The sequence below is a fragment of the Rhinoraja longicauda genome, chromosome 9, assembly GCF_053455715.1.
Source record: "Rhinoraja longicauda isolate Sanriku21f chromosome 9, sRhiLon1.1, whole genome shotgun sequence".
Lineage (NCBI taxonomy): Eukaryota > Metazoa > Chordata > Chondrichthyes > Rajiformes > Arhynchobatidae > Rhinoraja > Rhinoraja longicauda.
Window position 1 is genome coordinate 21,781,450 of NC_135961.1, and position 488,949 is coordinate 22,270,398.

Sequence of the window (488,949 nt, forward strand, 5' to 3'; positions counted from 1 at the left end):
AGCAGGGAAGACGGTAGAACAGCAATGGCAGGTATTCCTGGGAATAATGCAGAGGTTGCAGGATCAATTTATTCCAAAGAGGTGGAAAGACTCTAAGGGGAGTAAGAGACACCTGTGGCTGACAAGGGAAGTCAGGGACAGCATAAAAATTAAGGAGAGGAAGTATAACATAGCAAAGAAGAGTGGGAAGACAGAGGATTGGGACTCTTTTAAAGAGCAACAAAAGTTAACTAAAAAGGCAATACGGGGAGAAAAGATGAGGTACGAGGGTAAACTAGCCAATAATATAAAGGAGGATAGCAAAAGTTTTTTTAGGTACGTGAAGAGGAAAAAAATAGTCAAGGCAAATGTGGGTCCCTTGAAGACAGAAGCAGGGGAATTTATTATGGGGAACAAAGAAATGGCAGACGAGTTAAACCGTTACTTTGGATCTGTCTTCACTGAGGAAGATACACACAATCTCCCAAATGTTCTAGGGGCCGGAAAACCTGGGGTGATGGAGGAACTGAAGGAAATCCACATTAGGCAGGAAATGGTTTTGGGTAGACTGATGGGACTGAAGGCTGATAAATCCCCAGGGCCTGATGGTCTGCATCCCAGAGTACTTAAGGAGGTGGCTCTAGAAATAGTGGAAGCATTGGAGATCATTTTTCAATGTTCTATAGATTCAGGATCAGTTCCTGTGGATTGGAGGATAGCAAATGTTATCCCACTTTTTAAGAAAGGAGGGAGAGAGAAAACGGGTAATTATAGACCAGTTAGTCTGACGTCAGTGGTGGGGAAGATGCTGGAGTCAATTATAAAAGACGAAATTGCTGAGCATTTGAATAGCAGTAACGGGATCATTCCGAGTCAGCATGGATTTACGAAGGGAAAATCATGCTTGACAAATCTACTGGAATTTTTTGAGGATGTAACTAGGAAAATTGACAAGGGAGAGTCAGTGGATGTGGTGTACCTCGACTTTCAGAAAGCCTTCGACAAGGTCCCACATAGGAGATTAGTGGGCAAAATTAGGGCACATGGTATTGGGGGTAGGGTACTGACATGGATAGAAAATTGGTTGACAGACAGAAAGCAAAGAGTGGGGATAAATGGGTCCCTTTCGGAATGGCAGGCAGTGACCAGTGGGGTACCGCAAGGTTCGGTGCTGGGACCCCCAGCTATTTACGATATACATTAATGACTTAGACGAAGGGATTAAAAGTACCATTAGCAAATTTTCAGATGATACTAAGTTGGGGGGGAAGTGTGAATTGTGAGGAAGATGCAATAAGGCTGCAGGGTGACTTGGACAGGTTGTGTGAGTGGGCGGATACATGGCAGATGCAGTTTAATGTAGATAAGTGTGAGGTTATTCACTTTGGAAGTAAGAATAGAAAGGCAGATTATTATCTGAATGGTGTCAAGTTAGGAGGAGGGGGAGTTCAACGAGATCTGGGTGTCCTAGTGCATCAGTCAATGAAAGGAAGCATGCAGGTACAGCAGGCAGTGAAGAAAGCCAATGGAATGTTGGCCTTCGTAACAAGAGGAGTTGAGTATAGGAGCAAAGAGGTCCTTCTACAGTTGTACCGGGCCCTGGTGAGACCGCACCTGGAGTACTGTGTGCAGTTTTGGTCTCCAAATTTGAGGAAGGATATTCTTGCTATGGAGGGCGTGCAGCGTAGGTTCACTAGGTTAATTCCCGGAATGGCGGGACTGTCGTATGTTGAAAGGCTGGAGCGATTGGGCTTGTATACACTGGAATTTAGAAGGATGAGGGGGGATCTTATTGAAACATATAAGATAATTAGGGGATTGGACACATTAGAGGCAGATAACATGTTCCCAATGTTGGGGGAGTCCAGAACAAGGGGCCACAGTTTAAGAATAAGGGGTAGGCCATTTAGAACGGAGATGAGGAAGAACTTTTTCAGTCAGAGGGTGGTGAAGGTGTGGAATTCTCTGCCTCAGAAGGCAGTGGAGGCCAGTTCGTTGGATGCTTTCAAGAGAGAGCTGGATAGAGCTCTTAAGGATAGCGGAGTGAGGGGGTATGGGGAGAAGGCAGGAATGGGGTACTGATTGAGAGTGATCAGCCATGATCGCATTGAATGGCGGTGCTGGCTCGAAGGGCTGAATGGCCTACTCCTGCACCTATTGTCTATTGTCTATAGTCCAAGAACTACAGACTGTTGGAAATAATAGTTGTTTTTCACACATGAATGTAGCGCAACACGTTTGGCGTGCATACTTCTTTTTTGGTGAAAAGTTGCATTACGCGCCATATTATGAATTTTGATGTAAAATTCTGAATTTTGGACATCAAAATTATGAATTTGTAAAATCAAATGTTGGGAGGTCTGGGTGGGAGGAGTGTGGTGGTGCCAATGCATACTTGATACGCTCTTTTTGGTTAGAGAAAAGTGGGAGTCTGGTCTTGGATAAAATAAATAATGTGGCCCATCAAGTGGAGTTAAAAATGAGCTGCTAGAGGAACTCAGTGGGTCAGCCAATCTATGAAGTTAAATTGGCAGTTTATGTTTCTCGTTCAGACCCTTCATCTGGGCTGAAAGAGTAGAGTCCAGTTTAAAAGCCATGGTTCAAAACACCAATTTCATTTCCCTCCAAAGCTGCTGCTTGAACTGCTACGTTTCTCCAACAGTGTCTGTTTTGCTCCAGATTCCAGTATCTGCAATCTCTTATACCTCTCACTGAATGTATTTTGTGCCATGTTGGTTTACTTATCCTGCCATTTGGAAGATTTTGAGGTGGCAAAGTTGGTGGTTTACCTCTAAGTCGTATTAAGTCTCAGAAGCATATAGGAGGGCAGGCTTTAATGTTGTCCAGCAGACCCAATTAATGTCTGAAGAAGGGTCCCAACCCAAAACCTCACCCATCCTTTTTCTTTGGAAATGCTGCCTGGCCCACTGAGTTACTCCAGCACTTTGTGTCTACCCCAGCTATGTATTGGGCTTGAAGTTTTGATCTTCATTTGGCCAAATAATGTGTTGCTACACTAAATGTGATGTTGAATGTCATCATCATTGATGCCAGCCTTTACAGAGAGGTGGTTCCCAGGATATGCAAGTGGCATACATTTTCCAGAAACTGATTATGTACCTTTTATTGTTGGGTGATATGGTGCACTGGAGGCAGGCTGATAGAATACCAAATGTATGCTGTCCATATGATCTTGGTAGGTTAATTGGCAATGGTCCTAGTATGATGGAATCTGAGACAGTTGATGAGGTTTAAGGGAGAATAAAATTAAATGGGATTAACGTGAGATCAGTGTAAATGGATGGTTGATGTTCGATACAGACATCATTTCTGTATCTATGGCTCTTAATAATTTCTCATCAAGAACTAAAGTTGTTATTGTCTTTACAATTTGAATATACAATTTTAAATTGACTATTTAAATAGATAATATTCTAATTTCTATGGGTTTTAGTGTGGATACATTTTTATGAATTTAATTTCTGAATTTTATTTCAGTCATCCAAATGTTGCAGGGATCGAAAATGCTACTGAAAGAGGAGAATGTACAGCATAGTTATCCATATGACTGGCGAACAAAGAAGCCAGTCATTATACGTCCCAGTAAACAATGGTTCATAGATACTGGAAAAATTAAGGACCGAGCCCAGGTAATTATACATTTTGAAATTGCACTATTGAAATTATTGAAACTTGCAGTGGTATGGATGGCATATTTTTAATATGTAGCTTGTATCTTTGAGGATATGCTCCTTATCTACATTTGATCCAATTTCGTTCCGAGTTTGGATAATCTTTTCAATGTGGTTAAGACATTACTGAGTTTTTTTGGGAAGTTAAAGGGGAAATAACAAGGCAATTTAATATACAGAATAGAGAATACAGAGAATACAGAGCCTTTATTTGTCATTCGGTACCGAGGTACCGAACGAAATTACGTTACCAGCAGTCACACAAAAAAAGAAACACAAGACACATAACCCCAACACAAACACCCCCTCACTGATGGAGGCAACAAAACTTCCGCTCTCTTCCCCACGTCCAAGTCCCCGCGGCCGAGCCACACCGGGCGCTGAAACATCCCACGGCCGAGCCGGGCGATGGGAGGCCCCGCGGCCGTACCGTGCACAGCTAAGTCCCGCGGCCGAGCCACGCCGGGCGATGGAAGGCCCCGCGGCCGAGCCACACCAGCGATGTAAAGTCCCGCGGCCGCGCGGGGCGATGTTAGGTCCCGCGACCGAGCCGCGCCGGGCGATGTTAGGTCCCGCGGCCGAGCCGCGCCGGGCGATGGAAGGCCCCACGGCCGAGCCGCACCTGGCGCTGAACCGTCCCGCGGCAGTACCGGGCGATGGAAGGCCCCGCGGCCGAGCCACACCGGGCACTGTTAAGTCCAGCGGCCGAGCCGCACCGGGCGATGGAAGGCCCCGCGGGCGATGGAAGGCCCCGCGTGTTTTTTTTCCAGCGCAAACGGAGATACGACTCGGAAAGGGTCGCATCTCCGTTGAGGAAGAGATTTTTAAAGGTTTCCCCACCACCCCCCACATATTCACAGCTAAAGATAGACTATTTCATACATCTAACACTAACAAATAGACAAGAAAAGAAGAAAGACAAACAGACTGCCGGCGAGCCGCAGCTGCAGGGCAGCGCCGCCACTTATATATGATAAGCTTAGATGTTTATATTAAACATGAGGGAAAAACGACTTTGTTTCTCTAATTATCAGTGAGAGTACCACGGTGAACATGAATTGGAAGAAACCAAGTACAATATTTAGGAGGGAAAGGGAAAATACAGTTAATAACTGAACAAACAAAGTTGAAAAGCTATGGTCCACATGAATTGCATCTGTGCATTTTAGAAGTTGGGGAAGACATTATATGGGGAGAAGGCAGGAACGGGGTACTGATTGAGAATGATCAACCATGATCACATTGAATGGCGGTGCTGGCTCGAAGGGCCGAATGGCCTCCTCCTGCACCTATTGTCTATTGAGGATGGGGCAGTTCAATGTCTCCAAGTGATAGGTGGATACAGTTGAAGGGGGTTATGATTGGCAGGTGTGTGGACAAAGGCAAGAGTTGAAAAATAGACAATAGTTTCAGATAATATGAGAGAGGAGAAAAATGTGAAGCCCGAGGGAGGGATGTCGATTGAAAGGGATGGGGATTGGAGGAAAAAGGGTGGGGGTGGGGTGTAATGGGTATGCACTGGGGTGGGGTGGGCGGTGCACAGGAAAGAGAGGGAGGAATAATTCTATTGTATTGTATGCAGCCTTAAAACACCTATCTGTTTAAAACTTGTAAAATAATTGAGTTCATGAGATTGCTAAAAATGTCTGTTGCAATAGGGTGCAGATTTTTATTTGAAGAAAACAAACACTAAATACAAGTTCTGTAACTAAAACTGGTGACAGGTGCAGAGGTCAGACTTTTACTGTTCCTCCATTATGCCACAAGAGTGTGCTATTCTTGCATCTTATCTCCAGTCCAAGGCTTGCTCCCCTTAATGAGGAGAGAGAGAGAGAGAGAGAGAGAGAGAGAGCTTTCCACCAGGTTTGGTGCCGGGCCAATTGCCCCAAACCAATAAGTGGACACTAGGCAGCAAATAAAACTTTCAATCAGCGAAACATAATCTAGTAGTCTGATATAAACTTCTATTGCTATAGTTCACATTTGCTCTGTCCATCACTCTCTTACTTTCCTCTCTCATTCCCTTCTATCTCCAGCATTCTTAACATCCCTCAACTTATTTGTATGACATTAATGCTTTGGCAGACATGTATGTGTGCACAAATTTTATTTTTTGAACATTTTTTATTGACAAGGCATAGAAGAATTTTCGAATAACAAGGCATTAGAAAACAGCAAGTTAATACAGGAGTCAAAGTACCTTTATCCTCTGAATGTGCTTAGCAATTGCACTTAAAGTGTACAGTTCAAATTCTGCTATATTGCATCTTCCCAGTATTATGAAACTTATATGAAATTCCTTTTTGCATCAATCTTGATAAGTGCAAAGTTGCATACAAATTTGGTAAGGAAGGTTAGATGGAGAGAAAATATATGAGAATGATTATGAAATAGTGCTAAGATTTGCTGTGGATCAGTTTAATGCCACTGCCCTTTAATACAACATGTTAGCCTTGAGAAATTATATTAATTGTTCGTTTTTGTGTAGAAAGCATTGTGAATGCATTTTTCAAATTCTATTTAAGTAGGCTGGGGGGAGGTAAGGTTGTGCACTGTGGTGAGCTGAATTTTCAAACATTACAGAATTGGCGTTGCCTCACAGCTCTAACTAGATTTTTTAGGTTTTTGAATGGGAACTCTTTTTGATCTGGCATCTGATCTAGTGTGTAGCACACTGTGTGGATTGTGTGCAGCACAGAGTAGAGCTATTAGGACGATGTTTCAATCCCTGTGGTAAGTCGGCACTCTTAATGTTGGCAGTTGGATTGGAGTGGTGAAAGGGTAGGTATGTCATCAGGGTCATCAGGTGGGCACCCTCCTTCTTTGACATTTCATTGATAAGCCCACAATGTCTCCAGAGAGCTCAACGGTGATACCTGGCGTCCCAAGTACAAACACCTCAGTTCCATACCCTCCTGTCTTCATCTTGCAGCCCAGTTGTTGCCCTCATAAGCTTCTTCAACACCATCTTCCCATGGTACTGTCAATTCCACAACGTATGCCAGCTTGGCTGTTGTGGACCACAGGACCATGTCTGGCCAGAGTGTTGTAGCCACAATGTCTGGGGGAAACACAAGCTTTTTTTTCGAACTCCACGTCCATTTTCCAATCCCCAGGCTACGGAATGCTTGTATCCTTTGATGTTATCTGGAGGAACTGAAAGAAGTGAAATGTCTGCTTTCAGGAGGCCCAATTGAATAGAGTAGTTAAGACACTTAAGGCGTTAGTAGATTTGTAACAAATGTTAAAAAATATAATAATTCCTGAGATGGAATCAGAGATCCAGAAAAGAAAGCTAAAAGTTTGAGTTAACCTTTTGAAGGTTGGAGCAGGATGGAAATTAGAAGCAATGAATTTGTTGAGTTCAGCATGAGCACAGGATTCGGTATCAATGCAATCTTTGATGAACTGGAATAAGAGCCCAGGGAGTGCACACTGTTAGGAATGAAATGATGGCTTCTACACATCTCACAAAAAAATGAGTCGCCACAGCTCTACCTTTGATCTGGAGAATGTGAGTAGATTTGAAGAAGAAGTTGTTCAACATGAGAACAACTTTAGCCAGGCAACTAAGTGTGCTAATCCATTGTAACTGGTTGGGTCTGCTCAAGGAGGAAGCGGATGGCTCTTGGATCATCCTGACGTGGAATGAAGGCATTTCGGGATTGTACATCCGTGGTAAAGATGAGCCTATTGTGATCAGGGATATGGAAACGGTCAAAATCATGGAGATTGTCAGGGATCCCACAGATGTCATAAGGTCATAGGTGATAGGAGCAGAATTAGGCCATTCAGCTCATCAAGTCTACTCCACCATCCAATCATGGTTGATCTATCTCTCCCTCCTAACCCCATTCTCCTGCCTTCGCCCCATAACCCGTAACACCTATACCAATCAAGTGTAAGTGGGAAGGCACGATACCTGAGGAAAAAGAATAAAGTCAAAGTTCGGAAGCAGAGTTAATTGAGGCAAACAATGAGCTTGTCAAGGCAACAAAAAAAAAGACACTGGAATAACTTAGTGGTTCAGGATGCATCTCTGGAGAACATGTACAGGTGATGTTTCGAGTCAGAACCATTCTTCAGACAGATACAAGGAATTGTAGGTGTTGGTTTACAAAAAAACTCAGCATCTGCAGTTCTTTGTGTCTATTTCTCTACTTTGTCAATGCAGTCCTGCTTGCAGATTTTTGGCAGAAGATGAGTTGTAAATATGATCATCATGGATCTTGGTAATTTCTGTGATCTCTGATAGTTCCCACCATTTGAACTTAACTCTACCAGATGTGGAACGTTAACTGCATCTGATGTCTTGAGCAAGACACGGCCTAACCCCAGCAGTGAGTATATCTTGGGTACTGCTGAGGCCTTATACCCCAAAAATCCTTAGACATGATGCAGAGTTGGGCAGAGTTTCATCTTCTTACACAGCCAGTGGAACTTGCATTTATTTTTTGTCTTAAATTATTTTATCTCAGTACATTAAAGAACATTAATGCTGCATTTTGAGTTCTGAAAATATCAAATTTAAATTTAAACATAAATCCCTTGGTTTCTTCATTCTTATCTGCAGTCTTGAAGAACCTCTTGGAAATATATTTGATGTTGGGTCTGTATGGTGCAGAATTTAAGAAACCGATCTTTTATGATATTGATACAAAGTGCAAGCAAAATAAGATTCCTGCATTGCACTCAAAGTGGAATCCAGAGACAGCAGAGTGACCAATGCACCACAGTAGCATGATACAGGCTGATAAGCCTGTGATTTCTGTTTTTTGTTAGTGAAGCAAATAGAGAATACCTGGCGGTTGCAGTTTGTATTTTTATTTAATTGTTTGAATTCTGTGCCATGCGTATGGTTGGCATGATATACGTATGAAAAAAATCATTTTTGTTTTGGTTTAGGAGTTATTGAAGAAGGTTGAAATGATACCACGATCAGCAATGAATAGCATGCTTGCTATGTTAGACAGACGGACATATTGGTGCATTTCGAGACAGAGATGCTGGGGAGTTCCCATTCCAGTTTTCTACCACAAAGAAACTGCAGAACCACTCATTAACAAGTAAGATGCTTTGAACAGGTTGGGATATATTTCTGTATTTTATTTCCAGTTAAACACAAGTAAGAATATTTTTTAATTTGCCTAACTAATCTACAAATAATTTATTGTCTTTTTCATAGTCCTGACTGCAATGGTGCCAGATACATTTCCAGATTAATATATGCACCTAAAAGGCATAATTATTTTAGAAACCAACAAAAGATTACTTACAAAAAGATTACAAAGAGGAAGAAGATAAAAGTACACGACTAAACAAGCAAATAATATAAAAGATGGAATAAGATCTTTCAAGCTATATAAAAATAAGGACGTTTAAAAGCTAAGATAAGCATTGGTTCCTTGGAGGATATGATGGGTAATTAATAGTGGGATATAGAACAGTGCCCTTATATCCTAAATTATATTTTTGGATCTGACTTTGCAGTAAAAGACATTAAAATATCTCAGCAATAATGGATTATCATGGGTAACAGGAAGGTAGGAATTTGAAATTTTCATTATCACCAAAGGAAAAATTACTCTGGAAACTAATGAGGTGATAAGCCAATAATTTTTTTGAATCTGATGGCCTGCACCCAAGGGCTTTAATGCAAATTGATGCATTGGTTACAATCTATCAAAACATTGGATTTTGGAGAAATCCCAGAGAATTAGAAAATATGCCGATGTGATGTTAACATGTGAGAAGTTGGATACAGAAAGTAAGAAACTACTGATAATTTGGATTAAGATGTACCATTAGGGAAATGCTTGATTGAGGCAAGAGCAGAATATTTGGAAAAATATTAAGATAATCAAGCAGAGTCATCGTGGCATTTATGAAAGGGGTATCACGTTTGACAAATTTACTGGTTGTTGGTGTGCAAAATAAGAACGTAAACAATGATGAAGTTGAGATTACTGCCCAGGCAATTTAACATTCTGTGTGAGGATGTAATACAACCTGCCGTTACTTGATTTTATTAAGAGTAATTCACTACTGTGTTGTACTACCAAAGCTATGCCAAAATGTCTGTTTTCCAAGAAGATGCTCATTGTATCTCAAATGTGATTTATTGTATGGCATGCTTTGGTACATTCTGACAGGATAAAACGCATCTTAATTGCAAGATTTATCCCTGTATGATCAAGAATTCTAAAAAGTTAGTCTTAACAAATCTTGCAGTCTGGCATAGACTTAGATTTTAGTTAATGCAGGGAACTTGGTGTCAGCGTCCCTGACTTTACAGGACCTTTGATCAGTGGCACATGCTATCAGGTTTTTGTTATGACTCATATTCCACATTGCTTTGAAAAAGGGCAGAGCCAGATAAGTTTGATGGATTGGGGAGGTTGTTCTCTATATACATGAAAATGCTTAAAAATTTATTTAAATGAAGAAATAGCTTTATGAGCTGTCTTAGTGTCTTGATTTTTTTTTGAGGCTTTGTACTTTGGAATGTTCACTGTTTGCCTTATTATACATATAATCTTTTATATTATTAGTCTCACTGACGTGGCAGATTTAAGCTTAGTCAATGTAGTAGTTACATCGGAGCACAGGTCATTCTGCCTTATCAGTCCATTTTAATATTTACCTTCCCAATCAAATTTACTTACTCTATTCCTGATTGTAGATCCAGAACTGCAATGTGCCACCCACTTCAAATCTTCACGGGAATGGGTGGAATCATCTTTAGGATTCATATGATTTATTAATCTTTAATTTCTACACATTTTTTTTCCAACCAAATTATAATTCTGTTTTCCTTGTGTACTCTGCATGTGATGAACTTGAAGTCAAGATCGTTAAGTTCTTGGTTATCATGTGTAATGTACATTTCCATCGATTTGCTAAATACCTCATAAAAAATTTAGGTCTTACAACGTATAATGTTCTGATTATTTTCTAATAAACTAAAAAATAGGATAGTTTCACCCTTAATTAAGGACATTGGAAATAAAAATCCCAACCATAAAAGTAGAATTGACCCATATTTATCCAGATCACTTCTATCCTCTGTTTAAAGAACGGAGAGCATATTTACCAGATCTGTAAACCTATGGTGCACATTTGGACATTTTAAGGGCAGCGTGACGTTATGACAGCATGACTCTTCTGCATTACATTATTGAGAGAACACTTCAGTGTTTGACCTCTATGATCGCTTTGTTCCATTCAAACTACCATGACCCAAAATCTGATCCATGTTAATGGTCATCAGTAACCTCTCACCTCTTACCTTCGCACCAATGTTTGTTGCTCCTTTCTCCTTCCTTCTCCATGTGAAAGGGAATGGACTTAAACATTCTCACAATCCTAATAATCATATATTTCTGTTAACTTATGTTCCTTCGCAAACCATCTTAAATACTGGCCTTTCTTTTATTCTCCATTCCTACATCTAAGATTGGTTCTTTAGAATCTGTGCTCCACGGCAGTTGGAATTTCTTTGAGTCAACAGTCTCCATGTCTTTCTTAAACCCTTGGTTACTTTCTGTTTATGAATTACAATATAGAGCTTTGCAAGTGTACACCAAAAAGATAGAATGGGTATTGTGTATTACTATTCAAGTTTATTGTCATTTGCATAATACTGGTGAGGTACAGGCACAATGAAAAACCTTTTCTGCCACAACATCACAGGCACATAGACTTGGGTAACACAAAGAAACATAAACTGCACATATATTATGCACAAATTCTGCAAGACATTGAAAAGATAAAGACTGTGCAGAATAAAACAAAACATGACTACAACACACAATTAGAATTCAAGTTCATGGTAGTGCAAGAGGTAGTCTGCAATGTTCTGTTGCCAATTGTAAGGTTAGGGTTATGTGGGTCAGTCCAAAATTGATGGTTGTGGGAGCTTTTTTGCCTTTGGAACAGATTGCCTGTTATCCTTGTCTCATCGATGTAGCCTTGTATTCTGGTTTCATGCTTGTGAATCTATTTTAACCCCTTGCCAGATCATAGACATTTGCAGCATGGAAACAGACACTGCAGCCTACATATCCATGTCAGCCACAGTGCCCATCTGTGCACTGAAATAAGTTGTGCAGTCAATAGGGTCCATGTTGAGCCCCAATGGAGCAATCTCATCAGTCCCATTGCTTCCAAGCTCCGTGATGTTTTCGTTTCCTCAGCCCATTATGCCCCTTTGGCTCGTTTGTGACTGAGCTACATTTTGGGGTAACTTACAGCAGCAAACCTACAAGTGCACCTTTCAGAAGCAGGAGGAAACTGGAGCACCCAAAATAACTCCACAAGGTCGTGGGAAGAATGCACAAACTACACACAGAGAACTTGCAATGAAGATTGAACCAGTAACTGCTATACCAACATACTGCCCATACTACCTCCTCATAAATATACCTATATTACCTGTCTTGGCACTTAATGTCTATGGTGTTGAGTTCCATTTTTCTGCCATCCTTTACCCGGAGAGATTATTCTAAATTCTCAATGGAATCTCTTGGTGACGAATAATAGTGACTTTCTCACAAGTGAAAAACATTATTTTTCCACCCTTCAACTTTCTTTTCTCGAGAGAAAAGAGATTTTTATCTGTGCATTCTTCTTCATATGTAGCCCTGGACATCCATTGTGTCAGTATTTTATTGGTACCTGCAATTCAGCAGAATCTATACTTCTGGTAACATCTTTATTAAACTCTATACCCTTATCGATACACCATCTCTGATAGTGCATTGATATGGTAATGTATTGGGGAATTTATCTTAAGTTTGATTAGTTAATATTTCTCTTATTTTAGAATATACTGTTATAATATGTCTTATCTCATCCTCCAAATCATGTCTATCATGTTTTTTTCCTAGTAAATAGAGAAACAAAATAATTGTTTCTGCTAATTTGCGATCTCTGCCTGTGATTTTTACCCTTTGCAGGCCTCTTTACTTATATTTAAATGTATCTTCTATCCATCTATGCTGACATTGTTTAATTTGTTTCTGTAATTTAGCACGTATACTTGCAGGAGTCGATTAAAGACATTTATAAATATTTCTGTACACCCTTTTCATTGTTATTCATTCATTCTCAAGTTCTCAAAATGGCCTTTTCTCCAATTCATTGTCTTGTTCTTTGTCACACATAGCCGCCTTGCAGTTATGTTAAAAGTGTAGTTATTCGAATAGCTCACAGCTCTAGACTCCCTGCCCTCGCCCGTAACCTCTGTTTGGGTGTTCTCAGGATGACAAAGACCCGAAGCTGAGCTCAGAATTTTCAGCTTGACAAAGATATTCATTTTAGTCCATATCGTGTCCAATTGTGAAAGTAAACCCGTATGGGTTTATTTACATTTGCAAAAACAGTGCTGGAGAAACTTGGCGGGCAGCATCTGTGGAGCGAATGGACAGACAATGTTCCGATTCGGGATCTTCTTCAGACTGGAGCTTTTAAATATTTTATTGTTGTCAAGTACAATTTGAAATATTAAGTAGTGAGGTACACAAAATATTTTATTTTTTTAAATAAGAACGTTTGCTTTATTACAGTGCCATTATTTCATATATTTTATACAATGTGCACATTTTAAAAAAAAATACAGGTATTAAATATGTTGTCTTGGTTAAGTTGAAATGTATTAGAGCGATGGACAAAATAGTGGCCTATAGAACTGACAGGCAAATCTGTTATTGCACTGGCTGTCAATTCATAGGTCATAGTCTTGTACACCTTCACCTCATGGAAAACTAGTACTAACACCGCGGAAGTTACTTAGTAGAAACAATATGATTTCAACTGGGAAAGGATCCTTGATCTGTAAGTGCCCATCGAAAGTAACAGTGACTCCACTGGAAGCCAGTGCCATCCAAATGGAGTTGCTGTTACACCTGATGAGCACTGCTGTTCTCTTGTGCTTCTGTTTTGTCATTTTCAACATTTTCTGATCTTCCATAGCTGTGACAGTGTAACTGTTTCTTCTTCTGTTGATGCTGATCAGTGATGGAAAAATAGTTGCCAATACTTTAAAATAAATTAACATTACCAAACACTTTATTTATGGAAAATGTTGATCTCTAATAGTACAGTGACAATAGTACTGTTTAAAAAAAATGCAACTTTTCTTCTCCTTGTCTAACATTTGATTTTCAGGTACTTGTAGGACTCTGAGTGAGTTGGGTCAGTCAGTTGGGGGTGTCAACTCTGAAAAGTTTAAAATAAAATTCAGTGTGAAGCTGAGACAAAACAAAAGCAGTTAAGGCATGTACTTGTTAGAGAAGGTAAATCTAAAATATTACTTTAACATTGGCAGAAGGAATTTCACATAAAAGGTGATAAGTGTTCAGAGTTGTCTGCATGCAAGTGATAGGGGCATTCAGACAGAATCAGACAATATCCTGGGAAAACTGGAATAGTTAGAGGGTCAGGTATTTGGTGGGTTAAGTGACTTTCACTTTTCAGCAATGGCAATGGGATTTGTTCTAAAAAAAGGAACTCCAGGCAAGAAAGTCTAATTTCCTTATGTAAAAGCCTTGTTTATTTCCCTGACAGTTAAATATAATTTTTCTGTTACTTTATTATAACCAAACTGAAAACATTATAATCTTAAGCAAAATAGAAATGTTTGTATCCTGAATACTTCAGAAATTTAAAATTACAAATATGCCGTTAAATTTCAGGATAATTTGCAATTAAAATACAAAAATATTCGAATGCTATTTAAAATAAAACTAGTTGGTTGAAATTTCATTACTTTTTCTGGGAGCTTATTGGCTGTTTCAGAAGAATAAATCGGTGTGGTTACCTGTGTGTCTGCAAAGGAAGTGGCAAAGTACTGTTCAAATTATCTTGTCCACCTGTATCTACTCCCGTCCTGTTGTTCGGAAAGCTGTAAAATGTTCACCTCCAACGTACATCTGCAAGTAATCAGTCTAATGCTACTTTGTCTCTGATAACTCGAAGATAAGCATTCTGAACAGTCAATATCAGCTTGTACACTTATTGGTCGGTGTCATGGTAGCTGCATGACCTCATCCCTTTTGCTGCTGAAACCAAGTAAATGTCACACATTGCTAGAACTCCACCTGCATATAGAATGTAAAGTCCAGGCAAAGTATTACAATCAACTAGTTTAATCACTTCAGAGAAATTATTTTGTTAACAATATTTTGTTTTTAATGCCAGTTTAGATAGTCTGTTGCCTGGTTAGGTGCTACCCAGGCCTGGCTATTCAGTGAAATTAACACATTCATTCTATGCTTAATCATTTTATTCAGTTCTAGATTTACTTATCCTAGCATTCATAGTTTCAAGAGACTGTAACCCACCTCTGCTTTCAGTCTTCAGTTTTAAGGCAAAATACTATTGTTCCACCAGTGGACGAGGGCTGAGGAAATGAGCAAAATATTTTATCTAGTCTGCAAGTAGAATTGGTCAGTCTATTGACATCATTTATTAAGTGAAACATTGATAAATTTATTATTTGCTGGAAAAATTCATTTACTTTTAAACTTGCTGAAATACTCCAACAAACACAAAATGGTATTCCATTAGAGCAGTTTGAAGGTTTGAACCCAGCTTAAGAATTAGTTTGAAAATGATTTTTTTTTAAATGGTGTCAGTAAAATTGTTGGTGGTTATTTTAAAAAACTAATTTGGTTACAAGTGTTCTTTTAGGATATAAAATCTGCAATTCTTACCTGATCTAGGTTTACTTCCCGGTCGTCATCCACCATGTGTAGACTCATTCATGGCTGCTTCTGAAGTGATCTTGCAAGTTGCAGCAAATTGCTCAGATCTGCTAGAGTTGGATGACAAACGCCAACCTTCCTGGCAATGTTCTCATCACAAGGATGAGAGAGAGAAAGCTCTAATCTACGTTTTCTCAGCTTCAGCCATTGTTCAGGAACTTGTATCAAATGAAAAGTGACAAAAAGAAATTTCCCTTTTTCCTCTTTTAAACATAGCACTATGAACCTTTGGCCGATGTGGAAGTTAATAAATGTGAGTTAATGATTATCCATGCTGCAAATATTTAATAACTATACACCCAATGCAACTAGCATGATTTCAAATATTTTGATGGGAGTTATTTGAAATGCATTTTGGCTTATTTCCATTGTAGTAACTTTTGATCGTTAATCAAAACCAAAAAGTACATTTTACAGTATGAAAGGACCTTTTTATTAAAAAAATGTTTTCCTTTGTATTTTTAATTGGGAATTCGGAATAAACAGGCTCGGGGGACAAAAACGGACACCATTGTTACCTTTCATATTGACTTTACAATTTTATAAGATTTAATCAAGATTTATTCAGAATAGAGGGAAGACAGGGATGCCAAATGTGAAATTGAGTAGTCATTAATGAAAATCTTTATTAGATTCAGATTAGTTTATTGTCATACACACCAGCATGCTATGAAATTCCTTGTTCATTAGAGAAGGGACGTGGTGATGATTAGTGAGTGAATGAAACTAAGGATGTTTCAAAAATACTTATTAAGGTGTTACTCTGAAGGCCTTATTCTGAAAGCATTAATGCTTACGGGCTAATTATTTTCTCATTGCTAATGGCAAATTAAGCCTGCTATGTTGACGTGGAGGTCCAGATGCTCTTAGAAATTACTTGTTTGGAATGATTGTTTTTTAGTTGTCATGGAAACAAACTATTTGATCAATTTTGTTGAGAGACTGTTAAGCATTTTCATGTATGAAGTTATGGCACTCTGCTGTTAGTATAAAAATTGGCAACGGGAAAGGAACTTTATGCAAAAGTGTGTAGAGGAAGAGTTGTATACGATCAATACTTCTCTTTCCCTTTTGGTTTGTTGCTATACCTTTTGTCAATTGAGTTGCAGTATTTGTAGTTCTTTAAAATTTTGTGTTCTATCAATTAAAGATGCATTTGTTTTTCTGATCATTATTTTGGAAACTGAAAATAAAATAAAAGTGTTGATGAAGTGAGTGAAGTATTATTGCTTTAAGGAATTGCAACGTGCCTTTTGTGAATTAGGTTGGTTTTTATGAGGGTGTATTAGAGGCTTGCCATGTTCTTTTTCATCTATACTGAAAAATAATGACTAAATGTCAGTTTAGGCAGACTGCCCAATGTATACAATATGCAAGAATTCTATTGTGTATTGATTGGAATTGCATAGCAGCCATTCGAACTAATTGCGTAATGTAGCATCCTGTCTAATATCCTACTCTCTCCAACTAAAGCAAGTGTAGAGACTTGTCTAAAGCTGGAATAAGTACAGAAGTGCTTTTAAGAATTGCACTTGATAGTTATCTAGTTGCTTGTCAATAATGTTGCTGACATCAGATGTAACTTTCCATGCAGATACACAAGGGATCACCTCATCAAACTGGTGAAAGAACATGGTACGGACTGTTGGTGGACTCTACCTTTGGACCAACTCTTGACAAAGGACATTTTAATAAAGGTAGTATTGTTTAGAGGTCACCGAAAATACTGCACCTTATTTACCAATTTAAAGTCTTGTTTACCAATTCAGAATCACCTATCACTTCCCTGCTTTTTTTCACTCCATGTGTTAATCTGAGAGACGCAAACAAGTACATTAATTAACTTTACTGTAAATTCAAACTTGGCCGTGTTGAACATGATCGGATTTCATTCTTGTCCATTTGCCAATTATTTTCTTGCCTGTAGCCTGTCTTTCAAAAGCATTGTCTATCGTAAGTGATAAGCAAGTCTCCACGTTTACATCAAGTGCACTCTTGTAATTTTGTCCAGATTAAAGAAGGTGCCAGACCACCAGTTGCTGGAAATCGGTGGTGGACCTGTATATGTTGATGGCCTAGACTTAAATGTAAGGAAAATGATAAAGAAGTTTATAGGTGACACAAAAATTGGTTGCATATTGATGACAAAGAAAGTTTTAGAGTGTATGATGGATGGTGCAGCATATCAGGCAGAGCAGTGGCAAATGGAATTTAATGCAGAGAAGTGTGACTGATGCATTGGGAAGGCGCAACATAATAAGGGAGTATACAGTTAATAGGATATAGTATGATTTGGAGAAATTAAGGAATCTTGAAGTAAATGTTTGTAACTTATGTAAATGTAAATTATAAAAATGTAACGATGCTCATGGAATAATAGCTGAGACATAGAATATAAAAGCAGGAGGTTTATGTTGCACTCAAAATTGTACTATTTAGGCCATAAGTGGGGAGCAGAGAAAATTTATAAGGACATTGCCAAAACTAGAACATTATAGCTATGAGGAATTTGATATGCTAGAATTGCTATATTTGAGTAATGACGGTTGAGGTGAGTCTTAACTGAAATGTATTCAATAATGAGGAGAAACACAAAAATCTTAAGTAAAACACAAAATACTGGAATAATTCAGCAGGTTAGGTAGCATCTGTGGAAAGAATGGATGTGTGACATTTCAGGTTGGGACCATTCTTCAAAAGGAGATGACTGGGTTAAATAAAAAGGAAGAACCCATTTCCCTTGGAGAGGTTAAAACCCAGGGGTAAAGATTTAAAGAAACTGGTAGAATTAGGAAACAGTTTTCAATCAGGGATTGGTTACTGTTTGGAACTTGCTGCCTGATACAGTAGATAAAGCAGAAACCACCCACCACATTCAGCGAGACATGACGTGCAAGGCCATAGCCCGGGAGCTGGACGGCCAGAACTGATTAGTTTTCTCTTTTTGACTGCCCCAGACAAGATTGACTGCATGGTGTCCTTCTGTTCATTTCTTCAGGCTGTCTACTGACTTTAGCTTGGCTTTGTTTTCCATATTCCATCTATTATTGCTTTCTAACCTTTTCTACATTCATGTTCCCACTGTTAGCTCACCTCTTCCTGTTAGCAGGATACTAAAAGTGTTATTGACTTTATTCAAGTCAATTTTGTTTTAACGTTAAAGTTCAATATCGCTCGAGAACTTTGTAAACTCTCCGTCTCTTTGCTTGCTCCGAGTATTTTATGCCTATTTCTTTTACTAGATATTTTACTAACTCAGTTTTTCCTTATGACAAACATGTTCACTGATAACACAATGTCAACAAGTGAGTTGGAGACTGAACAGGGTGGGGCATCTGATTGGGCTCATGGCAAACAGTTGATTGTAGAGCAAGTCAATTTATTCTGATAAGTTTAAAGAGCAGAGTAACTAGAAATTATGACAAAAAATGCAACAACTTTTAGTAAAAGCAAGTAATTTCTCAGATTATAGTTCCCTATACAACATTGCAATTGACTCAAAATGTCACCTGTCCATTTTCTTCAGGGATGTTGCTTGACCCTCTGAGATACTCCATTTTCTGACTTTCCTTGGTAGATGAGCATCTGCAGTTTCCACATCGCACATTGACTGCTGACTTCATCAAACTACTTGCTGACTATGTTTGCGGCCATGTTTGTGGATGATACAAAGATAGGTGGAGGCGCAGATAGTGTTGAGTGGGCACAGTAACAAATGAAATATAGCATAGCAGAGTGTACAGTCATGCACTTTGGTAGAATAAGTAAAGGCATAGACTACTTCTAAATGGAAAGAGGTTTCAGAAATCAGAAGTGCAAAGGGATTTGGGAATGCTGATACAGGATTCCAAAAAGGTTAATTTGCAGGTTGAAGATAGACATAAAAGCTAGAGTAACTCGGCAGGTCAGACAGCGTCTCTGGAAGAAAGGGAATAGGTGACATATCAAGTCAAGACCCTTCTTCAGGTTTCAATTTGCAGGTTGAGGAAGACAAATGCAATACAATGCCAGCATTCATTTCGAGAGGACTAGAATATAAAAGCAAGGATGTAAAGCTGAGGCTTCATTAAGGTGCTGGTGTGGCATTATCTATTGTATAATTAAAGGCTTAGATACAGTGGACATAGAAAGGATGCTTCCAGTAACGGGAGAGTCTAGAACCAGAGAGCAGCCTCAGAATGAAAGGATGTACCTTTAGAATGGAGATGAGGAATTTCTTTAGCTAGAGGATGGTGAATCTGTGGAATTCATTGCCACAGATGGCTGTGGAGGCCGACATTGGCTATTTTTAAAGCGGAGATTGAAAGGTTCTTGACTTGTATAGGGTGTCAAATGTTACTGAGAGAAGGTAGGAGAATGGGATTGAGGGGGGAAAATATATCAACTATCATTGAATGGCGGAGTAAACTCGATGGGCCGAATGGCCTAATTCTGCTCCTATGTCTTATGGTTTTATCTCGGGTAGAATCAGATAGTTTGTACACAAGTACGGTTAATATTGATTCCTTGGAAGATGAGTCGAAGAGATTTATGGAAAACAAGAAAATGGCAACAAAAACTTTGAACAAATGTTTTGTTTCTGTCTTCATGGTAGATGATACCAAATGCATCCCAATTAGACTAGAACATTCAGGTGTTAAAAGGGGAGGAATTTTAACAATCATTGTCACCAAGGAAATGCCTGAAAACTAGCAGGTTTAAAAACAATTGTGGTAGGAGAGATGGTGGATGCATTTATTTGGGATCTTGAAATCTTCTGGGAAGGTCCAAGTAGATTGAAAAACATGGGGGTAAAACTCTGGGTAAAAGACTGCATCTACCCTATTTGTTTCCCTTATGATCTTGCACACCTCTATAAGATCATACCTCATCCTCCTGGGCTCAAAGGAATAAAGTCCCAGCCTGCTCTACCTCTCCCTGTAGTTCAGGCTCACGAGTACTGGCAACATCCTCGTAAATTGAATAACAACATCTTTCTTATAACAGGGTGACCAAAATTTAACACAGTACTCCAAATGTGGCCTCACCAATGTCTTGCACAACTGTAACATGACCTCTCAACTTCTATACTGATCTCTGACTGATGAAGGCCAATGTGCCGAAAGCCTTTTTGACCACTCTATCTCCTGTGACGCCACTTCCAAGAAACTATGTGCCTGCACTCCGAGATCCCTCTGCTCCACAACGTTCCCCTGAGCCCTGCTGTGTAGGGCCGCGACTACTACGTAGATCCTACCCTGGAGTGACTTTCCAAAATGCCACACCTTGTACCTATCTGTATTAAACGTAATTAACTATTCCACAACTCACCTGGCCAACTGATCAAAATCTTGCTGTGATTTTTGATTGTCGTTGCTTGCCGTTTGCTTGGAGTTTGCACATTCTCCCTTTGCCTATGTGCGCCAGATTCATCAGTTTCCACAATCGTACGACGATAGATTAATAAGCTATTGTTAAATTACCTTATTTTCGGAATCAAAAGAGAGTTTACGGATGTGCAACAAAATAAGTTGCAGGATGTAAGGAAATGAAGAGAAGGGTAATGTGACTGATGAGCCACATGGACCTGAGGGAATTAATACCCCCCTATGTCATAATAAATAAATAAACAACCTGACAGGTAATTAATTGTGTATTTGGTATATAAATATTTTTTCATTGACTAAATTTCATGTTTTTGTTTTTGCAGAGTGGAGGCTCTGATGTGTCAAATTATGTCAAGGGAGAGGATATCTTGGATATTTGGTTTGACAGTGGCATCTCATGGGCAAATGTGTTGTCAGGTGAGAAGTTAAGCATTCATAGACGTTACATATTCAAAAAGAACATTTATTTCCATTTAGTTTTATGGATTCTAAGCTAAAGAAATGGTCTGATAATGAGGCTGAAAAGTATGTCCAGCTCAAGCAACTAAATTGATCAACTTGACGGGAATTTTGTAGGAAGGAACACCTGATGTTGGTTTATGCTGAAGATAGACACAAAATGTTAGAGTAACTCAGTGGGACAGGCAGCATCTCTGGAGAGAAGGAATATGTGACGTTTCAGGTCGAGTCCCTTCTTCAGACCGGAACTGATTTATTTTTACTAACAACTAGTGCCAAAAACTGGAGGAAGAATAAATTAAAGATGCTGGAGTTCAAAAATAAGGCAATATCGTGAAAATATCAGAGATCAGGTGGCATTTGTGAGAGCAAAACGTGTTTGACGTTGCTGCACTGATTAAAGTCAATGATCTGAAATGTTAACCCCTCCCATTCTCCCTGCAGCTGCTGGCTCATCTTAAGCATTTTCAATTTTTATATCACCTGTGAACAGCAAGTTGTCTGCTAATAGTAGTGCTAACAAAGCAATTTCAACATGTTAGTAACTGAGCCATGTGAGCTCAGAATGCACAATTGAAACTTGTAAAATTTCAAGACAAACATACTCGGTAACGTGTCTTCTGTGATGACCATGAAGAGGTAGCGAGTTCTATGAATAAATGGAAGCCAGTGGATGTACAACTGCTGTTAAACTTGAGTGACTTAGATATTCTGCATGCTCACTCTTAGTCTGCAGTCACTTTGAATTGTTGGTGTTGCTTGCATTCGTAATCAGTTAAACTTTGTTCTCTGTAAGGAAATTAAACTACCTATACGAAAGTTAAAATAGAACAAAGGATGACGTTCTCTTCCTCTGGTATCCTTCTAGAGGCATGGTATCTACAATTAAAGTAGTGTAGTGATAGATGTAGTGTAGTGATAGATAGTGATAGATGTAGTGTCGTGATAGATAGTGATTGATTACTCTGCAAAATGAAGGTTATCACCTTTTCCAGAATATGTTGGAGTTTGATCCTTTGAGGTGGACATTTCATCCTCCACGTAAAATTAAATATGTTTTAAAAATGTGAACTTTAATCCCAGACTATAATATAAATATCAAAACTGCATCAATCATTTATTGCTAATTTATTTAGCAATAAATATTATCTTTGAGTAATGGTACATTACAATTTTCTTGATCTTACTTTGCTAGTCTTTAATAATATAACAAATTTAATAGCACAAATATTGTTTTGCACATGATTATTTGGATTTAAATTGCCAATGATAATTTGGCGAGCTCAGTGGCAATGTGACCTGGAGGAAGAGAATAAACGAATATTGAATGGATTTTTTAAAAGTAGCATTAGACAGTCTTAAAATGGTACAAAGGGAAATCTTTTAGTTTGGGGGAATTATTATATGATTTATAGGTGTGCAACAAGGAAGCTCTTTTATTAATTTTATTTCTGTAACAAAGTAGAAACTGCCAAATAGCTTTGCATAACAATCAGATCAGTAACAGAATTTTTGTACATAGCGAAAGTCATACTTTAGTTTGCAAGATGCAAGTCCAGATCACCTATTTTTAGGCTTGTCATTGAGCAAAGAATATTTACCAATGTCTCTGGAGAGCTGCTTACTTTTCAGGAGTAGAAGAAAATCATTAGCGTTGACCTAATCCATGCAGTAGGTTTTCCTCAAGGGTCTAGAATGAGGGGTTCTCAAACCCAGGATACTGTGTAAAGTCATGTACCACTGAGATTAGGAGACATTTCATGACTCAAAGGATGGTGTGGTCAACCTATAGAATTCTCTACCACAGAAGGCGCAGAGGGCAAGTTGCTGAATATATTTAGATTAAGAACATATTAAGAAGTAGCCACAAAAACATCAACATGAACATGGAGGATCAGCCATGATCATTGAATGATGTGGAGCATGCTCAACAGGCTGAATGGCCTAATCCTGCTCCTGTTTTCGGAGATGCTTCCTTGAGAATAGATGAAACAGCACAATTCAAACTTCTTTAAACTATCCATTTGGTGTGCCAACAATGGTATTTATAACTGTTCATTTCAGATCTGGAATCATTCCTCAGAAGCCATTGGTTACCATTTTTACTGCAAATAAATTTCAATTGTTAAATGGAAAGACTGCTAAAATAAGCACCACTCACGGCAAAATCATTGAAAGAAGGTTCCAATTGTTAGTAAATAGTTTGTTGCCCAATTTAAGAGCAATACTGCAAAATTTGTTTCAAAGCAAGTTGAGCTTTATTTTTTCAGAATTATTTTGTATGAACTTCATTCTAAACAGAGCAATGCATGTTAGTAGCAAGTGACCCTGTTTAGCTTTAAAACATAATAGCCTCTTTCAACACCACCATATTTGATAATGTTTAACAGATTGTTGGCTTATTTCTTAAATGAGCATATCTTTAAAATTGTGTTTGCCAGTCAAAGTACAAACATAAGGCGAAGGTCGATTTTATTACTTTACATCTTGCAGTAAATTATCTCTTCTTATAGAATTGCAGTTGGATTGGAGAGATTCACTGAAATGTATGATGTTGATAAGCAATAGCTAACATGTAAGGATCAACCGCAAACATTGTAAACATTTAGTTTCCGTTTCTGGTACAAAGAATTCCAACATGGTGGACAAGGGTCGTACTTGATCAAAAGTGGAAACATATAATGAATCATGGAGAGCAATTTGGAATTAGATTGGTAAGGATAAATGTATGTCCTTTATCTGAAGATTTTTAAAAACTGAAGATTTTATAATGGGGGCGAGGGAGGGGGGGAATGTGAGGACAATTAACAAATACTTTGGTTCTGCCATCATGGAAAGAGATACAGTGCCCTCCATAATGTTTGGGACAAAGACCCAGCATTTATTTATTTGCCTCTGTACTCTTCAATTTGAGATTTGTATTAGAAAAAATCACATGTGGTTAAAGTGCACATTGTCAGATTTTAATAAAGGCTATTTTTATACATTTTGGTTTCACCATGTAGAAATTACAGCAGTGTTTATACATCTCCCCCCCCCCCCCCCCCTTTCAGGGCACCATAATGTTTGGGACACAGCAGTGTAATGTAAATGAAAGTAGTCATGTTTAGTATTTTAAGAAAATAACTGCAGATGCTGGTACAAATCGAAGGTATTTATTCACAAAATACTGGAGTAACTCAGCCGGTCAGGCAGCATCTCGGGAGAGAAGGAATGGGTGACGTTTCGGGTCGAGACCCTTCTTCAGACTGATGTCGGGGGCGGGACAAAGGAAGGGTACAGGTGGAGACAAGAAGATAGAGGGAGATCTGGGAAGGAGGAGGGGAAGAGAGGGACAGAGGAACTATCTAAAGTTGGAGTAGTCGATGTTCATACCACTGGGCTGCAAGCTGCCCAGGCAAAATATGAAGTGCTGTTCCTCCAATTTCCAGTGGGCCTCACTATGGCACTGGAGGAGGCCCATGACAGAAAGGTCAGACTGGGAATGGGAGGGGGAGTTGAAGTGCTCGGCCACCGGAAGATCAGTTTGGTCAATGCGGACCGAGCGCAGGTGTTGAGCGAAGCGATTGCCGAGCCTGCGCTTGGTTTCGCTGATGTAAATAAGTTGACATCCAGAGCAGCGGATGCAATAGATAAGGTTGGAGGAGGTGCAGGTGAACCTTTGTCTCACCTGGAAAGACTGTTTGGGTCCTTGGATGGAGTTGAGGGGGGAGGTAAAGGGACAGGTGTTGCATCTCGTGCGGTTGCAGGGGAAAGTGCCCGGGGATGGGGTGGTTTGGGTAGGAAGAGACGAGTGGACCAGGGAGTTACGGAGGGAACGGTCTCTGCGGAACGCAGAGAGGGGAGGGGATGGGAAGATGTGGCCAGTGGTGGGGTCCCGTTGTAGGTGACGGAAATGTTGGCGGATGATTTGTTGGATCCGCTGGCTGGTGGGGTGGAAGGTGAGAACGAGGTGGATTCTGTCGTTGTTGCGAGTGGGGGGAGGGGGAGCAAGAGCGGAGCTGCGGGATGTAGAAGAGACCCTAGTGAGAGCCTCATCTATAATGGAAGAGGGGAAGCCCCGTTTCCTGAAGAATGAGGACATCTCTGACGCCCTAGTGTGAAACACCTCATCCCGGGCGCAGATGCGGCGTAGACGGAGGAATTGGGAGTAGGGGATAGACTTTTTGCAGGGGACCGGGTGGGAAGAAGAGTGTTTGAACTTGAGCAGATAGGATGTGTCTACACACTTCAGAATTCATTATGCTACTACCATCAGCAGTTGTATCATCAATGAAGATAAGTGAGCCAGTACCTTCAGCAGCCCTACATGCCCAGGCTATAACATTATGGTGCCCTGAAATGGGAGGACTCTGTATTAACATAGCTGTAATTTCTACATGGTGAAACTAAATTGTATAAAAATATCCTTTAATAAAATCTGACAATGTGCACTTTAACCACGTGTGACTTATTCTTTTATAAATCTCAAATTGCGGAGTATAGAGGCAAATAAATAAATGATGGGTCTTTGTCCCAAACATTATGGAGGGCACTTTAATTGCCCAGAAACTGTGTGGAAGCAAGAATCCAATGCAAAGGAGAAATTAAAATAAATAAGTAAATAGAATGGACTGGAGAAATTAATGGATTAAAGGCAAATGTATCCTGCATCTCGAAATACTGAAAATGTAGATATGGAAATGGTGGATGCCTTGGTTGTCATCTTCCAATATTCTGTAGTTTATGGGACTGTTCCTGCAGATTGGAGGATGGCAACTTTTTAGAAAATAAAAAATCACCGCTTTTTAGAAAAGAAAAAAATAAATGGAAAATTATGAACCAGTTAGCCAGACATCAGTTTTAGGGAATACGATAGATTATTTTAAGCGATGGCATAATAAGGCATTTCAAAAATATTGAGGGGATTAGACAAAAGTTAGAATGGATTTACGAAAGGGAATTTATTTTTATCAAACCAACTAGAGATTTTTGAGGATGTAAGTAGTAGAAAAGAAAAGGGAGAACCAACATGTTTGGATTTTCAAAAGGTAATTGATGAAGTTTCATGTAAGATGTTACGAAGAAACAGAAGGATAAATGGGTTTTTCTCTTGGTAACATGGATAAATGTGAAATTAGGCAGGCAAAACAGAAAATAAGGTCATTATTTCATTAGTAGATTAGGAAATATTGATGTATTGCCAACTTGTCTGTATAGCAAGCAGATAAGAAGGCAAAGGGTATGATGGCCATTGCAGGAGGTTTTGAATGCAGGAGCTCTGATGTCTAACTATTCTTGAACAGGGCCTTGGTCAGACCACTCCTGAAGTATCGCATGTAGGTTTGATCTTATTTAAGAAAGGAAATATTTGTACATAGAGCTAGTGCAATAAAGCTTACCAAAGTGATTCTGGGGATGGTGGGACTGTCATGTGAGAAGAGAATGGGTTCACATGACCTGCATTCACCAGCATTTAAAAAAAAACTTTGACCGGATTTCAATTAAATGTACAAGATTTTGACAAAGGTTTCAGGCTGAATGTAGAATCAAATTAACATTTCCATTTGTTTTTAAATCTCGTTTCACTCTGTTTATCCATTTTTTATATTGTTTTGGCATTTAGCTCTTCAAACCAAAGTTATGATCCAGCAGTGTAGAGATTGATCAGTGACCGAACTGCATAGGTCTTGGATCAATCTCTATCATTCCAAGATTTAAAATTAATAATTGACTTGGCCATCAACTGTCTGTGGAAGAGAATTCCAAACTTCTGTCAACCTTTACATATAAAATTGTTAAGCTGTCAATTTCCAGAAAATACAAGTCTAGTTAGCGTAATCTCTCCTTGTAATGTAGACCATACAGTCCAGGTATCATTCTGATAAGCATACCCTTAAACTTAATTTATCCTTCCAAGATGTAGCATCCAAAGTCTGAGATTTGACCGGAGCTTTTAGTAAATTACAAATTTGTAGACCCGAATCTATGCAGTGTTTAGAATTCTTGAAAGTGAAGTTTTGGAACTTCAAGATATTGTTTTCTAGCCACTTAAAACTTTTTTAAAACTTTGGCTATTGGGATGGGGGGGGGGGTGGTGGGGGGAATAATCACTAATTACTGATATAATTCCAAAGGTTAGGGCTATAATATTTTATCAGTTTTACAATTTGCTTACTCATTAAAGTCAATATATCCTTATCATACAATCTTTCATACTAGCATTTTCAGGAAGGTGACATATATCTTAATTACCTGGCCCTCTAAACTTTTAGGACTTTGGAAGTAATTCTTGTTATCTCATTGTAGAAAAGCAACTCCCTCTAATAATTACCAGGCCATGTCTAAGCAGAATTTTATTCACAAGCATTTTGTGTAAGGTCAATATGTGTATACATTCTTCAGTTTACATTTCGAAATGTAAAACACTCAAAAATACATGGCAGTTAAAATGAACCATGACTCCTGTAAGGTTCTGGTATCAAAAAGCTTCAAAGGAACAATCTTCACAACGTGAAGGAAGGAACTACAGAAGATAGACTCAAAAAGCTGGAGTAACTCCGCGTCACCTATTCATTTTCTCTTTACATTCTCTTTACATATTCCTTTACATTGTCCTCCTTCTCTTTTCCTTTTACATATTTAATTTGACACCTTTTTCTTTTTTGTTTAATCTTGGTCACAAGTGACTGGGGTGGAAATCTTTGCTCAAGAGATGCTGAATCCTTTTTTATCAAAATGACGGTTTCTTGGTTAAATTCATGGAGAAGCTAGTGAATTTGGGTAACATACAGCCTCATAATTCACTACTTCTCAGTGTCTTACACCTTTCTGGATAAATTCAAATTCACCAAATTCTGTATTATTCAAAGAAAAGGGCATGGAGGACAATGTGGGGAATATTGATAGGGCAGTTTGAGATCAAAAAGGTGGTGGTGTTGGGGCTCTTCAAGAGTATTGAAGCGGATAACTCCCCAAACCCTGGTAGGATTTGCCCCAGATTATTAAGGGAGGAGGTTGCAGGGAGGAGCCTTGACGAAGATCTATGTATCTTCTCCAGCTACAGGCCAGGTCCCGGAGGATCAGCGATCAGCCGAGATGTTGTTCCTTTGTGTAAGAGGGTAAGTTGAGATAATCCTGGAAATGATAGGCCAGTGGGCATCATGTCAGTGGTAGGGAAGCTATTGGAAAGGATTCTTTGGGATAGGATTTACTTCCATTGGGAGTAGAACAGGCTAATTAAGAACAGTCAGCATGGCCTTGTCTGTGGCAGGTCATGTCTCACTAACTTGATTGAGTTTCTAGACAAGGTGACATAGATGATTGATGAGGGGCAGTGGATATGTGAAGGCTTTGAAGAGGATACAGATGTGGTTTACCAGAATGCTACACATTGCTATTCTCATTGCTATTTTCCCCACAATATTTCTACTTATTTCCAAGTGCTGCCTCTTATATTTATCCTCATTGCACACATTGCTAACTGTTCATTAGAAATTGGACTGATCTTCTGTATTAGTGTACGTTCACAAGTATTCAATATTTACTGAGATCTCATGGCAGTGCATGTTTTGTACCAAATAAATCACTACTGTTCAGACATTTGTGCAGTACTAATTGACCTTTGTGAAGGATAGGTTATTATATTTACATTTAAGTTTGAGCACTTCATGATCAATTTCATAGCTGTTTAACTTACACAGGCCTCTTGGTGGATCATAAGCAGCTCAATATCTCTGATAATTCTATCATGATCCCCATCAATAATCATTAAATAATTTTCTCCTTGCGGTATTGCTCCTTTCAACTTTGACCCTTGTACAATGTCATTGTGCAGTTTGGTAATTAACAATCTTGCCATAAAATACTGTCAGGTGTGCCCATTACAAAAATTTAAAACAAAAAGCATGCTGTCTACACTGCCATCTGCTGATTCATTTCCTTCAACCACCAAACCATCTGTGAACTTGCTACATGCTTTCACTCCCTCTTGTTGGCTGGTATCAAATTATGTCACTATTGTGTTGTCTTTGAGTTTCCAAAGGTGTTCATACTTTAATCAATAATTCACAGAATAGGAAATGAAAAGATGCGAAGCATTTTTGTTTACTTAAATAAAATAGTAACTCGAGGGGGACTTGACCCCAGACACGTGTTGTTTGCCATCGTCAGCTTGGTACACATTGACTGAGGCCCGGCTCTTTATTTTGGTCAATACTGCCACAAGGCTGTGCTGTACCCCTGAAAGGATAGGATATGTTGAAAACTACACGAAATTGTGATGATCTGTGTAGTTTGAACTCTACAGCAAAAATGTGTTCCTTTTGTGGTAGTTCTCAGTCTGCAGTGCTTGGTTTTGAGAATTACTCAGATTTCTGTTTAATTATGGATTTAGTTATGACTCTAACCTTTCCATCATAAAGTCTGTAAACAAATTCACCTTCAATTCATTTTTCCTCTTAGTTAAAGTTACTCCTTAATCATGTGACCATTCCAAAGATCAGCCTCAACCTCTATATAAGCTGTTCCTTGCTAAAACCCAGGCTCCCACTGCTTCTTATCTCTGCTTTAGTGATGATTTGACTTTCACCATCAATGTGATTTTCTTTTTCAGCACAAAAAGAACTTCTAAGAAATCTGCACTCCTCCATCTTTGACTCCTTATGTATTCTCAATGGAATTTGCCAAACTCTGTTGTCTTGTGCTCAGCCATCTTACATTTACTTTCTATATGGGAGGAGGCAGTTTGGTGCATCAAGTCTTTGCTGACTTTCAGATCAATCCTCCTACTTCCCACCTATTTCTTTGTAGTCTACTCCTTCACGGGCCCATAAACACATTTTCCTACCACTCATTAATACTCGGTAATTTACATGGGCCGGTCAACCTACTAACCAGCACGCTTTTTGATGCAGGGTAAATCAACACTGTCACAGGGAAAATGCAAACTCCACACAGACAGCTGGGGCAGAACAGAAGCCTGGTTGCCTGAGGCAGGGGCAGCAGCAAACCAGTTGAACCAATCTCAGATATGCAGTCTTGTATTCTCTTCATAATTCTGCCTCGTATACTTCCTTTCTATCCGATGCAATACTATTTAACACCCATTTTTTGACAGGGCATCCTGGGCACTTCTCTTAACATCACCTCCGCTGGCTAAGTGTTGATTTTAACCTGATTATGCGTCTGTTAATTCTTTTTTTTTTTTTTTAATATTTTATTTTTGAAAAGCATATGTACAAATCGAAATAAGAAAAAACACATTTGTTACAAAGTTCTTACATAGCTTCAATTTTTAAATTTTTGAAGAGAGAAAGTAAAAATAAAAATATAAAACTATAAACTTGGGGAGAGAGAGAGTAAGAGGGTTTAAAAAAAAAAGGATCTAACAATAAAAATTAACGGGAGTAGATCCGGGAGACAAAAACCACAGCTGTACATCCAACCCCCAACTCAAGTTTCAACTTTTTATTTAAATTTTTTTTATTTTAGTCCTGTGCCAAACCCATTTACTTTTCTAAAAATTCAATAAATGGAGACCATATTTTTAAAAATAACTCAGATTTGTCGATTAAGGCAAACCTTATTTTTTCCAAATGCAGGGTCTCTGTCATTTCCATAGTCCACATTTTAATTGTGGGGGTTATTGGTTTTTTCCAAAATTTAAGTATTAGTTTTTTCGCAGTTATTAGACTGTAATCAAGAAAATGTACCTGACTTACTGTAAAATTTGTAGTATGTTCTGATATTCCTAATATAATTAATTTTGGGTCCATATCTAATTTTTTATTAATAACTTTAGAAACTATTTTAAAAATCTCCAACCAGAAGTTTTGCATTTTTATACAAGTTACGAAAATATGAGTTAAATTAGCTTCTTGAAATTGACATTTATCACACATAGGAGAGATACTAGGAAAAATCCTATTTAATTTCGTCTTCGAATAATGTAATCTATGTATTATTTTAAATTGTATTAAGGAATGTCTAGTATTCAATGAACATTGATGTATATGTTGTAAACTTTCATCCCATATATCTTGCATTATAAATTGATTCAATTCGTCCTCCCATGCTCGTCTATAAGATTCTGATGACGGAATGTCAATGTCAAGGAGAATATTGTAAATAAAAGATATTAATTTATTTGAGTTATAATGTCGATTCAGGCATACATCAAGTGTTTCTGGACCTCTAAACTTATATTCTTGCATGTGTGATTTTACATAATCTCTAAGTTGTAAATATCTAAAATAATTATTAACATGTAATCCGTACTTCTGCTGTAACTCCTGAAACGAAAGAAAAGTTCCCTTATGATAAAGATCTCCCACCCTTTTGATTCCATAACTTTTCCATTGAGCAAAGCCTCTATCTAAGACAGACGGTTTAAAAGAAGGATTATTCGCAATAGGAAGGAAAACAGATAATTTACTCAATTTTAACGTAAGCTTTAATTGTTTCCAGGTACGGATAACACTATGTATAATGGGATTACCTCCATATGTTTTTTTATTTAAATTTATTGGAGCTAAGAGGATCGCACCAATATCGAATGGTAAACAATCCTCTTTCTCCATCTTTAACCAATCCGATTGTTGATCAGAATCATCCAACCAGCAGGTTATATTTTTAATATTAACCGCCCAATAATAAAATAAAAAGTTAGGTAAAGCAATTCCTCCATTAATTTTAGACTTACATAAGTGTCTTTTATTTATTCTATGAGTCTTGTAGTCCCAAATAAAATTAGTAACAATTGAATCAATTTTTTTAAAAAACTTTTTTGGAAGGTAGATCGGAATTGCTTGAAATAAGTATAATAGCTGTGGAAGAAAGATCATCTTTATAGCATTACTACGACCAACTAATGATATAGGAAGTGTTTTCCAAAATTGGATATTTCTGTGTAATTTAGCAAGTAAAGGAGGAAAATTTGATTTAAATAAAGAAGTATATTTCCTAGTCACGTAAATTCCAAGATATTTAAACTTTTCATAGGCAATTTTAAAAGGAAATTGTTGAAGTATGGCCGGATTATGCTCCATTATTGGCATAATTTCACTTTTATACCAGTTAATTCTATAACCTGAAAATGAACCAAATTGAGTTATGAGATTTAATAAATTCGGAATGCTAATTTCTGGCTTTGTAATATATATTAATACATCATCCGCATATAAAGAAATTTTATTGGTTGTATGTTTAGTGTTGTAGCCATAAATATCTGAATTTGATCTAATACTCTCAGCAAGTGGTTCTATAATAAGGGCAAATAAAAGTGGTGATAGTGGACATCCTTGTCTACAACCCCTAGCTAAATGAAATTTAGATGACAGCATTTGATTAGTTAATATTCTAGCTGTTGGGGATGTATATAAAAGTTTCACCCATGCACAAAAATTTTCACCTAGTTGAAATTTTTCCATCACTGAGAAAAGATAGGGCCATTCTACTTGATCAAATGCTTTTTCAGCATCTAGCGAGATGATTGCTAAATCTTCATTTAATAGTCTATTTGAATAAATTATATTAAACAAGCGTCTCAAGTTGAAAAATGAATATCGTTTGGCTATAAAGCCTGATTGATCGGGGTGTATCAATTTGTCTATAACTAGACTTAATCTCTGAGCTAAGATTTTCGCTAATATCTTCTGATCAGTATTTAAAAGAGCTATCGCCCTATACGAACCAGGGTCTTCAGAATCCTTATCTTTTTTAGGAATGAGGATTATTGTTGATTCAGTCAGAGTTTGTGGCAATCTCTGTTGTTTAAAGGCGTGACTATATACAGTTTGCAAACGTGGAGAGATCAAACCACTGAATTTTTTATAAAATTCATTATTTAAGCCATCAGGGCCAGGAGTCTTCCCATTTTTCATGGATTTAATAGTCTCTTCAACGTCTTTCATAGTTATTTCTGCGCCCAGTAAATTTCTATCACTCACATTCAAACCAGGAAGGTTACATTCCTGCAAAAACTTTTGCATCTGCGCAGAAGTATCTGTTATTTTTGATGAATATAATGACTGATAAAATTGCAAAAATCTCTGATTAATATCCTTAGGTAGTTTAAGCAAATCTCCATTTTCTGATCTAATTTTATGAATTGTAGAATCATCTTCTAATTTACGGAGTTGACGTGCAAGCAATTTCTGTGGTTTATCTCCAAATTCAAAATGTTTTTGTTTAGTATATTGAAAAAGCCTTAAAATATGAGCTGAAAGGATATAATTTAACTTATATTTGAGAACTGCAATTTTATTATGTATTTCAATAGAGGGAGCGATGGCATTTGTTATGTCTAACTGTCTTATCTGACTTTCCAGGTCATTCTGTTCAGCTCGGTTCTTCTTGTTTTGAGACGCTTGAAAAGCAATAATACATCCTCTCACAAACGCTTTAAATGTTTCCCAAAGCAGGGACGCAGGTGTTTCAGGAAGGTCATTTGCGTTAAAAAAAATCTCAAATTGCGATTTAAGATAGTCATAACATGCTTTTTCATTTAAGATTTGCGGATTAAATCTCCAATTAGTCTGTTTCCCCGTTACTCCTTGGAGTTTTACCCTAAATGTTAAAGGGGCATGATCGGATATAATAATATTATGATATTTTGAATTATACGTATAAGGAATAAGTTTGGAGTCCACCAAGAAATAATCAATTCTTGAATAAGTTTTATGCACAGGTGAATAAAATGAATACTCTCGGCCTGAAGGATTATCAATCCTCCAAACATCTTTTATATTTGCATTATTTATGTAAGAGTTTAATAATTCACACGACTTGGATTTTGTTTTCCTTTGAGTTGAAGATCTATCCAAATAAGGATCTAATGTACAATTTAAATCTCCTCCAATTATCAAGTTATATTGTCCAAATTCTGGAATGGTATTAAATATTTTTAAAAAAAATAACGGATTATCAAAATTTGGTGCGTAGACATTCACCAATATCAATTTTGTAGAATATAGTTCTCCCACTAATATAACATATCTACCTTCAGTGTCGACTATAGAGGAAGTATTTATAAATGGTATACCCTTACGAATTAAAATAGCAACACCTCTTGATTTAAAGGGAAACGATGAGTGAAATACTTTATCAATCCATTTGCCTTTCAGTCTATTATGTGCTACATTTTTAAGATGAGTTTCCTGAAGGAACATTATATCTGCATCAATAGATTTTAAATGTGAAAGTACTTTACCTCTTTTAATTGGTTCATTAACACCCTTGACATTCCAACTACAAAATGTAATACCTTTAACCCCTGTTTTCCTAATAGAATCTTGCATCTTAACCGATAAATGGGCTATAATAAAGCAAATGGTCTGGCACCCGGACTACCACATTTTTCTTGAATGAGGGGTGGATGATCTTTTGTACAGCGTAAAGTGCCTCCCGGAAATATCTCCCAAAAGTATATAATTTCTGAAAAATGACATAATAAAAGTTAAATCTAAAAAAAAAATCAATATATAAAAGGTTAAAAGAGTGCAGGAAAAAAGAAGAGACAACTAAAACTACAACTACAATTAGTGCAGTTAGTGTTAGCCACCCTAAGGTGGCAAAAAATCTAAGGACTTCCGTAAGATGTAAAAAAAAATTAATACTAGCTCCGTTTTTTAACACAGTTATTTTTTTTTTTTTTTTCCCGTTTTAAAATATATATATTTTTAGAAGCAAGGGGAAATAAACAGGACAGGCCCAAAGGAATTTAATCCAAAATAGGCCAGTTTTCCCCCCTAGGGTGTATTAGTTAAATGTTAAAAGTAAAATTTACATGAGTCAAGTGTTACTTGAACTTCTTATTGGTAGTGATTAATAATATTTTTTTTTTAATAGTAGTTAATAAAGATTAATAGTCATATAGCTTATTCACTGGTCTTGGAACTTTAAATTATAACGCCTTATAGCCCAATCAGTTCTCTGCCAGTGATTACAGCCGTGGAGTGGTATTCATCCCTTCAGCGAGTTTTCAATCTCTCGGGCGAATTCGAATGCTTTATTGTAATCAGTATAAAAGGTTTCTGTCTGCTTGTAGGTGACTCGCAGTTTGGCCGGGTACAACATTCCGAATCTGAGCGATGGGATCTTCCTCAGAATTGATCTTGTCTCATTAAAAAGTGCTCTTTTCTTAACCACCTCAGCAGGACAATCTCTAAAAATACGGATATTGTAGCCTTGGAATGATAAGCCCCTGTTGACAGCGATTCTCGACAGAACATCCTCCAAGACGTGAGAGCAGTGTACCTCCAATATCAGACGCCCTGGGGGAGCGCCAGCAGCCGGCCGAGCCCTCAGCGCTCCGCGGGCTCGACCCAGCAAAGGTCCTGCGTCCAATTTCAAAACATCCCGTAGGAGTTCAGCAGCGAAACCACAGAGGCCTTCATCTTTCTCTCGGCCCTCTTCAACTCCAACAATCCCCAGGCTCTGACGTTTAGAGCGACCCTCTAAGTCAATGCATTTCTCGGTTACTTTCGCTAGTAGATCAGATAGGCGTTGAGTCTCCGTTAATACCCTTTTTGTTGTATCAGCGCTTGTCTCAGCTAGAACTTCCAACTCGCGTATAGCCTCGTCATGTTGATGTACCGTAGTAGTAATATGCTCCAACTTACTGGTAAAGTCGGAATCCAGCTTTTGTAGTTTAGAGTTTACTTCCACCATATGTTCGTTCATACTATCACATATTTCTTTCTTCACTGATGATAACTTCTCACTGATGATAGTTGATATTTCTCCCTTCAATCCTTTCAACGATATTAATTCATCTTTCATTTCCTGAAAATCATCCTTCATACTTGAAAGCTCCTCACCAACTATGGTTCGAAATTCCTCCAATCCAATTTTTTTAGGCTGTGGCTTTCGGGACTGTTTGGGAATTTCTTCTTGGGTCGGCACTGGAATTGAGGCTGAGGCTGAGGCTGAGGCTGATGCTTCCATCTGGCCTGATTCCTCTTCCGGCAGCCTGGCCTTGCCAGCTCGTTTTGCAGCAGTTTTTAACGGGGGAGTGCGACTTATCGACATATAAACGGTAGGAGTCACAGTCTAATAGCTTCACTCACCCTTCGTTGAAAGTTATCGGCAAATTTCAGTGGACCCGTCCCGTTCTTTCCCCTTTAAGATCGGATTTTCTTCGGAGCTAGTTGACGCGTGGCTTTATCAGAGCATAGCGCCACCGGAAGTCCCCCGCCACCGGAAGTCCCCCGTCTGTTAATTCTTGGGGCCAGCACATTCATACAATCATACAGAAAGCTCACCACGCCTTTATCCATGTGCTTATGTAAAGACCTCTTAAATGCTACTGTTGTATCTGTCTTCCCCCACATCCCTAGCAGTACATTCCAGGCAACCACCACCCTCTTTGTAAAAACAAAACTTGTCTCACACATCTCCTTTAAACACTGATCCTCTCACATTGAAGCTATGCCCTCTTTGACATTTCCACCCTACACCAAGTTAGAATTTCATTGTTCTGGTTCACGTCCAGTGCACGTAAGAAATAAGCACTGACTCTTTTGGGGAGATGATTTCCAACACCAATTAAATGCAAGTTAGCCATGTCTGCAAAATACGAGAACAAAATTTTGAAAGTAGGATCAATGTGGTTAAAATTGTGGTGAAAGACTGTTGTCATTTAAACTTCTAATTTGAATGCATTTTCATAAATGTAAATAAAGGTTCATGTGTATTGCAACACCTTTTTCTAGATGTAGACAATATTGCCGATGTCTACCTTGAGGGGAAGGACCAGCTGGGTGGATGGTTTCAGTCCTCTCTGCTCACCAGCGTGGCAATGAAAAAACAGGTTCCATTTAGGTCAGTATCGCACAGCTATCGATTGCCAGAAAAAGTACATTTATTTTCCCTATTAAGTTGAAATGTTTTTTAATGTTATTTCTTTTCATCGATGCTGTTGTCTTGATCTTGTCATTTGGTAATTTTATCTATTTAGCCATACCTAAATATACTCCCACCATGAATTCTAGAAATAAGCGAAGTAAAAAAACGCAGATGCTGGGAATCTGAACTACAGAACTACAGAAATACATGGAACATAGAAAATAGGTGCAGGAGTAGGCCATTTGGCCTTTCAAACCAGCACCGTCATTCAATATGATCATGGCTGATCATCCAAAATCAGTACCCCATTCCTGCTTTCTCCCCATATCCCTTGATCCCCTTAGCCCTGAGCTATATCTAACCCTCTCTTGAAAACATCCATTGAATTGGCCTCCACTGCCTTCTGTGACAGAGAATTCCACAGATTCACAACTCTAGGTGAAAAAGGTTTTCCTCATCTCAGTCCTAAATGGCCTACCTCTTATTCTTAAACTGTGGCCTCTCCTGGTTCTGGACTTCCCCATCATCGGGGACATTTTTCTTGCATCTACCTTGTCCAATCCTTATTTCTATAAGATCCCCTCTCAACCTAAATTCCAGTGAATATAAGATCCATTCTTTCATCATATTTCACCATCCCGGGAATTAACCTGGTGAACCTACGCTGCACTCCCTCAATAGCAGGAATACGCTGCACTACCTCAACAGCAAGAATATTACTATCGCAATAGCAATACCCAGTAGGTCGGGGAGCATCTCTGGAGAGAGAAACAGTTAATGTTCCAGGATGATGACGTTACTGGAGTTAACGGCTAATTCTCTCTAACAGTTGATTATTTCTCAGATGCTTCTTGATCTTATGTTTTTGTTTAGAAAGAAGACTATTTCCTTTGATAATATTCTAAAGCCCCAAGGCAGATGATAATTATTACTTCCTGTTGTTTACCTAAAGATATCTTAGTAGAGTAAATGCAAGTGGCAAGCACAAAGGCGACATTGGCGCAGCAGTAGAGTTGCTGCCTTACAGCGCCAGAGCTCCGGGTTCGATCCTGACCACAGGTGCTGTCTATACGGAGTTTGTACATTCTCCCCGTGACCTGCGTAGGTTTTCTCTGGGATCGCCGGTTTTCTCTCGTTCTCCAAAGCAATACAGATTTATAGGCTAATTGGCTTGATATAATTGTGAATTGTCCTTAGTGTGTGTAGGATAGTGTAATTGTGCGGGGATCACTGGTCTGCACGGACACGGTGGGCCGAAGGACCTGTTTCCGCGCTGCATCTCTAAACTAAACTAAATTAAAGTGTTTGTTTTGAAAAGTAATGTTCTCCTATTCCATTAATCCAGCTTTGTTGATTTTTTTTGCTTCTGTAGTATAAATTGTTCATTTTAATTTCATATGCTGTGGCTGAAATTCAAACTATGATCACTGGTATTATTAGAGCTCCAGTTTTTCTTTGTGTCCTGCACCTGCTCCACACGTCTTCTTTCAGGCCATAACACAATGGCCAGACTGGTCCAGGCGAGTCATTATTCCTCCTTGCGGGCTACCAGCAGGTCTGTAACTGTTGGAGGCTGCATGTCCTTTGTTAGTAGACTCCCTCAGTCAACATTTATCACGTTTTTGGATGTTATAGTTGTTCCCTGCACAGAAGGACTATTCAGTCAATTTTTAAACTGAAAACACCAACAGATTGAAATCCAAATGGCAGGGGTGAGCTACAAATTCCCGATAAAAAAATTCTGTTGCCCACAGCTGGTTCAGGTATACAGTTTCATACATATTTAATGGATTTCTTAGGTCTTTACAAACTTGATTGCAAATTGTGGAACAAATATAAAGGAATATTTACTTATTTTTTTATTGTTAGAAAACTGATTGTTCATGGATTTACCCTCAATGAAACTGGTGAAAAGATGTCCAAATCTCTGGGAAATGTGGTGGATCCTGATATTGTTATTAATGGAGGGCGGGTAAGCTGATCTATGACTTCCTATTTTTTTAAGAAAAGTAACACATTTAAAAAAAATCTTATTTATACAATGTTCAATTCAGTCGTAGAGGTGAATAGAATACCTGAATTTATATGTACGAAAATGTCGTTGTATGGCTGCAATGGATTTTATAATTAGCCTTGGTCACTTGGTATTATCTTTCTTCAGTAGCAAGGTAACATAGAACAGTACAGCGTAGGAACAAGTCCTAAGACCCACATAGGAACATGATACCAATTTAAAATAATCCCTTCTATCTGCATGCAGTCTATATTCTTCCCTATCTGCTCATGTGCCTGTCTAAATGTCACTCAAATGTTGCTGATGCATCTGATTCCATCAGTTTGCTCTGCAGAGCGTTCCAGGCACTTACCACTTCAGAGCCTCAACATCCTTACTATAATGTGGCAACAAGAACTGCATGCAATGTTCCAAGTGTGACCTATACAAAGTTTTATACAGCTGCACAGGACTTGCCAACTGCTTTATTTGATGGCTCAACCTAGAAAGCAAGGATGCCAAATGCCTTCTTTACCACTCTTTCTCCTTGTTTTGCCATTATTAGAGGGTTATGGATTTGCATCCCAAGATTAGTGATATATTTTATAGTCATAGTTAATGTAGCACAGAAACAGATTCTTCAGTCCAACTCGTTCATGCCAACCAAGTTGCCTATTTGACCAGCATTTGACCCAAATCCCACTAACCCTTACCTATCCATATACCTACCCTAATATATTTTAAATGTTATTGTTGTACCCACCTCTACCACATAACCACCATCCTTCGTGGGGGGGAAAGTTGTTCCTCTGGTCCCCTTTAAACCTTTCCCCTCTCATCTTTAATCTAGTGTTAGATCCCCTAAACTTGGGGGAAAAAGACTGACCATTCACCATTGGCCAATGTATAGTGTAACATGACGTACAAATTCTTGTATGCAATGGCCTTCCTGATGAAGGGAAGTGTGCCAAACATCGACTTCATCACGCTGTCTAGCTGTGCTGCCACCTTCAAGGAACTATGTACTTGTACCCCCATGCCTCTCTGTTCTACAACCTTCCCCAGGACTCTGCCATTTATGTGCAAGTTGTGGGCTAACTTCCCAAAATGCAATATTTCACACTTGTCCTGGTTTGATTCCATCTGCCTTTAAGAAACTGTACTTTCCAAGTAGGAAAAAAAACCTGCAGATGCTGGTATAAATCGAAGGTAGACACAAATGCTGGAGTAACTCAGCGTGTCAGACAGCATCTCGGGAGAAGGAATGGTTGATGTTTCGGGTCGAGACCCTTCTTCAGAGGGTCTCGACCTGAAACGTGTCACCCATCCCTTCTCTCCCGAGATGCTGCCTGACCTGCTGAGTTACTCCAGCATTTTGTGTCTACCTATGTACTTTCCCAGTTGATCTGAATCCTGTTATGGCTTTAGACAACCTTCTTCAATGTTCACAATGCCACCAATTTTAGTATCATCTGCAAACTATGTCAGCTGTGTTCTCATCCAAAGCATTAATATAGATGAACATAGTGGACCCAACATCAATCGTTGGACACACTGCTGCTCACAGACTATCAATCTAAACAATAACCCTCAATTTCCACACGGCCTCCTTTAATAAAGGGATTTTTTAATTCAAGTAGCTAACTTACCCTAAATCCCATCCAACCTGACAACCCAAACTAGCCTATCAATGTGGGACATTGTCAAAGGCCTTGGTAAAGTCCATGTGGACACCCTGCCCTTGCCAATCCTTTTGGTCACCACTTCAAAAACACCTATAAATTTGCTTTTGTCACATGCAACATTTTCATGGTACTTTATAACTGTTACATATGCTAGGCTGTAAAGTGCTTAAGTGTTAGCAGTATTAAATTTAAATGTTTATTTTCTTTTATTATAGGATCAAAACCAAGACCCACCCTACGGAGCAGATATCCTTCGCTGGTGGGTGGCAGAATCCAATGTCTTTACCGAAGTGTTAATTGGACAAAATATATTGCAAGCAGCGAGAGATGATGTCTTTAAGGTGAGAATCTCAAAGAAATAAATTTGCTATTTTCCAGTTAGTAATATCTGCCGATGAATGCAGATCTGATTTATTAATAAACATTTTATTGCTTGATATTGTTGAGAGTCCTTTGTATACAATCACTGTGTGGTCTGTTGCCAGACCATGCTCAGTGGTACTATAGCTTGAAGCATTACGAGTTGTGCCTTGGAGCATTGGAAAAACTTAACAAATGCAGCAGAGGAAGAAGGGTTTCGACCCGAAACATCGCCCATTCCTTCGCTCCAGAGATGCTGCCTGTCCTGCTGAGTTACTCCAGCTTTTTGTGTCTAACTTCAGCAGAGGTTTCTTGTTTCTGGTCAATTACCCTTCATAAGAAGTGGAAAAATGAGAAGATAACCATGTTTTAAGTTGCAGTGAAGGGAGGGAACAGAGGGAATGTCTGAGCGAATTTTGACTAAAGTTGTCAAGTTAACAATTACCTTTTAAAATAAAAGGCAATTAAAACAAAATGATACAGAAGCAATTTGAAGCAGAGGCATTCAGTCATTGGTGGAATAAAATGGTTGTTTCATCTGAAATTGTTAAACCTATTACAGTAAAACTCTGATAGTCCTGTATATTCAGTACTTTGTTGGACTGCACTACCAGATTTTCTAAATGAGATCAGTCTGAGGAAGGGTCCTGACTCGAAACATCATTTGCCCATTCCCTCCAGAGATACTGCCTGACCCAGAGTTTGAGCCAGCATAGAAACATAGAAAATAGGTGCAGGAGGCTATTTGGCCCTTCGAGCCAGCACCGCCATTCATTGTGATCATGGCTGATCATCCACAATCAGTAACCTGTGCCTGCCTTCTCCCCATATCCCCTGATTCCACTAGCCCCTAGAGCGCTATCTAATTATCTGTTAAATTCATCCAGTGAATTAGCCTCCACTGCCTTCTGTGGCAGAGAATTCCACAAATTCACAACTCTGGGTGAAAAGGTTTCTTCTCACCTCAGTTTTAAATGACCTTTTTTTTCCTGCATCTAGCTTGTCCAGTCCTTTTATAATTTTATACGACTCTATAAGATCCCCTCTCATCCTTCTAAACCCAATTGTGGCTGTTCATTAAATAATATTCTGAACAAATTAATATGCTTCGCTAAATGAACAAGTGGCATTGCTTACATTGCTTAAACCAAAACATTAAAAATAAAGCAAATGATGGGTTTTCAGAAAACTTTCATTTCAACTAATTAATAATCTAGGAACAAGCTCAGCATTAACCGAGAATCATTTTTTTTAAATTGCATTAATAAAAGGAATTCCTCACGTGTAACTAATAAAGCAGTGTTAGTTGTGAAATTACATAAATGCACAAAAGAAAGAAAATGTAAGTATAGTGAGAAAACAGTGAACTAATGGAATTGGATAACATCTGAACCAGGAACTGAGATGTAAATGGCATGCTATACTTTAATGGGCTTCTTGGGATTTTGCCATTTCCTTCCACTGTGGAAGAAAAGCGTCTTAATGTTCTGGTGTATGGTGTTAATCAACTACCCCACATTCATTTTAATGGGTTGTTGTATTAGGAACTGGTGTGAGCAGCATGCTTGGGAAGAGATCTCATCTCGGTCTGATATAAAATTGTGCTCGTTACTTCCTGGCATTTTTTAAGTTACTTTCACATGTTCAAGAGCACATCAAGAAGAAAGATTTACCCTGTGAGGAATGATACAAAATCAAAATATTGCTGGAAATGAAAAATAAAAACTAGATGCTAGAAACAATACAACAGGCCATGTAGTATTTTCAAATAGAAAATATTTAATGTTTTGCATCAATATTCACTCAATGGATACTTTGTGGTCTGTTGACTTTCCAGCATTTCTATTGTTACTCACCTTTAGCAGTTAAGCGGTTAATATTTTTGAAAATAAAATAAATGTGTGTTTTTAATTAAACACAAATGCATTGGTAGTAAAGACTAATGGAATATGCAGTTTGTTTGAAGTGTTTGAGGGGATTAATCAAAGTTTGGAAACACTACTTGAGCCACTATTGCTTGAACATAGTGAACTGTCATTTATATTGCATTGTGAATCAGAAAATGTGCTGCTCCTAGACATCTATTTTGAAGTTGCAGTGATTTTGGATCTGTTATATTTAAATTGAGATTGGTGTGAAACCTGATATCCCATGAGCAGATTAAAATTCTTGGCTTGCAGCAAAGATTTGCTTTCATAATAATAAATTTAGGACATTGCTAAGAAATGTAATTAATTTGGCTGGTTTTCTCTTTCAGTTGCGGAATACGCTACGATTTATGTTGGGGAACCTTTATAATTTCAATCCTGAGATTGATAGAGTTTCAAATGAACAAATGCTCTTAGTGGATCAGTATATGCTTCATCTCCTTCAAGATTATGGCATCAAGGTAATGGCATTGGAATATTTATCATTAAATAATTGAACAACGTTTGTCAGACCTTAATTTCTTAAGCAGAAATGTACTAATGTAAAATGTTTTAAACAATTTCTCACGCATCTTTAAAAATTGGCAGTGAGTCATTACAAATCATGGTGATGATATTTGTAAAATAACGATTATACTTTCCTCGTACCAAAATTGGAATTAAATCAATCTGATAAAACCTATGTTTGGGAACAGGTTAAAACTGCTGGTGTCAGGCATTTGTAATGTGAGAATCATTGATTTAATTGTTAACAGCCTGACTCCACTGTCAAGGACAGCCCAACAGAAATCCTGGTTGTGGCAGCAAATTGACCCAGCAGTGATTTTGAAATACATCTGTATTTTGTGTGCCAACATCAAGTGCATACCAACTTTTCTTTCTTGATCCAGATACATGTGCTTGAGAGAAAACAATTGGACTAGATTCTAATTAAGCCACATGACCTAAAGTTATAGGACCTTTAATGAGCAAAAGTGTGTAAAGGTCTGTAAAGTTAAATAAAAAACAAAATAACTTAACAGACCATGTCATATTTGTCAGTAGCAAAATTCACTTTACATTCCAGCTTTAATTTACTGTTTTTTCTACTTAGCGAGAAGTAGTTTTGCAACAGTTTTGACTATGTAATTAATTTTAAAATCTTTTTCAGGTTACAGCAGCTTACTCAGAATATGATTTTGGAAAGGTTATTCGCCTTATGCTAGCATTTATTAACAGAGAACTTTCAAACTTCTACTTCAGTATCATCAAAGATCGGTTTGTATAATATTTGCAATTGGAATATATATGCATTCATTTGTCAATTTGCCCAAAAATACATTGTTAAATTAATATTATATGCATCTCTGACTCAGACTGAACAATGTGGACAAATTAATGTGTTATTGCAGATTCAGCAAATGTTGTACTTCAAATAAAATTATTTTCAGTTATTAACCGTACCACAAAGACTCACAGTCTGGGCAGCATTTGGGGTTATTGTTGAAATGGTACTATTCATGAGCAATGATGCTCTCAATGGCTTTAGAGGAATGAATTCCAGGATACTAAACCTGGCAAAATGACGTGTCCATTTCAGTATAATGTATGAATTTTCAGCCAACCTTCCTTGGCACTGAATTTGCATGTGATGGAGTCGTACCAGATACCTTATTCCAGTGCATCACTGGTATATATTGAGTCTAATATTAAGGGTACCAATCAAGCTGCTTTGTCTGGGATGGTTGGGCTTAAGTGTTCTTGGATCACACTCTTGACTTGAACCATTAAAATAACCATGAGGTGGGCAACTCAATACAGAGTACTAAAGTACAAGCTTAGTGTCTAGTTACTAATGACCTCTGAAACATTAAGAAACTGCAGCGTGGACAGTGAAAGTCAGGGAAGATGGCTGGGCTTTCTCTTGTTCAATACTGGTATTCAAGTTACCTGTCAGTCTTTCCCAGAGCTTTGGTAGTAAGGGCCTGGCATAAGCTATTTAGATAATAGAAGTTATGAGCAGAGCTGATACTGAATTTTGTATGCCGACTGGAGATAGCTTTTTAAGTAATTTCATTCAAATTGCAGATTGTACTGTGAAGATGAAAAACATCCCAAGCGTCGATCATGTCAGACAGTTTTAGATGAAGCATTAGATGTAATCACACGTTCTGTAGCTCCAATTCTGCCTCATCTTGCAGAGGAAATATTTCAACATCAATCAAACACAAATGGTAAAACACTCTTTCATACTATGAAATCAATTTTGTTTTACACCGAGTAAAGATTTGAAATTTGAGAGTAAAAGATTTGAGGTTCCTAATACTTAGAATGCCTACATAAATTGACATGCCTTCATAATTATCTCTTAGAGCACTCGAGTGTGTTTCACACTGGCTGGATAAAGACCAGTTCTGTTTGGAAGAAGCCAGGCATAGTGGAAGCTATCGAAGGTGCTTGTGCAATAAGAGATAGCTTCTTGAGCTCTATCCCTGGAAAAAATACATCCGAATATGATGTGACCATTATCATTCAACCCAGTCTACTGCTGGAATTGATGGAGGTAATTTAATCCCAATTTTGAAAATCTTGTGATTGTATATATTTTTTAAATAGCTTTTTAAAATTAAATTATAAAAAAATAGATGCTGTCAATTTTGAATTGGGAAGTTTCATTCGTAATGACATAGTACAGGTGGTTTCTCATATTTCAAGGCAAGTATGTGGACATTGTGCCGTTCCATCCTGTTCCACACAACTATGATGCCTTTGGAAGATTTTAAACCCCATTCAAAACTGCACTGTTCTTAAGCATTCAGATTGTTGTATTGTACCTCTTGAATAGGGGGTGGGGAGGGGGAAGTGTATACTGTTGTGTTGTTTGTAAATGATACAGCAATAATAGAAACACTGTATGTGGTGTAACATGGTCACAGGTCAGGCATAGATTTTAATCTGTTTCTCTGACAAGAGAGCTCTTGCTTCACTGTCTGGCACCAAACAGTTTACCTGTTTCTTATTTCCCCAGCAATTACAGAATGATCAAGAATCCAGTACTTCAGAACTGAATGAATTAATGATGACATCACACACAAGACTACTAACAAGTGTTCCTCGTGACCTGCCTGCTGATACAGATCTAATTGAAGGAAAGTTTATAATCAATTTGGAAGGTAAACTAGTTTAATATTGTCACTATTTTCTGTAATAGACCATTATTTCAGAAGCATAAATTTTTCTTCAGTATTATTATATACAATTGAAAAATGTTGCTTATAATTAATAATTGGAAAGGTTAGATGGGGTTTAGTGGGAATGTAAAGATAATTGTAAAGAATATAAAGATATCCAACTAATTATTATTGGGACAAAAATACAAATTAAAAATAAGCTGCAATTTTACCTTCCAAAAGATCCTTTTTGTGTATTAGTCATCCAACTAATTGGTATCCAACTAATTCATACCATTAGAGATTGCTATAGAGGGTATTCTCAACTAGACATTTCCTATTAATTAATATTAAAGTAATATAATTTAGAAACATAAGCATAGTTGGTTCTGTATTATAGTTCAAATTTCATCTTTGGCTTTGTTTAAAATAGTTTTAAGGGGAATAATTTGGGGTTTTCGTCACAACTATGCTAACATCTTACTCAGATTGTATTTGAAATTATATTGGGCTGTAATATTGATATTTGTGTACTGGTGTGGGATCACGTTGAAGGTAGCGGAAATGTTGGAGAATGAGTTGGATGCAGAGGCTTGGGGAAAGGTGAGGGCCGGGGAAAGGTGAGGGCCAGGGAACTATCCTCCCGTCTGGGGGAAGGGGGAGCAAGAACAGAACTGTGGGTCACGGAGATACAGGTGAGGGCTCCATCCACAACAGCAGGAGGAGAAGCCATGTTTACTGAAGGAAGAGGATATCTTGAATGGCTTCATCATGTGAACAGGTGCAGCGGACACAGAACTTGAGAGTAGGAAATGATGACATTGCAACAGGCAGGATGGGAGGAGGCATATTCAGGGTATATTTTTATGTGATGTTTCCACTTTACACTGAAAACCTAATTATTCCTAATTGCTTGACAGGTGGCGATATTATTGAAGAATCACGATATGTAGTAATTGTTCAACAAGCTGCCAAAGAAAAATGTCCTCGCTGTAAAAAATATACATCAGATAAGGCACTAAATCTCTGCCCTCGTTGTTTGGAAGTCATTGCAGGGAAGTGGAGCACATAATTTATATACTCGGAAAGGACTATTTCTAAGTACTGGAAGAAATGGGCTACTACATAATCTACAGCTATCTTTCCGAGGAAGTCCTTATCTTCAGATATGCACCCTCTCCCCACCCTGCAATCTTTGAAAGTGAACCTGTAAACAACTTTGTTTGGAAATTTTGAATTCAAAAGTCTTCAAAATGAATATAAAAATCTTTGTGCTCCATGAGTATTATTGGTCAGCATAGCAAGTATACAAAGCTGAACATATTCGATTGGGAGTAGAAACTTTGATTTCTCAGATAGTTATGTAATATGCCTGTTGGTTTGAAATTTGATTATACTTCACAGTTCTAAGCAAACGTCTTTGTCGACTGTTGTACAATGAAGAATAATCCATGTGAGTAGGTAATCAAATTTCCTGTTTCAATTGTAATATCAGATGAGATAAAGTTTATGATATTTTTGCTTTTTTAAAGTAACCTGCTCAAAGCTTATAATCATGGCAGAAAACTAAAGTTGAAACAAAAGTATACCAAGTCATCCACAAATGAAATTTAATAGGGTTACGGTAATGTTTCTATTGTTCTTGTCATGCTGCTGCTTGATAAGGATAAGTTGAGCGTCAATTAAAAGTAACCAGTGTTTTTTGAACTGAAGAAACATGACTTTTTTTTTTAAAGGAATTAATGTTTAAACAGCAATTTTAATAAGCTGACTAGAAACCTGTTTAAGGTTGGTTTAGTTTGATCCTAAATAGGTTGGCTATAGCCCAGCCTTTGGTTATTTGTGGGTTCCCCCTTTGGTGGAATGCATTCTAAATTAATTTTTGTACAAATGGGTTGTGTAGTTTGTTTGGAAAATATACTAAATCATATGCAAATAGCCATGATTCCGCAAACTCATCTTCTGATATTTTGGTAATTGAAATGTGGAACAATGATGGGTGTTAACTGATCAAGGAAATTGAAATTTACCAATTGATTAATTCTCGGAAAGCCTGACAGATTTGTCAGAACTAGGGTCAAACATTATACATTTTTCATTGGTTCCACTTTCAGAAAATGAATTCGTATTTCCAAAGGGAATTCGTAATTTTATTTCGATGACTTTACCATGCAACTTTTCCAAAACAGCTAAATTACAATTTTTAATTTGTTAGTTAGTGTTAATATCCTCTGCTTTAACTGTTTGGCAAAGTGAAATCACTGCTTGGGGTCTATCATCATTTAGTTTCTTGACAATTATGTGCATTACCATTCAATCTTTTCAAGTGAGAACCAACTCGATTTTCACAATACTTCTTTACATGCAATATACCCATCCGGATCACAACTTTATTATTGAAATAAATGCTGTTTTAAAGAAAACTTGCAGCATTGAATCGTCCTGCACATAAACTCCACAGTTCTAATACAAGTTGTTTACACTAAATTAGCCTTAATTTCAGACATAATTTGTAATATATTTTGAAAGAGAATTGCAAAGTAGGGTGTTGCATATTGGTAATCAATGCATATAGACTCGGCTTTGAATTCACTAATTTTAGCTCACTTGCCTTTTCAGACCTTCAACCTGTACCATTAGCTCTGTTTTTCTCACTACTGGATCTGTTGAGTATTTCCAGCAACTGCACTATTCTGTGTCTCACCATCATCCTCAGAAGATCACCACCCCTACTCATTCTCTAACATAAAACAATATCAATCTGAAGCATTAATCTACTCTCATCACAGCTATTGAGCCCAGCATGCAGCATTTTTTCATTTATCAGTTAATCAAGTTATACTGGTTAAATTAACAACCACGATTTTAAGTAGATGTAAATCAACCCAATTCATCAAGTTTTCCCTCACTACAGACACATCACAGCAATTTGCTGCAAAGATTTAATATTTTGAAAGCAAACCAACTTAACTTGGGTATAAGTTTTTATTTGAAGGAATAATTTACAATCAGAGGTGGCATTTCTACTACTTAGTGTGGAAATATCTCACCACACACTGATAACTGTTCAGTGTTAACATAGAAAGACATTATTTTAGAGCAAAAAATTGAGGGAATAGAAACATTCATCTTTTACATTAACAAAATAAACTACAATATTGCCTTTGTTTTAGTGACATAAGGCTTCATTAAATAGTCATTACTACCTTGGTATGGTTCATAGTGCTACAGTGAATATTGCAAAATCACTTGTTAGTCTATCTTCAATGGTGGGGGAATTTAAAACCATAGATTTACGGTTTGGTATAAATATCCAGAAAGACCACATGCTATGCAATTCATTCACTACATTATACCTTAAGGTACAGACTTTCTTTAGCTGCCATTTATTTTGCACAGCTAAAGCAACACAGAATATGGTATCTGAGACCAATATGATTTTTGTTTTAACAATATAATGAGAAAGCTGAAGCAAAGCTTACGGCTATGCAACCATGGGCATGCAGATGTATTTGGGTATTAGAATAACTTATTACTGATGTGTATGAAAGGCTTCTATTAGATATGAACCAGTCAAGAACATGATTATCTGCAACAAAATGAGAAATTTACATCCTATTGATCTAAACTCTTCCCAATTGGTCAAATCTGGAAACTACCTTAAATTAAAATTAGCCAACTCTTATCACAAAGATGATATGGCATCAACGGCTTCCAACAGATGCAGCACCAGGCTGTATTGCCCATGGTTTTCAGGTAAGAGTTCTATCACCTTCCTCACCAATCTAGCTGTTGTTTCAATTGGCACATCTTTGTTTTGAAGATCCTGAGGATTCTGGAAATTATGCAAAGTGTAATTAATAGAAGCCAAGGATGTAAATCATGTATCAATTACTTTCTTCAATGTTTAGTTTTTCAAAGATTCCAGTACCTCTCAGTAACTTAATAGAATGGCTGGTTCCTCTATCAATTGTGTGGGCAAGTCCAAGATTCTATGGTATTACTGCCAACTTGGACTGTAGTTATTGCCAGCCCTTATCAATAGCTCTTTTTCAAATTTAGCTTCTCATATATCCAAGATAGACACAAAATGAAGGAGTAACTAAGCGCGCCAGACAGCACATCCGGAGAAAATGGATGGGTGATGTTTAAGGTCAGAACCCTTCTTCAGAAGTATGGATACGTCGGCGAGACTGGTTGGCATCAGATTCGGTGACGTTTCGCTAAACACTTACGCTTGGTCCGCCAAGGCCTATTGGATCTGTCAGTTGCCAACCAGCTTAACTTCCCATTCCCATACTTACCTTTCTGTCCTGGGCCTCCTCCATTGCCAGAGTGAGGCCACACACAAATTGGAGGAACTGCACCTCATGTTTTGCTTGGGTAGCTAACAACCCAGCAGTACAAACATTGAATTCGCCAATTTTAGGTACTTATACAAACATCTCCCTGCCCTCGCTTGCCCCACCGAAAGTCCAGTCCGTTAAACCAATTCTACGGTTCACAACGATGCATCTCTTTTGGGCTCACGCTAACAATCGGCCTATCAGGGAACCTCCTTGCCCGAGGTCATGTGTTGCCATCCCCGATTTGTCCTGTTCTTTCTTGCTTCCAGTTTCCTCCCCCACCACACCTTGACAATCAGTCCGAAGATGGGCCCCGACCCAAAACGTCACCTGTCAATGTTATTCAATGACGTTGAGTTACTCCAACATTTTGTGTCTATGGCATAAACCAGCACTGTAGTTCCCTTTAATTACATTCTCATATGCCTATGTTAGTAGGCATTTGTTTAGATCAAAATCAAATTATTGACCTAACTGGAGAATCAAGGTTCAGTGATAATGTGTATAACACTGCTTAGAGACTAGATCAGCTCCCCTACCTACAATGAAGGAAGCAACACAATCATTTTCATGACTCCCATTATTAATACTTTTTTCTCAAATCTAGATTTTCCCCGTGTGTGTGAGGGGAGGGGGGGGGAAGGAAGAGAATTGGTGGTGCTCAGCAAGGGAGGTAATATACTAATGTTCAATAATAATTTTCATTAGTTAGAAAGAGATTTTACTCTTTCTCACCCTAAGATAACTCATTGAGAATATATTAAATGAACATTTTAATACGTTTTAAAACTTGCAGTCTAAGCTTTCATTTGCCACAATAGGTTTCATGATTTTGTTTTTTAAGTGTGCACAAAAGAATTTGACTTTGTCTCTTAGCTCTTTTGGCATTTCCTGGATGGAATATTATTTATACTTACCATGGCCTTAAGCCAAGTGCACAACATTGGAGGGAGTCTGGCCAGCAGTTCCATGCCCTCTTTAGTCTGAGTGTGAAGTAAAGCATAAGCAAGTCTCTGTCCTGTCAACACAAGCAACTGAGATGCCAGGACCTCTTGATCATGTACCTGGAGAATTGCCTGAGCAGATGACAAAAGGAAAAAGTCAGGCTTATTCTGTGCACTGATAAGATTTTAAACTAAAGTTTCGATCAGACATTATTCATTGAAAATGGGCATTTTCCCAATTATTCTGGCATTACATTTAAAATGCCAATTGCAAATTTCTACCCTCTGGTCATCGCAACATAAATGCTCCAAACTTAACATTCATTTAGTTAAATGTAACTAGTAAAATGTAATAGTTCACATCAGGTTAAATAAATAAAACTAGAGGCTGGAATTACTCAGTCAGTGAACCAGCAACAGTGGAAAGGGAATTCTGAGAAAAGGTGCTGACCCTAAGCATTAATCGTTTTTTGTGGTTTCTCTTTCCAGATGCTCCTTGACTGTCGTGTTCTTCCAGCACTTTTTGTTACAATCCCCCAGTTGATAAAGTCCCCTGTGGTAGGCTGATGCAAAAGATTAAGATGCATATGATCCATGGTTCACAGTTTACTCATTGGAGTGTGGGTTGTAGTGAAGGGCGTTATTCTGGGTGGAGGTCTGTGACTAGTGCGGTTCCGCATGGATTTATGCTGGGACCTCCGTTTGTAATATGACTTGGACATAAACGGCGATGGGCTGGTAAGTAAGTTTGCAGATGACACCAAGATTGCTGGTGTTGCAGACTGCGAGGAAGGCTGTCATAGGATACAACAGGATATAGATCAGCTACAGAAATAGACATTGATGTGCAAGATGCAGTTCAATCTGAGTGAGAGTGAAGGGGTGTAACTTTGAGAGTTTGAATGCAAGGGGAAAGTCTACAGTTAATGGCAAGACTCGTAACAGCATTGACGTACAGTGGGTTCTTGGAATCCAAGTCCAGAAAGTGACATCACAAGTAGATGGAAGGGTAAAGAAGGTGTACGGTAAACTTGCCTTGGTTGGTCAGGGCGTTGAGTACAAAAGTCATGATGCAGCTCTAAAGACTTTGGTTAAGTCACATTTAGAGTATTGTGTTCAGTTATGCTCACCCCATTTCAGGAAGGATGTGGAAGCTTTGAAGAGAGTGCAGAAGATGTTTACCAGAATGCTGTCTGGATTAGGAGGTATTAGCTACAAGGAAAGGTTGAACACATTTGGACAGGAACGGTGGAGATTGTGGGGAGACCTTCATGTGGCTTCATGGAAGGAAGCAGAGGGTGATGGTGGAAGGTTGCTTTCCAGACTGGAGGCCTGTGACTAGTGGTGTGCCTCAGGGTTCGGTGCGAGACCCATTGCTGTTTGCTATCTATATCAATAATTTAGATGAGAACGTACATGGCATGGCTAGCAAGTTTGTAGATGACACAAACGTGGGTGGTATTGTACATAGGATGGTAGTCAAAAATTGCAGCAGGATCTTGTTCGGTTGGGCAGGCGGGCTGAGGAATGATTTAACACTGAGAAATGTGAGGTGTTGCATTTTGGGAGCTCTAACCAGGGCAGAACCTACACAGTGAACAGTATGGCTCTGGGGAGTGTGGTAGAGCAGAGGGATTTAAGAGTACAGATACATAGTTCGTTGAAAGTGGCATCACAGGTAGATAGGGTGGTCAAAAAGGCTTTTGGCATTTTGGCCTTCATCAGTCAGAGCACTGTATAGAAGTTGGGAGGTCATGTTGCAGTTGTATAAGATGTTGGTGAGGTCGCATTTAGAGCACTGTGTTCAGTTTTGGGTACCATGTTATAGGAAAGATGTTGTCAGGCTGGAAAAGGTGCAGAGAATATTTACGAGGATGTTGCCAGGACTCGAAGGCCTGAGGGATGGAAAGGTTGAGCAAGCTAGGACTCTGTACCTTGGAGTGCAGGAGATGAGTGGTGATTTTATAGAGATATAGTGTCCTCCATAATGTTTTGGACAAAGACTCATCATTTATTTATTTATTTGCCTCTGTAGTCCATAATTTGAGATTTGTAATAGACAATTATTCACAAAATGTTGGAGTAACTCAGCAAGTCAGGCAGCATCTCAGGAGAGAAGGAATGGGTGACATTTGGGTCGAGACCCGACAAAATCACATGTGGTTAAAGTGCACTTTGTCAGATTTTAATAAAGGCCATTTTTATACATTTTGGTTTCACCATATAGAAATTACAGCACTGTTTATACATATTCTTCCTATTTCAGGGCACCATAATGTTTGGGAAACAGCAATGTCATGTAATTGAAAGTAGTTATGTTTAGTATTTTGTTGCATATCCTTTGCATGCAATGACTGCTTGAAGTCTGTGATGCATGGACATCATCAGTTGCTGGGTGTCTTCTCTGCTGATGCTCTGCCAGGCCTGTATTGCAGCCATCTTTAGCTTATGCTTGTTTTGGGGGCTAGTCCTCTTCAGTTTTCTCTTCAGCATATAAAAGTCATGCTCAATTGGGTTCAGATCGGGTGATTGACTGCCACTCAAGAATTGACCATTTTTTAGCTTTGAAAAACTCCTTTGTTGCTTTAGCAGTATGTTTGGGATCAATGTCTTGCCGTAGAATGAACTGCCGACTAATGAGTTTTGAGGCATTTATTTGAACTTGAGCAGATAGGATGTGTCTATACACTTCAGAATGTATTATGCTACTACCATCGGCAGTTGTATCATCAATGAAGATAATTGAGCCAGTACCTTCAGCAGCCATACATGCCCAGGTCATAACATCCCCACCACCGTGTTTCACAGATGAGGTGGTATGCTTTGGATCTTGGGCAGTGCCTTCTCTCCTACATACTTTGCTCTTGCCATCACTCTGATATGTTAATCTTTGTCTCATTTGTCCACAAAACCTTTTTCCAGAACTGTGGTTGCTCTTTTAAGTACTTCTTGGCAAACTGTAACCCGACCACCCTATTTTTGCGGCTAACCAGTGGTTTGCATCTTGCAGTGTAGCCTCTGTATTTCTGTTCATGAAGTCTTCTGCGGACAGTGGTCATTGACAAATCCACTCCTGACTCCTGAAGAGTGTTTCTGATCTGTTGGACAGGTGTTTGGGGATTTTTCTTTATTAGAGAGAGAATTCAGCTGTGGAGGTCTTCCTTGACCTGCCAGTCCCTTTGCGATTAGTAAGCTCACCAGTGCTCTCTTTCGTCTTAATGATGTTCCAAACAGTTGATTTTGGTAAGCTTAAGGTTTGGCTGATGTCTCTAACAGTTTTATTCTTGTTTCACAGTCTCATAATAGTTTATTTGACTTTCAATGGCACAACTTTGGTCCTCATGTTGATAAACAGCAATAAAAGTTTCCAAAGGTGATGGAAAGACAGGAGGAAAGAATAGGTGCTGAGAGCTCGTATACCTGCATTAAGAGGCAATTAAACACACCTGAGCAATTACAAATGCCTATGAAGCCATGTGTCCCAAACATTATGGTGCCCTGAAACGGGGGGACTATGTATAAACGCAGCTGTAATTTCTACATGGTGAAACCAAAATATATAAAAAATACCCTTTAATAAAATCTGACAATGTGCACTTTAACCACATGTGATTTTTTTCTATTACAAATCTCAAATTGTGGAGTACAGAGGCAAATAAATAAATGATGGGTCTTTGTCCCAAACATTATGGAGGGCACTGTATGTATATTGGTCCATGCTGTTGGAGGAAGTAAATGTAAGGAATTGTTTTGGCCTCTGCCTAAGGAGATGGCTGAGACAGAGACTGACAACATCTTTGAATTAGCACAGTGTAAAGTTATGGGGCTACTGCTGAAAAAGTTAGGATTAGTATAGATGGGGACATGATGGGCCTATTGATGTGCTCCGTAACTCTAGACATTAGATTATTTTAAGTATACATTTAAATAGTAACACTTACCTCTTCACCAATGTGGTCAATTCCATGACCGTACAGTTCACACACGTGATGGCGTTTAATACAATCCTCATTCACCTGGAGGTTCTGAGACAGCTCTACTGCCACCAAGGGCCAGTCTTCATTTTGTTCTGAATAAGAGTGTTGTTCAGAAGCATGTTCAGTTTCTGGCGGTTGCATTAGTTCTTGCACTGCAGCACTGACTAATTTCATTAAGAACTGGAAAAAAATAAATACAAGTCACTGCAGTAGAAAGTTATGAGAACTGGTCAGATGTTAGAAAAGTGGGGATCCTTTATTTTCTCATAAAATGTTGAATCTATAAGATTTTATGTGCTGAAGGAGAGATGCAACACTTGTTCTCAGAAAAGGGCCTGAATAAAAATGCATCTTTTGGAAACTCTGTGGTCTGTTTTCATAATACTCCTAAATCAGAACGCATCTGATACTTTTGTGCTGTGGATTCAGTTTGTTTAATTTAATTTTAGACACTGACTTCAAATCAACAATGTACAAAATTGAACTCTAATCCTCAAAATGAATATGTTCCTAAGCAATACAGAATGAAATTTATTTAACAAAGGAATCATTACCATCAGTTTGCCACGTTGTTAATTAGCAACACAGTTAGCAACAGTTGCTAGACCAAAAAGTATGCTTTAAAATATTTCAATAGAACTAGTTACTTACACAATTGTAAGTATGAGGAATTTACTGTACATAGTTATTGTATTAATTCTACTGTGAACAGATGGAATTTATACATTTCTACCAACAAGATTTATTTTTATCACTTAATTACAATTCTGAATGACCTTTGATGAGCAATATTCTTCAACAATTTTACTACCTGTTGTCTGAGGGAGACTATGTTGGGATCCATATCTCCACTTGGCAGCAATTGGATTGATGTCAGCTCCCTGAAAAATGCATTTTTGCCCTGGAAGTAAATGCAGAACACTGAGTATTTGACACCATTTCTTACCCATGCCAAATGGATGGAATATTTAACTTTCAGTTATAAATGGCACACACAGCACGAGGGCCAGAGATAAGTCAGGTGGTCGCAGTCTTTCTCTCAGGGTAGGAATGTCTAAAACTAGAGGCCAGAGGTCTCAGGTGAGATGGGAAAGATTTAAAAGGGGCCCGAGGGGCAACTTTATCACATGGAGGGTCTGTGGAACTAGCTGCCAGGGGAAGTGGTAGGAGCAGATACAATAATAACACTTAAAAGACATTGAGGCAGTACATGGATAAGAAGGATTTAGAGGGTCATGGATCAATTACAGGCAAATGGAATCTCAGGTAAGCAAATGGTCTGTTTCTGTGCTGTCTGCCTCTATAATTGGCACATAAAATTACATTTTTAAGGCAGCTCCACTTGCACGTTTCATAACCATTGTAAATATCAAGGTAATAATAATTTAAAGAATAAATAGCCTGAACATGGAAGAAAGATATTTGAAAGTATAAGATGAGTTGTGGAATTCTTGGAATATCTATATATTACCAAAGCGTGTACATGCGTGTTCGTTCCCGAACTACAGCCAAAACGGTACACAATAGCGCAACAATTTTAGCACCACCTTAATCACCATTGTCTTTCGGTTCAAATGGCTGTTATGTTTTAAAAGTTTTTCACTTTTTAAACTTTAAAAATCACAGGGGTAGGGACTGCTGAGCCAACGAGCTGAAACCGTAATAAATGCGCTCCCTCCCTGCCGGGAGGACCGGCGCCCGTCCCGGCGTGCCCTGCGCCTAACCTTCCTCGTGGGGCAGAGGGGGGTCCATGGATCATCAGTTGGGGGAGGGTCGCAGGAGAGGCCTGTGGCCAGCAGCAGGAGAACTCTCCTCACCCCCTCCTTCATTGGCCGCCACTCCCGTCACTCGTGCGGATCCTGCCCCCCTCCGAGTGGCAACCCTCCCCCAACTGCGCACGCAAGATACCCGACATATCTGCGCCTGCACAGTTGGTGGAGGGTTGCTGCTCGGAGGGGGCCAGGACCTGCACAAGTGACGGCCAATTAGGGGAGGGGAGGGGGGGGCGGGTGAGGAGACCTCTCCTGCTGCTGGCTGCAGGAGAGGTTTGCATGGAGGGTTGCCGGGCCCGCAGGAGAGATTTGGACCCCACGGGTCCATACCCGCCTAGTAGATTTATAAATTTTGCTTTAAAAGCATGTCATATAATGGTATTCACGTTGATAGTGCCTTAAAAATACCACCGCATATTTTGGATAATAAAATAGATTACCTGGCAAATACCATACCTTACTATCAAATAGACTAAATATTTTGACAGATTTCATTCCAAAAACCATGATTCCATGCATGATAACAGCTAGAATGTAGTGGTGTTCAGCCAAAGGATAATGGACGTGTCGTTGTTCTAGAGCCAGATCCACTATTGATGTTGGACCCTCTACAGCTGACCAGGTATCCTCAATCTGCAGAAATGGTTCCTTCATCTCATCGCTGCTAATTTCAGCCTATGACAAATTTCAAAAAGGGTGAAATGCAGGAATACATAATTTAGTACCAATGTTACTTAAGTCTGCTTTGCACATTATCAACAATTACATCATGAAAACGATAAGCCACTCATTTCAACAATTCCACGTCATTTCTTTCTATCAACATTACCAACTGTGCCTTTCCATCAATCATGCAGAGTCCCTTAAATCAGTCTATTCCTGTCACCTTATCAACTGCTATTAGCAAACCTGCACTCAAAAATTGAAACCAAATTCAAACATTTATTTTCCATCTCATCAGCAAGTTTCATTTATCTTAAAAATGGTTGTGTGCAGAAATGTTTTGATCTGCTAGATGATGAAATAAATTTTGTATTATAATTCCTGCTAATGTATTATGTAATCTTCAGTTAGTTAGTCATTTGAAGTTGCAATAAAAACATTAACATATCTCTTGTCATTAACTTGGTAAGAATCTAATATCTTCCTTCGTGACCTATACTGATTTGACCCTATATCCAGCAGGCACTTCTCGTATATTCTATGGCAGCTAAGATCCCTCTGCCTAAGCTGCTCCAGATGACACACACTAAAGCATTACGTCAGTGCTGGACAAATTTATCCTCATAACCCTAACCACACCTCTGGGTCCGTCCGAAACGTAAGCTTAATATTAAACTCGACAACCTTTGTGTCTAAAAAATAATACAGCACGATACAAAGTTATACAATATGCTAAAATAGCTAACAAACACAAAATGCCTCCTACAGGCATGTTCCTTTCTTCATTATACAATACTATATCTGCATAATAAAAACAGCATGCCATATGATAAAGTTGTTTAAGTCAAATTAGCTTCTGTATTACCTCCATTAAAGTTTGAATCAGCAGTGAACAAGACCCAAGGAAAGAGGTCATAGCTGTGTCACTCATGCCCACATCCTGTCAGAAGAAATTTATGAAATCATTATTAAAAAAAGCACGAGTACACTAAATGTTTTTGATCTACATTTCTTCACAATTCTAAACAAACCTATCACACTTTAAACCAAGTTAAAGAGCAAGTGTCCGTCTGCCTTCAGGTGCACTAAGCTGACGTCACAATTTCTCCCTCTCGTAGAGAGAAAACCACTGCATTTGTTCACTCCAATTATAAGAATTGAAATTTATATGAATTAAGGAAACAAAAACTACTATTTCAGAGAAATTTGATGTAGGGGTCATGGTACTGCATGACATCAGCTGCTGCCTGCTGGGCAAATCACATTCCATGCGTATCTGAAAACTGAATGGGCATTTGTCACAGATTTACACCGTAACTGGCAATACCTAAAGGTTTATGACATCCAGAACTTTCATGGATGTGTGGTCCTCCAGATGGCAAAAGTAGAGAACATTGGAGTTGAGGAGAAACCCTCCAAATAATTATAAATTGAAAAACTAACAAGTGTTCACATAATAAAGTCCAAGATTGACACTGACCTCTGGAATTTGTCTTCCTTTCGAATAGAGAGGTACAATCAAGTTTGAGAGTCAGAGTGGTACAGCACAGGTACAGAACCTTCAGCCCACTTTGTCCATGTGGACCAAGTTGGCATATTGGACTAGTTCTATTTGACTGAATTTGGTCCAGACACCTCTAAACCTTTCCGATCCATATCTGCCCAAATGTATTTTAGAAGTCGTAACTATCCAATTCTATAGCTTACTCTGGCAGCTCATTCCAGATAAGGCCAACCCTCTGAATAAAAGGATTGCCCACAAGGTCCCTCTTAAATATCTCCCCTCATGTTCAGCATATGCCCTCTAGTTTTACAATCCTCTACTGTGGCTGTTCACTTTATCCTTGCTCCTCATGAACTTGTACAGCTCAATTAGGTCACATGTCAGCCTCCTATGCTGGAAAGAAGAAAGTCCCAGCCTATCCAACCTCTCCCTATAACGCAAGGTAACATTCTGGTCAAACTCTTCTGCACCCTTTCCAACTTAATGACACCCTTATTATAGCTGGGCAACCAGAACACCACACAGTATTCCAAATGCAGTCTGACCAACAACTTCTAAAACTGCATCATTATGTCCTATCTTTTGTACCTAATACCTTTCCAAATGAAGACAAACGCTCTTCGGCCCACTGTCCACCTGCTTCATCACTTTTAGGGAACACGAGATGTATGAATGAGTAGAACTAGAATGTTTCCAATTCAACTGATGCTTTGACGCTTTATGGACCCAGACAAACTTCACTGATATTCAGCACTCCGCACTAGCGGACAAAGTTAATGCTGTCTTGAAGTGAAAAACATGTAACTGACAAGTCGACAAGAACAAGCAGAGCGGATGATCTTGAATATCCTCATATTGCTGAATCACCCACAACACTAATTAGCCTTTAGTGACAGAAAGTTCAATCCTTCAAACAAGGGGTATTTCTGCACAACTGAAGAAAATATTTCAAATATCTACTGCACTGAACTGAATAAATTATCTTTCAAAATGCAAAACAACCCACTGTGGGGACTACAATGACTACGTATAACATATTACAGTGAACTGAATTGAAGCACTAGAGTCAGAGTCCTTCAGCGTGGAAACAGGCCTTTCACCCCAGCTTGCCCACACCAACCAACATGTCCCATCTACACTAGCACCCACCTGTCTGAGTTTGGCCTAAATCCCTCCAAACCTATCCTATCCACGTTCCTGTCTAATTGTTTCTTAAACTTTGCAATAGTCCCTGCCTCTGGCAACTCGTTCCATACACCCACCACCCTTTGTGTGAAAAAGGTTACCCCTCAGGCTTAAGGCTTCACCTTGAACCTATGTCCTCAGGTTCTCAATTCCCTTACTCTGGGCAAGAAACAGCACATCCATCCAATCTATTTCTCTCATGACTTTATACACTTCTATTAGCACCCCTCATCCTCCTGCGCTCCAAGGAATAGTTCCAGCCTGGTCAACCTCTCATTACAAATAAGGAAGACAAGCACCTCATCTTTCACTTGATTTCAGGTCATAATGGTACATTTCATTTCCATTTTCTGATGTTTCAATTCCATTAAAGGCAAGCAAAAAAAGATTTTAGCACTAGTGAAGATTTATCTGCACCGAATAACAAATACTCACTCTTCTGCACAGTCTATCTTTTGGTGCTTTCCCAACCTGTTAGAAAGAAAAATCACATGTCTTCATGATTAAGATGAGTGAAAATGGCTACATTTAGTCAGTCTAGAAACAATTAAGGTATTTCCTTATAAATTCAGAAGTAGCAGGAAGGTATTGCAGTGATAAAACCTGCAAAAATAAATCCTTCATTAAAAATTAATACCTGAAAAACGAAATGAATTTTTCAACTTTATTTTGCTTTGACCTCACTACAGGGCAACAATCATGGCAAGACTGGTAATATATTTAGATAGTACTTAGAGTTGTTTGCAAAAAGCAAATGTAAAAGCATCCAATCACAGCAGCAGGAAAGTGCTCCAGTTTGATGGGAATGAATACATTTACAACACAACGCTTCTGGATTATGATCCAAACCATTATTGGCTTTGTTATTGTGGGAGGGAGTACTGAGAACAATCTTAAATCAATTCATTGTTAGTCTGAGTAATTTCCAGTCACTTCAATTGTAGAATAAATACATGCATGTGATTGACAACAAATCACCCAGCAGACAAACATGCATCCACAAATTACTCAGCTGACATTAAGGCCTCACATCCACAGGAAAGTTATTATTTTTCAGCTGAATTCATCCATTTTTGCTGAATTCTTCCATTTTCTATGCTATCCACCAGGTGGCGCCGTCAGCAATGGCAGCCTCGCCTACAGTATCCCTATCTTTTCGTCTTTTTTGTTATTTTTTGTGTGTTTTTAAAGTTTGTGTTAATGTTCTCTGGTTTGTTTGGTGGGAGAAACTTTTTTCAATCTCTTACCTTGCCGGAGATGCGATTGTTTTCCGAATCGTATCTCCGGTCGCTCTGCGGCCTAATATTGTGGAGCTGGAGGTCTTGCTTGGGACTGACTTTGAGCCCCACTGTGGGGCGTGGAGTTACCATCGGAGCCGAATCCTTGCCTGGGATCGACGCTCGAACTGCGGTGTGCGGATTTTAACATCAAGGAGCTTGCAGTCTCGGGTACAGACCAATGTCGGGAAGCTCCAAAGCCGCATGAGGTTCGACTAGCCTTGACCTGGGCTAGATCGCCCGGCGCGGGGGAGCTGAGATTCCCCCCCCCAATGCAGGTGCTTGATCGCCCTGACGAGGAAGGCCCAACCGCCGGCTACAGGAGTCTAGATCGTCCCGTTAACGGAAGGTTGGAGGCCCCCGACCGCTGGAGGACAAAGAAGGGAAGAGATTGAACTTTTTTTCGCCTTCCATCACACTGAGGAATGCGGAGGAGTCACTGTGGTGGATGTTCATGTTAAAATGTATTTTGTGTGTTTTGCTGCTTTTTATTGGTATGACTGTATGGCACATGAAATTCCTCGTATGTTGCAAAACATACTTGGCTAATAATGTATGATTATGATTTTTCAACATGTTCTTGGGCATTACCATTGTTCCTGAAAGTGATCTGAAATTTTCTAATCGACATTACCAGTGCAAGAGTACAAATAAACACTAAGATAAGCATTTCTATCATCTATATGACATACTTCTCTTGCCTCCATCGGTCAGATCATGGAATATAACAGTTGGGATGCTACATTGTAACTTTACAAAACATTAGTTAAACTATAATTGGACTATTGTGTGCAGTTATAGTCAACACACGAGAGGAAAGATGTAGTTGTGCTGGAGATTCACCAGGATGTTGCCTAGATTGAAGCACTCTAGTTAAAGGGAGAGACTGAATGGGTTTGTTTTATCTTGAGTGAAGGCTGCAAAGGGGTGACCTGATATGAGGTAAACAAAGCAAAGGGCTTGGGTACGGTAAACGGTCAGAATCTTTTTCCCCTTGGTAAAGTATATGTTTTGGGATGGCATTCCTGCAGGAAATCCCAACAGTAACAGCAGGGTGTACTGCTTAGAGTAGGCATTAATCAGTATGTTGAACATAAAGTAAATTATTCAAGTTGGGCCAGTCTTTACCTTATCCATAAGGTATGCAGCTGCTGACAGTCTCTTTACAATAAAGGTATTCCACATCATTACTGCAAGACCTGCAAAGAGGGCAATATATATATTACGACTTGCTCATCAGATAAAAAACATGAACATTAATGAGCAGATAAATGCGGTCTAGATAGTCAATGTCATGAAAAAAGGTTGACATTCTGTATTTAAAAATGAAATTGTCAAAGAGTTAAAAATAAATCCTGCATGTAGAGATGTGAGTGCAACAGTGGAATTGTGGACTAAGTGCAAGCATAAAACTAGTTTTCCAAGTTTCCCAATTGTTTGCCATGGTTCCATAACTAATGTTGAATAATTTCAGCATTTCTATTGGGTCCTTCTTGAATCTAGTTTAAGTTCGAATCTGTCACTTATATATGAGTGTACAATTAATATTTCAGTAAATTAGTTTTGCTCTGGCCTCAGCAATATCACCACTCTGTCCAAATCAGTATTGGTCCCCTGCTAATTTAAACTGCTACTCTCACATATAATGCAGGTGAACCTGACAGTGCCAAAAACAATGATAAAAAACTAAATTAATATGTTTGAATCTCAACTGCTGGTAAAGTATATGTGTACATCTACTGCAGATGATAAAGTGTACACATACTTCTGTTTTCTACCATCATTTAAGGAGTAATATTTCAATAGATTTAAAATTTATTACCATTTCCATTGCTGGCTTTGCATAATACCACATCCTTCAAATATCCTCTATGTAAATATACAAATCGCTCTACTTTTTTAGGCAGTGGCAGTTTCTTATCAATAATGATCAGTTTATTAAAATAGCAAATTTCACTTGTGGGATGGGATGGGGAAAGCAATGTGTTCCTCAAAAACAATTACTCCCTCCACCCATGGCTATTCCTGCTGCTGCCAGCCCCTTCAACATTTCCGACTGAACCTCACATATGAAAAAACTTTGTGGTTGATTACTACTCTTTAAATACCCCTTAGATAAGTTATTTCTATGCCTTCTTAATGTAACAAATCAAATTTTCCATTAAAAAAATATGCAATTTAGTAGAGAAACAAGTTTAGATATTCAAAAATATACTTTTGTCACCTTACTAATGCTTATTTTCACATTCTCTGTTTCAGTAGATTGTCAATGGAAGTTTATCTAATCATTCTCTACAGATCCATTTGTAAATTCAGTTCCTCTTAATTTCTTATTACTTCGTAATGTACATTTTATACAAACACATCAGTTTTAATATGTGGTTTAAATGCTGCAAAGACTACAAGATCATAATTTTTTTTATAACATTCTGAAATTGGGAAATGTATTTCCTGGTGCTTCACAGACATGCTGGATGCTACAATTTTCCCCATTGTGTAGATAAGTGGCAAACGAAGCAAAGTGGAGCTGATAACTGAAAATAAGTTACAGAACTATAACAAAACGAGGACGGAGAGTGGAGCTGATGGAATTGCTCTATTGGAATACGGCATATACTTGATGCACTGATTAGCCTCCTCCTGCCGCACAAGTAAGCAAGTTGAAGATCAGGAGAGCAAATTCATCACACTCAGGATTACTCATTATTTTCAGAGTTTCTGATGTGAAATCACTAGCCCACAGCTAAATGTGAACCATGTAAAATGAGTGAAATGCCAGAAGACAACATTTATGAGGACTTTTAGAAGTGAGATTGATAATGGGGTGAAAAAGCTGTAGTACCGAACGACAAGTGTCAATTCACAGGAAGCATGGATATCGTTAGGAAAATGGAACCCCTTTGCTTGAGTAAATATTTCAAGGATGCCCAAATAAAAGACTCATCACCCTGATTGTACAATTGATTTGGCCATGCGTTGCTTAATCAGATAAAGCCATTTCACAGGATCACTCTCTTCTGCTGAAATTATTCATTGCCCTATATTTATTATGAAGAATAATAATAACTGCAGTGTTTGTCTTGTCTGAATGATTCTACTTTTAAATTATTCCCCACTTCCCAGCCTTACCAACCAACAGACATAGGTAGTGTGGAAGGGGGCAGCACTGAGCTTTGAACGACCAGGCTTTGTGAAGTTGAGTAGAGCAGTCCCCTACAAAAGCTTCAAACTCCATTTTTATCAGAGGTTTAGTACTAGTATTCCTACTAGTATTAATTATATATGCAGAATTCTGTTGGGGGTGTTTAAGGTAGCATAACAGATACTAACCACGTTGAACATGACCATTGTCAACACATTTCAGATGGTCCACAGATCTGCTCAAAAAGCGACCTTCCTAGAAGTCAAGAGAAAGTAGAGACTAAAAACATAGCACTTATCCAACTTTAAAGCCAGAAGAGTCAATGTGAAAAATTCAAGTAAAATTATTTCATTAAATCATTATCAAAAAGTGAACAGAATAAAAACAATGAGAATTAAAAGCCTTCAAATGTCATTGTGAAAATATTAAAATCCAATTTACTTTCAAAGTATAAGAATTAAACAACATTATTAGATTCAATCAAAATCAATATACACTTATTTAAAGTAAAAAAACGTCACAAAGCACTTCTTATCACATATAATGGAAAAGCAATTAAGGGCTGTCATAACCAGAAACCTTGGAAGAAGAGAGATCCACTCTCTGCTGAAGTCCAGATCTGTAGCTTTCAAGTACGTTGATTCCACACTAAATAATGCCATGTATCGTCTTTGCAAGGCTATCAGGGATAACGTAAGCAAGTGGATGCCAGACGATTGTGGCAGGGCCTGAAAACATTCACTGGCTATACGATGAAGTCAGGAGCCATCTCCGGCACTGAAGCATCTCTACTGGATGGATTTTATGCCCCTTTTGAACAGGTAAACAAAGCTCGACCTACACGAGTCCCCCTATTCCCCAATTGACACAAGCCCACACATCTCAGTGCTAGAGTCAGATCTGCTTTCAGGAGGGTAACTTCTCTGAAACTAGCCAGCCCGATGGAGTCATGTATCAACCAACTGGCCACAGTATTCAAGATCTTCAACCTCTCACTTCAACAGTCTTCTCCTGGAAGCATTCAAATTCTCAGTATACAGTTAGTTAATATGCCACGGCAAAAGGACCAGAGCTACACAAGGCATCAGAGTTGAAGCAAGATTAATATCTAGGTTTGCAGAACTAACACAGGTTATGAAGATGGAAGAGCATGATTGGAATCTATCTACCTACCTACCTACCTACCTATCTATTTTATTATTAAAACTCTCATCTTGTTTGTTCCCCACTTCCTGTATGTTTGTCCCGTTCTTTGTGTGGTTTTCATGCACAAAAAAAACGGCACACCATAGCACGACAATTTTAGGCCCACCCTACTCACCATTCCCCCGCGGACAGACTAAATCGACTTTTGTTACTTTTTAAAGACAATTTACTTCAGAAACTTTAACAAATCCTCCTCTCCCCCCCGGGAGGTCCAGCGGGAGGACCGGTGCCCGTCCCGGCATGCCCCGCGCCTGACCTTCCTCTCGCGGTGCAGCGCGACAGCAGAGGGTCCAACAAGATGGCCGCCGCCACCGTTCACTGCCCTTCCCCGCCAATCGCAACGCGCTGAACACACGGGGCTGAGGTCAGTGGCTTTTCCCTGTCCCACCTCGCCCATCCACGGCCCCGGGGGACAATCCCCGCCCGGCAACGGGTCCACGGGTTGCCGGGCCCACAGGATTGTCAGTTGCAGGAGAGTTGCCCTGCCTGCAGGAGAGGCCCGCAGGAGAAACGGGGCCAAGATCACACCCCGGACCCGTTGGGCCCAAACCTCTCCTGCATTGCTCCAGCATCATCTCCTCCCCCACTGCCCCCCCCTCCCCCGCTCCATCCCCACTAAACCCCCCTTATCCCCCCCTCGCCAACTCGATCCCCCCTGATCCATTCCCTCCCCCCCCACTCACCCACTCCATTCCCCCTCAACCCCCCTCCCCCCTTCCCCACTCCATCCCTCCTCAACCCCCCTTAGCCACCCCCACTCCCATCACCACCCCCTCCCTCAGCCGCGCCCGCAGGACCGCCCGTAACACAGATTTGCACCCAACGGGTGCACACCCGTCTATTTCATTCTAAAGGCAAAAAAATAACGGATAAGATGTGGTGAAACAGACGTAGAAGCATGAAATTTCCAGGGGTTTGAAAGCAAGTAGCCTTTGTGAGGGAACAAATATGGGCTTTGAAGTTCTGCTCAAAGTAAGGAACCGATTTCAAACAGTTTGGTTAAACCAGAGAGCAGCCAAAACAGGAGATAGATTGATGTTCCTATTGGCTGAACTAAAGAAACAACCTCCATGAATGAACTTCAAATTACCCATCATGTTTGATCATCGGAAGAGAAGACAGGACGCTCAGCCCCTGCACGATCGGGCATAAGGGGCAGTAGGGACTCAAGACAACAAACTCAGAAGACGTAATTTTTCACTGGATTAAAAGAGCTGGCTAAAATCTGCCTCAAGGTTCCAAGTCAATTAAAAAAATAGTAGAGTGCATTTCAATGTGTTTAATATATAGTAATAAAAGCAAGGGCATTATTACAGTCTTTGATGTGTCTGAATAAAACATCCCCATAAAATATGTTAATTAACACTAGTTTTCAATAAAAAATATAAACTAAGCTGAAAATTCATGAACACTGAGATTTAAACATTAGCTCAGCACTAGCTTTCAAGCAGTAATTAATTTCAGTGGAACACAGAAAATTAAAAAATTGTATCTAAAGAGTTTTCTATTATTGTTACCTCTGGATCTTTGTTCCATTGCACTACATATTCCCAACAACAATGAGCATGAAGAACATCGGATTCTAGACTGTATGGAAATCGCTCATACGCCAACTGGAGAAATTCTGTAAGAGTAAAAATCCTTTAAGAAAACAAAACCATTCACGACTGTTCCAATATCCACCTCCATATTAATCAGTACGTCTCCAATGACCCATCCCCCATTTAAAATCAGACCCACACTTGCTGGCCACCACAAACCAAACCTCAGAATGGAAATTAAAAAGCACACAATTCAAAATACAACAGGTCTTTTACCCTCCAGCACCTGTGTGCCTCAGCTATTCACTGTGACATAGTGAAGTACGATCATTTTCAACTTGTTTAGTGTTGGGCTCCTCTTACCCAGTATCCTTTCCAAGCCAAGCTCTCTGCACTTCTCATGAAAGAGAATGCTGTGCTCCTTTGCTTCTGGTTCTTCAGTACTTTCTAATCTGCTAGGCTGATGGGCCTGTTTCAGAATACTTGGAGTAAGATCCAGTTTGAATATCCACTTTGCCACACCATCAGCAACAACCCCTGGGTATAGGTATAGACACAGTTAAGTACAACAGTTCACAGAACGTTTATCTAAAGCCTATTTTAAATACAAATCATTTGTTAATTCTGGTCCAAGATGATATTGCTCCAATTATGCTTACAAGTTCAGTCATACACGAGTTTACTCGAACAGTCGGAACCTCGGGGTCGAGACGGGCCGAGGAAGGGATCGACCCAAGGACTGGGTTGGGCCGCATCGCTGAGAACTAGTCTGAAGAAGGTTCTCGATCGAGACGTCATCCATTCCTTCTCTCCAGAGATGCTGCCTGTCCGCTGAGTTACTCCAGCATTTTGTGTCTATCGCTGAGAACTAAGAGGACCCAGTGGGGTGTATGAAGAAGCGATGAGTACTAGATACAAGTGACAAAGTATCATCATTGTCATCATCACTCACGCATGGAGACACAAGGAACTGCAGATGCTGAAATCTTGCATAGAACACAAAGTGCTGGAGTAACTCAATGGGTCAGGCAGCATCTCTGGAGGACATGGTGAGGCGACGTTTCAGATTGGGATCAGGAATCAGTCTGAAGAAGGGTCCCAAGAACAAAGCGTTGCCTATACATGTTCTTCAGAGATGTTGCCTGAGCTGCTCAGTTATTCCAGCACTTTATATTTTACTCACATGTGGGTGTACACAAAACACGCTCATGAAGTTTCAATCTCAGACCCTTATGAATTCAGAAATTGCTAGACTAAATGAAATATAGAAACAGCAGTCCTTTCATAAGTTTTATTAGGACATGTAAAATTCTTAGAGGATTGGACAGGGTAGATGCAGGAAAAATGTTACCGATGTTGGGCGAGTACAGAACCAGGGGTCACAGTTTAAGAATATGGGGTAGGCCATTTAGGACTGAGATGAGAAAAAACATTTTCACCCAGAGAGTTGTGAGTCTGTGGAATTCTCTGCCACAGAAGGCAGTGGAGGCCAGTTCACTGGATGTTTTCAAGAGAGTTAGATTTAGCTCTTAGGGCTAAGGAATATGGGTAAAAAACCGGAACGGGGAACTGATTTTGGATGATCAGCCATGATCATATTGAATGGTGGTGCTGGCTCGAAGGGCCAAATGGCCTACTCCTGCAACTATTTTTTTATGTGTTTCTAAAATGACAGTAAAAGACTATCTTGGTCAGCTGTCTGTGTGAAGTTTGCAAGTTCTCACTGTGACCATGTGGGTTTCCACCAGATGTTCTAGTTTCCTCCCACATCACATTGACATGTGGGTTTATAGGTCTCTATTGGCTTATTATTGGCTTATTGGCCTCTGTAAATTAACCCTAGTGTGTAAGGAGTGAATGAGAAAGTGGGATAACATAGATATATTTTGAAAAAAAAGACAAAGTGCTGGAGTAACTCAGCAGGTCAGGAGGCATCCCTGGCAAACATGGATAGATGATGTTTCAGGTTCAGAACCTTTCTTCAGACTTTGGTGGGGAGGGTGGGGAAGAAAGCTAGAACAAATGAGGGGCAAGTAATGGGTGAATAAAGGCCAGAGATGAAAACAAAAGCTGAGAGACAGAAGGATCGGAAACGTAACATATCAATATTAGCTGGGATGCTGCCTGACCCGCCCGCTGAGTTACTTCAGCACTTTGCATCTTTTATTTGGTAAACCTATATCTGCAGTTCCTTGTTCTACATAGAAATAGTGAACGAGTGAATGATGTTCATTATGGACTCAATAAACAGAAGGGGCTGTTTCCATACCATAACTTTAAATTATCTATCTAGGTCGGTTTGGACAAGTTGGACCGAAGGACCTATTTCCCTGCTGTATGACTCCATGACTCTATAACAAATTGTGGATCCTCAACAGCAAAGTTTATCTAAGTCAAATGAGAAGACTCTTACCTCTCCCTCCCTCCAAAAGCTTTTTCACAGAAATGCGGGAAAGTGGCTCAGAATGACAGCAGGTTGGTTTATTCCCTTTGGTCTGAAGAAGTGTTTGGAGAACCAGGCAATCTTCAAGCTGTCTCAGCAACATATTCCAGTGCTCCATATCAAGAGACAGTGCTTCCCAAGAATCAGTCATTCCATCTGAAGCTTCAATTTCCTGGCTCTGGAAATCCAGGAAAAATAAAGCAAAATCCGTGTTAGCAAGAGGATTTTTTTTCCCCCAATTATCTTTAAATAAAACAAAAATCAGAGGCCCTGCAACAAGAGGAATTCTCTGCCTCAGAAGGCAGTGGAGGCCAATTCTCTGAATGCATTCAAGAGAGAGCTGGATAGAGCTCTTAAGGATAGCGGAGTCAGGGGGCATGGGGAGAAGGCAGGAACGGGGTACTGATTGAGAATGATCAGCCATGATCACATTGAATGGCCTCCTCCTGCACTTATTGTCTATTGTCAATTGATCAGCTGAGATCCAGTATCCAGTATTCAAACATCCATCTCTCACCAACAATGTTCAAATGTGAGGATATTTCCTTTATTTACTGTCAGCATTCTCCTTTCTCCTCACCCAGCATCACCTTTATCTGCATATTTATAAATTGTTCAATTTTTTCCTCATTTGATCTCTGGTAAATTTGTGTTCCAGGCTGAAATTTAAATGATACCACTCTTCAGGGGCCAAATTATTTATCTTCAATGACAGTAAGACAAATCCTAAAATCAGAAGTGAATGAAATTCCTGCAATCGGCAAATGATTTCCAAAACATCCATTAGATTTATGCATATTAACCATATTACACCATAAGAGGGCAAATATGTACTGGTTTGTGCAAATCTGTTTCAATGGCCAACAATGTTACTCACATCTTGCTCAGCCAGACTGTTTGTTACACTTATCGAAACACTCCTTCCTATAAGTGCAGCTAACAACGCAGCCCCAATATTCTCTGCCTGTGCACATGCAGTGCGCACTTGTTGCCACCAAGGAGACACCGACTGAAAGTCCCATGAAACGTCAATGGCACCTGTAGGAAAACAAGAATTTCAGATTAGATCCAGTTTAACATAGAACATGGAGTACAGCACAGGAACAGCCCTTCAGGCCACAATGTGTGTGTGTCAAACATTATGCCAAATTAATTCTGCCTGTTCGTGCTCCATATACTTCTATTCCCTGCATACTTGGTGCCGACCCAAAAACCTCTTAAATGCCACCATCGTACCTGCTTCCACCAACACCCCTTGCAGCGCATTCTAGGCATCTACATCTCTGTATCTAAAGAAAACCTGTCCCACATATCTCCTTTGATTTTTTTCCCTCTCACCTAAAAGCCTCACAGCACCAGAGATCTGGGTTCGATCTTGACCTCAGGTGCTGCTTGTGTGGAGATTACACATTCTCCCTGTGACTGTGGGTTTCCTCAGGGTGCTCGGTTTCTCTCCCCTATCCCAAAAACATATGGGCTTTAGGTTAATTGGCCTCTGTAAATTGTCCGTGGTATATAGTGAGTGGATGAGAAAGTGGGATAACATAGAACTGGTATGAACAGGTGATCGATGATCAACGTGGACTCGGTGGGCCGAAAGGCCTATTTCCGTGCTATATCTCTAAACTATGCCTTCTAGCCTTTCATATTTTCACCTTTGAAAAAGGTTTCCGATTGTCTGTCCTATCCATGTCTCTCATGATTTTACATACTTCTATCAGGTCTCTCCTCAGCCTCTGATGCTCCTGAGAAAACAATCAAACAATTTTCAACCTCTCCTTGTAGCTAATTCATTCTTTCATTCTTATCACATCGCATGGCTATAATTTCTGAAGTCACTTCTCATGTCACATGATCTTTGCTGTCTTTTATGTTCTGCAATCTTTGCCGTCTACACCCCGAACAATCTGTGCCAACTTGTTCTATGTGCAAAAATTGCCAAACTTTGCAATTGATGCCGGCCTCTCTAAATGCCCCACGCTCTTTTATTCAGAACTCGTGTTAGATAGTGAACCTTTCAATCTGACTAGATCCCAGGAAGGAAAAGAATGAAAGTATACAATAGACAATAGACAATAGGTGCAGGAGTAGGCCATTCAGCCCTTCGAGCCAGCACCGCCATTCAATGCGATCATGGCTGATCACTCTCAATCAGTACCCCGTTCCTGCCTTCTCCCCATACCCCCTCACTCCGCTATCCTTAAGAGCTCTATCCAGCTCTCTCTTGAAAGCATCCAACGAACTGGCCTCCACTGCCTTCTGAGGCAGAGAATTCCACACCTTCACCACTCTCTGACTGAAAAAGTTCTTCCTCATCTCCGTTCTAAATGGAGACCATGACCATGACGTGACCAAATACGTGACCATGATGTTAAATTTCACCTTCACATGATTTTCAGCATCCACAGGATCTTCCGGTCACTAAACACTTCTATATTTTTTGCTCCCTCCTCAAATATTGCCAGCATTTCCATGAGCTTGCTTATGGATTTAATAAAAAAATTTAAGCACAGAATGGTAATTGGAACTTGAGAATTGAAACACCATAGCATGGTTAGGGGGAGACTAAAAAAAGGGCAGCACTATGAACAATATTCAAACCCCATAAATTAATTAGCAGCATGAAAACGACATGAATTGGTTGAAAGGGAATTTGGGGCAAGAGTGGGAAAAGAACAATTGTGGTCTAAATCTGACTGCTTTTTCTAAGTCTGAGGTTACACACAACAATCAATCATTTTATGTATAAAAAGGTATAACAAGGATCTAGGTCGAAGATCCAGAGATAAGAGTTCACCAATATCATGCACTACTTCAAATAATACAAAAACAGATCAAATTACAACTAACTTTCTTCCCCTCCAGTTCAAATAAATCTGCAAGTCACTTCTATGGAAACATAGAAACATAGGTGCAGGAGTAGACCAATCGGCCCTTTGAACCGGTACCGCCATTCAATATGATCATGGCTGATCATCTAAAATCAGTACCCCGTTCCTGCTTTTTCCCCATATCCCTTCATTCCTTTAGCCCTAAGCGCTAAATCTAACTCTCTCTTGAAAGATTGGGTTATTAGAACCTGAGTTAACAGGCATTAAAGAAAGTTTTATATCAATTTAAATATTCGGTAATTTATTTTTAGAAGGTAGCATTAGCAATGGTTCTAAGTGAAATTGTTGGAAATCTCTCAGAAAAGCTGATTGTGGTGAATGCGTCTACTCTGCAGATCATTGCTATCCTTGTGATGCTGCTGCCTCAATAATACTACTAAATATCTTTGTTCATATCAAATATGTTATACGAATTCTGTTTATCCAAAATATGGGGCTATATGATTATGTCGAAATGGTATAAGTTGAAACTACTCCCCCTCCCCACCCTCTACCCCTACCCACCCACCTAGCACCTAATGAAAATATTGCAGAATGGAGGAGAGCTTGGATGGGGAAGAAGAGAGAATGGGAGATTGTTTTCCAATTAAGCTTAGAGTTATTATAGTGCTGTCTGTACTCAATACTGGAGCCATGTGTGACATGCAGGCTTCAGTTGATCAAATCTACAACTCTGCTTTGAGCACAAGTTATTGCTGCATTCCCATTGACTTTCATACGTTGATCCATCATACTTGTGAACTCTGCAGATGATTCAAGTGCTTTGAGCCACTCTGCCGTTCTTGGTGTCAAGATTGGTTCTGGTCATGAATAATTCCAAATTGCAGTAACTTTAACATAATCTACAGTGTTTTTACAAATAAATAATAAGGTAACTCCCTACTTCTAAAAACTAGGCACATCACCTTTCATTTTGATTAAGAGCGACAGCACAATATGGAGGAAGCTAATTGATTCCTGGTTCTTGAGGATGTCTTTCTCCCTGAAGAGCCACATAGAAAGAAGCAGAGACTAGAGGGAGAATAAGACAGAGAAAAGTTATTACAACTGCAATTTCTCATCATCAATACTTGGATTAAAAAGTTCAATATGTGTAATTAATCCTCAAAGTACACTATATTCCAATATCAGCAAATAAATTACACTTGATCTACTTAAGTAATTATTGAGAATATTCATGAAATAATTTCAAATTAAGTGGAAAATACTAAGCTATTAAAATGAAGATATTAAAATGGTACACTCAAATGGTCAAGACTTGGAGTTTCGTTAACACAAGGCATCTTTATTAACAAACCTGATCACCTGACAAGGGGAAGTTCACACCTTTCAATCATTAACTCCTTTATATCCTCCTCCATAACTCCATTTATAAAGTTCCACATATAAGTGTTCAATTCCAACAGTGGAGGAATAGGATGCTTGAGCAATTTTAAAGATAGAAATTATGCCCAATAGTGTTATGTGTCATTAAACATTCACATTAGAACCCTTAGAATTTTTAAGTTCCCATTCATGCTCAGCACAATGGCACGCCTAGTAGAGTCATTGCCTCACATTACCAATGACCCAAACTTAATCCTGATCTCGTGTTGCCTGTATGGAATTTGCAAGTTCACCCTGCAACTGCATAAGTTTACCCTGGGTGCATTGATTTCCTCATTCATCCCTACACATGCAGCTTGGTTGGTTAATTGGTCACTGTAAAATATCCCCTAGAGTAAGAGCGAGTAGTAGAATATGGGAGAATGGATGATAATGTGGGGAGGGTAACAAAAATGGGATTAATGTAGGATTAGTATAAATCGGACGCGGATGGTATATTTAATGGGCCAACAGCCTTTTTCTGTACTCGATCTCACTATTTCTCTTTGATTCTATGACATGCCCAACCATATTTTAGGTACATGCTCCAGGGATGTATCTCTTTCTTAAAACGAGGTCACAGTATTTCCACATCACAAACTGAAAGGTGGAGGCAACTGAATCAGCACATATAGCAAATTAAGTTATACGGTTTATTTCTTAGCTGTGATCAGTATGTAGCCATATCAGATTTATTTTACTAAAAACGCACCAAAAATTGTTGAGGTCTCACTCCCGCTGACTCTAGTAAACGGCACATTTCCTCCACAGAGCATTTCCCACATAGACATTTCCAGAAAAAGAAATTGCCTGCAATGTAATGGGAAATGTAGAAGACCATTTAAATATCTTTTCATTCTGTTGAACTTTGCATTTTATTTATTCATCACAGAAATCCACTCAGAATATGGCAATTGTAAAATAAAAAAAACATTTACTCATAATACATATAAATCATTGCCAAAAATCTGGATAAGAATTTTCCATTTGATCTTTATGGTTCAACTGATAAAGGTTACTTTAGAAGTGTTAACAAGTGATAGTCCGTCATGGCCATTTTCCAATTTAACTACAAGGTTGTTCAATATTTAAATAATACTTACATTTGGTTACATCATGATTCATTAGAATATTTATCAAGTTTCACATTTAATATTTGCGAGTTTTCATTTTCTTGTTCTGGAACAATAGTGTTTTGTACTACTTCACAAAAAAATCTTCTACTTCATGCTCTTTTAATTAGTCTATTTAGCTTGTACCTCCGATAATAATTGGATAGCAAATGAGAATAAAGGATTCTACATCACATAGCAAAGAAACAGACCTTTCAGCCATGTCAATGCTGGGCAACAAGCACTTATCCATACTAATCCCATTTTTCAGGACCTTGACTCATAGCCTTCTATGCCATGATATTTTAGATGATTATTTAATTTCATCAGGTCACAAAAGCAGTTTGAGTATTACACATTCTATTAGATAGACACAAAAAGCTGGAATAGCTCAGCGGGTCAGATAGCATCTCTGGGGAAAAGGAATAGGTGACGAGAGTGGTGAATCTGTGGAATTCACTGCCACAGATGGCTATGAAGGCCGGGTCATTGAGTATTTTTAAAGCGTAGATTCTTCTTCTTGTGTATGGCGTGCACAGCCTAAAGTTGTAGGTCAAGGGTAGACATCCAGGCCAGGGCAGCATCAGTTGCTGGGCGGATGGCCTTGATGCCACCTGGGAAAAGCCTCAGTGAGCAGTCACTCACGTTGTGTAGGATGGTCTGGTCTGGATATCCGCAGTCGCATGCAGGGCTGTCTGTCATCCCCCACGTGCAGGTGATGGGCTGTTCTTGCATGGAGGGTGCGGATCCTGTTCAGGGTTAGCCATTGCTAGCAAAATGGAGGTCAAATCCCTGTGGTTTCACTGTGGGGTCTGTGATGACCTCTCTGTTGCTGGTGTTGGCATCTTTCCAGGCTCTGCGCCACTCAGTATTGGGGTCAAAGTCTTCCAGGGATTTGGCTGAAGACCAGGAGAGTTTGCGGGACTTCAGGCGCATGTTCAGAATCAGAATTACTTTTATTGTCATCCAAAGAAAGCAAGTCTTTTGGACGAGATTTCGTCACCCACAGTCCAACAATAAGAGCAATAAAATAAGCAATAACACACACAACCACAAACCAACACAAAAAAAAAGAAACATCCATCACAGTGAGTCTCCTCCTGTCACCTCCTCACTGTGATGGAAGGCCAGAATGTCTTTTTTCTTCCCCTGCCATCTTCTCCCGCGGTCAGGCTGTTGAACTTGCCACGTTCCAGGCCGCGCCAGATGGTGAAAGGTCCGCAGCGGGCCAACCCAAGCCCCGCGATCGGGGCGGGCGAAGACGCTGCCGCTGCACGTCGGGGCGGTCGTGGCTCCCGTCATTGAAGCACCCGCCGGGCGGAGAAAATCCCGCGGTCTATTCCAGGCCGCGCCGGACATGAAAGGTTCGCGGTGGGCGGACCCAAGCCCCGCGATCCAGGGCGGGCGAAGACGCTGCCGCTGCAGGAGCTCCCGATGTCGGCCCCCACCCTGCGGGGGCTGCGAGCTTCCGATGTCCACGCGGCCCGCGCCGAAGCCTCCGAAGGCGAGTCGCAGCCACTCCCGCAGCCTCCGAAGGTAGCCAGCTCCGCAGGTGGTGAGTTCGGTCCGCGGGCTCTGTGAACCAGAGCCCAGGTGGTCCCAGGTGGAGGCCGCCAGCTCCAGGCGTTTGGCCGATGGCAGGCCACAGCGGGAACGGAGACACGACCCAGAAACAAAAGGTCGGGTCTCCGTTCGGAAGAGACAATTTTACAGTTACCCCCACACATAGTACACAACCACAAAAAAAAACTACATCACATCTAAACACTACAATTAAGACAAAAAAACAACAAAAAAACACAAAGGCAAACGGACCACAGGTGAGCCACAGCTGCTAGGGCAGCGCCGCCATTTTGGTCAAATTGTTCAATTTGAAAAAAAAAGGTCAGATTGTTCAAGTCAGCATGGATGGGAAGGTCAGGGTTAGCCTCGATGGTGCACCAATCTTTCAACATCCTCTCCCTTCTGCGTATGCTGGGAGGGGCAATGTGTGAGAGGACAAGGAGCTACTGCAAAGGTGTTGACTTAAGCGTCCCTGTGATGACCCGCATTGCAGAGTTAAGGACAGTGTCAACTCATTTGGTGTGGCAGCTATTAGCTCAAGCTGTTGAGCAAAACTCGGCTGTAAACTAGGGCTAAGCTCGCAGTACAGAGGGTGTGTGCATTGGATCCCCAGCTGTTGCCTGCAAGTTCCCTGATGATGTTGACCCGTCCTGGAAGTTTGCATATGCAGATGACCTTGCCCTTGCCTACCATGGAGCTGCCCTTGAGGATATCAGCAGAGTGCTTACCCAAGACTTGAAAGGGATGGAGGAGTACTTCACCTTATGGCAACTTCGCCCCAACCCATCTCAGACAACTGTCACTGCCTTTCACCTCAGCAATTGGCTCGCCAATACAAAGCTCCAAGTGTCCTTTTGTGGTAAGCCGGTGAAAAATTAGGAATTCCCCAAGCGCCTCGGAGTCACCCTGGACCGCACCCTCACCTATCGTGACAAAGCGGAGATTGAAACGTTCTTGATTAGTAAGGGTGTCAAAGGTTACGGAGAGAAGGCAAGAGAATAGGGTTGGGAGGGGAAAATAGATCAGCCATGATCGATTGTAGCAGACTCGATGGGCCTAGTTTTGCTCCGAGGTCTTATAGTTTTATTCAATAATTAACAATGTTCCATGCAAGTCACCTATAGGAAACATTTTGCTTAGCCAAACACCAGAAAAATCGTATTTGTGTACTACAAAAATTAACTTGAGTACTTACCCAAAGCAACATATTCTTCTTCATCTACTTTCTTTACATGAACTGTTTCTTTTTCATATTCAAGAAACTCCAAGAACATTTGGATTGGAAGCTTACAATTTTCATCGTCCTCAAACTGAACTGTATTTTTGTTTTTTCCATGTCTATAATTATCCAGAAGTGTTTGTATTTTTGCAGATTCACTTTCCTCTAGCCTTAGCAAAGAAGCCAATTCCTTTACAAAAAGACCACAAAGGTGAAATGCATGTGACAAACACAATACAAAAAAACTATGGATTTTTAATATAAAGACAAAATATACATAAGGAAAAGTACAGTGTGAAAAGACGAGTTAAAATCAATGTGCAACCCAGTTCTACCCTCTGTTTTATTTAATTAAGCACAAGAGAATGATCTTCTAAAAATACACTTTCCACTGGGGCGGAGGGGCAGCACAGTGGCAAAGCGGTAAGAGCTGCTGCCTTAAAGTGCCAGTGCCAGAGACCTGGGTTCGATCACAACCATGGGTCTGTATGGAGTTTGTATGTTCTTCCAGTGACCACGTGGGTTTTCTCAGGGTGCTCCGGTTTCCTCCCACAATCCAAAGATATATAGGTTTGTCGATTAATTGGTGTGTAGGATAGTGCTAGTGTCACTGGTCGACACAAACTCAGAGGGACGAAGGGCCTGTTTACCCACTGTATCTCTAAAGTCTAAAATCATCATCTATTGACATACTGAAAGTATTAATTACTCACATTATTGGTTTTAGCTCCATTCTGATCCACATCTTCAGCGTTGAGCTTGTTTACACATTTATAAAGGTGAAGTAATTTTAGCTGGCTGAGGCAAAATTGCAACAATCCTTCATCCACACTTTCTGGATCTAATAAATGTACAAGGGGAAAAGTTGCACTCAATAAGCAAGTAACAAAGCCAAATACTTTGTGGGTGTTTTTTTTAACAACAAATGAAGAGTCCCTGGTACCCAAGAACCAATGTGAAGAATAAAAATCTGGGGTCTTATTCCCCTATAATAATCCAATAACCTCCGTTGCAGGAGCAATAGGCAATGTTATTACCAGAGATAGACACAAAGTGCTGGAGTAACTCAACGGGGCAGGCAGCATCTCTAGAGAGAGGGAATGGGTCATGTTTCGGGCTAAGACCCTTCTTCAAACAGGGTCTCAACCCAAATGTCGCCCATTCCGTCTCTCCAGAGATGCTGCCTGTCCCGCTGAGTTACTCCAGCATTTTGTGTTTATCTTCGGTTTAAACCAGCATCTGCCGTTCCTTCCGACACACAATGTTATTATCAGGCTTTGTATCCATTGGCTCTATCTCTCAAATTGACGACTGCTCCAGACAATGATCAAAGGGAAAGCATGTTGCATGTTATTCTCATAGTGGTTAAAGGTAGGAAAAGCGCAACAGTTCTTATGGAGATGAATGCACACCCAAACCCATTTGCCATCTGTCCATACTAAGCTCATTATCCATGATGGTGTTTGATTTGGTTCAGATCCAGCAGTCAAAACTACAGTCAAGAGGCAATGTGGGTCATCAGAAGCAATAAAAGTGCATTATCCCACATTTCATAACCTCATATCTGCCCAGTCCGTCACTCTACCACTAAGTCACCACTAAGCTTGTGTTCAATGAGGTGCCAACCTGGTAAAGCTGCAACAGGGGCGATTCAGAAAATAAGCAGAATGCTACATTCATTGTTAAGCATTTCCACAACTAATGGATTCAATCATTTTCCTGCTATGAACAGACATGAACAATGAAAGAATTAAACTAAAAAGGACAAGCTTTCCCACATTCTCTGATAATGGAGCTTAGTTTGCAAGTGCAAAAGGCAAAGATGAAGAGTTTCCAACTATCTTGGACATCCAATTTTAATCCTGACCTCCTTGAGATCCCATCATCAAAAAGAATCATTGCCAATTCTATTTACTTGTAATAGCAAAATATAAATATAGTAAATATTTCAAAGACCTCAACAAAATCATAATTCCCAACAAAATCATATGCACAACAGTGATGCATGCTCCTGACTAAACTGATTTAGTACAGCAGTACCAATAGCACCTACCTGCCAATATATATTTGCTCATCCTACCCATAAGCAATACAAATCTATTCCATTTTATTACCATCTCAGTATATTCCTAATCAAAGTGACCAAAGGTATTGTCCATGGCTCAAGCAACATTCTAAAAACTTACTTAGATTTCCTGTAGAACTACTACGCTTGTGTGCCCATTGAACCACGATTCTTCACAAAAATAACACATTCATGAGGAGAAAATCAATGCTTTTAAAATCATAGCAACATCAGATATAGCATGACATCAGGAAGTCCAAGTTAATAAGAATCATGGGAAAAGCTCTCCATTAACTGAATTCATACTGCAGAAAGGAAGGTAATTGTGGTCATGTCCTCATCTTCTTCAACTGGAAGAACAAGTGCACGATAACAACACCAGCAGCAAGTTGCTGACAAAGTCAATCACTTCTTGGCTAGGAAATACGTTGGCTTTGCATCACCAGCATCTGGTCACCTCTGCCCAAGAACAGTGTGGAAGTATCTTTCCCCCACAGACTACAACAGTTCAAGGTTGCGAATATCAGGTTCTCTTGGGCAATGGTAGCTGACATTGGCAGAGACATCTACATCCTGTGAATGAGCCCTCTGGCATCTCTACCTCTGATCTTATTTATTATAATTTAAATTGTTCATAAAATACTTTGGATTCCTACTGTATTACCCTTTAATCTAAACTCACACACTTCACTGTCTTCTGAATGTTTTGAATTCTAATTGTTCTTCATTCTAGTCAAGTATTTTGACATCTCAATTTTAACAATTCTTATAATGCAACTATTTTTGCATTGAATAATGTTCTTTTATTTTTATGATTCAATAAAAGTGGTATAACACCTACAGTGGCCTGAAAATTATTATTTGCCCTCAAATAAGCTTTATAATACTCAGTAAATCAGAGATTAAAGCTCACTGCTAATCCTCGGATGTTATGATATTCACATTTATTTTGAGCATTTCATCAAGCATTACATTTGAGAATGTAAATAACTTGAGTCTATTTACATAAGCAGTCAATGATGTTTAAAGAAAAATCTATGAAGAGCATAACTTGACAGAAAATTAAATATATTGAGCGGTTTTGAAACTCCAATGTGATATTTATTTTATGGGAAGGAACAACTAAACCATATTAAATACAGAGATCAAAAACAGGAAAGGAAATAGACAATACAATGCTAATGGTTTCAATCATATATCATAGTAGAAATGTGATAAAATTAAGAATGTAAGCCTATTAGCCAAAAGACTTGGGAAAACGTGTTTAATAATTGTCAGATGAACGACAAAGATGTACTTAAAAATGCCACAACAGCATATACCAATATTATCGGAGAACAAAGAAAAATATTCTAAGCCTATTTACTTAAATTTGTACCTACCTTGGTTCATTAAGTTGTCCAACAGTGCTTGGATTAAATTCATTAAGCAAGATAGTGAGATATTTTTACTTGCTAGGAGTTTTTCTAAAGCCTGTGTTTTAAAAAGAAATGTTATTAATACTAGGGTAAAAAATTAAAAGAATACTTTTTATACAACAGTTTAATTACCTGTTTTTTCATAGTAGGATATTTAATATCAAGAAGATGCATCTTTATCTCAGTCTCCAAATTTTCTGGCAACATAAAGACAGAATACCAAATTGTAAAATGAATGAAAACTATGATAAATAAACACAGAAAAAATATATAGCAGTTGATTTGGATCTTGATTCCCCCAACATTCATCTGCACATGTAACAATACTGAGAATTAACATTTCAAAAGAACATATTACATGAATATCTGGTACATGAGGAAAATAACAGTATCATTTGTTTGCAACAAACAATACATTTATGCAGTCACTCCAGCAAATGTTTGGATTGCAGTATTGATTTAAAGGAGTAATGAAGAACTTGATTTTTCCCTAAAATACATGGGCTTTTATGAATTTGCACATATAAAGCTACTATTAGAGCATCTTAATAATTACCTTCAAGTCCTTGAATCCCCCATGGAAATTTAATTCTAATCTCGTAAAATTTGATCATTCTACAACCTTGGAACACCAATTTACCACTTTTTTCTGAAAAAATTATTAATAGTACTGTCATTGCAGTACAAATTGCTTTACAAATGAAAAAAGATTTGATACCCACCAGGATTTGAGACTTTGGCCTTTAACAAAACAGTTAGCCGCTTCAATAGATGCATATCCTTTGCTCTTTCACTTTTCTTATCACTAAGAAACAAAATAGGTTATTTTAAAAATAAATGTAAGGCTACCAATTCATTAAAATCAAACAGCCAGACAATTTGCATATTATTTGCAAATAACCCATTGGGGTATAAGTTTGCTCAATAGACAATCCAGTCTCTTCAAAGAAGTTATTCATCACTAAAAATCAATCTTAAAATGTTGAAATCAAATAGTTAATATGTTTTAACTTGGTGTTCAATACTGCACAGCTAACCTACTTGATAGCCTAACTTATCAGCCACAGAACTTTAATACTTGTCAATAGAGGGGTTGCATGTGCGGTATAGACTTGTAAGATAGTAAAACTGAGGATACCAATCAGGAAACCTAAACAGCCTGCAGAATATAAAGTTCTTTAAAATTATGAGGTAGCTCAAGATTGTAGACAGAAAAGTTGTTCCCACTTGGGAGTTTAAAACTTGCAGCTAAAAGTATGAAACAGAACTGGTTCATGACGTGCCACCTTTAAGTTACCATTGTTGATCTTTTTAACTAGAGTCTCGATTTTTGTGCTCAATAATTTTATGCAATTTCTGATGGTATTAGGTCAAGTACTGCACCTACAAGAGATATTAGAATTATTCTTTAATTATTATTTCTAAAGGAAAAAGTAATATACCTAAGAGCAAGATGGAAGGGAACATTGATGGTTTTCACATTACCATCTACTGGATCAATTAGACAAATCTGGTAAGTTTGTGGTTGCCATCCCTGGCTGGTAACGTTGTTTAATCCCATTATTTTGTATCCAGGATATAATAACCTACAAAAGAAAATATTTTCAAGAGTCATAAAATATACTAAGCTATACAGTTAGATAAGATACAGAATAAAAATTAACCATGACTTTTTGCAATTAATAACCTTCGCTTATGCTAATCTACTTTCTGGTTATGCAAACAATAAAAAATTCCCCTTCAAATCCAAATCTATTGCTGGTGTATCATTTCTTAAACAGCAAGACCAGAGAACACCCATTTGCACACAGCTTCACAGGTCCCCTATACAATTCAACCATTATGTTTCTACCATGCAAACCGATTTTTAATGACCAATCTGTTTTTCTTACTATTTGCTGTACCGCAAGAGTTTCTGAACACCAACACCTTTCCATCTGTCAGTGGATAAAAAACACTTCAACTTCCTAGTTCAATGGAAGTGGATGACCTCCTATTTTTCCACGTTATGATCCTTCTGCAATCTGCCAGATTCTCATTCGTTCAATTAGCCTATCCAAAACATCCAAACTCTCTCTGCACCCACCTTACAGCCCACACTATTAAATAGCTTTGTATTGTATTGCAATCAAACTTGGAGGGGCTCATGTTGTCGACCACCCCGTGGTGAGCCCTGTCAACTGACCTCAGTCAGGCGAACGACAACAAACAGAGACAGCAGAAGCATCAGCTTCATAACGTCTGCTGCCTCAAACACAAGAAGAAGAATCAAACTTGGATTTATTACATCCCCTTATCCAGATCATTGATAAGGATTATGAACAGTGAGTTCTGCGCCAATCCTACCCCTCTCATCACAGGCTTCTTATCCAGAAATAACTCAGTTATTACACTGTTCTGTTTACAAACCAACCCTCAATCCACACAAATATATTAACCGCAATATTGTGATTTAAATGTAATGAAAAATCTCGTATGGCACCCAAATGAAGACTTTCTACAAGTATAAAGTTAACTACATCAACTTTTGCTCTCTCTGCTGCCCAATGAAAATTCCCCTTTCATAAATATATGTTGATATTGTCGTATCCAATTACTTTCCAAGTTTCATGTGACCATTCTGTTAATAAATGCCGATAGACTATAATTTGATAAGCGTACTTACTTAATGTGTCGCCTATCTATGCCAGTTAAAATAGTGATATTCCAGAAACCTAAAATATTTGATTGGGTGGAACAATCTGCAGTAATTTCAAATGAATCTCAAGATATTTCACCAGCAATGCAGACCTTTCAACAAAAATATAAAACTTTTCAAGGCTTCAGAAGCATAAAAATACAAGTGTGCCTTTAATCTGTTTTCATTGAACTCTGCAGATTTAATGGCTAAAATTGGATTAATTTAGAAAATTTACCCATGGATGCAACATGGGCATCAGGATGACAAAGCTGCTGCCTGCTGGAGAAATAGATCATCTTGAAAGTGCGATCCTCTACGAGATTAAAGACCTGCAACTCTGGCAAGATGCTGACCCATTGAGACCTTTCAGCCTGTAGGGTAACACCTGCATATTTCAATTTGCAAGTGCTGAAATATGTTTGTCATAAAAAGGTTTTATGGAGTGGGGCGAATCATGATGACTAGAAAAAGTTGGACACCCTACATGAAAAGGTACAAGATTTCAAGAGTTCATTTGAGAAGCCTTTTACTCCACCATAAGGTAATAAAGAGTATTACTTTTCTCCCTTTAAAATGGAAATATATTCATGATACCTTAACTTTAGCATGCAAAATGAGGACTCTGCTCCCTTCCATGGATTCAAATGCAGCAAAGATCTAAAAGAAAATACAGTGACTTCAGACAACATTCAACTACACAAACCTGCAATGTTTTCCAACATTAAATGCTCCAACTCTCGGGCCTTGCTGAGTGTTCCACACTTCTAGGATTCCTCTCCTTGGAGCATAGATAACTAGGAATTGAGCCACTCGTCTTAGACCTGTGGGACTGCTGAAGGGAGACACAGTACTTTTCTCGATTTCTCTTTCATGAAGATCTTCTACCACTTGGATCCAGCCTACCTCTGCATCACGATACCCTAGAGAACAAATTAGATTAAGGGGAGATCCAGCATGTACATTCAACCCTCCGAAGAATTTAAGCAGATATTTTGCCATTTGGATGAAATATATTATCTTCCTGCCGAATACCAAGAGTGGCTTGGCAACTTTGCTTTAGCCTCAACAGATGCAATGTCTTTGGGTTTTAACCAAAAGTTTAAACAAGCATGGTATGAACAGAAATGCTATTATTATACAATTTATCCCACACACCTCATATATGTGCATAGAAGGAATCCAAATTATTCAAGAAAGATTAATGTGCCTAATTAATTAGGGTATTATCTCCTTTCAGAATTACTATTTAAAAATATTGTTTGCAGTGTTGGATAATTGGAAATAATAAGTTAAAAATTAAATTAGCAAAGCACTTGGAATATTTGTTAAATTAGTTGCAAATGGATGTTATCCTCACCTTTCCACATGCGTATTGCTACTCCTCTTACTACATCGAGTAATGTGACACGGCCAAAATCATCTGTTACAGCTGCCAGTGTGTTACAAGGTGATAAACAAATATGTTCTCCACGCCGACGAGAATCTGGAATCCCAAACCTATAAAATGGTAAAATGGAATAATGCATAAACTGGCCTTTCTACGAGTTGCGACACCGTAGCCATTGCTATTTGTAAATTCTGTGGGAAAAACACTCCATTTCAAGTCAGTTTAAGAGCTGGCCACACTAGATATCCTTAGACAGAGAATACTGCAAGACACAAGAGGATACATTAAGAACTTATGGGCACAAGAACTGCAAAAATATTAATTTGAGTCAACAATCAAAGTTATAAGTAAAACGGAGAAACCTGAGATTTTCTGCAAGGTTAAAAAGTGCCCAAGAAGCTATTTTAGAAGTTTCGAGGACAGCTGGGGTAAGAAATAAACACAATAATGAAAGTTTGAGTATATGTAAAACTGATGCTCGCATCCGATCACAACAATGTCCAGGACTTCGAACCAACGACAATTAATGTTTATCAATCTATTTCCAACAGCGGATCATATCGAACTTAGAGATTGCTGTATCCCATGTCTCTAATGCCCTCATCCTTCTCGACTGCACAAGAGTAAGAGGGTTTTTTTGATACTTCGACAAGATGCTTGAGTACAACCACATGGTGGAGGGAATGAACGCTGGTAGAAGGAATGCCAATCAAGTTCTCTTGACTGGTTTCCTCCTCTGCACTAACAATTCTATGAAGGGAAGGAGAGACTGGGCACGTGCACAAATCTTTAATGATAACAAGATGGGTTGACAAAGAAAATGGATGAAGAAAATGTATCCTGCACTTAATAATTGGAGGAATAATGTACAAAAAGCCAGGAATCTTAGCTGAACATATACAAAACAATAGTCAGCTCCAATGGACTATTGAGCCCAATTCCAGCTAGCATGCTTAACAAAGAACATGAAAGTACTGCATTAGATGTAAAAATTTACGATAGAATATGTTGAGGGACTAGAGATTGTTATTATATGGGTAAACTGAAGAAACAGTGGTTATTTTCCTTATAGAAAGCTTAAAGGAGATTTAATTCAGGTTAAACTTTCCACTGGCTGCAGGAATAATAACCAGAGCATTATCTACTATTAATAACAGGTAGATAGGGTGGTACAGGCGGCTTTCAGTACATTGGTCTTTGTCACAAAGGTTATCGTATAGAAGTTGGGATGTCATGTTAGAATTGTACAAGACATTGGTGAGGCCACATTTAGAAACATAGAAACATAGAAAAATGGGTGCAGGAGTAGGCCATTCGGCCCTTCAAGCCAGCACCGCCATTCAATATGATCACGGCTGATCATCTAAAATCAGTACCCTGTTCCGGCTTTTTCCCCCATATCCCTTGATTCCTTTAGCCCTAAGAACTAAATCTAACTCTCTCTTGAAAATTTAAGTGTTGTGTTCAGTTGTGGTCACCCGGCTATAGGAAGGATGTCATTAAACTACAGAGAAGATTTACGATGATGTTGCCTGAACTCAAGTCTGAGCTATAGGAAAAGTTCAGGCAGACGAGGACTTTATTCCTAGTAGTGCAGGAGGCTAAGGGGTATTCTTACAGAGGTACATAAAAGGGGAATTGATTGGGTGAATGCACACTTTTACCCCATGAAGGGTAACCAAGAGCCAGAGAAGATAGGGTTAAACTGAGGGGGGAAATATTTAATAGGAACCTGAGGGGATACCTTTTCACCCAGAGCTATCAAAGGAGGTAGTTGAGGCAGATACTATATTAGTATTTAAATGACAGTTGGGTCGGTACATAGATAGGAAAGGTTCATACAGATATGGATCAAACGCAGGCAAATCAGACTAGCTTACACGAGGCATCGGTCAGCATGGATTAGTTGGACTGATGGACCTGTTTCCGTGCTGTATGCAACAATGCAAGGGGATAAACGTTTTAAATGCAAAGTCTAAAAAGATTGGGAATACTGTGATAGGTTCTTGCATACAAATTCATATCAACCTTATGGAGAAATGTTCTACAAAAAATACTATATGGCAGGCTTGTGGGACTTGCTGGATAGCACTTGAAAAGAGCTGGCACAAACTTGATAAGTAAAGCAGTCCTCTTCTCAACTGTGCTGTCAATAATTGCAAGATTTCATAGTTTCTTGAGAAACCTTTTATGACAGTGCTGCATGTTGCAAATTGTTATCACTATACATCACTTCACCCACATACAATTTACCCACCTTACAGGAAGAGACGTTGCAGGTTCAACTTTTGGTTTCTGTTTTTGTACTGTTTCTTCATCATGTTTGTTTTTCCAGCCAAGCCATCCACTGGAAAATGTACCAAAAGATCTCATGTAACACTTGGTGAGGTAAGCTATAAGTAGGTTGGAAGTCTGCCAACCAAGCATTTATTTATTTTAAATATCTCCTCGATACTATTTACAAAACTAAACAGTATGTTTCAAAGGTCTTTTATTGTCACAATTAAGGTACAGTGATATTCGTATTACCATCCAAGGAAAACCGATTGTATCATGTTCAAGATTGTTTTAAATGTTGTTGAATATTATCATGTAAACAACTTTTTCCATGGACAAAATTCCATTTAATGCCTTGCCAATACATTTTAAATTTTGTTCACTAACTACTTGATTCCATAATAAACATTATTATATTGTCAACTAGCACTTTTTGAAATCGATATATTTGTAAACACATGACAAGGCCCACCACATGTAGATTAAATACATACAATTGAACACAGGAGGATTAAAAGTTATAGTAGGAACACAAAAGGCACTTGTGCCAGTGATCACTGAAGGGAGGCATGTAATGTAGTTTATTGAGTCGCTGCCTCACAGCACCAGAGACCCAAGTTCAATGCTGAGCTCAGATGCTGTCTGCATGTTGTCTGTGACTGCATGGGATTTTTCCCACATCCTAGGGACATACAGATTGGTTGATTAATTGGCCACGGTAAATTGTCCCATGCATGTAGGTGAGTGGTAAAATCTGAGGGAAGGGTTGACAAGAAAGTGGGCAGTTGATGGAAAAAGTGGGGAGAATAAAATTATCATTAATATAGGATTAATGGTCGATGATTGGCCAAAGGCTCATTTCTGTGCATGTGATAATGTCTAGGAGGCAAAATTTTCCAAAGGCTTGAGAACTTAACACCTTGACCTTCTTCAAAAGCATATTTATAGAAACTGTTAACAGCCATTTATGACACAAATATAGCCAATGCCATTGGAAGTGGACAAACTTATTTAGAACAGTTCACATGGCATATAAATCTCAAATAATAGTTATAGTGAAACTTAAACGTCAACAAAAAGATTGCTCCTTACCTAGCCGCGTTAAATAAAGCAGTTGTGAGCTTGCTTGCAACTGCTAAAGCAACGTGTGATAGCAACGGCTGAGTGCTACCCTGTAACCCAACAAACAGCATGTCAGAAAATCCTGAAGATGTGACATCTTTGAACTAATAGTCTCAGAATGTTGCCAGCACAAATGTAGTGAAATATTTTGCAGTGAAATATTTTAATTCTATGTTTAAGGTGATTTAATTAAAAACACTTGTTCCATGGATGCATTACCATTCACAAAAGTCCATTTAAATACACAAAATGTTGGAAAATAAGCAATTTAAATGAAGACAATGTCATAGACATGCATACCTCCAAAGCATAGAAAAAACCTGTGAATGGACCAGAGCCAACTGTTACATATGCTGACATGGCTGGTGGGCTGCTCTTTACAGTAGCATTTACTCCACCTAAAATAGAAGCAGTCTTCAACTGATCAAATGGACACAGGGTCATGATTCCTGGTGTGAAAGGTAGAGAACATAATGACACAAGTGAAAATATGCCCATACTGCAAGTAATCATTTCAAAAACGTGGTGGGAGATGTAATTGCTCTGAACAACTTATATTTACTTTTCTATTGATTATGCATCCTCCCCTAAGTAATAAAAAATAAAACAGAAAATGAGAGCATGTCTTGGAAACAGATTTCTAAATACTATTATAAAGTGGTGTTATTGCAATACTGAAAATAAAGACGCATTGATAAATGCACTTGGAGCAATTGAAATTATTTTTCAAATAATTCAAGTCCATTCCTATTGATGGTGGCAGATGTGATGGCTAAACTACTCACAGCGTCAAACAAAGGTTACCTTCTTAAGACCATTTTGCCTCAATTAACCATGCCTTTTAATACGTGACTTTAAAACTACTAATTTGATCAAGCTTTTAGTTATCTACTTCATGCATTTACTTCATGTTGCTCAGTCTCCAATTTTACTTGAAAATATTGCTGCATGTTTAATGAATGCAAAGGTCATTTGTCAGCAAGCTTATTCTGCTCATGTGAATGGAATTTTATATTACCTATGCTTGTATGGTCCACAATCATATCAACGTCCTGTAAACCCCATTTTTTGTATGTTAAAGGTGGAGGTTGCACACTTTCAGCACCTGAAGCTGCAGCTGTAAAAATAAGTGCAAATTAGAAAAAAAGGATAGCAAATCATGTTGTTTCTTACGAGGAAGCTACTGCAATTATCCACATTTGTCCTTTGGTATATATTAAGGACAAAGTTCGTTGGCAATGCTCAAATTAACAGGTAAACTGAACCATATGACAATGCAAGGAACACAAAAAAATAGCTGTTTGATGCATTGCTTTTTGAATGAGTTTCTCATAAGTCAAAGAGTGCAACAATTGTAGTGTTAAAAAAAGTTGTTTTCTTCTGAGGCAGTACACAAAAATGTTGTCCTGTTTCTGGCACCTTCTTGGCCTAAAGATCTGTCGTTCTAGAGGGTCAGTGATGTAAGGGTCAGCCTGAGCTACAGCGATGCTGTCAGTATTTATCACATACTTTGCAGTCATGGTGCAAGAGAGAATCAAGGTTCAACATGGTTACTGGAGCGCCAATCAAGTAGACTCTTTAGAGTTAAATTTTGAGTTGTTGAAGCTATGCTCATCTTGGCAACTAGAATATCCCAACTGAGACACAGTGAAGCAGGATCAGAGTTACAGTTCCAACGACCCAGGTTTTATCCTACCCTGTCGTGCTGTCTGTGTGCGGTTCTTTTAGATATTTCAGTTTCCCCTCAGATCCCCAAGACATGCTGGTGGTAAGTTATTCCTTGTGTGCGAGTGACAAACATGAAGCAAGATCAGGATCAGAAGCAGGATCACGTTTAGCAACATGAAGGTGTTGGTGAGCAAGAGAGAGAATTGGAAGCAGGAAAATAAATGAAGAATGGGACCGAGTTGAGATCCTGCACAGACTTGACAGGCCAAATGACCTCATTCTATGTCATACAGTCAAAGAATGTTGCCAATTCGTACAGATTGGGGTCTGTCGTTGATGAAGTCGATGATCCAGTTATATATGGATATTCCCTGAGTTTAATAACGTTAGGAGGGGATGATGGTGTTGAACAACAGCCTGACACAAGTGTTCTTATTGTCCAAGTGGTCCTGTGCAGAATGGAGAGCCAGTGAGATCACAACCCCAGTTGATCTATTGTGGCGGTAGAAAATTAGAGTAGGTCCAGGTTCTTGCTAAGAGATCATGATCTAAAAATGAATAGATTTTTTTCTTCATAATGATGAATACTTTATACACAATTCCCTTAACAGTAAAACAGCCCCAAGTTTAGGCTCCCGGAATCTGACAGTATAAAACACAGGGTTGTGAGGCTGTGGATTTACATAGTCACACACAATCCGCCACTACTAGACATCATGTCCTCATTCATCCACTTGCCTGGCTATGGCCTCATCTCAGTGCTTCCGCTTCTACCATTTACTTTCCAATAGTGCTTAATATTAACCTCAAGCACTAATAGTGATATTTTGGAGCTAGATTGTGCAGAACGCATAATCGTACAGATACAATAACACTTCCAACGTCTGTACAAAACTGAAATAAAATGTTTTGAACCAAGATAAAGTAAATGCGCCGTAATAATTTTATGAGTCATGACCTAACAGAATAACTGTTTAGTTGAAACGTGGCATACAATGTGACATTTTCTGATTTTCTGATTTTTTATTACACACAGCAATTCTACTTTTGTGCATTTCACATATTCAATGCATAAAATATATTTATGCAAGATGATTTAAGATTCCAGGTTCATCATAAATTAACTCAACAAAAATCACTATTCTGGTGTTAAGGAAACTGCAAATTAAGCACTTAGCAAAACAATTGATCTCAAAATCTCAAAAGATCTTCACATGAGCACCACAGCTCAGAGATAGCATTTTTCACAAGCATGAAGCATTAAAGTGTTTCCAAGCAACAATATTTTTTTTGATATGCATTCGCCAAGAAAAAAAGGGCAAATTAAGTCAGATATTCTTGCAAAGGCAGATATTTGTAATTTCCTGGTTCTACAGTCAGATTTAAATGGAACAGTCTTCAATTCAAAAGAATAATCTGGTGTAAACAAAAATTAAATACAGGCAACATTTCTCCTAAAACCAAGCAGAAAATATTTTTAAAGTTATATAAATTTTGCAAGGAATTAAAACTCCTGACTACATGGGTCGATGAAAGGATCCTAGCTGCGAGTGTATTATTTCAAGAAATGTTTTCTGTTATCTATCAGGTAATGCCTTATAACTAAATAATTTTTCTGGTATGCTCTTCGGAAATGATACGCAAGTCCAGGAGTTTGCTCAGTGCCACCGACACATTACATGGCATCATCAATTTAGCATAAAGCCATATCAAACAGAAGCCCAAAATGTAACATACATTTTACTTTAATTAATATACGAAACAAAACCTTTATTTTTCTTTCTAGAAAGTACCTCTTGCTACTTGGTTTCGACAGGCACGAAGAGACTGAAAGAGGCTGAATCCATCTATTGTCACAAGGGCAAACGGATACAGAATACTCAGTTCTTCATGCTTTGCAGCAGAGAAGGAGAAAAGAGGTGGGAAGGAAGGAAATGGAAATTACAATTCGAGTCAACAATCGAGGTATCAGGATAATTTACTTTTTTTTCAAAAACAGCACATTAAAAAAGATCTACTTAAAATGTACCCGAGTATTTTACACATTGTCTGTCATAAGTATGGCAAAACAACTCTGATCAGCGTCATTCTAGTTACTTTTATACAGCAAGGTGAAATACCTTTTACTGACAATTGCTATTTTTTTTACAAAACAAAAACTGTATTGACCCACTGGAACTATTCATGCACAATTACATAACAGCTCGGCAAAATATATAGATGCACTCTATCCAAAGAATTATTGTGCATCTCCTTTAATATTGATTAACACATTTTTCAAATGTGTTCGAGCACATGGGCATGATCATAATTGGCAGGCTGAAATATGACAAGATCTTCAATAGCTCTAAAAATGTGCCAACGTCACTTCCAGGCAATGCAAATTATTTTTTGCAAAAATGAACCAACCATGGAAATTAATTTTAAATGTTGATAATTTTCCATGTATCAGGGACACTTTGCTCTATGTTATTAATATGTAATGCATCAAGCACGGAACACTAGGACTTGTCGTTTTTTTTATTTCAAAAGGAAACAATAGAGAACTCACATGTTGCAGAAAGTAACTTGAGGCTACTCTACAAGTTTTATAATATTAATCAGATGGATGTGAATATGGAAAAAGGACATCACAACTTCATTATATTGAACTGTACTGCCTCTGCAATCTATTCATACTGAAAACACTCCACCATAAATGCAAACTAAGTAATTTGGTCATTTTTTCAATACCAATAGCATTTAACTACTGTGATATAAACATTATGTCAGGCATCCAAAGAAAAATTACTAACTCAAAAATTATCTAGTTTAATGATGCTTACGAATGGTCAATATTCAAAGAGCATTTATCCAAAAGTTTGTTACCTGTTCTGTGACACCAGGATGCCTGGGTATCTCATAGGTTCGACATTTCAATTGCAGAACTGGATCTTCATTTAAAAGTTGGGCCAAAAGAAGAACTCCATTCTGCACAAAAAAGTAGGAAATGCTTGTGAAAAATGGAAATTAACATACTTGCCAATGTCAGCATTTTTGAGGGGGGAAAAAAAGGTTTAATACATTTCATTAACTTAATAAATGATGGGTTGAATTGTGGGGAAAGCAATTTGACACTGCATATCATTTAAAAATTCTGTAACTTTGGATCTAAAACAGGCAAATGGGACCTGTCAAGACACTGGGTATTTTTAAAGTGGAGATTGATAGATTCTTGATTAGTAAGGGTGTCAAAGGTTATGGGAGAAGGCAGGAAATGTGTTTGAGGGGAAAAATAGATCAGCCCTGATTGAATAGCGGAGTAGACTCAATGGGCCAAATGGCCTAATTCTGCTCCTATGTTTTATGTTCTTATCGTATTTATTTAGTCTATACTTCAATGTTTTGTTGATGCATTTATCCTACAAACTGAAATATAAATACATTGTCGTCTACTATATTATTACAAAGGGGCCTCTGATTTATTTTATTCAACTTGGCTCTAGAGTTAACAAAATCTGGATCTAGATCTCAGCTACGTCTGACTCAGAGACCCCACTAAACTCCCAAAAGTGTGGAGCCTTCAATTTCTTGCACATTTTCTGGATCACAAGTGTGATCAAGGATAAATATTGCCTTCTGGGCCTTTTTGTTATAGAAGATGAAGGAAGGCCAGTCATCTTCAATAGGCAAATAGACAACCTGTTAACAAACAATTTCCAGGTGTATATTATATGTCTGAGGTGAACATAAACTCAAATAATATGTAGGTCACTGGAAAGCTATGTCATTCTGTAGAGCATGATTGAAAATTTTCCATTAAATTCAGTGTTGCAGTGCTGATTTTTTAGGTGCCGGAGCTGTCACTGGTGCCGGAGCGGCCGTGTTAAATTCCCCACTAGTTAAAATTGCCTGCTGTTTATTTTGGGGGTTCTTTTACAGAGGTGCCAGAGGGGCGCTCTGGTGAGCTCCAGCAGCACTGATTAAATTAACTGAACTTAAATATTTCATCTGAATTTTTTTTAAATTAATGTTTGAATTCCCTTCAAAGTAAACATTTAAATTAATTACCTCAGTGTAAAATCGTACATATCCAGAGGTAAAACCAACAATTATACATGTCCAGTCTGGTCGTCCTGTGGAACTTCTATCAATTGTAAAAGAGATTGTTATTTAATTCAGCATTTTCAGAATTAAATCATAACCTGCACTGCAACAAGTTTTTACAAAATTATTATCATGTTCTGGGCCACATTCTCACCATAAGTGTAGCTGTGACATTTTGCTTCTTCAACAGTTTGAAAACTATCAAGCAAATTTAGCACAAGAATCTAGGCTGATAGTTTTGAACAGTGGAAAAGGAGCAGTATCAGAGACTCCTTCAAATGTGATGTTAAATTTAATACCCAGCTGATTTCTACACCAGGAGCATTAAAAATTCTGTGCACTTATTCTTAAGTAGGGAGAAGAATCATAACAATTTAGCCAATATCCTTGAACATTATTAAGACAACAACTTCAACAAAGTGCAGAGGCCATTGGTGCAGTTCACCAGTTTAGTTAGTTTATTCAGTAAACTAGAGTAAATCAGGCCGAGAGTACAGGCCTCTCATTCTCTCCATAGCTTGACTGACAGCTTTGTTTTTCGAGTGAACGATTGGACACGAGGTTTTGTATTCTGGGCTATTCATTGATCAATGGGATCAAGTGATATCTCACTTTCTCCTTCAAGTAAAAGTGGCGACTCACTTAGGAAACTCATCAGTCACAAGCCATCCATGTGGAGGCACCTATTAAGTTATCAATCTAACCACAGAACTTTATTGTTTTACATATAACCAGGATACAGAAAATAAATGCTTATCTTGACAATTAGCACTGCTAAAACAGATTATATTACCATTATCACATTCCAGGTTCGACCAGGTTCCAAACATTTCATTGGCTTTTAAGTTCAAACAATAAGAACTAGCCACCTATTTGTGGTGCACTTGGATCAGACAAAATGATACATGCATGCAGAGGTCTGCATTTCTTCCATCGTTAGAACCCAAGATTCAGCAATGACAATTGACCCCAGAAACTCAAGAGCAGAGATAGAAATATTTACACTTTCATACATAGTTGCAAAATAATTTTAGTGTTGTTTATTCAAGGACTGTGACCCAAGAAATGGTAGGTGTTTATTATTCAGTTATGACCATATATGCTCTTAAAGTAGAATGAATTAAACATGACCATAGTTTGCAAAATCAAGTTGATTTGACAAATGTTGATCAAATACCACATTTTCCTCATGAAAATATTATGAGTATGGAATATTTAGGGTGTTAGGTGACAGCTTGATTAAATAAGAGTATGTAGCAGCAGGGACAAAATTGCTGAAAGCAACAGTCATTTTTCTTTAAAATCAGGAGAAAAAATTAAATTGGCTTTGCTGAATTTTGCATTAATATCCTCTGATCAATACTGCCCAAAAGTTTAACTGAACCAACTATATAAAAAAAGGGAGCAGGTCAGACGGCATGTATTTTATAGCTCGAGACTCAACACTGGCCTGGGTGATGAAAGATCCAAGCATACTCAAGCAACCTGACATCTAGTGTACGTCTATTTGGCTGGCACTCAATCCGCAATTTTACATATTCATTCCCTCCACCACCAGTGTACCATGATTGCACCTTGTACCACTTATACGATGCACTGTTACAACTTAGCAAAGATTCTTCAACTTGATGAGATTATGTCTCAATGGCAAGGACAAGAGTTCTCACGTCATCTGTGGAATTCAGTTCTTTGAATGTTTGGATGGATGATGTAAATATGGCTGAGAATAAAGAAGTCCAAAGGAGTATTTTCAGGACATCTTTAACCTCCGTCTGAAGTTCCTGCTTCAAAAGAGCATTGATTGTACTATTGCCCAAGGAGAGCACAGTGACCTGCCTCAATGACTACCATCTTGTTGCACTTATATCAATCATAATAAAGTGGTTGGTTATGACACAAATCTACTCCTGCCTCAGAAATAACCAGGATCCATGCCAATTTGCCTATCGCCACAATAGGTCAACAGCGGATGCTAACTCCGGCTCACCACTCTACTGTGGACCATCTGACTGACAGGAACACATAAGTCAGGCTGCATTTCATCAACTAAAGCTTGGTCTTCAAAACAATTATCGCCTCCAAGCTCAATACCCCCAGCTCCAAATCCTGAGCCTCTGGTTCTCCCTTTGTAACTGGATTCTTGATTTCCTCACTGGCAGATCTCAATCAGTTTCATCTTCTCCATTAACACAGCAAGACCAGACAGTGCATTTGGACCTCCTTGGTCTACTCTCTTTACATCTGACCGTGTGCCAAAGCACAGCTCTAATGATCATCTATAAATTCGCAGACGACATCACTGTGTTGGATGAATCACAGGTGGTGGTAAGTCAGAGTACAGGAGAGACTAAGAATACGTGGTTGAGTACTCAACATTAACAAACATCAAGGAACTCATCGTGGATTTAACGGGTAAGCCAGGAGACCATGCGCCGGTTTTCATTGGTGGGTCAGCGATAAGAGTTAGCAGCTTCAAATTCCGGGATGTTAACATCTCAGATGACCTGACATAGATAACACTTAGATGCAATGATGAAGGCGGCACTTTTAAAATAGAAAGAGATTCAGCATGTCACCAAATACTCTATAATGAACTTTTCCATATGTACTGTAGAAAGTATTCTCTTTGTGGTGGCCTCTTCCATCAAAGAGCCCCATGATTCAGGTTATGCTCTCTTCTCATTGTTACCATCAGCAAAGGACATAAAAGCCTGAAATCCCACACCACCAGTTCCAGGAACAGCGATTTTCCGACAACTATCAGATTCTTGAACTAACTTAGACGACCCCAATCCTACCTCAGCATTAGAACATTACAGATCACCTCTCATATTATGATTGTTTTACGATTGTGTTTTGTGCCATGGTTTTTATTTTGCTGTCTTTCACTGTTTTGTAGAATGTGCATAATTTGTGTCATTTATGTTTGTGTGTAACCACAATGCTCTGCAGCAAGATTTTCATTGTACCTGTACCTCATCATACGTGCATATGACAAAAAACTCAACTTGACCTTAGCAGATTACCAATGATTGGAGTCACTTAACAGCACTGTTAAAAGATATAACTACCAAGCAAGTGATGCAATAAGTAGAATGGCTAACGATAGTTCAAGTTAGACACAAAAAGCTGGAGTCACTCAGCAGGTCAGGCAGCTTTTTTGTATCACGCGGAGCTAATTGAATTAACTGGAGAATGACTTCTGTGAGGAACGGGAATGTTTAAGGAGGTTAATTATCCTTTTGGCAGTTCTGCCTGAAGTAGTTGCAATAACTTTGAGTATTTTAAGCAAATATTTTGACATGGTCATCCTCAACAGGGAATGTTTGTAGCTTTCTGAATTACTCGTAATTGTTAATTGCATACAACATAGCTGGATACAAAATTTTAATATAGTAGAATTGATCAATTGGTTAATGTAGGATGCTAGAACCTTATTATTCACTTGTATCTCCCAACAGTTCAGCAGTTGTTTGGCATCTCACAGCTGTGTATGACCTGTTCTTTTGCATTCTTGACCCTGTCATGATGTTAATGGTAGTGAGAAACACACCAAGGTACAAGCATATAGATTGCAAGAAAATAATTTTACTATTGAATGATACATATTGTCCATTGAGACCATAGTTTAATCCGCTTGATAGATCCCAATTTGCACGGCAAATTTCTTTTCCAATGCCACCGTGGAATCAGCTGAAAGACTGTCAAGACTTCATAGTCTCATCATTAATTTTTCAGTTTAATTAGGAATAATCAATAAAAATAGATGACGTGCAGTATTAAAAGATAGGACTTAGGCCATCTTTAATTAAACTAAATGTGATATATCAAGAATAATGGAAAGAGGTGTATGCAATCTCATAATTGGCAAATAAATAATCTCCTTATAAGGACCCAAATTACAAATCAAAATGGGTTTGGGGTGTGAAGACCAAATGTTACTGATCAACAGAGCCAATTGCAAAATAAGGATTTGGTGTTTGAAAGCAATTATTACTCAACCAATCACATACTTGCAAGAAAAAAAATAACGACAGCCAGAATTGGGAACGAGTTTTATTAAAAGGACGGTGAATAGATAACATCTAATGTTGGCTTGTTTACATCGCATCTTTTTCGAAGATTTGGATTACATACAGATGCTCCTCGCCTTACGATGCTTCGACTTACGATATTTTGACTTTGCGATATTGCAAACGGCAGCGACCCTTTAGCGAGCCGCAGCTCGCTTCCAGTCACATGATCAGGTGTATTAAATGCATTTCGACTTATGATATTTTCGGTTTCCGATGGATTTCACGGAACATAACCCCATCGTAGGTTGAGGAGCACCTGTACTTCAATTTATTCACGTTAAATGTAGTATATTGTGAGAACACATTGTGCTACTATTTTCTTTCCCTTCCCCGATGCCCCACGTGGCACCTCAATATTAATAAATAATAGTAAAAGTAACAGGTCATTAAGTTTTAAATAAATAATGTACCAAAAGATAATAAGGATTTTACAATATTCATTGCATCACCTGGGAATTTGGAGGGCCAAAGAGCGCCATGACATGTCCCTGGAAGATCTAAAAAAGTGACATTCTACAAATTTATACTTGGAGTCAGAGGATTTAGGCAAGATACTAAACGAGTACTTTGCATCGGTATTCACCAAGGAGAAGGTCATGGAAGATAGAGATCACGATAGTGGTAAAAAAGCAATATGGTATGCATGCTTTACCAGTTAGGGCATCAAATATCAGAGCAAAACACAAAGTGCTGGAGAAACTCAGTGGGTCAGGCAGCATCTGAGGAGGGAATGGACAAGCAATGTTTTGGGTCAGGACCCTTCTTCAGACTGTATCTTCATTGATCATATAAATTAGGGAAATAATGTTGCAGCTTTATCAAAATTTGGTTAAGCTATATTTGGAGTATTACATGTAGTTTTGGTCACCTCAGTACAGGAAGGATATGCAAGTTTTGGATAGGGTGCAGAAGAATATTGCCTAGTTTACAAAGTATTAGCAATAAGGTTTGTTTTCTCTGGAGCAAAGGCCGAGGGGAGACCTCATAAAAGTTTATAAAATTATGAGGGCCATTGATGGGTAGGCAATGAAAATCTTTTTGCCCAGAATGGAAATTTCAAACACTGGAGCTTAGCTTTGAGTTTAGAGGGAGGAAGTTTCAAGGAGATGTGTGCGGCAAGTTTTTTTACATTTAAAACAGAGTGGTAAGTGCCTTGAGCCTGATGCCAGGCATGGTAATGGAAGGAGATATGATAGTGGCAGTTAAGAGCTTTTTAAATCGGCACAAGTATGCAGGGAATGTTGGGATATGGATCACATGCAGGCAAGAGGGATTAGTTTAATTTGGCATCACGTTAAAGAGCAGACATCATGGGCCAAAGGGCTGTACTATTCTATGATCTATGTTAACCAGTCTCAGCTGCTGAATTTTCTAACCAAAATGTTGGTAAAATAATGAGATCAACTGTAAGTGACTTTTGTTTTGTCAATACTTATGTAGCTGCACCAGGATCCTCAAATAAAAATACTTACCTCTTCTGGCTTGCTAAGGGTATGCAAATAGCACTACTGACACATTCACTGAAAGAAAAAAAAACAGGAAATCATATCAGATGTTTAATATCTATGGCTTATTATAAACCTTAACTAAAGAAATTCAGGAGTTCAAATCATGGTTTAGTGAAGTTAGACAACCAGAACTAAGTTATTTTTACTTAGAAAACTAAACTTGACATTTTATATAAAACACAATTTTAGAATGTTGAACACTGCCCCAATGTAACCCAACCTCTTTGGTTCAATTTCTAATTATGGAAAAAGGCTCAAACAAGCAAAACCCTACACCAAAAGCAGCTGGCAGGCCAGACATCAGTGTGCAGCAAAGATACTAGAGGATCAAGATGAACCATTCCATTGAAATCACCTAAAGGGAAGTGTAGTACGCAAAGGAGCATAACGTCCGCCATTCTAGTAGGCAAACCCGCCGTTCACTGTGTCTCTCGTAGTGTCATCAGTGTTTTAGGGGAACAGTATGTGTGATAATACCATAAAAATGCAGAATATATCTCATCTATCAATTCACAGATTTATTATTTTTCTTTTTAAATGTTTCTGCAAGTTTCTGCCTACTAAAATGGCGCCATGACATACTACGGTTTTTAGGGTCGAGTGGTCTATCTTGCTCTGCTCTATTATCTTTGGTGTGCAGTCTACAAATGACGAATTACTGGAAATTTACAGGCCAATTCAATATACCTGTAAATTTTAAATATCTTATCCACTTCACAGATGGTCAATAGTAATCGACCCAGATTTTACTGAAAAATTATAGGCAAGATCTGTATAACTGGTGACAATTCCCCCCACAAGTGGAACCACAAGGTATACATAATCTTTTCTCAAGAGGTTAGTAATGAGGGCAGCTCACAAATGATCACATGATCTCAGCCATTAATTTTACTCCCAGTGTCATATTTTTCCTAATGTAGAATTTTTGTACAAAAACACTTGTGTAAGAATTTCACTAATGGGGAAAACCCTGTTATTAATACTTTAACAAGTTAACTGAATCAATTAATATCGATTATGTGAAATATATATTTTTTCTATTTGGTCTCATTCTACAAAAATCTAATTTTCCATAACGTTCTTTGGAAGAAGTTGCAAACATTTGTGAGGAGTTTAAAAATAACTACATTCTCATGACAGTTATAAGGGGAGCTTGTGTAAATTAAGTATACACTATGATGAGGTTTGATAAAGCTTGGGAAAGTAGTTTATCATTCCCATTATCCAATAAAGCATTCAAAGGGTTGTATTTTCAACCTTCAAAAAAAAATATATACATTTGGCTCACAACTAAGATCTAACAGCAATCTATTTAAGACAAATCAAAAACATTTCACAGCTGCTGGCTTTCCATAATATATCTGTAGCGGCAACTTAGACCTTCCCAATAAAGTCCTTAAGCTTATCGTTGACGAAGGAGAGGAGTGATGGTTCTTGATGCAAATAACAAGAGAGATTTTCATGACATTGCAGTTAGTTAGTCGTTTATTGAAGTAGAAATACAAACAGGTAAGTATATCTCCCGTCGTTAACTTGTTTGTTTGACTTGTTTGATAAGAACTTTGTATCTCACCGTCACTACTTCATATCCTGTTACTGACTTACTAAACCCTATATTATAGTAGGCTAGGCTAGGCGTCTGGTATGGTCCGCCAAATCCCTACGTTCAGCAGACTCCTCGTTTTTACTTGTATGGCCTGCTGAACCTCATGTCAGCAGGCTCCTGGTATCACATTGAAGCATTGCCTCAGTGCAGGGCAAATTATGGTCATAATTCTGACCCCTCCCATGTTTCCTCCCAGTCCATATACGCAAGACTAGTAATATCTCATGACAACCCCCTGGTGTCTAAAAATAATACAGCAGGATACAAAGTAATATGATAATATGCTAAGATAGCTAATAAACATAAAATGGCTCCTACAATATCTCTAACCACAAAAGCAGCCTAATGCAAACTAAAGGAATTATGGAATCCCAATTTTGATGCAAGGGTAGAAGGAAGATGTTGTTAAAATCAATGCAAGTATTCTGCTACATCTGTCAGACTGCTAACTTTATGGTATTCATTGACCCTGTGAACCAGAGTGACAGACCACTAGTTGATTTACATACAGACTGTTTAATGGCAAGTGATCAGGTTTACCCTCACAAAGAATCAGTTGCACACAAAAATAACAAATACAAAAATGCTGGAGATACTCAAGTAACTTCTGTTGATTGAGGAAAAGAATTAACCTTTATCAGAAATCAGATTAAATTAGATTGAGCATCTGCAATTTTGTTTTTACTATTCAACATATGTACAGCTTTGGTCCATGATTGTTCCAATTGAAGGCAACCATCATAGAGTCATAGAGTGATACAGTGTGGAAACAGGCCCTTCGGCCCAACTCGCCCACTCGCTAACAATGGCCTAGCTACACTAGTCCCACTTGCCTGCGCTTGGTCCATATCCCTCGAAACATATCCTACCCATGTACCCGTCGAACTGTTTCTTAAACGATGGGATAGTTCCAGCCTCAACTACCTCCTCTGGCAGCTTGTTCCATACACCCACAACCCTTTGTGTGAAAAAGTTAACCCTCGGATTCCTATTAAATCTTTTCCCCTTCACCTTGAACCTATGACCTCTGGTCCTCGATTCCCCTACTCTGGGCAAAAGACTGTGATATATATCTACCTGATCTATTCCTCTCAAAAGCACAAAAAATAAATCAATTACTTTTTCTAATGTATGCTTACCCTTCTTCAACATTCAAAGCACCGCTCCAGGTAACACAATACTGCATTTCATTTTTACCTTTTTCATTATTCTTCCATTTTGCTAAAATACAATTAAAGTGAACACTCAGATTTGAAAAAATTATTTCTGGAAGCATTATTAACATTTTAATTTTACAAGCAGAACTCACTAATTTAAAATGTATACCTTTGCAAGCAATCAAGTTAAAAAAGAAAAATAATGGAAATGTCCACGTCAGGCAATATCTATGCAAAGGGAAGCAGGTTTCATATTTCAGATTACTCAAACTCAACCTTAAATCAAAACCAAAAAGATAAATATCCAATTTGTTTTAAGTTAGCATGGTGATAGCAAAAAATTATTCCGATTGTCTCTCCAAAGATGCTGAAGAACTGAGTATTTCCAGCAGGAATTTATTATTTCCGAATTCCAGCATCTACACTTTCTACTCAATTATAATTATATACTCAAGCAGAATAAACCACTAAAACTAAAGTATCTTTAAGTGAAATGGTGCAAAGTTCACAATAGGAATTTCACTTACGCACAAGGAATACGGCTTTCTGATCCCTTGCCATCACCATTAGATCATTGGTTGGTGACAATGATATCACACAGTCTTGTAACCATGATACAGATGGTGCTTTACTTGAAGATTTATTTTCCTTCTGTAACAAATTTTAAAGCTAAATGAAAACACATTGATAGAACCTGGTTTTAGGGGGGGGGGTTGCTAAACAGATTCAAAATGGCTGCTCTCATTACTTTAAAAAGAAACTGAAGCATCAAAATGAAAAAATAAATTGTCAGGAATTTAATTTGACTAAATGAGCAACAACTTCTCAGGCAGACAGTGGTCTAAAAGTTGAATTGTTAAAGACGAGGAATGTAAATACATTTAAAGCATGGTTTCAACTATGCATGGAAATTGGAACAAGCAATAATGTGGATTTACTGTATACTGTCAGTAAAAGATTAGACATTCAGAAAGATAGTCAACACATCAGTTTAAGTCAAACTATAAATGAGAACCAATATTCATTAAATTATAAAAGGACATTGGCACAATTTTAAGTATTAATTTAAACCAACAGAATGGTAATGGCAAAATTCATATACAATATTGCCATTCAATACAATATTGAAGAGTGAAGGCATTTTAGAAACACAGAAAATAGGTGTAGAAGGAGGCCATTTGGCCCTTCAAGCCAGCACCGCCATTCATTGTGATCAAGGCTGATCATCCACAATCAGTAACCTGTGCCTGTCTTCTCCCCATATCCCTTGATTCCACTCGCCCCAAGAGCTCTATCCAACTCTCTTTTAAATTCATCCAGTGAATTGGCCTCCACTGCACTTCTGTGGCAGAGAATTCCACAAATTCACAACTCTGGATGAAAAAGTTTCTCACCTCAGTTTTAAATGGCCTCCCCTTTATTCTTAGACTATGTCTCCTGGTTCTGGACTCCCCCAACATTGGGAACATTTTTCCTGCATCTAGCTTGTCTAGTCCTTTTATGATTTTATACGTCTCTATAAGATCCCCTCTCATCCTTCTAAACTCCAGTGATTAGAAGCCTAGTCTTTCCAATGTTTCCTCATTTGACAGTTCCTCCATCCCAGGGATTAACCTCGTGAACCTACGCTGCACTGCCTCAATAGCAAGGACGTCCTTCCTCAAATTAGGAGACCAAAACTGCACAAAACACTCCAGATGTGGTCTCATCAAGGCCCTATACAACTGCAGAAGGACTTCTTTGCTCCTGTACTCAAATCCTCTTGTTATGAAGGCCAACATGCCATTAGCTTTCTTCACTGCATGCTGTACCTGCACACTTATTTTCAGTGACTGGTGTACAAGGACACCAAGGTCTTGCTGCACTTCCCCTTTACCTAATCTGACACCATCGAGATAATAATCTGCCTCCTTATTTATGCCGCCAAAGTGGATAACCTCACATTTACCTACATTATACTGCATCTGCCATGCATCTGCCCACTCACTCAACCTGTCCAAGTCACCCTGCAACCTCCTAACATCCTCTTTGCAGTTCGCACTACCACCCAGCTTTGTGTCATCTGCAAATTTGCTCGTGTTACTTCTAATTCCATCATCCAAATCATTAATATATATTGTTGCGGCCCCAGCACCGAGCCTTGCAGCGCTCCACTCTCCACTGCCTGCCATTCTGAAAACGACCCGTTTATTCCTTCTCTTTGCTTCCTGTCTGCCAACCAATTCTCTATCCATGTCAATACTCTACCCCCAATACCATGTGCTCTAATTTTGCTCACCAACCTCCCATGTGGTACCTTATCAAAGGCTTTCTGAAAGTCTAGACACATGCACTGGCTCTCCTTCATCCATTTTACTTGTCACATCCTCAAAAGATTCCTGAAGAGTAGTCAAGCAGGATTACCCCTTCATAAATCCATGCTGACTTAGACCAATCCTTTTACCGCTATCCAAATGTGCCGTTATTACCTCTTTAATAATTGACTCCAGCATCTTCCCCACCACCGATGCCAGGCTAACTGGTCTATAATTCCCCCTTTTCTCTCTCGCTCCTTTCTTGAAAAGTGGGATAACATTAGCTACCCTCCAATCCACAGCAATTGATCCTGAATCTATAGAACATTGGAAAATGATCAGCAATGCGTTTTAAAATTATTTAATTATCTGCAATTGTCTTGGACCACTCTCAGGACATGAGGAAAGCACCCTTCTGGTTAAGTGCTTTTCTCTTACAATAGATTAATATTTTAGATAAAGGATTGAGGTAAAATGAGTTTGGGACGATGCAACTGCTAAATGAAACTTGTAACAAAAGATTATGTGATGTACTTAAAAGTGGACTAATTCTTCAAATTGTTTGGGCCATTGATTAACCAAAGGGCTGGCAATGCGCATCTGATTTTCACGTAACTTGCACATTGTGGATTCTCATGAGAAGTGAATACAAGATGTGATAGAGCATCCACACAACCCAGTCCATAGTGATTTAAATAATTTAGCAGAAAGTAGCATAGCCAGGGAAAATAAATAACTTCTTGTAAAAAAAGTAAAAAGACAAAATAAAAAGTAGGAAAATTGTGTTTGGCTATTACTCTGTATTATGAGTTAAGTGACTGTGAACAACACTGATGAACCCAGATCATTATAAGACGATAAGTAACTAACTCACAGATTATCGTTAATAACCACCCAATAATTAATGAGAATAATAATAATAATAATAATGCATTACATTTATATAGCGCTTTTCAAACACTCAAAGACGCTTTACAGGGATTACTAGAACATAGAGAAGAAAATAAATAGATAAATAAGTAAACGAACAGAAAAAGGAGACAGAAGGTGAGGTGACGGTCAGTGGTTGAAGGCAGTGCTGAACAGGTGAGACTTCAGTGATGTTTTGAATGTGGTGAGTGAGGAGGAGTCTCTGACGGTTTGGGGTAGTGAGTTCCAGAGGATGGGAGCAGCAATGGAGAAAGCCCTGTCCCCCCAGGATCTGAGTTTGGTCCGGATGGGGGGGGACAGGAGGTTGGCAGCAGCAGAGCGGAGGGTGCAGGTTAAGATTCTTTACCAAAGCCACATTCAAACTCAGACTTAATATAAAGAATTCATTAAACAAACAGCTGATGACCATGTCTTACAGTTTCTTTTAATTCACCATCTTCCCATGCTCCCCAGTCTTCATCCGCCCAGCTGTGTTCTTTGTCTAGACAAGAAAACAAATGTAATAATTATGTCCACATCTCCGGTGCAACTTCAACAAAAAATAAACAGGTTTAATACTACACATTTCAAACAATGCATTGTTATGTTTTAATAATTAAGGAACATTCACACTTCGATAATAACAATTTAATAAAACTTGGTATTGCAATTATATGGCACATTTAAGCCTAAATCTAGAGTCAACGCCTCTGCATCCAATCTTATCAAATTGTGTCTGATAACTAAATAAATTGAGGGTACCTACATTTGTAACATGAAGGTTATATTAATGGTTAAGATATGTGCAAGACTTCATTAAATAAATCACGTGAGCAAGTTATTCTTCAAAGATGAGAAGTACAAAGGCTTTACAAGATTGAGGCAAAAGAAATTGCATGTGCTGAAATCTTGTCCAAAAAAAAGAGTGCTGGAGGAACTTAGGTGGTCAGGCAGCATCTGTGGAAGGAAATGGACAGGCAAATTTTCAGGTTGGGCCCTTCTTTAGACCGATTCTGATTCAGGAGGCCTTGACCAGCCCGAAGAAGATGCTCAACCAGTCTCAGGAACTATCTTTTGCACACTGAAAGCCAGACAATATCCAGGCTCACACGGATGAATGCGAGTCACAGGCACCTTTTTTGCATGTTTGTTTGTCAAGGGTGAGGTACTGGAACACTAGGATAACTTAGTATTCCTTTCTACGAAAAGGCAGGAGAGATACTAAAAGGCAGGAGGTATGTAGGTTAATTGGCTGGGTAAATGTAAAAATTGTCCCTAGTGGGTGTAGGATAGTGTTAATCATATCATATCATATCATATCATATCATATCATATCATATCTATACAGCCGGAAACAGGCCTTTTCGGCCCTCCAAGTCCATGCCGCCCAGTGATCCCCGTACATTAACACTATCCTACACCCACTAGGGACAATTTTTACATTTACCCAGCCAATTAACCTACATACCTGTACGTCTTTGGAGAGTGGGAGGAAACCGAAGATCTCGGAGAAAACCCACGCAGGTCACGGGGAGAACGTACAAACTCCTTACAGTGCAGCACCCGTAGTCAGGATCGAACCTGAGTCTCCGGCGCTGCATTCGCTGTAAAGCAGCAACTCTACCGCTGCGCTACCGTGCCGCCCAATGTACGGGGATCGCTGGGCGGCACGGACTTGGTGGGCCGAAAAGGCCTGTTTCCGGCTGTATATATATGATATGATATGATATGATAAGTCTGGAAACGCCAGCCATATATCAGTGGTAGGAAAGTTGTTGGAGAAAATTCTCAGGGACAGGATTCTTGTTCACTTTGAAAGACAGATTGATTAGGTGTCAGTGACACCCAATACACTAGCACTATCCTACACACTAGCAACAATTTACAGAAGCCAATTAACCTACAAACCTGTATGCCTTTGGAGTGTGGGAGAAAACCCACACGGTCACAAGGAGACCATACAAACTCAGTACAGACAGCACCTGTAGACAGGATCGAACCCAAGTCTCTGGCACTGTAAGGCAGCACCTCTACCGGTGCAGCACATTGGCCTTCATTATTCAGGGAATTTTAGATTTAGAGATACAGCGCGGAAACAGGCCCTTCGGCCCACTAGGTCCATGTCGCCCAGCGATCCCCGCACATTAACACTATCCTCCACACATTAGGGACAATTTTTACATTTACCCAGCCAATTAACCTGTATACCTGTACGTCTTTGGAGTGTGGGAGGAAACCGAAGATCTCGGAGAAAACCCACGCAGGTCACGGGGAGAACGTACAAACTCCGTACAGACAGCGCCCGTAGTCAGGATCAAACCCGAGTCTCCGGCGCTGCATTCGCTGTAAGGCAGCAACTCTACCGCTGCGCCACCGTGCCTTAAGCGTAGAAGTTAAGGCCCTTAGACATAGACAATTAGACATAGACCATTATACATAGAACTAGGCCTTTCAGCCCATTGAGACTACTCCTCCATTCAATCTTTCTCAATCCCATTCTCCTGCCCTCCAGTGTTGGCAAGTTTCCATACTGTATCACTCTTTGACTATTTCCATTTGGTCACTCTGCTGTAGGAAAGATGCTATGAAGCTGGAAAAGGTGAGGAGAATCAGGAGGATGGTAGGACTTAAGGGCGTGTCCTATTGCAGACTAGAATTCATTCTTTAGAGTACAGAAGACTGAAGCGTTCTTTTGTAAAGGTATCAAAAATCATGAGGGGATTGATCAGGTGAATTCAGTCTTTTACCCAGGCTGGGAGAATCAAGATCAAGGAAGCATAGGATTAAGATGAGAAGGGAATAATTTAATTGGACTTAGAGCAACTTGTACCACTCAGAGGATGGTGGGAAAATGGAAGAGCTGCCTGAGGAAGTAGTTGAGGCAGGTACAATATCAACATTTAAAAGATATTTGGACAGATGTGTACATCGGAAAGATTTATATGGATATAGGTAAAACGCAAGTAAATGGGACCAGCTCAGGTGAGGCATTTTGGTCAGTATGGAAGAGTTGGGCTAAAAGGCCTGTTTCCATGTTGTATAACTCCATGACATGAAATGCCCCATCAAAATTTTAAAAAGCAAAGCATAATGAGGCAGAGGATGTTCTGCTGTCAAAATGCCTATATAGGGACTGTTGCTTCCTCACATCCTAAATTATTTTCAAAAATTAAGATACTGCCAACCAAATACGAGAGCGAAAAATATATTTGTTGGGTTGACTGAAATACAGAATGCAAAGAGTCTCCTGTGAACCATAATCATAATTGCTTCTTAATAAAACAAATTGTTTAGGATTCTATGAAATGAATATTTAAAAACATGTACAAAGAAGCATTGTTCACTTTCAAAATACCCAAGCTCTAGCTGATCTCTAGCCTAATGTGATTATACTTGTGCAATGGACCGGAAGGAAATAATTTTAAGGGAACTTATGGTGGAATACAACTGATGATTGCAAAAGACAATACCAATAACTTAAACTATCAAAATAATGACTAATGCAACATTTCTCCTTTGGGCATCAGTCTTCATAAACCACAAGTTAAACTTACATTTATAAATTGAAGACATTAGAAACTCAACAACTCAAGAGTTCCTAAGTAAATAACATCCTCAAGGGCAGCACGGTGAAGTAGTGTAGAGTTGCTGCCTGACGGCACCAGAGAACCAGGTTCGATTCAGACTACGGGTGCTGTCTGCACGAAGTTTGTATGTTCTCCCCGTTACCTGCGTAGGTTGTCTCCGGGAGCTCCAGTTTCCTCCCACACTCCAAAGACATACGGATTTGTAAGCTAATTGGCTTGGTAATATTGTAAATTGTCCCTAGTGTGTGTAGGATAGTGTTAGTGTGTGGGGATCGCTGGTCAGCGGGGACTCGTTGGACCAAAGGGCCTGTTTCCACCCTGTATCTAAGCTACTCTAAACATAGAATAAGCTTGAAATAGAAATCCTGGCAGAAAATTTAAACAAGCTTCAGTGAAAAAAAGCTCTGTATACATCCAGAGGACCAAAACTGACATCAACGTCATCGTCTTAGAGTTCTGAAAGAAGTGGATGCACGGTCTTTGCATTAATCGTACAACTTTCCTAAGAATCAAGATTTATCCTAATGGACTAGATAGCAAATGTTACGACACTTTAAGAAAGGAGAGAAAATTGAGAAGTACAGACCAGTTCGCCTGATACCTGTTGCTGAGCCTGGAATCCATTATCAAGAACATAGTTACAAATCACAACAGGATTAGGCAAATTAATATGATTTCATGCCAGATGTCATGCATGGGAAATCTGACTTTTTTTTGTTTGGAAGATGAACAAGCAAATCAGGTAAGTAGGAAAACATGTAGTTATGGCACTCGATGAGGTAGCACACATTACAACAATTACATATGATTTCCCGTAATTAGGTCAACGTAAGAACATGTGGAAGAATTGCTAAACAACAAAAAGTACAAACATGCGAGTTAATTATAGACAAGGAACTGCAGATGCTGGAATATTGAGCACATTTCTGGGAGTCTTTTCTTGGTGAATCCATGATATAGATCATAAGCCAAGGGACAATCAGGAAGTGACTCAAAACACAAAGTGCTAGAGGAATTCAGCTGGTCAGGCAGCATCTATGGAGGGAAGGGACAGGTGACGTTTCAGGTCGGGACCTTTTTTCAATCTGAAGGGTTCCAGCCCGATTACAATCTATATCAATGACATCAAGAAAAGACTCAAATACTGAAAAATTATGCACAATGCTTAACTACAGAGGCAAGCGACAATTGGTATCACCATTTGCATATAAAGTTAACGTGTACATACATGTAATTTGAAAAGCAAATACAAGTTAATTTTTACTACATGGGAACTGAACAAATGTAATGACTGCACAAAGTTTAGGTGTTATCAACAGTTAAAAAAAAATCTCTATTCAAGGAGAGAAATATAGGCTTTAAAGACAGTGCAGCACAATTTACAATTTCTCAAAAAGTTGCTTCATTATGAGACATTAAGACTGGCTCTTAATCACTGGAATTTAGAAAAAGGTGACTGTATTACCACATACAAGATGCTTAAAAGGTCACATGCAGGTTGTTTCTCTGGCCGGAGAGTCAAAACCTTAGGGACATAATCACAAGATTCCAACGTTCACAGCGCTCAGAGAAACAAAATAGTCCAAAATACTCAACCTCTATCATGGGATTTAGCCCCATTAGGAGCATACTGCTTTTCTGTTTGGATAAGTAATTGACTGTTGAAGACTGAGAAAGGATTGAACTGCTTAGCATTTTAATTCTTTGGAAGAGCTGCAGGTGCCAAATTGTTGAATTAGAAGAAAACAGAAAATTAAGTAATATCAGAATCCAGCAAGAAACAGGAGATGGTAGTGAATCAGCCAGGATTTATACGGCCTTCTGTTTCAATCACTTACCCTATTCTCTTAAAGCATGCTTTAGATTTAATATTTGAAGCATCTTGCACTAATGACAATATTTGACTAACTTACACAAGAATCTAACTAAATATAGGGACAACTGACATCTTTGAGATATTGCCCCAAAAGCAAATTTGACAAGATTTTGCCAACGTTTCCCAATGCAATTACTTACAGTTGTAAATACAATTTAAATTTTAACTAATTTCACCCTAGAATTAAATTGCCCTCATTTAAAACATCTAACAGATTGGGTACAAAAACCCAATATTTTTCTTCAAAACAATTCTTCATTTGGGAATCTTAATATCCAGCACTATCTAAGCATGCAATTTCAAGGTTATCTATGATATAGTAAACAAGCGCAGTACATTCATTAATTTCTATTCAGATTGTTTGGACAGGCACAATTCTCCACCTGCAGCTGTTCTGACTCATTGAAACATAGAAAATACATGCGGGAGGAGGCCATTCGGCCCTTCGAGCCAGCACCGCCATTCATTGTGATCATAGCTGATCATCCACAATCAATAACTCGTGCCTGGCTTCTCCCCATATCCCAAGATTCCACTAGCCCCTAGAGCTCTATCCAACACCTTGCACTTTCTCTGTTACAGTGAGCTCCACAGGCCAGATTTACACTAGACAATCTTGTTGGCAGATTGCCTCCACTACACGCAATCCAAGACTTGTATTTTCAGTCCCACAACCAGGACCATAACCTCTCACATCCCATCCCAGCCATTCTGCTCACTAGCCTTTGTCAGACCACCCCTTTGTGCTCAATGTCATTCATCACCAGCCTGGGCTCTCATCAAGAGAGGCACCACCATTCTTGTGAGTAGCCAAAGCCCACTAGAGGAAACTAAAGTAAACTAAGTAGGCAACACAAACTTTGGGATTTATTATACAAGTTCACAGTCAAGGAAACACCCCAGACGTAAACACATTAATAATAACAAGCTCAACTACTTGTGGGCTACAACATCAAACTGTAAAAATAATCCCAAGTCAGCACAAGGTCCAAGAGGTTTTACAATTACCACGAAATGCATGGTTTCATCACTAGACGCTTCTTTTAGGATGTTTTGAGCTATGGAGTGGTCCACCAAATTTCCTCTTCCCCACCTCCTGTCTCTCCTCTGGGGAAACTAGCATTTTTTTTTAAAACGCACAAGCTTTGCAGACAACGAACTGCTGCAGACAGTAATGTGAATAGTCTACTCCAGTTCAGTGTTTTGAAGCATTCCTTTGCATAACTGGCTTTGGGAAACGTCTCCTGACAGGTGGTCAACGCTCAGCAGTTTGAAGGGTCTCGATTCTGAAACGTCACCCATTGCTTCTCTCCAGAGATGCTGCCCGTCCTGCTGAGCTACTCCAGCTTTTTGTGCCAATCTTCGGTTTAAATCAGCTTCTGCAGTTCCTTCCTACACACTGGAACTGCAGCTCCTGACAGCGATGCCAATCCACAACCCGCTACCTTCAGGGGCGACTGCGTTGCCCGGGGGTGGGGGAGCCTCCGCCGAGAGCCCGGGGGAACTCTCCCCTTCCCTTCTGGACATCCCCTCGCCTCCACCCACCCACCCCGGGCCCAGTCCCAGTCCCAATCCCAGGCCCATCTCCGGGTCCCAGACACGGTACGCAAGGCCGCCACCTACCTCCACCCTTCGCCTCTCCCCTCGGATGCGGAAAGAGGAATTCGTGGATGGACTTGAGGTCGTGGAAGGAGCAGAAGTGCAGGAGGCTGCAGGCCATGGCGGCGGCCACAGGTGTCTGTGTCTCCGGGTTGTTGCGGCCGCGGCGGCAGCGCTTCGACGCCTCGCCGCGCATGCGCTGCCCACACAACAGGTCTGGCGACTGCTGTTGTCGCCGACTGCGCGGGCGCGGGCGTCTTAAAGGCGCGGCGCCCTCTCTTGGAAAAAGTGACCCCAGCTTCCCCCGAATTAAAGGGATCGTCCGACCTGAGACGTGGACTCGCTCATCACTGCAAATGCGAGCACGTTGTTGGGAGGAAGACACAAACTGGTGACGTAACTCAGCGGGACAGGCAGCATCTCTGGAGAGAAGAGAAGGGATGGGTGACGTTTCGGGTCAGACTCATGTTGGGAGGAATCCTGTCTGAAGAAGGTTCTCGACCAGAAACGTCACCCATTCCTTCTCTCCACAGATGCTGCCTGACCCGCCGAGTTACTCCAGCATTTATGTGTCTATTTAGAGAGCATGCATTGAGTGTGGCCAGAGCTGGAGTCCGACCTGTGGCTGAGGCTGAGGCTTAAGGTGCGGGCTGACATGCAGTTTTTGTTTTACAATGCACCACATTTTTTTTTAAGTAATTGCATCTGAGTTATGTTATTACATCCTGAAAGTGAGAGAAGGAATATAAGAATACAGACACTAAATGCTGGAGTAACTCAGCGGGACAGGCAGCATCTCTGGAGAGAAGTAATGGGTAATGTTTTAGGCCCACCTTACTCACCGTCGTCCCATTGGTCCTAATGGAAGACGTTTCATTGAAATCGGTGTTATATTTTTAAAGTTATTCACATTTTAAAGTTTAAATCTATCTTGGGGGGAGGGAGAAGGGTGAGGGGGGAAGAGGGGGAGGGAGGGAGGTGGGGGGTAGGAGGAGGGGGGGAGGGTGCTGCACCAATGCAGGAGAGGTTTGGGCCCAATGGGTCCACTTGGTCTAGTACTGACTAAATCGACATGATGTGTAATGAATGATGGAAATGAAATATATTTCACAATGTTTTAGTTTCACGATGTGACAGTTTAAAATTACAGATTACTACAACAATCAGAAATAGATAGGATATTTATGCCAGCAGATACTCAGACAGAAAAAATACCCTAATTTTTGCCTGGTGTGAAGCTGACACCTCTGAACACGTGTTCTGCAGCAAGTCAATTATCATTGACAAGGTCACAATTGGTAGGCTAGTCTGGAAGGTCAGATCGCATTTAAACCAAGGTGAGCTTTCTAAATTAATTTGAAATTGGCTTGGAGGATGGAATCAAAGGGCAGTTGTGAAGGGTGATTTTTCTGATTGTAGGCCTGTGACCAATGGAATGCAGCAAGGGTCATTGCAGGTCCTTTGCTACCTGTTATATATATCAACAATGTCATTAACATTGTTGGTAAATTTGCAGGTAACATCAAAATTGATGGTACAATGGACAGTGAAGAAGGATATCTAAGTTTACAACAAGATCTAATTCAGTTGGGCAGATCGACCTAGGAATGGGAAATGGTATTTGAGAAGTCAGAGGTGCTGCATTTTGGTATGTCAAACCAGGTAGGCCAAGACTTGCACAGTAAATGGTAGAGCCTTGGAAAGTGTTGCAGAACAGAGAAATCTGAGAGTACAGGTGCTTGGTTCTCTAAAAGTGGCAATTCAGGTGAACCATGTGGCGGCGCTGCCATAGCAGCTGCGGCTCACCTGCGGTCCATTTGTCTTTGTGTTTTTGTTGTTTTTTTTGTCTTAATTGTAGTTGTGATGTGGTGTTTTTGTGTTTGTGTACTATGTGTGTGTGTGTGGGGGAGGGGGGGAACTGTAAAATTGTAAATATGTGTCCCTTCCGAACGGAGACCCGACCTTTGTTTTCTGGGTGTTGTCTCCGTTCCTGCTGCGGCCTACCATCGGCCCAACTCCTGGAGCTGGCGGCCTCCAGGGCTCTGGTTCGCAGAGCCCGCGGACCGGACTTACCATCACCGGAGCCGGCCGTCTTCGGAGGCTGCGGGAGCGGCTGCGACTCGCCTTAGGCTCGGGCCGCGTGGATGCCGACATCGGGAGCTCCGGCAGCGGCAGCGTGTTCGCCCGCCCCGGATCGCGGGGCTTGGGTCGCGGACATTTCACCGTCCGGCGCGGCCTAAGATATGCCGCGGGATATTTCTCTGCTGGGCGGGGGCTTCAATGTCGGGAGCCACGACCGCCCCGACGTGCAGCAACAGCAACAGCGGCAGCGTGTTCGCCCGCCCCGGATCGGACTTATCATCGGCGGAGCCGGCCGTCTTCGGAGGCTGCGGGAGCGGCTGGGACTCGCCTTAGGCTCGGGCAGCTGCGGACCGTCCGGCGCGGCCTGCAACCACAACAGCCTGACTGTGGGAGAAGACGGCAGGAGAAGGGAAAGACATTGTGGCCTTCCATCACAGTGAGGAGAGGACTGGAGGAGACTCACTGTGATGGATGTTTCTTTGACGGATGTTTCTTTTTTTGTGTGTTTTTGGGGTTGTGTAATTTTAATGCCTATTTAATGTTTTTATTGTTGGACTGTGTTTTGGGGGTTTTTGGGGTTGTGTAATTTTAGTGCCTATTTAATGCTTTTATTGTTGGACTGTGGGTGACTGAATTTCGTCCAATATTGGATGACAAATAAAGCTATCTTGAATCTTGAATCTTGAAGATGTTTAGCACACTTGCCTTAATTGGGAAGGGTATTGAGTACAATGCAGTTAATGCAGTTGTACAGTCATTGGTGAGTACTGTATGCAGTTCTGGTTGCCCAACTCTCGGAAGGATGTCATTAATTTGGAAAGGGTCCAAAAGAGAATCACCAGGATCTTATCATGGTTTGTGGTTATAATTTTATAGGGAGTGGTTGGATAGTTTGGAACTTTTTATTTGGAGAAGACTGAGAACTTTGTTGAGGTGTAGATGAGCATGAGGGCATGGATAAAGCTGTCTTTTTCCCAGGATTGTTCTAGAAGTAGAGGAAAAAGGGTTTTGATGAGGGGAGAGATTTGAGAAACATCAGAGGCAACTTTTTCCCTCAGACGGTAGAGCATATTTAGAATGAGTTGCCAGAGGAAGCTATAGAAGGGGATTATGGTTACGACTTCTAAAAGCCATTTGGGAAGATATAGAGACAGGAACTGTTTAGAGGGTTATGGGCCAAATGCAGGCAAAGGGGATTAGCCAGTAAGGCATCTCAGTTAGCATGGACAAGGTGGGCTTATATCTGTGCTGTACAACTCTATGACTGTTCGACTCCACAAGGTGTCAGCAGATCTCATTCTTACTGGGTTACCCAGCACCAAAGATACTAGAGGAGCAAGATGGACCACTGTCGAAATCGCCTATACTGAAGTGATTACGCAAAGGAGCGTAACATCCGCCATTTTAGTAGGCAAAACCCGCCGTTCGCTATGCCTCTCGCAGTGTAATCAGTGTTGTGGGGGAACAGTATGTGTTATGATACCATAAAAATGCAGAATATATCTCATCTATCAATTCACAGATTTTTGTTATTTTTCTTTTTAAATGTTTCTGCAAGTTTCTGCCTACTAAAATGGCGCCATGACATACTACGGTTTTTAGGGTCGAGTGGTCTATCTTGCTCTGCTCTATTATCTTTGCCCAGCTCTACCTCACCCCTCAGCCCCCTCATATATCTGTGTTGGATCCAAAACCTCTATTGATTTTAACAGTGATTCCAGCATGTAGCTTCAGTTAAAGATTAACTTTAGTTTAATGTTCTTAATTATTTAGAATTTTCTGCTTTCACTAGCTATTCTAATGGAATCAACAAATACTTCAAAAAGAAAGGGGTAACGTTAAAAAGTAAAAGGGACATGGATTTAGTTTTCTGATTGTGCCATTGTAATTCATTTGTACTTTAAATGATTGGAGCACAATTGAAGCAACTTTCAATCAAGCTACAGCTGGTTGAAACAAAACAACTGCAGATGCTGGAACTTTAAATCAAAAATTTACAATGTCCGAACTATTCTATAGATCTGATAGCATTAGTGGAGGGACAAAAGAGACAATATTTCAGATCAACAATTCTTCATTGGAAGTGCAAAAATGAGAAAACCAGCCAGTTTTAATTTGCACAGAGGAGACTTTGTTGAGCACCTGAGACCTTTGTTGAGACCCGCTGAGCACTTAAAGGCATACAGCATGGAAATAGGCCTTCGGTGCAGCTTTCCCATGCCGACCAAGGTGCCCTCATCTACATTGGTCCCGCCTGACCATGTTTCCCCATAATCTCTCTAAACCTTTCCTATCCATGTACCTGTCAAAATGTCTTTTAAATGTTGTTCTACTTTCTGCCTCAACTGCCTCCCCCAGCAGTTCATTCCATATACCCTTCACCCTCTGTGCAAAGAAGTTGCCCCTCAGATTCTTTCTAAATCTTTTCCCTCTCTCCTTCAACCTTGTCCTTCTGACATCTTTTTTTTTTTTCTTCAACTTACAGCAGTGCATCCATTTTCTTTACAGTTATTGCAATTTAAACATTCTTTTTACATAAGTCCCCAACTAACTTACAATAAGTTAGATAGCAGTTTGCAGAGCTGTGCCTGAAGTCCGCAGTGTGCAGGATGAATAAGAATGGAGCTAGCACTGTTCCCTGCGGAACCCCTGTGCTGCAGACCACCATGTCCGAAACATAGTCCTTTGTCCTCACATACTGTGGTCAGTTGGTGAGGTAGTCCAGAATCGAGGATGTGAGGTGGTGATCCTGGTGACAGGTTTGGAGGGATATGGACCAAGCGCAGGCAAGTGGGACTAGTGTGGCTGGGACATTGTTGGCCGGTGTGGGCAAGTTGGGCCAAAGGGCCTGTTTCCACACTGTATCACTCTATGACTCTATTTAATAATCTCAATCAATCTTATTTTTAATTACAACTAGCACAAGTGTGCCCGTTGGGCCCATCCTCGTAGGGTTTCCATTGTAACCGGGAGGGGAGTGGGGGGGGGGGGAGGGAAGAGGGAGGTGTGGAGGGGGGAGGGAGGGGGGGAGGGGGGAGGGGAGGGGGGAAGGGAGAGGGGTGGGAGGGGGGGAGGGAGGGGGAAGGGGAGGGAGAGGGGAGGGGGGGAGGGAGGAGGGGAGAGGGAAGGGAGGGGGGAGGGGAAGGGGGAGGGAGGGGGACCTCCCCTTTTCCCAGTACCCCTCTTTCCCCGTTGGGCCCGTCCTCGTAGGGTTTCCATTGTAATCGGGAGGGGAGTGGGGGGGAGGGAAGGGAGGTGGGAGGTGTGGAGGGGGGAGGGAAGGGGGGAGGGAGGGGGGTAGGGAGGGGGTAGGGGGGAGGGGGGAGGGAGGGGGGAATGGGGGGGGGAGGGGGACCACCTGTTTTCCCAGTACCCCTCTTTCCCCGTTGGGCCCGTCCTCGTAGGGTTTCCATTGTAACCGGGAGGCGGGGAGGGAGGGAGGAGGGAGGTGTGGAGGGAGGAGGGGAGGGAAAGGGGGGGAGGGGAGGGGGGAAGGGGGGAAGAGGGGGAGGTGGAGGGAGAGGGGAGGGAGGCGGGGAGGGAGGGGGAACTCCCATTTTCCCAGTACCCCTCTTTCCCCGTTGGGCCCGTCCTCGTAGGGTTTCCATTGTAACCGGGAGGAGGGGAGGGAGGGAAGGGGGAAGGAGGGAGGAGGGGAGGGAGGGGGGAGGGGGGGAGGGGAGGGGAAAGGGGGGAGGGAGAGGGGAGGTGTGGAGGGAGGAGGGGAGGGGGAGGGAGGGGGGGGAATGGGAGGTAGAGGGGAGGGAGGGGGTAGGAGGGGGGAATGGGAGGGAGAGGGGAGGGAGGGGGTAGGAGGGGGGAGGGGAGTGGGGGAGGGGGGAGGGGAGTGGGGGGGGAGGGAGGGGGACCTCCCCTTTTCCCAGTACCCCTCTTTCCCCGTTGGGCCCGTCCTCGTAGGGTTTCCATTGTAACCGGGAGGAGGGGAGGGAGGGAAGGGGGAGGGAGGGAGGAGGGGGGGGAGGGAGAGGGGGGGAGGGGGGTGGGGAGGGAGGGGGGTGGGGGGGGGAGGGGGGAAGGGGGGAGGGGGGTGGGGAGGGTGGGGGGGGAGGGGGAGGGAGAAGGCCCGTCCCCGTAGGGTTTCCATTGTAACCGGGAGGGGGGGAGGGAGGGAGGGAGGGAGGGTGGAAAGAGCATCCCTCTCCCCATCAGAACTGCCCCCTCCATCGACTCCTTTAAGTCCAGGCTCAAAACCTATTTCTACTCCCTAGCGTCTGAGGCTCATTGAGGAGGCGCTGTGAACTGTTTGTGTGCTACTGTATGTTTCATTTTTTTCCTTAGTACCTAATCAGATGTACAGCACTTTGGTCAACGTGGGTTGTTTTTAAATGTGCCATACAAATAAAATTGACTTGACTTGACAGCTTTTCGCAACAATGTAGCACAGGGGCATTGTGACGTCACACGCTGAATACCGCGGGGGGGGGGGAAGGGGGGTCAGCTCGAGTTCATCTCACAGGGGCATTGTGACATCACAATGAAGATTAATCCGCACCGCAGCGCCCCCCTTCTGTCAAAACTTCGATAAATCAGGGGGGGCAGCGCTTTACAACCTCTGTAACTTAAAAAATATACGAACAAATTAAATGAAAATATCGCGGCCGGTCAGCCGGGAGGTTGGGTGATCAAGGCGGTGCAAAAACCGTGGCGCGACGGTTTACCATTTTGCCGAAATCACTGATAACTTCCCAAACTCTACATACAAATATATTCATATAGAAGATCTGAGTTTTAATAGTATACTAGACCGAGTGGGCCCGTTGGGCCCGTCCTCGTAGGGTTTCCATTGTAACCGGGATGGGAGGAAAGGGGGAGGGTTGGGGGAGGGAAGGGGAGGGAGGAGGGGAGGGAGGGGGGGAGGGGGAGGGGAGGAGGGGGGAGGGAGAGGGGAGTGAGGGGGTAGGGGGGAGGGAGAGGGGAGGGAGGGGGTAGGGGGGAGGGAGGGGGAGAGGGGGGGATGTGAGGGGGAGGGGAGGGGGGAAGGGAGGAGGGAAAGGGGGGGAGGGAGAGGGGAGGGAGGTGGGTAGGGGGGAGGGAGGGAGGGGGACCTCCCCTTTTCCCAGTACCCCTCTTTCCCCGTTGGGCCCGTCCTCGTAGGGTTTCCATTGTAACCGGGAGGAGGGGAGGGCGGGAAGGGGGAGGGAGGGAGGAGGGAGGTGTGGAGGGAGGAGGGGAGGGGAGGAGGGGGGGAGGGGGGTAGGGGGGGAGGGGGAGGGAGAGGGGAGGGGGGAGGGGAAGGGGGGAGGGAGAGGGGACCTCCCCTTTTCCCAGTACTCCTCTTTCCCCGTTGGGCCCGTCCTCGTAGGGTTTCAATTGTAACCGGGAGGGGGGGAGGGAGGGTGGAAGGAGGGGGGAGAGGGATGGAAGGGTGGAGGGAGGGGGGGAGGGATTGGGGAGGGAGGGAAGGAGGGAGGGGGAGTTAGGGGGGAGGGGGAGGGAGTTGGGGAGGGAGGGGGAGGAGGGGGGGAGGGAGTGGGGATGGAGGTGGGAAGGAGGGGGGATGAAGGGGTTGAGGGGGGAAGGGGGACCTCCCCTTTTCCCAGTACCCCTCTTTCCCCGTTGGGCCTGTCCTCATAGGGTTTCCATTGTAATCGGGAGGGGGGGAGGGAGGGAGGAGGGAGGTGTGGAGGGAGGAGGGGAGGGGGAGGGAGGGGGGGAGGGGAGGGGGGAAGGGGAGGGGGAAGGGGGTAGGGGGAGGGGAGGGAGGGGGATCTCCCCTTTTCCCAGTACCCCTCTTTCCCCGTTGGGCTCGTCCCCGTTGGGTTTCCATTGTAACCGGGAGGGGGGGAGGGAGGGTGGAAGGAGGTGGGAGGGGGAGAGGGATGGAAGGGTGGAGGGAGGGGGCAGGGAGTGGGGGAGGGTGGGATGGAGGGAAGGAGGGAGGGGGGGAGTTAGGGGCTGAGTGGTGATGGAGGTTGGGATTGAGGGGGGAGGGAGGGGGGAGCGAGTGGGGATGGAGGTGGGAAGGAGGGGGGAGGAAGGGGTTGAGGGGGGAAGTGGAACCTCCCCTTTTCCCAGTACCCCTCTTTCCCCCACCACCAAGCCCCCTCCGCAACGACCCCTGTTGTCCCCCTCCCCAGTCCCCATTCTCAGACCCCCCCCCATTCTCTCTCTCCCCCAGACACACTCTCAGTGCTTTTTTCGAAACACTTGCCCCGGTGGCCCACGAGCATAGGGGCCCAATGCTGATCTGTGTATGTTAAGTGACTTGCAATAAAAAAAAATATTTAAAAAAAGATAAGTGCTTTTTAAGTGCTTGTTTTGAAACATTCGCGGTCACATAGTGCTTCTCACTGCGATCTGTTAGTGGTGCTTTTCGAAACAATGTAGCACCCATCTCAAACAAGCATTGGGAGGATGGGAGGGAGGGAAGGGGAGGGAGGGAGGAGAGAGGTGTGGAGGGAGGGGGGAAGGGGAGGGGGGAACGGGGGGAAGGGGGAGGGAGAGGGGAGGGAGGGGGGATGGGATGGGGGAAGGGATGGGGGAAGGGGGGAGGGAGGGGGACCTCCCCTTTTCCCAGTACCCCTCTTTCCCCGTTGGGCCCGTCCTCGTAGGGTTTCCATTGTAACCGGGAGGAGGGGAGGGAGGGAGGAGGGAGGTGTGGAGGGAGGAGGGGAGGGGGGGAGGGGAGGGGGGAAGGGGGAGGGAGAGGGTTAGGGGGGAGGGGGAGGGGGAGGGGAGGGGGAAGGGGAGGGAGGGGGACCTCCCCTTTTCCCAGTACCCCTCTTTCCCCGTTGGGCCCGTCCCCGTAGGGTTTCCTTTGTAACCAGAAGGGGGGGAGGGAGGGTGGAAGGAGGGGGGAGGGGGAGAGGGATGGAAGGGTGGAGGGAGGGGGGGAGGATGGAGGGAAGGAGGGAGGGGGGGAGTTAGGGGAGGAGGGGTGAGGGAGGTGGGGAGGGAGTTGGGGAGGAGGGGGGGAGGGAGTGGGGATGGAGGTGGGAAGGAGTGGGGAGGAAGGGGTTGAGGGGGGAAGGGGGGGAGGGAGGGAATAGGGGCCCCATGCTGATCTGTGTATGTTAAGTGACTTGCACAACTTTAAAAAACTGGCAGTTGCTTTTCGCAACAATGTTGCAACAATCTCACACAAGCATTGTGACGTCACAAGCTGAAGATGTAAATTTAAAACCGAGCTGATCTCTCATTGGTGCACGGGTGCCATTGTGACATCACGCGCTGAAGCCCCTTCAAGAAAAGGGTTAGAAATGAAAATTTAAACTTTAATATCTCTCTAGCTTTAAAAAGGTAGCTTCAATTTGAACGAAAGTACTTACAATAGTTGCCCACGTTAATGGTGAATATGGCGGTACAAAAATCGTAGCGCTTTGGTGTACCGTCAGGGAGGAGTAGGGTTTGTAAGTTATGGACAGAAACTCTTCGGAATCTTCCGTACATACACATATACATACATACATACGGAATGTTGGACCGCAGAGTTTTAGTAGTATACTAGACCGAGTGGGCCCGTTGGGCCCGTCCTCGTAGGGTTTCCATTGTAACCGGGAGGGGAGGAAAGGGGGAGGGTTGGGGGAGGGAAGGGGGAGGGAGGAGGGAGGGGAGGGGGGGAGGGGGGAGGGAGAGGGGAGGGAGGGGGGTAGGGGGGAGGGAGGGGGGAATGGGAGGGGGAGGGGGGAAGGGAGGAGGGAAGGGGGGGAGGGAGAGGGGAGGGGGGAGGGAGGGAGGGGGACCTCCCCTTTTCCCAGTACCCCTCTTTCCCCGTTGGGCCCGTCCTCGTAGGGTTTCCATTGTAACCGGGAGGGGAGGGCGGGAAGGGGGAGGGAGGGAGGAGGGAGGTGTGGAGGGAGGAGGGGAGGGGAGGGAGGGGGGAGGGGAGGGAGGGGGGTAGGGGGGAGGGGGAGGGAGAGGGGAGGGGGGAGGGGAGGGGGAAGGGGGGAGGGAGGGGACCTCCCCTTTTCCCAGTACTCCTCTTTCCCCGTTGGGCCCGTCCTCGTAGGGTTTCAATTGTAACCGGGAGGGGGGAGGGAGGGTGGAAGGAGGGGGGAGAGGGATGGAAGGGTGGAGGGAGGGGGGGAGGGATTGGGGAGGGAGGGAAGGAGGGAGGGGGGAGTTAGGGGGGAGGGGGGAGGGAGTTGGGGAGGGAGGGGGAGGAGGGGGGGAGGGAGTGGGGATGGAGGTGGGAAGGAGGGGGGATGAAGGGGTTGAGGGGGAAGGGGGACCTCCCCTTTTCCCAGTACCCCTCTTTCCCCGTTGGGCCTGTCCTCATAGGGTTTCCATTGTAACCGGGAGGGGGGGGGGAGGGAGGAGGGAGGTGTGAAGGGAGGAGGGGAGGGGGAGGGAGGGGGGAGGGGAGGGGGAAGGGGAGGGGGGAAGGGGGTAGGGGGAGGGGAGGGAGGGGGATCTCCCCTTTTCCCAGTACCCCTCTTTCCCCGTTGGGCTCGTCCCCGTAGGGTTTCCATTGTAACCGGGAGGGGGGGAGGGAGGGTGGAAGGAGGTGGGAGGGGGAGAGGGATGGAAGGGTGGAGGGAGGGGGCAGGGAGTGGGGGAGGGTGGGATGGAGGGAAGGAGGGAGGGGGGGAGTTAGGGGCTGTGTGATGATGGAGGTTGGGATTGAGGGGGGAGGGAGGGGGGGAGCGAGTGGGGATGGAGGTGGGAAGGAGGGGGGGAGGAAGGGGTTGAGGGGGGAAGTGGAACCTCCCCTTTTCCCAGTACCCCTCTTTCCCCCACCACCAAGCCCCCTCCGCAACGACCCCTGTTGTCCCCCTCCCCAGTCCCCATTCTCAGACCCCCCCCATTCTCTCTCTCCCCCAGACACACTCTCAGTGCTTTTTTCGAAACACTTGCCCCGGTGGCCCACGAGCATAGGGGCCCAATGCTGATTTCTGTATGTTAAGTGACTTGCAATAAAAAAAAATACTTTAAAAAAAGATAAGTGCTTTTTAAGTGCTTGTTTTGAAACATTCGCGGTCACATAGTGCTTCTCACTGCGATCTGTTAGTGGTGCTTTTCGAAACAATGTAGCACCCATCTCAAACAAGCATTGGGAGGATGGGAGGGAGGGAAGGGGAGGGAGGGAGGAGAGAGGTGTGGAGGGAGGGGGGAAGGGGAGGGGGGAACGGGGGAAGGGGGAGGGAGAGGGGAGGGAGGGGGGATGGGATGGGGGAAGGGGGAGGGAGGGGGACCTCCCCTTTTCCCAGTACCCCTCTTTCCCCGTTGGGCCCGTCCTCGTAGGGTTTCCATTGTAACCGGGAGGAGGGGAGGGAGGGAGGAGGGAGGTGTGGAGGGAGGAGGGGAGGGGGGGAGGGGAGGGGGGAAGGGGGAGGGAGAGGGTTAGGGGGGAGGGGGAGGGGGGAAGGGGAGGGAGGGGGACCTCCCCTTTTCCCAGTACCCCTCTTTCCCCGTTGGGCCCGTCCCCGTAGGGTTTCCTTTGTAACCAGAAGGGGGGGAGGGAGGGTGGAAGGAGGGGGGAGGGGGAGAGGGATGGAAGGGTGGAGGGAGGGGGGGGAGGATGGAGGGAAGGAGGGAGGGGGGGGAGTTAGGGGAGGAGGGGTGAGGGAGGTGGGGAGGGAGTTGGGGAGGAGGGGGGAGGGAGTGGGGATGGAGGTGGGAAGGAGTGGGGAGGAAGGGGTTGAGGGGGGAAGGGGGGGAGGGAGGGAATAGGGGCCCCATGCTGACCTGTGTATGTTAAGTGACTTGCACAACTTTAAAAAACTGGCAGTTGCTTTTCGCAACAATGTTGCAACAATCTCACACAAGCATTGTGACGTCACAAGCTGAAGATGTAAATTTAAAACCGAGCTGATCTCTCATTGGTGCACGGGTGCCATTGTGACATCACGCGCTGAAGCCCCTTCAAGAAAAGGGTTAGAAATGAAAATTTAAACTTTAATATCTCTCTAGCTTTAAAAAGGTAGCTTCAATTTGAACGAAAGTACTTACAATAGTTGCCCACGTTAATGGTGAATATGGCGGTACAAAAATCGTAGCGCTTTGGTGTAACTTCAGGGAGGAGTAGGGTTTGTAAGTTATGGACAGAAATTCTTCGGAATCTTCCGTACATACACATATACATACATACATACGGAATGTTGGACCGCAGAGTTTTAGTAGTATATAGATAGACTAGAACAAGTGTGCCCGTTCAAAGCGGGCCCGTTGGGCCCGTCCCCACACCCCCCATTCTCTCCTCCCCCAGCCCCACTCTTACTCTCCAAGTGTGCCCGTTGGGCCCGTCCTCCTGATCTGTGTATGTCAAGTGACCACTATAACCTTCTTTTTTTTTTTTTTTCCTAATCAGATGTGCAGCACTTTGGTCAACATGGGTTGTTTTTAAATGTGCTATACAAATATAATTGACTTGACTTGACTTGCAATAACAAAACAATCAGTGCTTTTCTGGAAACTTTTCGAAACAATGTAGCCGTCACAAGCTGAAAACTAAATCCTTTTCTGGAAACTTTTCGAAACAATGTAGCCGTCACAAGCCACAAGCTGAAAACTAAATCTGCACCGCAGCGCCCCCCTGAAAAAGGGGGGGGCAGCGCTTTAAAACCTCTGTAACTTAAAAAACACGCGACCAAATTAAATGAAAATATCACGGCCGAGTGAGCGCGAGATTGGCGATTGAGGCGGTGCGAAAACCGTCGCGCTACGGTCCGCGGTTTTGCTGCAATCGCTGTTACGAATATATCAGGCCAAACCACAAAAAAAAATATACACAAGATCTGAGTTTTAGTATTATACTAGAACAAGTGTGCCCGTTCAAAGCGGGCCCGTCGGGCCCGTCCCCACACCCCCCATTCTCTCCTCCCCCAGCCCCACTCTTACTCTCCAAGTGTGCCCGTTGGGCCCGTCCTCCTGATCTGTGTATGTCAAGTGACCACTATAACCTTCTTTTTTTTTTTTTTTCCTAATCAGATGTGCAGCACTTTGGTCAACATGGGTTGCAAATATAATTGACTTGACTTGACTTGACTTGACTTGCAATAACAAAACAATCAGTGCTTTTCTGGAAACCTTTCGAAACAATGTAGCCGTCACAAGCTGAAAACTAAATCCTTTTCTGGAAACTTTTCGAAACAATGTAGCCGTCACAAGCCACAAGCTGAAAACTAAATCTGCACCGCAGTGCCCCCCTGAAAAAGGGGGGGGGGGCAGCGCTTTAAAACCTCTGTAACTTAAAAAACACGCGACCAAATTAAATGAAAATATCACGGCCGAGCGAGCGCGAGATTGGCGATTGAGGCGGTGCGAAAACCGTCGCGCTACGGTCCGCCGTTTTGCTGCAATCGCTGTTACGATTATATCAGGCCAAACCACAAAAAAATATATACACAAGATCTGAGTTTTAGTATTATACTAGAACAAGTGTGCCCGTTCAAAGCGGGCCCGTTGGGCCCGTCCCCACACCCCCCATTCTCTCCTCCCCCAGCCCCACTCTTACTCTCCAAGTGTGCCCGTTGGGCCCGTCCTCCTGATCTGTGTATGTCAAGTGACCACTATAACCTTCTTTTTTTTTTTTTTTTCCTAATCAGATGTGCAGCACTTTGGTCAACATGGGTTGTTTTTAAATGTGCTATACAAATATAATTGACTTGACTTGACTTGACTTGACTTGCAATAACAAAACAATCAGTGCTTTTCTGGAAACTTTTCGAAACAATGTAGCCGTCACAAGCTGAAAACTAAATCCTTTTCTGGAAACTTTTCGAAACAATGTAGCCGTCACAAGCTGAAAACTAAATCCTTTTCTGGAAACTTTTCGAAACAATGTAGCCGTCACAAGCCACAAGCTGAAAATTAAATCTGCACCGCAGCGCCCCCCTGAAAAAGGGGGGGGCAGCGCTTTAAAACCTCTGTAACTTAAAAAACACGCGACCAAATTAAATGAAAATATCACGGCCGAGCGAGCGCGAGATTGGCGATTGAGGCGGTGCGAAAACCGTCGCGCTACGGTCCGCCGTTTTGCTGCAATCGCTGTTAAGAATATATCAGGCCAAACCACAAAAAAAAATATACACAAGATCTGAGTTTTAGTATTATATAGATAGAAGATAGATAGATAAAGGTAAGATGAATATCCTTTGTTACTCCACTTACGTTTTTGTTGAAGATTTTGCAGATTTTAGCATTAATTTTAATTATATTCTCAATTGAAACTAGATAATGGAAAAATAGTCATATAAATGTTACTTTATATTGAAAGTTAATGCTGAAAGTTAATGGCTGTGCATGTGTTGAGGGAACTATTATGTTAGCCCAGATTTATTTTGCAATTTTTGGCATAACATTCAGAAAGTTGATTCTTTTCACGGTTTCCATATAATTGACATGCCCAGTTCACTTTTAAACATCCATTGTGTGAGTTCTCTTCATCTTTCTCTCCACTTCTGACAGAGGTCCACCATAACTTTTTCACCATTTATTTCTGTGCTCAGGCAATCAATCAGCTGGAGTAGGTTTATAAGCTAAGTGCTTGGCAAAGTGTGATCCAAGATCACCTGCTATTATTGTTTGCCTGATGGCTATGGCATGTGACAATATTTTTTTAGAATGATCATTTGGTCATTCCTGATCAAAATGCTGTCAATCTCAGCAAACTTTAAATTTGTCAACCCCACCCCCAAAACAGGTTCAGAAAAACTGATGATAGACACAAAAAGCTGGAGTAACTCAGCGGGACAGGCAGCATCTCTGGAGAGAAGGAATTATGTTTCTGGTGGAGACCGCTCTTCAGACTAGTTAGCGAAAAGGGAAACGAGAGATATAGACAATGATGTAGAGAGATAAAGAACAATGAATGAAAGATATGCAAAAAAAAGTAATGATGATAAAGGAAACAGGCCATTGTTAGCTGTTTGTTGGGTGAAAACGAGAAGCTGGTGCAACTTGGGTAGGGGAGGGATAGAGAGAGAGAGGGAATGCCGGGGTTACTTGAAGTTAGAGAAAAACTGAACAACTCGACTGCCCTATTCTACACAATAAGGGAAGAAGAAGAGAAGTCGCACAAATGAAAAGTTTCAAGAGTGAGAATTTACATTCAAAAAGGAAATAATACAATACAATACAATATATCTTTATTGTCATTGTACAGGGGTACAACGAGATTGGGAATGCGCCTTCCATACGATGCAATAAATTAATTAGCTAATCAGTATAAATTTATACAACCCAGTGAAACAAAATTAGAAACAGTTTTAAAACAGAATAAAGTTCAAGTAGGTCTGCGCCGGTTCACTGTGCGATGTGACCATCCGGCTCAGCAGGACTGCTATGGCCCTGCTATGGATGAAGGTAAATGGAAAGAAACTTGTGGTAGGACAGAGAGTGGAGGCAGGGTGCAGGGTGGGGTGCAGGGGACAAAGGAACAAAGGAATAATGCTTTAAAGTGTTTCTTCATGCACCTGTAGAAATGCATGATCCATAGGCTCAGAAGGACACTGCTATAATGTAGGTGTGGGTTTTGTGTGGGTGTGCAAAAATAATAGCATGGATGTAGTGGGCCAAAGGCTCTGTTTCTGTGCTATACATCTACATGATTCTCCAAGCAATGGACACCTGCTCAGTTAGAAGGCTTAAATCTAATGTTAATAGGATTTTGACAGCAATATATATATAAATGTGCAGCACATTTGTTATAAGTCTCTGCACTGTTAAATAGTTTAGGTTCCAGAGTTTTGAACATAGTAACATAGGCTGAGGTATTAAACCAAAGGCTCACCTGCACTTTCCTGCAGATCCATTACACTATTTCAAATAAGATGATGGAGCCAAACTTCTGCTATCCTGATTAACATCTATTCCTCAATCAACATCCTAAAAACAGATTATTTGGTCATTGGTGTTCATCTGTGGGAAAATTAGTTACCATGCTTCCTAAACGTGACAACACTTGCAAAGTAGGTAGATACAAAATGCTGGAGTAACTCAACGGGTCAGGCAGCATCTCAGGAGAGAAGGAATGGGTGACGTTTCGGGTCGAGACCCTTCTTCAGACTGATGTCAGGGGAGGGGGCGGGACAAAGATAGGATGTAGTAGGAGACAGGAAGACAGTGGGAGAGCTGGGAAGAAGGAGGGGAAAGAGAGGGACAGAGGAACTATCTCAAGTTGGAGAAGACAATGTTCATACCGCTCGGGTGTAAACTGCCCAAGCGAAATATGAGATGCTGTTCCTCCAATTTGCGCTGGACCTCACTATGACAATGGAGGGGGCTCATGACAGAAAGGTTAGACTGGGCGTGGGAGGGGGAGTTGAAGTGCTGAGCCACTGGGAGATCAGGTTGGTTAAGGCGGACTGAGCAAAGGTGTTGAGCGAAACGATCGCCGAGCCTGCATTTGGTCTCGCCGACGTAGAGAAGTTGACAACTGGATCATTTCGCTCGACACCTTCGCTCAATTTGAACCAGCATCTGCAGTTATTTTCTTACACACTTGCAAAGTAAATCATTTGTTTGAAGGCACTTTAGAGCACCCTGGAAGTGGTGCGACGTTTTGCAACATTTTTTTTTAGAAAGAAATGTGGAGCCAATGTCGGTGGAAGGTGTTGGGATCCACATCAGAGGGAACTGATCTGAGCAACCAAATGCCCTGTGATACGGAACCTGGGATCTTCACTCCAGAGAAGAGATATCAGTGGCGTTGATATTGGGGGACTGCTGCTACTTGCCACCATGCTTCATTTGTGGAGCTTATTAATAATAATAATAATGCATTACATTTATATAGCGCTTTTCATACACTCAAAGACGCTTTACAGGGATTTAAAGAACATAGGGAAGTGAATAAATAGATAAATAAGTAAACGAACAGAGAAAGGAGGCAGAAGGTGAGGTGACCTTCAGTGGTTGAAGGCAGTACTGAACAGGTGAGACTTCAGTGATGTTTTGAATGTGGTGAGTGAGGAGGAGTCTCTGACGGTTTGGGGTAGTGAGTTCCATAGGGTGGGAGCAGCGATGGAGAAAGCCCTGTCCCCCCTGTCCTCCCTCATTCCTCTTGTTCCTTTAGTATGCAGAAACCTCCTTGCCCATCCAGATGCTCAGTCTGGGAGATGACCTTTTGATGTAAATTAATGTGTTTTAGAAAAAAATTAACTGCAGTTGATAGTCCATGGTAAAATGTCACTATTCACATAGAAAGCAGTGAACACATTGATTGGATAATCGTTTATGTTTGACATGTACAGAGACAGTGATTTTTTTTTATTTTGCAAGCTATCCATTCAAATCATATTGTAAATTAGTTCAATCAAGCCAAATTCCACAGGTATTGCATAGAGAAATAAAAACAGAGCAAAATATAGTGTGAGAGTGTTATAATGTTACAAATACTGATAAAATAGTCCAAGCACTGCAATGAGGTACGTTGAGAGATCTGGGTTACACTCTTAGCTGATGAGATGACCGTTCAGTAGTCAGATAAGAGCGGGGAGAGAAACTGCTTCTGAAGATAGACATAAAATGTTGGAGTAACTCAGCGGGTCAGGCGGCATCTTTGGAGAAAAGGAATAGGTGATGTTTCAGGTCGAGACCCTTCTTCAGACTGGAGGTATGTGGTTTCAAGCTTTGGAGGTTCTGGCGTTACATGGTTTCAAGCTTTTCTGCCCAACAGGAGAGGGGAGATGAGGGAATGACCGGTGTATGTCATCTTTGATCATGTTATCTGCTTTTCCGAGGCAGTGTGGTGTAGATGGATTCAATGGGGAGGAAACTGGTTCACATGATGGACAGGGCTCTGGAATTACATTTCCGCAAATGCATTCTGACAAAAGTTAGAGCAAAAGTCCTGACTGATATGTGAAACAGGCAATACCATGAGAAAATGTAGGATCATTCTGAAAAATTTATTTGATATGCTGAATGGTCTTTACATCTGTGAATATCTTGAAATCTTGCTGTAAACTATTTTGTAATATGTTGTAAAATGAATTTAATGTTAATGCCCTGTAGGTGGCAGAGTATGACAAGATAATTATTAAAAGTATTGTTATATTTTAAGTTTTAAAGTATACTTTTTCTTTCAGCTGAAAGTGCAATTAGAAAATTCCAGTAAATACTCGGATTCACCAGAAGACAATGCCTGCATAAATATTCCTGCAAAGTTGTGTAGTCAAAAGTATAGACAGTGGAAAGTGTATTGGAAATGTCTTTTACATTTGTACATTGGTATTGGTTTGGTGTTAGTTTATTGTTGTCACATGTATCGAGATACAGCAAAAAAAATTGTCAATGAAAAACATCCTCATGAACGGCTTTTAAATTTTATAATTCTCGGCGTGTTTGTCAACTGAATTCAAAAACTCCTCCTGCTCGCAAGACTTTGTACATTCAGGCATTCAATAAATCCCTACAGTCTCCTCCTCACCATGCCAGGATCTCTTTAAATAAGGAAATTCAATTTTTTTAAGTTTGCTTTGACAATGTGGATGAAATTTTCAGCTTTGAATACATTGCTTGTTCTTAGTTTCCCTGAGAAAGTGATGGTGGACATGCTTCTTGAACTTATGCAGCCAATGTGGTAATGGTCTTCTCATGCCTGTAACCCACAATAACACTGTGGATGAGGCAATTGATTTTCAGCCTGCAAGGCCCATCTTCATCCCAATGACAAACTTTTAGTCTATTCTCCACAGGTGCTGTCTGTCTACTTTGCATTATTAATAATGCATATGTTCTTATGGCGAGTTCCTGAAAATTATTGTGGTACCAAAATATTACTTTTTCACACCAAACAAACATTCCACATGTCTTGTCACTGCATACAAGGGGAAAGGAAGGTGGAATGCATGGTCCCCCGCTCCCCCAGGTCCCCCTTTGTTCTCGAGAGTCCCGAACTCCACCAGCCCATCCTCGGCCGTCGACAGAGCTTTCTACTCATAGGCAATGCTGGTCCATTTCCACAAAAAAAGAGCCTTTACCCCTTATCTCCATAGGATAAGATTTTGGATGTGATGTACAAAGCATTTGGAAACAATGTGTCCAGGCCAAATAATGAACTCTGTTTAGTTTGCAAATCTTAATCCCCACCTCCACTCCTACCCCTAAAACTAGCGTGAAATTAAATTAATAACTGTTTCGGGTCACCAATTGTTAATTTGTTGCTTGCTAAAGAGGCAGAAATGATTTTTTTTTAAATTAATCAATTGGAGGACTTTAGCTATGGGTGATTGGATAGGCTGGGTTTGTTTTCTCTGGTGACCTTGGGATGACCTGATAGAGGCACATAAAATTATAAGAGGCATAAGGCGGCATCTATCATCAAGGATTCCCACCATCTGGGCCATGCCCTCTGCTCACTGCTATAGGAGGTACAGAAGCCTGAAGTCTCACACCACCAGTTTCAGTGACAGCTACCTTCCTACTACTAACAGGTTCTTTAAACAGCCTGCAGAACCCTAATCCTACCTTGACAATGGAACACTATGGTCCACCCCTTACACTACCATGGACTTATTTTTTTCTAATTATGTTTCTGCACTAATATCTTGCTTTGGAAATTTTATGTATAATTTATGTCTAATATTTTTCTATGTGATTGTTTGTGTCTAAAATGATGCTATGGCAAATTAGAATTTTCATTGTATCTAATATCTATATCTAATGAGCAGAATATATAGAATATATGTGGTATTTTACACTATTCTAAAACAAGTGAAAACTCAATTCCTGAATATTGTTCATGCTTTATCTTCTCTGTTGTAATCTCAGCCATATCTCCAATGTAAAAATGTTTCATGTGAGGAAGACACATTAAAGAATCCCGATAACTCCAGCCTATATCACAGGATGCCAAGAAGGGAAGGACTCATTTGATAGAACCAGCAAAAGTGATTTAAAGTTACCTTTCATCATTTCCTGAAGATGACCCTGTGAATTATTTTTTGCAGTAGTACACCTATCAGTCTAATCAAGCATTAAAATATTAAGGCAGATTAGTTCTGATTCAAACAATTTGAGATGAAACAAGATTGTGAATCTCATGAACAATGCTCATTGTTTAGACAGACATCATAATTGACAGGATGAGGATTTGCCTCATTTGTAAATGTAATAGATAATATAAAACCTAATTTCAGCCAAGGTGATCAATATTAATTACGTCCATCACCTGTGTGGTTTTCTTTCTGCTACTTTGTCATCCCATATGTCACTGACACTTTGCCGAACCTCTAATCCATTTATCTCTCATCAAATAAACTGCTACATCCCCTTCTGCCTCAGCCTATCTGTGGCTGAAATCCTGATACTTTTTCCATTTGACCATGATTTGACCATTTTGTTGCTTTCCTGGCAGGCCTCCAAACATCTACTCAATCAAAACCTTTCTCTACTCTCTCCTTAGCTTACTCAAAAAAATTGGTTCAAGTCAAATCAAGAATGTTGAGATATAGATACAATGAGAAATCTTGCTTCCCATAGCATCACTGGCACATAGACTCAAACAAACACATAGAAAAAATATTATACATAAATTATCCGTGAAATTTCTAAAAGAACGAAGACTGTGCAAAAAGAAAAGCAAGATATGAGTGCAAAAACATAATTAGAAAAAAAACAAGTCCATGGTGGTGCAAAAGGTGGACTATAGCCTTCCGTTGTCAAGGTAGGATTAGGGTTGTGCAGGTTGTTTCAAGAACCTTATAGTAGCAGGAAAGAAGCTGTTCCCTGAAACTAGTGATGTGAGACTTCAGGCTGTACCTCCTGCAGCAATAAGAGAAGGCATGGCCCAGATGGAAGGGATCCTTGATGATAGGCCTTATGCCACATAATTTTATAAACCTCTTGTCAGGTCATCTTGCAGTCTCTTTCACTTCATGGAAAACAAGCCCAGCCTATCCAATCTCTCCCATAGCTCAAGTCCTCCAATCCAGGCAACATTCTGGTGAACTTCCTCTGTCTTTTCTCCTGCATGATCACATCCTTTAGTAGAGTCATATTGGAATCTCCTTCTTGGAATAATAATATATGGAGAGGGTGCTGCACCAATGCCGGAGAGGTTTGGGCCCAATTGGTCCACTTGGTCTAGTAGGATATATTATACAATGCTGAGAACTATATTCTGTACTCGGGATCTTCCCCTTGCACTATCTATTGTATAGTCATAAAGTCATACAGTGTGAAATCAGGCCCTTTGGCCTGACATGTCCATACCGACCAACATGTCTCATCTACACAGGTCCCACCTGCCTGCGTTTGGTCCAAATCCATCCAAACCTATCCTATCCAAGTACCTGTCTAACTGTTTCTTAAATGTTGCAATAGTACCTGCCTCACCTACCTCCTATGACACCTCGTTTCATACACCCACCACCCTTTGTGTGGATAAAGTTACCCCTCGGCTTCCTGTTAAATCTTTTCCCCTTCACCTTAAACCTATGGCTCTCAATTTCCCCTACCCTAGGCAAGAGACACTGAATCTACCCGATATATTCCTCTCATAATTTTATACACCTCTATAAGATCACCCCTCATCCTGCTGGGCTCCAAGGAATAGAGTCCCAGCCTTGTCAGTCTCTCCCTATAGCTTAGACACTCGAGTCCTGTATTAGTGGGTATTGAAACATGAGATTGATTTGATTGTACTTGTGCATAGTGTTATCTGATCTGATTGGATACAATGCAAAACAAACCTTTTCACTGTACACAACAATACTAAATCTAATCTAAACCTATTTGGGCACGTGGCCAAATACTTGATTAAAGAGGTGGCTTCAAAATAATATCTTAAAGGCAAAAAGAGAGGGTGTGAAAGGGCCTTGGGAGCTGAAGATACAAACAGCAACACTGAAGGAACAATGCAGAAATAAGCAAAAGTGCAGAATTGGTGGAGCAATGATGTTTGGAGGATTGTTGGTCTGGTAGGATTACAGAGATTGTGGAGGGTGAAACCAAAGATGGTTTGAAAACATAAGTGAGAATAAAGGAAAAACAGTATTTACAGTTTGTTTGGATTTCCAAACGTCATCTAATTGCAAGATTACTGCACAATGGATATTCCAGTTAAATTATCTTGTGTGTAAGCAGTTAGAATTATATGACGTCATGCTTCTGACAACACAGATGGCCCTTATGCAGCCTAATTGGTTTGGATTAATGTTTGGAGCATAGCATTCCTTCTCATTACATTTTACATTTAAAATGCTATTTACTGTTAAAACGATGCCTGTGGTGGAGTGCCAATCTTGAGAGAGCAGAATTAAATAGCTCTTCCAAATTTGTAGTTAATGACCACAGAAGCATGAACTAAGCTATTTTGTTACTCAACTTGAAGTATAATGATGACTGCAAAATGAAAGTGTCAATTGATACAGTTCGCCGGGTGTCGCGGGCATGATCGTGAGGAGTCGTCTAAGAATCGTAGTAGATCTCAGCGCGTCGCTGAGAAATCATTCGGTTTGAAATTTCTTGGCGACAGCTGGCTTGTCGGCAGGTATTGTTGCTTATTGCGGTCGCTGTTGCATGCTGTCCCCAGGTTTGATAGGTTCTCTTAGATGCATTTAGAAGCAAAATAATATTAAAATAAGTAGTCATTTCAAAATACCAAAAAATGCTTGTGTTTAACCAATTTATTTACCGTCAGGACATTTGACAGGTAGATTGGAGGCGACAGTTTGAAGGTCAGGTAAGCGTGGGAATTTTCGCAATGTTAATAGCCATCAGCCATTACATTTAAAGTGGGCTCCAAACCCAGATATGCAACCCAGAAACCAGATATGCATCTCCCTTACATTTTCAAAGAATGCCCACAGTTTTCACAAAAATCCACTTAACCACTTTTTAAATTAATGTTTTTAATACAGCTATTAGTAAACTGGAAGTAAATCCAGTTTATGCCTCGTTACAGTGATGCTTAGTTTTTAAGTAACCCATACAAGATATTATAGTTCAAAATTCTCAAGTACTTACCGACTTGTCAGTGATTTCAGTGAAAATTAGGACGCCGGAGAAGCATTGACAGCGTGGGAATTTTGCGATGTTTCCGAAGACGCTGTAATCTCGACCTGACGGCATTGTCGTGGTCATTGTCGTCGGGTAAAAGAAAGGTTCGGCAATCTACTACGACTTTGAGAGTCGCCGGCAGTTGCCTTAAAATCGCCTAATGTGGGACAGGCCCTTAAAGAGGTAAGTAGAAAAATTGGGGATACATCTTTAGCATATGAGAGGTCCATTCAAGAGTTTATTAACAGCAGGGAATAAGCTGCTCTTGAACCTGGAGGTACATGCCTCTCTAGGTTTCCTAAAATATTCATATCCCTTTTACTTGTTGTTAAGTTTTTGTAAGAAAAAAGTCACAAAGTGCTGGAGTAACTTAGCGGGTCAGGCAGCTTCTCTGGAGAACATGCTGCTGGACTTGCTGACTTACTAAAGCACGTTGTGTCTTTTTTTGTAAACCAGTATCTGCATTTCCTTGTGCCTATGTTTACATTTCTGTACCTCACAAATCTTCACACCTAAAGCTCTGTGTCACAACTTCCTGCAATCCCTCTCTATTTAAACAATACTCTGTTTTCAGTTCTACCTTCCAAAGTGGATGATTTTCTATCCGATAATCATATCGCACCACCCATCCCTCCCCTCCGCTGACCCTCCTGTCACAGATTATATCTATATCCCTTTCCAGATTTCTTATGTTCTCACGATTGGCTTTCCCATCTATCCTTGCATCATGAGAAAATTTGACTACAATAATCTCAATCTTTTCATCTCACTCGGGTAATTAATATGGATTATAAATAGTTGAGAACCCAGCATTGATCCCTACGGCATTCTACTTGTTACAGCTTGCCTATCTGATTAATCCCAACTCTCCATTTGTTGAAAATCAGCCAATCCTTATCCACCTGAGTCATGAGGCCTATCTTATGCAGTAACTTTGTATGTAGCTTCTAATCAAATGTAAATACACTCCACGTACAAGTCTCATTTAATCCACCCTGTTTATTATAGGTTCAAAGAAGTCTAATACATTTGTCAAACACCAGTTTGTCTTCAGAAAACAATATTAATTTTGTTTGATTATATTGTGACATGATTTTTGAAATGCCTTGCCATTGCTTCTTCAATAATGGATTCCAGCATTTTCTCAACAAGAGATGTCAGACTAACTAGCTTAAAGTTTCTGAATCTCTCCTTATTTAGTAGGAGTGTTACATGTGCAAGACACAAAAGTGTATGCTATAATATTGTCCATCCAATTCCATGCCACCTCGGGAAGCAGCAAACACAATCAAAGACCTTTCCCACCTCGGCCTTTCCTTCTTCTCCATGATCCTGTAGGGCAGAAGATGCAGAGAATTGAAAGCATGTGCCACCAGATTCATGAACAGCTTCTTCCCCCCTGTAATCAGGCTTCTGAATGGTCCTTGCATAAGCTTGGGTTCAATCCAATTCTCCTCTACCTCATTGTAGACATTGGAGTTTGTTTCTGGAACAGTTGTGCCACAATGCTGAGAACTATAATCTGCACTCTGTATTTTTCCCTTTGCTCTATCTATTGTACTTGAGTCTTGCTTGATTGCATTTCTATCTTGTTTATCTGATTTGATTGGATAGCTTGCATAACAAAGCCTTTCACTGTACCTTGTGAAACATAGTCTAAAATCAAAATCAATGCATTCGCACCCATTTAAGGTAGAGAAAGACCTGAGGTCTAGGAATAGGCTGGGCAGGATACGACTTTATTCTTTGGAGCGTAGGAGACTGTGGGAGATCTTATGGAGCATAAAATAACGAGGGGCATAGATTAGGTGAATGCATACAGTATTTTTCCCAGAAGAAGACAGAAAGTGCTGGAGCAACTCAGTGGGTCAGACACCATTTTTGGTCCTGGCCCTTCTTCAGATTGGAGAAGGGCTGGGGATGGGAGGGGGAGAAGTTTCTCCAGTCTGGAGAAAGGTCTCGATTTGCCTACCCACTATGGCGTTGGGGATGATACCGAGTTCGGCAATGACCACACAGACACTCGCAGTAGAGTGAACTCACTTGATATGGTTTCTTTACAATGACAAGAAAGTCCAAGCTCAGTCTTCCTCCACCCTGCTACACAGGGATACAGCTAATAGACTCTCTATCTCACTCTCTCTCTCTCTTGGTCCATATCCTATTAATTTCTCCCCAATATCCAGCATAATCTTGAGGTTTTCTTTTTGTCACTTGCAGGAAAGGTGAGGGCAGATGAAAACTGCATGAAGAGGATGGGACTCAAAAGGGCCCAGTCCAAATTCATTATGGGCAAAACCTCTGTTGGAAATGGGTGCAAACACTTAAAAAAATATATACATTTTGTCTTTGAGATATGATAAACATTATAAAATGCAGGAGCAAATGATTCCAATGTCTACACAGAGAAATATCAAAAATGAATTATCTGTGTTATTAGTGAATTGTGGAATGGCTTTATGAACCAAAATCCATTCTATATTTTACGTTTTGAGAAGCATGCAGAGTGACACAAAATTTGTTTTTTTTGTGAGGAGAATGCATAGAGCTTCAGGATGTTATGGAGAGGTTACGTGAATGAGAAAGGACAAGCCAATAGGATACAATGTAATGTTATTCTAATTTAGTGAAAAAAAAGAAATACAGAGTATTTTTTAACCGGAAAGAGGTTGAAGGGCATAGGTTTCAGGAGAACCTGAATGATCTTGTACACTAATCACTGGAGGTTAACAAACAGGTATAACAAGTAATTAAGAGAGCAAATATTCCATTGTTGATACTGTAGTTGGGTAGATTTAATGCAAGTGTTGTACATTTATTTCAGTTTAGACTTCCACTTAACATCCAGGATCCATAGAAATTTACCAATGAGCTATATTTAATGACAACTGTTCACGAGCCAGGATTTTTTAGCTGTGCTTTGCAATATGAGACCATTGCCAGATTGATCCAATCGCATTTTCTATTGTGTACTTGAAAGATGAAGCTGTAGAATAGCTCGTGCCAATGTAGTAAATGCTGGTAATGCAGCAGACATTTCAGGGATTGTAAATCAATTCATTGCTTGAGAAAGGCTAGTCAAAACCTGTTTGCTCTCCCATTTCACTAGCCTTTCCCTCAGTAAAATACTGATGGTGGAATAAATGCAGTTTATATTTGTTGTGAAAGTGATGTATTCTTTCAAATTTTTTGGAGCCTTTTGGGAGAGTTGATTCGGGGGGGCTTGAAGAATTATTATTTTTTGTGCCATCTGTACAAAGTAGTCCTGTGAATATTTCAGATGAAGCAGCAGTATTGAGTCAATATTGAGTTTCTGTAAAATACTACTGGTTATTACCAACATCATGCATGTTTAGCTAAAAAATAAGTATTACTGGAAATGTCAAATCAATCCAACAACAATTGCAATTACATTGGTCCAAATCATGTTAAGTTAGTTGCTTATACTAGTGACATATTCCAATTGAACCAACTTTGAATGGAAATTTGTTATCTTTGGATCTCCACTCTATGATGACAAATATTTTAAAGTAGAATTATGGATATTAGAGTCAACATTGTTTTAAGAAAGAGGAATCATGTTTAACAAAGTTATTAGAGTTATTTGAGGAGGTGATAGAAAAGGGTGGATAAACTGTGCCTTGACAAATGCCAGATAGTTTGAACATCACTGTTCCAATTATGGAAGATAGAATTTGGGTTGAAATCCATGTTGAATGAATTGGAGCAGAGTGTGTGATCTCCAATATCCGTTGCTCCATTATTAAATGTGTTTTGCATGGTGATGGTGTCATCATGAAATATTAGGGACCGAGGAACATTAGAGTAGAATGAATCATGGCAAGTTCAAATTCCAAACAGGTGGATTTTCCACTGAAAATGGGCTCAGTTAAAAATGGATGAACTGTGCTTTTTATGTGTCATTTATAAAAAAATATCATGCAGAAAAAGGTCTTAAAACTGTTGACAGAGGTTATACATTGTAATAAGCATTTATTTTTAAATATCACTAGACCAAGTGGACCCGCTGGGCCCATTCCTCGTAGAGGGGGGACAGGGAAGGGGAGAGGGTGCCACTCACCTCGGCAGGCCCATTCCTCGTAGGGTTTCCATTGTGACCTTGGAAAATTGTGTTTTTTCTTTAAAATAAATTGCTTTTAAAAAAAAGAAATGAATCTCAATGAAATAAAGATCCTATGTAAAATAAAGAGGCCGAGATGGATCTGAGGTTTTTTCCAGAAATGGGCGGCCGGGCGGGGAGTGTCTCCCGGGGCTGTGGGTGGGCGAGGGGGGACAGGGAAGGGTATCGGGCGTCGAGCGGGAGGTCGGAGCCAATCATTCGACCCGACGTGGAAACGCGGGCCAATCTGGCGTCGAGCGTGAGTTCATAGACAATCAATGGATTCCATGTGGGGTGAGCGGCAGGAGCAAATTAGGACTTGCCAGCGATCAATCAGAGTGGGGAGCGTTGGCGCTCCCCCCCACGTGGGACCCGGACAAATCTGGCGTTGAGCAGGAGGTTGGAGCCAATCAATGGACCCCACATGGGGGTGAGCGGCAGGACCAAATCAGGCGGTCCCCACCTCACTCACCCACTCTATCCCCCCTCCCTCACCCACTCCATCCTCCCCTCCCCCATGTCCCCCACTCCTTCCCCCCCACCCCTCCATCCCCCCTCCCCTTCCTCCCCCTCCCCACTCAGCCACTCCATCCCCCTCCCTCCACTCACCCACTACATCCCCCTCCCCCCACTCCATCCCCCCTCCCTCCCCCCCACTCACCCACTCCATCCCCCTCCCTCCACTCACCCACTCCATCCCCCCAGTCACCTACTCCAGCCCCCTCCCTCCCCACTCACTACTTTCCCCCCCTCCCCTCCCTCCCACCCATACTTCCTCCCACCCCCCTACCCCCACTCCCCTCCATCCCAACTCACCTCCCTCGCCCTTCCCCACCTCCATCACTGCCCCCCTCCCATTCCCCCTCACCCCCCCCTACCCTAGAGGTGATGGAGGGGAATGATGAGTCGACGGGAGGGACGACCAGCTTTCTCCTGCTCGGAGTCTCCCCCGGGGCTGGGTGCGGGCAAGGGGGGAGGAAAAGGGAGAGGGAGCGACTCACCCCGGCCCCGTGCGGCCATCGTGGTGGGCAGCAGCAGGAGAGCAGCCGTCCTGCCAGTGGCCATCTTCTTTCGCCTTCTCTCTGGCGCCACGCTGCACCATGGGGGGGAAGGTCAGGCGGGAGGCATGCCGGGATGGGCGGCGGTCCTCCCGCTGGTCCTGGGGGGGGGGGAAGCGCATTTGTTAAAGTCAGTTTATTGGCCGCGACTCCCTCCCCCCCCCCCCCTCATTGGCTGGCACTCGTGCGTGTCCCATTGTGACGTCACATGCTGAAGATCATAATGAAATTGGTTTCAAAGATAATTTTTTAACTTTAAAATCTCTCTAACCTTAAAAATATAACACCAATTTGAATGAAACATGTTTTGAAGGGCCCCCAGGACAATGGTGAGTAAGGTGGGCCTAAAATTGTCGCACTATCATGTACTGTTTTGGCTGTGTAGAGGGCATGGTACATACAAAAACATATACACACAGACAAACCGAGAGTTTTAGTAATGGATAGATAGATAGATGAATAAGTAATGCAATTTCAACCAGCAGTTAAGTTTAAGTCGATATTCTCTGACAGATTTTGCAGCGAACTGTTAAGTGCAAGGGTTTCCGTTCCCCTGTAATTTGGCTCCGTTTTTATTCTCTTCATTATTATAGCCTGACCTGCTGGCATGTCCCAGAACCCTGGTTTATAAACATGTAATACGGGCAAAGAAGTACGATCTATCTCTAAGTGCAGATTACTTTCTCATCCATGCATACTGTGTTCACAGGCATGTTATGCTGCTGCGTCGTCATTTCATTGTTCCATTTTTGGTACATATGACAATAATACACTCTTGACTCTTGACATTAACTCTCTTGGTCTCATCCCATCAAGGCATTCATTTTATCCTATTCATTCCCTCTTCCACTTTCTCCCCAACTTAAAACTACATACATTTTTTTCCTTTCCCAGTTCAAATGAAGGATCTCAGACGTGAAACATTAACTGTTCCTTCTTCCACAGAAGCTATGCGATCTGCTGAGTGTTTCCAGCAGTCACTGTACGTCAGCAGGCTTTTCCTACAGTCACATTGCTGCCATGATCCCATGACAATCAGCAGTACCTGTGAAAAACACAGATTGAGTTTTCAGCTTCATATAAGGAGTAAGCAAACCTCCTTCAGGATGTCTAAATTTCATCATGCATTATGGTGCTGCCACTATGTGACATCCACTTAACCCAAAAAATTGCCAATTTTTAGGCATGGCCTTTGAAAGTGCTTTGTTCCAGCAGCTCATTGTATTCACTAAGCTGCCTAATGTGCCATTTAACTAAAAAAAAATCTGTTTGATTCTTAAACTTGACATTAATGTAGTGGAGACACAATATTAAACATGTGGGAATATCAGCCAGAGAGCAATCAAATACTGCCTTACGCCATTCATTTAGGACATCTTCATTTGTTTCCATGAGCAACAGAGGGCTTTAGCTCAGTATGAATGTAAAGTCACCTTCTAATCTAATTAATGGGTCATACACAATTGCTCCACAGATATGAGATATCTGCCATCCCTCAGGACGATGACACTAGCAGAATTGGCACCTAGGGGTTGTAAAGTGTACCAAAGAGCCTTTTAACCAAATCAGAGCCATTTCTATATCAATCACGACTTTGTGGCATACATTTTAGTTTGGCCTGTTGACATCTCGCAAAAAGCATGTGTAGTTTTATTCAATTACAAGTTGATGTGAAAACTAACACAATTCTCTGTCCATTTTGGCAAGAATTGGAGTGCTCATTTTCTACATCTGAAATGAATTTTAGAGAAGCTTAATTTGTAAATGGAGCACTCTTATAATCCGAGGCTTGTTAATCTTACATTAATCTTCTCCAGTTTTCCCAATATATTATTAATTATTTGGACAGTTTTATTAGATACTAGCGAAGAGGGCCCGTTGGGCCCATTCCCACCCCCCCCACCATTCTCTCCTCCCCCAACCCCAATCTTACTCTCCACACACCCCCCCTTTCCCCACGACCTCCCCTTTTCCCAGTACCCCTATTTCCCCCGCCACCAAGCCCCCTCCGGACGACCCCTGTTGTCCCCCTCCCCAGTCCCCATTCTCAGACTCCGCCACCATTCTCTCTCCCCCAGACACACTCTTACTCTCCCCCACCCCTCTTTCCCCAGCACACCCCTTTCCCCTACTCTCTCTTGCCCCCAGCACCAACAGGTCCGGGGGGGGGTGCGGGGAGCGCATCAGTGAAAGGTCCGGGGGGGGGGGGGGGATAGCGGGGAGAGGGTCTCCCGGGTGTGGGAGAGAGTAGAGAAGCAAGGGGAGAGGAGAGGGGAGCCCATACGCACAGACGCACCACGCTGAAAGCATTCAATAAATCAGTAGGAGGGGGGTTGCCCACACGCTGAAGGCCATGGAAAAAAACGGCTGGGAAAAATCTTTTTTTACTAAAACCTCTGTAACTTAAAAAATACACGACCGAATCAAATAAAAATATCATTTTCCAGCAGCGTTCAGCGTGGTGATTAAGGGGGTGCAAAAATCGTGGCGCTACGGTTCACCATTTTTGCCGAAATCAGCCGAAATAACTGAGAGAAAAAAAGTTTTGACTTTTAAACCTCTGTAACTTAAAAAATATAAGACCGAATTAAATAAAAAATATCATTCTCGGCAAGCGTCCAGCGGTGTGATTAGGCGGTGTAAAAATTGTGGCGCTACGGTTTACCGTTTTGCCGTAATCAGCCGAAATCAGTGAAATATATATACAAGTGAGGAGATGCCGCGCATGCGTACTGAGCACAGCCGCACCACAGCTCCCCCCTGAAAACCTTCAATAAATCAGGGGGGGGGGGGGGGGCAGCACTTTAAAACCTCTGTAACTTAAAAAATATGCGACCAAATCAAATGAAAATATCACGGACGGTCGTCCGGGAGATTGGCGATTAAGGCGGTGCGAAAACCGTTGCGCTACGGTTCACCGTTTTGCCGCAATCGCTGTTACCTATATACACACGATATATTCAGGTCATTCCCAAAAAATATATATATACATATACACAAGATCTGACTTTTAATAAGATAGATAGTGTTCTAATAAAAAAGATGTGCTTATTTTTCTTTTCTCTAAGTAAAAGGTTTATGGGGAATCCACACTATCCACACTTTGGCTGGATTCAGCAGAAACTGACACAATCGACGAAAAGAAAGAAATGCACAAAATCTGTCCATTTCCAATAATATTAATTACAATTTTATCACCTTAATGCTTGCCAAACTTTAGTGTTTGCAAAGTACTTGGCATGTTCATATACATTGTGAAATTATTACAGTTATTGCTTTTAGCATTGTTATGAAACCCCTCGGAAAATGTTGAGGTTGAGAAAAATGTAAGATAAATGCAAATTATTTGCTTCTTAAAGTAGTAAAGATATCATTGATACTCAAACATACATCGTCTCATTTTTATAACTCCTTATAAAGAGGTGTTTAAAACGAAATAGCTCCTCACAACATATTTTCTTTGTTTATCCATTGCTGCTGGAATCACGATTACAAGGTTTAATAGGGTGGATAAAGGGCAGATAGTTTTATCTGGCTGAGGAGACCAGAACCAAGGATCACCTGGGAGCTATTCTGACTAATTAACCAAACTGGTGTAATCAAAAGCAATACAACTGAGGAAAATTTAAGGCTTTAATCCTGAATTATGCTAAATTAATTAGCTGATATTACTGATCATTTCAGTTAGTATCGATATCACAATGGTAAGGACAGGGAAATGACCTTGTATTTGAATCAATCTTAATGAATTAACTACTGACGAGTAGCAATGTATTTGTGTGGAAGACCTGCGATGCCAAGTTCGCTAAAGTACAGCGAGAAATGCTGGAAATACTCAGGAAGCCAGGCTGGAGAAAGAAACAAAGTTAACGTTTCAGGTTGATATTGGCCCCAAATCCATAGCCATCTCCCTCGTGGTGCGCTACCAATTTAGCCATTGCTAGAACCTATGCATTGTTAAAATATAAACTAAATGTGATGAAAATACTCAACATTCTGTGAAGAGAAAAAACAGTGTTAATATTTCAGGCTAATGGTGAGGTTGGAAATATTTTACATTGTGGAGAGTGTTAGGGGTAGAGAGAACAAATGGAATGCCGACATATTTTGATCTACATTAGTGAGGTGTTATGAAAAATTACATATGAATCTTTTAACATCCAGTAAAAACTAAATACAGGCATGAGGAATTGAAGAGTGCTTTGATGAGACTGCACCTGGAATACAGTTTTGATTTCTTTACCTAAGAGAGGATATGCTTGCCATGAATAGAGTGCATTGAAGATTCACTGGACAGGTTCAGGGTTGGTAGGTTTGCTGTTCTATTGGAGATGGATCAGATTGGAACTATAATCTTTAAAATTTAGAAGAATGGGATATCTGATAAAAACTCGCAATTCTTAAAGTGCTTGACAGGCGAGATGCAGAGAAGATGACTGCCCTGAGTGAGGAGTCAAGGTCGAAGGACACTGTCTCAGAATAATAGGTAGACCATATAGGACTGAACTGAGGAGGAATATCTTCACTGGGAGATGAACATTGAACAGTACAGGTAGACACAAAATACTGGAGTAACGCCAGCATTTCGTGTCTACCTTCAATTTAAACCAGCATCTGCAGTTCTTTCCTACACATAGAACAGTACAGTACAGGAACAGGCCCTTCAGCCCACAATGCCCAGCTAAAACCTTTGGAATTCTTCATCACAGAGGGCTGTGTCACTTTATACATTCAAAACACCAATAGACTGATTTCTCTAAATTAATGGAATCAAATGAAATGTGTAGTGTTTGAAAATGTCTCTCAGGTAGATCAGCCGTGATATTAATGAATGGTGGAGCAGGCTTGAAGTAGCCAGCTCGTCTTTCTCTGTTCCTGTTTCCTATGTTGTAATGTGTAGGAAGGAACTGCAGATGCTGATTTATACCGAAGATAGACACAAAAAGCTGGAGTAACAAAAGGTCTGTAGAAGAGTCTTGACCCGAAACGTCACCTATTCCTTTTCTGCAGAGACGCTGTATGACACATTGAGTTGCTCCAGCTTTTTGTGTCTATCCTGTGTTATAATGTTCTCAATAAGGTGCTGGCAGAGGATTCCTGCAATCGATCCAGCAATCTTTTTATTTACATGTTTACCTTTTGCATATTTGCATGTTTACTATTTACTTTTAATTTTCTTTTGCCTCATATGAAAGGAAGATTCTTGTTTACAGCGTTCAAAAGGCTGAATGATATTCATCACAATTACAGCATGCAAGTAAGTAAATTGCTCAATATGCAACATGTTATTAAGTTGTACAATGATCAAATGTGGCTTTAACAAATATGTTTAAAATGTTATCACGCTCTGGTGAGGTAGAAGTTCTGCAACAATGAATTCAACTGAGTGAATCCTTAAAGTTTCAGCTGTAAGATATAATCAGCATAGTACAAGAAGCCCATTCAGTCTCTGCTATCTGCTTTCCCTCTTGAAGAGCAATCACTTAGTTCCACTTTCTGACTGCCTCATTCTACTTCTTCAAGTAACTAATCAATTCCATTTTGAAATATACAATGGAATCTGTTTTTGCAATTCTAGCAGACACACCTTAACCATTTCCAGGAGCAATGCAAAAATTTTACTTTGCCTTTGCTTTAAATACATGCTCATTGCTCATCCTTCTTTCAGCCACTGGAAACAATTGTTTTTTATTTAATTAATTTGAAAACTTGGGGACTAACCTGGCCAGGCAGGATCCAAAAGGATAGAAATGAAAAGGACAATTTATTGAATTATTGTCAAACTAAGAAAAATAATATATTTTATAGATGCTGTAAGGCTGGACATTTTTCATGGGCAGTTTTACATTTTCTGCTTTATGAACCTGCCTTTTATCATAAAATATAAATTTTCACAGATTTGACAACTTTAATATTTATTACAATAATTATGGCAATAAAGTTAAGAAATTTTGAAATGTTTTCTTTGTTGAATTATGTGATTTACAATCATTTATGCATGAATGTTGATGATATCCTCCGACTAAATGGCTGGGAAAGGTGACAGTATCGGGGGATTCTATAAGAAAAGCTCATTAGTAAAGGTGCACTAGTTAAATTTTATGCCAGCAAACCAATTCTAAAACTACATAATTTTAATTGTAATGATATATATGTAAAGAAATAGAAGTGCAGAGAAAGATTGAAAAGTGTAGGGAAATCACAAATTAAATGATATTTGCTGTGAAAATGTGAGATGTGAAATGCTGAATAACTTGATTTTGCTCTTATGTTTGTTCATGCAAAACATATGTGAAGATGTAGTGCAAGATGTTGGAGTGCAATATCTAATTTAGGAATGCTAGGGAATTGGAGATAATAAACCAGTACTCATTTTAGTGTGTTGCTGGAAATGAGAACCTTTTCGAAAAGTATCACATTTTTCAATCAATTACACTCATTACGTGTAAACTGTTGTTCACTCTGTAACCAGAACAAATTGTAAACTCATTAATTCCATAAGCATCTGTCACGTATACATTTCACCATATGTGCCCTGGAATGGCATTTTGTTACAGTATTATTGGGGAAATTACCTCCCCTTAATAGAGGATGAAAATCAAAGAAAATCAAATCAAAGAGATATTGGAAATCTGAAATGAAACAGAAAATGCCAGGAAAAATTCAGCAGGTCAGACAGCATCTGTGAAAAGAAAAACAGTTGACAATTCAGGATTTGGAGCTTCATCAGAACGTATTTTATTTGTCACCCCGACTCTTCTTGAACTGAATTGTTACGTTGTCCCTCTTTCCACTGATGCAGCGTGACCTGCAGAGTGTTTCCACCATTTTTCTATTTTATTATTCCCTTGGCTGTCGGGTTGTTGCATTGTAACTTCACAGAGTAAGAGGACATGTGGTGAATATGATCGCTGATGTCAAGGAAACAATATCCCCTTCCAAATTTGATATCACTCATCGACAGTGTTTTATTTTGTGATGGTACCCACCAGTACAATCTACTGTCAACTCTAAAAAGTTTATAATAAACTAGATTTTCAATTGTTTTGAGTTTTAATTTTAAGCTCTTAAATTGTATTAGTTTATTAAATTTGAAGTTGATTGGTCACATAATCAATACACAGGTGGGGGTATATTGATGGAAACAGATTGTTGATAAATATAACTTAATTTTTTATTGATATATGTACTGCAAAAAAAGTACTAGTCAAAGATAAATGGATCTCAAATAACTACGGATGGTGAAAATCCAAAATAAAAGCAGAAAATGCTTTAAATGCTCAGCAGGTCAGGCAGCATTTACTGAAAGACAGGCAGTTAACATTGAGGGTAGTGTGAGGTATTTTTGCTATTCACTTATCCATGTTCCCCAGAGATACTGCCTGACCCACTGAGTTATTCCAACACGTTGTGTCTTTCTTTTGTAAATCAGTATCAGCTGTTCCTTGTGCTCCTTCTTGAGTTTATTGTCAGGTGCACAAGTACAGTGAAGTACAATGACAATTCTTGCTTGCAGCAACTTCACAGGCATAAGGACCCAGACAAACACACAAAGACGAATTGTGCATAAGTTATTCATAACATTTCTAAAAGAAAGATGACTGTAAAAGAAAAGCAAGACATTTGTGCAAAACACCATTAGAAAACAATGTGCATAGTGTTCCATTGTTGGGATGAGGGTTATGCAGGTTGATTCAAGAACCTGACAGTTGTAAGAAAAGAAATTATCCTGAACCTGGTGGTGTGGGACTTTAGGCTTCTGATGGTAGCAGTGAGAGGAGGCCATGGCCTAGATGATGGGGATCCTTAATGATATAAATCGTCTTCTTGAGGCAGCGCCTGCTGTAGATGATTTAGATGGGAGGGAGGACTGTGGCCGTGATTGACTGAGCAAGTCTACCACTCTCTGCAGCCTCTAGCATCCTGTGCATTGGAATTGCCACACCGTACCATGATGCACCAGTCAGGATGCAATTGTACTTTCAATTGTACCTTATTAGAAAATTGTTTGAGTATTCGGAGAGATGCCAAATCTCTTTCTACTTCAACAAAGGTAGAGGCACTGGAACACTTTTTTCATGATTACATGTATTGTGCTGGGTTCAGGTGAGGTCATCTGAGATGTGAATGTTCAGGAATATGAAGCTGCTCAGTCCCTCCACCAATTACATACCAGTGAAAACTAGTGTGGTGCTCTCCTGAGTTTGCTTTTCTGAAGTCAATGATTAGTTCCAAGGTCTTGATGACGTTGAGCAAGAGGTTTTTCTTGTGGCTCCACTCAACCAGGTGTTCCACCTCCCTGCTGTATGGTGACTCATCACCACGTGTAATTTGGCCAACTAGAGCGATGTCATCAGCAAATATATGTGTGCTTAGCCACATAATCATAGGTGCAAACAGTTTATTTAAAAAATCATGAAAATGCTGTGATTGCAAATGTTTGCAAGTTATTTTAATATAGTATCATCGATATCGTAGCATAAGGTTCTTACATATGGTGAATTAATAAGAGTTATGAATAGAAAGTAAGTTTGTGTTATTTCCACAGAAGTTGCTTCTTAATACATTACCATACTAAGAAAAACTGGTGTAGTGGTAGTAACTGGTGTAATACAGGAGACACCACAACTAGTGTACAGCAGGCTTTCACCAACGTAAACAAACAGATAACTTAAAAATACATTCAGTGAACTAGGCAAAATTTGCTATCACTAGTTTATGGATGTGAATGTTTTCCTGAAAAGATTAATCAGATGCATCTGGTACAGTTTAATTAATATTATTATAAAACAATTTCATAAAGAATTTGCATTTTTAACCAGAATGTTTGCTTGCCCCATGAGTAACACTATTTTAAGTGACTGTAAATGGCCTTAAAAATTATACAGAACTATTTATCCACTATATTGATTGGTGATTTCCTGAGTAAATTAAAAATAAATTACTTGGCTTTACAGTAGGTAGTGAAAAGGCCAATCACACTGATCTCCAACAAACCGACTCGCAATGTGTTTACAGGCTCTCTGGATTTGGTTTCTCATATTCAAGGTTATCCACTTTGGTGGTAAGAACAGGAAGGCAGATTATTATCTGAATGGTGTCACGTTAGGAAATGGGAAAGTACAAAGAGATCTGGGTGTCCTTGTTCATCAGTCACTTAAAGTAAGCATGCAGGTACAGCAGGCAGTGAAGAAAGCTAATGGCATGTTGGCCTTTATGACAAGAGGAATTGAGTATAGGAGCAAAGAGGAACTACTGCAGTTTTACAGGACCCTAGTGAGACCCCACCTGGAGTACTGTGTGCAGTTTTGGTCTCCAAATTTGAGGAAGGACATTCTTGCTATTGAGGGAGTGCAGCGTAGGTTCACTAGGTTAATTCCCGGAATGGCGGGACTGTCATATGTTGAAAGACTGGAGCGACTAGGCTTGTATACACTGGAATTTAGAAGGATGAGTGGGGATCTTATTGAAACATAAAAGATTATTAGGGGATTGGACACACTAGAGGCAGGAAACATGTTCCCAATGCCTACTCCTGCACCTATTGTCTTTTGTCTACTGTCTATTCTGATGCTAGTTATTTGTAGTGAATACATCTTATGAAGAATTCTGACAGGCTTCAGTTCAGGAAATTAAAAACTCGTTTATTATAATATATATAAAAAGAACGAACACAAATGTATGGATTTACATAGAAATTGAGATGTCAAGACTTAAAGTTACTGGATTTACAAAATAATAATTCTGCAGGATTAGATAACACATATTTAAGCTTAGCTGTTTGAGATCAGACTAGCTGCTCACATGTAATTACGGTTTTAGTGTGGTATTAAAAAAATAATAATTATATCATCTATCAATTAATATTTTCAGTGGTGTGGGCATTACAATTTGAAGTTCACATGGATTCTGCAGGGATTGCAGGGATTGGATGGGTGAACACTGCATTGAAGAAGGAATATGGAATCACTGACAATAATGACTTGCTCTCTTTTTAACTACACATGAAACCACATGTTGCTGCCAGTTTTATGGGGTGCTACGAAGGAAATTGACTTGCGATTATTTAAAAATAACAAAACATGCTCACTTATGTCCTTGTATTTAAGAAATGAACATAATTTTAATTTCTGCATAGGAAATGCACAATTTACTAATAACTTCTTTGTTATTGGTAAAATTCAAGTGTTATGTTTTTCCAAATAACAGAAGACTGCAGATATTCAAATCTTAATGAATGCAATTTGCACTCAGATTTTAGCAGACTTTTGACTTATTAGGAAAGACACAATATGCTGGAGTAATTCAGCGGGTCAGGCAGCATCCCTGGAGAACATGGAGAGGTGACATTTCCGTGCGGGACCCTTCTTCAGTATGGTTAGCTTATTCCAAGGATATTGCAAGGAAAAATAAAACAGAAATCCTGCCCAAACTGTCTTCAGAGGTGTTTAAAGGATAAATATTCACCAGACTACTGGGAAAATCTTTGTCTTACTTTGTATTTTGCATGTGTTCTGAGAGGGTGCATGGGACTTTTAGATCTCATCTGAAGTGGGAGGGACCACTGACACATGCACTGGAGATGATCCTTGAAGTTTGTTTGATTTCTCTGGCATTTTTCAGATTCAGAGGCAAGAGCAAATTGATCAAGGTGTTCTTAGTTTTGTGATCAAAGGAACAAAAAATCAAACCACGGAAGAGCTCAGCGGGTCAAGCATCATGTGTGAAGGCAAAGTGATAGTTGACATTTTAAGTCGAGACCCTGCATCAATTTGCTTTATGCACTTAAGGAATTTTAGTCAGTACTTTACAGAGAGTTATGTACTGAGCTGGGAATTAACAACATTTATGAGCATTGCTCAGAAAAGAGATTAGACTAGTTAGTGGTTGTGGAACACAGTTGGCTTGAGGAATGACAATGGCTTTGTAAAGACAAAAGACAATGCCTGTGTCTGAAGAATAGTCTCGACCCGAAACGTCACCCATTACTTCTATCCAGAGATGCTGCCTGTACTACTGAGTTACTCCAGCATTTTATGTCTATCTTCAGTGTAAACCAGCATCTGCAGTTCCTTCCGACACCTGAGAACAGAAAGCCATTAGCACAGTGGAGCAGCTGGTAGAGCTGCAGCCTCACAGTACCAGCGACCCTGGTTTAATCCTGACCTCAGGTACCATCTGTGTAGAGTTTTCTTGTTCTCCCTGTGATTTCTTGGGTTTCCAACAGATGATCCAGTTTGCTCCCACATCCCAAACACATGTGGGTTTGATAGGCGAAGTGGTTACTGTAAATTGCCCCGAGTGTACAGCGATTCGATGAGATTTCAAGAGATTTCAAGATTTCAAGGTACGGAGAAATTTGAGAAAATGAGATGAATGAAAATGATAAAGTGGGATAACAGAATGAGTGTGAACTGGTGATCGATGGTCAGTGTGGACGGTGGGCTGAAGGCCCTGTTTCCATGCTGTATCTCTAAAGTAAACAAAATTAAAGTATTTCCTCGTATTATATAATAATGAAATATTATTTTCTTCTGTGGCATGCAAGTGATTTTCAGATTAAAATAAGTTGCGATTTTTCTGATTATCTAAACTTAAAGATTTATTCTGAGTGCTTAATGTTCTGCCTGTCTGTAGCTGTGACCATGGTAAAGCCGAATCATCGTTTCCTAATTGATATATCAGGGCAAGAGTGCTATAGTAAACCATTGTTTTACATCTTAAATAAGGTGCCTGCTAAATCACTTTACAGCACGGAGTACTCATTCTACCAGGTTTATAGACTCCTGTTTATGAACTCAATTCGATAATCAGATTCACCATCAGAAAATATTCCTAGGAAATGGCCGTTTATGATCTCATGTCATGAACACAAGACCCAGAAAATTTTAATCAATTGATTAAGATTTACAATTTAGATTTACTTATTGTTGCTCTGAAATGCATCTTTGTCATTGTGAACAAGCGTCCCGGATCGAAATGTTTACCTGTCCATACTCTTGAGAGTTGCTGCCTGACCTGTTGAGTTACTCTAGCACTTTGTGTCCTTTTTTGTAAACCAGCATATTGTAGTTCTTGTGTAGGAAGGAAATGCAGATGCTGGTTTACATTGAAGATAGACACAAAATGCTGGAGTAACTCAGCGGGAAAGGCAGCATCTCTGGATAGAAGGAATGGGTGACATTTCGGGTTGAGACCCTTCTTCTGTCTGAAATGTCACTCATTCCTTCTCTCCAGAGATGCTGCCTGTTCTGCTGAGTTACTCCAGCATTTTGTGCCTATCTATAGACAATAGACAATAGACAATAGACAATAGGTGCAGGAGTAGGCCATTCAGCCCTTCGAGCCAGCACCGCCATTCAATGCGATCATGGCTGATCACTCTCAATCAGTACCCCGTTCCTGCCTTCTCCCCATACCCCCTCACTCTGCTATCCTTAAGAGCTCTATCCAGCTCTCTCTTGAAAGCATCCAACGAACTGGCCTCCACTGCCTTCTGAGGCAGAGAATTCCACACCTTCACCACTCTCTGACTGAGAGTATCTATATTGTAGTTCTTTGTTTCTTCATTAATAAAATGTCTTCATAGGAGTTTTTAAGCTATTTGCTGGCACAGTTGATAGTCCTCTGGTTTGCATGTGTTTACAGAATGCTCACAGATATCCACAATAGGTCAAAACATTTTATTTATGTGCTCCTTGTTTCTTTCTAGCTGGAAATTAGTGACCCTTCGTTTTTTCTCAACATTCCAAATGAAACCCATACAACATGAAACTCCCCATAAGAAAATGTACTAGCTTTTTACAATTGTAAATCAACACTCAAAGGGATCAGTTAGTTTATCCACAAAAGCCTCTGGCACTTCACCATTATAAAAGCTTGCTGTTTGCTTCAGTTCTTTGTTTCCTTTAGAAACATAATCCCTTTCGTTGCATACTTCAGCTTACAATTCATTTGGAACCTCTGTGGTTTTTGAAGAATTATTATTGTTCATTCGGTTGGTTTGGCTTTTATATAAAATATTTTCCTCACCGTTTAAGAACTACCAAGTTTAAATCTGCAGTTTACCCTTATTAGGGTACAGTAAATGCATTTGTTTACAACAGTGATATATAGGTAAATACACAATACCAGTGAAGATATTTTGCATTTCTGATGCAAAACCAAACATAAAGCCAAAAGAACAGAGATAGGCACAGACATGATGGAGAATTGAGTAAAAATGAGAGGATTTTAAAGGATTCCAAGATGATTTTACAAACAAATAGACAAAAATGGGTATTGAACCAAACAGCAACGAGGGGTGACTAAAAACTCGGTAAAGGTTTTAAAAAAGATCTCACAGGAACAGGGAAGTTTAGAGACAGAAAGATTTAGCAAGAAATTCCAGAATTTAGAACTTAGATGAGTGACGGCACAACTGGCAATAGCGAGTAAGATTTGTAAAAGCTGCTTCGGTAGCTAATGATGTGGTGGGCTGGAATATTTTACAAAAATAGAATGGATAAACTCAATGGATGAATGGGAGCACGAGAATGGTATCTTTAAATCCAATATGTCAGAAGATCAAAAGTCTTTGTAGATCTCCAAGTAAGGAAATGATAGATGAACAGAACTTGGCATGATATAAGGTGAGGCGTTTTGGAAGAGCATTATGTTGTGAACAGAAGGTGAGTGGATAGCCATTGTATCACTGACAGTTGAATTTGGAGGTAACAATAGTTTCAGGGTTTCAGCAGCCCGTGGTTAATATAGAGATCAAGATTAAACATTTTGCGATCTTTGGAATAGAGATAAAATGTGTTTAGAAACCGATACGGATACATACCTAAAGATTTAATTTAATTGTATGAAGTTTTAGTGGACAGCCCATCGGGAATTGTTTCAATTGATCATTTGTGAAATAAATTAAACTTTCTTGTACATTAGACTGTTGTCGATGAGTTCCATTATAATTTTCGTTACTACTTCATTATAATTTTCATAGTTCAATATACAAATTGAAAAACAGATAATGACAAAATTTTGCACCAGTTATCATTACAATAATTAATTTGGGGCAACATTTTCTTTTTATTGTCATTTATTTTCTTCTATTAGATAAAGAGCATTTACATTTTTCTCATCTGGCATTTCAGAGTGTTTGATGAACTAGTATGTAAAAATTTTAATAAATGTTACAAAAAAATTCATAGTCTCAAAAGGATAGGACCACAAGTATTCATTCTGAATTATAATACAAGCTAAAACACAATGGCAATACTCTTATCCATTTGAAATAATTTAAATTGCCTGTTCATGTTATACAGTATTGTAACACCAAGCAATATGGAAATAAATCATGGTCTTTGAAGAATCACCATCGTTTTTTTTAAAAACACTGTAGACCACCACGAGATCTAAGCTGAGCCACAGTTTATTTAGTGCCAGTCACTTTTTAAAAATTGGTTACTGTTGATTATTCCCCATGGGAGGCATCACTGAAAGAAACTGGCCGCACTTTCCAGCAGGGGTCACATGATCTTTATGTGCACTGTCTGGTTCTTCTCCTTCCTGGGCCTGCAATGTTAAATCAATTGTTATTCTGGCTCAAATTGGATCAATTAAATTATGGGCGGCACGGCGGTGCAGCGGTAGAGTTGCTGCCTTACAGCGCCAGTGACCCGGGTTCAATCCTGACTACGGTGCTGACTGTATGGAATTTGTACTTTCTTCCTATGACCAAGTCGGTTATTTCTGGGTGCTCCGATTTCTTCCTACACTCCAAAGATGCAAAGGTTTTTAGGTTAATTGGCTCGGTCTAATTGTAAATTGTCCCTAGTGTATAGGATAGTGTTAGTGTACGGGGATCGCTGGTTGGCAGACTTGGTGGACCGAAGGGTCTGTTTCCACGCTGTGTCTCAAAAACTAAACAAAATCTGTGCAGATTTAAGATTGAAAATGGGATTTTTCTAATCAGAGTATTTAATCCCTTGGTTACAGGTATAATATAGAATGGGGGCATATGAAACATACTGAAATTCATTCCTGAAACTTGAAACCACAAGTTGACAGATGGATTGATCCTCTCCAATCTTTCTTACAGAGTGTATAATTATGCAGTTAATGTGAATGCTCCATGTGTAGGCAAATAACTGCAGATGCTGGTACAAATCGAAGGTATCACAAAATGCTGGAGTAACTCAGCAGGTCAGGCAGCATCTCTGGAGGGAAGGAATCTGTGACGTTTCAGGTCGAGACCCTTCTTCAGACTGATCAGTCTGAAGAAGGGTCTCAACCCGAAACGTCACCCATTCCTTCTCTCCAGAGATGCTGCCTGACCTGCTGAGTTACTCCAGCATTTTGTGAATGCTCCATTATAGCTTTGTTGATGCTACATATTTTATCACATTACTTTTACCATACATTATACCTTCTGAACAAAAGGTAAACCACATAGATTTTCTCTCACTCAATAGCTATTGAGGGTTCTTACAAATCCAAATGGTTTACAAATATTCTCGAAGGAGGTAAACCAGCTGCCTAAATCTTGTTGGGCCTTTACATGACTCCAGATACATGAATATAGCTTATCCTTAGCTGCCTCTCAAGAAGCCTGACTGGTCAGTCTGATGCCTTATGGCATCTGTGATGGGCATTAAATGTCAGTTTTGCCAGCAATACTCCCTACCTGGGGTAAAACAAAATAAGTATATTCAATACACATGACCCTATCACATGAAAACAATGAATGATTGGTATGGTTTAAATTCATTATCTATGCTTAAACTGGCAAATAAGGGGTGAATAACAATATCTTTTTGAGGAATAACTACCATCATACCTTCCTTGTATGAAGCCTTGTTTGCACATAAATATTGACTTGATGCATCAACATTAAACAATCTTGTGGATTATCTACCTTTTACAAAATCCATTGAGTTTCATTCCTATTCAAATGAATCAATGAAAATGAAAATAAAACAATACCCCCTACCTGAGGTAAAACAAAAAGATCATGTTTATAAAAAGTGGCACAGTGGCGCAGCGACAGAGCTGCTCCCTCACAGTGGCACAGACCCGGGTTCAATCCTGACTACGGGTGCTGTCTGTGCAAAGTTTGTATGTTCTTCCTGTGACCACATGGGTTTTCTCCAGTTGCTCCAGTTTCCACCCACATTCCCAGTGTTGCAGTGCTAATTCTTTAGGTGCCGGAGCTGTCACTGGTGTCGGAGCGGCCGCTGTTAAATTCCCCACTAATTAAAATTCCCCGCTGTTTATTTGGGGTTTTTGTTTTTACAGAGGTGCCGGAGCGGCGCTCCGGTGAGCTCCAGCAGCACTGCACCCCTGCACATTCCAAAGACATACTGGTTTGTAGCTTAATTGGCTGCTGTAAATTGCCCACACTGCGTTGGATGTTAAAGTGGCATAACAGTGAACTAGTTAGGCTTATCGATGGTCGATGTGAACTCAGTGAGCCGAAGGGCCTGTTTCCATGCTCTATCTCTAAAATAAAATGAAAACTGAATAGTTTCTACAGCATGTGAACTTCAGCACACCTAATTATTTTTTCTCCAAATGCCAATCAGAAATTTACCCCTTAATCTCAGAGCAAGGCCTGGAGAGTTGATCAAATATATATCAGTAGGAAAAAAAACTGCAGATGCTGGTTTGAATCGAAGGTAGACACAAAATGTTGGAGTAACTCAGCGGGTCAGGCTGCATCTCAGGAGAGAAGGAATGGGTGACGTTTCGGGTCGAGACCCTTCTTCAGACTGATGGGTAGGACATATATATTGTTTAATTCTGATAATGTGAGCCACCTGGGTGGATCCAGGCTTTCTTGTAGAGAAATAAACACTGAAACTATGTCTCTAAATTTGCAATATGTTACTGCAATGTGAAAAAACTTCTTATTTGCATGTCAGTTGAGAATCTTATCAAAAGCTGATCAAGAGCTGACAACATAAAAGCAGGCCTTGAATGCCTTCTTTTGTTATATGGCACATTAACTGCCATATAAAGGTTGTCATTACTAAACTGTCAGTTTATAAATAGGACACACTCTGAGGGGGAGCAAATCAAAATTTATTGTCAAGGATGTGATTCTATCCTGACTACAAAAACCACTTTGAAACTTTATTTAGTGCATTTGCAAATCTGCACTGTATCCTTGGATAGCCTTTTGGTCTCAGCAACTGTGTCATCACTCTCGAAATGAAAAAAATGACATTATTCAATGAAAGGGTGAAGGGATGCAAAAATAAACAACAGGGATACTTTGATACATCCAATTTTTCTTCTACATTCAACTCCGTGAATGCCAATAACAGGGTAATCAACACACTTCCTTCATTCCAGTTTCTACCAGAACAATGTTACTTAATTACACCATGTCATACATGTAGATATAGGTGACAATTTAGAACTGTACATTCACAAATCTGCCTTTGCATAATTATTTGTTGCTTATGATACATTTGAAGACCATTTGCAACTTTCAAGAATTTACATTGAGACCATTTTCCCCATAAATTGCTGCTTTAATAAAATCTCGGCAGGGAATTCATGTCTTCACCACTAGTACGTCTGCTCCCCTACTGCCTGCCAATTGTAATGAAATATAATTTCTTCCAGATGCAATATCTCCTACCAATGAACAATGGGAAGCTTCAATTTTTAGTGGTCCCATTCCTTGAATTTGGCTACTAACTACCACTGTTTTCAGATGATTAAAACATAAGTGCCCATTTTTTCAACTTACTAATTAAAACTTAAATAAGTCATTCAATCTAAACCAGGCCATATATTTTAAACAAATAAGTGACAGCAGATTAGAAAACACATGAGCTCCTGACCTTCTCTACCATTTGTGAATTCCGTAGGATGAATTTCCATTACCTAATCAGCCATAATGAAGGAGTTACCTGGAGTCTTTTAAATAGAAAGCAAGGGAGAAACAATTGGAACCTAAAGCCTACAATTCTACAGACTGATACCCAACATCTTGGATTCGAAGAAAGATGGCTGCAGAAAAGGTGGATGCAGGAATGGTGATCTTCCAAGAAATCTTTCAAGAAAGAAATTGGAACTATAGGACCATTAGTCTGAAATCCTTTGTCAGGAATACATTAGAAACTAGAAGGCAATGGTAGATTAGACAGAATCAACGTGATTGTATGAAATGGAAATCATTTTTGACAAGTTTTTCTCAACATGTATCTGGCAAAGTAGATGAAGAAACCAGATGATGTAATTTTTCAGTATATTATATTTTCATAAGGCCTTGGTGATGTATTAAACAAACTGTTCAAGAAGTAATGAAAATGATTGCAAGAAGATTGTAGGCATAATATTTTAATATGAATGAAATTGTTTAAAAGGCAGAAAATAAAGAGAATGCATGGACAGTTTTCAGGTTGGCAGACATTTACTTCTGTGGTGCCACAGAGATTTATATAAATGATGCTAATGGAAAGCCAGTGTATACAGCATTCAAGATTACTGATGATAAAAAGCTAAGTGAGGAGAATGTAAATAATCTGAACAGGAATATAAGCAGGTTAAGTGTATAGAAAAGAAGATGAGGCAAGAGTATAACGTGAGCAAATATTGGTTATTTGCTTTAGTAGGAAGAATAGAGAAGAATTATTTTTGTATAGTAAATTTGAAATTGTTGAAGTATGGGGTCTGGGTATTCTGATTCATGAAATGTAGAAAATAATTTTGCAGTTGCAAGAAACATTTAGTAAGCATGTATGTCAGCCTCCACTGCAACGATTGATCAATTAAGAAATGTTGCCACAGTTTCACAGGACTTTAGTGACTCACAAATGGAGTACAGTGTAAAATTTTGAACACTGCATTTAAGGAAGTATATGCATGCCTTGGAAACGTTGGTGAATGTAAATCCACAATAGGAATTCCTGAAATGGTGGCGTTGTTTTTTGAGAAGAGATCCAATGAATTTAGCCAAATCAAATTTGAGTTTGGAAGGTGATCTCACCTAAATGTGCAAGATCAAAACACAAATGGCTGGAGGAACTTGGCTCTGAGTTCCTCCAGCACTGTATTTTTCAACAAAATTCCAACACCTGCAGTTCCTTGTGTCTCTATACAAGATCAAGATGAATTAGAAGGTTAGGTATCAAGTTCCCTCTAACCTTTCCTTGGTTGATCATTTTGGACTGAGATAAAGGAATCTTTTTTCACTGAAAGCTGTGAATCTTTGGAATTTCATACCTCAGAGGATCATAATTTATGATGTTAGATGTATTCAAGACTGAAATTGTTGGATTACTAGTCACAAAGAATTCAAAGGTTGTGGGTATATAGCAGGTTCATTAACTTGAGGTAGAGGATTAGCCATTTTTAGATGAGGGTATACTTAAGGAAAGGAAAGCCTACCATTGCTTTAATGTCTTTAATAATTGGTTTTGAAGCTTAAACTGTCGTGCTATCCTTTAGCCTTTTCCTTTGCATCAAATTATTTCAAAATAAGAATGTATTCTTTTTTGATCTCTTTTCAAAGCATAGTTAAAATTATTTGTGAAGGGATTAGCAAGTGTAAACTCATTCCGTGGTGTTGGGGATCGGGACTCAGCCTGGAGGTGAGGTTGAAGCATAAACTATTGTAATAAGAGCAGCACAGTGGCACAGCCAGTAGAGCTGTTGCCTCACAGCACTGGAGACCCAGTTCGATCCTGACCTTTAATGCTGTCTCCGTGGAGTTTGCACATTTTCCCCGTGAGTGCGTGGGTTTCCTCTGGGTGCTCCAGTTTTCCCCCACATCCAAAAAACATACGGATTTGTACGTTAATGGGTCTCTGCAAATTGCCCTTACTGTGTCGGGGATGGATGAGAAAGTGGGATAAGATAGAACAGGTGTGAGCAGGCGATCGATGAATGGCGTGGGCCGAAGGGCCTGTTTCCATGTTGTATCTCTAAACTAAACTAAACTAAATTTGAAATATACTTGAGGGATGAGCATAAGACACACACAAAGGGCTGGGAAGTGGGCATTAGCTGGATAGCACTTTGAAAGGCTGACATAGGTTAATTGAGTTAAATGGTCTCCTTCAGTGTTTATATAGTTCACACTAGTTACTCTATGCCTCAATTATGGTGCGTTCTAGGTTTATTTGTAAAACCAAGATATGCCAAATGTGTAACTTCTACCACATAATAGTTTATTTTGTTTGGTTAAAAACTGGAATTCTAAACTTTGCCCAAAATCTCTTAAATAAAGAAACATTTATATTTCTGATTGCATAAGTACTTTAATTTCTTGCTTTGGTCATGTTTTTCCATCAAGAAAAAAGTTCCTGATCAGGAGTTCATCCTGTGACAGTTTCAGTTGCTCAAAACAAAGGAACGGTTCTATTCATGGTCAATTTTCATAACAGCGTTTGATGAATTATATAAAACAGCAGCACATTCCACTCACTGTCTTTATACTCATGGGACCTTAGTTTAGTTTAGTTTAGAGATACAGCGTGGAAACTGGCCCTTTGGCCCACTGGGTCCGCGCCAACCAGTGATCCCCGCTTTCGTGGATCAACACTATCCTACACCCACAAGAGACAATTTACATTTATACCAAGTCAATTAATCTACAAACGTGCGTCTTTGGAGTGTGGGAGGAAACCAAAGATCTCGGAGGAAACCCACGCAGGTCACGGGGAGAACGTACAAACTCCGTACAGACAGCACCCGTAGTCAGGATCGGACTCGGGTCTACGGCGCTGCATTCGCTGTAAGGCGCTACCACTGCGCCACCTTACCGCCCTAGAGTGGAGCCCAGTCAAACAGAACAAGAATCCCATGACCAAATGTCACATAGAAATGAATTTGAGCAAATTTAATAAAGCCTTCAGCCAGTGTAAATCGACATCAACTATCTGTTCAATTTCTTTGCATGAATTGGCATTATATTGTAATCTTGGACTCTTGCCACTTTAGCTATATTATGCCGGAATGTTAATAAGCAATTTGTTTTTCTACTCCTACTTTAGAAACACAATATTTTTGCACATAAAAGAGTAAGATTCCTGATGTTACGATCCTTGATGGGATAAAACCACAAGATAGTTTTAGTTTAGAGATACAGCATGGAAACAGGCCCTTTGGCCCACCAAGACTGCACCAACTTTTAAACTTTTAGTCTGATGAAGGGTCTCGACCTGAAACGCCACCCATTCCTTTTCTCCTGAGATGCTGCCTGACCTGCTGAGTTACTCCAGCATTTTGTGAAATAAATACCTTCGATTTGTACCAGCATCTGCAGTTATTTTCTTACACAACTTTTAATTACCGGTACACTTGTTCTATTTATCCCACTTTCACATCCTACACACTAGGGGAAATTTACAGAAGTCAATTAACCTACAAACCTAAACATCTTTGGAACGTGGTAGGAAACCAAAGCACCCGGAGAAAACCCATGCGATCACTTGGAGAATGTACAAACTCCACACAGACAGCACCCATAGTCAGGATCGAACCCGGGTCTCTGGCACTGTGAGGCAGCAACTCTACCGCTACACCACTGTTCCACCATCTTCAATAACAATTAATTTTGAATTTAAATTGTTTTGTAAGGAAGATAGACACAAAGTGCTTGAGTAATTCAGCGGGTCAGACAGCATCTCTGGAGAAACAGGATGGGTGACGTTTTGGGTCGGGACCACTTCTTTAGGCTGAAAGTAGGGGGTTGGCGGGAGGAAGTGAAGAGCTGGAAGTGAGAAAAGACCAGGACCAATCAGGGCCAGCCACAAATGACCTCAGGCAGGGTGGTGTCTGGTAGGTCCATTGTGGGCTAGGGAAGGCGTGGTCTCAAGAGAAATAATGTGGAGAACTGTAGAACTGGTAAAATGACTGGGGTGGAGGAAGTGGGCAAGGAGGGCTAGGGAGAGGAGTGTAAGATGAAGTTAATTAAAATTAGAAAATTCAATGTTCATACTGTTGAGATGTAAGGCTACCCAAGCGATTTTTCTTTGTTCATAATGGAGCAGCAAATGTAGAGACCATGACCTGTTTCCTTGACTGGTGATGCTCATATCTCCAGCAGCTGCATCCACCTCCAATCCCCTTTGGTATCATCTGCTTTTTTTCTTCCTTGCCTATCACCCACCAGCCTCCATCTCTCTATTACTACTCTACTACTCCCTCTCCGCCACTTGGCTGTTCATTATCCCTCACTCCACCTCGGCCCCTATCATCTATTGCGCTGTCCTCATTCTTTAGGGAACGGGAGTTCCCCTCTCCAATCGTAGATGAGGCCCTCACTCGAGTCTCCTCGGTACCCCACAGCTCCACCCTTGCTCCCCCTCCCCCTAGTCGCAACAGAGACAGTGTCCCCCTGGTCCTTACCTTCCACTCCATCAGCAGTTGCATACAACACATAATCCTTTGAAATTTCTGCCACCTCCAACGAGATCCCACCACTAGCCACGTTTTCCCATCTCCACCCCTTTCAACCTTCCACAGAGACCGTTCCCTCCGCAACTCCCTGGTTAACTCATCCCTTCCTACCCAAACCACACCCTCCCCAGGTACCTTCCCCTGCAACCACAGAAGGTGCAACACCTGTCGCTATACCTTCTCCCTCAACTCTGTCAAGGGACCCCAACAGTCCTTTCAGGTTAGGCAGAGGTTCACTTGCACCTTCTCCAACCTCATCTACTGTATCTGTTGTTCAAGATGCGGACTCTTATACATCGGTGAGACCAAACGCAGACTGGGCGATCGTTTCGCAAAACACCTTTGCTCAGCCCATGTGAACCAACCTGATCTCCCGGTTGCCGGATACTTTAATTCTCCTTCCCATTCCTGCACAGACCTTTCTGTCCTCGGTCTCCTCCATTGTAAGAGTGAGGCTAAACGCAAATTGGAGGAACAGCACTTCATATTTAGTCTTCTACTCTACTACTCCCTCTCCGCCACTTGGCTGTTCATTATCCCTCACTCCACCTCGGCCCCTATCATCTATTTCACTTGGGCAGCTTACAGCCCAGTGGTATGGATATTGATTTCTCTCACTTCAGGTAGCCCCAGCATTCCCTCCCTCTCTATCTCTCCCCACCCAAGTCACACTAGCTTCTCATTTTCACCCGACAAACAGCTTATAATGGTCTGTTAGTGGACAATAGACAATAGGTGCAGGAGGAGGCCATTCGGTGCCGTACCTGGTGCCGTACCATTCATATAGGCCGCTAAAAAAGAGTTCCCACGTTACCACAGAACCCGCATCATGGAGCGTGCTTGCTGCGGGACGGATAAAATCTCGTGGTGGGCTGGATGTGGCCCACGGGCCACAGTTTGGAGACCGCTGGTTTAAACCAACATCTGCAGTTCCTTCCTACACACAACGCATTGGGGAGTCTGGTAGTGAGTCACCCACCATGGAATGTATAACCCTGGCTTACTCTTGTAGACACAGTATTTAGGTGGCCTCATGGTTTGCCAATACTGAGCGTCTTGATCTGAAGTAAATCTACATCACCTAATATAGTTCTGGGGACTCACAAGATGGAGGAGTTTCTCTGAGTGGACAGCATGTTTACCTATAAAATCCTCAGTGGTCACTCCAACTAATGCAAACACAGTCAGGTGCATCTCTGAGAAGTATGAGGTTGAAGATGAGTTCAAATAAGTCATTTCAACATGTTAACTCTCATCTCCTGACACAGGAGCAAATTGATTGAATTTCTGAGCCAACATGTTCCAGAAAGGAGAAGGGATAAAGATGGCAAAGTGAGGGATACTTGGATTACCAAAGAGGTTGTAAATTTGGTCAAAAAGAAAGAGGAAGCACATGTAAGGTTTAAGATGGTGGAGTCAGATGGGGCCTTTGAGGAATATAAAGAAAGAAGGAAATAACTCAAGATGGAGATTAGAAGGGCGAAAATGGTCTATGACATTGCTTTGACAAGTTGGATTAAAGAAAATCTGAAAGGTTTCAATACAAATTAAAAACAAGAGGGTAACCAGGCTGAAGGTAGGACCACTCAAGGAAAAAGGAAGTTATTTGTGCTTGGAGTCTGGGAATGTGAGCAAGGTACTAAATTAGTACTTTGCATCTCTTTTCACCCAGGAGAAGGACATGGAGTACAGAGAGATCAGTATGGAGAACACTAATATTTAAGGGCAGCTTGAATACTAACATGCAACGGAGGAAGTGTTGGGGCTCTTGAAGAGCATGAAGGAGGATAAATCCCCAGGACATGATGGGATTTATTCTTGGTTATTGAGATTGCGGGAGACTTGATGAAGATCTTTGCATCTTCTCTCGCCACAGGCGAGGTGCCAGAAGACTAAAGGGTAGGTAATGTTGTTCTTTTAGTTAAGAAGTGGGGATAATCCAGGGATTATAGGCCAGTGAGCTTCACATCAGTGGTAGAGAATCTATTGGAGAGGATTTATCGGGATAGGATTTACTCCCATTTGGTAGAATATGGTTTAATTAGGGATAGTCAGCATGGCTTTCTACATAGCAAATCGTATCTTACTAACTTGAGCTAGTGTTTTGAAGCAGTATCAAAGGTGCTCAATGTGGGTAGGGTGATGGATGTTTGTTTACATGGATTTTAATCAGGCATTTATTTGATAAAGTTTCCCGTGGTTGACTGATCCAGAAGATTAAGAGGCAAGCGATTAGCAGTGATTTGGCCGTGTGAATTCAGACCTGGCTTACTGACATATGACAGAGGGTTGTGGTGGACAATATTCAGACTGGAGATCTGTGACCAGTGAAGTTCCACAGGAATCTGTGATGGGGCCTCTGCTGTTTGTAATATATATAAATTATCTGGCTATAAACATAGGCAGGTTGGTTAGTAAGTTTGCAGATGACACCAAGATTGCTGGGGTCACAGACTGTCAAGGTATAGAGTGGGATAGAGATAAACTACAGAAAAGGGTAGAGAAATGACAGGTGGAGTTTAATCCAAGGAAGTGTGAGGTATCGCACTTTGAAAAGTCAAATATAAGGGGAAAATATACAAATAATGGCACGAGCCTCAACAACATTGATGTACAGAGAGATCTTGCGGTCCAAGACATAACCCCCTGGAAGTGGCAACATAAGTAGATGGAAAGGTAATGCTTACTTTCAAAGGTTGGGACAGTGAGTATAGAAGTCAGGAAGTCATGATGCAGCTTTAGGCCGTTTTTGGACTATTGCGTGCAGTTCTGATGGCCCCAATATAGGAAGGATATGGAGGCTTTGGAAAGGGTGTAGAGGAGGTTTACCAGAATGATTCCTGGATTAGGGGCATGAACTATCAGGAGACATTGGACAGTCTTGGATTGTTTCTATGGAATACAGGAGGTAGATGGGAGACCTGATAGAAGTAGATATATTATGAGAGGCATAGATTGACTAGACAGTCAGAAACATTTTCCCACAATGGAAAATTTAAATACTAGAGGGTGTAGTTTTAAGGTGAGGAGATGTGAGGGTAGTGGTGGAGGCAGATACGATAGTGGCAATTAAGAGACTATTGGATAGGAGAATGGATATCGAGGGAATGGAGGGATATAGATTATGTGTAGGTGAGATGGTCTTGTCATTAATTTTGGCACAGTCATTATGGGCAAAAGGCCTATTCTTGTGCTGTAAAGTCTATGTTTCTGGGCCATTCTGGCTGCCAAAACATTCAAGTGTCAGTCAGCTCAATAGGTAATGTCACCACTAAGCTACCTGTTGATGAATACTGAAGTAACTCTTCACAGGATTCCTACTGTGGCTGAGCTGTCCACATTCCATCTTCTGTGAACTGTTTAACAAGGAGGATTATTAATGGAAGACAGTAGGTGTAACCTACCACCAGTTATCATACTCTATTCAACACAGCGGGCAATTTCATAGTATTTGGAGGAATAGATATGTGGCATTGGGCTATTACATATCGGGAGCAAGGTCCTGCAAACTCAAGATTTGCCCAGACCTTAGGCTAGAATTTGGAGCATTTCTATTAATGTGGCAATGTCAGACTGTTGTATGATTAGTCTGTGGTAAACTCCTCCTAACATCAGCGTAAGTCCCCAGGGAGTGGTGAGCATGATCCTGCCTGACTGACAAGGTTTCCTGTGTCTTTACTGCATCTTGGTCTGATCCTTAAGATTAAAGTCGGTGACATGTTTTATGATGGTGATTATTATTAGAAAATATTTTTTAGTTGTAATATTAATGAAGTCATCAGTGCTCTCCACCATTAAAACTAACACCATCATTGGGATTTCCATTTCACGCAGAAGTCCCAAAATCGCTGTCAATGATTTAGATCTTCACCGTAGGCTGCAATTTGCTTTATAGCCTTCTCCATTGCAACTCAGGGAAATGAATTGAATTGATAAATATCTCAGATATTTGCAAACTAGTCACACTGTAAAATATTCTGAAAATGGTGTTTTGTTATTTGAGGAGCAAGCACTTTATAAATGATGTATGTGACCATAGATACTAAGTATTTCAACTTTTAACTTAATTTTATTTCATTGACTCCGTTTTCTTTTGCACTCTGTAAAATGTTTGATGATTAAGTTAAAAATTTGTTCCTTGTGAGAATTTTTCCATTGCACTTGACCAGAGGTTGGTCTGAGGAATCCAATTCTATGCTACATAGCATAAACAAAGATAAACCACTTTTCAACATGAAAATCATATCAGGTGCCCAATTTTTTGTTTTATTTCTGGGCAGTTAATATTAAAAATATGAATTTCTGGTTGGAAGAAATAGATCATCAACCAGACTGGTTAAAAATGGAAAAGGAAGATTGTTTACCTTTTGATATTGGTTCGATATTATTTGCTACGTCTAAATTAAACAAAAAAATTTATAGGGAAAACCCTATAATATTTAGTGCTATACGAATTTGGAAACAATTAAAAAAGACATTAAAATTAGATAATTTATCACTTTTTCTTCCAATTGTGAATAATCCTTTGTTTAAGCCTTCATGGGTAGACGGGGGTTTTACACAATGGAAGGATTATGGAATTAAAAATATGGGACAACTTTATAAGGAAGGCACGTTTCTGACATTTCAGGAGTTGCAACAGACTTATGGTCTTCGTGGAAATGATTATTTCAGATATCTTCAACTTAGAGATTATGTAAAATCGAACTCCCAAAATTTTCGAATTAGAAATTCAGAAATTCTTGATGAATGTTGGAACAAACATCCTAATACAGAAAAATTAATATCTTATATATATAATATCTTATTAGACAGTGACATTCCCTCCACGGACTTATACAGACAAGAATGGGAAAAAGAATTAAACCAAGTAATTACGAAAGATACTTGGGAAGAAAGTTTGCAACATATACATCAGTGTTCACTAAACGCCAGACATTCTCTAATACAATTTAAAGTAATACATAGGTTACACTATTCAAAAACAAAACTACATAAAATTTTCCAACATATCTCACCTAAATGTGATAAATGTCAACATTTAGAAGCTACATTATTTCATATGTTTGCAAACTGTATAAAAATTAAAAAATTCTGGGTAAATATTTTTAGCATAATATCTAAAGTAACCAGCACACAATTGGACCCAGATCCAAAATTAATTATACTCGGAATATTAGAATTAAATCAAACATTTAGAACAACACAAAGAAACTTTATGGATTATAGTTTAATAACAGGAAAAAAATTAATTCTAAAATTTTGGAAAGGCCCTACGTCCCCCACAATCAAAATGTGGATTATAGAAATGACGGAGACCTTAAACGTGGAAAGAATCAGATTTTCCCTGTTGGACAAACAGGAATTATTTAATGGAATATGGTCTCCTTTTATTGATTACTTAAAGGGTCAGAATGGTTCAGCACAGGAACCTGACTAGCACTCGGACTAAAGAATGGATGAAATGCTATACTTTGAAATGTACGAATATATCTCGAATGAAGTTTTTGTTATTTTAATAAATTTCTCCACTCTTCTTTAACTAACTTTTTCCTTATCTTTATAATCTGTTTTTGTTTTTGTTTTTATTTTTCTTCTCTCTTTTTTCTTTCTTTACTTCATCTAGTTCTTTAGTTCTATCTAGTTTAAAAAAAAAGGGGCAAAAGGTATTGGAGACAATATAATAATAATTGACAATATTATCAATTTAAAAATGTATGACTGTAAAGATGTAAACAGGTTATGTACCTATCTCCAATAAAAAAATTTATTCAAAAAAAAAAAAAAAAATCATATCAGGTGGTCAGCTAACAAAATAATATTTTCAGAAAAACTAGATTTTTCAGAAAATTTCCAATTGTTATAAGATCTTATAGTTTTCCATTCTGTATAGGTCAGCAGGTACAATACAATTATAAGTAATTCTTTCTCATCCAGGGAACCTGAGAGAGTTCAAAAATAATTCTAGACTCAATTAGGTTAAAAAATTAATTTATTGAAACAGAATAAAAGCTTACAATTACTGAGTACAACTTAGAACATATGCCATACAAAAAAGAATAACAATCAAACACACTCAAGTACATAGTTTTCAGCAAATGTTACTAATTTGAATCAAATAAAAAATACTTCTTTTTGAATGTGATATGGTATTAAGTTACTGACAACAGTTTTGTTGTCTTACAGAGAACATGCATCATTGAACTCACTTAAAATTTTCTAACTTTCAGAGTCATAGAATCATATAGCATGGAAACAGGCTCTTCGGCCCAACTTGCTCATGTTGACAAACATGCTCCATAGTTCCCAAGCTTTACCTTGCAGCCCTTCTTAAATAGAGGCATAACATTAGCCACACTCCAGCCTTCCATCACCTCGGCTGTGTCTAATGATTCATATATCTTAGCCTGCAATTTCTTCTCTAACTTTCCAGTGACCTTGGATATATCTGATCAATCCCAGGAGATTTATCTACGTTCCTATGCCTTCGAATATTCAGAATCTTATCGACTGTAATAGGGACTGTCCCCAAGACATCTTTTGGAGTCAAGAATCTCAATTGGAGATTACAATTAATGGCTATTGCACCCATGTGCACAGGAACTTAACAATTGCATTGTTTTTATAGTTTGTTCCCATTCACCAGGTCATCACACACCACAGCTTTGCAAATGGTCACCAGTGCACACATTTGAATTGTATTTTCAGAGGTATTGAAAAACATTTAGCATATGGATATTTAATGAAAAACAATGTTATTACACATTTAAAATTGTGGTTTTGATTTCATCATTAATTTACAAAATTCCAAACAATTAAGTAATCCAAATTCAGTTCTTTGATTACTTACCCCTTCCACCAGGAAAACCAATGTTTTTTTCCTTACCTTCCTTGTAAGGTTCTGAATCATTCAATTTAGTTTGTGGCCTGTTTCTTTTGCAAAACATCCTCCATGACACGTTCTGAATTTGAACACTCTTTAGATTGATCAGATCTAACTACAAATTGCTTCTGAATAGGAAATGGCTCATATGTTCTTTGTAATGGTTTTCTATGTATTTGTATACTTAGCAGAAACACAATGCATTGTAGTGTCTGAAATGCTATATCATGCTGTTGGCATTGACTTTGTTTCAATACATCAAAAGATTTAAAAATCCATGCTTTTAAAATAATTAATTGCTTCATTAAGCTGAGGATGAAGGCGATTGCATACTTCCCATTTTGAGCTACAGCTTTTGAATCCAAGGACAATAAATTCAGAATTAATAAAGCAACAACAAATCACTAGAACGGGAGAAGGTTAAGTTTGTTAATTCATAAACAGAATTGTGAGTCACATCTGACAGACCATGTGCTTTCAGGAACAAAAGGCACATTAACTAATTGGTGAAATAATAAGAATAATAAACTTATTTTTTAATTAAGAATTATTTATTTGAAATTACTGAATGAGAATATTTTAAGAGTATGAGGTGAACACACCTGCAAAATGTCTATCCCCATCTCCCAATTCCTCCGTCTACACCGCATCTGTGCCCAGGATGAGGTGTTTCACACTAGGGCATCAGAAATGTCCTCATTCTTCAGGAAACGGGGCTTCCCCTCTTCCATTATAGATGGGGCTCTCACTATATCCTGCAGCTCTGCTCTTGCTCCCCCTCCCCCATTCATAAGAAGGACAGAATCCCCTTTGTCCTCACCTTCCATCCCATCAGCCAGTGTATCCAACAAATCATCCTCCAACATTTCCGTCACCTCCACTACTGGCCACATCTTCCCATCTCCTCCCCTTTCTGCGTTCCACAGAAATCGTTCCCTCCGTAACTCCCTGGCCCACTCGTCCCTTCCTACCCAAACCACCCCCTCCCCAGGCACTTTCCCCCGCAACCGCAAGAGATGCAACACCTGTACTTTTACCTCCCCCCTCGACTCCATCCAAGGACCCAAACAGTCTTTCCAGGTGAGACAGAGGTTCACCTGCACCTCCTCCAACCTGATCTATTGTATCCGCTGTTCCAGATGTCAATTTCTCTACATCGGCGAGACCAAACATAGGCTCGGTGATCGTTTTGCTCAACACCTTCGCTCAGTCCGCCTTAACCAACCTGATCTCCCGGTGGCTGAGCACTTCAACTCCCCCCTCCCACTCCCAGTCTGACCTTTCTGTCATGGGCCTCCTCCAGTGTCATAGTGAGGCCCACCGGAAATTGGAGGAACAGCACCTCATATTTCACGGGCAGCTTACAGCCCAGCGGTATGAACATTGACATCTCTAACTTTAGATAGTTCCTCTGTCCCTCTCTTCCACACCCCCTTCCCAGTTCTCCCACTGTCTTCCTGTCTCCACCTATATCCTTTCTTTGTCCCGGCCCCCTGACATCAGTCTGAAGAAGGGTTTCGACCCGAAACGTCACCCATTCCTTCTCTCCTAGATGCTGCCTGACCTGCTGAGTTACTCCAGCATTTTGTGATACCTTCGATTTGTACCAGCATCTGCAGTTATTTTCCTACACAGCCATAAAGTCATCTTCTTCAGATCATATCATTACATTTTATTTTGATGCTAAGCAAAATACTTGACTGATGTTCCCAATACCATCACTACTTAGTTCAACTGTCTCACTTTATTTTACTAAAAATATATCTCATAGGTACCAGGGAATAAGGTCCATGAATCAGAAATGAAGCAATGAAACTGGTATTCGTTGATAAAGTGCTGACAACAGTTTGTATGTTTCAAACATAATAGTAAAGTTCAGTGATAGTCAAGCTTCAATTCTTCAAAGCTTAAGGCAACCCTTATCATGTCAAGTTGCTTAGCATAGCTATATATCCTGTACTTAGGAGCAAAAGATTAATTTTCTAGGCAGCCATTTGTTATTTCCCCTTATTCAATGAATAGCGTTTATAAGCTCAAAAGTGATAAAAGTATACAATATAACTAATTGCAGGTTCTTTCATAATTCTGAAGATATCATGCTGATAATAATTAATTTGATATCACAAGACAAGCAACTTAATTATTAACTTATTACTCCTGGAAATCTCTTCAAGATGACCTGGGGGATTTGTACATAATATCACGAATGGTCTTCTTATTTTTTTAATTGTAATGTTAGTCATGACTTTGACCATTAATGCTTCAGTTCTTTCACTGGTAATGTACTACAGGTTTGGAAAAGACCAAGTCACATGCTGTTCTTTTTTCATTAAGTGCTACTTGTACTTTTGGAAGCTAAACAAAATTAAATAATCTATTATAAGCTGGGTAAACGTTATCTTGATTGTGATTTATTAAAGTAAATATAATTTTACAAGTTACAGCAATGGTTGATTTTTTAATAGAATATTTCAGACCAAAATAATACAACACAATAAATATTGTTCATTCTTCCTGGGATGCATATTACCTGGCATTAATTTTAAGATGTTGAAGATCTTCAGTCCATCTAAAGACATTGCTAACTCAATTGAAATCTGATAACATGAATATTTCCTTGCTGACCAAAATATATGGGTAACTTCATAAACCACATTAAGATTTCTTAAGTCAATACCTTTGTCTACGATAAGGTTCCGCATAGTGGGCAGCTCTGGAGAGTTAGATCACATGGGATCCAGGGTGAGCTATCTAGCCAGATACAGAATTGGCTTCATGGAAGAAAGCAGTGGGTGATTGTAGAAGGGAGCTTTTTGAACTGAAGGCTTGTGACAAATGGGGTGCCTCAAGGATCAGTGCTGGGCTCATTGGTGTTTGTGCTTTATATCAACGATTTGGATTAGAATGTACAAGGCATGATGAGTAAGTTTGCAGATGACACTAAAGTAAGTGGTATCATAGATATTGAAGCTGGTTATCAAAAATTAGACCAGGCTCTTGATCAGCTAGGCGTGGGCTGAAGAATGGTTATTGGAGTTTAATGCAGGTAAGTGTGAGATGTTGCATTTTGGGAAGTCAAACTAAGGCAGTATTGATAGGATCTAGAAGTACAGGTACATAGTTCCCTGAAGCTAGCATTACAGTTAGATAGAGTGGTTAAAAAAGGCTTTTGGTACGTTGGCCTTCACTAGACAGGGTATTGATTTTAGAAGTTGGGAGATACAGTTGCATAAGTCTTTGTGAAGGCCGCATTTTGAGTACTGTGTTCTGTTTTGATCACCCTGTTATAGGAAGGATGTAATTAAGCTGGAAAGAGAAGATTTACAAGGATGTTGACAGGACTTGAAGTGGTGAGCTATCGGGAGAGGTTGAGTTGGAATCCAGTCCAAAAACTTTACCTATGGGGGTAATCTTCTTCACATAAATAATTTGTTGTTTAAAAGACTTTAAGATTTCCAAACTTCTTTTGTTGTGTAAACTTTGTAAATAAGACCCCTTATGCATAAATTGTGTACATAGTATAAAATCTATTTATGGTATGGGATTTGTACATGAATCAACTACTTTTGATCAACCTTCTGGGAGGTCAATAAAAATGTAATACAAATACAATTTCATTCAGGGGTTTGAAGTTGGTGAAAAATAGTGGAGTCGTTCATCACCATTTGACTTGGATTATACAAGATGTTAGAAATGAAGAAATGTTTTCTTTCCTAATATTCATCCTCCCTATCCTCAGAAAGAAAGTGGACTACTTCATAAATGCTTAAAACAAGACTAATTCATAAAGATAGGATTATTCCTACCTTTGGTTATATCAAGCATTTGATCGTGTAACAAAAGCTACGTAATGCAAACAACTTGAGACATATAACAAATATTCCAAAATAAAACAAAGTGATTCTTTGGAAGAAGGGAAGTACAGGTCTCATGAGAACGTTTTTGGACTGGATTCTGAAGGATAGGATGTACCTGCATTTAGATATGCAAGGACTGATTTGAGAGAGCATGACTTTGTGCATAGGAAATCATATTTCACTAACCTGATAGAATGTTTTGAAGAGGTCACCAAGAGGATTGATGAGGACAGGGCAATGAACATTGTCTATGTGGACTTCAGCAAGGCCTTTGACAAGGTCCCACATGGTAGGCCTGTCTAGAAGGGTAGGTCGCACAGAATCATGGGTGAGCTGGCTAATTGGATTCAAAATTGGCTTGGAGGAAGGAGTCCAAGGGTAATTGTGGAGGGTTGTTTTTTTCTGAATGGAGAGGCCTGCGTCCAGCGGTGTGCCACAAGTGTCAGCGCTGGGTTCACTGTGATTTGTTATCTTATATTCATGATTTGGATGACAATGTAGTTAACATTGCTGGTAAAATTGCAGATTACACCAAATATGATGGTATTGTGGAGAATGTGGAACAATATCTAAGTTTACAGCAGGATCTAGATCAGATGGGACGGCGGGTCAAGGAAGGGCAAATGGAATTTAACTCTGACAAGTGTGTGGTATTGCACTTCAGTCTGTCAAACCAGGGCAAGGCTTACACAGTCCTCCAGTTACCAATACTTTTGCCATTGAAAGCAATTCCTTCCTTTTCACTATGTGAAAACACTCAGAATTTTGACATCCCATTTAAATCTTCCGTCAAATAATGCAATATAGGTTTTATTGACAGCCGGCTCCAACCCCCCAAATGCCTTCCATCTCACTTCTCTGCATTAAATTTCATATGTCACCTGTCTGTTCATTTCACCCGACTGCCAATATTTCCCTGAGGTCTGATCATATATATCCTCCTTGCGGGCTACTACTTTTCCCAGCATGAGGGCTTGAGTAATAACCACTGAATATAATAAATAGATAAATAATGAATTAAAGGATCACTTTCACAAAATACCTCGTCGTTTTATGTGGGACTTTCTAGGAATCTTTAGTCTTTTGGCGGAAATCCTCTCAACCTCAACAGCACAGGTTGGGAATTGCGTAACAATGCGCACTTAAACACATGCCCCGTCCTACGTGTGATCCATGTGGATCTGTGAATAGCCCATTGCATTTGATTCCCTGTGAAGTTTTAAATTCAGTTTGAGTTTTGCACCGAAGCCTTGCTTTGCTGCCTTGCCAGACGTCAGAGCCTTAGTAACAAAATAACAATGACTCACACAGGTCATTGCGAAGATCCACGGACTCCATTGTAACCCACTGGAATGCCATGACCCAGTGATAAGGGTCGCTTCACAAGTGACCTTGTGAAACTATTTCGATGAATGCATTTATGCACACACACAATCATCTCGCCAGGCGAAAGGTACCACTTCACGTCACCCCCGAAAGCTTCCGAAATACCATGCCAAACATTTCCCATCTATCCTTTTGCCAAATGCCCAATAAATGCAAATTTACATCCTTCACCTCTGGTGCAAACAGACATCCTTTTAGATTGTGCACGGTCTTCTGGCACTAATATCTGTCCAGGTGATACAAAATAGTAAAATAACTCCCTCTGATAATCTCATCTGTAACAGATTGTATCTTCCATGTATTTTTTTGTATTGATTCGCACTGCAGGAATGCGGATTGGGCACTTCTTGCATCTCCTTCGCTGAAAGTCCAAGGAACAGAGAGAGAGTGTGTGGAAGGGCTTCCAACTGAGTGGCCGCCGCTGGGCTGGGATCGTTCTCTCTCTCCCTCCCTCCCTCCCTCTCTCTCTCCCTCCCTCCCTCCCTCTCTCTCTCTCTCTCTCCCTCCCTCCCTCCCTCTCTCTCGTCGTAGGCACCGGCTCTCTCCAGGAGCGCTCGTACGCCGGCGAACTCCCTCTCAGTCCTTCCTGTCTGCCCGTGGTGACAAGTACAGCCGAGTTTTCGACGGCTTCTATCTCCACAACCCCCTCCCCTCCTCTCTCCCTCCTCTCCCTCCTCTCTCTCTCTCTCTCTCTCTCTCTCCCTCCTCTCTCGCTTCTCTTCCACCCCTCCTCCCCTCTTTCTCTGTCTCCGCTGCTCCAATTCACACCGATTTCTCTCTCTCTCCCTCCCTCTCTCTCCCTCTCTCCTCTCCCCCTCTCTCCTCTCTCTCTATCTCCCTCTCTCTCTCTCTCTCTCTCTCTCTCTCTCTCTCTCTCTCTCTCTCTCTCTCTCTCTCTCTCTCTCCCCTCCCCTCCCCACCTCCCTCTCACGAACCAACAGATGCCCGGGTCAGTAATGGAGGATTTCCTACCCGACATGTGAAAAGCCAGCCTTCCCTGCGCCGGCGGACCGACCTATTCCTCCGATTGACACACGGGGAGGAGGGGAAAAAGGGGGACAACAAAACCCAGCAACAGAACAAGAGGCGAGTGACAACGGGGCTGCAGGAGGACGAGGGAAGCTCGGCCTATGCACCGAGTGTGACGCCAAGATGTCGACCAGAACGCCATTGCCTACCGTGAATGAGCGCGACACGGAAAATGTGAGTGAGATGATGATGCTTTTATTTGGGGTTTAAATTTTTTTTAAAAATGTTCCTTTTAACGCGAGGGGTTTGGCTGCTAATGTGACTGAAGGCGGGCGTTTGTGTGCAGAGCCTAGGGACTCTCCTGGAGATGGGTCCGGCACAGAGGAATGAAATCCCTGCCTGCCTGCCTGGGGCTGGGAGAGGGGGACTCGCCCGCCCGCCCGCTTCCCCGCACATAGCATAGGCTTCCCGGCTTTGCTCGTAGGAGCAGGGGTCTTTTTTTATTTCCCGAGGAAACCTTATTTTCGTTCACACTGAATTTTTAAAAAAAACCCTGCTTCTCATTTGTATGTTGCCTTCCTTTCTTCCCCCGGTACCCTCAGGTCTTGAAATATCCATTTAAGGCTGGCTGCCTTTAACTGTGGGTTGCAGCCCAATGACAAGGTAGGACCACAATAGAGCCCCGACCCCCTTCTTAGTGTCGCTCAATGCAGAAGACTTGGGGCTGACGCAGTATCTTTCAGTTTGATCTATTATTGAGGGAGTTTTCTTTATCCCTTGCTTTTGAGGGGTCCATATGCAGATTCCGATCTGCATTCCTGTTCATGTTTCTTTCATGACTTGTTCACTCCCGGCATATTGCAAGGAGGAAAATGGGTTGATGGAAGGACTTCAAAAACTGACGACTCACTGAGAAGGTGAAGGGTCAGGTGGACGACACACCAGCCCAATTCAAGCCCCACGTTGCTAGAAACATACTAGTTTTTTTTTTACCACTAATAGGTTAATCATATGTTAGGCACCCTCCCCGATTAGATCTTTATTTTAAAAAAAATAATAGTTCACATTCTACCAGAGATGAGTTACATTGTGCCTTTCTTCATCATTTATGCTTTGGTTGAACGTCACCCACACCACTGAAGTCAACCAAGTCATACAGTTACAGCAGAATTGCTGTGCAGTGATAGGACTGTTAGATGTATTATTTATGAAAAACACTGATTTTGTAAATCTAAGCTGTTGGAAGCAATTAAACGTGTTTATTTTTTCTCATAATTAACATGAAGTGCTTCATGTAGTATGTACCTGACTAATTTTGCAGCACACTTCTCTTGATGGATATGCTGAATCACAAAGCCAGCCCTCCAAATCAAGTAGCAGACAAAGTCTACCACGGTGTAGGAATTCAGTGGCATCTACGACCGACGAGCAACCCCACATTGGAAATTACAGGCTGCTGAAGACTATCGGCAAGGGAAACTTTGCAAAAGTAAAATTAGCACGACACGTTCTAACTGGAAGGGAAGTGAGTTTTATATTGTTTATTTTAGCTTTTTCAGAATTTCACACCCATCTCTTTCGTACTGATATCATTTTGGAATTGCATTTATTTCACATCTTTGAAAGATTTTTTACAGTTTAATAATAGTTTTTGTGCTCCTCAGCGTATGGATTGCACTGAAGGATGACACAGTCATGCTGATTGTTTTGGTGTGGTTGTGGCAGTGAAACAGGCAATGTCCATGATTATGATATGTGGGACAGAGCTGCAGTAGCTCAAATGTTGCATCTTTGTTCCTTTTCTCTGCTGTATCTGTAACAACTTGGTGAATGCTATAAGGTTTTCTGATGAGCTTCTGGGATGTCATCAGAATCATTGTTGCTATTCTAATCCACATTGGATATAAAACAGCGTTACAAAACTTTAAACTGTAGATTATCTCAGTAATGCTTGTTTATTGATCTTAATCTTTCATGTGGTTGTTGTCAATTATGTTAGAAGCTAAACAATTTCTGATTTATGCTCAGATAATACTGATTATATCTGTTGAAGATTAACATAACATGTGTAAAGAGCAAATGGTTTGTTTCAGAGAAGGCAAAATGTTTAAATAACCTCTAGGACCGTACAAAGTTTTCCACAAAATACTTTTTTGCAGTATTGCTGAAACCAAGAACCGGGCAGGATTAAGTGTTCAGCAATGCTATAATCTGCAACCTTCAGGGCCTCATGAGTTCTGTGGGGATCTATGCATTTTAGCTAAAAAATGTTTTAAATATAAAGTATATCGATAAACATTCTGTTAATTACTGTCAAAAAAATCATTTTCAGGTTGCTGTTAAAATAATTGACAAAACACAGCTCAATCCTACCAGTCTACAAAAGGTAAGGCTTTTTATCAAATACAAAGTTTATTTATTTGCAGCTGGTTTAATGGAGACAAACCAAGAAAATACAAATTATCCAGTTTTATGTTTGCATATAGAGAATTTATTATACTTCAATGCCAAAGGGAAATGAAACTGAACTTGAAAATTATGCACCTAATGGGCGTAGACCTGACGCAATGTTACTGTGTACAGTAGTGTTGTTAAACAAGTAGTAGCTGGTTGTCTGCAGAAATTTTGTTTCACCTCCATGTATTGTTTGCAACAGACGAACAGCTATTGATCTTGTAACTGGGAGTTGAATACAATTGTGAGGAAAATGTTGTTAATTTATGTTTACTCCAATGGTTACAGTAACAATATTGTTCAAGTATCATTGTAGAATTTGGATCTAAAACATGATTGCAACTTTTCATGTGTGTATTTACCAGTCGCTAGATATTAGATATAATTCTTTATTTTTGGCATGTGTCTGAAAATGGATGTATTTTTGTTTTACAGAATGTAACTGGTTGTTGTGCTTCAGAGCAAAATATTTTGTTTGCTGAAGAAGCTTGTTTCACATCAGAGCACTATGTTGTGAAAATTAAGTAGCAAATTCAGTAATCCCAGTAATCAGACTTAAGTTGTTCATGTGTTTAAATTCGGCTGTTTGTAGCTTTCTATTGCAAAGTTATAGAAGCATATTCTCCTGATGGCAAGAGCTGTGTTATTTATTGTGTTATTTATGTTGAGGACTGTTGAACTCTTTGACACTTAATTTACATAGCAGGATAAACAATGCAAAAGATGAAGGAATGTTGGCTTTGTAAGAACAATAAATTTTGGCCAAAGATTGTGTCATAGTGCTTAAAAGTGCACAATACTTTTGAAAATGTCTTTGCTCGCCTGTTTTGGGGAAGGCCCAAGAAAAAAGTGGGGTTTTTTAGAGCATAGGCTAAAATTACTATTGTTTAATGTGTAATTTAAGTATGAAAAATGTTCAGCAATATGTCATGAAAACAAGCTATCATCAAATGTTAATATCATGAGAAATGCCTTTTAAATTGGTCATTATATTAATTTCAGTGTTTTCTTTATGGATTCTCAAAGTCCAGTTCAGATTTTCATAGAATATCCTTGCTGAATTCTTCAGTTGATGAACCAAAGGGAGGATATAGGAATGCGTCAAGTGTAAATATAGCCTCATTCCATTGGAGGGTATCTTGTGCAGTAGTTCAATGTAGGGGAAACGAAGTCAGTTTGTTTTTGTGTATTCGTATGTAGTTTGACAAATTATTTAAAATAAAACTGCATTTGCTGAGATGATCTGTTGGGTGCTGTAAATGAATAGTGTCATTTATGGTCATTGTATGGTTGTGGTATCATACCATTTACTCGTATTTTGAATATCATAAATATTGCATGAAAATAACTTGATGAACTTGGTGTGTGGGTACATCACTATGGCTTTACTCTACTTGTGTTGAATGACACAATGAGGTAAAGACTACTATGCAATGGGGTAAATTGAGTGAGCTAAAATATCCGAGCCCTGATGCTTTCTTGTGTAAGTGATACTGGCGAAGTGATATATAATTTTTTAAAAACAAATTCAACAATGTTTAATTGATCTGAAGGGATTACGGTCTTTATTGTTTGTTTAGAATCGCTTTTGCCAGATTCATTTAGATATTTGTTGCTGTCCCCACTAGATGTACATAACCTCACCACTCTCATGAATACCAAATGTTTACCTGACCTGACCACATTTGTTTTGGGTGAATTTGGGAGAGACATAAGAATCCAAATTTTCTTTTTTTTTAAATGTGTCTTATTGCAGCATTGCTTGTTCCTTCGAGCATAGGTTCTACATTGAAATATAACAAGACACCCCTAGTAAGACCACTGATGGATATAGAGAACAAAATACTTAGTGCTTCAGGGAAGTGTGTGTTGTATCTCACGTAACATCAAAGAGTCCAGCATTAAATGAAAGGTGGTGCCCAGAGCTTGCACATCTCTGTACGTGCTTTTAGACCAAACCATGGGGCAATATCTGGCTGATGCAACAATTTCCTTTGCAAGCAGTAGTAGTCACTCAATTTCAGAGTAAAGCTTGGCATTGAAAGATCAGATTGCTCACGTGAGCTCGGGTTGCTGCCATGGAAGCAGACAGCTGCCATCATGAAATAATAGAAGAAAATGCGGGAAACACTCAGTATTTCTGTCAGCATCTGTGATAATAGAAACAGAATTAACATTTCTGGTTGAGGTTCCTTCATCAGAACTGGGAAAAAGAGAAAACAAATTAACATTGAACATGAATTGGCTATCATGGGTGTGCAATAGTGTGGAAAGATCTTGCAGGGTTCAAAGGTTGTTTCCCCAAATGATTATTGTTGAAGTGCTGCTCTAGAGTAGCTGTGGCTATGTGGAATGTGATCCCTTTGTTCTGTCTCAGATAAAAATAATTTACTCTGTCACCCCCTGCTCCTCCATCAGTGATGATGCTTTTCAATGATGCTGAGTCATGGTATAGAAACACAGCTGCAGATGCTGCTCAATACGTCAAAGACACAAAGTGCTGGAGTAACTCAGCAGGTCAGGCAGCATCTCCGGAGAACATGGATTTCGGTCTGAGAGACTTCTACAGACTCAGTCTGGAGTGATGATGTCACCTATCCATGTTCTCCAGAGATGCTGCCTGACCTGTTGAGTTTATCCAGCATTTTGTGGCCTCTGACGCTGAGGCATGGACTGCTGCTGCTTGTGCTGAATCAGTGTGGCAAAACTGGAGCTTCTCTGTCGTGAGTTGTTTGTGTTGATCTTCTGAAGCCTTCTGCAGCCTTCTCGACTGTTAGCTGGGTTTTTGGGAGAATTATGGCCCAGGAATGTTAAGAAGCAAAGGAGCATAAGATCAATGGAATGTGCAAGGAGGATTAACTCATGGTTGTATTCAGTATGCATGAATTTGGTTTGGGCTATTAATACTGCATTGTGTTGCCTTTTATTTTGGTACTTTGGCTTTGCAGGCAACTGGTGCATTTCAGATCAAAACAAATAATGCTGGAAAATCTCAGTTGTTCAAACTGTATCTAGGGAAAGAGAAACATTTATTTGTTAACCTAAAACATCAACTGGTTCTCTTTGCAACGGTGCTTTTTTCCCTCAACATTTCTGTTTTTATTTTAAGTTTTCAGCATCTACAATTTTATATAGTTTCATTTACTGAATTATTTGAGGTTGTTTAAGCCAGATTTGCATTCCAATGACAGATAGCCCTGGAAGAATGTGTTTACCTCAGTTGCCTTCCTTCCTCTTGCCACTTTTCCTCCTCCTCCTCCTCCTCCTCTTCATTCTCGTGCTCCTCAGCTGACTGTATATCAGACTGCAGAGACTGTCCCCACATGAGATCACGTTATGCAATAGACAATGGATTATCGCCAATCTTGACATCCAGTGTACCAGGTTCAGCAGGGAAGCTCCAGATCAGTACGGGCAATGGAAGTGTTGTTTTTACTTGGAGACGCACGAGGCTGCAGATGCTGACATCCGGAGCAACAGGATAAACACAGCAGGTGGATGAAAAGGAATGGTCGCTGTTTCAAGTTGAAACCCTGATACAGGGTTTTGAACCAAAACCTCGACCATTTCCTTTCATCCATTTCTCTCCATCCATAGATGCTGCTCGACCCGCTGAGTTTCTGCAGCAGATTGTTTCTTGTTTCTACATGGTAATGGTTTGTTCTGTCATATTTTGCACGATACTCGTATGTGCATTCCATAAAGACGTGAATGAGAAACACGTCTTGCTGTCAGTGGATGGACTTGCTGTCCAGGGCTGACCTCTTCACTAATCTTAGAGTTTGGCGTATAATCAGCCAGCGTATAATCTCGCCTTCCACCCCATCAGCCAGCCATCTTATCATATCATATATATACAGCCGGAAACAGGCCTTTTCGGCCCTCCAAGTCCGTGCCGCCCAGCGATCCCCGTACATTAACACTATCCTACACCCACTAGGGACAATTTTTACATTTACCCAGCCAATTAACCTACAAACCTGTACGTCTTTGGAGTCTTGTACATCTTGCTCCCCTTCCCCCCATTCGTAACAAGGACAGAATCCCCCTCGTTCTCACCTTCCACCCCATCAGCCAGCGTATACAACAAATCATCCTCCAACATTCCCGTCACCTCCAACGGCACCCCACTACTGGCCACATCTTCCCATCCCCTCCCCTTTCTGCGTTCCGCAGAGACCGTTCCCTCCGTAACTCCCTGGTCCACTCGTCCCTTCTTACCCAAACTACCCCATCCCGGGCACTTTCCCCAGCAACCGCAGGAGATGCAACACCTGTCCCTTTACCTCCCCCATCAACTCCATCCAAGGACCCAAACAGTCTTTCCAGGTGAGACAGAGGTTCACCTGCACCTCCTCCAACCTCATCTGTTGTATCCGCTGCTCTAGATTTACATCGGCGAAACCAAATGCAGGCTCGTCGATCGTTCCGCTCAACACCTTTGCCTGAACCAACCTGATCTCCTGGTGGCTGAGCACGTCAACTCCCCCTCCCACTCCCAGTCTGACCTTTCTGTCATAGACCTCCTCCAGTGCCATAGTGAGGCCCACCGGAAATTGGAGGAACAGCACCTCATATTTCGCTTGGGCAGCTTGCAGCCCAGCGGTATGAACATTGACTTCTCCAACTTTAGATAGTTCCTCTGTCCCACTCTTCCCCTCCCACTTCCCAGTTCTCCCTCTATCTTCCTGTCTCCACCTATATCCTTCCTTTGTCCCGCCCACCTGACATCAGTCTGAGGAAGGGTCTCGACCCGAAATGTCACCCATTCCTTCTCTCCTGAGATGCTGCCTGACCTGCTGACTTACTCCAGCATTTTGTGAAATAAATACCTTCGATTTGTACCAGCATCTGCAGTTATTTTCTTGCACTTAGAGATTGGCGTGCAGCTTGGTTTAGCAGTGAAAATAGCGCCAATGTAACAGACATTGATCTGTCCAATTGATTTTGGTTGAGTAAGAGGAAGTCCCTATCGTTTTGCATAAAAAGCAGTTAACGTATATAGTCTTTAAAGCAATGGATAAACTGTCAATGGCATCCTGTGCTATAGGAAGCTTGGTCCCAAAAAAACCCAGCCCATCTTCTGCCTGGTGAGCAGGAATAACACCATTACCTGTTTGAATAAAATGCTTCAGTGGTGCATCCTATGACGACAGGATATTGCAGACTTCTCTATCTCCAGCTTGGCATGTTAACCTTGACGGTCTCTGGCCACATGGTTGTTACTGACTGGTGGTTTCAGCGGTGACTGTGGCATATTTCCGCCTGGAAACCCAAACTGACTTTGGAAACATCTTCCCTTCTTTTGATGTTACCCTAGGAATCTTTGCAGTGCAAGAGATTCTGTATTCCATTAACCATTACAACACGTGGCTTTGTTTTCATTGAGTGCAAGTTTTGTCTTGAATAGTAGCTGATATGATTGCCAGAGACAGCAGTTTTGGCTCCAGGATTTGCTGTGGGAATACAGCTGGCAGTTGCAGTGTCAGCATTGTATATGTAGGTAGGGGAGTTGTTGATACACACCTGTTTGGTAATGGCCTCTTGCCCACATATTCTCCAACTCCCTTCCTTACTTTCGTCTTCCAGCAAACTGCCCTGCCCAGTCTACTTATTCTCTCAGTCTTGGTGTACTTACATCAATGGGAAAGTCCATACTTGTAATTATGTTGGCTAGCTCACGGTTTGTCAAAGTCTTGAAGCAAAAAAAAATGCTACTAGCATTTGTCACTCCTGTCCCCCCCCATCCGGACCAAACTCAGATCCTGGGGGGACAGGGCTTTCTCCATCGCTGCTCCCACACTCTGGAACCCACTACCCCAAACCATCAGAGACTCCTCCTCACTCACCTTATTCAAAACTTCACTGAAGTCTCACCATGTTCAGCACTGCCTTCAATCACTGACCGTCACCTCACCTTCTTTTTCCTTTTTCTGTTTGTTTACTTATTTATCTATTTATTTTATTTTCTATGTCTTAGTAAACCCTGTAAAGCGTCTTTGAGTGTTTAGAAAAGCGCTATATAAATGTAATGCATTATTATTATTATTATTATTGCTTTCTGTAGATTTTGGCAAAAATGCACAAAATATTTAAGGAATTGTAGCAGCAGCCAAAAGAAATAGCCTAGCAATTAACCATTCCCAATCAAAAAAATCTTTAAAATAGCATCAATAGAGATAAGTGTTGGCGAATTGGAGTGTTACGATGAGGGATCCATAGCATTACTTAACGTGTTTTGCTGCAGTTTGAAAAATGGATGTGATTGAGGCACTGCACTCCAAGATGGTAACACTGATATTAGATCGGATCTGGGTACTGATGAAACTTGCACTGTGCATGCATCTGGTAAATATTACAGGAACACCCATTGCATCTTAAATATTGGAACATTTGGTGTCATTCACAGCAGATATGAATTGGGGAACATTTTGGTACCCAAAAGATGGCTACAGCAAACATAACTTTGGGCCTTCCAGGTTTCTAGTTTATTTAAGTGAGTGTTTAATCTTCTGAGGCTTACGAATTTACTGTATTGCTTTATTGTACTTTGGCTCAAGTAGGAAATCTACCACCCAAATATGGTGTACATTCATATGTGTGGTAGTCAATTATGCCAGTGAATCAAATTTAATATCTAAATGACATTTAATAAATGAGATCTGTAATCCTGTGGTAAAATTGCAAGTAGTTTGTTCAGATGTAATTGAAAAGGCATCCTCCCGTAAACATAAACCCAGCATACTTGATTTATTCAGAGAAAGTTTTAAAGGGAAAAAATATTTTTTTGAGTTTAATCTGAGCAAGTGTGAAGTGCTGCAATTTGGGAGGTCGAATGTAAGGGGAAAATATACAATTAATGGCAAGAGGCCTTAACAGCATTGATGTACAGAGGGATCTTGGGGTCCATGTCCATAACTCCCTGAAAGGAGCAACACAAGTGGATAGAGTGGTAAAGAAGGCATGTGGCATGCTTGCCTTCATCGGTAGGGACATTGAGTATAAGAGTGGGGAAGTCATGTTGCAGCTTTATAGGACATTGGTTGGGCTATGTTTGGAGCATTGCTTGCCCTTCTCATCGCCCCAAAATAGGAAAGATGTGGAGTCTTTAGAAAGGGTGCAGAGGAGGTTTATCAGAATGATTCATGGATTAGGGGGTATTAGCTACAAGGAGTGGTTGGAAAGATTTGGACTGTTTTCCCTGGAATGTTGGAGGTTGAGGGGAGACCTATGTAAATTATGAGGCACAGATAGGATAGACAGTCAGAGCCTTTTTCCCAGGATGAAAATATCAAATTCTAGAGAGCATAGCATTTTGGTGAGAGGGCAACGTTGAATGGAGGGCAAGTTTTTTTTGTACAGAAGGTGGTAAGTGCATCAAACCTGATACGATAGTGGCATTTAAGAGACTTGGATCACCATATGGATATGGAGGGATATGAATTATGTCCAGGCAGATAAGAGTTGGTCTTGGCATCATTTTCGGCACAGACATAGTGGGCTGATGTGTCTGTGCTGTACTCTGCTATATATTATGTTAATTAACATATTATTGTTATACAATTCCCAAATTTTTGTGAAGGTTTCAATTTTCTTGTTATATCTTCCTTTCTCATCGAATGTTGGATTATTAATGTTTCTGATGTTTGCTAATTTTTGATTGATTTTCTAAAGCTGCCATTCATAAGGAATTTTTAAATTCTTCCACACTATTTATAACTTTTATGCCTTTGCACGCACTCCTTACTCTTACCATGGATGGTGCGGAAAATATGGAGAAACAGGTAGAGCGGCTGGAATGTGTGCAACTGATGTATTCAACTCTCATTGCGTTGTGCTTGTGTGAAACTATATAGATATATAATGCATTTGCACTTCCTACTGAGATTGCTGGATATTTTGCAAGAGGATCAAGCTTTCATCAGTTGTTGGAAACACAAAAAACTGCAGATGTTGGAATCTTGAGCAAATAACAAAGCACTGGAGAGCTCCAGCATGTTTTGGCAGAAGGAATGGAAATGTTTGGCGAAATGTGGGTCACCTATTCTGAGCGAAGAACCTCGTTTTCCTTTTTATACTCCTTTTTGTCCCCCCTAGCCCCTGTCCTCTTCCACCTGGATCTTCTCTCTGGCTTTATGTTTATCCTCTTTGTGAAGATAACTGATTTATTACATTAAAAAACATGAATGAAAAAGTATTGAAATCTTTCTGAAATTTCACCATGACCACAGCTTCCTGTGGTTTTGCCAGAGTTAATGAAGCTCATCGAACACAACCTTACTTGCATAGCTGCTAACTTGATCTGTCCCCTTAAGTTTCTGATTTCCAAATGGGGAAGTAGTTTGGGTACAATGAGATCAGTCAGAGTTTAATTGCTCTGTGATGGGGGAAGTTTGCAGGTTGCCTGGTGCTTGTAATTTTATAGCCCCAGGTTAGAAACTAAACTGCATACACTTTGTTCTAATTGGCATCTGACATTTGTAATTGTGGTAAACTTATACCTGAATTGTACATGTAAGATCTTGGTACAGATTAGTGTTTTTTTTAGAAATAGTACTATGTTTAATTGTCCCATTTCTCTGTATTGGAAGTCCCAATCCAATATAGAGAAAGCAATGCTTGGAATAAATATAGAGGAAAGTAACTTTGAGACTTTCGGGCATTTCTTTACTAACAAATTGCCTGTCTTACTGCCAAGAAATCCATATTTTCTTGTGACTCGCTTCTGGAATTTGAAAACACAGTGAACCTGTTTTTAAGAATGAACTGATTTTGTCCAGTGCAGTGTAGCATTTCACATTACAAACTAAAGAATAATTTTCTTTATTATTTAGTAATCTGGCATTTATGCTTCTGTTTTCATGCCCAGCTGCTAACATTTTTCTGTGTCTATTTTGACCTATATATTCCTGTGCAGTCAATTAATTGTCATAATAAATACATTGCAGTGAATGCTTTCTTGTGTTTATAAAGCACACATTGCTTTCTCTGTATTGGATTGGAACTTCCAATACAGAGAAATGGGACAATTAAACATGGTACTGTTTCTCAAAGGAAACACTCATCTGTAACCAGTTCATTTTTTATTAAAGGAACTCGCTTGCATTTTGGAATGAAATAAAAATCCATGTTTCTTTTGCACAAATGGATTAATTGCAAATAGCGAGGTCTTTCATACTGATCTGTTTATTAATTTCAGCAATAGGGAAATATGCCATTTTGCCTAAACCTGTTGTTGGTCAATAGGCAATTCTTGTTTACTAATTCTTGCAATGGAATCTATTAAAATCCATTTGATTTTGCTACAGATATGATTTCAGCTGGGTACCTGTGTAGTTATATGAAGAATTCTTTCTCTGCACATCATTCTTTACATTTTCACAAGATGTCTTGTTTTTTCTCCTCCTTCCCCTCCATAATCTGTTGTGGTACACTGCAGAAAGGGATTAGACAGAGGCAGATCCATGCAGAATCATGATCAATCCTTAGTGGTCCAATTACCAGTACAATATGTTGCGCATTCAATGTGGGGCAGTGTTGCTTCAAGACTTCTAGATGTTATTATGTTAATGGAACATAGTGGACTTGTCACTGTTTTTGCAGCTTAAAATCCAAAAAAGTAGTTTAGAAAATGTATTTTTGTTTTCATATTGACAATTTTTTTAAAGTTACCGTTAATCTGCATTTCATCTATCAAAGGAAATATTGCAGAGAGCATCCTTTTCACCTGCCAATTAAACTACTGTCATGGATGGAGACATACAGCATTGAAATAAGTCTTCAATCCCCCAATTCAATACTGGCCATCAAATACCCATGGATACTAATCCCATTAACCAGCACTTGGCCTTCTATGCTTTATCAAAACCAGCCTCAAATCTGTTCCTTTTTTTTTTTAGCCAGACATATTCCATGTTTATGTGGTAACTTTTAATGCACGAAAATAAAAAGACGAAATGATAATAGAGATACTGCATTCAAATCCAACCAAATGGCACTGAATAAAAAGATTGACGGTGACTGGGAGGAGTAGGAAACAAACCAAACATGGTCAGAAAGTTTGGAATAAAATGGAGTAAACAATATGAAGAAGAATATACCTCTATTCCTGTGGGTGCTGTCATCATTGATATTCATAAGGCAAGGGAGCAGAATTGGGCCATTTGACCCACTGAGTCTACGCCACTCAATCTATCAATCAATCAATCATAACCCCTTTCTCCTGCCTCCTCCCCATCACCTTTGACACCCTTACAAATCGAGACCCTATCAATCTCTGCTTTAAAAACACCCAAAGATTTGGCCTCCACAGCTGTCAGTGGAAATGAATTCCACAGGTTCACAATCCTCTGGCTTAAGAAATTCCTCCTCATCTCCTTTCCAAAGGTACATCCTTTTATTCTGAGACTGTTCCCTCTGGTCCTAGACTCTCCCATCAGGTGAAACATCCATCAATTGTTCAATAGATGGATTTTTTTCAGACTAGTGGATCTGGGTGAAGATAATCAATTGATTTCAGTTTTATGGGATTGGTCTTGAAAGGTTCTTGCTGCTATCTAACTGCTATCCAGATTTCCTCCTTTGTTGAAAACAAAATACATATTTTTAACATCTTTGTATAGGATAACAAATAAGTAACACCCTTGAAGAGAAATCGCAGTGGAGCAACCAGTAGTATAAGAAAATAACTGCAGATGCTGGTACAAATCGATTTATTCACAAAATGCTGGAGTAACTCAGCAGGTCAGGCAGCATCTCGGGAGAGAAGGAATGGGTGACGTTTCGGGTCGAGACCCTTCTTCTGAAGAACACCCTTGCCTGTCTTTAGAGCAGCGTTTGAGTATTCAAATTTTCTTCATAATTTTATGTGGGAAGCACTGTTGGTAAGGCTAACATTCATTGTACACCCCTATTGGATTGCCAGGCCACAGCAGAGGGCTGTTAAGAGTCACCCATTTTGCTTTTTACAGCTTTTGGTAGTTTCATGCTACCACTGTTGATTCCATTCCAATTTTTATTTTATCATTTTCAAATCCTTGGGGCTATTGAATTTTAAATGATGAAATAAACCTTGTGTCTCTGGATCAGTAGTACTGGCCTTTGGTTGCAAATCCGGTAACAAAGATAATGCTTCCCTTCATATGCCAGCTTGTCAGGGAATGTTCAAACTGGATTTAAACAAAAAAGATCTATTCACAAATTGATGGCCACCATCTCCTTTCAACCCCATCCCTCCATCTCTGCTAACACAAATGTATCTACCTGTAGATGCTCCTTGGATATTCTGATTGAATCACTCCCTGACCTTCTGAATTACTGGAATTACAATCCTAGTTTGTTTTATGTTTCCAGTATTTTAACCAATGGAATCCAGATATCATTCTTGTAACTCTATGCTGCCACTTCCTCTCCTTGATCATGTAAAAAACCAAAAGATCAGCTCTAAGTGTTTCTCTTATTTTGCATCTCATGCATTGTCACGGAGGGAGCATGCATGTAAACATTATATGAGGGTAATATGAAGGTTAGTTGTGACATTAACACAACTTGAGTGTTTTACTCGATGCTTGTGTGAAAGATGGTAACTCAAGTGATGTGAGAAAGAGAGAGAGAGAATAGCAGAGATGCATGAGTCTGCAGATGCTGTAATCTTAACCAAAAATCCAAGTGCTGGAGGAATTCAGCAGGTCAGACATCTGTGGAGAAAAAAAATGACAAATGACATTTTGGGTCGGGACCCTTCTTCGAATCATGGGTACAATGACTATCATATCCATGGGTACATTGATTATCATATCCATGGGTACAATGACTATCGTATCCATGGGTACAATGACTATCATATCCATGGGTACATTGACTATCGTATCCCAATAGCCAACCTGTTTCTGTTGAAGGTGGGAAAATAAACTGATGTATGAAAGATACCACTGCAGGTTTAAAGGCAGTCTCAGCAAGTTAAACCTGGCTTCAATCTGGAACAGTTGCTGCTGAATTTTAGAATGAATTTTGTTTGAATTAGAACCCATAGCGATATTTGCTGCTTGAATTGGCGTGCTATTGTTTCATCAGAGCTGCCTGTGAAACATGATTTTCATTTGGCTGTCAGTTCATGATTTATAAAATGTGTAATTTATATTAAAATAAACAAATTAATGTGCCACACACAACAGTTTAGTTGCACTTTCATTATCTAGTAAGCACAGTGGTCAGGATTTGGTACGTCAATATTTTGGTTTGAACAGTTAATTTTTGCCACAATTTCTATTGAGCACTGATGAGACGTGATTCTGTACAGCAGTAACTTAATTTTATATGTACTTTTGTGTAATTATACTTAATCCATGAATGATGTCTGATCTGATTTGCTACAGTAAATAAGTTGCAATAGGAATTTAAATTTGTAAGGTAGAGTTTTTTGATCATATTAAAACTGAAAAATAGATTGCTTGCTGTTCTATTTGATAATCTTCAGAAGCGGAAAAACCAACAAATCAAAAAAATAGCCGCTAAATCAGCAGGTCATGTCTTCAGCGTGGAAGGTTTTAACGGCATCCTAATGGCCTGTTGAAGTTTTATCAGGAATCTCGGTTAAATGCTAAAAAGCATTTAGAAACATCATTACTTGGAGATCCATAGTTTATCTATCCATAGCTCCATAACTTAACTCATGGAGTCACAATGTCACTCTTGGCGACCTGTATGGCACAACCTCTAATACCAATATGTTCTTGCAGAGTTAGGGTGACGGAACTAATCTCAGTTCTCCAGTTATGGTCTAACCAGAGGTTTGTATAGCTGTTACAGAACCTCCATCCATTCGTACTTCAGATATACAATCTAGAATATACCAGGCTGACAAATTCTGAAGAAGTCAGGGCATGTTCTAAAGTACATACAGTATACTGTTTTCCTTTTTAAGTTCTGGTTTAAAAACAAAATGTTGGACACTTATTGTTAACCAGCATTGTAGCATTCTGATATGTCCCCTGTTGAAAATACTGACATTCTTGGAGCAAATTAAATACTTTACATAAAATCAGTGAAAGATACTGTTAAAATAAAATTTAAAAAAATAAATGCTGGAAATACTCATCAAGTTGAGGCAGCATATTTTGAGAGAAGAAAACTGTAAACTTGCAGGCTGTTGATATTGCATCAGAACTGGCCAATAAAGTCTGGTTATCTGAAATTGTTTGACCCGTTTGGTTCTGACGGATATTACATACTGACTCAAAAGATGAAGTGCCATTCCCTGAGCTTGCATAATGCTTCATTGGTGCAAATGTACAAGTCTCTTCCCCTTTGCTCTACCTATTGTACTTGAGTTTAACTTGATTGTATTGATGTACAGTATTATCTGATCTCGCATGTAGTAGGAGGCTTTTCACTGTGACAATAATAAACCTAAACCTAAAAACTCTATAAGGGAATGGGATGCAGAATCAAAATGACTAAAAGCGTAGGGTCATCCTAATAGACAGAATAAAGATGTCCCACTAAGCATTTATCCAATATTCATTTCATTTCACCAGTATAAAAAAGACAAATTTGGAAAAAGAAAAGTGAATCACTTCATCTGAATGTTCAGATTCCTGGATTGTGGGAAAAGATAAGATAAAAGGGCAGATATAGTCTCTTGTGATGACATGGGAACATGCCAAGAGAAGGGTTGTGATTTCTAGGGGAGATGAAAGATAAAGACAAAGGACCCAAAGATGGCATTAGTATTGATTTATTTTGGTACTGATTTATTTTTGCCATGATACCGAGATACAGTGAAATACCTTGTTTTCGTGCAATCCAGCCAGGTCATAATACCTAGCTTTGATTTTCAGTACAATCAAGCAATCACAACTATACCAGGTGGTGCAAAGAGAAACTCCAGAGTGCAGAACATAGTGTTGCAGCATTTTAATTTAATAGTTGCACAGAAAGTGTAGATATAATACAAGGGCACCATGAATTAGGTTGGGAGATTGGGGTTGCACCCTTAGCTTATGAGATGTTCGTTTACTAGTCTGAAGATAGTGGGGAAGAATCTCTTCCTGAATTTGGTGGTCGGTGCTTTCAAGCTTTTGTATCTTTTGCCCAATGGGAGAGGAGAGAAGAAGGAATGACCAAGGTGTCAAAGGTCCTTGATCATGCTGACTGTTTTCCCAAGGCAATGCAAAATGTTGATGGAGGGGAAGGCAGGTTTGCCAAATGGACTGGGCTTAAACAACAACTTTCTTGCAGTCTTCAGCAAGTTGTTGGATATGATAAGCAGTCCAAGATGTTCATTGTATTGGATCCACTATATTATGGCTCCTGAAGGATCAAAAACACTATAGATTGCTCAGCATATTTATGTAATATCTGTTGCTGGTTTGACAGGTTTGGCAGGGGTTCTATTATTAAATTCTTTAAGCAGGAAATGGGGGATAGATCAAAGACAAACAATAATTTTGGAAACAATTCAGTGCTCATGTTGTTCAAGTAAATGTGCAAAATGTGAAGTGAAATCCCTTTCGGGACTAGTATCTGTCAGATGTCACAAAAACCATGGATTTTAGGATTTGAAATGTAAGTGAAAGGATCAAAAGTGCTTGCTATATGGATTTACTACTTAGATTTATGGAGCTGCACAGCCACAGAAAAAGGCTCTTTGGCCCAACTCGTCCCGTGCCGACCAAGTTGCTTAACTGAGCTTGTCCTACTTGCCGATGCCTGGCCAATATCCCTCCAAACCTTTCCTATCCAGGTATCCATCTAGATGTCCTTTAAACGTATAGATGTCCTGTAAATGTCATCCATTTCCTCTGGCATGTACGCACCACACACTAAGCAAAGTGTTGCCTCTCGGGTCCTTTTAAATATTTCTCCTCAACTTAAACCTTTTCCCCGTCGTTTCAAATTCATCTTTAAAATTGCCGATGACAGAGTGCAGGAGGGAAATTGACCGACTGACTGATGGCAGAACAACAACCTGGCTCTCAATGTCAGTAAAACTAATATATAGGGACATTATGGCAAGAAAGCACTCTTGACTTCCATTCTCTTGGGGGGGTGGGGGGTAAAGTTCGTGGCATTTCTAGGCCCACCCATGTTTTCACATACCTCTATAAGATCATCTGTAGTGTCACTGAATTCTCAATGATTTGCCGAGTCCAGTAGTAATGTTTAAAACTTTTTATTCAGGCGCAATGGTGATAGGGCATCAGAGCAAAGCATTAAAATACTTGCAGACCTTAAATAAAACTAAACATGTTATAACTAACGAAACAAAAAACTATGGAGTTACAGCTAAAAGACTAAAGACTGAACATAACCAGCAGACAAAAGACACATTCAACGAACCACTGTCACACAGAATACTTTGCTGAAACAGGCTTCGTTATCTATATAGGGTGATCACAATATACACCTTTGTACAATTGAAGGGATTATTGTTAATAGCACTGTCCATGTTCATATCAGTTGGTAGCACCTTTGTACCATTGTAGGGATTTTTGTTCACAGAACTGTTTATGTTCTTATCAATTGTAACTTTGAGTTCACAAGTTGTTCTTTGCCACTGTGTTCAGCGGACCCATTCTCAAACAGTTAACGGCTTTCTAAATAAACTAATCCCCTCAGTTCTAGGCAGACTGACCCCAACTAATTCTCTGCAAGACACTATTCCATCGATTCTCTGTAAGCCTGTACATCACCCTTCGGTCTCCATCGCAATGACAAAAGGGAAAGAACACCCATCATCAGAACTGGAAAAGAAAGTGTAAGTTGCAGGATGCGGGTATTGGGAGTTGTTGCTGATCGGGTAAAACCGGGGTGGCTATGGGGATACGCTGAAAAACAAAAGTTTTGAGTGAATAGGGGCAGTTTAAATGCATCCTTGCCTTGTGAAACACTCATTCCAGCAAACAGCTGAGCAGCAGAGAAGATCTGTTATTGATTGCCAATTAAGGCATCACTGTCGACTGTGCTCTGGCAGAAGACTACTTTTGTTCATCATTTTTGTTTCTTAAAAATATTTTCAACATCACTACATTGATAATGATTTGCTGAAGAGAGCTTATTGAATATAGTAGCAGTTTATTATTTTTCAATTAATTGATAGATTTTCATATTTGAGTTTAAGAAGGAATTGGGATTTGATATTTATTTATTTTGATTTTATGTGCAGCTTTGTGTGTAAAATGCTTAAAACAAAATACAATCCATGTAAGTTGATGCCTGCAGTAAATTTATTTTGTTCAATGTGGTCCCACAGTGAGAGTTGCTTTGAAGGTAATTTTCGACAGGAGGTTAAAAGCACACACGCTGGGGGTTCTTGTTTCAGGCTGCTCAGTGGCATTAATGAAAGGGAAGAGTTCCAAGAATAGTAGCTCCATTCATTGCAGTGGTAACAACGACTCAGACTGGACAGACAAATGCTGCAAAGCTACTTAACCTTGGAATAACTCACTCCCTCAATGTGCCACATTTGCTGCTGGAAGGACCAGCATTGTTGAATCTTGAGTCAGCATATTTTCTGCATCTGGATGTGAAAAAGTAATTTTTCATGTGCTGTACTTTTCCTAAGCTTATTCCTTTGGTGCCTCTATTCTAGGCCATATTCATATGTCCTCGATATCCCGCAGCTCTGCTCTTGCTCCCTCTCCCCCCATTCTTAACAAGGACAGAGCCCCACTTGTCCTTACCTTCCACCCCATCAGCCGTCACATACAGCATATAATCCTCTGACATTTTCGCCACATCCAACGGGATCCCACTACTGGCCACATCTTCCCATATCCATCCCTTTCTGCTTTCCGCAGAGACTGTTCCCTCTGCAACTCCCACATCCCTTCCCAACCAAACCACCCCCACCCCAGTTACTCCCCTGCAACCGCAGGAGATGCAACACCTGTCCCTTTACCTCCCCCCTCGATTCCATCCAAGGACCCCGACAGTCTTTTCATGCGAGGCAGAGGTTCACTTCCACATCCTCCAACCTCATCTACTGTATCCTCTGTTCCAGGTGTCAACTCCTGTATATCTGCGAGACCAAGCGCAGGCTCCGCGATCGTTTCGCTGAACACCTCCGCTCAGTCCGCCTTAACCTACTTGATCTCCTGGTTGCTCAGCACTTTAACTTCACCTCCCACTCCCAATCTGAACTTTTTGTCCTGGGCCTCCTCCATTGTCAGAGTGAGGCCCAGCGCAAATTGGAGGAACAGCACCTCATATTTCGCTTGGGTAGCTTGCACCACAGCGGTATGAACATTGACTAACTTCAAATAGCCCTTGCTTTCCCCCTCTCTCCATACCCTCCTCCTTCTTAGTTCTCCCACCAGTCTTGCTGTCTGTGACTACATTCTATCTCTGTCCCACCCACTCCCCTGACATCAGTCTGAAGAAGGGCCTCAACCCGAAACGTCACCCATTCCTTCTCTCCAGAGATGCTGCCTGTCCCGCTGAGTCACTCCAGCATTTTGTGTCTACCTTTGATCTGCGGTCTTTCCTACATATTCGTATGTCGATCAGTTGTCCAGAAACTTGCTGCTCATTTATTGCCAATGTCATTTTTAATTGGCATGAGGATGTGTGTGTGAATGATTCCTATCATGCTTTTCTTTCCTTTCGGGTTACATCTCTTTGATCAAGCCCGCTCTGTGAACAAACACACACATAAGGTTGGTGTTGCAGATGAGGACAGGATGTTGCAATGAATTAACCACCTTTAAGTGGTTAAAGAGGAATTGTGTGGAAGACTACATGTAACAAAACTAAAGAGGAACTAGTAAGAGGTTTAGCAACTTAAAACAAATTGGCTGACCTGGATAAATTATATTCCCGGCTGTTAAGATAAGTAGTGGATGAAATAGGCATAATGCCGGCTGTCATTTTCAAGTCATCTCTGACTATGAGCATTGGAAGTCCATTGACATGATACTGTTAGTTAACAATGATGAAAAGTCTAGCAATTATTCTAGTGTAAGTGGGTGGGAATTATTGGGAATATTTTAATGGGATATAAATCGTCATCATCAGGGAAAGCCAAGTTAACCAAGGTCTGTCAGGGTTGTGCAGAAACCCTCAAGGTATTTAAGAATAATGAGCCACACCTACAAAGTTGCAGACTAAGGTTCCAGTGTTATGAATGGAATTAGTCTGGCTGTTTTGGGGCTGGCATGGACATTGTGGGCTTTTGTTACAAATGTATGATTTTATGTAGACTAACATGAATTGCACTCCATTCCCAACACCAAACCTCACCTTGGAGTTTAAATATATAGCCATATATTTTTAATGAAAAAGTTTAGTTAATTAAAACGTTTAATTTGAGAATTGTAGTTACAAGATGCAATGATATTTTAATTATTCTGTGCTATAAGGCAGATCTCGTAATATTAACAACGGAGCCAAGCTGAATTCTTCTGCATTCACTAATGCACAGTTGTGATAGAAAGTGCTAGCTGTTAAATACATCTGGTACAATAGGTTTGTTTTTGCCGTAGTCTTTACATACCAACGTAGAACCATAAAAAATAGGTGCCGGTGTCGGCCATTCGGCCCTTCGAGCCAGCACCGCCATTCAATATGATCATGGCTGATCAACCAAAATCAGTACCCCGTTCCGGCTTTTTCGCCATATACCTTGATTCCTTTAGCCGTAAGATTAAATCTAACTCTAACTTTCTCTTGCAAAGCACCTTATTTTTATGATCCCCGATAAAAGTTGTGAAATGTTGATTTGTTTGATCTAAAACTAACTAATTACTTAACTGGCTTTAAAAAAGCTTATAAAGATGAAGCTCATTACAGCTTTCTGAAAGGGTAACTTCAGTAAAGGCTTAAATAATAAGACATATTTTTATTTTGGCTTTCAAGGTTGAGCTATTTGTACCACTTTTCAACCAGTCTCCAAATATTTTAGTTGTAGTTTTAATGTTGATTTTATTTCTTGCTAATTTTAAATATTCTTAGAATTCTTTGTACTTTGTTTATGACTCACTACTATAAATATTATATATAGACTAAAAGTTGAAATTAAATTCTTGATGTATTCAAGGAGCAAGTTTGTAAATTATTGATCTTTTTTTGTCCTAAGCTGCAGTGTTGCTGTTTAATTTTGTTCTTTTACCACCTTTCATGAAACTAAATTCACAATGTAACTATGGATCATCAGAAAGCAGCAGTTGTAATTTTTAACCCTACTTTTATGTTTGAAGGCAGCTGCAAAATACCACTTTCCTATGATATTGGAGTTCTAATAAGCAATGCGGAGGAAACTAGTTAGGAAATTCGGCAAAGTTTCTCCACTTATGCTTTCATTTTCATTGATTTGCTTTTGTATTATACACACATTTGTGGCGTGTGTGTTGACTTGATGGCACACAGTGTGTCTATGATGAGGTTATGTACTAGAGCATGGAATTGCTATAAATTATATTTTGTTGAGCAATAATGTTAGTAGATATTGCATTGCAAAAGCAAATAACAGTTAAAGTACTCTCAGCCAGGATCTAACCAAGTCGTTGAGGAGTTTCAAGGGGCTAAATGGTCTACTTGTGTTCCTTTGTTCCATTGTTTTCAAGTTAGTGCAGTGAAGCTACAACATTAAATCTGTATTCAGTATTTTTCCAGATGAAAAATAATTATTACACTGGCTAATGTATTTAATCCAGAAATTTATCATGCATTTTTTATTTAACTAATTTCAAATGAGTTAATCCTCCACTTCCAGTTCACACATCGTAATATTGTGTTGTTTGATTCTTGGAGTATACATTATTCTAAATCTGAAGCAGACAGAGCAAAAATTGTTTATTTCGAATTTGGAGGTTTACACAAGCACTGCAAGTGGAATATATTATTCATTGAGAGTTGTGTGTACATCCAATTATTATACCCATGGTTTGCAGCACTACGGATGCTGGTATATTCAATGATTCCTGCCCAGTTGTCTGTTAAATCTGATGTTTTAAAATATAATGAAACCCATCTTGAAGTTGCATCTTGGGGAAGCTATCAGTTTAGAGAGAAACCAGCGAAGACTAGATTAATGCCACCCAATGGATTCCATGTGCAAATTAATTACAAAGGATAATTCCTTCAGGCAAAAATCATTTGGTATATGTTGCATCTGTTGAAATGATAGAAAACCACTTGTTTATCTAATTTCTGCCTATATTTCAACTTTTTGCAGAATAGCGTAAAACAAGTCACTCTGAAAGTTTTGAAAACAGTAGCATATTTATTACAAGTATAGCGGGGTTTTTTTAAAAAGCTGAGTAATAGTCAGTATGTTATGCTGATGATATGCAGGAAGTAAGGAATGACAAATTTTCAGAGCACATTTTACTACCTTTTCAGTTCTATGAAACATTTCGCTGTTTTTCTTTCCTGCCAAGGGATAGTTGGCAATTTCCTATTTGAAAATAATAACTCCCAAGCAGGGCTCATTTTTTAATTTTACAGAGCTGGACAGACTTGGATGCTGGATGGTCTGTTGTTTTTCAATAATGCTTGATTACTGAAATGTGCATTTTTATTGTTTTGATGGAGTTGACTTTACAGAATTCTGCAATAGGTATCTGTTGTCTGTCAGCAGTCTTTACTGTATAGTGAAATATGGGCAGTGATAACTGTCATCTTCTGGCCCACTAAATACTGCTCTTGCTGAAGCCCGATTTGTTCTGGCTTCAAAAGCTACCAGTTAAATATCTTTGAACAGCATGTGTTTTAGAGGAGGACTCGTGCTGTTTTTCTCAAGGAGATTTTCCATTCCTTTCTGAGACTGCATCACAAAGCCAGAGGTTGCTTAATACAGATTATCTGTTTCAAGATATTTCAATTGATTCCAAATTCTTAAATCACCTAGAATATAATTCCAAAAATAAGCTATTGTTTTCCATTGTTACCATTTTAATATTTAATTAACTGCAAAATTCTACTTTTACTGGGTAATTACTGACAGATGTGAACACATTTTGTTATGCATACATTGAGCGATGTACTGAAACTGAACCACCTCTGATTTGATAAGTTCAAATCTTTTATTTAATTATGTTTTAAAATCTGTTAAATACATTTTCATAATTTTCCTTTTTTTTCCTGGATTGTAATCCCATATTGAAAAACAGCAGGTACTTTATTTTTGGCCCTTTATTGAATACTCAGGCCTACTTAAACCTGGCTCCAATCTCTTTTTTTTAAATTGAGGAACCAAGGCCGGTAGCCAAAGCCCAGAATATGGAACTCGATGGGTAAATCAAAATGTTGATTTGGTGAAGTCAAACCTGGGTCTCCACCATTGTCAGAGTGAGGCTAAACGCAAATTGGAGGAACAGCATCTCATATTTCGCTTGGGCAGCTTACAGCCCAGTAGCATGAATATTGATTTCTCTAACTTCAAGTAACCCTGACATTCCCTCTCTCTCCATCCCTCCCCACCCAAGTTGCGCCAGCTTCTCATTTTAACTCAACAAATAGCTAACAATAGCCTGTTTCCGTTATCATCATGACTTTTTTGCATATCTTTCATTCATTGTTCTTTATCTTTCTGCTTAATTGTCTATATATCTCGTTTCCTTTCCTCTGACTAGTCTGAAGAACGGTCTTGACCCAAAACGTCACCCATTCCTTCTCTCCAGAGATGCTGCCTGTCCCGCTGAGTTACCCAGCTTTTTATGTCTATCCTGTGTTTCAAAGGTTTAGAAACAAGTGTGCAATTGTAAAAGGAAGGTTGGGGGAGGAGATGGTGAGACAGACTGAATTTGTCAGAGAGCCTAACAACCACAACAGGACATTGGAGCTCATTGTGGGGCTGTGTTGCCAGAGAGATCATGGTAATACTCCTGCATGTTATCCAAGAAAATCTGCTGCCTTTGTCTGGAAGAATATGTCCCGCTTGCTAGGGGGATTGATGCTCTATCTCTTGGTTGCACTGTTCAGGCAAAGGATTCTTGAAGCAATTTGAATTCTTGCAATGCAGAAATAGTTATGAATGTGGCTTTTAGAAACCCTAATAAAATGGCACATAATTCTGAAACTGGTAGTTTTGTTGTCCTTCCAAGCAAAGTGCTCCCAGCAATATTAGTAATGATTTTGAGAAAGTGGTGGTGGGGTTTTTTTTTTATAGCAGTTTTGGTAATAAGGTTTGCCAGCCAGGAAGCATTTGGTTTAGTTTAGAGATACAGCATGGAAACAGGCCATTCGGCCCACCAAGGCCACGCCGACCATCGACAAGTTCAATGTTATCCCAATTTCTCATCCACAAGGGGCACAATAAGGGCAATTTTAAGAAGTGAGTTAACCTAGAAACGCACGTCTTTGGGATGCGGGAGAAAACGAGAGCAATGGAGGAAACCCACATGGCCACAGGGAGAATGTGCAAACTCCACACAGATAGCACCCAAGGTCAGGATCGAACCCGGGTAACTGGTGCTGTGTGGTAGTTACATTACCGCTGTGCCATTTCAGTGCAGTATCTATCATTTTTGGAATAGAAACTTCGATATAATTCTGGTAATCCTCTACTTGATCATTCAGAAATCCAGATTGTTTGGCACCTGGCTCACAGGGTACTGACGTCACTACTCCCCTCAACACACCTCTTTTGGGACTTCTACTGTTTGCAATGTATCTAAATGACTTGGACGTAAACGTCGATGGGTTGGTTAATAAGTTTGTACATGACTCCACGATTGCTGGGGTAAAGGACTTTGTGTAAAGCTGTGAAAGTATACAGAGGGTTATGCATCAGCGGTAGATGCACTATGCAACCATCAGAGGGCTATACACAGTGGCACAGTGGTAGAGTCACTGCCTTGCAGCGCCGGAGACTTGGGTTCGATCCCGACTACGGGTGCTGTCTGTACGGAGTTTATACGTTCTCCCCATGACCGTGTGGGTTTTCACCAAGATCTCAGTTTCCTCCCACACTCCAAAGACATACAGTTTTGTAGGTTAATTGGCTTGGGCTTGTATACTTGGTATAAGTGTAAATTGTCTCTAGTGCGTGTAATGTGCAGGGATCGCTGGTCGGTGTGGACTCGGTGGGCCGAAGGGCCTGTTTCCGCGCTGTATATCTAAACTAAACTAAATGGGTGGAGTTTAATCTGAGATCTGTGAGGAGTTGCACTTTGGGAAGTCAAATGTAAGGGGAAAATATATAATTAATTGCATGACCCTTAATGGCATTGATGTGCAGCGAGATATTGGATAATAAGCCCCTGAAAGTGGCAACACAAGTAGATGGGGTGGTGAAGAAAGCCTAGGGTTTACTTGCCTTCGCTGTTAGGGGCATTGAAGGTACGAGTCAGGCGGTCATGATGCAGATCGATAGGACTTTGGTTGGGCCACATTTGGAATATTGCTTATAGTTGTGGCTGGCCCATTACTGGAAAGATGTCGAAGCTTTGGAGAGGATGCAGAGGAGTTACACCAGAATGCTGCCTAGATTAGAGGTTTCAGCTACAGGGAGAGGTTGGATAGACCTGGATTGTTTTCTCTGGATTGTCCATGGTTGAGGAGAGACTTGATAGAAGTATATGGAGTTATAAGAGGCATAGATAGTATCGACAGTCAAAACCTTTTTCCCGGGATGGAAATAAACAACACTGCATAGTCTAGCTATAAGGGGAAAGTTTAATGGAGATGTGCAGCGCAAGTATTTTACACTGAGAGTAGCGGTGTCTGGAACGCACTTCACTGCTAGGGGTGGTGGTGGATGCAGATATGATAGTGGCATTAAATGGGCTTTCAGTTAGGTACAGGAAAGTGCAGGGAATAGGATATGGATCTGGTACAGGCAGATAAGACCAGTTTAACTTGGCATTATTTGTGGGCCGAAGGGCCTGTTCCTGTGATATGGATTATGTACAGGCAGATGAGAGTTGTTCTTGGCATTATGTTCAGCACAGGCATTGTGGGCCAAAGACCTGTTCCCGTGCTCACATTATGTTCACACCTGGGCTGGGATCCCCACACTCCCCTCTACAAACCAGGTCCCGGGGTCCCTGTCCTCTCCTCCACACACTGGAGTCCCTGCCCTCCCCTCCCCTCCCCTCCACACATGGGGATCTGGAATCCCTCCCCTGTACACACAGGGATCTGGGGACCCTGCTCTGCCCTCCACTCCCCTCCACACACTGGGTTCAGGAGTTCCCGCTATCTCGTTAAACTCGCCTGTTTCTATTTCCTGCATTGAATTAACTCGCTGGCAACCTACATTTAGTGGAAACACGCTAGATTCTGTTTCCTGCATGCCCCCAAAAACATACCAGATTCTCGGGAAAATGTATTGTTCCACCGAGTAACTTCTTAAAACAAAATTAAGTGTGTTTGAGTCATAATTGGAATAGCATCAAGTAGCCCAGAAAATCTGCAAGTCCACAAACCCCTGAGGATTTTATTATTGGGAAAATTAAATGATCAGTTGCTAATTTTTAATGGTGCACCATTTCTATGTTGCATTCAAGCCAATAAATGGCACTTTTTTTCAAACTGGTCAGCTGCTTTATCCACATTTCTCTAAATGCACTATGTTAACAAACATGCTCAGGAATCAGAGTCCTGGGGGGTTTTAATTCTGTGCTCCACATCTTCCATACTGTCCATACATCTTACAAAGCCTCTGGCAGAAAAGTAAAGCATTTTTAGAGAATGATAAATAGTGTACACATTTAATAATGCAAAACCATTAATGGATAAGGAAATCAATCTAGGTTTATATAATGCATTACTGAGACTATTTTCTGTCTGTACACTCTATCCCATTAGAGTTTGGAACAGTGTGCATGTGTTTTAGTGCAGCTCTGCAGAATTTGGGAGAAGGCAATACATTTTTGAGTGTGTATGGCACAAGGAATCTATCAAAGTATTGAGGAATAACGCCGATAACCTTTGGAAGGAAAATTGTATCTCGGGTTCTGAAGTGCTCACTATATAGTACTGAATCAGGTCAAGTTATATTACATTGAAGTGAAGGAAACTACTAGGGCTTGTGCATCTTTTTCCATTAACTAATAGGCTGAATATCTTTGCAACTTAAATAGATAAACTGTTTGGGGGAAATTTCCACTGGCTGTATACTTTGGAAAGTGGAAGCACTCCTTCCCATTGTTGAGAGTGACGATCATGTTGTTTGTTTTAAAAACTCTCATTTGTTTTGCCATGTCATTCATTTGGAGTTTTATTCATTCTAAAAGACTCTCTTGATCATTATCATAACATCGAACATTTTGGTGATCCTAAGATGCTGATTCAAGTAATTGGCAACTTTATCAGTGTACAATTGACAAAGACAGGAGCATGGAATATGCAAATAAATTAAAAAATGTAAAGTGATCTGGCTCTTGCAAACCACAGTGGGTTTAAAAAAAAACCACCAGTGAAAACTAAATTATTGAACTACATTCAGACAGATGACAAGCTTTTTTCATGGAAAACTTTGCAGCAGTCATTTTGATTATTCAATAGATTTTTGTTTGTTTTCCATTCCTTCCAAAGTTGTTTGTTAATCAAAGGAGGTACCAGGGCAAAGTGCTACCAGGGCACTTCATTTATTAGGTAATTGAGTTTGCAAATGCCCAAAGTATGGTGAGGTAGGTTTGTGGTGGATGTGCAGCAGCTAATACTTTGGAAGGAGAATAACACTACTGGTGTGGAGATTGAAACTCAAGACTGGCACTCAGTTTTGTGCCCAGGGTAGCAACAGGATGACATAGTTTATAATGCAGGTCTAAAACAATGGCTGATGTTTTATTGAAGAGATTTTCAAGTCGCTCTCGCCACACAGAATTAAAGAGGGGGTTGTAGATTTGGGTAAAACTGTGGAGTGATGGACCGGCTGCCATTAATTATGTATTTGATGTGCAGACCTTTTAAAAGCCTAACATGGACAGGACCTACACAGTGAAAGGTAGGACTACGGGAAGTGTTGTAGATCAGAGGGATCTAGGAGTGCAAGTACATAGTTCCTTGAAAGTGAATTCACAGATAGATAGAGTTGCCAAAAAAGCTTGTGGCACATTGGCTTTCATCAGTCAGCGTATTGAGTAGAGAAGTTGGGAAGTCATGTTTAAGTTATATAAGATGTTGGTGAGGCCACATATAAAGTATTGTGTTCACTTTTGGGCACCATGTTATAGGAAAGAAGTTGTCAAGCTGGAAGGGGTGGAGAGAAGATATGAGGATGTTGCGAGGACTCGAGGGCCTGAGCTACAGGGACACGTTGAGCAGACTAGGACTCTATTTCTTGGAGCTCAGGAAAATGAGAGGTGATCTTACAGAGATATACAAAATCATGAGATGGATAGATTGGGTAAACATATAGAGTCTCTTGCCCAGAGTAGGGGAAACAAGAACCAGAGGACATAGGTTTAAGGTGAGGGGGGAAAGATTTAATAAGAACTTGAGGGGTAGCTTTTTTTTACACAAAAGGTGGTGGGAGTATGGAACAAGCTGCTGGAGGAGGTAGTTGAGGCATGTACTATCGCAACATTTAAGAAACATTTAGATAGGTACATGGATCAGGATAGATTTCAAGGGTTATGGGCCAAACACAGGCTGGTGGAATTAGTGTAGATGGGACATGTTGGTCAGTGTGGGCAAGGTGGACCGAAGGGCCTGTTTCCATGCTTTATGACTGTACGATTCTATTACCTTTGTTCTTTTACTCTGCAAAAAGCTGGAGTAACTCAACAGGACAGGCAGCATCTCCGGAGAGAAGGAATGGGTGATATTTCGGGTCGAGACCCTTTTTCCAGACTGCTGAAGTTTGAGTCTGCGGAAGGGTCTCGACCCGAAACCTCACCCATTCCTTCTCTCCAGAGATGCCGCCTGTCCCGCTGAGTTGCGCCAGCTTTTTGTGTTTATCTTTGGTTTAAACCAGCATCTGCAGTTCCTTCCTACACCTTTGTTCTGTATATTCTGTTGTCAAATGGAAAAAATGTAGATAAAAGAGTGGGAAGGAAAAGTGAATCATTTGGTAATACATGGGGAGGGATGAACTCTGCCAATGTATAGAGAGGGGATAGAGGCATATTCTGGAGTTTCATTGCTTTCATCCAAACATAATAGGACCAAGCAAAGATAGAACATTTTTTGCAATTATTAGAGATGGGGATTGTTACATTTTTTGAATAAATGCCCTTAGTGCATTTGAGAATGTTACAGGGGAAAGGACTTGTTTTTTAATTACAAGACGTAGAAGATATTAACTTTAGGTGTAATCATTTTGGTTTAGTGGAAATCTAGAAATATCTACTAGATTTATCAATCATTGAACAATATTGTACATTATTTCAGTGAGTAATTATCGAAACAGCAGTCAGATTATGAAGCAATAATAATAAAAAATTAGAGGGTGTGCTGGCATTCTGAAATACTGACAGACAAGTTTTGTGGATCCTTTGTTACGGAACATCTGTGGAAAGAATAGAGAAGTTTTGGGTGGTGTAAACAGGTCTGATTATAATATCTGCAATGGGAACTTTTACAAGTCTAAGATATGTTTTCATCATTTTCTGCTTCAGAATCAAATAGTAACCAGTTTGACAGTCGAAGATTATGAGGAAGTAACTGTCACATAAACTTACACTCAACGTAGAAACCAGGAACTGCAAATGTCGGTTTATACCAAAGATAGACACAAAGAGCTGGAGTAACTCCGTGGGTCAGGCAGCATTTCTGGAGGAAAAGGATAGGTGACGTTTTGGGTCTGGACCCTTCTTCAGACTGAAAGTGGGGGGTGGGGAGGTAAGAAAAGCCCAGGACCAATCGAGGCCAGCCACAAATTACTTCTGGAAGGGTGGTGTAAGGAAATAACTGCAGATGCTGGTACAAATCGAAGGTATTTATTCACAAAATGCTGGAGTAACTCAGCAGGTCAGGCAGCGTCTCAGGAGAGAAGGAATGGGCGACGTTTCGGGTCGAGCTCATTGTTGGCTCAGGAAGGTGTGATCTCAAGAAGAAAATAATGTGGAGAACTGTAGAGCTGGTAAAACGACAAGGGTGGAGGAAAGGGGGAGGGGAATGTCAGCAGAAGTTACTTTAAATTAGAGAATTCAATGATTATATCACTTGGTTGTGAGCTATCCAAGTGAAATATAAGGTGCTACTTTCAAATTTATACAATAGCTACATGGATATGAGATTACATCCATTGGCCACAGTGAATTGGTTCAAATGTAAGGGAGAGAAAATGTGACGGATTATATTTTTTGTGGGTTTCATGACCTAATGGCATCTATTGTTCAAAAATGTATTTTCCATTATACAGTTTGTTAAATTAAATTTTATTGATGTGATTGGAGTACAGGCAGTCAATACGTTTATCTTCAGCATTAAATTATGTCATAAAAATGTTGGTTTGGTAGTTCTGTATTATGTTGTGTGCTAGTTCACGCTTTTAACAGTGTAAAATATATATTAATCATATCCATTAACAAAGATTGTGTGGCTGGGAGCAGTAGTTACAAAGAGTGTAGGGATAGAATAAGCCAGTGGAGAAAGACTTTACTAGTTGCAACTCCATGTGGATCCAAGAAAGCTGAACTGGAATATTTACTTAATTGTGAGAGCTCAGAAGAAATGGAGGAACATAGAGATTTAGCTATTCGTTTACTCAAATTTTTACGGCTAGTTAATGGCAAAAAGTGTAATCAAATAACTTCTTATCTCAAGGGGGTTGGAATTCAACATGGAACATATTACTCTTCAGTCATGCGCTAATCGGGCAAACAACTTCCACACAATGAATTTAGAAGGATAAAGGTTATCCAATCAGGGTATTTCATAGGGTAATGACAAAGAAATTACCTACCTTGGTTGGGGAAATCAGAAGTGTGTGTTTTTAAAATCGTAACTCAGCCATTCAGGAATAAAATTATAGATTTTGTTTTACTCATAGTAATGGTGCTCTTCACTGAATCTGTGATTGCTGAGTCAAGTGAAATTTCAAGGATGAGACCAATTGTAAGAGACCTGGAACGAAGTAGGTAAATGTAGTAAGATGCTGAATAACTATAATGAAATTGAATATGGAGCTGATTCCAAAGGCTGAAATGTTACTTTTGTACCAATATGAAATGCAATAATAATCCATTAGCTTCCATTTGAATAGGATCTTATCTCGAGGCATTGTGGTGAATAGAAAGTTGCCGCTGAGCCACAGAAGTAGGACAGTGGTTTGAATTTAAAGAAGGCACTCGAATCTTTAAGGATGGAGAGATGAGGAAGTGGAGATGCTTGGAGGTTATGATGGGAATAGATTTGTGTGGCCAGTCAAGTGGCATTGATGATTGAAAAGAGAGAGGATGGATGCATTTGTCAGATTGCAAGCAACACAAGCAGAAATTTTCTTTTTGTTCCAAGTGTTAAATGTGTGCTTTGGTAGCAAACGCCTGTTGTGCTCTGCTTTGGGAAGTAGAGTACAATGCACAAACAATGCTATTTCATGCTTGCGTAACCCTGATGAAAGAGGATTTTCTTGTCCAGGCGTTTGCGTTTTGGATGTTTGCAGGATTGTATGGGGTAGGGGAAAGAATCTGGAAGGATTTAAACATATTAAAGAATTAATACAGGACTGAGGAGAGATTACTGGTAGACTGAGGTGGATGCTGGTTGCAAAATGGATTGTAGTGTTGGTAATGTGCTGTAGTTTACAATGGTAACAGGCTTGAACTGTGACTGAGTAATTGAGTCCAACTCCAATTAAAGACATAGACGATTGTTTCAGAAGCTAATAAATCAGTCAAAATAAGAATGGTTAGCTAGGGCATTTGGAGTGGAGATAGTACTGTTATCTGTAGGAAGGTACTGCAGATGCTGGATTAAACCGAAAATAGACACAAAAAGCTGGAGTAACTCAACAGGACAGGCACCATCTCTGAAGGGAAGGAATGGGTGACGTTTTGGGTAAAAACCCTTCTTCAGACTCGACCCGAAACATTACTTCAGCTTTTTCTGTCTATCTTTATAGACAATAGACAATAGGTGCAGGAGTAGGCCATTCGGCCCTTCGAGCCAGCACCGCCATTCAATGTGATCATGGCTGATCATTCTCAATCAGTACCCCGTTCCTGCCTTTTCCCCATACCCCCTGACTCCGCTATCCTTAAGAGCTCTATCTTGCTCTCTCTTGAATGCATTCAGAGAATTGGCCTCCACTGCCTTCTGAGGCAGAGAATTCCACAGATTCACAACTCTCTGACTGAAAAGGTTTTTCCTCATCTCCGTTCTAAATGGCCTACTCCTTATTCTTAAACTGTGGCCCTTGGTTCTGGACTCCCCCAACATTGGGAACATGTTTCCTGCCTCTAACGTGTCCAACCCCTTAATAATCATACGTTTCGATAAGATCCCCTCTCATCCTTCTAAATTCCAGTGTATACAAGCCTAGTCACTCCAGTCTTTCAACATATGACAGTCCCGCCATTCCGGGAATTAACCTAATAAACCTATGCTGCACACCCTCAATAGCAAGAATATCCTTCCTCAAATTTGGAGACCAAAACTGCACACAGTACTCCAGGTGCGGTCTCACTAGGGCCCTGTACAACTGCAGAAGGACCTCTTTGTTCCTATACTCAGCTCCTCTTGTTATGAAGGCCAATATTCCATTGGCTTTCTTCACTGCCTGCTGTACCTGCATGCTTCCTTTCAGTGACTGATGCACTAGGACACCCAGATCTCGTTGTACGTCCCCTTTTCCTAACTTGACACCATTCAGATAATAATCTGCCTTCCTATTCTTACCACCAAAGTGGATAACCTCACACTTATCTACATTAAACTGCATCTGCCATGCATCCGCCCATTCACACAACCTGTCCAAGTCACCCTGCAACCTCATAGCATCTTCCTCACAGTTCACACTGCCACCCAGCTTTGTATCATCTGCAAATTTGCTAATGGTACTTTTAATCCCTTCATCCAAGTCATTGATGTATATTGTAAATAGCTGCAGTCCCAGCACCGAGCCTTGCGGTACCCCACTAGTCACTGCCTGCCATTCTGAAAGGGACCCATTTATCCCCACTCTTTGCTTTCTGTCTGTCAACCAATTTACTATCCATGCCAGTACCCTACCTCCAATACCATGCGCTCTAATTTTGCCCACCAATCTCCTATGTGGAACCTTGTCGAAGGAATGGGTGACGTTTAGTAATGTTATCTAATATTTTTGATAGAAATGCCCAGCAAAGGGCTAGTGAATTGAATGGTTAATGACATGTATGTAGTTTGGTGCCATGAGATTTAATCCACTCAGTGTTCAACTGGAGGAAATTGTGATTCATTGAAAGTTAGGTGCTGAAAGCATTGAAGGCAGTGGAGGCCGATTCACTGGATGCATTCACAAGAGAGTTAGAAAGAGCTCTTAGGGTTAGGGGAATCAAGGGATATGGGGTGAAGGCAGGAATGGGGTACTGATTGTGGATGATCAGCCATGATCATATTGAATGGCCGTGCAGGCTCGAAGGGCCAAATGGCCTACTCCTGCACCCATTGTCTATGTAAAGACAAATGTGTGATTGCAAGAGATAATGGAGAGTTGCAGCTCAGTGTCTTAAGTGCTTAAGGTGATGAATATTTGATTATACAGCATTTAGAAATTCAACACATGAATGTGATGTGCTTTAATGTCAATGCACCATTTAAGTTGTGTGGCATTTCATTTGGTTGTAAGGTTTATTGTGTACAATAGAATAAACAATTTAACTGAATGTATATTTTGCATTTGAAAATTTTTGTCAGACCCTAAAATATTTGATGCATTCAAAGCAAAGGCATTGGTAATGAATGCTGCTGTACAGCTTTTTCGAGACTCTTGGAAAGTGTGAAATAACTAAAGTGGAAAACTAATTTTTTAAAAAACTGAAATGCAGTATTTCTTATCAAGGTAGTTAAAACAGAGCATGATTTAATTTGCCTTTGCACAGTTACGTTAAAGAATAACTTTAAAAAAAATGCATTTCTAAATATTAAAATTTCATGATTATAGTTTTAAAAAATGATCCTTTGACCACTGATCAGAAGCGGTATATCTGGCAATATTGATGGTGGAAACAATAGTTCCATAAACATTGTCACTGTATTTGACAATTAAAATATATTATGTATTTGTTTTGTTCATCGGCAGGCATGAAAGACAAATAATAACATGAATCCTGATGGGGAAGCCACCTCACCAGCAAGTTTTTAAACAATCTTTGACACTTCAATAAGTAGAAAATCTAACTAGCTGCTGAAAACATGACTTTGAATGGTCATTGCAAATTTCAGATTTTCTGGCCTGTATGAGTTTTATTCAACGTTAGCAATAATTTGTGTAATACAGCTACAAACATAAGTTTTGTGATATTTTTTGTTTGCAATGCCATGTTTCCACCTTTAGTATAAACAAGCAGAATGATGACGGCTCATAATGCTTCAATAGAACATAGTCCTGCACTTGAAATAGACGTCCTGAATCCGGGAATCTATGCCAGGGTGTACATTATGATTCTTGGTGCTAAACAAGCTGCAGCACTCTATTTCCAATGAATTGCAGAAGGTCCTATATACCAAGCACCATATGACTTCATGATGGATGGCATGCGTCTGCTATCGTTATTTTGTTTGCTCAAGATGACTTGAAGCAAGGCAGAGCCAGCTGGATAATAGTCTGGATTAATTATTTAAAGAAGACTCATTCAGCACTGAGTTACATTATTCTCTTAATAGAACAGAAATGTGACAAAAATATATATCAAAATACTGGCCATAATTTTCTCCTGTTCATCTTTTATTCTAAAATGTGTGACTCTCCATCTTAAGTAGTTTGGTTTGATATATATTTTTGAGTGTCATGAATGTGAATTCTGGTTTTGTACTGAGTCTATTTTTAAAATGGCCCAAGGCCTTTTGAATTTTGGTAATGTTTGTTACACCAGGTGACTTCTATATCTTAGTCATTAGGGATCAGACAGAAAGCAAGCAAAGGAAATTTTGGTTTGGCCACTTCAGTCTACTGGCATTTCATTGACTGTCAGTAAATAATGTGCACATCACCAAATAGTCTATTTTTAAAGAGGACAAAAACATCACATCACTTGTGGTTCCGCTCTCATTTGATGAATGTATCTCTTTAGATGTGTGTTGAAAATTAAAAGAAAAACGGCAGAATCTCTCTCCCCAAAGGAAAACAAATGGCCAGAGCGTACAGGTTTGTAATTAACAAAACTTGTTTGCCAATTATGTTAGAAAGGAAATTTACAATGATAAATATTGAGAAGCATGATCAATCAAGTCATTGTAATAGTTTTGGGGTTAAATGTGTGCTTCCTATGCAACATTTCTAATGAGATCCTGCTCATTTCCCATTTTTAGTTTCCTTGTCCCATTGCTTTATGTTTTGTTTTTCCTATATTTGTCGTGAATACATTCGGACTCTGTTATGTCAAGAAAAGGAAATGGAAGAAAGAAAATTGTTTGTTTGCTTTGAATAGTTTCACCTAGCTGCTTTACCCCATGAAGCATTTTCAGTAGGAAAGCCAGGATGACTCTCACCACAGATGCTGTTTGTACCTCTGGCACAAGGCACTGTTGTAAAACACCAGGCCAAGAATGAATTCTGCACTCTGTTAACACCAAGTCATAACTTATTTGGGACCCACATATTGACAAGCATAAATGTGTCAAACCAATCTATTTAAGGATCCAATAGAGGTTGTGCATGTTAGAATGAACAGTAAACAAGCAAATATTCTTCATGTTTCAAGACTGTATGACTGGCAAACCTGGTGGTTTGATTACTGGGCATCAATGCTTTCATGATAATACCATAATACAATATTCACTTAGGAGCTGTTCTATGACAGCACAGGTAGCAGCACCACCACTATACCACTGCAGCCACAAACATGGGAGGAACATCTTGCAGACCTTGACAGTGGAGTCATCATGGGCAGGAGGGCTACTGAGCAACTTGTTGCAGGGAGAAGAGGTGCAATCAATAATCAAAGGCCCTAAACTGTCCTTTTATTAAATAGACCACCAGAGCTAACATGGTGAAAGGGGGCAATGATACAATACATGAGAGCTGCTATCACAGCAAGAAGCGAACCATGGAACATCACCACCTGTCCACATGCTCTGGACAGGCCGTGCACTGTTTGGGATCTTGCTGAGACCAACGTGAGTGTGTGCTTATCAATGGAAGGATCTAAATTTTTGAAGGATGGACAAAGTAAGAGGTTTATATCAGGTCTCCCAATTTTCTTCCAAGACTGCAAATAACTGAATAATAGGGTGGCACAGTAGTACAGCTGGTTGAGCTACCTCGCAGAACCAGAGACACCGGTTCGATCCTGACCTTGGGTACCGTCTGTGCGGAGTTTGCACATTCTCCCTGTGACCGTATGGGTTTCCTCTGGGTTCCTCCCACATCGATGTGCAGGTTTGTAGGTTAAATGGTCTCTACAAATTGCACCCAGTGTGAAGGGTGTGGATGAGAAAGTGGGATAACATCAAACTAGTGTCAATGGCTGATCACTGGTCAACATGGAATCGGTGGGCTGAAGGCCTGTTTCCTTGCTGTATCTCTAAAACTAAAAACGAATCTTAACTTGAAGCAGATATTGTCCCTTGAACACTTGAAGAAAGATTTAAAGGAAATTACTAATAACTTTGATTTTTGAAATAAAATTTCATTAGTGTGTGACCAACAAATTATATGGTTGATTTTATTTGTAAATTCTCGTAAAAATGCTGTTTTTAGAATTTTTCTTTAAAACAAATTCACATTGATCTTCAAAGATCACTTCTCAATGCTAATGGTCTGCAATTCACGCACTAGTTACTGGATACTCAGCAAACAAGCTAATGTAGCTGTTGAACTCTATTTTTAGCAGTCTCAAACTACTGGATGTTAGATTATTTCCAACTCAGTCCCTATGCCATGCACAGAGTTATTAAATGAATATGGTTACATAAAGGTTGGAGGAGGGAGAGAGAGGTTACATTCAAATGAACAGATTTATGAATTGCCAAGGTTTGGAAATGAATTTACATTTTTTTAAATCTTGTATGAAACTTTCACACCCCCATTGTATTACATTAAACTTATTTTCAGATTGTTAACAACATTTTTATTTTAGTTTTTCAAGGCACTTTGAAGGTCACAAAGTTGTTGACTATCAGCCTTTGTCATGTTAGCTGCGGAACATATTCTTGACCTAGCTTAAAACACCATAATGAAGAGTGGTGTATAAATAGAAATTCAAAATCTCCGGAGAATTTTTGTAAGATTATGACAAGCCAAAAATTATTGTGATTTATATCTATCTCTTTAATGATATAAAAGCAGTTCCTTCATGCGTTCTCAACCATCAAGAACAATTTTTGTGGTTCAGGAATTTAAATATAAAGTGACAATGCTATGCTTCACTGACTGTTGTAGCATCTGTTTATATTTACAACATGACCTTCAGCATATGGTCTTTGCAGGTCATTGTAAAGGTGCACACCAAAATGTGGTTTAAAAATCTTGGTTCAAGTTTCATGTTTCCCTACATATCTGTTGGTGAATTATGAATATTCTGCTTCAAAAGGGCATCTATAATACTGGTCCTCAAGAAGAGTAAGGTGACACGCCTCAATGACTACTGACCAGTGGCATGAATGTCAGTGGTTATGAAGTAATTTGAAGGGCTGATTAAAGTGCGTATCAATTCTCACCATAGCAAGAACCCGGACCCATTACAATTTGACTACCTCCAAAATAGATCAACGGGAGATGCGATCTCACTGGCTCTCCATTCTGCATTGGGCTACTTGGACAATAAGGACACTATGTCCAGCTGTCGTTCATTAACTGTAACTCAGCTTTCAACGCCATCATCCCCTCCATGCCTGTTTTTTCAAACTTGGGGTCGTTGGTCTTTCCTCATCCCTATACAACTAGATCCTTGACTTTCACATCAACAGACCACAATCAGCATTGGCTCAATCAGCACTTCCTCCTCATAAACTATCGGAACAGGAGCAGCTCAGGGGTATGTACTCAGACCCCTGCTCTACTCACTCTATGGCCATGACTTTGTATATAGACTCCGTTCTAACTACATCTTTAAATTTGCTGACACCATCATTGGACGAATTACAGGCAATGATGAGTGGGAGTATAGGAGAGAGATTGATAATCTAATTGAATGGTGCCAGAACAACAACCTTGCTCTCAAAGTCAACAACTCAAGGAGCTGATTGTTGACTTTAGAGGGAAACCAAGGATCCACAAACCTGTCTTCATCAGGGGTTGTTGGTGGAATGAATCAACAACTTTGTTCCTGTGTTCATAGCTCTGAAGATCTGTCCTGGGTTCAGCACATTGATGCAATTATAAAGAAAGCCCATCAACGATTCTACTTCCCTCAAAAAGACAGCCAGCACCATCCTGGCCATGCTCTCATTTCACTCCTACCATAGGGAATGTTGGAGCTTAACTGGAGTTGAGATGTTATACCAGGAATAAATTGCAGTTTGTCTTGATTGCCATATAAGGTTGAACCTCAGAGTGCTAAGAATTTTTGAAGCAAAGTCCAGTTGTTACCCATTTGTGTAGGTTATTGTTGAAGTTATTTGTGGCCTAATACACTGAAAGAGAAGCGAACAAGTTTGGGTCACCTGTTTGCCCCCTTTTTTTTATTGATCTGGCTTTACTGTTGATTTGTTATTGAAGAGTTAGCTTTGATATGGGGAAAATAGCCCATGGTTCATCTAAACATCAAGGATTCTTTATTAAACAAAAGAAACATTTAGTGAGAGACTGCATCCTTGCTGTGGCTTGTTTCCAGATGAACAAACCATTCTGTTTGGTTCTTTACTAAAACCATTTGCATTAACCCGGGTAAATGCTGTACGCTATGATAACTCAATACCTGAGCCCCACATTCAGCACTGAATGGCTGCAGCTCTCGCCTCTGGCTGTCTAGTGTCCACTCTCATGGACTCATCTTTATGCTGTGTTGATTGATTACTGGCATAGCATCAGTGATGGACAGGAGTTCATAATCAGGTTCCTGACAGAGCAGCATGAGGATTGAGAGGTACTGTCACTTGAAGACCCAAGGGTACCGTAACAAATCAGGACTCTTTGAGGTATCAGTACAGTAGCTGTTCCCTCAGCCCAGACTTCTAGATGTTGCAATAATTCTAATCTCTAATGACCAGATCATAATCTGGTAAGAGCCGTAACTCCGTTAGATTGAGTCTTCGTACTTTTGTTTGAAATTAAAATGGTAACATCTACTCTATCAAATTTCTGCCATAGTCGGGAAGGTTACATCGCTTGCGTCTATTTTCAGGTATTCTGACCCCTTTTCAGCCATCAGCAAGGCTTACCATCAGCCCATCACTCCCAGATCCAAGATTTAACTTTTCCCCAGTGGGACTGCCAAACCAAACCAATCACTGATGTCTACTCCCACAGTTACCTGGACTACACCTCCTCCCACCATGCCTCTTGCAAAGATGTCACCCCCCACTCTCAAATTCTTCAGAAGATAGACACAAAAGGCTGGAGTAACAGCGGGTCAGACAGCATCTCTAGAGAAAGGGAAAAGGTGACATTCCGGGTCGAGACCCTTCTTCAGATTCTCCATCTCCGGCTTGTGGGCTCCACAGATGAGGCTTTCTATTCTAGGAGAGGTGAGGTCCTCGTTCTTAAATGAACGTGGGATCTGCCTTCCCCCTCCCCCATCATCATAGATGGATCCCTCACCCCAGTCCACTCTATGTACTGTCGTTCTGCTCTCGTTCCACTACCCCAGGTGGAGCAAGGATAGTTCCCCTAGACATCATCTTTAACCCCACCAGTCTCCATATTCAATATTTCATTTTCCAACATTTCCGTCACCTCAACATGATCCCACCACCAGTCACATTTTCCCATCCCCATCTGCGGAGCAATTCATGTGCACCTCTTCAAACCTCATCTACCGCATCCTGTGTTCTTGATGTGGCTTCCTGAACATTGATGAAACCAAGTGTAGACTCGGCAGCCCCTTTGCCAAACTCTTGCGCTCTGTCCACTGTGGCCCACTGGATCAACTGGTAGCTAACCATTTTAGCTCCTCTTCCCATTCCCAACTTTGTCTTGGGCTTCGTCCATAGCCAGAGTGAGACAAAAGGTAAACTGGAGGAACAGCACCTCATATTCTGCTTGGATAGCTTACAACCCAATGGTAAGAACATTGATTTCTCCAATTTTAGGTAACTACAAACACCCCACCCAACCTCCCTCTCTTCCACTTTCCCCTGTGGCCCACCTGGCACCTATTTCTCTTCTTTCCCCCTCCCCTTCCACCTACATTCCTTCCTCTAGCTTCACAATTTGTAACTCTTCAATCCTTTTGCCTCTCACCTTTTATGTCTGGACTTTGACCAACCATCTGCCTGTCAAAAACCCTCCTCACCTGAATCCACTTGCCATGCCTTGTCTTGCCCCTCCTCTCTTCCAGCTTTCTTTCCCCTCCACCCCCACAGCGTGAAGAAGGATCCCGACCCAAAACGTCACCGATCCATGTTCTCCAGAGATAGTGCCTGACCCACTGAGTAGCTCTGCTTTCAGAAAACTTATATACCTACTGAATTTTACACGTTACTGCGGTCTATAAAACCAAAAGGCGATGAACGATCATCAGACTGTAAGGTTGACTCTGTTTCTCTCTCCGAAGTTGCTGTCGGACATGCTCATTATCTATTTTTATTTAATATAATTAAATATTACTTCACAATTTTGTTTGGTTTGTTTGTAGTTTAAAAAGAAAGTTCTAATTCATACTGAAACTACGGTAATTGTTCCCCTATCAATTGGAAAACTGATTTAGTTTACTGCTCCAATTTAGCTATACTAAACATTAGTCTTCTGTAGTTTGATTTGTCTTGAATCCATCCTACATTGGCCAGAGGGCTAAGGAGCATTCCAACGTACCGTGTGGGGAAGATACCCAGATTACTCTTTATTACATGTGTTACAGACACAGCCACCCATTCATCAACTCTTCCAAAGCATTAGTTTTGATGGGAGATATAATGTTTTTCAATTTCCTTTGCCTTACATTATTATGGATACAGTAGAACTTGGGACTTTGCATGATACCAGGACAGGGAATGCCATGTGGAGTTTCTTACGATGTCAGGAAATTATTATATCTGCTGTCAATCCTCTCACATTACTCACAGGCCTAGCTTCTTCAGAAAGTGTACTACTTGACTAGTAGACAAAATAGGCAAACGCTGAGGTCATGGTAGAAATATCTGAACTTTTGATCTCCAAAAAATACAGATTGGGACAATAGGCAAAGAATGCAGAACTGGTGCTATAAATACATAAAATGTGCAATACATATAAAATAATTGTAAGTTGCTACCTCACAAATTGAAAGCGCAGAATATATAAATGCCTCTTAATTGGGGGGTAATTGGGGATCAGGCTGAAGGAAACATGGGTGCTGCAGTTAAATTGGACCAGCGGAGTTCTGGTTGTATGTTCAAACTTTTATCATTGATAGTGGGTAATTACAGCAATGTTTACACATCTGATCAGTTGAACAGTGTAACATGCTGGAGGGGTCAGTTGGCCTACCACTGTTGCGATTTGTGACGTAAATGCACTATAATCTTGGTAAAGAAGTACAGCAGAAGTGTACCTCATTCTAATAGGGATTCTAATACCCCTTCAAAATAATAGGGAAAGTAATTAATGATTCATTAGTGGTATTTCAGAATAATTACCCACTGAAATTCAGGTATTTAAAAAAAATCAAGGTAGTTTGGTGGCTTCCTGTTTGTTTATTAAGTAGCAGCATAGCTGTATTGTCTCATGATATATTGCTCTTGGATTGATAATCTAAATGATTAATTGCCTCTATCCTTATGATTTGTGATAGCCTCCATTTTTGGTATTCAGATGAGTTAGTTCAAAATTAATGCTTTAAAAAAATCATATATACTTGGTCTCACGTTCCATGGAAATTCTTATGCATAAGGATATCAAACTTTTAGACATGCCTGAAATAAGGCAACAAATCAGTTTTATTTTCCTTTTGTGTTATTTATTCCAAATTATGGTGCTACATTGACTGAGTAAGATTGGTGGGAACTCGTACCTATTTAAAAAAAATTGAGACCGGGTATTGTAAACATTGAAAATAATTTGTTAAGGTTTATTTTTTTAATCATAATTTACAGTTTGGAGCTAGATCTGTGTTTGCAAAGTCATAAATAGCATAGACTGATCTGAAGGCTGACTATCAACAGAATAATGATGCAATTTACATAATGCCTGAAAATTATGGAATATTTATTCATTGTGTATGCTACCCTTCAAAATAATAGGGAAAGTAATTAATGATTCAGTATGCTTTCTCATATAGTTTCAACATACTGAGTTTGAAACACAGTAGATTGTGTTATAAGGCTCAAGCAGTAGGTTATTGGTACTTTGACATTGAATTTCGAGAATAGAAATGATGATAGTGTTTAGGGGAATTCCAGTTAAGGAGGAGGTCACTTCTCACCGTCAGCAAGGAATGTTCTAATTTCAAGTTTTAAAATTGTCCCAATCAAATGAATTGTATATAAAGAAGACATTCATTAGTCGTACCTTAGGTGGCTCCATCACAGTGATCGGGACAATTAAATTATGATCAAATCAAAATTAAATTCATGTGTAGTATATGCAATAAATATCCTTAAAAGGCATTGCACTTTAAATATATGATTGCTAATGAATATATTCTGTAATGGAACTATTTATTTCAAAATATGAGTTTTATGATCAGAAACATTGATTGCAGATAGTGATATATCTCATATTTTCTGAGTGTTTTGCCACAAGCCTATTTCTTGTTAAAATTAATTAAGTTTTTTTTTTCCTGTCTTTGGCTCAACAAAGAGAAGGAACCCCAGCAACATTCATCTTTAGATTATTATCCTTTAACATGTTAAAAACTCTCAAATTGCTTTATAGTACTATTGTTCAGCTGAATTTGATGGCAAGTTACAACATGAGATACTGAGGTAGATGCTGGATAGATTTTTAAAATTTGTGTTTTAAAGGGAGAGAGAAATCCATCAAGGTTTTAAAAATGAATTCTAGATCTTAAGGCAGATCTTAAGACACTGATTCAACTTTGAATCAATGAAAATTGAGGGTATATAAGGACTAGATTTTGGTGACCATGGAGATTTCAGATGATTGTGGAACTGTGGAAGTTTTCAGATATGGGATAGAGTGGAGTTAGGGAAGGATTTGAAGAGATAAAATTATTAAAATGAAGACAAAACTATGTAAATCTAGCTCACCCTGACATGTCATCCAAAATATTGCTTGTGAAAGTTCAAGGTTAGCTGACTGTGGAATGCACAACCAAGCCAGATACTGTTGATATGTCTAGTTCCAAGATGCTTCTGGAAAGGGAGATGCATCTGTTTGCTTTTCACTCTCCTTTCAATGTTGGGACTTCTGAGGTTTTTATTACCTAAAATTCGTAATTGCTTACTGACCACTGTAAAAGTTCCCGGAAATATCACATGAAGTCCAAAGCTCATGTCAGTGAATTATTAATTTCAGTTTATTTTTACATTTACTTTCCATTGTGTGGCTATTAAAATCTACTTTCAACCAATTAATATCTGATACAAGTTTCTCCTTTATTATTGGTTTCAACGACAGTTTTTCAACTATAAATAGACTACGGAATGTGCAACCTCTTTGTCTTGGATTCATCTATTGGAAAACTGATTTAGTTTATTGCTCCAATTTAACTGTCTTCTGTCTTCATTGGTCTTCTGTAGCTTGATTTCTCTTGAATCTATCCTACTTTGAAATGCTCCTCTGGCCAATGTACAGTGTGGGGGTTATGCCCAGATTACTCTTTATTACGTGTTACAGCACATTCATCAAATATTCCAGAGCATTAGTTTTGATGGGAGATATAATGTTTTTAAATTTCCTTTGCCTTGCATAATATGGATGCAGTAGAACTTCGGACTTTGCATGATACCAGGACAGGGAATGCCATGTGGAGTTTCTTGCAATGTCAGGAAATTATTATGTGCACTGTCTATATTTACTCTATCAGTAAAATATTGTGCCATTAACAGATTGCACACCATGTATTTCATCAAAAGAATAATGCTGTTTTCCTTGGTGTAATCCTAACATTTCGTTGCATGCGTATCTAATCTGTGACACTGTAGTATTGTGTCAGATTTCTAAATCGTACTTCAAATTCAAAAACCAAAATTATTCATGTAACATAGGAGTCAGAATCTCACTTCTTGGTAGAAATAGTAATTTGCGTCAAGGAGGCACGGCATTGGTTGAGTGCTTGAAATAGATTAGCAAATAAACAGGGCTGATCAGTTACACTCTGAGTCTTTAAAGGGAATCAGTTGCAATTTGGTAGTGAAATAAACATCGAGTTGGGGGAGAAATGAGGAATATGCAAATCAAAAGTGACTTAAGCGGTTGGGGGTGTATCAATGAGAAAATACTAAAGACATGTGGCTACAACTGATCAGAGGGACACGCACGGAAAAGCAATGAACTCATAGAGTCATTTAAACCAACTCCAATTTATTCCTACATGTCTAGTCCTGAAAATTGAACAGGCTTTTCATTACGGTTGATTATTTAGGACTGGGGGGAGAACTCTTTTTATTCTGTGCCGTGAATCTTTGTAATTCTCCACCTGAGAGGGCTTTAGCTGCTCAGTAATTGAATATTTCTTAAGACTGAAATCGAAGGGAATCAATGTAGGACAGTAAGTGGATGAGACATAGGATCAACCAAAATATTGAAAGGTGCAGCAAGCTCAAGCTCAAAAGCCACACCTTCAGAAATCAATATATGGAAGACCCCACGGGAGAGGGTGCAACACTGGCCTCCACTTGGAGAGCAAGTTAGGTCAAGTGACTGAAGTGTCACTTGGGGAGCACTTTGGGACCACTGACCATAATTCTATTAGTTTTAGAGTAGTTATGTAGAAGGATAGGACTGGCCCACGTTGTTTTTTGAAGATGTTCAACAATCTGCTGTTTAAAGATGACAATTATTGAAAGTATTGACTTGAGCAAAAACCAAAGGAGGCAAATATGATTTTTTTTTCAGTTGTAATCATCATATGCCATGAAATGGCTGCCAATATTTTGGTGACAGTAAAATGAATATTAATTAAACCCCAATCGTATTTGTTGCTGCCACAGATCTGTGCTGAGATTTATGGCAGATTCTGCGCTAATTAAAAGGCAGGCTCTTTGGGGTGTGCAGCTAACAGTGTTAATCAGCATTGAGCTGCATGAAGTCTGTCACGAGCTCAATCTACTGAACTCAGTGGGGAGCTTGGCAGTCTTGTCAGAGAATAAGGTGCTGCACCTCTGGGTAAACTGGACGGCCATTGGGTTGAATGATCCAGCCGAAGATCAAAACGTATCTGGACACAAGGAACTGCAGATGCTGGAATCTTCTGTAAGACACAAAGTGCTGGAGTAACTCTGTGGGTCAGGCATGCATAATCTTTCAGTTATCAATCAGACAAATTGATAACACCTTCATTTCTACCTTTCTGATAAGCAGCTTTCCCCATTGTTTGGAAATATTTATATTCCTATAACATGGTAACCAAAAGCAACTGAAAAGTCAGTTTTGGGTGACTCGGGCACTTTTAAAGCTGGTTCCACAGCCCCCTCCCCTAAATGGGTGGATCTATACTCAATAGAACTTGGAAAATGTTGCCAATCCTTCCTTAACTTTATTTGGGCTAGCCAAGAGAATGTAGGGAATGAGCTTTTTTCATACCTCGGAGTGGCAGAGCAAACGCATTCAAGGGTAAAGTTATAATTTGGAGTCAGAAAAGACTGCAGATGCTGGAATCTGGAGCAACAAACAATCTGCTGAAGAAACTCAAACGGTCGAGCAGCATCCATGGGGTGAAGTGGATAGTCGACATTTCAGGGTCAGGATCCCTCATGCTGCTCGCTTGTTAGTCCTTTGGTGTTATTGTATGAAATTTGCAGGATAAATACACTGCTACGGGTTGCAAAAGGAATGATTTAAAAATATATATCCATTGGATCAACAGTAAAATTCAAAGAGAAATTATAGGGAGATATAAATATTTCAAAGCTTATTAGTACAAATGATCCCCAGTTGCCTCCTGGTGCAGCACACTATTCTAACCTGCTCATTGTTAAGATCCACATAGTATGTCTCTTTGTTAGAAAATGCATAGTCTATGCTCAAGAGCTACCTCCTTTATCTCTGTCCTTTGCTGCTCCTCAGCTATCACATACAGACTCCTACTTTATACCTAAAATGAATGGATGAATGAAAGATTCCAGAAAAGTGGAAATTACAAATGGCCCAGACTCCCAGATGCACCGAGAACCAGCTTCAAAAGTAATTATCAGTGGCAGAAATCAACATTTTGTGGGTTCATTAAAATCGTCACTACTGTCTGTGTCTGTGTCTGTGTCAATTGGACGTGGCAACAGCCAGGTTATGTAACCTTCACACTGACTTATCCCAGAGGTGCCAAGCAAATTCACACCTGTTGCACCGCTGTCCCTCATTTTGAATATATTCCAATAAGTTAATTTGAGCTTTCAAAATCAAAATACTGAAAGAGCAAAATGTGTAAAGAAATTCAATAGGATTGCTTTCTGTACCCTGTTTTGGAGGCCGTGAAATAACACATCATTAAAGATCCACACAAATTAACTGTGGAATTGGATTATCCACTATTGACCCGAAACGTCACCTGTCCATGTTCTCCAGGGATGCTGCCTGACCCAATGAGTTACTCCAGCACTTTGCATCCTTTTGTGAATTATCCATTTGGCATTTCTGAATGAAGTTAAACTGAATGAAGTTAAACTGGGAAAATTAATGGAAAAGATACTTAGGGACAATATATATAATCACTTGGATAAACAAGGCCTGATTAGAAACAGTCAACATGGATTTGTGCCTGGAAGGTCATGTTTGACTAATCTTCTTGAATTTTTTGAAGAGGTTACCAGGGAAATCGATAAGGGCAAAGCTGTGGATGTTGTCTGTATGGACTTCAGTAAGGCATTTGACAAGGTTCCACATGGAAGGTTGATTAAGAAGGTTAAATCGTTGGGTATTAATAGTGAGGTTGCAAGATGGATTCAACAATGGCTGAATGGGAGATACCAGAGGGTAATGGTTGACAACTGTATGTCAGGTTGGAGGCCAGTGTCTAGTGGAGTACCCCAAGGATCTGTGTTGGGCCCACTGTTGTTTGTCATTTACATTAATGATCTGGATGATGGTGTGGCAAATTGGATTAGTAAGTATGCAGATGATACTAAGATAGGTGGTGTAGTTAATAATGAAGTAGATTTTCAAAGTCTACAGAGAGACTTAGGCCTTTTGGAAGGGTGGGCTGAAAGATGGCAGATGGAGTTTAATGCTGATAAGTGTGAGGTGCTGCATTTTGGTAGGACAAATCAAAATAGGACGTACAGGGTAAATGGTAGGGAATTGAGGAATGCAGTGGAACAGAGGGATCTGGGAATAACTGTGCAATGTTCCCTGAAGGTGGAATCTCATGTAGATAGGGTGGTGAAGAAGGCGTTTGGTATGCTTGCCTTTATAAATCAGAGCATCGAATATAGAAGTTGGGATGTAATGTTGAAATTGTACAGGGCATTGGTGAGGCCGAATCTGGAGTATGGTGTGCAGTTCTAGTCGCCAAATTATAGGAAGGATGTCGACAAAATGGAGAGGGTACAGAGGAGATTTACTAGAATGTTGCCTGGGTTTCAGCACTTAGGCTACAGAGAGAGGTTGAACAGGTTGGGTCTTTATTCTTTGGAGCGTAGAAGGTTGAGGGGGGACTTGATAGAGGTTTTAAAAAATTTAAGAGGGACGGACAGAGTTGACGTGGGTAGGCTTTTCCCTTTGAGAGTGGGGAAGATTCCAACAAGGGGACATAACTTCAGAATTAAGGGACAAAAGTTTAGGGGTAACATGAGGGGTAACTTCTTTACTCAGAGGGTGGTGGCTGTGTGGAATGAGCTTCCGGTGGAAGTGGTGGAGGCAGGCTCGATTTTATTATTTAAGAGTAAATTGGATAGGTATATGGATGGGAGGGGATTGGAGGGTTATGGTCTGAGAGCAGGTAGATGAGACTAGGTCAGAGAAAATGGTCGGCGTGGACTGGTAGGGCCGAACGGGCCTGTTTCCGTGCTGTAATTGTTATATGGTTATATGGTTAACACTATAGATGCAAAATGGCGGCGCTGCCCTAGCAGCTGCGGCTTACGTGCGGTTTGTTTGTCTTTGTGTTTTTTGTTGTCTTTTTCTCTTAATTGTAGATGTGATGTCGTGTTTTTTGTGGTTGTGTACTATGTGTGTGTGGGGGGGGGGGGGGGTACTGCAAAATTGTAAATTTGTCCCTTCCGAACGGAGACCCGACCTTTTTTTTCTGGGTCGTGTCTCCGTTCCTGCTGCGGCCTACCATCGGCCAAACTCCTGGAGCTGACGGCCTCCACCCAGGACCACCTGGGCTCTGATTCGCAGAACCCGCGGACCGAACTTACCATCTGCGGAGGCGGCTGTCTTTGGAGGCTGCGGGAATGGCTGCGACTCGCCTTCGGAAGCTTCGGCTCGGGCCGCGTGGATGCCGACATCGGGAGCTCCAGCAGCGGCAGCGTGTTCGCCCGCCCCGGATCGCGGGGCTTGGGTCGGCCCGCCGTGGACATTTCACCATCCGGCGCGGCCTGAAATAGGCCGCGGGATTTTTCTCTGCTCGGTGGGGGCTTCAATGTCGGGAGCCACGACCGCCCCGACGTGCAGCAGCAGCGGCATCGTCTTCGCCCGCACCGGATCGCAGGACTTGAGTTCGGACCGCTGCGGACCTTTCACCATCCGGCGCGGCCTAGAACGTGGTAACTTCAACAACCTGACCGCGGGAGAAGACGGCAGGGGAAGAGAAATTACATTCTGGCCTTCCATCACAGTGAGGAGGGGACTGTAGGAGACTCACTGTGATGGATGTTTCTTTTTTTGTTTTGTGTTGGTTGTGGTTGTGTAATTGCTTATTTTATTGCTCTTATTGTTGGACTGTGGGTGATGAAATCTCTTCCAAAAGACTTGTTTTTTGGATGTTAAATAAAGGTAATTCTGAATTCTAAATATTCCTTAGAACGGAAATTATAAGTTTGCCTCTTATTTAGTTTCTTACAAAATAAAATGTGAAAAATGTATAAAACTTGATGAAGTATCAAGGTTTGATTTGACGTTTATTTATATAAGCTGTTCGGTATGAATATTACAAAGCATAACTTGGAAAAACTATTGTTGCACGTGTCCATCAATCAACTAATATTATGCATGTATTCCCTTGAATATGGTCATGCATTTTGAGGCTATTTACATGTTTGACACACAGCCACAAAGAGCTAATGAGGAGAGATGGAGTTGTGTTTTAAGGAGCATATAAAAGTGGAAAAGGAGGCAGAGGGGCTTTTAAGTGAAGGTTAATAGTCGGAGTAAGATTTGTGAATTCACACAAAGCTGGGAGGAGCAAGGCCGTGAGGATAGAGATTTAAAATCCATGTGTTTGTTGAAAAGAAAGCCAAAGAAAAACAGCAAGTCTAGAGGTTATGCGATAAGTGGACTTTGAGCAAGTCACAACATGGGAAGCACTGTTTGGGATGCACTTACATTTTTGGAATTTTCAAGAAGTCATGTTGGACATAACAAGAATGTATTAGAATAGTGAGGTCTACAGGTAAGGGAAGAGCATTTTGGTGGCAGATGAGCAAAGACAGTTGAGGAACTGGGTGATGTTACTGTAATGAAATTAATAAGTCTAGACCATTGTGTAGATTTGAATTTTGAAGATCATTTCTCATTACTTGCTCACTACATCAGCACAAAAGGCCATTCAGCCCTTCATGTCCATGACAGCAGTTAGAATAATCCTGTTACACCATTTACTTCCTTGTAACCTAGTCTATCTTGTTTGCCTGTCGACCCCATCCTGACTCCCCCTCCCCCAACCCCACTCAACTATGCTTTGGGTAATGCTCAGCTGGCATGTCTTTGGGATGTGGAAGGAAAGTGAAGTGGAGGAAACCCATGCAATCTCAGGGAAAACATGCAAACTCCACACATTGATTGAATGTCAGGATTGAACCCGGCTCCATGGAACTGCAAGGCAGTGGTACTACTTATCTTGCAGTCCGATGCAATACAATGTTTTGAATATTCGAGGAAAGGACTGAATAAGGTAATTAAACTTTGAATTTGACCATCCCAGGAGTAGTGACATTATGCTGCTTGAATGCACCAAAATACAGGAGGAATAACAGGTTGTATCTGCATTTCCAGAGTTGGCACTATATCCGTAACTAGAATGTGAAGCCTGTATAACATCATTGTGGCTTTGTGTTCCCTGACACCAGGAAACATAACTTGGTGAATGATCGTGTCTTTGAAAATCCTGTAAAGTTGGATCCTAATAACAAATAGGTTGGTATTTTGCTTTCTAGGAATAACGCATAGTTGGTTTCATTGAAGATCAGTGAAATCAACACTAAACATAATGTCCTGGGTAACATGGCAACATTTGTGTGGCATGTTTTTGGGCTCAATGGTAATGCAGTTTGAAAATGTTTGAAGCACTGGAAATCTAAATCTTTGCTCGAGAGAAACATTCAAAGGAGCAGCAGAATAATAATGCAGTGACACTGCTGGAAGAAAATAAATGTGCTGACTTCCAAAGCACCTGAAAATACTATCAAATTTTAATACCTGTATTACTATGAAATTTGTGCTTATATGACTTTCATTTGGAGCGGGCTTTAATTTGCTGTGAAATCTTGTGATAGAGCTACCCTTTGTATGCTCCAGAGAAATCCACGTGGAGATGATTAAGAAATGTGTATTCACTTTTATCCATGTTTCAGAATACTTTGGCTAATTTTATAGGAAGCATTAGCATTGGTTTATTTTAAATGTGTATTTTAAATTGTGACAGTTATCAGGATATCCTTATAATGGATTATGAATCCAAAATGAGGAAAATAATAAAAACTCATCTTGCTGGAAAGAATTAGCGACTTGACAACTTGCACTGATAGTTTAGATTAATTTATTAATTGTCACGTGTACCGAGGTACAGTGAACAGCATTTTAATGATTGGATCCCAAGGGTTGCTTCAGGAAAGCAGCTTTGAATGGGACCAAAGGACAGCTGACTGAGGGATTATTCAGTTTGTTAATTGGTTTTGTCTACTAAAGAGGACATAATTTTATGACCTTATACTTTACATTATTATGCAAACAAGATTTATTTGTTTAGTTTTTAGTTTAGAGATACAGTGCAGAAACAGGCCCTTTGGCCCACCAAGTCCGCCCCAACCACTGATCCCCGCACATTAACACACACTAGGGACAATTTACACTTATACCAAGTCAATTAACTTACAAACCTGTACGTCTTTGGAATGTGGGGGGAAACTAAAGATCTCGGAGAAAACCCACTCAGGTCATGGGGAGAACGTACAAACTCCGTACAGACAACACCGGTAATCTGGATCGAACACGGGTTTCTGGCGCTGCAAACGCTGTAAGGCAGCAACTCTACTGCTGTGCCACCGTGTCGCCCATTTGTTTGAAGTTTGTTCACCATACTTTTTTACTCTGTTTATAGAATAACACCGTCTGTAATATAAGTTAAATTTCAAGACTATGATAACGAAGTCAACCTTTGGGAAAGAAAACTAGAAGATCACATACATAGAAGATCCAGTGTAGATTACAAAATCATTTTCTTATTACATTACTGGGATCTCACTGTCATGCAAAGAAATATGGGACATTGAGTCTCCTAAAAATGAGGCCGCCAAAGCCTTTTGATGAGGAAGATAAGAGCATGGACCTAAACTTAAAATTGCAACAGTCTGAAATTCACAGTGGTCTTCAAGCATGATGTCAGTAAGTGCCGATCACAAGTCATCTCATGGATAATAAAGATATAACGAAGTGCATTTGTAGCAAGGCTGCAGAGGGTGATGAACTTAGCGCAGTCCATCATGAATACAACCCTCCTCTCCTTCGAGAGTATCTAAATGAGGCACTGATTCAAGAAGACAGCATCTATTGTCAAGGATCCCCATCATTCAGGCCAGGTCCTCTTCTCACTTCTACCGTTGGTCGTGACGTATAGAAGCTTGAATTTGCATACCACCAGGTTCAGTGACAGCTGCTTTCCTAAAACTATCCAGTTCTTAAGCCAATCTGCACAACCCTAATCCTACCTCAATAGGGGAACACTGTGACCCACCTCTTGCTCGACCATAGACTTATTTTTTGTATCGTGTATTACACTAATGCATTGTATTTTGCATAATCTTCTTTCTTCTAGAAATTTCATGTGTAATTTATATATAAATTGTTTGTGTTTGTCCTGGTCTATGAGCCTGTGATGCTGCTACAAGCAAGCTTTTCATTGTACCTGTACTTTATTGCACTTGTACAAATGACAATAACCTTGACTGAACTTAACTCTAGAGTTAAGTGCACCTTCATATCATATCATATCATATATATATACAGCCGGAAACAGGCCTTTTCGGCCCTCCAAGTCCGTGCCGCCCAGTGATCCCCGCACATTAACACTATCCTACACCCACTAGGGACAATTTTTACATTTACCCAGCCAATTAACCTACATACCTGTACGTCTTTGGAGTGTGGGAGGAAACCGAAGATCTCGGAGAAAACCCACGCAGGTCTTTGGGTCTCCTAATTTGAGGAAGAACGTCCTTGTTATTGAGGCAGTGCAGCTTAGGTTTACGAGGTTAATCCCTGGGATGGAGGGTCTGTCATATGAGGAAAGATTGGAAAGACTAGGCTTGTATTCACTGGAGTTTAGAAGGATGAGAGGGGATCTTATAGAGACGTGTAAAATTATAAAAGGACTAGACAAGCTAGATGCAGGAAAAATGTTCCCAATGTTGGGGGAGTCAGAGCCAGGGGACAGTCTAAGAATAAAGGGGAGGCCATTTAAAACTGAGGTGAGAAGAATTTTTTTCACCCAGAGAGTTGTGAAGTTGTGGAATTCTCTGCCGCAGAAGGCAGTGGAGGCCAATTCACTGGATGAATTTAAAAGATAGTTAGATAAGAGCTCTAGGAGCTAGTGGAATCAAGGGATATGGGGAGAAGGCAGGCACAGGTTACTGATTGTAGATGTTCAGCCTTGATCACGATGAATGGCGGTGCTGACCCGAAGGGCCAAATGGCCTCCTCCTGCACCTATTTTCTATGCTTCTATGTTTCTTAATTTGAAAGCGAGCTGTATACATTTAAAAAAAAAACTTCAAATAATATGTGCCATTCACTGCCCCCGAAGTTAGTTTATTGTGAAGAAAGGGAGAAACGTTAGCATCTGGTGCTGTCAGTTTGAATTTTGATGTTCAATGGAAGCATTATTTCAGTGAAAATGGAAAAATTATGAACGTGACGTGACTTGAGCAAGTTAAATTGCATTGGCTATTCAGTTCTCTGTCGTGATTAACAATTGAAATGGAACTATGAATATGTATTTAATATTTACAATAGAATGCTAATACATGAATCTGGTGGTTCACCCCAGGTATCTTGAGTTAATACCATCTGATTTGTGGCATTGCAGTGTCAATAATAATTTGCATATTTAAATACACTTATCATCTTTATAACATATAACATATAACAACTACAGCATGGAAACAGGCCTGTCCGGCCCTACCAGTCCACGCCGACCATTCTCCCTGACCTAGTCTCATCTACCTGCACTCAGACCATAACCCTCCAATCCCCTCCTATCCATATACCTATCCAATTTACTCTTAAATAATAAAATCGAGCCAGCCTCCACCACTTCCACCGGAAGCCCATTCCATACAGCCACAACCCTCTGAGTAAAGAAGTTCCCCCTCATGTTACCCCTAAACCTTTGTCCCTCAATTCTGAAGCTATGTCCCCTTGTTGGAATCTTCCCCACTCTCAAAGGGAAAAGCCTACCCACGTCAACTCTGTCCGTCCCTCTCAAAATTTAAAAAACCTCTATCAAGTCCCCCCTCAACCTTCTACGCTCCAAAGAATAAAGACCCAACCTGTTCAACCTCTCTCTGTAGCCTAAGTGCTGAAACCCAGGCAACATTCTAGTAAATCTCCTCTGTACCCTCTCCATTTTGTCGACATCCTTCCTATAATTTGGCGACCAGAACTGCACACCATACTCCAGATTTGGCCTCACCAATGCCCTGTACAATTTCAACATTACATCCCAACTTCTATACTCGATGTTCTGATTTATAAAGGCAAGCATACCAAACGCCTTCTTCACCACCCTATCCACATGAGATTCCACCTTCAGGGAACAATGCACAGTTATTCCCAGATCCCTCTGTTCCACTGCATTCCTCAATTCCCTACCATTTACCCTGTACGTCCTATTTTGATTTGTCCTACCAAAATGCAGCACCTCACACTTATCAGCATTAAACTCCATCTGCCATCTTTCAGCCCACCCTTCCAAAAGGCCCAAGTCTCTCTGTAGACTTTGAAAATCTACCTCACTATCAACTACTCCACCTATCTTAGTATCATCTGCATATTTACTAATCCAATTTGCCACACCATCATCCAGATCATTAATGTAAATGACAAACAACAGTGGACCCAACACAGATCCTTGGGGCACTCCACTAGACACTGGCCTCCAACCTGACATACAATTGTCAACCGTTACCCTCTGGTATCTCCCATTCAGCCATTGTTGAATCCATCTTGCAACCTCACTATTAATACCCAACGATTTAACCTTCTTAATCAACCTTCCATGTGGAACCTTGTCAAATGCCTTACTGAAGTCCATATAGACAACATCCACAGCCTTGCCCTTATCAATTTCCCTGGTAACCTCTTCAAAAAATTCAAGAAGATTAGTCAAACATGACCTTCCAGGCACAAATCCATGTTGACTGTTTCTAATCAGGCCTTGATTATCCAAATAATTATATATATTGTCCCTAAGTATCTTTTCCATTAATTTTCCCACCACAGACGTCAAACTAATAGGTCTATAATTGCTAGGTTTACTTTTAGAACCTTTTTTAAACAAAGGCACAACATGCGCAATGCGCCAATCTTCCGGCACCATCCCTGTTTCTAATGACGTTTGAAATATTTCCGTCATAGCCCCTGCTATTTCTGCACTAACTTCCCTCAATGTCCTAGGGAATATCCTATCAGGACCTGGAGACGTATCCACTTGTATATTCTTCAAAAGTGTCCGTACCTCCTCTTCTTTAATCCTCCTAATTTCCATCACTACTCTACTTGTTTCGCTTACCTCACATAATTCAATATCCTTCTCCTCGGTAAATACCGAAGAAAAGAAATTGTTTAATATCTCCCCCATTTCTTCCGGCTCAGCACATAGCTGTCCACTCTGACTCTCTAATGGACCAATTTTACCCCTCACTATCCTTTTGCTATTGACATATCTGTAGAACCCCTTGGGGTTTACTTTTACATTACTTGCCAAAGCAGCCTCATATCTTTTTTTCGCTTTTCTAATTTCCTTTTTAAGATTCCTTTTACATTCTTTATATTCCTCAAGAACCTCATTTACTCCCTGCCGCTTATATTTATTGTATATCTCCCTCTTTTTCCGAACCAAGTGTCCAATTTCCCTGGAAAACCACGGCTCTTTCAAATTATTATTCTTTCCTTTCCACCGAACAGGGACATAAAGACTCTGTACTCTCAAAATTTCACCTTTAAATATCCTCCATTTCTCTATTATATCCTTTTCATAAAACAACAATTTCCATTTCACTCCTTTTAAATCCTTTCTCATCTCCTCAAAATTAGCCTTTCTCCAATCCAAAATCTCAACCCTTGGTCCAGATTTGACCTTCTCCATAATGATATTGAAACTAATGGCATTATGATCACTAGACCCAAAGTGCTCCTCAACACATACCTCCGTCACCTGACCCATCTCATTTCCTAACAGGAGGTCCAACACTGCCCCTTCTCTGGTAGGCACCTCTACGTATTGCTGCAAAAAACTATCCTGCACACATTTTACAAACTCCAAACCATCCAGCCCTTTAACAGAATGTGATTCCCAGTCTATATACGGAAAATTGAAATCACCCACAATCACCACTCTGTGCTTACTACTAATATCTGCTATCTCCTTACATATTTGCTCTTCCAATTCTCGTTCCCTATTTGGCGGTCTATAATACACCCCTATAAGTGTTGCTAAACCTTTCTCATTTCTGAGTTCCACCCAAACAGCCTCCTTAATCGAGCCTTCTAGTCTGTCCTGCCAAAGCACTGCTGTGATATCCTCCCTGACAAGCAATGCAACACCCCCACCTCTTGCCCCTCCGATTCTATCACATCTGAAACAATGAAATCCTTGAATATTTAATTGCCAATCGCAACCCTCCTGCAACCATGTTTCACTGATCGCCACAACATCATACTTCCAGATGTCAATCCAGGCTCTAAGCTCATCCACCTTTCTTACAATGCTCCTAGCATTAAAATATACACATTTAAGGGACCCATCATTTCTTATTCTCAGTTTATTTCTTTTCCCTTCTTTCTCTCCTACATATTGGGTCTGAGTGTTTCCCTTTTCTGCCTCCTGCCTCACACACTGCCTATTAGCTATCTGTGTTTGAGTCCCTCCCCCCAACTGTACTAGTTTAAAGTCTCCGTAGTTATTTTAGCAAATCTCCCCGCCAGGATATTGGTTCCCCTCGGGTTCAGATGCAACCCGTCCTTTTTGTACAGGTCATACTTCCCCCAGAAGAGGTCCCAATGATCCAGAAACTTGAAACCCTGCTCCCTGCACCAGTTCCTCAGCCACGTATTTATCCTCCACCTCACTCCATTCCTATTCTCACTATCGCGTGGCACAGGCAGTAAGCCTGAGATTATTACTTTGGAAGTCCTTTTTTTTAACTCTCTTCCTAGCCCCCTGAATTCTCCTTTCTTTACAATCTCCTGAGAGAGGTCCAGAAACACAGAATAAACAGCAGGGCCAAACACTAGAAAGGGCGAGTTGGACAGAACAAAATTTCTCTTCAAACCCTTCAGGCAATCAAAACCAGATCAGATTGAATATGTGGTATTAACTGCTTCACTACTTGCCATACCGTCTTATATGGTATGATCAGTGCTCTGCTAAAAGACAGCCCAGATCTCTCTTGCATGCTACAAAGAGACTGCATTTTCAACACACACAAGCAACGCATTCGAGAGACCCAGTATGAAAGATAAACCGATGAAGACCCAATCTATCCGTGCACTTTGACTTACCTTGGTCTGCATCAATCTGCCAATACTATTTCAGAAAGTGTTTTACAAAGCAGTCATTGTTACTTCAGAGTGTGACAAAATGCAAACTAGAGGAACAACAATGTTCCACCTGTGCAGTCTACAACCCAAAGCCATGAATATCGAATTGTTAAATTTCAAGTAATCCACACCACTTTGTCTCCCCCTCATATCTATCCTGGTCTTCTCACACACACCCTTCTTCTCACCACCCCCCCCCCCCTCCCCCACCTACTCGGTTGCCTGTCACCCACACATGCCTCCCACAGGATTCCCTTCCATTCCCTCCTCAGTCTTCCATTCTCTCTATTGCCCCCATCCCTCCTTATTTAGTCCTTTCTTTCCAGCCTGAGTACAGAATCTGCAGCCATTTATTCTCTACTGATCACCTCTTAACCTCTGTCACCATCCCTCCCGCCCCCCTCCCTTCACCACCAAACAGTGATCTGTCATTCATCTTTTTCTCACCTGAATCCACCTTGCTAACGTTTGTCCAATCCCCCTCCCTCTTTACATCGGCCAATTCATCTCTACTCTTTTAATCCAGATAAAAACCCTGGACCAAAACATTGACTGTCCATTTCCCTCCATGGATGCTGCCTGACCGACTGAGTTCCTCCAGCAGCTCTCTATATTTTTTATGTTCAGCATTATGTTTTGTTCAAATCTGTGTCTCATTGTAGCACAAGTTCTCATCATCAGTTCTGACAATTCTTTAAGTAACTTGTGCAAAGATACTTTTTTTGTTGTTGTCATATCTGTTGAATTTTCTTTTTCCTAAAATTGTAATCGATACTACTTCAGACAGTTGTGATGCTGTGCTTTTAAATAATGTTCAGTTGCAGTAAGGGGATTTTCCAAAGTGATGGCAGTAGTTCAAGGACTGTTGTGCCAAGGACTCTTCATCAGAAGGTATAGACAAAATGCTGGAGTAACCAGCGGGCCGGGAAGCATCTTTGGAGAAAAGGACCCAAGACATTTTGGGTCAGAACTCTTCTTCAGACACTTACTCAGAACTCCAGTTGATTTAATCTGAACCAATTACTCTGGTTATCTTGCATTGATGTTACCTGACCTGCTGAGTGCTTCCAGTGTTCTCTAGGCAGGCCTTGAAGTGCTGGAGGTACACAATGGGTCAGGCAGCATCTAGAGAGGGTATGAACAAATGGATGTTTCAGGTCAGGACCCTTCAGACAAACATTGGTTCCCTCTCCAGATGCAAACTGGCCTGCTGAATTATTCCACCACTTTGTGTTATTTTCAAGATTTCAGCATCTGCAGTTTCTTGTGTCTCCAACATTGTGAGTCATTGTTTGCTCACTTGTCCCTTTGTTCATTCATTACTGGGATGGGAGTGGCCATTTTATCCCTCAGATGTGTTGCTATTCAGTTTTACCATGACTGACCAATACGTCAGTTTGGAAAGATCCATCTTTATTTCACATTCCTCTGTCCATCTGAAGTCCAAAGTTAATCCAGCATTTACAGTCTGTTCAGAGAGCACATTCCAGATTTTGGTGACCTTTTGAGTGGAAGGTCTGGACTCTGAAGGAGCTTTCCAAAGTGGTAGCAGAGTTTAGGAGTCATAATTATTTATTTGCCTGCCTTCCTTTTTATTTGTTCTGTCTATCGAGAAAATGTTTTCTTTTAAACCTAGAAGTTGTGAAATCACTCAAAACTAAGAGATCTCATTTAAAGAATGTGTTCCTTGGCTGTGGATTTCATTAACAGAGAAAACAGCCCCTCTCGCAAAAAACAAACAAACAGCTGGAAGAACCCAGTGGGTCAGGCAGCATCTGGGGAGAGCAGTGGACAAACCATCCGTACACTGGCCCCATCCCCGAACTCTACCTCCGCTACATCAACGACTGCATTGGTGCTACCTCTTGCACCCATGCAGAACTCACTGACTTCATACACTTCACCTCCAATTTCCATCCTGCCCTCAAATATACCTGGACTATCTCTGACATCTCCCTCCCGTTTCTGGACCTCACCATCTCCATCACAGGAGACAGACTAGTGACGGACATTTACTACAAGCCCACCGACTCGCACAGCTATCTGGACTACACTTCTTCCCACCCGGTCCCCTGCAAAAAGTCTATCCCCTACTCCCAATTCCTCCGCCTACGCCGCATCTGCGCCCGAGATGAGGTGTTTCAGACTAGGGCTTCCGAGATGTCCTCGTTCTTCAGAAAACGGGGCTTCCCCTCCTCCATTATAGATGAGGCTCTCACTAGGGTCTCTTCTACATCCCGCAACTCCGCTCTTGCTCCCCCTACCCCCACTCGCAACAAGGACAGGATCCCCCTCGTTCTCACCTTCCACCCCACCAGCCAGCGGATCCAACATATCATCCACCAACATTTCCGTCACCTCCAACGGGACCCCACCACTGGCCATATCTTCCCATCCCCTCCCCTCTCTGCGTTCCACAGAGACCGTTCCCTCCGTAACTCCCTGGTCCACTCGTCCCTACCCAAACCACCCCAACCCCGGGCACTTACCCTTGCAACCACACAAGATGTAACACCTGTCCCTTTACCTCCCCCCTCAACTCCATCAAAGGACCCAAACAGTCTTTCCAGGTGAGACAGAGGTTCACCTGCACCTCCTCCAACCTCATCTATTGCATCCGCTGCTCTAGATGTCAACTTATTTATATCGGCGAAACCAAGCGCAGGCTCGGCGATCGCTTCGCTGAACACCTGCGCTCGGTCCGCATTAACAAAACTGATCTCCCGGTGGTCCAGCACTTTAACTCCCCCTCCCATTCCCAGTCTGACCTCTCTGTCATGGGCCTCCTCCAGTGCCATAGTGAGGCCCGCCGGAAATTGGAGGAGCAGCTGTTAAAATTGTTAGAAATTGAGAGATTGCATGAATTTAGTTAGTAGTTAGTACCATTAGATTTAGAAAGCTGTTGCTTGATCTCATCGTGGTATTTGAAATGAATTAATGCAGTAATTAATGCAGTAATTAATGCAGTATGGCAAATACAAACAGTTTCTCTTGTTAAGCCAACATGTCTTTGCTTTGGTTTAACGCCCAAGCTGAATGTAATCTCCAGATGGGTTTCCACCTCGGCTCTGTCCAAATGTAACACAAGACACTAATTTTTGAATTACAATAATCTCAAAATAAATGACACCCTTCCATTTAGTTTAGCTTAGTTTAGAGATACACCATGGAAATGGGTCCTTCGGCCCACTGAGCCCATGACGACCAGCAATCACTGTAAACTAGTTCTACCCTACATACTGGGGACAATTTACAAAAGCCAATTAACCTACAAACCTGAGCATTTTTGGAATGTGGGAGGAAACCAGAACCCCCAGAGAAAATCCACGCAATCACAGGGAGAAAGTACAAACTTCTTACTGACATCAGTCAGGATTGAACCCAGGTTTCTGGCGCTGCCGTAAGGCAGCAACAGCACTACTGTGCGCCCTTTAATTGCTCTTACTCCTTGCATCCATCCACTAGCTTTGTGATTTTGATATCTAAACGTCCAAATGTCTCTGCTCAACAGTGGCGCAATGGTAGAGACACGGTTTCCTCCGAGTGCTCCCGTTTCCTCACGTATCCCAAAGATGTATGAGATGGATTTTTAGTTTAATTGGCCGTTTCTAAATGGCCCCTGATGTATAGGGGATGGATGCAAGGGTGGGATAACATAGAACTAGTGTGAACTGGTGATCAATGGTTGGTGTAGTCTTGATGGGCCGAATGGTCCATTTCCATGCTGTTCCATGTTTAGTTTCCAACTAAACTAAATCTCGCTCCAGTGTTCTGGTACTTGCTGGATATTATTGAACCACACATAGTACTATTTTTTTTTTTAATGGTATTTTCTTCACAAAAGCTCTTTTTGTCAATTTGAGTATGGATAGACTTTCAATGTGTGCTTGAGCAGTCTCCAGTGAGTTTTGGGACTCCATTGTTAAATGTCCTGATATCAGCACTGTGTCATTTTAAATTTTGAGTGAGGTAAATAGCACAGCGTTCTCATGAGATTCATTTACAGTGATTGTTGTGTGGAACTTTGAGTCTAGTTAGACACAAAATGCTGGAGTAACTCAGTGGGACAGGCAGCATCTCTGGAGAGAAGGAATGGGTGACGTTTCAGGTCGAGACCCTTCTTCAGACTGAAATAGCAAGGTAAGATAGCTAATAATATGAGGATACCAAAAGTTTTTTCGAAGGTAGACACAAAATGTTGGAGTAACTCAGCGGGACAGGCAGCATCTCTGGAGAGAAGGAATGGGTGACGTTTCAGGTCGAGACCATTCAGTCTGAAGAACCTTCTCTCCAGCGATGCTGCCAGCCCTGCTGAGTTACTCCAGCATTTTGTGTCTACCTTTGATTTAAACCCGCATCCGTAGTTCTTTGCTACACAAGTTTTTTCGATATATATAGAATAAGAGAGAGGCAAGAGTGGACATTGAACTGCTGGAAAATGATGCCGGAAAGTAGTAATGAAGAACAAAGAAATGGCAGATGAATTGGATACGTTATTTTTCATCAGTCTTCACAGTGGAAGGCACCAGCAACGGGTTGGAAATTCAAGAGAGTCAGGGGCAGAAGTGAGCAGAGGCGTTATTACTGGGGAGAAGCTGCTTGGGATGGTGAAAAGTCTGAAGGTGGTTAAGTCACCCAGACCAAATGGACTACACCCCAGGGTTCTGAAAGAAAAGAAATGCTAGCATTCATTTTGAGGGGACTAGAATATGAAGGCAATGATGAGGCTAAGAACTGCAGATGCTGGTTTAAATCAAATATACTAGAGGAGCAAGATAGACCGCTCGACTCCAAAAATCGTAGTAGGTCATAGGTAAATTTCAGCGCCATTTTAGTAGGCAGATTCTGTGTGCTTGACTGGGCAGTGTTCACCACTCTCTGCGATTTCATATATAAAATGTTTGCAAACAATTATTTTTGTGCAACTTCTTGGATATGTTGATAGTTGACATTTATAACTATTTCTTGAAGAGTTGCTGCTTTGTGATATTTAAACTTTGGATGTAACTGATTGAATATTTGCACTAGAGATCCACTCTGTCTGTATCAGGCCAATTGATCATATTTAATGAACTGTTCTTCTTTGCGTTCTCTTTTAATTTTAATTTCACCTCCATGAGCTGTATCTCTTTTTGTTTCATTTTAAAAAGTCATGGAAGCAGAGATTAGGCATTTGCAAACAATAGAACTCTATTGTATCCATAATATAATTGAAAAGTCATTTAACTTTATACTTACAGCCAAGAAAATTTGAATTGGTGAATTGATTAGTTAAAAACCCTTGACAGCCACTAAAATGACCAAATCTACCTGACGTGGTACAGAAGCCCTGAATCCAATTCAAATAGATACAGTGGTGGAGTAAATCATCAGGTCAGGCAGCATCTCTGGAGAAAAAGGATGGATGATATTTCAGGTTGGGACCCTTCTTTAGACAATGGGGGGGGGGGGGGGGGGGGGAGAAGATGAACACCTGGTATAAATCAAGATCTTCGTTAGCTGATATGTAAAACTTACCATGAATGACAAAAATAAAAAGTGTTATCCTTGAATATGAAGTTCATTTTTGAATGATTTAAAATTGGGGGTTAGTGCAATATACTGCTAACCCACAAATGTGTCGTTATGAGATATTCACATTTGAAAAATCCACAAATCACAAAAAAAACAAGAAGGTGCCTGTTAGTTGACCAACTTATCGGTTGAATTTAAATATGACATTTTTACAGGTTGTAGGGTAGTGGGTAAGGATTGTGTTAATGCATTTAACTCATTTTTCACAAACATGAGGGTTAGCACTATATTGCACCGACCCCCTCAATTATATGTTAAATTCAAAACTAAACTATGGTAGCAATGTACATTATCCATGCCTAAAGCTAGCCATTCTGTATCAGTGTGGGTATGTATGCATTACATTTTATTACCTAATATAGAATGGAAAAAAATCTTGACATGTGTTCATAGTTATTTTATTCACAATATTAGGATTTCTGGAAACAAGTTTGATGTTACTGATTGCGAATGTGTATGGGTAGGCCCTAATGATATGTATGTGAGAGAACACTGGATAGGGAAAACCATGTGCTGAGAAGTGTGTGTGTGTGTGTATAGAGAAAGAGATTGAAAGAAAAAGGTTGCTAAACAAATAATTAGAGGAAATCACTTGAAAGAAACTAGAGGTGTGTGTGTGTGCACATATACATAAACCATGAAGGTTGAATCGCCTTTATGTACATCATGTGAAAAATAAGATGAAGAGAGAAATAGAGCGTTGCTTTAAATCAAAGTTGCTTCTGATCCATGAGAAGGAACTTTGAGGTGAAAAGGAAAGGATTTTTCCAGTAATAGGAGAGTCAAGAACCAGAGTGTACAGCCTCCGAATAAAAGGTCATACCTTCAGAATGGCTATGAGGTGGAATTTCTTTAGCCAGATGATGGCAAATCTGTGGAATTCATTGCTATAGACAGCTGTGGAGGCCAAATCATTGGGTACTTTTAAAGTGGAGATTGGTAGGTTCTTGATTAGTAAGGTTGTCAAAGATTACAGGGAGAAGGCAGGAGAAAATGGCAGAATGGACCTTTTGGCCTATTTCTGATCCTATGTCATGATCTTATCACCCTATCAGACACCATTGTCTCTTACTATCACAGGCTGTTAGTTTCATTGCAGTTGGGCATTGAAATTGACAAGTAATCGCTTCCATTGACACTTGGGCAACCATACTCTCTTAAACAGTGTAACATACAGCCTTTTGTATTTTTAGCTTGTAACAAAAATAAACTTATTGTTAAAAATACCTTTATTTTTGAAAATCCTGCACAAACGTTTTTAGTCTGAGTCTGAAACACTCCAGCCCCTAACCCACTTTCCATCATTAACATTAATGTTTTTGTAATGTGATTTGCTATAATGAAAATAGACACACAATGCTGGAGTAACTCAGTGGGACAGGCAGTATCTCCAGATAGAAGGAATGGGTATAAGAAAATAACTGCAGATGCTGGTACAAATCGATTTATTCACAAAATGCTGGAGTAACTCAGCAGGTCAGGCAGCATCTTGGGAGAGAAGGAATGGGTGACGTTTCGGGTCGAGACCCTTCTTCAGACTGATGTCGGGGGTGGGACAAAGGAAGGATATAGGTGGAGACAGGAAGATAGAGGGAGATCTGGGAAGGAGGAGGGGAAGGGAGGGACAGAGGAGCTATCTGAAGTTGGAGAAGTCGACGTTCATACCACCGGGCCGCAAACTGCCCAGGCGAAATATGAGGTGCTGCTCCTCCAATTTCCGGCGGGCCTCACTATGGCACTGGAGGAGGCCCATGACAGAGAGGTTAGACTGGGAATGGGAGGGGGAGTTAAAGTGCTGGGCCACCGGGAGATCAGTTGCGTTAATGCGGACCGAGCGCAGGTGTTCAGCGAAGCGATCGCTGAGCCTGCGCTTGGTTTCGCCGATATAGATAAGTTGACATCTAGAGCAGCGGATGCAATAGATGAGGTTGGAGGAGGTGCAGGTGAACCTCTGTCTCACCTGGAAAGAATGTTTGTGTCCTTTGATGGAGTTGAGGGGGGAGGTAAAGGGACAAGTGTTGCATCTAATGGTAATAGTTGACGTTTCGGGTCGAGACCCTTCTTCAGACTGAAGTTCAGTCTCGACCCGAAATGTCACCCATTCCTTCTCTCCCGAGATGCTGCCTGACCTGCTGAGTTACTCCAGCATTTTGTGAATAAATCGATTTGTACCAGCATCTGCAGTTATTTTCTTGTTACTCCAGCATTTGTGTCCATCTTCAGTGTAAACCAGCATCTGCAGTTCCTTCCTACGCATTTCTATAATGAGAGGTTTCTAAGAATGCATCTATTCTGTTATAGCAGAACTACTGATACATGCTATTTGGTGTGTTAATTTATTTTCCCATCATACAGCTGCACAGATTATAGATAAGGACACTAGTGGCATGTGTGCTGTAGTTACCTGTGACTGCAGTAGTGTCTCGCTATATTACTTTCTCGATGGTAACATTTTTTCCAGTTTTTATGCAGGGAATATACAAATAAACAGTTAATCCTATAAGGCTGTATGCTAGCTAATCAAGTACTTAAGATTCATGCCCAAGCCAGAGTGGAATAAATAACCAATAATAAATAATGCATTAAAAAATGAGTGGTCTGATCTACATAATAAAAGCTGAGTTTCAAAAATCAAATTTAAAAACAGTAGTTTTATGCTTTCAAATTCAGTTTTATGGCCAGGCTTAAGCTTGTTTTATTCTTGTGTTCTTTAAAAAGATTTCATCTAATTCACGTGAATTATTTAAGATGTGTATTCTATTGATCAATGCAGGCACCTTTGTGCATGTGGGATGTTATGGGAACATTCGCATTGAATAATTGCTCTCAAGCAGTCTGATGTCTTACGATTTGAATTGTGTAAAATGTGTTTCGTTAGCATTATGCAGTAGAGGTTAGGTCGTTTCTGGATGGGGTTTAAGAGTACATTAATATTCCGGAATTGACAGTCTGTATTAATGCAGTATTATTTTCTAAAGCTCTTGTTGTCCAGTCTACTTTGATAGTCATACAATAATATGTTGCACTTGACATTTTCTGGTGTAAATAAAAGTCTAAATTGATTACAGTCTCTGAAAATTCATTCAGTGACTGTTTTTGGATGAGCTGTCGGGTGTTACTGGAAGTCTTGCCCTGTGTCCATTTGCCATAGTGATGAATGCAGTAATCTTAGTTTGGTTGTATTCCACAGCAACTTTAATGTTGAATGCCACATGATATTAGCCACTGCTGTCATTCACTGACATGAGCACGATTCTTGGAAGAGGATGATGATAGTGGGATCAACCAATGTTTTTTTACAATTTTATGCTTCCTAATTGCGTGTATTAATTGATCTTACCATAAAAACCTTTCTTTAGATTTTATAACAAGTTTTCATAGTTTCAAAATCTTTGAAGTAACCAATAAAATTATTAGATTTAATTGGTGATTGACCGTGCCATTAGAAGATAAGAAAGTTTATACTGAAGTCAAATTCCAGGAAACTACTTAAATTCAAATTAATTTTGTACGATTCTGGTTCTGGAGATTTTAATGCTGGATGTTTCAAATATGTTTGCATTAAAACTGCAGAATGTTATAAATTTGCAGTGTATGCACCTTCCACTCGATACAATTTATTCTTTGGCAGCTGATAAGGATGATCTCCAAGGTAACCATTAGTGTGACTTCATGACTGCCTGCCAATCTGATTTCCGTGGGCCAAGTCACACTAAATTAGCTGCTCTTGTACACATAGCAGTAGAATTCCTCATTTATGTGTAGTATTCTTCTCTGCAGCTTTATTAAAATAACTGCACGCAAACTATGAAAGTGAGAAGAATTGATGGACAGCTCTTGGAATCAAACCTTGTTTGTGACAGAACAACTTCAGTTGCTCCCAATGATGGACCATTCATCCAAACGGAATGCATGTTTTATTTAGAAGATAGTAATTTTTTTGTGTAAATGATCATTCAGTTTTGCTTGACGAATCCTGAGAGAACATAATGTGACATGCCGTCAACTGAGTGTCGAAGCTATTACAACTGGAAACTTCTCCTTAAAAACTGCAAACATCCAAACGATATAAGCTGATGTGATTTCAACTGTTGTTTGTCTGTATAGAGCCAAACATGATTATCCTTTCTATATTTTCCATAATTGGACATTTTCCAACAAAGTGGTAATGTTGCGAAGTGTAATGCTATCATGAAAAGAAATAGCGAAATTAATTTTTAATTCTGGTTGTCTAGTCAAGAATTCAATATGATTTTTGTAATCACTTTGAAATATTTAATTCCATTAGCTTGAAACTGCCTTGGTTAGGTTGTTTTGATGAGTATCATTGGTAAATTTGATGGGAAATATCAAGAATTGTGAAGCATGAAAACTGTGTTTGGGAGAATTGCGTCACTTATGACGGTGATTGAAGTCCAAATTTAGAAAATCAGTTTCAGAGATGTGTGGCATCTCAGCTGCGAGCTGTTCCAAAGACCACCTTCTGGCATTGGGTAGAGAGGTAACTGCAAAATGGTGATATGTAATAACCACCAAAATGTATAGGTTAAAATGACTTGTTTGCAAAAGCTGCAGCTATGTTTCAGGGGTTTATTTTATCAACATGTTTCGATCTCATCTCCTCTTACTCTTTCTCTCCCCCCCCCCCCCCCCCCCCCCATCCCAATTTATCTATCTAAATTTGGTTTCTTAATTATATTATGTTCTCGGTAAAAATTGTGTTCTAGGAAAAAATTATATCAGACATGTAACGAGCAGACTGATTATAGGCAGAGAGACAGAAATGGTGCTGCTTCAAGCCTATCTTGCCAAAAATGAATCATTGAAGCAATTCATGATTGATGAGAAAGAGATGCTTCTAAGAATATCTTTTTTTTTTAAATTTTAATTTAAATTTTAACAAAACAAATACATGTATGAACTCATAGTACGCGATGGTACCCACATTATAAATTCGATTATACATTTTAAATTCGATTATACCTGTATTGTTCTGTATTATCTCCCCACCCACAACCCCCCTCCCCCCACCCCCCAGTTAGAAAAAAGAGGAAAAAGGAGAAGAAGAAAGATAAAGAAATATCTTAGAATATCTTAACGATCCTCTAAGGCTAGATGATCTCACTGTTTGCAGCTGTGGACGTTTGCTTGGTAAAATTTAAATACTACTTACCATATTTTTATTTTTTGATATTTCCTTATACAGAAAAGACCATTTTGTCGGGTCACCAAGCAATCCCATTCTCCCACTAATTTCTCATTACCTATTCGCTCCACATTCTCACGATCTCCCCCCAGACTCTACTACTTGCCTATAAAATAGGAGCAATGGAAATATGGCTAATTAACTGACCAACCTGCATCCCTTTGGGATTTTTGAGGAAAGAGGACCCAGAGAAAACCCATGTAATCACTAGGTGAGAGCATAAACTGCATTCAGGCAGCACCCAAGATCAGCATTGAACCAGGGTTGTTGGAGCTATGAAACAGCAGCTGTGCAGCCGTGCCACTCCAGCATCTAAACCTTAAATTATTTATAGTGAAGCAATTCTGATAGAAAATAATAGTATAATGTATGTGCACCAGTGTTCCAAGTTGCTTTTCGAATTGGATTATCATATTTGAATATGCAGGCATAATGATCCACTATGATGCAGTCCAAATGCATAAACATTCATTGGGAAGCAATAAGAGTGTGTGAGTGTGTGTTTGCGTATATATATATGTGTATATATATATATATATATATATATATACCTGACCACTGTGGTCAAATGTAATTTGCTGTGATCCCTTCTTCTTCTGTTTGTGGTCCTTCAACAAGCAGCCGATCCTGTTCCAAGTCATCTTTTCTCGTTCTCCCAGAGAAGTGGAATGTATACTTTTCAACCAATTTCTGCAAATAACTCATTTATGCAGGCACCTTGAAATGAGATTGAAATCCTTCAGCACCTGACCCAATGCTCCATTTTGACTTCAGCTACTTTATGTAAGCCACTTACACAATCAAAGAAACACCCGCTTAAATCTGACATCAGCTTGGCAGCAAATCATTGATGATCCTTTTAAATAGCACTCTTTGGATTCCTTCATGCATCTATGCTTGTGTTCAGTTATGGGGAATTAAGAAAGAGTGCATTGGCTGGACTGTTTAGCTCCAAAATAGTGATGCAGTGTCAATCTTGTCAATCACCATTGTATGCTCAGTGCCACAATAATTTGCCTACTCTGCATAGATGTTCAGCTGTCTGTGCTAATAAATACCATTACCAATGTGGCCACAGGCACAAATATGTTGCATGCCATTTTGGAATGTATTGAACTAAATGGCCAGATTTTTTACTTTGCACCTAATTGGAGAAAATACCGTTTGGACCCAGGACAGTTACACATATGGTAAGATGGTTTGGCAATGCCCTGAGTAATAATTATACTGCATGATTCATTACTTCCAAAGTAATTGACTTAATTATATTGTTTATACCAAACTATTTGTTTTAATATTAATTTTAACATAATCTTAATATAAAAAATGATATTTGGTAATCCTATTAGTGTGCAAGTTAAACAAATTTTATTTTAATTTCAGACATTATTAAACTTTTGCTTTCAAGTGGAGTAATTTTCTCGAAGACTGTGTGACTCTATACTTAATGCACTGGGCTTATTTTCTTCTAAACTTTTTGGTTGATATATATGTTATGGCAAGGAGGATTGGACTGCAAACAGTAACGCAGACATTTATGTTTAAGCCAAGATATTGAATGGCATCAAGGCACAAATCTAATTTTGAATGAGTACGTATTCAGCGATGGAGATGTTTCGCAGATGCATTTTTTGGAATTGTTGCACAATATCAGACAAATACAGAAAGTAAATCTTAATTTCGACCAAGTGTATGGTTTTACCTCAAATACAGAGCTGCGATTTTAGCTCTTGAAAATGGGTGGTTTGAATTCATGTTAATGATGCAAAATATATACATTCTTCAACCAAGTCCACCCTTCTGGAGTTAGCGGAGGTGAAACAAATGGTAGTCAGACTGCCTGCCTGCTTCTCAGGAAATGTATTCATATTTAATTATTAAATGCATTCATGATTCACCAAAATTGAAGACCCTTTCCTAACATTCCATTGCTCTTCATGGAGACCGAGCAATGTGGTGAGTTCAACAATGATTTTTTCAAATCTACCAATGGGGCGGAAGGATAAAGGTTTCCTGTCTATTAGTTGTTTTTGGGGATGAAATTAATTGGCACATTCTCAATTATTGGGCATGGGCCAATGGCTAAAATCGCCTGTTATTTGGCATCAGTTGGCAAATTCACTGAGATTGTATACTTGTTTTACAGTGAAGTCTTATGAAACCTTTAACATTGGGCACTTAAATTTATCAACCTTGATGCATGTAATTTAAAATCCTGGAGATACATGGTTGCTATGCAAGCACTATACAAACAAAATTGACTTGACTTGACTTGTCACATTATTTCTCTTCTTTGGCTATATCCTGCACTATTTTCTTAAAGTGAAACATAAGAACAGCTTGCACGTAAGTACAACAGTGTTTAATAGTTTCTTTGCCTTCATTTCAATGCAGGAATTATCCACAGGCTGGGGCTTTCCTGTGCCTTCAATCAGCTGTTGATGTTCCAGAAGATGCCCCTAGATTAGATTAGATTTGGTTTATTTTCTCTCTGACAAAATCCTCATTTTAACAAAAAGACACATAGTGGTGGAGTAACTCAGTGGGTCTGGCAGCATCTCTGCAGAACATGGATAGGTGATGTTTTGGGTGGAGACCCTTCTTTAGACTGATTGTTTGTTGGGGGGAGTAGGGGTGGAGAAAGCTGCAAGAAAGGTGGGGGCAGGAGTAAGCCTGGCGAGTGAAAGGTGGATACAGTTGAGGGTTTTTTTGGTGGACAGATTGTTGGACAATGGCCAGAGATGAAAAAACAAAAGATGCGAGTACCTACTTATGGCATTTTCAGAGAAGGCGTAGGTTGTCAGTATATTGTGAATCACACTATCAGAATGGCACAAATTGTTTTACAATATAACAAAAAAAAACCTTGCCTGTATTCACCTTTTACTCACTAGGTTTTGCCCAGCCCCCACCTTTCATGCTGCCGTTCCCCACCACCCGCCCCACTACAGTCTGAAGAAGAGTCCAGACCCGAAACGTCACCTATTTGTGTTTTCCAGAGATGCTGCCTGACCTGCTGAGTTATACCAGCACTTTGTGTCCTTTTTCGTGAACCAGCATATGCAGTTTCTTGTAACTCCTCCTTTAAAGCCTTCTCCTGCAGTCAGTGTGTCTGGTATGATCCCAAACCCCATTATATCTCTCACCAAACCTATCTCATGCCCAGGTTAGGTTCCTCTTTCCTCTCCTGTTTCCATCATGGCACTACATAGAAACATAGAAAATAGGTGCAGGAGGAGGCTATTCGGCCCTTGGAGCCAGCACCGCCATTCATTGTGATCATGGCTGATCATCTACAATCAGTAATGCATGCATGCCTTTTCCCCATACCCCTTGATTCCGCTGGCCCCTAGAGCTCTATCTAACTCTCTTTTAAATTCATCCAGTGAATTGGCCTCCACTGCCTTCCGTGGCAGACAATTCCACAAATTCACACCTATTTGTGTTAAAACTTTTTTTTCTCATCTCAGTTTTAAATGGCCTCCCCTTTATTCTTCGACTGTGGCCCCTGGTTCTGGACTCCCCAAGCATTGGGAACATTTTTCCTGCATCTAGCTTGTCCTGTCCTTTTATAAGTTTACATATTTCTATAAAATCCCCCCTCATCCTTCTAAATTCCAGTGAATACAAGCCCAGTCTTTCCAATCTTTCCTCGTATGACAGTCCCGCCATCCCGGGGATTATCCTCATGAACCTACGCTGCACTGCCTCAATAGCAAGGATGTCCTTCCTCAAATTAGGAGACCAAAACTGCACACAATACTCCAGATGTGGTCTCACCAGGCCCTGTACAACTGCCGAAGGACCTCTTTACTCCTATACTCAAATCCTCTCGTTCTGAAGGCCAATATGCCATTAGCTTTCTTCACTGCCTGCTGTACCTGCAAATTTACTTTCCTACCCCACCTTCTTTACCAGGGGCTCACTTCTGTTCTACTCTATTTTCTCTCTCGCTTTATTCTCACACTTTCTGTTCTCTCCCCAAATATCCTCTTCACTCTACCCCCACATTCCCACCTGCATGGTGATATGCATCCAGTGGGAATACGTCACTTTGTGGGATGTTCTCCAAACTAGCAAAGAATGTTGTGATCGAGTTGCAGTTTATGCTTTATCTTTTCTTGGTTACCCATTTCCCAATGGTATTTTCAGAGCGAGAACAGGATGCTGATATATATTCTGAAACACAACATCAGAATAATTCGCATTGTTTTTCAGCAACTTAAGCGCTACGTGAAGTAAAACTATAGATGTTGTGTAAGGAATCAAGTGCCTTCAAAACCTCCAATCAGCACTGAGGTGAATGCTACTGTATTTCATGCACTACATTTGCTAGCTTTGAGATGACAGGTGTCTGAACTGAAAGAAGGTACCTCTGTTGGAGAACAGTTTATGTGTTCGAGTCTGTTCTGGAGCTTGAACTACGACCCTCTGAAGAAAGTAACCAAGAGGCAAGAAATCTTTCTGCTAATTTCCATTTGTTCACGACTGAATATTTGGTTGGAAATAACCAATTGCAATTTTCTCTGTTCTGTTAATATCTGACACTTTAGAGTGTTTTTCCTCTGAAGCCACATTTTCATTTGTGCTCCTTTTGTGAGATATGTATGAACATGGGATGGATATCTTTAAACTTGCACATTATTAAGATGTTGCAGGGTATTCTTGTCCACCCAGTCGGTTAATTTCAGTTACACTGATCACAGACATTTGGAAAATTACTTGACCAAATATGGAAAAGCAAGTTTCTCATAGAGGTTTTTGCTTGAACCATACTTTTCTCCTGTTTTCTGCACCTGAAGACTAATGTTCATCATACTCAAATGTTCACAATGCTATCCCTTATTGTTCATTGCTCAAAATAAATTCTTGCAATTTTGGCATGGGCCACCTGCACTTTGTAGAAATGATTGCCTTTACTATTGTTTTAATATGAATGCCAACCTACCAAGTTTATAATTCCTAACCTGTTTTATAATCTTCCAGTGAAGATTAGAGTTATGAAAAGCTCTTCTATCCTTTTCTCCCAAACAAATTTAATTAACTATTCTTGGATACATTCCATTTAGTTCTCTTGCCTTATGAGTTGTCAGGCGTGGCAGGTTTAATAACAATTTCATTATGATTCTGATTTGCTCTCAATTATGGAGAATTAATATTGTTCCACCAATACCAGAAAGTACATGGATATAATGTGTAGGAAAGAACTGCAGATGCCGGTTTAAATCGAAGGTAGACACAAAATGCTGGAGTTAACTCAGCGGAACAGGCAGCATCTCTGGAGAGAAGGAATGGGTGAAGTTTCGGGTCGAGACTCTTCGTCAGACTGATGTCAGGGGAGTGGGCGGAACAGAGATTGAATATGGTCGGAGACAATAAGACTGGAGGGTGAACTGGGAAGGGGGAGGGGATGGAGATGGAGGGAAAGCAAGGGCTATTTGGTTAGAGAAGTCAATGTTCATACTGCTGGGGTGTAAGCTACCCAAGCAAAATAAGAGATGCTGTTCCTCCAATTTCTGTTGGGCCTCACTCTGACAATGGAGGCCCTGGACAGAAACATCTTCAATTATGTTCATTTTCTGGGCCCCCACTCTCATCTTTACTATGGATGTCCAGTCACTCTACACCTCTATCCCCCACCAGGAAGGTCTTAAAGCCCTCCGTTTCTTCCTCGACTGCAGCCAGCCAGTTTCCTTTAACTAATACTCTCCTCCGCGTAGCGGAGCTGATCCTTACCCTCAACAACTTATCCTTCGACTCCTCCCACTTCCTCCAAATCCAAGGCATAGCTATGGGCACTAGCATGGGCCCTAGCTATGCCTGCCTCTTTGTAGGGTACGTCGAACAATCACTGTTCCAGGCGTACACTGCCCTATCCCCGAAATTTACCTCCGCTACATTGACGACTGCATCGGTGCTACCTCCTGCACTCATGCAGAACTCACTGACTTCATCAACTTCACGACCACTTTCCATCCTGCACTCAAATTCACTTGGACCATCTCCGACATCTCCCTACCGTTTCTAGATCTCACCGTCTCCATCACAGGTGGCAGACCATTGACCGATGTCTACTACAAACCCACTGACTCCTATAGCTATCTGGACTACACTTCTTACCACCCTGCTTCCTGTAAAGACTATATCCCCTACTCCCAATTCCTCCGTCTACGCCGCATCTGCGCCCAGGGTGAGGTTTTTCATACCAGGGCATCGGAGATATCCTCATTCTTTAGGAAACGGGGGTTCCCCTCTTACATTATAGATAAGGCTCTCACTAGGGTCTCCTCGATATCCCACAGCTCCGCTCTTGCTCCCCCTCCCCCCATTCATAACAAGGACAGATTTCCCCTTGCCCTCACCTTTCACCCATCGCATACAGCATATAATCCTCCAACATTTTCGCCACCTCCAACAGAATCCCACTACTGGCCACATCTTTCCATCTCCACCCCTTTCTGCTTTCCGCAGAGACTGTTCCATCCGCAACTCCCTGGTCAACTTGTCCCTTCCCACCCAAACCACCCCTTCCCCAGGTACATTCCCCTGCAACCGCAGGAGATGCAACACCTGTCCCTTTACCTCCCCCCTCGACTCCATCCAAGGACCCTGGCAGTCTTTTCGGGTGAGGCAAAGGTTCACTTGCACCTCCTCCAACCTAATCTACTGTATCCGCTGTTCCAGGTGTCAACTCCTGTGCATCGGCGAGACCAAGTGCAGGCTCGGCGATCGTTTCGCTGAACACCTCCGCTCAGTCCGCCTTAACCTACCTGATGTCCCGGTTGCTCTGCACTTTAACTCCCCCTCCCATTCCCAATCTGACCTTTCTGTCCTGGGCCTCCTCCATTGTCAGAGTGAGGCCCAGCGCAAATTGGAGGAACAGCACCTCATATTTCGCTTGGGTAGCTTGCACCCCAGCAGTATGAACATTGACATCATGAACTTCAAAAAGCCCTTGCTTTCCCTCTCCCTCCATCCCCTCCCCCATCCCAGTTCTCCCACCAGTCTTACTGTCTCCGACTACATTCCATCTCTGTCCCGCTCACTCCCCTGACATCAGTCTGAAGAAGGGTCACGACCACACATTCCTTTTCTCCAAAGATGCTGCTTGTCCCACTGAGTTACTCCAGCATTTTGTGTCTACCTTAGTACATGGATATAATTTATGTTGCATTTTATTCCTATTTTTATGTTTTATACTTTTTTTTACCTTCTTGGCCTCCATTTCTGCCGTCACATTTTCCAATGATGTAATAGGTGAAGTGTCAATGGTAGGAGATTCAAGTTCAACTCCAGAGATTTCAAGATGTAATCTAATCTTCAGGTAGACGTTAAATATCTCTGGACTTTGTTCAAGGGTAGTGAGGATATTGCGATGTTTTAATCAAATTTTATCTCGGAACAACAATAAAAAAAACAGAATACCTAGCCATTTATGTGTCACTGTGGGAATGTTGTGAAATATTTGGCTGAATTATTTCCTGTTTTGCAGCTGTTACTTCAGCTCAAAACATGGATTTCACAAATGATACTGAGGATGCCTGATGTCATGAAAAGTGATTTCTGAATGTCTGATCATTCTTTGATGTCATACTTCCCTAACCAGCATCTTGCTGAAATCACTGAGACTCGTTGCAACTTTTGGGTTTGCCTTTTATGTTTTTATTGGTGTGCGGTTCAAGTTATTGCTTCAAACAGTCTGGTTGTTCTACAGGGGTGAATGTAGAGTGTTCAACAGTGTAACAAGGGTACATTACACAGAACCATTGGATGAATCAAAATTGTCCAAGCAAAGAGCAATCCAGTGGCAATCATTCAGGGCTGTCATCTCTAATAACATGAAACTGGATAATCTGACCCACTCTGTACTACTGCACAAGCAGATTCATCTAACTTTTAAAATGATCCCCTTCCTGGCAGCCTTTTGCAATTTAAAAAATAAATAATTTGTCTTTAAAATGACATAAAAAGAAAACAAAAATCTTAAAACCGCTTTCAGCCATTCAAGACAACTGCATTCTTCCAATACCTTGCTTAGAGATTTTAATAATTCCTCCATTGGCATCGATGCCTTCATTTCCCAAATTATGACTGCAGCTCATCAGTGACTGTGGATTTCTGTATTACCTTAGGCGATTTAATAGACATGATTAATGCCGATGGCCACTGAGATACACTTCCGTCTCCATGATATTTGCTCTGAGGATGGGACGTTCAACATGTGAAACCCTGGGATGCTTTCCATCTTAATTAACTATGGCTTCCCCTCGACAATAGTTGACAGAGCCCACCTCCACGTCCCTCTTATTCCTGCATCTCTATTTTTGCCTTTCTCTCTTCCCAGCTAAATTAAGGATTTACCTTCACTTTCCACCCCACTGGTCTCTGCATTCACCTGAACATTCTTCACAGTCTCTGCACCTTCAAGGAGATTCCACTATGAACCATCTTCCCCTTCATCCCCTTTTAGCATTCCAAAGGTATTGTTTCCTTTGCCACACCCTGTTCTGTTCTCTCCCACCAATCACTCCCCTTCTTGAGGCACTCTCTCATGCTTGTGCTCTTTTCCCTGACAGGGAAGAACTTGTAAACTTCCAGTCACAAGGTATTGGAGAAACCCACGGACTAGAGTCGGACAAATCACCAGGACCTGATGGCCTGCACGCGAGCATTTTGCGTGAAATGGCTACAGAGATAGTGGAACCATTGTTCAAAATGTTTCAAAACTTGCTAAATTCCTTGAGGGAACCAGAAGATTGAAAAACAGCCAAGAGAATTCCCTTTTTCAGAAAGGGAGCAATTTGTAGGGCAGAGAATTGTTGGGCACTTGGTTTAATAGGTATTGTTGACATGATGCTGGAGTCAATAATCATGGAGGAAATAGGTAATCATGTCGGAAACATGGCTAACATAATTTTGTAAAAGATAAATCTTGTTTGACAAATTTTATTGAATTCTTTGAGGATGTGAGGGAGAGTTGATCGAGAGGAACCTGTAGATTTAGTGTATTTAGATTTCAAAAGGCTTTTAACAAGGTGTCACATATAGGCTGGAGCATAATTTAAGAGCATGTCAAACAACTGGAGAAAATTGTTACCATGGATTGAAAACAAAGTAAGAGGCTGGCTGGTTCTCGGGGTAGTGAATCTCTGTCTCGAAGGGTGGTGGGGGCAGATCATCAGATATACATAAGGAGGAGATGGATATATTTTTGAGAGATTGAGGGTTATGGGAACTAGCACAGAAAGGAGGCCAGCATTGATGAATCATGATCATACTGAATGCACGACAGGCTTGAGGGGTCTGGTAGACTACATCTGCTTCTATTTGAAGATAGACACAATGTGCTGGAGTAACACATCTCTGGAGAAAAAAGATGGGTGAAGTTTTGGGTCGGGACCATTCTAGGGTTCTATTTTTTTGTTTTCATTCTCCACACCATCTAGGGGCCCATACAGACCTTTCAGGAAAAGCAGTGATTCATTTCTTCTGCATTTGCTGTTTACTTAGTGGTTGCCTATCAATTGCTACATTGTAGAAAACAAATACAATTGGGTCACCACATTCCAGACCACCCTCACTCAGTCTGGAGAAGTGACCCTTTACTGCCAGTCTCCTGTCACTTTAATACTCCATCTAATTCAGACCTATATACAGTATCTCTCTGGTCTCCGGAATGTCATAAGTCTTCAGGAATAACTATTCATTTTTAACCTTCCCACCATATGGGTAGACATATTTTGCCTTTGGAACATGGTACTGAATTCAATGACTCGCATTCCATGTCTGTGTTACAATGGACGAGTTCTGCTGTAAGGTCATTGATCTATAATATCAATGTAGATATTCTCTTTCAAGTAACCCTTGCTTTCCCTCTCCATCCCTCCCACATCCTACTTCTCTGACTAGTTTGACTGCCCTAATTAAATTTTACTGATTGTATGCCTCGTTGTCACCTTCCCCTCAGCTAACAATGATCCATTCTACATTTTCACCGAACCTTCATCCCCTCTGATCTCTTGTTTTCACAACTTACCCTTCCATATCTCTGCCTCCATCTCCCCTGACTCTCACTCTGAAGAAGGGTCTCAACCTGAAACATCACCCATTCTTTCTATCCAGAGATGCTGCCTGTCCTGCTGAGTTACTCTAGCATTTTGTGTCTATCCTCTCTTTCTCCACTATGACTTTCTGACTTCCTGGGCAAATCCAATATTCAGCCAGTTTTGATTTGTATTTCATAGCTTTAACATGCTTCTGTTTGTTTTCTCTCTATAACTGTTCTCATTAATTGTTCAGCCAGACAGCTCTGTAAACAGCACATCGCCATGACAACCCTGACCTCGCTTTATCAGAGATATTTCCTTTGTCCTATCCATCTCTTCTCCCATCCACTCTACAAATTAACACTAACCTGTTCTTCGTCATTGTTGACGCAATGTTGCTCATCTACTGAGGTATCCTTGGTTCCAGAGCATTGTCTCTGTAGATTGAATGGTTGCCCATTCATTATGGTGATTCATCCCAAAGTGTTGGGGCAATGATAGAACTTTGTTTAATCCAAACACAAAGTGCCGGAGGAAGTCAGCAGGTCAGGCAGCATTGGCTGAGGGAATGCACAAGTGATATTTTGGGTCAGGACCAGTCTGAAGAATGGTCCCGACCCGAAACCTCACCTGTCCATCCCTTTCACTGATGCTGCCAGATCTGTTGAGATCCTCCAGCACTTTGTGCCTTGCTCAAGATTGCAACATCTGCACTTTGTTTGCAAACTTTGTTAAATGAATGTCTTCACTGAGATTGGTTTTGTCCATTGTTTGGGTACACTTCAGTCTCACAGAATTAACATCATCTCTCACCTCTAGATACATCATTCTAGACCCTGGGCAACTCTCTTATTTTCCTTGCCTGTCCCTAGTAAACTTAGGGTGGCCAAACTCTGGCCCGCAGCTCAATTAGTTTGGTTCACGCATTACCGCATCTTCGTTACCCTCCACTGGTTCCTGATTAGGTCATGCTTGATTTTTAAATTAAATGTCTGTTTTTCAATGGCTTCATGGTCTTCCCACCCCATCACTGTAATTGCTAATTCTACAGTCCCACCTGCACCCTCCGCTCTGCTGCTGCCAATCTCCTATCCCCCCCCCCCTCCGGACCAAACTCAGATCCTGGGGGGACAGGGCTTTCTCCATCGCTGCTCCCACCCTATGGAACTCACTACCCCAAACCGTCAGAGACTCCTCCTCACTCACCAAATTCAAAACATCGCTGAAGTCTCACCTGTTCAGTACTGCCTTCAACCACTGAAGGTCACCTCACCTTCTGTCTCCTTTCTCTGTTCGTTTACTTATTTATCTATTTATTCACTTCCCTATGTTCTTTAAATCCCTGTAAAGCGTCTTTGAGTGTATGAAAAGCGCTATATAAATGTAATACATTATTATTATTATTATTATCTTATCTCCTGTGGTATTATATGTAATCTCCTGTCAAAATCCAATCCCTGCTGGATATTTGAGCACAAGCTTTAGACTGATTTTAATGCAGAACTGGATTTCTGGATTATTTGAGGTGCCACCTCCTGGCTGGCACTGTGTGGCATTCTGAACTGCTTGCTTGTGAGTTCTCTGTCATTGAACAATAGTAAAAAAATGATCAGCTGCTTGCCCATTTACCGTTTGTGACAATTTGCAGTATAAATTGGATGTATCTTTTGCTCGCATAAAAACTGTATCTGCATTTCAAAAGTAACCAACTGAAGATGAAGTACTGTGAAATGATCTAGTTATTTGGAAAATAAATCACATTTATTGTACACCTTTCCTCCTTTCTTTCCTCCAGTTCACTTGGTTTTCCTTCCTTCTTCCTTTTTTCTTTTGTGTTCCTCTCTTCCCAAATTAATGTTATTGGTACTGACTGCTCAGTGATCCTTTCACTCGTCACTGCTAATATCTTCTTCACAAATCTTTGAGGATATTTCTTACTTTTTTCAATTCATATCCTATCATGTTTCCTCATAAATTCTATTTATTGAAATGCGTTTTGAAGTTTTTTTAAATTGCAAGAGAAAATGATTCTAAAAAATTTCTATCATACCAATTTATCATTAAATCAACATTAAAAAATGTGAAAATAACATTTGGGGTAGTTTTACCTTACGAAATGTAGTTATTTATAAGGTCCGAACTACAGCTGCCTCGGGAGAACAGTCAAGGACCTTTTTCACTCCGGTAATTCCTACTCCCTGCTCCCGTCAGGCAGAAAATAATAAAAGCTCGAAAACGTACCAAGAGACGTGGGAACAGATCCTTTCCCTCTCATCAGACTTCTGAACAATTGTTCCATAAGCTAGGATGTGGTCCCAATCCTTCATGTTATCCCTTTGTGAACAGTGGACTTTTTCAGAACAGTAACGTTACAATGTTGAAAACTATATTCTGCACTTTGCTATTTTTCTCTTTGCTGTACCTGTTGTATTTGCACTTGGATATATTTGTATATAGTATTATCTGATTTAATTATCTGACTTAATTGGAATTAAATCATTATTATCTGATTTAATTGGGCAGCAGGCAAACAAAGGCTTTTGACTATCTCCCCACTCGCGACAATTATAAACCAATATCAATAAATTGCAATTTTGCAAGACGTTTTGCCATAAAACTAGATCACTCTGGTGTCTGGTTGGATTGTCTGACCTATTTCCATTTCTGGTGGTACTGACTATTCCTGGAGCATGCTGTCTAGCCACCAATTGCCGGCCCATCCTCATCTATTTTTGCAGCAGACATAGCCTAAACTAAGTCCATCATATTGAAGCAATGAATTGCAGTGCTCAGTTTGATCTGTATTGGAAACAAATGTGCTAGTTTCTAGCATAACATGCTCCACATACCTTTAAAAACATAATTTAAATGTTTTTTGTTAATGTTTACGTAGTTTAAGCTATCCTCCCTCACCTTGAATAAAAATGTATTTTGATTATTATGCATCACTACAATAAATAGAACTGAGTATTGCTGTTCTATGGTTTTGTCTGAATTTTTTGAAGTGCATCACACAATTTATGCGTAGCCTTGAATAAGTAGTTCTGGATTGTATCGATGCTTTGTTATTATTTAATTACTAAAATGCAAAATATAAATATTGAATCTTTTAAAATACTGATTTATATTGATTGTTAAATATTTACTTAGATCATCTTCAAAATTCTAGTGTTACAAATTCATAAGTTCTGATGCATCCATTTTCTTAAAGGGGCATTGAATAAACTTGTACGGTTGTTTTGCTGTGCTGCATTTAGTCTTCAAAATTAGCAACTGAATAATGAAATAAAACATTTAAGTTAACCAGATTCTGACAATTACTTGGTATCTATTTAAAAACCTATTTTATTAGATTTAATTGTCCGGGGGGGAAATTGACCACGAAAGATTATTTCCATCATATCATTTATTTCATTCCTCTGTCAGTCCTGGTAGATGTCTGTCATCCAGCAACAGTGCATCATTGAGCAGGATGAACAGCCAGCTGTGTTGAAAAATTCCTCCAAGTAGCAAACATTAAGTTTTTTTTTAAAAACCTTCAAGTAAATTCTTAATGATTTCACTGAGCCAAATAAAGATTGCAACATAAGCATGACATTAAGAGAGAAGATGAAATATCAGGCCTTTTAAAAATTAATTGATTTCATTGAATATGCTTCTGCTACTGTGTGTGGAGTTTGCCAGAATGAGAGAGATCTTCAATGTTTGTTGAAAATTTCTGTTGCATCCCATTATACAAGCCTCAGATTTTTACAGGGGCAGTAATATTATTTATTTTATGAAGGATGTTAATTTGCTGGAAACAGTTGAGGTTTGCTGGGATAATGGAGATACAAGAGACTGCAGATGCTGGAATCTTGCGTAACTTCGAGAGAAGAATGAGGAGGAGATAAGACTTTTCTTTGCCTTCCATCACAGTGAGGATGTGCCTGGAACAATCACTGTGATGGCTGTTTGTGTTAAAATTGTATCTGTGTGTCTTGTGCTCTTTGTTGTCTACTGCCGGACCCTGACGTGAGAGGACGCTGACGCCATTTGTTCGCCGCTTCTCCGTCAGGATAGTTCGTCTGTTTGTTTTTATGTCATGACTGTTTTTGTAAAGCGCCTTGAGCACCTGGAAAAGCGCTATATAAAATAAATGCTTATTATTATTATTATATTATATTTATTATATTATTATAACAAATAAAATGCTGGAAAAATTCAACAGTGGAGCGAAATGGATAGACAATGTTTTGGGTCAAGACCTTTCTTCAGATTGTCTTATATTTTTGGCTCTTATATATTTTATTTCCACCTCAAGTTATAATCCTTTCATTACTCTAGCTTTTTCTTCGTGCAGATGAATACTGGTGGTATTTCCAAATTCATTTTCTTAAATGTTGTTTTCACCCTCTTCCCAGAGGTATGCCACCTGACTACACTACAACTCTACGTTTCAATTCTTCCACTTTGATTTGGATCCCTGCTATGGTACCATACCAGATTTTATCAAAAATAAAAATTGTATTTGACTATGCCATTTCTCATTCATTTGGACATGCCTGGATCTTGTTGCTATTTAATGCTATAAAAATGAAAACACCATCTAATCCTTACAAATTTTTCTCCATAACTCCTTTCCTTTTGTCAAACTTTCAGTCACATCTCATAAACTGGCCTCATCATGGTGACTATGTCCCGATCAATGAAGTCTTGTGAGAGTGGGGCAGGCTTGAGGTAACCGTGGCTGGCTCCTACTTGTGTCTGAAAGAGCTGTTGATATGGGCAGTGGCAAAACAACATGTGGTTACTGCAGCAAAAATGGAAAATGCTGGAATTGCTCAACAGACCAGAAGATAGATGGGTGAAATGGGTGTTATTGATTTGGGTCAGTGACACTACATCAGATAATCATGGATTTTTGTTTCACCTTCCATTGATGACTGAGACTTATGGGCATTATGCTGCAGCCTTATTCTTCACCTGAGCTTTCAAGCACTTTGTTGTTATTTCTGATCTCCAGCATCTTCAGTTTTTTTTCATCCCTTTTGTGATTTGATTCTAACGTTCTGCAACCTACTGTCTTGAGCAATTCTTTTACATTCCTCTTCCAATAGATATGTTAAATTATCATTTATCTCCCCGTGTTAAAATGATGAGCTGTCTGAATAGCTCTGGAAATAATTGTGGAAATGGAATTCTGGTTATATCCATTTATTAGTGTTAAAATGAGCTATTTGTGTGATGTTTTTCATTTCTACTTCTGTCGACATGTTTATGCAGGCTTGGCATATTTAACTCTGATGTGACTGGGTCGTTGCCATTAATTAAACTAAAGCCTTATTCTTGTAAACCAGGACAGGAAAATGCTGGAAACTAAATTCTGTAATTTCTGCAAGTTTTAATTTTTATAGCTTTGACTTGTGTTCAACCAGAAGATCCGACTGAAGCATGATATTATCTTTCCTTAGCGGGAGGCAATTCGGCCTCTGAGCAGTCTTATCCTCCCATCCTATCTTCCTCCCATCCTATCTTCCTGTAACCTATTCTGTATCACTTTGCCCTTTAATGTCCTTTCTGATTGTCCAACCACCGACCTGCACTAGGAACATTTTCCAGTTGCCATTTAATTTAGCCTCTTGTATTCACACAAGTTGTTATCATGGTGGTATTCAGATTTCTGATTAAACTGTGTATCTGTAAATGTGCCATTGAAAGCTGCTGACATCAATTATACCATTAATTAGCAGAGATTGTGGCATTATTAGGAGCCAAGAAACCAGAGAAGAGCATTCAGAGGCATTTTATTTTTGAATGCAATCTTTGTTAATCCCCCTCCAACTTTTGTGTACTTATGTTTGTTCCAATGCCCGTCCTTTGTTTGTGATAGCATTTTCTAAATTCACTCCCTGGTTCTAAGTACTCCTATTGAGACTGTCCAAATATATGTAAACAGTTTCTCACTACCTCCATTGATACCTGGAAAATCCATATCAAATTATCCCTGAACCTGCTAAAGTTGAGGGAATACCTACATTGGTTGTGTAATTACTCCATTTAATACAAATCATTGATGTCCAGGTATCATTCTGATAAATCATTTTTGCTCTAAAAGGCCATTAACTATTTATTAAGCTCATATAGACAAAGATTTCATGACTATTTTTGGTTATATGCGGTGGTGTTTTAATAACCCAGACACGTTAGCACTTTGCACCTGGACCAGCCACATACACTGTGGCTTCAAGAGCAGGCCAGTGGTTGGTTATTTTGCAGCAAGTAATTCATTTTCAGCCACCCAAATTCTTTCCATTATCTGCAAGGAATAAGATAGGAATGTGATGGAATAATGTCCACTTGCCTGGATACTGTTGCTCCAACAGCTCGCAGGAAGCTCAACCCGCAGCGCAGCTGGTAGGAGCTGCCTCAAAGCGCCAGTGACCCAGATTCCATCTGATCTCCGCTGTCTGTGCGGAGTTTGCACTTCTCTATGTAACTGCATGGGTTTCATCCAAATGCTCCAGTTTCCTCCCACGTCCCAAAGGTGTGTTGATTTGTAGGTCAATTGGCCTCTGTAAATTGCCCCCTAGTGTGTAGGAATTGGAAAGTGGTTAACATTGAACTCATGTGAACTGGTGATCGATGGTCGGCATGGACTCAGTGGGGCAAAGGGCCTGTTTCCATGCAGTATTTCTAAATTAAACTACACCCATGTATCCTTGGATATCAACATCACAGCCTTTTTGATTGGCTCCTGTCCACATTAATTCCCTTCACCACCAGTGCACGGCGGTTGCAGTATTGAACCACCATATACAAAATGTGCTGATTGATCACCTAGGCAACCTCAACAGTGTCTCTCAAATCTGTGATCTCCACCTATAACAGCGAGGACTTCCAATACATGAAACACCACCTCCTGCAAATACATGTGACCCCAACTTGGAAATATATTATCTTTCCTCGTTGGTGCAGATTCTAAATCCTGGCTCAATCCCCAACCACATTGTGAGTGTGCATTCAGCTGAAGGATTGTTGCAGCTCAAGAAGGCAGTTTACCGCCATTTTGTCAGATAATTAGAAATAGGCAATGCATGCTGGTCTCTTAAGCATTGCAACACAACACAGTGATCCTAAAAAATACAAGCCTTATTTTCTGGGCTGACACACAAAAATATGAAATCTCCTTGTATAAAACAAAATACTCTTAAACTACTTTTCCTGAATAATATCTGGAACATTTTCATTACATTGATTTTAAAAAACTGTTACCCAAACATTGCAGAAGATGGGGGTGAGGGGGGGTGGGGGGGTGGGGGGGAGCAGCTGGACTGAATAAATGTTACTGATGTATCCTGGAATGTTGTACATGCTTTCAAACCATAGGGTTGCCATGATGTTGTCATCATGAAAATCAATGTACAGAAATATCAGATACAGGCAAGATCAAACAATGTTGAATATAGTCGTATTATTTTGAATATTGAAAATTTTGTGGTCAATATTTTGTTCAGACTGGCACTATAGGATTTAAAATGTAAGTAAAACTAGTTCACGTTCTTCTGTATGTGTTGAAGAAATAATGTTTGTCTTTTAGTTTTCCTTCTACTTAACTGGCAGACTTTTCCAAATCTATTCAGATGTGTTTCCACAAGTTTTCTTTGTATCATAAACATTCTAAGATGATGGCCCTTTTCTTTATTTTTGTGGACAGCAATAACATTCACAGGTTAGGCAGGGTTCCTTGTGAGTGTTGATATTTTGAGTTTGTGGCCTTTGGGACCAGATTAAGCTGAATATAGAAATGCATGATCTGTGCATTTGTCCCTGAGAATTGCAGATATGTATTTTATCAAAAGAGCACAATGTCATACAAGAGATTATTGCAAACTCCAAATGGTCTCAGAATAACTTTAAACCTATTGATTTCAATTCTGCATGTTTTATAGATTCCAAATAAATGCCATTGCAACTGCACTATACAATACAATACAATACAATACAATATATCTTTATTGTCATTGTACCCAGGGGTACAACAAGATTGGGAATGCGCCTCCCATACGATGCAATAATTTAGGTAATTTAGACAGCAGCAACCCAACGAAACGAACAGTTGTAACAGTTTTGGACAGGGTAAAGTGCAAGTTGATCTATGCGTTGTGGCCATCCGGCTCAGCAGGACCGGTTCATAGCAGCTATGGCCCTGGGGATGAAGCTGTTCCTGAGTCTGGAGGTGCGGGCATAGAAGGCCTTGTATCGTCTGCCCGATGGAAGGAGTTCGAACAGACTGTTGCAGGGGTGTGAAGAGTCTTTGTGGATGCTGGTGGCTTTTCTGAGGCATCGTGTGTTGTAGATGCCCTCCAAGTCTGGTAGCTGTGTTCCGATGGTCCTCTGAGCTCTATGGACTACCCGCTGTAGAGCTTTCCTTTCTGCCTCCGTGCAGCTGAGGTACCACACAGGGATTCCATGCGTTAGGATGCTCTCTATGGTGCAGCGGTAGAAGGTCGTCAGCAGCTGTTGGGGTAGACCAGACTTTTTCAGTGTTCTTAAGTAGAACAGTCTTTGTTTTGCCTTCTTGACCAGCGCAGCAGTGTTATTGGACCATGTTAGGTCCTCCGAAATGTGAGTGCCCAGAAACTTGAAGCTGGACACTCTCTCCACACTGACCCCGTTGATAGAGATCGGGGCATATTCCCCGTTATGTGACCTACGGAAGTTGATGATCAGCTCCTTGGTCTTGGTGGTATTTAGGGACAGGTTGTTATCCGAGCACCAGTCCGCCAGGTTCTGCACCTCCGCTCTATAGTTTGTTTCATCCCCGTTGGTGATCAGCCCGATCACCGTTGTGTCATCTGCAAACTTGACAATGGTGTTGGTGTCGAATGCAGGAACACAGTCGTGTGTGAAGAGGGAGTAGAGCATGGGGCTCAGAACACAGCCCTGTGGTGTGCCGGTACTCAGGGTGATAGTGGAGGACAGGTGCGGGCCCATTCTCACTGCCTGCGGTCGTTCCAGCAGGAAGTCCAGGATCCAGTCACATAATGACGAGCTAAGGCCTAGCTGGTGGAGTTTGGTGATGAGCTTGGTGGGGATGACCGTGTTGAAGGCGGAGCTATAGTCTATGAATAGCATCCTCACGTACGTGCCCTGTCTCTCTAGGTGAGTCAGGACAGTGTGAAGAGCCAGAGAGATGGCGTCCTCTGTAGATCTATTTGCCCTGTATGCAAATTGATGTGGGTCCAGTGAGTCAGGGATGCTGGATTTGATGTGTGAGAGGACCAGCCTCTCAAAGCACTTCATGACTATCGGCGTTAGGGCAACCGGGCGGTAGTCGTTCAGGTTGGAGATCTTTGCTTTTTTCGGCACCGGAACTATGATAGCCGACTTCAGGCACTTGGGGACCGTAGCCAGAGATAATGACAGGTTAAAGATCCTGGTGAATACCTCAGCCAGCTGTTCAGCACAGTCCTTCAGTACCCTTCCTTGAACACCATCCGGTCCTGCAGCCTTGCGTGGGTTGACCCTTTGCAGAGCGCGTTGTACCTCCTGTGTGCTCAGTTGCAAGACCTGTCCCACCGCCTCGGCTGGGGTTCTTTCACTCAAGGTGGTTTTGCCAGTTTCAAAGCGGGCAAAGAAGGTGTTAAGCTCGTTGGTCAGTGCCATATCGCTGTGGGGGCAGGCAGGGCTGCTCTTGTAGCCAGTGATGTCCCTGACACCCTGCTACATGCTTCTGGTGTCCGTGGTGTTGAAGTGGTCTTCCACCCGTTGCCTATGGGTGTCTTTGGCCCTTTTAATACCTTTGCTTAGGTGTGATCTGGCAACACTGTATGCTGAAGTGTCACCAGATTTAAAGGCATTGTTGCGTGCCCTCAGCAGGTTCTATGATAATAATGATAAATATTGGAAGTAATATGTTTATGACCACATAATAGGTTACAGCTGAAGTGTTGGTAAATAGGATTAGTGTTGATTTGTACTGTATGGCTGGCATATTGGACTGAAAGGCATGAGTCTCTGTCATATGTTGACGGCAGGAAAATAATTGAGGAAGATGGCGAGTACAGTATATTTTAAAAAATCTAATAATATCACAGGAAGTCAATAAAGATTTTAAAAGATAGTTTATGGCTGTGATTGAAAAGCTTATCTCGTGCCACCGATTTCCAATAATAGCTTTTCCCTCATTAAAGTCATGATATAAATGCTAAAATTAGATTTAGCAACGTTACTTCCAATAAGTGCAAGGGAGATGTTGCTGATACTCATTCTCTTTATTGATCTGACCAATTCACACCTTATTTTAAGTTGTAGGAGTGAACTAATATCAACACCAGCCATTCCCAGAATGTAGTTGCAGAGAATCACTGAACAAAAGTTGCCTGTGTTATTTCCTCCCACATTTAGTTTCTCAATTATTTTCTCTGATACCAATAATAATTTGTTATAGATCAAATGATACTGCTGCATCACACAGAATATCAACACATTTTATGGAACAGTGATGTGAAAATAATAAAAATCTAATATATCAGCCGGTCAGACAAATCGCACCAGGAATAAGCTCTCTGACATTTTCTTTGTATATTTGCCACAAAGAATTAACGCCCACTGAAGGACATTTGTGAATTGCTAGATTACGGGTTTTAATGTACTATTATAATTGCATTATCAGCTGGGGTGATGGTAAAGCCATTTTTGCAGTAAGCTTGCTTCATCTACATTCAGAAATTCCAAGCAAACAGTGACACTTCATCAATATTTAAAATATAAATAAACCTTGTATACCAATCTACAGTGCAAATAACATGACAAATTTACTTAGAACAGAAAATCTTTTCAGATCTCTTACACATTTTTCCTTGTTTACTCTGGTCAAAAATAAATCCCTTGAAGCAATAGTTTTGGTATTGCATATTAGGATATGATTATGAACAGCAAAGCCATTTTTATATTTGATACTGAAAAGCTAAAGCCATTGTCAGTAGTTGAAGAGTCACTATGATTGTCTTTTGAAAATCTATTTATACCTCTCCCTAACTTTGGCAGGTGACCTTGCTCCAGAAAATACTTCAAGATGATTGAGATCAATGCAGCTGCCTCTGATCGATTTAAAGGCAGAACAAAATGCTGTACTGTCCTGGTACTCCTTATGCAATGTTTCAACCTTAGTGACTGCCTACCCAATTCTTCCTGCATCCCCCTTATAATTGATATATTAAATCAAAGTCAATTATTTTTCACTCATTCGTTGCCTTGTGCCTTGATCCTGGAAGCAAAGCACTGACATTGATGATGTCTGCAAATTCCCAGCTGTCATGAGCAAAGCCCGTCATGCTTGACTTTCTCATCAGCCACTTGAGACATTCCTTATGTGACCCCCTGTAATTAAATCCTACTTTCTGACAGGAGAGAGGAAAAGAAAACCTTCCTCCTGCAGGCTTGGAGTTGTGTTTTGTTTTACTCTTTCATCTACTTCTACTGTGCCTGTACGATTGCAGTATTTCATAAACAGAAGATTCCAGGGGTCCTTGAGGGTTTGCATCCCCCAGAACTCGACTGAGCTCGGACTGGTAATATATGGTGTGCATATGCCCCTCGATTATTTTCAGTTGCATCTTTTTTATTAAAGGAATGGGGGTGTCATATTCCATCATAAATCCAAATTCAGTTGGCATCATTGCCCAACAAAAAAGCTGAATTTATTTGTAGGATGTTTCATTTTTGAAAACGATGCGCACAGAATTGAAGGTATCACAAAATGCTGGAGTAACTCAGCACGTCAGGCAGCATCTCAGGAGAGAAGGAATGGGTGACGTTTCGGGTCGAGACCCTTCTTCAGACTGATCCTGTCACCCATTCCTTCTCTCCTGAGATGCTGCCTGACCTGCTGAGTTACTCCAGCATTTCGTGATACCTTCGATTTGTACCAGCATCTGCAGTTATTTTCCCGCACAGAACTGACATTTGTTGTGATGATTACTTTAAAGAGTTGCTCAATAATAAGGGCAAATAAAGAACTGCAGCTGTCAGAAAGATCCCCTTTCATGTACATTTTATTTTATCCTCTCCTGATACTGGAAGAGAATATTTCCTTCCCCCTTAATGGCACTGGTTGGATAATTTGCCTGTGCATTAATGAATGAGACTGCATTTTTTGTTCAGTTTTGTACTTAGCAGATTCTGCAGAATGGAATAATAGTCTAGTCAGATAACTGATCCTTTCCCTGGCAGGGAAGCAATGCCTCTGTCATAGGGCATTCAAATGACAAATGCTAGAGTTAGTTCAGAGCTGAGAATGCACTCTGCTTTCAGTGCAAAGAATATTTATGATAATTAAATTTCAAAAAAATATGTGAGCATATGAATTAGGAGCATGAGCAGGCCACTTGACAACTCTCCCCCACCCTCCCCCTCCCTTCTTGGGATTGCTTCCCCATTCAAGAAGTTATTGGCAGGTCTAATTGTACCCTCTACTACCTATTCCTGTCAACTCTGTAACGTTTCACTACACTCAATAATGTGTTTGCCCCAGCTTTAAGACTATTCAATGACTCTGCTTTGAACGAGAGTGCTTCAAAGACTCAGAAACCTGTGAGGGACACAAATTTCATCTTATTTTCTACATTGGCGATTCCTTTTTTCTAAGCTGTGATCCCTAGTTCATGATTCTCCAACTAGAGAAAACACCCTCTCCATATCAGTGCTGACTTGACACTCCCAGCACCTTGTATGACCTTGAAGTCCCCTCTCCCTCGTCCGAACTCCAGCGCATCCAAGACTACCGTGTCCTCCATTTCCTCATTAGACAGCTCGCCCATTTTAGATATCAGCCTAATGCTGTTTTTCTGATCTTTCCCAATTCCCAACATTGTAAATATGCGGAATAACACTAAACACTGCAGACGCCCTCAATAATTGAAGCATAATCTCACTACTTTTGTATTGAGTTATTCTCGCAATGTACTGTGCAATAGCACTGGAACTTTCCTAATTACTTGTTGCACCTTTTGTGAATTGTTTGGTGGATCACAAGGATCCCTTTGCCTCTCAGAGCTCTGCAGGGTCTCACCAACTGTATTCTCCACAACTTATTTTCTTGCACACTTTTGTATCATTTGCAAACATAGCAACCATGCTTTCAGTGCCTTCTAAAGAAACATGATTGATTGTTATAACCATGAACTAAATTGATGTGCATTATTGCTTGTGATTTACACAGGAGCAGCAGTAACCGGGTGAAAGGTTGTGAGTTCCTATGGAAATTGCAAAGCATAAGTATAAAATCCTGTTGTGCAATGTTGCCTGCAGTGATAAGAATTTCATGTCTGTCAATAAACCCATTGTGAAGTTGTATGAATGTAGTGTTGGCTGTTTATTCAATCTTAAATGTTTATTGGCTTTTTTACAGTTTTCTTGTGTAGCTCTAAATACTTAAATACGCTTGTGATTAAAAGTTCTATTGATTAACTATCTGAAAAAGAACCTTCATGGCAGGCTTTCAACCGATTTAAGGCACGTGTGTATGCACAGGTTTCAAACTCAAAAGTAATGGCAAGAGCTAGTATTGGGAAAGAAAGTAATCCCATTCCAACCAGAAAGTTTACAGTTGCCAATTAACCAACACATCTTTGGGATGTGGGAGAAAATGAGAGCAAACCCGTATGGTTACCAGAAGAACATGCAAACTCCAGGCAGCCCCTGAGTCAGGATTGAGTCTTGATGGGAGAATGCCTCAGTGCACTCTATGTATTATGGTACTTTATTTGTCACATACTGAGGAACAGTGAAATTCATTTTTTTGTACAGTATAAGAATCACTGTACATAAGCATTTAGATGCATATTAGATAAGCATCTCAGATGCAGTACAAGAGGAATAGCAGTAGTACACTGAGACAATATATAGAGTTGCCAGTTTGGCACCATTTTCAAGTCCCAGTTGTTATGAGTGCAGGGATCTTGACCTGACCATGAAGGTCTGTTGTCCCGGTGGCGTTGCAGGGTCGGCCTGGCTAAGTGTAGCCGTTGGTTCCTCCGTGTGCATTTTGCTTGGGATGACTATTACAGTAACAAAATAGTGAACACTTGCCCACAGACTTTTTTGTGAGTATTTGAGCAGCAACTGCTGTATTTATCCCGTTGAACCACTTCCAACATATTGTCCTTTGCAGCTTGCACCAGAATGGTTGTTCACTCAATCGGATTGAAGGAAGTATACACTGTGACAAATGAGCCCAAGAAATGGATTGATTACGCAAAAGCATTGATTACACAAAATAATATTATGCACGGAGCAGCAAATATTTCCAGGTGAAACTGGGTGAAGGCCAAGAGATCTGCTGTGACCACAGAGAACGGAGGTTGGCACTATGTGCTTATCATGGGCACGAGGGAGAATCCCCATACAATAAAGTGCTGATTTCAGTCTGATTGAATGAAGCTCTGCTACAATTATTAGAATGGCTTATGACCAAATTGGTGGAAGATTGCCTTAAAGAGCCCAAGCTTCATAAAAATATATTTTTATGTGAAGATCTCCACTCTTCAGGGATACAAATGGTGTTCGGTTCTCCCTGACCAATCGTGAATCAAGAAACCTCCTTTCACATTGCTGTATTGTGTGGGATTCTCAGTCTTGCCCAATGTGGCTACCTTGTGCCAAACTCTGCTCTCTGTAGCATTGGCTGGTCTGAGGCCTTCACCCCAGCACAGTTGGCCTAATTCCTGGCCTGTGTTTCATTGAGCAGAAGTTGCCTCTTTCTCCAGCGTTATATGCATTGCTGCAGCCTGCCTACATTGGGCAGTGTATCGTTAAGGACTGGCACTCTTCTCTGTATTTCAAAGTATCAGGCAATTGGCAAAATTGGATTGTCCTATTATCAATCCACAAGTTGTGCATTTGTGATTGAGCCCATGTGTAAACTGTTCTTGCACAGTTATGCATGGGTCCTAAAATTTAATTTTGCTCTCGCTTCTCATCTACTCTGTAAAGTAGTGCAGAAATAAAGATTTTCTACGTTGTTTGTACTTGCTCTTTTATCCCTCCCTTTTGCTATCCTATTTTAACGTTTCTGTATGTTTTTTACCAATCGATTAAATCTAACTTCTAATATCCTTGTTTCTACTTATTAATTTGAACTTTACTACCTGGACACTGGAGTCACCTAAATTTGATTTGCAAAATATCTTCTAATTCTTTAAATATATACAAAGGATGAATGGCATTCTTTTGAGAAAAACATCATGGACATATACAATTTCAGCCAAACCTTATGACCCATGTAAAAGAAGACTTAGTTGATGTTGTCTTCAAGCTTTGCAAGATTTTGTAAGATGTGTACAATGTGATTGAAGTGTTGGTTTACAAAATGGGTGATGAGCCATAAAGTAAATCATTAAATAAGAAATATTTTGGAGGCATTTCTGAGAAATGAAATAAAATATAAAATAAAAACATAAGTGTGAATGGTCTCACATTGAGTTGAGTTATACTACCAGCCCACAGCAATTGCAACCAGACTGTAATTGGTTTGATTTAAATCAAACAAGGCATAATCAATAGAGACCAATAACTATAGTATGTGTAAGAAGGAACTGCAGATGCTGGTTTAAACCGAAGATAAACACAAAAAGCTGGAGCAACTCAGCGGGACAAGCAGCATCTCTGGAGAGAAGGAATGGGTGATGTTTCAGGTCGAGACCCTTCTATAGTATTTCAGCCTCACTCGACAGACCCTGTTAAGTTTCTGGGTAGATATTGTGTTCAGTAACAATTAACAAGTTCATCATGCCAGCCAAAGATGATCTTTTTTAGCAAAGAACATGCCGGGTGAGGATTTATTTGTTAATCTTTGAAAAATGTAAGTTGCATATCATTTTCAGGTGTTGTAGTTCAGTTTATGTTGTAGAATACCTGCAGCCAAGCACATTTGTAGGCAAACTGTATAAGGTGTGCATGTAATCCTATAGCCTGGCCACCAATTATAAAACAGCGCTTGTTCTCAGTCCTATTAACATAACTGCTTTACAGTTGCCTTGCAGTGCTACACCCCTCCCAACCCTTCCGAATTTGGCGGAAAGTTTCGGCTTTCTTATTTCATTTCCGCCATTCCGATTTCGCCTCTCATTTTTCCGCAAAACAGTCGGTAATTGCAATTTGTCAATTCGGCCACTAGAGGTCGCTAGGGGTTCCGCGAGAAATCCCCCCGCCCTGGAAGTCTCCCCGAAAATGTGGTACCTAGGCTGGGCAAGGCAGCCAATCTCGACCTCATCAGGACTTCCATGGCCAGTTTGTCAATTTGGCCGCTAGAGGTCGCTATGGGTTCCACGAGAAATCCCCCCGCCCTGGAAGTCTCCCCGAAAATGTGGCACCGAGGCTGGGCAAGGCAACCAATCTCGACCTCATCGGGACTTCCATGGCCGATCGGTGGGTTGAATTTGCAATCTGCGGCCGGGGCTCTGGAACTCCAGCCCAGCTGGAGACAGCACATCTATCCCCATAGCTGACTTCCTTGGCTAGCTGGATAAACCAGCAAAGCTCTGGAACCAAGAGTGCCAGAAAATCAGTAGTGGGACTGTAATGAGTAAATATTAAATTTAAGTGCAAGATTATATAACTATATTAATTAATTAAGACAGGGTTAAAATATAAAACACAGCAGAAAAGCCACTTAGCACCTTTTTGGGCTGATTATCAATTAATGTGCGAATTTACTTCAACAAGTACTTCCGTGTGCTTAGTCGAGTCGCATATATCAACTCTTTCTTCATAACTTAGTCATACATTTTATGACCATTGTTCTTTTATTCAACACCAAGAGAATTGGGATGTGCAAGGAAAAAGCAAAACAAAACAATTTTTTCTTTGTGTTACAAAAAGTATATCTGTTCAATAACCTTTCTATAAATAGCAGAATATACTCACGATAAGCCCGACATTGTACATGTAGTCCAAGAACTACAGACTGTAGGAAATAATAGTCATTTTTCACACATGAATGTAGCGCAACGCGTATGCGCATTTGGCGTGCATACTTTTTTTTGCTGAAAAGATGCATTACGTGCCATATTATGAATTTTGATGTAAAATTCTGAATTATGGACATCAAAATGATGAATTCGTAAAATCAAATGTTGGGAGGTCTGAGTGCTAGAGTGACATTTGTATAATACCAGGCAACAGAATTTGGAAAGTTTCTCCCTCGGGCTGGATTCAAAGCAAGGTCAAAAAAGGTGAAAGAGCTTATGTATTAATGCACTGAATTGCCCTGTTCTGCATTATGTTTGTTTTGACACTAATCCCAGTCTTCTGTCAAAGATCAAAACTAAATAGCCTTTGTATTGTACTCTGTTGTACAGACGGCTTCATAATGAGTCTCAGTAGTTTACGCAAAAACGGAGAGCAAACTATAATATATGTTTTCAGAAAATGCTCAATGCTAATATTATTTTTCATTTAAATAGCTCTTTCGAGAAGTAAGAATTATGAAAATTTTGAATCATCCCAATATAGGTAAGATTATATTTTAATCATATTTGAATGTGTACTGAATATAGATTATTAATTTTAAATAATCTGTTACTCTTTGATAAGAGCATCCTTTTGATCTTTTATTTCTAACATTCTGTTGACCATTATTTTCCATGCCAAATGTGATAAATATTTGTAATGTTGCATCAGCTTTTACTTTGCTTTCCACTTTTTTGTTCCCTTTCTAATATCTGCCTATTCTCAATCCAGTGTCTCCTGTTGGGTTTTGTTTCATAGGCAGTGATGAGTGATGTGCATGGGTACAGAGAAAAAGGGGATTCAATTTACTTAAATTGTCAGATAAAACTTAAGTGGTTTTTTTCCCCCTATGAATTAGGGAGGTTCCTGACAAGTGTCATTTAATTGTGAGGTGTTTTGAATGTAAGTCCCCCCGAGCCACGAGGCACTGAGGCCCACATTCAACACACCCAGCTGAAATTACAGCGGTGTACAAATTGGATATGATCTGCCTGTACCTCTTTGCATTGCACCACTTTCTTTTTCGACACCATATAGCCATACAAAACAGTATCTCACAAAGCATGACTTAATTTACGATAATAGAAAGGTCCCTTCTCAAACAGCTAATGAGAACAATGTGCATCAACTTAGGGTGAACTTGCATGCTTCATTTTATATCATATTTGACTTTGGGAAATAAAGATGGCAAAGACGCAATGCCAATATGTACAGGCAGAGCATATCCTATTTCTATATTGCTGTAATTTCAGCTAGGTGTGTTGAATGTGGGTTTCCAATGTTCATTCTTTATATTGTTCTTCTGCTCCAGTTTCCCACATTCTCCACCCAGATCCCTTAACAGCAGTGTCTGGGTTTTTTTATCACTAAAAAAGTGTTTTTTTTAACACTTTTTTAGAAAATCAATTGAATTCCTGTTTTTTTTAATGGTTTGTGTTTATGTGGAATAATTAATACAACTTTTTTTGTTGGGTGGCTTAAAGTATAATTATTAAGTTTCAATAAATTCTCAATCTTTCTGTCTCAAACACAATATGGAATTAATGTTTCTGAATGGGGACCAGATATTTACATTGCTGTTTTACTAAATATATAATTTATTGGATATTTTTAGGTTATTGTTGTATTTAAAGACTTGGATTTTGCAGTCCACGTCCTTTTCTCACTGGCAGAAATAAATGAACTATTTAATGAAAAGTATTATTTTACTTTTCCAGGCACTATAATCATAGGGAGCAAGGAAAATGATGGTATACATTCTCTAACTCTCAGTGACAGTTACTAATACAAGATTCTTTCTTAACATTACAAAATTATATTCAGAGGGAATCTTCAGATAGTGCCTAGTGTTGAAAAATACTGAATAACTTAGTTGAAACCATGTCTGGATTGAAAAGAAAAGTACCGATGCAGTTTAAATGCCGATTTGGGAATGCCATACGCTTCTCCCAAATTCCCAGCGACAACCACGTATGTAGATTTCCCCATAGATTTATATAGTTTTCAGTAATGGAAAAAAGATGTTAATACTAGAGTGTCTTGGCAAAACTACCTTTGAGCTCAGCTTTGTTCATGTCCTCTTCTCTCTAGGAAAGAGAGAAGCACCACTGCAAATGTATCGAATATCATTCCTCGGTTTAAAAATTCCTTCTGGAAATCTCGCCAAACCTTGGTTTGAGATATGAAATGCTATATACACTGACGGCAAAGTGTTAGAGAATTCACAGCATCTGCAGTATTTTTTTTGTTGCTTCAGTTCATATTCAGTTCCAGCATTGTTTATTTTTGTAATTTTCCTTTCTTTCCCTTCCTCTGCTTTCATTCATCTCGTATTATCCATATCTGCTCCTGGCAATGATCTTCAGATGCTAAGCCGTATTCCCTCTCTCAGCTGGTACCACAACTGCCGCTGGTGTTGATTTTCTGCCAATCGCAAGCATTCCATTTGTTCTCCACCTGCTACTGTACTCTTCAATTCAAAATGTGTGAATTTCTAACTTTTCCTTGTTTTGATGGGAAACTTTCAGACTAAAATGCAACTGTTTCTTACTTGCCTTTCTAAATCCTGCCTTGTTGGCTGCATATTTCAACAGTTTTCTTATAAAATTATTTAGATGTGTAATTTGCAGAACACTTCAATGGATTCAGATCTATATGAAGCAGATTTATTTTCAGGCACAGAGCATTTAGAAATACCTCAGACCATGGAAATGTCATATGTAATAAACTGTAGGTCAGATTGACACTGACATTTATGATGTTCATAATCATTGGGTCAGAGTGAAATTCAAGTATCCTTGCAACGGGCAATATAAGGAAATTTTAAAACTGCACTCTGTTACACAGTTTAAATGTTTAAATCTTTCAAATGTGATAATCACTTGAATAGGGAAGATTCAATTGCGTGAATTCAGAAGCAAGGATTATTTTTTAATTGCTATTTTGCTTTATTAACTTGTGCTTTATGATGGTGTCTGATGTATTAATGCTAACCATGATCAGAATAATTTATCCCCACACTTTCTTTACTTTTTCAATAATGATTTCATTAGTATTATTTATAGGCAATCTTTATTTCTCTTCTAGTGAAATTATTTGAAGTAATTGAAACTGAGAAGACACTGTATTTAATCATGGAATATGCAAGTGGGGGTAAGTGAAAGCTTTGGCTGTTCCTTGTAATTGATGCAAAGTTTGTGGCTTCCACAAGGAGAGAATCTCTCTGAAATAATGGAGGCACAAGAGACTGCAGATGATGAATACTGCAGGGGGTGAAAATGAGAGCAGCTGGAGGAGAGCAGCTGGTCAGGCAAACAGCATTGGAGGGAAATGCAGTCGATATTTCGAGTAGACCCTTTCTTGTTATCTAACAGAGAGCCAGAGAGAAGACTCTTCGCCTAGCCTGATGTAGGGTCTTGACCCAAAATGTAATCTGTCCATTTCTCCCCATAGCTGCCTCCTGGCTCGTGGAATTCCATAAGCTGCTCTCCATTTTTTGTTCACTGAAATAATGTTCGATTTGCATCTGACTCTCTTAAAGTTTTTTTATTCATAAAATGCTGGAGTAACTCAGCATGTCAGGCAGCATCTCAGGAGAGAAGGAATGGTTGATGTTTCGGGTCGAGACCCTTCTTCAGACTAATGTCAGGGGGCGGGACAAAGGAAGGATATAGGTGGAGACAGGAAGATAGAGGGAGATCTGGGAAGGAGGAGGGGAAGAGAGGGACAGAACTATCTAAAGTTGGAGAAGTCGATGTTCATACCACTGGGCTGCAAGCTGCCCAAGCGAAATATGAGGTGCTGTTCCTCCAATTTGTGGTGGGCCTCACTCTGGCACTGGAGGAGGCCCATGACAGAAAGGTCAGACTGGGAATGGGAGGGGGAGTTGAAGTGCTCGGCCACCAGGAGACCAGTTTGGCCAACGCGGACCGAGCGCAGGTGTTGAGCGAAGCGATCGCCGAGCTTGCGCTTGGTTTCACCTCTATCCTTCCTTTGTCCCGCCCCCCTGACATCAGTCTGAAGTAGGATATCGACCCGAAACGTCACCCATTCCTTCTCTCCTGAGATGCTGCCTGACCTGCTGAGTTACTCCAGCATTTTGTGAATAAATACCTTCGATTTGTTCCAGCATCTGCAGTTATTTTCTTATACTACCCTCTTAAAGTTTTTGTTCAGTTAAAAGCACTCTTAAAATTAAAGACAGTGTTCTGTCGCCATTGTTATTTATCTCTTCTAGTCTTTATCACTTTTGGGTTTTTTTAATTAAGATTTTGCTACATTCTCCCTTTGACTTCTATGAGTCTCAAGTTCCTGAACAGCCTGGTTCCAATGTAGCTGTTCAAGGCACCCAAAAGTATAGATTGATATCAAAGTAAGCAATCCTTTCGAGGATGATGAGCTGTAGGTTTAGCCCAGTTGTAAAAAGACAAACGTAGAAAATTAGTACATTTGGACGGGGAACAAAAGAGGAATAACTTAATCTCAACAATTGTGTTAAATAAATATTGAGAGTAGGTTATTGCTTTTTTGTTCCCGATAAAAGTTTTTCTCTGCCAATTAACTCTGTAATGTTTACACATTAACTACTTTATATTTACATTTTAAAGCACCTTGTATTTGTGCACTATTTGTTAAACTGAGAGTTGAAAGTTATATTTGTATTTTAAAATCAGAATCCGAGAGTTGAAAGTTATTTTTGTATTTTTAAATCAGAATCCTTAGTAAATGTAAATAAGAGACCAAATTAATGTGTGTCAAATTATCTTAAAATTGTAAAAATAGTAGTTGTAACTATAGTTTTCCTCTGATGAATACAGAACCATTTATCTATTACCAAAACTATAATGCAGTAAATTTTTCTAGCAAATTCCTTTTGATCTCTGCCCCAGAAAATTGCAGGGTGAGATCATGTTTAAATAGTGTGACGGTTGAACTTCTCATGCCAGCAAAGTGTCTCTTGCATCAAATCTCATCTAAAAATACCTGTAGGATAAAGCATTGGAATGCAGAAATGTTATACCGGATACATTAGACTGTCACAATATGTATTATTTTTTTTAAGCTTTGTCCCACTTAAATGTAGGTTTGTCACATTCTGCTCTTTCAAATTCTACTCCAGCTGAGAACCTCTGGATGTCTGGGTTCCCCATAAAACCTTTCCATTCATTTTTGTGATCAGCCAGAAGACACACAGGGGAAAGTACGTGGTTTGGGTGGGAAGGGACGATTTGATCAGGGAGTTTTGGAGGGAACGGTCTCTGCGGAAAGCAGAAAGGGGTGGAGATGGGAAGATGTGGCCAGTAGTGGGATCCCGTTGGAGGTGGCGAAAATGTTGGAGGATTTTATGTTGTGATTTTTGTAGTGTTGCTAACTGTTGGTTATAACTTGCCCACAGCCAAAGTAACTGAATAAAGCACCTGTATTTTATTGTTTCTGAATTATTAATGTATGATTCTAATCAAATGAAAGTGAATTTGTGTTATGTTCTTCAGCTTTGTTTGCCAGTTGATTTGGTTCTCAATTCAGAGGCTGTCCTGTCGAGTATCTCCAGTCTGCTTTCAAGTTTTTATTTTCATTCTTTTAAATGGAGATGAGAACTTCCTTCCTATGTACATTTTTAAAAAAAAGCATAATTATAGAGTTTAGAAAATATGGAATGTGATGAGGTTTGCAACAAAGATTTTGTGTTTGAAATTTGCCTTTGGCCACTGAACAATGAATCCAACTTTTGGAGGATTGTAGCTGCATGCTCTATTGCATGTGTAATGCAAGCGATGAAGGATGTATTTCTACCACTTTGCTTTTCAGTTTATTTGAAAAGAGCTTTGAAAAGTGAACATGTTTGGGAATAAGTGTAATATTAGACTGTGCGTTCAGTAAACATGCTTCATTCTCCTTTTACATCCTTGCAATGTAGGAGAAGTTTTTGATTACTTAGTTGCACATGGAAGAATGAAAGAAAAAGAAGCAAGGGCAAAGTTTAGACAGGTGAGTTGGGAGCAATTACATAAGAACTTAGGTTTAATTCTCATGACATTCATGATAAATTGTTATGGATTGTTGCATATAAATATGTGAACTAAATTACCAGGTTTCAAAGAGTGTAGTTATGGGGCTGGAAACACACACTTGAGCAATGTAAAAACAAGGATGTGTATTTTGGGTATTGCACAACCCAGCAGTTTATGATAGTGAGTAAACGGATGCACTTGAACAGAACAACAAGTGATGGGATTTGGGCATTAGGATTTTGCATGACTACCAGATTGTAGATGTTAGAATGTGGAGGGTTGGCCTGAAGTGTATTGAAAAAGATGGGTTCAGGTACAATAATCACATGAATATGAAATTCAGCATCAGACGATCTCAGATTGGACATGTCGAATAATGTTACAGATGTGGAATTATGCAGTCTAATGGCAAAGATATGCGGTAGGATTTGTGAGTCAAGTGGGAAGCAAGAATGCAAACAAGTCCACTGAAACTTTTATCAAACATTTGTCTAGAAGGCAGATGATGTCATCGGTTAAAGCACAGTGTGTCCGGCAGGAACGGTGGGCTTGGTCTGACATGACTGAATGTTGCTAAATACTTCTAACTTTAATAGTGCTTTAGATGATGTAGTGGGGGGAGAGGTTCAATTAAAGAGATTTAGTTTAGAGATACAGCGTGGAAACAGGCCCTTCGGCCCATTAACGCTACCTTACACACATTAACACTACCTTACACACACCAGGGACAACTTTACATTTATAACCAAGCAAATTAACCTATTCAACAAATTATCCTCCAACATTTCCGTCACCTCCAACGGGATCCCACTACTGGCCACATCTTCCCATCTCCTCCCCTTTCTGCAGAGACTGTTCCCTACATAACTCCCTGGTCCACTTGTCCCTTCCCACCCAAACCATCCCCTCCCCAGGCACTTTCCCCTGCAACGGCAGGTGATGCAACACATCCCTTTACCTCCCTCCTCGACTCCATCCAAGGACCCAAACAGTCCTTCCAGGTGAGGCAGAGGTTCATCTGCACCTCCTCCAACCTCATCTATTGTATCCGCTGTTCCAGATGTCAACTTCTCTACATCGACGAGACCAAACGCAGGCTCGGCGATCGTTTCGCTCAACACCTTCTCTCAGTCCGCCTTCACCAACCCGATCTCCCGGTGGCTGAGCACTTCAACTCCCCCTCCCACTCCCAGTCTGAACTTTCTGTCATGGGCCTCCTCCAGTGTCATAGTGAAGCCCACTGCAAATTGGAGGAACAGCACCTCATATTTCGCTTGGGCAGCTTACAGCCCAGCGATATGAACATTGACTTCTCTAACTTTAGATAGCTCCTCTGTCCCTCCCTTCCCCTCCCCCTTCCCAATTCTCCCACTGTCTTCCTGTCTCCACCTATATCCTTTCTTTGTCCTGCCCCCCCTGACATCAGTCTGAAGAAGGGTCTCGACCCAAAACGTCACACATTCCTTCTCTCCAGAGATGCTGCCTGACCTGCTGGGTTACGCCAGCATGTGACACCTTCGATTTGTACCAGCATCTGCAGTTATTTTCCTACAGAAAAATAATCTATAACCTATACGTCTTTGGAGTGTGGGAGGAAACCGAAGATCTCGGATACAATTCAGACAGATCACCGGGAGAACATACAGACAGTACCCACAGTTAGGATCGAACTCTGGTGCTGAAAGACAGTAACTCTACAGCTGCGCCACCATGTCACCCTGAGTCACAGAGTTTAGGAAAAGATTAACACTGATTTAGAAGGTAATTACACACTCATGGACTTTGCAGAAGGAAGAGTGGTTAGAGTTTGGGTTGTAGTTTGCAAGAACAAAAGGATCAGCCATTAGTGTAGTGCAGACTAGCTTCTTTGAGGAAGAGGGGGACACAAACAGATTGGACAGAAATTTTAAGCCATTAAGCAAAATTTTGATGAGTTGTTTTGTGAGAAACTGTGTTAATGGAACTGAAGTTGAGTCCATTGAACAAGGTATGTTTGGAAGAAGTGCAACAAGCAAAGTGCAACATTCTTATGCATTTCCAACTTCCAAAACCATGGCTATCCTGCAACACTGGGTTTGCTGAATTGGTTCCAACCAAAGTCATGCATGACATCCTTGGGTATGAAGGTCATAAAGAATAGGTGTAGAATTAGGCCATTCGGCCCATCAAGTCTACTCCGTCATTCAATCATGCCTGATCTATCTCTCCCACCTAACCCCATTCTTCTGCCTTCTCCTCATAACCTCTGACACCTATACTAATCAAGAATCTATCTATCTCTGCCTCAAAAATATTCACTGACTTGGCCTCCACAGCCTTCTGTGGCAAAGAATTCCACAGTTTCACCACCCTCTGACTAAAGATTGCCTCTGACGGTATCCTTTGCGATGCATTTCTCTTCTTCCTCCTCTTCAATGCAAGCCTTCATCATGATGGGCAGAATCTCCTGCAATGCCTTTCCTCACTGTCCCAGCATAATCAAATATTCCCCACTTAATGTCACTTAGTTTCCCAATTTTAATCAGAGAATTTCCACCAATGATTTCATATTATATTCTGGATTCATTCCATAAATGCCGCTGCTACTCTCCCTCCTCCTTAAGACATTTAATGCATTAAAAGTATTACCAAACTTTTGGGACATTTGCCATAATATGTGGCTCAAAATCAAATATCATTCACTATGCTCCTGTGAAACTTACTGGTAGGCAAGATGTCAGTCTTGCGAAGAGTACAGGTGTCTCTCTGTATGAATGAATTAATACTTTATTGTCACATTAGACTGTGACTTGTCATCTTCCTTAGTGATATGCTACATGTTAAAGACATCTTGCACAAAAGTGTTGTACGTTTCTATGCATGCATGGTACCATCCAGTTCGAACTCTTATTCCCTTCACTGAAAAAAATAATGGGGGTTAGATGTTAGCACTCCAAGGTCATTAGGAATTGTCTTCAGTTTCATAACTAGAATTGTCATTGCTTCACTATGGTATGTTTAGATGAACAGATAATGCAAATAATATAACTCCCATTCAAACATTGCACTTAAGAATAGAAAAAAAATAATTTTACCAAAATTGCAGTTGTGTGAAGCAGCTTGGCTTTGTGGTAGCACTATCATCTAAGAGGTTGTAGTCACATAGGTTGATACCTCACTTTTTATTGAATATAAGTTGCAGCAAGAGTAGGCCATGTGACCGTAGGGCCTTCTCCAGCTTTGAGGCAACCTTCTAAATTCAGGTATTATCTTCCTGCGTTATGTTGAATACAATGGATTTTTAAATATGTACAGAAGGTCTGTGAAATGGGGTGAACGTAAAGTAGAGGAATGTAGTGTTCCTCTATCGAAAAAACTGCAATTAATTATCTGGTCATTCATTGGTGTTTTTGACATCTGTGTATCATGTGCATGTGGTTTATCTCAAAACAATACGACAAATAAACTTCAAACAAAATTTATTGGATGTGAAGCATTTCAGTTGAAGTACATTCAAAGAATTTCAGCAGAGCTCCATATTTAATAATTACTGAGGTATGTGTAATGTAAGTAGAAGTCCCTCCAGCCTTTGATCCTGCTCCAACATTCAGCATGGGGACAGGGCCTCTGACTCACCAAATCGGATGACCTCCATATTATACAAAATCTCTCATATATCTACACACTCCATCATTCTGCCAAATTCAATTTGGAACTTTTCTTCTTCCTTCTTGGGACACTCACCTCCTATCTTTATCTTGTCTACAAACTTGAAGATGCTATATTTAATTCCCACATCCAGATCAATATGTATTGTGAATAGCTGGAGCACCATCAATGATCCTTCTGTTACTCTACTGACCACTGCTTATAATTTAGAAAAGGACCAATTCATTCCTTTGCTTCCTATCAGCCAGTCAGTTCTCTATCCAGACCAGCACCTTATATTTAATCCCATCTGCTTTTATTTTGCACATTATTTTCATACAAGGGCCTTATCAAAAGAAAACTTTCTGAAAGTCTAAATGTTTGACATTCACTGGTTTTTCCTTATTTAATCTGCTTGTCGCATCCTTTCAAAACTCCAGTAGAATTGTCAAGCATGATTTATCTTCCACAAATCCATGGTGGCAACATCTGATCCTGTCATTCTTCTCCAAGTTCTCTGCTAGTCCATCTTTTATTATCTCTACCTTTTTTCCTGCTACTTGTGTGAGGCTAAACTGGTATAAAATTCCCTGTTTTCTCTTTACCTGGATTTTTTAACATCGAGGTTACAATAGACAACAGGTGCAGGAGTAGGCCATTCAGCCCTATCCTTCAATTATTGGAACTGTGGAGTCTGATGAAAGTTCGGAAAATGCCACTGATACATCCTTTTTACATAGCCACTTCCTTAAGTACTGTACAAATCAAATTGTTGTGCCGTGGATTTATTGGTCTTCAATTCCCTCGCATCATTTCCCTATTAATACTTATTTCATTTAGTTTCCCTTACTGTGTTTCCCAATATTCCTGGGATGTTATTTGTAACCGCCTTTATGAAGACAGAATTTAATTAATTTGTGAAGACAGAAGTATGAATTTAATTGGTATGCCATTTCTTTATTCCCTATTACAAGTTCTCCTGTATCTGGTTGTAATAGACTCCTAATTTCCTTCATTAATATTTTTATCCTCGCATGTCTTTATATCAGAGTTTTAAGTATTCAGAGTGTCATATAGCTCACAAACAGAACCTGTTAGCCCACCATGGCCACATTGACCATCAATACCCATCTATACTAATTCTATTTACCAGCGCTAGGTTGACAGTCCACAATGCTTTGGTGCTTGAAGTGCTTTTTCAGATGTTGTGATAGTACCTGCCTTCATTACTTTCTCAGTGTTGCAGTGTGTTCCAGATGCAAACTTTTTATTGGTGAAAATATTCCTCCACAGATGCCCTCTGAACATGCTCCCCACTTTAAACCTGTGGCCTCTGAGCTTGGCCACCTCTGTCACAGGGCAAAACTAACATAGTGTCCACCAAATTTTCTAGTTTCCTTTGGTCCAAGGAAAACACATCCAGTATGTCCTACAACTGAAACATTCAGCCCAGGCAGAATCTCCTCTACACTTTCTCCAGAGCAATCACATCCTTCACACGGTGTGGTGACCAGAATTGCACACTGTATTCCAGCCATGGCTTAACCAATGTTTTATAAAGTTATATCAAGACTTCCCTGCACTTGTTGTCTATGCCCTGGCTAAAAGTGCAAACATCCCCTATGCCTTTTCACCATCCTACCTATCTGCACCTTGGACTTGTACACCAAGGCTCCTCTGTTTCTCAATACTCCCTGGGCCTTGCCATTCACTCTGTATGCCCTCCACTGAGTAGACTCCCCAAAATGCATAATTTGCTGATATGTACATAAAATGGCAATTTTATAAATATCTACCAGCAATACTTGATGGACCTCTTCAACATTTATTTGCAACCTAAAATCTTTTAGTGCAGTTTTAATGACTAGTAGTTCCCATACCCAAGAACAGTTTACACATGTGACAGAACAATCGATTTGTTCTGATTCATTGACTTAAATGATAATCACAAATTCAAGTTTGCTAAATTTTTAGGTTTTGGTATATATTCAGGACTAGAAAAATGAAATTAAACGCTTATGTTCAACCAAGCTTTCTTTTAAAGAGGTACGAACTGAAGTGTACATTTTTTTTCTGTCATAACTTAGAAACAAACGAGATCATTCTTATTACTTAAATTCAACATATTAATTTTAGTTTAACATTCTTCCCCTTTCATAGTCACTTTTTTCTCTGAATTTTCTTTAACTGAAGGGTGAACTTGTGTTAATGTTATCTCAATCAGATGCATCACTAACTTTGATATTTAAGTCAATGTATTGCTGCAGCTTCAATGCACGGTAGCGCAGCGGTAGAGTTGCTGCTTTACAGCGAATGCAGCGCCGGAGACTCAGGTTCGATCCTGACTACGGGTGCTGCACTGTAAGGAGTTTGTACGTTCTCCCCGTGACCTGCGTGGGTTTTCTCCGAGATCTTCGGTTTCCTCCCACACTCCAAAGACGTACAGGTATGTAGGTTAATTGGCTGGGTAAATGTAAAAATTGTCCCTAGTGGGTGTAGGATAGTGTTAATGTGCGGGGATCGCTGGGCGGCACGGACTTGGAGGGCCGAAAAGGCCTGTTTCCGGCTGTATATATATGATATCATGATATGATATGATATGAAATGACACTGGCATATGTGTGCTGAAAATATTTCTGAATTGTTCTGATTTTTATTTTTCAGATTGTTTCCTCGGTAGAATACTGTCATCAGAAGTGTATTGTACATAGAGATCTTAAGGTACCTGAAACCAAAAGGAATTTTCTGATTCTGTTGTTGTATTTCTAACAGCTGCTTCGGCTTAAGCTTTTGTTCATTCATGAATTCATTGGTAGTTTGTAAAAACTGACAAAGGTAAACGTTCGATGCTTCCGTTTTTTTTAGGCAGAAAATTTGCTTCTCGATGCAGACATGAATATAAAAATCGCAGATTTTGGCTTTAGTAATGAATTTACAATTGGTAGCAAATTAGACACATTTTGTGGAAGTCCACCCTATGCAGCGCCAGAGCTTTTCCAAGGAAAGAAGTACGATGGCCCAGAAGTGGATGTCTGGAGTCTCGGCGTCATCCTTTACACTTTAGTTAGTGGATCTTTACCTTTTGATGGCCAGAATTTAAAGGTAAATTGTTTCTCCATTTTTTGTCTTTTACATTGAATTGTGTAAAATCTACCATACAGATTACCCTTCCTTGCTATCATTCATACCGGCTTTATTGCTCTGTTTGAGCTCCCATCCTTCCACTTCTATTTTATTATAATATTACTCTATTCCTTCCTCATTCACATGCTTATCCTGATTTCCCCTTAAATCACCTGAACTAGTCCATTTGGTGGTTATTTCCATGTTCTTCTCCTTGGGTAAAATTTCTTTTGAAAAGGTTATTTGATTGCTCGATGACTGTCTCATATTGCCATCCCATCAGTTTGCTGCAATCCACAAGTGGATCCACCAGATCAACTCCTGTAGAACATGTCACAACTTGAGCACAATGTTGGTAAATACCCTTGTTGCTAGATCTAAAACAGCTTTGCTTTAGCCGTTCGAAAGTACATGAAAATATAATAGCATTTGAAGGCCCTCGCTTTTCAGATATTCCATCATCCCCTCCGCCCCTCTTCCCCTTAACGATTGACGATGTTTCACTACTCTGATGTACTTCTTAAGATTAAGGAAAAATGGAAAGTACCACTCTTCAGTTAATACTAGCGTGATCAGACTGCCCTTTGCCTCAGCACTTCATAGGATCTTATGCAGTTCATTTTTTTAATGGTGTAGCCATTTGTAACACCTTTTGTAGCAAGTTACTTTGTATTTAAATTATCTATATTATTACGAGGTCATTTTGCTTACTGGCTTGGCAGCAGTCTTACCTCTTCAGTTACTTGCTGAGTAGAATATCATAAAATAGAGACATTGATTTTGAGTCCAATAATGTTTAAAATGTATTGATTTGGCATTTTTTTGAATTGGCACCAATGCAGAAAGCACTCTTGTAAAATGTCTTTTGGTGCTTGTGCACAAAATTTATAGGGCTTGCATGGCATAAGTTTATTTCACTGACCTTGATGCTGGAGCCCACAACTGCAGCTCCACCATGCTGACAGCTCCACCATGCTGACAGCTCCACCATGCTGACAGCTCCACCATGCTCACAGCCCCACCATGCTCACAGCTCCATGTAATGTCAGTAAGATTAAAAATGTTATGGAGAGGTGTTTCGTTTCATCAGTTTAATAAAATTAGTAAAATTAAATTAGCTCCCTATTTATCCCCGACTTCCCGTTACATCCACCTAAAAAACAATGGATGCGTTGGTACTATTTCTTGCACCATTGTGGAACGTCAATTTTATCATCATTGCTTACTAACCTTCACCCCACTCTAGGATTCGCTTGAGCCATTTCTCTTAGGAGACAAATTATCCACCAACATCTGCTATAAACTCACTGTCTCATACAGCCTCCTAAACTACACTCCTTCACATCCTTCTCGTAGATACCATTCCTTTTTGCCCAGTTTCTCTACCCCTACCCTCCCCTTTTTTCCTTTGATCCACCTCAGGTTCACACCTGTTTTTTGTCCCGTTTCCAGTAGTCTCCTCCTGCCCTCCTCATCACCTACTTTCATCCCCCGTCCCCTCCTGCTTCCATCTACCTACATGAGGCACATTTTATTCACTGACTTCCCGCCCCCCCCCCCCCCCCCCCCCCACTATCTTGTTCTGGTTTTATCTGTTCTTCACCCTCCCTTAATGATTCCCATTATCACCTTACTTATCAGATCATGGTTTTGGTAGCCTTCAAATTACTTTATCATCTCCCATCTGTCTCCACCTTCACCCTTCCCCTACCTGGCTATGTTCAAAAATGTTTCTCTGCCTTCTCTATAACCCACTTACATCGGTCTTCCAACTCCTGGCCTTCCTTACTGGCTACATCTGCCTGTTATCCAGCACCTCGGTCCACCAATCATTCTGACTCCAATCTCACCGCCTCTCTCTCTCTCTCTCCACCTTATACAAGCTATCTTCCCTTTCCACTCTCATTCTGATGCAGGGATTCAACCTGAAGCATCAACAGTTCCGCTCAGCCCCCTGCCCTCCCACCCCAACATGCTGTGCAACCCACTGAGTGGCTCCAGCAGGATGTTTTGTTACCCCAGGCAAAATTGGTACTCTATGCAGTAATGTTAAATTCATATCAACTTCCCAAGTCTCAGGAAATCTAGCAGTGAAAATAGGGAGGAAACTGTTGGCTCAAGGTCGTGTGCCTTAGACATTGGTCAGGAGGACCGGGGTGCTCCATAGCTCCTCAAGGAAGATCATTGGCAGCAGCAGTGGATCTTCCTCCTTCCCTGCAAGTATAATCTGAAGAAGGGTCTCGACCCAAAACGTCATCCATTCCTTTTTTCCAGAGATGCTGTCTGTCCCACTGAGTTACTCCAGCCTTTTTGTGAATATCTTCAGTTTAAACCAGCATCTGCTCTTCCTTCCTACACAGTATAATCCTCTCAATTTTTTCCCTTTCCTGTGTTTTGAGCCTGCGATTATTAATTTCATGGAGCCCAAACTCCCACCATCCCAATTCTGGCTCTCTCAACGCTGCCCCGCCTTAGTCCCATCAAACTCAAGCTTTAATATGTTGTTCTATTCTCCCTCCACCAAATTTCTCAACCCTTATCTCTTGCTATCCCTCTCCTTGGACTCTTGCTCATTCTTTCCTGTCCAAATTCCTGTCGTAGCCCCCATTTTTAACACCACACTCTTGTGATCAATTCTTTCTCCACTAGTGATCTCCTTTTTGGACTTTATCCAATAAGTAAATCAGAATTCTGGTGTGCAAGGTCAGGGAAGAAATATTCTAAAGTCCTAAACATTTCAAGAAAGACAAATGAGTAAAAGTAAGGGAATGAGTTCAAGCCATTATACTAAAAAACACTTTGAAAATGCTGAAATCCATTAGTAAAGTAGTAACTGCGTACTTGGAAAATTATGTTCAACCAGTCAACACAATTTTATGACAAGTAAATCATTTAGAGAAATCTAACCCTTTTAATTTTTTAGCTAGTGGTGTAAATAGAAGGAAAAGAAATCGTCACGGGTTGTGTGGTTTAAAGGCATTCTTTGATTCTTGTCTTAGTAAATTCAGTACTTTGTGAACCAAACATTTGAGGACTTGATTCTGTCCCATGGTCCAGTACAGGTGCTATGATTTCTCCTATTTGTTCCCTCCCTCCAGGAATTAAGGGAAAGGGTGTTGCGAGGAAAGTACCGTATTCCTTTTTATATGTCAACCGACTGTGAAAACCTGCTCAAAAAACTTCTGGTATTAAATCCTGCCAAACGGGGCAGTTTGGAGGTAAGTGAGACCCTTTAGAATTTGTGAAGCTCACATTTTTGTTAATGATTAATGGGGTTTATTCTAACCATTTTTTCCACTTTTCCACTAAAAATTATTTATATAATTTTTGAAAGTTTATAAAGTTTACCGCTGCCAAACTTACTTAAATGTCGAGTTTTATTTTTGGAAACAGCAAATTATGAAGGATCGATGGATGAATGTTGGTTTTGAGGAGGAGGAATTGAAACCATACGGTGAACCAGAACCTGACTATAGTGATCCCAACAGAATAGGTACATCTTTTAATATTGCATGAATGATGGGCGTTTGATCTGCTGATCAATTGAAGTGAATTACAATTGTAAAAGTAACTGTCCTTGGTTTATGTTCACTCTTTCTATAGTAAACACATTGAAAATGAGAAAAAGGGCTTGCTATTTGTTCATTGTAATATGTTGTAGGATTTCCTCAGGCTGAGAATGAGCCCAGAGATTTAATTTGCTGCCGAGATGTGGTTATGATGAGAATATTGCTTTGAGTGTATTTAAACAAAAAATATATGTTTAGACTGTAATTTTTTGATATTTACAGAAACGATGATTACTATGGGCTTCCCAAGAGATGAAATTACTCAGTCCCTTGTGGGACAGAAGTATGATGAAGTCATGGCCTGTTATCTATTATTAGGCAAGAAACCTCCAGAGGTAAGTTTCATAATAAATTATTAAGAACCCAGAAATAGTTCAGTTTAATGCAGATTATAGAGATATACATATGCATGTCGAAGGTATTTATTCACAATGCTGGAGTAACTCAGCAGGTCGGGCAGCATCTCGGGAGAGAAGGAATGGGTGACGTTTCGGGTCGAGACCCTTCTTCAGACTGATGGGGTCAAGATGTGGTCGTAGAGTAGGAGGGCAGGAGAAATCAGAGGGGGAGCAACGAGAGAGCATGTTGCTAAACTCTCGTCGAAGAGAGGAGGAGAACTTCTTCAAAGTGGACATACCTTGAGGAGAAATCGCAGTGGAGCAACAAGTAGTATAAGAAAATAACTGGTACATCTGCAGTTATAAATTATTAAGAACCCATAAATAGTTCCGTTTAATGCAGATTATAGAGATATACATATGCATGTCGAAGGTATTTATTCACAAAGTGCTGGAGTAACTCAGCAGGTCGGGCAGCATCTCGGGAGAGAAGGAATGGATCTGCAGTTATTTTCTTATACATATGCATGTATTTTCTCCATTGCTGCTCTTGAACTGTGCAACAGTGTTTTCCCTATTGACAGGGTTGCTGCATTGTTTCATCTCTTGTGTATCACTATATAAAACTGATCAGCATTTTGACTTTCCACTGGACTCTGGAACCTATCTTGAAAAACAATAGTTTTTCTATCCCTTGCTCTATATAAATATTTTTTTTAATGGCATAATTTCCAGCTTTAAAATATTTAGGCTGAGAAAATTAAGTAAGAATTGTATTGTTCTGTTCAGTGCATGACAATAAAACTCTCTTGACTCAAGGAACATAGGACAAAGCGCTCTTCAGTTTTGTTCTGTCATTCAATAAAATAATTGGTTGTTACTATCTTTCATTCTTGGATTTTAAATTAATATTTGCCCTTGGGCTACTTGCTATTTGTAGGCAAGAATACAACATAAATAGCACCACCTGCATATGGAAATGTCTCCTAATGTCTCCCATCAATCTGAAAGTTCCTGTGAGCCTTGCATCAGTGATAGAGAAGTTGTTGGAGAAGATTCTGAAGGATAAGATTTATGTTCACCTGGAAAGCCAGGGACTGATTCAGAGGAGTCAGCAGGGTTTTAGGCAAGGGAGATCAAACTTCACAATCTGTTTTTTGAAGAGATAACTAAGAAAGCTGATGAAGGCAGGATAGGCTGGTCTAATGGGTTAAGGCTCAAAGAATCCAAAGTGTGTTAGCAACTCATCCAAAATTGGCTTGGCGATGGGCAGTAGTGTGAATATGTATTTTTTTTTTACAGAAAGCCTGCCACAAGTAGAGTATTACAAGGATTGGTGTTGACTCTTGTTTTTAATTTATATAATATTGGGCGGTACAGTGGCACAGCGGTAGAGTTGCTGCCGTACAGCAGTAGAGTTACTGCCATACAGTGCCAGAGACCCAGGTTTGATCCTGGGTGCTGCCTGTCTGGAGTTTATACGTTCTCCCTGTGACCGCAAGGGTTTTCTCCCGGTGTTCCGCTTTCCTTTCACACTCCAAAGATGCACAGGTTTGTAGGTTAATTGGCTTCTGTAAATTTTAATTTGTCCCCAGTGGGTAGGATAGTGCTAGTGATCGCTGGTCAGCGCGGACTCAGTGGAGAATAAGTGGCCAGTGAAGGAATGGTAGGGTAGTCCTGCGCAACAAACACTGATGCCCCACAAAACAGTCACTCGATATGCATTTGGTTTCTCCAATGTAGAGGAGACAACATTGGAAGGAAATCTGCATTAGCAGTAGGGCAAAAGAGTGAAGAAAACATTTTTGATGTTGCAAGTGTAAGATACAAGGCTGAAATGGCTGTTTATATGATATTGTTCAATTCAGTGTTGAGTCTGGTTGGTTTAATGCTGACTGGGATGATGAGTTGTTGGGCTTTGTTGAGGCAGTGTAAGAAGTCAATTAGAGGATAGTTGAAGTGGGATGAAGAATCAATCTGACAATTCAATGTAGTGCGAACAGCGGAACTGTTTTCAATATAAACGATCACATAACTTTTTTTGAGACAAAGCAGGGGAATTTTTCAAATATTATCAATATTTGTTACACTAAAACATGTTTTGAGATAGATTGATAATCTATCTCATTTCTATTTGTGTAACCTTTATGTTCACAACTTGTTCTGCAATTTTTTGGCCTTCATGTGTGCAGTGAGGACACTTGCAGCAATTTTTCATTTATGAAAACTCCACAATCCACACTATTCGGGAAGTATTAACACATGCCTTTAAAATTAACGTCAGATGGCTCGGAATAATGGAAACCGTGAAAATTTAATGGAAAATGTTTTATCTTAATACAGTGAAAACAAATAAAGATTTAAGGTTCCAAAACTTATTTTTAACAACATTTATTTTCCAACTTCCAGTTTGAAGGCAGCGAATCTGTATCCAGTAGTAACCTGTGTCAAAGGTCTCGACCCAATAGCGATCTCAACAACAGCTCCACACAGTCCCCTGCACATTCGAAGGTCCAGCGCAGTACATCAGCGAATCAGAAACAGCGACGGTTTAGTGATCATGGTGGGGATGACATTCAAACATGTAAAGTAACATGGCACATTTCAACTTTGAGTGTGCCTTAGTGTGGTGTTCTGGACCAAACCTTCGTTTAACTTTTAATTTGGTCCAGTTATTTGTTTCAGAGTATTTTGCATTCTTACTTCATCATTTCTGTTTGTGCATTCATTTTGCAGTACAAATCTGACAGTTAAAGGTTTTTTCTTGCAATACCTTTCCAAAATAGTTTCTTCACCATCTATCAGTTCCTGCTGGATTGCAGATGTGGAACTTCTAATTTTAATTGAATCACTGCAGCCTGATAAAACTTAATTAATATTTACTTTCTGTGAGGCATGCTTTATTAACCTACGTCACTAACAGATAAAATCCCAAATTGGTTCAAACTTTAGGGTTTCATTTGACCACTTGTTCATATCTGATTACACATAATTTAAATTTGTAGACAGTATATTTTCCTCCCTGTTTTGCTAGACTTTTATCTGAAGTTTTAACTGAATATTTTTTATCATGGAATGTTGTTTAGGAAGGACATTTAATTATTAAATAATTGAAATTGAATAACATCCTTTTAAAAAAAAATCTTTTTATTTATGCAGTTTGGAGAAAAAAAATCAAATGGGAATAAACATAAATGAAAATGATTATCAGATTAGATTACATTATTTAGTTAAAATTTTGTTTTGCAGACAAGATTACCTTGGGTGATAGAAGTAAATTTTAGGATAACAGATTTTCAAACCATTTTATTCAAGCAAAAAATTAGAAATCTGAAATCCACAACAAACCCATTAACGTCTAATAGAGATTCTGGTAAAATGAACCATGCAAGAAGAACCTGAATGTTTATTTTTCCAGATGTTGGTTGGTTTGCTGTTACGCATTCCCATTTTGATAGTTTTTGCAAAGTTCCAGCGTTCATGATTTATTCTTTATATGTTTTACTTTTAATGTGGCTGGAAAACTACTAATTGTTTTGTTCTTTGAAAGATTTAAGCATTTATAGGTGCTGGAGCTGGTCATTATAACATTGCTGGGGAAATCTTTATAACCGTCAGTTTCTAAGGAAATATTTTCTATGACACATTAATTAGATTTTTAAAATTCCAGCCAGATGTTTAGTCTGTTTAACAAAAAGCATGTGCTTTCTTTTTATTACAGACTAATTCAAGTCTAATCTTTATCAGCTATCTAATGTCTATCATACTTCTAAATGTAAATTGCAAGAGGTATTGCATCAGTAAATTGATTATTGTGATTTATTTTATTTTTATTTAAAATTAATATACTTAAATTGGAATAAAGACAAAAGCAATATAGCCATTAAACCACATCTGTGTGTTGTCGCTTTGAGAGGCCTAGGTTTAGTGGATGTGGAAAGGATGTTCCCAGTAATGGGAGAGTCTAGGACCAGGGGGCACAGCCTCAGAATAAAAGGACGTACTTATCAAATAGAGATGAGGATGAATTTCTTTAGTCAGAGGTTGGTGAATCCGTGGAATTCATTTCCACAGATGGCTGTGGATGCCAAGTCATTGGGTATTTTCGAAGTGGAGGGCATCAAAGGTAAAGGGAGAAGGCAGGAGAATGGGATTGAGAGGAAAAAATAGACAAGCCAGGATCGAATGGCTGAGCAGACTCGATGGCCCAAATGGCCAAATTCTGCTCCTATGTCTTATGGTCTTATGAAGAAATCAATAAAATAAATAAATAAAGGCAAATAAATAAATAGCAAAGAAATGACAAAATATGAAATTTAAAAATAATCTGGACAATAGAGAGCAGTAAAATTGCTGTTGGGTGAAAGACAGGATAATAACCCCGGTGAAAACCTATTGTTTATGCACTATTTTAAATCATTGATCTTTGGCCTCATGTGTGTTTCTGACTCTGAAATGATTGAATCAAACTTTAATGCGTAGACACATCATTAGTTTGTGACTAGTTCCTATGACTCATACACAAAGCATCAGTTCACAATAACAAAGAGAGTTAGCTTATGTCAGAAGAAAAATTGTAAAGGGATAATTGAGTAGTACATTTTTAGGTTAATTATAACAGTTGTAAGCTTTATAAAAATTCTAAATATAAAATGCCTTTCCCACAGTTTGGCTGTTCAATACCTTTATCTGCCCATCATCTGTTTTCTATGGTAATTTTTTTAAATTTGAGGTGAAATCGAGAGGTCCGGTGAAATTGGCTCTTGAAATGTTTACCTACTACTAATTCATCCCTTCATTTATGGTGCTTATTATGTTGTCCAGCCATATTCACTTGCTTGAGCTTTTAAATATTTCGGCCTTAATAAAAAAGAGAATACTTGGAATTTTACGCAATTGCAGTTTAACTAATTTTTGTTGCCGTATTTTCCTGTTCTACAGCTGGTCCATCAATCCTATCTGCTGTGTCATACACCAAACGACCTCAAGCAAACAGTGTAGAAAGTGACCAGAAGGAAGAGTGGAACAAGGACATTGCTCGCAAATTAAGTAGCACCACTGTAGGTTCCAAGGGGGATGTCCCTGCCAGCCCACTTTCAGGTCTAGAAAGGAAGAAATCCTCAACAGGGCCCAATGTAAGCAGCAAATTCATTTGATTGAGCTGTTTGTTGCTTTTTGTTTTGTTCCAAGCAGTTTTGCCGTTCTAATGCTGTTAATGAACAAATCGTGTACTAAGTTAATTAAAACAGATGTCTAGGTGTGAAATGAAGGCAAAATTCTTCTTTCCCTCCTGTTCATTGTGTGTTTTTATAGGGGTGTAGTCTATTGGGCGAAATCCTGGGACTTTTATCAAGCTCACTGCTTTCTACTCCTCTCAATGTTATTGTCACATTATTTGAAATGATGGCACTGATTTTCATACGTGATATCCAGTCAACAGGTAACAAACGTTAGCCTCCACAGTTGCAGACCATTTACAATACAGTTCTGCAGAAAAGGTCATGTACAGACAGAAAGTAATATGCATGTACTATACATGGGAAGTTTTCTTCTGGTAATCTTCTGGTTAATAGTGCAGAGTGAGAATGGGATAAATGTAGGATCAGGTCAGCCAGAATGAAAGGATAATGAAAGTTCCAGGCACGAGTTTAATATTAGCTGGAACGCAACTAGTAAGTGGATTTTACTTGGAATTGATGTGAGGTACCAAAATGAAAGACAGGTCTTTTTTTGACAAAAATAGAATTTTAATCACGTACAATAAGTAAATAAAACCCATTCCTCAAGCATATTTAGTAGCTAGAACAAAATTATAAAACTTGACTGTTAGCATAATAGTTGAATTGATGACTTATTTCCACGCACTTTTATTATATGCAATATCTGGAAAATTATGAAAATGGTTACATTTCTGTTACATTTTAAATTGCAAAAATCGAAATCTAAATTTCTGAATGTTTTTGTAAAACTGTACCTACTTCATTTCTTATGTCAGAACAACATGGTTCCTGGTATGACGAGAAGAAACACTTATGTCTGTGAACGATCCACTGGAGATCGATATTCTGCTGTGCAGAACGGAAAAGACAGCAGGTGAGAATCCATAACAAAACAATATTGTCAGATCTCGGTGTTTTTCTCAAAATTAAAGCAAGTAAAGAGCTATAAAGAGCAAATGAAAACCATAATAAATGTAGCAGGTATGCATTAATCGAAAACAAATGAGTGCAAAATGCGTACTTTGGGAAACAAAAACAGAGATTCAACTAAATGAGACCAACATTGGAATGTACACCAATGTTCAGCCAAAACATTATGACCTGATCAGCCAAAACATTATGACCACCTGCCTAATATGCTGTTGGTCCTCCGCATGCAGCCCCATTCGCAGCAGGGTGCGATGCACTGTGTATTGTGACACATTCCCCCCATGACCACCATTAAAATTTTCTGTGACTTGTGCCACAATAGACCATCTGTCGGTTCGGACCAGACGGGATTGCCTTCATTGCCCTCGTGCATCGATGAGCCTTGGGCGCCCAACACCCTGTCACCAGTTTGTAGTTTGTCCCTCCTCGGACCACTGTCGGTAGGTACTCACCACTGCTGACCGGGAACACCCCACAAGCCTTGCAGTCTCAGATATGCTCTGACCCAGTCGTGTGGCCATAACAATTTGGCCCTTGTCAAAGTCGCTCAGGTCTTTACTCCTGCCCATTTCTCCTGCATCCAACACATCAACTTCAAGAACTGACTGTTCACATGCTGCCTAATATATCCCACCCCTTGACAGGTGCCATTGTAACAAGATAACCAATGTTATTCACTTCACCTGTCAGTGGTCATAATGTTTTGGCTGATTGGTGTACATGGTAAATAACAATTTAATTTGAAAAATATCTTGTAAGGAATAGTGTTGATGAACTAAAAATTGTTTTGAATCTTCTTATGTTGGCAATAGGTGATTAAGATTCAAGAGCAATATTTTTCCATACACAAATGAAAGTGTTATGATTAAATACCACCAATATTTGTTCCATAAAACTGATCTCATTCTCATATTTACTTATTTATTTTGCTTTTTATTTGTTTGCTAAATGTTTAAATGATGCCTGTGTTTGTTCCATAGAGGAAATAATTTTGTGCTCATATTATTATAATTTTAACTCTTCCCATCTTTGACAGCATATGAGAATGTGTTTGGGCAATGTTATAAAAGTAGAATGAGATTCAAATCCATATATTAATCGTGACAAAATGGAGCAGGTTAAATTTGGGCATTCATAATGGCATAGTACAATGCAAAATGCATGATTCAGTGTTATATTGAGACAACAAGGAGGTTAAATTTCATTTTGTTTAGCTCTAGTCTTTTAATGCAAAATAAATTAGCATTCTGCACAGCTAACGGGCTTCAAAATTAAGCATGCCATTACGAATGTAACCATTAGGAAATGATGTGCACTGACATGCTGAGAAGAGATAGACTAGATAAGATGCCATTAGAAAAGAACGGTTGCAGTTGAGCATATGAATGATAAATAATTAGGGACAGTCAGCACATCAATAATATTGAGAATTCAATTTTTTTCAAATAAAAAAATAACTAAAAAAAAAAGAATATTGGTGTTCTGTTTTCTGTGGGCATTTGATGGCACATGGCAATGCTGATAAAGTTAAGATCCTAGTTTTAAAGTAAATGTGAGCTCACGGTAAAGATTTTGTGTAAAGGAAAACGAATGCATGCTGTTGAATGAATGTGGCTTGAACTATCTGAATGTAAAATAGCAGCTCCCATGGCAATCTATCATTGCCAGGGATCTTCTATTATAAATAGGCTTAGTTTCAAAACTTGCAATAACGGGATAACTTGGCAGGGTAGTAGTTTGGACAGATAACTGTCAGATGAGGAATGTGTTTGCATGAGATAGGGTGCAGAGGCAATTGATTAGGATCTTGCCTGAGATGAAAGATTTCAATTTTGTGGAAAAATTAGATCGGCTATTTGTTTTCCTTGGAATGGAAGAGACTGACAGAGATGTACATAAGGAGCAAAAGACAGGGGTAGATGGTAGTCAACATGTCCCCATAGTTCGGGTCTAAGAATAGAGGACATGCGTTCCGATAAGAGTTTTAGAGGGAATCTGAGGAAGAAATCTGACACCCAGTGAATAGATGGAATTTGGAATGCACAACCTTAATAGATGGTAGAGGTAGATGGTCTCTCAACATTTAAAAAGCACCAAAATAAGCATTTGGATCTCTGAGACATAGAAGGCAACAGACCAAACATGGGTAAATTGAATTAGTTTAAAACAAAGTTCAACATGGACGTGATATGCCAAAGCACCTGATTCACTGTTGCATGGCTCTATGAAAATTAACCAGAGAATTATAAGATGTATTGTACATAGAGAAAATAATATATCTATTAAATTTTAACATTTTGCAAGATGCAGATAAATGGAGGTTACGTGAACACAACCGTTTAGAACTGGCCTTCGTTTCCATACATCATGACCCTTTACAGCGCCTTTTAGTATAATGTAGATAATGGTTAGAAACATAGTTAACAAGAGTTTTTTTAAAGCACCAAATGTGTAAATGGCCCATTTAAAATACAGGTATAAGAAAAATGAATTTCCAGAAATGGAAGAAAATTAAAATGTGTTGCATCGTGTTTCAGTGCCCACGTTACGCTAGATTATATAGTTTATGTTGTAGGTTAATAAACAAATTAGTCTTGGTCCACCTACTCTTATCCTTGTGTAGGGATTTTGTTGGGACCATGAGTAATATGTACTCATGTAGTATGTACGAGGATCACAGAGTATATATATTTTTTAATTTCTGGATCCGGGTATTTTCTGTTACATTTTGGCCTCTATCTTTCTTTTGCCTAAAACCATAAGCCTAATTGAAATGTCTGCTTGTGCAAGCAGTACTTCCACATCCATCGCAAGTCCTGCAGGATCTTCTGGGCTACCTTCAGCACGGCCCCGACACCAGAAATCCATGTCAGCTTCTGGTCATCCAATTAAGGTCAATTTGCCTTCCATAGAAGATGGGAGTGAAGGTTATCGCCCCAGGTAAATATCTACAGGATTCCAAACATAGAACATTCCAGCAAAATGAGACCCTAACTTAAGAAAGGGTGGCACGGTGGCGCAGCGATAGAGCTGCTGCCATACAGCGCTAGAGATCTAGGTTCTATCCCTAGGGGCTCCGGTTTCCTCCCACACTCCAAAGATGTTCAGGTTTGTAGGCTAATTGGCTTGGTATAATTGTAAAATTGTTCTTAGTGTGTGTGGGATAGTGTTAATGTGCAGGGATCGCTGGTCGGCACGGACTCAGTGGGCCGAAGTGCTTGTTTTGGTGCTGCATCTCTAAACTAAACTAAATGTGAGCACTTTGGCATTGTGGATTAAAAAAATCATCTGCTCTGATATTTTCTTATTTGAGATTTGTAGCTTGCACAGTTTTTTACCAATTGAAGTTGCAAATGAAGCTAAAAATTTGGGAAAAAACTCTTCCATTGTAGTATAGTTAAAAATAAAATTCAAATTCATGCCCATATGCTGACTACCTTTGAGATTGGGATAGATTTTTATTCAGCAGAGAATGTTTTTTTTAAAGTTAATAATTTAATATGGTTTCTCCTTAGTTGTGGCTTCATTCGAGCATCCACATATATCTAAATGATTGATATCCCTTTTCTCTGTGTATATAACAGAACAAGCCAAAGATGAAATCAAAACTAGAAATACTTAGATTCTTTGGAGACAAAAAGAGAGTTAATATTTCAAGTTCATGATATTTCAACGTAGCAAAATACTTGTACACAGATATTACTAATTGTAAATAAGTAGTGAAGAAAAATAACAAAGACAAGTATTTAGTTCTTGTATTTGTTTCCCACGTTGTATTAATGTAAATGAGGGTTTGCTTTAAATGCATGGACTTTAAATGTGGAATAAAAATAGTTAATTTAACAAGACTTCTTTCTGGACCAGTTAACAGCCCATCACGCTTCACGGTAAAACTTAGCTTTTTGAACAAATTTAAACCACATTTTTACATTGTTTTTAAGGATTTACAAAGGTCAGCACAGTGGTGGTAGGTTGATTGGCTTTGGTAAAAATATACATTGTCCCAAGTGTATAGGATAGTGTACGTGGGGTGGGGGTGGGAGGATCACAGATCGGCGCGGACTTGGTGGGCCGAAGAGCCTGTTTCCGTGCTGCATCTCTAAACTAAACTAAACTACATAACAAATGCAGAGAAAGTATGTTGAACAATGGAACATTGTTCATCAAACCATGTTTGTCAAAAATGAAAGGCACACACAATAGATTACAACTAGTCTCAAATGTTTTTTTTCCTTAACTCAGCTCTGGAGCCCAAAGGGTACCTGCTGCTTCCCCGTCTGCACATAGTATTAGCACTACAACTCCCGATCGAACCCGCTTCCCTCGAGGCAGCTCTAGCCGAAGCACTTTTCACGGTGGGCAGTTACGGGAACGGCACACTGCAACGTACAATGGACCGCCAGCTTCACCAACACTGTCACATGACACTGGTGCCCTGTCTCAAGCCCGAAGAGGAACTTCTACCGGTATAATAAGCAAGATCACATCCAAATTTGGCCGCAGGTAGGTTGTCAATTGTTTCAACTTGTTAATAGTCCTTTTATGTTTAAGATATAGGTAACAAAAAATTGTAATAACCCCTCAAGCACAACCCACCCCTATCTAATTTGGAGGAAGGCACCACTTTCTGGCAGCAGACTTACTATTTTGGTTCTGAACTAAAAACAGTAGTTGAGAAGATCCTTTGGGTTTAACTCAAGATAACCTGTCCATCTGCAATCAGTTCATAGGTAAGTAAGGTGAGTGCAGAATTAATTCTTGGTTTCTGGTTTTATTAGAACATTTATTTGATGCATAAAAAACATGCATGTAAAGAAATTTGATTAAATGCTTTTTCTAGCCTTGGTTCAATTTGTTTTTCTTTTGATTGCTCATCCTGTCAGCAACTAATTCACCAGTAGAAGACCCATCATCTCATCAGTTCCTTCAGTTCATTCTAGAATTTTCTAAGCTTTTAATCGGCAAGTCCCCAACTTTTCAAATCCATTTTTATAACAGTAGTTTGTCATCCTTCATCTTACCCCAGTTATTTTACCATTATCTTACAGTTGATTTTATATACTTCCTCTTATTGATGAATGAAGGCTAAAAAAAATCTGCTTGCCTCGAGGCAGCTCTAGCCGAAGCCCTTTTTACAGTGGGCAGTTACAGGAATGGCACACTGCAACGTACAATGGACCGCCAGCTTCACCAACATTGTCACATGACACTGGCGCCCTGTCTCAAGCCCGAAGAGAAACTTTGGGCTATGACAGAGCTTTGGCAATACTTTATTCAGAGATATAGATTAATGCAATAAGTGTAGAGAGCACATATCAAACCACCAATTATTTCTAATAGAGGTGTGTGTACATTCAACTAGCATTTATTGTGAATTTAGCCAAACATTTGGATACTGTGGAGTGATGTGAAGACTTTTCTTTACTGTGTAAATACTTTGTTCATCTAATCTTCATGGATTCCTGTGATAGTAACAGAAAAAGAAAGAATAGGTATTTGGCTTTAATGGTTGCAATAGTCAAGTCAAGTCAAGTCAAATTTATTTGTCACATACACATACACGATGTGCAGTGAAATGAAAGTGGCAATGCCTGCGGGTTGTGCACAAAAAGAATTACAGTTACAGCATATAAATAAAGTTAATAAGTTACTATTAGTGTCGACAAAAATTTAGTCTCTGGGGTTATAAAAGTTGACAGTCCTGATGGCCTGTGGAAAGAAGCTCCGTCTCATCCTCTCCGTTTTCACAGCGTGACAGCGGAGGCGTTTGCCTGATCGTAGCATCTGGAACAGTCCGTTACTGGGGTGGCAGGGGTCCCTCATGATCTTGCTTGCTCTGGATCTGCACCTCCTGATGTATAGGTCCTGCAGGGGGACGAGTGTAGTTCCCATGGTGCGTTCTGCCGAACGCACTACTCTCTGCAGGGCTATCCTGTCCTGGGCAGAGCTGTTCCCAAACCAGACTGTAATGTTGCCGGACAGGATGCTCTCTACAGCCCCAGAGTAGAAGCAATGAAGGATCCTCAGAGACACTCTGAATTTCCTCAGTTGTCTAAGGTGGTAAAGGCGCTGCTTAGCCTTACCCACCAGTGCGGCAATGTGCGTTGCCCACGTCAGATCCTCTGCGATGCGGACTCCCAAGTATTTGAAACTGCTCACCCTATCCACAATAGACCCATTTATCTCCAGTGGCGTGTACGTCCTTGGATGTTTAGCCCTTCTGTAGTCCACAATCAGCTCCTTTGTTTTAGTGACATTCAAGAGGAGGCTATTGTCCTGACACCAGAGTGCCAGATCAGCCACCTCCTCCCGGTAGGCCTTCTCATCGTTGTTGGAGATCCGGCCCACCACCACAGTGTCATCAGCAAACTTGATGATGGAGTTTGAGCTGAACCGGGCCCCACAGTCATGTGTGTACAGGGAGTACAGTAGGGGGCTAAGGACGCAGCCCTGGGGGGATCCTATGTTCAGGGTGAGGGAGCTAGATGTGTGTTCCCCCATCCTGACCACTTGGGGCCTGGCAGTGAGAAAGTCCAGGACCCAGGCACACAGAGGGGTGCTAAGCCCCAGTTCCAGCAGCTTCTCAACCAGTCTGCTGGGGACTATTGTGTTGAATGCTGAACTAAAGTCAATGAACAGCATCCTCACATAGCCCCCCTGGCTGTCCAGATGAGAGAGAGCGGTGTGTAGAACCTGGGAGACCGCATCATCCGTGGACCTGTTCGGACGGTATGCGAACTGTAGTGGGTCCATGTTGCGAGGAAGAAGGGCGCAGATGTGCTTCTTGACTAGCCTCTCAAAGCATTTCATGACAACCGAGGTGAGGGCCACCGGTCGGTAGTCATTTAAACACGCTGGAGAGGCATTCTTTGCACCGGTACAATGATGGATCTTTTGAAGCATGCAGGGACCATGGACTTTGCCAAGGAGAGGTTGAATATTGTGGTGAGCACTGGAGCAAGCTGAGTAGCACAAGACTTTAGTACTCGCCCAGATATACCATCTGGGCCTCCAGCTTTCCTCGTGTTCACACGCGTCAGAGCCCACCTCACCTCATGCTCGGACACCGAGAATGTGTGCACATCCCCGGCGGTGGATCCCCCTCCAGCCTCGCTAGCCAGCGCCCCTTCGGTGCTGTTTTTAGACGGCGAGCTGGTGGTGTTACCCGTCTCAAACCGTGCGTAAAAAGAGTTCAGGTCATCAGCTAAGGAGGAGCCGGCACTTCCGGTTGAGGGAGTGCTGGACCTGTAGCTAGTTATAGTCCGTAGCCCCTGCCAAAGGCGCCTGGTGTCCTGCTGCTCCATCTGTGACTCCATCTTGTCCCGGTACCTCTTTTTTGCGTCCTTCACTGCCCTTCGCAGTCGGTAGGACTCTCCCTTGTAGTGGTCCATGTTGCCGGATGCCAGGCCGGAGTTGTAAGCAGCGGTGCGAGCATTCAAGGCCACGCGAATAGACCTGTCCACCCAGGGTTTTTGATTAGGGAAGATACTGACCCTTACCGTGGGGATGATGGTATCGGCTATTGTGGCAATGAAGTCCGTAACCGCTTCCGCAAACTCATTTACGTCTCTGGAACTTTCTTGGAACATGTTCCAGTCGACTTCGCTCAGTGCATGGCCTCTGAATGGACAGCCCACTGCTTTACGCCCCTCGTCACTGTCGCTTCCCGTACTATCCGTTGTTTGTACTCCGGCAGCAGGAAAATGGCAGCGTGGTCAGATTTCCCAAAAGGAGGGAGAAACGGCTTTGTAGCCTTTCCTGAACGGCGTGTAGCAGTGGTCCAGAGTTCTTTCCCCCCTGGTGACACACGTGATGTGTTGGTAGAAGTTGGGCATGACCTTTTTGAGATTTCCCCTATTGAAGTCTCCAGCCACCAGCACAGCCGCATCAGGGTTCTTGTTTTGGTGTTGACACAACACATCGTGTAGGGTGGACAGTGCCACGTCGGTGTCCGCATGCGGTGGGATATAGACGGCTGTGATGATCACCGAGCTGAACTCCCGGGGTAGGTAGAATGGTCGGCATAAGATAGTTAGATGTTCCAGGTCCGGCGAGCAGGAACGAGAAAGCGTCTTAATATTTCCAGGATTGCACCAGTTATTATTGGTCAAGAAGCAGACTCCTCCGCCCTTGGATTTCCCGGATTCTTCCGTTCTGTCCGCCCGGAAAACAGTGAAGGACTCGGATGGGCAGATCACCTGGTCAGGCACCAGCGGGGTCAGCCATGTTTCGGTCAGACAAAGGATGTTACAGTTCTTTATGTCCCTCTGGAATCTGATCCTTGCCCTCAGGTCATCCAGCTTGTTCTCCAGGGACTGGACGTTGGCCAGAAGTATGCTGGGCAGAGGTGGACGTAAGGCTTGGGTTCTCAGCCTGTTCCGAATCCCCCCTCGCTTCCCTCGGTGTTTTTTCCGACTTTCCCACTGACCTGCGCTCCCACTGCTGCTGCCGCAGTGAGCTCCTTTGATGATCTCTATCGGTATATCAGTGAGTAGTTTCCTGTTTAATAGTGCTCCAGTAGCGCTCGAGTTTAATTTTACGAGCGTTTCCCGGTCGTACATTGGTTAATGCTAAGTGCTAGCACACGCTAGAGCACTTAGGGATAATTTTAAAGTAAACATACCAGTTTAAAACGCACAGTTCCCGCAGAGCTACCACGACGGCGACTGGACTGGACCGCGCCATCGCTTGGCGTACTTCTGTGTGTACTTCTCTGAAACTTTTCTATTGCATGTACTACAATTTCAAATGTGGACTTAGTCAAAGAAACTATATCAATGATTGTGTGTAGATTATTTTATAAAAATGAAGCTGACAGTTTTCTAGTCTTCACTGACAATCACGCCATGTGTTTGAAACTGAAGACATGTATCTTCCACTACCCTAGAACATTCATTAGATGAATTAAAAACAATTAGTTTGCTTCATAATCCACCAGACGAATACATTCTGATAATGAACATAGTTTCACAGGCCATTTTAATAATATTGTGAAAAAAATGAGTATCGGACACACCTGGTCATCCATTCATCAATGTAGCAGCTGGATATGTAGTACGATATTTAAAAAAACAAGTGTTCCAGGAACTAACACCTGTTAGCATGAAACATGATCTGACATGTGCAATTGCTCCATATTGGCAGTAGTTCTTATGAAAATAAGATTAGGAACAAGTTAAACTTAGCACAGTTACATTTTATTGACAGAGTTGGACAAAGCAAAAGAGTCTAAAAGTTATTTTTGGTTAGTTCCCTCAACCAGATGATCCCTCACAGAGTAAATGCAGTCAAATGGGAAACCGGGGCACTTGTTGCTGCTTAAAAAAAAGACACAAAATGCTGGAGTAACACAGCGGGTCAGGCAGCATCTCTGGAGAAAATGGATAGGTGACGTCTCTTAGGTCGGGACTTTTCTTCAGAACTGCATCTGCAGTTCCTTTTCATTACACTTGTTGCTGCTGTTGGATTCAAGTGATGGTTAACAAAATATGTGCCCAAACATTGGGGCAAATTTGCCCTCTTTAATATTTAAATCGTCCATTGAGAGTTTGGAGCCTGTGTTTGTGCCAATTTCCTGTTGAAATTGGGCCAGGTACTTTCTGTTATAATTCACCATGATGAAGGTTTCTGTAGATTATGTGCACAATGACATTGGTTTTATTTAACTAACAATAGAAACTATGACCAAAAAGTCATGGTTAATGATCCTTGTAAGTAGATGTACACTATGCAGACCATAATGAACAATGTGTGAATTTAAATGATCAACCACCTCCAGCACATTTTTAAAACTAATGTATAATTTTAATCAAAAATCAGTGCTAGTTGCCTTGTGCAGAAATGGAAGGTTCTGTGAACTACTATCAGCAACCCCCTCTTATCCCCTATTTCCTCTTCTCCATTCACCCTCATCTCCTCAGTTGTCACTGAGAGATCCGTTTAAAAGTACCAACCCACTTCCTTTGCATCGATGAATGACATGGCAGCTGCAAGTCCAGCAACTAGTTAGGAATCTGTGGAACTCCAAATTAGCTTTTAATATTTTTGCTGGGGAGCATATCACAACAATGATCTCTTAAGTCAGGAACTGCGATTTCCAATTTCATATGGGTGCAATATGTAACACTTTGCAGCCCCGAGATGCATTAGGTTCAATTTCTAAGCAGTGGACTATGATCATGCATCTAATTGTACACACCAAGTTGAAGTACATCCGTACTTAAGTGATTCTTTAGATTATGTCCCATTACTAAAAACAGATTTTGAGACACCATCCCATCCCAATGTCTCAAGGGAGTGAGTCTGCCAAACATGGTTGTTCAGACTATTTTGGAATGAGTTTATTTCTTTTGAATAGGAAAATAACTGCAGATGCTGGTACAAATCGAAGGTATCACAAAATGCTGGAGTAACTCAGCAGGTCAGGCAGCATCTCTGGAGAGAAGGAATGGGTGACGTTTCGGGTCGAGACCTTTCTTCAGATTGTTTCTTTTGAAGATAAAGGCTGAAAATGGATAACCTACTTACCCCATCTTTTCAATCAGACTGTTCCAGTTTGTAACCACCCTCTGGGTGGGGAAAAAAATACTCTTCCTCAGATGCACTTTAAACCTGTGTCCACTGGTGTCAGACATCTCTGCCATAGGGAAAATATCCTTGCTATTCACCCTGACGGTATCGCTCAGAATTCTGTAGACCTCTGTCAGGTACTCCTTTAGCCTACTCTGCTTCAAGCTTCAGTACAGTTGCATCTTTCCTCGAATGTGGTGACCAGATCTACACACAATACTAACCAATTCTGTTCCCCCTGTTAATCCAAGCAAGCATCTCATAATGTCTTCACCACTTTATCTAGCTGTGCTGATCTATTGGCCTTTGCATAATCTCCCTTTGATCTTTAATACTTCTGTGCGCTACCATTCATGGTGCATGTTCTACCCTTTCTAGATCTTCCAAAATGCATCATGTAACATTTATCAAGTTTAAAGTCTATCTGCTGTGGTCCTGCCTACATACCGTTGTGATCATTGTCATTCTGTAACCCAAAGTGTATAAAATGTCTGTAGTGTATAAAATCATGAGAGGAATAGATCGGGTAGAGTCTCTTGCCCAGAGTAGGTGAATCGAGGACCAGAGGACATAGGTTTAAGGTGAAGGGGAAAAGATTTAATAGGAATCAGAAAGGTAACTTTTTCACACAAAGGGTGGTGGGAGTATGGAACAAGCTGCCAGAGGAGGTTGCTGAGGCTGGGACTATCCCAACGTTTAAGAAACAGTTTGACAGGTTTGGAGGGAAATGGGCCATCCACTGGGAATAGTGTAGCTGGGACATGTTGGCTAGTGTTGGCAATTTGGGCCGAAGGGCCTGTTTCCATGCTGTTTCACTCTATGACCCTAAGACTACCCTCCTCACTAACATCAACGCACTACATAATATCTATGTATTTTGGAATAGAAAGTGACATCTAAACTTGCCTTGCGATCGTAACTCCTCCAAGTGATGCCACAGCACCATCGCTAGGATAACGTTAAAGAGATTTTGACAAGTTTACGTTCAAGGTTCTTTTATAACTCTGGATGTTTTCATGTGCAATCCGGACAGGAAGTATGCATAGGCAATATTTGCATAAAGGCACAAAGCAAAACATCACAAGGCATTTCTTGCGAGGCAACTCTCCCCGTCTCCTCCTGATGCTCCAGTTTCCTTCCACATCCCAAAGACGTGCGGGTTTGTAGGTTAATTTGCCTCTAAATTGCCCCTCGTGTGTAGGGAGTGTAAAGTGGGATAACAGAACTAGTGAGAACGGCTGATCGATGTTCGGTGTGGACTCGGTGGGCCGAAGGGCATGTTTCCCTGCAGTATCTCAAAACTAAACTACCAAATTTTATCTGATAGAATTGCAATCCTATAACAGGATCGTACTATAGCTCACTTGCCAATTTGAAATCAAAATGTAATTTGTTTTGTTTTTATGAAATCTGGGAACAGCGTGTAATGCATTCCCATAACTGATCATAAAATGTTTGAATGGGTAACAGAAATATGATTTCGAATACATTCAGTTTGTATTGATGGGATGAGTTATGTGATGTGCCTACATTATTACTTGGATGTGCATAGTCAGATCAGTTTACACATGCACAATTTGTGTTCAGCCTTTCTTTGCAAAGGCTTAATATTTATTATTGAGTCCCAACATATTTGTTAGGACTGTAACTATCAATTGTAACTTTTCTTCCATCCATTTATTAAATACAATGTAATCACTGAAGCTGAGACACATGCTGCTCAGCTTCTGAATGACGCAGAATTTATCCGATGTAAACATTCAAAATTGAGATATTTTCCTTAATAGCAAGTAAATTGTATTTACATTGGTTGTATATTTTGATTGATGAACCAAAAATATGGAGATATAACGATAGTTTCGAGAGCAGTATTTAGCTCTTTCTTTGTGATTGAGTTGGTAAGGTCATGAGCTTATTGTCTTTTCATCTGGATTATGTTACATTACTCAGTTTTATTTCCTTACAAAATCTAGTCATATGTATCTCCCTTGTTCTGCAACAAATGACAAATCTCTGCAAATGAAAGCAGTCAGATGATTTACTCTTAGCTTATTCAGCCAATATTTCCTGCCAATATTGCATTAGGTGCAAGATTACAGTACTTTGATTAAGAAAAAATGCGAACAAATCAATTTACTTGCATTCTCTCCTGCACCTACATTACTGTCTATTTCTGCTCCATGTTTTGCATTTTAACCTTGCTGCTGTGGCCATTTCTTGAATATGATCTGCATTAATCACAATTCAAAGTTTGCTGTAATACTTTTTTTTTGTACAACACAATATCATCATGTAATCAAACTACTGCTTTTGAGGTGCAGTTTGTTGTTTTTAATCAAAAAGATGAAGTAGTCTGCTCCAGGAATGCTTCTCGGATAATATACAAGAAGAATTAATGTGTATTTTTATTTTGTGGTGTTTGCATAGGAAGATATTTTCTTGCATCCTGCAATAATTGAGGTAATTGCAAGGAATTACTAACCAAACTGTATGTTCGTCACTAATTTTTAAACAATTTGCAAGTAAACTGAAAATATACTTAAAATAATTCCAGATTGAGACCAAAATTATTTTGAATTATGTATTGGTGAGCAATTCAAGATTCTTGAAAAATGGTTGGAAGTTGAAACTGTTAAATGCATTCAAACACCATGTTTTATTCCTCAGTATGTCACTGCAAGTTGTGTAAAAAATGGAATGGTTTTGTGTTATGAGGATTATTATTTTCTTTTAACATAATCTTGAAATGACAAAATGGGAAAAGGGCAAGCAAAAGTATAGCTGCAATTTTATAGTATGTTTGGAAAAATTGAAACAAAACAAAGGTACATATTTCCGGATACACACTAACCCCACTGCCCTGAACTGCCTTTAGGGATGTGCCTGTAATGTGATGGGATCTTTCACATGTACAGGTAAAGTAGAAAACCTTCATTTAATGATAAATGAAAAAGTTAAAATCTGGACGCAGCATTCCCTAAGAATCCTCACTTCAAGGGATACAACCTGAATGACCCACTGCAGATTAGTGGAAAGAATACAGTACACCCTCTTTTTAACGGACCCCTTTATAACGGACGGACCTGCTGGCGCTGCCCCGGCTCGCAAGGTGCACCAGAGAGCCCTTCTCCGCATGTTCTCATTGATGTGGCTGTTGTTGCGACTCATGTAATGGCTCCTGTGGACAGCGCTTTCCTCAGGCCACCACCACCGACGGGACATTCTTGGTCACTGTGGGGCTTCCTCCCCTTTCACCGGCTGCCGCTTCTTCCTATCATTATCGCTTTGTCTACCTGCGCAACGTGGGCCCTCCCTCCGTCACTGCCTCTTTCTCCTCCTCCTCTGCCCACTCAGCCTCCCTTCCTCCACCGTCGCGTCCTCCTCCCCCGGAGTTGCCGACATACTCCACCTTGGAAGATATCAGGTGACTGCAGGGGAGGAGGTGGCAGGGCAGCGGTCAAGGCAACGGGCAGAGGGGGCTGAGTCCCACAGTGACCGAACACATCCTGTTGGAAACGGCAGCCTGAAGAAAGCACGTCCTGTCGGGGGATACAATATGAGCAGCAACAACAGCCACGTCAACCTGTGAAGAAGGGCTCATTGGCGCAGACCTGCAGCATCGGTACCTAATTTTATGGTGAAACCACATTGAGAGGAGTAACTCAGCAGCCTGAATCAGTGTTCCCCAGAAATGCTGCCTGACCCACTGAGTCACTCCAGCACTTTGTGTCAATTTGTGTCTTAACCATCATCTACAGTTCTTTGTTTCAACTACATACAATGATAAAACCTTACTCGGTTAGTGTTGACAATCATCAACAACAATGGACACGTTGCACCTTCCCCCCCCCCCCCCCCCCCCCTCCCCTCCCCCCCACCCAGGATCCATTATAACAATGGTTTGCTGTACTGCCAAATAACCAATGGAATCGTATATGGCTCACTTTGTGGGAAATGGGGACTAAGGAGAGCAAAGTTGTACCATTTAGTATCAGCAACGAGAGTTATGTTCTTTGAGAAAAATCAGCTCCATCCTGACACTCAGTAAAACACAATAAACTAATTGAAGTTATAAGGTTTTTCAGCAGAAATGTTGGTTTATTAAGCTGATAATGGATTATGCTAATCAGGGTACTATGATCAATTTTAGTTTGCCTCATTGCTTTTAAGTCATAAACAAATAAAGTTCAGCTATCTGGTCAAATTACTATATTAATGCTAAGTAGAAAAGTTGAGGATGCAGTTTTGACTAGATTTCTTTCTTCAAGTCAAGTCAAGTCAAGTCAAATTTATTTGTCACATACACATACTCGATGTGCAGTGAAATGAAAGTGGCAATGCCTGCGGGTTGTGCACAGAAATAATTACAGTTACAGCATATAAATAAAGTTAATAAGTTACTAAACATAGCACAAAAAGTGTCGACAAGAATTTAGTCTCTGGGGTTATCAAAGTTGACAGTCCTGATGGCCTGTGGGAAGAAGCTCCGTCTCATCCTCTCCGTTTTCACAGCGTGACAGCGGAGGCGTTTGCCTGACCGTAGCATCTGGAACAGTCCGTTACTGGGGTGGCAGGGGTCCCTCATGATCTTGCTTGCTCTGGATCTGCACCTCCTGATGTATAGGTCCTGCAGGGGGACGAGTGTAGTTCCCATGGTGCGTTCTGCCGAACACACTACTCTCTGCAGGGCCATCCTGTCCTGGGCAGAGCTGTTCCCAAACCAGACTGTAATGTTGCCGGACAGGATGCTCTCTACAGCCCCAGAGTAGAAGCAATGAAGGATCCTCAGCGACACTCTGAATTTCCTCAGTTGTCTAAGGTGGTAAAGGCGCTGCTTAGCCTTACCCACCAGTGCGGCAATGTGCGTTGCCCACGTCAGATCCTCTGCGATGCGGACTCCCAAATATTTGAAACTGCTCACCCTATCCACAATAGACCCATTTATCTCCAGTGGCGTGTACGTCCTTGGATGTTTAGCCCTTCTGAAGTCCACAATCAGCTCCTTTGTTTTAGTGACATTCAAGAGGAGGCTATTGTCCTGACACCAGAGTGCCAGATCAGCCACCTCCTCCCGGTAGGCCTTCTCATCGTTGTTGGAGATCCGGCCCACCACCACAGTGTCATCAACAAACTTGATGATGGAGTTTGAGCTGAACCTGGCCCTACAGTCATGTGTGTACAGGGAGTACAGTAGGGGGCTAAGGACGCAGCCCTGGGGGGATCCTATGTTCAGGGTGCTTTTGTCCTCTTGCTTTGAACCTACTTACTCAACAAAGATTCCATAACATGAATCTTAAATAAAGAATTATCGGTTTCCATGTTCTGAACTATTGCATTTTGATTGTTTGTGTTTGTTTTTTTTAAGGTTGCATTTCTGTCTTCTTGTCATGTAATTGGGATCTAGATTCACAACACCATTCTTCAGACTGCTAATTTGTTATCTTGTTTCCTCTACTTGCATTGAACCTTAATTCTGATTGCTTTTGAGGGGCCCAAGTGAAGGTGAAGGCAGTGGCAGAGCTGACACTGCAAGGTGAGGAGAAGTGCTATTATTCTCATGTGTAATGATTACTTTGGTTGCTGAAATTATATTGGTGAAGGTCACCATTTTTAACTTTAAAGCATCCATTTTCATGTTGGATGGGATGGGATGGAGTGAAAAAGGAAACCAACCTCATCAACCAATTTAGAGTAAATATTTTCTCTACAATAACACAATTACACATTTTAAACTATAATGTTCGTCTTTAAACATATCTATGATAAAGAGGCTCTTCTGATAGTTCATCCTCGCCAAAACTGGTGGTGAAATATTTAATGGAAACTGATCTATCGAACAAAATGACACGTTGGGGGAGTCCAGAACCAGGGGCCACAGTTTAAGAATAAGGGGTAGGCCATTTAGAACAGAGATGAGGAAAAACTTTTTTAGTCAGAGAGTTGTGAATCTGTGGAATTCTCTGCCTCAGAGGGCAGTGGAGGCCAATTCTCTGAATACATTCAAGAGAGAGCTAGATAGAGCTCTTAAGGATAGCGGAGTTAGGGGGTATGAGGAAAAGGCAGGAACGGGGTACTGATTGAGAATGATCAGCCATGATCACATTGAATGGCGGTGCTGGCTCGAAGGGCCGAATGGCCTACTCCTGCACCTATTGTCTATTGTCTATTGTCTATTACACTTTGAATAAAATAGTGGGCCAATTGTTGTTAAGCAGCAATATACAAATGGTATTCTAACGAGCTGAAGATAAATTATATATTTTAAAGTGTGTACAAATAGGTAGTTTTGTGAGCCACTTTGCCCAACCTTTGTTACCAATGGCCACTTCTATTTAATTAATACAGTGAAATATCCTTGCACACAGTCACAGGATAATTAAGAAACTACATTTGAGACTGAGAAGTGTTAAAAGATTTTAAGATGGGGCCGGGAGGATGAATACTAAAAAGGTATGCATTAGCGTGCATGTTAAAGTCGGAAAGCAAGGTAGGAAGTTTCAGAGAAAGGACCTTTGGCAGTTGAGGGAGAGTTGAAGGAGCACAGATTTTAGAGGGTTATAGGGTTGGAACAATTTACAGAGAGAACGATTTAAAATAATATTGAGATTTTTTTTTAAATCGTCACATGCTTAATCAAGACTTCATCAAGAATAGGTAAAGTGGGTGGATGGCATTTGATGTGTTAATGTTCAAAGGAGAATTTTTAATGACGAAACTTACTGAAGGTATGGGAGGTCAGCCGCTAATGTGTTACAATAGTTAGGACAAGGTGTTCAGCAGCCAAAGAATAGAGGCAGAGGCAGAGTTGGATTCCATTAAAGATATAGCATTCAGTGGTATTCATATGAATTTGTGATCAGAGTTGGAGCAATAGAATTGATTTGTGGCAGTGGATGTTAAACAATCAGTCTTCTTGGAGATGTTGCAATGCTCAAGAGAGGGGGTGACGAGGTGTTGGATTATGTCTTTGGCATATTGTAGTAACAGAGATTCTGAATGATGTTGCAAAGGAGCAGGATGTAAATTATTGCTGGTAGGGGGTGGAGTGGCAGCCATGGATAAATCATTAGGAAGACAAAAGGTAAGAGAGTGGGAGAATGAGAAAAGGCTTATTTCATCTCAGCTGTATGAAGAGAGGCAGCCTCGCAACTCACAAGGGTATTCTTGACTGAAATTTGAATCAATGCTAAAGACTCCTTCAGAATATGAGACAATTTACAGGAATTACCATGTGTTGTTTTATATTGCTGACTCTGGTTTCATCGTCAATTCAATAGGTCATGGGTTGAATTTTAGCCATGCGATAGGCATCATTTCATCAATCTATAATATCAGGTGGAATACAGTAGAACATTTTTTTTTTTAAATCTCTTATTACAGGCCATATCATTATACCGAGATCTTATCTTTGGCCCTAAGGGAGATTTTATTATTGCCAGTATAGAAGTTCAAAATTCACTGAGATTCAATGATAACAACTATCATTGAATCATGCATATCTGCAATAATTACTTTTGATTACAGTTCAAATTCAAGATTCTTCCATCCTGGTTGGAGGATTTTGATTAATGACCCGTTGCCAACATTTAAAATTATTACCTTCCAAAACATGTTGAAGTAGAACAGGAATATTTGATATGTACAATATAAAATTCTTCATCTGCACTAAGTGACAGGAGATGGAAATATTAATATTTAAATCCTCATTCTAATCCATTGATATGCAAAATTTGTTGGAAAAACAGCAGTAAAGTTATGATCCCTAGATTTAGTAGGTTAGTGAATTATCAACAATTTAACGTTAGGTGGAAATATGCCATTTCTAATTTGCCAAACAACTTTGGTCCTATCCAATGGTTTTAAGCAAAGGAATACACTTGCCTGTTCATGTGAAAGAGTTAGGTTTACATCATTAATGAAAATAAATCCAACACACAATTCAAGTCATAAAGGCCTAGTTATTTAATTTGTAGCTCTTACATATCAGCAGATCTGGAAAGTCCGTAAAGAGCACAATAAAATTGGAGTTTAAAAAAAATAAATCACCAATATTGTGTCAGAATTACCATGAACAATACTGTCATTCTTAGGATCCAGTTCTCAAAGCAAAACTATTTTGACACTGCAAAATGAATATTGTATGGATTTTGGAATGCAACACAAGAATAATTTGAAACATGACAGTAATAGTAACATAATTTTGCAGGCCGAAGGTTTTATGGAATGGAACTCCATGGTTCATAAAGTTACGTGTGAATTTACACCGAATGCATGTTGTAAAACAACTGATAGAGATTGAATGATAAGAATAATCACTAATTTCATTACTGTCATACTGGGCCATTATGCATGTGGCACCAAGTGAAATTTGGTCTTTTTCAATCCAGCAATTAATATTTGAAGTCAAATTACTATGAAAGCCCATCTGATACTCCTGGTTGTGAGAATGTAGCTGCTAAAATACTTAATGGTTCATTAATATTTATATATTTCCCAAATAGCTTTAATTATTTTAAGTAGAATGAAGAAAATTATTCGAAAACGGGTTTATTTTGGATTTGTCATTTATATTAAATGTTACAAAGATAGAAGCGTTTAAAATCATTCTTAGCATAATCTAATGACAGCACTGAAGTTAGTATTTTAAATGTTAATTTAAGAGATGATTACTAATGGTTCACATACAAAGCTCTCATGGAGCTAATTGTTTCTATAAATTGGTTTCCAGTGGAGTGCTAAATTAATCTGCATTATGCTCTTAACCATACAATGGAAGTCTAGATCAAGGCAAATCTAGTTTGGTCTTAATACACCTTCCTTGGAGCAAAGGCCAATAATAGTGACACTATATATCAGAACAAGTAATGATTTAAACATCATTAAGAAGTATCTGAGCTCATATATTAATTATGCAATATTCTTTAAATATAGCACTGTTTAGTATCTGCATATCAACATTTTAATTATCCAAAGGTAAAAATACTGAAGCTGGCCGAAAAATATGTTTGCTGTGTTTTAATAGAGTTTGCTTTAAATTACCACTTTCTGCTGCTGAAGATTGCAGGTTGATTTGCAATAACTGCTTTGCAGGATAAATCTATTTCGTTAATAAGTGAAAGTAGTTTTTAAGAGTTGCAATGTATTTTGAGTAACTTAAATGTATTTTGAAATGGGATAAGACCATATTTGTAAAAATCAAGCAAAGAATCTATATGTATGTTGTACCTAAACATCAAAGGTATGTCTCTACTTTCAGGAGTATGTCAGGAGAATCAAAAGATAAAGAAAGGGATGACATTAAAGATGCAAAACCAAGGTCTTTGAGGTTCACGTGGAGCATGAAGACCACTAGTTCAATGGATCCCAATGATATGATGCGGGAAATCCGAAAGGTGCTGGATGCTAATAATTGTGACTATGAGCAACGAGAAAGGTTCCTTTTGTTCTGTGTTCACGGCGATGCTCGACAGGATAACTTAGTTCAATGGGAAATGGAAGTCTGCAAGTTGCCACGTTTGTCTCTAAATGGTGTTCGTTTTAAGCGAATATCAGGAACATCTATGGCATTCAAGAACATTGCATCCAAAATTGCGAATGAGCTGAAGTTGTGAAGAAAAACTGTAATTATGAGATCAGGGAAGTTTCTGGTATGATATACAGTTCACTCCTGAATGTACTGGTATTATTGCTAATGTGCGTGAGTTTGGCCACCGATCCCACTTCCTCTCTCATACCAATAAACGGTTAGAAATTTCCGTCGCAATAAGGTTATATATATTGTGATTATAAATTGTAAAACCTGGATCCGTATGGCTTATTGTGAATTAGCTTTAATGAATTGTGATCTTATTTCCACATATACAGGTATATTGAGCATTGTCACAGCTTATGTTCATATAGTTGTACAATAAAGAATAATACCTAACACCTACAGCTATTGTATAGTTGTGTCCTGATTTATGTACAGAAATGCTCATTTTAATGTTCCATGTGTTTTTTGAGCTTGAAGTTCTTTAGCACTAACTACATTTTTGAGTGTTAGATAAATAAAGATTTTTGACTTCATGTTAATGAAAGTTAATCTCTCCCTTCCACCCTGACCCAAAGCAGAAGTCATTACGATCTTTTAAATTTGTGACCTGAAAGTCCAATCTGTTCTCTCCACATTATACTATTGTCATTAATAGCACAAAATAGCTTTTGGGAAAGTTGTCTCAGGAATTATCAATCATCTTTGAGGATAATAGTCCTCTTCCTTTCTTTTTGAGCTGTATGGGTCTACAAATACCCATCATTCACATTTTAAAATTCTTGTATAAAATAGTAAAGCTTACACATTAAATGGTATGATTTCCTGACCCTCCGGTAATTTCCTATATTGATAGTTTACCAGATCACCTGTATTTATTCCAGGACAGTATACCTGTAATGTGCATTGTAATTATTAGGCCTTCACCAATTAAAGGATTTTTTTTCCTTTATAACTAGTGAGTACAATGTAAAACCACTAGTACTGGTACATTTAATACATGTTTTGTACCAAATTAACCATGTAGGTTAATTGTGCAATTGTATTTTATGTTGTAATTATTGTAATATTAGCATTTGACCCTGTCTGCACTCGTGTGACAATTTGGAAAAGTAATCAAGCTCTGTCAATATACATGTTGTGATCAGATCGACACTCTGATTATCAGAAGGTAATCTAAATCTTTGTATGGTTGCATAAAAATGCAAGAACATTAGGTTGAAGCTTTGGATTGTAGATACTCTGTAATGTAGCTTTCCTGTGGCAGTTGTGTTTCAGAATGACATTGATCTTGCTGCCTTAGAAGATGCTTGGACAGTTGTACTTGCCCCTCCCCTTTATGTTTATTGAGAGGAGCTCAGTGCAAGGTACATGGGTACATTTTCAATGGTGCACAATATTAAAACCAATTTGAAATGACTTGAACATGGAGTAAGTTTTATTTCATTTCAACCTTCTCCTGGGAATTTTTCTTTGAAATATTGGATGTCAATGTAAAAAGGTATTTATACTTTTACTTAGAAGCAAGTAACTGCAGATGCTAGTTTACAAAAAAATGACACAAGGTGCTGAAGTAACTCGGCAGGTAAGCCAGTATCTCTGGAGAACTTGGGTAGATACTTATCCATGCTCTTCAGAGATGCTGCCTGACCTGCCAAGTTACTCCAGCACTTTGTGCCCTTTTTCGTCCTTTTATTCACCACTTCATACCCACTTGCAGCATGATTCCAGTCTACAAAGACTGGGCCCTCATCCACTACCCACCCCCTCCTTGCTGCCCAACAACAGTCTGGCCACTTCTCCATCTCCAACAATAGAAATTGAGGAGGGGGAGAGGCTATTCAGGGGACAGAAAAGCCGGAAATCTCCAGGACCGGACAATGTTTCCCCCTCTACCCTCAAGCTCTGTACCAAACAACTGGCACCAGTCTACACAGATATCTTCAACCAGTCCCTGCAAACGTGTACTGTTCGTGCCTGCTTCAAAGTCTCCACGATTGTCTCTGTACCCAAAAAGACAAGGATCACTAGTCGCCTGTCGCACTGACCTCTGTCATCATGAAAACTTTTGAAAGACGTGCTGGCCCAGCTGAAAAACATCACAATCCCCCTGCTGGGCCCTCTGCAGTTTGCATACCGGGCCAATAGATCGGTGGATGACGCAGTCAACCTAGGCCTGCACTTCATCCTCCAGAACCTAGACCGCAAGGGGACCTATGCCATGATTTTGTATGTAGCTCTGCATTTAACACCATTGTGCCAGAGCTACTACACTCCAAACTCTCCCAGTTGACTGTGCCTGAACCCCTCTGTCAGTGGATCATCAACTTCCTGACAAATAGGAAGCAGCATGTGATGCTGGGAAAGCACATCTCGGACCCGCAGACCCTCAGCATAGGAGCAACGCAAGGCTGCGTACTCTCTCCTCTCCTTTACTCTCTCTACACCAAGGACTGCACCTCCACAGACACCTCTGTCAAGTTTCTCAAGTTTGTGGATGACACAACCCTGATTGGACTGATCCAGAATGGGGAGGAATCTGCCTACAGACAGCAAGTGAAACAGCTGGCGTCCTGGTGCCTCCGTAACAACCTGGTGCTCAATGCTCTTAAGACAATGGAACTGATTGTAGACTTTAGGAGAGCTCCCCTCTCCCCACTCAACATCAACAACACGACAGTCACATCAGTGGAGTCATTCAAGTTCCTTGGAACCATCATCTCCAAGGTCCTTAAATAGGGGGCCACCATCGACTCCACAGTCAAAAAGGCCCAACAGAGGATGTACTTCCTGCGGCAGCTGAGGAAACACAATCTGCCACAGGCAATGATGCTCCAATGCTATACTGCCATCGTAGAGTCTGTCCTCACCTTCTCCATCGTGCTCTGGTTTGGCTCAGCCACCAAGCACGACATCCAGAGGCTGCAACGGATCGTTCGATCAGCTGAGAAGGTTGTTGGCTGCAACCTTCCCCCTCCCCATTGACAAACTGTACACTGCAAGGGCCAGGAAGTGAGCAGGCAAGGTCATCTCTGACCCCTCTCACCCTGGCCACAAATATTGAAGCACTTCCCTCTGGAAGGCGACTCCGGACTGTCAAAGCCGCCACAGCCAGACATAAAAACAGCTTTTTTTCCGCGAGTAGTAACTACTCAATAACCAAAAGTCTGGAGTCTCTTTTTGCTCTGGTTTATTTCACTCACATGTTTAAACTGTAATGTTGTATTCTTAATGTTTTATGCTTTATTCTTAATTGTTTACTGTATGTTCGTGTTGTTACTTGCGAGCGGAGCACCAAGGCACATTCCTTGTATGTGTACATACTTGGCCAATAAACTTATTCATTCATTCATTTACTTTTCCAGTTGCACTGCATTTAATAGTATAATAATACCTGGAAAGGAAATTATGTTTAAAAAGGTGACACATTTTAGAAAATATTCATACAAAAAAGCTTGATTATTATACAGTATTATTAATACAGACCGTATTGTCCAATTGGATTATTGTTCTTTGGTAAGTTAAATTGATCGTTTCAATATATTTATTGATGTTTGAAATCATTACGGTAAAACCAACTAAGAAGACTAGTTCCTTCATATTAGTGATTCTTAAATAATACGCTAACTTTGATAATTTCTATTAGTTATAGAAAATTTCAAAAACAAAATGCTGGAAATATTCAACAGGCCACATAGCAACAGAATACACAAAGTGCTGGAGTAACTCAGCAGGTCAGGCAGCATCTTAGAGTTATACAGCATGGAAACAAGCCCTTTGGCTCAACTTGCCCACGTCAACCAACAGCCCCATCTACCCTAGTCCCACCAGCCTGCATGACACCCATATCCCTTTAAACCTATCCTATCCGTGTATCTGTCCAAATGATTCATAAATGTAATGATAGTACTTGCCTCAATTACCTCCTCCGGCAGCTCGCTCCATACGCCCACCACCCTTTGCATAAAAAATAAAATTACCCCTCTGGTTTCTATTAAATCTCCTCCCCCCCCCCCCCCCCCAAACACCTTAAACCTTTGTTCTCTGGTTCTTGATTTCCCCAACTCTGGGCAAAAGATTCTGACATTTACCCAATCTATTCTGCTCATAATTTTGAACATCTCTATAAGATCTCTCCTCATTCCTCCTGTGCTCCAAGGAATAAAATCCTAGGCTGCTCAACCTTTATAGCTCAAGCTCTCAAGCCCTGGCAACATCCTTGTAAATCTTCTCTCAACACCTTCCAGCTTGATAACATTTTTCCAATAACATAATGACCAAATCTGAACATAGGACTGTAAGTGTGGTCTGACCAATGTCTTATACAACTGTAACATGACCTCCCAACTTCTATACTCAATGCTCTGACTGATGCAGGCCAATGTTCAGAAAGCTTTTTCAGATTGATATGGTGGAGGGTGCAGAAGAATGGTGGTAATGAGGAAGGGTAGGACAAAGCCTGGCAAGTAATAGGTGGATGCAGGTGAGGGAGGTTTTGCTAGATCGATGGTTGGATAAAAGGCAGAGATGAAACGACAGAAGGCATGAGGCAACAGAATTGAAGAATTATGAAGCTAGAGAATGGGATGCAGGTGGAAGGGGAGAAGTAGGCGCGAGACCAGGTAGGGCAGAGGGAAAAGGAGGGGTGGGGGTTTGTCCATACCTAATATTGTAGACGTCAATGTTCATAATGCGGATGGAATTAATTATCCTTTGCCTACTATCTTCAAAGGTTCGTCTTCACAAAAAAATGCCATGTTAAATCCCACCGCCTTGCAGAGAAACAAGAGACTCTAGATGCTGGAATCTTGCGCATGAGAAAAAGTGCTGCAAGAACTCAGCAGGTTAGGCAATATCTGGAGGGGATGGACGGACGGTATTTCAGGTCAGGATCTTTTTTCAGATTGATGAAGGGTGCCAACCCAAAGCATCATCTGTCTATTCTCTCCACAGATGCTGCCTGCCTCTGAATTTTTCCAGCACTACTTCTCTGAATTTTTTTTTAACATGCTGTGTGAGTTGGATGAGGTTTTTTTTATGTCAGCTTTATAATAACTCCCTGAGGCATTTTTGTTGCAAATAATGGGAAATTTACTCTACATAATAATTTCTGTTGTCTGCAAATGGAACAGGGGACTGCTGTGAAGAACCATGAACAATGGGGACCCAGCGTGGGGGGATCGCCGAGACGAAGGGGGAGGAACAATGGATAGTGGAGGACCCGGCATGGGGGGGTGCCGTAAAAGAGGGGGGTGGGGAAGAACAAAGGGGGAACTTGATCGGGGAGGGGGACTTGTAACTTTGTAAGCGCCCTTCATGGGCGACTATTGCATACCTTATCCAGGTATGCAAGCAAAGAATTTCACCGTGACTTGTCACGTGACAATAAAATTTCCATTCATTTATTCATTCATTTCAGATGAGCTGGTAAAGATGTAAAGGACTTTATAGGCAGATACAAGAAAGAACTATGAACAAAAAATGTTTTGAGGAGCCAGTAGCAGACAAACACTAGCTGGATAATGGATATCTGGCTGTGGTGCAAGAAGATAAAATAGATAAAGGATGGATGGATGTAGATCGAACAAGCAGAGGAAGTTATTGGAGGTGTCAGTGTGGCATGGTGGGTTAATGGTTAGAGTTGCTATTGCACAGCACCAGAGATGAGAGCTGGATCCTGATATTTCCTATGTCCCAACAAAAGGCATGCTGGTTGGTAGGTTAATTGGCTGCTTTAAATTGCCACTAGCACAAGGCATAGCAGGAAAGTGGGAGGTTTGGCCTGAGCCTGATGGGGGTGCAAGAGGAAATGTGGGATTAATATAAATGAGTGTTGGATAATTAGTACAAAGGTGTTGGTTTGAACAACTTGTGTCTTGCATGTGACAGTTAAGGGTGGGTAGTGTGCAGTTAGAGATGTAAATCTACTCTCTTAACTGTGGTTGGTAGTAGAATGGGGTTTATGTAAACAGGTGAGTATCAAGTAAATTATGGACAACTGATGGGTGAGGAGGGATTAAATGCCAATGGATGGCCATGGCCTAAAGCAGAGAGAGATGTTGGGTAGACAGTCTGGCACTGTGGTGCCACCAATTGAATATTGGGGGGAGTGGTGCTAACTGATTACGTTTTAGGGCATGACCAGGTGTTGGGTAATCAAGATAGGAATTAAAACTAAATTGGGAGATGTGCACTTAGAATGTTAGTGGTTTGTGGCATAATGCTGGGATGGGTAGAACAATAAAGGGCAGATTGAGGAATGTGATGTAGTCTAAGGGGAGAGGTAGGTAAGAATTGAGGAGGTGTTCTGGAGCAGCAGGGTTGCCGGATTTGGTGGGCAGGCCCTTTTTTTCCTAGAGTCAAGCGGGCCTTGAGCTCCTGGACGATGGAGCAGGAGCACCAGAATGCACCAGAATCCCAGAGGATGCTGATCGGCTGGTTGGCCGATCTTGATTGGCTGCCTTAATGGACATATCAAATCAAAATAAGCAATGCAATCCACTTTTAGCACTCTTTCTCCCTGCTGGTCCCCTCATGTTAAGGGAGCAGTTCCAATCGCCTACCTTGCCTCATTGCAAACCTTGTGCTTTTTTTCTGCACTTCCACTGGGGCTGTAACACTATAAAGCTGTAACACCATATTCTTCACTTTGGTGGGGTTTTTTTCTTTGCACTATCCATTGTGCTTGAGTATGACTTGATTGTACTCGAATGTCAAGGATAATTTGAGTGGCTAGCACCATAAGATTTTACTGCAGCTGGGACGTGTAGCAATAAACCAATCCCACAAAATGCTGGAGTAACTCAGCAGGACAGGCAGCATGGCTGGAGAGAAGGAATGGGTGGTGTTTCGGGTCGAGACCCTTCTTCAGACTTGACGACCCGAAACATCACCCATTCCTTCTCTCCAGAGATGCTGCCTGACCCGCTGAGTTACTCCAGCATTTTGCGTCTTCGGTTTAAACCAAAGACAATAGAGTGGAGCAAGATGGACCACTTCGTCAAAATCGCCGATACTGAAGTGTAGTACGCAACGGAGCAGAATGTCTACCATTTTAGTAAGCAAAACCCGCCATCCATTATGCCTCTCGCAGTGTAATCAGTGTTGTGGGGGAACAGTATTTGTGATATAATACCATTAAAATGCAGAATATATTTCATCTATCAATTCACATTTTTTTGTTATTTTTCTTTTTAAATGTTTTCCTCCTGCTTAATTTCTCTGATTTTATTCTTTCACTGTTTCTGCCCATTTCCATCCCATCCTTCCTCCTCAGCCCCCTCTTTTGTACAGTTTCCCTTGTATTGCTCTAACACACACTGCACAAATGTATATATATTCGCTCTATTCATCTTATTTTTCACATGATGTACATAAACCATAAAGGCAATTCGACCTTTATGGCCTATATATATATATATATATATATATATATATATTTTTTTAAATATATATATATACACACACATCTATCTATCTATCTATCTATTATATACTATTAAAACTCAGATCTTGTGTTATGTAGATATATATATATATATATTTTTGGAAATGACCTGAACCGTACGTAACATCGATTGCGGAAAAAAGGGAAACCGTAGCACGACGGTTTTCACACCGCCTCAATCGCCAATCTCGCGCTCGCTCGGCCGTGATATTTTCATTTACTTTGGTCACGTATTTTTTAAGTTACAGAGGTTTTAAAGCGCTGCCCCCCCCCTTTTCAGGGGGGCGCTGCGGTGCAGATTTAGTCTTCAGCTTGTGACGGCTACATTGTTTCGAAATGTTTCCAGAAAAGCACTGATTGTTTTAAAGTACTTGTTTTTGTTATTGCAAGTCAAGTCAAGTCAATTATATTTGTATAGCACATTTAAAAACAACCCACGTTGACCAAAGTGCTGCACATCTGATTAGGAAAAAAAAAAAGAAGGAAGTTATAGTGGTCACTTGACATACACAGATCAGGAGGACGGGCCCAACGGGCACACTTGGAGAGTAAGAGTGGGGCTGGGGGAGGAGAGAATGGGGGGTGTGGGGACGGGCCCAACGGGCCCGCTTTGCTAGTCTATCTATCTATATAATACTAAAACTCAGATCTTGTGTATATTTTTTTTTGTGGTTTGGCCTGATATATTCCTAACAGCGATTGCAGCAAAACGGCGGACCCTAGCATGACGGTTTTCGCACCGCCTCAATCGCCAATCTCGCGCTCGCTCGGCCGTGATATTTTCATTTAATTTGGTCGCGTGTTTTTTAAGTTACAGAGGTTTTAAAGCGCTGGCCCCCCCCTTTTTCAGGGGGGCGCTGCGGTGCAGATTTAGTTTTCAGCTTGTGACGGCTACATTGTTTCGAAAAGTTTCCAGAAAAGGATTTAGTTTTCAGCTTGTGACGGCTACATTGTTTCGAAAAGTTTCCAGAAAAGCACTGATTGTTTTGTTATTGCAAGTCAAGTCAAGTCAAGTCAAGTCAAGTCAATTATATTTGTATAGCACATTTAAAAACAACCCATGTTGACCAAAGTGCTGCACATCTGATTAGGAAAAAAAAAAAAAAAGAGGGTTATAGTGGTCACTTGACATACACAGATCAGGAGGACGGGCCCAACGGGCACACTTGGAGAGTAAGAGTGGGGCTGGGGGAGGAGAGAATGGGAGGTGTGGGGACGGGCCCAACGGGCCCGCTTTGAACGGGCACACTTGTTCTAGTATATATAATACTAAAACTCAGATCTTGTGTATATTTTTTTTTGTGGTTTGGCCTGATATATTCGTAACAGCGATTGCAGCAAAACGGCGAACCGTAGCGCGACGGTTTTCGCACCGCCTCAATCGCCAATCTCGCGCTCGCTCGGCCGTGATATTTTCATTTAATTTGGTCACGTGTTTTTTAAGTTACAGAGGTTTTAAAGCACTGCCCCCCCCCCTTTTTCAGGGGGGCGCTGCGGTGCAGATTTAGTTTTCAGCTTGTGACGGATACATTGTTTCGAAAAGTTTCCAGAAAAGCACTGATTGTTTTAAAGTGGTTTTTTTGTTATTGCAAGTCAAGTCAAGTCAATTTTATTTGTATAGCACATTTAAAAACAACCCACGTTGACCAAAGTGCTGCACATCTGATTAGGAAAAAAAAAAAAGACAAAGTTATAGTGGTCACTTGACATACACAGATCAGGAGGACGGGCCCAACGGGCACACTTGGAGAGTAAGAGTGGGGCTGGGGGAGGAGAGAATGGGGGGTGTGGGGACGGGCCCAACGGGCCCGCTTTGCTAGTATATATATATATATCTCTAGTTTCTTGTGATTTCCTATAATTATTTATTTTGCAACCTTTTTCTTTCAATCTCTCTCTCTCTCCTGCTCTCTAATATTTATATATGTGAAAGATACATCTTCTGGATGCGCTGGGACGCATCCTCAGTGATGTGACCTGGAGTCATCGGGTGCTTCAGGTCTCACAACATCAGACACCCTCACCCAGGCGACCCAGCCGGGGTTGATCAGGCCCCGACTTGCGTCCCAGCTGCAACCGCCCACGGATCAGTCCTCTTAATCCAAAGCCACCTAGAGGCCTTCTCAGCGGCTTCACTTGCAGATTGAATGGCCCTCTTCTTTGCCAGCCCCGTAATGCCCAATTGGTTGAGGACTTTACAGAGTGAGCATCCTGCAAACCCTCTACAGCCCACCTCTATGGGTTCATTGTCTGTCTTCCAGCCTCTGTCCTGGCACATTTCCACCAGTTCCTGGTACTTTGCACGTTTCCGCTCATTAGCTTCTTCAATACGCTCTTCCCAGGGCACTGTCAGCTCCAGACTGATCAACTGTTTTGTCACTTCGGAGGTGATGACCGTGTCTGGCCGGAGTGATGCTGCTGTGATGTGCTGTGGAAATTTCAGCTGTTTGCCCAGATCGACGTGCAGCTGCCAGTCAGTGGCCGTGTAGAGGAGGCCCGCCCTTGTTTTTGGTTGTGGTCGAGGCTTCTCTCCAGCTTTGACAAAAGTGATTGATTTCTTTGGGTCATGTTGGTGTTTGCTGTTACTGATGGCAGTGGCTATGCTCTCAGCAACCACCTTGAGCACCTGGTCATGGCGCCACCGATAGCGACCTTCCCCAAGGGACTTTGGGCAGCTGCTGAGGACCGAGATGAGAACATTTTTTTTCACACAGAGAGTGGTGAATCTGTGGAATGCCATAGAAGGTAGTTGAGGCCAGTTCATTGGCTATATTTAAGAGGGAGTTAGATGTGGCCCTTGTGGCTAAAGGGATCAGGGGGTATGGAGAGAAGGCAGGTACGGGATACTGAGTTGGATGATCAGCCATGATCATATTGAATGGCGGTGCAGGCTCGAAGGACCGAATGGCCTACTCCTGCACCTATTTTCTATGTTTCTATGTTCTAATGATCCTCTTCCAGAGCAAAGTGGGCATGAAGGTGTCTCGCTCTTGCCCCAAACGTGGAGGTTTGCTGGGCTTGGAAAGGCATCGTAGACAGATTGGACAAGGAACCGGACGCGCTGGAAATCTGCCTGCATGATGTTTGACCAGGTAATCCTGCGCTGCGGTTTGCTCTCCCACCTTGTCCACGCTCCCTGCTGCCTGAGCCCCACCGTCATGCTCACATGCTCTTCCTCCACACCTGCTTGGACCTCTTCCTGGATTAGATGGTGTCTCTCCTTGTCCTGGGCCTTGCCAACCTGGGTCTTAGGGAAGTATCCCAAGCCCGCTCTGCCAGTTGCCATGACTCCCACCAATGCCTTTTGCCATAAGCGTGACTCTGCCACCTCCACTGCTTTCTCCGCCCTCCATTTCCTCCCTGTTCTCACCTCGGTGCCAGACGATGACACTTTCTGGTCCCTGGAGTCCCTGTACAATAGGGCTTCTCTTGTTCGCGCCACCATAAACTCTTCAGTGAGGCCACTGAATGGAAGCTGCAAGATGTTACTGGTCCCGTACAGTGCTGCACTGTTGAGGATGTGGGGAAGGCCAAGGCACTTGCGGAGAAAGCCACTGATCTTCCTTTCGAGGGACTCAACTGTGATCAATGGAACAGCTTAAACCAGCAGAGGCCACAGGACTCGGGGCAGGATGGAATGCTGATAGATCCAGGCCTTGAATCTGCCAGGCAGGCCTGACTTGTCGACTTTGGTGAGCCAGGCTACAAGGTCTTGGATGGACTTTTGAATGGCGGCAGACTCTTTCAGAGTTGCGTCAAAAAGCTTCCCCAAACTCTTGACAGGTTGCTCAGTGATGGAGGGAATGGCAGTTCCGGATTGTAAGAAGTGGATTTGTCAGTCACCTTCCCCTTCTTCGGCACCATGGACCTTGACTTGGTTGGCTTGAAACTCATCCTTGCCCAGGTGATAAGTTTCTCAAGACCTTGTAGAATCCACCACCTCCCTGGGACCAATGTTGTGGTGATGGTAAGGTCATCCATAAATGCTCTTATTGGGGGCTGGCGTACACCAGACTTGGTTAGGGGGTCTCTGCATTCCACCTCGGCTGACTTGGCCACCATGTTCATGGCAAGAGCAAAAGGAATAACAGAAATGGTGCAACCCGTTATTATTCCTTTTCCAAACCAATGCTAGTCTGATGTTTCTGACCCAGAAGTCACCCTCAGCCTGAAATTATGGTAATAATCCAGGATCAGGACCTTGATCTTGCTGGGAACATGGTGGCGGTGTAGTGCAAGCTCAACCAGTCAGTGCGGTATGGACCCATCGGCATTGGCCAGGTCCAACCACAGAACAACTAAATCGCCTCTGTTTTCATGGGCTTCTCTGATGAGCTGTGTGACTACTCCAGTGTGCTCCAAGCAGCCGGGAGCTCCAGGAATCCCACCCTTCTGCACTGAGGGGTCGATGTAGCTGTTTTTGAAGAGAAACTCAGTTAATCTTCGGGAGACAATGCTGAAAAACACCTACCCTTCAATGCTCAGCAGCGAGATTGACCAAACCTGATTGATGTTCTTTGAGTTTTCCTCTTTCAGGAACCAAACTCCCTCAGCGCACCTCACTGGTCAGCAACTCTCCCCCATCACCATACCACCTTCAAAACCTTCCATAGGTGTCGAAGGAGCTCTGGGCAGCGCTTGTACACTATGTATGGTACGCCACTAGGGCCTGGAGCAGAGGATGAGAGGCTGGAGGCCGCCTTGATGACCTCTTTCAGACTCGGCTCCCTCAGATTGAACTCTTGTTGGGGGGGCTGGGGTGATGAGAGGTTTGTTGGGTTTGAGCTCATGTTCCCTCATCGGATCGCTCAGGGTGTCATGGAGGAAGCGATTGACTTCATCTGTTGAGCACATGAGGCGGCCACTGCGCTTGTCCCCAAGTAATCGCCTGGTAAAGCCAAAGGGATTGGCAATTATCGCAGCTCGCTTCCTTGCTCTCTCTCTCTTCCTCTTCTCCTGTGCCACTCGGCTCTGCGGAGAGTCATAAGCCTTTTCCTAAGGATGTTTCGTAGGTCGGCCAAGGCTTGCTTCTCCTCTTCGGTAGATGTCTTGTACTGGATTTTGAGGGTTCTAAGCTCCAGCCACAGTTGATGTATTTTGGTGGCCCTGCAGTTCATGGTGTAGGTGGTGGGCTTGGTGTTACCTTTCTCACCATGGCCAAGTCTTTCCGAGGCATAACTGACAATGATGGCAGTCATTGTTTGGAGTCGGCGATCTGCATCTCCTTTGGCTGTGGCTTGAATGATGTTGGTCACGTCTTTGTCAAACTGCAGCCATTCGTTCCGGTTGCTCGCTGGGGGGCACTTAATCCGTTGCTGTGGAATTACACTACAGGGGTTGGGAGACTCTGGTGCCTGGAGGGACTGGGCTCTGTGGGGTGAGTCCTGGCCGGGCTCCTCCTGTGTCTCACCAGGTTCAGGACCTGTGCGCTGCACCTCTTTCACCTTCTCCGAGCATTTCATTCTTGCCTGATGGATTTTAAGGCCACGGTGGTTTTTGCACAGCTTTCCGCAAATGCATCTTATACTCGTAGTCAGGTCGTCTGCGTGGGTCAATAACCTTTGGTCCGTCCTATTGGAGATCTCATCCTCCACCCCCCCCCCCCTCTCGGGATCTCCTGGGGGTAAGTTTCATAAGGCCTTTCCGTAGATTATTGGGTTTCTTTCTCACGAAAGACACATATATATATATATATAATATATAATATATATATAATCAGTCATGCACACACTTCTCAGCAATTCCCAGCACATGGTTCTCCCTATCATGAACACTGTTCTCTCACATACATTTCATTAGGGCCTGCCCATACACATTCACAATCAGTGACATCAAACTTATTTCCAGAAATCCTAAATATTGTGAATAAAATAATTATGGACACATGTCAAAATATTTTTTCATTCTTTTAATTCTATATTAGTGTAATAAAATGTAATGCACACATACCTACACTGATACCGAAGTGCTAGCTTTAGACATGAATAATGTACATAGCTACCATAGTTTAGTTTTGAATTTAACATATAATTGAGGGGGTCGGTGCAATATAGCGCTAATCCTCACCTTTGCAAAAAATGAGTTACATGCATTTACACGATCCTTACCCACTACCCTACAACCTGTAAAAATGTCATATTTAAATTCAACTGATAAGTTGGTCAAATAACATGGGCGCCTTCTTGCTTTTTTTTTTATGATTTATGGATTTTTCAAATGTGAATATCTCATGACAACACATTTGTGGGTTAGCAGTATATTGCACCAACCCCCTCAATTTTAAATAATTCAAAAATGAACTGCATAAACAAGGATAACGCTTTTTATTTCTGTCATTCATGGTAAGATTTACATCATTTTGTGTGCGATATATACAAGATTACACTGTTTTGCATATCGGCTAAAGATCAGGTCCTGATTTATACCAGCTCTTATCCTCCCCCCCCCCCCCCCCCCTTGTCTGAAGAAGGGTCCCAACCTGAAACATCACCCATCCCTTTTCTCCAGAGATGCTGCCTGACCCGGTGATTTACTCCACCACTGTCTATTTGAATTGGATTCATGCTTTTGTCCACGTCAGGCAGCATTGGTCATTTTAGTGGCTGTCAAGGGTTTTTAACTAATTAATTCACCAACTCAAATTTTCTTGGCTCTAAGTATAAAGTTAAATGTCTTTTCAATTATATTGGGAATACAGTATTCTATTGTTTGCAAATGCCTTACCTCTGCTTCCATGACTTTTTAAAATAAAACAAAACGATACAGCTAGTGGAGGTGAAACTAAAATTAACAGAGAAAGCAAAGAAGAACAGTTCATTAAATATCATCAATAGGCCTGATACAGACAGAGTGGATCTCTAGTGCAAATAGACAATAGACAATAGGTGCAGGAGTAGGCCATTCAGCCCTTCGAGCCAGCACCGCTATTCAATGCGATCATGGCTGATCACTCTCAATCAGTACCCCGTTCCTGCCTTCTCCCCATATTCTGTTTCTATTTGTTTTCTGCTGCACAACCACCAACAGCTGGGCTATCTCGTGCAGGTTTCGCTTGAGTGGGTACTGTTTGCAAAAAGGTTATTTAGATTTTTATGTGGGCAAGTTTGGTGAGATGATCTATGTCCATGTTGTCGAGCTGTGACTTGAAGAGTGACAAGGTTGGTGCACATCCGGTGGTGTGGGGAAGGATGTTCCACTCTGGGATAGTCCATGGATATAGTGACTGTAGGTAGGTAGCTAGTTTTGTTTGCTCCAATTCCAGTATAAATGAAGTGACCTGAGGACTGTCTTGTAAATTTCTGGGTATTAGATTAAATGAGATATGTTACTGGGGATGATGCCATGAGTCTCTTTATAGACAGTACATAAGTGGGCTTTGGTGCGTCTTGACTCCAGCGACTCCCAGCCAAGGCGATTTAATATATTGGAGACGCTTGACTGTCTTGAGTAGTCGTTACAAACAAACCGTGCTGCACGCCTCTGAACCTTGTCAAGGGTGTCTGTTATTTTTCTGGTGAGTGTCACATATTGTCTGGCAATATTCCAGCAGTGGGCGGACAAGTGTTTTGTACGCTACCTCCTTTGTTGGTTTGTCACAACCGGATAAATTTCTCCGGAGGAGGCCCAAAGTTCTGTTTGCTTTTGTGGCAATCTGGTTTATGTGTCTGTTCCAGGCTCGGCCAGATGTGAGTTCAACTCCCAGGTATGGGTGGTGATCAACTTCTTTAAGCAGGTCGTCTCCCATCTTGTACCGGTTTATGATCGACTTGACTTTATGAGTAACTCTCATGGAAAAGCATTTGGTGTAATTGAAACCCATTTGCCAAATGGTTTCCCAATTACAAAGATTGTTTATGCCATTTTGAAGAGCCTTGATATCTTCAGCAGCTTTGATCTCTCGATACACAATACAGTCGTCTGCGAAGAGTCTCACTCTCGAAGACAGGTTCTCAGGCAGATTGTTGATGTAGATCAAGAACAGCAAGGGTCCCAACACCGTCCCTTGTGGCACGCCGGACTCAACTGGAGATTGTTCAATCAGTAACATCCAAAGTTTAAAGATCACGAAGCAGCAACTCTTCAAGGAATAGTTATAAATGTCAACTGTCAACTTATCCAAGAAGTTGAACAAAAATAATTGTTTGCAGACATTTTATGTACGAAGAAATCGCAGAAGGTTGTGAACACTGCCCAGTCTAGCACTACTAAAATGGAGCTGAAATTTACCCATGACCTACTACGGTTATTAGGGTATCACAAAATGCTGGAGTAACTCAGCAGGTCAGGTAGCATCTAGGAGAGAGAGAATGGGTGACGTTTCAGGTCGAGACGTCACCCATAAGAAATTGACCTTTAAACCTCCTGCGTACTCTGTTGTCGGTACCTCTAGGTTTCCGCCAGTTAGGCGCAATTTTCACATAGCGATCAGACATCAGCATCTGCAGTCGAGACACGAAACGTCACCCATCCCCTCTCTCCTAGATGCTGCCTGACCTGCTGAGTTACTCCAGCATTTTGTGATACCTTCGATTTGTACCAGCATCTGCAGTTATTGTCCTACACGGTTATTAGGGTCGTGGTCCATCTTACACCTCTAGTACCTTCGATTTGTACCAGCATCTGCAGTTATTGTCCTACACTGTTATTAGGGTCGTGGTCTATCTTGCACCTCTAGTATCTTCGGTTTAAACCAGCATCTGCAGTTCCTTCCTGCACATAAACCAATGCCATCTGTGTGATGCAAGCGTCGGCAGCAGCAAGTGACCAATCCAACGTGGCACCAATTGCAGCGTTTGTTACTCGGGGAAGTGAAGCCAAAACCAATGACACCGCTGAGCATCTGAACGCGCCCACACCATGGAGCCAATCGAGCCCTGGGTTAGGGGGAGGCGATGCCTGAGGAAGCGGTAGAGGAGGGGCAGCTGTGAGGAGGTGAGTGGCGCAGCGGGTCACCTGTATCTGCAGTTGCTGCCTGCACCAGGGGTGAGTGGATCAGTGGGGCATCTGCAGGTGAGTGGCTCAGCGGGTCACCTGTATCTGCAGTTGCTGCTTGCACCGGGAGTGAGTAGTACAGCAGGCCATCAGCATCTGCAGATGAGTGGCTCAGTGGGTCATCTGCAGTTGCTGCCTGCACCGGGGGTGGGTAGTTCAACAGGACATCTGCAGTTGCTGCCTGCACCGGGAGTGAGTGGCTCAGTGGGTCATCTGCATCTGTAGTTGCTGCCTGCACCGGGGGTTGAATGGCTCAGCGGGGCGGGCAGCTTCTGTGTATAACCGGCATCTGCAGTTGCTTCCTGCACGGGAGGGTGAGTGCAGGGTTTAACACTCGTGCAGGTGAAGGTCTCGTTATAGTTGTTGCGGTGAAAACAAAGTCGTTCTGGTGATATCTGTGGGAGAAAAAGTCAATGACCTCCTCCCTTATTGTCTGCATCTTCTAAACTGCAAACTGTTGAAGATGCGGGCGGGAGGGTGCAAGATGAGGGACGCCGTAGGCGACACAGTGCAAAGACAGCGAGAGTCCAGGTCGGCCGAGTTACTATCCTTATTTATCTCCTTATTTAAGGGCAGAGAAGGTTCATTAGATTGATTCCTTGGATCCATGGGTTTTCTTATTGGCAGAAGCTAGGTCGATGTTTATTAACGTTAACACCTAGGTTTCAGTGATTAGATTATGAAGAAAGATTGCATAAACTTTTATTTTATTTACAAAACCCTCGCTGGTTACAATAAGATTTGATTGAAAGTTTAAAACTATTTGGAGGAATGCACTGTAGGTGATTTGTGTCTGTTCATTGGTGATTCTAGGAGCTGGCATAACAATGAATTCAGAAGTGAATTTAGGAAACAGTGTTAAAACTGCCCAAGTTCACAAAAAGTGATTAATGCAGGTCCAATTATAAATATTTAATCTCAAGGTTAATAACATAGTTAATGAGTTTATTTTAAAATATGGAGCAGTTGCAGAAGTGTATGAAGACATCAGCAGAGAGTAATGACCTGCATATCTCTTTTCTGAACTGAAATGGTTTTCATGGTTTCGGATTAAATTCATTTTTCTGTCCAGAATATTGCCAATTAATGTGCACATTATGAAAGGTCATACACAGGTGTCTTTTTTTTGGAACATTGGCCACTATCCTTGAATGAAATATTCTTTGAGAGTCGATCATTCTTGACTGAAGTATTGCATTCATGATCGGTAAATGTATTGTATTCATGATCAGTAAATATGTGGAACTTGATGCCATCATTTTAGGATTGTGCATCCCAATGAAAATCAAGAGCCCATGAAATGTTCTTGGGGCAAGTGAGAGGAAACTGATGCCATTGTACACTATGGCAGGGTTACCAAGAAGGGAACCAAACAAGGTCACTGAATGGTATAATGTTGAGATGTTGCCAATGAGAATTGTAAATATCAGAAAATCTTATTGGTGACTTTCATTAGCTTGGTTTCAGTGTTGTGGCACAGGTAGGCACCTGAGAAGTTGTGAGAAATATGAGACTGATGTGTGAAGCAAAATCGTCTTTGCAGACAAAGTAAGGATGGGCAGTAGTTTGCAAAGATGGAGACAGATCTTTTGCGAGAACATTCACATGAACAGGATCTAGGGTGACAGTAGCTGGAGAGAGATCACCCGTTTATCATGTACAGCTTTTGATTGTTCATGAGGTGTGATACACCACTGTAGTGTATCAGAATGTACAGCAGTGCAATAGCCATTTGACTCAACCGATCCATGCCACCATTATTGTCCAGCCATGCTCCATGGAGGGCGTGTTCCACCATCTGCATAATCTTATAAGATTCTCTTTCTATTCAGTTACAACTATTCATTTGTATTGACAATGTACTGGGTTGTTGTGTAATTGTTAATCAGTAACTGTAGATTATAATTTTCATTTGTTTTTGCAATACAAAACCAAAAGTTATATTTTAAAAGCATTTCAATGTTTCTAGTGGCAAATAAACTGTCCAAAGAAGTGTAGGTTTGTAGGTTAATTGCTTCTGTAAATTATCCCTAGTGTGTAGGATAGAACTAGTATACAGATAGTGGTCAGCACAGACTCGGTGGGCCGAAGGGCCTGTTTCCACATTGTAACTATAAACTAAATTCTGGATGAAGAAACAGGATTTTTAGTGTCTTGGAAAGTTTATAATTACTGACCTTGCCGCTCTACTAAAAAACAAATCAGTTGGGCCAGTTGTAGTGGATTTCCTTAAATCTGAAGGTTGTGGTCCAACTTGCCACAAGCAGAATGCACATCGTCACCAAAAGTGATATGTCCTTGATGCATCCAGTGCCTCCTCTCAGGTATCATATCATATCATATATCATATATATACAGCCGGAAACAGGCCTTTTCGGCCCTCCAAGTCCGTGCCGCCCAACGATCCCCATACATTAACACTATCCTACACCCACTAGGGACAATTTTTACATTTACCCAGTCAATTAACCTACATACCTGTACGTCTTTGGAGTGTGGGAGGAAACCGAAGATCTCGGAGAAAACCCACGCAGGTCACGGGGAGAACGTACAAACTCCTTACAGTGCAGCACCCGTAGTCAGGATCGAACCTGAGTCTCCGGCGCTGCATTCGCTGTAAAGCAGCAACTCTACCGCTGCTCTACCGTGCCGCCCGATGCAAGCATTTTCATTGTATTGGAACAGTGGCATGTTCTTTCTGTCTATCTGAAAACATAATATTCCACTAAGACCCTTGAGGGAGTTTAACTTGTTTGTGGAAATGGTCTTCCATGTTTCTCTGCATAAGTAGCAAATATTTTGGAATAATTAATTTGCTGCAGAGGTTTTGGAAAATCCTGGGTGTGGCATATAAAGTTAGTAATGTTCTGGCTCGTTTATTAGCACCGTAGGTCTTAGCCCAGCACTTTGTTGGCCATTCCCCTTGGAGGATCTTCCACTCAACAGCACCTAATTTTTGTTTACAGTCTTTTTGAATGTGCTCGCATTAAAATATTAATCTTTTGAATTCACATTTAAATTGTTGGTCTTTATTATTTCCTTCAAGGCAAAGTTCTGGCAAAATGTTCCTTACTGCATTTTTGCTTCGAAAAGGAATTCCAGGCAAACAATGGATAGGGAAATACAGACGTCCAAGAAACATTACGTGGCAAATGAAACGTGGCGTAATTCGGAGGCTGGAGATTGAAAAGGAGACCGAATACTGGCTCAGCCGCCCCTGGATGACCATTGCACAAGAAAGAGGGCATGCAGCAACACGCAGAGCTGAGCAGTGGGAAGCCTTCAAAGCTGCTAAAGCTGCAACTTTTCCTGCACCAAAATACATTGAAGACCATCTAAACCACCTAAATGTAACCAAAAAATGGGGATATTGAAATGTTTGAAGAAATCTTTTTTGAATGTGACTGCAGAATTATTTTTTTTTTAAAGGAAAAGCTTCCTGATAAACTAGAATACAGAGCCATTTTTATGTATAATGTCTAAAAGTGTTTAAAATTACCTACCATGCAGTCATGGGATAATTTAACGATGATATCAGGGAGGTTTGTACTTTTATTTTACTGGTCCTGATGAAATTGTATGTCTATTAAGAAACATAAATTAAATATTCATGAACTTTAGTTTTTTACTGTCCTGGCTTAGTTTCCTACACTTAGATTTATATAGGAGCTTTTTGCTTGCATTTTAAGCAATTTTAAGTTGTATTTTCAAGCTTATTAAAAGAACCAGGAGGAAGTAAATTTAAAGGTAGTTGACTGTTTTTGGTTTGCAACAACATGTATGAAATGCATGAATCAGCATTTTTAGCTCAAGATGATGGTTGCAGTGTAGATTTAAAAAAAAATGCATAACCTAAAGCTGGGTTTAGTCTGTAAATATTTTATCATAAGCCCAACTTAACAGATTTGAAACATTTCTTATCATATTTTTATAAAATCTTTTTTTTTTAAACAGAAACTAATTCAAAGCATTGTTACAAAAAAAATCATTCCCACAATTCATGGCTTGAAACTTTAAAGAAAGTGTAATTTCACTTTACTAAATATACATCCATCTACTTGTGAGCAGGAATCAGGTCATGAATAGACTTTCCCTGTTCAATATTTTTATCCATGTTGATCAACAGCTTAATGCCATCAGCAAGAAACTGCAATAGTTGAACTTCGGAAAAACCAATTCTGTCCGAATTAGAAATATCACAAACACCACTTTCAGTGGAAGCAAAGGCATCACCTAGAAATAAAGATTCATTATATTGGTTAAACTAACACTCTTTACAAGTATCCTCTAACAGTAAACTTTAGGTTAATGGATTGTAATAAGATGTTCTCTTTAGTAAACGTGAATTTCCCCTGCTGTCATAGATAGATACTGTGTCCCGTAGTTTTGCTATCATCTCCCAACCCCCCAGATGAAACAAGGGTAACAGTTGCTCTGGTCCTCGCCTTTCACCCCACCAGCTCCCGCATCATTTCAGCCACCTCCAACGTGATCCCACCACCAGTCTCATTTTCTCATCCCCATCTCTTTCCACCTTCCACAGAGACTGCCTTCTCTGCAACTCCTCGATTCACTCATCCCTTCTCACCCAAACCACTCTCGCCCCAGGTACTTTCCCCGGCAGGAGGTGTAACACCTGCACCTGATGTACCTCCTCCCTCGCCTCCTACTAGGGACCCCAGCAGTTCTCCCAGATGAGACAGAGGTTTACGTGCACCTCCTCCAGCCTAATTTGCTGCATCCGGTGTTCCCGATATGGCCTGTACATCGGCAAGACCAAGTGTAACCTTGCCAATCGTATCGCTAAACACTTGCACTCAGTCCACCAAAGCCTACTAGATCTCCCAGTTGCGAACCATTTTAATTCCCATTCTGACCTTTCTGTCCTGGGCCTCCTCCATTGCCAAAGTGAAGCCACATGCAAACTGGGGGAACAGCAACTCATATTCCACTTCGGTTGCGCTTCATACAACCCAACTGTATGAACATTGAATTCTCCAAACATGCGTTCCCCTCCCTCTCCCCTATGGCCCATACTTGGACTTGCACTTATTTCTCCCTTTCCGCCTAGATTCCTTCCTCTAGCTTCACAATTCGCAACTCTTCAATCCTTTTGTCCCACACCTTCAGTCTTCTCAGCTCTGGCCTTGGCAACCATCTACCTGCAAGACTTTGTCCTGCCCCTCATCTATTCCAGCTTTCTTTCCTCTTCGACCTCCCCCCCACACACCCAATCAGTATGTAGCTTCCCAACTCAAAGCATCACATATCCTGTTCTCCAAAGATGCCAAGATGCTGCTGGACCTGCTGAGCTACTCAAGCCCATGTCATTTTTTTGAAAACCAGCATCTACAGTTCCTCATTTCTTCATTGAATATGTTGTAAAAGCAACAGGAAGGTAATTAAAGAAATTGGGCTGTAATTTGATGTCAAATTTTAAGCTAATAGTATGTCATTTATATTTGTGTAACTGCTGTAGCGGCGCCTAACGGCAGCGGCTGACTAGCAGTCTGTCCGTCTTTTTTTTTGTTGTGTGTCGGTGTTGGGATGGTTTTTATATATTTTTTTTGGTTGTGTATGTGTGGGAGGGGGTGGGGGGGGGGGGGGGGGGACTTTTCTCTTCCTCACGGCGCGGGGTGCGGCTCGGCTGCGGGGCCTAACATCCCCCGGTGCGGCTTGGCCGCTGGACTTTACATCCCCCGGTGCGGCTTGGCCGCTGGACTTAACAGTGCCCGGTGCGGCTTGGCCGCTGGACTTAACAGTGCCCAGTGCAGCTCGGGTGCGGGGCTTAACATCGCCCGGTGCAGCTCGGCTGCGGGACTTAACATCGCCCGGTGCAGCTCGGCTGCGGGGCTTAACATCGCTGGTGCGGCTCGGCCGCGGGGCTTAACATCGCCCGGTGCAGCTCGGCTGCGGGGCTTTACATCGCTGGTGCGGCTCGGCCGCGGGGCTTTACATCGCCCGGTGCGGCTCGGCTGCGGGACTTTTCACCGCTGGTGCGGCTCGACTGCGGGACTTGACATCGCCCGGTGCGGCTCGACCACGGGACTTAGCTGCGCAAGGCTTGGTCGCGGGCCTTTCATCGCCCGGTTCGGCCGCGAGACGTTTCAGCGCCCGGTGCGGGGACTGTGCGGGTCGGTCGGGGACGAGCTGTCTGTCCGTGGGCGTGGGGAAGAGAGTGGAAGTTTTGTTGCCTCCATCACAGTGAGGGGGTGTTTGGAGTCACTGTGATGGATGTTTGTGTTGGGGTTATGTGTCTTGTATTCTTTTTTTTTTTATATGACTGCTATGTAGTTTCGTTCGGTACTTCGGTACCGAACGACAAATAAAGCTCTGTTATACCTGTTATATACAAGTTATAAGGTACAAGTGCAGAACTACTTCATCTTCTGGACACAAAGTGCTGGAGTAGGTCAGCCAGCGTCCCTGGGGAACATGGATAGGTGATGTTTCAGGGCGAAACTCTTCTACCGGCATGAGATGCTGCTTGACCCGCTGAGCTACTCCAGCATTCTGTGTCCTTTTGTATATTAACAAGTATTTGCAGTTCTTTGTTTCTACATCTTGCTTCATCTGTTGTCTGGCTCACTATTGAAGTGTCTTGGTACTAATTTAAATGTTAAATTTATGCATTCCAATTTACACTTCTCAGTCTATCTGTAATGCTGTTAAGTTTTGGTTCTTTCAGTTTTGGCCATTAGTTTTTGTGCAGATACCAGAAATCTGAAATTAAGAACAGAAAATGTTGGAAACATTCAGCAGTTCAGGCAGCATTTGTGAAAGGAGAAATAGAGAATGTTTAAGGTCCAGGACTCTTCACCTGATGATGTCCCAGACCTGAAACATTAATTATCTCTTAATTGGATTAGTTATTTGCCCAGGCCTTGAATTTCTTTGTTCTATTGTTGGCTTGTTTTCAGTGACTTGCAGTGGAAAAAAAGTGATTAAAGAGTCACCCTCTCGCTGCTAAATATGCATCGATCATGATCAATATTAACAAACAGGGCTCAGGCAGTGGTGAAGGTGAGAAAATTGTGGAGCTAGGTTACACTAACCAATGGAAAAGGTATGGAGCTGGACCTCGGGTATTTGAATGGTGGTCAGAATATGGGTGAAAAGAGTGGAAGAATCAACACAAATCAATGCAAAAAAAAGTGGTGGCCAAAAAGAAAAGGCATATCTGATGATTTCTGACAATGACTTGACTGATGTGGCACAACCTAAAAAAAGATAGTTCTCACAGAGATAAATAGTGAGAGAAAAACAAAATGGTCCACTATGTCAGAGACTTCAGGGAAGTGGTGGGGATGAATTAGACATTATATACAGATGTCAGTTTGAGATTATTTTCTAGGCTTTGGTGGAGGTGGAAGCCTGAATCATGGAAGGGACAGGTACAGGACTTAATTATACTGAGCATGAAATCAGGACTTAATTACAACATTTAAAATTAAACAAATACTATAATGCTGGAAAGCTAAAATATACAGAGAAGTTGCTGGAAAAAATTTGGAAGTCAGGTGGTTCAATGAATGATGAAACAGAGTTGACATTCCAACTAGCTGATTGAAATATGTGTAGGAAGGAACTGCAGATGCTGGTTTACACCGAAGATAGACACAAAATGCTGGAGTAATTCAGTGGGACAGGCAGCATCTCTGGTTAGAAGAGATGGGTGATGTTTCGGGTCGAGACCCTTCTTCAGACGGAGAACAGGGGAGAGGGAGACACAGAGATAAGGAAGTGTAGTGTGAAAACAAGAGGAGATGAAGGTCAAGAAAAATGTAGAATAGATCATTATTAGCTAGGAGAAGGTGAAAATGAAGCATACAGAGATCAAATTTAATCGGGGAACAGTCAGAGTGGTCGGAGAACTAGGAAACGAGAGCGATAGAGTTAAATTGGTTTCTCCTAGCACAGATGCTAACTTGCTAAGTACTTTCTGCATTTTCTGTTTTACTTATTCTGTTAGTGAACATAGTAGACATTTCTGACAACGTCATATCAGATGATCAGAAAGAAAAGGGAAAATTTAACATGAACAAAAATGAAGTACAATAAAAACACTGAAAATATTAATTGAATATGGAAGTACTCCATAGTCAAGCCATCTGCAGTGAACAAAATATGCTGGCTTGGTAGAGGTATTATTTTGAAATGGGAATTAAAACAGAACAACAGTATTTCCAACCTTGTTTGTGTATATGATAAACAGCGTAATATGTTAGCGTAACAAATATTGAACAATGGGAACGTACACAGATGAACGCTGATGAGAAATGGGAGAACTTTCAAGAAATGCATTTCTCCTGCTGCAAAATAAAATTAGAGGTTAGTATGTTATATGATAAAATAAATGTAACAAGTGAGATGCAAAATGTTAATCACACTTCAACAATTTGCAATACAAAGTATTCCAATTTAGTGCCACTCACCATTTAGTGTTATTCAAATGGTTACATTTAATTAGTAATTTAATAGAATTTAAAAAAAATTAATACAGTACCAGTGAATTTTTCTAGACGTAGTCTCTGCAAGATCTCATCAAACTTGTCATGCTTACTGATGTACTTCAGCCTAATGTGGACACTTGCCCGCAAGCCCGTGCCAAGTTCAGACGGGCAAGTCAACACATAACCTAGATTATCCTTCCAGATGAAAGAGTGCTTTTTCTGACAGTATATTTCTTCAAGCTAAACAAAGAATCATAGTTATTTCTCCAATTTCTAAAAGTGTATAATACAACAAATCATTGGCAAATAGAAAGTTATTTTGTCAAGTTCCCTCACAAACTATTAGCAAAATAATTTCAAAGCACAATTAACTAGTGACAACATTAAATGTCCAACTTTGTAAGTACATTTGTCTAGTCTCATGAGTTTAAGGTTCTCCAATGTTGAATAAATTTCAATAGCCGAGGTATAAAGTAGCAAAGCCTCAACTGCAGCCTAGGAACATAGTGTAAACAGCATCTAAACATCTTTCTCTTCCAGAGCTTTGCAACAATCTCTTAATATTTCTGCCCAAAGACTGGAACATTATGTGGAAGTTTACTTGCATTTTGGTTCTTGACAGCACATTTACACACACAAGGAAATAAAAGCATGACCTGGTCATTCAGACAATAGTTTGTGACAACTGGGGCATCCATAGAACAGATGAGAAGAAATTTCTTCACCCAATAGCTAGTGAATCTATGAAATTTTCTATCAAGGAGTGGAATGAAGTCTCAATCGCCGAGTGTTGTTTGAATCTGGATATTAAAGGTATTGTGGGGAGATATCAGGTTATATGTTCCAGTAAGTAGGTTAAGGATGGGAAACTTGAATGACCAGAGGTAAATTTGGTTAAAACACAAAAGGAGGCATATACAAAGTTTAAGATGATGACATCAACCAAGGCCGAAAGGAATTATCAAGCAAGGAGGAAAGAACTTAAGCGGTAATTAGAAGGGCCAAAATGAGTCTGTAAATGGTTTAGGCAAGTAAGATTAAAGGAAATCCTAAGGCTTTTTATACCTAATTAAAAACAAGAGGGTAACCTGGGAGAAGATAAAACACTTAAGGATAAAGGAGGGAATTTGTGCTTGGAGTCAGACAATGCAAGTGATTACTTAGAATAATGAATGAATAAGTTTATTGACCAAGTATGTACACATACAAGGAATATGCCTTGGTGCTCTGCTCGCAAGTAACAACACGAACATACAGTAAACAATTAAAACATTAAGAATACAACATTATGTTTTAAACATGTGAGTGAAAAAAAACCCCGTCAAAAAGAGACTACAGACTTTTGGTTATTGAGTAGAGATACTACTCGCAGAAAAAAACTTTTATGTCTGGCTGTGGCAGCTTTGACAATCCGGAGTTGCCTTCCAGAGGGAAGTGCTTCAAAGAGTTTGTAGCCAGGGTGAGAGGGGTCAGAGATGATCTTGCCCGCTCGCTTCCTGGCCCTTGCAGTGTGCAGTTCGTCAATGGGAAGGTTGCAGCCAACCTCAGCTGATCGAACGATTCGTTGCAGTCACCGGATGTCATGCTTGGTGACTGAGCCAAACCAGACCATGATGGAGAAGGCATCTACGATGGCAGTATAGAATTGGAGCAGATTTGTGGCAGATTTCCTCAGCTGCCGCAGGGAGTACATCCTTTATTGGGCCTTATTATTATTAATGTATTTAAAAGAAAATTTCACTACCATTGACATCAGGGTAACTTGTAGTAAAAATCTATTTTCACTGTCTTTGACATTTGCTCCCTCTATCATTATTTCAGAATGAACAGAATTGGGGAAGCTAAAAATATGCACCACCATTCCTGCAGCCACTTTCTAAACTTTGGGATGTGAATCATCAGGTTCTGAACATTTAATTGCTCTCAGTCCTATTATTTATTTTGCAACATGTCTTTCAGCTCCTTTTCCATTCTAGAATTGTTCTCCCCGATTTCTCAGACATTTATTGTCCATTCTTCAAAGATGACAGACAAAATATTCCATTTAATTTATTTGCCTCTTGGACAATAAGCGGCCCACATTAACAATAGCTTTTACTGCCTATATTCATGTTCCCAGCCAAGTTCCCTTGTATTCAGGTTTTCCTTTCCTGGTCAGATTTCTGGGTCTCCTTTGCTGAATTCTAAAAAAATCCAATTCTCAGCCTTGTTGCTCATTTTGGCAACATTGTAAATCTTTTCAATTGGTAGTTAGATTTCAATATTTATTCATTCTAAAGAATATATATTCATGTAAACTATGTATTAATACTTTTAAACTGATAATTCAATGGCTATTTAAAATAAATGTATGAAAATATAAAAATTACTTACCATTTTAATACCCAAAGAAAACTGTGTAAAAACTTGTTTCAAATTTCCTCCCTGTTGCTTAGAAGTAATACGAAGGTGGTCTTCTTTATTGACCCAAACAATTAAATTTTTCATATCATTGTGCCTATAAAATGTAAATTTATCATTTATACCTTTGAAGCCAATCTGAACAATTAATAGGTTGTTTTAAGAGTCAGTCCAAAACTACATGCAAATATTTCAAGTAACTTTCTTAGTATAACACTGGGCTTTCTTTGTACAAAACATCAAGAAATTGGTCCTAAGAGGGCTCAGTAACTCATATTCATGAAAGAAAAACATTTTTCATAACGATGTTGTGTATTGGTTTAATAAACTTATTCCAACAAGAAAATCTCTTTTGGTGTTATATTACACAAAAAAAATAAAAAATGGTGTAATATAACACCAAAATAGATTTTCTTGCTGGAATAAGTTTATTACACCAATACACAACATCGTTACATACAACATTGCTCTATTCTGTTAATTGGGAGTACAAGAGTGAGTAGGTTAGCTCATAGTCAAACCAACTCTTAAGAAGCCACAGAAACCATGAACACTACTATAACCAATTTTTCAATGAACATTGCAAGATGTTATTTCTAGCTATCAATTACAATATCGTAACTCCCTTTATTAGGATACAGGTTGCATTTACTGTAACATTTAGTTATTCACCTTGGAGTCTTACAGAACAGAAATAGACCCTTTGGCCCAACTCATCCTTGCCAACCAAGTTGCCTAACTAAGCTAATCCCACTTGCCTGTGCCTGGCCCATATCCCTCTAAACCTTGCCTATTCATCTACCTAACCATGTAGCTATCCAAGCGACTTTTAAATGTCATCATTATATCTGGCTCTACTACTAACTCTGGCAGCTAGCTCCAAATGCGCGGCATGCTCTGTGTGTAAAAGCTGCCTCTTCGGTCTCTCTTTAAGCTCTACCCAGAGGGAAAGCCTGACAATTTACCATTGATAACGCAGCTCATGATTTTATGTACCTCTAAGCTTACCTGTCAGCCATCTAAATTCCAGGGAAAATATCCTAGCCTATCCAGCCTCTCCTTCTAAATCAACCTTCCAATCCCAGTAACATCCATGGATTTTTTTTTACATTCTTTCCAGTTTAAATGACTTCCTACCTATGGTAGGCCAACCATAACTATACTCAGTAGTCTGTGGCCTTGTATAGCTGTAACATGATATCCCAACTCCTGTTCTCAATACCCTGACCAAGTGTGCCCAATGCCTTCACCACCGAGACTACCGTTGTCATGGAACTAGGTACCTGCATCCCGAGGATTCCGTTCTACAACACTCCCCAGGATCCAACCATTTACTGTACAGGTCCTGCCCATATCAGAATAAAATTCCAACTACCATTCCTCAGCCCTTTGGCCCAGTTGATCAAGATTCTGTTGTAAATTTCAGTTTTAAAGCACTATTTTTAAATGAACCAGCAAAATAATTGTCTTGAAACAAATTATTTAAGCTATGAAAATGTAATATAGAAATTATTTAAGGCCAATTTCATGCAGGAAACTTGAAATTTGCATGTTGAAAAAAACAAAATCAAAACAATAAGTGTCCCCCGCCCCCAAAAAATATTTTATTGAAAGAGCCAAGTTGCACAAGCTATTTTTTTCCCCAATCTTCCTATTTCTCCATGGGTTGTCTAGTAACCATGGTCAAGCTGTTTGTTGAACAAATGATTCATTGGAATACTCTAAGCCATTCTGTCAGTAGCTGATAAATTTCCTTTCGTTTTTGGTTCTCCTGTTCCAAACACTTGCCCACTAGATCACAGGCATAATCAATTGTTTTGCTTCCTGGCCTTTGATATCCAAATTGCCCACAGAGTTGAAAAGGATGCTTGACGTCTACGCATAAATGGTATTTTACATCGGTGCATCGGAAGAGCTAGATAGCCTGTGGAAACTGAGCCGCTAGTGCCATAATTTGTGATCTCAATGGATTGAAATGCCATTTGGAAAACTATTTGGATTTTTAAAATAAAACACACTTACCAGACTCCCCGTGCATCTGGCCAATCTCTGGCCATTCCAGATGAAAACATCTTTGGAGTGACAAGATTATCAGTAAAGATTCCAGCATTGATCAGATCCTGACAGTCTTCCTCACTCAAGTTCTTCAATGAATGGTAAGTGCCCTTATATTCATCATCCATTGCATGGAAGGCTGTTGACGATAATTTGACCGAAGTAAATGGAAACAAAGGATCAATAAAATTGGAGAGTAGATTTTCTGTTTTCTTGTGTGTTTTGTATTCCATTCAGAACTCAGTCCCTTGCATTTGTAATATAATGAATTATGGAGGCAACATTAAATATTGACCACATAGCAGGAGCTAGAAAGAAAGCTTTAGTCTGCCAGAAGATCTAATCTAGTAGGTTGGGCAGATAAATTGTAATTGGAATTTAACCCATAAAAGTGAGTTAATGCATTTAAGAAGGTGCAGCAAAGCAAGGGAATATACAAATGAAGTTAACATATTGAGTGGTATGGAGAAACAAAGAGTCGTCATGCTAAAGCTGTGATCTAACTAGCATTCTTGAATAACCTTCCTGCTTTTAAATTCTCTGCCAATGACTAATAGAAGAAAAAATCCCTGCATAGATCCTGAAAGGCAGCAGGACGTCAATAAGCCATGGCATTCTTTCTTTTATTAGTCATGGCAACGAATTTAAGATTAGGAAGTTTATTCAACAATCGTGTAAAATGCTGATTACGTCATAGCTTTAGCATGACGACACGCAAGAACAAAATATGCTGGAGGACTGCAGCGGGTCGAGCAGCAACTGTGGGGAAACAGGATAGTTAACATTTCAAGTCCAAACTCTACATCATCTGGCAGCTATGATGGGTTCTTTTGTCATTTTTGCCAGCTGCAACAAGACCCCACTGCTAGTCACATTTTCTCCCCACGCTGTTCCACCTTCCACAAGGACCACTCTCTATGGCTCACTGGCCTGTTCATCCATCTCCACCCACCCATCACCGTCACTTTCCCTTTCAACTACAGGAGATGCAACATGTCCTCTCTCACCCCTATCCAAGGACCCAAACAGCTCCTCCTGGTGAAACAATGATTCAAGTGCACCTCCTCCAACCTGGTCTAAACACTGCTCTCGATGGAGGCTGGAGGAGCTGTTTCGGTCGCTAGATGGCAGTGAGAGAGGATGTGTTACATTCAGTGCTCTTGACATGGCCTCCTCTACATGTCCATTACCAAAGCAGAGACGAGGTGACAGATTGGCAAAGTGATAGAGCTAACAGCACAGAAACAGGGCCCTTGGTCTAACTCACCCATGGTGACAAACTCAGCTGGTCAAACTTACCTCTAAGTGCCTGATTCTGGATCCATCCACCTTTCATTCTTCCACTAATGATTCCCATTGTCACCTTCCTTACTTATCAGATTCCAACAGTGACAGCCTTTTTTGTTCCTGCTTATCATTCTCCAACAGCTGTCTCCATCGTCACTCTCTCGCCATGCTTTACCTGCATCCACCTATTTTTCACCCATTTCTGTTTCCCAAATCACCATTCCCCCACTTTTGCTCCCCTACCTGGCTCCATCTGCCCATCATTCTTCACCCCCCTCTGGTCCACCAAGCACCCATTGGGCCCTGTCTTACGCGTAATGTGGATATTGGCAGACCAGACAAAATGTAGCAATGAATAAAGATCAGATTAGCTAGAGTTGTTTGCTTTGGAAGAAGACAGAGAAGAGACTTGATTGAGGAACATCAAATTAAGGAAAAGTCCATGTGAAGAAAATGGGAGGAACTAATTTTGCTAACCAGAGTTAAAGTTAGTGAACACAGATTTAAAGTAACTTGTAGCAGCGTTAAAGGGGGAAATTGACCATTTTCCATTCAGTGCACAGCAAGAGTCTGGAATTCACTGCTTGAAAGAGTGATAGAAGCAGAAAACCTCATCACATTTCAAAAGAACTTGGATGTGCACTTGAAGACCTGCAGGGCCACAGATTAAGGGTTAGAAGGTTGACTTGCGTTTTTTAAATTTTTTAATTAATTTTATTTAAATTTTAACAAAACAAATACATGTATGAACTCATAGTACGCGATGGTACCTACATTATAAATTCGATTATACATTTTAAATTTGATTATACTTGTATTGTTCTGTATTATCTCCCCACCCACAACCCCCCTCCCCCCCACCCCCCAGTTAGAAAAAAAGAGGAAAAAGGAGAAGAAGAAAGATAAAGAAATTTAAAAAAGGAAAGAAAAAAAGAAAGAAGAAAGAAGGAAACGTGGAGACAAGAAGGAAACACTTCCGGCTAATTTCTTATTTGACGAGTTTATTGTAAGCAGCATGGATGCAATGAGCCCTCCTTCTGTATTGTAATTCTTCTACGATCCATTGAAGTGATCTGTCTCTTCCAAAGAAAACAGCCCTAGCTTATCCAATCTTTCTCAAGACTACAATTTGCCAATGGTTTAATGACTTTCTTTAAATAGTGAAATATTAGTCCAATTAATTTTTTTTGGACTTTTTCCTTTAAGGAAAATATCTTCAAATTATATAATTATTTCAATTTGAATCAAATGCTTTAATTTAGATCATTGAACAGTTAAGCACAGCCCCTTTACCCCACAAAGTCTGTGACAAACACAACAAGTTAATCTTTTCTGCCTGTAAGGGATCCATATCCCTCCATTCCCTGTATATTCATGTGCCTGTCTAAAAGTCCCATAAATGCCATTATTATATCAGCTACCACCACTCGCCTGTCACTCTTCACAGCATGTCCCAGCCACTCAATATTCTGTAAAAAAAACTTGCCACGGACATCTCCTTTAAAATTTCCCCCTCTGATCTTAGAGCTACACACTCTGGTATATATTTTCACCGTGGTGAAAAAGCTTCTGACCGTCTACCCTATCTATGCCACTGATAGTTTTATATACTGTACTTTCATCAGGTCACCCCTCTACTTTCAATGCCCCAGAGAAAACTTAGAAAACAGGGAAAATGTGATATACCTGCATTATCCATTCTGTTTTTTAAAGAGAGAAATAGGGTGGAAACAGGTCCTTTGTCCCACTGAATCCACACCAACCAGCAATCACCTATACACTAGTTCTATCGTACAAAGTAGGGACAGTTTACAGAAGCCAATTAACCTACATCTTTTGAATGTGGGATGAAACTAGAGCACCCAAAGAAAACCCACGCAGTCACAGGGAGAACGTACAAACACTACACAGACAGCTCCTGTAGTCGTGATCGAACCCCGGTTACTGGTGCTGTAAGGCAGCGACTCTACCACTGCAGAACCGTGCCGCCTATTCCCTGCATACATCTATCAAATTAACCCAGGCAAACATTTTAGCCAAATTCCAGTCTTATGCCTCTTAATAGTAGCTCAAAATCAAAGACATTACCATTGCTCGTCCTCATTCATGTAGTTCAGACTCTGCCACAAGACTGGTATCTACTTAAAGGCATCAGTAAATATGAAATGATGTGGTAGGAGGGGGATGCTTCATTCTGCTATTCAGCTTTCAGAGTATGCGGTGCACTCAGCAGGGAACTGGCAACATCCCAGCTTGTCGCCGTTATAACAAATACATTTTCAAAAGTCTCCCAAAGTAAATCACAAAGAAACCACAGGGATTCATCCAAAAATATCAATGTTTATTTGGAAGTCAAAACCATTCAAATGCAACTCAAATGCTCTTAAACTTTGGGAAACGTGCAAAAATATTAAGCAAAAACTGATAATTATAAATAAACTAAAAAATGACACTATTCTGTGAAAGCAAATTCTGAAACAATCAAATTTGTTAACTAACACCCTTATAGCTGATTAGTCAATTTAATAGCACCATATTGGGAATTTGAACTTAAATTAACAAATATTGGAAGCAGTAACATGAAGAAAGGCCACACGGCAATAAAGCATAACAGATAGTTAAAAAATTTCAGATATAATTGGTGATATGGAAATATCTATACTTAAACTCAAAATAAAAGAAAGCAGTCTTGTTGATAGATTGGTCCAATGGTCTGATTTATCACTTGGATGGAAATATGTTCAGTTCCTAACTATAAAGTAGTCATTCGTATTCTGACTTCCAATGAAAATACTTGGTTTAGTTTTTCTATTCAGTCAAAAGTATACATTTTATAGAAAACGTATGACTGGACAATTTGAGCAGAAAACATAATAGAATGAGATGGTAACAGTGTGAGATAGGAATGGATTGAAAATATTACTACCATCACAATGATTAAGGCAGAAGCTGATTTGAAAGCATTTTTGTGAACCATTACAGTCGTAAGACGACAGTTCCAGAAGAGTGAGCAATTTTGGGCTCCACTGCATTAGAAGGATGTTGTCAAAATAGATAAGATGTACCACAGAATAACAAAGAAGTTATCTGATATGAGTAAATATAAGCACAAGACTTGTGAAATTGAGGAAGTCATTGATAAATGGGAGAGATTTAAATGTTCACAATTTAGAGGGACTGGTCCTGGGGTAGATGGAGTAAGTAACCAAAGGATTTAGAATGAGAACACAGATATAATATTAAGTCTAAGATATCTGTGTTAATAATAATAGAAGTGTGTTTTTGCAGAGTTGCAAAACCATATTGAACCAAAGACCCCATAGAAATAGAAAGACACAAAATGCGAGAGTAATCCAGCGGAACAGGGAACTCATCCAGTCCCCCCCACCCCCCACCCCCACACCTCTATCTTTCAGTCTGAAGAAGGGTTCTGACCCGAAATGTCATCCATTCCTTCTCTCCAGAGATGCTGCCTGACCTGCTGAGCTACTACTGGATTTTGTGTCTATCTTTGATATAAACCAGCATCTGCAGTTCCTTACTACCCCATACCAATAAATTTGATAGATTGAAGGGAGGGAAATGGGCATGCGAACAAAATGGACGTGTGGGATTATGATTATTACATGCAAGAAAGTGGAACATCAACATGAACTGTTCAGGTAAGTGGCTGAATACTGGCGGAAGAAAGGAATAGTTGAAAGAGGAAGAAGCGGGAAAGAGCAGAAGGGGAAAATCAGATAGGATAAGGTTTTTGGATGACTAAAATACAAGATGCTGGTCAATGCCAATTCTCTGGAAACAGTTTCCAGCAGTATTCTCATTTCATCAGTCACTCTGTACCCCAGTGGCATATTATATTATCTGAGGTGTGTTAACAAGAGAGCAGGAACGTTCGAGGGCCAGTGATCAAAAATGGAATTTCTGCCAAGTGATCTGACTTTCTGAATGACGTGTAGCCTTGATGAAAATCAGGCCGTGCAGAAAGACCTAAACTGTTTATTTACCAGCTGCGATCATGGTTTAAAAACTTTTGAGATAGGAAGAAAATTAACAAATGACGGCAATGAGGTTTTAAATGATCTGTGGTGGGTTGAATTAGTAATTCAGAAAGAAAACACTACTGTAGCTCACAGATGTTTCCAAAAGCATTGTAACTGATGACTTCAGGCAGACCTTCATTGAAGATCGCATTGTGCAAAAGCTTCACACTTGAATGTTTAAGAGATTTTCCTTTCTACTGATAGGCTAAAATGGAGGCAGTTTCGTAACTTATTAAGGCAATTTATCGTATTCTTGCTTATCATAGTCCATCGTTATCTTAACTGTATGGTTACATTAAAACAAGGGCAGACGTGTGCATGCACAAGTGATCGAGAATATTCAAACAGCTTCCCACCTATCCTTCAAAAGGCAACTGGTAAAAATAGCACAAAACGCTCGAGATATTTTCAGCCGAAAGATCAAACACCATTTGTCCTTTCGGTTGTGTTGAGATTTGTGCAACAGCTGTAATGTTTTCCCGCAGTTGATCACAAGGTGGTGACAGAATGCTTTCAATGAGCACAATAGATGCATTCATTTAGGGAAGTATAAAAGGACTGGAGTGGTTTAGAGTGAATTGTGTGTCCACCGATCATAGTGTTGGAGAAACAAAACTAAATTCACCTGCTATCGCCAGCTTCTCCAGTGCACACCTCTCCCCGCGGCTGCAGTGTGGTGGGAAACTATAACCATCCACGTTGCGTCCTGCGCTTACTCTACACCCCAGCACATATTGTCCGTCTAAATCGGATCCACCCTGCCGGGGAAAAAGAGTAATTACTAGACAGTTATCTTGTTAGCCAAATATTAAATTGGCTTAGACTTAATAAAGACCAGGCGCACACGATTCCTTGCATTCAACGTTCGCACAGGAGCGCCTCAATTGGAGCAGTAGGGAAGGATAGAGGGGAGGGTGGGTGCAGGGGACGAGGCGATCCGTGCAAGTTTGTCCCGGTTCCATTAGTGCACGATGTTCATGGACGAACTTCGCCCAAGGACCTACCTGCTTAGAAGGTGTGAATCACGCTGCTTTCTCAATTAGTGTATGCCATGTACGAATAATTTTGCCGTCCTGCATACTAACCCAACTATTGGCATCTAGCCTGCACCACTTAAAGCAGTGAGCATCAAATCCAACCTCTCGTGTTATTTTGTTGCTGGGAAATTACTGGAGAAAAGAATGGCCGCACAATTCAGAAACAAACTCTCCTTTCTGGAAATCCAAGCGGGAAGATTTTCAGAGAGATGAAGAGTCAAGTCAGGAGTATTTAATATGCTATAAGAAAATAACTGCAGATGCTGGTACAAATCGATTTATTCACAAAATGCTGGAGTAACTCAGCGGGTCAGGCAGCATCTCGGGAGAGAAGGAATGAGTGACGTTTCAGGTCGAGACCCTTCAGTCTGAAGAAGGGTCTCGACCCGAAACGTCACCCATTCCTTCTCTCCCGAGATGCTGCCTGACCTGCTGAGTTACTCCAGCATTTTGTGAATTAAAAAAAAGTATTTAATATGCACCAGGAAAGGGACAATGAAATTCTTACTTGCTGCAGCTTTACACATGCAACCACATCACCGTCTATATCTCTCGTTTCCCTTATCCCTAACCAGTCTGAAGAAGGGTCTCGACCCGAAACGTCGCCCATTCCTTCTCTCCAGAGATGCTGCCTGTCCCGCTGAGTTACTCCAGCTTTTTGTGTCTTTCTTCGGTTTAAACCAGCATCTGTAGTTCTTTCTTACACATGTTGGTGCATATGGTTAGTGGACCATCTCAGCTCCTGGCATTTTAGATATTGGAGGGTCTAAGAGCAGGGCTTGTGTGGTGAGTCACAGCTTCTGTGCCTGCTCCCAGGAAGCAAGACCACCTCCACTCCTACTCTGGGTGACTCAGATGATAGTTACAGTGGGACAGCCTTTAGAAGGTTGATGAACATGCTGTTTAAATTCCCTTACCCAAGATAGAATATACTTGCCATTGAAGGAGAACAGCAAAGGTTTACCATATTAATAACTCATGTGACGAGGTTCAATAGCTGGCATTGACTAGATTTAGGAGAATGAACGATATCATTGAATCATGAGGAATTCTGATTGTTCTGGACAATCTCTTTGTAGAGAGTATTCCTGGCTAGTTGGGGTGGGGCTAGGTGTTCCCAAATGAAGGTTCCCATTCCAGGATACATTTATAAATGGGAATAAATTTATTCGCTGTGGATGGTGAACCTCTATCATAGAAGACTGCAGGCCAAATTGCTGACTGGTGGGGTTGAAAGCATGAAGACTGCATGAGATGATATATTTGAGGTGGAGCTCCATCAAAGGTACTGATCTCCCCACCATCAAAGGAATGTGCAGGAGGCTCTGCCTCAAAAAGGCAGCCAGCATAAAGAACCCCACACCACCCTGGCCATGCTCTCATTTCACTCCTATCAATAGGAAGAAGATACGAGTCTGAAAACTGTGACCTTCAGGTTCAAGAACAGCAATCAGAATCTCAAACGCTACAGAACATAACAAAACACTAAATAAATGATGAACTATCTTGGTTGCACTATCTTGATTCTTGGTTGCACTATCTTGGATGAACTATCTTGATTCAGGCTTTCTACACTAATAGTAGTTTTTTTAATTTATTGAATTTTGTGCTTATTATGTAATCTATCAGTTAAGTGTTTACTGGCCCATTAAGCTGCTGCCAGTAACAAGTTTATCATTCTGTTGTTGGTATATATGACAATTAAATACTCTTGACTCTTGAAAGAAAAAGGAGATGGCAACATTGTCAACTTCAAAGATGATTACAGGTAGGTGTTAAATAGTTGCCTTGCGGCTCATATTGTGTGAATGATTAAGCTTGTGTTATACATTTAATGAAACAAAGCATTTCACGCTACTTCACTGGTGGGGTTGAAAGTATGAAGAGGACTGCATGAGAAGATAGAGATGCGGTGAAGGGAAACATGGACATCACTTGATCCATGAACTACAGATCGCTAGTGGGGAAAACACCGATGAGCTAAAACATTATGACCACTGACAGGTGGTGAATAACATTGATTATCTTGTTACAATGGCACATGTCAAGGGGTGGGATATATTAGGCAGCAAGTGAGCAGTCAATTCTTGAAGTTGATGTGTTGGATGCAGGAGAAATGGGCAGGAGTAAAGACCTGAGCGATTTTGACACGGGCCAAATTGTTATGGCCAGACAACTGGGTCAGAGCATCTCCAAAGCTTGTGGGGTGCTCCCAGTCAGCAGTGGCGAGTACCTACCGACAGTGGTCCGAGGAAGGACAAACCACAAACCGGCAACAGGGTGTTGGGCGCCCAAGGCTCATTGATGCTCGAGGGCAACGAAGGCTATCCCATCTGGTCCAAACCGACAAAAGGTTTACTGTGGCACGAGTCACAGAAAATTTTAATGGTCACGGGAGGAATGTGTCACAATACACAGTGCATCACACCCTGCTGCGTATGGGGCTGAATAGCCGCAGACCAGTCAGAGTGCCCATGATGACCCCTGTCCACTGTTGAAAGCACCTACATTGGGCACGCGAGCATCAGAACTGGACCTGGGAGCAGTGGAAGAAGGTCGCCTGGTCTGATGAGTCCCATTTTCTTTTAGATCATGTGGATGGCCGTGTACGTGTGCACCGTTTACCTGGGGAAGTGATGGCACCAGGATGCACTGTGGGAAGACAACAAGCCACTCGGAGGGAGTGTGATGCTCTGGGCGATGTTCTGCTGGGAAACCCTGGGTCTGGCCATTCATGTGGATGTCAATTTGACACCCGTCACCTACCTAAACATCGTTGCAGATCAGGTACACCTCTTCATGGCAATGGTATTCCCTGATGGCTGTGGCCTCTTTCAGCAGGATAATGTGCCCTGCGATACTGCACATTGTTCGGGAATGGTTTGAGGAACATGAAGTGTTTACAGTGTTGCCCTGGCCTCCAAATTCTCCAGATCTCAATCCGATTGAGCATCTGTGGGGTGTGCTGGATCGACAAGTCCCATCCACGGTGACTCCACCTCGCAACTTACAGGACTTGAAGGATCTGCTGCTAATGTTTTGTGCCAGATACCACAGGACACCTTCAGGGGTCTTACAGAGTCCATGCCTCGGCGGGTCGGCGCTGTTTTGGCGGCACACGGAGGACCAACAAAAAACATATTAGGCAGGTGGTCATAATGTTTTGGCTCATCAGTGTGTATTGTGTATTGTGTATATGAATTTGATAAACCATAAATACTTTTGATAATTATAAGATTAAAAGGTGAGAGTAATTTATAGGATAGATTACATAATCAATATGGACAAAGCCTGCTCAACGGTCTGAAAGCTTATTCACATTCTATTGTCATCTAATTAAAGAACGGACAAATATCAAAGCTAGTTTAATAAATGTACCTTTAAGTTTTCTGGATTCATGTCACTCTTATGCTTTTCACTTGTCTGGTAACCACTGTGATAAAGTTTAATAAGAGGATCAAAAAACTGCATGAAGACAGTATATGATTCTGCATCTCCAGCCACACAGCCTGCCGTTCTGATACAAGAATGCTCTATAATGGCAAGCAAAGAAAATACCAATGTCAACTAAATCATTATAATACTTTAACACCAACAAATAACACACTCAAAATGACCACGAGAATATTGTTCACATGTTGTTCAGTGAAATATTCCAAAGGCAAGGATCCTTTCCACAATATTAGCAGATTATACTCCTAATTGGATCACTTTCATTTTTAGAGATACAGCACGGAAACAGGCCCTTTGGCCCACAGAGTCTGTGCCAACCAGTGATTCCTGTACACTAACAATATCCTACACACATTAAGGACAATTTACAATTTTACCAAAGCTTATTAACCTACAAACTTGTACATCTGTGGAGTTTGGGAGTAAACAAGAGCACCCGGAGAAAATCCATGCGGTCACAGGGAGAACGTTCAAACTCTGTACAAACAGCACCCGTGGTCAGGATCAAACTCAGGTCTCTGGGGCTGTAAGGCAGCAACTCTACCAGTGTACCACCGTTTCACTTATTTCAGAATACACGAAGAACAAATGGCCCTTTGCAGGCGTTTACTCAACCATTACACGAACAATCCTCCAAGTACACATAAAATCAGAATGAGAAACTCTTAAGTACCAAAAATTGACGAGGAGTGAAAGATCAGAACTTTAAAGTCACAACAAATAGAAAGTTTACAAATGATTCAAGTTATGACATGGAAACATGCAGTAATATTATTTTTACTGAGTTAAATCAGAAGTAATTATTTATATAGAGATGTCTCTTACCAGATTGATCCACACCAGGCTGGATAACATCATCCAGTGTGAAGCCACTTGGTGTTGCCCGTCCCATCAGTCTCTTGTACATTTGGACTGTGAGAACATTTGCCATACACGTCTGATTTTTGCTCAAGTTTGGAAATTCTTCTTCGGCTGACAATTTATTTCCAGTAATTGCAGGATCGTGCGGAGTTATTTGCTAAAATTATGAATAGCCATATTCACACATGTACATTTGAAAAGATAAGACATAGAAGGATACAGATCTAACGTGGGCAAATGGGATTGGTGTAGATGGGCAAAGAGGTCGGCATGGATGTGGTGGTCCGAAGGGGTATAAAATTCTTTAACATCATTACATTGCCTTTTAAAATGACTATTCATTTTAAGGCTAAAAACAAGATGCAAAATGTAACAATAAGATAAAAATTCAACTTGAGCACTATTTTACTCTTTTGCACATGAAGCAGAAATAGTTTAGCCAGCTGCTAGGATCATGAACAACTAAGATGGGCGATAAATGCCTTCACACCAAGATCATCATTGTCGATTAAAAAATATATATTATGCACTTTGTATTAGTAGAAACAGTTGAAAGCTATAATTATATCAAAGGATATTCGGCTATTCTGTGCAGCATCTTTTAAAATAAATATTTTGTGTTATGGGATTGATGTTGTGTCCACATTATTTCTACATTATTGATAAGTAAATAGTGACAAAGCCTCATTGATTCAGATGTCCAACAGTGTACCGTATCCATCAATTACAAGGAATTGCAATACATCACATACTGAATATCGTACAACATATTTAATACCACAAGGTTAATAAAAATAAACTTTTGATTGATGGATTTTGAGGGCGAGAACAGCATCAAAGCCATTTAAACACCGAGTATTTCTCAAGAAATGCCATTGCACAAAACACAGATTATCGATGCGGTTTCGACTAATAGAAAATACATCTTTATTTTGTCACAAAACAAGAACATCACCGTCTAAGCTAGCAGTTGTAGCTTATATCATTTTCTGTGAATTGAGTGGCTTGCTAAAACATTTCAAAGTGCAGTTAAGAGTAGATAACTAAAAGTGATTCCAAAGCAGTAGAGATTTTTTTGATAAAACAGCTGATGACTAAAATGTAGTTAGTAATAACATGTTGTACACTACCTTTACTGAGGTATATATATCATAACACTGCATCAATTAGAGTCATTTGTAGCACATTGCCCTGAAAGGCGACTGCAAGATAAATGGAAATGAATGCTGCTTTTGCTGCAAGCAGACGAATTCAGTCTTTCCAAAGCAGCAATCGTTTTTTCGATAGAACAGCTATTAACTAAAAAGTATATGTAATAATTAGTTGTACACTGACATTTCTGAGGTGTTTCATAATGCTGCATCGTTTGGAGTCATTTATTTGATTGTAGCACCTTGCCCTGAAAAGTTATTGCAAGATGCTGGTTTACAAAAAATGACAAAGTGCTGGAGTAATTCAGCAGAACATGCAGCATCTCTGGAGAACGGGTAGGTGTCATTTCTGGTTGGGATCCATCTTCAGACTGATTATGGTGGGAGGTGGGTGGGGGAGAAAGCTAGGAGAGAGAGGAGGTGCAGGACAAAACTTGGCAAGTGATAGGTGGTTACAGGTAAGGGGGAGTTTTGATAAGCAGATGTTTGGACAAAATTCAATGTTCATAAAGGCTGCAAACTACCCAAGAGGAATATAAGGTGTAGTTCCTCCAATTTGCATGTGCACTCCCTCTGGCAATGGAGGAGGCCCAGGACAGAAAGGTAATTATTCAATGGGAAGAGGAGTTAAAATAGTAAGCAACTGGGAAATCCAGCAAGCTTTGGCAGGCCCACCCCTGTATCCCACTTGTGTAGTTTACACCCTGACGGTATGAACATTGAATTCTCCAATTTTAAGTAATTATCCTGCAAACAACCCTCACATTCATCCCCCCCCCCCCCCCCCCCTCCTCCCAGTCCTTGCGTTCCCTGGCCCCACCTAGTCTCACATCCATTTCTCCCTTTCCCACTACATTTCTTCCTCTGGCTGTAAAAATATACACCTCTCCTATCCTCATCCCACACCTTTTGCCTTTTCATCTTTGGCCTTTGTCCAACCATCTGCCGATCAAAACCCCCTCTCCCCTGTACCTATTATCCCTTGTCCTGCTCCTCATCTCTTCCAGCTCCCCCTTCCCCTCCCCATGGCACCGCAATCAGACAGAAAAAGGGTCCCAACCAGAAATGTCACGCGTTCTCCAGAGATGCTGCCTGATCCACTGAGTTATTCCAGCGCTGTCTTTTAATGACAGGCACAGGCAAGGGGAGTTTTTTTCCAACCATCTGTCTGACTAACCCCCACGGCTGTGTTGCCCTGCCACGTTTTGTTCTGCCTCTCAGTGGAGCTTTATATTTATAAATAACCGTTATTTACTTGACAGCCACATTTTTATTGTTCGTTTCATTTAAATAGCGATACATCTGAAAACTGACCAACGTTGTGAATTACACTTTCGACACCAACTATCTTATTTTGCCCTCGGCTGAGCCGGAGTTCCTCCCCAAAGCCACAAGCGATCTTCTTGCAGTGTGACCTCGCTCTACTCAAATTGTAAAGTTTTGAAACACATGGTAAGCTGTTTAAAAATAGAGCCAATAATCATGCAATTCTTGCCTATTGCACATGTGCTTCTTACGCAAATGTGCTGAGTGCCCTATTCTAATTCTCCCCGTTTGCCTACATTATAAGTGAAGAACTTTCGTTTTGTTTATTTCAGAATACAAACCTCCAAAATGTAGTTGTACTTGAGACTGAGTGGCAATTCTAGCGGAGCTGTGGAAATGACGCAAACAATACGTGAGTTTATGGATATACCGATAAATGCTGTAATGCAAAAATAAACAATACAGTAGCAATGTTTTTTTTTAAAGAACAATTATCTATCGAATCGATAGAGCGCCAGAAAATAACAGGCTCATTCTATCCTGTCCCTGCCATAAAAAAGGAGAGTATAAGAAAATAACTGCAGATGCTGGTACAAATCGATTTATTCACAAAATGCTGGAGTAACTCAGCAGGTCAGGCAGCATCTCGGGAGAGAAGGAATGGGTGACGTTTCGGGTCGAGACCCTTCTTCAGACTGAAGGAGAGGGCGACCTGAATGAACCTTGTTCAGTAATGCCCACGTTGGGAACATGCCAATCACTTTTGTATCCCTAATGCAATCTTTTCATTGGTCTCATTTCGAGGAGTTTAAAGGTCTTAACGATGTCACGTTTCAATTTGCTTTCGTAACGATTACAATTAAACACAGTAAGCAAGACTCACGTTTTAGTTTCCACATGTCTGCAGCGGCCAGCGGCCAGCGGCCAACGACACACAAACCCTGCGCTGCTGGTTGAGACGAGCCTCCGGGAGCGACCACTCACGCTGCCCTCCTGCAGCGGTCTGGTCTGCGAGTGCGATCACATCGCTCTGGCTTCACTTGAAATGTGACCTCGGCCGCAGTGGGCGGTCGTTTGGATTGTTTCCGACATGTAACCTCCTGTTCCCACTCTTTCCTCAAGGATTTTTTTTTAAATTGGGGAACCAGCATAATGAAAATCTTATATCGACATGTTATTTGTTTTTGCTTTTTGTTTAGAAACATTTAAAGCATTTATCGGTATATCCATAAACTCACGTATTGTTTTTGTTATTCCATTTTGCGTTCTGTCCTTGGCCGAGCACGTAGATGTAATCATGAAGAAGGCGCAGTAGTGCCACTGCTTGCTTAGAAGTTTAAAGAGATTCAGCATTTCATTGAATATTCCAACAAACCTCTACAGATGTATTCTATGAAGTATCCTGGCAGGTTGCATTTTGGCGTGCTATGGCAACTCCAACACACAGGAATGCAAGAGGCTGCAGAAAGTTAGAGGACTTGGCCCAGTCCATCGCAAACACTGCCCTCCTCTCTATCAAAGTATCAATATGAGAGCACTGCCTCGAAAAGGTGACATCTATCATCAAGGACCCACTATCTGGGCATGCCCTCTTTGTGCTGCTACCATCGGGCAGGAGGTACAGAAGCCTAAACCACCTGGTTCAGGAACACCTATTTCATTGGTTTCTTAAAGTGACCTGCAGAGCTCTGACCCTAATTCAGCAACTGAACATTACAGACCACCTCTCGCACTACCATGGACATGTTTTATAATTATGCTTTGCACTAATGTCTTGTTCTTTGCAGTTTTCTACATGTGTTTTCACTATCTTGCAGAATCGGTGTGATTTATGTATAATTCGTGTTTCTGTGTGTAGTCTGAATCTGCACCCATGATGCTGCCACAGGCAACATTTTTATTGTTCCTGCACCTCTTGAGGAAATGACAATAAACTCAATTTGATTTGACTTGATTCTCTGTGAAGAATCTGAAGGAAACGTTTGGACACCAGCTGTAACTAAATGCAAGCACAGATGGCAGACTGTCTGACTTTACTGTATCTCTTGAGCTTAAGGAATGAGACACAAGACCAAAGCCGAAGACTACAGTGACCTTGGTTGTGGGAGTTGTGGTGCGTCCTTACAAATCTTGTTGCAGGAGGTGACGTGATCCGTGATGGTCTCCCCAGAGAAATGAAACTATCCTTTCAACTGCTCCACAAACAATGAAATGCATATGTCCTTGCTGTTACCTCTGTCGGGAGGATAGGGTATCTCTGAACATAATCAGTTCTATTTAAGTTCTCTTCAGCTGCAGCTGTTTTGTGCTTCCTTTTATTTTCTTCACAACTACTGTCTCCTTCCTACCAGAGTGGAATTCTCAAATGTTATGAACGGAAATGCTTTGTGATGCTATAGTCATCTTAAGAATTCAGAATATTCTACAGCTGCAACAAGCCTTATGAAAGAATTCGAGTCCAGTGCATACCTCCTAAAATGTTCTACTATTCTTTGAAACATCACAGTTCATTTCTATTTCTCTTGTTCATAGATTTGTACGTATTAGAATTCAAGATAACAGAACAAGTAATGCTTTTCGCTGAAAGGTCCAGCCTCTGCAGTTTCTGTCTCCATTTGATTCTCTTTGTCTTGAAGGCTACAACCCCAACAACAGCCAGTTATTGTCTTTAATCGACAAATTTTTGAACAGATTTTGCTTTTCTATTAAAAATAAAAACTGCATATGCTGGTGATCTGAAATAAGAATGAAAAATGCTGGAAATACTCCATGACAGACAGCATCTATAAAGAGAGACGATGCTGTTTGTTTATATAGATTTATAAACACATGTTAAATGTGCCTAGTCCTGAAAAAGGATAAAGTAAGAATTTCACATCTTTTTATGATAGGCCATAATGGTCTAATCTTAAGCATTAAATGGTCTAACTTGAGTCTGTTAAAGTCTAACACCCACTTTGATTTAAATAACCAAAACTATTTAAATACCATCAACCAGTTGCCTTGACTGTAAATTTAAACAATGATCAGTTTTGCAAAAGGAGCTGTCATTTTTACACAAAATGACTTTTTCAAATACATGATCTTTTCTTCCAAACACTATATGTAGTGACCTAAGTTGGTACAGAATTTTGAAAGCAGAGTTTTTTAATACCTTTTGAAATTAACTTCCTAAATTAATAGTTGTACAATGTTTTAATATATAATCCTCCAATTAAATTTAATGTATGGTACACATTCATTAGTATCTGAAACCCTGCACAAATCGAACTTTGTTTTCGCACAGAGTCACTATTTGACCTGATTGCAATAGTTCAATCAAAATTGACAATATAACCAGGTGGAATTTGAGCTACTTGCCCAGTTGATGATTATCCTCAGAAACCTCTTGGATGGGAGGTGAGCAGAGGGCAAAATTTCCTCAAGATCAGCAGGATGGGTAACTGAGTGCAAGCCACTTAGTGGAGACGTATTGAACTGCAGATGATAGTTTACAAAGAAAGACACAACGTGCTGGAGCAACTCAGCGGGTCAAGCAGTATCTCTGGGGAACATGGATACGTCCCTTCCTTAGACCTTAAGACTTGGAAGTAGAAAACAAATACTGACAGCTTTCAACGGAGTTTTTACAGATTACTGATTAAGCCTCCATTATCCTGCAGGCAAATTCTCTGATGGAGCAAAAAATATTTATAGGAACCTCTTGTCCTAAGGGAAATGAGGCCTACAAAAGTCCCCAACAACCACCAGATCTGACTAACGGCCCTGTAGCATTTGGGAATCTTGCTCATTTTGTTATTCCTGCATTAATTTCATGGACCAAAAAGTCAACAATTTCTACCTCTATGAATCCTAAGCAGATCCTGTCTAATTAGATTTAAGTGTAAAAATAATCACTAACTAAACAATGCAAATAATCAGCAATCATGCCATGTGAATGAGATCTGCATTTAATAGAAAAATAAAAAAAATATTCACAATAATTATATTAGTCTTTCCCGAGCTTGTTGCTCAATAAAATATAGTAACATAACATTTAATATCAAACAATGGATCCATTAGTTTGAGTAAAATTTTAGAAATTCTGCTATTGATCTTCAAGATCAGTTAAGTCCACAATGACTTTGATGAACAATGTGTCATCTTTTATATATGTCCCCGTTTTCCCACCTTCGAGAACTGCATGGGACACAAATCGTGGACATCCAGATGCGATATTCATTTCTGAAACTGGTCTTTTGAAACTGCTGCTGCTGGCATCGGCCTTAAAGAGTTCTACAATGTGATGTTTTTTTGGGTTCTGGTCAAGCAATGCAAGAGTGACTTTCTGTTTAAATGGCCACATCAACAAAGAGTCATACTCGCCTTTCATAACAACAAAAAACAAAGATAAATGTGTTCCGTTGCCTGCTCCGTCTCCATTTAAATATGCCCTTGCACAGAGCCTGTATCCACACCGACTTGTGTAAAAAGGTTGGCTAAAAAGAGAAACAGCAGCTCCAGCCGCTGCCTCCTGTTTTCTCCTTCTGTAGTTGCAGATCTTCCATATCAGTTTGCCATTGTATCCAGCTGCTTCCAAGACTCGAAATCTCTCATTAGTCTTTTCTAGTAGCTTCTTATGGGCATTTAACAATAATTCGTGTTGCTTCAGACATGGCTCAAAAGAAACTAAAGTGGGAAAAGATGCACAATGTCATCATATTAAAGCTTTCAAGATGTGCATAAATGATTAAAATGTTGTTAGCTATATTATAACAATGCATTGCACTGGTAACTACAAAAGCAATACAAGTTGGATGACATATTCCTCTGATGCAGTACAACATGCAGGTAATACTAACTGGTATTAGTGAATTGCAAACGTAGGATGGGGATAGGATGGTAAGAAACCAGAAAGTAGAAGTGTTCAAACCATCATTATGATAGGATTAGTAGCACAGCTATCATTCTTTATAAAGATAATAATTTTGAAACAATCACATAAAATATACTGCACAATATGATAAGCTCATATATATTGCTGTATTTCTGGGTAAGCATATTGTTAAAATGAGTATCTAATACATGAAACTTATATGTGATCTAACAAATACATTTTGTCATCGCTAGGGTCATCGTGATTTTCTGTTATTTTACAAAATACTATTATTAAAATGTCCCAATTATTTCTGAATATGGATATGAAAGGGACAGGAGAAGAGAATTGAAAAGCCTCCATTTAGACTATTCAATCATGTTGAAGGAACATCGCAATGTTAACCATAGGCCTTCATTCAATTAGACTGATCTGATAAGGGGACTAGAGGTAAAAGAGCCATTAGGAGGCAGTGATCACAACATGATAAGTTTTACTCTGCAAATGGAAAGGCAGAAGGGAAAATCGGAAGTGTCAGTATTACAGTATAACAAAGGGGATTACAGAGGCATGAGGCAGGAGCTGGCCAAAATTGACTGGAAGGAGGCCCTAGCAGGGAAGACGGTAGAACAGCAATGGCAGGTATTCCTGGGAATAATGCAGAGGTTGCAGGATCAATTTATTCCAAAGAGGTGGAAAGACTCTAAGGGGAGTAAGAGACACCTGTGGCTGACAAGGGAAGTCAGGGACAGCATAAAAATTAAGGAGAGGAAGTATAACATAGCAAAGAAGAGTGGGAAGACAGAGGATTGGGACTCTTTTAAAGAGCAACAAAAGTTAACTAAAAAGGCAATTCGGGGAGAAAAGATGAGGTACGAGGGTAAACTAGCCAATAATATAAAGGAGGATAGCAAAAGTTTTTTTAGGTACGTGAAGAGGAAAAAAATAGTCAAGGCAAATGTGGGTCCCTTGAAGACAGAAGCAGGGGAATTTATTATGGGGAACAAAGAAATGGCAGACGAGTTAAACCGTTACTTTGGATCTGTCTTCACTGAGGAAGATACACACAATCTCCCAAATGTTCTAGGGGCCGGAGAACCTAGGGTGATGGAGGAACTGAAGGAAATCCACATTAGGCAGGAAATGGTTTTGGGTAGACTGATGGGACTGAAGGCTGATAAATCCCCAGGGCCTGATGGTCTGCATCCCAGGGTACTTAAGGAGATGACTCTAGAAATAGTGGAAGCATTGGAGATCATTTTTCAATGTTCTATAGATTCAGGATCAGTTCCTGTGGATTGGAGGATAGCAAATGTTATCCCACTTTTTAAGAAAGGAGGGAGAGAGAAAACGGGTAATTATAGACCAGTTAGTCTGACATCAGTGGTGGGGAAGATGCTGGAGTCAATTATAAAAGACGAAATTGCTGAGCATTTGGATAGCAGTAACAGGATCATTCCGAGTCAGCATGGATTTACGAAGGGGAAATCATGCTTGACAAATCTACTGGAATTTTTTGAGGTTGTAACTAGGAAAATTGTCAAGGGAGAGTCAGTGGATGTGGTGTACCTCGACTTTCAGAAAACCTTCGACAAGGTCCCACATAGGAGATTAGTGGGCAAAATTAGGGCACATGGTATTGGGGGTAGGGTACTGACATGGATAGAAAATTGGTTGACAGACAGAAAGCAAAGAGTGGGGATAAATGGGGCCCTTTCGGAATGGCAGGCAGTGACCAGTGGGGTACCGCAAGGTTCGGTGCTGGGACCCCAGCTATTTACGATATACATTAATGACTTAGACGAAGGGATTAAAAGTACCATTAGCAAATTTGCAGATGATACTAAGCTGGGGGGTAGTGTGAATTGTGAGGAAGATGCAATATGGCTGCAGGGTGACTTGGACAGGTTGTGTGAGTGGGCGGATACATGGCAGATGCAGTTTAATGTAGATAAGTGTGAGGTTATTCACTTTGGAAGTAAGAATAGAAAGGCAGATTATTATCTGAATGGTGTCAAGTTAGGAGGAGGGGGAGTTCAACGAGATCTGGGTGTCTTAGTGCATCAGTCAATGAAAGGAAGCATGCAGGTACAGCAGGCAGTGAAGAAAGCCAATGGAATGTTGGCCTTCGTAACAAGAGGAGTTGAGTATAGGAGCAAAGAGGTCCTTCTACAGTTGTACCGGGCCCTGGTGAGACCGCACCTGGAGTACTGTGTGCAGTTTTGGTCTCCAAATTTGAGGAAGGATATTCTTGCTATGGAGGGCGTGCAGCGTAGGTTCACTAGGTTAATTCCCGGAATGGCGGGACTGTCGTATGTTGAAAGGCTGGAGCGATTGGGCTTGTATACACTGGAATTTAGAAGGATGAGGGGGGATCTTATTGAAACATATAAGATAATTAGGGGATTGGACACATTAGAGGCAGGAAACATGTTCCCAATGTTGGGGGAGTCCAGAACAAGGGGCCACAGTTTAAGAATAAGGGGTAGGCCATTTAGAACGGAGATGAGGAAGAACTTTTTCAGTCAGAGAGTGGTGAAGGTGTGGAATTCTCTGCCTCAGAAGGCAGTGGAGGCCAGTTCGTTGGATGCTTTCAAGAGAGAGCTGGATAGAGCTCTTAAGGATAGCGGAGTGAGGGGGTATGGGGAGAAGGCAGGAACGGGGTACTGATTGAGAGTGATCAGCCATGATCGCATTGAATGGCGGTGCTGGCTCGAAGGGCTGAATGGCCTACTCCTGCACCTATTGTCTATTGTCTATTGACTGATTTGTACCTCAAGTCACTTCCCCTGGTGGAGGAATCCAGAACTGCATAACACCATCCTAAAAAATTAAAGCTGGCCATTCAGAAATGAAATTAAATCAAGAAACAATTGTAATGTGATTCTCTCTTCCCTAAAAACTGTAGATGTTGGGAAAAGAAACATTTTAAAGATTTTACGCTGACCATTTTTAGTCGAGAAGAGCGATGTTCAATGTCCTTCAACATTCAAAATATCAAGGCCCTTCAGTATCTATACTCAGCAGTGTCAGAATTTACAGCACCCTCAGAGTTGCTGGATTGAATCTACTACATTTGCTATGTTTGATGTTCCGTTTAAGTGCATGTAACTATGATGAGGACTGGCATCAGCATCTAATATTTTGTAATTTTAATGCAAAAAAAGGAAACTAAATTGCTTCAGAATAATTAATTTTATAATGAAAATTAGCATTTCCCCTCAAGATGGGTATTATGTATTTTAGAACTACCATTTATGGTTAATCAATGAGCGTTTACATTATATTAAATGTCTACCTAATACATTTGTGGTCTCGGGATATATTATGGACATAAATTTCCATTCAAATGTATAATTCTAAATCCTTGGTGTGATTTTAGGTGGATTTTCTACAGTATATATATATGGCCTTATTCCACCGGATGGCGCCATCAGCCATTGCAGCCTCTCCAACAATCTGTCTGTCTTTTCTGGTATTTTTAGTGTGTTTTAAAAAGTATGTGTTAATGTTCTCCGGTTTGTTTTATGTGGGAGGGTGGGGAAGGGGGTCAGGGGAAACTTTTTTCAATCTCTTACCTTGCCGGAGATGTGATTGTTTTCTGAATCGTATCTCCGGTCACTCTGCAGCCTAACATCATGGAGCTGGCGGTTTTGCTCGAGACTGTATTTATTCACAAAGTGCTGGAGTAACTCAGCAGGTCGGGCAGCATGTTGCAACCTGCTGAGTTACTCCAGCACTTTGTGAATAAATACCTTCGATTTGTACCAGCATCTGCAGTTATTTTCTTATACTACTTTTTGCTCGAGACTGACCAAGTTCCATCGCAGGGCCGTGGACTTACCATCGGAGCCTGCGATCCCATGCCCGAGATCGACGCTCCAACCAAGGCCTGCGGATTCCAACATCGAGGAGCTCGCAGTCTCGGGTAGAGACTGATGTCAAGAAGCTCCAAAGTCGCAGGAGGTTCGACCAGCCCCGACCTGGGGTCCGATCGCCCGGCACGGGGGGAGCCGAGATCCCCTCGATGCGGGAGCTTGATCGCTCCGACGAGGATGGCCCGACCCCCGGCTACGGGAGCCAAGATCGCCCCGTCAACGGAAGGCTCGAGGCCCCCGACCGCGGGAGGACAAAGAAGGGAAGAGATTGAACTTTTTTTTCGCTTTCCATCACAGTGAGGAATGTGGAGGAGTCACTGTGGTGGATATTAATGTTAAAATGTATTTTGTGTGTTTTGCTGCTTTTTATTGGTATGACTGAATGGCAAATGAAATTATCATCATCATATCATATATATACAGCCGGAAACAGGCCTTTTCGGCCCTCCAAGTCCGTGCCGCCCAGTGATCCCCGTACATTAACACTATCCTACACCCACTAGGGACAATTTTTACATTTACCCAGCCAATTAACCTACATACCTGTACGTCTTTGGAGTGTGGGAGGAAACCGAAGATCTCGGAGAAAATCCACGCAGGTCACGGGGAGAACGTACAAACTCCTTACAGTGCAGCACCCGTAGTCAGGATCGAACCTGAGTCTCCGGCGCTGCATTTGCTGTAAAGCAGCAACTCTACCGCTGCATACTTGGCTAATAAAATGTGATTATGATTAAAACGGAGAAACATATTGTCAAGTTTACACAAAAAATGTAAATAAACTTTAAACAAAAAAATCTACAAACTATATTATTTAAGGAAATAATCAAAAGGCAAGTAAAGTACAGACCTATTGACACAATGTTATTTTCAGCACTTTCCACCTTTTCCTTCAATGCATTAATTACTTCCTTCAGTGATGTTATTTCATTATTTCTTTCTTGATCTAATCTTCTGCAAAGTTGTTGGGAATGTTGCTCAATGGTTATTATTTTGTCAGCATGGCCGGCCAGGATTTTCTGTTTTGATGTAAAGTTTTATATTGCAGCAAGAATCAAAAATGAAAAAGGTCAGTATTCTGCCAATTAGTTTTGCTTAACTTTCATTACTCAAACAACATTATGACTCACACTTACACCTAATATGAGGGTGATGAATTTTAAAGACTGCATGTAAAACATTTAAAAAACTAATAAGAAAAATAATAATATTTTTTTATAAATCCAGTACATGGAAGAGTAGCAGTTTGTCTATGCCAGAAGAGTCCCGTTAAAAATTGCTTCCATTATAGGTTTAATATTTATTTGAATCTTGTAATGCAGGCATAGCAATAATTTCATTACAGTTTAGATCTTTATCTTTGCTCTTAGCAATGCAGATGAGATCTGTAACTTCATATAGGTGAAATCCAAGCCATGTAGAATTAAGATTAAATAGCCCTGCTATAGCCACTGCAGATTTAAATTCATGCTTGCATTTGTATGGTGTATTGTCACATCAGTTTCTCAAGCTTAATGAGTGACTTACAGAACATAGAATTTTGGAATAAATAGACTACGCATTTTAAACCCTCAGTAGAATAAAAAAGTCATATTTAAGATTCCTTTAGATCTTTAAAGATTCCCCCTCAGATTTCTTTAAACATCTCACAGAATGGAGTAAAATAATTGTAAAGACATAATATACTTTATGCATGAATAGAATAAAGTTCAGGACATTATGATTTAAAGCAAACATTTCTTGCTTTGAGATTTCATGAGTTATGGAGTAGATGGTCAACCAGAGTAGTTGCCAATTTAAATATTCCTACAATGGAGTAAATTTAGATTTTTTAAGTCTTGCTATTTTTAAAATCTTTACGACGGGTAAACTTGCAAATAAATAATTGCTGTGTCTAGCTCAGTCATTGTAATTTTACTGATAGAATACCTTCTGTATTATTGTCAAGATATGTTAAATAGAGGACACAAGGAATGGCAGATGCTAGAATCCTGAGCAAAAAACACAAAATGATGGAGAAACTCAGCAGGTCAGACAGCATCTCTTGAGAAGATTCTGGCCTGAAACATCACCTATCCATATTCTCCAGAGATGCTGCCTCACCGGCTGAGGTACTCCAGCACTTTTTTGCTTGAGATAAACTAAAAGACACACTAATTTAAAATTTGCCAATTTACAAAAAACCAAAATCACAAAAATTAAGTGGCAAATATATGGCTCTTGGGATTTCAGGGACGAGCCTGCTAGTGCAAATACAGAAATCAGGTTGGTTTTTTTTTTAAATCAGAAAGGGTCATTTGGTTTGTTACACCATGTTTTACTAGCTGTGTCACTGTCCCAGTTGCGATGAAAATATATAAAATATTTAATAGTGTTAATATATTTTAAATATCTATTGAAAGACTGCATGCAGATAAATGTCATGTACCTGTGTCTTTGCAACCTCATCATCGTTTTTAGAAATGACCTCACTCAAATGTGTAACCATGATGTCAAGCTTGTTCATTTGTTCTTCCATCTGAGTGATAATGTGGTTTCTTTCGCATAATGTTTTTTGCAGATCGAATATCTATGATTGAGAAATAAATGAAACATTTTGACAAAACCATACCAGGAAAAACTAAAATTACAATCTGTATATCAGTAATATATTTTTATACTAAAACATTTAACTTGTTTCAATGCAAGTGTACTGCCTTAAACTAGATTACATTAGAATTAGTCTGAAGAAGGATCTCGACCCGAAACGACACCCATTCCTTCTCTCCAGAGATGCTGAATAAACTAAGCCAATCTAAAGTACCGAGGTACAGTGAAAAGCTTTTTGTTGTGTGCTATCCAGTCAGCGAAAGACTATGCATGATGAAAATCAAGCCATCCACAGTGTACAGTGTACAGATAAAGGATAAAGGGTATCATAATGCATGATAGCAGATCCATTCCTGGGACCAGCACAGAAAGAGTGGCCTGGCTTGGGCGCCATCTTAGCACACACAAATAAGCCCTTTGTCGCACAATGTCAGTGCCAAACATGATGCCAGGTTAAACTAATCTCCTCTGCCCACAAGCGATCCACATCCCTCCATTCCTTGCATATCCATGTGCCAATCTAAAAGCCTCTTAAATTCCACTAACCACCACCACCCCTGGCAATGCCTTCCAGGCACCCCCCACACCATATGTAATTAAACTTGCCCCACTCATCTCCTTTCAATTTTGCTCCTCTCACTTTAAAGCTATGTCCTCTAGTCTTTGACATTTTCACCCTGGTAGAAAGGTTCTGATTGGGGCCGAATCTATTGCTTTCCGAATTGTATATACATGACTGAGGGAAAATTAGCTACCACATTTACTTTCACAACAACTAAAACAAACAATAAATACATTTATGGGTTTGAACATTGTGATTGTCTAAGGACATGGTGTACCAAATAATATATGCTAATTTCTCCTAATAAATTTTGTAAAAGTTAATGTTTCATAGTCTTACTCATAGTTTTATAAAGAGAATTACACCGTAACATCTCCTAGGAGACTGATTCATGAACATTGTTGCCAACTGCAAGTTCTGGATGTTCTCTGATTGGGGGCTAGGTCATAAAGTACTGCAAATGCGGTTTGGATATGTTGAGGTCCTAGATCTAAAAGCTGTAGGATAAAGTTTACTGGAAATGTAGGGACAATTCCAGGGATCTGAAAACAGAGGATTTATTAGCTTAGTTTTGTTTACAGTTACAGCGCAGAAACAGGCCTTTCGGCCCACTGAGTCTGCACCGACCAGCGATCCCCATTTCACCAGCACGTAAGCACGTACTACACACTAGGGCCAGGTATAATTTTTACCAAAGGCAATTAACCTAGAAACCTGTATGTCTTGGGAGTGTGGGAGGAACCCGGAGCACCCAGAGAAAACACACGTGGTCACGGAGAGAATGTACAAACTCTGCACAGACAGCACCCCTAGTCAGGATCGAACTTGAGTCTCTGGTACTGGAAGGCAGCAACTCTACTGCTGCGCCACTGTGCCCACCTTTAGCCAAAGATCTCAGCATTTGAATGTAGGAGGAAATGTTACGATCAAAGACCACCCAATGGACAGTGGAGAGCACTGAACTGAGAGTGATTAGTGGCCCTCAGAGGAAGGAAGAGTGGGGATTTTGTGATTGTATGAAAATGAGTCATAGGGCCAAGATATGGAGAAGTTTGAGATTTTCAATTATTGAGGAGGAATGCAGAATCAAGGGCTGGGCAGAAAATGGCATTTTAAGGGTTACATGCATCTGATAAAATTGGTGTAAAACTATGTGCCTTACATTAAATATTACCTGTGCTTCCAATTTATTATTGTTTGTAACAACAAGCAATAAATGTTCATTTAAACAAGATTGTTCATGTTCCTTGATCTTCCTCCGTTTCTCCTGTAAAAATGGAAACATAGAAACATAGAGAAATAGGTGCAGGGGTAGGCCATTTGGCCCTTCGAGCCAGCACCGCCATTCAATATGATCACGGCTGATCATCTAAAATCAGTACCCCATTCTTGCTTTATCCCTGTATCCCTTGATTCCTTTAGCCCTAAGAGCTAAATCTACCTCTCTCTTGAAAACTTGGGAATTTTCAAAAATAATGCCAACATTACAGATGGTTTTATGATATTAAGTATTGAATACTAGTCATTTGACAATCATTATCCCTGCTTACCCTGGCATGGCAACCATACTTTCTGTAGCTACATTCCACTTCAGCTTCTGGACAGATGGTCAGATGTGCATCAATCTGCAAGAAACCACAAACATTTTGAAATACCAGTGCATACAGATTTATAGTTATGCAAATATGTTTTAAGGCTACTTTTTTTTGTAAAAGTGATATAATCCGTGCTAATTTATAGGAACTGTATTCACATGGTATGCCAGCTGCTCAGAAAAGGACAGGAAGGCCCTTCAGAGGGTCATCACGACGGCCCAGAAGATCATCGGCTGCTCACTGCCCTCCCTGGAGCACCTGTTCAGCCTACGCTGCCTCAGTAGAGCAGGCAAAATAATAAAAGATCCATCCCACCCCGGCCACCGTCTGTTTGTTCATCTGCCCTCTGGTCGACGTCTCAGGTCGATCAAATCCCGAACAAACAGACTTAAGAACAGTTTTTACCCCAGGGCCATACGAGAACTGAACACTACTTTCTGCACTAGGCAACACTGTTAAAACTTTTGTACTTAATATAATTGTATTTATTTGTTTGTGCATTTATTGCATATATGTTTTTACGCACCGTCAGGATTGGCTATTTTTTAATTTCGTTGTACTCGTTGCAATGACAATAAATGAATATTATTATTATTATTATTATTATTTTGGCTTTTTTTAGGTATTCAAGATAATAGAAATCCAAGGGCACTTCAGTACAGCGTGCGTTATTTAATGTTCATTTTAAATCAGTGAATTAGATGTGCCAGATGGGAATATTGTTTCTACAAATAATTTCAATTTCAATTGGACCTGCTACAAAGCATAGGCCTTATGGTTGACAGACACCATGGTATAGCAGTTGGTGCCGCTGCCTCGCAGTTACTGGGAACTGTTTTTAATCCTGACCTCGGATGCTACATCTGTGGAGTTTGCCTGTTCTCTCTGTGCTTGAGTGGGTTTCCTTCTGCTGCTTTGGTTTTCCCCTTCAACCCAAAGACATGCTGACAGGTCTCTCTTTTCCTCTCTGTCCCAGTTCTGATGAAGGTTTTTGATCTCTGCCTCTTTTTCAAGTATAACATGATTAGCTAAGGAAGCATTCCAGAAAAACCCCAAAGATTACCAAAAACCTATTAAATTAAAACAACACTGAAAATACTCAGAATGTCAGTAGGGGCCACACAGTGGCAGTACTCAGGGCCGGCACAGTGGCAGTACTCAGTAGGGCCGGCACAGTGCCAGTACTCAGTAGGGGCCGGCACAGTGGCAGTACTCAGTAGGGGCCGCACAGTGCCAGTACTCAGTAGGGCCGGCACAGTGGCAGTACTCAGGGCCGGCACAGTGGCAGTACTCAGTAGGGCCGGCACAGTGGCAGTACTCAGTAGGGGCCGCACAGTGCCAGTACTCAGTAGGGCCGGCACAGTGCCAGTACAGTAGGGCCGGCACAGTGCCACTACTCAGTAGGGCCGGCACAGTGCCACTACTCAGTAGTGGCGGCACAGTGGCAGTACTCAGTAGGGCCGGCACATAGCAGCAGAGACGCAGGTTAGATCCCGACCTCGGCTTCTGTCTGCGTGGAGTTTGCAAGTTTTCCCTGTGACTGCATGGGTTTCCTCCGGGTACTCCGGTTTCCTCCCACATCCTAAAGACGTGTGGCTTTGTAGATTAAATGGCTTCTGCAAATTGCCTCTAGTGTGTAGGGAGTGGATGAGAAAGTGGGATAACACATAACCACTGTGAATGGCTGATCAATGGTTGGCGTAGAATCAGTGGGCCAAAGGGCCTGCTTCCATAGTGTTACTATAAATTAAACAAAACGAAATGTCAGGTTGGATCTCTGGAATGTGAAACAGTATTAATGTCTCAGGTCAATTTTTTTTACCTGAAATGTTAACTTTGCTTCTCTTTACACAGTCCTGTCTGTCCTGCTCAGTGTTTCCAGTATTTTCTGGTTTCATTTCAAATTTCCAGCATTAACTAAAGAGAAAATGCTTCTTAACTTCATTGTTTTACTATCGTTTGAGGTTTTACAGCATTGTAGGTTAGTGGAGCTGCTGCTCATATACCCAGCAACCTGGGCTTGTTCCTGACTTCGGGTCTAGTGCATGATCAGTTTGCGCATTCTAACCCTTGTTGTTCCAGTTTCTTTGCACATACCCAAAGACATATGGACTAGTGGGTTCATTGACCACTGTAAATTTCCACCAACATATAGGTGAGCGATTAAATTAGGGAGAGCGAATGGTGGTGTAAAAACGGGATAAGTACTAATGATCGCTTGATTGTCCATGTTGACTCAGTGGGCCATGGGTCCTGATTCCGTGCTGTGAGGCTCTGTGGTTTTTTTGTGACAGTGTTAAGTGAAATTATGCATTTTGATAGTAAAGTGGAACAGAGGAGAAATATGGTAATTAAATCAAACATGTTTTCACATTTGTCTCATTCATTACTATCCAAAATCACTATTACTGTTACTTAAAATATTGCTCACCTCACTTCTCATAAAACTTTCACCACAATTGTTTGTGCAATAAACAGGATACTTTGGACATGCGATGACTTCATGATCCTAAAGCAAAGTAAACATCAATCTGAGCTAATTATGTGCCATTCATATTAAGAAAACTTACTTGAAATAAATTGGAATTCATTGTATGGTTAGTTTAATCTTTGGGCCTCACTCACACAAAAGCAATCAATACAACTCCAGCATGTTCCCCTAATTTATGAGCACTCTGTTCCTGATGCCCCTATGCACAATCCACATATAATACGATAGAACTTTATTTATCCCAGGAGGAAAATTGATCTGCCAGCAGTCATAAAACACAACAAGATCCATGAAACATGAAATTAAAGTGACGAGTGGAAAGTCCATGATTGGGGATGTGCAAAGATTGGGGGGTGGGTGGGGGGAGAAGGGAAGTCAGTCTACCCCACGACAGAAGGGGGAGGAGTTGTACAATTTGATAGCCACAGGGCAGAAGGATCTCCTTTGGCATTCTGTGCTGCATCTCGGTGCAACCAGTCTGTTGCTGAAGGCGCCGGTGAGCTGTATTGTCCTAGATGCTCCGCAGTTTGAGAAGCATCCTCCCCTCCAACACCACCAACAATGAATCCAATTCCAGCCTTCCTGATGGGCTTATTAATTCTGTTGGTGTCCGCGGCTTTCGCCATAATGAAAGTGCAAGGTTTGATTTCTAGATTGTGTCAAATTTATTAGCATTGGCAAGTTGAGTTTGTACTTGGGCCTGCAACACTGCCAGAAAGAATACATTTGTCCTCAGAATTTTCTGGAGAACTCCACCAATGCTCACCATTCAAAATGTTTTGCCTGTATAAGGCACCCTTCAGACCTTCAGAACATTCAAACTTGCTTCACAGATAATTAATGACTCTCCTTTTAAATGGTTACTGTTGCTTGATGGGCAAATCTGTCTATGATTAAGGGCAAAGCACTGAAGTGAACAAAATATACCTTTTCGTACAGAACATTCATTACCTTAATATTTTTAAAGATTAAAGTCACTTTGCAATATTGGCAAGCCTCTTCTCTAAATTCACACATTGCTTGCAAATGATCGATTAAATCTTTCCTTTGAAAGACAGCATCACAACCATTGATGCATTCTACAGTTTCAAATTGACATTTTTTGAGGTGATCCTAAAAGAACAGAGAAAAGGCATTGTATCAGCACATTGTGAGATTTCGATTTGTTAATTAATTTAAATTAAGTAAAGTGAAAAAGTTATCATTGTAGTTGAGTCATACTCTTTTTATTTTTGACCTACAGAGTCATTATTTTTTTTAGTCATCATCAAATACTGCAAAGACTCAGTGCCATGTTATACATTTTCTGTTCTGCTTCAGTCTGCCTTAGCTCTGACTTTAGGACAGCACCACGTGGTGACTGTTTCTATGTCGTTAAGGTGTACATGAGAATGTTAAGTTTACATACATTTTCCAGACAGCAGCAGGGTAAATAGCATCCTAATTATGGGCTGTGGGGCATCCCATCATGAAGGAGCAGATAGATTTGCATTGGTGAATGTTAATTGTGTAACTGAGGAGGTTCAGTGGAAACACGTCTCCTCCACAGCCCTTAAGCTGTGTTGATAGGTATTTACTTCACCAGCTGTCAGATGCCAGGTTTTCTGAGGCTTGGCTGTGGTTAAAATTGGAATGACCCTTAAAGTTAAGATAATTCTGATTATAATGTTTAATTATCAACCTGTAGTGGGTCTGGACGTGGCAGGAATCAGGCAAGACGCCACGTAAGGATCAACAGTAACTTTAATGTAGCATCAGAACATCCACTCTCTTCAGTCTCTCGCATGAGAGTAAACTCTAGCCCCTTCAGGCAAACCCCGTAGCTCCCGACCCCTCCCCAGTCCTGTCCACTCAGTGCCGAGGGGATGACCCAGGGAGTGGCCTAATCCCCGGGCACCGCCACAAACCCTCTTTGCATGATTGGCTGCTTTCATTAAAACTGGAAGTGAGTTCCTCACCTGTCGCTAATGTTAAGCATTTTCATCATCTGAGAAGACTGCAGATCTCTTATTTTTTTCAGTTATTGCCTGCAATCTCTCAAATTCCTTTTCCAGTAAACAATTTCAATTGGCTGAAAGTGCCAACATTGCCATTGGATCCTTTCTCAAATTTTAATAAATGATGACGTAAAAATACAAAAATGATCACACATCAAATGATAATTCATGTTTTCCATTTGAGGTATCAGTGTGGTATTTTGAATCTGAAGTGCTTTTGAAATGTGGCAACATCTTATTACTCTATCCATGCATGTGAAATAATTGAAAATCTGCAAGCAGCTTGTTATAAGTTATTGAAGCACCTCCAAAGGACTTACCCCTAAACGCCCAAAGGATACCTTTGTGTTGCAATCTGGTGCATTTTTACAATACACCATCAAATTCCAAACTTCCCTCTTGCAGCAGTTATCTCTAAATATCTATAAAAAAATGCATTTATTATCTACTGGAAATACAAAACTTTTCTATAATAGATTAAGTGTTCTGACATGGTTAATTCTACATAATTCCACATAACTAACCATTTCCACAGCAGAAACAAAACTCAATCTGAAAAAAGATCTCATCTGTGCCAAGCAGGTCTTTGAATGTTGTAAAAAAAAAGCTCAAATTAGCAAAGCAGATCTCCAAAATCAAACAGCTCAAATTTTGAGAAACTCCACAGAGGACATTTTAGTTTGGTTTAGAGATACAGCGTGAAAACAGGACTTTTAGCCCACTGTCCACACCGACCATTGATCGCCTGTACATTAGTTCTATGTTATCCCACTTTCGCATCCTACACACTAGGGGCAATTTACAGAAGCCAGTTAACCTACGAACCTTCACGCCTTTGGAATGTAGGAGGAAACCAGAGCACCTGAAGAAAGTTCATTCGGTCACAGAGAGAACTTACAAGTTCCACACCGACAGACCCATAGTCGGGATCGAACCTGGGTCTTTGGCGCTGTGAGGCAGCACCACTGTGTCACCCACTCTGTCCCCATGCAAATGTGATTTAATTTAGAAGCACTCACCAATACATGGATGGGTACAAATTAGATAGGTGAAGGGGGTGTATGGGATGATGGAAAGATGCTTGTAGCAAGAATGCTTGTATTTGGTATCTCAAGTCTAAAGATAGATATGGATTTTTTTAGTATGGTATGGTGAAACCTGGATTTTTGGAATGGATTGTTTTAGTATGGGAAGGTGAAACTCTGCTATAAAGATCAACATTTATCCTTCAGGATAAGTAAATACCTTTATTTATTGATGTAATTCATTATATGTAATGCAATCCAAGATATCACTGAGAGTCAATTAACATTAAGTTAACGCGGAATATTTTCTCTAAAAACAGATGAGAAAAATTAAAAGGTAATACAGAGCATTGGCTGTACTTTTATTGTTAGACAATGCTATGTCTTGGGCTTTTAACCTATTCACAACCAAGTTGTTTTTTCACTATTTGCCATAACCCAAGTATACTCAGGGGTGGCACTGAACAGGTTAAATATATTGCACCTGCTATATACGTGAAAACTGGCCCAGCCTCAATAACTTTAACTCCTCATTTAAGATACCTTAAAGCCTATCTCTTTAACATAACTTTTGATTACTCTTCCTCATAGGTCCTACTTTGGATTAATATCCACTTTCTTCCTTATATTTTTGGGAAGCTCCTTAGTCATTTTTTCCTATTCATTAAAAGGAATAATATAGCTTCAAATCCATTTTATTTAGGGAAAGTCACATGACTTTCTTTTCTTTAACTTCATCCAATAAAGGAATGTTATTAAGTATTCTATCAAAAATCTCGTTTGATTCGGAGGAGAGTTGGATGTAAAGTAATATTTCCAAAATGTGTTTGACCTGCTGTGTGCAAATTTCTAATTTTTGGCCTATTCTTCATGTTGAATTTATTTACTGCAGAAATAAATTTCAAATAATGTACAGTCACTATAACAATTATAAGTCACCTTCCCCTTCTACATTATTTTCTGTCCCCTTGTTGTAGTCTCCTCCTCAGTTTAGGTCCTTGCAAATCTTGTTGTAGTACTAATTTGATGTCAAATGAACATCAGCATAGGTTTTGTCAGTCGATCAATATAGTTAGGCTGAGCCCTTTGAAATTCTTGTAAATGAACAATTGTCATCTTGCCTCTTGAAACCGCTGTGACCTTTTATAGATATGACATTTACACAGTCAAATCCATACCCATGTCTAGAAATGTTCAGCATCCCACAAATATTGAGCAGCCTGTTTCTTTTAAGACTAGGAATACCCTTATTTAATTGTGCATGTGATTTGCATACAACCATTGGTAGGTGTATGGAACAAGCTGCCAGAGGAGGTAGTTGAGGCAGGGACTATCACAACATTTAAGAAACAGTTAGACAGGTAGATGGATAGGACAGGTTTGGAGGGATAATGGCCTCCTCCTGCACCTATTGTCTATTGATAAGTGGAGGTAGGACTAGTGTAGCTGGGACATGTTGGCCGGTGTGAGCAAGTTGGGCTGAAGGGCCTGTTGCCACACTATCAATCTATGACTATTGTACATTTCAGTGGAATCCAGTATAATGATGCCACAAGCAGCCTGTATGTTGCCAGCACAAATGGGATAATTATATTTGGTAAAGTTTCACTTGCGATTCATTTAATTGCATCATAGAAATTTGTGCAACATCATCTTCATTCCTGTCTACCACAGGAATCACAGCTTTCAGCCAAAGAAAGAGAAATCTTGGACTCATTACTGCAAAAGCAAACTATGCTTTTCCATTTCTTGGTATGGTAATCATGTGAGGCCACATTAAGTAGACAATACCCTCAAAATGATTTCATTAAATTAACATTTTCCTAATTGACATACAAATTCTTTAAAACAAAGAGTGAAATTATTCTTTCAACAAACAAAAACTGTTTAACTACATTCGTTAATTTTTTTCTGTACAAATCTAGACAATTTAAAACTTTGAATGGTGGATTTTTTTTAAGAACATGATTTTTTAAGCAGAAATGGTAAAAATGAAGTTTAAAGTACTTGAAAGTTTTTTCACTCTTTCAAGTCATAGGAATTTCTTTTTTCATAAATTGTTTATAACTTTATCTTACCCAATTTGGAATAATTCCTTCATGATCAATAGGACACATGGCAATTGTTTTTTTCTCTCTAGGAAGCATTAAAAAAAAAGAAATAATTAGCCAGAAAAATATGCAATATCAATTGTCCACAAGACCAAAACCTCTCCTTGTAAATCTTCAAACTATACTTGCTTGTTCCATATATTCTTACAAAAAGTATTATCTCATATAATACATTTTATGACTGAAAGCCACCATAATGAATTAGTAGCATAGAATTATATCATATTTCATATAACTGTTATTAGTTTAATTTAGTTTAGTTTAGAGATACAGAGCGGAAACCGAATCCGCGCCGAAAAGCGATCCCCACACACTAATGCTATCCTATACACACTGGGGACAATTTAAAATTATACCAAGCCTATTAACCTGCAAACCTGTACGTCTTTGGAGTGTGTGAGGAAACCAGAGATTCCGGAGAAAACCCTCGCAGGTCACGGGGAGAACATACAAACTCCGTACAGACAGCACTCATAGTCAGGATAGAACCCGGGACTCTAGCACTATAGGGCAGCAACTCTACCACTGCACCACCATGCCGCAAGATATTACTGTGATCCTATTACTTTTCTTTTACAAAAGCATAACTTTTGGATGGATTAGATATTTTGACTACGGCTTAATGTCACCCACGACCATTAGGTCACCAGTATGGGGGAGAAATAAAAATGTTGCTTGACCAAATGTCTCAAACTCAGTACGTGGGGAAAGGGAGAAGACTTTTGTATGCAACTTGGAATTAAAAGCACTAAAATTATATCGTCCAAGAAGCAAAGATCAACTTTAAAACAGAGCAAGCTTTTAACATTCATTGCAGGATGAGGCCATTGCTGGCACAGTTGAGCATTTTTTGTCCATCCATTTGGCTTTTAGAAGGTAGTTATAATCATAGAGTTGGACAACAAGAAACAGGACCTTTGGTACAAGTCCATGCCAAGGTTTTTGTCCACCTACACTAATCCCATTTGCCTGAATTAGAACTGTATCCTTTTCAAGACTCAAGAACAGTTTCCACTAGATCCAAGATCCACAAGATTCTTTCCCATTGTTATCGGACACATGATCAGACCTTCTACATGCTGATTAATTCCTCATCTTCCCATCTACCTCATTGCGGCCCTTGTACTTTTTTAAAAAGTGCACTTTCTTTGTACTTGTAACACTATATTTGGCATTCTGTTTATTTTCTCTTTTGCTCTAACTGATGTACACATGTATGGTATGATTTGCATGGATTGTATGTAAAACAAAATTTTTCACTGTATCTCAGTATATGTGACAATAATAAACCAGTACAAATACCTCTATACCAGGCTTATTTAAGAGCCTGTCTCGATACCTCTTAAATGTAGTCATTGTATCTCGTTCCGCCACCTTCTCTGGTGTTGAGCATTGCATTACTCCAGGTGAAAATACTCCCACTGTGTTATTTATTGGATAGGGAATTTCAAGACTTAGACTCAGAGACAATGAAGAGACAGCAATATAATCCCCAGTCAGATAGTACGTGATATAAAGTGGAACATACAGTTTATAGTGCTCCCACGTGCCTGCTGCCCTCGTCTTACTTGGTCATGAAGATCATGGGTTTGGAAGTGAGCTCTGTATAGATTGGTGAGTAGCCTCAATGCATTTTATAAATGATACAGATTGCAGTCACCATTGTACGAAGATGGAGAGGAAAATGTTTCTGATCATGAAAAGCGTGCCAATAAAATGCACTGCTCTCTCTTGAACTTCCTGAATTATTGCTGGAGTTGAACACAGCCAGACAAATAAGGCAATAATAGACGTGAAGACAGAAAATGCTGAAAACAGTCAGACTGACCTACCGAGTGTTTCTAGCAATTTCTGTTTTATTTTGAGATCTACAGTCCCTCAGCTTTTTTTTTCAGTACTCCGTCATATTCCTTGTGCATTGAAGAAAGTCTTGGAAGGTTAGAGGGTGCACATCACTGCAGGATACCAGGCCTCTGATCTGTAGTTTTACCTGTAGTTTCAGTTAAGTTTCTATGATGGCCCCTCTAGATTTTGATTGTTGGAGTTCAGCAAAGGCAACAAATGTCAAAGATAGACAGTTAGACACTCTCCTGTTGGAGATGGTCAATGCCCGGCACATGGGTGATGTAAATATTATTTACGACCTATCAATTTATATATGAATATTTCTAAAGTATTGAAGGACAGAGATGTGTACTGCCTGTTTTTGAGGAAATTAATTGTACAATCATCTGCAGCTAGTTAAGGGGTGATCTTGTTGAGGTGGATACACTCACAGTTTTTTTCCTAGAATAGAGGATTCTAAAACTAGAGGGCATAGGCTGAAGGTGAGAAGGGAATGATTAAGAGGGACAGGGGCAGTTTTTTCACTCAGAGGGTAGGTGGTATCTGGAATGATCTGCCAGAGGATGCTATAGAACCAGCAGCGTATAAATACGACTTTTAAAAGGCATTTGAACAGACATATGGTTAGAAAGGGTTTAGAAGGCTATAGGCCAAATGGGACTAGCCCAGCACGCCAACTTGATAGGCATGGACAAAGTGGGCCAACAGGTCTGTTACAGTGCTGCACAGCTCGATGACTCCAGTGAAAATGGATGTTAATATTAATGCTTACCTTAACTCTGCAATGCAATTTTCACAAAATCGATGTCCACATCCAGTCTGGTACGGATTACATAGAACAAAAGAACAAATCACACACTTGTACCGATCTTCCAATGGCTCAACAAATTGAAGATTTAATCCAGCGTGATAAGGGTCAAATCCTAAAGACAGTGATGCGTTGGCACTATCTTGGCAAATGAAGAAGTTTGATTTAACATCAGGGATTTCTTTGGAGGCCATCAGATTTCTGTTGCTGAATAAACCTAATAAAAGTTTTTAAAAATTATAATTAGCAGAATTAATGCGCAGAACATATAATTGATTCATCAACAGTTTCTTGATAAAATTGCATTGGAAATTCTCGAGAATTAAGGGTTCTGCATTATGATTGTTGATTTAATATGGCTCCATCAAGAAGCCTCTTTTTATACATTTGTATTTAAATAGTGCTCATGCATTTCAGACGTGCCATCTGCAAAGCATAGGGATGAAACTCCTGAAAAGGCTGAACGATTTGATACTTGTTATGAGTAATATGTCAAACAAGATTCTTCCAAAGCCAAAGCTCCTCCTGATTAACTCTGCACACAGACTGGAACACTCTTTCACAAAGCCAGTGTTATACAGCATGGAAACAGGCTCTTCAACCTAATCCATCTATGGCAACCAAGCAGAAGCATTTTTTATTTAAAGGCAACACATATCATTGCATAGTTAGAGCTTTTCAAAGTTTTCGGTTTCAAAGCTCTGATCCAAACCACAAATACTCGAAGAAACCATTGCCTAGAAATCTATTTGAATAATGCTATTCTTTTCAATTCAATGTAAATCAAAAAGGGTTTCTTCCTGTGATGAAAAGCATTTCAAAGATATCATTGGTTCAAGTCACTACGGAAATTCATTCCAGGCATCAGTCTCTCTTGGACCGTAATGTAGTTATTACATCATAAATGCATGAGATGAATGATCTTTTTGAGGTGCTGCAAGGGAACTTGGATCACAATGGCCTGGGAGCGATGGGACCAGATGCCAAATAAGTCAATTACTAACAATTATCCATCAGGCTTACTAATGCACTGTCAGATTCCTTCCATCTGACACACCTTTAATTCCCCCAACCCTTTCATCACAACCTGTTACTTTGCCTCTCAATTTTGTGATTCACCAACCACACTCATTTTTTACTCTGATATCTCCCCAACACCTGTACGACTAATCCAATCTCTCACAAGATGGAATGTGTCACTTGATCATCACCAACCACACACACACACTCCACTGTTACTACTTCCAAAGTGTCAGTATTAATTCCTGCAATTAGAATGCCAATCTCTCAATGGTTCCACCCACTGCCCCCACACCCCCGACTCCCCGTATACAAAATGTCAATCTCCACATTTCTTCCAAATTGCAGGACTCCAGTGCATCATCACACACAACAAAGACTCAATCAACCAAAACATTGCTAGTAGATAGTAGTTCAGGACTGCTCTCTACTTGTGGTCGGATGGTTCAACCAGAGAGCAGTTCTGAGCGACTTTCTGCCTCATTGGAGAGCCTCGGACTATATTTGATTAGAGTTTACTGGCTTTATCTTGCAGTAAACATTATTCATGTTAATCCTATTATTATGTATCTGTGAATGGCTCGATTGTAATCATGTATTGTCTTTCCGTGACTGGTTAGCACGCAACAAGAGCTTTTCACTGTACCTCAGTACACGTGACAATAAACTAAACTAAATCAACCAAAACATTGCTGCAGATGCTGGAAATCTGAAAAAAAATACGAAAAATTACTCAGCAAATTAATGTGTCAGGTCGATGACTTGCAACTCACAGATGGTTCTTGACCTGCTGAATAATTCCAGCATTTTTTTGTTTCCATTTGATCAAAGCCTGTGGTGGAGGGGATCGCTGATCCCATTCTTTAAAAGGAGGTCCAGGCAGCTCCCTGTTGATATTAGTTTACCTTGTGTGCAGCTGAATGAACAAAGCACCCATTGTCACCCTGCTGCTTGGTTCATGCAGTACACTTGAATCTCTAGGCATATAATGGATAGGGGAAGGATTGGAACAATTAGTCTTACGTAGAAACATAGAAAATAGGTGCAGGAGCAGGCCTTTCTGCCCTTCGAGCCAGAACTGCCATTCAATATGATCATGGCTGATCATCCAAAATCAGTACCCCTGAGTCTTAGCCTCATGTAATCGTGTCAGTACACAAATATATATTTTTAATTTTCTAGTTCCATGTGGTTCTGCTTTACATTTTTGTAAAGGCCAAACACAACTTGGTATTCCCCTTTTCATGCCACTTAAAAGAGAAAACAATCAAACCAAACACAAGTACAAAAGGTAAAGTGAAGAGAAAGATACCAGAGTGTTATAACATTACTAGACCAAGTGGACCCGTTGGGCCCAAACCTCTCCTGCATTGGCACAGCACCCTCTCCTCTCTCCTCCCCCCTCCCCCCCAAAACGGTGCATATTAGCGCGACAATTTTAGGCCCATCTTACTCACCGTCGTCCCTTTGGTGCTAATGGAAGAAGTTTCATTGAAATCGGTGTTATATTTTTTAAGTTATTCACATTTTAAAGTTTAAATCTATCTCCTAGGGAGGGTGGGGGGAGAGAGGAGGGTGGAGGAGGGGGAAGAGGGAAGAGGGAAGAGGGAAGAGGGAAGAGGGAAGAGGGAGGGGGAAGAGGGAAGAGGGAGAAGGGAGAGGGAGAGGGAGAGGGAGAGGGAGAGGGAGAGGGAGAGGGAGAGGGAGAGGGAGAGGGAGAGGGAGAGGGAGAGGGAGAGGGAGAGGGAGAGGGAGAGGGAGAGGGAGAGGGAGAGGGAGAGGGAGAGGGAGAGGGAGAGGGAGAGGGAGAGGGAGAGGGAGAGGGAGAGGGAGAGGGAGAGGGAGAGGGAGAGGGAGAGGGAGAGGGAGAGGGAGAGGGAGAGGGAGAGGGAGAGGGAGAGGGAGCTGTGCCAATGCAGGAGAGGTTTGGGCCCAACAGGTCCACTTGGTCTAGTAATGTTATAAACACTCTGGTATCTTTCTCTTCACTTTACCTTTTGTACTTGTGCTTGGTTTGATTGTATTAATGTGTAATATTATCCAATTTGATTGGATAGCTCACAAACAAATTAACTTTTCTCCGTCAATATGACAATAATAAATCTAAACTATCCAAATGCACATCTAAGGTACTCAAGTTAGCAGGGAATCTAGTTAAGTCCTTTGCAAAGTTATCGGGAATGGCAAGAGCAAGCTAGAGTCCCAGACTAACCACACATACCAAGACCTTGCTTCACTGGCAATGAGAGGGGTCCTCCCAGTCAGATCCTTCCTGTACCATCCAGAGTCTTACTACCGAAGCACACTGCTCTCGGGACAACTGCTATGGGGAGGAGTTGCCCAACTCTTTGTTGGGTGTGGACTTGTGGATCAGCTGGCAGGAGTATTTTCAGACATTTTTAAACTTCCATATTCCAATCTGAGGTTCCCATCTGCTTTAAAAGGACCACTATCATCCTAGTCCCTAAGATAATCAAGATAACGTGCATTAATGACTACTGTGTGGCAGCTCTGACATCCATTATCATGAAATGCTTTGAGAGGCTAGTCATAGCAAAGATCAACTCCAGCCTCCAAGACAGTCTTAACCCACTGCAATTTGCCCAATATCACAAAAGGTCCACAGCCAAAATGATCTCCCCTACGCTTGCTCATCCCTAGAATGTCTGGTTAACAAGGCCACTTACGTCCAACACCTATTTATTAATCATAGCTTTGCCTTCAACACCATTTTTATAACCAGACACATCTCCAAACTGCTGGAACTAGGACTAAGCAACTCCCTTTTTAACTCAATCCTTGGCTTCTTGACCCATTGACAGCAATCAGTAAGGACAGGCAAGTAAATATCCGCCACGATGGTTCTCAACACTGGTGCCCATAACAAAGGGGCTGGTCATCAACTTCAGGAAACAGGGTGATTTTCACACCCCAGTCCATATAGTGCTGGAGTGAAGATGGTTGCGAGCTTCAAGTTTCTAGGTGTAAATATCATCACATTTGTCCTGGTCCAACTATGTTGAAACTAAGGTCAAGAAAACACAGCAAGCCTTTACTTGCTCAAACATCTATGGGAATTTGGTAGGTCCTCAATTACTTTTAGCAATTTCTATAGATGTACCATAGAAATGATTCTATCCGGTTGCATCACAGATTGATATGGCAATTGAACTGGCCAAGATCGCAAGAAATCGGGGAGTTGCAGACACAGCCAGTACACCACGCAAACCCGCCTCCCTGCCCCTCTCTGCTAACCCACCCATTGACCCCATCTCCACATCACAAAGTAGCTAACATGATCAAGGTCCACTTACACCCCAGTCATTCTCGTTTTTCCCCTCTCCAAACAGGTAGAAGATACGATACGATAGAACTTTATTTATCTCAAGAGGGAAATTGATCTGCCAACCGTCATAAAAACACAAAATACATGAGTAGAAAGGATTGGAGATGTGCAAAGATTGGGGGTGGGAGTCAGTCTCAGTCTACCCCATGACAGAAGGGGATGGAATTGGACAATTTGATAGCCGCCACAGGGAAGAAGGATCACCTGTGGCGTTCTGTCCCTGCATCTTGGTGGAACCAGTCTTTTGCTGAAGATATTCCTCAGGTTGACCAATGTGTCATGGAGGGGGTGAGCTGTCTTGTCCAGGATGCTCCACAGTTTGAAGAGCATCCCCCCCTCCAAGACCACCTCCCATGAATCCAACTCTGCCCCCAGGACAGAGCCAACCTACCTGATGAGTTTGTTTTTTTAGATTTTAGATTTAGATTTAGAAATACAGCGTGGAAACAGGCCCTTCGGCCCACCGAGCCCGCGCCGCCCAGCGATCCCCGCACATTAACACTATCCTACACACACTAGGGACAATTTTTACATTTACCCAGTCAATTAACCTACATACCTGTACATCTTTGGAGTGTGGGAGGAAACCGAAGATCTCGGAGAAAACCCACGCAGGTCACGGGAAGAACGTACAAACTCCGCACAGACGGCGCCCGGAGTCAGGATCGAACCTGAGTCTCCGGCGCTGCATTCGCTGTAAGGCAGCAACTCTACCGCTGCGCCACCGTGCCGCAGTTGATCCTATTGCCATCCGCAGCCTTCGCCCTGCTGCCCCAGCACGCGGCAGCGAAGAAGATGGCGCTGGCTACCATCGATTGGTAGATCTGCAGCATCTTACCGCAGACGTTAAAGGAGCAGAACCTTCTCAAAAAGTACAGCCGGCATAGAAAAGTCCATTCCGGTGCAGGGCCTCAGTGTTCCTGGACCAGTCCAGTTTACTGTCCAGGTACAATCCCAAGGTATTTGTACTCCCTGTACTCCCAACCCATCTCACACAACCTAGCCTTTGCCCTCCTTCCAACCTGGCAGAGGAGGTTAGGAGTGATGTAATTAACCTAGTCAAACAGTCGTCCCCAACAGTGCCCTGCACCAGGCTGCTGGGACACTGCTGAAGTCAGCAGAGACGATAAGGTTTTAAAACCTTAGACACAAAGTACAGGTGTAACTCAACGGTCAGGCAGTATCTCTGGCGATAAAAGATAGGTGACATTTTGGGTCAGGTCCCTTCTTTGCAGCAGGACCCTTTTTAACTGATTTGCGAATCTTTAAAAGGTGATGGCTGTTCACATTTCTTAGAATTGTTTTTTCCTTTATATCATTTCCAAATAATGTTAATTAAACGCGGCTATATCTTGGTTTTCTTTTCGCAAAGCTTTAGGAAATTTAAGGTGGTGAATCTGTGGAGGCTAAGTCAATGGATATTTTTAAGGTGGAGATTGATAAGATTCTTGATTAGTGCGGGTGTCAGGGGTTGTACGGAGAAGGCAGGAGAATGGGGTTGACAATAGACAATAGACAATAGGTGCAGGAGTAGGCCATTCAGCCCTTCGAGCCAGCACCGCCATTCAATGCGATCATGGCTGATCACTCTCAATCAGTACCCCGTTCCTGCCTTCTCCCCATACCCCCTCACTCCGCTATCCTTAAGAGCTCTATCCAGCTCTCTCTTGAAAGCATCCAACGAACTGGCCTCCACTGCCTTCTGAGGCAGAGAATTCCACACCTTCACCACTCTCTGACTGAAAAAGTTCTTCCTCATCTCCGTTCTCCGTTGAGAGGGAAAGATAGATCAGCTATGATTGAATGCGGGAGTAGGTTTGAATTTATGAACGCCAAAGTTCTGAAAGTAGCTATTTGCAATAAGTTTCTTCCCTATTTCTCCCCACAATGGAAACATGTGTTTATTGTGAAAGACAACGTCGTGAAAGATTATTAAGGGGTTGGACACGTTAGAGGCAGGAAACATGTTCCCAAAATTGGGGGTGTCCAGAACCAGGGGCCACAGTTTAAGAATAAGGGGTAGGCCATTTAGAACGGAGATGAGGAAAAATTTTGTCAGTCAGAGAGTTGTGAATCTGTGGAATTCTCTGCCTCAGAAGGCAGTGGAGGCCAATTCTCTGAATGCATTCAAGAGAGAGCTAGATAGAGCCCTTAAGGATAGTGGAGTCAGGGGGTATGGGGAGAAGGCAGGAACGGGGTACTGATTGAGAATGATCAGCCATGATCACATTGAATGGCGGTGCTGGCTCGAAGGGCCGAATGGCCTCCTCCTGCACCTATTGTCTATTGAGCTATGAGCCAAAGCCCAGGGTGGGAAGCGGTTCGAGACCGAGGAGCCAGCTGGGGAGAAGGCTCGGAAATCCCCGTGCTCTCTGTCCCATCCCAGGAAGCTGCAGCGCTCGCCGCAGCGTCACCACATCCGCAGCGCCCGGCAGCAACAAACAGGCTCCGCTCCGAGCAGCGGCGATGCAGGGGCGGCGGCAGCAACGCGGGGGCGGGCGGGCGGGCGCTCACCAGACTGCTGCTGTTTCTATGGTGCATCTACGGAGCTCGAAAATCCAGCGCACCGCTTGTCAGCGCAGGGCCCAATCAGCACCAAGCAATTACAAAAAAAAAAGCACTACCAGCACTTTACATTTATACTTCAGAGGTTGCAGACGTTATTGACAAATACACGAAAGACAGCAGCTTTCAAAGGTTCCATCAGACTGAAAAAATCCCAACGAAATGCAGGCTTTCTCTAAGTTCAAAAGTGATTCAAAAGACTGGAGTATTTTTGATGAATGCAATATTTGTTAAGAGATGTCACCATTAAGTTGAATTCACCATTAAGTTGAATTCACCATTCAGTCCGAAGAAGGGTCTTGACCCGAAACGTCACCCATTCCTTCTCTCCCGAGATGCTGCCTGACCTGCTGAGTTACTCCAGCATTTTGTGAATAAATCGATTTGTACCAGCATCTGCAGTTATTTTCTTATGTCACCATTAAGTTTTCAATTATTCCTTTTAGTGTTTTTCGATGGAGGCAGGGTACTTACGACTAAGATTGCGGTGCTGGCTCGTAGGGTTGAATGGCCTACTCCTGCACCTATTGTCTATGACAGAGCACTTTTTCGAAATATACGCCTATTCAGAATAAAAAATATATACACAATAAAACCTGCAAAAATTCTGCTCACACTGTGTTTATGCATTCAATAGTCTATACCTTCAATAGTGTCATACTCACGAAAGTGTACCTATCGTTAAACAAAATATCCTTGCCACTCATGTGACACCATTAGGATTCCAGGCTACTGCTGCAGTAACAAGCAGTGTGCAGATTCTGAAAGAATGAGATCAAATAGCTTTTCTGCACGGAAATGAACTCCACAATCCTGTGAAGTAATACTGAGACTAGATTTTCCAGTAAGAAATATGGCAAAACAATCTCCAGAGATGTCGTCTGACCTATAGTTCTTTCCTACACATTTTGTCTGCTCCACTGCGAAATCTCATCAAGGCATGCCTACTTTGAAGTTTTCCTCTCTCCGACGAGAGTTCTGCAACATCCTCTCTTGCTGCTCCCCCTCTATGATTCCCCCTGCTCTCCGATTCTAAGCATTAATTTGTTCTACATCTCTCCATCATCGTCTTTTTCTCTCGTTTCCCTTTCCCCTGACTCTCAGTCTGAAGAAGGGCCCTTACCCGAAATGACACCTATTCCTTTTCTCCAGCGATGCTGTCTGACCCACTGAGTTACTCCAGCTTTTTGTGTCTATCTTTGGTTTAAACCAGCATCTGCATGCAATTCCTTCCTACGCAATCATTGTTTACTGTCATCTATATACTAAAACTCTCGTTTGTTTGTTTGTTCCTGAACTACAGCCAAAACGGTACACGATAGCGCAACAATTTTAGGCCCACCTTACTCACCGTCATCCCTTTGGTGCTAATGGAAGAAGTTTAATTGAAATCGGTGTTATATTTTTTAAGTTATTCACATTTTAAAGTTTAAATCTATCTCCTAGGGAGGGAGGGGGGAGGACAAGGGGGGTTGAGGGGGGTGGAGTGGGGAAGGGAAGAGGGGGAGGGGAGGGAGGGAGAGGGGAGGTGGAGAGGGAAGGGGGGAGAGGGGAGGGGGGCAGCGGGGGGAGGAGAGGGTGCTGCACCAATGCAGGAGAGGTTTGGGCCCAACGGGTCCACTTGGTCTATTTAACTCTAAAGCTGACATTACTTACCAGATTGAGGTGCACACAGTTTAACGTGAAAATGCTACTGTTGCTATTGGCAATTTATCCCTTCTGCAAAATATGTAGTGTTTTTGCAAGTTTCTCCAATGGAATTTGATAAAATCACTTAAATTTATGATGTTTACCAATTGCAGAGGAACCAACGGTTACTTTAAAAATGATGCTATGTTGCAAGGGTGTGCATACTGCTGCATAAGCAAACTCTGTGGCCTTAAAATAGCTAACTTTATTTATGTGTATTATAGATTCCTCTGTTAAAAAATATGGACATTTTAAAATCTATTTCACACAGGTTAATTTATGCCATTTGTTTCTTCCTTAATATAGTCCAATCTTCAGTGGTTTTTTAAATATAATGTTTAGAATACAGTTGTGACTTTTCCTTCCAGTTTACTGTATTTGAGATTTCTATGGGATGCCAGCAGTAAATGTCATAAAATTGGAAATTCTCACCACAGAGACAATTAGATCTTTGTAGGAACTAATTTTCAGGTCTATGCTGATTATTATTGCTTTGCAACTAATTGCAGACCTTGTGCCTAAATCTGATGCCATCTGTTGTTGCATGATCTTAAAGAGGATATTGTAATGGCAGCTCTGTCAAGTCTCCCTCATTTACTTGCCCTTGGTTTATCTGGAATCATTCTTTGACAGATTGTGCTACCATTACAATCCTTTAATGCATATTCAGACATTTGTGGGTAACACATTTCAAAAGGATTTATTTAGACCACTTCTCAGCATAACAGTCATGGCCTAGTGTTAAACAGGCATGATGATGTATTTAGATATAGACAGATAGAGAGAAAGAGGCAACCACAACCGCACTGATCTTCGTCCACCTATTTGCACTAATCCTACACTAATATAATCTGACTTTATTCTCTAATTGATACTATTATCAATTCCCCCCAGATTCTACCTGTTACCTACATGCAAGGGGCAATTTACAGAGGCCAATTAATCTACCAACCTACGTGTCTTTCAGATGGAAACCAGGACCTCTGGAGTTGTGAGGTAGTAGCTTCACCAGCTGCATCTCTATGCCAGCCCTAATTTATTGAACATTTTAATCAGAAATCTTACATCCTGACCTGTTACAGTGTGTAAAAATTATGCATGTTGTGTTAAATTTCTGGCATGTTTGCAGCAAACAAAGTTTCTCTACAAGCCAAAAATGGACACAAAATGCTGGACTACTCAGCAGGACTGACAGCATCTCTGGAGAGAAGGAATGGATGATGTTTTGTGTCGAGACCCTTCTTCAGACTTTAAGAGCGAACTGTACTTCATTTACTCAAAACAGCAGAATTGTAATCATTACTGCCCTTTCTTAGAGACTGCAAAATGTGTCCAGGAATGCGTTTACCTTTTTCAAAAAATAATTGGAAGCTTACTGGAGAGTAGTCCTGCTACCTATTTACGAGTTACATTGTTTTCTATTTGAGTAAGGTTCAAACACATATCTTAGAGGCACAAGAGATTGTTGTTGCTGGGATCTTAAGCCAAACACAAAGTGCCGGAGGAACAGCATTTCTGGAGAGAAATGGACAGATGACATTTCTGATTGGGATTCTTCTTCAGACTGAAAGTATCCCAGCCTGAATGTTTCATGTACCCTGAAACACATTTCATAGTTTGCCTCAACTATGAAACATGGTTTACATTAATCTCAGAATACAGCACTTTTCTGCTTGTTTGGATCTGACAATATTAATGTTATCTGTATAAAGTATTTCATCAATTTATTTTTGGAATTTGGAACACATTCAAATAGAATTGGTGTTAGGCACTGAGAGAGTCATTTGAATATCTAAATGCTTCTGAGTCATCTTGGGAAGTGACTGTCTGCAGCTAATTGTTGGTAAGTAAGGTAGGTTGTACATGAGGAGTGAAATGACAGAGGTTAGACTGGGGTGAGGAGGCAGATTATTTCCTCATGCACCAGAGGGGCATTCCTACTCAGGTAGGGTGCATAAAGCATTTCAACAAGCAGCTTGAGTTACCTTGTTCAGTCCTTTTACCCGTGGGATTGACGAAAGCCAAAATGGTGTAGGAAGGAACTGCAGATGCTGGTTTAAACCGAAGATAGACACAAAAAGCTGGAGTAACTCAGCGTATCAGACAGCATCTCTGGAGAGAAGGAATAGGTGACGCTTTGGGTCGAGACCCTTCTTCAAAGAGTCAGGGGAAAGGGAAATGAGAAATATAGATGGTGATGTAGAGAGATATGGAACAAATGAATGAAAGATATGTAAAAAGATAACGATGATAAAGGAAATGTGCCATTGTTGGCTATGGGCTAGGTGAGAATGAGTTGTACAGACAATGAAACTCCCCAGGACGGCAGTGAAACTAGTACAATGACTAGGATGGGGAGGGGATAGAGAGAGAGAGGGGATGTAAGGGTTACTTGTAGAGAAATCAATATTAATACTGCTGGGTTGTAAGCTGCCAAAGAAAAATATGAATGCTAGCTCCAACCGATCTCCATATTAGATTTGCAAAATTCACACCAATTCCGACATTAAATTTCTAGTTTGAAATTGAGTTCACTGCTCATGATTAATAAGTTAGTTAAACCACCAACATTATTCTGAGTTTGTTCCTGCCCTGCTTGCACCAGGTGAAAGCAAGGAACATAAATTCAATTAAATCATAAATTCAATTAAATATAAGACCACATCCTAGGAAGAAATGACACTGGCCAGTATAAAGTGATGATATGGAGACATAGGGAAAGAGGTGCAAGTGATAGATAGATCTAGGTGAGGAGGTGTGTAGGAAAGAACTGCAGATACTGGTTTAAACCGAAGATAGACATAAAATACCAGTAACTCAGCAGGACAGGCAGCATCACTGGAGAGAGGAAATGGGTGACGTTTTGGGTCGAGACCCTTCTTCAGACTCAGGAGGGGTTGATTGGCAGATGGAGTTAAGTTAGGGAGGGAAGGGTGGAGATAGCAATAGAGGATGCACGGTGAGGTGTAAATATCAAAGAGCAGCGGATAATGAAAACTGATAAGGGAGCGGGGAAACAAATAAGAGAGAGATGGTTAGCAAACGGGAACACTTGGGGGGGCAGGGGATGGGGAAGTTGCAGTGAAGGAGTGTGTGGGTGGTGAGCAGGTGAGGGAGCACAAAACAATGGTTGATAGGAGTTGGGGGATTGTTTCGAAAAACAGGGGTGGGTGAGTGGACCTGGGTAGATGAGCAGGAGAGAGAAAGGGACAGGGAAATAGTTTAGTTTAGAGATGCAGCATGGAAACAGGCCCACTGATGCAATGCTGACCATCGGTCATCAGTTTACACACTAGTTTTACACACGTGCCCTATACACTAGGGGCAATTTACAGAGGCCAATTAACCAACAAACCCGCATGTCTTTGGGATGTGGGAGGAAACAGGAGAATCTGTGGAAAACCCACACGGTTACAGGGAGATTCCACACCGACAGCACCTGAGGACAGGACTGAACCCGGGTCCCTGGTGTTGTGAGGCAGCAGCACTACCAGCTGCTCCACTGTGCCGCCCTTCCCTGAAATGTATACAAAGTCTATTGGTTTCCTGCTGGACTGGTGGGTTGAGTTATAAGGAACAATTTGATAGACTGGGACTTTTCCCTGGAGTGAAGGAGGTTGAAGGGTGACCAAATAAAAGTTTATAAATCATGAGGGGCAAAGATAAGATGAATTGTTATAGTCTTTTTCCAGAGTAGGAGAGTCTAAAACTGGAGAACAGGTTCAAGATAAAAGTGGAACATTTTAAAGAGGACCTGCGGGGCAAGTTTTTCCACTGAGGGTGATGGGAACAAATTGCTAGAGGAAGTGGTGGAGACGGGTACAATTACATGATTTAAAAGACATTTAGACAAAATAAGTTGAGAGGGCTATGGGCCAAAGGCAGGCAAATGGGTTAGCTCATAGAGACAACTTGGTCAGCATGTACAAGTTGGGCCAAAGGAACTCTTTCTGTGCTATTTAACTCTATGACTCTATAAATTATAATGTAAGGTATCTACGTTTGCCCTTGATATGACGTTAGGTGGGCAGGCAAGAGGTGATGAAAATACTACATTGCTGCAACAGGATCCAGATAAATTGGGTGAGTGGGCAAAAATAGAATTAGCATGGGAAAGAGAGAGCTCATGCATTTTGGTAACAGGAACCAATAGGCAGATTGTTATCTAAATGGAAAAAGACTGTAAATGTATAAAGAATAGAGGAATCTAAGTATTCTTGTACTTGAAACACAAATAGTCTATAGGGAAGTCCAATAAGTAGTTAAGAAGGCAAACGGCATACTGTTGCAAAGAATGTTAGAGCTCAGAAATAGGTAGTTTTGTTACAAATGTATAGTGTTGGTGAGGCTACACCTGGTGTATTCCACACATTTCTGGTCCCCAGAGCTAACAAAGATTGTGTCAGCAGTGGAAGCAGTCCAAAGGATGTTCACTGGGCATGAAGGTTTGTCTTATCAAGAGAGGCCTAACAGGGAGTATATTCTTTAGAATTAGGAAGCATATGGGGTGATCTTACTGAAACATATAAGATCCTAAGGGAACATGTCTGGAAAGATGTTGAGATGTTTTCATTCTTATGAGATTCTTGAACAAGGCGACATACTTTCAAAGTAAACGGAGGGCTATTTAAAAAAAAAAGGTATATGGAAATTTCTTCTTACAGAGGCTAGTGAATCTCTGTAGTTTTGTGCTCTGGGGAAGTATGGCTAGCTCACAAGAAGTATTTAGGATGGAGATAACAAAATCTTTAAAAATATCAAATGCAATGGGGAATTGCAAAGGAGAAAGAGTTACATAGAAAATAGGTGCAGGAGTAGGCCATTCGGCCCTTCAAGCCAGAACCGCCATTCAATATGATCATGGCTGATCATCCAAAATCAGTACCCCTTACCGGCTTTCTCCCCATATCCCTTGATTCCATTAGCCCTAAGAGCTAAATCTAGCTCTCTCTTAAAAACATCCAGTGAATTGGCCTCCACTGACTTCTGTGGCAGAGAATTCCACAGATTCACAACTCTCTGGGTGAAAAAGTGTTTCCTCATCTCAGTCCTTATTCTTAAACTGTGACCCTTGGTTCTGGACTCCCCTAACATCGGGAACATTTTTCCTGCATCTAGCCTGTCCAATCCACTAAGAATTTTATATGTTTCTATAAACCCCCTTTCATCCTTCTAAATTTCAGCGAATACAAGCCCATTCAATCCATTCTTTCATCATATCAGTCCCACCAACCCGGGAATTAACCTGGTGAACCTAGGTTTCTCTCCCTCAATAGCAATAATGTCCTTCCTCAAAATTGCCCACAATATTCCAGGTGTGGTCTCACCAGGGCCCTATACAACTGCAGTAGGACCTCCTTGATACTAAACTTAAATCCTCTTGCAATGAAGGCCAAGATGCCATTAGCTTTCTTCATTGCATGCTCTACCTGCATGCTTACTTTCAGTGACTGATGTACAAGCACACCCAGGTCTCATTGCACCACCCCTTCTCCTAATCTGACATAATTCAGATAATAATCTGCCTTCCTGTTCTTGCCACCAAAGTGGATAACCTTGCATTTATCCACATTATACTGTATCTGCCATACTTCTGCCCTCGGAGATCGCTTCGCTCAACACCTTTGCTCAGTCCGCCTTAACCAACCTGATCTCCCGGTGGCTGAGCACTTCAACTCCCCCTCCCACTCCCAGTCTGACCTTCCTTTCATGGGCCTCCTCCAGTGCCATAGTGAGGCCCACCGGAAATTGGAGGAGCAGCACCTCATATTTCGCCTGGGCAGCTTGCAGCCCAGTGGTATGAACATTGACTTCTCCAACTTTAGATAGTTCCTCTGTCCCTCTCTACCCCTCCCCTTCCCAGAACTCCCACTGTCTTCCTGTCTCCACCTATATCCTTCCTTTGTCCCGCCCCCCTGACATCAATCTGAAGAAGGGTCTCGACCCAAAACGTCACCCATTCCTTCTCTCCCGAGATGCTGCCTGACCTGCTGAGTTACTCCAGCATTTTGTGAATAAATACCTTCGATTTGTACCAGCATCTTCAGTTATTTTCTTTCACAACCTATCCAAGTCACCCTGCAGCCTCATAGCATCCTCCTCACAGCTCACACTGCCACCCAGCTTGGTGTCATCTGCAAACTTAGAGATGTTACATTTAATTCCCTCGTCTAAATTGTCAATATATATTGTAAACAACTGGGGTCCCAGCACCGAGCCTTGCGACACCCCACTAGTCACTGCCTGCCATTCTGAAAAGGACCTGTTAATTCATTCTCTTTGCTTCCTGTCTGCGATGTCAATACCCTACTCCCAATACCATGTGCTCTACTTTTTCCCCTTTAATCTCTTGTGTGGGACCTTGTCAAAGGCTTTTTGAAAGTCCAGATACACCACATCCACTGGCTCTCCCTTAACCATTCTACTTGTTACATTCTCAAAAAATTCTAAAAGATTAGTCAAGCAGGATTTGGACTTCATAAATCTATGCTGACTTTGACCGATCCATCACTACTTACCAAATGCGCTACTATAACATCTTTAATAATTGACTCCAACATCTTCCCCACTACCTATACAAGGCTAACTTGTCTATAATTCCCCGCTTTCTCTCTCCCTCCTTTCTTAAAAAGTGGTGTTACATTGGCTACCTTCCAGTCCACAGGAACTGATCCAGAGTCGAGGGAACATTGGAAAATGATAACCAATGCATCCACGATTTCTAGGGCCACCTGCTTGAGTACTCTGGGATGCAGACCATCGGGCCCTGGGGGTTTATCTGCCTTCAGTCCCAACTGTTTACCTAACATCGTTTTTTGACTAATGTAGATTCCCTTCAGATCCTCCCTCCCACTAGATCCTCGGTCCCCTAGTATTTCCGGGAGATTATTTGTGTCTTCTTTAGTGAAGACAGAACCAAAGTACTTGTTTAACTGTTCTGCCATTTCCTTGTTTCCCGTTATAAATTCACCTGTCTCTGACTGTAAGGGACCTACATTCATCTTCACTAATCTTTTCCTTTTTACATACCTAAAGAAACTTTTACAGTCAGTTTTTATATTCCCCACAAGTTTTCTTTCATGCTCTTTTTTCCCCCCTCTTAATTAACCCCTTTGTGCTCAACAGAGTTCTAAATGTCTCCCAGTCCTTTGGTTTGCCACTTCTTCTGGCCAATTTATATGCCTCTTCCTTGGATTTCACACTATCCTTGACTTCTCTCGTCAGCCACAGTTGAGCCACCTTCCCAGTTTTATTTTTTCGCCAGACAGGGATGAACAATTTCTGGAACTCATCCATGCGGTCTTTAAATCTTTGCCATTGCATCTCCACTGTCAACCCTTTAAGTATAATTTGCCAGTCTATCCTAGCCAATTCCCATCACACACCTTCAAAGTCTCCTTTATTCAAGTCAGGACTCTAGTCTCTGAATTAACTGTGTCACTCTCCATCCTAATGCAGAATTCCACCATATTATGATCACTGTTGCCCAAGGGGCTTTGCACAACAAGATTGCTAACTAATCCTTCCTCATTACACAATACCCATTCTAGGATGGCCTGCCCTCTAGTCGGTTCCTCTATATATTGGTTTAAAAACCCACCCGTATACATTCCAGGAAATCCTCCTCATCAGCGCTGTTATCAATTTGGTTGGCCCAATCTATATGTAGATTAAAGTCACCCATGATAACTGCTGTACCTTTCTTACACGCATCTCTAATTTCTTGCTTGATGCTATCCCCAACCTCCCTACTGCTGTATACAACTCCAACAAGTGTTTTCTGCCCTTGGCTATTTCGCAGTGCTACCCAAACCGATTCTACAGCATCCAAGCTAATGTCTCTCCTTGCTATTGCAATAATCTTCTCTTTAACCAACAATGCCACCACACCTCCTCTTCCTTTCTGTCTATCCTTCCTGAATATCGAATACCCCTGCATGTTTAGCTCCCAGCCTTGGTCACCCTGGAGCCATATCTCCGTAATTCCAACTATATCATATACCTTAACTACTAACTGCGCATTCAATTCATCCACCTTATTTCGAATGCTCCTCGCATTGGCACAAAGCTTTCAAGTTAGTTTTTCTTATCTCCCATCTACCTTTTGGTTTGTCTTCCTTTTATGGCGCTCTGTCTCCTTGCCCAGGGTCCCATCTCCCTGCCCTGTTAGTTTAAACATGACCTTTCCTGCACTCTTTCCCGTTAGCTGCATGAATACACTTTCACATTGTTGACACCACCCCACACATTATAGTTTAAACCCATCCGTGAAGCACTTGCAAACCTGTCTGCCAGAATGTCGGTCCCCTTCCAATTAAGGTGCAACCCGTCCCTTTTGTACAGGTCACCCCTGCCCCAGAAGAGATCCCAGTGATCTAGAAATCTAAATCCCTTCCCCCTGCACCAACTCCTCAGCCACACATTCAGATCCACTATCTCCCTGTTCCTACCCTCACTAGCACGATGTACTGTAAGCAACCCAGAGATAACCACCCTAGAAATCCTGCTTTTCAGCCTCCTGCCGTTCTCTATACCGATGTTGCAGAACCTCCTTCCTCTTCTTACCCTCATCACTTGTGCCATCATGCCGGCTGCTCCCCTTCCCTCGCGAGGATGGTCTGAAGTCGGTCTAAGATGTCTTGGACCCTGGCACTAGCGAGGCAACAAACCATCCTCGAGTCTCGCCTGTCGCCATAGAATCTCCTGTCCGCACCTCGGACAATGCAGTCACCCGTCACTATGGCTCTGCCTGACGTTAGTCTCGCCCTGACATTAGTCTCACCCGTCGAGTCTCAGCACTGGGATTTGAGTCACAGACCTGTCCGCCGCCCCGACAGCTCCCAAGGGGGTGTACCTGTTCACAAGAGGTACTTCCATTGAGGTCTCCTACATTCGCTTCATTCCCTTTCTTTTAGTCTCTACCCGCCGCACCTCCTGCACTCTTGGAGTGACGACCTGACTGTGGGTCCTGCCCAGGAAGCTTTCGTCATCCCAGATGGACTGCAGGTCATCCAGCTGCTGCTCCAGTTCCCTAACTCGGTCCTTGAAGAGCTGCTTCCGGACACAGTTCCCACAGGTGTAGTAGTCAGTGACACCAACAGTGCCCATGACTTCTCAAATACTGCAGCAAATGCACTGCAATCACAAGTTTAAATATTTAAATTAAATTAAACACACAACCGATTCAAGTGTATCCTCCTTGCCTCAGCCTCCTCGTTGAAGACTCTTGAGCCAAAGACTCGCACTTTACCTCACCAAGACTCTCGAGCCAAAGACTCGCACTTATCATATCATATCATATCATATATATACAGCCGGAAACAGGCCTTTTCGGCCCACCAAGTCCGTGCCGCCCAGTGATCCCCGTACATTAACACGAAGGACAATTTTTTTTTTAAACATTTACCCAGCCAATTAACCTACATACCTTACCACACCAAGGCACTTCCCCTCAATAAGGCCGCACCCCGAGACCTGAACTTAATTTTATCTAATCAAATCAACTATCCATTAGGATGTCTCAGCCAATCCACTCACTCGCTAGTGTGGCTGCTGCTCCTCTGCGACCTTCAAGGTAATTGCCCCGGGCTGAATCTTGGCGCTCTTTCGAAATCCCCGAACTTCTCACCTAGGCGAAAGCCTTCCTTCAGCCAATCCACTCACTCACTCACTCCTCTGCGGCCTTCAAGGTAATTACGGTCTTGGTAGGTTAGCCTTGATGATTTTGAATGGCAGATTAGACTTGAGGGGCTGAGTGGCCTAATCCTGGCCCTATTTTCTTGTGTAATTTAGGTTTTGAGCAAGAGGTACAGGTAGATGTGTAGAATAACTTGTTTTATGCAATAAGAACATGAAAGTAATGAGGATGGTTGGAGTGGAGACAACAAATGATGTCAAGAAGAAATCGCATGGACAAAGGCCTGACTGGGTTACTTTATAAAAAGTCAGTATGGGCAATGTGCTGCTGTGACTATGATGCTATGATTGTATCAGCCCACAGTTGACAGAGAGTGGTGGTATTGGGGAGGGTGGGTGGTGATAGTTGACAGAGAGGGGAGGGAGGGTGGTGATAGTTGACAGAGAGGGGTGGTATTGGGGAGGGAGGGTGGTGATAGTTGACAGAGAGGGGTGGTATTGGGGAGGGAGGGTGATGATGGTTGGGGGTTGGCAATAGCTTATTGCACAAAATCAATTCACTCTGAAAATAGGCTAGTGTGGAGAACATAAAACTACAGCAATTTCTGTAAACTTTCGAAGAGATCCCCCTCCCCTCCCCTCACTCACCATCATCAACAACATAGTCACATCTGTGGAGTCATTTAAGTTCCTTGGAACCATCATCTCCAGGGACCTTAAATGGGGGGCCACCATCGACTCCACAGTCAAAAAGGCCCAACAGAGGATGTGCTTCCTGTGGCAACTGAAGAAACACAATCTGCCACAGGCAATGATGGTCCAATTCTATACTGCTACTAACATTGAGTCCGTCCTCACCTTCTCCATCATGGTCTGTTTTGGCTCAGCCACCAAGCACAACATCCGGAGACTGCAACGGATCGTTCGCACAGCTGAGATGGTTGTTGGCTGCAACATTCCCCCCATTGACGAACTGTACACTGTAAGGGCCAGGAAGCGAGCGGGCAAGATCATCTCTGACCCCTCTCACCCTGGCCACAAACTCTTCGAAGCACTTCCCTCTGGAAGGCGACTCCGGACTGTCAAAGCAGCCACAGCCAGACATAAAAACGAGTGATAGTTCCTCTCAATAACCAAACTCATTTTTGCTATGGTTTATTTTCACCCACATGTTTAGACCGTAATGTTGTATCCTTATTGTTTTGATGTGGTTATGCTTTATTCTTAATTGTTAACTGTATGTTTGTGTTGTCATTTGTGAGCGGAGCACCAAGGCACATTCCTTGTATATGCATACTTGGCCTATAAACTTATTCATCATCATCTCCTCAAATAAAAGCAGAGTGACGTCTCACAAAAATGCAGTAAATTGATAGTTACAAATCTCTGCAAAAACATCTAATCTCAGTAATTTACAGTAGTGTAAGCACCAGACTAGATTGTGGGGAGAAATGTCCAATCGTCTTCACTCTGGCTGGTGATATGTGTCCTATAATTTAAGGAATGGCTGAAATAGGGAGGGGCATTTAAGGAGGCAATGTTATGATTTATGCACCAGAAACTCCAGTGTCAATGGATGAACAGTTAAAATTGGTGAGGCACAAGGGTCCACAGAAAATGTGCATGTTTTCAGGATTGGACTAAGCTGCAGAGATAAGATCAAGAGAGACCCGAACTAACATCTGAAAACAAGGATGAGAATTTTAAATTTGCGTTATGGGACGTTTGGAAGCTAATCAGTGAGCGCTGTGTGATTGAGGAATTCATTAAAAGACACAAAAGACAACGGATTGGACAAATTTAATTGCCTTTGTGAAATGTTAGAGCTGTTTATGATTTTTTCTTAAAACCTTACATTTGTTATAATCAATCTCAGTATTTAAAGCCAAATAGATTGATTCATGAACTGTGATGATGAAAGACTGGTATATACCTTTGCCATTATAAAGTTGACACGTGTCTTGGACTGAAGCCCTGGATGACTATAGACACTCCAAATAATTTTGCATGCACATTCCTCTCGTGCTATTTTCATTCTTGTGAATTATGGTTAATGCATTAAAGGGGTTATCAACTAAAATTGCATTCAAGGCTCCTATATAAATAAAGGCACTTTACAAAAAAATGAGACTGACCTCATTAAGTGGCACTCGGACTTAGGTCAGCCAGAAGGAAAATTCCATCACTTTCACGCAGGTCAGCCAAATTAGTAGCCACTAAAGAAACTGCCGGCTAAAGGATTCCTTACTATACATGACTATGGAAACACAGGAACTGAAGTTCTCTTCCTGAAGTAGTGTTGTAACTCATACATCCTTCACTCACACTGCCTTGATCATCTCTCTTCCTTCCTGAATGTTGTACATGCCTGACATGCCACTAATGCACTCAACAGACCACCTATACGCTGATGATGCAAGAGGAACAAGGACATGGATTTGGTTTGTGCCTGAATGTGCACACAAGCTAATCCCTGGGTCATTGGTCCTTCTATGAATAGACTTATTGTGGTGTAATTTTGCAATTCTAAAATGTTTCATGCTTTATCATTATAAATGTTACCAAACATAATACACAAATTTCTTAGATTATAATTAATTGTGTTGTTAAATACTTTTACTATATTCCACTACATAATATTTCCATGCACTAAATAAATTTAATATGTATTTTAAAAAAATTGAGTTTAATACATTCAGTATAATCTATATTTAACAACGGCAGGATTAAATTCCCTGGACTTCAAATGAAGATTAATTTTAAATGCCTTGATGACAATGATGTAGTAATATTGTTGCAGTCGCTAATGCTTCCTGTGCAAATGAAATGCAATGCCTGCCTAATTACAGTTCAGTTACAAACTTGTTTACAGTTTTAATGTAAAACCAGACTTTGTACGATTGTTGCAGATCACTTGAGTAGACTTTTCAACCACAAAATATTTTTTTCCCGAATTTAATCTCACATGCACAATTCTTCTATATTTGTTAAATTTGAGGTGATGACTAACCCATTAGTAGCAAATTATAGGAGATTCAAGGAACTGTAGATGCTAGTTTGCAAAAAAAGACACATAGTGGTGAAGTAACTCAGCGGGTCAGGCAGACAGCAAATTATAGTAGCAAATTATATCAGCTTCACAGATCAACAGGTCTAGCTAAATCGCACAACACAGTTGCTTTGTCACATTAAGCAATGATCACCCATGTCATAGTAAAATAATTAATTTTTTCATGTGACACGTGAATAGCCCGTGTGAACTTACCTCCTCATGGGCTATTTCATGTTCACGTCTTAACCCATGGCTAACAGTAAAAGAGGCAAACAATGGAATACCCAACATGCTGGGAGAGCAGTGGCTTGCTGATATCAGCGCTTGCAATCTCTAAGTTTCTGATCAACATGTTTTTAAAGAACTACTCTTCACTGGATGCCTTCTAGGTGACCCTGCGTTACGGCTGTTCGAGTAATGGAAATTCACAAGTCACTAACCAAAAAGGACAAAATTCTCTCTCATGGAATTTATGTGTGAAAAATAAACACAAAATTCATTTTTTAACTCGCATTTCTTGACACGTGCAGATGGCGAGACCTTGCATTACAGAAACTCGTGATACTGAGTTTTCTAGGAACGCAGCCCCTATAACGTGGGGGGTCACCTATACAGTAAAATTGAATGGAGAGATAACTGGAAATAGCATTGGTATTACGATTACATGTAACTATTTTGTATTAAGAATTTTCCAGTCCCAGTCACCAAAACTACATTTCAAAATTAGGAAGGAAGGACAAGGATCTGCAGATGCTGGAATCTGGCACAAAACACAAAGTGCTGGAGGACCTCAGTGGGTCAGGCAGCATCTATGGAGGGGAATAGACTGGCGACGTTTCGGTTGGGGAGTCTTCCCATGAGTCTGAATAAGGGCTTGTCCTGTGACCATTGCCTAGCAGCTGAGTTAATCCAGCACTTCCTTTCCCCCAAAAAAGATTTGTGGTGGGTGTATGGAACGAGCTGCCGGAGGAGGTAGTTGAGGCAGGTACTATCGCAACGTTTAAGAAACATTTAGACAAGTACATGGATAGCGAGGTTTGAGGGATATGGGTCAAACGCAGGCAAGTGGGACTAGTTTAGATGGGGGCATGTTGGTCGGCGTAAACCATGACTCCATGACGTTTAATTCAGATTTCAGGTTAATATAATGGATGGGGCTTTAGTTCGCTCAGCGAACAACTGATCGCTCTGTCCGGGGTCAAGCCTTACAACAAGTGTAGGGGAGCTAGCAATAAGCCAATCTGCACGTAGCGTTTCGATAGTGAAAGTACATAAAAGGTAAACATGTCATGGCTGGGACACCACTGGTCCGCGCCATTTTTTACAGGCGCAGGAAATCCCCAGCCAGCAAAGCAGTCCTCCAATTTCACTCTGGCGAATTAAAGCTGCAGTTTACACTAACTGTTGCTGCACAGTAAACGGATCCAAGAGCCAATAGATTCTTCCTGAAAATCGCCAGCGGAGATGCAATGATGTTACTCGCATTAAGAAGCGGTCGTTGTGCATTCAGCAGCAACTGTGTGTGTTCGTGCAATGACACACGGGACCCCCGGAACCGAGCCCTCTCTTACCTCCCGCTTCTGCTCAAGTCGCGCTCGGGCTGCTCGCTGCATGGCAGTCGGGACCCCGCCAAACTAACCGACAGCAAGGCACCCCCTCAACATCTGAAGCGAAACTGATTGTAAAAAGGAGAGAGACTTGACCACAGCCAGTCTTTGGATGGGACGGCTCTTTGCACTCGCCTTTCAATAGTACACAACGCCACGGAATTAACATCTGTAAATATATGTGCGTTTACCGTCAGATTGTGCCATTATAAATCTTGCAGCCGCATTTTCATATCAGCGAATGTGAGGGTGCCGTTAATATTCCTCCCCTTTATCTGTGGAAGTAAGGCAAGTAGACGGAACACAATTGCAATGTGACTTAGGTGGTTTCCACTACATATTTGCATATGGATTTAATAGAACCAAAGCATGAAGGCTTAGAGCTGTGTCCGTTGTCCAATCATGGACTTACTCCTCCGGAAGGAGGTTCTTACTTATATAAAATTATATATAAATTTATCAGAACATAAAACAGGAGCGCAGGAGACAAGTGATTACTCTGTAGATGCTGAAATCTTGAGCAATCAACTAAAGAGTTTCGACCCGAAACATCATCCTGTGTGTGAAGGAACAGCATATGCTGGTTTACACCGAAGATAGACACAGAATGCTGGGGTAACAGCGGGTCAGGCAGCATCTCTTGAGAAAATGAGACATTTTTTCTCCAGAGATGCTGCCTGACCCGCTGAGTTACTCCAGCATTTTGTGCCGAGACATTATCTGTTCATTTCCCTCCATAGACGCCGCCTGGCCTGCGAGTTCCTCGAACAGCTTGGTTTTTTCCCTTGTAACTACTTGGGTTAACAGAACATTTTATGTGGAAAATTAAATCCAAAGGTACTTCACGGAAGCATAAATCGGAAAATGTAAACACTCAACAGTTCAGAATAAAAACGGTCTTTAACATTAACTCCCTATCTCTATCCGCCTGCAGTGTTTCCAGCATTTTCTATTTTAGATTACCACAGAGGTATTATGTGAAACTTTCATTTTCCGTATTCATTGCCACTTCCCTTCTCTTGTTCCATTTAATTGTGTTCGTCGTCATTTTTTTTTTGTTTTCCTTTATTTGAAATAGAAGTGGATAGAGGGATTTTTATTTGCTAGTCCCACTTTACCGAGAGGAAAGCGGTGAGGATGGGGTGCATAGGCGAGGCAATGATAAGCAGCGAAATAGTGAAAAGGGAATGCCTCTGATGTGGATGGAGCATCATATAATGGGAAGCTACGGGAGCAGCGGACGAGAGCCGAAGTTTAGGCGCTAGTGAGGTGTAGTGTATATAATGGTAACTGTAACTTTAAGATCCGAGTACGAGACTGATAAGATATTGAATATATCGCATGACACAATCATGAGGCAACCCTGTGTTATGGAGTAAAGTTGAGATAGGAAGATGACCAAGAGAAGGGAAAACATTGCGCGTTTGAGGATTGGAAAGTGACTGTGAGACAATAGGTGGGTTGTGAGCACATGAGAGAAAAATAAGAACGGGTGTAATGGAATATCATTCTTACATTGCATTCATTAATAGACAATAGGTGCAGGAGTAGACCATTCAGCCCTTCGAGCCAGCACTGCCATTCAATGTGATCATGGCTGATCATTCACAATCAGTACCCCGTTCCTGCCTTCTCCCCATACCCCCTGACTCCACTATCATTAAGAGCTCTATCTAGCTCTCTCTTGAAAGCATCCAGAGAATTGGCCTCCACTGCCTTCTGAGGCAGAGTGTTTGTGAGTGGGTACATTCAGAGGCACTCCGGTGTATATAAGTTCTTTATTAGCAGATCATTGGAGTACAGATGCTGGCTACCGTTACCCCCAGCTCTCAGGATAGTCTCCGAACGAACAGTGCTAACACCAGGATAACGCAGTACAAAACCCGGCCTGGATTATGGACCGGATGCACAACAGTAAAACCAGACATGGATCTACAGCTTACCGACATCCTAATATAAGGGATGAAAACAGCAACTACGACAAAAGCTAAGCAGAGGAGGATACAAATTTAATAAGATAAATGTAAGGGAACGGTAAGGACTGTAATTAATCAGAGTCCATAATAAGTATCTAGCCACAGTCTTGGTACTTGGCTTACAGACCCGTCCTGCATGAGTACGATACAGGCCCTCCACTGTACCCGTTGTAGGTGGCAGCACCGTAGGTGGTGGTTCAAACGGCACTGGTCTCGCCACAGACTTTTGCACCGGTGACATCACGGGTGACTGTGTAGGCGATTTTATGGGTGATTCCACCACCGGCACCAGTGGCTCCTTTGTTGGTGTAAAGACCAGCTTGCGGTCTGCCGACGCCTGGTTTCCATTGGTCTGTAACCTGCCATCTGTGACCACCGTGTCGCCATGCGAATGCTGCTGAGATGGCACTGGCTCATTCACCGGTAGAAGGTGTTTTCTGTTCCCCCAGTAGGTTCCTCCTTCCCATTGGACAAGATAGGACCGCGGCTCCTGGCAGGTCCCACTAACTACGCCCATATCATGACCCTCCGACAGAGGCTGGAGAGGACGGCTAGACCTGTCGTAGTATGCCTTCTGGATCTGCCGTTTATGATGCAGCTGAGCCTGAACAGATTGGGGCTCGTGAACACGGGGCTGCAGCAGGTGTCTTGCAACAGGAAGGGTGGTACGAGTTTGTCTGGACATCAGACGCTGGGCCGGCGAACCCAACACCGGGTCACGTTAAACGTTACGGAGATTGAGGAGGTCCAGGTATACATCATACTCGGCTCTTCTGGATCTCTCCATGCACTGTTTGGCATTACGAACAACCCTCTCGGCTAGCCCGTTCGACTGTGGCTGCTGGTGATGTGTTTAAAATCCCAGCACGTAGCAAAGTCCTTGAAACACTGACTGGTAAATTGACCGTCATTATCCGACATGAGGGTGTGAGGAGACCCATGGACCGAGAAATGTCTTGCCAGCTTTTGAATTATCGCCGCCGAGGAAATTGTGCGGAGCAAATAGATCTCAGACCACGCGGAATAGGAATCCACCAGAACCAGATATTGGTTGCCACGCCACTCAAAAATGTCAGTGGCCACAGAGGACCAGGGTAAATCAGGAACTGGGTGCAGCAAAAGCAGTTCCCTTTGCTGATGTGGGGCCAAGCTGTTACATACTGCACATGATTGCGCCCTCTGGTGCACGTAGTCAGACATAGCAGGCCAGAAAAATATTATCTTCGCTCGCTGAACCTTTGCCTCAGAGCCTGGGTGGCCCCTATGCATTGCATCGAAGTACTGCTGCCATAGTGAAGCAGGGATCACCGCTTTGTGGCCTTTCATAATGACCCCGTTCTCGATAGCCAGATCATCTCTAAAAGGGAAGTACGGCTGTACAGAGAGCAGTAACATATGCAACTTGCTCGGCCAACCGTGTCGAATGACGGACACGAGTGACTGCAAAGTGTCGTCCTCCGTGTGTGCCACTAACATGTCCAGACAAGACGAGGGGAGATGATCGACCATCATTACGTCAAAACAATCCTTCTCGGCAGCATGCCCATGATAGGTCTTCCTGGGCGCACAGGACAGGGTGTCAGCCAGGTGCATGTAAATCAGTGTAATGTCATATTTTTGGAGATGCAGCATCATCCTTTGCAGTCTCGCCGGGGCAGCATGGAGTGGTTTGTTCAATAGAGAAATCAGTGGTTGGTGATCAGTCTCCACAATGGCAGTCTTCCCAAAAATGTAGTTATTGAACCTTTCGCACGCAAAAACAACCGCCAACAGTTCTTTCTCGATTTGTGCGTTGCTTGTCTCCGCGTCCGTCATGGTCCTTGAGGCATAAGCAATGGGCTGGTCATCCTGCAGCAGCGCCGAGGCCGTACTGGGATGCGTTGCAGGTCAGCGTAACTGGTCGATTGACGTCAAAATATGCCAGGGTGGGAAGACACGACATCAGGTGTCTGAGAGCGTCAAAAGTTCGTTGTTGCTCATGCCACGTCCATGCAATGTCTTTGTGAGTAAGCTGTCGCAGTGGAGCAGAGTTCGCTAAATTGAGGAATAAACTTGCCAAGATAGTTCACCATGCCCAGGAACCTCTGCAGGCTGGTGACATCAGTCGGTACTGCCATCTCACTGATGGCTGCTGTCTTCTCAGGATTAGCCTCGAGGCCCTCACTGGTGAAAACATGTCCCACATAGTTCACCTTGTTGACACGGAACCTGCATTTGCTGGGGTTGAGTTTCAAGTGTACCTCCCTGGCATGATTGAGTACCTTCCTTAAGTTGACATCGTGCTCCTGCACGTCCTTACCCGCCACGATAATGTCAACAACAATCGCACAGGGGTATCTGTCAAAGAGCTGCTCCATAGAGCGTTGAAACACTTCACTGGCCGCGTTAATACCGAACGGCATCCGCAAGAATCTGTTGCATCCGAAGAATGTGCTGAAAGTAGTGAGCAGAGATGATTTGTGGTCCAGGGGAATTTGCCAGAATGAGCTCTTGGCGTCGAGAACGGAGAACACTGTCGCCTTGCCCATGTGTGCGGCCACCTCCTCCACGGTGCGCATGAGGTGATGAGGTTACTTGAGTGCGGTGTTTAAATCCCTCGGGTTGATGCACATACGTATCTCCTGCTTGTTCTTCTTGGTGGCGGCTACCATCGAGGACACCCAGTCAGTGGGCTCCGTAACAGGAGTAATAACTCCCAGAGCTTCCCTCCTGTGAAACTCTGCCTTAACCTGGTCTCGCATGGCGACTGGGATGCGATGAGCAGGGCGGACCACGGGTCTCACATCCGGGTTAATAGTCATTGAGTATGTGACAGGCAGCCTGCCCAGTTCGTCACTGAAGAGATCCTTGTAGTCCGTGAGGATACGTCGTGTGGAGTCTGCAAGCTGATGCACGGCCTTGCCGAATGAAACCAGTCCCATGTCAATACATGCATCAATGCCAAGGAGAATTGCAAATTGTACGATTGTGCCGCGAGGTGGCACTGTAGCTCCACCACTCCAAGAGGAAGCACTTAATTCCCCCCGCATGCTGTGAGGGTTGCGTCGCATGCTTTTAATTCTTCAGCTCTGTGAAGCCTTGAAAACTCGGCATGAGATATGACATTGCATGCCGCACCTGTGTATCTTCACAACAACAGGCACATTGTTTATCTTTAATGTGACCATGGGAGCTTTGTATTTAATTAACTGGTCCCGGACAGAGTGTGTATTGAGGCGAACTCCATCCACTGAAGGCATACTCTCTAGAAAGTTTACAGCATCACTATCAGAGAAGTCGTGTGAAGGCTCCGAGTGTATCAAATGTACAGCTTGTTTTGTCTCAATCGTATTGGAACTTCTGCATTTCCAGAAATGATTTCTTCGTTTGCAACCATGACAAATCTGTCCAAAAGCCGGGCATTTCTCCCGTTTGGCTATGAGAGTAACCACAATTAGTGCAATCGTTAACAAATCTTATGCCAGACCTGCCAGGCTGGGCTTGTGTCACTTTGAACGGTCGACGTTCCTTTCTGATATATGGTCCTGTCGAGTCAATGCAGAAAACAGGCTGAGGCACGGCACTCAAAGATTTTGTTAAAGTACGGCCACTTCTGACACCATGTTTGTGAGTGGGTACATTCAGAGGCACTCCGGTGTATATAAGTTCTTTATTAGCAGATCATTGGCAGTACATATGCTGGCTACCGCTATCTCCAGCTCTTAGGATAGTCTCCTAACTAGCAGTGTTAACACCAGGATAACGCAGTACAAAACCTGGTCTGGATTATGGACCGGATGCACACCAGTAAAACCAGACATGAATCTACACAGATAATTCCACAGATTTACAACTCTCTGACTGAAAAAGTTTTCCTCATCTCCTTTCTAAATGGCCTACCCCTTATTCTTAAACTGTGGCCACTGGTTCTGGACTCCCCCAACATTGGGAACATGTTTCCTGCCTCTAACATGTCCAATCCCTTAATAATCTTATATGTTTCAATAAGATCCCCTTTCATCCTTCTAAATTCCGGTGTATACAAGCCTAGTCGCTCCAGTCTTTCAACATACGAGTCCCGCCATTCCGGGAATTAACCTGGTGAACCTACGCTGTACTCCCTCAATAGCAAGAATGTCCTTCCTCAAATTTGGAGACCAAAACTGCACACAGTACTCCAGGTGCAGTCTCACTAGGGCCCTGTACAACTGCAGAAGAACCTCTTTGCTCCTATACTCAACTCCTCTTGTCATAAAGGCCAACATGCCATTAGCTTTCTTCATGTTATTGGTTGCAAAACAAATAACAGATGTAGAGTTTGTCAAAGGAAATAAACTCTCAACAGACAGCTCTTTATGCTAGAATTTATGCTAAGTATTAAAGCCTATGCCTGGTACACAGTTCTTAAAGGTACATTTACACATACATATGGCACGTATCAGTTGTGGGAAAGCTACTAAGCTTAAAGTGACAGAGCACTTCAACAAAGATGACAATGGGAGAGCGAGGATAGCTTTGTTGAGGTAAACCTGAAAAAGAAATACTGTGTCTTTCTCCACAATTGCAACCTGACAAGTTGAACATTCCCAGAATTTGTTGTTGAACTCTCACTGGAGATTTAATGTTCTAGGGCATACAGCAGCTCAGTAGTGTGGCGCAACATCCCAATGTATAGCACAGGGACCAGAAAGGGGATACTGGGCTGATGGCTATGAGCTGGTGAAATAAATTAGTTTTAATCGGGCATTTGGTGCGAGAAAGAAAGTGGGTTGGAGAAGCAATGTTGGAGTTGATGATTATGGTAGCAGAATTGCACAATACTTATGCACAACATTAATGGCATTCAGTGTTTACCCCATCTCACCACAGTGATAGCAAATGGTAGTCTTAGAGAAACTATGAAGTTAAGGGCTCACATCAAGGTGTTTATACTTGCCCGGCGTGTACAGAGAATAGTATACACGAGACACAAATGCTTCTACAAGGTCGTCCTCACTGAACTCTGCCAAAAGCTGCAGCCACATCTGCAAACTTGGAGCAGGGTAGATTGCCTTGGTAGTGAGTGCTGAGACAACTGTGGCGATGCTGAAAGTCCTTTTATTGCATATGCCAGTCTGGAGGAGCCCAGTGAAACACAGAAGAGATGGCATCCAACTGCTTGCAGCAGTGGAGATATTTTCAGCATTGTTGGTAGGTCCATTAAGGCACTCTGTTCAAAACATTCAACAGTATAGCACACTCAGAGGTTTCAATCCACAATGGCTGCACCAAAAATGATGCCCAGACCAATTCTTATCTGCCTGCACATAATCCATCTCTCCGTTCCCTGGGTATATGTGCCATCCAAGTCCCCTGAATACAACTATCATGGCTGCCTTTACCACCACCTCCAGCAGCGCATTGCAGGTACTCTACCTTCTGTGTAAAAGACATGGGGTTTCTCCATGCGTTTTTTCTCCCACAATGCAAAGAGGTACAGGTTTTGTAGGTTAATTGGTTTCTGTAAATTGTCCCTTGTGTGCAGGATAGAACTAGTGTATGGGGATCGCCAGTCAGCACGGACTTGATGGGCTGTGGCCTTTTTCCACGCGGTATCACTAAACAAAGAAAAACATGGCCGCACATCTATATACTAAAACTCTCGTTTGTTTGTTCTTGAACTACAGCCAAAACAGTACACGATAGCGCGACAATTTTAGACCCACCTTACTCACCGTTGTCACTTTGGTGCTAATGGAAGACGTTTCATTGAAATCGGTGTTATATTTTTAGTTATTCACATTTAAAAATTTAAATCTATCTCCAAGGGAGGGAAGGAGAGGGAGGATGGAGTGGGGGGGGGGGGGGGGGGAGAGGGTGGGGAGCGGGGTGGAGGGAGGGGGAAGCGGAGGAGGGAGGGGGAGGGATGGAGGAGTGAACGGAGGAGGGAGAGTAGGGGAGGAGGGTGCTAAACCAATGCAGGAGAGGTTTGGGCCCCAACAGGTCCACTTGGTCTAGTCTCCTTTAAACGTTGCTCCTCTCGTCCTAAAGATACACCCTCTAGTATTTGATGTTTCCACCCTGGTGGGGGAGGGGGAGGTTCTGCCTATCCTATCTGTGCTCCTCATAATTGTCCATAATTCTTCCCCTAATCTCCAGTGTTCCAGAGAAAACAATCCAAGTCTGCCCAACTCCCTTTGTGGCCAATAGCCCCTATTCTAAGTATCAGTCTGGTAAACTTCCTCTGCACCCTTTCCAAACCCTCCACACCCTTCCTGTTATTTGTACCTCGAGTACCAATAAATTAAATAGAAGAAATGAACATGACAGGTTTGTGTCGCATGTAATAATTTGTTTGCAGCCACCACTAAACCTGTAAATTTACTTCTTGCAAAACTGCCCATCCTTGATTCTTAAATGCACACCTTACAATGGTGCGACAAGGATGTCACCTATCTGCAGAGACCTTTTTGACTATTATGATTTTTAAATTATCCTCCCCGAGCCTGGCTCTTTTGATTTTTTTCTTAGAATGTATTTGAACTAAAAACAAAAAAGTCACCCATTGTAGGTTATTTTGTGTCTGATTTGTATGAATGATAAAATAAACAGAACCAATATTTTAAGACCCAATGAAGAAATGTGATCAGATTGTCTCCACTGATTTGCCAAAATATAGCTGAAAGTTATTAGCAATTTGAAAAGCAACTACATGGAGCCAAAGATGTAGAATAATTTTTTACTTACTTGCCCACACCTTTCTGCTGGTATAATTTAAAATTCAAAATGTGGGTACATGTTCATTAGATGCTTGCAAAGACCAGTCGTGCTGGATAGCACATTCCTCTATGGTAAATACCTGAGACTCTAGGTCATGCTTAAATATTTTCCAATGTACAAAATTGACTTGTCTTAACAAAAACTACAGAAATTAAAAATTATTTCCTCTGCAATATTTAATAAATTGCTATCAACAGAAATGACAATTTGGTTGCACTCCAGGAATAAAGCCCTTTTACAACAGTGTTCTTAGCTTCACACCATCAGAACTAAATGTTATAAAATACAAAAAAGCATTTCCAGAAGAATTTTATTACAGCAAAGGAGTGAGCGCACAATTTATTACACTAAAAATACTGCTTGAAATACATGCAAATGTACTGACTAAACAGATAAGAAACCTCTGACTGTACATGCACAAATAGTTGTACACATCCTATCAACTAAAACTAAATTAAAACAAACCCATGTCAATATATACAGTAAACTAAAGTACTTTGAGGTTTTATAGGTTCTTTGTGCTATCTTCTACATCAATTACAGCATAATTTTATTTTAGTATTTTCAAACATCTTACACTGAAAAATAAACAAGTGTTAATGCATATTAATAGTCTCAAGCCATTTTTTAAATAAAAATTAACTGTTTGAAAAACTGTCCCTACCTCCCCCCATTTATTTCCCTGCAGGACCCAATCTATATTTGAGTCTCCTTCCACTGGGAATGCATGATTTTATGTAGTTTTCTTAGTTATGGTCCTCATCTTCTGTCGGCAGGCATATGGAGGCACATTTTTATTAGGGTAAGGCAATTGCAACTGGGTTTTCTTGGCAATCTTCCCTTCTGAAGTATCCTGCTCTGGTTTATTGTTCAGCCTATTGACCAAATTAAGAGCTGGCAAAATTCAAGGATGCCTAATGGCATCTGGTGACACTCTTGCAACTCAGGTACACAACCTATTGGCTTGGCGTAACAGTTCCAAGGACCTATTCTCAAAAACACCGATGAGATATTAGAGTAACACGATGAATGCATCGTTACTGATTCTCATCAGTGTGAAATGCATTCACTGCTTGTATCACATTGTTTTCATTTAAAAGTGAATTAAAAAAATATTCATTATGAATTTAAAAGATCTGTATGCTACAACAATGTAGCAAATGCCAGATTTCTGCTGCTTATAAATTGATGTTTAAAAAATAGGAGCAATGACAAATATTGATAAGCTGAGAAATAATATTTAACTTTATTGGAATTCAAATTCAGATGATTTTCTGGAGTTATCTTAAAGCAAGTGCGCCTCTTTGGTATCAAAACCAAATTATAATTTTACAAAATTTGAAGTTACATAATGATAACTCATGATTAGTTTTCAATCCAATCAGTCAGTGTTCCAAAATCAAAGATCTATTTTGGAACCAAGTTGTATTAAGGACACTTCCTAGGGATTAGGGTTTTGATTCAGGAATTAATGCTATGGAGTTCAAAAGATTTAACCATAAAAATACAATGTCAAAATACTGTATTTTCCACAATACAGTCTTAAAGGTTTCCTGATGTTTTCATCTCTAATTGTTCCAATATTTTATTTTTAAATACAATAAATTAATAAAGGACCAAATAAACAAATTTTAATGCTTCGGATTCCATAAATAACTGTCCTAAAAGTATTCTTCTAAGTTCCTTGGGCATCAATTTTACTGGCATCGTTTCTCTATAAAAAGCTATGTACATGTACAACAAAGCAATTAATTTGAATGGTTGTGTTGTTAAGAGTTCAACTCTTGAACTTGCAAAATGTAGAGGACATTGAGATACAATTAGATAGTGTTAAATATGCTTCTTAGTTAGTGAATTTGAGATTATGTGAAGCATCTTCAGTTAAACCAAGCCACACAAGTATTTTTTTTTCTTGATTTAAAAGAAACAAGCACGTTAGTGCAACGATGAAGGCTGTGATTCAGACTGAATTCCAATCAGTGATGGAGGTTGTTGTAGTACTGGTCTGGGATTCAAGCGGGGTGGAATCGGGTTAGTTGGGCGAATTAGTGGTGGCGGAGGTTGGTTAAGAGTTGGTCTTGGCTGTAGAAAACGGGTTTGTTGCTGGAGAGGTGGTGGTTGACGATGAAGAGCAGGAGCTGCAGGAAGCACTGGTCGAAGCAGTGGAGGAGGCTGGTTTAAGCTAGCTACACATGTAACAGCGATTGTAACTGGTGTTGGAGGTGCCGAGGCAGAAACTGGAGGTGATGGACTCTGCAAGAGAATGAAGAATGACTGCATATCTCACATTAATGTCACCATTCCAGACACTTTCAAGTTAGCGTCGAATTAGAATGAATGCATCTATATCTATATACTAAAACTCTCATTTGTTTGTTTGTTTGTTCCTGAACTGCAGCTAAAACGGTACACAATAGCATGACAATTTTAGGCCCACCTTACTCACCATCGTCCCTTTGGTGCTAATGGAAGTTTCATTGAAATCGGTGTTAAATTTTTTGTTATTCACATTTTAAAGTTTAAATCTATGTCCTAGGGAGGGAGAGAGGGAGGGGGGTGAGGAGGGGGGATAAGGGCAGTTGAGGGGGAAGGGGGAGAGGGGGAAGGGGGGGGGAGGGTGCTGCACCAGTGCAGGAGAGGTTTGGGCCCAACAGGTCCACTTGGTCTAGTAACAAATTAAAAAATGTATCAGTTTCAGTGCTTCATTGCAATTGTAAGAAGCTCGTACTCAATTTTTACTGCTGTAAAAAAACTTTTACTTAATAAATCTACTTTAAATTAGTTTTTTTTCTCTTCCATTCTATAGCTCCAGGGTAAATTCCATTATTTAATTTTATAATAATGGGATTGCACTTCCTGCAGTGACTTGCATTCAGAGGTGTTCCCATTTAACTACTGACAGTATCTCTATTCATTCCTCCTTGCAGTAAGAACATATTCTTCTACAAGACCAATGAAGTAAATGTGGCAGTTATATATAAGGAGACAGCATTTAGTTCCATGGACAAAAAGGAGTAAAAAAAAGGAGAAATTGCAGTGCTTCTCACAGATCATTAATACTCATATTGCTTATTTAGTTTCACATATGTACATCACTGGCAAGGCTATCATTAATCACATCTTAATTGATCCCACTATGTGTTATTGAGACACTTTCTGGCTGGGGAATGGTCTAGGGGCGAGTGTTGTGTATGCAGGAGGAACAGCAGGGAAAAAATGAAAAAAATTGAAAGAAAGTTTGATATTCAAATTGTCTTGCTTTATGTGACATAGCTGAATAATTTTCCATATTATCAAGTAGATGGCAGTGTTGCGGCTTTAAGTGAACAGCCATTCAGAGGTTGCACGCATTCAGCACTACTAGAACAGTATCAGTCAAAATAAAAATCCTATGCAATGAGGTCCTGCTTTGGGATCCATGGATTTACACTTGGGGGGGGGGGGGGGGGGGGGGGGGGGAGATGTTATAGGAACCTGAAGGGTAACAATATTTTACACAAAGGGTGGTGGGTATATGGAACGAGCTGCCAGAGGAGACATTTGAGGCTGTCTAAATGTTTAAGAAACATTTAGACAACTGCATGGCTAGGATAGGTTTAGAGGGATATGAGCCAAACGCAGGCAGGTGGGACTAGTGTAGATAGGATAGTTTGGTCAGCGAGGGTCTGTTTCCACGCTGTATGACTATGAGCTGCCTGTAGACTGAAGCTCATCTTATGAGTTGAAACAATATGTACAAATCATATCAGAATCCTAGGACATTTCTCCAAAATATTCTACTTTCTAATGGATTCTTATGAATATATATGGATTAATGTTTGGAGGAAGAGTTGGGGAGGGGGAAAAAACCTACCAGTCTATTATCAAAGGAAAGGTTTGCAAAAATCCTCTGAGTGATGAGGTTTAATTAACAGGCATGACTTGTCTTTTAATTTTGTAGTGAGATCGCAAACTCCAATTTACTGAAGGTCTGATCTTTGGCTTGTATACACGAGGGGCTAAATTAAAAATTATTGAAGGACTTAATTCCCAGAGTAGGCTGCAGTTTATTAATCTCATTATCTCTAACCACATGGACAGGGACTATCAGGCAGAATCCCAATTCTTGCTCTGGGATCTCAAACAGGAAGAAGGGTCTCAACCCAAAACTTCACTCATTCCGTCTCTCCAGAGATGCTGCCTGTCCTGCTGAGTTTCTCCAGCATTTTGTGTCTATCTACAGACTTGAACAACTTGTTTTTGTCTCCTCAGAACATTTAGCTCTCTTCTCACCATAAAGCAAGTCTCACAAGGATCTTCAGATTAAGTAACAAACATTTCAAACATTTGGGAATAAATATTGAATCTATCATGGCCTTGACCTGTTTTGCTGTAAGTTATTGCTAGTGTGTGATGCGCACTCCATTCTACCTCAAATACTAAGTTGCAGGTATATTTCAAATCTGATTATTGTAACCTCTTTCTTCAGAAGAGAGGGACTAAGTTGTGACTACTATCCTTAAAATAGTAACAAGAATTATTTCATTTCATTTCTTCTCCAATAAAAATGCTCAATTCTTTTTTTAAAGCTATCTCTATCAATAAATCTGAGTTTCAATAAAGTCATTAACTTCAGTTTAGTAAACATAGTCTAAACAATAAAGTTTGTTTGGGAATGATGACAAATTGGTCAGGCAAATGCAGAAACAGAAACATTTAACAATTGAAACTAAAACATTTCAACATGTGGAAATGATTCAAACCACAAAATTCTGTGCACTAAATTTATATTTTTTACTTTCCTAATGTTGATGTTAATTTTTAGACTTTTGATTTAAGCTATTATTGTAATATCCAAACTATTAGGTTAATGGGTGGATGATTACATACATTCTGGTCTTCAAAAAAATATTTACAATATTGCGATTACTTCAAAGTAAGAATCAGTGCCAAAGAATCTTGCTAGACTAACATCCATTATACTTATTTTTTAGCATTTACAATAGCCACAGATAAAGGTAAAGGTATATAAAAATATACTACCTCCTCGTCGACATCTGGGCTTTTAGACGCAAGAGAGTTCACAGCGGGTTTTCTTTCCTCCCTTGCTGTGGGTGAAATGCCATTCGATTCTTGGGTTCCTTGCTCAGCTTCCCATTCCTGCAAAACCTCTTCAAGATTAAAGCGACGTCGGTAGTTAACACAAAAGTTCTTCACTTGGCCAATGGTTTTGTTTCCAATTACATCTGCGATAGCTTGGAAATCCTTCCCATATTTGCGGACACCTGCAAATCACACAATGTAAACTCTTTCCCCAATATAGTTCAGCTAAAGTGAGCAATTGTTGTTAAAGGAATCATACCATTAAACAAATAAATTAGGGATACAAGTAATATTTTGAGAAGGAATGGTGGTGGGGGGCGCAAGTGAAGCAAAAACAAGTCAGCACATTTTTACCTAGATTGTGCGTGTGTAGAATTAAAAGACAATTCAGGTAGATAATCACAAGCACCAAGTGCACCAGCAGTTAAATGATAACCAATAAATAAAGATCTACAGATTTATATTCATATGCCAAAATTATTTGAACTGTAACATGTCCACTTAAAGCTAAAGCACTACTGGATGAACAGACTATTCCCGTCATATTAACTCAACTGAATGTCAGATTTATTATAATGCCAAATGCAAAAATAATAAATGTAAAATAATGTAAACATTACAACTTATTAAAAAGAGGGACAATGCTTGGACATTGGGCTTAACCAGTGGATAAATCCATTCCACATCACTATAAATGACCTACAATTTAGCAAAAACAAAACTTGTAGTTTCAGCTCAGCCTGTACTCGTTGGAGTTTAGAAAGATGAGGGGGGGACCTCATTGAAACTTACAGAATAGAGAAAGGATTGGTTAGAGTGGATGTGGAGAGGATGTTTCCATCGGTGGAAGAGTCTCGGACCAGAGGTCATAGCCTCAGACTTTCCTTTAGTAAGGAGAAGAGGAGGAATTTCTTTCGTCAAAGGGTGGTGAATCTATGACATTATTTGCCACAGAAGGGTGTGGAGGCCAAGCCAATTGATATTTTTAAGGCAGAGATAAATAGATTCTTGATTAGTACGGGTGATAGAGGTTATGGGGAGAAATAGATCAGACAAGATTGAATGGCAGGGCAGACGATGGGCCGAATGGCCTATTTCTTACAACCTAATCTGAAGTAGCTACAGCAATCATTGCACTCAGCCTACATTTCAACAATTGGCTAACTAATTCTAGTTTAGGACAAATACACAGGAAACGGAAAGATGAAGACGTAACATAACAGAGCCTGATGCTGACTGTACCATCTGCAACCAAATTTTACATAGTCACTGGACAGAGAGGAGAAGCAATTCTGAACTTGTAGGTTTATTGGTAACTGTAAATTGCCCTTGGGTGTAGGCGAGCGGTAGAATCTGGAGGAAATTGTTAGGAATTTGGGAAAATTGTTGCAAAGAAAATCAGTGAGCCGGCATACGTTTAATGAGCCAAAGATGCTTCCTCCTACATAAGGATGAAATACAAATGATATCTGTCCCTCTCTTGCTCAAAATTAAAGCAAATATTGGTTCTCTGGGCAAGACTCCTAACATTACATAGACAGAATTTCAATCGATATCTTTATAGCTCGTATACCTTAACACAATGCTGCATTTAAGCACTAGCACAGTTGATGAAGTTGTGCGTAAGGTGGGGGGGGGGGGGGGGGGCATGAAGACAAGAACAACTAATGACCCAAGAATACTGGTTAAATGCAAGGCAAAGAAATTTGTCTATAATTGCTAATCCTAAATGTGTGCACAAGTTCTTCCACCATACTTGACACCTCTAAATTCTCATGAAATCTATGGAAGAGATTGGGTAGAGGCGAGTACTATCGATACTTCAGCAGATGTTTAACAGTAGTGATCAGACAAATGTATGCCCACATAATCTAATCAATTTGTATGCATCATGATTGCAAGAAAGACAAATGTAAATCAGCAGGTTTCTTAAACTTCTTACAATTTAAAATACTGCCTAAATTCATGTGCCATTAATAATTTGCATCTTTGAATACAAATTTTTATAATTGTAAAGAACAATCCTTTTACTCTTATTTTAATCTCACCTATTAAAATTACCAATAACAATAAAGAACAAAAGATAAATGTATAGAAAAAATTGATACCTATTTTTTCCTTAATACTGTTGGTGGCCAAGTGGAAGGGTATAAAAATAGTTTGATCGTTCTGTATAGTTGAGGGACCGTGGGAATTTTTTGATTTACTCAATAATACTTAAAATCTATAATATCTATAAATCCCAGCTCCAGATTTAGGCCTTCAGTTGAAGCCCACCTTGAACTGCAAGCAGCTGCTCCTCTGTTGTCCAACGTGCATTGATTTTCAGAGCTGACTAAACAAAATGAAGGATATTCAAGTCAGTTGTACATCGTAAACTTCTGCTGTGTACAAAAATGAATACGCAAGATGTTTTTTTTTTTAAAGGTGGCAATTGACTACTTTAGAAAGAATGTAATACTTTTAGCAATAAATCTGGTGCAGAAAGGGTGCCTGTGGCACAATTACAAGAGACTGACTTCAAACAAGGGTATCTGAAAGAGACTGCAGATGCTGGAATCTTGAGCAAAAACAAACTCCTGGAGGAACTCGGCAGTTCAGGTAGCATCTGTGGAAATATTATCTGTTCATTTCCCTCCACAGATACTCCGTGGCCTGGTCAACTCCTCCAGCAGTTTGTTTTTTTGCTCCAGACCGTTAATCTTTATCCTAATGTATGTATTTTTCAAGACAATATTGATCTCCTGGAAGTGCTTTGGCATTTGCTAACATAAATATAATAAAAAACTCTAATGCCATCAACAGTAACAAAATTCAATCTTTCTCCTGGGTGAAAAAAGGAACAAAAAGGAACACAATGAGTAATGGACCCTGCACTCCAGTATTCCACGGTAAAGTCATATTTAACAGAAAGCAGTAATAAATGGTAGTTTTTCAACAAATGAGAAAAGCATACAGTGGAAACCTTTCCAGAAGCAATGGTATAAAAAGACCGATGAAGGTGATTTGCTCAAGAAAATTATTTTGTTTTGAGTGGTTAGGATCTGGAATCCATAACCAGGAGAAACAGTATTCAGATTCTATTGTACATAAAAGGCAACTGAAAATCCAGAACCAAGGTCGATGGAATTTACTCCACCAGATTTTATTTGTATTGTGCTTTGTGCAACATAATTAGTTGTTGAGTCAATGAAGGCAGGAGAGGGGTAACAGCATTGATGCAAGCCTGGAGGCACCCCTGGCCAATACAGGGTAAGGCAGCAATTTCCTTCACTAATGTGCATTCTATTCAGCTGAATTTTATAATAATCCAGTTATTCCATGTTCACGGTTACTGAGATTAGTTTAAGAAAATCCCGATTTATTAGTTAAATTATGAAATTTAAACATATTTCAAGATCATAACTGGATTACTAATCCAATAATTTAACATTCTGCCATTCCAATATTTCTGCTGATTTTATGCCTTCCCATGGGGCTTTCTATCCTTTCAGCTTTGCTCTTCTTTGCATTCACTCCCTTGACAGAAACAAAACTTGAACCAGGTTGGAGTGTTTTTAAGCCTTTCAAAAGCAGATCTCGTATTTGATTACTTTAAAATTTCTTCAATGTCTGTATTTCACCAGCAGTTAACCTTTGTTATATCACCCTCCTTAAATCATCCATCTGCAGTTCATTGTGTCTGCAGCTGGAACTGTTAAGTTTTACATTGAGTAAAGAGGCAAAACAATAAATCCCAATAGTCTTGTTTAGTTTAGAGATACAGTGCAGAAACAGGCCCTTCAGGCCACCGGGTCTGTGCCGACAAGCGATCCCCGCACATTAACACTATCCTACACCCGTTAGGGACAATGTTTACATTTACCAAGCCAATTAACCTACTATCCTGTACGTCTTTGGAATGTGGGAGGAAACCAAAGATCGGAGAAAACCCACGCAGATCACAGGAGAATGTACAGACAGCACCCGTAACTGGGATCGAACCCGGGTCTCTGGCGCTGCATTCGCTGTAAGACAGCAACTCTACCGCTGCACAACCGTGACCCCAATAGATAGATCCTTTTTCAGAAGAGATGATTCGATTGTTCCAATGTTCTGAGCTTATTCCAACTTGCTCCCATCATAAATCTGAGCTCATCCAAAACACAGTATCCCAACTTATGGAGAATCCTGTTCATTTTTTATATCAACGCTCAATTTCATTCAAGTGACTCATATTCTTGCTTTTGTTTCCCCAATGGTTTTGCGTTTCTTTAACTTTAATCACGGTGCTGCTGCTTTATCCTGCACAATCATGCCAATCCCCCCCTCCACCCGCACCCCAAACAGAGTATACTTATTTGAGGGAATGGCCACAGAAAGTTCTTGCACTTTCTGCCTACCTCCTTTATGCTTTCTGATGGTCTGCATTCACTTTCTAGTCAGTCGTGACCACATCACTATAACTCCTATCTATAACACTCTCAGTTCCCTGACAATCCCACGATTGTCCAACCGCAATTCCAATTCCCCCATTTGATCTGTAAGCAGCTACAGCTGGACGCTCTTCATATATATATATATATATATATATATATCACACAAACAGCAGAGGTCCCAGCACAGATCCATACGGAACTCCACTGGTCTAAGACCTTCAACCAGAATAATGTCCTTCCACCACAATCCTCTGTCTTCTATCAATAAGCCAGTTCTGAATCTATACAACCAAGTCATAGTTAATTCCTTGTATCTTAATTTTCTGGATCAGCCAACCATGGGGGACATTATCAAATGCCTTACTAAAATCACAGTTTGGATACAGTTAAAGGGGAATTGGAAACCCTAAAGAATTGGTTTGATACTAATAAATTGTCATTAAATCTAAATAAAACAAAATTTATCGTGTTTGGAAATCGAAAAATAAATTCGGAGGTAACACTTATGAGGTAGAAATTGAAAGAGTGTATGAAAATTCTTGGGAGTTATAATAGATCATAAACCCTGCTGGAAATCTCACATAAAACATATCAAATCAAAACTGTCTAAATCCATTGCAATACTGCACAAAACCAAGGCTATCTTGAATCAAAATTCCACTATATACTTTACATTGCTCACTCATTATTCCATATATTACATAGTGTGGAGGTATGGGGAAACACCTACAAAACTAGCACTAATTCAATCTTTATATTGCAAAAAGGAGCTATACGAATTGTCAATAAGGCTGGTTATAATGACCCAACCAACCCATTATTTATGAAATAATATGCCCTAAAATTTATGGACCTAGTAGACTTTAATACTCTACAAATAATGTTTAGAGCAAAAGAAAAAACATTTCCTAACTGTATCCAAGGTTTGTTTTCAGTGAGGGAGAGCAGGTATCCAGTCAGGGGAAATTGCATATTTGAAAAAAAGAGGGCAAGAACAAATGTGAAAAATAGATGTGTGACTGTTAAAGGGGTCAATTTATGGAATAGTTGCAACAATGAATTAAGAGTGGTAATATGTGTAAATTCAAGAAAATGTTCAAAAATATTATATTTGAAAGATACAAAATATGTGATCAGCACTGAAAAATGACTGACATGACAGAAATGGTTCTTGACTATATTTGCGTTTCTTTCTGTTTTGTTCATCTGCTTCTGACTTATGAAGTGATTTTTAAAAATTATATTTTGTTAAGCATTAAGGGTAGGGACAATAAGCTTTGGCTTCTGCCTACACCTTTTTTTTCAGTCAGAAAATATCATGTGTGATTATATTGTTTTATTTTTGATACAATGATTTTGCGCTATTTAACTTTCACAACTGTATGGTCAATCAGCTGCATTGTATTGACCGGAAAATAAATAAATAAATCCCATGAAGACATCTACTGTCCTACCCTCATCGATAACCTTAGTCACCTCCTTAAAAACCCGATGCAGATAGTAAGACATGACCTGCCGTGTACAAACCCATGCTGACTGCCCCAAATTAACCCATTCTCTTCCAATGGGAGTAAATCCTATCTTGAAGAATACTCAGTGATTCTTAGTGAGGCTCACTAATCTATGATTCCCTGGATTCCCTCTACTTCCCTTCTTAAATAAAGGAACAACCTGCACAGCCTGAAACACCACGTTTGCAGTCCACAATCTGGCCAAATCTATGGACCTATGCTACTTTTACTGTTCTCTACTCAAAGAGCTGAATTCCCCCCACCCCCCACCTTTGAGGTCTTAATTGTTATGGGGAAAACTGGGACTATGTTACATTCTTAGGCTATCCTCTACAACTACGAGGCTGTAAATAGAAAAGATTCAGAAAATTAATTTAAATTAATCTAACAAGAACTCATTTTTTGTGAGTATCCAACAGCCACCAGAGGCAATATAGAATTTACACTTTGAAATACCTCTGTTTTTCCCTCATTCAGCAATCATTGCTGTACACTTCAGTTTCTGTTTTTTTTTTACTCTACCAGTTTTTAAACGTAGTCATTATTTTGACAACTTAACCATGTACCCAATCGCAGACATTCTGTTCTCTCCACTCATCTCGCTGCACAACCTAAAACACATTTCAAGATCTGATGAAGGATTCTTAGCCTGAATGTCAACTATTATTTTGCTCCCCATTGATACCGTCCGACCTGGTGAATGTTCCCAGCCATTTCAGTTTTTATTACAGATTTCCAGTAGCTGCAGTTTCAGACTGCAATTGTGACTGAATTGTAGATTCTGTGAACAAGCTTTTGCTATAAGCAATTAAACTCTAATATTTGATACATTCCCCATAAATTGTTCTTCCTTAATGCTACCGAACAGTATTTCTGAGTATTTCTCACTCAGCTATTGAGAGAAAATAAAACCAAATGACTGCCAATCCTCTGCTGACTTATTTCGTCAGACACCTTTGGTAAATTTCCATCTGGTCAAAAAATATAAGAGGTAAATTATTAGTGTATCACCATACCGACTTGTCAGAAAATATTTGCTATTAAATCCCTTTGTAGCCACTGGCAAATGGGACCCAACTCTACACCCAAATATGCCACATACTTGTAATTTACGATGAAAATTTTAATATTCAAATGATTTTCACAGAACTCTGTAAATTATTTGCAGTAGTATGCAAAATAAAGAGAGCCGTGGAAACACGAGAACCTACAATCCTTAACTTTGAATATTATTTGGTTTAAATGTCCCTTGGGCTGTTGACCAACTAAACCACGTAACAGTGCAAAGTATCTCTTGCTTTCAGTTTTTAATGTGTATTTATTTCTGGTCTCTCTAAAATGAAACAAAAAATTGGGAGATTAACTAAAGGGTCATTATTGAAAGGGACATTTCAAAAATTTGTATTGAAATATCAAAAAGTAGATATTTTCTTCAGGGTGCACAAAGTAATTTTCTTGGCAAGATCTTGAAAAAATGTAGGTGCACAAAGTAAACGTCATTTGTGTGAACTGTAAATCCATCGTTTTTAATAATTCACGAAACTATAGGTCTAATCCCCACACATAACAAGACAGTGTTACAATGTTTGTAAGCTTTTAAGCACCATATTATTTACCTCAGGTGGTCTGAATTCTTCGATGCCGCCTTCTAATTTCAGCTTCAGTGCACTGTTAACTTGCTTGGCATTTTGTACCTGGAAAACCATTTCAAATTTAGGATTTTAACTGTCTTTTATAAATCGACGTATTAAAGATGAAGTGGCATAATTTGAGGCTACTGAAATGAATCTAAGTAATCTACAAACTGTAGTTATATTAATCAGTTTTTAAATTGCAAAGCCGAGGTATCAAATCAGATAAATAGTTGCAAGATGAAAATTAAAGATTTTTTTACTTTCGAGGATATCCAAGCTAAGAAATGGCCGAGGAGGGGTGAGGAATGGGGGAAACAGAGGTGAACTGTTCCACAAGATGAGATTGTTCTAACTAAATGTGTTTTTTACAAAGGTGGCAATATATCCACAGCAGAGCATTCAATCTATCTCAGCGATGTGCATCAAATCATCATGAAGAAACCAAAACAATTGCATAACGTATGCCTGGCCATATTAAATTATAAAAAATGCATGGTAACCATGTGGTTAAATATAATACTTAAGTGAAAACAAAAAAATCAGAATCTATAACCATTGCTAGATTTTAAAAGTAGTTTTTGTTTCTATATCCTAATCAAAACATTTCAAAATTTTCCACTGGTCGTTCATTAAAACATTACTGTACATGAAACAAACATTTCATGCTTCTCCATTTCTCTAGTTCACCCATGTAATAAAACAGTCAATCTGCACGAAGTCCAAAGCTTTTTGCTTCTGCTTACTATTCGGTGATTTCTCCCTTATTCATTTTCAAAGGGAAAAACAAAAATTGAAACTTTAGCTATACAGACAATATGAACCTTACGTGTGTAAATAATTAAAATTCTATGGCGTCTAGTGTTCGGACATCAGAAATCCTATAGTGGATGTGAAAAGAGGCTGCTTCAAATCTGGGGACAGTATCAAAGGCTGCCTGTCAATTTATCTGCTGCCTATTCCTTCAGAATAGGATGCAGACTGGTCAAGAACAATGGAATATATATTTTGTTGTTGGGGGAGTTCCAATGGTAATACTAACTGAATCCTTATTGTATATTTTAAATCATACTCCTCAAAATAAAAAGATCTTCAAAGAGAGATCATGATTGCTGTTCTTTCAAAACAAAGCTGGAACTGAAATTAGGGAAAATTGGAGGTACATTAATTGAGGGAAGAGGGCAAGTCATGAAGAGAAGATTCTGTCTTTTACACAGAATAAAGAATGCAATAGCGGAAAAGAATTTGGATTATTCTATGCTGTTTTGAGCCACAGAAAGGGGCAATGATGACTTAAGGACATTACCAAGAATCAATTATAGTTAAGATGATAGACATGAAATGCTTAATGTGATCTGAAATAGTTCTATAACACACTGGTCAACCTAAGGAGCACCTTCAGCAACAGACTGGTTCCACCAAGATGCAGCACAGAATGCTACAGGAGATCTTTTTCCCTCTCTGGCTACCAATTATACAACTCCTCCACCCTTTTGTCGTGGGGTAGACTGACCCACCCCTTCCCCCAATCTTTGCAATCCTGGAGTTTCCGCTCGTCACTTTAATTTCATGTATTTTGTTGTGCTTTATGACTGTTGGCAGACCAATTTCCCTCCTGGGATAAAATAAAATTCCATCGTATACATGTCCATTTATGCCATTCCATTCCATATTACCATATTTAACACTTTAGAGTCACAGCATGTTTATTAGGAACAGCTTCTTCCCTCTGTGATCAGGCTTCTGAAGGTTCCTTTCAGAAGCTAGCGTATTGTTAAATTCACTGCTGCATTGCGGACATAGGACTTTGTCTATGGTATTGGTGCACTACAATGCTGGAAACTATATCTTCCCCTTTGCTCTACCTATTGTACTTGAACTTGACGTGATTGTATTTATATATAGTATTATTGGATCCAATTGGATAGCATGCAAAACAAAGCCTTTCACCAACTTAAACCAACTCTAAAATCTAAATAAAACATTGTCTTCACAATATAATTTTAGGTGCCCACATGGGCAAGGAAGTGGAAGAGAATGGTCAAAGTTTTCCAAAATATTAGGAATGTAAATAAAGGTTATTTGTACAAAATAAGGAATCACTATTGAAGAACACATTTAGCATTTGAACTAAGCCGATGTGAATAAATGCAATTTTTAATTTCAATTGAGCATTAATGAAGGAATATTTTACTACAAATAGTTAAAACCCGACATATTTATACTTTTTAAATTCCCCAGCTTCCTGAGAACTGTCGAAAGCAATTGTTACTTCAAACAGTCTGCACACTAAGTTACTGAGCAATCAGCATGTTACATTTTGTTTGTCCAATTTGTGCATGCTCAGCTTGAATAAGGTTTATTAACTGACCAGATTTAGAGATACCACATATACTGACAAATACACGAGAAGGAGTTGCTCAAAGAACAAGTTCAGCTAGACAAAGTCCAGAAATCACTAGCTTCACACTTTTCACAATCTCCATTTCCTTATCACGAATTCCAGGTCTGTCCCTGGCCACTGATTCAACTTGAAACAATCTGTTTGCAACTACAGTGTACGAGTCAAATTCACACCAAATTTCCAAATCTATATTCTTAATCTATATTCTTAATCTATATTCTCTATCACAAATGACTGGAGCAATTCTATCCCTAATTGCTTTCAAACAATACACCCATGCAACAAAGTCCTTGATCCTTTTGTTTCTTCAAGTTAAAATTCCTGCAGTTGTCTCAATCCTCAGCTCTATCTGCAACTTTCTTCCAATCATTAACATCCGCACGTACAAAAGTTAACAGAAATGTTTGGGCCATATTTCCCCTTCCCTCTACCCCTACCACAGGTGATTATATCTAATTTCCAGTTCTAGAATTCTTATCTCTCAGTCACCATCTATTAATTTTGCCTTGGCATCCAATATCCTTTTAATGACTTTATCAAGTACATTGGAGTATTTATATTTATCTTGTACAAATACTAAACATCGTGAAACTACTTGCGCAGATCGATGGTAAGTTACCTGCCATTTGTCAAGAAGCCCATTACACACACTGTTTATTTGGAGAGAAGTGGGAGAAACCCATTTCCCCGAATTAGGTCTACCTTTCCAGCATCTATTAAGAAGCATGTTTTGCTGGACAATCAATTACAATATGCTAGGGAACTGAAAATCTGTAAATTATGGTACTAGATTACCACTTGTGCCCAAAAGTGTTGTTGTTAATCTGAACTTCTACCAGAGACACCATCTTGTATTCATTTTAACCTCCAGATCATATTTACTTTTTAGCCATTTTCTGAACATCTTAAAAGACTTTTAGACTATTTACAGTGTGGAAACAGGCCCTTCGGCCCACCTAGTCAGACACAACCACCCCGTACACTAGCTAGAGACAATTTACAAAAGTCAATTAACCTACAAATCTGTATGTCTTTGGAGTGGGGGGGGGGGGGGGGGGGGGGGAGAACTGGAGCAATCAGAGAAAACCCACATGGTCACAGGGAGATTGTACAAACTTCAAACAGACAGGATCGAACCCAGGTTTTTGCTGCTGTAAGGCAGCACCTCTACCATTGCACCACTGTGCTGTAAAGACGACAAAAATTATCATTGATAGAAACTGTGAAACCTTGTTATAAACCTGAATTCATGGGTAAATAAACTTAAGGATCCCATTCTCGAATACAAGGACCTAAGAGGATAGGAACTACACAAATTGCAACAATTGTTTTTGGATTCCCTTTAAGCCTGGTTTTGGTGAGATTTGGTGAGGGTTAAAATTGGAAAAAGGGAAGTTAAAAAAAAATTGTTGCAATTTGCGTAGGACAATCCCCATTATCTATGTATCGGTGCAGATCTTGCTTTACGCAGCAAGCAAAAGAAACATCTCGTGGCTTTTTATCTCTTTCACAGCAATTCAGGTGACCTCAACTGTAATTTTTAATCAGAAAACTGCACAAGGTAACCTCCAAGACTGCAAATCGGCAGAGAAGGGCAGGATCAGAAAATATATATTTTTTTGTGTGGCTCAGGTAGTGCAGGATTACAGAAATATAAGATAAGCTTATGACTATAATGTCTTAAGTCACAATAGTTATATTGTGATATTACAAACCAATGACCTAACTCAACCTACCTCAAAACAGGCTCCATCATCACTTTAAGCTTCATCTCCCCTATAATTAACATTTATCAAGATACTGCAATCAATGAAACAAAACTATGAAGTACAATTTAATCTTAGACTGTTTACATCAACCCAAGTAATATCAGAAGTTCTAAGTTAGCCTAAAGAACAAATGCAGCAATTATGAAATACTATTATTTATAAGACACAAGTGAAAACAGAACTCTCTCATGCATCAGACCTTTTATGGCTTGATTGAGATTGTTTTGTGGAAATTTGAATCAGAAAACCAGTCAGTTATAAATCTAGTTCTTTAAACCGCTTAAATTAACTCAATAGTTTTGAATTTTTACATTAATCTCCATAATATTGAAAATTGTAAATGCATTCATACATACAATGAATTTGTCACTTCCTTTAGTTCCTCTTGTAAAATTTAAGGACACTGCTTATTTATTTCATCATTTTCAAATGCTATTCCTCACGTTATCAATCTTCAATGACTATCAGCTCTTTTAATAACTACTTTGATGATCAGAAAAGTTCCCCTTAAGGTCTCTCTTATTTTCCTTTCTTAATCCCTTAAAGCTTTACATCTATTTATGTTGTCCGACAACTTCTTGTCATTTATTTTCTTAATCTTGCAAATGCAATCTTTTAATTCCACTCATACTATGTAGTCATGTGCCAGCTTCCGTCCACCTTACCTTAACTGTCACCTTGCTACCTTTCCAAAATTTCCATATGTACCTTTTCCGTTTACTGATTGGAAATCTCAAACTGCCAACACCGTTCACATTGTACGCATGTCGAGTTTATCAGCCTAACTGATTATCACAGACAGTTGTACCCTGTAGGTCGGCAAATCTACTGCTTGCCAAATGTGTCTGGAGGATGTGAAATGCACAATGTAAATGAACTTTTTTGTTACTTACTTTCATTAAAGAGGTATTTTGGTTGTAAGAATTTATTTTTCTCCGATTTCAATATTCCAAACTACTTCATTCCAATCAGGATCTTTTGAAGTGCTGTCAGTTACTGAATTGACATTCGTGATAGCCAATTACTGCACAGCTTTCACATATAACAAACTATTTTGAAGGGATTGGTTTTGGGATTGAAGTGCCAAGGAATTGGAGAATTTGAACAGTATCAGTGGGTCATTTTGATCTATTTAAACAGGCAGCATGTCATTGATTTGACATCTCACAGGAGATAAGCTATATCCACCATTTTTTTCTTTAGGAATTGCACAGTAGAATTGGCATTTAAAACTATGTATGTACTCTGCCCCCACATTTCAGTTACTTTGAAGTCGATTTTGGCAACAGAGTACAGCTCACAATTGCTACTGCATGGCACATTTGGTGCAAACAATTAAAGACAAATTCCACCTTATGATCTTCAGGTTTGCTACCAATCGGCAAAAATAACATTTGGTATGACTGAATTAGAAAGCAAAGAATGAGATGCCAAGCAAATAAAAACCTGATCCAAATGATTTAATTTATATTTTTCTTAAAATAAGAATTAACACCTGCTGGAGTAATTGTATGAAGTTCATCTTTATTTCAGTGACGAGATTGTAAATTTGTTATGAAAATTTTTCTGTTGTTCAGATTATCCATAGTATACAAGAAAAAATAATTGTTCTTTAATATGTTATAACTGCACTACAGGTATCCAAATACCTGGCGTTTCAATGAGATTAGTTCCATATCAAGCTGTCTAAGAATGGTACTTGCTGCATTTGGGCTGCAGGACATGGCTCCCGCATCTTCTTGACTAAGATACATTCCTTTTGGTGGTTGACACTTGGACCGGAGAGGATGATGACGATGCTGCAAAATTGGAAGCTCACGTCTCACTGTGCCAACTCTGCTGACCTGCACAGGTGGATCAGGATTACTCTATCAAAAGGCACACAAGAATACAGGTTAAGTATGTATTTCAAGAGACATAGTATATTAGAAGTGTATTTATATTTAACCAGACTTTAAATCATACCAAGTCCTAATTATCTGCAAGGGATATATAGACTTCCCGTGGATAACAATAAAAGGTGGGTAATTATTCCCCCTTTATATCTAATATATTTCCCCCCCCCCCCCCCACCTGTGTTCTGACTGCAAAAACACAAAAAATAAATACATAAAGTCTAAATATCTAAAAGGAAATATTACCTAACAAATTACTTCAATTAGTTGCAGCAATCAGTTTTGAAATTCCAAGGTGCAGCTTTGTAAACAAAGATCACTCTCTACTGGAACAACACATACTAGGGAGCCACTTCACATAAGTGGTATGGAAACTGAGGACCATCTTTATAGAGACAATTATTAATTTATTACCATGTACATATATATTTCTTTAAAAAAAGTGATGGGGCTGGGGTTGTACTCGTAATGGCAAATTAATGGATAATGATGATGGGGTGTAGTTTACAATCTAGCTGCAAATGTAACACCCGGTGTTGTCTTCAAGACTAAATTTTGATCACATTACATGGTGAAATTTATGAGATAACATTTTTGTTCTTCATTCAAGTTTTCAAATGCTAACATAATAATCCATAATTGCCCTGAAAGTGATTGAACCCAATTTTTGGGGTGCTGGAAAACTGTTGCCTTTAGCTTTAATACCAAGTCAAATCCTCTATGATTTAGGATGCTTTAATACCAAGAATCTGTGGCAATCCAAGATGTTGAACCAAGGAACCAAGGCACTTAAGTAAAGAAACAGCGATTTATTCAATGTATTATGATCAACGTGAATGGACTGGCAGAATAGGATGGAAGGGAATTTCATGCATCATCCAAGTTCTCCTGGATGCTTTTAGGTGGAGCATATTGGTGCTAGTTAGACTGGAGTGGGTCAAATGACTTTCCTGAACACCATCATCCTATAGGCTTATTGGGAGAAAAGTCACTTTATCAGTTTCTCACAGCCCATGCCAATAATGTTTCCCTCAACAAGACAATTCTGAATTTTCACCTACAGTGGCATTAAGTTAATCATAGAAGTGTTACTGTGCAGGAGGCCAATTAGCCTATTAAATTTCTGCCCAGCTCCTTATATCAATCTTGTCAGTGCCACTCCCCTGCCATCATTCAGCCTCTCAAATCAGCTAGCTACAATACTCATGTCATGTTTAACACAATTGTAATCACTTAAGGCACTTAGAAATAAAGCTACTGGTTAAAATTAATAACACTGTTAATAACACACCTATAATGCAAAATTAATAACATGTTTCCACGCTGTCTCTCTAAAGTCTAAACACCTTTCTAATGACACTGAACAAATTCTAGGTAGACACAAAATGCTGGAGTAACTCAGCGGGTCAGGCAGCATCTCAGGAGAGAAGGAATGGGTGACGTTTCGGGTCGAGACCCTTCTTCACTCTGAACCCTTCTTCCCGCTGAGTTACTCCATCATTGTGTCTACCTTCAATTTGAACCAGCATCTGCAGTTATTTTCCTACTGAACAAACTCCAAGTCTTTAGTTACATTTTAAATCTTGAGTATGTCAAGGAAATTCAAAGAAGCAAAATGCTGTAAATTCTCAAAAGCACAGAGGTTTCATGCGAAAATCATAATCCGTTAGAACATGCTTCACAAAGGCTTCAGGTTCACCAGCTTCAGCATTTATCTTATCGAGCCTTAAAAGCTCACAATATCAATGCCAAGGAAGCTTCAGCTGAAAACTCAGCATTGTTATACCTAAAAATTCTTACCTCTTTTTTAGCTTCTTTAGTTGGATCATAATCACTGTCATGAACGCAATTTGCAGCCCGTTCTTCCATTCCATCATCACTGAAATTAAGAATCTCGTGTAAGTATCAGAAGCTATGTAAAAATACACACAACAAAAAATCAAGCAGTTCTAAAGTGACTAAAATCTGGAGGGAACTGATGGGAACTCGGGAAGAATAAAATTGGATTAGTACAAATGGACAGTCGGCACAGACTCAGTGGGATGAGGAGCATGTTTCCATAGTATTTGATTCTAACCACTGTCCTAATTATTAAACTCAAGTCCATCTGATGAAAGGAAGATAAACTCTACATTGAATGCAGTTTGTAGATAGCATGGATGTGGCACAGAAGTGATGTTCTGCAATCTGTTCTTTCATTGCACAGGTTTAAACAGACACATTCACAGATCAAATGCCAACTTCTATTAGTAGCTCCAATTAGTGGAAAGTTGAAGTCAGAAAAACAAATTTGTTTAGGAAAAATGTTTTTCTCTATACTTTTGCCTTGTTCATGCAGTATATGACGATTTGACATTAAGGTATAATTTACATGCAGGATATTAAATCTACGATTATCTTCATCTTGTTTGATGTGGACAGGAGGCAAGGGAAACTATAAAAGCAAAAAAAATTATGTTGATTTCATCAACTTTGTGACTTCTGCTCAAAGTCTAATACGTTTCAGAAAAAACTCAAAATAAATTACCTTCCGGCTTCATTTGTAAATGATTTTAAATAGTCTGCAATAGCATTTCATGAGTGGAGGGATCCAGAAAACAGTGAAGGCAGCATAATTTGGGACACTCACAACTATGTCTAGACTTTGCAGAGTAAATAGGAATGACCCATTTCCCCAAGAATAGGGGTCAAAAAGCAAGAAATTCAAATAACTGGTACATACGAAATAGCAGTAGGGATAAGAATTCAATCCTTCCAGCTTTACCATTCAGTAGAATCAAGACTGGATTTTTATTTTATTTCAGCTCTTGAAAGCATGAACCATCTGATTCAGGAACAGATTCTTCCCTACTGTTATCAGATTACTGACTGGTCCTCTCATAAGCTAAGGGTGCAGTCCCAATCTTCAACATACCCCACTGTGGCCCTCGCACTTTTTTTTTTTTTAAAACGGCCCAAATTTCTCTGCAACTATAACGCTGTAACACTATATTCTGCACTTTGGTATTTTTCGTTTTATCTGTTGTACCTGTGTGTGATAGACGCAAAGTGATGGAGTAACCCAGCGGGTCAGGCAACATCTCTGGAGAAAAAGGATAGGCGATGTTTCAGGTTGGGAGTTGTCAGCAGTTGTTTGTTTCAGTATCTGTGCATGGTTTGATTGTACTCATGTGTAGCATGATTTGATTGGATTGCATGCAGATATTTTTTTCACTATATCTCAATACATGTGACAATAATAATAAACCAATATCAATAATATACTAAACCAGTTATGGAGAGGTAGAAAGTGGGTATAGAATTGAAGCAGGAGTTCGCTTTTCAGTTTGGTTCAGTTTGATTCATGTGGTAGCTTTTATTTCAGCTTTATGGGCAGAAGACCATTATTGCTCATTAACATTGAGAAGAGAGATTGTTGCCCAGTAAGGAATTTTGGGTTCACTAGGTCCTCAAGTATAGAACTGTAGAAAGGGACCCTATAGTTTGTTTCTTCCCTTCCTCCTCCTACTCTTTTGTTACTTGCCATTAAGATGTCAAAGCTTTTCCCATGTGACAATTAAATTCTACATAACGCAGCAAAGTTCCTTGAATCTTATCACCTAAAGTGCTTAGCACCGTTAAACAATGTGCTACTAATCTGAACTTTCATGCTGTGCGGTAACAAAGCTTTCCAAAAATAAATATTGTTCAGTTGTCCATCGGTGGGCCATCAATTGAAAACTCATGCAGCCAGATATACAGGAGACTAGATCAAGTGGACCCATTGGGCCCATTCCTCGTTGGGTTCCCACCGTGACATGGGAAAATCACATTTGTTCTTTAAAATAAATGGCATTTTTTTCTTTAAAATAAAATAAATCTTATCTGGAATGTTTTTGCTTTTTATCGTTAAAATCCTCTCTTGGAGATCCTCGAGACTGTGCCCTCATTCAGCAGGAACATCAGTTCGACTGCGACGGCAGTTGCTTTGAGCAGGTAGAAACCGCTCCCCCCATGTGGGACCCAGACCAATCAGGAGGTCGGAGCCAATCATTCGACCCGACGTGGGGACCCGGGCCAATCGGGCGTCAAGCGGGAGGTTGTAGCCAATCAATGGACCCCACGTGGGGGTGAGCGGCAGGAGCAAATCAGGACGTGCCGGCAACCAGAGTGGGGGGGGGCGCCGGCACTCCCCCCACGTGGGACCCGGGCCAATCAGGTGTCGAATGAGAGGCCGGAACGGAGCACAAAATGGCAACCCTTCCCAACTCGTACACGTCAGAACTGGACAACATGGCAACCCTCCCCCAACTGCACACGTGCCGGAGCTGAACACCAAATGGCAACCCTCCTCCAACCGAGCACGCGCAGATGCCCAAAGCTCTCCTGCAATGGTGTGGCACCCTCCCCTCCCCCACTTTGACTGCCCACCCCTCCCACCCCTCCCACTCCATCCCCCTCCTTCTCCCCCCCCTCACCCACTCCACTCCCCCCTCCACTCCATCTCCCCTCCCCCCACCCTCACTACCCTCCCCCCCCACTCCCAATCCCCCCCGAATCCTCCTACACCCCCTTCAACCAACAGCTTCGTCGACGACTCCAACAAAAATGGCAGCCGTTCTCCTTGTTCTCCTCCTCCCGCTCCGCCATCTTGTGCGTGCCTCCCGCTGCCGCACTGGGAGGTGTAGTCCCAGCGCACCGGACCATCACCGGACTACAACCCTACCGCACACACACCATATAACATTTTACATTCTTACATTATTATATTTTAAGTATTATCATTATTATTCCCCTGGACAATGGTACGGTAGGTAAAACTGTTTGCGTGTTAATATATTTGTGCCTGGACACAGCCAAAACGGTACACGATAGTGTGACAATTCTAGGCCTACCTTATTCACCATTGTCCTGGGGTTTGAATAAATGTTATATATTTTTTTAATCTATATACTATTAAAACTCACTTCTTGTTTATAAATATGTTTGTATCCTGGCTTTGTGTATGTATCACTGATTGCGGCAAAACTGTAAACCGTCGCGTCACGGTTTTTGCACCGCCTTGATCACCAACCTCCCGTCTGACCGGCCGCGATATTTTCATTTAATTTGGTCATATATTTTTTAAGTTACAGAGGTTTTAAAGCACTGCCCCCCCTGATTTATCGAAGTTTTGACAGAAGGGGGGCGCTGCGGTGCGGATTAATCTTCATTGTGATGTCACAATGCCCCTGTGCCAAGCAGCTGCTATTGGGTGTCTGCTCTTTACAAATTTACATTTTTTAATTTTTAACCTTTTTTTTCAAAGGTCTTCAGCTTGTGACGTCACAATGCTTGTGCTACATTGTTGCGAAAAGCAAATGGTTGTTTTTTAAAGTTGTGTTTTTAATTGCAAGTCACTTAACATACACAGATCAGCATGGGGCCACTATGCTCGTGGGCCACCGGGGCAAGTGTTACGAAAAAAGAAAGAGGAGGTCCCCCTTCCCCCCTCAACCCCTTCCTCCCCACTCCTTCCCACCTCCATCCCCACTCCCTCCCCCCCTCCTCCCCAACTCCCTCCCCACCTCCCTCACCCCTCGGGGACGGGCCCAACGGGGAAAGAGGGGTACTGGGAAAAGAAGAGGTCCCCCTCCCTCCCCCTTCCCCCCTCCCTCCACCTCCCCCCCTTCCCCCCATCCCTCCCCCCCTCCATCCCCCTCCCCTCCTCCATCCCTCCCCCCTCCCTCCCCACCTCCCGGTTACAATGGAAACCCTACGAGGACGGGCCCAACGGGGAAAGAGGGGTACTGGGAGAAGGGGAGGTCCCCCCTCCCTCCTCCCTTCCCCCTCCCTCCCCTCTCCCTCCACCTCCCCCTCTTCCCCCTCCCCTTCCCCCCCATCCCTCCCCCCCTCCATCCCCCTCCCCTCATCCCTCCACACCTCCCTCCCTCCCCGCCTCCCGGTTACAATGGAAACCCTACGAGGACGGGCCCAAAGGGGAAAGAGGGGTACTGGGAAAACGGGTGGTCCCCCTCCCACCCCTCCTTCCCCCCTCCCTCCCCCTCCCTCCACTCTCCCTCCCCCCTCCCCTCCCTCCTCCCTTCCCTCCCCCCCACTCCCCTCCCGGTTACAATGGAAACCCTACGAGGACGGGCCCAATGGGGAAAGAGGGGTACTGGGAAAAGGGGAGGTCCCCCTCCCTCCCCGTTCTCCCCTCCCTCCCCTCTCCCTCCCCCCCTTCCCCTCTCCAACCCTCCCCTCCCCCTCCACACCTCCCTCCTCCCTCCCTCCCTCCCTCCCTCCCTCCCTCCCTCCCCTCCTCCCGGTAACAATGGAAACCCTACGAGGACGGGCCCAACGGGAAAGCGGGGTACTGGGAAAAGGGGAGGTCCCCCTCCCTCCCCCTTTTCCCCCCTCCCTACCCTCTCCATCCTCTCTCCCTCCCCCCTCCCCTCCTCCCTCCCCCATCCCTCCCCCTCCTCCTCCCCCCCTCCCCCCCTCTCTCCCCCTCCCTTCCTCCCTCCCTCCCCCTTCCCTCCACACCACTCCCCTCCCGGTTACAATGGAAACCCTACGAGGACGGGCCCAACGGGCACACTTGTGCTAGTTCACTTTATAATCTTTCAAAATCTCTTCTTAAAGTAAAAAAAAATCACTTTTCTGCCCCTTTGGCCGTCACCCGCGTAGGACGTCACAATGGGAAGTCCAAGTCCACGCCTGCGCAGTTGGGACCAGTCGCCATCACCCGCGACCCCACTGCACACACACACGGTAATAATTAAAATAATGATATAATAATGATAATATTTAAAATATAATAATGTAATAATGTATATATATAGATTGAAGGGGAGCTGAAGTAAAAGATTAGCCATATAACCTTCCTAAATGGCAGAGCTAACAGGGCAGAATTGCCTAGTCCAACTTTAAGCACCAGTTACTTTGAATCCCTTGCTCACTGATCTCTCTTCTAGAGGAAATGCATCCCTGAACTGCTGTAGAATGAAAGCACCATACCTGGTGATAGAACATCTGGGAGACCAACTACATGAACTTCTAGGGTGCAGATGTTCCTCCAGTGGACAAGAGACCTAGTCCTGCATCTAATTATTTTGTTAATGGAGATTGGTACGATGTAGCACTAGCTTTAGATAATCATCAATGGTTTCTGTAAATAATAACGTAGGTTTCACGGTAATAACCATCTTTCTGATCTCACCTTTCATCTTGATTGTTCCTACTGACTAATTTTCGTGCATGCCGATCCATTAAACTTGTTCGAGATCGAGTTTTTTTCCATGAGTAGTAGTACTTCACTAGACTTGCAATTGACTTATCTGGTAACTGAAACACAATACAAAGATGTAATTGGTCAAAATCCAAATTATTGAACATATATGGCACTATAGTATTTTTATTTTGTATTTTTATCCATTCCTCCTTTGTACTTCCAAACTTTTGTAAATTATCAATTTGCAAAGTTGAACATCAATTGGGAAAATTATTAACATTATTGAAAATATCATTACTTGAGAATGAGATTTGTCGATTCACTGATTTCTGGCTGTGAACTTTCAGTTTTGAGATATTTTAACATCTAAAAACTAGAGATGACAGGATCATAATAATAAAAAATAGTGAATAAATTCATTGTTAAGCACTTAAAAGGAAGTGCTTACATAAAATATCATTTTTTTGGAGACTTTTCTGGAGTTATCAGAAGATTTAGTTCTTCTGCCTTTCCTGTTTTCATTACCTATCACTGCAGATTTTCTTCTTGATACAGTCTTACATACAGTCATGCTCATGAGATGAACACTCAAGCACTAGCTTCCCTACATCAAATTTCTCTAGCAAATGCATCAACATCTACCATAAACAACATACTGAGGTAACAGGTGTGTAACAGTAGTGACAGATGGAGCATCTGGGAGTCCTAACTTTCAGGTAGGCAGCAGTTGAATGACGACAAATGCAGAATTTGCCTGCCATAGCTGCAGATGAGCAGTCCTCTTCCATTTCCCCTTTGGTCACCCTGAGCAGGATAGAGGCTAGAAAAGGTGTTCAAGCACAGGCCCTTACAAACTACTCTATGATCGCTCTGTCACTCAACCTGCGACAGACACAATGGACCAAAGTATCCATCCGTAGGTTTCCACCGGTTTTCTCCCACATCCTAAAGATGTGCTGGCTGGTAGATTATTTGTGGTATGTGTGGCAAGACAATAGGAGGGACTTAATAGGCATGAGGGGTAAAATATGTCACTGGGAAGTAAATGGGCAAATGGGATTAAGGAAATGTTCTGAGAGTTGATACGGATTCAATGAGTTGAGGTCTTAATAAAAATACAACCACCTGAAATGTCTATATTCACATAGCCAAATGTGAAGAGACTGAAAGAAAGAAAACTACGAGAGTAAATGGAGAACTTGGATGAAACAGCTTTGATATTTCTGCCCATGAGACCCAGCTAAAAACTAGCTGAAATACACACAATAGTGGCTAGATGCTTTCTTGGAAAGGAAAATCATTTGAACAAAGATGTATTCAATGATTACTAGCCAGTCCTTGAAACCCAATATGGATATTAACAAATGCATTATGACTTGCCCTCAAGGAAAAATTAGTACATCACATGAGTAAACAAGCATTTCTTGATGCAGTCTTAACTGTACAGCTAAATAAAACAAGATCATCATCGTTGAAGAAATCAGAACAAGAGATTGGCTAAACTGTAAACTTTGTTGCACCCCCAATGAAGAGGGAATGGAGAAATCATCTCCAATTGCATCCTTATTCCGAGAAAATGAATAGAGAATTATGTGCTCAAGTGAGATCAAGTGAGAAATATAATTAACTCCTGAAACCACCAGTGAATCAAACTCTGGAACTTTTCTATCGTTAGCTTGTGTTTGTACTAACATCCACATAATTTAAACTCTAAAAGAAGCAGATGACTGTGGGACAAAACATTATTTACTCTGTTGAATCACAAACGTGCTTGAGTGCAGTACGGTATTACACCCAAAAGATTCAGCATGACAGCATATGAAAACAGAGCTAGGCTTGAAACAACAACACCACAAAGATTTTGATCTACCCAAAACATACTTGATACTCAAGCATACAGGAAGGATTCCAAGACAAGCAAAACACTGAATCCTTTGGATATTTCACTCTTAGTCATCCAGATAGGTTTGGCAAGAATGGGAAACCCTTCACAAATTTCTTGTCAGAATTTGGCTAAGTGAGCAATTATGCTATACTATAGAGACTCTCCTTCAACTTTGGTAACATTAAAGTGCTCCACCAGCCTGTCCACAACATTAGTCCTTTTACCCTACTTCACCTTTGGTGGAGAATCATTGGATAATGCCTAGTATTTCCAGTTCCTTAGTAGCCAACTCTCTAACAGTTAGCATCCATATGAAAAAGAAACAGGCCTAAAAGGGCAGTAATTCTTCAAAAACTAGCGCGTCAACAGTGGACCTGTCGATAAAGCTTATCTACACATACAGAAACCATGCTGGGTTCAAGCAACATTGGCTCACAGAAATCCCTTTAATCGGATGGGTAGATTATTAAACCAACACCAGTATTTTCTCTTGTGTTAATATCAAACTTACTGGTGCGGCTTTTGTGTGTGGAAGACTGAAACTTGAAGTCTTCTTTCAAGTCCTGCTCTCTCAAACTCTGCAGAGAAATCCTTTGTGGCAGTATGACCCCAGAATTTGGACATTCTGCCACAAAAATAAGGTGTCACATGAAAGATAGTCACGTCCAAGAAGAAATTGAGAAATAACAGTACAAAGGGCTACACATTTTGACTGACAGCATTTCCCACAGCAATAAACCATCTGCTCTGTCGTATAAACATATGTAGAGAACAGATATGTTTTTCTTCAGCCATACTGCCATCACCTGTTCTTATCAATGACCACCACTGTACCATAATTCTTCTCCGAGAGATCAATCTTGGAACAAGGGAAGCCCAATTATGATTAAATAGAATAGGTTTTCATTGGTCATTAATTATGCATTTTCTACACAATACTGTAATCTGTGCCCCTTGCCACTACAGATATCAAACGTCAAACCTAAAGGTTGCGGTAGCTTTCCAGCAAACCTCAATCTAAATGATCTTAAAGTAGGTTATGATAAAGTTTAAAAGACTATGAAAAGGTATAGTTACCATCTGCTGAATCCTGTGAAAACTCTTTCCATGGAAGCTAAAGGCCTGTTCAAAGAGGACCTTATCTTCAACTGTCCATTCATCTGGAAAAGGGGTGAAGTTAGGCAAGTCGGCCAATGACTTCTCAATGTTGTGTTTGTGCCAGAATAACATTCCCAATGCCTATGTGAATTATATGAAAAAGCAAACAATTAGAAATCTTAAAACTTTTGCGCTATTTGTATCCAAGCCAAATTCAAACTCCAACCCAGGACAAACTCACTCTTCGAAAATAATTCAGGAATTTTTTTGACTCGCTCAAATGGGTGGTTGGGGATTACTGCTAACACAGTGATGTCCTGATACTAACTAATCTCCCACTTCCCTCACTAAGAGAATGCTCCTAATACACCACTGTTTCAAGCATTGAAGACTTATCCTTGCAATTACACATCCAATGAATCTTACTTGCTCCACTTGTCCCTTTTACTTTCCTCTTTTCCATCTGAGAGATTCTGATTCCCGTTATTATAATAAATTTGTGATCATAAACCCTATCTAAGAAAAAGTTAGGAAATATACCTGCTTTAGCTACCATATACATGGGGAGAATTTTTTTATCCCACAGGATGTCAAAGAGGACTATCTTGATTTTAAAAAACAATTAAATACTGAGCACTCTTTCCCGTTTAAACAAAAAAGCTGCATATGGGATGTGTACATTTGAGGGATGGAGGGCTTTTCTTCCAATATTGTTTGTAAGACAGGACAGGTAACAATTTCACTACAAATGCATAAATTAATCTGATGTGAATGAATTGGCATATCAGCTCTCACCACAATCTCTACTACTTAGTGCCTTTCTGCCTCCCAGAATATCCTTTGCTAATGTCTTTAATTCCCAAGTCTCTCCATTTGGCTGGTTGCCAGAGAGTTGTTTTTTTTGCCATGCTCGTCGCTCACATACCTCTGCAAATATTAATTAACTGCCATCAGCAACTGATTCATTCATCGATTAACTCTGATTTTGTTTTTACCCAATGTTCACTGAGTACATGGGATTACTGCACAGCTATTGTAATTGAAAAAGGATTTCGCTTTTTGTCCAAGTAGCTTGTGGACAATATACATCTTCCAGCTGAAACTACCCGACTAAATAAATCAGCAATGGAAACTGGGGCTGATCACTCTATCGGAGTGACAAAACATTATGGTTTTATTCAGTAAGCAAAACCATAAGATCAATTTTTTTTAAAAATACAGTAGAATTTTTTTTAAAATACAGTAGAATGAAAATGGGGGAACACTTATGCCAATTTGTAGCTCATGCCAGGTCACTTATTTTATAACTAATCTCACTATCGTATACAGAATGATTTTATTCAGGTTCAAATTTTCAGGAGTGGTTAAGATTGCACTTGACTCTCTAAATCAATTATCAGAATAGTTTCTTTACAAACCTGTTCCACATTGTAGCCATGCTTTTCTTTTGCTACTGCAATATACTCGCCCACTATACAAAAGAAAAACAATAATAAGTTTAAATGTATTTGCTGTTTTAATTTTTTTTAAACAGGAATTTATACACTCATTGTTATATCCTATTATGATGATTAATGCTGGCAGTGAACACTTCTAGTTTGCACATAAAGCATCCAGCAGTCTCAAAAGGTATTCATCTCCATCCACAACACAGCAAGACAGATTCAGCTGCATTCAACAGGATTTGATTACAACAATAGTTAGGATAGAAAACACACCGGATGCTACATGCCGCGAGAGACTTCAGGTAATGAGTTGAAGATTAAAGAAAAAGCACAAATAAATTTCATGGTGAGAATTTTTAAACCTCACCAGATTACTGAATGGAAAGATTACCTCTATGTACAGCTATTTGCAATGTGCAGCATTAATGGATTTAAATGCACAAAGTGCCAAGATGTGAACTTGAGTGATCTACAGATGTATTGCAGCAAGGTGGAATTACACCGTCTCTTTTTTTTTTATCCACAAGAACAATGGTTGTAACAGCCTCCTGTAGTCTTAAATCTTCTATTATTCAATAATCTTTGCTTTTGAATTCACACAAGCTGTTTTTTTAATGGAGTATGCTACAATAGGTGAAAGAGCATATATGTTTACTGGCCTGGCCTTGTACACTTGATCATGTTCATGTTGGACTAGATGTGGATAATTATTTCTAAATTTGCTTTCTTCAAAAAAGTAAATGAGTAGGTACTGTGTTGATTTCTATTTCTCACACTTGCCACGGAGCCACTGGGATCAACAATAAACCCTCATTATAACAGTCCATGGGGAGGGGGTGGTGTCCATCATTGCAGATTGTTCGTTAAAACCGTGTGAAGGTATTATCATTATATATGTAGATAAAACTAACTACAGATGATGATTAATACACAAAAGGACATAAAGTGTAGGAGTAACTCAATGTCACGCAGGAACACTGGAGAACATGGATAGGTGACATTTGGACCCTTCTTCAAACTGATTCAGTCTGCTGAGTTACTCCAATTCTTTTGTGCAGTTTCATCTTAAAACCAGGCACCACCGATACCACTGGTCTGCACCAGAGAGCCCTTCTTCACCCACCCTACACATCTGTTGTTGCGTTGTAGCCCTTAGCTGGCAATGCCTTCATCAGGCTGCTGCCACCGATAGGACACATTTGGTCACCTTGAGGCTCCCACCCCTCTCACCTGCTGCCAAGGTGGAGTATGTCGGCGACTCTGGGGGAGGAGGAGGCAGTGGTGGGGAGGGGGAAAAGAGGCCTAGTGGACAGAGCGATGGGAGAAAGAGGTGGTGGCGGTTGAACATGGAATGGACACAGCGACGGCCGAAAGGAAGCAGCAGGAAGTGGAGCCTTCCCCAGGGGTTGAGCCGTAACAATAGCCATGTCACCGTACCGTGCGATGGGCAAAGAAGGGGGTGGCATCAAAGCCGCGGCTCTAAGCGGCTGGGGAGGCAGTGCGAGCCAGGGGAGGCGTTGGCAGGACCGTCCGTTAGATCCAAAATCCATTAAAGGGGTCCGTTAAAACAGGGGTTTACTGTATGGTCAAAGATAATGATTTGGTCGCTAAGATTTGTTATTGCAACAGAGGCTCATTTTCGAAACAAAAAACTTTCCAGACATATTTGAAAACACTATATTTGAAAACTCAGATAAGAATCCTTTTGCAAAAAATTAGTAAAGAACAGCCCCCAAGGTTAATCCTCATAGTTGTAACTAACAGAGGAATCTTTACACTGCCAGTGTCTGATTTGCATCCGACTTGACTGTGCCAATAGTTTATTGCCACCCTAAATGTTAGTGGCAATAAGCGTCTCTTTTTAATAAACAGACTCATTATTCCTTATAAAATTTTAAAATACCTTGAAATTGTATAGGAATATTAAAAACATAAAAGCCCAACAATATCACAACAAAATTATTTAATCTGAATTTTTTAACTTTCAGTGGAGAGTTCATTCAAAGACTTTGCAGACAGACCTGATGTTTCTCAGTGATGTTTTCTGTTTTTGTTGCTTAACCTATCCAGTGCAGTGCTGCTGAAACACCCCACAAATTTTGGATGCATAATTTACTGGCTAAAAAAAAAAAAACACTTCCCCTTGCTCCTCTCCTGAAATTGGAGAATTTAACACATGCCATTGAGCTACAGGCTACCCAAGAGGAATACGAGGTGCTGTTCTTCCAGTTTGCACATGGTCGCACTCTAGCAATAGAGGAAGCGGAGGATAATCTGGTTGGTATGGAAATAGCAGGGGGAATTGAGGTGGCTTTCAACTAGGAGCTCCGGCAATCCTTGGCAAAGTGTAATTATTCTGCGAGATGATCGCCTAGTCTACGCTTTGGCTCACCAATGTAGTCCCAACTGGAAGGGCTATTTAGGTCTCTGAATGGAGGCAAAGGAATAGGTGTAGGGGGAGGTGTTGCACGTCCTGAAGTTGCAGGGCAAAGTGCCTCTGGATAGATGAGCAAACTTGGGAGTCACAAGTGAGAGTGGTCTCTACGGAAAGCAGAAAGGGCAAGATGTGATCGTGCAAGGATTGCGTTGAAGCTGGCAGTGTAGAAGAGGCCACATCAATTGACTGAAGTTCTTCAGCAGAAGCATTATTTCATGTAGCATTGTATATCATTATGTAGTCTTGCTATACTTTTAAAGGCATGGAAGTGTAATTGCAAAAGAAGTAAATACAGCATGAAAATTGTTTAACTGCTGATCTGTAAGTAAACCTTCAGAGTCGCAATTGTGCTGAGAATCACTTAATATTTTTTAATCATTTATGTTTGGAAGATGCTATTGATAGCTTAATAAAGTCAAAGGAACAAATTTCAAGAGTGCATAGTTGACAAAAAACAAAATTCTACCCTTCTATAGTCTACATATAGTCTACTGACACCTACATATTTTTTAAATAATTAAAACTGATTTAATTTTAGATTTCCTAGTAACTCCATGCAGCCTGTTTGCTGCTAAAGAAATGATCAAATGTTTTAACTATACTCTATAATCTAAATATCCATTATTATTTCTTCACATTCTTCTTTCAAATAAAATAAGCATAAAATATTACAAGAGTTAAAAACTAGAATTCTGAAATAAAAACAGAAAATACTGTAATTACTTGGAAAGTGATGTTGCATCTTGAGAGAGATAATTTTTTCAGACTGATGTCCTTTCATGAGAAATAATTGTTGCAAGGTCTTTGACTCGAGGTGTTACAAAGTTGCTCTCTCCACAGATGTTGCTTGACCAGCTGAGTTTTTCCAGTAGTTTGTTCTATTTTAAGATTAGGCATTTCAATGCAACTGGGCATTAAACAATGAGAGGTCCACAGCACATACAATGGACATGTTCATCTGAACGCAATTCATAAATGATGGGATAAAAGGTGTTAAACCCATCAACTCCCTACCCGATTAAGATGTTTTTAATATAGGAAGGGTTCAAGAATTTCTTGGCTTGTTAAAGAGTAGTCAGCATTGTTCGGTCCAGAATCAGATAACAATGAAATCAGAGACTTGCAGTTTAGCTGTCCATTAAAGATGTTCAGCGCAGAGCTCTTCCTCATGTAAATATCGAATTATTGCAAAATATCCAATCCACTTTGTTTTAAACAATAACCTCTTTAACTGAATTTAATGCCAATGGCAAATTGTTAGACATGTCTACTTTAAATATGAACAAGGGAAAGGGACCATATTCTCCAAGATTTTCACATCAGATTCATACTTAGTTGTCAGTGAGTAATAATCATGAAATGGAGAGTTCTTTTGAGTTGACAAAAATGACAAGCACAATCAAATCTTCCAATATCCTCAACCAAACAATTGGTTTAAATAATCTACACAACACTCAACAATTACATTTTCAGCATTAAAAACAAAACCATCACAATCTATACTGTGGTGACATGAAGTAACACACCCACCTTATGAATAAGATTCATTGAAGAAATTCTCAACTTTACTATTTAGTTATACATAAATAAGTTGCAAAAAATCTCAGCTATTGAAAGGGTCAAGATGATGTAATTTAAAGACTGATTAATGCAAGCACAATAATCAAGAAAGTAAAACTGTTTTTGTGTGTTTGGATCTACCATCCAGGCTTTCACAGCACTCACTACAACCCTACAAGTTGCTATTTTAAAGTTCTATTAGCAATGTTTACCAATTCCTCTGGTCAGGACAAGTTTGAGAAAAAAAATCCTTTAGAAGCTATCCTTAAATAATTTCAAATGTGACTAAATTCATGAAAACCAACGTAGAAAAAAGGTAATAAGAGATTCTTAAATTACTTACATTTTACATCTGGAATTATGTAATAGGGAGACCAAACCAGCATACCACCAATTTCTTTATCGCTGTATTTTGTAGCACCTGACAAAAGAAGATTTCAGAATGATTTGCCTTAAGTTGATGAGAAGTTTCAGCTCTCATGATCATGCAAATTCAGCTTTTTATTCACAAAGTACAGTGCATACATTTTTAGAACATTTGATTGTAATGGCAGTTCTTTTTGATTTTAACTGATTTAGTATTAAGAAGTTTCTTAATAGTATTAAGAAACCATCACACGTTTCACAGAAGACACTCCGATTATCTGATCTATCCTTACTCCGATCCATCAGTCTGTGGCCTCTAGTTCTGTTACAATGAGGCCTAATCCAAGATTAAACAGAACTTAATTTTCCATCCAAACTGGATGGCAGCTGGAAGACCCTGGAATCAATTCTGGATTCTACAACTTCAGGCAACTTAATTACGCTACATGTTATCAGTCGTCCATCTGCTATACTGGTTTCAATTAATTGGCAGTGGAGGCCAATTCCCTGGATGCTTTCAAGAGAGTTGGTTAGAGCTCTTAATGATAGCGGAATCAAGGGATATGGGGAGAAGGCAGGAACGGGGTACTGATTGTGGATGATCAGCCGTGATCACGGTGAATGGCGGTGCTGGCTCGAAGGGCCGAATGGCCTACTCCTGCACCTATTATTATCAGTTTGTTTTCTTTTTTTAATCTGGAAGTGGAGGACATGCCCAGCTTTGCATGCCAGGAATGTACTCCTGTTTTCCATTCTCCAAGTACTACATTCTTCCATGTATTTACTCTCTTAACTGCTCTCATTAATTAACTGGTCAGATAACCTTGTTTACAGTCTATCCCCATGGCCACCCATTTTAGAGACATTTCCTTCCCTCACTCTCCTTCCAGCTCAACGCTTCTTTTCTATCCTTCCCAGTTTTGATGTTTTGACTTTGATCTGAAATGTTATTAGTTTCTCTTCCCGCAAATACTGCCTTGCTGAGTATTTCCAACTTGTCCGTTTTTAATTTCATAATTCTAGCTTCTATTTTTGTTTTCTTATTTTCAACCACCGAGGATGATCAAGGTAAAATAATCAAAGAACAGAAGAGAAATGTTATCTTGATCACCATAGCTCCCCTGTATTTATTAAATTTTGATCATAAATTATTTCCACAGCCTCATCACTTTATCCTGACAATTTTGGTATATCAAACATCCCCTATAATCATTCCCCCTCTTCCTTTCTCTGCAACATAAAACATGCTTGTTTTCTCACTTTTCCACTTCTGATGGTGTTTCACATGAAACACCAACTCCATTTCTCACCCCACGGATGCTGTTCGACCTGCTGAGTTACTCACAAGAGACAGAACACACTGCAGATCTGGAATCTGAAGCAAAGAAAAGTGAGCTGCTAGAGGAACCCAGCGGGTCAGGCAGCACCTGTGGAGGAAAATCATCATGGCCATCTAGAGGTACCAGTTGCAAGCCATTTCAATTCCCACTCCTACACTGACCTGCTGTCCATGGCATCCTCCACTGCCAGATTGAGGACAAATACAAACTACAGGAACACCACCTCATATTCCACCTAAGTAGTCTATAATCCACCAGCATGTACATGAATACTCTAGAATTTCAGGCAACCAGTCACTCTGTCACTTATTCTCTCCTCCTGATGTATTCCTGTCCACTCACAAACAGATTGGGAGATGGAGTCAGATGGGGAAGGGTGGAAATAGCAACAGGGTCTGATAAGTGTTAGGTGGAAGCAACAGAGGGCTGCAGGTGATGGAATCTGATAGGAAAGGAACGCGAAGTATGGAACTAAATAAGGGAACTTCAAGCCTTCAAGGCCAGTATATTGTCACGTGCCAATTAAGGTACAGTGAAATTTGAATTACCAGCTTGAATGGGCAGATGGGAACAATGGGGGGGGGGGGGGGGGGGGGGCTGGCCCAATGGGGGTACATGTTTAGTCAGTTATCTTCTTCCCCCACCTACTCCACGTGTCTATCATCTACACACCTACTCCGATTGGATAATCTTTTCCCCCCATTGTCTGTTTCCCCCCTCCCCCCCCAACCGTACAAAATCCACATGGTCACATGGAGAAGGTACAAATTCCATACTGACATTACCCAAAGTCAGGATCCAACTCGGATCTCTGGCGTTGTAAGGCACCAACTCTATCGCTGCGCCACCGTGCTGCTTCCAGTAATTTGCTCCTTACCTATACTGTTTCCAGGGATTGCTGGCTTGCCACAGAAGGAGAGCTTGAGTGGGCTAAGATCGTATTCTCCCAAGGTTGGAAGACTTCTGTCACATGGAGAAGGTACAAATTCCATACTGACATTACCCAAAGTCAGGATCCAACTCGGATCTCTGGCGTTGTAAGGCACCAACTCTATCGCTGCGCCACCGTGCTGCTTCCAGTAATTTGCTCCTTACCTATACTGTTTCCAGGGATTGCTGGCTTGCCACAGAAGGAGAGCTTGAGTGGGCTAAGATCGTATTCTCCCAAGGTTGGAAGACAGAAGTCTTCCAACCTTGGGAAAATACGATCTTAGCCCACTCAAGCTCTCCTTCTGTGGCAAGCCAGCAATCCCTGGAAACAGTATAGGTAAGGAGCAAATGACTGGATCCTGACTTTGGGTAATGTCAGTATGGAATTTGTACCTTCTCCATGGGGTCATCTACAAACCAAGTGCATGAACATGGAATTACACAATTTCAAACAACCCACAACTCTTTCCACTTCTCCTACTATTAGTTCCCCCCCCTTTTCTGTTCAGCACTTACTCCTAACCCATACTAGGTCCCTCATCAGCCCCCGCCCCAATGCCCAACAACATGCCTCCCTCTGGCTCTACATTTCTCTCCTCGCCCTCTTTTCTTAGCAGATTCCACCATTTGCAGCTCTTTGTCTTCTGCATGTATCACCTCAAGCCTTTGACTTTTTTGCCTTTCACTACCCCCCTCTCCCCAACTCATATGCCAATCAGTCCCCCATCCGGATCTACCTATCATTTTCCAGCTCTTGCCCCATCACTTTCTACCAGATACTTCACCAATACTCCAGGCTTGTAGAAGCAACCCAACACAAAATGTCCTCTGTACATTTCCCTCCACAGAAGCTGCCTGACACAGAGTTCCATCAGCAATTTGCTTTTGCTCGATTCCAGCATCTGCAGTCTTTTGCATATATCCTATTCTCATTTGTTGTAAAGTTTGAGATACAATCAAATAGGTAGTTCCAATGGTTCGATTAAGGCAATCAAGAAATGCCAAAGGTCAATCTCACTTCACAGCTCTATCCCAGGATCAACCCCCAACTTAAAAGGGAATGAAAAGTAGTTATTTTCCATTTACCAAAGATGGTTCATAGATGCCCAGTTCTTCTTGCCCATCCACTAGATTTCAAATTGTACTATATGGTCCACTCATTTAAAAAAAAATTCTGATGTATATTCATTCATAATGAAACAAAACTGCAATCCAAATTGTGCTTCTCTAAAAATGTATTTAAAAAAATGACTTTAAGAGCATTAAAAATACCCCAGCATTGTACTATGCACATCTTCTAAATAAAAAATATCAGATTGCCATTAATCAAGCCTCGAGTAATAATCTAATTGAAAAACTCTTATCTCAAAAAGTGAAAAGACCAAAGAAATCCATGAAATCCCCAGAACCCACACCTCTGACTATGCCCTTGTCAAGCTAGATTTCAGTCCCTTTCAGTATTCTTTGCAAGCTTCATGTCTCTTTGCTGGCTGTTCTCTGGCTTTGCTCTGTTCTACTTGGAGAAATCTCTCTTTGCCATCAACAAATGCAATCATGTTCACCAAATTAAAATTGCTAAGATCTTGTCTTATTTCAGAAACTAGACACCCAAACCTTCACAATAATTCTACATCCCCTCTCCACTGAAATTAAAAACAAAAGAGCTGCAATGTCATCACCAGATACTGACCGTTATCTGCAAATTTAAATAGACTTAAAAATATGGCCAGAGAAATGTGAAATAGCCATCAACAATTACAATAGCACCATGTGACATACAATTTTTAAAACATTCAAAACCAAAATCTGAGCAACTGAGAATTCCACTGAGACAAAGTAACTGTTAATCACCTTGTAACCAAATATTTACATACAGAAATTAACACTGACTTCCCACTAAATAGAAAACCCAAGTTTACAACATTTGCACAAAGAGAAAGTTACTGTTTCAGATCTGAAAATAATTTCAAATTTGAGGGATTTGGGATTTCTGGAAAGTCAACCAAGAACTATCGATATTGGAAATCCAAGATAAAAACAGAAAGTGCTGGAAAAATTCAGCATACCAAGGCAGCAAATCAAAATTTAGCATCCTTAAAATGAGTGAGCAACTGGTGATATAAGGCTCCATCAGTTCAAATGGCACATGACACCTGCCTTAATTGATATGGAAGAGATTATAATGAGGGTTGATTCTAGGCAATCAGTGGGGGTGGGCCCCACAGTGGCACAGGTCTTGCCACCTCACAGCACCAGAGTCCCAGGTTCAATTGTGACCTTGGGTGCTGCCTGTGTGGAGTTTGCACACACTCCCTGTAAGCCCATGGGTCTCCTCCAGGTGCTCCAGTTTCCTCCCACATCCCAAAGATGTGTGGGTTTATTGGCTTCTGTAATTTGCCCCTAGTGTGTAAGAGAGGGGATGAGAAAGTGGGATAATGTAGAACTAGAGTGAACAGCTGATTGATGGTCTTGGTGTGGACCTGTTTCCATGTTATATCTCTAAACTAAACAAAACCAGACCATGGATCAGCTGGAAAGTCAAGAGCATGCCTGCTCTAACAGATTTCAAAAGAACATGTGGGAATATCATTTTTTTTTAAAAATCAGTGGCCTTGAAGCACTGCACAGATTACTGAAGAATCCTGACCTAGGCAGACCTCTTCATCTTTGATCAACTTCAGCTTCTAATTATAACATACGAAAGGCCACAACCAACTAATTGAGATGTCAAAAACAGTAAAATCAATGTTGGATATATTTTTCTGCCATCCTTGGTATGTAGGAAAGTACAGCTCTTTACATTTGCTTGATATAAAGTCCGGTGCAGACAAAGATCTGTGATCAAGCATTTTACAATACAGCATATTTAAATGACAACGTTTCAAAGGTAACAGTCAAGGCAACTGAGAGCAGTACCAACGAAAGGCTCCTCCAGCAATTCTGATTAACTGCTACATATGAAACACAGCACATGCTAGATAATGTTGTTTTTTTTAAACCTCTCCAATAAGATTTTCTGAACAGCTGCATGAACAGTTTGTACTTTCAGACAATTTCAATGGCTTTACATTAAACCAGGCATTATGTATAATACTATCAGTATTGTGAGAAAATGCCAATACAACACATCTATTGCTATTATTTTTAGTTTAAAATCTAACAAACTGGAATGTAGATCACAAGCCCAATACGAATGCAAACCATCATACAAGTTCATACAGTATTTCATAGACATGTTATTTTTAAATATATTCTCACATTTACAAATTTGAAACATTTAGTCACTTCAAGGTTCTGTTTAATTCTCAATCAACCATCAAAACCGACCATCACTACATAGGTGGCTGCTGAACCTTGCAGCGTGCAGTCTCAGTTTCTACCACTACACTTCAAAAGTATTTCACTGACTGCAGCTCCTCGGATGGTTCAGAAAGTGGCATAAATGGTTGCAAGCCTTTTTGTTTGCATTGTGTGTGTATTTAAAAAAAACCCGTCTCTGAAATAGTTTGTCAGCTGCGGATATTTGGCAACTGCATCGGGAGGTGGGGTGGGGGGTGCATTAGGGGAGAGACACATGCAGCGCATACCTATGGGTTAAAGCACAATTTTGCAAGAGATGGCATGTAACTGTATAGAAGGGTGATCCTGGGACAAATAAGGCGGCATCGCCAGTAGCCCCGGAGCACGAGCCTCGCTCCGCTCCGGGCCGGGCCCGGCCCGCCTCACCGCGCATGTGTCAGCCCAGTTAAAGAGACCCGTTTCCAACGACAAACGCGCTCCGGTTCACGGCGGCTTCAAACCGCTCGTCCCCGTCCAACCGCGGCTCCCCCCAACTCCGCCCGCTTCAAATGTTCATAACATTCAACACGAAGCAACTTTCGTTCAGCCCCCCCCCCCCTCCTCCCTCCCGTCCCACCCTCCCTCCCTCTCTCCCTCCAGGGGCGGTGGAGAAGGCACTTGCAGCGAGTCGAGGCTCACTCACTGCCCGAAAACCACCGAGGAGGAGGAGGAGGAGGACGACGACGACGACCCTCGCATCAGTCACCCCGCAGTGTTTACACGGTTATTAGTGATGAAGACGATTCTTTACCCGGGTTAAATTCTGGAATGGATGCCTGATAGTCAGAGCCCACTCGCATACCGACATCTGCAACAATAACCAAAAAAAAAGATAATAAATCACCCGTAAGTATGATTCAAAACAACACTTGACCAGCGTCGAGTTACCGACATCGAATAATTCGGGGTATAAAAGACTCCAAGGGCTACAAAAGAAGTTTGATTTTTTTTTCGCATAGTGTTCGAGGCTACCACCGTGCTCGTCGTCACTGCCACTCTCCTCGGAATAATGTCCGTTGGACGAGGCGCTGGCGGGGCTCTTGGTGCCGTTCGACCGGCCTTTGCCCAGGTACTCCGAGCCTTTCTCCATCATTCCGGGCATTGTAGGGCAAAAGGAGGAAAGTTAAGTTGCTGGCGGCTGTGCTCGGCGCTGCCTCCAGCTCATAACAACTCGGAGCAGGCAAGGGAAAGGAAGGCGGACTCAGCACCGGGGGGGGGGGGGGGGGGTGGGAGAAGGCACGGCCACTATCCTTCCGCTGCCCCACACCAACACCTGCCTGCACGTCTTTAATTCCACATTGCCCCAGGCCTGCTGTTCGGGGGTGGGGGCATACTTGTACAGGAAATTGCCCCGCAAAGTATCGTGTGAGTGAAGCAACGCCTCCCCCCCCCCCAGACACACACTTGTGCTTCGAACTCTTTCTTTTTCTTTGTTCCTCCCCTGCGGAGGCACAGCTGTCACAGCGCCCATCAGTGGTGAAACGGCTTTTTTAAAAAAAGCACAAAAGATCAAACTGAGTTTTTTTTTTACACACTTGAAAAGAGTGTACACTCTTGTTTACCAAACAATGTCAGTGATACGTGTGTGCATGATTGCTATTTCACCTTGGTAGAAAGTACAGTTGCTCTGTCCTGTATATTGCAACGGAGATACGAGCAGATATGTGTGCACAGCGGTGTGTGAATTCTGTAATTCTGCGAGGGCGGTTGAAAAATCAAATCGAAATAAAGACATAAAAGTTCGACTGAAAGGCATTGACAGAAAACGCAATAATACGGTATTGAGATTCAGAGAATTTAACGACTTTGGGTGGGTTGTGATTAATTGGGATTTCGTTAAAAATCAATACAAATAAAACAAAAATTTAAAATAAGTTATTCTCCAACTCGCAAGACATTGTTCATAGTGATCACCTAGTATATAAAAGTTTTGCATTTAGAACCAGTGTAATCGACTAAACGTTATTTATGGAAGCCCAGTTTATGATTTAAAGAAAGACTGGAAGTTATGGGAGTAACTCAGCGGGTCAGGCGGCATCTCTGGAGAACATGGATAGGTGACGTTTCAGAAGGAGGGTTTGATAAGCAGATGGTGGACAAAGGCCAGAGACGAAAAGGCAGAATGTTTGACAAAAAAGGGTTGAAGAATTGTGAAGCCAGAGGAAAGAATGTAGGTGGAAAGGAAGGGGGAGGGGCAAAAAGAAATAGATGCAAGTCCAGGTGGAGCACAGTTTGTGGGGGGGGGAGAGACGGGGGGGGGGGGGGGGGGGGGGGGAGAGAAGGGGGGGGGGGGGAGAGAAGGGGGGGGGGGGGGAGAGAAGGGGGGGGGGGAGAGAAGGGGGGGGGGGGGGGAGAGAAGGGGGGGGGGGGAGAGGGGGGGGGGGGGAGAAGGGGGGGGGGAGAAGGGAGAGGGGGAGGGTTCAATAGTTTCCTTAAAATTGAGAATTCAATCTTCATATCGTTGGGGTGTAAGCTACCCATGTGGAATATGAGGTGTTATTCTTCCAGGTTGCATGTAACCTGACTCTGCAATGGAGGAGGCCCAGGACAGGAAGCTCAGTATGGGAATGGAAAGCAAAGTTAAAATGGTTAGCAATTAGGAGATCTCGTTGACCAAGCGCAAGTGGACATATGATGAAAGAATTTGGGTCGACTGGGCTTGTATTCACTGGAAGTTAGAAGGATGAGAAGGGATCTTATAGGAACATATAAAATTCTTAAAGGATTGGACAGGCTAGAAGCAGGAACAATGTTCCTGGTGTTGGGGGAGTCCAGAACCAGGGATCACAGTTTAAGAATACGAGGTAGGCCATTTAGGACTGAGATGAGGAAAAACCTTTTCATCCAGAGAGTTGTGCATTTGTGGAATTCTCTACCACAGAAGGCAGTGGAGGCCAATTCACTGGATGTTTTCAAGAGAGAGTTAGATTTAGCTTTTAGGGCCAAAGGAATCAAGGGATATGGGGGAAAAGCATGAACGGGGTACTGATTTTGGAAGATCAGCCGTGATCATGTTGAATGGAGGTGTTGGCTTGAAGGGCAGAATGGCCTACTCTTGCACCTATTTTCGATGTTTCTATGGTCGGCAAAACAGTCACCGAGTCTAAACTTGGTCTCGCCGATGTACGGGAGACCACATTGGGAACAGCGGCAGTAGATGAAGTTAGAGGAGGTGCACGTGAACCTCTATATCAGCTGAAAAGGCGGGATCAAGGAAAGAGCGTTCACGTTGCGGCCCTGTTTCCACCAATTTTTCCACCACTACGCACAAGCAGCGCAAGATGCCATTGTATGCAGATGCCGAGAAGTGTGTCAGCTCTGGCTGAACAATTTCTAATCTTGTGATGTGGACTCGATAAGAAGAAGCTGGAAAGACTGGTGAAGTCTCCTGGATGGAGGTCAGGGAGGGGGTAAAGGGGCATATGTTACATCTCGTGGTTGCAGAGGAAAGTACCTGGGGAAGGGGTGGTTTGGATGGGAAGGGATGAGTGAACCAAGGAGTCATGGAGGGAGTTGGCTCTGCGGCAGGTGGAAAGGAGTGGGAATTGGAAAATGTGACTGGTGGTTTGACCACATTGGAGGTGACGGAAATGTCGGAGGATGATCTGTTGAATCCGGAGGCTGGTTGGGTGAAAGGTGGATGAGGCCCAGGGGAACTCTATCCTTGTTTCATCTGAGGAGAGAGGGAGTGAGAGCAGAACTACAGGACAGAGGAGATATGGGCAAAGGATTGATCAATGATTGCAAGTGAGAAACCACATTTACTAAAGGAAGGACATCTCTAGAATGGAAAGCCTCATCTTGGGAGCAGATACGGTGGAGATTTAGAAATTGGGAGTAGGGGATAGCAGTTTTGCAAGAGGCAGGGTGGGAGCAAGTGTAGATAAGATAATTGTGGGAGTTAATTGGTTTTTGGTAGACATCAGTCGATAGTCTGTCCCCTGTGATGGAGACAGAGATCAGGAAGCGGGAGGGAGGTGGCAGAGATAGTCCAAGTGAATTTGATGGCAGGATTGAAGTTAATGGTAAAGTTAATGAAACCAAAGAGTTCTGCATGGCTGCAGGAGGCAGCCTCTTTGCAGTCATCAATGTAGCAGAGAAAGAGTTGGAGGATATTGCCAATGTATGTTTGGAACTAGGACTGTCCGACGTAGCCGACAAAAAGGCAGGTAAGACTGGGTCGCATGCAAGTGTCCATGGCTACACCTTGAAGTTGGAGAGAGTGAGGTGAGGTGTTGAGGGGTTTCCTTTCATAAATCCATGGTGATTCTTATTTTCACCTATTCTTATTCAATCCTATTCTTATTTTCCATGTGTCCTAATACCACTTTATTAATAATAATAATAAATATTTTTCCTACTAACTAGTAACTAGTCCGTGGTTCTCTGTTGTCTTTTTCCCTTATTATTTAAACTGTGATTAAAACTGCAATTAACTGAGTGTTAAAAATCATTGAATAATCACAATATTTATTTTAAATCATTGCAATGTTTTTTTTAACAGTTGTCACATCGATGTCTCTTTTAATTAACTGACCCCATTTCAAATTAGACTCTTTAACAATGAACTTTACATATTATGTATCAGCCTTGGCTAATGATAGAATTCTCACTTTTAAGCCTGAAGGTTAGAGACACAATCTCACTTCTGAGGCTTCAACATGTAGAGTAATATTTCAATGTAGTAGGAAAATAAATTACTTGTCAAAGTATGCAGAAAGATAGATTTATACAATGGATAAACATGTTGGTATGATAGTGAAATTGTTTGAGCCGTTTGAAGTTTACGTGTTCAAACATCATTTTAGTGGTCAGACTAAATCTTTTACGTCATGTAGTAGAAGCAATTGACAATATTCTTGTAGCTATATTTATTTGAAAAGGGTATGGTACTGGTGCAGTGGATAGTTACAATACCACTAAATTAGCCTGGTGTAACATCCAGAGACCTAAGTCAAATTCCACCATGTCTGCAGTGGAATTTAAGATCAGAATTTGGAAAATCAAGTACAATTGCTAATCTTAGTAATGATGACCTTATTGTTTTAAAGACCTATCAGATTCAGTACTATCTTTCAAGTGGAAATTACCCATTATTTTGTATATGTTTTCACAGAAGAAGACACACAACATGTAAATATCAGAGAATCAAGGCTCTGGTGCATTTGAGGAATTGATGGAATTATCTATTCATCAAAAAGTCATACTAGAGAAGTTAGTGAGCATAAAGTTGATAAGTCCCAGAGACCTGATGATCTATATCCTAGAATTTTGAAAGAGGTGACTTGAGAGATAGTGGAAGCTGTAGCTGATATCTTCCAGGATCCTATGTATTCTGGAATTCTTCCTCTAGATTGAAGGGTTAAGAAAAAAGGGGGTGAAAGAAAACATGCATTCTAATATCACTGGTAGTGAAAATGTTAGAATTAATAATGAAGGATGTAGTACACAATACACCTTGCAAAAATAAAGATTGAGCAGAGCCAACATAGATTAATGAAAAGAAAACGACGTCTGAGTATTCTGTTTGGGGATTTTTGAGAATGATCAGCGGATCCCATAAACTAGTACCTGTGGTATTTTGTATTTCCAGGAGGCGGTTGATGAAATCCCAAACAGGAGATTGATCATTAAGGTTAGAATACATGGAATCAGGGTGCCAATACTTTCAGAACTGGCAATTGGACAGAAAGCAAATAATGGAAATTAATACAGGAAAATAACTGCAGATGCTGGTACAAATCGAAGGTATCACAAAATGCTGGAGTAACTCAGCAGGTCAGGCAGCATCTCAGGAGAGAAGGAATGGGTGACGTTTTGGGTCGAGACCCTTCTTCAGACTGATATTTGTGATACAATGGAAATGAATGGATCATTCTCAGGTTCGCAGTCTGTTCACAGGTTGGGCCGCAGTTATTTACAATCCATATATCAATGATTTGGTGGGGAGGGGTTCTAAATGCATTCTTTTCAAGTTTGCTATATTAGGTGGTATTGGGAGTACCGAGAAGCATGCGAGGAGGGTTCAGGGGAATGAGTGCAAGCTGAATGAGTGGAGGTGAACATGGCAGATGGATTATAATGTGGAAAATGTGAGGTCATCCATTTTGGTGAGCAGGCCAAAAGAGCAGAGCATTGTTAAATGGTGAGATGTTGTGTTGATGTTCAAAGGGACCCCAGTGGGTTTGGACACTAGGTATTGAAGACCAGCATGCAGGAGCAACAGATGACGAGGAGGAATGTATGTTAGATTTTATAATGAGAGAATTTGATTCCAGGAATTTGAGGAGAAGCTGGGGGAGTAATTGATGTACCTCACACAAAGAAGAATGTTTGTGGTTATTGTAGGTTAATCACCCCAGCTTCATGGCATCACTGCAAGAGTTCTGCAGAGTAGTGTCCTCAACTCAACTATCTTTATCTGCTGAAGCAGGGTTTGATCCGAAACGTCACCCATTCCTTCTCTCCAGCGATGCTGCCTGACCTGCTGAGTTACTCCAACATTTTGTGTGCACCACTAAGTTACTTCATCATTTTGTGTCTATCTTTATCTGCTTCTTCAATGATTTTCCTTCTAAGATAAGGTCTGAATTTGGATGTTTGCTGATGATTGTACAATAATATTCAAGTCAGTTTGCAACCAACCAACAAATACTTTCCTGGATGACTGCAGCTTCAATAACACTCAAGAAACTTGATGCTATCCAGGACAAAGTAGCCTGCTTGATTTGCACCCCTCATTTACACTAAACATTGATTCCCACAACCTCCAGCATATGATGGCTGCAATGTTCACCACACAGCAAATGCATTTTAGTTATTCACTGAGCTACATTGACAGAGCTTAACAAATCTGCACTCTACCACCAAGAAGAACAAGGGCTTCTGGTGTTTGAGAACATAATATCCCACAGTTTCCCTTCCAAGTCACACACATAGAGTCAACCCAATTTATCCATGCCTACCAAGATACCAATCTCAGCTAATCTCATTTGCCTGTGTTTAGCTCATTTCCTTCTAAATCTTTCCCTTCCCTGGAGCTATCCAAACGTCTTTAAAAATGTTGTTATTGGACCTGTCTAAACTGGTAACTTTGGTAGTTCATTCCGTATATGCACCACCCTCTGTGTTGAGGTTGCCCCTCAGGTGTATTTTATATAGTTCCCCTTTCAAACCAATGACCTCTAGTTTTTGATTCCCCTTCCCTCGGGAAAACGGCTGTGTGCATTCAGCTTATCTATGCCCTCATGATTTTATACACCTCTATAAGATCACCTCCAATGCTCCAAGGAATAAGCTCATAGTCTGCCCAATCTCTACCTATACTGTAGCTAGGGGGCTTGAGTTCAGGTTCCATTCTCATAATTTTTCTTTGTGCTCTATCCAGCTTAATGACTTATCTACAAGGTGACCATAACTGAACACAATACTCAAAGTATGACTCACCGTATAGCTGCAACACAATGTTTCAACTCCTATATTCTATTCACAGACTGATAAAGGATATCATGCTAAATGCCTTTTTTTTCTACCTGTGATGCCACTTTTAGGAAAGTATATACTTATACTCCTCAGTCCCATTTTTTTTACAATAGTCCCCAGGGCTTCATCATTCAGTCTTACCTTGATTTGAGTTCCCAAAATGCAATACCTTACACTTACCCGATTTGAACTCCATTTGTCATTTTTTGGCCCACTTACCCAGCTGATCAAAAATCCAGCAGTCCTGCTGTAACTTTTGATAAGGTTCTTCACTATCTTTCATACCATCTATTTTCATGTCAGAAAGACTGCAACTATTTATTTTTCAATGGCAGCAAGACAAAGGAGATAGTGATTGGCTGTCACTCTTCAAGTCACAGCTTTTATGTGGGCAAGTTCATCTCACCGAACTTGCCCACATAAAAATCTAAATAACCTTTTTGCAACCAGTACCCATGCGAGTGAAACCTGCATGAAATAGCCCAGCTGTGGCGGTTGTGCAGTTGAAAACAGAAACAGAAGGAAGCGAAGCAGTACACATACCCCAGTGCCGAAGTAGAGATGGTTGAAAGCTTCAAATTTTTAGGAGTAAATATCACCAGCAACTTGTGCTGGACCAGCCATATCGAAGTAATAGCCAAGAAGGCACAACAATGCCTTTACTTTCTCAGAAGGCCTAGGAAGTTTGGCATGTCCCCAATAACTCTTGCCAACCTCTACAGATGAGTTGTAGAAAGCATTTTATCAGGGTGCATCACAGCATGGTTTGGGAACATCCAAGACCGCATGAAATTGCAGAGAATTGTGAACACAGCCCAGACCATCACACAAACCAACCTCCCTTGGAGTGACTCCATCTACACTTCACTCAGTCTCAACAAGGCCACCAACAAAATCAAGGACGAGTCTCTTCCCTCTCCCAACAGAAGTGTGAAAGTGCACACCTGCAGATTAAGGGACAGTTTCTTCCCAGCTGTTATCAGGCAACTGAACCATCCTATCATCAACTAGAGAGTGGTCCTGAGCTACTACCTATCGCATTGAAGACCCTCAGACTATCTTTGATTGGACCTTACTGTACTATATCTTGCACTAAATATTATTCCGGTTATCCTATATCTGTACCTTGTAGCCGCTTGATTATAATCATGTATAGTTTTTCTGCTGACTGGATAGCATGCACCAAAAATGCTTTTCACTGTACCTTGGTAAACTAAACTAAACTATTTAAGAATGGGACTAATCAGCACCAGAATAACTGCAGTAATTCTGGAAGCTAGCTCATCACTACTTCCTCCTAGGCAATAAAACCTGGAGACACAAGAAACTGGAGATGCTGGAATCTGCAAATAAATTCTAGGCTTGTCAGTGGTGCCTATATCCAGAAAAAAAAATGTGAGGGAGTTTGAGAATAATCATTGAGAATTACATACAAATCTACCTACATATGAAATAGGGGCAGGATTTGGCCTCTTAGTCCCCCCATGCTTGCTTGTTCGCTCTATCTTTCTATCTATCTATCCATCCATCTATCCATCCATCCATCTCTAAAACTCTCTGTCCGTGTGTTTGTGCACACCATAACTTTGGTGCTTTGCACGGCCAAAACGGTGCACCATAGCACCACAATTTTTGCATCACGTTACTCACCATTATCCTGGGCATAATCTCTAACAACTCTCATTCAAATTGAAGCTACATTTTAAAAGTTACAGACATTTTAAAGTTTACAAATTCACTTTCTAATCCATTTCCTGAAACTCCTCAGCGTATGATGTCACAATGCTCCACATTCGACTTTATTTGTTCCTCATTCGCCAAAACAAGATGGCCGCCGGCAGCGCCGCCGCCTGCCCGGCCTCAGTCGTTCCCTCTCCCCTCTCCTCCACCTCCCCCCTCTCCACTCTCACCTCGCCTCGCCTCGTGCCTCTCCCCTCCCCTCGCACGTCCCCCCTCTCCCCTCGCCTCGCCCCTCTCACCTCGCCTCTCGCCCGGCCCCGGCAGAAACTCGCACGCCGGCAGTCAGCGTTGAACGCACGGGCATTGGTAAGTGCCTTTCGCAGCCAACGGCTCCACGGAGGGAAGTGGGCGTGGCGGCTGTCTGGGTGGGGATAGGGGGAGGGTAGGGGAGGAGTGGGGGTGAGGGGAGGAGGGGGAGAGTGGGGGGAGGGTGTCAGGGGGTGGGGGGAGGGTGTCGGGGAGAGTGGGGGTGTGGGAGGAGGGGGTGGGGAAAGGGGGCAGTGGGGGTGGGGGGACCGGTGGGGGGGAAGGGGAACTGGGGGAGGAAAGATTCTTGAATCTTGAAAGAGGGGTGGGGAGGAGGGGAGAGTGGGGTTGTGGGGAGGGGAGGGAGGTGGGGGTTAGGGGAGGGGGGAATAGGGGTGGGGAGGGGGGAATGGGGATGGAGGCAGAGCTGGGGGAGTGCAGATGGGGGCTGGGGAGGGACAAGTGGGGTGGGGTATGAGGGGGCATAAGGGGGATTGAGTAGGGGGGTTGAGGGTGCTACACTAATACAGGAGAGGCTTTGATTCCAGGACTCACTCAGTGTCGACACCCTCTCCCCTTCCCTGTTCCTCCTCTACGAGGAATGGGCACTTGGTCTAGTCATTTATTAAGATCATGGCTGATCTGCTTATAACCTCAACTTCGCATTCTTCTGTACCCATGCTAAACATTCATTCACTTGCTTATCGAGTATCTTTGAACCTCTGCCTTAAAAATGCGGTAAGATTTTGCTTTCATTGTCCCTTAAGTGTAAAAATTCCAAAGACTCACAAACCTCTGCGAGAAAATATTCTTATGTGGTTTCACCAATACTCTTAATAACAGAAGCATATCTTCACTATTTTTCCATTCAATTCCTCTTGCAATAAACAATAACGTTCTATTTGTTTCCCTAATTACTTGTTGTCCTTGCATAGAAACGTTATACGTATGAATCGCACTAAGATGCCTCTATTTCTCAGAACTTTGCAGTCTCTCACTACTTCGACAAAATTCTTTATTTTTCCTGCTAAATTGGACAATTTCTCTTTTTGCCACAATGTAGTTTGTGTAATTAACTGGAAAACAGTTTATGAAAAGGAAATCTACTACCCAAGTGATAAAAGGTTCTAGTTCATTGGATTGTTTATGTTTATGGGAGGAATAGGCCATTACACTTTGGAAAAGGTCCCTTTTTAGGAGGGGGGAGATAGTGTGTTTTTTATTTGTCATAAACTAGGGAAGAATGTTTATTGAAGATTTATAAGAATAATTATCTGTGTTGTGCTACACTGTGGCAACAGGTTGATGCACCCATGCAACTGAATCACCTCATCTGAATTTGATGATTAAAATAAGTCTCCCATTTTATTTGGAAATAAAGTGTCGAATACACATAGCTTTTATACTGTCCCTTGACACTTAATAATTTCATTTATATCCAGTTCCCTAATGTGCTTTGCCTTTACACTTCTATTGTATTGTTCTCCCATGATAAATAACTGCTTCCGATTTCCACAATCTTTGTGCTACACTTGTCAATCAGTGATTACCTTAAATGATGTTATAATGTCAGCTGCAGAGAAAGCTGATATTCAGCTAACGCTGACATTTTATATTCCCTTTATATATACTTTATTGTTCCAAGAACTCTTACCAACCTGTATCCGTTACTTTTTGCACAGCATCTTTCTTTTTGTGCAGACTTAAGGCTGCATCATGATTACTGCCATTTGATTGATCCCGAAGCTGCAATCACACTTGATACATAAATATTCCATTAGGGTTTGCTGCAGCATTAGAGGTTTAGAAAAAATAAATTGAGCACTGACAGAAGAAATTAATGAACATTAAATATAACTGGAATATCCAGCTATAAATATATATGATAAAACAATTTAGTTTAGATCCCTTGAAGATGTTTGGATGGAAAGTGAAACTCATCTGTCTCTGCCCACTGATGTGAATTGGGTGTTAAGTTTAAACTCTTTTACACACTAAGTTGTTGTGGAGAACTCCTGGTTTTCTGCATTAGTGCTTTCAGTTATTTAAAAGGCTGCCATCTTTAATGCAAAACTATATTTATAATGCTCCTAAATATTTTTAGACCTTTCTTTTTCTTGGTCACAGAAATTTTTTTCATCACCACAGAATGATGGAAGAACAGCATGCCATAGATGAGAGCTGAATGGAATCTGCCAGCCACAATATTCTTGCAGTGAATACACTTTAAGGGTAGGTCATTGGCTGTAAAGCACTTTGGGATGATATGGACTCATGAAAGTGTTTGTACACTTACAAGTCTATTCCTTTCTTTCATTGTCGAGCAAAACATTTTTTATCTCTTTGCTTTGGGACTCTCCTACAGAATATATGCAAATATTGCATATGTACAGGGCCCTAGTGAGACCGCACCTGGAGTACTGTGTGCAGTTTTGGTCTCCAAATTTGAGGAAGGATATTCTTGCTATTGAGGGCGTGGAGCATAGGTTCACTAGGTTAATTCCCGGAATGACGGGACTTTCATATGTTGAAAGAGTGGAGTGACTAGGCTTGTACACGCTGGAATTTAGAAGGATGAGAGGGGATCTTATTGAAACATATAAGATTATTAAGGGATTGGACACATTAAAGGCATGAAACGTTCCCAATGTTGGGGGAGTCCAGAACCAGGGGCCACAGTTTAAGAATAAGGGGTAGGCCATTTAGAACAGAGATGAGAAAGCAGTGGAGGCCAATTATCTGGATGCTTTCAAGAGAGAGCTAGATAGAGCTCTTAAAGATAGCGGAGTCAGGGGGTATGGGTAGAAGGCAGGAACGGGGTACTGATTGTGAATGATCAGCCATGATCACATTGAATGTCGGTGCTGGCTCAAAGGGCCGAATGGCCTACTCCTGCACCTATTGTCTGCTGTCTATATTTTAGTAATATATTGTGGACAGGTGGTTTGTGAAATGCTCTTGAATATATGCACCTGCCTCAGAGTTGTACTGTATGATGCTACAGGAGTACAACTCTGCCACAAAGGAATCTCTAATGATTCCCAAAGAATTGATTTAATGTTTTTTGTTCTGCTTATGTTCTTCTAAATATCATATGATCCTCTCAATTAGTTTCTCTCAAGCTAGACATACTAGAGCTTATGGTTGAGGATCCGGAATATTAATGAGATCTTCTATGATGTGGCAATTTCATACACATTTATGTTGGATATGTTGAGATTTCACCATATGAGGGAAAGAGAAATGTGCATTAGCATGAAATCCACATAAAATTGTTTGGTAGTGAAATCATTATCATTCCAGACTGCTGATGGATGGAGGTAAATTAATTTAAAGATTCAAAGGTCAGTTTATTGTCACATGTACCAATTGAGGTACAGTGAAACTCGAATTACCATACAGCCATACTAAAAAATGTAAAGCGCCATCAAGAGGACTTCTCTAATTGGGCTAATACCGAAAGCCAGACTTCTCTTTCCATTCTTTCAGTGAAGTACACTGATAACTTGATGCAGTACATTTTCATGCTGAATCTAAATTTAGGGTGCTGTCAATCCAGGTATCCTTCAGGTATCTAATCAGCTCCCCCTTTTAAAGAACACTATCACATTAGCTTATGATATTTGGCTGTAGCCAGTACCATTTTACCTAGCTATATTTCACTTTGCATTATCATAAAATTAGTATTGTTTAGAAGTAGATTGAGGAATTGTTAGGGTTTGGCAACAAACCATCCGTAGGTTATTTGAGATAGCTGAAGTTTTCCTTTTGGTATAGGTGTAAAAGATGGGAATAGCCTATCCTTTCAATGTTATGGTATTGATGCTACACTATATTGTGAGTCTAGTGCTTGGCACTTGAATAGGACAGATATTTATGTCAATTGGGAGGGAAAACTACATACAGTACCAAATTACTTTGGTAGTCTTCCTCAGGCAAGGGAATGTATTTTTCATCTGCTCAGTTTACATGTAGGAATTCATCATAGATAACTACATGCTCTGCTATGTGCACTTCGATTCAGATTACAGGAAATCTTTATATCTCAAAAAACTTAATATACTTTCAGTTCTGGATGCTCTTCCAGTAACATTTCCATCTTCTGTTGTAAGAGGAACTCTGTGGTTCAATCACCCTGCATGTTGATTGAAGCACTCAAACATAACATTGAGAGGTTAGCTCTTTGCACATGTGAACAATGCAGAAGGAATATTTTTAAGCGATTTGTTATTTGATCTCAGCAGATTAAGCAAGAATAAATCCCAATTTAATCATCACAAGAAGTTAGGTGTATCGTGTGATCATAGGAACAATTCTTCACAATATGGAGCTGCCATTGAATCAATTAATAATTTGATTGGTCATGGGGCAGTACAATGGGGTACGTAAATCAATAGCTCATTTTGTACTCTTCGAACAAATTGAATTTACTGTTCAAAACAAATTTATCTTCTAATTTCTCATAACACAGTTTGATAATGAAAATAAGTGAGTTGAAAACTCGAATACTAAATATTAATTCGCTGTTATCTTGGTCTTACTTTACCTTCCTGTTTTACTTTTTCAAGATTTCTTCCCTATCATTCATGTGTCTGTTTTTTTCCCCCAGTGAATCACACAATGTATTGCACCATGACAACTAGCATTATATGTGGCTTAATTCAGTGAAACTTATGCTTTCCATTCAAGCAAATAAAGTAATTTTACCTCAAATTCCCACTTGGAAAAGATAATTTGATGTTTAGGAAAACAGACACCAAAAATGTCTAAAATTGAGGGTTATAAACAGGAGTGCAGCGCTGCTCCGGCTCCTCTTAAAAATAAAAAAAAGACAAAATAAACAGCGGGGAATTTTAATTAGCGGGGAATTTAACAGCGGCCGCTCTAGCACAAGTGACAGCTCTGGCACCTAAAAAATTAGCACTGCAACACTGGTTATAAGTTAGGTGTAGTCAAATTAGGTGTAGTCAAGCCCCATGGGCTTGCTGGAGGAAATAGACACAACGCACTGCAGAAGATATGATATTCATTCCCGAAAGACTACTAGGGAAAACTGACAAATGTTAATCAAAAGATCGTAAACATTCATAAACTAGACTCTAGGGATGCTACATATCCTTTACACTGCTAACTGGTACACAAAATAGTTTTAGCATTTATTCTTTCCATCTTTCCTCTTAGCTGGACAAATGAACTATTTCAAAATAAATCTTGGCAGGATACCACATCTATAGGGACATTGTAATCTACCACATCTATAGGGACATTCTTAAAAACATGAGAAAAAGAGATAGGCATAGGCCCTTCAGTTCCTGTGTTTGCAATACTATTCAGTAAAATCATAACCAATATTTTATCTTGGGTGCTCCTTTCCTGTACTAAATTTCTAAAAATCTATTGATCTATGCCTCAAATACACAAATGGAGTCTCCACAATTCTCTTATGTAGAGAATGATCACTGCTCATTCCAAGAGGGTTTAAGCCCAATCTGTCTAATCTTTCATTTGACAGACCCGCCATACCAGGAAACAATCTGGTGAACCTCACTGTATTCTTTTAATTGCAAATGTATCCTTCTGTGGGTAGGGTGACCAGACCTGCACACAATATTCCAGAAACATTCTCACTAGGTATCTACATAATTGGAGCAAGACGTTACTACAGACACTCCCCGGCTTGTGTAAAGGTTATGTTCCTTGGTCCCTCGCGTAAGTCGGATGCTAGATAAGATTTAGATTTAGAGATACAACGCGGAAACAGGCCCTTCGGCCCACTGAGTCCGCGCCGCCCAGCGATCCCCACACATTAACACGATCCTGCACACACTAGGGACAATTTTTACATATTACCCAGTCAATTAACCTACATACCTGTACGTCTTTTGGAGTGTGGGAGGAAACCGAAGATCTCGGAGAAAACCCACACAGGTCACGGGGAGAACGTACAAACTCCGTACAGACGGCGCCCGTAGTCAGGATCGAACCTGAGTCTCCGGCACTGCATTCGCTGTAAGGCAGCAACTCTACCGCTGCGCCACCGTGCCATAAGTCGGAAAAGGAAGTGCTACTACACATATGTAAATAACTATGAAATGGAGATCAAGTCAGAGCTCCGATGCGGAGACCATGTGGAAGATCCGACACGGAGACCGTGTGGGAGCATCATCCTGTACTGATCGGGGGCTTATGTACAGGGATAGTGTTGCTGAGCTGTATGCAAAAAAATGTATTTCACTGTACCTGCTACACATGACAATAAAGAAATCATTGATACCGTTGATACAACATGGCTAGCATGCTACTAGTGGTTGCAAAGCAAAGTTGGGCAGTATCGCTAGCAATAACACATCCCTCTGTAACAAGCTCAAGACATAATTTGCACATTTTGAACAGGTAAGTGGAATAATGTCAGCTGCTTCAACAGCCTCAGGTACATCTGTTCCCACAGTCACTGTCACAAAAATCAGATTTGCTTTGCTGAGAGAGAACGTGCGGGAAGCAACTGGCCCAGATAGAGTTTCTGCCTGTATCCTCAGAATCTGCATGGCCAAGCTTAAGGGAGTATTTGTGGACACATTTACCATCTCCCTACAGCAATCTGTGGGTCCATCTGCTTTAAAATGACCAGTATCATCCCAGTCCCATAGAAAAAGAAGGTAGCATGCCTTAATGACTACAATCTGTGGCTCTAACATCCACCACCATGAATTGCGTTGAGAGGCTACAGTGCACATCAACTTCATTCTCCCAGACAGCCAAGATCCATTGCAAGTCTCCCACCACCAGGTCCATGGCAGATGCCATCTCCTCGGTCTTACCCTCATCCCAGGACATCTGAATAACAAAGGCACCTATATCAGACTTCTATTTATTAACTATATTTCAGCCTTCAACACTTACTTTCAACCAAATTCATCCCCAAATTTCTGGACCTATGACTCAACACTCTCTTCTGCACTAGATCCCCTTGACTTCCTGACTCATCAATCACAATCAGTAAGGATAAACAATAAAACCTCCTCCATGATAATTCTCAAATCCGGTGGCCCACAGCCCCTTATTGTACTGCCATAACTGTACACCTATAACTGTGTGGCAAAATTCTGTTCAAACTCCATTTACAACTTTGCAGATGACACCGCCGTAGTGGGTCAGACCTCAAACAATAATGAGATGGAGTACAAGATGGCGATAGAGTGCTTGGTAGCATATTGTTAAGATAAAGAACAATGAGAAAGATCAGAACAAACAAAAAGAACAATCTGAAAAATTAAGGAGTTCGCAGTGGAGTGGAGGCCAGTTCGTTGGATGCTTTCAAGAGAGAGCTGGATAGAGCTCTTAAGGATAGCGGAGTGAGGGGGTATGGGGAGAAGGCAGGAACGGGGTACTGATTGAGAGTGATCAGCCATGATCGCATTGAATGGCGGTGCTGGCTCGAAGGGCTGAATGGCCTACTCCTGCACCTATTGTCTATTGTCATTGACTTCAGGAAACGAGGTAGAATACATGCACCATTCTACATCAATGGTACTGAAATAATGGTCAAGCACATTAAGTTCCTAGGTGTAAATATCACCAACAATTTGTCCAGCTTCAACCACATAGATGCTACAGCCAAGAAAAACATACCAACAGATTTACTTCCTCAGAAGACTGATATTTGGCATGTCTCCAATTACTCTTACTAATTTCTACAGATGCAGCCGAGAAAGCATCCTATCAATGTGTATCACAGCTTTCTGCAGCCACGGCTCTGCACAAGACCGCAAGAAATGGCGGAGTTGTGGATGCAGTCCAGTCCATCATGTAAACCAGCCCTTACCCTCCCCTCCCCCCACCATTCCCATCAACTCCGTTCAGACCATGCTGCCTTGGGAAAGCAGTCATAATAATGTCGGATCTTGACTACCTCATTGGGGCCCTTACACTTTTTTCTGCACTTTGTAGCCATAATACCATGTTCTGCTCTCAGCTTTTTTCTCTTTGCACTACATGTTGTGCTCATATATGGTATAATTAATTGTATTCATGTGTGGTATGATCTGCCTGAACATCACACAAAACAAGCCAATACCAATACTATAGCTTGCAAATCTGCAGACTAATTTCTATGAAATCTTCCTGCCTGAAGGCATTGACAGGAAGTTATTCCTCTTTAAACATAGCAAGTTTGCCGATTCTGCTAAGAATTACAGCTTGGAGTCTAACCTTCCCTACTCGGTGAATTAAAAAAAAAATTAATGTTTGGTTCAGGGTGGCATTGACGTGCCTTGTATTAATTGTCGACATAAGAAGGTGGTAGTGAGTAGCTTTATTGAATCACTGCAATCTTTCTGGCAAAGATACTTCCACAGTATTCTTGGGTAGGGAATTCCAGAATATAAACAGTGAAGTTAAAGTTACATAGAAAATAGGTGCAGGAGGAGGCCATTCGGCCCTTCGAGCCAGCACCGCCATTCATTGTGATCATGGCTGATCGTCCCCAATCAATAACCCGCACCTGCCTTCTCCCCATATCCCTTGATTCCACTAGCCCCGAGAGCTCTATCTAACTCTCCCTTAAATCCATCCAGTGATTTGGCTTCCACTGCCCTCTGTGGCAGAGAATTCCACAAATTCACAACTCTGGGTGAAAAAGTTTTTTCTCACCTCAGTTTTAAATGGCCTCCCCTTTATTCTAAGACTGTGGTCCCTGGTTCTGGACTCGCCCAACATTGGGAACATTTTTCCTGCATCTAGCTTGTCCAGTCCTTTTATAATTTTATATGTTTCTATAAGATCCCCTCTCATCCTTCTAAACTCCAGTGAATACAAGCCTAGTCTTTTCAATCTTTCATCATATGTCAGTCCCGCCATCCCAGGGATCAATCTCGTGAACCTACGCTGCACTGCCTCAATTACAAGGATGTCCTTCCTCAAATTAGTTCTGGTGATATATTTCCGAATCAAAATGGTGTGAGATTTGGAGAGGAATCTGTAGATGGCGATATTCCCATATACCTGCTTCCCTTGTCTCTGATAGTAGATGTTGCAGGTTTTCAAAGGTCTTGGGTGAATAACTGCAATTCATTTGTTGATGTACACTCTGCTGCCACAATGTTGCACATTCTTGTGTGGAGGGAATTAATAGTTAAATGGAAGATAATAATAATAATAATGCATTTTATTTATATAGCGCTTTTCATATACTCAAAGACGCTTTACAGAGATTTTGAGAACATAGGGAAATGAATAAATAGATAAATAAGTAAATAAATAAATGAACAGAGAAAGGAGACAGAAGGTGAGGTGACCTTCAGTGGTTGAAGGCAGTACTGAACAGGTGAGACTTCAGCGATGTTTTGAATGTGGTGAGTGTGGAGGAGTCTCTAACGGTTTGGGGTAGTGATGCAGTGCCAATCAAATTAAATGGTTTGTCCTGGATACTATCGAGCTGCTTGATATTTGTTGGCATGGCACTCATCCAGGCAAGTGCAGAGTATTTCTGACTTGTGTCTTATAGATGGTACAAAGGCCTCAGGGTATCAGGAGGTGAGTTACTTGTTACAAGACACCCAGCCTCTGACCTGCTCTTATATCCATATATTTCTGGCACTGGTGCAGTTGAGTTTATGTCAATGATGAATTGCCCCAACTACATATTGGTGGGGGGGGGGCATTGAATGTCAGGTGTAGGTGCTTTGATTCTCTCTAGCTGGAGATTTTAATTGTACTTTTATAGAGCAAATGCTACATGCCACTTATCAGCCCAGACCCGATTATTTGGATCTTAGTGCATGCAGGCATTGTATGTTGCATTTGCTGCATAGTTGCAAATGAAATTGACCATTGTGCAATCAAGAGCAAAATACCCACTTCTGAGAAAACAGCAGAAAATGGCTGTGCTGAGGGTCACTTTGATCGTTTCCAATTTTGTGTTCTGAGTTGGCTCACTTTTATGCACAATCTCTTTTATACCACCATCCCATTCCAGGGTGGTCTGAGGGCTTTTAACTTCTTCCTTGAACAGAAGCTCCAGCTACACATTGATTTGCCTGGGTGAACTCTTCTATCATTGAACAACTTCTTCAACTCTCCTCACTTTCCCCAGAATGAATGTGTGACTATGGGAATTGACATGGTCACCCCTGTCCTTTTATGGGTTATCATTGTTTTAGCCATTATCATGTCTTCCCTCTCAACTCCGTTTGATGTGTATTGATGATTGCAGTTGTGGTGCTTCCTGGATTTGTACACAGATCTCAAAAATGTAATTATTTTTGTTGCCAAATTCACTCTGTTCTCACCTTTGCATGGTCCATCATTGATTATTCTCTTTACTGTCTCCGGTTTTAGGATTCTTTAGAGACTCAATTCTATTCTCCTAGTTCTATGGTCTCCATTGTATCCATTGTATTTGCACATAATCGACTTTAGGACATCTTTCTTCTTCATGAATGTTGACAACTACTTTACCATTGTTGACAGAGCCCTTTACTGGATCTCATCTAATGCCTACATATCTGCTCTCACCCCATCTGTCAGAAAGCTCAGGAATGGAGAGGACTCGAACGCAGGCACAATGGGATAAGTCCAGGAGAAAACCAAAATCCATATGCGAATGTAACCGAGTGAATACTGAACTGATTAGTCGGCAGGGAGTGAATGTATATAGCAGGCATATAACCCTTGACTGATGACAGGAGCAGAGTGAATGCAGGTGGAGCTCATGATTAGATCAGGGGAGGAATGTGGAGAGAGTCTCAATTGTCTGGAGGCGTGACAAGTGTGACAGGAGCCCCTCTCCTACGGACGCCTCCTGGCATCCTCCTAGGCTGATCCGGATGCTGTTGATGAAAACCATGGATGAGGGAAGGGTCCAGGATGTCACAGGCAGAGATCCATCTCCCCTTCTCTGGTCCATAGCCCTCCCAGTTAATCAGGTACTGGATCTTTCTGCCATGCCGCCGGGACTTCACCAGTCGCTTCACCGTGCAGGCAGGACCACCGTCAATGGTGCGGGGTGGCAGATGAGCGGGAGACAGGGAGCTGGAAGACACAAGCTTAACCCCGGGATACATGGAAGGGGGGGTGAATACGCGTAGACCGGGGCAGTCTAAGGCGGACAGCAGAGCGGTCGATGGCTCTGAGGATAGTGAATGGACCAATAAACCGTGGCCAACTTAGGGGACTCATCGCGGAGGGCGAGGTCTCGGGTGGACAGCCATACTCTCTGCCCAGGGCGGTAGAGAGGGGCAGGGGTTCAGTGATGATCCACCCGACATCTGTACCTGGAATCGGTGTGGAGCAGTGCAGAACGGGCCTCCCTCCTGGTCCGACGACGGCGGCACACAAATTCCTGGGCAGAGGGAACAGAGGCCTCCTCCTCTTGGTCTGGGAACAGAGGTGGCTAATAACGTGGGAACCGTGGAATGGAGACAAACTGGTGGCAGAACTGGGCAGGGAATTGTGGGCATATTCAATCCACACCAACTTACTAGACCAGGAGGGAGGATTGGCAGACACCAGACAACGTAGGATGGTCTCCATGTCTTGGTTGGCTCTCTCCAACTGGCCATTAGATTGCAGATGGAACCCAGATGAGAGGCTGGTGGAGGAGCCTACCAGGGAGCAGAAGGCCTTCCAGAACTGTGAGGTGAACTGCGGACCCCTGCCTGAGACGATGTCTAGAGGGAAACCATAGAGTCTGATGACCTGGTTCATGATGAGGTGAGCGAGTTCTAGAGCAGATGGGAGCTTCGGAAGAGGAATGAAATGAGCAGCTTTGGAGAAACGATCAACAACGGTTGGAATAACAGTATACCCCTTGGGCAGAGGCAAGTCAGTGATGGTCCAGGGCGATGTGAGACCAGGGACAGCGGGGAGCAGGCAGAGGAAGAAGGAGACCAGAGGGAGGCTAATGGGAAGTCTTACTCTGTGCACAGGCAGAGCATGCAGCGATGAAAGACTGGGTGTCGGCTTCCACGGTGGGCCACCAGAACCGCTGGCGCAGCTGGTAGAGGGTGCGGCCGGCACCATGATGACAGGCAAGATTGGAGGAATGGACCCACTGGAGTACTTCAGAGCGAGCGGAGCCCGGGACAAATAACTTATCGGGGGGTCCAGAACCAGGATTGGGGGGATGACGCTGGGAATTGCAGACTGTGGTCTCGATCTCCCAGGTGATGGAGCCCACAAGGCAGGTGGGAGGCAGGATGGATTCGTGGGAATGGATGTCCTGGTCGGGACTGAACTGGCGGGAGAGCGAGTCGGGCTTGACATTCTTGGACCCAAGGCGGCATGACAAGGTGAAGTTAAACCGGGTGAAAAACTGGGCCCACTGGGCTTGACGGGGGTTAAGTCGCCTCGCCGAAAGCAGGTACTCCAGGTTCGTGTGGTCCGTCCATACTTGGAATGGTTGCTCAGTGCCCTCCAACTAATGCCTCCACTCCTTCAACGCCAGCTTCACTGCCAGCAATTCTCTGTTGCCAATGTCATAATTCCTCTCAAACTTGAAGGAGGTAGACGTGATAGCAGTGAGAGGAACAGCCAGGATGCTGTAGTTACAGATAAAGCGGCGGTAGAAATTGGTGAAGTCAAGGAAGCGTTGTACCTCCTTCCTACTGGTACTGATCTGCCACCGCCCTCATGTTTCCTGGATCCATCTCGACATGGCCGGCAGAGAGCATGTATCCCAGGAAGGATACCTTAGGCTGGTGGAACTCATACTTCTCTGCCTTGACAAACAACTGGTTCTCCCATAGTCGCCACAGGACGAGACAGACATGGTGGGTATATTCCGATGCAGAGCCAGAGTAGATGAGGATGTCATCCAGGTAAATTAAGACAACCCGGTTCAGCATGTCACGGAGCACATCATTGACCACGGCCTGGAAGACAGTCGGGGCATTGGTCAGGCTGAAGGGCATTATGAGGTACTCGTAATGCCCGCTGGGTGTGTTGAAGGCTGTCTTCCACTCATCTCCTTCCTTAATGCAAACCAAGTGGTAGGCATTATGCAGATCCAGCTTAGTAAACATGGTAGCATACTGCAGGCAGTTGAATTCAGAGGAGATGAGTGGCAAGGGGCAACTATTCTTGAGAGCGATGTCATTCAAGCCTCGATAATCAATGCAAGGGCGAAGGCTGACATCCTTCTTACTCACAAAGAAAAATTCCACCCCGGCAGGAGAGGAGGATGGATGTTGATTAGATCAGGGGAGGAATGTGGAGAGAGTCTCAATTGTTTGGAGGCATGGCAGATGTGGCACCATCTTGTTTGAGAGAGATGAAGAGAGAGATCCCATGGTCCTCGCGTTTCAGCCTATTAGTGTCCGCATTCAAGAGATCTTCATTGCAATTTCTGACACACTCAATGCAATTCCATCATCAGATACATCTTTCCCTCCACTCTCCTATCAACATTCTGAATGGACCTATTTGCCCTGCAACTTCCTCTGCAACTCTGTAATAGATTCAACTCAAGTTTTTCTACCTTCTCAGGATACTGCATCATATTCACACAGAGGGTGGTGGGGAAAATGGAACAAGCTGCCAGAGGAGGCAGTTTAGGTAGGTACTTTAACAACATTTAAAATATATTTTGACAGGTACATGGATAGGAAATGTTTAGAGGGATATAGGCCAAATGCAGGCAGGTGGGATAGTGTAGATGGGGCATCTTGGTCGGCATGGACAAGTTAGGCCCAAGGGCCTGATTCCATGTTCTATGACTCTATGATCTCTTCCTTTCCCGGGGACCAAAATTGTTTTCCCAGTTGAAGCAGCAATTCACTTACATTTCTGCCAATCTGGTGTACTGCATCTGATGCTCACAATGTGGTCTCCTCTACACTGGAGAAACCAAATGCAGATTGGATGACTGTTTTGCAAAGCATCGATGTTCCAATGTTTCTACTGATGATTTCCATCTTACTCCAACTCTCAATTGACAGTATGAGGCCCAATGTACTGTTACAACGAGACCGAGTTTGAGATTGAATAACAGTATCTTATCTTTCATGTGGGCCTATTGCAACCTTCTGGATTCAATACTGATATTAGAATGGCAGATTTTGCTGTTGGTCATCGATTTGTAATATTAGATTAATATTAATTAATATCACATTTTTGTCTCTACATTAGCATCATTAACTGCTGAACATTTCCCACAGCTCTGAATATTGCAGCTTTTAGTTTTCTTTGTTTATGTTTTCTCTTTCTCTAACTGCTTATCTCCACAGTAAACCTGGTTTCACCATGTTTGATATATTTTCTTTGTCTTATCTATCCCACAGCCATCTTCTCTGCAATTTAAAACAAACTTTCTTTTCCAGTTCTGATGGAGTGTGTTTGACCTGAACTGTTAACTCTGTTTCCAACCTACTGAGTGTTTCCAGCATTGTCTGTCTAAATCTTTTTTCACATTTCTCCAGCCATCTCTGTAGTTGATCTATATCCCATTGTATACTTTGACACCATTCCTCACTGTCCATAACACCACCAATTTTCATATTGTCTGCAAACATACTGACCACCCTATTTATATATACATAGAGTCGTACAGCGTGGAAACAGGCCCTTTGGCCCAACTTGCCCAAGCCGACCAACATGTCCCATCTAAACTAGTCCCACCTGCCTACTATTGGCCCATATCCCTCTAAACCTATCCTATTCATGTACCTGTCGAAATGTTTCTTAAACCTTGCGATAGTACCAGCTTCAATTACCTCCTCCGGCAGCTTGCTCCATACACCCACCATCTTTTGCGTAAATTTTACACCCAAGTCAACAACAGGAAAACTTCAAAGGTTTCGTCCAAATCATTGTGGATTCTACAAACACCAGACTGGATGCAATAACCCGGGACTTACAAGATATCAAAACGAGTCTGCAGTTCACACAAAAGGATGTGGACGATTTGAAGGCCGACCACAACAAACTAGCTGAGTGCTGCAACACAATGCAGTCGGACATTTTCAAAGTCTGTGACGGTTTACTGACTATCACAGACAAGATGGAGTATCTGGAGGGGCAGACCAGACGCAACAACCTGGTATTCGACGGGATAGTGGAGTCACCGGGAGAAACCTGGACCGAGACGGAGGAGAAAGTCCAGAAAGTTCTGGCTGAGAAGCTCCAGCTCCAGCGAGAGGTGGAGGTTGAACGGGCGTACCGGGCAGGGAAACCCGGTGGCGACCGACCGAAGTCCACAATGGTGAAACTCCTAAGGAAAAGGACAGAGAAACCATACTACAACGCACCGTCTCTCAAGGGATCTAAAATATAGATTAACGAGGACTTCACGGACGCTGTCAGACGAAGGAGGAAAGAACTGATGCCGGAGCTGAGAGCTGCCAGAGGGAGGGGGGATATCGCTTTTCTACGCCATGACAAACTGATTATTCATCCACGTACCAGCACACCAAAACTACCATGAGACATCTAATCCACAACAGGTATGCTGAACCATAAAACTCGCATATGACTACAAACACAATTCACCCATATCCTGAAGCTAATCACATGCTAACACGGATTGCTGAACTGGATGATCTGGAATTAACTACTCATCTATACACTAATCATAAGCCACAGGATATCGAAAATGACATTGATCCAGAAAACAATTTTTTCTTGAACATTAACAACGACTGTCACTATTATACTGATGAACAGTACAATAGCACATTCAAAACCGAAAACAATATTTCAATAATCCACTTCAACAGTAGAAGCCTGTATGCTAATTTCCATGACATCAAGGATTATTTAAATCAATTTACACAGCCCTTTAACATAATTGCAATATCAGAAACTTGGATCAACAGTGTAAGGGGCATGGATTTTGAACTTGAAGGATATGAACTGATTTGTATGACCAGAAAAAACAAAAATGGTGGTGGTGTAGCTCTTTATGTAGACATGAATTATAATTATAAGGTGGTGGAAGAAATCTCAACTGTGGTAGATAATGTACTTGAATGTGTTACTATAGAAATATGTATGGGAAAGAAAAAAATGTAATTGTAAGTTGTATATATAGAACATCAGGGTCTAATATAGACACATTTAAAGACTGGATGGAGGAACATTTTACAAAAACAAATCATAAAGTTATGTTTATCTGCGGCGACTTCAATATTGATTTGCTAAATCCGAATAATCATAAAATGACTGAGGAATTTATCAATACATTGTACAGTATCAGCCTATATCCCAAAATCACCAGACCCAGTCGGATTACTTCCCATTGTGCTACATTAATTGATAATATATTTACTAATGATATAGATAACAATACAGTAGGAGGATTATTAGTAAATGACATCAGTGACCACCTTCCAGTTTTTACAGTTTATAACAGCAACTACGGAAAAAATAAGCAGGACAATAAACAAGAATACCGAAGGGTTAGGACAAAAGAGTCCATGGTTGCACTTAAAAATGATTTACTTGCACAAAACTGGGAATTAATATATAAAGAAAATGATATTGATAAAGCATGATGAATTTTTAAGAATATTTAAAATACTATATGATAAAAATTGTCCAATGAAACAATATTGTAGAGAAATAAAGTATAAAGATAATCATTGGATGTCAAAAGGATTGCTAAATGCCTGCAAAAAGAAAAACACACTATACAGAGAATTCATTAAACATAGAACTATAGAAGCAGAAAATAAATATAAGAAATATAAAAACAAGTTAACTAATATCATGAGAAATTGTAAGAAAGAATATTATAATAAACTATTAGAAAACAATAAACACAACATTAAGGGTATATGGAATATATTAAACAGCATAATTAGAAATAACTCTAGACAGATTAATTATCCGCAGTATTTTATAGAAAATGATAAGACAATAAATAACATGGATGACGTGGTTAATAAATTTAATTATTTTTTTGTAAGTGTTGGACCTAATTTAGCAGAAAAAATCCCAGATCCGGTGACATCTAATGATAATCTTATAGAAATGAATCCAAGTACAATGTTTCTTAAACCGGTAGAAGAAATGGAGATTGTAGATATTGTTAATAAATGCAAGAATAAAACATCCACTGATTATAATGAGACAGATATGAAAATAGTAAAAAAAGGTAATTGATGGGATTTCTAAACCACAAACACACATTTTTAACTTATCATTACAAACCGGTCAATTTCCCAATAATATGAAAATAGCTAAAGTTATTCCGCTGTATAAAACTGGAGATAAACACCACTTCACAAATTACAGACCTGTTTCTCTTCTCCCACAGTTCTCTAAAATTCTGGAAAAACTTTTCGTCAACAGATTAGACAATTTCATAGATAAGCACAATTTACTCTCTAATAGTCAATATGGATTCAGAAGTAACCGGTCAACATCACTAGCTTTAACTGAACTCATTGAACAAATCACAAATTCTATAGATAAAAAGAAATATGCTGTTGGGGTATTCATTGATCTAAAAAAAACATTCGATACAATAAATCATGAAATATTAATCAATAAATTGGAACTATATGGGATTAGAGGGTTGGCTTTAGAGTGGGTTAGAAGTTATTTAAAGAACAGGAAACAATTCGTGAAGATGAGAGAATATCAGTCTGGATGTTTGGACATTGTGTGTGGAGTCCCCCAGGGGTCAGTGTTGGGTCCTAAACTCTTCATCATCTACATCAATGATATATGTAAATTATCAAAAATATTGAAATTCATCCTATTTGCTGATGACACTAACATTCTTGGTTCTGGTGAAAATTTACAGCAACTTTTGGACAATATCACCTCAGAATTTTGCAAAATTAAAAAATGGTTTGACATTAACGAATTATCACTAAACTTGAGCAAAACAAAAATTATGATATTTGGGAACAGTAAAATAAACAATCAAGCACAGGTACAGATAGAGGGTGTTAACATAGAAAGAGTAAATTAAACTAAATTCCTTGGGGTGATAATAGATGAAAAAATTTGCTGGAAATCTCACATTAAACATATCCACAGTAAAGTATCTAGAAGCATTTCAGTTCTGGCCAAAGCAAAACATTTCCTAGATAACAAATCACTTTGCATTCTGTTCTGTTCACTAGTTTCACCTTATTTAAGTTATTGTATAGAGGTGTGGGGAAGTACATATATAAGTTCACTACAACCACTATTCATACTGCAAAAAAGAGCCATTAGAATAATTCATAATGTCGGTTTTTGTGAACACACCAACTCATTATTTATAAAGTCTAAAATAATCAAATTTTATGACATTGTGGAATATCAAACAGCTCAATTCATGTACAAAGTGAGAAACAATTTGCTACCAAGTAACTTACAGGAAATGTTTTATGAAAGAGAGGGGGGGTATAATTTAAGGGGAACATTAAATTTCAAGATTCGCAATACTCGAACAACAATGAAAAGATTTTCTATATCAATCAGTGGAGTAAAGCTATGGAACAGAATGAATGCGGAATTAAAACAATGTTCAAACATCATCCAGTTTAAAAACAAATATAAACACATGATTTTTTCTAGGTACAGTGAGGAGGGGGATTAACAGTCACCAGGGGTCTACATATAATAACACATCATTATTTAAATAAGTATATCTATATGAACATATAAGGGTGTATGAGTATCTTTGTATTAATATCTGATACTTGATAAATATTGATTAGGGAATGGGGGTAGGATTAAATAAGTTCACACTTCTTCCTACTCCTTTTCGCACATGTTAAGTAATGGATGAAATTCCTTGTATTTCTTCTGTTTTTTTGTTTATTTTGTTTTTTAATTGATGTCTTTTAACATGTTCGAAATAAAATGAAATGAAATGAAATGAAATGAAATTTATATATATATCACAAACAACAGAGATCCCAGCACAGATCCTCACGAAACTCTGCTGGTCACAGATGCCTAGCGATAATAACCCTTCCAGGCAACCTCTGTTTTCTCTGAGTAGGCCAATTCTGAAGCCAACTTCTAAGTAACCGCGGATACCATGCATCAGCATTCCATGAGGAACTTTATCTAATACCTCACTAAAATGTGGGTAGACAACATCCACCAGTCATCAAAACTTTTTTTCTGGTCAGTTAGATGCAATTTGACTTGAATAAGTCCATGTTAACATTTTCTTATCAATGCACACTTGTAGGAAAAGCGTGTTAATTGTGTCATTGATTGTTCTTTCTGGAGCCTTTCCCTATCACTGAGGTTAAACTAACTGGTCTGTAATTATTGTGTTTATTGCTACACCCTTTTATGAATCTGTGTAACATTTGCAATTTTCTGATCCTCAGGAACTAGAGTTGACTTTTAAAATATTTAGATGATTATTTATGGTTAAACGCTTGTAGAATTATTTCAATAGTGAAGTAAAATTAACCAGCAACTTGGCTTTAAACATTTGATGATCTGTTTAGGCAGTTCTTCCTTCCACTACACATATCTGGCTAAAAGAGGACATTGGCTGGGGTATTCTCACAAATTGCAGCACCAATGTTGTTTGAATCTGGAGGATAAATACAATGTAGAAAAGTGCTGGAGTACCTCAGCAGGTCATGTAGCATCCTTGGAGAACATGGATGGGTGATGTTTCGGGTCAGGACCCTTCAGGCTGATAAATACAATGTGTGCATTAACTTCTCCTCAACATGATCTCCTCAAATATTTGCATGTTCCATCGACATCATTTTGAAAGTGTAACAACATATGTATTGTAACATGCAAAGGTGATCATGTCCAATTCATATTTTGCCATGACTCTGATGAGAACCAGATTTTTAAAATAAACATCTGGGGTTTCATCAGTCATATAGGGGCATAGAATACAAAAAAATGGAAGTGACGTTATGTTGTAACTTTATAAAACATTGTTTGGAAGGCACTTGGCATATTGTGTTCAGCTTTGGTCATCGTGTTATAGGAAGGAGAGCACAGAGAATTCAGAGGAGATTCACCAGCAAAAAACAACATGCTGGAGGAACTCAGTGGGTTAGGCAGCATTTGTGAACGGAAATAGACAGACGATATTTCAGGTACTAAATTATGGTAAGGCAAATTACAATATTACTAGGCAGGAGCTAGCGAGAATAAGTTTGTATCTGACATGTATGAGTCATTAGAAACAAGAGGGTAACCAGGGAGAAGGTAGGGATAACTGAGGGAATTTGTGCTTGGAGTCAGAGGATATAGGCCAGGTACTAAACAAGTAGTTTGCATCTGTATTACTACAGGTCGTGTTTACTAATGTTTGCGTTTTTTTGAGGAGGTGACAAAGGTGATTGATGAGGGTAGGTCAGTGGATGGTTTTTACGTGAATTTTAGTAAGCATTTGATAAAGTCTCCCATGGTAGGTTAATTTAGAAAATTAAGATGCACAAAATTTGCAGGGCCTTGGTGATATGGATTTAGAACTGGCTTACTGATAGAAGACAGAGTTATGATGGAAGGTTATCCTGGTTGGATGTCTATGACTTGTGGAGTTCCACAAGGATTTGTGCTGGGACCTCTGTTTGTTTATAAATGACTTGCACATAAATGCAAATGAGTTGGTTAATGGGTTAGCAAATAATGATAAAATTAGTGGAGTTATGGACTGTGAGGTGTTGCATTTTTGGCGGTTGAATGTGGGGGAAAGTATATTGGCTGTGAAGCATTTTGGGACATACTGAGATGTTGAAAAGCATAATCAAAAACATTATGTGTAGGATGGAACTGCAGATGCTGGTTTATATCAAAGTTGGACACAAAGTGCTGGAGTAATTTAGTGGGTCAGGGAGCATCTCTGGAGAAAAAGGAGGGTTGATGTTTTGTGTTATAACCTTTCTTCAGTCTGCCATTCAAAATGATTCAAAAGCATAATGTCTTTTTTATAATTGAACTAGATCCATTGTGTTTTGTTTTAGTTGCCATTTGCAATGTGCTTTCAACAGTTCTAAGTACCATTTATAATGATATTGTTTTACTTGACGATGAAGAGAAGATTTGATCTTTCCTATATCAATGGGACATAACATTTATCCTAAAGGGCCTGTCCCACTTAGGCGATTTTTTAGGCGACTGCCGGCGACTGTCAACGTCGTAGCAGATCGCCGAAATTTTATTTTACCCGACAACAATGACCACGACAATGCCGAGATTACACCGTCTTTGGAAACATCGCGAAATTTCCACGCTGTCAATGGTTCTCCAGCGTCCTAATTTTCGCTGAAATCACTGACAAGTCGGTAAGTACTTGAGAGTTTTGAAATATAACATCTTGCCTGGGTTACTTGAAAACCAGGCTTCACGGTAACAAGGCATAAACTGGATTGACTTCCAGTTTACTAATAACAGTATTAAGAAATTTAATTTTAAAAGTGCTTAAATGGATTTTTGTGAAAAGTGTGTGTTCTTTGAAAATGTACGGGAGATGCATATCTGGTTTCTGGGTTGCATATCTGGGTTGGGAGCCTACTTTAAATGTGATCGCTGATGGCCATAAACATTGCAAAAATTCCCACGCTTACCTGACCGTCAAACTGACGCCTCCAATCTACCTGTCAAATGTCCTGACGGTAAATAAACTGGTTAAACACAAGTATTTTATGGTATCTTGAAATGACTTTACTTATTTGCTTCTAAATGCATCTAAGAGAAACTGGCAAATCTGGGAACAGCATGCGACAGCGCCCGCAATAAGCAACGATACCTGGCGACAAGCCAGCTGTCGCCGAGAAATTTCATACCGAATGATTTCTCAGCGACGCGTTGAGGTCCACTACGATTCTTGGAAGACTCCTCATGATCATGCCCGTGACACCGCGGCAAACTGTCGGCGACAGCCTAGTTGCCGGCAGTTGCCTTAAAATCGCCTAAGTGGGGCAGGCCCTTAAGGCTAGGATAAGAGGGAATCATTATTTATCAGTTTCAAGCACCATCTGGTGGTTGCTAAGAGAATCTGTGAGCAGATTTGAGAGGGAGGTTACTGCTTCTATCACTTACTTCGTACAGTAGAGAAATGGTACAGAAAGATCAGAGGAAGCAACTGGTCAGATCAGTGCAGATATATACCAGAAAGTGGTGGAGTAGAGAAATCGTGGCATTCATGGTGGGGAGGTAATACATGGTGGGTGAGAATTTTTTAAAATATTTACATGAAGACTGTTTCCGACAGATTTTTCTGCTCAGTACATCTGGAGTAATTAGGAAACATCTATATATATGGTATCTTTTTCAGAAAATATGAGCTGCTAACCAACAGAAAATATAGATATTAATATGTTCCATCTCAATATTTCTCAAACTTTAAGTTGTTTACTATTTATAATATTTGCTCTTTTATTTCTATACGCATATGTGTTCACAGATTTAAACAACTTTCATTTATATGAGACCTCCAATGGAATAAAATAGTTTAAGTTACTTAACAGGCGTATTACCATAATAGGAACTATAGGAAACACAAACCATAGCCAAAAAAGTGTAATTTAAGGAGAACATTACAGTACAGGTAATCCTGAGGTTATGGCAGATTTCCCTTCCTGCAAACTGTCTATAACAGTTCAAATGTACAGAGAACTTTAAAGTTTTATCTTATTTGTTTTCAGTCCTTACAAAACGTCAGACAAAATATTATATCTGTTTCTCTCACCATGAATGCTGCCTAACCTGATTTTACTTTAGGAAGTTTATAATGCTGGAAATAAATAATATTTATCAATAAAATAGATATGTTTAGAACTACAATTTCTAATTTTTTCCAGTTTAATGAAAGTATGCCAACATTCCATCCATCAATTCCAAACTTAAAATATATCCATTTAAAATAATTTTATATAAAGTGAATATAGGTACAAAACACTGGAGTAACTCAGCGGGTCAGACAGCTTCTCTGGAGAAAAGGATAGGTGATGTTTCTTGTCGAGACCCTTATTCAGACTGAGTGTCAGGGGAAAGGGAAATGGGAGATATAGATGGTGATGTGGAGAGATATAGAACAAATGGACCTATCTGATCTCCCGGTTGCCAAGCACTTTAATTCCCCTTCCCATTCCCACACTGACCTTTCTGTCCTAGATCTCCTCCATTGTCAGAATGAGGCCAAAAGCAAATTGGAGGAACAGCATCTCATATTTTGCTTGGGCAGCTTACAACCCAGTGGTATGATGTTGATTTCTCTAACTTCAAGTAACCCCTGTCTTCCCCCTCTCTCCACCCCTCCCCCACCCAAGTCATACCAGGTTCAAAGTCGTCTTGTTGCGTCTCATTGCCTGTACTTGTTCTCACCTGACAAACTGCTAACAAAGCCTGTTTCCTTTATCATCGTTATCATCGTAACCTTTTTGCATATCTTTGATTCATTTGTTCTATATCTCTCTACATCACCGTCTATATCCCTCATTTCCCTTTCCCCTGATTCTCAGACCGAAGAAGAGTCTCAATCTGAAACATCACCTATTCCTTTTATAAGAGTTATAAGGAATACAAGTTATAAGAGTAGAATTAGGCCATTCGGCCCATCAAGTCTACTCCGCCATTCAATCATGGCTGATCTCTGCCTCCTAATCCCATTTTCCTGCCTTCATCATATCATCATATATATACAGCCGGAAACAGGCCTTTTCGGCCCTCCAAGTCCGTGCCGCCCAGCGATCCCCGCACATTAACACTATCCTACACCCACTAGGGACAATTTTTACATTTACCCAGCCAATTAACCTACATACCTGTACGTCTTTGGAGTGTGGGAGGAAACCGAAGATCTCGGAGAAAACCCACGCAGGTCACGGGGAGAACGTACAAACTCCTTACAGTGCAGCACCCGTAGTCAGGATCGAACCTGAGTCTCCGGCGCTGCATTCGCTGTAAAGCAGCAACTCTACCGCTGCGCTACCGTGCCGCCATAACCCTTGACACCCATACTAATCAATAATTTGTCTATCTCTGCCTTAAAAATATCCACTGACGGCCTCCACAGCTCTCTGTGGCCATGAGATCCACAGATTAACTACCCTCTGACTAAAAAAGTTCCTTCTCACCTCCTTTCTAAAAGAGCGCCCTTTAATTCTGAGGCTATGACCGCTGGTCCTAGACTCTCCCACCAGTGGAAACATCCTTTCCACATCCACTCTGTCTATGCCTTTCATTATTCTGTAAGTTTCAATGAGGTCCCACTCAACCTTCTAAACTCCAGTGAGTAGAGGCACAGTGCTGTCAAACGCTCATCACATGCTAACCCACTCATTCCTGGAATCATTCTTGTAAACCTCCTCTGGATCCTCTCCAGAGCCAGCACATCCTTGGGGTCCAAATTTTCTCACAGTACTCCAAATGCGGCCTGACCAGCACCCTATAGAGCCTCAGCATTACATCTCTGTTTTTGTATTCCAGTCCTCTTGATATAAATGCTAGCATTGAATTTGCCTTCCTTACCACCGATTCGACTTGCAAATTAACTTTTTGGGAGTCCTGCACCAGCACTCCCAAGTCCTTTTGCACCACCGATTTCTGGATTCTCTCTCCATTTAGAAAATAATGTACGCCTTTATTCTTATTACCAAAATGCATGACTCCGCACTTTGCTATACTGAATTTCATTTGCCACTTCTCTGCTCACTCTCCTAACCTGTCCAAATCCTTCTGCAGAGCCCTTGCTTCCTCTACACTGCCTGCCCCTCCATCTATCTTTGCATCATCTGCAAACTTGGCCACAAAGCCTTCAATTCCCTTATCCAGATCATTAATATACAATGTGAAGCGGCCCCAGCACTAACCCTTGGGGAACTCCACTAGTCACTGGAAGCCAACCTGAAAAAGCACCTTTTATTGCAACTCCTTGCCTTCTGCCATCCAGCCAACCTGCTGTCCATGCCAGTATCTTCCATTTAATACCATGGGCTTTCATCTTCCCTAGCAGCCGGACGTGCTTTATCAGGTTGCAGAGAGCAGGGATTTAGATTTATGGACCACTGGGATCTCTTCTGGGCTAGGGGTGACTTGTACAAAAGGGACGGGTTACATCTTAACAGCAGGGGGACAAACATCCTGGCAGGCAGGTTTGCTAGTGTGACACCTGTGGCTTTAAACTAAGTAGTGGGGGGGAGGGGTTAACAAATTGTGAATATGAAGATGAGGTAAAAAAAAAAAAGGGAATACAGGAGATATTGCAAAAGACTCTCGGAAGAATGGGAACAGAAGTTCTAGAGGGGAAAAGAAATTAAGGGCAGGGCCAATTGTGACCGATGTGAGAGGGGAGGTAAATACAGAAGTTAAAGTGTTGTACTTAAATGCGCGTAGTATAAAAAATAAAGTGGATGAGCTTGAGGCTCAGTTAGTCATGGGCAAGTATGATGTTGTAGGGATCACTGAGACATGGCTACAAGAGGATCAGGGCTGGGAACTGAATATTCAGGGGTACACAACGTATAGAAAAGACAGACAGGTGGGCAGA

At 40.7% G+C, this 488,949-nt stretch overlaps 7 protein-coding genes, 1 long non-coding RNA gene and 1 pseudogene across 16 annotated transcripts in view; 4 read left to right on the plus strand and 5 right to left on the minus strand.

Annotated features, from left to right (window-relative positions):
• Positions 1-48,746, plus strand: part of iars2 (isoleucyl-tRNA synthetase 2, mitochondrial) — a 60,914-nt gene extending 12,168 nt beyond the window's left edge. Inside the window, exons 11-23 of the mRNA XM_078404928.1 lie at positions 3,478-3,629; positions 8,577-8,737; positions 17,031-17,133; positions 21,126-21,219; positions 36,954-37,062; positions 38,956-39,058; positions 40,980-41,105; positions 43,382-43,513; positions 44,203-44,309; positions 45,120-45,265; positions 45,404-45,594; positions 46,060-46,204; positions 47,122-48,746. Coding sequence (XP_078261054.1) covers positions 3,478-3,629; positions 8,577-8,737; positions 17,031-17,133; positions 21,126-21,219; positions 36,954-37,062; positions 38,956-39,058; positions 40,980-41,105; positions 43,382-43,513; positions 44,203-44,309; positions 45,120-45,265; positions 45,404-45,594; positions 46,060-46,204; positions 47,122-47,273 — 1,721 coding nt within the window. The 3' untranslated portion in view covers positions 47,274-48,746. The remainder of the gene's footprint in view (positions 1-3,477; positions 3,630-8,576; positions 8,738-17,030; positions 17,134-21,125; positions 21,220-36,953; positions 37,063-38,955; positions 39,059-40,979; positions 41,106-43,381; positions 43,514-44,202; positions 44,310-45,119; positions 45,266-45,403; positions 45,595-46,059; positions 46,205-47,121) is intronic.
• A 431-nt stretch (positions 48,747-49,177) lies between these two features.
• rab3gap2 (RAB3 GTPase activating protein subunit 2 (non-catalytic)) lies at positions 49,178-113,880 on the minus strand. The gene is made up of 35 exons (XM_078404927.1): positions 113,691-113,880; positions 107,042-107,106; positions 103,929-104,052; positions 103,384-103,465; positions 100,603-100,650; positions 95,019-95,094; positions 93,837-93,938; positions 92,762-92,861; positions 90,319-90,417; positions 89,601-89,749; positions 89,271-89,350; positions 88,159-88,248; positions 85,872-86,011; positions 85,218-85,434; positions 83,277-83,420; positions 82,557-82,639; positions 81,967-82,031; positions 81,799-81,889; positions 79,065-79,192; positions 78,328-78,541; positions 75,170-75,267; positions 73,998-74,103; positions 71,079-71,239; positions 70,172-70,379; positions 68,122-68,295; positions 67,735-67,841; positions 65,200-65,266; positions 62,998-63,068; positions 61,028-61,063; positions 58,769-58,843; positions 57,697-57,915; positions 56,280-56,369; positions 55,433-55,648; positions 51,465-51,623; positions 49,178-50,036 (listed from the first exon to the last, which is right to left on the minus strand). The coding sequence occupies exons 1-35, from the start codon at positions 113,860-113,862 to the stop codon at positions 49,887-49,889; spliced, it is 4,206 nt and encodes a 1,401-aa protein (XP_078261053.1). The 5' UTR covers positions 113,863-113,880; the 3' UTR covers positions 49,178-49,886.
• Positions 113,881-176,890: 63,010 nt separating this feature from the next.
• Positions 176,891-317,363, plus strand: mark1 (MAP/microtubule affinity-regulating kinase 1). Of its 3 annotated transcripts, XM_078404929.1 has the most exons (18): positions 176,891-177,563; positions 178,651-178,854; positions 179,662-179,715; positions 273,480-273,528; positions 276,112-276,177; positions 278,942-279,012; positions 285,327-285,383; positions 285,528-285,764; positions 288,884-289,003; positions 289,179-289,278; positions 289,577-289,689; positions 292,102-292,255; positions 294,634-294,827; positions 295,688-295,785; positions 298,635-298,781; positions 300,084-300,344; positions 311,899-311,943; positions 315,667-317,362. In XM_078404929.1, the coding sequence occupies exons 1-18, from the start codon at positions 177,513-177,515 to the stop codon at positions 316,019-316,021; spliced, it is 2,376 nt and encodes a 791-aa protein (XP_078261055.1). In that variant the 5' UTR covers positions 176,891-177,512; the 3' UTR covers positions 316,022-317,362. The 3 variants fall into 3 exon arrangements, with proteins under 3 accessions (XP_078261055.1, XP_078261056.1, XP_078261058.1); XM_078404930.1 differs by lacking the exon at positions 298,635-298,781 and having other exon boundaries at positions 315,667-317,363; XM_078404932.1 differs by lacking the exons at positions 273,480-273,528; positions 276,112-276,177; positions 278,942-279,012; ... (10 more) ...; positions 311,899-311,943; positions 315,667-317,362 and adding an exon at positions 270,188-270,299.
• Positions 317,364-325,396: 8,033 nt separating this feature from the next.
• Positions 325,397-328,584, minus strand: LOC144596924 (uncharacterized; annotated as a pseudogene).
• A 3,654-nt stretch (positions 328,585-332,238) lies between these two features.
• Positions 332,239-336,123, plus strand: mrpl57 (mitochondrial ribosomal protein L57). 3 transcript variants are annotated; one of them, XM_078405810.1, is made up of 2 exons: positions 332,239-332,317; positions 335,424-336,123. In XM_078405810.1, the coding sequence occupies exon 2, from the start codon at positions 335,440-335,442 to the stop codon at positions 335,749-335,751; it is 312 nt and encodes a 103-aa protein (XP_078261936.1). In that variant the 5' UTR covers positions 332,239-332,317; positions 335,424-335,439; the 3' UTR covers positions 335,752-336,123. The 3 variants fall into 3 exon arrangements, with proteins under 3 accessions (XP_078261936.1, XP_078261935.1, XP_078261937.1); XM_078405809.1 differs by having other exon boundaries at positions 332,289-332,395; XM_078405811.1 differs by having other exon boundaries at positions 332,290-332,368.
• Positions 336,124-336,272: 149 nt separating this feature from the next.
• On the minus strand, positions 336,273-359,377 carry LOC144596530 (creatine kinase M-type-like). Of its 2 annotated transcripts, XM_078404936.1 has the most exons (10): positions 359,267-359,377; positions 358,725-358,771; positions 355,931-356,123; positions 355,031-355,185; positions 351,241-351,373; positions 345,253-345,424; positions 343,204-343,327; positions 340,884-341,070; positions 340,636-340,689; positions 336,273-336,610 (listed from the first exon to the last, which is right to left on the minus strand). In XM_078404936.1, exons 1-10 carry the CDS (start codon positions 359,280-359,282, stop codon positions 336,432-336,434), a joined length of 1,260 nt encoding a protein of 419 aa, XP_078261062.1. In that variant the 5' UTR covers positions 359,283-359,377; the 3' UTR covers positions 336,273-336,431. The 2 variants fall into 2 exon arrangements, with proteins under 2 accessions (XP_078261062.1, XP_078261063.1); XM_078404937.1 differs by lacking the exon at positions 340,636-340,689.
• Positions 359,378-362,360: 2,983 nt separating this feature from the next.
• On the minus strand, positions 362,361-405,379 carry LOC144596529 (TNF receptor-associated factor 5-like). 3 transcript variants are annotated; one of them, XM_078404933.1, is made up of 11 exons: positions 405,246-405,379; positions 382,104-382,356; positions 379,454-379,511; positions 376,671-376,772; positions 375,305-375,466; positions 374,294-374,371; positions 371,818-371,892; positions 371,442-371,534; positions 369,545-369,685; positions 367,967-368,135; positions 362,361-363,051 (listed from the first exon to the last, which is right to left on the minus strand). In XM_078404933.1, exons 1-11 carry the CDS (start codon positions 405,259-405,261, stop codon positions 362,471-362,473), a joined length of 1,728 nt encoding a protein of 575 aa, XP_078261059.1. In that variant the 5' UTR covers positions 405,262-405,379; the 3' UTR covers positions 362,361-362,470. The 3 variants fall into 3 exon arrangements, with proteins under 3 accessions (XP_078261059.1, XP_078261060.1, XP_078261061.1); XM_078404934.1 differs by lacking the exon at positions 405,246-405,379 and adding an exon at positions 405,019-405,071; XM_078404935.1 differs by lacking the exon at positions 375,305-375,466.
• Positions 405,380-413,864: 8,485 nt separating this feature from the next.
• Positions 413,865-455,262, minus strand: rcor3 (REST corepressor 3). Of its 2 annotated transcripts, XM_078404938.1 has the most exons (12): positions 455,046-455,262; positions 454,822-454,878; positions 448,439-448,516; positions 444,072-444,124; positions 442,633-442,794; positions 439,659-439,783; positions 434,279-434,357; positions 432,233-432,451; positions 426,396-426,473; positions 421,128-421,185; positions 418,791-419,032; positions 413,865-416,021 (listed from the first exon to the last, which is right to left on the minus strand). In XM_078404938.1, the coding sequence occupies exons 1-12, from the start codon at positions 455,170-455,172 to the stop codon at positions 415,704-415,706; spliced, it is 1,596 nt and encodes a 531-aa protein (XP_078261064.1). In that variant the 5' UTR covers positions 455,173-455,262; the 3' UTR covers positions 413,865-415,703. The 2 variants fall into 2 exon arrangements, with proteins under 2 accessions (XP_078261064.1, XP_078261065.1); XM_078404939.1 differs by lacking the exons at positions 454,822-454,878; positions 455,046-455,262 and adding an exon at positions 454,915-455,044.
• LOC144596533 (uncharacterized) lies at positions 454,606-477,066 on the plus strand. The gene is made up of 3 exons (XR_013547625.1): positions 454,606-454,916; positions 465,666-465,770; positions 477,021-477,066. It is a non-coding gene; the product is annotated as an uncharacterized LOC144596533 (long non-coding RNA).
• The last annotated feature ends 11,883 nt before the right edge of the window (positions 477,067-488,949 follow it).

Coding starts and splice junctions, on each gene's coding strand:
- LOC144596529 (XM_078404933.1), bottom strand. Junction 371,535..371,817: donor AGTATGGTTGCCATGCCAGG/GTAAGCAGGGAT, acceptor CCATTTTTACAG/GAGAAACGGAGGAAGATCAA. Junction 363,052..367,966: donor AAATAACATTGTGTCAATAG/GTCTGTACTTTA, acceptor TTCCCACTTTAG/TTTCTTTTGAGCCATGTCTG.
- mrpl57 (XM_078405810.1), top strand. CDS start 335,440: ATGTTCCTTACTGCATTTTTGCTTCGAAAAGGAATTCCAGGCAAACAA.
- rcor3 (XM_078404938.1), bottom strand. CDS start 455,172: ATGCCCGGAATGATGGAGAAAGGCTCGGAGTACCTGGGCAAAGGCCGG. Junction 432,452..434,278: donor CTAAAGAAGCTAAAAAAGAG/GTAAGAATTTTT, acceptor GCCTTTTGATAG/AGTAATCCTGATCCACCTGT. Junction 421,186..426,395: donor AAGAATTCAGACCACCTGAG/GTAAATAATATG, acceptor CATTTTGTTTAG/TCAGCTCTGAAAATCAATGC.
- rab3gap2 (XM_078404927.1), bottom strand. CDS start 113,862: ATGCGCGGCGAGGCGTCGAAGCGCTGCCGCCGCGGCCGCAACAACCCG. Junction 93,939..95,018: donor ATGTACGATTTTACACTGAG/GTAATTAATTTA, acceptor TTTTTTGTGCAG/AATGGAGTTCTTCTTTTGGC. Junction 82,640..83,276: donor CCCTTCCATCTTGCTCTTAG/GTATATTACTTT, acceptor TTTGTTTCTTAG/TGATAAGAAAAGTGAAAGAG.
- LOC144596530 (XM_078404936.1), bottom strand. Junction 356,124..358,724: donor AGTACAACTACATTTTGGAG/GTTTGTATTCTG, acceptor TCATAATTTTAG/CAAATAACTCCGCACGATCC. Junction 341,071..343,203: donor TTTCTTTGGGTATTAAAATG/GTAAGTAATTTT, acceptor TTCTTTGTTTAG/CTTGAAGAAATATACTGTCA.
- mark1 (XM_078404929.1), top strand. CDS start 177,513: ATGTCGACCAGAACGCCATTGCCTACCGTGAATGAGCGCGACACGGAA. Junction 177,564..178,650: donor ATGAGCGCGACACGGAAAAT/GTGAGTGAGATG, acceptor CTAATTTTGCAG/CACACTTCTCTTGATGGATA. Junction 279,013..285,326: donor CAAGGGCAAAGTTTAGACAG/GTGAGTTGGGAG, acceptor TTTATTTTTCAG/ATTGTTTCCTCGGTAGAATA.